This window comes from Odocoileus virginianus, chromosome 1 (genome assembly GCF_023699985.2).
Source record: "Odocoileus virginianus isolate 20LAN1187 ecotype Illinois chromosome 1, Ovbor_1.2, whole genome shotgun sequence".
Taxonomy (NCBI): Eukaryota; Metazoa; Chordata; class Mammalia; order Artiodactyla; family Cervidae; genus Odocoileus; species Odocoileus virginianus.
The window spans coordinates 45,323,083-45,897,750 of record NC_069674.1 but is presented as its reverse complement, the minus strand read 5'-3'; the positions used below and the strand labels follow the sequence as shown (position 1 = coordinate 45,897,750).

General features: G+C 40.2%; 4 protein-coding genes, 1 non-coding gene and 1 pseudogene across 19 annotated transcripts; 5 read left to right on the top strand and 1 right to left on the bottom strand.

Moving 5' to 3' along the window:
• Positions 1-6,049: 6,049 nt before the first annotated feature.
• On the top strand, positions 6,050-11,509 carry CYCS (cytochrome c, somatic). Of its 2 annotated transcripts, none has more exons than XM_020877871.2 (3): positions 6,050-6,181; positions 7,926-8,102; positions 8,215-11,509. In XM_020877871.2, exons 2-3 carry the CDS (start codon positions 7,934-7,936, stop codon positions 8,361-8,363), a joined length of 318 nt encoding a protein of 105 aa, XP_020733530.1. In that variant the 5' UTR covers positions 6,050-6,181; positions 7,926-7,933; the 3' UTR covers positions 8,364-11,509. The 2 variants fall into 2 exon arrangements, with proteins under 2 accessions (XP_020733530.1, XP_070323741.1); XM_070467640.1 differs by lacking the exon at positions 6,050-6,181 and adding an exon at positions 6,501-6,629.
• Positions 11,510-102,464: 90,955 nt separating this feature from the next.
• Positions 102,465-300,744, top strand: OSBPL3 (oxysterol binding protein like 3). 3 transcript variants are annotated; one of them, XM_070467606.1, is made up of 24 exons: positions 102,465-102,760; positions 170,837-170,887; positions 201,727-201,966; positions 223,759-223,875; positions 224,035-224,088; positions 226,756-226,869; positions 230,081-230,248; positions 230,829-230,952; positions 232,339-232,442; positions 232,646-232,738; positions 233,802-233,958; positions 244,385-244,515; positions 247,690-247,797; positions 255,543-255,677; positions 258,565-258,658; positions 262,572-262,822; positions 267,560-267,697; positions 277,179-277,242; positions 280,378-280,456; positions 281,971-282,115; positions 285,112-285,256; positions 289,238-289,364; positions 291,023-291,145; positions 297,094-300,744. In XM_070467606.1, the coding sequence occupies exons 3-24, from the start codon at positions 201,874-201,876 to the stop codon at positions 297,188-297,190; spliced, it is 2,661 nt and encodes an 886-aa protein (XP_070323707.1). In that variant the 5' UTR covers positions 102,465-102,760; positions 170,837-170,887; positions 201,727-201,873; the 3' UTR covers positions 297,191-300,744. The 3 variants fall into 3 exon arrangements, with proteins under 3 accessions (XP_070323707.1, XP_070323712.1, XP_070323723.1); XM_070467611.1 differs by lacking the exon at positions 170,837-170,887; XM_070467622.1 differs by lacking the exon at positions 247,690-247,797.
• On the top strand, positions 224,142-224,267 carry LOC139036652 (U6atac minor spliceosomal RNA). The gene has a single exon (XR_011489477.1). It is a non-coding gene; the product is annotated as a U6atac minor spliceosomal RNA (small nuclear RNA).
• A 4,347-nt stretch (positions 300,745-305,091) lies between the features above and the next one.
• On the top strand, positions 305,092-408,466 carry GSDME (gasdermin E). 4 transcript variants are annotated; one of them, XM_020878022.2, is made up of 10 exons: positions 305,092-305,160; positions 349,394-349,623; positions 354,427-354,619; positions 385,817-385,988; positions 387,563-387,683; positions 393,713-393,877; positions 395,771-395,898; positions 396,790-396,985; positions 402,771-402,844; positions 406,475-408,466. In XM_020878022.2, exons 2-10 carry the CDS (start codon positions 349,413-349,415, stop codon positions 406,703-406,705), a joined length of 1,491 nt encoding a protein of 496 aa, XP_020733681.2. In that variant the 5' UTR covers positions 305,092-305,160; positions 349,394-349,412; the 3' UTR covers positions 406,706-408,466. The 4 variants fall into 4 exon arrangements, with proteins under 4 accessions (XP_020733681.2, XP_070323705.1, XP_020733679.2 ...); XM_020878020.2 differs by lacking the exon at positions 305,092-305,160 and adding an exon at positions 341,138-341,424; XM_020878021.2 differs by lacking the exon at positions 305,092-305,160 and adding an exon at positions 341,833-342,113.
• Positions 408,467-411,772: 3,306 nt separating this feature from the next.
• Positions 411,773-529,660, bottom strand: PALS2 (protein associated with LIN7 2, MAGUK p55 family member). 9 transcript variants are annotated; one of them, XM_070467592.1, is made up of 13 exons: positions 529,572-529,660; positions 474,843-474,961; positions 456,084-456,236; positions 450,351-450,503; positions 449,342-449,569; positions 439,327-439,368; positions 437,732-437,863; positions 433,732-433,831; positions 433,330-433,398; positions 431,235-431,396; positions 425,537-425,739; positions 424,470-424,598; positions 411,773-418,079 (listed from the first exon to the last, which is right to left on the bottom strand). In XM_070467592.1, the coding sequence occupies exons 2-13, from the start codon at positions 474,957-474,959 to the stop codon at positions 417,903-417,905; spliced, it is 1,665 nt and encodes a 554-aa protein (XP_070323693.1). In that variant the 5' UTR covers positions 474,960-474,961; positions 529,572-529,660; the 3' UTR covers positions 411,773-417,902. The 9 variants fall into 9 exon arrangements, with proteins under 9 accessions (XP_070323693.1, XP_070323656.1, XP_070323675.1 ...); XM_070467555.1 differs by having other exon boundaries at positions 474,843-474,964; positions 529,562-529,645; XM_070467574.1 differs by having other exon boundaries at positions 529,562-529,645.
• LOC139035701 (protein C1orf43 homolog pseudogene) lies at positions 476,626-479,278 on the top strand (annotated as a pseudogene).
• Positions 529,661-574,668: the final 45,008 nt, after the last annotated feature.

The window sequence follows — 574,668 nt, the reverse complement described above, 5'->3', positions numbered from 1 at the left end:
AATTTTCAGGGAGGGGGACAGAAACATTCAGACCATAGCAGATGGCTTGATATCTATTATTCTAAAGCCAAATATCATGATTTTTAGAAGGTGTCCACCAAGAGTTTATATGACTGCTAAATGGAATCAACTCATTTATTGATAATATGCCAAGAGGTGCATTTTAGACAGTTTACTCATGAGGGATTAGACAGAAAGCTCATGAGGGTTTCTGACTGTTTTTTTGAGATTTAATATTTGTTTTTGTTTCATGACCAATATGTCATTTGGTTACACCCTCTTTAAAACTATTCTGGGCTAAAATTATGGAATTTTTTCCAAATTTTATTCTGTAGCATAGTTACATTCATTACATTAGGTACTGTTGGAAGCAAAAAGTCACATGGTAAAATAACGTTGGGGAAAATTGAGGGCAAGAAAGTCAATCACATGACTTAAGCACAAGATTCTCCGTATCTTCTGACATGTAAACATATTGGGGTATGCCTAAGGTGAGGGGGATGGGCTTCCCTGGTGGCTCGGTGATAAAGAATCTATTTGCCAATGCAGGTTTGATCCCTAATCTGGGAAGATCCCCTGGAGAAGAAAAGGGCACCCCACTCCAGTATTCTTACCTGGTAAATCTCATGGACTGAGGAGCCTGGTGGGCTATACAGTCCATGGGGTCACGAAGAGTCAGACATGACTTAGTGACTGAACAGCAAGGCACAGAAGTTGGGGTGGGGGGTGGGATTGGATCTAGAGAGGCAAAATGAGGACAACCACACAGTGACTCTGTAGAGTTTGCTCTTCAGTTACTCTGACTTCTGGTTTTCATTGTTGTTATTGAAAGACATGATGTATATCTATTTGTAATTTTCTTAAGTAGATAATCTCTCTTTTACATGTATTTTAAATACTTCTTTTTGTCTAGAGAGTTCTGATGATCTGTCACCAGGTCTTACTGCTGATTTTGTTTATCCTGTTTGCATTCATGTGCTTCCTGAATTTGAGACTCATGTCTTACATCAGTCTTGGAAAATCCTCAGATTTATATTTTCAAACACAGGCCTCTTCCTAGTTTTCTCCATTTTAGTCTTCTGAAACTCTAAATAGACCTCCTTATACCATCTTTCTTATGTCTTAACTTCTCTAATTTCTCTTTTATATATTCTACCATTTGTTCTCTAAATTACATTTAGTAATTTCTTTGTATCTACCTTCCATTTCATTAATTCTTTCATTTGTACCTTTTTTTAAACCTGTTTTTAAAATGTGCTTTGTGGCCCATCTTTTGAGTTTTTAATGTAGGATGATTGGCCATATTTACTGTGTGTGTGTGTGTGTGTGTGTGTGTGTGCGCGTGCGTGCGCTTAGTCACTTCAGTCGTGTCTGACTCTTTGCAATCCCATGGACTGGAGCCTGCCAGGCTGTTCATCGGATTTTTCAGGCACAAATACTGGAATGGGTTGCCATGCCCTCCTCCAGGGGATCTTCCAGACCCAAGGATCGAACCCAAGTCTCCTGCATCTCCTGCATTGCCAGGTGGATTCTTTACCACTGAGGCACCAGGGAAGCCCATATACATATTTTATATATTTTTAAAAATTAATCTATAACCCAGTCACTAAAATATCAACAACTCACATGCTATCTTCCTCCTCTTTCCATTTCCCAGCCTGCCCTCTCAGAATCACAGTAGGCATTATCCTTTCCTTTAGTTATAGTTATGGCTTTGTCTTTCTTGTCCTTGAATTCTGTATAAAGCTCACCCTATATATGAAGTTTATTTCAGTGACTTTAACTTTCATTTACAGAAATTATTTTTGTCTCTTTTTAAAATCTGCCACATTATTTCTGATAGTTCCTTGTTTGTTGCACATGTTTTTGTTTCCTTCTTTATCTAATTGTTTTCAAATATCATTTCACATTATATATTGTAAAAATAAATAAAATTTATTTTCTCTATTTATAAAGGAAAAAGTGGAGAAGGAAATGGCAACCCACTTCTGTATTCTTGCTTGGAGAATTCCATGGCCTGTGCCTGGCAGGCTACAGCCCAGGGTCCCAAGAATCGGACATGACTGAAGTGACTAACACATAAAGGAAAAAGAGAACTTTCTCCCACCTTCTAAGAGGAAGGAGGAAAATCTAAACCGCCTAAATCTTCACACTAAGCATTTGGAATGTAAATAGGTCTCTCAAAAAATGTAAACACCTAGGTAGACAGAGTTTCACCTTGGGAGCTTAATGAAGGTGTAACCATTTCTCAGGAAAAGTTTTATTTTTCTTTTGGACAAGGACAACTCATTAAACAAATGGCTACCACAATTCCCAAATGAACTTAGGGTGAAATAATGTGAAAAAATAAAAACTTAACTAAGAAGGATCTGGCCACAAACTGTGATGTCAAGTCCTCCTATGGAAAACAGGTTCCCATTAATCCAAATGATAAGTGACAATACTGCTGCCAAATGGAAAATAGGGCACTACTGATCCTAAAGCATCATCTTATATGCTAGCTAAAAACAGCATGAGATAAAAGGATTATAATTAGTTTAGTATAAATTGTGTGAGTTCTTATTTTGGTTTGGTAGTTTTCTTCTAGACTACCTACATACAGCTATTTTATATTGTGCTTATTCAGTAATAAATGCATTTGCTTTCTTTCCATAGTGATACGAGGTCTCTCTTTTTCAGTAAGGTTTTTACTTCTCCAACAGTATCTAATAATTCCAACTGGCCCTTTGTGACTGTAATTTTGCTCTTTGTTGGTTTTCATTATTATCTCATCACAGCATTTCTTAAACATGGAACCTGGGTTGATTGAGAGACTTCTCTAGAGATTTGAGTGTTTTTGCCAGACACCAGAACACATCACCTATCTACAATTACTTTGTTCATTTTTCTGCTAGAGGTTCCTTAGGCCGTGCAGGTAAAATAAATCAAACCTTAAACCTCCATGTGGGCAGACCTGTGGTTATGAATTATCAGAGGATACTTTTTCCTCCCATCCAGTACCCAAGACCAAGCCAGACAAGACTAATTTGGTTCTTCCCTTTGCCAATGAGCAGACTGTTTTATCCTTTAGATTGAAGTGTTTCAGCATTATGCAGGGGTCTCAGCCAACCGAGACCCCTCCCTGCTCCACTACTCTTCTTTTGTATGAGGTTTACTTCCATTCTAGTGGCTACGCCGTGTCCAAATCTTTTACAACCTGGACTGTAGCCTTCCAGGGTCTTCTGTCCATGGGATTTCCCAGGCAAGAATACTGGAGCGGGTTTCCATTTCCTTCTCCAGAGGATCTCCCCAACCCATTGTGGGATCGAACACACAACTTCTCCATTGAAGGAGCCACCAGATGCTGAGCCACCAGAGATGCTCTTAAAGCCTAAGGCTCTTTCACTTCAGCAATCTCCCACAAGGTGTCTCTAGAGTCAACTTATGCTTATCACAGTTTTCAGTTCTTGCTGCCTGCCTCACCCCGCCTCCAACTAGACTTCTTTTCCCTCATTTTCTTGCAACCTCATTAGATGTTTTGGTTTGAGGGGGTGGTATTTTACTATATTTTCTTCTTATCATGAACATTAAAAAATATATATATCACCTATTGTGCTGCTGGAAGGAGAAACCTAAGGCACTTGTTTTGTAATAGTTACACCCCTTACCAGCCACTACAATAGGAAAAGATGGAGATAGAACAGATATACAACTATGGAACTGGGCAACTTGTAGAATAGTAATGTTCTCAACTAATTCTCTCTGGTATCTTGAATACATGGTAAGCACCGTGAAACTCTTAGAACCTGAATACATGGATATTAAGCACAAATGTTATAGTATCTACTACAGGAATGTGCCAAGTGTTCATTTTTGCTCTTGTTCGCGTTCTCATTTTCCTACTACTTTCAATTACAACAGTCTTTATCCCCAATTTCCTTAGGTAAAGGTGTTAAAGACTTCTGATTTTCTATTCCCCCCTCATGGAAATAAATTTGAAATGTCAATCAATTCACTAGGCCACTTGATGTATTGCTAATTCTGCATGGCCTGCAGTACCAGCACAATGTTGCTACTTTGTTCAGTCAACTGAACAAAGACTAGTAACTTCTGATACCACAAACACAGAAGATTTTAATTAGAACAAATACCTATTTAAGGCCCAAGTATTCCTTGAAGAGATACGGGTGGCAACTTAGGACTTGGCTTCAAACGTAGGGACTGAATTACAAGGTGTTAACTGAGCCCGGTTTTTCAAAAACTTGGGTAGCTAGTCAAATGAGCCAACTTCAGTATTACAGTTAAAACACTATCTTGGTCCACCCCAAAAGCCACAGAAGATCTTGAATATTCAAGTGTTGTGATTTCTTCTCTGTTTTACAGCACATTTCTGTGGCAGCAGTGTGTGAGATTAGAGACAGGAAAATGGGAAATCAGAACACAGAAAACAATAATCTATTCGTATAAGGAGACAGATGATCTGGAGGAGAAATCATAGGACCAGTGGTTTAAGAGGGTTCTGAGGTAATCTAGGTTAACCTACTACTAACTATTGCTTGGGGCTTCCCAGATAGCTCAGTGGTACAGAATCTGCCTGCCAAGAAGGAGGGGTTCAATGGATGGGTGGGGAAGAGCCCCTGGAGGAGGAAATGGCAACCCACTCCAGTAATCTTGTCTGAGAAATCCCATGGACAGAGATGTCTGGCAGGCAACAGTCCATGTGGCCCCAAAAGAGTCCCACACACCTGAGCAACTAAACAACAATCTATTGCTTAACTGGAGGGAGGAGGAAGGATGCTAGAACATTAGCTCCGCCAGAGAAAAAGTCCTCAATGATTTACTCCACCGTCCTAGGCGGTGCCTGGCAAACAGCATGTATTCAATAAACACTTGACTGAATGAATACAGCACCGTCTGACAGGATATGGGAAAGGAGGAAAAATTCAAACTCGGGGGCTGAATTTGAAGGACAGGAGTACAGAAAATTTCCCAGTGACAAAACTGGGCATGTCTTGAATGAGAGCGTGTGGTGGAGGAAAAGTATGATTACTGGAAGCTGCAGTGATCAAACCTGTTTTTTTGTTTGTTTGGTTTTGGCCATGCCGTGCAGGCATGTAGGATTTTAGTCCTCCCAACAGGGATCCAACCGCATTCCCGGCGTTGGAAGCGCCGAGTCTTAACTTCTGGACCGCCAGAAGTCCCTTGCATTTCTAACGACTCCAACCACATCAGCTTGCTTGAACATGAGCTTCACCTAGGTTAGATGGAATGCAAATCCTCTGTAGAGTTCCGAAGATTCCCTAGCCATGTAAAAATGTTTCTTTCTGGATGCTGGTCGCACACGCCCCTTGCTCTTTTTGCACACAAACGCGAGAAGCACGTGTAGAAAAGCAAGTGGTAAAAGAGAAGCCAGCAGGTGAGGGGCCCGAACTATAATCCAGTCTCTGCCTCAACTGCAGCAGCTGCCCTAGTCTTCAGGGCTCCATCAAGGGACGATTTGGAAGAAGATAACTTAAAATTACAGCGGATAGGCGAAACAAGAACAAGGTCAGGAGCTCGTGTCCAACTCTTCCTGGTTGCGGGCTATTTCTGTTGGGTGCAGCTGGCGCCAGCGGCGGAAATACGACCGAGTCTGGGTAAAGGTCTCCAGCTGAAGGGATGACAGCCAAGAGACCTCTGGTGTGTCCAAGTCGATCGTTTCCCTCCGAGCAGACCAAAACATGCTGCTCAAAGAGCATTACGTCAACCAGCACGAGACTGGTTACCTTACAAGAAGATAACGCTATCGATCCACCGCTCGACTCCGCTCCACCCTCCCCGACGGCACACGCAAGCACACGAAGGCCAGGACTGCTGTCAGCCCCTTCCGGCACAACCTCGGTGTCGTACCGCTAATGGCCTGTCGTAATTGCCAGGAAGGAAAGGCCCGGAGAGGAAGGGCACTCAACGCGGTACCCCCAAGCGTGCTAGTCGGCATGCGCGCGCCCAGTCCGGCCTCAGGCCTGGAGACCCGAGCCAATGAGGCGCGGCTTCGTCACTGCGTATCTGGTCGCCGGGACAGACGTCAGGGGACCGGAGGGCGGAGCCAGTTTGGTTGCACCAACACCGGTACTTAGGCACGTACCGGCGTGTCCTTGGGCTTAGAAAGCGGGGCGTTCGGCTTGTGAGCGGGAACTTCTCGGTCGCGCACAGAGAAAGAACGGTGAGCGCGGGGCGCGGAGACCGCAGCAGGCGGGAAGCTGAGCCACGAATGCGTGCGCCAGCATAGGGGCCGCGCGGGTGGACTGAGTCCCGCGCGCGGGGGCGAGGGAGCTGGCAGGGAGTGGCGCCCAGCTAGACTGCGCCCGGCCAGAGCCGGGTGGGCTACGGCTTGAGACCCCAACTAGGTAGTAGGGTAGGTCAAGGTTCTGAAAGCTTGGAGGCGGCTTGGTCGCGATTCTTAACCGAGACGCCCGTTCTCCGTTATGGGGACTGCTGAGCTGGGGCAATGGTAGACAAGACTAACTCCGAGGTGAGGGCAGGAGTGCGGGGACGGAGCGCAGCGCTTCACGTCCTCCTTCCAAAGGAGCAGAAACGACTGCTCCTCCAATAAGGCATTTCTTGGCCACTTGTCGCTTCCCTCCTTAACCTGCTGAGGAACGTCCGAGGGGGTAGGTTTCATCACAGTCTCCTTGAAACAAGCCTGGATGGATGACCTCGTGGTCACTTCCGGGGATCCGAGAGCTAGATGATGGGGGTCCCTGGGTGACCGTAAAGCCGGCTGCTGACCTCCTACTCACAGCAGAGCAATTTCGAGTAACCTGAGCGGACTGAATCAAGAAAGATTTCCCTTTTTGTAAAAATGTATTTTGTCTTCTCTAAAGAGAGCAGTGGCTTTAAATTCTGTGAATAAATGATGAGGCCTTAAAAGTTGGAATTTGATGGCTTGGATTTAATATGATCTCAGTTCAGCTTAATTGGATTTGTGACTTTTCGTGACCTTGGTCTCATCTTTTGAAATGGCTTTGAACTAGGTTCCCGCTTTGCTTTCCTGACCTCTAACCTTTCATCACTTATGTCAACTGGAAAAAAAAATGCACAACTTGAGAGTTGTGAGTTAAGTTTTCTTTGGGGTAAAACGATGAGTATGTCCTAGAAGACGAGAAACTGCTCTGAGGAGGTAGGGGGAGAATGTCAGTATTGTATATGATTTTCATGAATGGGGGTACTATGCAGTCAAACACACTTACCAGAGGTTTGCTGCTAATCAGCAGGAACAGGTACCACCGTTAAGGATTTTAGTGGTTTTCTAGATAATAAGGAGATGGAAGAATTGGGCTCATAAAATCTTCACCTGAAAAGATCTATCTGAAGGCCAGTTTTGCCAGTTTACTCAGAGCCCAGAGTGCCTCATTCCTGCTCCACCCTGAAATCCTTTCAGAATGTGTTGAAGGTCAGTGACTGTAGCCGCTTGTGCCTTAATCCTTATATAGGCTGATGGCAAATGCCAAGTTTTAGTTGGCACTTATACACACAGAGGGGCTTCCCAGGTGGTTCAGTGGTAAAGAATTCGTCTGCCAGTGCAGGAGACACCAGAGACGTGGGTTCAATCCCTGGGTCAGAAAGGCCCCCTGGAGGAGGAAATGACAGCCCACTCTAGTATTCTTGCCTGGAATATCCCATGGCCAGAGGAGTCTGGTGGGCTACAGTCCATGGGGTCATGAAGAGTCAGACACAACTTAGTGACTGAGCATGCAGAGATATTCACAGAGGTGTGAATATCTTCCTTTTTCAAGGAAGTTCTTCCAGATAGTATTTTTGTTATTAAAGAAGCTGTTGCAAGTGAACTAAGTAAGACAAAATTCAACCTGTTATTTAAGTTGGTGTCAGTGACTGGGGTTGATGATAGGAATCTACTGTACTTTTACTTGGAGAAAATATTACTAATCTGAATCTTTCGTTTTTAGATTTAAAAATGGGTGATGTTGAGAAGGGCAAGAAGATTTTTGTTCAGAAGTGTGCCCAGTGCCATACTGTGGAAAAGGGAGGCAAGCACAAGACTGGGCCAAACCTCCATGGTCTGTTTGGACGAAAGACGGGTCAGGCTGCTGGATTCTCTTACACAGATGCCAACAAGAACAAAGGTAAGAGGGGGGCATTGTTAACTAACCCAAGCACAAACTGTATGAATGTAACCTATGGTAGACACTGTTTCAGGAGTGTGACATGCTCAACAATATATCCTTCCTTGTTTAGGTATCACCTGGGGAGAGGAGACGCTGATGGAGTACTTGGAGAATCCCAAGAAGTACATCCCTGGAACAAAGATGATCTTTGCTGGCATTAAGAAGAAGGGAGAGAGGGAGGACTTGATAGCTTATCTCAAAAAAGCTACCAATGAGTAATAGTTGGCCACTGCCTTATTTATTATGAAACAGAAGTGTCTCATGACTTTTTATGTGTACCATATTTAAATTGATCTCATACACTAGAATTCAGATCATGAATGGCTGATGGAATAATTCTGTTGGACAGTCCTGATTTAAATAAGATTGGTTTGTGGCTAAACGAATATGGTCAGCTTTTTTAATTTTGATAGTAATTCCGGTTCAACAAGTACTATCACTTTTCCCATTCTAAAGAGATGACTGAACTTGAATAAGGAATATTAAACTTTTTAGGGAGATGGTACATTCCTTCTCAAACCCTATGAGAGATTGGTTTTATATTTAGATTTCTATAACTGGTTATATTAATATATTTAAATACTGAAAAAGGTCCCTTCACTGTCTCATAGAACAGAGGAGGATTCACATGTGTTTGAAGTTGTGTTCATTAGCCTGTTAAGGCAAGAATTGAAAATACACTGACAAATTCCACTTTATCTTTTTGGTTTTATAAACTATGCCAGTTTAATTAAAATTCTCTATCTAAAATTTAGCCTTTTACTTAATGAAAGGCATTTTAGTGTGGTTTATGTATAGCATCAAATAAAGAGTATTTAGCACCTCACATTTTGTAGATGATCTTTAAGATCAGACGCTTTTAAATTCACTGTGACAAGATACGTTAACGAACTTTGCTTGTTAATTCTTCACAAAGTCAGACTAAGTTATAATTCAGGGTTGTCTTTTAAACAGGAATTCAGAAACACAACTGTAGAACTACTTGTATATGGTGTTTGGTAATTGTGCTTTTGCCAACTCATTAGAAGGATTAGAGGGGCTGTATCATTAGCTCAGATTTGTAAACTGTCTGATCATAAGGCTTAAGAATTAAAAAACAAAGTCACAGATCATGATTTTTCTAACTTGATTTAATGGCATACCAAAATGGTTGAAAAATACAGTAGCCCAAACAGGCAGCATTATTACTAGTCATAGTAGTAGATTGTGTTTACTTGGTCTTCTAGGACAGCCTGGCCTAGAACAACACCTCAGTCATCCACTCAGTTTCTCTGGCTAGAATGAGCACTGCATTTGTGCCAGTTGTAGAAAGAAGACTTTCTGGTCATAGTGTTATGGTATGTACAGTGTATGGTTATAGTTTATGTGCTAAATTATTCATACAGTTTGTGCCATACATGGTTAGTGTAGTCCCTAGAAATTTTGTGGAATGGTGAACTTGAACTAAGCCATAAAGAATACTGAGAGAAATTCTCAGTGGGGGAGTAAGTCTGTACCAGTGGTGAGAACCATTTCTGTATGACAGTAAGGGAACTGGGAGAAGGCCTTGTCAAAAGTGATGGGGATGTTTATTATGTCTGTAAGGCCTGATAGAGCACTGTGTAACTTGTGAATCTTATTTTCAGTCATTGGAGAAATGTGAAAAAGCAAAAATGTTAGTCTGAAAACACGGGCAGAAACAATTTGGGGAAGCAGATGCCTGTCATAAATCAGGTGGTATCCAGGTCAGTGAAGCAGTTAGCTTCTAAGAGAGTTCTGCACCAGTGTGGGAACACATGGAGACCAGGAAATTGACTGATTTCTGCGCTTCCTAAGTCAGCTAAGGCCTGTGTTGGCAGAGAATTGTTGAGTTCTAGGCCAGTTATACTCAATATGTGCCTCTAGTAATTATAAGTTCCTACAGTTAATTCAGGGCTTCCCTGGTGGCTCAGATGGTAAAGCATCTGCCTGCAACACAGGAGACCCGGATTCAATCCCTGGGTGGGAAGATCCCCTGGAGAAGGAATTGCCTTCTCCAGGTAGTGCATTGCCGTATTTTTGCCTGAAGAATTCCATGAAGGGAGGAGCCTGACAGTCCATGGGGTCTCAAAGAGTCAGACCCGACTGAGCAACTAACACTTTGCAGTGCAGAAGTACACACTGATCTGCTTCTTTGGCCCCAGACCATTGTCACGGTGTTCACATACTCTGAAGCATAATACAAAAAATCAGATTTCCACTTGTTTAATACCACTTGGATTCCAGGTTATCTTATTTGGAGATTGAGTTATTTGGAAACTCTGGTCATAACCTCAGGCTTTCTTATGTCCAGGTTTTTAGGAACTTAACTAGTAGTCTTGTTATGTAGCGTATCTTTCCACACATACATAATGATAAGGCCACTGTGTGGTAAGTGATACATCATTGACAGTTTTTAAAAATAGCAAGAGATTGACTTCTCATGCTTTGGTTAAGTTGGCTATTTTAGTCATATTAGAGGTCTCAGTATTGGAACTGGAAGAGATCTCAGAGATTCTTTGATTCCAACTGAACAGATGAGAGGTGAGATTAACCTTAACTAGGCTCAGGGAACTATGGAAACTACTCACTTGGTTGAGCTGGGTCCCTAGCAGGACCTAGTAGTCCAACCTTGCAAATCACTGAGAGGAAGGTAACAGGCATATGGCAGATACCTGTGTTTGGAGAGGGGTAGGCTTGGCCCAGTTCTTTTAACACCCCTACACCGAGCTGTGAAGGTTTTTAAGGTGTGCTGTGGGCAGGGGCAAGTATCGACTGGGACCCAGCCCATGCCATTTCCAGAGTGTTGCTTTCTTTCCACATACTGAAATCATCCTGCCTGGGAGCTTTGAGGGTTGCTGGGCCCAGAGTAGCCAAAATCACATGCTCTTGCTCCACTGACCTGATTACAGTCCTAATTATGGGAGGGGAGAACACCCTGCCTCCTTTTCCAGCCCCTCTGGGTTTGTTACCATTTTTCTGTTACTCAACATCTGCCAGTAAATATTGTCTACACTGGGGAAAAAAAACTACATGAGTGACAGCTGAAACCACAACCAAGCTACTCTGACCATAGTTTGGTCTTAGTCTAACTCCATTTTACCAGAAATATTAATAAGCTGCTTCCAGTTTGCTTTTTCTTTATTCATTAGAATTGTGCCTGTGTTCCACATTGATGCCATTAAATATGTGTATATAGCTTGAACAGCATCCTCTGCAGAACAACCATTGGACTAATTAATTTTATTTGTGTTGTAATGAAGAATGCTGGGTTTTGGGAATAGAAAAATTGTGTTCGAAGTGGGGGTTAGTAAGCAGTCCCGAAGCTTTTTGTAAATAAAACTATTGGCACGTGGCCACTATATTCACTTGTCTTATCTAGGGCTGCTTTTGTGCTGCAATATCAGAGTTGAGTAGTTGCAAGAGAGACCGAATAGCCCACAAAGCCCAAAATACTGACTTGTGCTTCACAGGAAAGTTCTTGGCCTCTGGTTTAGAGCTTTGTACAACAGCATTCTTTTGCCATCTGCAGAATAGGAATAATCTCTACTTCATAAGCCTTGCTATAAGCATTCACTGGGTGGCATCTGTGAAAACTCTTAACTGGTAAGCATTGAAACACTATCTTCATCAAATGCCCTCAAAGTCACATATTGGAAAATTACTGCTTCCAAGGTTAGTAATTACCTAACTGTCGTTCCTAGCTTTCTGTTCTCAAGTGGCCCTGACAACTCTAGGAATTTGATAACCTCTGACTGCTCTTTTTTTTACCTCCCTCATTCAAATTTCACATATTCATAGAACAAAATAAATAGGCATCCTAAAATCTTTATGCTCATATAGTTGTAACGATCTGTTAGTAACCCAAGTCAGTGTGACATTGCCCAAATTCTTGTCCAGCTATCACCAAATTGCTTTATAGTTAAGGTGTATTCATCCTCACTAACTCATTGGAAGAACTGTCCCTATATTATAGCGAAGTAAATAGGCTCAGGTTGTTACTCCCAAAGGTCAGAGACCCACGTACATTACCTTGGTAGTATCACATGTACTGACACTGCTTTCTCATGGTGCCTTCCAAAATGTCATATAGTCATCCCTATCAGCCTCTTTATGGAACTCCCACACTTCCTTTTGTTATTAAAGACAGCTTTCTCTGGCTCCATGCTTCTGCAGTCCTCAACAAATGGAGTCTGCTTGTTCTTCCACACTGTCCCAAGTTTCCACATGCATCTGAGTACTGGTTGAGAAAATCACACACTTCTGTGGATCAATACCCCTGTAAACTTATCTCTGATTCAACTAAACCATCAAACCCTATATCAGTTCTCTGCATCTTCCTTGTTAATTTAGAAGGTCCTCATGCTCCTCAGGCTTATCTCACCCAGCTCCCTGCTCTCACAGCAGGTGACCTTGCCTTCTATTTCAGATAGGAATTTTACTTCTTGAATATAAGGAAGGTTTTGGTCATCCCCCATCCCTGTCTTCAACAACGTTGTTCTTAATTCAGCCATGATTTGGAATGCTCAATTACATCAAAACATAACTCCAGATACTATAGATGCCCCTGCATGGTCCATCTAACACCCATTCCCAGCCACTTTATCCTCTCCCATAGAAAGTGAAAGAAACGCTGATTTTCATTGAGGTGCAGGAACTTTGCATTGGGAGCCACACTCCAACAGAAAAAATACTGCCCGGGTTCTGGAAATTATGGCTTTTCTTACTCAGTTTATAAGTTTAATGAAAATTGTGGCTATCCCTACCTGAATTGGACAGGAGTCATAAATCGACCAAAGGATAACAAGTCTTTCCTGCTTGGGGATGACAGGGGAAATTAATAAATTTTCTTTAAAGTCACCTGCCTGTGGCATAAGTTGGGGCATACCATTTTGTCAGTAAGACAAGAATTTCTTATTTTATAGATGAATGGTGGAAGAAGACAGCCCAAGAGTTCTGATTTCTCTGCTAATGCTTCCTAACAGAATGTTAGACACATTAACTCTTCTGTGCCTTTAATTTCCTCAACTGCAAACTGACATTAGTTATATTAATCCTTAGGGTTGTTGTGAAGAATAAACAAGAGAACGTTGGTGTGTTGTCTTGCATTCAGTAAACCCTTAAAGTTAGCTAATTTTGAACTGGCTGCACAGGGAAATTTGTCAAATTAGCATTTGGGCAGGTTGCATGGAAGGGATAGGACACATTGGGATAACTTTTTTAACTGAAGAGATTTAGTGAGAGAGAAGTACTGGGAATTAGAGATTTATATCTGTGATGCAGGTCCATAATTTCAATAACTCATCATTAGGTGATGTCTCATCCTCTATTAGTGACCAGGACCAAGAATCAACGAAGTACAACCCCCAAAGTAAATGGAGAGCTCTTTACTTTGGGAGTTATTTTGAAGGGGTCTGAGACGTTTGGTCAGAAGGTTAAATGGGCACCTAATTTTCATACATTCATTGTCTTAAGTATGTCTAACTTTTACAGTAACCTAACGAAGACATAGTTTTCAATACAAGGATTATGCCAGCCCTCGCCAACTGCTCCTGAACCTTTGAGGGTAATCTCAACAAAAAAGGAGACAAATCAATATGGGAAAAGTATGCATTAGAGGCAGTTAGAGCAGGAAATGTGTAGGAGGCTGGCCCCAGCCAACCACTATTCCCTGTCCCAGAAAGAGTTATCTGGAGACTTCACCCAGGTAAGAGCAGGGTCCATCTGTAAGGTTCTTGCCTCACAATGGTTGCTAATTTGCCTTGAGCAATATTCAGTAGTTACATGGCTAGAGAATGTCGGTTCTGGAGACCAGCACCTCATACAATTCTTGGATGGGGCGTGTGTGATATAAGAAAATAGGGACTTCCCTGGTGATCCAGTAGTTGAGAGAGTCCACCTGCCAATGCGGAGGACACAGGTTCGATCCCGGGTCCGTGAAGATCCCACACGCCATGGGGCAGCGAGCCCATGCATCGCAGCTGCTGAGCCTGTGCTCTGCACATAGGGAGCCCACACAACGTAACTGCTGAAGCCTCTGCTCCCTAGAGCCCTGCTCTGCAACGAGAGAAGCCACTGCACTAAGCCCGCAGCTTGAGAGTAGCCCCCACCACCACGGCTGAAGAAAAGCACGTGTGTGGCAAAAAAGACCCAATGTAGCCATAAATAAATGAATAAAGTACATTAATAATTTTTTTTAATATCACCATGCTAGTCAAATACTGTGTGCCATGCACACAGGTTAGAGACTGAGAAGGGATCTATGAGATAGATTTTTTAACTTTCTAAATCAGACTAGGTTAAGAGACTAAATTTTTCAGTATGCACATCATAATAAGGGAGAAAAAATAATTAAAGAACCAATGCTTACAAATAACCTAAATATACACCAAAAAGTACTAGAAAAAGGAGAACAAGCAAGACCCAAAATTGGGCTTTTCTGATGGTTTATAGGGTAAAAAATCCGCCTGCAATGCAGGAGACAGGAGACTAAGATTTGATCCCTGGGTCTGGAAGATCCCCTGGAGAAGGAAATGGCAACCCACTGCAGTATTACTTGCCTGAAAAATCCCATGGACAGAAGAACGTCGCAGGCTACAGTCCAAAGGGTCGCAAAGAGACATGACTAAGCACACACAAAGTTAGTAGAAGGAAAGAATACTAAGATCAGAGCAGAAATAATGAAATAGAAACTAAAAGAAAGAAGAGGACTTCCCTGGTGGTACAGTGGATAAGAATCCACCTGCCAGTGCAGGGGACATGGGTTTGATTACCTGGTCCCAGAAGTTTCCACATGCCAGGGGGCAACTAAGCCTGTGTGCCACAGTGGGAGAAGTCGCTGCAATAAGAAGCCCAAGCACTGCAACAAAGAGTAGGTCAGCTGGCTGCAGCTAGAGAAAACCCACGTGCAACAACCAAGACCCAGTGCAGTCAAGAAAAAAATTTTTAAAGAAAAATAAAACTAAGAGTTGGTCCTTTGAAAAGATAAACAAACTTGATAAACCTTTAGCCAGACTCATCAAGTAAAAGAGAGGGCCCATATAACATCAAGAATGAAAGAGAAGCCTCTTTTAACTGACACCACTGAAATACAAAGGATCCTAAGAGATTACTGTGAGTTATACACCAACAAAATGGACAATGGAGAAGAAATGGATAAGCTCCTAGAAACATACAAATTCCCAAGACTGAGTCAAGAGGAAATATTGATAGAAAATATGAACAGACCAATTACCAGTAATGAAATTGAATCAGGACACAGCCACAGGCTCCCTACTTTTGATTCCTCTCCTATTTCACTGACCATTGTTTCTTAACTTCATTTGTAGGTTTCTTTCTGTCCACTCTGGAAGAAACTACCGTTTGCCTACTTGATACCCATTTTCCTCTTCACTTTTAGTCACAGAACCTTATTTTTTAGAATGGTAATGGACCTATTAAAAGGTTACACTGTCCCACTTGCCTAGGTGTGGTCAGTGGGGCAAGTAAAAGTGAGTTGGGTGGGACTTCTGGGAAGAGCTGACTCAGCTAGGAGAACTTCCCTTTTGTCCCTTCTTCCTGCCTGGAAGCTGGATGGGATTGCAAAACTGCTGGCAACCATCTCAGGCTTGCATCATTGAGGATGGAGCCATGTACCTGAGGATGGCAGAGCAGAAATTGACAGGTGGAATGACTAGAGTACTGGGGATCTGGTGAAGCTGACATACTAGTCCAGACTTCTTGAACAATTTAGTAAACTTCTTATTTAAGCCACTGTTGTTTCAGTTTCTGTTACATGCAGCTGATTCTAATCCTAGCTGATATGCCCATCCCTTATATTACCATACCAGGTTCATTTGCCTGACTCACAACAAGCCAAATCCTGAGATGCCAAGGTTTGCAGCAGAGAAAGAATTTATACATAAGGCAGCCAAGCACAGAGACAAGAGAACAAGTATTAATTCCACTTTCATGAAGGTGAAGGGCTCAAGATATTTGTGGGATAAAGAGGCAGGGTGGTCTGAGGTGTGGGGAAAGATGACTGAAGATAAGAAAAAGGTAAAGTAATTGGAGTTCTGCACAGATGTATCTGAGTTACATGCTTCTTCATAGGATGTATGTTCAGAAAATGATGTCATTAACATGATCTGACGGTGAAGTTTTTGGCCCTCTGATGTCAAAAGTTCACCTATTGAACAGTCACCCAGTCCGTGGTCTTAATTTGGATTTAATTTGGGTAAGACCAGCTCCATGTTCCTGAAAAACAATTTGAGCAACCGTTACTATAGGGACATATACATCAGAGGTATCTATAGGAGGTGACTTCATTTAGCACAATAATGCCAGTGACTTCACAGCTATAGCTATAGTCCAAATACTTCTTGAGCTCAAAAGTCATATACTCAACTGCTTTTTAGACATCTTTATTTGGGTTCTGTCCCCCTGCCCCCAAACATCATGAATAAGGGCCTCCTCCAAATATGTCCATGAGCTGATCCCTCGTACCTACAATAGAAGCGAGTTTTTAAATGTGATGAAGTTAAGGATGTTGAAATGGAGAGTTTATCCTGTGTTATTCAGGTAGACCTGATGAATTAAAGAAGGCAATGTGGCAGTAGAAGCAGAGATTGGAGTGATATGGACACAACCAAGACTGCCAGTAACCTCTGGAAGATAGAAGAGACAAGGATAGGATTCCCCTTTTGAATCTAGAAGGAACTAGCCCTTCCAACACCTTGATTTTAGCCCACTGAGACCCATTTCAGACTTTTGATGGCCCAGACAACAAGATAATAAAGTCTGTGGCAATGGCAATGGGAAACCAATACAGATCCTTCAAACCTAACATATGTAAAATCATACCTCTCAGCAGCGCCAGGGGAGTTGACTGGACTCATCCCAAGGTGAAACTTGACTTCTATCCTTGTCTCCTCAGCAGTGTAAGACAGATGCAAACTTGAGTCTGTTCTTCAGAGTCTGTCTGCTTGGCTTTCCTAGCGTCCTGCCTTGTTCAACTTGAAAACTTGGCAGATGCCTTAAGGGCTAGGTGTGGGGCACAGACTTTGCCCCTTCCTCCTAACTGAGACCTCCTTTCAAGCCTCTACGTTTCATTTCCTCCTCCCTGAGAGGTTTCTCTGCCTTTTAGCAGAAGTCCTCTGCTTGAGCCCTTTTGGTTCTTAGGCGTTTGCCTCACACCCAGAGTGGTTAATTGCTCCAAGGGAAAATGCAGCTGCACTCTGTTAGCTCACCTCTCTCCGCAGTTCCCTCTTCTCCAAGATTTTATCTTATCAAGTTCTAATTGCTTCTAATTATCTTCCAAAAGCAATTGCAGGCAACTTCATCTTAGGCCCACACACAAGAGACAGGTGGTATCAGGGCTTCTGAACTGCTTTCCTCACCCTTCTTACCCTGGACCTGCAAGCCAAGCAACTGCGTGGTATCTGCATGCATGCTAAGTCGCTTCAGTCATGTCTGATTCTGTGACCTTGTGGACTAGAGTCAGCCAGGCTCCGCTGGGATTCTCCAGGCAAGAATACTGGAGTGGATAGCCATTTCCTCCACCAGGTGATCTTCCTGACCCAGGGATTGAATATGCATCTCTTACGTCTCCTGCATGGGCAGGCAGGTTTTTTACCACTAATGCCCCCCTGGGAACCCTGCCTGGTATCTGAGCTCTGCTTTAATACTAGAGGGATGACCTTCTTTCTTTCCTCACAATCTAAATAGCATCTTGGTCCTGTTTATGTTCCAACCCTTGAACTAGCTTCATTCTACATCCCAGGCCAGAGTGAATAATATTTGGGCTTTCTTAGTTTTTCTGAAAGTCAGGATTGCCTGCTTTCTAAATTCTATGATTCTATTTTGTGGCTAGCTCCTTTCTCCTTGTTGATAATTTTGGAGTGTTATGCCAGCTCCAAGTCAGTCATGAAAGAAGGCTCATTTTTACATTCCCAGGTATATTGCGTTCTGTTTTTCAATTTATTCCCCAAATACAATCCTGGAAAGCACTCTTGTAGGTTGTATTCTCTCCTCTGAATTCTAAATGAGTTATTTTGTGACAATTTTGATAAGCAGGGTCAAAGATCCTTATTAAAAAAACAATAATGGTAGCTTTTTAATAGCTCTAAAGCTCACGAAAAACACCTCACCACGTGTTTTCTATGCCTGGTCTCATTTAATTAACACAATTGTGCAAGGGAGGGCAGGGGATGGGCAGCTGGAGGGGAGGGTGGTAATTGTTGACTACATTGTATTTATTAGGAAAGAAGTTGAGAGACATTGAATTCCTCATCAGTGAGCAATAGAACTAAGATTTAAAAACAGATCTCTGACTCCAAAGACCTTACTCTGTAATACAGCTCTACCTCCTGACCTGTAACTCTCAGTGTCTGATGCCACAAATTTCTTTTTTTAAAAGCAGAAAATACATTTATTAAGGGGTGCAAAATAGTTTACAAAATCTCTGAGAATCAGCCTTGGAGTTGACCAGTGCCATGCAAAATGGTCAAAAATTATTCTGCAGGCCTGGTTCCATGAGGACACCACCCCGAAGTCATTCCTGAGCCTGGGCAGTGTAAAGTGTGCTGCATATACTCCTTGGGCAGTTATCACTACTGATTCTAGAATCTAGACTTGCTACTTCGTCCAGTGCCAGCCTTGTCACGTTTAATTCAGGGTGATTCCTCTCTCTGCTGTCCCTGGTCATTGTGCCAAATTCTGGCACGAAAGCATCTAGACGACAGAGCTTGGGTCACAAGCCTGTGCCCCTGTTGCAAGCAATGCTGAGGACGTTCTAGCCTCTGATGAAGAAGGATACCCAAACAGAGAGGGAATATTCAGATGCGGGTTAAAAAACATATTTCCTTTTTCCAACCTTAACAACTCCTCCCCTTTAAAAAGCTCTTGTCTACCACAATGCACAACTCAAATGCACTAGCTGACTTCTCCAGTGGTGTCAACAAACTCATCCATCTATGAGACAGAATTCCTGGATGGACCCTATTCCTTCTCTAGAAAGTGAAAGTCCTCTCTGGTTATTCTGTAACCTGTGAACTAATGTGGAAAATGTGTCATCATGAACACATCCAATATGTCACAGAGGGGGAAAGGAGATGAAAGGAGAAAATTAGTCAAATATAGAAATAAACACAGGACACACAGAGGAAGAAACTATGTGAAGATATTCAGTACTCATTTCTGTGACTGGTATTGTGATCACAGTATTCGTGACTTCTCTCCACCATCTATCTCAGGATTTCTTTACTCTCACCCAGCTTCGCTGCTTGTTTGATTTTCTCAAACAGTCATCCGTCTTTTCCTGTGCCTCTTGGCCATCTGTATGTCTTTTTCCACAATTTCTAACCTCAATCCCACCTAATCATTGTAAGCACCTGTGGGCCCGTGGTTAAAGTGTGGACGATTCTGAATAGGCCATCACCTTGACTGAGCAGTTAAAATGCAGTGATACACAAGAGATTTTTAGAGGCTGATAATATAAGAATACTACGCCTAAGAGCTAGTTAGTGACTGAGAACACCCAGTGAAGCGTGGAGGCTCTAACACACCTTGTGGTCTCTAAAAAGAAAACTACAGTTGACCTTTGAACAAAGTAGCGGTTAGGGGCGCTGACCCTCCAAGCTTCTCAAAATCTGCATGTAGCTTCTAGTTGGCTCTCTTAGCCGTAGTTTTTCCGTATCCACAGTTTTGCAATCCTGGAGTCAACCTAATATGGATTGAATAGTACTGCAGTATTTCCTATTAAAAAAGAATACACATATCAGTGGATCCCTGTAGTTCAAATCCATAATATGCAAGGGTCAACTGTATATGGGTTGTTTATTTTTTAGCTATTGAGTTGTGTGGGTTTTTTTTTTTTAATATATTTTGGATATTAACTCCTTACAGAGATATGATTTGAAAGTATCTTTCCCATTCATTTTGCTAGAATGATTTGCTTTAAACATGTTCCAGTCAGGGATCCTGGCTAAGAAAGGAGACTTTATCAAGATATCTCAGAAAAGGGAAGTTTCAAAGGCTTATTTTCTTTTTACAAGGTGTACTGTCAATAGTGAAGAGTCAGAGATTTTTACCCTACTTGCAAGCTAACAAGTCAGCCTGCTGCTACTTCATGGATGCTATAAAAAGACATTAGACCTCCAGATTAGAGGCAAAACATAGTTTATTAACTGCAGTAGCAGAAGCTGGAGTGTCAGCAATGTTGCGTCAGTTGCCAAATCCCCAGTTCCCACAGGGCATCCGAAAGAGGGTTGGATAATACCTTCACATGCAGTGGGTTACATTGCATGGAGGAGCCAGGACATAGGGAACCCAAATCTTTTATTATGAGCCGAAGCTGCCTAACCTTTGCCCCCTTGGGACATACTGTCTTTATTTTACTGGTCAGTAAACAAACCTGCCCTTTGCTTCAGAGGGGCACACTATCTTCCAAGGCTGTCTGTCCCCTAGAACATTGCTTCTGTTCACAGAATAAGTAGAAACATGACAGACCCATGGAGAACTGTCTCCCAAAATCCCACAGAATTTTAGGAAAGTCTAAGAATGAGGCTGAGATTCACTGTGACTTGAGCTAAAAGATGTTTAAGCTTTGGGATTCTTGATGCTAAAGCACTACCATTATTGGGATTCAGCTCTCCTCCACATGTCCTTCTGTCCTGCTACCACCTGGATTTTTTTTTTTGTTTTTTTGCTTTCATTACATAATACAATTGACTCAGCTCATTTTTTCATTCCAGTCTTTCAGTCACATTTCTGACAAGTTTTGACCTCAGTCTAGTTCCACCAATGCTCTAAATAAGTGGTTGCAGGAGTTTATGAGGTCCTAAAGGCCTCCATGTGAGTATTGTTGCCTCCAGTTCAGTTCAGTTCAGTTGCTCAGTCATGTCCGACTCTTTGCGACTCCGTGAATCACAGCACGCCAGGCCTCCCTGTCCATCACCAACTCCCGGAGTTTACTGAAACTCATGCCCATCAAGTCGGTGATGCCATCCAGCCATCTCATCCGCTGTCGTCCCCTCCTCCTCCTGCCCCCAGTCCCTCCCAGCATCAAGGTCTTTTCAAATGAGTCAGCTCTTCTCATGAGGTGGCCAAAGTATTGGAGTTTCAGCTTCAGCATCAGTCCTTCCAATGAACACCAAGGACTGATCTCCTTTAGGATGGACTGGTTGGATCTTGCAGTCCAAGGGACACTCAAGAGTCTTCTCCAACACAACAGTTCAAAAGCATCAATTTTTCGGCACTCAGCTTTCCTCACAGTTCAACACTCACATCCATACATGACCACTGGAAAAACCATAGACTTGACCAGACAGACCTTTGCTGGCAAAGTAATGTCTCTGCTTTTTAATATGCTATCTAGGTTGGTCATAACTTTCCTTCCAAGGAGTAAACATCTTTTAATTTCATGGCTACAATCACCATCTGCAATGATATTAGAGACCCCCAAAATAAAGTCTGACACTGTTTCCACTGTCTCCCCATCTATTTCCTATGAAGTGATGGGACCAGATGCCATGATCTTAGTTTTCTGAATGTTGACCTTTAAGCCAACTTTTTCACTCTCCTCTTTCACTTTCATCAAGAGGCTTTTTAGTTCCTCCTCAGTTTCTGCCATAAGGGTGGTGCCATCTGCATATCTGAGGTTATTGATATTTCTCCTGGCAATCTTGACTCCAGCTTGTGCTTCCTCCAGCCCAGCGTTTCTCATGATGTATTCTGCATGTAAGTTAAATAAGCAGGGTGACAATATACAGCCTTGACGTACTCCTTTTCCTATGTGGAACCAGTCTGTTGTTCCATGGCCAGTTCTAACTGTTGCTTCCTGACCTGCATATAGGTTTCTCAAGAGGCAGGTCAGGCAGTATGGCATTCCCATCTCTTTCAGAATTTTCCACAGTTTATTGTGACCCACACAGTCGAAGGTTTTAGCATAGTCAATAAAGCAGAAATAGATGTTTTTTTGGAACACTCTTGCTTTTTCAATGATCCAGCGGATGTTGGCAATTTGATGCCTGGTTCCTCTGCCTTTTCTAAAACCAGCTTGAACATCTGGAAGTTCATGGTTCACATATTGTTGAAGCCTGGCTTGGAGAATTTTGAGCATTACTTTACTAGCATGTGAGATGAGTGCAATTGTACGGTAGTTTGAGCATTCTTTGGGATTGCCTTTCTTAGGGATTGGAATGAAAACTGACCTTTTCCAGTCCTGTGGCCATTGCTGAGTTTTCCAAATTTGCTGGCATATTGAGTGCAGCACTTTCACAGCATCATCTTTCAGGATCTGAAATAGCTCAACTGGAATTCCATCACCTCCACTAGCTTTGTTCATAGTGATGATTTCAAAGGCCGCAGGAGGTGGTGCACAGGACCACTGATCTCCATTAGCATATTGTGCAGGACCATATTGTTGCCTCCAGGAGGCTTCAAATAATAATTTCTCTTCCCCACACAGGAACTGAAAAAAATGAAACACAAAAGAACAAGGTGGATGGGAAATCAAATATCACTGTATTTGCAGATAAAATGAAGTTGGGAAGCTTAGACTAAGAGCCAAGTGGACCTACTCACTGAACCTCAAATTTAGGCACTTAAGTACCACTTGTAGACTGTTTTGGGGCTTCTAGATCCCAAAGAGAAGAAGAAAAGATTTAGTCCACACATGCCCATTTTAATTCTTCCTAAGATTAAACTTCCCCACAAGAAGGGGTAAGGGAATGGAGAGAGGCCATGAGTTATATTAACTGAGCTTCCTCTACATGAACAGAAACACTGTACAATATTCTTTTCTAGTAGGAAGCAGTAAGTGGACTTTAGAAGAATCTTCAACCCCTTCCCCATTCCCTTTGCATGTTGGACATCCCCTTTGCACAGTCCATTTCCCATTGGAGTCTCTGAGGCCCTGGAGGACAAGGTCTATGTTTTATTTATCTTTGTATCCCCAGTACCTTACTATACTACTCAGCAGTAAGATAGGAAATGGCAACCCACTCCAGTAGTCTTGCCTGGTAAATCCCATGGACATAGGAACCTGGCAGGCTAGAGTCCATGGGCTTGCAAAGAGTCGGACGCAACTGAGTGACTGAGCACAGTAGTAAAAAACTAATCAATAGTCTCTGTATTAATATGCATGATCTGCCCAACTACCAATCAGGTTCTATGATAGCAGAGACTTCCTCCTTTAGCTTATTCCCCACACTGCTGCTAATTTCCCTTTATTGTGTGAACCAGAGATCTCACACCCTATCATATAGTGGGGGTTTATTGGAAAAAAATTCATTGCAAAGAGGGAGGCTGGTATTACTTTCGCTTCTGAGAGTAGCTCCTTTCACAATCTAAACCAACTTTAGGGACCAGATTAACATTTGCCTTTTCAGCAGAAGCTGATAGATCTTTAACTAATATGTTGCTATTCATATAACTCTTCTTTTGGACTTTGCTTCACTTTTATGTCTTGTCTACACCTGTTATCAACCAACTGACTCTTGTTCAACTACCTGAGGGAGAAGATCAAACTGGCTCTATTACTTGCCCCTAGTAGATAGAGCTTTGTAAGCCAAGCCACTTCAGAGGTTTTCAGGTGCCCACCTCTGTCCTAATCAGAGGCCTTTTCTTAGTACAAAAACAACCTAGGGATGGCCCATTTCAGCCAGCTTGGGTATCTCAGGAAGGTACTTTGCCTCAGAAGTAGTTGATTGGCCTGACAAGTCCTGTGACTGGCGTGTCTGTAAAGGGCTTTAGCATTCAAAACAAATGCTCATCTTGTTTGGTGTATCCTGGATAACTGTTAGGGTCTTAACATGGAGCTAGGTCATATATGTCTTATCCTTTGATTTGTAGCTGTCATCGCCGTTTTGAGATTCTGGAAGAGTTTGAGTCTGTCTGTCTCTTCACAATCAGCTTCATGCCTTTTATTAAAAACCTAACTCATTTCTGAGGGAAAACATATTTCCCAATGGAGTCTAGAGCTACGACACCTTAAAAGAATGTTTTAATTGAAGTACAGTTGATTTACCATGTTGTGTTAGTTTCAGGTATACATCAGTGTGATCATATATAATATATTCTATAATATATGTAATATGTTCTTTTCTCAGATTATTCTTCATTAGAGGTTATTACAAGATATTGACTGGTGCTATAGTGTATCTAGTGTTGCTTGTTGTTTGTCTATTTTTTTGTTTATTACTTGTTGTTTATCTATTTTATACATAGTAGTATATGTCTTTTAATCCCAAACTCCAAATTTATCCTCTCCCTCTTCCCCTTGGTAACCATATGATTATTTTCTATGTCTGTAAATCTATTTATGTTTTGTAAATAAGTTCATTCATATCCTTTTTTTAAGATTCCACTAATAAGTCATATAATATAATATTTGTCTTTTCTCTGTTTTAAGTTACTTTAGTTAATATGATAATCTCTAGGTCCATCTATGTTGCTACAAACAGGATTGTTTCCTTGTTTTCTTATGGCTGAGTAATATTCCATTGTGTGTGTGTATATATATACATATATACACACACACATCTTCTTTATCCATTTATCTGTCAATGGACATTTAGGTTGTTTCCATGTCTTTGGCTATTGTAAATAGTGCTGCTATCTTTTCATATTATAATCTTGTGTGAATATATACACAGGAGTGGGATTTCTGGATCATATGGCAGCTCTATTTTTGGTTTTCCATACTATTTTCCATAGCGGCTGCACCAATTTACTGTTCCCTTTTCTCCATACCCTCTCCAGCATTTATTTTTTTTGTAGACTTTTTTTTGATAGCCATTTGTACTCCTGTGAAATGATACCTCATTGTGGTTTTGATTTGCATTTCTCTGGTGTAATTGAGTTTTGTTTGGTTCCATCTATCCATCTAAGCAACATATTTTGACGTCTAATGTATTAAAATATTTCTTGGAATCATAAAAATTATACAAATTTAAATTTAGATTATTTAATAGCAAGTTATAGTCTCAGATATGATCAAGGAGCTCTGGAGAGAAAAAAATGGGGGAAAAGAATGTGTTGGATAGAGTAGGGAATCTATTGAAAGAGAAAATAAAAGAGATGAAAAGAAAGAGAAAATAAGGAAGATAAAGTAAGGGATATAAAGAATTTTATGTTCTTGGTTTTTTCTAGAGCTGGCTCTCTGTAATATAATTCTCAGGATGCCAGATCCTTTTAAAAACTGGGAGCCAAATTCAGACATAAAGATGCAGTTAAAAAGAAACTTGAAGAACCACAGAGCCAGCTATGCTTGGCTTTGTTGTGAACACAAGAGGGCGCTAAGCTCCACAGTGATGCACAGGCGACTCAGGCCCACATCTGGCATTACAGCATATACACAAATCGTTATTCTCGAGTAATATTTCTTAAAGGTCATACAAAATGTTAAAGCAGAGACATAGCTACTCTCCTGGGTAACTCTAACTCTAGAGAGATAGAGATACCCATCTCATTTAATTTTGTGACTTTATGTACCTGTAAGATTATCTGCCATCAGTTTGAAGATAGCAATATTTCTAAAGAAATCAAAAGAATGTTGTCAAGCACAGTGGCATAGGAAGAAAGGCTGGCAGGGACCACCTAAGCTTTCTCAGGGAAGACGGAGCCTTAACAAAGACGGCAGGACTTGCAGTCCCCCGAGAAGGCCCATGCATCACAGCATCTTAGTTGGGGACATTAACTCTTCAAATCATGTTAGCCCCGAGCTCTCGTTCTGTGCTCACAAGTAACCTCTGATGATTACATGGCTTCTCACAGGGCTCTGTGTCCATGCAGGGACACTTAAGGGCAAAACCGACTTTAAAATTTTATTATAGCAAAGCAAAAGTAAAAATATTATAATTATTTGGTGGCAGTTATATTTCTTATTTTAGGAGGGTCACAGGACAGGGAAGATTTTTAAATAGCCCCCAGAGTTTGAATCTGAGTAGTCTATTTAACAGAAATAGTCATTATCAGTAAGAGTTTCGAGACAGTGGGAATAAAATTTAACAAGCAGTTAGAGATGAGGTCCTGTATTGGTACCAGCAGATTTAACGGAGAGAAATACACCTTTAGGAGCACTTGGCATGGAGGAATTATTGCATGGATAGAATACTGTGGAGGACTGTGGAGAAAGAAGAAATGAGGCCTGAGGACAGCTTTAGGGGGTTAGGAAGGAAGACTCCAGAGGAAAATGGAACAGGATTCTGGAGTGATATCATAGGGAATGCATTTTTGAAGAAAAAGGAGTAAAGTGTGCAGAAAAGAAAAAAATGTTAAGTGCTGGATTTTCCCATTTACACTCACAAATTACAGTAAAGAGAACAAGAGAAGTTGAGGTAGAAGCCAAATTCTATGAGTTTACCCATGGGGGTGGGGGGGGGTGCTGTAACATCTTATCATACCAGAAAGCAAGAAAATTCAAGGAGTCGGAAGCCAATTTGCAAAGGATAACGCCAGCCATAGATAGATCAATATGGGTTTCAATAAGGATAACAACTGCGTTAGCTCTCCATTGTCGCTGTAACAAATTACCACGATTGAGCAGCTTAACACCAACGAAAGATGCAGTTATGCAGGTTAAAAGCCCACACAGGGCTCGCTGAGCCAAAACCGAGATTTCAGCAGGACGGCATTCCTTTCTGGAAGCTCTAGGGGAAAATCTGTTTCCTTGCCTTTCCAGCTTCTGGAGACTGCCTGCCTTCCTTGGCTCATGACCTTTTTCCTCTGGCTTCAGATCTAGCAACGGTAGAGTTTCCACATCTCATCACTCTGACCTCTTCTTTATGCCTCCCTCTTCTACTTGTAGGGACCCCGGGGAGGACTTGGGGCCACCCAGGTCATCCAGGATATCTCCCTATTTTAAGGTCAGTGGGTTAGTGAACTTGATTCCATTTGCTACCTTAATTCCTCTTTGCCATGTATGTAAAAGACTCCCAGATTCCTGACATTAGGATGTGAGCAACTTTGGGAAGCACTATTCTGCTTATTACAGTAACTAGAATAGTTGAAGCATATCAAATATGGCTTTTTAAAAAAATGTTTGTTTACTTGGCTGTGCCAAGTCTTAGTTGCAGCATATGGGGATCTTAGTTGTGCCATGTAGGATCTAGTTCCCTGACCAGGGATCGAACCCCAGCTCCCTGCATGGGGAGAGCGGAGGCTCAGCCACCGGACCACCAGGGAATTCCCTGAAACACAATAATTTGCTTAAATCATGAGTTCAAAATGATATTAAGACAAACAACACTCCCTGCTAGGAAATATGAAATATGAAAGTCGTGACCGACTCTTGCGACCCCATGGATTGTACCCGGCTAGGCTCCTCTGAACATGGAATTCTCCAGGCAAGAATACTGATGGGTTGCCAATCCCTCCTCCAGGGGATCTTCCCAACCCAGGGACTGAACCCAGGTCTCCCACATAGCAGGCAGATTCTTTACCATCTGAGCCACCAAGGAAGCCCCACTGTCAGGAAACTGACATAGTATTTTGAAAAATGGTAAATAAAGAGAAATTACCAAATATTCTATCCAGCCCTTCTTGTATACACTGTATGTACCTTGATAACCAAAAAAAAAAAAAAAATTGAAGGAAAGCTTTTCTTTGTACAAGCATTCCAGCTAATACATGAAGAGGGAATATCATCATTTACCAATCCTTGCTGAATTAATGGACCTGGGAGATCCATCAGTAATTACCAATGATGGTTAACATCACAGAAAATGCCACAGACATCTGGGTATTCTGTGCCTCCTACGGAGATTACAGAACACCACCTTTGACTTCTTACTAAAACAGCAGATCCTGAAACTGGTGAAGCCTCCGGGTTCCACCAGTCTATAGGGAATACATAGGACAAAGAAACATTCCAAAAGGGACAATGAGCAAAATCTGAACTTTGCAGAAGTCCACAGAACATATGATACACATCATAAAACAAAACAAAACAAAACAACCTCTGAGAACAACAGCTAAAGGTGGAGGGGGATCTTTTTGTTGGAAGGCAAACATCAACCACTTGCAGCGTGTAGGTTTTTTATTTGGGTCCTAATTCAAACAAACATAATTGACAAGACAATTGGGGAAATGTGATTAGTAATGGAATACTTGATGATATTAAGAAAACATTAGTTTTTTTAAGTGTTACAATATTTTTTAAAATTATCCTTTTAGAGCTATGCGGGAGACCTGGGTTCGATTCCCTGGGTTGGAAAGATACTCTGGAGAAGGAAAAGGCTACCCACTCTAGTATTCTGGCCTGGAGAATTCCATGGACTGTACAGTCCATGGGGTCGCAGAGTCGGTCACAACTGAACTACTCTTCCTTTCCCTTTAGAGCTATATACTGAAGTATTTATAGATTAAAAGACATGATATCTAAGATTTGCATCAAAATATCCTAGAGATAGGGCAGGGAGGAGGTGAGGGAACAGATGAAATGAGGTTGGCCATAAGCAGATAACTGTTGAAACAGGGTTCAAATGTGAAAGTTCCTTATACTGTTCTCTTTCTTTTTAAGAATATGGGCAAAGAACCTAGGTCCTGTAATCAGATTGCCTGGGTTCAAATCCATCTATTATTTGTGTAACTCATCTTACAGAATCAAAGCAGATTTGAATGAGAATAGGTTCTTGTGGTAAAATACACATAACATAAAATGTACTACTTTAACTGTTTTTAAATGTACAATTGAGTGGCTTTATGTACATTCCCAATATTGTGCAGTCATCACTACCATCCATTTCCTAAAGTTTTAAATCATTCCAAACAGAAAACTTATTAAACAATAACATCCCATTCTCTCCTTTTCCTGGCCCCTGGCAACAACCTTTATGTTCTACTTTCTGTTTCTGTGAATTTGCCTGTTCTAGGTACCTCATGTAAGTGGAATCATTCAATATTTGTACTATTGTGTCTGGTTGATTTCACTTAGCATAATGTTTTCAAAGTTCATCTAGTTGTCACATGTGTCAGAATTTCTTACCTTGTTGAGGCTGAATAATATTCCATTGTATGTAGTATATACCACATTTTCTTTATTCGTTCATCTATTAAAAGAACATTTTTTAAAGCATTTAGAAAAGAGTTTGGCATATGAGCTAGCTAAATGGCATCTAGTAATTATTATGGTTGTTATGGGAGAAACGCTAGAAGAAAATTTTTAACCAATGTTTTAGTCATATTTGTTTTTGGGTGGAGGGATTCTGTTTTCTTCTCTTTACTATACGCTTTACGTTTCTTGGTGATGTGGTTTTGATAATTGAAAATCATTTTAAATACACACGCACACACAAACATTTTAGATACTCCTATTTCTCTCTTTATTTTTTTTTAACTAAGCTATTTTTAAAAGGTGTATGGAAGCTGCCTCAAGCATCTTTTTTAAGGGCTTTAAAAAAAAAAAAACAAACAGGAGACTATTACCCAGCTTGCTCAAGTAAAGAGTTGCATTACATTCTGTGGCCACTTGGTGGCAGTATCGACGTTTGATCCAACCTACTAAATCCTTAACAACCAGAGCTCCAGTTAACATACACGCTGTTAACATAGTCTTAAAAGAGTAGGAGAAATGGCAACCCACTCCAGTACTCTTGCCTAGAAAATCCCATGGACGGTGGAGCCTGCTCCACCGTCCACGGGGTCCATGGGGTTTCAAAGAGTCGGACACAACCGAGCGACTTCACTTCACTTCGAAAGTGTAAGGCAGTAGCTGTCTCCATTATGACATGCCACCACCATCGAAGATACCAGTTCCAGGTTGTATCTGTGCCTGTGAAGTCCCACCTAGCCTGGTTCTCATCAGTCGCCTCCCTGACCCCCTACCCTGCGGACTATAAAGTTACCAGGGCCATCCTGGTGCCAGGGAGGGAGGGACAGAAGGTACGGACAAGGAAAGAGAAGCTGATCTGCCCTTCCTTCCTCAGTCTGGAGTAGAGAAAAGACGTTAATATTAAATAAGCTTTAACATTGTGAATAATATATGACATAAAATTTTGATGAGTGACTTGGCACTAGACATGACCATATTTTTTTTGTTTTTTGTTTTTTGTTTACCTAAGAACAAGGTTGATCCTGAGCCAGTGCACTCATCCAAATACATAGATAGTACTACTTCTGTGCATGGCTGCGTCCTTACATGAATATTACTCCTGTGTGTGGGTGCATCCTAAGTCGCTTTAGTCATGTCCTACTCTTTGACCCCATGGACTGTAGCCCACAAGGCTCCTCTGTCCATGGGATTCTCCAGGCAAGAATACTGGAGTGGGTTGCCATGCCCTCCTCCAGGGGATCTTCCCAGCCCAGGGATCAAACCCTCATCTCTTAGGTCTCCTGCATTGGCAGGGGCATTCTCTACCACTAGCGCCACCCTCTCTGTACCAGATGATAAATGCCCCAGCCCGAGCCCCCTCTCTCTCTCTCTCTATCTCTCTCACACATACACAAATAACACACACTCAACTGCCATGACCCTACTTCTGAGCTCAATGGCCTAAGAAGCAGAAATGGAAGAGGTAACATCTATCCCAGCAGGTCTTCTCCAGGAGCCTGCTTCAGTTATTAGGTCAGAATGAGATTTGCTAGGGCTTGGGCCCAATCAGAACAGTTGCTAACGATTTTCAGTAAACACCCACCTAAGACTGACCAGAGAAATTATGAGACATACCATGAGATTTTGTTCAGGGTCAAGGAAGTTTTGCAAGTAGTAGGGGGAAAGATTAGAGTTGTATTCTGATTGTACTTGCTTTTTGGCTAATGTGCTTGTTACACTATTATTCATATACTCAGGAAAGTCAACACATAAAATGGCAAAATAAAGTAATAAAAAAAAGTAATCTGCCAGTTGACTGCAGGATATAAAAGAAATCTACAAAGATCAATTGCATTGCTACACCAGCTTAACTTTATAATGACTAAAAATTACACTCAGAAAAAAAAAGCATTAATAAGACAGGAGATTTTATCTAGGAAGTGATTTAAAAATCCTGGTAAAGATAACTCCAGTCTCTGCTCTGCTAACACTCTTAGTAGGCTCGTTCTGCTCCTGGCAAAGCACAGAGATAGTAGGACTTTCTCCTTGGCAGCAACCCCAGGGGACAGTAACAACTGAATCTCCTGGAGAAAGTACTATTGTGGCCAGTTGACTGACAATACTGAATATTTCACCCTTGAATTTCTCTCACTGATCAGGCATTAGTCAGCATGATAAAGACTAGTGACATGTAGTCAATTTCCAGAGAGAAAGGGCATTCTTAAAAATATATTTATATTTCTTTTTTAAAAGGACTTTATCCTTATAATATTTGTTTTTAAAATTATCTTAGATAGAACCATATGACTACAGCAGCATATAAATGACATGTTGTATTTAAACTTTTAAAAATCCCGAGTCTTCCCTTTTGCAAAATGTATCAATATTTGCCACTCTTGCCTTTGCTCAATTTATTCCCCCAAGCTCCTGGTTTCACTAACGCTCATTATAAGTGGATTTTTTGATGGTTCAACAATTCCCCATGGCATAAAGACAGAAAAGGCTTCCAGGGAGAAATCACATTTTCTCAGATTTTTTGTTTTTTCATTCTTTTCCTTCTCTCATAAGTGGTTTTGCCTGGCTTCTCAAGAGTTAGAAAGTCACAATCTGTTTTTTTTTTTTTTAAGTAACACCCACCAGCAGATTAACAATTAATTCAGAACTGTCCACTGAGTGAATCATAGGATTTCTAACAGTGCACAAAATTCTTATGGGATTTCAGCTCTGGCTTTAGCTGATAGCTGGAAGGAAGTCCAGAAACAGAATTAAGAATGGCAAGAAAGTTTTCTTAGGACTGTCAGGAAGATCAATGAAGCCTTAAAATTGCACATTTTAAATGATTAATGTTTAAAGAGAAAAGAATCTATGATTCTTCCTCCCCTTTACAGTTCTGAGGTCTTCAATCTCCTCTCTTCACTCTTCTCCTTTGGGTCTGTGAAAGAACACATTCTTCCAGAGAAGACTGAGATGGGTCAAAGTCTTGTGGCCTGCTTCAGGGATATTAAACATCAGCCCACAGTCAGTTATGTCATCAACAGTTGCAGCTTAAGCTGGAGTTAGAGGGGCATCTTCTAAATCAGGACTTCCCTAGGGCACATAAGAAAGGGTACAAGTGGTCCATTTGTTATAGAATGAATCAACTCACCACTTACAAAATCAATATTCACAGATGTTGACAGAAAGGAAAGGTGCCTTTCTGAATGCCTTTCTGAATGCTGGCAATCTGGGGAGATGGGGCACTCCATGTTCCCCCCAAAACCACCTTCCAATATTCTGCTCGGTCATGAAAGCTTTAAAGGGAAGAAGGGAAGTAACTCAAGTGAATCAATCGAAACGGGGCTCAGTGTCGCCACCATCCTCCACTGCAGGCAGGCTCATTGACTTCTTGTGACCTTGCTCTAGATTCTATCTTGTTCATAGTTGGTCACATAGATTGTTCATGAGATTACTGAAGGGGAAGCGAGAGAAGAGGTCTGGTCATCTGTTATTTACTTATTCTTCATTTCTACTTCTTTGATCTATGGAAAGAACCAACAAGTTAGGCAAGGTATTGTATGATTAAAAGATCTGAAAAGTGTGCTTGGACCAGAGGTGAGCAGAGCTTGGTGGTACCTTGTTTAGGAGTTAGTTAATTTAGTTGCTAAAGTAACAAGTAAAGGGGTTTCCTACTGAGGGTGGTTTCCTGCAAAGGGCTGCTTCCACATGTTTCAGGGTCTCTTTCTGAAGATATTAGGAATGTTTAAAACAGGGACAAAAATGTTTAAATCTGATGCCATTAGATTTAAAGCCCGAGTGGCCGTCTCCAGTCTCAAGAAGATCCTTATATAGGCCATTAGCGGAGAGCACTCTCAAGGCTCCAGGGAAAAAGGCACTCACAGTAAAAGGCGCTTGGATTATGACCTTTAACAGGCACACTTTGCACACTCCAAGAGGCTGACGACAAGGCAAGAAGCACTGGGAAGTGCATCAGTTCACATATTTTATGCCATATAAAACTTGTCACAATCATCCAGTTTTGTTTGGCAAAGCCTGTATTCGACCCACATGCATTAACTGTTGGAAATGTTTGGAGTCTCTTGATAGAAAATAAAGTGCTGCTGTATTTACAAATGTTGGAAACAGTGGTGGGTGAAATCAAATGGGTTGAAGCCTGGGAGTTGTGGGTGGGAGGGTCTTTAAACACAGGATTAGATACAGCTAAGCTGCAGGTGACATCCTAGGGAAGGTGCATCATCCCATCCCAGGGAAGGTAAGGGCTGACTGTTGTATGCACAGCATCCATTGATTTCAGGGTCTCTTTTCTCCCTGTTAGTGGTCTCTGGAGCTCAACTGCCTGTGTTCGCATCAAGGTTTCACGACTACAGTTGTTCCATCTCTGATAATGGAACATTGGCTTTGACAATGTGTTGTTTGAACTGGTCCTGGCCTGATCTGGCAAATGAAGCTTGCTCACGATCCTTGAGCAAACACTTAAATTCACCTTAAAACTTTGCCAGAGACTAGATCAAAAAGACACAAAGCTCTGGGACCTTGGCAAGCCTTTGAATTTCAGTTTCCCTATTCAAATCCTATTAATAATATCTACTTTCTCTGGTTGTTGTGAGAATGTGACGGAACTATATATGTATTTTTATTAAGCTAGAAAAAATTGTCACCTAAAAGTTCCTGGAAGTCTCTGTCTCTAGAAATGAAGGAATCATTCATTCACCCTTGGAGGAGTCTTGCTTTTTTTTTTTTTTTTTTTTTTTGAAAATCAGTGAATGAACAACTTTAGTTCCAAAAGGTAAGTCTCCAGTATAAGTGCATATACATATCTCATATACCAAAGTATTTAACCTTCCTAACATTCGGAATGTAAGTTGTCTTTATTTATCTAACAAATATTCCTATAGCATTTACTATGAACCACCTATTGGTCTACAATGTTCTGCAGATATTAACCCATTCACTCTTCCTAACAACTCATTTGACAGGTGTGGACTAAAATTGCTTGCTCAAGATCACACAGCTAGTAGAGAATAGAGCCAGGGTTCATGTTTTAGGAGTCTAGCATCAGAGCCCGTGCACTTAACCACTATACCAGACTCTGAGTGTGTTTTTGTTCTGTTCCCCATCAGATCCTAACACCTAGGAAAACATCTGGACTATAGCAAGCACTCAGATGTACTGAAAGGATAGATACGAGCCTGACTGCCTAGCACCACTCTAGAACTTTATACATATTAACTGACTTAATCCTCTCAACAACCTTCAAAGATATTAGCACTATTTATCAGGGTGGGCATATAATTTATCACCAAAACCAGGACACTGTTAATAATTATAGCAGGACAACAAACATAAGCTAGGACTGTCCCAGGGAAACCAGGACCTGAATCATTGTTGCTGTTATTATACTGGTGATGAACTGAAGCACAAGGTGGTTAGTTAATTTGCCCAAGATCACCTATTAGTAAGTGATGGTGGCTGGATTAAGCCCAATAGTCAGACTCTAGAGACTTTAGAAGTGATTCTTGGCTATGGGGAAGGGGTAGTGAAACTTACAGAGGTGGAGTGTTTTCCTTGATGTCACATGACTGGTTAGCTCCAAATCCCATGCTGTTTCTATTGTATATATTAATACTTCCTTTCTAAGGCCTTTGAACCAAAGAGGTCATTCATAAATCTCATTTGTCCTCCAGACCACCTCTGAAGAAAGAAGTTGCCTCCAGGAAACACTTTTATACATGGGACTTTGCTTTGCTAAAACCTTTCGGGAAACACTCAGGCAATATCTATTAAATTTGGATTAACAAATATTTGGATTTCAACCTCAGTTCAGTTTAGTCACTTAGTCATGTCTGACTCCTTGCAACCCCATGGACTGCAGCACGCCAGGCTTTCCTGTCCATCACCAGCTCCCGGAGCTTGCACAAACTCATGTCCATTGAGTCAGTGATGCCATCCAACTATCTTGTCCTCTGTCATCCCCTTCTCCTGCCTTCAGTCTTTCTGAGCATCAGGGGCTTTCTCAAGGAGTCAGTTCTTCACATCAAGTGGCCAAAGTATTGGAGTTTCAGCTTCAACATCAGTCCTTCCAGCGAATATTCAGGACTGGTTTCCTTTAGGATGGACTGGTTGGATCTCCTTGCAGTCAAGGGACTCTCAAGAGTCTTCTCCAGAATCACAGTTCAAAAGCATCAATTCTTTGGCACTCAGCTTTCTTTATAGTCCAACTCTCACATCCATATATGACTACTGAAAAAACCATGTCTTTGACTAGATGGACCTTTGTTGGCAAAGTAATGTCTCTGCTTTTAAATATGCTGTCTCAGTTGGTCATAATTTTTCTTCCAAGGAGCAAGGGTCTTTTAATTTCATGGCTGCAGTCACCATCTGCAGTGATTTTGGAGCCCAGAAAAATAAAGTGTCACTGTTTCCATTGTTTCCCCATCTATTTGCCATGAAGTGATGGAACTGGATGCCATGATCTTTGTTTTTTGAATGTTGAGTTTTAAGCCAGCTTTTTCACTCTCCTCTTTCACTTTGAACAAGAGGCTATTTAGTTCTTCACTTTCTGCCATATGGGGGGTATCATCTGCATATCTGAGGTTATTTATATTTCTCCTGGCAATCTTTCACATGATGTATTCTGCATATAAGTTAAATAAGCAGGGTGACAATATACAACCTTGACGTACTCCTTTCCCAATTTGGAACCAGTCTGTTGTTCCATGTCCGGTTCTAACTGTTGCTTCTTGACCTGCATACAGATTTCTCAGGAGGCAGTTAAGGTGGTCTGGTAGTCCCACCTCTTGAAGAATTTTCCATAGTTTGTTGTGATCTACACAGTCAAAGGCTTTGGCATAATCAACCTATCAACAGAAAGCTAGGATTTCAACCTAGCTCTGTTATTGATTTTTAGTTTAGTTCCATTATGGTTAGGGACCATACTTTGTATGATTTCAGTTCTTTTCAGTTTAATTCAGTTGCTCAGTCATGTCCGACTCTTTGTGACCCCGTGAACTGCAGCACACCAGGCCTCCCTGTCCATCACCAACTCCCAGAATTTACCCCAACGCATGTCCATCGAGTCAGTGATGCCATCCAACCATCTCATCCTCTGTCATCCCCTTCTCCTCCTACCCTCAATCTTTCCCAGCATCAGGGTCTTTTCAAATGAGTCACCTCTTCTCATGAGGTGGCCAAAGTATTGGAGTTTCAGCTTCAGCATCAGTCCTTCCAATGAACACCCAGGACTGATCTCCTTTAGGATGGACTGGTTGGATCTCCTTGCAGTCCAAGGGGCTCTCAAGAGTCTTCTTCAACACCACAGTTCAAAAGCATCAATTCTTCGGTGCTCATCTTTCTTTATAGTGTGTTAGTATTTGTTTGAGGGCCCAGAAAGTATTTTACCTTGGTGAATGTTTCATGTGCACTTGGAAAGAACATGTGTACTGCTAGGGTTGGGGCAGAGTTCTACAAATGAAAATTAGGTTCATAGTTGGTTGATAGTGTCCTTCGGGTCTTCTATTTTTTTAATCAGTTTCTGTCACTTATTCTAACAATTATTGAAAGGAGCATTGAAGTCAATTACAGTTGTGGATTTCTCTTTCTCCTTGCAATTCCAGAAATTTTTGCTTTACACAATTTGAAGCTCTGTTATTAGGGACATACACAATTATGATTCTGTTGTCTTGGTAAATTAACCTTTCAGCATTATGTAATATCATTCCTATCCTTGGCAATATTCCTGTCCTGAAGTCTACAGTGCTTTTCATGGTATATCTTCAACCATCCTTTGCTTTTAACCTGTGTATGTATTCATATTTAAAATGGATTTATTAGTTTATTTAGTGTTTTAAAGAACTCAGGAGGAAAAAATATTTCATATTTACATATATTTTATATTAACAGATAGTTACCACCTGTTGCTTTTCCTTCACTCCACAGACACAGATTTTCAGGATATAAAATTCTAAGTAGTTTTTTCTTTTATCACTTTAAATATATTGTTTAATTGTCTATGTTTTCTGATGAGAATATCTTTGTGGTTTCTAATGAGAATTCCATGGTGATTCCCACAATGTCATGTGCCATTTATCTATAACTGCTTTAAAAATTTTCTATCTTTATTTCCCTCCCTTTCTCCTCCTCCTTCGTCCTTTTCTCATCCCCTGCCCCCCCCCCCCACCTTTTCCTCACTTCCTCCTTCCTCTTTTTGGGAATTTGATTATGAAGTGTTTAGGCAGCTTTAAAATTTGTATCCTGTTTTGGGTTGGCTAAGTTTATTGAATGAATCTCTAAATTTATGTCTTTCACCAAGTCTAAGAAGTTTTTAGGCGTTTATTTTTCAAAATTTTTTCTGTCTATTTTCTCCTCCTCTTCTCTTGGAATTCCAATTGCACATATGTCCAACCTTCTGATGGTGCCTCAGAGATTCCTGAGTCTCTGTTTTGGGGTGTGGGTATGTTTTTCAGCCTTTTCCCTCTGCTCTAGATAACACCTATTGCTGTATCTTCAGGTTGACTAGTCCCTGACCATCCTGCCGTGGCGTTGGCCACAGCCCGTAAATTGGCGTGTGATCACACGTCTGGCCATTTCTAAGCAAAGTGAACACCGAGGTGCCCTGTCTGAAATTCTGCACACCGAGAGCACTCTCCTCCATCACTGTTCCTCAGGGATGTCCCAGAAAGGCCGTTCCCTTTGGGGTGGTACCTGCATGCCATGCAGAGAGCTGTGAGGCAGGCCTAAGCTTTCTCCTTCTCTGTCAGTTGATCCTGGAGAGCTCCCCACGGGGCTGTAGGTGTGGGCGGGGGCACGGAAGGCAGGGCAGCAGGAGTGGGGACTGGGAGCATCTGGGCTCCAACAGCCTGGGCGATGCCCCCCACACTGGGGAGGGCCATCTGTTTTACCCAGTTCACCCTTTGGTGGTGCTGATCTTTTCTGGAAATACTCTCCGAGGCATATCCAGAAACAATGTTTTACCAGCTATCTGGGTATCCCTTAGCCCAGTCAAGCTGAAACATAAAAATAACCATCCCTGACACAGAAACTTCTGTCTCACTTAAGTTTCAGTATTTTATAAATCTTCGATATAGCAGCCAAGCTTATATCCTAACAAATCTATTCATTAACCTGGAGATATATACTGTTATGTGAAAAAAGCAAATTTCTGAGCAGCATGTGTGCTATGAGCCTATATTTATAAACATCAAACCGCAAAATAACTTATACATATTTGCACATATTCATAAGGCTATGTATCAACTATTGCCTTTGATTACCTCAGGTGTAAAAATGGAGAAAAACTGGAGATTAATATATGTTTTTATATATTTGGGTTGTTTCACTTAAAATGAGCAAATCTTACCTTTATAATCAATTTAACTTTAAAATTTTATATAAATTATTAATTAGCAGTTACCTTTAATTATAATTACTATTTAGTAATTTTTTAAATATTAAAAAAAATGTTGTCTTGATGTGCTGTACAAGCAAGGCCCCCATGAAAAAGGTGATGAATAATAAAGAGATAGTAGGCAGAGTCTCTAAGATCCTGGTAGCATCAGAAAGGTGATAGCAGTTCTTGGGGTCACACATTCAGGGCCTCAAGCCTCACACCAAAGAAAATGCTGGTCATCTCTTGGCCTGCATTTTCCATGCCAGAGTCACCCTGGGCCCTGAGTCCGGCCATTCATTATCTGTGGAAATACTGTTCAACAGCCTGAACATGTGTAAGTCCAACAAACAGAGGGATGGGAGCTAGGGCAAGGTGGAGTGAGCAGCAGGGAAGGGTTTCTTTGGGGTGGGGCTGTCACGGACCCACAGTCACAGCCGCTCTTGGCTCCCATCATACGCTGAGCAAGATGCGTTTTCTTCTCATGTGCATGACTCTTTCCGTGAACGTGGGAGCAACGTCATATGCACTGTTCTGCTGAATTCTTACAGTAGTGAATTCAAGGCAGTGAATCAAGTCTCCACTACAGGGGCATGGGCCTTCTTGGGAAGAGGTAGAACTTTAGGCTCCTACCCAGAATGACAAGTCAAGCTTTAGTGGTGATAAAACGGGATTTGTGTCTCCATCTGGACTCATTTTCCTACTAACAGCTCCAAGGAGATCCTGCTCGGTGAAGGACAATGAGCTTCTGCCTGTGTATATGAAGAGAACTAACCTGACCCACAGAGGTCTGGCCTTTGCCCTTAGCTCCTGATTTCTAGGTTCTGGGAATATGCTGCTTGATAAGAGAGTTTCTGTTTTCCTGAGAGTCTTGGATCACATCAGATAGTCTAACACTGTAATTTCTGGTGAGGGCTCTAGGCCATGCAGTGTCTGTTACACCTCCAGAGGGACTGGAGATTAAAGGTCAGCCACTCGGGCAGTCAACTACATTCATGTGACTGAGTCTCAGTAATAACTGTGGACATCAAGGCTCCGTGAGCTTCCCTGGTTGGCATATTGTCAACCCTCCATGCATATTGCCGCACATCGTTGCCAGGAAAGTTAGCACTGTCCACAACTCCACTGAGAGAGAACAATTTTTCTGGACTCTGCCTCCTGTCCCTTTTCTTTGCTGATTTAAATCTCTATCCTTTTTTAATTTAAAACAAACAAACAAACAATCACACTATCACAGTGTTCGGTGAGTTCTAAAAATCCTGGTGAAACTGATGGTAGTCTTGGGAGCCCCCAAACTTGCAATTGGTGTAAGAGGTAACAGTGGTATTGTGTACTCTTTGCTAACTTTGTATTTTTAAGTCCAATCTAGTTGTATATTTGTTTCTGTGTTTGTTACAGCTAGATCTCACTAGGCTTATCAGGAAATTAAGGGACAAGTCACATCCATGATTATGACAGAGCATTAGAGACAGATCAGGGAGGTCCCCTTCCTCAAGTCAGTGTGGGGTGAAGCTGGGAATCTCTGGTAGGGGGAGATGAATCAGGGAGTAGATGGGCAAAATGGGGGCTCTGAAATTCTGACACCTTTTCTCCACATGGAAATCATTCCTTGTTACTCAAACTTGGAGAAGCCACCTTTGAGCTAATAGGTTTCTGTATTAAACTTATTTGGGCCAAGGACCCCATTTTATACTTATGCATTCATCATAGCACCAAGGACAATGTAAAGCATAGAGTCAGTGCATACTCTTTCTTAATTTTTAAACTCATCCTTTGGTATATAATATCTCACAGGGAAAAGAAGACTTCTAAAGAACTTCAGCTGAAAACATGTTATGAAGCACTCACTTTCTTGTTGCAAATTTTAATTTTTCTCATTTTTGGGGGGTTTAGCTGGTAAAGAGCATTTTGAAAAGAAAAGCACCCATCCTCTAATTTCATTATCATAAACATTTTCCTGTACTATTACATAGCCTTTATAGAACTTGCAATCCCTACTATATATTTGTGGAGTATAATTCATGAGCAAGAGTCATGATCAAAGTATGACATAAATACAAAAATAAAAGTGAAAATGTGCTAAAGATTTTACTAATGAGGAAACTGGTAAGGAGCTGACAGTTTAAGATAGAAGTTGAAAATATATTTCTAGATCAGGAATGTTGAAATGAATGTACAAAACAGAGGCAAAATTGGCCCCTTTCATGGAGGGAGAAGGTGGTCAATTAAACCTCTACCAGACAGGACAGAAATTGCAAGTCTATAGACAATAATTGGCCTTCCCTGATGGCTCAGATGGTAAAGAATCCACCTGAAATGCAGGAAACAGTTTCTATCCCTTGGTTGGGAATATCCCCTGGAGACAAGAATGGCTACCCACTCTAGTATTCTTGCCTGGAGAATTCCATGGACAGAGGAACCTGGCAGGTTACAGTCCGTGGAGTCACAAAGAGTTGAACATGACTAAGCGACTAATGCTTTCACTTCCCTTCAGACAAGAATTATCTTTCATTGCTATCAATAACCTACAATTTACAGAGTTACAAAACAACTCCCATAGAATCAGAATCTGGTAACCCCCAGAGGGGCATCTTCTAGAGTATCAACAATGCACAGTTTCCAACCAAACATAACATTTTCCCTACACACTGAACAAAGCCAAGATTAAAGCTAATACAAAAATATGTACCAGCTCTGAATAAGATGGGAAGAATTCTGTTTTCACAAAGAACTTGAAAACCAAAGTACTTCAACTTTAGAGGGTTACCAGCACTGTGCTTCATGTCTTATTTGCCTCAGAATGCAACTGGGATGTTGACTTGCAAGTCCAACCCATGAATTTTAGTTGTCTTCTAATCCCTGTAGTATTTCTATATGTGTGATGACCTTTCATGATATTATTATGGTTAATACTTCAGCGTAGAAACATTTTTTTCAGCTGTGTGCCTCTCTCCCTTTATCATTTTGTTTCCATCTATTTGCACGGTTTATTCTTTTCATTATCTAAAATAAGGACTGAGAATATGGTGTATTGTGACACTGATGGGACTGTGTGAGTTGTCCCATCTGGAGAATTGCAATTCTTGAGGAGCTTTTGTAGTGTCAGCTATTGGCAGAAAAGATGAAATTTAAAGTTATATTTAAAATTGAGTGCTGTGCTCCATTAAGGGTCTTGGGAGAAGTTATACATTAAGAATTAACCAACATTCATTGGCTGTGAACACCTACTATGGCCTTTATTCTATAGTTCAAAGTCATAAGGTGAGACCCTCTGTTGGCCAGAGGTCCTTCTGTTTCTTCTTCCAGTTTATATAGCAAGACAACTATTTGTAACTGCTCAAGCTGCTCTTCAGAAAGTTCAGGTCAGGGGAGAACCCAGCTCCCTAAATTACCCAAAGAGGATTTATGCTCAGAGAATGAATAAATAATTTATCCTTTTTACTAAAATTAAATTATGATTCTGAGCCCCCATCCTGCCCAACAGGAAAATTACTTTTTGCCTTCTCTGGGAACTTCCACCCTCAGATGACTCTAAGGCCTTTTAGGGATGTTTATTCAATAGAAAATGTCAATCTAGCTGCTGTCACCCGAGGAAGAAAAAAATGGAAAATTGGCTCAGTCAGAAATTAAATTCTTTTCAGCTAGTGCTACTTATCGCCACTAGGTGTCGCTATTGAAATCCAAGTTACCCACCAGTTAGTATTAATTACTCAGTCGTGTCCTACTGTTTGAGATCCCGTGGTATTGTCTCCTGTTGTTTTAGCAGTGTTTTCGTTTTTTAATAAATGGGTTGAAGAACTTACTCAAAACTTAAATGTAAAATACTGTTGCGAAACATCATGATATTATAAGGTAATAATTTACAAGAGAAACTTGGATATGAGTGCATATATTGCTTGTTGTTTTCATCTACGTGCTGTAAAGCTGGGATCCTTACCAATTTATATTACAGACTTTGGTGAAGCAGGTGGGCAAGAATGGGGAGCACACATTCTGGAATATAAGAGTTTTGAGAAACTGGACTATTTTGGGGGGATTAGTTTGGACCTCTGTGCATTTTTCTTTTCTTTTCTACTGAACCATTGCCACTAGCAAATAAACATGCTTCAATAGCTCCCATTTTTAAAAAATCCTTCTTAGACCCACCACACCAATAGCTTATGGTGAATGGTGTCAGATTCGTGATCTCCGAAGAAGATTTAGCTTCAGGACCAGGGACCAGGGACCATGCTTGATCACTCAAGAGCTTTTGTGTAGCAGAATTTTATTAAAGTATGAAGAGGGACAGAAAGCTTCTGACATAGACATCAGAAGGGGGACGGAGAGTGCCCCCCTCACTAGTCTAAGCAAATTAGTTATTACAATAAATCAAAAGAATATCTCAAGGTTGTAAAGATCTTACTAGACCCACTCTCATAAATTACATTTTAAGATAATAAGATTAGCCAGAAGGTTCTCAGGAAGGAGAGACTGTCCTTAATCAAGATGCATTGCTGTTATAGAATCCTTAGTACAGAGTTTAAACTGAGTTGTTTTTTGGTGAATCATCAGTTCCCGGCTTAAAGAAAAATTCTGGGCTTAGTCACGTTTTATGTGACTAAGACTAAGGAATGTAGAGGGAAAAAAAAGATGCTTGTCCATTCTTGCTCCTTGAGAATTCCAGACCCCCATCTCTGCTTCGAGAAACCCCAGACCCCTTTCTCCTCCTTGGGAACCCTGGACTTCTTATCAACCTGCCTAGGAATTGACTCTCTCAACACCATGTATAATCCATTCTTCACATACAATCCGTGGCTGGCAGAGGGAACTTTTAACAAAATTAATCAGATCTGGTTGCTCCCCTGCTCAAAACACTTCGATGGCATCTATTTCACTGAAAATGACATCCAAATGTCTTACCATGGCCAGTCTAGACCCTACCTGCCTGGCTCCTGGTTATTTCTCCAATTTCATCCTCCACGACTCTTTGACCCACTCACTTCACTCTAGTCAAAGTGGTTTCCTAAAAGTTTCATTAACCATCATGGAGACTTTCAGTGGTCACTCCTTCTGCTTAGAATTCTCTTCTCCCTTCATATATGGCCTGGCTCATATATGGCCTCATTAGAGAGACATTCCCTGATCCTGTTATTTAAGAGGCTTTCCCCCACCATCCACCTCCTGCTTTAATTCTCTTTATAGCACCCATCACCCATCTGACAGGAATTCTGGCCACCCAAGTAAGAGGCTTTGATGCCCTGGAATCAGTGATATACTCTCCATCACTGGTTTGCCATCATACCTTGGGTCCTGGGTCACTCCAAGAAGGAAATCTCTGTCCCTTGGCTCACTCTGGGGGTCCAGGCCAGCACTATAATTCTTTGGTGGCATAGCTCTTTGGGTGTAAGCATGCAGAAAGTAAGTAATTTTCCCCAAGACACCCCTTAGAGCCAAGATGGCTTTATCCCTAGGTGTCTTGAGGAGTCATCCCTCCACCCTGATCTATGGGTTTTGGAGTTGGCACAGGGGGAATCCTTTTCTTTCAGCTCAGCCTCAAGACTTCGCCCATTTCCTATCGAAAGATTTGACGTTCCTTGGGGCTGGAGACAGAACCATTCATTTTTTTAAAGCATGATCAAACAAACTAGACATCAAAGTGACAAAAAGTGCAATCTACTACCACTAACCTCCAAATCTGTAAGGTACGATTAGCTCATAGACAGAAGGCAAGCAACAAAATTAACTGCTATACCTAGCTTCTTTCTTTTGGAAAGCAAGTCAAAATGTAGGTGTCTTTTTATGTTTTAGATTATGTGCTAATTATCCCTGTTGTTAAAAAGGATAGGGAAAAAATCTCTTGGGTAAAGTTTCCTACCAGGGAGTGAGATGGCGTGAGGTTGGGGAGGGGCGGGAGGAAGGTCTCCCCAGGAGAAGCATGACTCTGCGTGTTCACTAAAAGGTCAGGGAAAAAGCCAATGTCATACAACGACTTTGTGAGGGGTTGGCGCAATTAAATGTGATTGTTGTACTCTTTGTTCCTGCCCAAGGAGACTTCTAAGCCTTCTCCAGCCACTTGTTTTGAAACCTTGGCTCTGCTCCTTACAGTTTAGCACAGCAACATTTTTAAAAGACAGAAAAACAATTTAAAAACAGGACTGATGTTAATAGATTTTATAGTGGCTTATTTATGGAGAAAGCCCTGAAAATCGCCCAAGGCTATTTTCCTTTAGCACACTGCCAGGATGAATGATTGGTATTTAATTATTTACAGAATTCTTTGCCATCACTTTCATTTGTTTTTCTCCACAGCACCCTAGTATTGATGGCTTCAGATGGGATAATGTTTAAGAAAAAGTTTAAAGTACAGAAAGTCAGAGGTTATTATTATATCATTATGACTATTATTAAATGATATAATAATATCCTCTGACTTTCTTACTTTAAACTCTTTCCTATATATTATCCCATCTGAAGCCATCAATACTAGGGTTCTGTGGAGAAAAACAAATGAAAGTGATGGCAAAGAATTCTGTAAATAATTAAATACTACTCTTCCTTGCGGGCTTCCCTCGTATTTCAGTTGGTAAAGTATCTGCTTGCAATGCAGGAGACCCAGCTTCGATTCCTGGGTTGGGAAGATCCCCTGAAGAAGGAAATAGCAACTCACTCCAGTATTCTTGCCTGGAGAATCCCATGGACAGAGGAGCCTGGCGGGCTACCATCCATGGGGGTGCAAGAGTTGGACATGACTTAATGACAGACAGATTCTTCTCTATAACACTGTTATAGTTGTTATTCTTTCCAGAAAACAGTGGTTGGAAAGCAATGGGATAGCTGAGACTTGCTCCATTTCAGAGAAAAAGTTAAGAAATAGAGAACACAGGCATCTTCCTGAAACTGCTCTCTGACAATGATGTACATGACCTAAGACTGAAGAATCTCCTAAGATCCTCACTTCCATTGAGCATGTGTATGCATGCCCATGCGTGCACAAGCGCACAGGTCATCTCCTCACAGCCCTGGAAAGAAAGGTCAAAGAAGGTGTGGAAGGAGTTTCCATTACAGGGATCCCTTTGCTGATGCTGCGGAGTTCCCGCTCATAGCCAGTTTCTCATTAGCTTTACCACTAATTTCATCATTAAGGTCTTTGTCTATCACTAACTAGCTCATTCCCTACACAGACTGGTCCTTCACAGAAACCATCTCTTTCTCTAATGTCACCCCTTCCACTGATCCATAAAGCCACTAATTAATGTAATAGGTGACTGACAGCTTCTTCTCTATGGTGACGCTCTGGCCCTTCCCTCGATGCCCGAGGGTCTGTGACTTCCAGCCATACCATACAGCACATCCCCTGCTTCCTGGGGCCGGGAGGGACTGGTATGTAAACCATCAGAGTGTTCCGGGCTGTGCTGTTGAATATTTCACACTCTCTTCTCGGTGTGACTCATTTTATAAGAACAGGCAGCCTGAGCTTGCTAGTGCCTTATCGTTCTAGCTTGAGCGCATTCAAGGCCACCAGTGGAAACTTGTATGCCACACATCAAGGACTGTATAGGCAACACCCTTGTTTGCAATGCCTCAAGGAGTCGTGGAGCCAGAAAACGAGAAACATCCACTACCTGGGAAATGAAACCAACCTGGGACCTTCCGAGGGGCGGTACCTTTAACAGCTGGGGGAGGGGCAGAAAGGGAGAGTGGGGGTCTTCATCCTTCCTGCATTCCAGGAAGAGAGCCTTTCTCCAGGAAAGGTGCCAGGGATCGAAAGGAGGGATGGGATGGTACTACCCAAGCCCCCATCTCTCCACCCCCGCCAGGCAGCTCAACAGGGGCACTCCTCTGCTTTTGCCTGGATGGGGGTCACTCTGAGCATCTCTGTGCTGATCGAGGCTAGCACTTGCTCTCTGGTTCCTTTGTGCTGCGGATGGTATCAGAAGTTGAGAGCACAGGGTTGAAGCCGTCTTACGTGTACAAGGAGAGGGATACTAAAGTCTCAAGGTCCCACCACGTCAGGGACGCTGCTGCTAGTCTTTTTTTTTTTTAATGACTGATAATTGCTTTACAATGTTGGTTTGATTTCTGCCATACATCAACATGAATTAACCATAGGTGTACAGATGTCCCCTCCTTCTTGAACCTCAGTGCCAGGCTTTAGGGCCGCTTTTTGTGAATTACTAAAGGCACCCCTTCCTCCAGTCTCTAGACTGCCATCTGCTGGAATGCTGTTGCAATAGACGCGCACGTAAACAACAGGACCAGAAGGGGGCCCTTGAGCCGCTCACAGTGTGGTGGGAGGAGGTGGAAGAAGGGATAGTGAGGCGTGGTGACGTCAGTGGAAACCAGCCGGACAGTCCTGCAGAGCTGGCATGTGGATGGTGGCAGTAAAAGTGTAACTCCAGTCCTGAGACCCGGAACAGATAGACGTGGAGATCTGGAGGAGTTTAGGAGTGCATGGGCCCGACAGTGGCCTGGCTCTGGACTTGGCCCTAGGGTCCCAGGCTTCTCTGAGGCTGCCAGCACATCAGCAGAGGGGAAAGGAAGGTTCCACGTGCTGGGGAGCACAGGTGGGGTCCACTTCTGGGGAGCAGCAATTAGGAACCCATCTGCAGCACGGGTAGGTTGCCCTGGGTCTCAGCTGGAACCAGAAGGTTCTTGTGGGGCTCGGGGTGAGTGTTAGGGGTCCTGCAATGCTGCGGGCTGAGTTTAAGCCAGAGAAATGCTGTTTGGTTGCTATTATCATGGTCAATTCTGCTCCCAGGACCCTAACCTGGGAAAACACTTTGTAAACCATGAATGCTTGTCGTACCCTTGAATGCTCTTTATCATCCCCAAAGTAAACTAGTTTCATCATTTTTCTCCTCCTCCTCTAGACCACTGCTAACTACCCATCTGTACCTCTTTTCTCTGGCCAAGGTTACCTTACTGCTGTAAACAGAGTGGAGAATAGACTGGCAAAAGAATAAGATTCAAGAGACCAGTCTTCTCTAAATCCCTCCAAGGAGACACTGAAAGGGCACAGAAATTGTTGAGCTTTAGACCTTGTGTGCTAGACTTGTATTTTTTAAATTTAAAATTATAACTCTTTTCTTTCTTTCAAGTAATTTTTAAAAAATTGCAGTATAATTTACAATGTATTAGCTTCATGAGTATAGCAAAGTGATTCAGTTATAAATATACATGTATATTCTTTTTCAGATTCTTTTCCATTATAGGTTATTATAAGATATTGAATATTACAAAGTATCTTCATTGGTTATCTAGTTTATATATAGTAGTGTGTGTATGTAAATCTCAAACACCTAATTTATCACCCCACTTCCAGTATGCTCTTTGGTAACTGTAAGTTTGTTTTCTATGTCTATTTGTGTTTTGCAAATAAGCTCATTTGTATCATTTTTTAAGACTTCACATATAAGTAACATCATATGATATTTGTTTTTCTCTGACTTGCTTCACTTAATATGATAGTCTCTAGGTTCATCCATGTTGCTGCAAATGGCATTATTTCATTCTTTTTTATGGCTGAGTAATATTCTATAGTATATATGTCCGCAGCTTTTTTACCCATTCATCTTTCAATGGACATTTAGGCTGCGTCCATTCCTTGGCTGTGGTAAACAGTGCTGCTATGAACACTGGGGTGCATATATCCTTTTGAATTAGAGTTTTCTCTGAATATATGAGAGTTTTCTAATAATATATTAGAGTTTTCTCTGAATCCCAGGAGTGGGATTGCTGGGTCATATGGGAATTCTAGGTTTAGTTTTTTAAGGAGCTTCCATACTGTGGCTACACCAATTTATATTCCTACCAACAGTGTATAGAAGGGATCCCTTCTCTCCACACCCTCTCCAGCATTTATTATTTGTAGGCTTAATGATGGCCATTCTGACTGGTGTGAGGTAATACCTCATTGTAGTTTTGATTTGCATTTCTCAAATAATTAGTGATACTGAGCTTCTTTTCATGTTTGCATGTCTTTTAACATCAGCTTTCATCACTGAACAGTCTCCATGACCCATATAATTTATATATCTTTACTTTTAATTCTCCCAACAACCTTGCCAAGTAAGTGCAGTTCACAGAATAATAATCCCCCCCCAAAATTGTCTATATCCTAATCCTCAGAAACCATAAATATGTTACCTTACATGATGAAAAGGACTTTGCAGATGTGACTGAGTTAAGGACATTGAGTGAGAAGATTTCCTGGATTACCCAGGTGGGCCCAATGTCAACACAAGACCCTTATTAATGAAATTGGGAAGTGGCAGGGTCAGGGTCAGAGAAAGAGATGTGACCATAGGAGCAAAGTCAGAATGATGTGATGTGAGAAAGGCTCAACCTACCATTGCTGCTTTGAAGGTGGGAGGGGCCACCAGCCAAGGAATGTGGGCAACCTCTAGAAACCTGCAGGAATGTAGCCCTGCTGCTATCTTGATTTTGGCCTAGTGAGACCCATTCTGGACTTTTAACCTCCAGAATTATAAAGTAAATTTGTTTAAAGCCACCATGTTGGTAGCAATTTGTTAGGGCACCAATTAAAAAGCTAAAACAGTAGATTCATTGAAAGAAAAGAAATTATCAGTTAAATCTTGCCTGGAGATTGATGAAAGAAAACCAGAATATCTAAATTCTCCTGCAAAAGTACTTAATTTTAAGAGAATTAACAAAATCATCACCCTTTAGCTTGTTTATTCACTTGGTTGAATTTATAATGCATCCTAGGTACCTTGGGCTTCCCTGGTGGTACAAATGGTAAAGAATCTACCTGCAGTGCGGGAGACCCTGGTTCAATCCCTGGGTAGGGAAGATCTCCTAGAGAAGGGAATGGCAGCCCACACTAGTATTCTTGCCTGGAGAATCCCCATGGATAGAGCAGCCTGGTGTGCCACAGTCCTGGGGTCACAAAGAGTCAAACACGACTGAACAGCTAAGCACAGCACAGGTTCCCTTAGTAATACACTGGTCATAAAAAATGCACGACATCATTAATCATCAGGGAAATAAAAATTAAAACCATAATGAGATAGCACCTCACATCCACTAGAACTGTTAAAATTTTAGACTGAGCATACAGGTGTTGGTGAGGATATGGACAAACTGAGACCCTCATAAATTGCTTGTAGGATGTTGAAACAGTACAGTTACACTGAAAACCTGTTTGGCTGTTTCTTATGAAAATAAATATACATTTATCCTGTTGCTCATCAGTTCCACTCCTAGATATGTTTTTTAAGGTACATACATTTATCAAAACTCATCAGGCTGTTCACTTACAACCTCTGTACATAATTTATATCTCAAGTTTTGAAAAAACAACCAGGAGTTGGAATGAGAGAAAAAAAAAAGACTCCTCTCCTCACAGACTGGGGTTCTTGGAATATTCAGTGTGCATGGAATTAGGATTCTTCAAAGGGAGGTGAGTAGAGTGGGTGGAAAGAGCACCAGGCAGGAACCAGAAGCTTCCTTCTGGTCTAGTCCCTTCCTAGGCTCACCCATATCACCTTGTGGAATTCACTCCACCTTCCTGGGTCTCAAATCATCATCTGCAAAGTAAATGAGCTGCATTAAATGACCTCACAGTTTCCTTCTAATTTTAAAAGTCCATGTTTTTACCATTTCAAATGGTAAGTCAAATTTCTTTAGAAGCTTCCAGTTGACAGAGCACTGCTTTTCCAACACACGCTGATTATAATCTGTGATTCTTTTCATTCCTGTTCATCAGCTAGCATAATTCTAAGAGATGACATTTTGCTAAGGGAAACTTGAATCCACTTTATCAGTTTCTAGGAGCATATCTTTGAGAAAAGCAAGTGTGGACCATATACATTTAAATTATGGGCATTTTCCATATTCATACAGCATATGTGTGTATATTAATAGGGACATGGGGATTACTAAGAACATGCTCTTTAAAAAGTTTGTGAGCAGCTAATAATTATCAAAGATGTTGGCCTCTGCCACACATCACCACAAATCAGCCACAGGTATGCATATGTCCCCTCCCTCCTGCACCCCCTCCCATCTCCTGCCCCCGTCCCACCCCTAGGTGGTCACAGAACACTGGGTTGAGCTGCCTGAGTCACAGGGCAAATTCTCACCTGCTGTTTTACATCTGGTAATGCGCATGTGCTGTGCTGTGCTTAGTCGCCCAGTTGTGTCCGACTCTTTGTGACCCCAATGACTATAGCCCGCCAGCCTACATGGGGTAGCCTTTGGGATTCTCCAGGCAAGAATACTGGAGTGGGTAGCCGTTCCCTTCTCCAGGGGATCTTCCCAACCCAGGGATTGAACCTAGGTCTCCCACACTGCAGATGGATTTTTTACTGTCTCAGCCACTAGAGAAGCTCAAGAATGCTGGAGTGGGTAGCCTTTCCCTTCTCCAGGGGAACTTTCCGACCCAGGAATCAAACTGGTGTCTCCTGCATTGCAGGTGGATTCTTTACCAGCTGAGCTACTAGGGAAGCCCAGTAATATATATGTTTCCATGCAATTCTCTCAGTTTATCCCACTCTCTCCTTCCCTCACTGTGAATAGAATGATACTCAGAAAAAAAAAGGAAATCTTTAGTTATTGGTAATGAAAAATTTTCGATTGATATATAATCCCTCATTGGAAGTTCAAGGAGAGGCAAAGAGTGTAATTTTTTTAGCATGTATAATATTAGAATTTTAAAATTAAAATGTTATATCACTTTAATAAGGTAATTCATAGAATATACTTACTATAGTAATTTGATATGTACCATCATACTGAAAATATATGAATATTAAAAAAAAACCCTACATTTGTATGCACTTGACAACTTGCCATTGAAATATATAGAACAAAAATTGATAGAACCAAAAGAAAAAAAAAGCTTTGGGCGAAAGTGTAGTGTGACACAGTCAAAATACCACCAGCCTGATAGGCTCTGCGGCCTGAGACATGCCATTGACCTGTTCAGATGACACATCAACATCTGACCTGCCTGTTTCCCCAGTGTTGGTTAAAGGTGAAAGGAGACTTTGCCACATAGGTAAAGCACATTTTAACTTGTAAAATCTTGTGCAAATATAAGTGGTTTGTTCATACTGGGAATGAGGAGAGGAGAGGAGAGGAACAAGTGTCTGGGAGGGGACAAGCAACTGTTGAGGTCTGGTCAGTACCAATCACTGTTCTGATGTGATGCAGGAGATAATGAGAGAGAGGATGGTTTCTTAAGGACTCGGGTATAAAGGCATTTTAGAAAGATACCACGGGTTGCAGTAGACTCATGGTGATTCTTGCTGCTTCTGGCAGTCTCGCAGCCCATCCCTAGTTTGTAACTGAGGAAAGCCCAGCCCCACCTCATCTGCAGGGAGACTGACCTTTGGTTTGCCAGGCCTGATTGCGAAGACTCAGCAGAGCCCAGTGTCCACAGCTGGAGGTGGGGGAGGAATGGCAGAGAGTGCTTGCGTGAGCACTGCCAAGGCTCTGTATCATGTGGAGTGAGGATGGAGGAGGGGGTGGGGGAGGGGGGCGTTGGGTGGGAAGGTGGATGGGTAGACAGATAACACAAAGGTGTCTTTACGGCAGAGATGGGAGGTTGGAGAGCCTGGGGTAGAGGAGAGGGGAAGCATGCAGAATGACTCCACAGAGCACAAACTTTCCCAGCAGACTTAATATTTGATGCTGTTATTTCCCCACTGCTACAGTTCCAGGACCTGAGACAGTGTTATCTATGCAGAAAGTGCTTAATCAATACTGGTTGAATGAACTGAAGGGATGCATAGTAAAAAAGGGTCAAAAGGCAGTGTTACTGGTGCCCTTCCACCCCTGCTGTGTCGGGAGGAGGAGGAGATTCCAGATCATCCCTCCAGTCTAGGAGTCAGGAATAGAGAAGCATTCAGCAGGCAAATGCTACTAGATACCTAAACTATCAAATCATGCATAATTTTTTCTGACTATACACACCCAGGAGGCATCTGTGATTCTTTCTTTTACTCTACAGTTACGGGTCCCCAAGAGCAGCACCGTCAAAATGTTTTTTTGAACTTTTCCGTTTTCACCATGGCTTTTACTCCAAGCTCTATCGTCTCCCATCTGGACCAGAGAAGAGCTCTTGATGGAAAAGCCTCCAAAAAGGGAAGGAAGATTGTAGAAGTATTCAACAGGTCTTTCATCTTGAGCTTTAATATTTGTCACATCTTTCCGTTCTACCCCAAATGCCATCAGCATAATAAGACAAACTCACACCTCTGGAGAATGAAAAGGATAAGCTAAGAGCTATTGAGTGCTCTACTACATATCAGGCACTAAGGACTTTATAAATATTATCTCACTTAAAGCAATATTTCTAAAAAAAAATAGGAATAAAGAAAATATAAACTGTGTATAAGAGTTGGGCATTTAAGATGAAATAATACAAAGGGTCAGCTTATCAAATCAGATTCATAGGAGTTAGAGATCTTGCCCAGTAAAAAGAGTTACTAATAATTTCAAGAATACAGATATTTTTGAGATACAGATTAATCTTAGAGACCATGATCTATGAAAGCTGCTCTCTGGGTCTTTCTTTGCCACATTTTTTCTCTGGCCCAGATTTAACATATGATGCCTTTAAGCAATGCATACTGTCATCACTAAAACAAAAACACCTTGGGTCATGAAACATCTGTCTTCTACTCATATAGTTACATAGTTTGCATGTCACTTTCCAAGGAGCCTTGCCCCATAAATCCATAGGCTCTAGCTGTTTTTATCACAAGCCATCCTAGACTGACCAGGTATATCCTTCTGAAAAGTTTTTCATAGATAAAATCTTTTAGAAGGAAATACCCACTAGTTTCCCTTCCACGAGGTCTATCATTAGCATATTTGCAAGGAGCTTTAATCAGCTTTTTTCTCCCTCCCTTCCTTCCTCTCTCCTTCTGTTCCTTCCTTCCTCTTTTTCTTGTCAGTGGCTTCTCAGGAAAAAAGGGAAAATAGCCCTTCTAACTTCTTTTCTTCCTCCAAAGAATAGGTTCTGATCCTAAGAATTCCACTGAAAACGGGGCAGTAACCGTCTGGAGCTTACTTTCCTATGCCCTCAAAGCCCTTCACCTCAAGTTAAGTCTGCTACTATCAGGGGGAGCCAGCACAGACTGGCAGCTTCTCCTTAACCAGCCTCTTATCTCTTTGGCTTTCAGACCTGTTTCTCTGCTGCAGAATTCATGTATCTCACCACTAACTATTTCTATTTCTATCACTAAGTTTACATTTGGTTATTTTCCCACATAGTTCTTAGGTTTTTGTTGTGTTTTAACGATTTACCTTTCAAACAGCTCTTAATTGCAATGTTTTATTTCTTTTGTTCCATTGACCAACATCTACCAACAACAACCAGCGGGGTTAGACTGATACAGTGTTAGCACACTGAGTCCAAGTTCTATTCAAATGCTATTGAAAGCCCACCACATGCCTACTCAGTACTGAGGGTGAAAAAGGCATGGTTTCTGCCCTCAGGGAACTCACAGTCCATTGGGACAAAAAATGTGTCTATCCCCAAGTCCTCCGACATCATGGAGCCACCCTGCCTTTAATATCTAAATAAAAATGGCTTGTGTCCTCACAGAAGGTGTAACGACAATTCTCGCCCTAATGGTATCCTGGAATCAATTTAAAACAAACATTTTGTTCTTCTTAAGCACCAATAAATAAATGGTAACAATGGAATGTGCTTGGTGCTGTAATATAAGCAGAAGGAGGAAGTCATTAGTAAATTCAAACTGGGAATATGAAAGATGGCTCACAGAGGAGGTGATTGTTCAGCTGGCTCAAATGAATGACTAGGAATTTATTAAGTGGGAGAAGGGCATTCCAAGCAGCAGGCTTAATGTATGCATAAGATAGAGCTATGAAAAACAAAGAATATTTAGGGAGCTCCCAATGGTTAAGTATGACTGAAGCATTTAGCAAAAGAGGAGCATGAAAAAGTGACAAAGGTGGTGTAATAAACAAAACACAGCTCACTGTCCTCAGCATTTTCTAAATGTAAAAGCAAGTCTGGTATAATTATCCTAAACAATCGACAAGTATCCCCGTCAGGGCCAGGACTAGGGTGAGGGAAATGAGGAACTTGTCTTGGCTGCAAAGATAGACGATATTTTAGCATGAAATTTAAAGTAAAGATAGGATCAATGTTACAGGGTTTTCCTTTTGCCTCAAGCTCCAGTGTGACTCTGCAAGGTACTTCTTTATTTGAAATTTTGGCATTTGTTCATAATGGATTTTTTGGCACTGAATTTGATTTTTTTTTTTTAAATATTACATGAAGTTTTATTTGTCCTGATGAGTGAGTTTTCTGACCACTCTCTTAAAATTTTTGCATCTGAGTTCTTTGCTCACCTCACCTCAGGCCCAACCCTGGTTCCAGCCAAACTTTGTCCATTAGCATGTGTGAAAGACAGAGCGTGTCATCCTGGCATAAAAGCATTGCTTTTCTAATAATAATAAGCAATGAAATTCACAACACTGGGTGACTCATGGGATATAGAAACAAGGGAAAGAGAGGAATCAGAAATTTCATCAGGGAAAATAACATTGAGATTCCTCAAAAAAATAAAAATGGAGCTACCATATGATCAACAACCCCACTTCTGGGTATTTGTCCAAACGAATTGAAAATAGGGTCTGGAGGAGAAATCTGCACACCCATGTTAATAGTAGCATTATTCACAATAGCCAAGAGGTGGAGGCAACCCCAGGGTCCATTGGCAGAAAAATGGAAAAAGAAAATGTGCGCTATATATATTATGCCTTGAAAAGAAAATCTTGTCACATGCTACAACACAGATGAGCCGTGAGGTCATGATGCTATGTGAAATAAGCAGGTCACAAAAAGACAAATATTATATGATTCTACTTATACAAGGTTCTAAAGTATTGAAGTTCATAGAAACATAAGCTGGAATGGTGATGGTGATTACCAGGGGCAGAGGGGAGGGGGGATGGACAATTGTCTAATGGGTGCAGAGTTTCATTTTGCAAGATGAAAACATTCTGGAGATGTGTTTCACAACACTGTGAACACATTTAACAGTACCAAACTGAGTACTGTGTTATAGGCTTCCCTGGTTCAGTAAAGAACTCACCTGCAATGCAAGAGACTGCCAGAAATGCAGGGTTTGATCCCTGGATTGGGAAGATCCCTGGGAGAAGGAAATAACAACCCACTCCAGTATTCTTGCCTGGGAAATCCCATGGACAGAGGAGCCTGGTGGGCCACAGTTCATGTGGTGATAAGAATTAGACATAACTTAGTGACTAAACCATCACCACCTATATACATACATTTCCTATCTCTGTTGAAAGGACCTAGGAGAAATGACAAAACAGTGCAAAAGAGGATCAGGACCCATCAAGACCAATAGCTTTGTTTATTTCAATAATTTTTCTTTTTGTTGAAATATACTTGATTTAAAATATTGTGTTGGTTTCAGGTATACAGCAAAGTGATTCAGTTATATATGTGTAAGCATACGTATATTTCAGATGATTTTCCATTATAGGTTATTACAAGATTTGGATATCATTCTCTATATTATACAGTAAATCCCTGTTGCTTATCTATTTTCTATATAGTGGTGTATATCTGTTAATCACATACTCCTAATTTATTCCTCCCCCTGTCATTTCCCCCTTTGGTAATCAAAAGTTTGTTTTCATGTCCTTGAGTCTGTTTCTGTTTTATAAGTAGACTCATTTGTATAATATTTCATTCATTTATTTAAACTTTTTATTTGTATTGGGGTATAACTTATTAACAATGTAGTGACAGTTTAAGGTGACCAGCAAAGGTACTCAGCCATACATATACATATATCCATTCTCCCCCAAACATCCCTCCCATCCAGGTTGCCACATAACATTGAATATAGTCCCATGTGCTATACAGTAGGTCCTTGTTGGTTATCCATTTTAAATAAATTGGTGTGTACATGTTCATCCCAGACTCTCTACCTGTCCCTTCCCCTCATCCTTCCCCTCAGCAACCATAAGTTTGTTCTCTAAGCCTGTGAGTCTATTTCTGTTTTGTAAGTAAATTCATTTGTATCATTTCTTTTTAGATTCTGCATATAAAGGATGCCGTAAGATATTTCTTCTTCTCTGACTTTCTTCACTCAGTATGACAATCTCTCAGTCCATCTGTGTTGCTGCAGATGGCGTTATTTCATTCTGTTTTATGGCTGAGTGATATTCCATTGTACACACACAAACACACACACCCCATATCTTTTTTATCCATTCATCTGCTGATGTACACTTAGGTTACTTGCATGTCTTGCCTGTTATAAATAGTGCTTCTATAAACATTGAGGTTCATGTATCTTTTCCAATTAGAGATTTTTGTCTCTTCCAGATATATGCCCAGGAGTGGAATTACTGCATTATATGAAAGTGAAAGTCGCTCAGTTGTGTCCAACTCTTTGCGACCCCACGGACTATACAGTCTGTGTAATTCTCCAGGCCAGAATACTGGAATGGGTAGCCTTTGCCTTCTCCAGGGGATCTTCCCAACCCCAGGATTGAACCCAGGTCTCCCGCATTGCAGCTGAGCCATAAGGAAAGCCCAAGAATCCTGGAGTGGGTAGCCCATCCCTTCTCCAGCGGATCTTCCCACCCCAGGAACCAAACCAGAGTCTCCTGCATTGCAGGCAGATCCTTTACCAACTGAGTTTTTATATAGTAGCTCTATTTCGAGTTTTCTAAGGAACGACCATACTGTCTTCCACACTAGTTGCACTGAATTACATCCCCACCAACATCAATAATTCTTAAGGTCATCATTTTATCACTTCAACAATTGATATAATTTGCAACTGTATTTTCTGTATGTCTAAAATTGTTTCAAAATAAAAAGTTTAAAAATTCCTAACAGACGTAACTCTATGGTGAATAAAACATAATACATTTCATATTTTATGATTTAACTCTGATATTTCACTAAAATACATATGTTTCTCAGTATATAGTTATAGCCTGTGTTTATACACTGGTGTTTTCCTTCCTCTCTCCCTCCTTAAGTAAACTGCACTCATAGAATAATTTTTAAAATATTTTTTTAATTTAAGCATAGTTGATTTACAATGTTGCATTAACTCCTGCTGTATAGCAAAATGGTTCAGTTACACATATACGTACACATTCTTTTTTAAAATATTGTTTTCCATTATGGTTTATCATAGGATATGGAATTCAGTTCCCTGTTCTGTACAGTAGGACCTTGTTGTTTTTCCTTTCTATATGTAATAGTTTACATATGCTAACCCCCACCTCCCACTCCTGCCCTCCCCCAAACACCCCCTACCCCCCTACCCCCCTTGGCAACCGCGCGTCTGTTCTCTATGTTCTCATGAAATAATTTGACTTTGTCACTATGGGTGGTACCATGCTGGGCATGGAGAAGAAGATAAATAGTATTTGGTTTTTGCTTTTGAAAAATGTACTGAATAGTGGGGATAATAAATGTGAAAAGAAAAGAAGGCATCATAATATGACAAGCTTCATAACAAGTAGATAAGCAAATAACTGTGAGATACAAAGATGCTTTGTAAAAAGAATTCAGAGTCTAACATATTGACACAATCTGCATAATTTTGTGTAAAAAGCATATAGTCATTCTCAATGTAATATACTGCAGTTGGCCAGGCTGTTCTCTATTGTGAACAGTGTTGAGTATATAGGAGCTCTTCCCACTTTTGAGGGACAGGGACGTGGCCACAAGTTTCCTTGGAATCAGCAGGCACGAGCAGGTAGAGGAGGTTGGAAGACTTCCTCCACGGAAGGAAGAGGGATCCAACCTCCCCAGTCTGCAACTGCAGACCGTGCATTTGCTGTTGTGAGCCCGTCAGTTGCAATTTAAATCAATTCTCCTAAACGGTGATGTATGGGATGGCCAGAGCTCAGCTAAATGAAGGAAGAGGTCAATCAAATCCTGATCAAAGAGCTCACTAATTGTCTCATTTCTGCCTTCCTGCCTCCCCTGAGCCTCCTCTCAGAAGTACCACCTATCACACCAATTTTCATAATGGCGGGTAATTGAATAATTGGTACAATTCATTTCCCTGGCAAGACTTCCCTGTCAATTCTGTCCCCTGAAGTCTATAAGGACCCAGGCCCTGCTGAGGTGGCTGCTCTCAGTCTCCCAGCTTGCACACCCCGCAACAGTCACCCGGACTCCTCTATCCTCCACTTCTTTTCTGGCTTCTTCCTTCCTGCTGGCACCAGGTATGGGGGGATCTCCTTCCTACTTCCAGGCACCCATCCGGGTGTGACTCTGCTCTCCCTGAGAAAAGGTAGATGGCTGAGGGCAGTAAGGAAATATTTAACTCTGGCCAAATACACAAATAAAGGCAGCTAGTAAAAGAATAAATATCTTCCTTTGACCCTTTACCCATTTTCAGCCACTTCCCTAGCTATCTCCTTCCTATCTCAGTCATTGGTGCCTCAAAGTCTTTGGACAAAACACGGAAGACATTGTTTATCTCCAGGCTGGCAATCTAAAAACCCCCCAAACCATAGTTTCCTTCTATTCCATGATCTTATTTGGTGGTTTCCCCAACACCCAAGTCACCCATACCAGGTCCTATATATGATCCTAGACATTTACCCATCTTTTTCTTCTGACATCTAGGTGGTCACCAATCTACATCAATTTTACCCCTTCATATCTTTCCAATTCATTCCTTTTCCCTCCCCCCACCCCCATCCCCACCACCACTGTGTGGACTCAGGCCTTCGCCGTCTTGCCGGGACCATTGAAATAGCCTCCCCTCTGCCCTCACTTGTGTCTGTCCACAGAGTGGTCCGGGTGCGGGTTTACCTCTTCACACCCTGGATTGAAACATTTCAGTCTTTCCCTTAGTGTGGTTTGCCCAGCTTTTTTTTTTTCAGTTGAAGTATACCTTATGTGGGCTTCCCAGGTGGTGCTAGTGGTAAAGAACCCTCCTGCCAGTGCAAGCGATATAAAAGCTGTGGGTTCAATCCCTGGGTCGAGAAGATCCCCTGGAGGAGGGCATGGCAACCTACTCCAGTATTCTTGCCTGGAGGATCCCATGGACAGAGGAGCCTGGTGGGCTACAGTCCATACGGGTCACAAAGAGTCGGACACGACTGAAGTGGCTTAACACACACACACACACACACACACATACACACACACAGCTTATGAACAATACTGTATAAGTTACAGGTGTACAACACAGTGACTCACAGCCTTTAAAGGTTATGCTTCATTCATAGCCATCACAAAACCCTGGCTGTATGGCCTGTGCTGCACACTGCATCCCTGAAACTTGCTTCATACATAATAGTTTCTACCTCTTAATCCCCCACCACCATATTGCCCATCCCAGCTTCCCTCTCCCCACCAGCAACCACCAGTCTGTCCTCTATATACACAGCTTTTCTTGGTCTAGCTCTTGTTAACTTCAAATTCTCATTTTCTGCCTCCATGATAAGTGATATTTATCAAAAGCCTCCCTCATACTAGAAGATGTAGTACTCAGTGTTTTGTTAGTAATTTCATTTAATGTTCAGAAAAATTCTTTGGTGGAGGTATTATTTTTTTATCCTCCTCTTCACAACAGAAGTAAAGTGAAGACAAGCTAAGAATTTAGCTCCATTTTATACAGAGTGTAAGTGGCAGAGCTGGGACTTGAAGCCAGGTATCCTGGGGCCAGAGTCTGCTCTTGGCCACAAGCCCTGATGTCACCTCTCTCCCCAACCCACCCCCTCCACCCCCCAGCCACCAACCTGGACATATACACACCAACAAACCTGAATGGCCAGTGTTTGCACACACTCAAAGTACTGTTTCATGATTTGCATGTGTTGTTTTCTCTCTTGGAAAACATTTCTTCCTCTTATTTGCCTGAACTTTATTTAACCTTCAAACCCTACTTACTTTATTATCAGTGCCCTGATGAAGATTTGCTGTCCTCTTTCTCCACAGACCATTGCCTATTTTGTTATTACTTGGTTCTGTTCATAAGTATATGTGATGTGATGCTGAAATTATTTACTTTTCTATCTAACCATTTTGTTAGGACATGTCAGCAGTCTAACTGTTACTCTTCAGCAACTGGCATAATTTATGTAGAAAATATGGACATTAATTTCAAATCAAATATGGACTTTGAAGTGTTGGTACAAAAGTTTTGTTTTTTTGATTAAGACAATGAAGGTCAAAATGCCTAAAATATAATATACTCAAGAGTTTCTTCATCACATAAGTACATCAGCTGTTGGTATTCTATTATTTCAAAGGACACTTTAAAATTAGAAAAAAGGAGCCACCAGTTACTCAAAACATGACTTGCAATAATCTCACATCTTTTCTGAGATGTGCACATGCCAAGACCTATTTCTTTCTATCTTTCGGCTTCCTAACTCAGCCCGGCAACTCTGTCCTAAGAAAATAAGGTAATGGGATTTGAGTAAAAGTGGGTAAGCCCACCAGGCTCCTCTGTCCATGGGGATTCTCCAGACAGGAATACTGGAGTGGGTTACCATGCCCTCCTCCAGGGGATCTTCCCAACCCAGGGATCACACCCAGGTCTCCTGCAGTGCAGGCAGATTCTTTACTGTCTAAGCCACCAAGGAAGCCCAAGAATACTGGAATGGGTAGCCTATCCCTTCTCCAGGGGAACTTCCTGGCTCAGGAATTGAACCGGGGTCTCCTGCATTGCTGGCAGATGTGATCACAGATGCTCTCCTTACGGAATTATATCCCCTCACCCAGAGGCCCTGGAACACTGCATCAGATCACAGGTTCACTCTTCAATCACTTCCAGAACCAGTCAGGAAGGGAGAGCCAGAGACACCCCAAACATGGCCACACAGGACCTTCCGGGGAGAGTCTTTCAAAGGACAGTCAGCCGGTTATTCCAAGGTTTAATCCAGAATGTGAGACTGGGAGAGACTGAGCAGGTTCCTAGTGGACTGGGAATGTAACAAACAAGCTCCCCAGTGTTCTGTGACTGTGTCTTCTCTGTATGCTATAGACATGGCAATGCAGCAAAATGGTGCTTCTGCTTGGACAGCAGAGTCCTGCCATAGTCAGGTAGAATTTGAGCACACCAGTTAACTTGAATCACCACTGTTTCCAATCAGCTGCGTTGCAGAAATAAATTTCAGTTTTCTTACAGTTATTACCCCAAGTGCTTATTTTCATTTTACAGCAGGCTCTGAAGAGAGAGACAGAGAGAGGAAGGGAGGGAGTAGAAGGAAGGTGGGGAAAGGGGAGATAAAAAGCATTCAGTCATTAAGCAGTACACCTATCTATGTGACAGATATTTATAAAACACCTGTTTTTGATGGGCCACCCAAAGAGGATGAGGACACAGCCCTATCTTTAAGGAGCTTCCAGTGTAGTGGGGGATTAAGACACACAAGTACTTGCACAGATTATAATGAGATCATAGAGATGGTAGAGAAAGAAATGAGTCAACCTACCAGACAGGGTTGGTAAATATTTCCCAGAAGAGAACCAGCTAGATCATGAATGGGGACTGGAACTATGCCAGCAGAGAGAAAGGACGCTCTCAAGGAATGGTGACAAGCTTGTGCAGAGACCTGGATGTATGGAGGACCTTGATTGGCCCTGGAAGAGGGGAGCAGTTCTCTGAGACCAGATCGCAGTGTGTGTGGCCTTTATTCTAGGAAGGCCAGGCTTAGAACCGGATTCCACCCTAACTGTCTCTGTAACGTGCCTCCATGCCTTCTTCTCCGTGCCTGCCATCATTCTCACTGTTCGGCTCCTGCCTGGTTACCACGAAGCCTGCTGATGGCTCTCCCACCTGTTCTTGCTGCCTCCAACCTGTCCGAAGAGATCACAGCCATTCTTAACTCGCTTGAGTTCCAGAACAGGTGAAACTAATCCAGAGTAAATGAGAAAGCAGAGCAGTGGAGGCCGGGGGGAGGGACTGACTGCAAAGGAGTCCCAGGGAACTTTCTGGCAGATGGAAGCCTGCTGTATCTTGATGGTGGTGGCAGTTGGTCATTGGACTGTGCATCTAACATGGGGGCATCTTATTGTTTCAAATTATATTCTAAAATAAACCTTTATTTGTCCCGGGGGGAAGACCAGTACCCTACTGGCCCACCAACCGGCTGCTTTCTCCCGGCTCCTCGCCACACTGGCCCAGCCTCACCAGGCTTCTCCTGGCTGCATGACTCGCGGTGCCCTTCTCCTCACTGGGAACGGAATCCTCCTTCTCTCCCTGCCGCCTGGATGTCCGGACCACCCGCTCATCACGGCTGACTCCCGCTGTCCTTCAAGTTGCGGCTGAAGTCTCAGATCCTTCCGGGGCAGTTCCTGGCCCCTCTGGCTCTGGTGCCCCTGCCTGCACACCTCTTGTGAAGCACTGAACACTTCTGTGAGTAACTGCTCCATGTCTGTCAACCCCTCTAGACAGCGAGCTTCATGAGGATTCAGTTCAGTCCAGTCGCTCAGTCATGTCCAACTCCTTGCACGCCAGGCTTCCCCGTCCATGAGGACTGGAATGGGGCTTATCTACTGCTACCTCCCCGCTACCTGGTGGCTCAGCAGTAAAGAGTTTGCCTCAGTGAAGGAGATGCAGGAGACACCAGTTCAATCCCTGGGTCAGGAAGATCCCCTGGCGGAGGGCATGGCAACCCACTCCAGTATTCTTGCCTGGGAAACTCCATGGACAGAGGTACCTGGCGGGCTACAGTCCGTGGGGTTGCTAAGAGTCAGACATGACTTAGAAACTAAAAAACAGCAACCCCACCACCTAGGCCAGTACCTGACATGGGAAGGTGTAATAAATAGTTGTTGGATTAGGGTTTTAAGCAGCTTTAAGAGAGATGACCTTTGTATGTGTGTGGATTTTGTGTTTTGGTGTGACTCACAGCATGTGGGATCTTAGTTCCCCCACCAGGGATCGAACCTATGACCCCTGCTGTGGAAGCATGGAGTCTTAACCACTGTGCCACCAAGGAAGTCTCTGTAATTTTTTTTCTAACAAAAGTTCTCAGCTTTGATGTTTGAGCATGTGTAGGGTCTCCTGTCTCTCACAGTGACTGAGGGAACCTGGAGATACCTGGTGACCGAGGCCAAGCCTGCTGTATATCCCTCAGCGCTCGGGACGTCTCTTTTGGGAACACTGTTTAGAAAGATCACTCTGCCTGTGCCAGGGAAACATTTGTGAGGTGTAGAGGAAGAGGAAGTGGAGACTGAAATCAGAGTGACTCACAGGGAGACTATGACAATCGTCCAAAATCAGGACTGGCTGCGTGGCTGGGGAGGAAGCCAGAACTAAACTAGAAGGAGGCAGGTTGTGACTCAGATGGTAAGGAGTCTGCCTGCAATGTGGGAGACCTGGGTATGATCCCTGGGTCAGGAGGATCCCCTGGAGAAGGAAAGGGCAACCCACTCCAGTATTCTTGCCTGGAAAATCCCATGGACAGAGGAACCCGGCAGGCTACAGTCCATGGGGTCGCAAAGAGTCGGACATGACTTCACCTTCACTTTCTTTAGGAAATAGAACTAATAAACTTGGTGTTCAAGAGGACAGGAAGTCACCTTTCAAGGAAGGAAAGGAATAGGTACACGAAGGTAGGCAGACAGATATAAGTTATGTTGACTTTGAGAAGTTACTTACCTGCTCTAATTTCCTTACCTGTAAAATGGGGAGAGAACACCCACATCACAGGGCTGTTATCAGAATCGTACAACCTGAATTAATTTCTGTAACACACGAGGAGCACTGCCTGACACAGGGTAAGCGTGAGATGAGGATTTGACCTTACAGCTATAAATACTTGAATAAATAGATATGTAGAAATATTGACAGATAAGTGGTGGAGGGAATGGATGGATGGACAGATGGATAGATGGTAAAGAGACAGATAAACGGATACAGGATGTGGAGGGTGAAAGAGCAGATGATCCCTGGACTATTTTTCCAAGAGCAGTCACAGATTGGAACAAATCTACCTACACCCTCTCTTCTTCCTTATTTATGTCTAGTGATCAGGGTACCAGGTGGTCTTCAGTCTCTGGGACAGAGCCACAGACTACTGACCCTCATGGGGCCCCTGGAGGCGTGCAGTAGGCAAAGGGCTGATGTGACAGCAGCATGCCACACAGGCATCCCCTGAGATGGGCCGCGAGGCACGCAGAACAGCCAAGTCAGATAGGGCTCTTGTTGCTGTGGCCCAGGGCCCTCGCAGAGGTGCTCACCCTTCTCAAGTCTCTTATCTTCCCTGATATCCAGACATTTTTTCACTCACTTTCGAAATCCCATTGCTTATTACATTCACAGTCACAGGATAAAAATTTCGGAGTCCAGGTATACTCCCTGGCAAGACACTGGCCTGAGCGTTAGAAGACCTGTGCTCGAGCTTGGGTTCTGAAGTTAGTGTTTGGTCTCGAAATGGTCATTTCAGTTCTCTGGCTTCAGTGTTTGAACGTGTAAAATAAATGGTCTACATTCGATCTTTCCTAAAGCTTCTCGCAGCTCTAACACCCCTGTGCCTGAAGCCTGATAAGCCTCTGTTTTCACTGTTCTTGTTCCTAAATTCAGCTCTCCACCCCTACTCTCTCATCTTCATGCCTTTGCCATTTCCTTGGTGTGGAATGCCCTCCTCTCCTTATACTTCTGCTAGCCTCTCATACATCATTTGCAAGTTGCAGTGCTACCTTTCCTCTGAAGCATTTCTTGGCACCCTCACATTTAGGCACTCACCTCTTATAGACCTGTTGTACTCTCTAAGTACCTGAATCATAGCTTTACCAGTGACTTGCTTATATGCCTAAATCTGCAAAAGGTTGTAATGCCTTTGATGCAGGAATTACATTTGTCTCAGTCAAGGACCAGTTTCAGAGAACAGAAGCCACCCTAACCAGTTAAAAACAGGAAAGGATTTATTACAGATACTGAATGGCGTGTGAAGTCATTGGGAGAGGAAAAAAAGAAAAGACTCAAAGATTAGGCTTTCAGGAACCACTCACAAAGCTACACTGCAGAACTGGGCCACTGAGAAAGCTAGTACTTCTTTTGGTATGAGGAAGTCTTTAGCTTCACAACAATAGGACTATCAATATAATCAGGAACTAAATTCTCTCCATGCAGATATCAAATTCTCAAAAAGAGCAAGTCTGTTGAGCTGTCACCATCCCTGTTTGGACAGTGTTTCTTGCACCAGAACACCTCCTAAACTTCTGACCAGTCTGGAGATTGATTGCACTGGGGTCAGGTGCTAAGTGCTCTAAAGAGCTGCCACCGAAAGAAGTTAAGTTCTGGCATAAGCATGGTGAAGGAGTTGCTATGAACGAGGGTGTGGCCAATGTTTCCGCTTTCCTTTGGCTGAGGAGAGCAATTTTTCTCCTACTAATAGGATTCTTTAGTGGTGATCAATAGCAAAGTCAATCTCCTGGATGGATATTAATTAAATTTAAATCGGGTTTTAACCCTAACAATTTCTTCAGCTCTTGCCTCCCGCAAAGCACAAATTGCTTTAACAAAACAGGTCAGGATTGGAAAATCTTGAAAATAGGAAGACATTTGGAGTTTATAAAGTCCAGTGGTTACTAAGTAGCATTTTGTGGTAAAAGGAGAAAAGTAGTACAATGTAATTAGCTTTAAATGTATTCAATTTAAAATCTTGGCCTAAATTTTTGTCCTCTTTTTAATGATAAATGGTATCCATAGTTCATACGTTTTCTGTTTGTTTAGGTTTTTCTTGGCAAAATAACAATTAGGTTACCCTTTGTTATCTTCCCTTTTGAGTTGCCTATTGATTCTTAATCTATTCTGATCAGGTCTCCAGAAGTCTGTGCCACAGCTTCACTATGACACTTGTGTTACTGTCTCATCCTTCATGCCTCATCATCAGGATCTCAAGACACTTAACAAGTGCCTAGGCATGTGTTAGGACTTCAAGATAAATGGGGTAATTTCTTCTGTGTTTGTCTGTAGTGTTCGTCTTATTTTAATTTTTTATTGAGGAATAGTTGGTTTATAACATTATATTAGTTTCAGGCATACAGCAGTGATTCAACAGGGTCCAACCAGTGTCTCCCGCAACTTCTGCCTTGCGGATGGATCCTTTACCACTGAGCCATGAGAAGCTCCAGAAGCCGCTGGAGGGCTCTTGCCATAAATACTTGGAGGGCTTTCTCTTTTCCAGGTTAGATCTCAACTAATATAAGGATAAATTCTCAATTGCTGGGTCAAAGTCTGTAGGACATTTAAACTAAAATTTAAAGATATTTCTTCCTGCCATTCTTATCTCCGGTAAGCCCTTTCTTCCTCCTGTAGATCTCTGTGAACAGTCAGGGCCCTCCTCCTTCCACCACCCCATCTGTTTACATGACTCAGCCTTTGGGCACTGGGCTAGCCCTCAGAGCACATTCCACCCTTAAAAAATGATAAACAAAACAAAGAAGTAAGAGGGAAAGCCACTACTTCCTGGTCATAATTGATATGTGTGCTTTCAGAACATGCCCAGGCAAGTGGAAAGAAATAGCAATTATCTGGGTGGTTCAAGCAAACACTGACTCCACTTTGTCCATTATGAGTGAGTGGTAAAGGGAGGGAGAATTGGAATTAATTATGAACATCTTCCAAATTGTCAGAATTAGGCAGAGAGTTCTTGAATTCAACACTTCATTTTCTATCAGGTGTCTGGGGGCTGGCCATTTCAACGGCCAGGTTTTTAATTTTGGTAGGAGTCAGGTAGCAAAGTGGCCTTTGTCATTTGTGGGCCTGAACCACTCGGTGACCTTGACCTTGATAGTAGGAAGGCTCTAGGCACCACCTCCCTGGGCAACAGCCCTGGCTTGCTGTAAATCAGTCTCTCCACCTTTCCATTGTATCAGTTTCAGCTCTCATTAGAAACAAGGTGATCTTCCAAACTGGGGTAAATGCCTGGCTTCCTGTTGTCCTTTACCAAATTAAAACTGTTTTTTTACAGGCTACTGACTTATTTCTAGCTTTCCCCGAATGTGTGGCCCTTAAAGACTGCTTATTTAGCAATATAGCACAGTCCTGAAAGTAATTCTTATAGCAAGGTATTCTTGGAATATGAAGGTGAAGAGGCAGATACCATGGGGAAAGTCATGATTAGAGAGTCAAGAGTTCTGTGTTTGAGTCTTAGCTTTGCCCCTAACTAGCCAAATAACCCAAATCAGCCATTTAACTGTGGTTAACTTTCTTATTAAAATTAAGTGCTCAGAAGGTAAAGAAATTAAGGTGAGGGCTTCCCTGATGGTTCAGAGATAAAGAATCCTTCTGCCAAGGCAAGAGACATGAGTTTGATCCCTGGTCTGGGATGATCCCACATGCTGCGGAGCAACTAAGCCCGTGCACCACAGCGATGGAGCCTGTGCTCTGGAGCCTGGGAGATGCAACTACTAAGCCCTCCCACCTAGAGCCCAAGCTTCACAAGAGAAGCCACTGCAAGCCTATGCACTGCAACTAGAGAGTAGCCCCTACTCACCCCACCTAGAGAAAGCCTGCACAGTAATGGAGACCCAACACAGTCAAAATCAATAAATAAAATTGTAAAAATGAAGTTAAGCTGAAAGAGTAATATACAGGTACATGATAATGTTAGTGTTAATATTTTCAATCTTATTTTTCCAATACTCTTATGGATTGGTACTCTCTGGCTACTTTCATCAGCCCATTGTTAAAAGCAACAGATTAAACACACACATTAGGATAACTGGTTAGGAGCCATCATCCATATTTCTACATGTGTTGAGGTCAGGGGCCAGGATCTGAAAGCCATAAGCCAAGTGACTCTCTGTTTGATAATGTGATTTCAAAAATGATACACTGACTGTCTAGAGGTGCTTGGATTAGAATATACCCCATTTCCCCTGCCTCCTTCCTCAGCTGGTCCTTCCAGATGGTATTTGGACATCCTATGTCAGTCTCCAGCAGCTTCCCTCCTGTACAGAGGTGGGGTCAAAGTACCCTCAGCCAGCCAGACTCTCTCTCAGGTCAACTGGGGACAGGGAACATGATAAGAGTGAACAACCTTACAGAACAAATCCAGAAAGTAGTATTAACCCAAGAGCAATGTAGATGTCATTTGTGCTTCATATGTGGGATCACAGGAACAAAAGCATTTTTACTGTCACTGAAGCTTTGCTTTCCCAGGCCAGAAAAAAACTAATTAAGAGAGAACAAGTAGAAATGAATCTTCCAGCTTTCAGTTCTGTTCTTATTATCGCTAGGCTATCACATGCTGCTTCCACTTCCTACCTCCCTTCAGTGCACTGGACAGCCAGCAGACATCCATCTTCCCTGCATGATAATCAGCCAAGTGTCACAGGTGTCCTTCAGACATTATTTTCATCCTTAATCCAGTAGGGTTTTTCTGAGTGTTTCTAGAATTGCATCATGTACTTAGAGACCATGAAAATAGCCTGGAAATCAGAAACAGAACAGGGTTTAATGGATTGATTGAGTATTTGTTGAGTGCCTTCTATATGTCAAATATAGCTCTGGTCAGTGTGCTGAAAACACATCAGTGAACAAGAGAGTTGATCCCAACGCTCCAGGATCTTATATTCTGGTCAGGGGTGGGCGTGGGGAAATAGAGAAATACATATACACATATACACATAAATACACACAAATATACACAGACATTTAACATGAGTTCAGGTATTGATAAGTTATTGCCTGCCTGCTAGGTCACTTCAGTCGTGTCCAACTCTTTGAGACCCTATGAACTGTAGTCCACCAGGCTCCTCTGTCCAATGGATTCTCCAGGTAAGAATACTGGAGTGGGTTGCCATGCCCTTCTCCGGGGCATGAGTCCTTTTGACTTAGGAATCAAACCTGCATCTCTTATGTCTCCTGCATTGGCAGGCAAGTTCTTTACCACTAGAGCCACTTGGGAAGCCCTGGATGAGTTATTAAAATAATAATAATAGCTTTTTCTGCCATATGAGGATAGAAACTGAGGACAGGGTCAGGTTTCATCAATCTAAGAAAAAAGATATAAATGAAGCAGGGAGCATTAGAGAGAGGAAGAGAGAAAAAGTAAATCTGTGTAATCCATTTTAAAGAAAATGATGTATTGTCAGTGTATAAAACCTACATCAAACTAAAAACCTTCTGTGCCATGAAAGAAATTATCAACAAAATGAAAAGACAATATATGGAATGGAAAAAGTATTTGCAAATCATATACCTAATAAAAAGTTTACATCCAAAACATATGAAGAATTCATATACCTCAATAGCAAAAATATACAGTAATGATAATCCAGTTAAACATGGACAAAGAAACTGAATAGGCAGTTTTCCAAAGAAGATACACAAATGGTCAACAGGTACAGGTAAAGGTGCTCAAAATCATTTATCATTTATCCTCAGGGAAATGCAAATTAAAACCACAATGAGATATCACCTCATGGCTGTTAGAATGGCTATTATCAAAAAGACAAGAGATAACAGATGCTGGTGAGAATGTGGAGAAAAGGCAATCCTTGTACACTGATGGTGAGGATGTAAATTGGTGCAGCCACTGTGGAAACCAGTATAGGGTTCCTCAAAAAGTTAAAAACAGAACTACCATATGATCCAGTCATTTCAGTTCTGGGTATTTATCTGCAGGAAATGAAATCACTAAGTTGAAAAGATACCTGCATCCCACATTCACTGTAGCATCATTTATAACAGCAAAGCCACAGAAACAATCTAAATGTCCATTGACAGATGAATGGACAAAGAAAATGTGATATATATATATACACATACATATATACAACAACATGGATAGACATGGAAGGCATTATGCTGAGTGAAACAAGTCAGGCAGAGAAAGGTGAATACTGCATGATTTCACTTATATGTGGAATCTAAAAATCCATACTCATAAAGACAGAGAAATACATTAGTGGTTGCCAGAGGCCAGGGTGGAGATATTGGGTGAAGACAGTCAAAAGATACAAATTCCCAGTTATAAGATAAATACGTACTAGGAATGTGATGTACATGATGGTGACTATAGTTAAAACTGCTATAGAGTGTACTTGAAAGTTGCTAAGAGAGTAGATCCTAAAAGTTCTCATCACAAAGAAAAAACCTTTTTCCTATTGGTTTCTATATTGATGAAGGCTATTAACTAAACTTGTTGTGGCCATCATTTCACAGTGTATTCACATATGTAAGTCAAGGCTTCCCAGCTGGCACTAGTGGTAAAGAACCTGCCTGCCAATGCTGGTAGACATAAGAGACACGGGTTCGATCCCTGGGTTGGGAAGATCCCCTGGAGGAGGGCACAGCAAACCACTCCAGTATTCTTGCCTGGAGAATCCCACAGACACAGATGCCTGGCAAGCCGTAGTCCATAGGGTCACAAAGAGTTGGGCACAACTGAAGTGACTTTGCAGGCACACATATGTTAGCCAAGTCATTGTGCTGTATGCCTTAACCTTATAGAGTGCTGCCTGTCGGTTATGGGCTTCCCTGGTGGCTCAGATGGTAAAGAATATGCCTGCGATGCAGGAGACCCAGGTTCTATCCCTGGGTCGGGAAGATCCGCTGGAGAAGAGAATGGTTACCCACTCCAGTATTCTTGCCTGGAGAATTCCATGGACAGAGGAGCCTGGAAGTCTGTGGTGATCCATGGGGTCAACAAAGAGTTGAACATGACTGAGCAACTAACACTTTCACTTTTCACATCAGTTCTATTTCAATTAAACTGAAAAAAAAAAAAAAAGCAAAGAAAGAGGTTAAAGAATGCCTGTTTTAGATGAAGTTATCAGGGTAGGTATCTCTGACATTTGAGTTGAGAACTGGATGAGATGAAAGAGTGGCTTTTGAGGTTGTTCTGAGCAGGGCACACAGAACCCACTAGGATGGAGGTACACTTAGTGTGTTTGTGGAATAGCCATGTGGCCAGTGTGACTAAGCAGAAAGTGTGCAGAAAAGAGCACAAGGAGATGGGTGTGAACCCCAACTCCTACCACCAAGTAGTCACAGAAATTTTCTCAATTTATTTAATCTCTAGGAACCACAGATTCCTTGTACTTAATAAGGCTTTTGGTCACAAGTAATATTAATAGTACCCAACCTTGAGCTGGGCTAACTAAGAAAGAGAACTTATAATAAGTATACAAGAGTGTCTCCCAGAAAGCAAGATCAGGAAAGAATCTGGGCTTCTGGAAAGAATGAGAAATCAGGACCTGGGAATAACAGAACACATCGCCACCTAGAAAACAAGACCCTTACCCTGTCATTCACCTTTATTCCTGCTTCATGCTGGCCTTCACTCTGTTCAACCCAGTTTATCTGCTGCTTCTCTCCCTGGACTTCCCACAGCCCCTGCCTTCATTCATTCAACCCCACAGCCAGCTGTCCCATGTCCAGCACTGTTCCTATTCCACACCAGCGCTGACAGAAGGCTCAGCACCATCCAGAAATAGCAGCCTACTTTCTGAAAACGTGAGAGACTCGCCCCATTTCACTGAGAAGGTCATACAAAGGCCAGAGCAGGAGTTACCCTGCACACTGCCTGCCAGGTTTTCTAAATCCCCTCTCTGCTTCTGAAGCTTCTCCACAGCCCACTAATCAAGGGTTCTTCTCTTGTGTTCTTTCCACAAATCCATTGTCCAATTTCCTCCAGAGCCTCCCCTTCCTCACCCAACTCCAGCCCCAACAGACTACCCATCTCTCAGCCCTTTCTAAGCAGGGGCATGGACTTTCTCCTAGTTTCCACAACTGAATGTGAATTTTCATACCAACCATCCCAAAGATTCTCTGAGAGCATTAATTGTTTGACTAGTTCCAGCCACTGCTCTCTGAATCCCGATTTCAAACTTCCGTGAGATAATATCTGATCTGCCTGCCCCATGGCGTATGGTCACATCACTGGCCCAGTCAGTGGTTGCCGGAGAAGTTACCTTTGTGGGTGGGGGAATTTGACAGGACAATTCCTAGAGAAGGCCGTGCTCCTTAGGAGATGGATGGATATGCCAGAAGTGCCCGTTATATTCCTCATGTGTAAAATGGAATCAGTAATACATTCCTTTCGGGGTGGTTGGGCTAGTTAGACAAAATTACCTGTGAAAGGGGCATCCCGTGGTATCTTGTGCTTAGAAAATGTGACATTCCTCCTTTTCTTAAGAAACAAACCAACAAACTGCAAAAAACCTCTTTTTTTATTTTCCAAAATAATCCCAGCTTCACTATACTTCCCAGTTCTGGATTGTTAGGTATAAATTGTTCACCTGAAAAATAAAGTCCCGGTAGGTATATTTAACCTGTAAAAAAATTTGTTAAGCAGGAATATTTAGGTCTTGTCCCATCCCTCATGCCTTCCTCCCTCCTGGCAGGTCAGTTTTGATGGTGTCTGATGGGATCGTTCCCTTGCATCTCTGCCCCTACTCCAGAGCCCTGAACTATGGATTGGAGGCAAGCTGTTGGAAAGAACAAAGAAAGAAGCGAGGATGAGAACTAACTTTGAAAAGGGAGAGATAAGAGTAAGCTATAGGAAGAGAGGCTTTCTGGCAGATATTTGAGATGGTAGGGGATACAGAGAACTGGGGAAAGAGCATTGGAGACAGGTCAACATAGGCTGTGTCAGATCCTCTTTAATGATATCTGAGAATGCCAGCAAGACTCTGATTACTCATATTCTAATTACTCTCAAGCGCTAGAATCAGTCTGCAATTCCCTGATGAGACAGAGCCAGGTGGATGCCTGGGTTTTATTTTGCCTACATATAGATAGAATAAACCTTTTCTCCAGGAAATTACCATATTTGAAGGATGCAAGGCTTAAATACTTAAACTAAGAAGGCATGAAATGACTCGAACATAGACAGTATACAGAAATGTACAGAACCAAGTATAAACATGACTTAAGCTTTATCTACGGTAATGGAGGCAATTAAGATTCACAAAATCTCCAGCCTACTGCTGTTTCCTGGGCATGAAGGATATTTACAAAAATTAAGAAAACTCCTTTGACATTTAGACATATAATCCATTCTGTGTAAAAAGCACATTTCCTCAAGGGAGTTTCTAAGTAATAATTTTGCTTTTCCGCTGTGCAAACAGGAGTCTTTATTGATGGAGTGTTCAGTGTAAGAAAGCCTTCCACATCAGCGATGCAGCCTTTCACGAACCATCTTTGATGAATAATTAAACAGGGACTAAAGACTTCCTGTATCATCGCTAATCAGCAGACAGGAGCACATTCAGGAAACATGAATCAAATTGAAAATGTGCACCTAAACTCCTATAAATAAGATAACATGCACTTTTCAAAATTTTGAATATAAAAGTGGTATATACTATGGAACACTATGTAGAAAAGAATTAGGTAGGTCTAGATATATTGTCAGGCTCACATACTTGTTATTTAGCATTTTGATTTGTTTTAAAGAAAGTATTTTAAAGAGCAATATGTAAAAGAGATCCAGAGTCACACACATAAAAGCCTAGAGAGGCCAGTTCAGTTCAGTCGCTCAGTCGTGTCCAACTCGCAACCCCAGGAGAGGCCAAGCAGGTGTCAAAAGTCTTAAGGGCCAGCCAGGTGTATGACAATAGGTACTAAGCTATTTATGTTGTAGAAAACACAACTTGTGCAACCATGCAACATTTTAAGTCATTGTGTGAGTTAAACAAGACACTTAACTGGGAGTATCTAGCTTCCTTAACTGTGTTTGTAAGCAAACTTAAAAAAATCTCTGTGCTTGTGTATTTCTTTACATATGTATGCATGTTTGTAAATACAGAATAAAATACCTGTAAAGTTACATATACAAAATTTTCTTGGTGCTTTGTTTGAGAAATCAAACTTGAAGAATTGGTGAAAGAATATGTTAAAGGATAATTTTTATGTTTTTCTCTGATTTCTCTATTGTTTGACTTATACAGTGGGGATGTGGTCATGTATTAATGAGTAATTATGCTTTATAAGCATAAGACTTCCCTGGTGGCTCAGATGGTAAAGCGTCTGCCTACAATGCGGGAGACCCAGGTTCAGTCCCTGGGTTGGGAAGATCTCGTGGAGAAGGAAGTGGCACCCCACTCCAGTACTCTTGCCTGGAAAACGCCATGGACGGAGGAGCCTGGTAGGCTACAGTTCATGGGGTCACAAAGAGTCGGACATGACTGAGTGGCTTCACTTTCACTTTCTTTTCATGCTTTATAAAAATTAAAAAGTAATTCTTAAAGATTAGAAAAAAATTGGAAAAGAATGAAATGATAACAGACTCACCCATAATCTCATAAACTCAGATGTAACTATTGATCACTGTCTTAGTCTACTTGGACTGCTGTAACAAATTAGCACAGAACTTGCTGCTGAACCCAATACATTTGCCCAACGCAGAGCCAAACACTGAGACGCTGAGGTTTACAGCTCAGAAAGCGTTTATTTACGAGGAGCCAAATGAGGAGACAGGAGAACAAGTATCAGATCTGTCTCCCCAAAGGTGAAGGGATTCAGATATTTTAGGGATAAGCAGGTGGTCTTAGGCTGGGAATGGTGATCGGAAGCAGGGAAAAGGTGAGAGAATTGGTGTTCTGCACAGGTGCATCTGGGTCACATGCTTCTGCAAACTCAAAATAGAGGCTTAATGTGATCTGAGAGTGGAGTTTTTGGTCCTCTGACATCAAAAGGCCATTCACTGGACATCTGCACTGGCCCAGATTTGGAGTGGGTGGTCCCAACCTGTCCTTAGCTGGCCGGCACTGGGCAGGAGCTGACTCCAAGTTCCTGTAAAACCAACGGGTGGCATGAAGCTGGGAAAGTATGTGATTAAAGAGTGGAAAGGAAAGAAGGAAAGAAAAATAAATGAACTTAATCAATGAAGGTAGTTTATAAGCAAAGGGATTTTAACAAGCTGTTACTTTATTTGTTACTCTGTAAGACAAGCTCAGGAATTGCCATTATCAGCTTCTGTTAACTCCATGGGGCATGGTTTCAGACTGGGTGGCTTCAACAACAAGCATTTCTTTTACATAGTCCTGGAGGCCAGGAAATCCAAGATCAGGGTGCCAGGATGGTCCAGTTCTGGTGAGGTATCTCTTCATGGCTTGTCATTGGCCACCTTCTTACTGTATCCTGGCATGATAGAGAGAGCTCTCATATGTCTTCTCCTAGGGGCACTAATCTCACCATAAGAGTTCCTACCCGCCCCTGCCCTCCACCCACTATGCGCTCTTCTGAGCGCATAATAATACCTCCAAAAGGTCACCTCCAAACATCATCACACTAGGGTTTAGGACTTTGACATGAATTGGGATGGATGGAGAGTGAGAGAGAAGTGCGCCTAAACATTCAACCCGTAATAGTCATATTTTGGCATATTTCCTTTGTCTTTTTTCCTAAGCATATTTAAAATAGTTGGGGTTGTGTTATATATACATAGTTTATTATACATAGCTTTGTATACTGTCGCACATGTTTTCCTCATCATCTTTTGGAGTGAATTATTACCTTAAGATAGATTCATGTAGGTGGAATTAATGGATTGAACCACATGGACTTTTAAATATTTTTATGCATATTACTAATTTGCTTTCCAGGAAGGTTGGATCAGTTTACAGTTCTGCCAACAGTATATGAAAACATCTGTTTTACTGTACTCTTGCCAATACTGAGAATTATCAACTTGAAAATCATTTTTAAAAAGCCATCTTACTGTTACTTTTAAACCTCTTATTGAAGCATAAAGATGCACACAGGAAAGTTTCTGATTATCTCTAAGCAAACACACCTGAGTCAGCATTCACAACAAGATTGGAAACAAATTCGCCATCCTCAGGATCCCCCTCATCCTCCTCCCCGTCATTTTTACCACAAAAGTAACCACCCATCTGACTTCTAAAAGCAATAGACTAGTCCAGCTTTATTTTCTTATTTTGGTGTAGTGTTTCATTTTATAAATGCAGCATATCACAATATACTTGTTCATTGTGCTATTAATGGACAGTTGGATAGTTTTCAGCTGTGGATTTTAAGCATGACCATACATTTTTTTTTCCCATACATTTCTTTTGGTGATAGTGAGTATGCATTTTTGTTGGCAAGCACCTTACAAGTGGAATTGCTGGACCATGGTGTATGCCTCTATTCAGCCTCAGTACTGCCAGACAGTAATTTCTAAAATGATATCAATTTAGATTCCTACAATGAGTGTCTAAGAGTTTGTTTCTCCAATTTGGGTTAACACTTGATAATGTCAGTATTTTTCATTTTAACAAGCTGGCCAAGCTGTATATTGATGTATCATTGTTACCTCTATTTGCATTTCTTGGTGACTGATGAGGTTGAACAGCTTTTTAAATGTTTACTGGCCATTTGGAGATACTGTCTCTTGTAAGTAGACTGAGTGTTTTGCTCATTTTCAGATGAAGTTGTCTTTCATTGAATTGTATAAGAAATTTTTATATTCTAGATTTGAGGCCTTTGTCAGATATCAAATATCTTCTCTTACTCTTTGGGTTGCTTTGTTACGGTTTAGTGGTGTTTTGATGAACAAAACACACATTTTAACAAACTCCAGTTTATCCATTATTTCCCTTTATAGTTAATGCTTGTTTTGTCCTTTTAAAGAAAAGTTGTCTACACCAAGGTCCTGAACATAATTTCCTCTTGTTAAATGTACATTTTCTAATGCTCAGTGAGATTGATTTTTGTTCTATAAGACAAAGTTCTTTTGGTGCTTGGTGTCTAATTGTCAGCATTTAAATTTTCAGTTCAGTTCAGTTCAGTCACTCCGTCATGCCCGACTCTTTGTGACCCCATGAACCCCAGCATGCCAGGCCTGCCTGTCCATCACCAGCTCCTGGAGTTCACCCAAACTCACGTCCATTGAGTCGGTGATGCCATCCAATCATCTCATCCTCTGTCGTCCCCTTCTCTTCCTGCCCTCAATCTTTCCCAGATCAGGGTCTTTTCAAATGAGTCAGCTCTTCACATCAGGTGGCCAAAGGATTGGAGTTTCAGCTTCAACATCAGTCCTTCCAACGAACACCCAGGACTGATCTTTAGGATGGACAGGTTGTATCTCCTTGCAGTCCAAGGGACTCTCAAGAGTCTTCTCCAACACCACAGTTCAAAAGCATCAATTCTTCGGCACTCAGCTTTCTTTATAGTCTAACTCTCACATCCATACAAGACTACTGGAAAAACCATAGCCTTGACTAGACGGACCTTTGCTGGCAAAGTAATGTCTCTGCTTTTTAATATGCTGTCTAGGTTGGTCATAACTTTCCTTCCAAGGAGCAAGCATCTTTTAATTTCATGGCTGCAATCACCATCTGCAGTGATTGTGGAGCCCAGAAAAATAAAGTCTGTCACTGTTTCCACTGTTTCCCCAACTATTTGCCATGAAATGATGAGACTGAATGCCATGATCTAAGTTTTCTGAATGTTGACCTTTAAGCCAACTTTTTCACTCTCCTCTTTCACTTTCATCAAAAGTCTTTTTAGTTCTTCTTCACTTTCTGCCATAAGAGTGGTGTCATCTGCATATCTGAGGTTATTGCTATTTCTCCTGGCAATCTTGATTCTAGCTTGTGCTTCATTCAGCCCGGAATTTGTCATGATGTACTCTGCATATAAGTTAAATAAGCAGGGTGACAATATACAGCTTTGACATACTCCTTTTCCTATTTGGAACCAGTCTGTTGTTCCACATCCAGTTCTAACTGTTGCTTCCTGACCTGTATACAGGTCTCCCAAGAGGCAGGTCAGGTGATCTGGTATTCCCATCTCTTTCAGAATTTTCCAGTTTATTGTGACCCACACAGTCAAAGGGTTTGGCATAGTCAATAAAGCAGAAATAGATGTTTTTCTGGAACTCTCTTGCTTTTTTGATGATCCAGCAGATGTTGACAATTTGATGTCTGGTTCCTCTGCCTTTTCTAAAACCAGCTTGAACATTTGGAAGTTCACGGGTCACGTATTGCTGAAGCCTGGCTTGGAGAATTTTGAGCATTACTTTACTAGCGTGTGAGATGAGTACAATTGTGTGGTAGTTTGAGAATTCTTTGACATTGCCTTTCTTAGGAATTGGAATGAAAACTGACCTTTTCCAGTCCTGTGGTCACTGCTGAGTTTTCCAAATTTGCTGACATACTGAATGCAGCACTTTCACAGCATCATCTTTTAGGATTTGAAGTAGCCCCTTTAAATTTTACATGTTGCATTTTTGGTTCTAGATATTTTTTATAACTTTGTTAGCCTTGTGATTTATTTTTAATAGGTTTTAAGATATCAGAATCATATTTTATTTTGTAATTTTTTTCCATGTAAGTTCAAAAAGTCTTTTCTTATTCTGTTGGGGAAAATATATCTTCTAATTTTTATGGTGCTTTGCTGTTATTTTTATTTACATTTAGTCCTTTGATTCACACAGGGTTTATTTGGATAATACTGTGAGGTGCAAGTCAAAATTGATTTATTTCTCCCTAATACCAAGTCAATTTTCTTTTTATTAACTGAATGATTCTTCTCTAAGTGACTTGTAATGCTTCCTTTATAATGAGTTGAGTTGGTTTATATGCTTAGATTTGCTTTTGACTTAGACACTAGTCTGTTTACCCTTCTGGATACATTTTAGGATGTTTATTTATTTATTTTTTTGAGTTCCGAAAAAGTCCTTTTAGATTCTAGATTAGAATACTTTAAGTTAACTTGTGAAGAACTCTTTTTTCCTCAGTAGTCTTTGCTACCAGAATGTATTTTTATACTTTATTACTTATTTAAAACTTACTCTATCTGAAGATACATATACATATATATAGTTACATATTATATTTATCTCTATATTTTATCTATATACATATATCTATGTGAATAGACTTCACAATAATGAAAATTTGGATATTATTTGATTGAAGATTGGCTCCTGACCCATCCTGTTGTCAGATGGCAGCATACTTGTTAGGGGAAGCACACTGATTGAAACCGCCCACCCTGGCCAGGCACCATAGTAACTATTTGCATGAGTTATTTTATGACAGGAGGTCCTGATAAGGAATATGGGATTAATGAGCCACCAGCAAAGGGAAGAGTTAGGGAAAGGTCAAAAGATGACACCGAGTGTCCGACCACTTCCCAGAATCCCTCTCGCTAGCATCCATCCTGGCTCAGCGATCCGTGCGGCCACCAGGAAAGACTCTGAATTAGAATGATTGGCCAAAGACCACCCGGAAACTAATCCCATCACCATAAAACCCGAGACAGCCGCCACGGGCAGAGCAGTTCTCCTGGGCTCCCTTACCTACTGCTCTCCATCCGGGTGCCCTTCCCAGTAAAATCTCTTGCTTTGTCAGCACATGCGTCTCCTTGGACAGTTCATTTCTGAGTGTTAGACAAGAGCCCAGTTTCGGGCCCTGGAAGGGGTCCCCCTTCCTACAACATACTGATAGTTTAAGTTAAGGAGGGGACTCAGAAGAAGGGAGTTGGCCACATCAGAAAGACCAACCATACAATTAGAAGGCTGGGGCTTTGTGCCCTGAAGCCCTGATTTCAAGCCCATCTCTTCTCCTTACTGGGCAAGCTTGGGCTTGTTCACTGATGATAAATTTCCTTATCATCAAAATGGGAGTAATGGCAGAAATGGCAGTGTTCTAGCAGGAAACCAATGACACATTTAAAACAAATACTTTTTAGGTTAGTAAAAATTAATAGAAGAGTTTAGTAAAATTTAATAAGGGACCATTTACAAAGCTGTGGACAAGGTGTAAGGAAGCCATGGGGATAGTGCCGTGTCACAAGATAGAAACAGTGAGGTCATTTCCACCCCTAGACTTGACAAGAGGGACAGAGTCAGTTGCCAGAACTCAGAAGTCAGTCACATCAAAAGACAAACCTGACAGGAATAGCCCCTTGGGTGGACCCTGATGTGACTGCGTAGGTGGGAAGCTGAGGAACAAGTAACCTGGGCTCACACACCTCCTCCCTCTCACCTTCTGCAGGGTCTTCCCAGTTGATGAACCCACCCTGAATCCTGAGGGCAAAACAGCCCTTTTAATGAGGTCCAGTGGTTCTGGGACTTGGGCTTACATCAGAATCACCTGCAGGTATTGTTGAAATGCAGATTTCTGATTTAGTGATTGATTGGAAAGGGGGTTGGATTTTCCATTTCTAACTCCTTCCCAGGTGATGCTGATCCAACTGGTCTTGGGACCACACGTGGAGAACCACTTATGTAGTCCTGGGCACACAGAAAGGTGGAGAACATGGGTAGGGGCTCTGAAAAGATGAGCAGAGGGTATCTGGCCCTGTCTCCTTAGCAGTTAGAGGATTCCATGGGTGTATATTTCAATGCATGTCACGCTGCAGTTTATCAGCAAATGTCCCATTTCCTTGAGTGCTTTTCGACTCACTTGACTTTTTGGCTTCCACCAACTGCTCTGTTCAGATCTCCAAGACCTGAAAGAGGACTTCTCAGAATCCTGACTCTGAACTTGGTCTCAACATCTGTTTTCTGCAGCTTCCCCCAAGCTCAGAGTTTTCTTATGCCAGCCTCAAACTGTGCAGATTCTGACCCTGGGACTTGTTCTTCCCTGTAAGAGCATTGCTTTGAGCCTGAGGTGCGGACACTGTCTTTGATTCTTAAGCATTTAAAAAAATTCTTATTGGAGTATACAGTATTTAATTTACAATGTTGTGTTAGTTTCAGGTATACTTGATCTTTCATTTTTTATTTATATTTTGTCCAAATTTATGACCCAAATACTTCAGAAATTTTTCTTTTGAAAAAAGTCATTCTCAGTATGGATATTTTCTTTTTTAAATCTCTAAATAGTTAAACAAATGCCTACTGTATGACTTTTTTGGAGAGATTAAAAAAATGTTTGCATCTCAATGGAAAATATGCATTGACTACTGCATACCCTTTTGAGTTATCATATTATAGCCCTGTTCATTGTCTTTGAGCTGTTTTTACAACTCTTTCTAAATTATAGGTAACTGATATGTAAATTTCATCTTGTCAGGTGGTGATTTTAATTGACTTCCTCCCCGCTGTGGAAAAACAAGCTTTGTCTCTGCAGTTAAGTAACATAATAAATTTTTTTTTAATTGTGTAAATTGGGTTTTCTGTTACTTAGAGCCAAGACCCTCCAGACTGACAGATGGCTTATAAGTGGGGGTCAGTAATCCTGCCTGCCCCACAGAGCTGCCCTATCAAAGCACTTTAAAGGCATTTGAGAGACTTCAGTGGTGGTCCAGAGGCTAAGACTCTGGGCTCCCAATGCAGAGGGCCTGGGTTTGATCCCTGGTCAGGGAACTAGATCCCACATGTACAACTAAGACCTGACACTGCCAAATAGACTTTTTTTTTTAAAAGGTGTTTAAGGATACATGTGGGAGGTATGATGCATACCTGGATGGCTGGAGACTTGATAAGTCCAAAAATTGGAAAGGAAATTATTTCACATACACGCCCTCTAGGCTTTATCATAGCTGCAGTTTTTGCTTTTGATACTCTTACTGAGCCATGTCAGCCTGCCTGACACACAGTGAGCCAAACACTGAGACATGGAGTTTTCTAGCCCAGAAAGTTTATTCACAAGGCAGCCAAGTGAGGAGACAGGAGAACAAACCTCAGATCTGCCTCTGCAAAGGTGAGGAGGTTGGGGCATGTGGGGGATAAGCAGGTGATCTTTGCAATAAATGAGAAAGTGGCTATTGGAATTTAGGGAAAATGGTCAAGGAGAAAGACCATTAGTGAATGCGATGTTAAAAACACAGTGAGCAATACTACAAGGTTTAATGATTGGCAGTTGTGTTAGTAAAGAAAAAATGTTACCTGCTATTCCAATTCTATGAGGGTCAAACCATCAGCTGCTGGAGTTGTCCACTGACAATGTACTCTGAGGGGAATGCATGATGGAGAAAAACAGCAAACATTCTATGCTTCGGATATACTGGCCCTTAGGTAGTTGAGATGAATATCTAAGGAAAAATTTCAAGTGACTCCAGATTGTTCCACCTTCTCATACATAGAAAAGCTAAAGTCATTCATCTGAGATATGTGTTCTTTGTGATTAGTAATGCTCTTTTGATCTTTGAGTACATGTTTTTTCCCAACAGAAACGTTCATATATATATTCTGGCTCTTCTCTTACCTCTCAGAGTTGCTCAAAGCTATCTGAGAGGTTGTCTCTCAGACTACTGCCCTCTGTAAGGTCCCAAATAAAACTTAACTCACAACTTTTACGTTGTGTGATTTTCTTTCAGTCAACACATTTCATTATCTCTATGTCATTTGTCATTACTGGTGTATTATTTGTTTTAGTCCTGTAGGTGCTTGAGTTTTAGCTCATTGTAGAACTGTGCTGATTTCTAGCAAAGTATCTAAGAGTCTTCTGTCATCTCTAAAGGATGTTAGTTTAGGCAAACTTGTGGCACATAAACAAGTGATTTTTTAAAAAATAAATGCTCTTTGGTGATTATAGCTGCTGTAGAACCTCTCTTTACTGACGCTTTCTTCTCAAAAAATATTATAGGCACTTGAAAATTAAATTTAATGTTTTTTAAAGTTAAAAAATTAACTTTAATTTTTCTAAATTTTTCTTGTTTATCTAAGCATGTTCTGAAAATTGGGTTTGAGTTAAGACTTTATTAACAGTTTTCAAGCTATAAAACATTTCACCTCACTCTTCTAGCCACTTTTATTAAGTAGACAGAAAGAAGGAGACATTTTCATTAAAAATCAATCTTCAAGGTTTGAAATCATGTGACCAAAGTCAGTTATAAAAGTCAGAAGGGGCCAGGTTCAGTGAGTTCATCTTTACTATGGTTTTTTTGTTTGTTTGTTCACTTTTATTTATATTGTTCTTGCCATGCAGGGAGGGGGTGTTTAATTTCATTAATTATACAAATAATTTTCTATAATATCCCAGGGCAAACCACAGAATTTGGCAGTCTTAATGGTGGGTCCCCTCAAAGACTCACGGGCTGGTGGCATCAGCAGAGTGCCTGGGGTTCACAGTGCAGCGTGTGTCTACCTTGCAGGTGGCGCTTCCTCCACATCACAACTAGGGTCTCCAAGATGATGGGGTCAAGGACCCTCCAGGTTCTTAGGAATTCTCCCTTCCTTTGCTTCTCCTGCTCAGTGGTCTCCTTAGTTGGCAGGGGGTCCTCCTGTACCTCCGTCTTCTTCAGCTCGGCCTTATCAAAGTGGGGATTTCCTCCAAGTCTAGCTTATCTGCCATTTTCTTAAAGCATTCTGAGAAGTTCCACTCCAAGCTCATAGTCCCAGGGCTCCTATTCACATTGCTGCAGCTATTGAATTTGGTGTTAAATCATTTTAAAAAGCTGTTTCAGACTTCTTATATCTTCTATTCCTGAGCACAAACATGCTCTACCCAACCAACAAGTCTATGGATTTATTATGCTTTAGGTTTTTTTTTTTAAGATCTATTTTTAAAAGGTAAATATGTATTCATTCTTGTTCTGATTTTTGGATAATATAGGTATATTTGCTATTGATAAGAGGGTCTAATTTGTTCTCCCTCTTCTATTGTGCATTTAAAAACTAGCTGTTTAAAACCAGTTGTTCTCAAAAAACAACAACAACAACAACAAAAAAAAACAGTTGTTCTCAATGCTGACTCCAGATCAGAATCCATAATGTAATCAAAATATAGTGACTATAAAGTTATTAACAATGTATTTCTTTTTATTCATACTAAGTTTTAAAAATCCAGCATATATTTTATTCTTAAAGCATCTAGACTCAGACCAGCTGCCTTTTAAGCATTCAATAGCCCTGTGTGTCTAGTGTGATCACATCAGACACGGAGATCTAGACCTAAGACTTCACACAATTTTAAGAAAATGAAGATATAGGTGAGCAGTAAAAGCATGCAGAGTCTCATCTTGTTCTCAGGGTTGGGTAGTCAGCAAAATACAGATCGTGGCAAAAAGGTCACTTAGGCAAGGCGAATATGATGTATAAGTTCTAAACACTGGAGCCTTAGTTTTCTCACCTGTCAAATGAGAATAACAGTGTATGTGCTTGACATAATATCATGAAATATAAATATGGACCCAGGGAAACTGGGTAGTTTGTCCAGAGTTAGAGCTGTATTTGATGTCTAAATGAGAATTTTATACCTTATGTTCACAAAATCTTGCTCAAGATAAGAAATTAGCATTGTATGTTTGAAGACAGAAAAAGCAATGGATATGTCCATATATGTCCACGAACAAAAAAAAAAGACAGGACCTTCAGTGTTTATGTTAAGGAGGCTGTCATTTTGTGTTAAAGAGACCCATTTGAGAAGAAGCTCCTGGCTAATTCATTTCAATGTATAACAAAAACTACTGTAATGATGTAAAGTAATTAGCCTCCAACTAATAAAAATAAATGGAAAAAAAAAAGAAATAATTAAAAATAAAGAAATCAAATAAAAAAAAAAAGAGAGAGAAGAAGCTCCTAGCTAGAGCACTTTAGTTGCATGTTTTGGCAACAGTAAGGGAGTGGTGTTGTGACTCTAAAACATTCTGTGATTCTGAAAAGCAGAATCAGGGCTTCTGTTCCTGGAAAAGTGATGTTAGATTGTTTGTCCATTTACATCCAGTAAGACTATTATCCACTGATTGCAATGCATTACAACCCCCTGGAGATATTTGGGCATCATTTCTATTACATTCTTGGCTCCTGGCTACCACTTTTTTTTTTTGACACCAGATTTCGCTTTATCCAGATGAGCAAATTGTTGCCAATGGATGTACATTATTCTGATCAGTTCTTAGGAAGGAGGTCTCACTGAACTTCAGGGTCTATCTCTTCGGCACATAGTAAGAGCTTCTCAAGTGTTTTAGATATTTATCCTGTGCCATGGGTTTTATTCCCCCATTTTTCATGTGGGAAGATTGAGTGAGGTTCAGAGGGGTTAAGCTCAAGGCCATATATTTAGTTGATGATGCAACTAGTGTTTAAATCAGGGTTTCTCTACTTCAGCAATATTGATGTTTTGGACCAAATAATTGTTTGTTGTGGGGGCTGATCTGTGCTCCCACAACTCCTTAACTGCCAAGAGCAACACCCTGTGCCTACAGCATCTGTGCAAACTGTGTGGTCTACGCTAAGTGCCTGCTTTCCTCTTGGGACTCTAGAGTTTAGTACATGCCACCCAGAGGGTGTCTAGGGAACCTAATCCTATTAAAATCCCCGGACACTTAGTCCTCTTGGTTGGCAGCACTTCACACGTGCTGTCGACATAACACTTTTTGCTGGAGAAATTAAGCATGTCCTGTCCTGTGTGACTTCATAGGGATAGGACTTAGAAGCTCAGGCCAGGCTTCCTCTAGATGTCACCCCGCATGCCTTTTCTCTTTGCTGGTTTTGCTTTGTATCCTTTGGCTGGAGCACATCATCGCCCTGAGTAAAACTGTGTGCTGAGTCCCGTGCTGGTGAATCCTCCAGCATAGAGGTGGCCTTAGGGGCACCTTGACACAGAACAGCTGTTAGCAGAAATATAAGACTCTTTAAGTGAAATGTTTACAAAAACTTGATGCTAGATGTCATTGCAACTTTTAAATTATTCAGTTAATTACTATCGAATATAATTTATTATATAAAAATTAGTGTTCTAAATTAGGAGCAGGAAAAAGCCATCAAACAAGTGGGAGGCCCTTTCCTTTTTGTAGGAGACTCTCGTAAGAAAATAAGCAGGGACCAACTAGTTGATACTGGTTAGAAAAGCAGTCTTCTTCTAAACCACAAAGAGGCATCCAGTCTCAGATCATCACTTGAAAAATTCAAATATCTTTCAAAGACTCAGACAAAGCCCTCCTTAACTGGAGCAACAGTCACTACAGAAATACCATATACAAACGTTATCCAAAGCTTGGAGGCAATCCCAGAAGAAAACTCTTGGCTGTCATTTTAGAGAAAAAAAATGCACTTTAAGAAAGGGAAACAAAAATGAATAATGAGTATGCAGGAAGCTAAGGATGACTGTCCTCAGGGACAGTTCTGATGAATCAAAGGTTTGCTGAATCTTTGATTTCTAATAAGTGGTTCTCCAAGATTGCTTAGAAGTGAGTCTCTTCTTGTCCACTCTAAGTGTTTCAGAAGTTGAAACTCTGTGCCAACCTCAGGAATATCTCAGTGCATTTCTTAACCAGTTAGCTCATTCTCAGGGCCCCCAGGACATATCTAGGAGCCAACTGATCTGGGGTCAGCTGTGCTAATGAAAGGTCCACGCTCCTCCCATGTCCCCTCGCCTATGGCAGAGCCCACCCTGTACAGAACTTGGCAGCTTCAGAGCAGTGTTCTGCTGTGCATCTCTGGGAATGACAACTCCAGAATGTTTCTGGCTTTCATATGACTCAGTAGCTTTCACTAAGGAACGGCAGACAACCGACTGCTGTTGCAATATCTGAGAGGGCAGATCCAGTTGCAAATGAATGGAAATGCATTATTGATATCATTTCATAGCCTGGCCTGAGGAAGCATGGGCCAGTGGGAGATAGAGGAATCATCGTGACCTTCAAGCTGTGTACAACATGAAGTGTGCCTACAAGGAACTTATCCAGCAGTGTGAACTGTGTATTGGAGGATCAGTTATTTAAAAATCCCAACTTTCTGGAAGCCAGAAATAAACACAAAAGTTTTCTGCTCAGTTAAAAAAAAAAAAAAAAAAATCACAAAGCCTATATGTTTTCTTTCCTCGTAGCACTGCTGCTTTCATCCTTGTCTAGAGTACATTTATTCTTACTTTACCAAAAAAGACCCTGTCTTCAGCCGTCACTAAAACTGCTCTCAGTGGACATCAGTGCCTTTCTTGGGAAAATAACATTCTTTCAAGAATGGGTTCTCTAGGCAGCAGTTTTTAAATGTTGACTTCCCTTTCCCTTGACTTTTTTAAAGTTGCATAATTTATTGAGGTGAAATTCACATAACATAAAATTAATCATTTGAAAGTGAGCAGTTTACTGGCATTTAGAATATTCCCAGTGTTGTGCAACCACCACCTCTATCTAGTTCTGAAACGGTATAAAAGCCCCTGTGTCCCCATCTTTTGAAGTAAAAGGCTTTGTATTTAATTTCCCAGGCCTCCTCTGAGACTCAAAAAGCTGGCTCAAGAGTTAATGATTAGAAAATGTGAACATATTGAAACAAAGATCTGTTGGGCCAGGAAACTGGTAACAATTTAGACTATAAGTTGGCCATATAGCAGTCACCTAACTCCCAGTTCCCTGAAAGATATAAACAAAAGCTGACACATTCCTAAGTTGTTTTTCAGAAATCAGATCCCTGTCATATGAAAACTGCTGACTGCAAGCACACAGGCCCCAGACCAATTAAAACTAAAAGATTGACGATGCCTGAAACTTCAACTGAATGCCAACCAATTCATGTATCTCATGGTCCTCTCCCTCATATCACCTTTAAAATCCTTCCTTGAAAGTCATCAGGGATCTCAGGTATTTTGAGAATGGGCTGCCTGTTCTCCTTGCCTGATGCTGCAAGAAGCACTGTATTTTCCTTGTGGCTCAGATGGTTAAGAATCTTCCTGCAATGCAGGAGACCTGGGTTTAATCCCTGGGTCAGGTTGCCATGGACAGAGGAATCTGGTGGGGCTACAGTCCTTGGGGTTGCAAAGAGTTAGACACGCCTGAGTGACTAACACACTTTTTTTCCCTTCCCCAAACCCACTGTCAATAGATTGGCTTTGCTGTGTGTCATGTGAGTAGACCCAAGTCCAGGTTCAGTAACAGTTTTAAAACATTTCCATTAGTCCAAAGTAAATCTCCATATTCATTTAGTTTAGTTCAGTCTCTCAGTTGTGTCCGACTCTTTGCAACCCCATGAACTGCAGCATGCCAGGCCTCCCTGTCCATCACCAACTCCTGGAGTCCACCTAAACCCATGTCCATTGAGGTGGTGATGCCATCCAACCATCTCATCCTCTATGGTCCCTTTCTCCTGCCCTCAATCTTTCCCAGCATCAGGGTCTTTTCAAATGAGTCAGTTCTTCACATCAGGTGGCCAAAGTATTGAAGTTTCAGCTTCAACATCAGTCCTTCCAATGAACATTCAGGACTGATCTCCTTTAGAATGGACTGGTTGGATCTCCTTGCAGTCCAAGGGACTATCAAGAGTCTTCTCCAACACCACAGTTCAAAAGCATTAATTCTTCTGCACTCAGCTTTCTTTATAGTCCAACTCTCACATCCGTACATGACCACTGGAAAAACCATAGCCTTGACTAGATGGACCTTTGTTGGCAAAGTAATGTCTCTGCTTTTTAATATGCTATCTAGGTTGGTCATAACTTTCCTTCCAGGGAGTAAGTGTCTTTTAACTTCATGGCTGCAATTACCATCTGCAGTGATTTTGGAGCCCCCCAAAATAAAGTCTGTCACTGTTTCCACTGTTTCCCCATCTATTTGTCATGAAGTGATGGGTGCAGATGCCATGATCTTAGTTTTCTGAATGTTGAGCTTTAAGCCAATTTTTTCACTCTCCTCTTTCATTTTCAACAAGAGGCTCTTTAGTTCTTCTTCACTTTCTGCCCTAAGGGTGGTGTCATCTGAATATCTGAGGTTATCGATATTTCTCCCAGCAATCTTGATTCTAGCTTGTGCCTCATCCAGCCCAGCGTTTCTCATGATGTACTTTGCATAGAAGTTAAATAAGCAGGGTGACAATATACAGCCTCGACGTACTCCTTTTCCTATTTGGAACCAGTCTGTTGTTCCATGTCCAGTTCTAACTGCTGCTTCCTGACCTGCATACAGGTCTCTCAAGAGGCAGGTCAGGTGGTCTAGTATTCCCATCTCTTTCAGAATTTTCCACAGTTTATTTTGATCCACACAGTCAAAGGCTTTGGCATAGTCAATAAAGCAGAAACAGATGTTTAGTAAATCCCTGTTTTTCCCTTCCCCTAGCCCCTGATAGCCACAACAATACATTCTGTCTCTATGAATTCATCTAACCTGGACATTTCATATAAACTGAATCATATAATATATAGTCTTTGTGAATGACTTTTTTCACTTCACATAAGATTTCTTCAAGGTTCATCCATGTAGTAGCATATTATCAGTACATCATTCCATTTTATGGTTAAGTAGTATTCCATCTTATAGATATTCCCATTTTTTTAATCCATTCACCAGTTGAAGGACTTTTGTTTTTTCCCCTCTTTGGGGCTCTGATGAATTGTGCTGCTTTGAAAATTTGTGTGTTCTCTGACTTTTGTCACCTGAGTTTCTCATTGCTACAATGGAGATGATAACGGCCCTTACCCCATAGGGATGTTAGGATTAAATGAGGACAAAGCCTTTAGAATGGTGCCTAGAACATGATCAAAACCCAATAAATCCTTGACATTATTATTTTTTTTATATACAAAATTACTCAAAAGCCATCAACAGTCAGTCTTCATCAGGGCAGATAATTTATACATCTCAATAGTGCTTGAGGTCAACATTGTGTCACTTTAATAATTAATGTAAGAAATAAGGACCCTGAATCATAAGTGAAAATTTAATGGTGAAATTATAGTCATTATTTTTTGGGTAAAATGGCAGGGATGACTATGATATTATGTTGATGGATTTCCATCAAAACTTAGCATTAGATATGGTAAATAATATGCCCTTACAAGGACCTGCAACAGAATGTCTTTTTAAAAGTAATGAGCTATGAGTTTGCAGAGGGTAAGTCAGATACTAAGGGCCTTGGAGCGCTAGTGCTCCAGCTGTAGAATTGTGTGATGAAAGCTGAGGATGAAGAAGAGCATGCCAGCACTTCTGAGCTCAGGAGATCTGAGTGGAAGGAGGAAGACCAGAATGGACATTTGTGCAGAGATTGAGGCATTACCCTTGAGAGGTGGCTGGGCTTTTAAAGAGGAAGCAACCGTTCCTGGGAGGCACAATGTATGAAAAATTGATGGTAAATGGGAAGAGACTGGCAAGAGAAGGGAAAATTCAGAACAAATGCTGTGAGCTCTGGTGAAGGGAAGGGCAGTGATGCCACGAATCCTAACTGGTGGGTTGATTCAGTAGCTGCTCGGAGTTAGGACAGGAGGGATGGCCTTGACACTGTGGTGTCAGATATGTCATATCACTCACCTCTGTGTTCATACAGACTTTGCTTTCTATTCAGGAATGAAAGGAGATCGAGTAGCACTGTTGGTTGCATTTACAGCACTCATTGCACTTTTTTTCTTGCTGTTTCAGCAGGAATAGGTTAAGATATGCTATAGTAACAAACAATCCCCAAATCTCTGCATTGTAACAAGAAAAGAATTTTTTTTCCCCCTAATTTGTGCTCAATGTGCATTTCAGCTCAGCAGGATCTGTACTCCTGTATCTTCTTCATTCTCTTACCCTGGGACCCAGGCAGATGGAGCAGCCTCTGGCTGGAATAGTGCTGAGTAACTGTGGTTCAGGGGATGTTAGCATGACAAAGCAAGGACTGGCCCTTAAAGCCTCTGTGACAAGTTTTTGGACAAAGTAGGTCACAGAGCCGAGGCTGAGTATAAATCCCCTTCTGAGTGGAAAAGTGGATGCTGAAATGTAGTCTACCACATTTGCTAACTGAACTCCAGTTTTTGTCCTGTTTTTCAAGTATGAACTCGTAGTATAGATAAGTCATGGCAGAAGTTTGTCTTGACCAGTGCCTGCTTTAAATGTGAATGATCAAAAAACAAAAAAAAATAAATGTGAATGATCATGTGGCCCCAACTCCGGTCAAAGAAACATGAAGGTCACCTGGCTTTGGGGCTCACAGGAAAGGCTCTCTTACTTAAAGAATGTGACTCCAGGGAGGGATAATCCTTTCTGTTTCTGCTGCATCTGTGTCACACCCAGCCTGAGGAAAAAACCCTTACAGTAAACTTGGCAGAGCAGAGAGACAGAAAGATCCTGGGTCTGTGGCTGATGTGTTTGAGCCACTGAATGAACCAGCATTGAATTCACTGTATCTGCAGACTTCTTGTTGTGTGAAAGAATATGTCCTCTTGTTTAAATGGGATTACCTTGGGGTTCTCTTATTAAAACTTGCAACCAAAATATCCTAGCATACAAAAGGAATATAATTCTACTACCCAGCCAAGTGAATTGAGATCATAATTTTGAAGAAAATATATTTACGCATTTGTTCAATAAACAAATGTCTTTTATATGCAAAGCACTGTGCTATGTGAGGGGAAGACATTCGAGAGGAATAAGAAAAAGTGTTTTGAATCCAGAAGGGATCATAAAATGGGCACCTAACTAAATATAAGTCTTCATAAGTCACTTGAAATACCACAACACAGTGTAGGCGTTATGTGGGTCATTTTGTACCAGAGTTACTATGAGTTCATGTTATTTGGGGTATAAGTTATTCCAAAGCCCCCAGCATGGTCAATTTCATGACCAATTTGCCAGAATTGGGACACACACCCATTCACACTTAAAGCAGTCACTGGTAAAGGCAAATGTTCACCATGATAGGCTGAGCCTCTGGGAGCAATCAGGATGGATTAAAGTTGAGGTCTTAGGGTCTGCTTTCCACCCTGAAGGGTGTGTAGGATCAGGATGTCCTGGTCCCAGACTCCTTAAAACAACAGCTATCTGTGACTCAAACACACTCCAGCCTCAGCTGTTAGACACAAATGGACAGCAGTGAAGACTGTTTAGCCCCCCAGAGCTCAGGCTTCTGCAGCATGCGGCTAAGTTCATGGACATATATGGTTTTCAGTTTACCCTCAGTCAGGAAGAGGTTACCCAGGTACAATCCTAATCAGTAAATACATGGTTCCACTTACAGGATGAACAAGCAGGTTTTCTGGTTCTTATTTGTTCAGTATATAATTATTATACAATTTGCCTTAGGAATGTGACTCTAATGTGGGCAGAGATAGGGTGAAGGAAACACGAACCAACATTGCCACAGCAACGTCAACTGCCATCAGTCTTGAGAAGGCAATTTTCAGAGCCATAGATAAGTCACATCTTTTAATCCAGTAACTCCACGGGATTAAAGGGATTTCCCTAAAAGGGAACTTGGAGGAAGAAAAAATCCTTCATTGCAACATGAATAAAATAGAGATCGAATTAGATTTCTTTGGGGGAGGGAGACTTATTAAAAGGGAAATTACTCAAAAGTAAATTTTTATAAGTATCTTCCTTTCCTTGGGGACCTATCTCAGCTGACACATTATTACTTTCAATCTCTATAATAGCTATGAGTCAGGTATTATGAACTTCACTTTAAAAATGAAGAAGCAAAAATTTAGAAAGATTAAATTACTTCCCCAAGATAAAAGAACTACTTAATAAACTACTTTTATTCACTCAAAATTCTAATATTTCTGTTATAAGCCAAGTTTAATTGGTATCACATATGTTCATAGTCTTTACAATAATCATTTTAATGAATTCATAATCTATAAATAATTATGAAGCAACAATTAGGAAAACATATAATATCAAGTCAGAAATAAAATTCAAGTTTGTATTTACTCAAAAATTACAACTGCATGAAAAATATTAGAAGAAATCATTCAATACTATTAGCTGGGGTTGTTATTTTTTGTAGGTAGGATGACAGGCAATTTAATTCCCTTTCTGTGTTTTGTCTTTACAAGAGATAATAATGATATAGAGAAAATTCTTTCAAATCTGACTTTCTTCCTCTCTTGTCCTCCATTTCACAGTCCCAGCAAAACTCACTCACTTGGAGGAAAAACATGGGCTCTAGGTATTGATATGCTTTATTTCAAATATGTATTCACCAGACAAGTTTACTTTCACTTCCAGGAATTCAGTTCATTAAGTTAACAGTCTGTAAGAGACAGAACAAAATAGTTTCTTCCCTGAAGTCCTAATTTCCTTGGGGTGTGATATTCCTAGTTGCTGTGGATGGATAGGGAATTGTGTGTAAGTAACAAGGATCAGTGAACAGGACCTTTTCTTTGGTGCAAGTCCTGACAACACTGTGGAGAAATGAAGAGGGTAAAACCAAGGTGAAAAACCCACTTTAAGAAAAGGTAAAAATATACCCCTATTGAGGATTTCTAGCTTTTATTTCTATAAAGAGAAAGATCTATGGGAATCGGGTGATGCCAGGGTATAAGCAGCCGTGGTAAGCCCCGCTCTGAAGTTTCTTTAGATGCTGTTTGGTGGAAGTGATGTGGGCATTCACAGGAATAGGGAAATATAAGGGAGAAAAAGGTAACACAAAAATTAGTTAACCTATGATCTTGGCAAAATGGTAACTTAAGGGTACAGCATCTTTCTGACATCAAGTTGCTCTAAGATCATCTGAATGATCTGGGCAGTTGAGCAGTCTCTGACTGTTGGGCCTGTGAGGGTTGCCCACATCCCTTAACCCTAGTCTGCTGCCATCATTAAAGTTCATTTCTTTGGGGTTCTCTTTATTTATTCAACAAATATTTGAAGGCCCAAGGCTGCTAGGTGTTGAGACATGCATTAGGAGATTAAAAACATTCATGGTCCTCACTTTGTGCAACCTATAATGCAGTTAAGAGACAGAAATTAATCAGAAAATCACAAAAGTAAATATAATTACAACTGTGATAAGTGCTGTGAACACACACACACATGCACACAATCCCAATTCAGTTCTAACAAGACCATAAGATAGAACGATTTGAACTAATCATGAAAGTCAAAGAGGACTTCCCTGAGGAAGTGATGACAGAATGAAATGTCATTTTTTAGCTTAATGAAGAGAAGGGAACAGCACTTCCAGGCAGAGTATCCTGTGTCAAGGAAGAACAAAGGCCTGGAAGCAGGTCAGTGGGCAGGAAAGAGGTAAGTGGGAGGGGCCTACACGACCCAGATGAGGTTGGTGGACACCAGACCACCAACCTTGGACCTTGAAAACCATGTAAGTAGTTTTGTCTTTATCTTAAGGGCAATGATCAGATATGTGTTTTAAAAAACCGCTCTGGCTACGGAGTGGACAGAGGCTTGCAGGACAGCAAGAGTGATTTCCTGGGAACTGGTCTTAAGTCTGCTGCAGTTTGCCAGCAAAGATATGGTGGCAGCTTGGGCTATAGCGGTGTTGCTGGTGGAGATTGAGATGGAAATTTAAGGGAATTGATGAAGGACTAGGCCTTCTGGGTTAATCTATAAAAACAGAAACACACCAAAGAGGACGTAACATATAAAACCTTTTTCTGCCAAAAGACTTGTTGGAGATTTGAAGGAAAAGATAAAAGTGAACGCTGTGGCTCGGCTCACTCAGTTTCTAATCCATCCTTTCTCTAATGTGCCTTACTGCAGAGGCTGGAAAATGGAAAACCACATTTCCCAGCTTTCCTTGCAGCTGGACTTGCACGTGTGATTTGGAATGTACCAATCAGATGCATCCATGCAAGGTATGAATTCAGAAGTGTGGTGATGAAGGAGAAGAGGATTTGAGGCATATACTTTGCTTGTGTGGTTTGTAGCAGGAGGGGTGTGGTTCTGGCAGTCTGTCAAGTCTTTCTGGTTTAACAAGCAGCCTTCTGATGGTGGCAGAAGTGGTGGTAATTTTGGCAGCCCACTTCAGAAGTGCCTGGCACATAAATAGGTGTGGGCTGTTGTTTTCATACCTAGTATTTGCCACAAACAATATTACGTTCTATGGAGAGAATACCTCAAAGATAATGGAGTGTTCAGCCTGACTTCTGAGGTAGTTCAGTCCTGAAGGAAATATTGTCTCATAGTTTAATGTATATGATGTTGGTGTCCCTTCATCCCTGTTATGTTCTTTTTTTTTTATAAAAGTATATACCTTCAGGCGGGGAAAAATAAAAGTATATACCTTATGTATAAGGTATACATACGTCTTGTGCTCCCACAGTATAATATACTAAAAAAACTGGTTCTGTCATTGCTTGGAAGAAAGTCAATCTGTTGTTACTGAAGGTGAGCAATCTTCCTCTAGAACTTTCCAGAAAATTTTAGACATCTAATTAAAAAAAGACTATTAGAGTTAGTAAACTGACCTTTAGTTGCACTGATGGTATCCACTTAAACTGTGCAGGAGCTCTGTCTGACCAGGAAGCTTAATGATGTTGCAGTTTCCTCTACAAGGCTAATTTTATTGTAATAAATAATAATTTTTGAACAAAGAGTTAAAATGTCAACAGAGACCTGCAGGAAGTGACTCTCTGCTTCTAATTCCCAAAATAGCTTCTCGTTTCTCTGAACACATTTTTGGTACCTCTCTCAGGACATTTCCCATTTTTTAGCTTGTAGTTATTTATATCCATGTCTGGTCTGCCTAATACATAGAACTGTAAGATCATTGAGGGCAGGGACACCCACTGATTCATCTTTGGATCTCTTAAAATGTCTGCTAAGAATAGTTCTTCATACAATGGCAGAGTCTCTATTTAATGAAGGAATTGGTGGATTCTTGTGCATTTTGCCATCATGAGGACTAACACTTTTGAAGGAATGCTTACAATATGTTCCTATGCTTTGATCTATTTTCCAGATAAAACTGAAAGAGAACAAAAAGTGAACTAAGGGTGTATCGGATGGGGAGGGTTATACTCACGCTGCTTCAGACATGTGTTTTCTCCACAAATGGTGAGAGTGGCAAAAGAGTACACTTCCAGAGGGTAGGAGACCCAACCTCTAATTACTCATCGGCTGTATGATTACAGCCAAGATGCTGGAAGTCTCTCCCCCTCCCTCATAAAAGGGATTGAAGAGGTGATGAGTCCTTCTCATCACATGTGTCTTGTAGTCACCATTCAAGATGACTGATGCTCTAACCTTAGGATGATTTAAGATCTTAATCTTAAAATGATTTGAAGTTCATGTAGCTTCAGCATGGTAAGTCAGCATCATCTTACCTGCTGACCCTGTTCTATCAGTAGTTGCTTCCTAAGGCCAACGTTGTGCTGAGAAGGATTCTGAGGCCTCATTGGGCTAAGTGGAAATGAGAGCCTTGACTTCATTGTGATGTCTGGCATGAGGCAGGGAGGGGAGTGGCAGCAAATAAGCCATGTTATCTCTGATCTAGTCCAATGCCCTCACTCCACAGGAAGAAAATAAGAATAGAAGTTCATGTCTTAGGTTTACCATGTTCCATGCATTATCCAAATTGATTGTATATGCATATATTTATCTAATGCTTAGCCAGTCTTAAGAAGCTAGCACTATTATGATTTCTATTTTGAAGATGAAGTTTAGGGGAGCAAAATTTGCCCAAGACTAACACTCTGGAAATCCATATCTTTAAGCACTCTTTCTATTATTGCTTACTAATCTGTGGGCACTTGCTATTATGTTAGGCTAATGGAACTCAGTCAGGGTGATTTTGCCTTCCGGGGAACATCTGGCAATGTCTGGAAATTTTTGGTTGTGGGGAGGAAAGGGTGTTCCTTGAATTTAGTGGGTAGAAGACTGAGATGCTGCTAACTGCACAGGATAAACCACCCCACCCAAACAAAGAAGTACTGGGTTGGCGAAAAAGTTCTTCAGGTTTTTCCATAAGATGTTACGAAAACCCAAATGAACTTTTTGGCCAAGGCAATATTTGGTCCCAAATGTCAGTAATGCTGAGACTGAGAATGCTGAGTCAAGCTATATGAAAGTCATTTTCAGACTGAGTTTGAAACTTTTCCTGTAGCCCAGTTGGTACAATCTCTGCTGTTGCTCTTTAGGGTTTCGCAGGTGGCACTAGTGGTAATGAACCTGCCTGTCAATGCAGGAGACACAAGAGACACAGGTTTCTGGAAGATCCTCTGGAGGAGGGATCTTTCAGTATTCTTGCCTAGAGAATCCCATGGACAGAGGAGCCTGGAGAGTCTTAGAGTGAAAAGCCAAAAGCATTTCCACGAAGATCAGGAACAAGACAAGGGTATCCACTCTCATCACTATTATTCAACATAGTTTTGGAAGTACTAGCTACAGAAGTTCGAGGCAATTAGAAATGAAAAAGAAGTAAAAGGAATCTAGATCAGAAAAGAAGAAGTAAAACTCTCACTGTTTGCAGATGACATGATACTATACATAGAAAACCCAAAAGAAAGTATCAGAAAATTACTACAGCTGATTAGTGAATTTATCATGGGATACAAGGTAAATAAGAGATCACTCACATTCCTAAAGACTAACAAGGAAAAATCAGAAAGAGAAATTAAGGAATCAAATCCATTCACCATTGCAGCAAAAAAGAACAAAAGGTCTAGGAATAAACCTACCTAAGAAGGCAAAGAACTATATACAGAGAATTATAAAACACTGATGAAAGAAATCAAATAAATAGATGGAGAGATAGTCCATGTTCCTGGGTAGGAAGAATCAGTATTGTGAAAATGACTCTACTACCAAATGCAATTTAAAGATTCAGTGTAATCCCTATCAAATTACCAATGGCATTTTTCACAGAACTAGAACAAAAAACTTCATAATTCATATGGAAATACAAAAGACCCCAAATAGCCAAAGCCATCTTGAGACCGAAGAATGGAGCTGGAGGAAGCAATCTTCCTGACTTCAGACTCCATTATAAAGCTACAGTCATCAAGACAGTATGGTACTGGCACAAAAACAGAAATATAGACCAATGGAACAAGATAGAAAGCCCAGAAATAAACACACATACCTATGGGTACCTTATGTTTTACAAAGGAGGCAAGAATATACAATGGGGCAAAGACAGCTTCTTCAATAAGTGTTGGGAAAACTGGACAGCTACGTGTAAAAGAATGAAATTAGAACACTTCCTAACTCCATACACAAAGATAAACTCGAAATGGATTAGAGACCTAAATGTAAGACCATAAACTATAAAACTCTTAGAGGAAAACATAGGCAGAATATGCAATGACATAAATCTAAGCAAGATCCTTTATGACCCACCTCCTAGAATAATGGAAATTAAAAAAATAAACAAGTGGGACCTAATTAAACTTAAAAGTTTTTGCACAGCAAAGGAAACTACAAACAAGGTGAAAAGACAACTCTCAGAACGGGAGAAAATAATAGCAAAGGAAACAACTGATAAAGAATTTCCAAAGTATATAAGCAGCTCATAGAACTCAACACCAGAAAAACAACAACCCAGTCAAAAAGTGGGAAAAAGACCTAAACAGACATTTCTCCAAAGAAGACATACAGATGGCTAACAAACACATGAAAAGATTCTCAACTTTGTTCATTATTAGAGAAATGCAAATCAAAACTACAATGAGATATCACCTCACACTGGTCAGAATGCGGCCATCATCAAAAAGTCTACAAATAAATGCTGGAGAGGGTGTGGAGAAAAGGAAACCCTTTTGGTTAGTGGGAATGTAAATTGATACAGCCACTATGGAAGACGGTATGGAGATTCTTTAAAAAACTAGGAATAAAAACACCATATGATCCAGCAATCCTATTACTAGGCATATACCTTGAGGAAACCAGGAATCTGTCGGCAATGTGGGAGACCCAGTTTCAATCCCTGGGTTGGGAAGAACCATGAGAGAAAGGAAAGGCTACCCACTCCAGTATTCTTGCCTAGAGAATTCCATGGACTGTATAGTCCATGGGGTTGCAAAGAGTCAGACATGACTGAGCCGCTTTCACTTTCACTGAGGAAACCAAAATTGAAAAAGACCCATGTACCCCAATGTTTACTGCAGCACTATTTATAACAGCTAGAATATGGAAGCAATCTAGATGTCCATCGACAGATGAATGGATAAAGAAGCTGTGGTACATATATTCAATGAATATTACTCAGCCATAAAAAGGAATGCATTTGAGTCAGTTCTAATGAGGTGGATGAACCTAGAGCCTATTACACAGAGTGAAATAAATCAGAAAGAGAAATATCATATACTAACGCATATATATGGAATCTAGAAAGATGATACTGATGAATTGATTTGCAGGGCAGCAATGGAGAAACATAAACAGCCTTATGGACACAGGGGGAGGGGAGGATGGACAGGGTGAGTGCTTGGAGACAGTAACATGGAAACTTACAATACCATATGTAAAATAGATAGCCAATGGGAATTTGCTGACTCAGGGAACTCAAACAGGGGCTCTGTGACAATCCAGAGTAGGATGGGGAGGGAGATGGTAGGGAGGTTCAAGAGGAAGGGGACATATATTTACCTATGGCTGATTCCTGTTGATGTTTGACAGAAACAACAAAATTCTGTAAAGCAATTATCCTTCAATTAAGAAAATAAATAAATCGGAGGATGCACACTGTTGTTCAGTCACTCATCGTGTCCGACACTTTGAAACCCCATGAACTGTGGCCCACCAGGCTCCTCTGTCCCTGGGATTTCCCAGGCAAGAATACTGGAGTGGGTTGCCATTTCCTTTTCCAGGGGATCTTCCCAACCCAGAGATCAAACCTGTATCTCATGCTTGGCAGGCAGACTCTTTATCACTGAGCCACCTGGGAAGCCCTCTGTCTCCATTTTGCAGAAAAAGAACAGTGCTCTCAGAGTCAGGAAGTCTCCACCTTAAGACAGGAACCCAGGTAGTTGATTCTAGAGGCCTCTGGTGTTCCTCCTCCATTAAACTCCTGTACCATCATCTTCTTTTACTATCAAAGCATGTCAACTCTTTTAACACCTGCTTACCTAATACAGATTTCTGAAGATAGGAACATTCAGCAAAGTATGAACAATCCCCATATGAACAATCCCCACTGGGGTATGTGTTTGTCTCCAAGGATAAAAAGTATCTGTTCAACAGTTCAAAGAGGGTCTTTAGAAGCTCATATTATAGAACCATTGATTTCTCTGGAATAGACATTCAGATCCTTGCTTTAAAATAAAACTCTGAAGAGAAAGCTAATTTTAGGACATAACAAGCTTGTTCAAGAACAATTAGCTCTGCTTGGTGTGTAACTTTATTTCCTTTTGTTTTTAGGAGCTGGTAAGTCTGGAAGCTTATTTAGGAGTAATAGAGGAAATGAAACTATGAAAAGACACAGTAAGATTCCTTTTTTCTTGGAAGCAAGGCATAATATGAATAATTCTCATCCTGTCCAATTAACTGCCTCAAGTACAAATAGAAAAAAAAATACACACTTTGTTGTGTGTATTAAAGGAAAAGCAAAACAAAACAAAAAACAAACCGGGATGGCAGTTTCAACAATAAAGCCATATTCAAATAACTTCTTTTCGGATTTTAAGGCTTGCATCCCGAAGTAAAAGCAATTCTAATGAAACAGGGTGAGGATGGGAGGTGGAGAAAGGAAAAGAAATAAAGAGAAATAAAAGAGCTTGAAGCAGGAGGACAGGGGAAAGATTGAGCTTCTCTTTCCTAGAGCAATTACTGAAAAATGGAAGAAGGGTTAGGAAAACGACAGGCGTGGGCAGGGTAACTCCTTGAATTCAAAATGAATGGTCCGGGCGCCTGGCGTTCATCCACCCGGCATTGACTGGGTGCAGGCGGATGATTTAAGAACCTCCAAGTCATCGTGTTTTAAATCTCTATTAGGATTCTTCGAGCGCCAGCGTGGGTAGCACAACGGTGGGTTAGTTCTGCAGCTCGCTGGGATTCTCCCGCCCTCGCTCGCCCCCTGCCAGATCCAAGACAGACAGCCCCAGATATCCCGAGACCACAGAAAGCGGAGAATCGAGTGCAGTGAATGAAATGTGGAAAGCGTGGCTGCGGCAAGAGCCTCAGAAACCTTAATTGGGGTCATTTAGGAGGCTGGAAATGTATCTAGTGCCGCAGGTGGTGGGTGGCACTGGAATTTAATATTCTGGAGCCCCTACTCTGTGCCAGGCAGCGCGCCTAGCGAGCCACACTTACTGTCCGGCTTGGTGAGCTAGGTTAGAAGTATTTTCACGGAGATTAAACACCATGCATTTGCCTTTCCTCTGCCTGGAACGCTCTGAGACGAGCGTGGCAGCAACTTTCCCCGGTTCAGGAATTTGCGTAAAAGTCTTCTTCGCTGTGAGGCCCTCAGAGGATTTCACAGCCCCCCATTACACCCGTCTCTTTTTAAACCTCTGCTTAGCAGTCACCCCTCAGTGCTCATTGTTTTTCGGCACTTTCTCATGTGTTTATATTTGCATGTGCCCTTCTTTGTTCATGGTCTGTCTCCCAACAGAAGCGTAAGCTCCAAGAGAGCAGGAACCTGGTGTGCCATTATCATAGCTGCACGCCCACAGCTGCTCCGGAAGCACACAGTAGGCGCTCAGTAAATGTTAATTTCCCTTTCATCCCCCCCACCTGCGGCACTCGATAGGCTTGCAGTCTCCAAACTGAGACCTGATCATGCTAGGATCAAAGGAGGCAGAGAAGTGGGCAATGAAGTCGAGGGGGAGCGCCGGCTTTTTCATTGTAACTGTGATGCTCTCTCTCCCCTCCACCTCGCACTTGAACTACGTAGAACAGAGAACCACACTCCCTCCGCCATGTCCCCTCCTGGGATCCAGCACCAGTCTGCATCACTGCCTCTGGATGGGGGGGGCGGGTCACAGCCTCCAGCCGGATTCTACGGGGATTCTGTCCTTCGACATCCGGTGCCTGCAAACCTCCCTTCACCATGTGTTTTCTCGATTCTCCATCCCTTGGCCTCGGTCTGTGTTCCGGAAGAAGTCGAGTCCTCTTTGCCTGTTCGACCAGAGTCTCCCCTTAAATCTTGTCCTTTAACCAGGCCCTCCCGCGCCCCCCTCACTTCTTTCTCCCTCCCTGGCCCGGAAACGCTGCTCCTCGAACATCTGAGTGCTCAAACGGCGCTCATAGTGCGCTCTGGACCGCAGAGAACCACTTTCTTCTTCCAGAGGCAGCTCCCACCTCTCTCTGTCCTTCGCACCTGTCGGGAACCGGGTTCCCAACTCCCTTGACTGCGTCATGGAACCGACGCTCCTTCCAGGCGCATCGCCCCGCCTCTTTCCCGTGGGCTACTCCTGATTGCTGGGAGTGTGGGTCACTCGGCCGTCCCTCCCGCCCTCCCCGCGTGGCCCCGCCCCAGGGCCGGCGTAGGCTCCTCCTCCTCGCTCCCGCCCCTCCCTCCCTCCCCTCTTGCTAATTGACTGGCTGCGCGCGCGAAGTTCTGGGCAAAGTACTGGGAACTGGCCGAGCGTTCGCTGCACGCAGGAGCCGCGCGGAACCAGGCTAGCTGGGAGCCAGAAGGCCAGTGCACAGCGCCGGCTCTGACCCCGGCAGCCGTCGGCGAGTCCGTCCCCGCCGCTGTCTGCTGCAGCCGGGGCGGGAACTATCAGCTGTGCGTTGCTGGAGGACCGAAGAAGCCAGGTTTGCCTCCTTTCGCTTCTGCGGACAGACCCCGGAGCCGGGCACCGGGGAAACTAGGCGGCGTCCCCGGCGGCTGAGCGCGCAGGTAAGCACTAGGACGCCAACTAAAATAGTGCTGGAGTGCGGTGGGAACCTGGCCGATGGCGTGGACTCCGAAGGGCTGAGGTTGGGGGGGTGGGGACGCAGCCAGTCTCAGCGAGAATCTGGAGACTGCCTCCTGTCGCCCGAGGAAGAACTGTTAGTGGGGCAGCCCCGAGTCGCACTCGTGCCGGCATCCGGGGAGTTAGGGGGCCGGGTGGTGCCCACCGTGAAGTGCTGTCCTTAGAGGCACAGTTTGGTTGGGATTGACGGCGAGAAGGCGCCTAGCTTGGGTCGGGGCGCCGGAGGGCTGTCCTGGGCAGCCGGGAGACGCGGCGCCGGGGCGAGAGGTACAGGAAACCAGTTTAATTGGGCCGAGCGCGAGGCTGCACCACATCCGCGGGCTGGAGCGCGCCGCGGGGACACGGGAGACGCAGGTCTTGTAGGCTCCGGGCTCGCCCGCCTCCCCGCGCCCGTCTTGCTCCGCTTCCCTGCACCCCGACCGGGGACCGAGGGTCCTTGTCCCTTCGGGCTTCCAGAGAAGCGTTTGCAGCTTCTGGAGCCCCTAATGGGCATTGTCATAGATCGTCCAGCTACTTCTTAAACCGGCGCGCGCCGCCCTCTTTCGGTAATGCAGTTTGTACTCTCCTTCCTCCGTCTCACAAACTACCAGTCTCCTCCTTCGTCAGGACTCTGAGCTGAGGGAGCTGTGAAGTTGTCACTTTCGATGTGCCTGAGGGTTGCGCTGAGGTGCGTCTGAACCACCGCCACCATCCCCCACCCCACCCCCACACTCGTGCTGACCCATAGAGTTTGAGTACTGGGATGAAGGCATTTAGAAATATTTTAAGCTGCTGCTGCTAAAGAGATCCATCCACAGATAAAGGTGTAGGTCTAACTTCTGATCATCTATACTGTACTACCAAGCATCATACAAGGTGAAGTCCCCGTTCTGGCCCAAGGAGACAAACTAGGTAGGCCTGGGCTAAAATGCACCCAAGCTAAATGACCATCGCCTCCATCAACATGTGGGCACACCACCCTTTTTGGTATTCCTCATAGCACTCATCTCTCTCTGATATTGTTTCCTTAGACTGTTTACTGTTTACCCCACTCTAGAATGTCCATCACCCCAATCCCAATGTCAGCAACAGTGCCTGACACACAGTAGGTACAAAAGATATATTTATGGAATGACTGATGAAAACTTCTCTGTAAAATATGAGGAATGGTGATCTCATACTGGTTTTGATTTTCATGTTTATTCTTTTGTTTTTCTGTTGGGAAACTGAACAAATACCAATAACTACTATTAATCCAGCACCTACTGAGAGCTGGAAATGTAGTAGGAACTTTGTATAGATCACCTCATTAAGCATTGCTGTTGTTGTTTAGTTGCTAAGTCACGTCTGTCTTTTTTGCGACCCTATGGACTGTAGCCCACCAGGCTCCTCTGTCTATTGGAACTTTCCAGGCAAGAATACTGGAGTGGGTTGCCATTTCCTTCTCCAGAGGATTTTCCCAACTCAAGGATCAAATCTGCCTCTCCTGCATTGGCTGGCAGATTCTACCGCTGATCCACCAGAGAAGCCTTGTTAAACATTACAATAGCCTTATTAGCTCGGTATTTCTAACCAGATGGGAAACTGAGGCTCCAGCAGGTTAACCAATTTTTCAAGATTATTCTGGCAGAACTAGAATTCCAGCTCATCTTCTCTACTATGCTGTCTTGCTTCCAAGAAACTGAAATGTAATTTCCACCATTATAGCAATAGGCATTTAACTTTATTTATAACAAAAACTATTACTTAGCAAAAAGGAGATTTATTGCATTATCATTACTGAGAGTTAGTTTTGGTAATAGCTAATAGTTATGCTGTAAGTCTAGGATGCCATAGGCTGTTATTTAATCTTCACCATCTTGATGGCAGTGCTGTGAGGTTATCTCCATTTTACAGATGAAGAAACTGCAGCCTATATTCAGGAACCTTCCCAGGGTCAGTAGAAGATTGCTGAGCTGGATTTTTACTAATAGTCTTTCTGACTGTAAATCTTTAGCTCCTTCCACTATACTGAGATGTCTCCTGCACTCACTATTTAATTAGATGTTAACTCATTATGATAGAGTTCAGTGATGCAACATATTCAAACCACCTGAGGTTGAGCTGTAAACTTTCCACTGTCAATAACAAGTGTCTAGTTGTACTAGTTTCTGAACTGTTGAGATTCTTACTGCCATTGGTTTTTGTGGTTGAATTTATAGTTTATGGGCCTGGTAGAGAGATGGGGCACTTTTCATGACGGAGGAGAGGAAATTCTCCTTTCATCTAGATTTAAGTTTCCTTTCACCTAAATCTGGGCTTCCCTGGTGGCTCAGACTGTAAAGTGTCTGCCTGCAATGCGGGAGACCCGGGTTGGGAAGATCCCTTGGAGAAGGAAATGGCAACCCACTCCAGTACTCTTGCCTGGAAAGTTCCATGGACTGAGGAGCCTGGTAGGCTACAGTCCCATGGGGTTGCAAAGAGTCGGACACGACTGAGCAATCTCACTTTCACTTTCACTTTCTTTCACCTAAATCTAAAGAGAAATCTGATGGGTTTTACCCACTGTATTAAGTGAACACTGAACACAGTAATGGTTTCTGTCTCTTAAGGAAAGTACTGGAAGACCAGCTAGAACCTCTCTTGCCATGTGTAGAATGGAGAGTTGAATCCACTACTAGTTACAGAAACTTCTGCAGCAAACTTTTGGCAAAATAACTACCTTTTGATCTTTGTTCTCTCATAAAACTGAGGGCAAGGTGAAGTTAGCTAAGTATGTCATGACTACCACCTGAAAGGCTAATGGCAAAATAGAGCGTGGGGCAGAATTAGAGATCCCTTTTTTGCTTCTGTTTTATTCCAGTTCTAGGGGTGGTATAATGCTTTTCCTTGTCTGAAGACCTGGATAATCTGTGGTCTTATTTATACTGTGTGCCTTGGCAGGACTGTATTTTCTTAATTGTTAATTCCATTTCAAGGATACTCCAGGGAGGGCTGGAGAATCCTTCAACTCAGAATGCCCACAGAAATGACAGGGCTGTGGGACACTGAGGATCACTGAGGCTGTCAAGTTGAAGGAGCCTTAAGAATTGACAGTTGTATATGGTTCACTGTAAATTCCTTGCTGGTCTACATCTTATTCATCAGCTTTGAGCCTCCTTCTCTGGAAACATCTTTCTTGACTTCCCAATCAATACTGTTTAGACCGTGCTTATGTTCATCTCACCCTAGTTCATGTCTCTCCTTCCTCTTGTCTTTCACCTCCATCCCTTCCCATCGCCCCTGCACCATCTTAGCTCAGGGTCTTAAGGGACTTCGCTACTCTGTCCTAATATTTCTTTCAGGCAGATTTACCTCCCTCAGTTCTGCCTTCATATCATAGTCAGGTAAATTCTTTAGATCCTGTCATTACATTGCTAAAAATTATTGAGTGGCTTATGTAGTTAATAATTACAACATTAATAACAGCAGTGGTAGCTGCTGATCTTTTTGTGCCAGGTATTGGCTTGAGTACTGTGCATGAATTAAACTGTTTAATCCTCAGATCAACACCAGAGCAGGCCCTGTTATTATACCCCCAATCTCCAAATGAGACTAGGAAAAGTTAAGTTTTCAACTACTTTACAACTAATACAAGGCTCAACTGTATTAGTTGTGAAGTAACCCCAGATCCTTTCTCTCTGTCCATCTAAGGTAGACCCCTTAGCCTAAGGTCAGGATCCAGCAGCCTCAGTGTCTTGTCTCCACCCCTATTCCCCAGCCCTGTGTAGATCAGCCTGAACTGTATTCAGCAACAGAGCATTTTGCCTTTGCCCTTACGCTCCTATCGCCTAGAAAGCTCTTTCATTGTCTCTCCCTGTGAAACCCCAAGTGTTTCAAGGCTTATCTCATAAACCATTTCTGCCAGAATCATCTCTCTGAAATCAGTCTCTCACAGCATTAAAACATACACACACACTGTCTTCAGCACTTTTCTTTCATACCCACCCTCCACATTCTTTCACTCCAGTGTGGCCTAGTTATCTATTTAAATGTATCGCCTCCCTTACTGGATTGTAAATGCCTTGAAGGCAGGACTAGTATCTATTCCTTCCTTTCCTGTTCCTCACATCACTAAGCCTGATATCCTATCCAAAGGAGGTGTGCCATTGAAAAGAAGAGATTGTATTTGGTTATATTCTGTAGATCAGACGGTAGAGAATCTGTCTGCAATGCAGGAGACCTGGGTTTGATCCTTGGATCAGGAAGAGCCCTTGGAGAAAGGAATGGCTACCCGTGCCAGTGGGCTTCCCTTGTGGCTCAGCTGGTAAAGAATCGACTGCAATGCGGGAGACCTGGGTTCAATCCCTGAGTTAGGAAGATCCCCTAGAGAAGGGAAAGGCTGCCCACTCCAGTATTCTGGCCTGGAGAATTCCATGGAATGTATAGTCCATGGGGTCACAAAGAGTCAGACACAACTGAGAGACTTTCACTTTTCACCCACTGCAGTACTTTTGCTTGGAGAATCCCATGGACAGAGGAGCCTGGTAGGCTACAGTCCATGGAGTCACAAAGAGTTGGACAGGACTGAGCAACTAACACTTTCACATAGTCTGTGAAAAAAGTCATTGGAGTGTGGCATTTTCTTTGCTACTTTTTGATCCACAATACTATAATATTTCATCAATTTATGATGAAGCAATGGAAATCCTAATTATTGAAATCTATGATAAGCACCTATTCTGGTTTTCACCTTGCAGGTATTACAAGGAAATCTCAAACCTGTAAACAAAACATTGTCTGTAGGATAAATATGCACTAAATATGCACTTGCATCTTATATGTACCATCTTTTCATGTATATGTAAAGTTGTATTAAAAATGTATTGAAACTGTTAAGGAATTGAAACTAAATTTTTGTCAATATCTTATTGATCAATGAATATTTCTCACTTTTAAACCTGATTTATCAGATCTTATATGAATAACCTCCAGCTCATAGCTCATTGCTTGGCTCTGTGTGTTCCAGTCAAAAAAAATGAAGTAAATTCAGCTCCCTTCCTGAGTCCCAGGGGCCATGCATCGTGTGCTCTGGTCTCCCAGTTTCCACATAAATATCTGTCCTCATTCTGATGTATTCCTCCTCACCCATGTTCACCTGGCTAATTCCCACACATCCATTACATTTCAGCCTGGATGTCACTTGTAGGAAGCCTTCCTCTGCTCCCTTCAGGTTGAAATTGGAAAACACACTTGGCACTCTGTGCCTGCCTGTTGATGAGGGAGCAGTTATCATACCATTTTGTAACTGTTAGTCACTTTGACTGAATCTTCCATGAAACCACTGACTCTCATTTGACTTAAATTAGAATCACGTAGGGATCTTTTGTTAGTATGAGGGCTGCTCCATTTCTTCTAAGGGATTCTTGCCCAAATTAGTAGATATAGTGGTCATCTGAGTTAAATTCTCCCATTCCAGTCCACTTTAGTTCACTGATTCCTAAAATGTCGATGTTCACTCTTGCCATCTCCTGTTTGACCACTTCCAATTTGCCTGGATTCATGGACCTAACATTCCAGGTTCCTGTGCTTTATTGCTGTTTACAGCGTCAGACTTGACTTCCATCACCAGTCACATCCACAACTGGGCATTGTTTTCGCTTTGGCTTCATCTCTTCATTCTTTCTGAAGTTATTTCTCCACTCTTCTCCAGAAGCATATCGGGCACCAATGACCTGGGGAACTCTTCTTTCAGTGTCATAACCTTTTGTTTTTTCATCCTGTTCATGGGGATCTCAAGGCAGGAAGACTGAAGTGGTTTGCCGTTCCCTTCTCCAGTGTAGAGACCTTAAAAAATTTGTCCCTCCCTAGGCTCCACTCCCAAAGTTGCAGAATCAAATGGCTTGAGATAAGGAGGGTTGGTCACTTTTTCTTTTTAAAGTTTCTCATTCTGTGTTATAGCTGGATAGTATTCCCTTGTGTGAATATAATATACAACTTACTTGATTCAATTAAGTTTTTTAATGACAACTTTATTGAGATATAATTAGTATTTCATATAATTCATCCATTTAAAGTATACAATTCAGTGGCTTAATTTTTAAAAAAAAATGTTTACTTTTTGGCTATGCCACATGGCATGTGGGATCTTAGTTCCCTGGCCAGAGAATCCCCTGCATTGGAAGCACGGATTCTTAACCACTGGACCACCAGGAAAATCCCCAGTGGTTTTTAGTATATTCACAGTTGTGCAGCCATGACTTCATAATTCATTTTAGAACATTTCACCATCCCCAAAAGAAACTGTCCCAATTAGCAGTCTCCCCCCTCACTTCCCAACCACTCATTTATTTGATGCCTGTATGGATTTGCCTCTTCTGGGTATCTCACGAAAAGGGCATCGTTCAACATGTGGCCTTCTGTGTCTGGCTCTTTCACTTAGCATGTTATTGTTAAGGTTTATCCCTGTTGTATCATGAATCAGTGCTTCATTCCTTTTTATTGCCTAATAACACCCCATTGTTTGTATAGACCACACTTTATCTGTTTGCCAGTTGGAGCTGGAATTTTTTTAAATCTTCCCCAAACAAACCAAATGTGCAGGCAAGCGTTAAACCGGAAGTTCCCTTGAGTCTTGTTCATTGTTGTCTTGAGGCTAGAACAGCACCTGGCACAAGATAGGTGGGTAATAAATCATCTGAATGAATAAAGCGTTTTACTAAAAGGATAACTTCTGTTATGCTGGGGTCATAAAAAAACATTGTCATTAAAAAGAGGTCCTCATAGTTGATTATTTAGACCTTGATTGGAACAAATTCATTGTTAGAAAATATTAGGTAATCAAGGAAATTTGAACATGGATGAAATGGTCCTATTTTTAGAGTTTGCTTTAAAATATCTCAAGGGTGGGGAGGGAGTATAGAGGAAAGAAGGCTGTACGTGAGTTAACTGACGCGAGCTGATGAGTTCTTGATGCTGTTCCCTATATCTGCGGTCCCTGGGGCAGCCATTGTCCACATTTGGCTGTGGTGCACTTGAAATGTAGCTAATCTGTAGTGAGATGTACTGTAGGTATGAAATATACATTGTTTTGAAGACATAGGGTCACACAGAGTCAGACATGACTGAAGCGACTTAGCAGCAGTATGAAAAAAATCTAAAAGTACCTCAATAATTTTGTACTATTAACATGTTGATATGGTAATATTTTGGATATATTATGATAATATGTAATTTAAATGAATTTTACTTATTTCTTTTTACTCTTTTTAATTTGCTACTTGAATTAAAATTACATATATGGCTCATATTACATTTTTCTCTTACAGTGTTGCTTGAAGTAAATCTAGTGCCTTGCTTGAATCCCAAGGGCCAATAAAGCTGTCATTAAAAAGTAACTGAATAAAGTATGTTGTATATTGTATTCACACAATGGAATATTATCCAGCTATAACACAGAATGAGAAAACTTAAAAAAAAAAAAATGTGACCAACTCTCCTTATTTCAAGCCATTTGATTCAGAAACTTTGAGAGTGGGGCCTAGGGAGGGACAAATTTTTTTAAGATCTCTAGGTGATTCTAATTTAAGCCAAATGAGAATTTGACATTTTTCATATCATGTTAAATTGAGGACTCCCAAATTTTAAAAAAGTCTGGAGCAAAATATTTTTCATAAAAGACTCCTCTTATGTGAAGATTGGGAAATATCGATTTGTTCAAAGATGATTCTTTGTGGAAGGTTATAGCAGGCAGGCTGTAGCCTTCCAATATCATTCCTGGGTTTGCTTTATCTGTGTGAAAATCTAAAAATTCTTTTGTAATAAATGGGTTAGAAACATGAAGCCATAGACTAATTGCTCCTTTACTTACTTTTCTGATTGTTTTGTTTGGAAGTTGATGAATTATTTCCTTCATCTTAGAAAAATACATAAAATAGAGTAGTAATTTCCTTGTTCTTAGTCATACTGTTTATACCCTGAAATTGAATTTTCCCTGTACTTTCTTTATAATCACTCTGCCTAAATTTGTTTGCTTGGGAGCCAGAATATGATTATTTCTAGACTTCTTAAAACCCCTGGAAGAGTGGAAAAAGATTCTTAAATAATAATAATAACATGTGGGTTTAAAGATGATTAAAACAAATTGCTTTCATTAAATTTCTTTGGATGAGCATTCTGTCGCTGTCTAGGTGTCTGTGTTTATTTGCAGAAGCATTGCTGAGGTAATAAACCCAGCTCTCTGAGTGGGTATAGGCTAGACAGATGACTCCAGAGGATATTCGTCCTCAACTGTGATTTCTGAGATTGGGAGACAGTGGACTTGAACTGAAAAATAGCTTGACTATAAAGCAGAACAGAATTAAATTGCAATGAGCAACCCAACAAGAGATCATCAGAAGGACCTGTGCCTACCAATATAAAATCAAGTTTATTCTTTTGTTTATTCTCTATAGTTAAAACATCACAGTCCATTTTCTTAGTGTTGTTTGGGTCAGACACTTTGCAGTATAGCATTTCTCCACTTGTGTATTAAGAGATAGTACTATGAAAGATTCCCATGCTTCTTTTCTATCTTGATATCAAATGCCATCATACAAGAGTTTTAAAGTTATACTTTGTCTTATAAAACAAAAATACCTCATCCAATCATTTGTGGTGGGCAGTGATCTGAAATGTTTAGAAGCAAAAGCTAAATAATGTAATTTTTTAATGTGACAAACATGATTAAACTTGAAGTAAATGGCTCCCTAGAATGAAAGCATGCAGTATGATTTTTGTCAATGAATGAATATTTGTTGTGCACCCACTGTATGCCAGGCACCAGGCTGGGTACCTGGCATCCAGGTACCTTCAAGGAGGTATCTCCCTTCAAGGAGATATTAAACAGTCACGGAGAATTTGTTCATTACGGTGAGGATCTTTGGCTCCAAGGGAATGAGTCTGGATTTTAATTAGGGCCCTGGAGAGAGCAGTTCCATTTTTTTTTTTGTATGTCATGACTTGGGCTGCTGATGGTCGCAGGAGGAGAAGAGGGAACCCTGGGGCTTGGGATGACAGTAGTGAAGTCCTGCGCTTTCTGTGTCTTTCTGCCAATTGCAGGAGGCAGGTGAAACTGAATAGGAGGAGGGGCTTAACTCCTCTCGCAAGGTTTTGGATTGCTCTCTGTGATGATACCCACAAGTGTGCTTATTTGTTACTGGGAACTGAATCCAAAGTTGAGTTTTTACCACCTTTGTAACTGAAATTGTATGAAAGCTAACAACCTCTTCTCCAGCATTACCATGGAAGTAGCTTAAAATGACTTGCTGGCTCCAGTTTAGGTGTAGTTCTGTGGTCTAGCATCTGAGATGAAGGGGCAAGGGGTACTTGAAGGCCTCAAAGAATGTAGGGGAGACCCAGTTGGGTTTTTCTTATGGGTTCAGAGCTACTTCAAGCAGATTTCTTTATGGAATTAACTGAAGTGTCCTTTGGAACTTGTTGGGAGTCTTTAGGGCATGGGGAACCATCTTGACTTTGAAGGGTTGATGATAATTGCAAAGAACAGTAATAGCAATGGTAGCCAGTAGCTGTGGCGTACTTACTATGTGTCAGGTTAAGTGCTGTACTTACACTACCTCATTAGATCTTCTAATAATTTATGAAGGGGCTCTCAGTGTGACAGTCTACCAAGGGCCAAACAGAGGCTGGAGAGCAATCATTTGCTCTTTGGCTGTCCAGCATCCCTTTACCCTTTCTGATTTCCATTTGAGGACTCACTTTTTGCCCGAGGGTCTAGAATGAGGGGCCCCATTCTCCTCAGCTGTGGGTTGCCCTAGGAGTCAGATGTCTCTTACCGGAATGTGGGTTCAGTGCCAAGGGTCACAGAGATTTGGCTGCCAAGGGCATCTCCGACCCTTCCATTCTTATCTGCCTGGCATTGTAGTCTGGCTTCAGGTCCCATGAAGCTGTGCCAGTGCCTGTCCCTCCACGCAACCCCGCCCCCCTTACTTCCTGAAACTATTTTCCCAGTACACTTTTTGTTTGTTTCAGTTGCCAGAATATTTTCTCTTCTACTCAAAGAACCTGTGACTGTCACAAGCCTAGAGGGGCTTAAGTCATTTACCCATGGTCACAAAGGGGCCCAGTGGCCCCTCTGGGGTGTATTTGGGTCATTGACCAGAGGGCCCCTCACTGTGGTGGAGGTCACAGGGGTGGGAGATGGAGAATCAGAAGATGAATCCAATCCCGGTAGCGCCTCTGTGACCTTGGGCGGATCACTGCCTTCTTACACAGGACTGGATGGACAAGATGAATTCCACACCTGTCTAAAGGATGCCCAGCTCCAGAGGCTCTCCTCTTCTGTGAGATTTTTGAATGTGTGACTGTGTTCACCTTTTCAAAGACTTGCAATTTGAGATTTGAGGTGTGGTCTTAGTTTTCAAAGTGTGGTTCCAGGAGTTGCCAAATTGGCCTCACCTGGGTGCACACTAGAAACACAAATTCTTGGCCCCACCCTAGACCTTTTGAATCAGAAACTGAGAGGAGTGCCCGGGCAATCTGCTTTTTACACACCCTTCCATTGACTCTGATGTTCACTAAAGTTTGAGAACCACTAGGCTAAGACCTTTTCATTTTATTGAAAACTACTTTGTATAATAATTGATTAGCCTTAGCCCTTGCTCTCAAGGAATGTTTGGGGGGGGGGGGGAGTTATAAACACACAATGTGAAAGACAAGGAGAGGTGTAACATTCATTGTAAACAAGATGTTGAGATGTGGTTTGAGCCCAGAGAAGCCATGGGAGATGCTTCTGTAGGGAAGGGGGCATCTGAAGCAAGCCTTGAAGGACATGCAGGATTGAGACAGAGGAATGCTAAATGGAAAAGACACTCCAGGCAGAAAGTGCAGGATGAGCCAAGGCTTAGCCTTTTTTTTTAAAAAAAACTGAAGTATAGTTAATTTATAGTATTATGTTAGTTTCAAGTGTAAAACATGATGATCCAGTCTTTTTATAGATTATACTCCTTTTTTACAAAATAATGACTATAATTCTCTGTGCTGTACAATATATGCTTGTTGCTTGTCTATTTTATACATAGTAGCTTGTCCCTCTTAATCCCATACCCACATCTTGCCCTTCCCTGCTTCCGTCTCCTCACTAATATCCACTAGTTTGTTTTCTGTATCTGTGAGTATTTCTGTTTTGCTATATACATTCACTTGTTTCAGTCGAGGTGTAGCATTTTAAGGAATGATGAGCCCTCCAGTTTGATCAGAAGGACTGGGGAAAGTGAATGAACATGAGAATGGAGAGGTAGGTTCAGGCCCAAGTGGAGTGGACGCCGAATCCTGTAGTATGGGTTTGGACTTCATTCTGTGGACAGTGAACAAGGAGGTGATGTGGTGGGAGCTATTTTAGAGAAAAATCCTAGTGGTGATAGAGATGATCAGAGGCTGGGAGTACAAGCACGATGAGACCCGAAATCGGTTGGTCACAGTGGGAGAAGAAAGGACAGACAACACAGAAGTATTGGCGCGTTAGAATGACAGCTCCTGGAAATAGGGGATTAAGGACCAGGGTTGAGGGAGAAGGCAAAGATGATTCTATGTGAGATAATAAATGGTGTTGGTACAACCAGCTGAAAAATAAAGTTGGAGCCTTACATTACTCCTTCCAGGTAGATCAAAACTTTAACATTAAAACAACTAGGAAAAAAATAGAATACGATTTTAATGATGAGATAGAAAAGCTTTTCGAGATAGGACACAAAATCCAGAAGCTATAAAACAAAAGATTGATTCACTTGACTACATGTGGTTTTTGCAGAGCAATTTTTTTTAACTGTCAAAAGGCAATTCATTTGGAAAATAATTGCAGTTCATGTCACAAAGATCTAATTCCATCAATATATAAAGAATTACAATAAAAAGAAAGGACAGTTGCTCTAGAGGCAAAAAATTTGAACAAATAGTTTACAAACTTGCCTAAAAATGACTCTTAAGTGTGTGAAAACTTCAATCTTACTCATAACAAGAGAGACAAGATGCTATTTTTTAACCTATCAGATTGGCAAATGTAACAAAGTGGTAACACTGTTGCCAGAGGTTTGAGGAAACAAGTATTCATGATGGATGTAAATGTAAATTGTTCCAAGCTCTGTGTGGAACCCTTGGAAGTATCTTATCAAAACTGCAAACACATGCACCCTTTAAATCAGCCATAACAGTTCTGTGAATTTAATCCTACTGATAAGTAAATGTGCACAAATATATACATGCAAAGTTATTTATTGCAACACTGTTTGAATAAAAAGATTGCAAATAACCTAACTGTTCATTAGTAGGAACTGGTTAATGAATAATGGAGCAGTTAAAAATGAAGCAGCTCTACATCTACTGATATGTAAGAATCTCAAGGGTATTGTTAAGTTAAAAAAAAAAAAAAGTCAAGTGTAGAATATATAGTTTTGTGGTTTACGTATAATATATACCAAAGTATGTATGGGATAATTCCATGTGAGTAAAAATATATTCACACCTAATATATATGTTATATGTTTATGTACATAAACATGTACATATTTATGCGTAGGTACACATATTCATAAAGTGGGGTGAAGGAAGGGTGGGCTAGAGCCAGCTGGCACCAGCTTGTAAGAACCAATTGTGTATATCTCTCCCCAACTCCTTGGTCAATGACTTTGCAGTGGTCAGTGGTCGTTTGAAATTGGCCAGGGTGGGAGCATTTACAGCATGGAAGTCAGCAAAGGAACCAAATCAGGACTTTCATTTGTTTTTGTTTTTCCAGAGAGCTGGTTGATAAACATTTACTAGTACCCTCTGTGTATCATGAATATAAAATATCTCTTGAAGGCTAAACAAGAAGTGGGTAACATCAGATTCCCCAAGGAAAGGAGCTGGGACATAAAAGGACAGGTGTGAGATTTAAATTGCATCTTTGAAATTTGTTCCAGGTAAAGGAGATACTTATTCGGCAGTAAACATATGAAGCAAGCCAAAAAGTAACTCTAGAGTTTCAGGCCTATGTGACTATTATTTAAGGCACCATTGACTACTATGGAAGAATATAAATGAATAGGTCTTAGGGCAAACGGATGCTTTTGGTTTTAAACATGCTGAGGTTAAAGTATATGGGTGATACCAGTGATGCCCAACAGATAACTCAGAAGAGAGGGCAAAACTGAGAATCACTCCTGGGAGTCAGCAGTTTAGTTGAAAGTAGGACAGTTGGGGAGGTTTCTAAGGGAGGCCCAACCTGTCCAATGTTTTGGGCAGGTCCCAGGAGAGGAAGGGGGATGCATGTGGTACCTGAGGAATGTCAAACAAGAGGTAGGTAGTCACAAAGGTCGGAGGACCTTATAATGATATTCATAGCAGATTTCTTTAATGGATTGTCTGAAAAAGTGAACCACCATGCTCAATCCTTTTTGGGCAAACATAACTTGATACAATTCTCCTAGCCACTCTATGGGGGTGGGTATTATTTCCAAGATTGCTTGTGAATAGGGGAGAGGGATAATTCCAAAGAATAAACCAGGAGAGAGCTCCTGGGAGGGATGTTAATAGAGCATACCCTGGAGACATTTTAATGTGGAAAGATTTTTAAGGTCGGATGGAGGGAGTGGTGGGCGGTTGCAGACCCACCAAAAGCGTGTGAGCTACTGAATGTACTTCATCGGTGTGACTGGTGGTCACACACAACCACCAAATGTTGTATTCCACTGTGTATTCAATGGTGGGGAGGATAGGAGCCAGGGAGAATTCCCATCAAACTTTGAGACAGATCAGGGAGATGGCCTGTGAGTACAGGGTGTCGGCCCAGGAACTGTGACATCTAATGCCACTTCACTCTCAGTTTTCTGACTCAAGCTGCATTTGCCTCTGTGGTGGTGTATTGCTTATCTTTTTTTTTAATCTTTCAATAAATTAAATAATAAATTAAATAAATAAATTAAATAAATAAATTAAATCTTTCAATAAATTATGGAATGGAGGCTATATTTTCCAGATGACTGTGACTGTGGAATAAGGAAAGTGGAGGTTAATGAAGGAATGATTATTTGTTGACATGTATTTTGGGGCTTCCCTTGTAGCTCAGATGGTAAAGAATCTGCCTGTAATGCAGGAGACCCGGGTTCAATTCCTGGGTCGGGAAGATCCGCTGGGAAATGGAATGGCAACCCATTCCAGTATTCTTTCCTGGAGAATTCCATGGACAGAGGAATCTTGCAGGTTATAGTCCATGGGGTTGCAAAGAGTTGGACACTACTGAGTGACTAACATACATATATTTTTATGTATACAATTTATTTATGACACGTTAAGAATTAATATTCCTGTCTCACAAGACACATACGAATCCTGCCTCTGTTATTTAGACACTGTGTTTGTTTCAGTAGTTCTTTTACCTTGTACGTGTACAAACAGTATACAATTTTCATCCTAATTTTGTTTTCAACTCAGTCTTTCTTTAGCTCAATGTTATCTTGTTTGTTATATGTTTGTCATTAGGGATGATACCAATAATGAGGTGTCAGATAGGAAAATGCAAATAGTTGTGGCCTAAATATGGTTCAGAGAAAGGACTGCATGGACTTCATGGCAGCCTGCTAATGCACCATACTCCTGACTTGTAATTCCTGTTTCTCTAGGCTTTGATCTCTTGGCCAACATAGCATTCCAATTTGCTTGTTACTTTCCATTCTGCATCATTTATTCCTGGATGAAGGGCTGAGAAGCCTCTTTTGTTCTCTGGCATCAAAAGGTCTAATTTTCATGGGTGTATGCAGATGGGTGTTTACATAAGATAGCTGTCTTTTTGAGCCACAGATAGACAACCTTGTCTGACCGATGCCAGGAACCAGAGGGCAGGATGTTGGAATTTGGGTCTCTGTAAAATGTGTGGTATGTGGTCCAGAGGTGTTCCCTGATTATCCTTCATTGCTAAGAACTTCACGGAAGAGTTGAGCAAAATAACCATGTTCGTGGGTCTTACTCTAGCTAGATGACTCATGCTGAGGTCTAGTGCGTCATGGAACTTCACTGCATTCCTGTGGATAGTAGTGTTCCCTCCCCACACTCCTGAAGGAGTTGTGTGAGAATTAGCCAAGTGTCAACAGATGTGAAGGGGGTTCTGGAGGAGATGAGAGCTGCATGACTGCTAGTTGACCAGGAAACCAGCAGGAGGGGATGCACAGTTGTATGTCTGTTTCTCTGGGATCTAAACTTCAGCAGCACCATAGTGACCTACGGGGCGTGTTAATTGCTGGGCCTCACTGTAGAGCTTCTGATTTAGTGCATCTGCGGTGGGATCCAAGAGTCTGTATTTGAAACAAGTTCTCAGGTGATGCTGATGCCACAGGTCCAGGGACCCCTTTGAAAACCCAGGCATTGGTGCAGCAGGCAGTAGACTCACTCTCAACCCACCCTGAGTCTGCTCTTATTTGGGGAGGAACTGAAGAATTCTTGTTCTCATTAGGTTATCATAAGCCCCATATTTTAAATAGCATTTTCACATTTGCCAATTACTTTAATATACTTTGCTTCTCACAATAAAACAACCCCGTGAGGGAGCAGGACAGGTATTACCTTGTAAATCAGACTGAGGACCTCTGGTAAGATGAGTGACTTAACCCAGAGGGCAAGTGGCAGAGCCTTGCATCTAGCTTTTCTTAGACTTTCCTTGTTTTTGATGACTTTGACAGTTTCAAGGCATACCCGTCAAGTATTTTGTAGAACGTCCCTCGATTGGGATTTGTCTAATGTTCTTCGCATGACTGCTTGTTGTTGTTCAGTTGCTAAGTTGTGTCCAGCTTTTTGTGACCTCCATGGACTGCGGCACACCAGGCTTCCCTGTCCTTCAGTATCCCAGAGTTTACTCAGATTCACGTCCGTTGAGTCAGTGATGCTATCTAACCACCTCATCCTCTGTCACCCCCTTCTCCTCTTGCCTTCAATCTTTCCCAGCATCAGGGTCATTTCCGATGAGTTGGCTCTTTGCATCAGGTGACCGAAATACAGGAGCTTCAGCTTCAGTCTTTCCAATGAATATACAAGGTTGACTTCCTTTAGGATTGACTGATTTGCTCTCCTTGTAGCCCAAAGGACTCTCAAGCGTCTTCTCCAGCACCACAATACAAAAGCATCAATTCTTTGGAGCTCAGCCTTCTTTATGGTCCAACTCTCACATCTGTACATGACTACTGGAAAAACCATAGCTTTGACTATATGGACGTTGTCAGCAAAGTTATGTCTCTGCTTTTTAATATGCTGTCTAGGTTGGTCATAGTTTTCCTTCCAAGGAGCAAGCGTCTTTTAATTTCAGGGCTGCAGTCACTGTCTGCTGTGATTTTGGAACCCAAGAAAATAAAACCTGCTACTGTTTCCACTTTTCTCCCAATTATTTGCTATGAAGTGATGGGGCCAGATGCCATGATCTTCGTTTTTTGAATGTTGAGTTTTAAGCCACCTTTTAAATTCTCTTCTTTCACCCTCATCAAGAGGCCTTTTTTTTTCATCTTCACTTTACTCCATTAGAATGGTATCATCTGCATATCTGAGGTTGCCAATATTTCTCCTAGCAGTCTTGATTCCAGCTTGTGCTTCATCCACCCCAGCATTTCACATGATGTACTCTGCATATAAGTTAAATAAGCAGGGTGACAATATACAGCCTTGTCATAGTCCTTTCCCAGTCCATTGTTCCATGTCCAGTTCTAACTGTTGCTTCTTGACCTGCCTACAGGTTTCTCAGGAAATAGGTAAGGTGGTCTGATATTCCCATCTCTTTAAGAATTTCCACAGTTTATTGTGATCCACACAGTCAAAGGCTTTAGCACAGTCAGTGAAGCAAAGGAGGTGTTTCTCTGGAGCTCCCTCGCTTTCTGCATGATCCAGTGAATGTTGGCAATTTGATCTCTGGTTCCTCTGCCTCTTTGTTTAGACTAGGGTTCTTGTGGTTAGACTAGGGTTATGGGTTTTTGGGGAGAAAGAGGTGAAGTGCCGTTCATAATATCATGTTGAGGGTACATTCTATTAACGTGTTTTATCACTGTTCATATTGGCCTTGATACCGTGGCTAAGGCAGTAGTTGCTTGGTTTCTCCACTGAAAAGTTACTCTTCCCACAGCCCACACTGTTTAGCCCACACCTAAGGAGGGGGGATCGATGTGCTACTTTCTACATGAATTATTTGGGTCTCATGTATGGCAGGTTTGTCTATCCTCCCCCATGTACTGATGTGTTCAGTTAATCGGTATTTGTATCAGTATGAATTCATGGATACTTATAGTACTTTATTTTAGTGCTCACATTGTTCAAACTTTGACCAGTAGGAGCCCTTTCGGTTGACTCCCATGGCCCTTTGACATAAGCCCATTGTTGATTTTTTTTGAGTATGCTCTTTCTGGGACTGTAGGATGCCCTAGATTCATCTTGTGTAATTCCTGTCAGCTCTAGAATCAGTTTTTTAATATTAGTCTTCATCCACTAAATTGCCTTTACTATCCACCCTAGACACCACCCACAGTGAAAGAACACAAATCCATTTCCACCTGTCAGTTTCAAAATAAGGCAACCAGCACCTTGAAAGGTGAAATGGCTATTTGGAGTCACATATAGTTGGTGGCAGGACCAGGACCAGGACCAGGTCTGAGCCCTCTGAACTTCTAGTTCTGGGCCTTTTCTGTCATTCTCTGCTGGCACATTCTATATTCAGAACCTGAGTCAGCATACTTCCCCCCACTCCACCCTGACCCCTGCATCCTTGGGTGTAGGCAATCAGCTTGAACCCACCTGAATGTGCTACTGTCTACTCAGGACGAAGATCAGCAAAGAGGGGCAAAGGGTTCTGGCCAGATTCCTTGTGGAGTGGGCCTCAGCCAGTCTGTTTTCCCATCAGAACGGGTTTTGTCATCGTGAACAAGTAACAGACCCATAGAATGTGTCTGCTACCATCAGCAGTTTGCAACTAAGCTCTGTCCACGACTGGCCTCTGTTTTGTGGGGAAGTGGGGGCAAAGGCAGGGATGTCAAGTCCACATTCTTCCTTTGGATTCTCCTTCTTTCCCTGGTGGAGTCAGAAAGAAGTGAATTCAAGCAGCAAAACCATCAAATTTCACTTCGTTCTGTGAGCTCCTTGCATCCACAAAGATGGAGCTGAACAGACAGGTTTTTGGTGTTCTAAAGGCTCAGACAACCTGATATTACGGTCTAGCTGTGAATAATCAGTTATATAAAAAAACTTATTTTTCACTGTGGGAAGAAATAGTTCTGTCATCAAAAGTTTCCTAAGATGCAGGGAGTAATGTTGACAGACTTATTTCATATTAACTTCTCAGAATGTTCCTCTTCAAAAAAGATACTTTTAATTTTTAAAAATATTTCACAGTAGGTGATCTGGCTGAAGAATTATTCCTATAAAGGGATTTAAAGGATTAATAAGTAAGTAGTGATGTACTGGAGCATGTTGTTTTCAAGCAACAGAAACCCATTCAGTTTAAGGACAATTTGAGAGAAAATTTATTAGCTTATATTGTTAAAAAGTCCAAGAGTAATGCTAACTTCAAGCATGGCTGCATCGAGGAGTTCAAATCATGTCATCAGGGCCTTATTTGTTGCCATTCCCTAGCCCGTTTTCATCTGGCTTCATTCTTAAGCCAACTTTCTTGTGAATTCCTCAAGGGCTGAGGGCTTATTTCCTACATGGTAAAGAGCTCTATTCTGCAGATAGATTTGTCCCTAACCTTAATTGGTTACTGGGACCAGAGGTAGCAGGACTGTCATGACCAGGTGTGGGTCAGGTATTCCCCGTGGAATCAGGGGAAGGGATGTTTCCTCTTTCTTATTAAAGAATGAAGTGTTGGTACCAGAAGTATGAGTTGGATGGACGAACAAAAATAATGGATGTCTGTCTTTTTCAGTGTTATGAACACTCAAGGTAAATGCTTGATGAATGAATAAATGCTCAGCTCTGATGCTATCCACAGGTTTGTTTACTTAGCCCCTTCCCAAGCTACTCATTTATTTCTTGGATTGTGAGTTCCTTCTAGAGAGACCTTCTAGTCCTTCCTAGTCACCTGAATTGCCAGTTAGGCCCTCAGCAAGTGCTTTTCTTGCTGTTCCTATTGCTAATTTCAAGTCTAATTCAGGGGATGGCTAGCTGATGGTGATTCTCTCTTTGAACCTGTTTAACCAGGTCAGTATTAAGTTTGGTTCTGGTTGAATGATCAGCATGCTGCTGCTGCTAAGTCGCTTCAGTCGTGTCCGACTCTGTGCAACCCCATAGACGGCAGCCCACCAGACTCCCCAGTCCCTGGGATTCTACAGGCAAGAACACTGGAGTGGGTTGCCATTTCCTTCTCCAGAATGATCAGCATAGATATCTTTAATAAATCTGCTTTGCAATATTAAGGGAAAGGAAGTAACTTTTAATCTTTTCTTTTTCCCTTGATGTCATTGCTAACTCAGATCATGTGTGGTTCATTCTAATCCTACCCTCTATAAGGGGAGATATTTTTTTTCATCATTGCATGAGCCAAGAATTATTAGTTCCAAATTTAAACAAACTTACTTGAAAGTTTGATTATTCAAATCTCTTGTTTGTTTTCCTTCTTGCTACTTGCCTTCTGCAAATTTCACTGCTTATTAGCACCTTTACCTGAAGGTGGACATGGTAAATCAAGAGCTGTATTTAAAACCTTGACAGCATCCCACCTTCTTTTCTTGTTTCTTTTTGGAGGGGCTGCCTAGTTGGCAATGTTTTTGTGCAAAACCAATTTTTACCTTGACTAACGTGAACTGTGATGAGTTATCATTGAATTTCAGTTAATTGTCTTTTCGGTACGTCCTTTAACAGCAAGTTGAAAGTTGGCTGCAAAGTCATCTCTTTCTCTGGTGTTTGCCTTGACTTCTGATCTTTTCCCTTTGCCTTCTTCTTGAGTCCAGTTGAGATCAAGTTAAAAATGAAGTAATGCCAGGTTCAGAAAAGAATAAGTGTTCAGGTCTGCTCATCAACCCTGGAGTGTCAGCTATTTCTATATTGCACAGTCAAATGGAAAAGCTTTTTAAAAATGTGTTTCCATTGACACTGATAATTGAATTTACTATACGTTGATTTTATTTTGTTCATGTCTGTATTTATTTGAATCACTGCTCGACTAGGGCAGTGCCATCAATTTTTCTTTTCCTTTTTTAAATCTCCAAAGTATTTGTATCCAGGCCATAGTCAAGACTCACAGAAACCATTTTGACTAGGTTTCTCATTCATTTATATACTACATAAGCAGGGCAAGCCTTTGTGTTATGGGAGTATTTTTAGAAGACTAATGAGGTGGAAGGATTTGTGTTTCATTTCCCTTGGTTTCCCTCTATTCAGACACCTGCATTTGCCATTAATTACTACTCCCATGGTGCTCTTTTGTCTCTTGTGCAGTGTTTTAAAATAATATTGGGAGGGAAGCTGGGTGCTGAGACACATATCTGCGTTGAATGAATAGTTGGGTTCTTTTTCCTAAGTCGCTCAACAGAAGGCTTATTTAAGAGTAATTGTTAAAAAAAAAAAAGGGGTAATTGTTATTTTGGTACCATTTTAAGGAGGTTTTGTTTCTTTTCATCTTTTTCTGTAATCATTGCTTATTCCCAATGGCTGATCTCAGGTCACCTCATTTCCCCCCCTTAATCAAACCATTCTGAATACCATTTGTGACTCCTGCAATGTTTTAGAAATAGAAAACTCCTTTCTCTGGATCTCTTTTTGATAGTAGGCTCTGGGGTCAAACCAATGCAAGTCAGTTGGGTTTGCAAAAATGGCTAACAGTCACCATGACATTAAAAAAAAAAAACATTTATTTATGAAAGGTACTTTGAAAGGAATATATTCCCCTTTTGGAAATTTAGCTTATTGCTTTTATTTTAGGTAAACTTTTTATTGAAATGTAACATCTGTGCAGAAAAGTATACAAAGTACAACTGTATCATTTAATGAGTTTTCGCAAAATGAACACATCTGTGTAATCAAACTGAGATTATTATTGTCTCCTTTGAAGCCTCCTCATGTGGTCCCCAGTCCCCATTCCTACTTCACAAGGGTCTCCTGATTTTTAACACTATCCGATTACCTTTGCTGCTTTTTATGTTTATGTAGACCCTTTGGGTCTGTGAGATGAATTTGCATAATTTGTTCATTCCCATTTCTGTTAGAATTCCATTGTATGAATACCATAATTTATTTATTCAGCTATTGATAAATATTTAGGTTTTTCTCATTTTATGCTGTTGTAATTAATGCCACTGCCAACATTTTGTACACAGCTTTTTGTGAACAATGTATTATATTGAGGAGCAGAATTTCTGGGTCACAGGGTTGACATATGTGTGGCTTTAGTTGTTTCCCCCAATTTTCCAAAATGGTTATGTCATTTTCCTCCAATGGTTTATGAGAATTCTTGTTGATCTCCAGCCATACCTGATATTTTCTTTTTCAGTTTAGTCATTCTGTTGGATGTTTGTTTAATGGTGTCTTGTAATTTTTAAATTGCATTTCCTGGATTAGTAAAAAGTCAACCACCTTTTCATGGGTTTACTGGATATTAGTACATTGCTTTAAAAAATATTTTGATCTTAGTTATATGCTTTAGTCATTTAAGTCACAACAAGGATTTCAGTGTTAAAACAAAGCAAACAACATTGAACAAAAAATTTGAAGGTAGGAAATTTATCAGCATTAAGTTGTAATATGAACTTCTGGGTCAAAGAACAAATGTCCAGAGCTTCATTGTATTTTATTATCCCCATTACTAGATTTACAGAATTTTGAAAGTTTAAGAACACATATGTGTTTAGAAGGTCATGGATGGTTTATTTCTAATTCAGGCTTTCATTTCACATTAACTGAGTGAATGTGTTGGACCTCATGGGGGATGCTAAGATGGAGAACTTGGTCTCATACTTTAAGAAGCTCATATATGTACATGACAGAGTGAAATGATGTTATTCTGAAGCTCTATCAGTGTGCCCTAAGGAAGGAGGGATTAAGTTCTATGAGGAAAATAGGAACATTTCATAAATTTTGAAGTGCCTTTGAACTTGGCTGTCAGAAATTTTTGTGACTAGAGGTGGAAGGAATAGGCATTTTCCAAAATGTGGTCTAATTGGAGAATAGCAGATATTTCAGGGTGACTGGATCATAGGATGTACAGAGGGATATAGAAGAAGAAAGTAAAAGGAAGTGAAATAAATTTGGTCAATCAAAAAAAGGACCAAGAAGCTCACCAGGAAGAGCAAATTAAAATACACAGTTATGTCATTTTTTTGTTATCCTTTTGGTTGAGATTTAACAATAATGATTATGCTGACAGTTGTGTGGAGAAATAGTTTCCATTAATGGCTGGAAGGAGAATAAATTGCTATAAACTTCTATTAAGGCCAACATGGCAGTCTTTTTCAGAATTGAAAATGTGCATACTTTTTGACCCAGCAATTCTATTTTAGAAATGTAACTTACAAGTATGCCAATACATGAGCAAAGACTGTAACTGTAAGATATTGGAATTAATCTAAATATAGTACAGTTAAATATATCATGGTCCCTCCATTCAATGGCTTTTCATGCAACCAATGAAAAGAATGAAAGCGCTCCCTCTTTGCTGTTATATGGGTATGAAACAATCTCCAAGATACATTGTTAAACCAGAAAAAAGACGTAAAACAGTGAATAATGATAGCATTTGTATAAAAATTGGGGAAAAATCCACATGCATCTGAAAAGTAAATATGGTGTTGACTACATTCCTGAGAAGAGAGTCAGGTGGTTGTGGAAAGGAATGAAAGACTTTTAACTGTATATACCCTTTTGCAACTTGGGAATTTTGAACCATGTGAATGTATTACCTAATCAAAGTAAATAAAATTACTCCCCTCAAACAAACAAACAAACAAACAAACTAGGAAATGAGATCATAGAGGACTTCAATTTGCAGTCTAACAGTTGTATTTTTGCATAGCTTGTTAGGGTTTATAAATTCTTTCAAGTGCATTCCCTCATTTAACCTTCATGATAAACAACTGAGAAAACAATTTTTATTTCTGTTTGACAAATGAGAAAGCTGAGATTCAGATATTTAAGCAATCTGCACAAAATCCTTCAGTGGGTGATGTTAGATTTGAGAATATCAAGTGGATTGTTTAAGAAATAATATAATTTACTACAAAAGACTCTACCAGAAAATTACTTGAGCTAATCAATGAATATAGTAAAGTTGCAGGCTATAAAATTAACACATAGAAATCCCTTGCATTCCTATACACTAACAATGGGAAAACAGAAAGAGAAACTAAGGAAACAATACCATTCACCACTGCAACAAAAAGAATAAAATACTTAGGAGTATATCTACCTAAAGAAACAAAAGACCTATACGTAGAACACTATAAAACACTGATGAAAGAAATCAAAGAGGACACAAATAGATGGAGAAATATACCGTGTTCATGGATTGGAAGAGTCAATATTGTGAAAATGAGTATACTACCCAAAGCAATCTATAGATTCAATGCAATCCCTATCAAGCTACCAACGGTATTCTTCACAGAACTAGAACAAATAATTTCACAATTTGTATGGAAATACAAAAAACCTTGAATAGCCAAAGCAATCTTGAGAAAGAAGAATGGAACTGGAGGAATCAACCTGCCTGACTTCAGGCTCTACTACAAAGCCACAGTCATCAAGACAGTATGGTACTGCACAAAGACAGAAATATAGATCAGTGGAACAGAATAGAAAGCCCAGAGATAAATCCATGTACCTATGGACACCTTATCTTCGACAAAGGAGGCAAGAATATACAATGGAAAAAAGACAACCTCTTTAACAAGTGGTGCTGGGAAAACCAGTCAACCACTTGTAAAAGAATGAAACTAGAACACTTTCTAACACCATACACAAAAATAAACTCAAAATGGATTAAAGATCTAAATGTAAGACCAGAAACTATAAAACTCCTAGAGGAGAATATAGGCAAAACACTCTCCAACATAAATCACAGCAAGATCTTCTATGACCCACCTCCCAGAATATTGGAAATAAAAGCAAAAATAAACAAATGGGACCTAATTAAGCTTAAAAGCTTTTGCACAACAAAGGACACTATAAGCAAGGTGAAAAGAGAGCCTTCAGAATGGGAGAAAATAATAGCAAATGAAGCAACAGACAAAGGATTAATCTCAAAAATATACAAGCAACTCCTGCAGCTCAATTCCAGAAAAATAAATGACCCAATCAAAAAATGGGCCAAAGATCTAAACAGACATTTCTCCAAAGAAGACATACAAATGGCTAACAAACACATGAAAAGATGCTCAACATCACTCATTATCAGAGAAATGCAAATCAAAACCTCAATGAGGTACCATTACATGCCAGTCAGGATGGCTGCTCTCCAAAAGTCTGCAAGCAATAAATGCTGGAGAGGGTGTGGAGAAAAGGGAACCCTCTTACACTGTTGGTGGGAATGCAAACTAGTACAGCCACTATGGAGAACAGTGTGATATTCCTTAAAAAACTGGAAATAGAACTGCCATATGACCCAGCAATCCCATTGCTGGACATACACACTAAGAAAACCAGATCTGAAAGAGACACTGTACCCCAGTGTTCATCGCAGCACTGTTTATAATAGCCAGGACATGGAAGCAACCTAGTTGCCCATCAGCAGACAAATGGATAAGAAAGCTGTGGTACATATACACAATGGAATATTACTCAGCCATTAAAAAGAATACATTTGAATTAGTTCTAATGAGATGGATAAAACTGGAGCCCATTATACAGAGGGAAGTAAGCCAGAAAGAAAAACACCAATACAGTATACTAATGCATATATATGGAATTTAGAAAGATGGTAATGATAACCTTATATGCAAGACAGAAAAAGAAACACAGATGTATAGAGCAGACTTTTGGACTCTATGGGAGAAGGCATGGGTGGGATGATCTGACAGAACAGCATCGAAACATGTATATTATCAAGTGTGAAATAGATCACCAGTCCAGGGTGGATGCATGAGACAAGTGCTTGGGGCTGGTGCCCTGGGATGACCCAGAGGGATGGGATGGGGAGGGGGTGGAAGGGGGGTTCAGGATGGGGAACACATGTAAATCCATGGCTGATGCATGTCAATGTATGGCAAAAACCAGTACAATATTGTAAAGTAATTAGCCTCCAACTAATAAAAATAAATGGAAAAAAATAATATCATTTACTACAATGTTATTAAAAGGACAAAATATAGAGTATTTTTAGTCTGAATGAATATGCATTGATTAAAAGTAGCTGAAGACTGGTGATTTGGGAAGTGTTTATTATTAGCAGTTTTTATATGTCTTCACCTGCATACTATATTAGCACTATGATCAAGTCTCATCTGTTCAATCTAGATTAGAGCTCATTTTCAAACTCTGTCACTGAGTGAAAAAGGTGAAATTCATTAAGGAAGAGAAGGTTGAAGGATGAAAGGTTTTTGCAGATGCAGCCTATGGATTTGTTTTGAAACTGTAGAAATGTAATCTTTTTTGATGGGAAGGCTTTGTGTCTCACAATCCTTAGTGGAGGGTGAATTTTTTTCACGTCCATTCTGCCGGGATCTCAAAGACTGCATGAGTGTGTTAAGTTGCTTCGATAGCCTTTCCTTTCAGAGTATTAAATTCCTTTTTATCAGAAGCAAAGGGCCTATTCAAGTATACAGACTGGAATTTTGTAGAAGGTTTGATTAGCCCTTGATCTTATTTGACCTTCACAGCACCAGGCAAGGCAGGTAGAATATGGCAGTTATAGTGATGATCAGTTAGAACATTTGAGTATTTAATATTGGTGGAGATGGGGGGGTGGGGGCAAGGTAAACTGAGGAAAGACAAAAAGTGTGAAAGGATGTAAACAGATACGCTCAAGACTTCACTGCTTCAGTTACTGGAGCTTATCATGAAGTCGGGAACTAGAAATTCAGTAAAAATAAAGCCTAGCTTAAAAAGAAATGTCACCACACCAAAAGAGCTCCATGAGAAGAAAGTAATGGCTGAAAGGTGAAAAAGTTAACAGAAGAAAAAACAATAGAGGAATAAAAAATCTTCATTGAAAACTAAAATTTGATTATTAACATGATACTACATGAGGAGCTAAAAGACAGACTGGGAAATCACAAATGTAGAAAAAGGCCAGAATTACAAGGAAGAATGCAAAAAAAAAATCCAACAATTTTAATTCTAACAATGAGACCAACTTTATAAACTGAAAAACCTTCTGTGAGAAATGTATGCATTGTGTGCACAAGACAGAGATAAAGGAAGATGCTCTTTTGATGGTTTAGAGAAGTGAAAATGACAGTAGATATTTTAGAGCTTTATCCGTCTGTTCTTCATAATGACAAATACATGGTTTGGGCAGGTGGGAAAGCCAGAGTGGGGAAAACTGATGAAGGATTTTTTAAAAAATTAGCTGTATTCTAATCTGAGTGGCTAGATGCTTGTGACTGAGTCAGTCCTGTTAAAGTGAGAAATATATGAGTGTGAAATGGGGGAAATACTTCTGAGAAAACCAGGATGTAAAATCATTTTTATACAGTTTGAACCCAATGACAAGAATAAATAAAATAGGTAACTAAAAAACATTTGGATGATTCATATCAATGTATGGCAAAAACCACTGCAATATTGTAAAGTAATTAGCCTCCAACTAATATAAATAAATGGGAAAAAGAAAAAAAAAATTGGGGATGGACTGCAGCAGAGGTTTATAATAGTTACCACTAGATGGTGAAATTTCAGGTGATATCAATATATGTTTTTAATATTTTCTCTATTTTTAAAAATTTGAGTACAATGAGCATGTGTTACATTTCTTACTTAGGGAAGAGAATAGGCTTAACCTGCAGTCTAATGGGTACTTTTTAGAGAAAAATTTTCCTGTATTGCAGACTTAGGAAATTATGGTACCCACACTCTGCCTCTGTCCTGTTACAGTGAGTCATTTGTCCCTGCCCCTGTCTGAGGTCATACGCCTGTTCATGGGTCTCAACCTCTCTCGCCTTGCCTATGGATTTACCCCTGTCTACTACATTATTAACTTCTCCGTCTCCTGGATTATCTCCATCCACCTGTAAATGTTCAGAATATATCCTGAGTCCATTTCCTTTTCACTAGCTCCTCCCTGATCCAAGCCACCATAATCTCACTTCAGTCTACAAAGTTTCCCTAACTAGCCTCTGTTTTTCTTCACCTCAACATCCTGTCCACATAGCAGCCAGGAAGTCGCTAGGATGGAAGCCCTTTGAGGGCAGGAATTCCCTGTCTTGTCCACAACTGCATCTCCAGCCCCAGCAAAATTCCTAGCACACTGGAGGTGCTCAGTAGATTTTTATTGCCAGAATAAATGAGTCCTTGAATGACAGGCAGCACCCAGTCTCATTATGGGAAAGGTTTATATGTTTTATGCCTTCTTAATGGGGAACTATCTGGTAACTTAATGTGCTACCTGCTTTAAGCAAGTGTGTGAATGATTGTGTTGTAACAATGTATTAATTAAGAAATAATTTGCTTAGGGCCTCATATGTGCCAGATGCTGTTCAAGTACTGGGTGTGTGTGTGTGTGTGTGTGTGTGTTTGTGAAAAAATAAAATTCCTGCACTCTTGAAACTTCCAGTGACCAAAAGACATTATGAGTCTTAAAAGTCATGATTATGGAGGACATGATTACTAACAGCCTAATTGCTTTATCCTTTACTCTCTTTCAACCTATCCCATTGAATGGGATAAGTATCCCATCCCTTTAGCACCATTGGCAAGAACCTTTGGCCAGAGGAACCACTTATCAGATCCAGTATGATATTTCTTACACTCTTAAAAAAGTCCTTTCAATGTGTCTTCCGTTCTTATAATTTCTAGTTAACATAGTTTGATCACTATATTCCTGCTAAAATATTTTCCAGATTTGAAATTAAAAGGAGTTGTCAATGCAGAAATATTTTTTGTTTTGTTTTGTTTGCTTGCTTAGGGTCCAAGTTTTTTAATTCTTTTAACTGTTTGAACAGAACCTAAGTTTATTTGCATGACTTGCCTCTTTGCACCAATCCCTTACTCCTGACATTCTTCTTTTTTTCTGATCTGTGTAAGAGAATTTTTCAGGCAGTACTGAAAAATAATATGTTTGGAATGATAAGAGTGTTGTTTGTCTAAATACTTTCTTTGGAGCAGAAATGCCCAGGTTAAATGGGTCTCTAGCCAATGTGTTTATAAGAATTCAAGTTGTGTAAATGATTCTTGGCATAAGAGTAACTGTAATGACATTCATGATTGTAGGGAACTTTTATTTTTATTTTTATTTTTTTTCCATTTATTTTTATTAGTTGGAGGCTAATTACTTTACATCATTGCAGTAGTTTTTGTCATACATTGAAATGAATTAGCCATGGATTTACATGTATTCCCCATCCCGGTCCCCCCTCCCACCTCCCTCTCCACCCGATCCCTCTGGGTCTTCCCAGTGCACCAGGCCCGAGCACTTGTCTCATGCACCCAACCTGGGCTGGTGATCTGTTTCACCCTAGATAATATACATGTTTCGATGCTGTTCTCTTGAAACATCCCACCCTCGCCTTCTCCCAGAGTCCACAAGTCTCTTCTATACATCTGAGTCTCTTTTTCTGTTTTGCATATAGGGTTATCGTTACCATCTTTCTAAATTCCATATATATGTGTTAGTATACTGTAATGGTCTTTATCTTTCTGGCTTACTTCGCTCTGTATAATGGGCTCCAGTTTCATCCATCTCATTAGAACTGATTCAAATGAATTCTTTTTAATGGCTGAGTAATATTCCATGGTGTATATGTACCACAGCTTCCTCATCCATTCGTCTGTGGATGGGCATCTAGGCTGCGTCCATGTCCTGGCTATTATAAACAGTGCTGCGATGAACATTGGGGTGCACGTGTCTCTTTCAGATCTGGTTTTCTCGGTGTGTATGCCCAGAAGTGGGATTGCTGGGTCATATGGCAGTTCTATTTCCAGCTTTTTAAGAAATCTCCACACTGTTTTCCATAGTGGCTGTACTAATTTGCATTCCCACCAACAGTGTAAGAGGGTTCCCTTTTCTCCACACCCTCTCCAGCATTTATTGCTTGTAGACTTTTGGATAGCAGCCATCCTGACTGGCATGTAATGGTACCTCATTGTGGTTTTGATTTGCATTTCTCTGATAATGAGTGATGTTGAGCATCTTTTCATGTGTTTGTTAGCCATCTGTATGTCTTCCTTGGAGAAATGTCTGTTGAGTTCTTTGGCCCATTTTTTGATTGGGTCATTTATTTTTCTGGAGTTGAGCTGGAGGAGTTGCTTGTATATTTTTGAGATTAATCCTTTGTCTGTTGCTTCGTTTGCTATTATTTTCTCCCAATCTGAGGGCTGTCTTTTCACCTTGCTTATAGTGTCCTTTGTTGTGCAAAAGCTTTTAAGTTTCATTAGGTCTGTAGGGAACTTTTAAAGCTATTTTGGTCTGATGTCTTAACCTTGTGACTGAGAAATTTTGACATCCTTGTGGAGAAAGGATTAAAAAGTAAGTCTTTTGGTGCAGAGAATAATAATTTAGTGTCTACTGCTGCTGTTGTTGCTCTTTAGTTACTAAGTCATGTCTGACTCTTGCAACCCCGTGGACTGTAGCCCACCAAGCTCCTCTGTCCATGGATTTCTCAGGCAGGAAAACTGAAGTGGGTTGCCATTTCCTTCTCTAGGGCATCTTCCTGATCCAGGGATCGAACCTGGGTCTCCTGCTTGGCAGGTGGATTCTTTACCACTGCGTCACTAGGTAGTAGACAAATTCCCCTAACTTCATGTCTAAAGATATCTAAATTTGCAAATAAATTAATCCAAATTGTTTGATTAGAAAGACTTTTCACAACTTAACAAAGCAGCTAGATAACTCCTGGGTTTCAGGACAATGTTTTGTCTTGAGAGATTGTGCATTTGAATTTCATAACTCCTTTGTTTGTTTCCATGAAAACTGTAGTTCTTGGGGAAGACAGAAGAGTGGAATAGTATGAGAGAAGAAGAGTCTTGGATGGAGAAAAGGTTTTCATTCAATATTTATTGAGCATCTACAGTGCTAGGTCCTGAAATAGGGAGTGGATATAAATCTGCAGTTTCTGTTTAAAGTGTGCATCTTCCTTGGCTGTGAACTACTTAATCAGTGATACAATCTGACTGCTTTTTAACGTGCCTACTCTTCTTTTCTGTTAATCTATTTGGTTTTCATACTGAGAATAATAACAAGTGCCCAATTAATAAACTCCCATTTTAAGATAAAGATTTGAAATCTGGTCATAATTCAGCAGCCATGCAAAACTTTAATAAGAGATATTTAAAATCAAACTCTGAGAATAATAACAAGTGCCCAATTAATAAACTCCCATTTTAAGATGAAGATTTGAAATCTGGTCATAATTCAGCAGCCATGCAAAACTTTAATAAGAGATATTTAAAATCAAACTCTGAACAACCTTTCCTGCAGGGATAGGAAATTAGAAACTGCTGGTATAATCTTCCTTGAAAGGAACCCTGGGGAAGAGTTGCTTGGTTTGGAAAAATACTGGTTAACTCCCAGGCAGAGATGACAAATGGTTGGGTATCAGGAGTCCAGCTGTGGCTGGGTCTCCAGAACAATTAGAGTGATGAAGCAAAGCTACTCAAGGGAAGGCTTTCATCTTTTAAGATAGTTATCTTAGGTGAGGTGTATGAGGGGAAGGGAATTGGGTGGGGGAACGTTTTAAATCTGGGAACCCTGAAGTTACTCTTTTTATGCGAGATGAGATTCAAACATTTTCTCCTTTCAATATTCTTCTAAAGGTGTACACATTTCAGTTCAGTTCAGTTGCTCAGTCGTGTCCAATGTTTTGTGACCCCATGGACTGCAGCACACCAGGCTTCCCTGTCCATGGCCAGCTCCCGGAGCTTGTACAAACTCATGTCCATTGAGTCGGTGATGCCATCCAACCATCTCATCCTTTGTCATCCCCTTCTCCTCCTGCCTTCAATTCCTCCCAGCATCAGGGTCTTTTCAAATGAGTCAGCTCTTCGCATCAGGTGGCCAAAGTATTGGAGTTTCAGCTTCAGCATCAGTCCTTCCAATGAGTATTCAGAGCTGATTTCCTTTAGGATAGACTGGTTGGATCTCCATGCTGTCCAAGAGACTCTCAAAGAGTCTTCTCCAGCACCACAGTTCAAAAGCATCAGTTTTCTTCAGCGCTCAGCTTTCTTTATAGTCCAACTCTCACATCGATACATGACTACTGGAAAAACCATAGCTTTGACTAGACAGATCTTTGTACACATTTATGTTTTTTTTTAAAACTACATTTTGAAAAATTTGATCACTCTGCTCACAGAGAATGATATAACTTTGAATTTCCCTAAAGGACTTTCTCAGGGTAATGATTAATTTTCAAATATCTTCTTAATTGTTTTAGTCTCATACATTTCAAACATAAATCATCTTTGAAATTCAGCAGTGTTTTAGGAGGATCTCAATTTTTCTGAATGACTTTCTTTAGTAACCTCACTTCAGTTTTTCCCTCTCTCTTTTTTCCCCCCCAAATTCTTTCTTCTTGGATCTGTATTTTGGAAGATTATGTGAGAGGAGATATGGGTTAAAAATAATTTCAGCTTCTGATTTTTACAACTATCAAGCCAAAATCATATGTTTATCAGTCTTTTTATTTTCTTGGGCTATTTTTCTCTACAAAAATGAAAGAAAGGCTCAAAAACATTATCAAATTTCCATTGACTAAAAGGGTGGGAATTGTTGATATAGTTAAGACTGAGAAAAGCCTTGGGACTGGTGGGAAACTAAACTATACTATCTGAACTATACCAAGTTCAGATATATATAACTGAACTATACTACGGTACTGTCAATAACAGGCCCTGTTTACATTTTAAGATGGAGAGTTTTAATAAATACAGATACATAATTAAACATTTATATACAAGAAATGGGATTTTAAACAAAATTAAGACAAGACACCAACTGATAGAAGCTATTTACAGTATGCATAGCAGAAAAAGCATTAGGAGTAAGAATGTATAGGGTATTCTATATCAATAAGAACATTAAAAAAAAAAAGCTTACAAAGAGAGAGGTAGAGAGGAGGGACAGATTAGGAGTTTGGGATTAACAATATAACCACTGCTGCTGGTGCTGCTGCTGCGTCACTTCAGTCGTGTCCGGCTCTGTGCGACCCCATAGACGGCAGCCCACCAGGCTCCCCCGTCCCTGGGATTCTCCCGGCAAGAACACTGGAGTGGGTTGCCATTTCCTTCTCCAGTGCATGAAAGTGAAAAGTGAAAGTGAAGTTGCTCAGTTGTGTCCGACTCTTTGCGACCCCATGGACTGCAGCCCACCAGGCTCCTCCGTCCATGGGATTTTCCAGGCAAGAGTACTGGAGTGGGGTGCCACTGCCTGCTCCGATATAACCACTACTGTATGTCAGTTGAGCTTCCCTGGTGGCTCAGAGGGTAAAGCGTCTGCCTACAATGTGGGAGACCCGGGTTCAATCCCTGGGTCAGGAAGATCTCCTGGGAAAGGAAATGGCAACCACAGATAACTAACAAGAACCTACTGTATAGTGCAGGGAACGCTACTCAATATTCCATAACAACTTACATGGGAAAAGAATCTGAAAAAGAATGGCTATATGTGTAACTGAATCACTTTGTTGTGATTTACAGCATTATAAATCAACTATACCTCAATATAAAAGAAAAATTAAATCCAGAGGCATAATTTTAAAAGATATGAATAGGTAATTTAGAGGGGGGGAATAAGGATTCACTGCATATATGTGCATATTTTTGACTTGCAAAAAGCTTAAATGTTAAGTGGGTTACTGAGACTGAAAGTCATTAGCAATTTATATGCCTCTGATGGTACTTTTGTTAATAGGTTCAACTAAGGGTTTACAGATTGTAAGGGCTATGAAATCCTGAAAGACACCTAACCATAATCTCCCTGGTGCTGATGTAATAACAGACAAGAGTCTAAGAATGTTGTGGGATTTTGTCTCTGAGTATACAAATGCCTATCATGAATTACATTGAACTGGCTGAAAAATTTTAGTTCCTAATCTCTTGAGGTGGCCCAAATGAGACTTTCCTTATTGCTGGAGCAACACCTGAAATGTCATCCTGTTTCATGTTTTGTTTAAGGATGTTAAAAATGATTTTTCAGATATGGAAGATGAGACTGCATCTTCTGAGGTTTCTGAGGTTCAGCCTGTTACTGAATTGTATTCAGGTCGTTGGATTGAGCCTCAAGGCATTCTCAAGATGTAGTTGTTGTCAGTCTCCAAGCTGTGCCTGACTCTGCAACACCACGAACTGCAGCACGCCTGGCCTCCCTGTTCCTTATATTCTCAAGGTAGACCTGGGTAACTAGGTACACAGTTAGTGGTAACAGGACACTGGGCAAATCTTGAGCCCTTGGGCCTTAGCTTCCTTGTCCCTAAGATAAAAGGAAAATTCCATTTTGCTTAGCTACTTTAAATTCTTTAAGTCTGTTTAGATTCTTGATCCTAACCCAAGTGAAATATTAGTCTTATTAAATAGAATTTTGTGTGTCATACTTGTGCCTGAGTAGTTCAAGCACCTCTTGACTATTGCAGTCTAAGGCTTTACCATGTCTGAGTTCCTTTTCAAAGCATGAAAGGCCCCTCTACAGGCATTCCTCTTCTTCCTTTTAGTTATTAGGTGAGATAATCCAGTTAATCATGTCTCCAAGAAGTGTTGTTATCAATATTACAAAAGCTCTATCCAGTCTTATTCATGCTTAAGTGAAACGATTCTCTTTTATGTTTTTTTTTTTTTTAAATGAAACCATTGGAGGTCTCGCTGGAAGGGTTTATTCATTCAAGCTGAAAGATATACCATGGGTGTTATGTTTGATTTTAGAGAGCTTTTGCAGCAGGTTTATGTCTAGAGTGTTTGGTCTGTTTATTTATGTTTGTTTAGATTGAAGTTAATAAAGAGCGTTTCTTGCCAACCATGAGGATAATTAATACAGGTTTCTCCCCTGTGGTGCTTTTTGTCAATGCTTCCTTGGGGAAAAATGTGAAAGAATATTTTTTTCTTTAAGCTCAGTTCCTACATCTTTACCAATAAACTATGGAGCTTGAGGAGAAAGAAAATGACAGAATCCTGTGTGTGTATACAGTAATAAAGTTTAGATCATAAACATTAATAGTCTTTTGGCTTTTGTAAACCAAATTTCTTAGCCAGCTTTAAAAGTGTTTTGTGTTTTTTGTATCCACATTCATGGACTCTATGTATATATTTAATATTACTGCATGACCTTTTTGATTTACATTTACTTTTCATTTTTCCCTTTTTTGACCAGAATGGACATGGAATTAAGTATGAACCCTCTATGCACAATCGTTAAAGTAATTATGATTTACTTTTCATGTGAGCAAAGAGTTACTTTTATTTAAAGGCATTTTTATTTTTAGGAAGCTTAAAAAAAGATCACCCATGGATCTACTTATGTTGGGTCATTAAGATATTTTATGTGAGATTTTTATTGATTTGGTTTCTTTGACAGTTATTTCTATAATCCCAGATTTCTTCATTTCTCCTCCTTACTTTCTAGTCCTTGATCCCACAGTCTTCAATAATTAGAAGTTTTTTTTTTTTAATAACTCATAAGTTTTACTTTGTTAGCAAGTTTGAAATATGCAATACAGTATTATTAACCATAGTCACTATGCTGTATTTTACATCCCTGTGACGTATTTATTTTATAATTGGAAGGAATCTTTTGACTCCCTTCACCCATTTGACCACCCTTCTTTACCTCTGGTAACCACTAACCTATTACAGGGTTTTTGTGTATGTTTGTGTGTGTGTGTGTGTGTGTTTTTCAAAGATTCCACATAAAAGGGAGATCATACAATATTTGTCTTTCTCTGATTTATTTCACCAAGTATAATGCCCTTCAGGTCCCCTCATGTTGTCACAAATGGCAAGATTTCCCTCATTTTTGTGACTGGATAATATTGCATTGTATATATATATATATATATATCACATTTTCTTTATCCATTCATCCATTGATGGACACAGGTTGTCCCCATATCTTGGATATTGTAAATAATGCTGTAATTAATGGGGGTACATATATCTTTTTGAATTAGTGTTCCTATTTTTGGGGAAAATACCCAGAAATGGAACTGCTAGATCATATGATAGTTCTATTTTTAATTTTTTAAGGAACCTCCATAGTTTTCCATAGTGATCACATTAATTTACATTGCCATCAACAATGTAGAAGGATTTTGTTTTCTCCACATCCTCACCAAAAAAGATTACTCATCTTTTTTATGATAGCCATTCTGTCAAATGTGAGGTGATATCTCATTTTGGTTTTGATTTATGTTTCCCTGATAGCAGTGCTGAGCATCTTTTCATGCATGCATTGGCCATCTATATGTCTTCTTTGGAAAAATATCTATTCAGTTCTCCTGCCTATCTGTAATTGGAGTGTGGTTTTTTGCTATTGAGTTGTATGACTTCTTTATATATTTTTTATATTAACACCTTAAGAGATATGTGATTTGCAAATACTAGGCAAGTCTTTTTATTGGGGGGTAGTGGTTGATGTAAATATTAAATGAACAAATATTAATTGTGGGGCTTTGACACAATTTCATATAAATGCAACTTTGGCCAATTAAGGTATAAGGCTTTAGCTTTATATAAATAAGAAACAATTTTTTCTTCAACTCAAGTTTGGTCTCTTGTGGTTTTGCAACTTGACTTTTAGCTAGCTGTTGGGCATTGGCTTTACCCTGTCCTTTGTGTTGATCTGAGTTCCGTATTACATAACCACTTTAATTCTGAGCAAACTTATTCTGAATGGCCCTCTTTCCCTCCTTCTACTCTTATCTTGACCAAGAAGTTCTGCATGCTTTAGGAGTTGAACTCAGTTGTTTTTACTTTAACCCTTGAGATTTTGGTGAGCTTTAGAATTTTTTTGGTTGTTGGTCTATCTTGATATCAAGACTAGTTACAAGGAGGTAAATGAACTTCTGTGCAGACATTTTGATTCTTGAGAAATCCCGTTTCACCAGTATGTGTGTTTATATGTATCTTTGTGTGTAACTATTGGCATGGGTGAGTATTTGTTCCTGGAATCTTGATTGCATTATTAAATATTCTCTCTGGTAACAAAATGCAATGTGGTCAAGTTAATATTTTCTTAGGAACTTCTGTGCTGGTGCTCAGTGCTTTTATAGACTAAATACTCTTAATGGCGTGGCTTAGGAACATAAGAATTTCTAACAACATCTCTCTTCGGGAAAAAGCTAATTGTAAATACCAAGCAGCTGATTTACAAACATACTTTGGGAGCCAAAGTACTGGAGAATTGGGGGCCATTTAAGTAGTTCAAGGAGACCAGGTCCTCCAGTTGGGGCTGTTTCTCTGTGATAAGGTCTTGTCAAGTGAGTTCATTAAAGTGATTGTCATCATTTTGAAGTAGAACATCCACCAATTATGACATCTCCGTCTTTGTCCTGCTTGAAATGTCTGGTCCTATATTTGCCATTAAGTTTAGTGACCTAGTCTTATAATACCAGAACCTGTTGGTATGATAAACTGAGCTTCAGAAAAAGGGGCAGTTTGCTTCTCTTGATTGAAGAGGTCACCCTTGTTGTGATGTATAAAAGGAGGCATCTTAGAATGTGGAAGCTGGAAGGGATTTAATTCCATTTTCTCACTTTGCAGATGGGGAAAGAGAGGCCTAGAACTAACCTAAATGACCACGGCATTAATTGACTTCCCCTGAGAGCAGAGCCTGAAGCAAGGAGTTGAGCACAGGTTGTTTATTTGGGGATTCCAGGAAGCAGAATGAGGAAACAGGGAGAAAGACAGGGGGGGAAGAAGAGCCAATATGAGTGTGTTATGAAGGTTGGTGCTGTAGGCATTTGGGGCTTGGTTCTGTCCCCCAGATGCCTGCTCTGGAAAGATAGGAGGCTAGAGCAGGGATACAGCTGCCCATGAAGCCCCCTGGCTGAGGTTCTAACCTTGGCCAGTAATATTCCACATTTCTGGGCTGTCCTTGCCTTCAGGCTGAGTTGATACTTAGCTTCGGAGAAAGTACTGGAGAACAAAGGGGACACCTGTGTTGCCTTGGTGGAAGATGTCATCCTGAGTCCACCCTACTTAGAACTTCCCACCATGGCTAAGCCAGAAATCAGAGCTGGGCTGAGGGAATATGACAGGGGATGTCAGGGATATCTGCTGCATGCAGCAGCACCAAAAGTGGATTGATTATAGCCAACTGTATCATTGAATCAAGCATTGTAAGATCCACCATTAATTTATGTAGTACTAAGAAAGAAAACATGCCACTAAGGAATAAAAATAGAATGCCGAGTAAACCATGATGTCCATTAAATGTGAGACATGCCTGATATCAGAGGTGTTAAAACATGGGAAAAAGCATTTCCTGGAAATGATGAAATGGTATGTAATGAAGAATATGAAGCCATGCTCTAGGTCTGTGTCTTACCATGGAAAGATATCCAAAATGTGTTTTAAGTGAAAACTGCAGAATACATATTACATAAACAGTATGTAGAATATTCCATTAATGTGTAAATAAAGAGATCAATACATTCCAAGTGGACTCACACCAAACTGATAACATTAATTCTCCCCAGTGTGGTGAGATTACTAATGATATTTTCACAGTGAGAATGTATGTGGTACCATGAAACTGACCAAAAGAAGAAATAAAGAAGTAACGACCTAGAGAAATCATGACTTGATAAGTCATTGACAAATCATGAAAGTCAGGTTTAAAGTCTCCTTCTGAATGTTGCCCAGTTAATTACTATTTCTGCTGACTGGGAGTAGCATTGCCACTAGGAACAACTGATCTCTTTTGCTGAATCACATGCAACCATACGCTTTTTATACATAATTCAGAAATCTTTTTCCCAGAGACTCCCCCTACATGGTGTTTCACTTAAGATGCTTCATACCCCTTCCATTCCCTTGATGACAGGAACTCAGTGGGACTAGCTAGCTTCAATATTGGCCTAAGCAGACAAATGCGGAGATCAAGATGTAGAACTGAGGATCTCAAGTCTTTTAATAGATTGTTTGGGAATTATCAAAGAAAGATGGAGACTTCCTCTTCCACAAAATGCATAATAGAGTTGGAAGAAGTTAGATCTTAAATATGATACAATCCAATACATTATCTGATTCTGTAATGTACGTAACTTTGGGGACAGACATCTTATAGGTTCTGGAAGGTTCTTTAGTCAGAGGGAATTCAGTCCCATTTTGTGAAATCCATTCCAGCTATGAGCTATCACATTGTTAGAAGGGGCTTTTTTTTCTTTTTTTTTTTTTTTAATGATAAGGTAAATGCTTATTTTAACTTCTGCCCAAAAGCCTCAAGTCTACCTGCTGAAGTATTAAAATGAGCCTGATATCTTCGATGCAACAATACTTCAAATATTTGAAAAGAGTGGCCTTGTGTTCTCTGAAGACTTTCTTTTGCAGGTGACACTTCCAAACGTGAAACCACTTGAGAGTTTTCTGTTTGTGTGTTTGGTTGCTATTGGAAACTGATTCTCTGTGATCTGTCCTTGTTGCTAGTTCCAGCTCAAGAGATTTCTCTATAGGTCTCCCAGAGAGTCCCCCTTTATTCCCTCTGTATGGTATAAAGTTTGCTGTATGGCATTTGATAGGTGCTGTTATTTCCAGTAGAAGATTTTAAAGTGAGTGAACTTTGGATTTTTTTTTTGTAATTCCTTGTTATTTAAGTTTAATCTGTGATACAGTCTCTTGCATCTTTGACACACCATAAGTGGATGAAGTTCTTTGGGGCTGTTATAGTGTCTGCCTGCCCACTGTCAGATCACTACGACCCGTCACAGAACCTGGTACATTACTTGTGTTCAGGTCACGGTTTAGTTTATAACCTATTTTTAATGTTCAAGTTGTCTTTTAAAATATCCTTTGCTTCACGTAAGTAGATTGTTATCTATTTAGAAATAGTGACTCTTAGATGTATTAGGCAATATTGACCTCTTCCCTCCCCACCATACATAAGTTGTTGGTATGATTAGTGATAAAATATTACACTGAAAATGTGACTCTGAGAGTCATTTCTTTTTGATGACAGTGGAAAGATATTTTCTGTGAAATCAGAGTGTGTTAACTTTCCGGGGTAGCCACTGGAGGTGTGAAAGCAGCACACGGAAATGCTATTCCAGAGGTTTCTTGTAAAACCAGGTGGTGTATATCCTGTGGGTGGTTTGTAGACCATTGCATTAAACCTGAAGAGCTTTATTCAGAGTTTCCTGTATGTCTTTTTCTCTATTTTATTGGAAAGGAGGGTAGTGAATGGTAACATTTCACACATGTAGAGAATTCAGTTTTGTTTTCATTTTATATGTTCTGTATTTTTTTTTTTTTTTTTTTACTTTTTTATTTTGTATTGGGTTACAGCCAGTTAACAATGCTGTGGTAGTATCAGGCGAACAGCAAAGGGACTCAGCCATATGTATCCATTCTCCCCCAAAACCCTTCTCCGATCCAGGCTGGCACATAACATTGAGCAGAGGTCCATGTGCTGTACAATAGGTCTTTGTTGGTTATCCATTTAACCAGTCTGTCCATGACTTTCCCAAAGACCCTAACTATCCCTTCCTACTGGCAACCATAAGTTTGTTTTCTGTTTTGTAAGTTCATATGTATCATTTCTTTTTAGTTTCCACATATACAGGATGTCATATGGTATTTCTCCTTCTCTGAGTCTTGTATTACTGAGTGATGGAAGTCTTACTTTCTTACTTTCAAAGTCCCTTCATGTCCCAGCCCCTGTCTGATGGTTGAATTTTCTCTACACACTTTGGCTTGACCATCACCAGGGATGGGGATCTCCTGTCGCCCAATGTCTTTGTTTTGTGTTGACTCCAAGTCTCTCTAGAACTCAGCAGTCCAGCTTCTTGTGACAGCTTGTCTTCTTTGTTTTAGTGATTTAAAGATATGAATGGGGCAAGAATAATGCACAATAAGGCTCATCCTTTTTACTTGGAGCAAAGCCAGTTTTATTGGGTGCCTGCTGGGTTCTGTAGGAGAAGGAAATGGCAACCCCCTCCAGTGTTCTTGCTTGGAGAATCCTGTGGATAGAGGAGCCTGGAGGGCTGCTGTTCATAGGGTCACACAGAGTCGGACACAACTGAAGTGACTTAGCATGTATGCATGCATTGGAGAAGGAAATGGCAACCCACTCCAGTGTTCTTGCCTGGAGAATCCCAGGGACAGAGGAGCCTGGTGGGCTGCCGTCTATGGGGTCGCACAGAGTCGGACACGACTGAAGCGACTTAGCAGCAGCTGGGTTCTGTGAGAAAGAGAAAGAATTAAGATAGCTCTTATCCTCCCAAAGCTCATGACATAGATGGAGTTAATTTCTTTTTCTCTCATCATTCCCTCCCCACACCTGCTACTACAACTCACCAAGCCAAAGTATATGATGACCAGTGAAGTGAGCAGAGCAGTGGAGGGAGAATCACTGCCACCTGGAATTGGTAACGTGGCCCCAGAGCCTGCCCTTAAGAAATGGGCAGGACTTCTGAGCCTGTGTGATCTTTTGTTGCTTATGAGTCCAGAAGTCCAAAAGCTATTCTGTGAGTCTCTTGCTAAACTTATCAGTTAAGCTTAGCTAACTTAACAAACAATATTTGGACTAAACAAAATAACATATGATATTTCTCTCATAATGACTTCATTAGTTTTTTTATTGTGTACTGTAGTATAGCCAATTTAACAATGTTATGATAGTTTCAGGTGGCCAGCAAAAGAATTCAGTCATGCATATACATGTATCCATTCTCCCCCAAATTCCCTTTCCATCCAGGCTGCCACATAATGTTGAGCAGAGTCCCATGTGCTATACAGTAGGTCCTTGTTGGTTATCCATTGTAAATATAGCAGTGTGTACATGTTGATCCTGGACATTGCTACAATCTCTTCTTCCCATTCTTCCCCCTAGGTAACTATAAGATTATTCTCTAATGACTCTTAGAATGTAGTGGTCTGCCTAACCACATTTTAATAATTGGAACCTACCTCTTTCATAACTGAGGCAGTTTTTAAAAAATGGCCAGAAATCTTCTAATACTGATAGGTGGGGGGTCTATGCACCCTGCTCTTGACTACGAGTCGGCATGTGAGTGCTTTAACCAATAGAATATGGCAGAAATGACAATTTATGATTTCCAATACTAGGTAATAAAAGGCATGAAACGTCTGCCACTTCTCTTGGGATGTTAATTATGGGAAAGCCAGCTGCTCTTTAGAAGTGTGACTACTCGGAGATTTTTATGCTGGAGAAGCCATGCATAGGTGCTCCAGTCAACAAGCACAGCCGAGCTCCCAGGTGAAACCCAGCGTCATGAGGGAGCCATCTTGACATCGACCCTATTGGCCATCAGATGATCCGGCCCCACCCGGCATCAGATTGCATGCAATTGAGCATGCCTCAAAAGCATGCCTCTCAGCTAAGCCTTTCCTAAATTCTTGACCCCCCAAATTATAAGCCAGATAAAATAATTGTTTAAAGTTGCTACTGTGATTTGTTATATAGCAGTAATAACTGGACTTCCCAGGTGGCTCAGTGATAAAGAACCCTCCTGCTAATGCAGGAGATGCAGGAAACATAGATTTGAGCCCTGGGTTGGGAAGATCCCCTGGAGAAGAAAATGGCAACCCACTCCAGTATTCTTGCCTGGATAATACCATGGACAGAGGAGCTTGTCAGGCTAGAGTCCATGGGGTCATGAAGAGTCAGTCATGACTGAGCACACAACACTCTCTTACTCAACTGAAACAAGTACTAAGACATAAAATATAAATCAGTTGTGTCTTGCATCTCTGTAAAATGTATTATTTATGTTTTTGAACAGAGTGTAGATATAATTTGAACCTCTGGTAGATGGTGAACATCTTATATCTTACATTGTGATTAGTGTTATTATGTCCTTGAGCTACACAGTGAGTTGCAAATAAACTATTCTATAGACAACTCAGCTTTTCTAAGTCTTATTCTTACTTCTAGTTTTTCCCTTTCCCTTGCTGCCAGTAATCATTTCACCATATCTGAATGTGCCACTTTCAATTTTAAAAAATCACATTTGGAATCATTGTGTTCACATTCATGTACTGTATTTCATTAGGATGTTTTCAACAAATATTTAGTGAGTTCTTAGTTTGTGTTGGGCCTTGTTCTAGGTACAAGATGAGGTGCTAAGCTGCAAGAGACAAAGTTTGTCAATGATGAATCCCCAGTTCTTAGAATCACACCTGATTCTCACTAAGCCTTTGTTGAATGAACTGATATAGGACACTGTGTTCGATGGTCAAAGCATGTACTCACAATGGAGTCTGTCCTTAGGTGGGTGACTAGGGTGGAGAATGGACAGGAAACCATGTTGTGGGAGAATGCGTGGAATTAAATGGAGATGTTCAGCCTGGAAAAAAGAGCAGTTGCATGAAGGAGGGAAGGATTGTCACGTGGAAGTGAAATGGTGCTAGATTTGAAATAAAGTGGATTTTCTTTTGAATGTTATCAAATAGTGCCCAAGTGGGGTTTGTTAGATAACTTGGCAGTGGCTATTTTGATTTAAGGAAGCTGCTTGTTCAAATACAGGAAAGCTAATCATGGAATTCATCAGTAAAAAAAAAAAAAAATCAGCTATTGACTCACTGTGCCAGAATTATTGCTTCATGTTTTATGGTTTCTAAAATATTTTTGACAATGATGTAGATGCAGGTTGCCCATTAATTTAAAATGTCACTATTATAGAGAGCAAGGAGGGCCACACGGAGGGGTTAGGTACCCTTGCCAGGTAAACATGGAAGTATGAATACAAATACCATTTTGTGGTACAAATCTTTGGATAAAGTAGAGCATACAGAAGAGACTTTGATATTCCTTCTTTTTTGGGAGGGAGCAGGTTTGGTTTACTTTGATATTCCTTCTTTTTTGGGAGGGAGCAGGTTTTGGTTTTAATTCTTTAATGTTGTCCTGGCAGTTTTAACACCTGGAGTTTCTTCTCAACATCACCAGCGTGCTCTCAGTAATTGAGTCAGGTTAAGTTTATTGCAAATAAGAAAACAGAAGCTCTCCCTCCAAGTTTCATGAGTTTAGGAGGTGTCACAGCTACTTTTGTAACCACAGTGTCATATTTTAGAATGGAAAGAATCCAATCATCTCTCAAATCCAAGATCACTTTTTAATCTTTGGTTTCTGCCCAGTAAAATTCTTACATTATTCTAGACTTTAGATTGGTGAATCTTTAATTTCTTTCTTGATTTTCTTTGTGTATTAAAGGAAATCATTGACTATTTATAGTGTCCGTCCATGCTGGGAAGACTGAGTAAAGATTTCTTAACTTATTATTACCTCTTCTACTTGGTGTTTAACCTGAAACATAAGGTAAAACCTCATATATTGACTTCCCTGGAATACAGTGATAAACATCAAGGAAGATTCAGAATGGGCCAACCAAAGTCATATATGTTTATAATATTTATTCTGGGTAGTGACATTTTCTGTAGTCCATCCCAATTTCTAGTTTTGTCATAATTGAAGCATCCTCAGCATCAGGGAATGTGTGAGTACTTCTTAGAGTCAAATTTCCATTTTATTAAATTCTGCTTGCCTGATTTCTTTCAAAATTGAATCTGTTTCTTAGCATGGCTCTAATATTAGATGGGTTTCCTTGGAGATATGTATGGATATAGAGTTACAGTGTTAGCCCTGATCTTATCCAGCTTAATGGAATTTTTAGAAAAGTATGTTCTTATTTAGGTAATTAAAAGATTCTACAGAAGCAAATATAGAAGCTATGGCATTAAGATTTGAGGTGATAAATATCTGGTTGTGAAATTATGCTTTCCAGCAGGTATCATTTTGAAGGTGGAGATGAGGACTAGAGGGAAGTAGTGACATTTTTAGGTATCACTACATTCCAAGGACAGAGGAGCCTGGTGGGCTACAGTCCATAGGGTCGCATAGAGTTGGACATGACTGAAGCGACTTAGCATTCAAACATGCATGACAAATAGGTCTTCCAAAAGAAACAGACCATGTGGGTCAGTGTACCCGGTAATTCCCAGTCTGCGTCCCAGAAAAAGGATTCTGTTTCTCAGTTCTAGAACTGAAGACTTTAGAGAATTCTAGAGGGAGCCTGGGAGAGGCTCTGTGACATCCTGCTCACAGAAATATTGAGCTTGGTTTGTGATTTTGTGTGTGTGTGTGATTTTGTTCTTTAATATTGGGCTGTTTCTCCTCCAAACTAAGCCAAATACAGGTGTGCTTTGTTATGCTGAACTTAATGAATGGAAATATAAACTGATATCACAATAGGACCAATCTGACTGACTTAAACACTTGATATTTGTGCAGCCTTCAGGCTGTTTTCTTTAGTTTGTGCATTTGACAAAATGTGTACTCAGGCTTCTTAATTTACATCCTGAGTATGCGTATGTCCCCCCCCCCCTTTTTTTTCTGGCTAAATTTTTGCTCACTTTTTTCCCTTTTATTTATTTATTTATTTATTTTCCATTTATTTTTATTAGTTGGAGGCTAATTACTTTACAACATTGCAGTGGTTTTTGTCATACATTGAAATGAATTAGTCTCTTTTTTCCCTTTTAAACTTGATGGTGATGGACTTGCTGTTGATTGAACACCAGCTCCCAAGAGATGGCCAACAAATTCGGTTCCAGGAACTTCCTGAGGGGCCCTTGTTCTCCTGCTTCAGAATCTTTAAGCAGAGGGGGCCCAGTTTAGAAGCCATTTGTGTTACCTTTGTTTTGGAATGAAATGACTGAATGAGCAGACAGATATATCCTGTCTTTCCCTTTAAACCTCCGTAAGGTTAATCAATAGATAGGTAAAGATGCCTCTGGGTATGGGCATTCTTGGTCCCTCATGGTGTCATGATTGGCTGTGGTTGGACCCAGAGCTTTGGAATCAGGGAGTCAGGCTCCTCAGCATGAATATCACTATAGAACCCTGGGGATAGGCTGTGTGAGTGCAACCATGGAAGTGGCATACATTGGTTAAATTGCATAACTCTGGGCTGCCATATGGTACAATGTCGTACCATGTACCTGGGATAGACTGTGATAATGAAATAATGATATGCAGTATTCTTGCCTGGAGAGTCCCATGGACAGAGGAGCCTGGCAGGCTACAATTCAAGGGGTCGCAAATAATCAGACATGACTGAAGCGACTTACCACATACAACACAACACAGAATTTCAAATAACCAATAAATTGAAGCAACTGGGTAAGTTACAGGGGAAAAGTTTGAGGTTACATTGCATGCGGAAGTTTATTCTAGCTTGTGAGCCACTGAGAGGATGGCCTTTGTAGGCAGACATTGATTGCCATAGCAGCTTGTCTTTGCAGAAGGAGCGAGAACAGTGGTCACCTCAAGCTCCAGCATTGCACCATTATTTGTAATTCAGTCTCAACCACAATTGTGAAATCTGAATAGCAATCCATTTTTTGCTTTTGTTTTGGTAGCTCATTTAATGGCTAAATCTGACCTGAACAGACTTGAAGCTATTCATGGTCTTTATTTGAGTTAATAGGAATGTTCATATATCTGGTTACAAAAATATTAACATGTTTAACTATGAGATGCTACTCCAGGTTCCTGCTAGAACAGTTATTATATGATATATGTATGCACCATATCACTTTTCTAAAATGAAAAACAACAAAAAACTAATTCTAAATATTTCTGACCTCAAAGGTTTCAGAAAAGGAACCTAAAACTTGCATCTCCCAGGAAGAAAAATGGCCATCAACAGAGACACAGACATGTTTGTACTTCCATTGCCCTAATTTCATGTTAGGGACTCTGAATTCTCTTTTGTTACGTAGATGAGACCTAATTTCAGGATGTTCCTATTCTGATGACTGACTGTGGAATGTCAGAATTATAATAGTCCCTTCTTTGTCTCATTGTAAATTACACATCCAGGACATGAAAGGAGCAACGCGTCTGCATAGAGCTTGGCTGTCATGCATCTAGTTGTCCTCAACTTCAAGTGGACTTCATGCTGTGCTCAGGATGGGTATCTCTTAGCTTTATTTACAACTATGTATTCATTATATTGGGTTTCCCTGGTGGCTCAGACATAGTGGTTATATACAAGAATATCTATATTTAGATTGACTGTTTAGCAGATTTGGCATGATTTTTCCATGTTGTGTGATTTCTTTTCAAATAATGTATTATTTTTTTCATAAAGTTCCATAAAAACACCCCTTGGGATTTTGAAGGAAAGGTTACTTGGGTCAGGTGGACTCAGCATACATTTCTGGTGGTGCCCAAAGTACATGCAGATAAGCAATGGGCCCATGGAATGAATCTTACTCCTCCTTGTTGTGTTACGTATCATGTAGAGAAATGTGAGCAAGATACAACCTGGATCTTTAAAGAGATAGATGTGGATGCAAGTAACTCTGAAGACAGTCTTGCTTGCTTTATAGTTATGCTACATGGAGTAAAGTGAGAGAGAGAGTGTTGGAAAGGAAGGTAGGGTCAGAACTGGGGAGGGCCTTGAATGCCTCTACTGCAGAGTTGGACTTTATTTGGTGTGTCATTTGTGCATGAATTTTGCATGTAAAAGAATTTTCTGTGATGATGTGTGTTATACTTCAAATAACCAAATATATTTTATGTTAGCTGTCTCTTCTATTAGATGCTAATATGGACAAGTGAAAATTGGTGCCAAATGCTATGAAAATATGAAGGTTGAGAACCTTAAAATGGAGAAAAAGTATCTGTTATATTTATTTTTTTCCCCCCTGAAATTAGAGAACCAATTGCGTCATTTGACCCAGCTCATGGGATATAGGGCTGTAAGAGCTGGACTTGAAAGCCAGTGCTTTCGACGGTTATGAGTCACTGCAGATCTTTGCAGAGAGGAGTGACGTGATCGGAGAGATGCTTCAGGAGGTTTATTTTGGAAACTGTGTATAGATGGCTTAAGAAGGGAGAGCATGGTGGCTGACAGCTGGGTAGGAGCTATTGTAGTAATCTAGGTGAGAAGCCGGAGAAGGCACTGGTACCCCACTCCAGTACTCTTGCCTGGAAAATCCCATGGACGGGGAGCCTAGTGGGCTGCAGTCCATGGGGTCGCTAAGAGTCGGACACGACTGAGCGACTTCACTTTCACTTTTCACTTTCATGCATTGGAGATGGAAATGGCAACCCACTCCAGTATTCTTGCCTGGAGAATCACAGGGATGGGGAGCCTGGTGGGCTGCCGTCTATGGGGTTGCAGAGTCGAACACAACTAAAGTGACTTAGCAGCAGCAGCAGCAGCAGGTGAGAAGCAATATTTGCTACCTGAACCTGGCAAGTGGTGGTGGGAAGAGAGAAAAGGGAAATGCTGGAAGCAGAAATTTTAAGACATAACTTATATACAATTGATTTGTCTCCACTTTTCTTATTTTATTCCTCAAAGGCACTTCTAAATTGATAAAAAGGAGACCCAATTAAAAAGACTTTTCTGATGATAGAATGTGTTTTCCAGAATTTCCTCAGGGGTTAGGGCCACATTTTGTATGTAGATGTGAAAGATGATCTGCCTGAAATCATTGCCTATGCTAGTAGGTTTCTCTTTCTTAAGAAATCTTTGGATTCCATAAGGGTTCATTTCCATGAGAAACATTGAGAAGAGCAGTTTAGTCCAGAGGCATCAGTTCTGTTTGTAGCTGACTCCTGTTTTTCTTTGAGCTCCTGGCTTCTGCACTGCCCATTTTGGGAACCAATCTGACATCTTCAATTCATGCCCCTCATCTCCTTGGTTCCAGTGACCTTCTCTTCTGTAACACCTCAGCAATTCACTCAGTGCCCACACCCTCCTCTTCTCCCTTCTGAGATGGTGATCTCTGCCACACCCCTCCCTCTGTCAGAGTCCCCTCTCTCCTGTCTGCTTTCTCTCACTAAACCTGTTCTTCTGACTCTGAATTTATTCCCTTGATTCCCACCCTGTTTTCTGTCTGGCCTTTCCTTCCTCCACTCACTTCATTTCTTCCTTGATGAACCTGGTTATTTGTTGTTGGTACCAGCCACCTTCTCATCCCTTTGATCTTCTCAGAGAAGTACTCCTCTCTTTCTCTAGCTCTGAGTCAACACAGCAGTCTACTTGGATCTCTATACTGACTCCATAACTTTGTAACTGATTACTGTTGTTGTTGAGTTGCTAAGTTGTGTCCCACTCTTTTGCAACCCCATGGACTGTAACCCACCAGGCTCCTCTGTCGTGGGATTTCCCAGGCAAGAATACTGGGTCACCATTTCCTTCTCCTGGGGATTTTCCTGACCAGGGATCGAACCCACGTCTGCTCGTATCTCCTGCATTGCAGATTCTTTACCGCTGAGCCACTGCAGAAGCCCAACTGATTACTGTCTCCCTTAGAAATGAAAGATTTAAAGGTTAACAGAACCCCTGATGTTACTTGGAGATCTTTTTACCCTTTCATGTTTTTCTCTAACAAGCTATTTCAAACCGTTATTATTCTTTTCAAGGATCCAGTTTCTTTTTTAATCTTTCTCAGCATTTGAACTTGTTCTCCTTCTTTCTAATGCAAGTCACTAGGAAGAAATCCTCCAGACTTTACATACACCTCCCAGAGTTTTTGATGTTTTACCCCTCATCAGTGATGGAGCAGTGTCGTTCCATTCAAAGTCCTGTTTCGCAGGGCTTCCTGATGACCTCCTGACCTGTCTGTAAATTCTGATACTATTGACTATTTTATCAGTTGGGATAATTTGACTGCAAATAACAGAAAACCCAAATTGACAAGCCTTAAATAAAAGGCTACATGAAAGACGTCTTGGAAATAAGACAGTTCCAGAGTTGCTTAATTCATGGCTTGACATTGTCATCAAAGACCCAGTTTCTTTAGCTTTCCTCCCTTCCATTCACAGTATATTAACTTTATTGATCCAGTATTCTTGCCTGGGAAATCCCATGGACAGAGGAGCCTGGTGGGTTACAGTCCATGGGGTCACAAAAGAGTGGGACACAACTTAGCAACTCAACAACAACAGTAATGGGTTACAGAGTTATGGAGTCAGTACAGAGATCCAAGTCGACTGCTGTGTTGACTCAGAGCTAGAGAAAGAGAGGAGTACTTCTCTCTCAGCTTGTTAGAGAAAAACATGAAAGGGTATAAACAAAAAGATCTCCAAGTAATATCAGGGGTTCTGTTAACCTTTAAATCTTTCATCACATGCCCTTGCCAAAGTCAGTCAGTGACAGGGGGAATGGGATTATCTGATAGGTTTATAATTGTCCAGGTTTGCAGGCTGGGGCTGGGAGCAAGGCCAGGTTCCCCTCAAGTATATAACTTTTCAGTAGCTGAACAAAACTGGAGTTCTGTTAGTGAAGCACAGGGAGAAGAGCTGCTTGGGGAGACTATTTCTAGTGGCTTCTACAACACCTCCTCAGTGCTGAAAGGCTCTGCTTCCTTGATTTATGAGCACTGATTTTCTTGCTTCTCTGAATAGTCTCTACATCTTGGTTTACGTAATAGATTTTTCCTCTTCCTTTTAAATCTTGGCTTTTTTGGTATAGTCATCTCATCATTTTTTAAAATAAAAATATAGTTGATATACAGTGTGCTAATTGCTATATAGCAAACCGATTCGGTTTTGTGTGTCTATATTGATATGTATATTCTTTTCAAAATTCTTTTCCATTATGATTTATCACAAGATATTTAATAGAGTTCCCTGTGCTCTACAGTGGGACCTTGTTGTGTATACATCCTATATATGCTAGTTTGCATCGGTTCATCCCAAACTCCCAATCCATCCCTCCTCCACCCCGTCTCCCCTTGGTAACCACAGTCTGTTCTCCATGTCTGTGAGTCTCTTTCTGTTTTGTGTAGAGGTTCGTTTGTGTCATTTTACATTCCACATCTGATAGCGTATGGTATTTGTCTTTCTGACTTACTTTACTCGTTGCTGCCAAGTCTATCCATGTTGCTGCAAATGGTGTTATTTCCTTTTTTTTTTTTTTTAATTTCTGTCACCATCTCTTCTTGATCAGTGGTGTTTCATGGGACTTAGTCATTTCTGTGATTCCACCTGATACCTGTATGCTGATAATTCTTAAATCTACGTCTATGCTGACTTCCATCTCTTGAGCTCCATTTTCTTTCTTTTCATCTCTTCTTGTGTTCGGTATCTTGATTAATCATATCATTTACTAAGAATGTTGCCTCTTGTTGTATGTTTTTCCCTTAGTAATGGACTCCTTTTTTCTATTCTCTGCACATTATCTGAACAACTAAACAAAAACAACAGCAAGAAAGTCCCATTATCCAGTCTTTCTTGCAGTTAAGTATGGCCAAATGACTGAAATCTGGCCAGTGAGTGTTGTTTAGGAGTGTTGTGTGTGCATTCCAGGGAAGGCACACCTCCTTTAGGGCCCTTTTAGGCCATATCTCTTTTCTTTTCCGCTCTTCAAATCAGAATGATGACTAGAGTTTCAGAAATCACTTTAGACCCTGCAGTGATGAAGATGGAATCCAGAACAGAAAGATGCTGGTTCTTTATAACCATAGAGCTGCCATATCAACTTTGGAATGCTTTCTGTATTTTTTTTTATTTTTTATTTATTTATTTTTGCTTTCTGTATTTTTGCATGGCAAGTTAGTTCTTCTTTATTTAGGCCACCATTTGTGTGTGTTTGGGGTGGGTAGTAATGTTTCTCTGTTTTTGTTGCTTAAGTAGTTTTTGACAATTAGTAAGAGGTATCTCTGTTCTTGTTACCTAAGCAGCACACCCCCTTTTTCCCTCAACCTAATTCTTAGATTATAGCTATAAAGTAGGAAGCTAGGTCCTGGAAACAATATAAAACCTGGACAAGATGACCCATTCTACACTCATATAGATTTGTCCCAAGTAAACAGTTTGGCTATACCAGCTGTAAGCAGGGACATGTTGGATGGAAATTCAACATATTTTGTTGATGGGTATATCATTTGGAACAACCACTAGTTGTTTGAATAGTTTGGCAAGAAGTAGTTAGGTTTAGGATGTTCAAACCTTATAACTTCATCAACCAGCAGTTCTATTTCCAGATATGTAAAAGTCTCCTACCCGTGTACTGGGAGGTTTGTATGCCCTATTCACCACCCTGTTGTTTGTTAGACCTAACATTTGGAAGCAAAGGCAACTGCCTGGTGGTCCAGTGGTTAGGACTCCAGGCTTTCACTGCCAAGAGTGCAGGTTTGATACCTGGTCAGGGAACCAAGATCTAGCAAGCTGCGTGGCATAGCCAAAAAGCAGAAAAGAAAAAAAGTGAAAGCGACCTCAATATCTGTGAACAAGATGTGGATGAATAAGTGTGTTCAATCAACTAAATTCTATACAGTAGTTAAAATGAAAGAACTAGAAATACACGTGTCATTATGCGTACATCTCAAGAATAGTGTTGAACAAAAACATCAAGTTGTGGGTTATATAAAGCATGATGCCGTTTATATAGTTTGAAAAAAATAGAAGTAAAAGTTAGTAGCAGTATAGCTGTTGCTTTCCCTATTCAGGGTCTCAGTGTTTTTTACCTGGTATATACTGTAAAGAGCTCAATAATTTATCTTCCTTTTCCATTCTCTTCCATTCCAGCTCATTTTCAACACTGCCACCAATCTAATCCTCCATTGAAAATACCTTGGATTTTCTACTGTGTATTGGATAATGCAGTCCAATCTTTTAGCATGGTGTTCAGGATAGTTTCTAGAATCATCTGCCTTCACTTCTTCCCTGTCCTGTATTTACTTGTTCTCCAGCAGGTTCTCCAGTTTCCTGTGCTTGCAGGCAGTCTCTCTGAGTGACTCTCAACTCTTACCCTTTCTCACTTGGCAGAAGCTCAAATATAGGTTCTCAAGGTCCAGATCCAGGGTCATTCTTTGTCCAGAATCCTTCTACCTTCCCTATCCTAGACAGGATTGGTTACTGACTCCTCTGTCTGCTCCCAGGACTCTCTGCACCAGTGGTATAAGCACGTGGCTTGGTGTGTTGCAGTTTTGACCTTGTTTAGAGCAGGATCATTGTCTTGTGCATCTTGACTCTAAAATCCTTTTGCATAATTTCAGCACAAAGTCTGTGGTCATTAAAAGTTGTATTGAAAGATTTTTTTTTTGTAATTTGTGAGAGGAAAAGTTTGCCTTGAATACAGTTTGTACTCATGTCTCAGCTTCTTTTGAAAAAATTTACAAATATTCTAACACACTGAGCTTTAGGGGGAAGGGCTTTTCAAGTTCATCTTTACAAGAACCATTAAGATGAATGATGCTGTATTTTAGGGGAGTGATAGAAAGGATTATACGGGAGGATTTTAAAGCTTACTTTTAAGCCAGGAAAAACCTAGGAATGAATTAGGTGGTGATTAAAAAAAATTCTTCCTTGAGAATATACATACATACTGTTTTTCGGGGGAGGCGTTCTTTTCCCCCGAGTTGTTAAAGTGATTCTTACTCACTATGAAATAAACATCAGAAAAGTGAAATAGAATTTTTAGAGGAATATTAAATTTTGGTGATTTTGTATTTTTTTTGTAGGCACAGAGACATAAAATTATACAAAAACAGGATCATCCTATAAATACTGTTTTGTAACTTTTTTTAAACCTCACTCTCTTGAACGTGTATCCATGTCAACCAACTGAGCTTCATTATCATTCTTTTTAAATTCAGGCATAACTTATTTCTAAGTTGTATAAATCTATGTGCACAGCATAACCACCACCCAGAGCTAGGTATAGAGCAGTTTTAGTTCTGTGGAAGGTTTTCTTTTAGTTCCTTTGTGATGATTTAACAATTCTGCATCTTGATTGTGGTTACACGAGTTATATACATGTGATAAAATTTTATGAAACAATACATAATACACATATATGCACACATGTACACAAAATGAGTGCCTGTAAAGACTGATGAAATTCCAGTAAACTCTGTCGTCTAGTTAACTGTGTGGTGCCAATGTTAATTTCTTGTTTTTGACTATAGTTATATATATAACATGTTACCATTGGTAGGAGCTAGGTAAAGTTTACACTGACCACTATTTTGGCAACTTCTTGTGATTCGGTAATTTTTTTTTTAAATTAAAAAAAAGTTTCCTTTACAACTATTTTGTTATTTTAATGGATGTCTTATAGATTATTGTATAAATATGCAGTAACTTATTTTACCAATTCTCTATCCATAGCTTTTACTAGTACAATTTTGTTATGAGCAACCTTGTACATATTTTTCAAAAATATTTTACATATTGTCTTATCTTAAAGAGTCACTGTAGGGTTCTTATAAGTCATTTTCCAATGAGTATATACAGTTTTCATGATCATACATTATATAAAATGAGGCAAAACTGTCCAGGGGGGATAGTTAAGTTTCCTAGGTAGGTATCCCAGCAGAATTGTAATTTCTGGCTTTTCCATCTGCGTATTGCCAAGGATCAGGGATATTGAGCTCTGCTCTAAGGAACAGAAGATGTAAATGAAAGTGGTGCCTCATTCATACACAGGTCAGTACATTGTTTCTCAAGCGTGGAATATTTTTAGAAAACATTCATTCAGAGGTAAGCTGAATGGCAGACTCAGTTTTACCTGTTTATTTCAGGATAAAGCCATATGAGTAGTTAGGCTAAATTTTCCTGCATTGTCCATTCTGACTTTGAGAAGACCAGCATGAACACAGACTTCTTAAAATCATAATGTACTTCCTGTTACTTCTCAGTGGTTGAGGGCAGACATAGGTATGTTTTTGGCAAAGCTCATACTAAAGGAGGATTGTTTCCCTTTTTGGCCTGATAGGTACCATATACTCTTAAAGTTGATGAAAGTATTTTTTTCTTGTTGCTGTTTTTTGACAACAGTTTTCATTTCACTTGTATTTTACTGGGGCTTCCCTGGTGGCTCAGATTGTAAAGAATCTGCCTGCAATGCAGGAGACCTGGATTCAGTCCCTGAATCAGGAAGATCCCCTGGAGAATGGACTGGCTATCCACTCTGGTATTCTTGCTTGGAGAATTCCATGGACAGACAAGCTGGGTGGGCTATAGTCCATGGGATTGTGAAGAGTTAGATATTGTCTTTGATCCAGGGAACTCAGTTATTTTGTCATTAGAGCTTCTAACTCAGACATGTGAGAAGAATATAATGTAATATATATTATATAATAATGTTATATATAATATATAACATTATTCCTTCTCATATCCAACAAAGAAGACTTATACTTGTCAATAAGATTTGTGATGAGCATATTGTGTTTATTTGTGTAATATTTGAATAAAAATTTGTTGAGGTAATTGATATTGGTACTTTTCCAATGAGGCCTACATTGAAATGTTTAGATTTAACTTTTTATACATGAAAACTTCTTTCACATGACCTTATTTTCTGTTACTTTCACATGTTTACTTTTTATTCCAGCTGAGAAAAATTAACTTTCTCTCATTCTCCATTTGGAGCAATCACACATATGTTCTGCATTTTCTCATCAGCTCCATCACATTCTAACCCTTCATTCTTTTAAACTGCTTTTCTCATTATATCCAGGGAGTTATTTATAGACTAAACCAATATAATGCCAACAAACCTTAGAATTTATTGTTTCACCCTTTCTATTTATGCCATTTGTAACTCATATATATCTTTATAGATATCTTTGGTTGAAACTCCAAATTTTGATAGCAAAAGCAGATAGTTATTAACTTTATGAATTACCCATCTGTCTCTTTTCTCTTCTCATAATTATATAAACATTGACCTCAGATAAAAACTGGGAGCATTTGCAAATACTTGCCTAAACTGGAATTTAAAATAAATGAATTATGGAAAAGAAAATTTTCTTTTTTTTGCATAATATCCTTAAATTTTTGATCAATTATTAGTTGTTGTTTGGGAACAAAAGTATAATCAGAAATGTTAATGATGTGAGTGTTCTGTATTGTGGGGTAATCCTAGTTTGGGTTTTTAGACTGGCCTATGCCTATCAATGTCTTTATAGTTTTCTGGGTGTTTTTCTTCTCCTTTATGTGTTCTACTTCTTTGATACTATTCATAAACTTCAGATACTGTTTTGCCCATGAAAACTTTCAGTAAATTTCAGGAGTAAATTAGAGTCCATCAAGAGAATGTTCTAAAGGGCTGTGTTCGCATGGTTGCTTTTTATGTTCACGGGTTTGTTGCTGTTGAACTCTGGGTCAGTGTTGATAAATTGTCGAGCTGAATTGCCTCACATCTGACTCCCTTTTTAGGAGTTTGCAGGTAGTACTAGTGAACTTGCCCTCCTTGAACATGTGGAATGAATGACCTCCTTATTCTCCATTTTAACCTTGAGCTGTGAAACCCCCTCTCAGCTGGGCCCGGTTCTGTAAGCGGCTGCCTGCCTGGCCTGTTATTACTCCATGAATCATTGCTGGCCTTATTAAACTATTTTGGGCAGCAGCTTTTCCATTCTCCTCCCATGGACTGTGAAGACTGGAGTTGCTGCAGCAGCAGAATCCCAGTGTGGAATCGGAATGTGAAGGCAGGAAGGGTCGCTGGTTTGTAATACATGGTTCCACCTTACAGAACAGTAGTGCCTGCTCATTGAGGCCACTTGGTGTCTTGAAATTTTTCTTTTGTTTTAAAAAGTAGACCCAGAAAGTGTATTCTTGAATCGCTAGCAATAAAAATGTTTGTAAGGCAGTTTGACCTCCCCCCCCACCCCCTTTTTCTTTCATTTTCACTATGACAAATGACATAACTTCTTTCAGGTTGAAATAGGGAAAGTGTGGCCAGTGTCACAGGCTGGTATAAGGATGAAGACAAGACATGTAAGGACTAACAGCAAAACTGACCACTATCTCGTACTAGTCAGTAGAGGAAGTCCTCTGGCCTGTGTTAAGGAGACATTATAATTGTGTAACCTGAATGTTTCATTTTAAAGATCATCACTTAGACTCAAGGAGGTTGTGCTTACCTGATGGCGTATCACTGTATATTGAAGAGCACGGGAGAGAACTCAGCTTTTCTAACTCCTAGTCCACTCTGTTTCCGTTACACCACATAACTTCCCCATATGTTATTGGTTGAGGGCCGTGTTTGAACAACGCTCAGCCTTGTTGATGGGGCTATTTATCACTTATCAGAAAGTACTTCGTCCACATGAGGCTGTTTCATACTTCTCATTTCCTAACCCCTTAACAACAAGATAGGCAGACAGTGTGTTGGTTTCCTACTGTTGCTATAACAAATAAGTTTAGTGGCTTAAAAAAATACAAATATATTCCCTTACAGTTCTGAATGTTAGAAGTGTAAAATCAAGGTTCCGGCAGGACTACATTTTTCCCGGAGGCTCATGTAGAACAAGAGTCTTTGCTTCTTTGCTTTCTCTACCTTCTAGAGTCTGCCTGCATTCCTTGCCTCGAGGTCCCACATCATATCTCATTACATAGTATCCACTAACTCTGATCTGCTGCTTCTCTCTTATAAGAGCCCTCTGAGTACATTGATCCTGCATGTATAATCCTGGGTGATCCATCCCCAGGGCTTAATTAAACGAAAGTGAAAGAGTCATTCAGTCGTGTCCGAGTCTTCGCAACCCTGTGTATTGTAGCCCACCAGGCTCTTTTGTCCATGGAATTTTCCGGGCAAGAATACTGGAGTGGATAACCATTCCCTTCTTCCGGTGGTCTCCCCGATCCAGGGATTGAATTGGAGTCTCCTGCCTTGCATGTGGATTCTTTAACATCTGAGCTACCAGGGAAGCCCTTTCTTTAACTTAATGATATCTCTGCAGAGCCCTTTTTTGCCATAAGGTAACTTTCGCTGGTTACAGGGACTAGGGTGTGGCTATTTGGGGGCCATTGATCTATCTACCATAGACAGTTACCTGCTTACACCCAGAATTTCCAAACTGTCCTTTTTCACCTCTAGTTCTGAATGTTTCCAGATTAAATCCCATTTATCATTTTGCTCATATACCTTTTTGCTAGTCATTTTCTCTCCTCTCTCTGTGCTCCATAAGGAATTTCTCCTTTTAGACTAGACCTGTTCTAGAAATGGGAGGCATTGACACCACCCACTCAGATGACTGCTCATCCTTCTCGGCAGTGGTGGGGAATGGATTTCTGGGAGCATTTCCAGAGCTCACTCTGTACCTCTGAACATGTGTTTCCTGTGAGAATGTTAGATAACTTTTGGTATTTACAGAAGTCATTTTCATATTCTACCGTGTATGTGTTTGGGATTTGGATTAGGAGAGATTTGCTTCCTCTGTTTGGATATAGGTCATATTTGATTTACTGTTGGTGGCAGTCTCGTTGGTGAGTCTATTTAAAATCAGGGGTGGTCCTTCTAAATCTAAGGTCCCTAAACCCTAAAGGCTCCATGAAAGGCCTTCATGGAGCCAGACCTCTGGGACTGTGCAAGGTCGTATGATTGTTTTCCTGGAAAGACTGGCCCATACCGCTTATTAGATTTTTAAAGAGGTTAGTGACCCAGGAAAGGTTAATGACCAATTGAATTAATGGTGGGTGGTTTCTTTTCCATTTCCCTAACAGGTAAAAGGCCCTTGGAAGTACACTGCATGTACTTTTTCATATGTAATGTGATCTCTTTTTTTTAGCTGGTTCTCAATTTTCTCCATTCTTATGGAAATAGACTTCCGATGAAGGTTTATTCTGTGTCTGCAGGCATATTCTGAGACATTTTTGGAACAGGACATGGGAAACCTTTGTTAAGTGTAATCTGTATCTTGGATAGGCAATATATAATTTGTTTGTTTAGACAGGAAATGAAGATAAAAAATGTTGTCCTCCCCACACCCCTCTGAACACCAGATGTTTTACTTGCATTTTTTTCCAGCACATATTTCTTTGGAGCTGAAAACTAATTTCCTTTAATGTCTTGTCATGCATTTCCCTCTTATCTTTGATCACCATTTACCCTTTCTTCTGACTCCTTAAGTTTCCTCATAAAGAATGTATAATATTTTCCTGCCTTTATCATTAACTTTACCTTTACCTTTATCTTTATTTTGCCTTATGGGAACCCAAAGGATGAGGACTGACTTGGAACTTGCTGAGTTTTCATACATTGCTAGATAGGTGAGGCTTAACGATAGTAAAGGAATGTTGTGTATGTGTAAGGCAAAAAGCAAATGAACCCAATTATTTCCTGTTTGATTCAGCTCATATTATTTAAAGCTTAATGAGCAAGGCAAATGACCAAAGGTGATTATTTATGCTTTCTGAATTGTAAAGGCTTTTAAAAACAGGTACAATTTGGAATTAAGCTTAGATGACTGCAAAAGGGAATTCATTAAGGTTCATTGACTTGGCAGAGCAGTTTTGAAACACCAGGCAGAAGAGGGAGATTAATTTTCCATTCAATAAAATCTCCTTTTTTGATGAGTTTATCTTCCTTTTTTGTTGTAGTTCGTAAATGTGTGGTGTTTGGGAAAATTACCCCTTTGGCAGTAAATAGGATATATATAAAATCTCTTTGAGAACTTTGGCCATTATGCAAAATAATGCTTAACTACTATGAAAGGAATACATTGCTTTTGACAAAACTCACTTATGTTCATTTTTGTTTAAAGCAAGAATGTAAGTCTCATTTGGCCTCATTTAACCATTTTATAGATAGAAAAAAATTGATATTGGGATAGATGGTCTTTATAGCATTATGTAACTATTTAGTGACAAAGTTGGTGATAAAACTCAGGAGTCCAGAAACGGACTCAGTGATCTCTTATTATATTATACTGCCTGTGTTCTATAGAAAGAGGAAAAGGTTGAAAGTTGAAGGACATAGATTTCATGCCTTGTAAATGAAACCACAGTGGGGTGTGCCTGCATACCCACCAGCACAGCTGAAACTCACCATGTGTTAGCTTGGATGTGGAGCAGCTGGAGCTGTCGGGCGTGGCTGGTGGGATGGCTGGGGAGTGTGAACAGGCACAGCCCCAAGGAGAGCATTAAAGGTGCTTCCCTTTGGCCTAACAGTTCTGTTCCCGTGCATTTACCCAAGAAAGGTCCATATATAACTGTTCACAGCAGCTTTGTTATAACCATTAAAAGCTGGAAACAGCTCATATGTTCATCAACTGGTAGAGAGACAAATTGTGGTATATTTATTTACTTATTCCATGGAATACTACTCAGCAATGAAAAGAAAGGAACCATTGATATAAGCAACATGGTGACTGGAACTCAGAAGCATTGTTGAGAGAAGGAAGCAGAAACAAAAAGATATTCTGCATGATTCCATTTATATGGAGTCCTGAAACAGACAAGAGTAGTCCTAGTGATAGAAATCAGGGGTGGGGGTGTGGGAGTTGACTGCAGAAGGGCATGAGGGTACTTTCTGGGTGAGGGAACTGTTCTATATGTTGCTGGAAGCGGTGGCTCTGTTGCCTTACACATGTCCAAGCTCATCATAGTGTATACTTAAAGGGGGGCATTTTATTGTATGTAAATTATACCTCAATAAACTGAGTTTTTTAAAGAGACAGGATCATGAGATATTGAGATACTGAACAACAAAGCACAGATGGTGTAAAGCGTAAAATATTTTTACCATGCCATTGAATTTTCTCTGGTCCATTATCTCTCTCAAAATTGTAGTCCTTCTGTTACTGTCCCCTTGCCATTTGTCTGAGAACGCATATAACTACAAGCCAACATCCCATTGTGGAAAAAACTGAACAGCCCGCCCATGCACATTTCCACAAGCAAGTTTCTTCTGTGCTTGAGAATATTTTGCCAACTTAAGCAGCAATCATGGGAATCATTTAGAGCTTCCATTATTAATTCTTTTTTACTTACCAAAAATTTACAAGCACAACTATATATGCAAATAAAATACCATCCGGACACATGCCAAGTGTTTTTCTGTTCTCTAGGAGGAAGTTTAAAGGATTTGTAGACTGAGTAGGTTGAATTTATAGCTATATTCTCTGCTTAAAAAATCTAAAAATAAAGACGTTGGCATCAAAGTTGGTGTTCTGAGTCATATTTTAAACCCTGTAAGCTCGTGGCTTTGCAAAATGCTATTCAGAAAACTCTAAACTGCATATCCAATATATCTTTGTCTTGCCAACTCCTCCGCCAGCTTCTTGCAGTGATTTCTTTCAGCAATGTCTAAGACTAGGATTGTAGTCATATGGGTCCCCTTGAAATGAGTTCTAGGTATAAGATGAGAGCAGCCTTGCTTCTAACTGAATCAAAGATTCCCAAGAGCTTTCTCTTTCGTGTATTTGAGGATTATTTAGTAACCCAAGGCACACAATGGAGAATCAAAGTGAGTAGAAATTAGTGATTATATACATTCTGTTGCTCAACTAAAACACAAATGTCACCATATTTTCTGTGACTGTACCTATTGTATGATAGGTAATTTGCGAGGCTGCAGGGTATAAAGATGAAAAAGTAGTATCTTCCTTCTAGGAACTTATAATTCAGTAAGGAGACAGACATGCAAACAAAACTTTTCAAAATACAATTCCTAGAATAAAGTATGTGCAAGGGCAGCCTGGTGTGCGTTAGTCTTGGAATGTTAAGTCCATTTAGCCTAATGTGTCACTTAAAGCCAGGGTTTTCTTATTGATTTTCTATCTAAATGATTTATCTATTAATGTAGTGGAGTGTTAAAGTCTCCTACTATACTGTATTACTGTCTCTTTTCCCCTTTAGGTCTATTAATATTTGCTTTATATATTTAGGTCCTCCCATGCTGGGTACATAAAGACTTACAAATATCATATGGTATCCTCTTGTTGGATTGGCTCCTGTATCATTCCATAACTATTTTCTTTGTCTCTTATTACAGCCTTTGTCTTAAAGTCTGTTTTGTCTGAGTATCGCTACCCCAGCTTTCTTTTGGTTTGTATTTGTAGGGTATATCTTTTTCCATCCCTTCACTTTCAGTCTGTGTGTGTCCATGCATCTGAACTTAGAGTCTTGTAGGCAGAATAATGATAGGTCTTGTTTTTTTAAATTAGATAATTCTATTTGCATTCAAAATGTTTATTGATAGGTATGTGCTTATTGTCATTCTGTTAGTTGTTTCTTGGCTGTTCTGTAATTCCTTTTTCCCCTCTCTTCCTTTGTGGTTTGATGATTTTCTGTAGTAGCATGCTGAGGTGCCTTTGTCTTTGGTGTATCTGAGAATGTTAGGGAGGAGTGGATGGAAAGCGTCATTGGAGCCAAGACCAGGATGACTACTCTGCCCTGTGCGCATTGGGGGCGGAGGTGAGGGATGCTCAGGGAGTTTGTGGGGAACTGCAAGTGGATTGGTGTTGCTGGAAGGTGAAATGTGAGGTGGATTGCTGTGGGAATCAAGGCTCATGTATAGCATGGAAGACTTGAGGCTTCCTCTTGTTAAGTCAGTAGTTTTCAATCCTGTGACTTTTTGTCATCTGGAAGGTTTTTAAAAAAGTGTTAGTACCTAGATCCCAGGACTGTTGAACTACCATCTTTAGGAAGAGGATGTGAGTGTGCCTTTTTCTTTAAAATGCCCATGGATGGGAGTACCCTGGTGGCCTAGTGGTTAGGATTCCAGGCTTTTATTGCTGTGGTCCAGGTTCCATCCCTGGTCAGGGAACTGAGATCCCTCAGGCCGCTTGGCCAAAAATGAAATAAGATGTCTATGGATGATTCTGATTTGCAGCCAGATCATCTATTATTTGTAGGTAATGAGTGACCACTGAAAAAATTTGAACAGGGGCATGGCATGACCTGTCTTGTTCAAACCACAGACTGGAGACCTTTTTATGAACTGGTGTCCATCTTGTAAACACTGCTTCTCTAGCTGCAAATAGGTCACTATCATTCCCCTCAATTCAGAACAGCTAGGAGTAATTGTTCTGGATATGAAGAAATAACCGGTTCTCGTTGGCACTGCATACCAAGTCCTGTTACAGTAGGGCCCCCAGTCGTGTCTGCCTCTTCATCACACCAGTGCAAAACTGACGGCTGATAAGGTTTCACTCCAGAGCTATTTAAGGATCATTTTAATGAAACAGAATAAGCTTTTTATCGAACTCCAGGGGTGCCATCCTATCTTAGAAGTGATCCATGGAAACCGAAACAGTTATTCTGTTCAATCTTTCCGCTTCACAGAGATGGGTACAATACTGGCTGTGACGTTGGGCTTGTCTACCCTGCAAGCCCTCTTACCATGGTAAAGTGTAAAGGAGGAAGCCTGACTTAAACAGCATTTATAGAAACCCACCTCTCTTCCCACTTCTCTCCTCCTGGATATAACTCAGGATGCTGTTGGCTGCAAGCAGTGATAGAGAAAGTCAGTGAAACCTCCTCATCAGAATGGGGACCTTGAATGTGTTGGTAGCTCTGAGAAGCTGGAGATTGCTCTTATGCCAGGGCTGGGGGGGAATTTAACAGAAGGAAAGCCATCCTTGTAGAACTCATTTGAGACACCCAGTACCTTCTTTTGGCAGGCCTGCCTACTGGCTACTAGAAGGAAGGAAGTTTTTGTTATGAATTGAGAGGCCCAGCCAAGAGAGGAATGGAAACTGTCTTGGGTTTTAGAATATTTGGGCTGGGATTAGACTATTTCTTTTATTCTTGAAAAGGTGTCTGGACACATATTGCTATAGGTGGGCATCCTTCCTAGTGTTTCAAGGCCCAGACAGCAAATAACAAAGTCAGGTAGATATGCTGACCTCATCTTCTCCACCTACACGTGCTTCTAGGGTTTACACTGAAAGGGGAAACTGAGGGGAGATCCGTTTTTTATGGTAGCTGTAGCTCAGTGAAAACGATCATTTCTATTTCAGTTGTTGGTTCCTGTGTTCATATATAAAGAATGTAAAACACCATACTCTGTGTTCATGCCATTTAGTAATCTTTAATAACATTTTTTGAACATTCATTATATGTATGGGTTCACTGTGCTCTTATAAGGTTCGAAGACATATATAAAAATGATAAATTTTTATGCCTCTTTCCTTGTCCCCTTTGCATATACATATGAAAGTGAAAGTGTTAGTTGTTCAGTTGTGCCCAACTCTTTGTGACCCCATGGACTGTAGCCCGCCAGGCTCCTCTGTCCATGGAATTCTCCAGTTAAGAATATCAGAGTGGGTTGCCATTCCGTTCTCCAGGGATCTTCCTGACCCAGGAATCAAACTCGGGTCTCCTAGATTCTCTACTGTCTGAGTCACCATGCATAGAAAAGAGAATAGAGAAAGAGGACAATGATAACAGTTTTAGATAGCTGATTGTGTCATTCCTAAAGAAAGAAAATAGCCAACCAACCTGAGACAGGACACATCTGATTCCCAGGCAGATCCATGAGTAGCACAGCCATGGATCTAAATATTCCAAGAGAAAAGTAATATTGTTGGACATGGAACAGCCTTCCGATATCATCAGGTTGGTGAGCACTCAGTCTTCAGGACAACTGATCAAGCTGGAGATCATTGACATTGATTGTCAAAATATTTCAAAGTGGAACTGACTGCCTCAGAAAGTCATACATTACCCAGCAGAATATTCACACCAGTTAAACCCAGCCTGACACAAGGTAGGCAGAAACTGAGGAAATGTTAGGAAGTAAATGCTGGCGTGACAATATCAGCAAGAAGCTTACCTGGGTAACCTTGGTTCTCCAAATTGGTAATTCTGTGCAGAAATCCACACTGGATCGCATAGTTAACAGGAAAGTTACAACTCAAGAAAAACAAGTACAAACGTGTAAGGGGTAGACTCTTGCTACTCCCTCTATTTTAAGTGATTAAATATATCATCTTAATATGTTCTCATTATAAAAGTGTTGAAATTACAAAAAATTAGTAAGAAAAAGAGGTGAAAAACCACCTTTGATTTGCCCTCCAAAGGTAGCCCCTATTAATTCTCTGAGCATTTCCTGTGATTTTCATTTTCAATATGCATTTTACATAGTTTTGTGTACTTTTATATTTCATATTTTTCTTTTTAAAAAATTCTTTCTATTTTTCTTGGTTACACTGGATCTTTGTTGTTGTGCCTGCTTTCTCTAGTTGTGGCAGGCAGGGGCTGCTATTCGTTATGGTGCGTGGGCTTCTCCTGATGGCGGCTTCTCTTGTTGTGGAGCACAGGCTCTCAGCACACGAGCTTCATGTGGCACATGGGCTTAGTTGATCTATGACATGTGGGATCTTCCTGAACCAGGGATTGAACCCATATCCCCTGCATTGGCAGGCAGATTCTTATCCACTGTACCACCAGGGAATTCCTAGTACATTTCTTTAAACATGAATAATTTACATGTTATAATTCTTCACAAGTATCTTTAGAAGCAATACTCTTCATTGTATAAAATAATATATTCCAATCTAATTTGCTTAACTTTCCCTCTACTGTTTGGCATTAAGGTTGTATCCACTTTTTACCTATTACAAATGTTGAGTCAAAGGGTAAAACTATTTTATAGCATTTTCATAACAACCATTAAATAGGTTTCTCATATACTTTTATTTATTTATACTGCTATCAGCAATATGCATCATAATTTGCCAATCCTTCCTCTCACTGGTTATTGATATTCAAAATTACCTTCCTACTCTCTGGAGTATAGTATCTGAAACTGATCAGGTAAAGGGGGATTTTATTGGACTGATGCAGGGGTTGCTCACAACCCCTGGGCTGGAAGCTGGAAGTACGGGTGGAGCTTGGCAGGGCCTCAGAAACAGCCCAGATCCATCTATCCATCCTTCCATTCTTTTTTTCTGGTCCTAAAACTGTCACTCAACCCTACCCCCCTCCCACTTCTGTACTGACCCTCAGGTAAGCAAACTTTGAATTCAGAATTAACCCTGTGGTTTTCTGCAAGGAGGATGATCCATCACTTTCACCCAAGAAGCTCTGGGTCACTGAGAGTGTGGGGAGTTGGATGGAGAAACGGAAATGCTTGACCTGAAATTCTGAAGCAGAACTGGGGAATGAGGCGCACACAGCAGGGTTGACAGCAAGGCTGTGAATCAGAACCAGGTGGTGAGGCTGGAATGAGGTCGGATGAGGATGGGGGCTGAGCCAGCAGCACAGTGAACATCTGAGGAGGCCTGGAGAGGGACAAGGGGATGGCAGGAGGGGCTGGCAGGGTGTCCTGAATTACTGCACACTTGTTTAATGAGTGATATGTGTTTGTGAAACCACATTCCAAAGGCACCAAGATATCCACTGAAAAGTTAATTTCCCTCCCACCCCAGTCACTCAGCCACACAATTCCTTGGGTGAGGAAACTGAGGCACAAACAGGCACGTTGCTCAAGATCACTATCACAGTGTATGTAAGTTATTCTAAGGTATTTTTTAAAACAAATTACACTCCCAGTACTAATGATATTAAAGGAACAGAGATCCCGCATATGTCTTTGAGGTGCTCACTATGTACAGCCTCTGTCCTGGGGGTTGGAGACAAGTGTGATGAAAAACATAATTTATATTGACCACAAGAGACATTGAGAAATTGCTGAAAATCATGACTTTTCATGTATCTACCCTATAAAATATATTTCTTTAAAAAATCCATCTATTTGACCTTCTTGGTGGCTCATTTCCTTGGTGGCTCAGACACTAAAGAATCTGCCTGCAGTGCAGGAGACCCAGGTTTGATCCCTGGGTTGGGAAGATCCCCTGGAGAAGGGAATGACTATCCACTCCAGTATTCTTGCCTGAGGTATTCCATGGACAGAGGAGCCTTGTGGGCTACAGTCTGTGGGGTTGCAAAGAGTCGGACGTAACTGAGCAACGCACACACACACATGAACGTTGTATTTCAACAAAAAATCTTTTAAATTCTGTAATGAGAACTCTTATTTGCCTTCACTTCTGGATAAGCAGACATTTACTGAAATGGAAATTTCTGGAGAGCAGCAAAAATCCACAGGCCCTTACAAACCATAGAGATCCCCTGTGAAGGATTCATGTTTGTGTGGGATTGGGGTGGGCCTCCTACTGTGGCCCAGGGCCTGTTTGTTCACCAGTTTAGGATATATGGGGAAGGACAGGACCAGAGAGTACACACCCTATTTCTCCATGCTGCAGCTGGGGTGCTACCACTATTGAACTACATTCTGGAGTTGAACTTGGAAGACGTTTTACCCCTCTAAGAAGCCCTATCAACTCTGCTTCATATGCATTGCATTGATCTCCCTGGTCTCAGCTGGGTATGTGACCACACACTAATATATTTCTATGAGAAAATGTGTTTAGAGTTTCAAACAGCTGATTTATAACTACCTTTGGGGGATGTCACCTCTCATAAGTTGGAATTATCTACCCTTGTTCTGTTTACCTCGCTCTTTTGATTGTAGACAATGAATTTTAGGCTTTTCATTCCCTTGGGTGGTTCTTTCGGCTTGTGATGGGTTGGTCTGTGTGAACATGTGAGTACATGTGCGTATCTGTTTTAACCCACATGGTGGTATTTCTGAGAATTAGAGATGTCATAACTTTAAAGAAAAAGATGTGGGCCTGAGTCATTGCTAAATGTAAGGCAGGCATATAGATCAAAGATCAACCAACTGCTTTGGAGCTTGAAGATCATTCTAACATCATATCCAGATTTGGCTTTTAGTCATTCTGTAAGGGTTTTAATTAGACCCCTGATTGCTTATAAACAGGCCTTCAGTGACCTAAGCCAGTACTGCCTACCATGATAGAAGAAAGCCTTTGAGATCTTGGAAGACCCATGTTTCATTTCTGGATATGATTGTCAAAAACCTCTCAAATGATCTATTTGTGAATTCTCAGATGACTAATGTGGCTGCCAGGATTGACAAGTCTTGACCTAATTTATATTGGTGTTTCCACATGTTGAAGTTGATTTTAACCTATGACTTTTGCTATTCATTCTTTCCATGAGATCACTAGAGTATATGGGGCTTCCCTGGTAGCTCAGTAGTAAAGAATCCACCTGCAATGAAGGAGATGGGGGTTTAACCCCTGGGTGAGGAAGATTCCCTGGAGAATGAAATGACAACCCACTCTAGTATTCTTGCCTGGGAAATCCCATGGACAGAGGAGCTTGAGGGGGTACAGTCCCTGGGGTCAAAAAAGAGTCGGACATGACTTAACGACTAAACAACTAAAACTATGGATTCAGAAGGCTTTATAGAGACTAATCTGAAGTTATAGATTTATATCTTGATATTTTGTTCATTTGTTTTCCGAGTATGATATTTTAAATTACTCATAGTGAAGTTCTCAAAACTTTCTTATTGGAGTTTATTCGTCTTTCAGCGCACAGCATAGTTCTTTCTTTTTTGAATCTTAGGGTTCCAGTGTTACATATCAGATTCATCAAAAGTAGGTTCACCTCAGTGCCAATGGTTTTTGAGGGAGAAGATGGATAACTGCATATTTGATTCTGTTTGATTCAAAGATTATTTTTAGGAGGGCAAGATTGTTTTTATTGATATATTATTCAATGCCACGAAATTCACCCTTTTAGACTATATAAGTTTATCATATTAAGTGAAGTAAGCCAGACAAAGACAAATATCATATGATGCCACTTAAATGTGGAATCTAGAGTATATGACAGAGATGTATTTTTTAGAATACTCACAAAATTGTGCAACCATCACAACCCATCTTATTCTAGAATATTTCCATTACCCCCAAAGGAAATCCCAAGCCCTGGCAAACACTAGTCTACTTATTGTCTTCATAGATTTGCTTATTCTGGGCATTTCATGTGAATGGAGTCATATATGGCCTTTTTTTATCTGACTTCCTTCACTTACCATAATGTTTTCAAGGTTCACCCACATTGTAGCATGACTCAGTGTTTCTTTCCTTTTTGTGGCTGAATAATATTTCATGCTATGGTATCTTAGTCTAAGCTGCTATGACTAATTACCATTGATTGGATGGCTTAAACAACAAGCATTAATTTCTTACAGTTCTAGAGACTGGAAAGTCCAAGGACCGGGTACCTGCAGATCTGCTGTCTGGTGAGAGATCACTTCCTTGTTTGTAGATGGCTATCTTCTTGTTGTGTCCTCATCTGGCTGAGAGTGGAGACAGGAAACAAGCCTCAGGTCACCAATCCCATTCATGAGGGCTCCACCCTCATGACTTAATTGCCTCCCCGTGGCCCCATCTCCAGATACCATCACATTGGGGATTAGGTTTCACTATGTGAGTTTTGGGACTATACAGTCTATCAGTTCATACATAGCATATAGATATTTTACTTTTTATTTATCCATTTATCAGTTAAGAAACATTTGCGTTTTTCTAATTTTTAACTATTATGAATTATGCTGCTATGAATATTCTTGTGCAAGTTTTTGTGTGGATATATATCTTCAGGTTTCTTGGGTATATACCGAAGAGCGATACTGCTGCCTCATGTGGTATCTTAAGTTTTGAGGAACTGTCAGACTGTTTTTCAAAGTATACATTGCCACCAGAGTCTGAGTTCCAGTTTCTCAATATCCTTTCTAACTCTTGTTATTGTCTGCCTTTTTGTTTGCTTCTTTATTATTATTATTATTATGATGACCATCCTAGGGACTATGAGGGGCTTCCTAGGTGGCACTAGTGGTAAAGAATCCAGCTGCCAGTGCAGAAGATATGAGAGACTTGGGTTCGATCCCTGGGCCCAGAAGATCCCCTGGAGGAGGGCACAGCCACTCCAATACTCTTGCCCGGAGAATCCATGGACAGAGGAGCCTGGCGGGCTACAGTCCATGGGGTTGCAAAGAGTTGGACACGACTGAAGTGACCTAGAATGAGCACGAGGGAGTATGAAGAGATTTTTTTTTTTTTGTAGTTTTAATTTGCATTTCTTTCAGGGTTAATGATGTTAAGCATCTTTTGCTTATTGACCATTTGTGTGTCTTCCTTGGAGAAATATCTTTTCAAGCTCTTTGCCCACTTAAAATATTGAGTTATTTTTTCATTGTTGAGTTGTAAGAATTATTTCTATATTCTAAATAATAAGCCCATATCAACTATATGATTGCAAGCATTTTCTCCCATTCTTGGGCTGTTTTTTTATTTTCTTGATTTTATCCTTTGAATAAAAGTTTTAATTTTAAAGTCCAACTTACTTTTTTTTTTCTTTTTGGCTTTAGATGTCATATCTAAGAGACCATGATCTAACCCAAGGTCAGGAAAATTTACTCCTGTGTTTTCTTTCAAAGGTTTTATAGTCTTAACTCTTACATTTAGGACTTTGGTCCATTTTGAGTGAATTTTTGTATGTAGTTCGAAGCATGGGTCCAACTTCATCCTTTTGCATGTGAATTTCTCCTTTTCCCAGCACCATTTGTTGAAAAGACTATTTTTTCCCTATTGAATTGTCTTGGTACCTTTGTCAAAATGAATTGACCATAAATGTGAGAGTTTAAGTTCTGCATTCTCAATTCTATTCCATTTATCTATATGTTTACTTAACACTTGTTACATAAATGCTAAGCATCGATTCCGTTTCTTGTGTACTTGGGTAGCTTTAGTGCACATTGCTTGGAGATATGTGTTAAGGCAGTCCTGCACAACAGTTGCATGAGAATTTAATTTCTGAGATAGTTTCCCCAAGATTTTTTTGAGCACTTTGTCCAGTTAACTGAGAATGTCACTCCCTGGAGTGGTACTTTTCTCTTCCAAATGATGTTGAACTTCCTATTCAGATGTTTTCTCTTGAGGGTAATTTCAGACTGAAATGGGAAGGATGGAGTCTAGGTAGTAGAAAGCAAGGCGGAAGGGGTGTGGGGAAGCTGGGTTTGGGGAGAGAGATGTGATAATGAAAGACCCAGGGAGGACTTTTAGGGAAGATTGGGTCAAATAGGGAAGCAAGAGCCCAGTGTTGGAACATTGCTTGTGGTTTTTTTTGTGATGGCCATGGTTTCTCATGTTTCTCTGGGCCTCTCAAGTCTAGACATGAAACTAAGCAAAGGTATCCAAGTGTTAGTTTTGGCTGTTACAAGCCTGATTTATAAGCCAGAAATGGTTCCTGTGCCTGTTAGGTTGTTATCTCCATGACAGCTTTTAAAGGTAAGAGTTAAATCACCATTTCACAGGATGATTGAGCTTTCAAGTTGGTCGTTAGGATGAAGGAATGTTGAAGTATTACCTCAAAGAGGAGTTTCTGAGGTAAGAAAGATTTGGAACGGGTTGTTGAACATAGTTAACAGATTTGCTTTTGCTGTTGTTTGCTTGTTTTAAGTGCAGGATCTCTCAGAAACCCTTAATGTGCCAATGTGTCTTCAAGAGGGAATATAGGAGCAGTGTTTACCAAGGCGACTGGTCTGTGGGGGCTCATTTTATCCCCCCACAGACAGCCCAATGAAACTGTTATTTGGCAGAGCACATTTTGAATAATTATGATCCAGGATATCACCTTTATTTTTCAGTCCTGAAATTTCATTTCTCAGTCTTTTTGAGCTGCTATTTCTAGAATGGGTCATGTCTACTGGTATATTACATAGAAACTATGTCATCTCACTTGTCCAAAAAGTGAGCGCTTAAATTGTAAGTTAAAATCAAACTCCTGAAACATTGCATATATGTAGTTAACTTATAAAATACCCTACCTTCCAGGATCTGATTTTTTTTTTAACATGTTACTTGTGTGCGTGCCCAGTCGCTCAGCCATGCTGACTCTTTGTGACCCCATGGATTATAGCCCGCCAGGCTGCTCTGTCTATGGGATTTTCCAGGAAAGAATACTGGAGTGGGTTGCCATTTCCTTACTTGTTTAGGTTGGTCTATGTGGTACCTAATAATCCATGATCTGTTGAACAGGTAAAATTTGATTTCTGCAGCTTTTGCTCTGATATACCTTTTGAAAGATAGAGGACAGGAAGAGGCAGGGGAACAAGGACCCACACCAAGCAAGACCACTGACTTTTGCCATAAACAAAAACATGAACAACTACCTAGTTCTGAGTTGTCAGATAAGCTTGTCATACCTGGAATGCATTCTTAGAGTTGTGTGGTAGAACGGACTGTATGCAATTACATATATGGATGTAGCTATGCTATATTCTAATGGTTCTTCCATCTTCCCTCCCTCAACCCAAACACCCACCTTCCTTCTTCTTTCAGGCCATCTAAATATGTGTGCGTATGTGTGCTCAGTCGTGTCTGACTCTTTGCGACCCGTGGACTGTAGCCCACCAGGCTCCTCTGTCCATGGAATTCTCCAGGCAAGAATACTGGAGCAGGTTCCCACTTCTTACTCCAGGGGATCTTCCCAACCCAGGGATCAAACCTGCTTTGTGTCTCCTGCATTGGCAGGTGGATTCTTCACCACTAGCATCACCTGGGAAGCCAGGTCATCTAATAGGGTTTGTTTATTTGACTTTCCTTTAAAGAGAAGGAGGGTTTCTTTTAATCAGAGGGAGGGTGGCAGGAGAAAGGGGGGGAGAGCGTGAGAGAGTGTGTGAGAATGAGAGTAATAGAGAGAAAGACAGGAAGAGAGAAGTGGGAGGGACACATAAATAGATACCTAGTATTGGAAGAAGTCTTTGTGGTATAGATAGCTTCACTTCCAGTAAATCCAGATTGTGTATGTTGGTTGGTGTGCCATCCCTGATGTGTCACAACAGCACAGAAGAGATTCTCAGTGTCAATAGTTTGCATTCACACCTCTAGTTAAAAGACCCAAGCCCTGTGATTTTTACTTATCTGCATTTCCCCACATTCTTGGGAGGCCTGCCCTTTTCCTGATGACTATGGAAGGTGTGACATAGGACAGTTCTCTCATGCTGAAGCATGTTTCTCCAGAAACTGAGGCACAACCAGAGAATGAAGAGGGCTAGTGAGCATACTGAGTCAGAGTCTGAGATTGGGGGTGTTGGGGAAATAAGAGAAGCACAGGTCAGGCAACCATTTTAGGAAAATGAACCATTCAGTTCAGTCTCTCAGTTGTGTCCAGCTTTTTGCAACCCTATGGACTGCTGCATGCCAGGCTTCCTGTACATCACCAGCTCCCGGAGCTTTCTCAAACTCATGTCCATCAAGTTGGTGATGCCATCCAGCCATCTCATCCTCTGTCGTCCCCTTCTCCTCCCACCTTCAATCTTTCCCAGCATCAGGGTCTTTTCAAATGAGTCAGTTCTTCACATCAGGTGGCCAAAGTATTGGAGTTTCAGCATTAGTCCTTCTAATGAATATTCAGGACTGATCTCCTTTAGGATGGACTGGTTGGATCTCCTTGCAGTCCAAGGGACTCTCAAGAGTCTTTTCTATCACCACAGTTCAAAAGCATCAATTCTTCGGCACTCAGCTTTCTTTATAGTCCAACTCTCACATCCATACATGACTACTGGAAAAACCATAGCTTTGACTAGAAGGACTTCTGTTGGCAAATAATGTCTCTGCTTTTTAATATGCTGTCTAGGTTGGTCATAGCTTTTCTTCCAAGGAGCTAGTGTCTTTTAATTTCATGGCTGCAATCACCATCTGCAGTGATTTTGGAGCCCCCCAAAATAAAGTCTGTCACTGTTTCCATTATTTCCCCTTCTGTTTGCCATGAAATGATGGGATCAGATGCCATGATCTTAGTTTTCCACGTGTTGAGTTTTAAGCTAACTTTTTCACTCTCCTCCTTCACTTTCATCAAGATGCTCTTTAGTTCTTCGCTTTTTGCCATAAGGGTGGTGTTATCTGCATATCTGAGGTTATTGATATTTCTCCTGGCAATCTTCATTCCAGCTTGTGCTTCATCCAGCCTGGCATTTCGCATCATATACTCTGCATATAAGTTAAATAAGCAGGGTGACAATATACAGCCTTGACATACTCCTTTCCCTATTTGGAACCAGTCTGTTATTCCATGTCCAGTTCTAACTATTGCTTCTTGACCTTCATACATATTTCTCAGGATGCAGGTCAGGTGGTCTGGTATCAAGTCAGGAAAGTAATTGCTGTTTTATATTTACTTCAGTTACATGTATTTCTTATTTTTAAAAAGCAAGCAAAACAAAACAAAAAAAGCTCAAAGGAAAAGTTAAAATATTACCCCAAAATCTCAACCAGAAACTAACCAAGTGTTAGCATTAATTTCAGGCTTGGCTGGTATGTAAAGTGAGAGAGATGTATAGAGGGGGGATAAATGATGGGCAGAAATAATTGTATAAGACTGAGCTCAAGTTAAACATGGTTTTAAAAGTAAATTATTCTATTTCACTTCAGTTTAACAAAAGGCAAAGAAATAACCAGGTTGCTGAAGAGTAATTTTTTATCCCAAGAGGATTAATTCCCATAGTCAGAAGAGAGATATCTGTCTGGGAGTGAGAATGGGTTGGGTGAGCTAAAACAATGTATATAAAAAACAATCCAATTCTTTGGCCCAGCAACTCTCCCCTGATGTCAAATGTTTGTCATCTGTTTTATTTTCATTTTGTTAGAATTTATTTTTTGTAACATAGGGTTCCCTGGTGGCTCAGTGGTTTAAAAAAAAAAAAAAAAAGATCTGCCTGCAAATGCAGGAGCTGTGGATTTGATCCCTGCTCTAGGAAGATCCCCTGGAGAAGGAAATGGCAACTCATTCCAGTATTCTTGCCTGGAGAACCCCATGGACAGAGAAGTCTGGTGGGCTATGTCCATGATGTCACAAAAGAGTGGGACATGACTTAGCGACTGAACAACAACAAATACTTTTAACACTTTGTGGCTCTACCTCGCCTGTCTGTTCCCCCACTTATTTAATCCAGTCAATATACTAGTAACCATTGCTCTTTGTTCTCCATGGTTTTATCATTCTTGATAATTTTATGTTTGGTGGGGTTCATCATCATTGAGTTTATTTTGGAAAAGGCTTTTTGAAGCCCTATTTCCTAAGTTGCTTTATCTTTGGGAATTGTTCCATATTGCCTTTATTTTTGAAAGACAACTTTTCTATTGCTAAATTGTCTCCTACAGAGGCTATACTCATTGTCTTGAGAATCTCACGGACAGAGAACCTTGGCCGGACTACAGTCCATAGGCTTGCAAAGAGTCAGACATCCTGAAGTGACTTAGCACACATGAGTGATTTATGAGAATGCCTGTTTTAATGGGGAACTTTTAAGAATATCTGTTTGCCTGAAATGGTAGAACTATATTGGGCAATAAGTTTGAGTTGGTAATTCAATATTGATTTATGGGAACTTTTGAATGTTGGGAAATTAGCTGTTTTCTTAATGAACTTCTCATTTCCTCGCTAAAGAAACAGTTTTCCCCCAGGCCAAAAGATTACTACTGGGCAGCTCTGTGGAGCTGTTCCTAAGACTGCAAAACTGTGTGGAATCCCCTTAAAAGTAAAAGGCTTCTTCCCTCCCTCCCCACTCTCTGTGAAAAGGTACTTTGCTGGCCTGGGATGGAGGGTTTTTTTCTTTTTCCATCTGAAGATAGTAGACAATGGTAAATATCAGATGCCAAACAAACTGGCATATGATAATTGTTTGAACTGATAATTGTTTTTTCTTCTGTTTTGAAACATGATCCTTTGCCTCATGTCATAGACTCTTTTCTTTAAACTGAACTGCCATTATAAACCCTTCCTAAAAGACGCATGAACTTCACACATCTTTTTGTAACACTCCTAATGGTTTTGCATGGAACCTGTGTGAGTTGAAGGAACTAATCTCTGTACTGACACAGTTTGAAGTACCTGGAAGTTGCAGCTGGGCTTATTACTTAAAAATCCCTGCTGACCTCATGTAGAAAACTAATAGCCTCTTTCATTCTTTAATTCATTGCCTCCAAACAATGGAAGGAGTGGGGAAGAAAATTTCCCAGATGACTTAATACATTTAAGTGTTGGGCACCAGGCTTGTGATGACTCAGCTGTCTACCAGCTGTTGATTTTTTCAGAGTTGGTTGGAGTGGGAACACACCTGGAAGGCTTCAGGAGGCAGAAATATCCCAGCGTATTCTCACTTTGTGCTAAGGGAAAGGAGGGAGAAAATAAGAGGTTTAGAATGGTGTGGTCTAAAGCTGTATTGGTGTGACATGGCAGCAACCAGCCACACGTGGCTATGGAAATTTAAATTATTTAGTTAATTAAGATTTAAAATTGAGTTTCTCAGTTGCACTAAATTCAGTACCCACATTTGACTAGAGGCTGTGATGTCAGACAGCACCCCAATTTCTGTTGGCTGGCTCTGGTTCAGATGCTGAGCTTCTATTTCACAGTCACTCAGTGTTCATTACAGCCTTAATGAATGCTCTCCTGTCTTTTCTGCCTCCCTCCCACTGCTTTCAGTCATTCTTCTGCTCCAACTCAGATGATGAAACTCTGTTCTTCTTACTGCCTTGCTGGCATCCTCTGGTTTCTGGGCACCAGATAGCATCCGGGGAATCCCGTGTATGATTGAGACTAGATCTTTGCATTGCGGAATCAACCAGACTCTGGCCAAGGTCCAAGACTTCATCAGTGTCCTTTCCAAAGGATCCATGGTACTGGAGATTTCGACTCTTTAACAATAAAACTGCTCTTTAGAAATATTTAAATACTTAGGGCTTTTACTTTAATTCCCTCTTCCCCTTCTGAATGGATGTTCTTGATATACAGTCCTGGGTTCTGTCCTACTTATACCCACAATGACTGACCCCGTGGCCTTAGTAGGACAATTTCTTTGTGGCTCAGTTGCCCAGTTGAAAACTCGCTCCCAACCACTGCTTAAGCTATTGAAGAGAAATGCCAAGTGATAAGTGGGGATTTTGAGGTCTGTGTTAAAAGGTGTATTTAAAGGGTTCTGAAGGGGTTTGTGGCCATTTACATATGGGATTTTCAGTGTTCCGTTTGTGGTCTCTTCCTCAATATCAGGCACATACCTACCTGGATCAGCTAATTGGCCCATAAACTCTATCGTGTGCTTTGCATAAGTGACTTTCTGAGTGAGGCCTGGGTTTGCTGACCAAGGAGCCCTCTTCCAAATCTGACCTGTGTGACAGGGGTGGGATGCTCTGGTCGGAGGAGCCGGTTGGTCATTACTGCTGATTGAACTTGGTCTTTCTGACCCTATGTTCTCATGCTTCCCACCTGACTAGCCTGAAGATGGGCCAAGAGTTTCTGCCGAGTGTTTCAGTTACCTAATGCTGCATAACAAACGGCCCTGAAACTTTTTGGGCTTAGACAGTGACATTTACTTAGCCCTCCAATCTGTAACTAAAACAGGACTTTGTGGGGACTGCTGGACTCTCCTCTGCTCCGTGTCCTCTGGGGCTGCACAAAGACTGATGTTTGAAGGCTTGCTCACTCACATGTCTGGGAGTTGATGCCATCAGCTGATGGAATGGTCTCAGTTCTTTTCCAGTTGAGCCCCTCCATGTGTTCTCTCCACATTGCTATCCTCACATCGTGATGGCTAAGTTGAAGGGTGAGCATCCTGACAGAGAGAGCATCAAGCACAAGCTATATTATCATTTCTAACAGAGCCTTGGAAGTCAGAAAGCATTGCTTCAGCTATGGTCACAAGCCTCCTCAGGTTCAACAGACCCTACCAATGTATAGAGAAATGTTAGTGTTATTTTGTAAGACAAGCTTTGGGATGAGATACATCTTGGTGCCATTGTCTTTAGAAAACACATCTTCCTCACTCAGTAATGATGATTCAGAATTGGCATCAGCTCCTTTTAAGCCATTGATAAGCCTTGCGGTCTGGGGCTCGCCTCATTTTCAGGAGGTATGATTGTCATTGTTCAGTGCTGGGGCTATTCTGCCTTTTGGTGTGAGATGGGGGAGTTTCCATTTGCCTAGTCCTGGGACTTCTTTGATGATAGATGCTGTCTAAATGCAAAATGGTGTGTTGAAACACCTTCAGTGTGCTAAACCCCTGGTTCAACTATATCTACAATGAGTGCATGATGTAGAGGAAACAACTGGAGAGCAGGGTCCTGGTTGCTGAAAATTATTTCAAAAATTAACCAGATGGAATTCAACTGGAGTTTTGATACTTTACATCTCACTTTTGACTTAGATTTTCTTATTTGTACTTTCTATTATTACTTTTTCTTTACATTCTCACTAGATGCAAACTCCTAATCAATTAGGATCCACCTTTCTACAGAATTTTTTCAGTGTGATAAATGGATGCTTTAGAATATTTCTTTGCCTATCTCTGAGATAACATCTAGAAGCAAGGGGAAGGGGACACAGGTTTTGGTTTTATTTGTTTTTATATTTATTTATTGAGGTGTAGTTGCTGTGTAATATTATTTAAGTTTCAGGTGTACAATATAGAGATTCACAGTTTTAAAGGTTATAAAATATTGGCCATATTCTCTATTGTGCATTTTATCCTTGTAGCTTATTTATTTTGTACATAGTAGTTTATACCTCTTAATATCCTAGCCTTATCATTCCTCTCCCTTCCTCCCTCTCCTCACTGGTAAGCACTAGTTCTCTATATTTGTGAGTCTGTTTATTTTTTCTTATATTCATTAGTTTTATTTTTTAGATTCTACATATAAATGATGCCACTCAGTATTTATCTTTCTCTGTCTGACTTGTTTCATTTAGCATAATACCCTCCAAGTCAGTCCATGTTGTTGCAAGTGGCAAAATTTCATTCTTTTTTAATAGCCGAGTAGTATTCTGTTGTGTATATATGTGTATATGTATATATATCACCTCCTCATCAGTTCATCTGTTGATAGATACTTAGATTGCTTCCATATCTTGATAACTGTAAATTATGCTGCTATGAACATTGAGGGTGCATGTATCTTTTTGAATTAGTGTTCTTGTTTTGTTTTGTTTGGATATATACCCAGGGGTGGAATAGCTGGGTCATATGGTAGTTCTGTAGTTAGTTTTTTGAGAAATCTCCATCCTGTTTTCCACAGTGGCTGCACCAATTTACATTCCTAGCAACAGTGCATGAAGGTTCCCTTTTCTCCACATCCTCACCAACATTTCTTATTTGTGTTCTTTTTGATGATAGCTATTCTGACAGGTGTGAGATGATTCCACTGTAGTTTTGATTTGCATTTCTCTGATTAATGATGTTGAGCATTTTTTCATGTGCATGTTAGCCATCTGCATGGCTACTTTAGAACAATGTCTGTTCAGATCTCCTGCCCATTTTTTAATTGGGTTGTTTTGTTTGTTTCAGTGTTGAGCATCAGTCTGATAAACAAATAACCTGCCACATGTTGAGTTTAGTACTAGTTACAAAAAACTAGAGTTAGACACAGTCTTGCTTCTGATGTACACACTCTACTGGAGGAAAAAAACAACCTTCATGGTTAATATTAGTGGCAGAGGTGCTTTACCTTTTGCTTGCCTTTTTAGCTTTAGTCTGCCAATAACCACCCCGATTTTTAAAAAACCTGTTTTCTCTGCCTTTTCATTCTGTGTTTCCTTACTACTGTCTTTCAGTTTGTACTGGTTTAAAAGTGTCTCATGCCCATTTTCTTGCAGTAGTCCATCCCCTAGGAGAGGAAGACTCCCTATATCCTTTTTCCTCCCCACCTACATTTGCTAAATCAGTGACTTTTCTTTCCGGCCTCTTACAAGAGATTGTTTACTATTGCCCCAGCAGTTCTCCCCAAATATATGCATAATATCTTGGGAAATACATTTTATAGAATTTGTTTGAAGCTTAGCATCTCAGTCCTTGGGTTATTTTTAGTTAAGGGGACAGACAACTTGAAGTGTGTACATCTGATACCTGAACCACAATCACTAGGTATTTCGTTTCTTGTTATTTGAGAGCATTCAGGTAACATTGATGGAGTATTAGTCATTGTTAGCTTAATGTTTACATTGCTGAACAGACTTTAGTAGATTTTTATGAGTGATAGAAGTTTAAAAAATTCACATTCATATTTTATAGTGACTCAACTGATAGTCTTTTTAGATCAGTAATGAAATGCTGTCTGTGGTTGCCAATTGTTAAAATCTACCCTGCTTCCGCCAGCAGTTGTCAGTTAAGAGAGGATCGCAACACCCACTGATAAAATTCAAACCACAAGATGTTATTTTAAGTTCTTAGGAGGTGCTCTCTCTTCTTACCCTTTAAACTGCTAAGTCACATCCTGCTCTGCATTTTAATTTGGTACAGATGAGATGCAGTAGATGTTGGTCTGGCATTAGATACTGAAATGAAATGAAATGCTAAGATAAAAGAAGACAGTTCTGTGGAGTAAATCTTTCTATCATTTCTGGATGCAGGATCAGGGAGTGGTTCTCAGCCCACACATTGCATCACAGTCACCTGGGGAACTTGCCTGGGCCTCATCCCAGAGCATCTGGATGAGTTGGTATGGAGTGGGGCCAGACTTTGATAGCCTGTAGATGCTCCTCAGGGTGATCCTGCCAGGCAACCAGGCTTGGGAAATCCTGTGGGAAGTGTCCTCCCCACCCACCATGTTCCTCTCTACCTAGTCATGTCCTGTCCACATCTCTAAGGCTGCCCTCAGGACACCTCTTTAACAGTTCACAACGTCAGCTTCACTGAACTCTTCCCTGTGAAATGTCCACAAAACCTCCTAGGTAGTCCACTCTGAACTGTGTTCTCACTCGTTTCATCTACAGATGCCTTCTCTCCTTGGCCAGGGTGGTTCCCTCCTTGGATTAAGCTTCAGGTCACTTGTTTCCATCATTTGGGGATAGCAGAGCTATGGACACTTTGTGGGGGTGTTCAGTCGCTCAGTCCGACTCTGCGACCCCATGAACTGCAGCACAGCAGGCTTCCCTGTCCTTTACTATCTCCTGAAGCTTGCTCAAACTCATGTCCACTGTGTCAGTGATGCCATCCAACCATCTTATCCTATGTCATCCCCTTCTCCTCCTGCCCTCAATCTTGCCCAGCATCAGGGTCTTTTCTAATGAGTCGGCTCTTTGCATCAGGTGGCCAAAGTATTAGTGTTTCAGCTTCAGCATCAGTCCTTCCAATGAATATTCAGGATTGATTTCCTTTAGGATTGTTTGGTTTGATGGTCTTGCTGTCTGAGGGTCTCTCAAGAGTCTTCTCCAACAACACAGTTGGAACCATCAATTCTTTGACATTTAGCCTTCTTTATGGTCCAGCTCTCACATCCATACATGACTATTGGAAAAACCATAGCTTTGACTATGGACCTTTGTCGGCAAAGGTCTCTGCTTTTTAATATACTGTCTAGGTAGGCACTTTATAGATATTAAGTTGAATTTTCATCAGTTTGGCTGTTCTCAGTCAGCCTCTTGTCTTTCATGATAGTTTCCTTCACTAGCCCACCTTTATCCATCAGTGTTTCTTCCCCCTAGAGACAGAGAAAGGCAAGTCAGGGTGGCTAAATAGCAGAAAGAGAAGGAAACTCAGCCTGTTTCTGATTTTCTCATTCACGAGTGGAGGGATGGTCATATGCCCCATGGACTCACCCGTCTCCACCCAGAACATTAAGTCTTCAGTTCTAGAGTGGCTCTGAGGACTGTTTAGGGATAAATACAACATGCAGGGGGCTGTCCTGCTGGAGAAGGTGAAGTGATTTGAGGATTCATCTCTACACCAAGGCCTACTGAAGAATATGGGGTTGCTTTAGGAGAAGATAATATACTCTGGGAACTTGGAAACAGTGGCTTTTCCGCTTTGTCAAACAGTAAGGATTCTTACTGCCAATGTTTCAGGGGTTCCTGTTTCTGGGCCCAGGAAGCTGATCATCGTAGATATGGTTGGCAACTTCCTGTTGAGGGGTACAAAGGTGACCCAAGATTCCTGATTGTAAGGCATGCTACTTTCTTAGAGCCTGTCTTGTTTGCAATAAACCTTTGTAACTGAGAGACCCCCAAATAACAAGATTGAAGTTTATTTCTCTTTCCTGTGACTGTCCAGGTATGGTTATTCCTGGGCTGGTACAGTGACATTGCCATCCTCAAATAATGGCTTTCAATTCTGGGTCTAGTTGTCACCATCTCTCAGCCCTCAGGAATGAGGAAAGGTTGGGGGGTATGCTCTTTTTAACACAGCTTCTACTCACATCTCTGTAGTGGCCACCAAGCTGCAAGGAAAGCTAGAAATGTAGCTTCTGATTAGATGAGCTTGTGCCCAGCTAAGCTTGAGAGTCCTGTGATTAAAAGAAGTAAAATGGATATTGGTGAACGATAAGCCAAGGCATGCATTATCAGTTCAGTTCAGTTGCCCAGTTGTGTCCGACTCTTTGCAACCCCATGGACTGCAGCACACCAGGCCTCCCAGTCTATCACTAACTCCTGAAGTTTACCCAAACACATGTCCATCGAGTTGGTAATGCCATCCTCTGTCGTCCCCTTCTCCTCCTGCCCTCAATCTTTCCCAGCATCAGGGTCTTTTCAAATGAGTCAGTTCTTCACATCAGGTGGCTGAAGTATTGGAGCTTCAGCATCAGAATCAGTCCTTCCAATGAGTATTCAGAACTGATTTCCTTTAGGATGGACAGGTTGGATCTCCTTGCAGTCCAAGGGATTCTCAAGAGTGTTCTCCAACACCACAGTTCAAAAGCATCAATTTTCTTCAGCGCTCAGCTTTCTTTATAGTCCAACTCTCACATCCATACATGACTACTGGAAAAGCCATAGCCTTGACAAGACAGACCTTTGTTGGCAAATAATGTCTCTGCTTTTTAATATGCTGTCTAGGTTGGTCATAACTTTTCTTCCAAGGAGCAAGCATCTTTTAATTTCCTGGCTGCAGCCACCATCTGCAGTGATTTTGGAACCCCCCAAAATAAAGTCTGTCACTGTTTCCACTGTTTTCCCATCTATTTGCCATGAAATGATGGGACCAGATGCCATGATCTTACTTTTCTGAATGTTGAGTTTTAAGCCAACTTTTTCACTCTCCTCTTTTCATCAAGAGGCTCTTTAGTTCTTTGCTTTCTGCCGTAGGGGTAGTGGTACCTGCATATCTGAGGTTATTGATATTTCTCCCAGCAATCTTGATTCCAGTTTGTGCTTCATCCAGCCCAGTGTTTCTCATGATGTACTCTGCGTATAAGTTAAATAAGCAGGGTGACAATATACAGCCTTGATGTACCCCTTTCCCTATTTGGAACCAGTCTGTTCTTCCTTGTCCAGTTCTAACTATTGCTTCCTGACCTGCATACAGATTTCTCAAGAGGCAGGTCAGGTGTTCTGGTATTCCCATCTCTTTCAGAATTTTCCAGTTTATTGTGATCCATACCGTCAAAGGCTTTGGTGTAGTCAATAAAGCAGAAATAGATGTTTTTCTGGAACACTCTTGCTTTTTCGATGATCCAGTGGATGTTGGCAATTTGATCTCTGGTTCCTCTGCCTTTTCTAAATTCAGCTTGAACACCTGGAAGTTCACTGTTCATGTACTGTTGAAGCCTGGCTTGGAGAATTTTGAGCATTACTTTACTAGTGTGTGAGATGAGTGCAATTGCGTGGTAGTTTGGACATTCTTTGGCATTGCCTTTCTTTAGGATTGTAATGAAAACTGACCTATTCCAGTCCTGTGGCCACTGCCGAGTTTTCCAAATTTGCTGGCATATTGAGTGCAGCACTTTCACAGCGTCATCTTTTAGGATTTGAAATATCTCAACTGGAATTCCATCACCTCCACTAGCTTTGTTCGAAGTGATGCTTCCTAAGGCCCACTTGACTTCGCTTTCCAGGATGTCTGGCTCTAGGTGAGTGATCACACCATTGTGATTATCTGGGTCGTGAAGATCTTTTTTGTATAGTTCTTCTGTGTATTCTTGCCACCTCTTCTTAATATCTTCTGCTTCTGTTAGGTCCATACATTTCTGTCCTTTATTGTGCCCATCTTTGCATGAAATGTTCCCTTGGTATCTCTGATTTTCTTGAAGAGATCTCTAATCATTCCCATTCTGTTGTTATCCTCTATTTCTTTGCACTGATCACTGAGGAAGGCTTTCTCATCTCTCCTTGCATGCATGATAACCTGCTAAAATTTCAGATCTATAAACCATCACCCTGTTCATTTCTTTGGATAAAAGAAATGTAAACTGTACAGGTACACGCTGCTATATTTGAAAATGGATAATCAACAAAAACCTACTGTATATCGCAGGGAACTCTGCTCAATGTTATGTGGCATCCTGGATGGGAGGGGTGTTTGGGGAGAATGGATACATATATGTGTATGACCGAGTCCCTTTGCTGTGCAATTGAAACTATCTCAGCAATGTTAATTGGCTATACTCCAATACAGAAAAAAAGTTTTTAAGAAAATACACTGAATTGTCCAAAGAGACCACAGATGTATCCTTGGTGCTTTGAAGTCATGGTAGGAAACAGAAGGTCTGCAGGGGGATGTGTGGTGTTCCTACTTTTTGAGGAGGATAGACCATGAGCTGGGAAAGGATGCAGAAAGTATGCAAGTAGCTGTAACACAGACAGTGTTGATAAAGAAGGTTTGGTGTGCAGGGAAAGGTTTTGGCATCTGTGAGGATCAGTGTGTATGTTTGCTAACCAGATCAAGAGAGTTCAACTGAAATTTGATGGGAAGAAAAAAAGCATTGAAATCTGACTGAGTAGAGAACAATAGGCATAGCTCAGAGAAGACCAGTGGCCAAGGAAGAGAACTTCAGTAATTCACTTAAAAATCACTAGGAAGCAGGGTGCTTGTCATACCTGTAGCTGTTTGCCATGATGCAGCCTCTGAGAACTAAGCAAAGGGAGTGTTAAAAGTTGGGCCTTGATTTGATCATCTAGTTTGTCTCACCAGGAAGGTTAGGATGTTTCTAATGATGAAGATAGTATTCTAGAAGGGAATATTTTGCTTTAAGAAGCAGGCCTATGGAAATCAAGGCCCTAAAGGTGGATTTCTAGGTGAGGGCAATGGGGATAAGAGAGACCACAGAAAGTTTGCTGTAGCAGGGTCAGTATTATGGGTTGCCAGACAGGTTATGGATGGTACTTTCTCCTCAGAGATTATCACTCTTAGCATTAGTCACTCAGTCATGTCTGGGTCTTTGTGACTCCATGGACTGTAGCCCACCAGGCTGCTCTGTCCATGGAATTCTCCAGGCAAGAATACTGGATTGAGTTACAATTCCCTTCTCCAGGGTATCTTCCAACCTAGGTATCGAGCCTGGGTCTCCTGCTTTGCAGGCAGATTCTTTATCATTTGAGCCGTCAGGGAAGCCCAACTCTAGAAGGGGTGCCAAATATGTTGGTAAAACCCACTGGGAGTTTTATTCTGCTAACTTCTTATAAACTCTTGACTTGTTCTGCTGATCATTTAACTTTTAAGATGACTGAGAAAATAATGCAAGGAAGGATATCTCTGGATTTCTTTCTGACCCATAAACAGAATTGTCCAGTGATATAAAGTGACAGGAACCAGGAGATGAAATCCCCAAAGAAGCATGCTTTGGGCAGAGCTCTGTACACTACAAACATTTCAAACAGTTCAAAGAAAGAAATAATCTCTCCTGTGGCCAAAGAAAATGGTAAAGAGACTTCAAAAGGAAAGGGATAGCTAAAATGTTCTGAAATATACATGTAATCCCAAATAAGTCTAGTAAAGAGGGAAGGAGAGTGGCTCCTTGGAAATAAATCAATACGCTTACACAGAGGACTTTTTCCCTTTTAGCTCAGATTAAGGAAGGATATTCAGTCTGGCTCGATTGTCATGGCTACTCATCTTTAAGTTGCTTTCCCCCAGAATGTAAAGATGAGTAAAATTCAGTCATTGATCATGATGTAGATCTAACATCTAGTGGTCAGGTTGCAAAGAGTAATCTCAAAATGTGGGCAACTTATGACATACTTGGAGACACAGAAGTAAGGCAGGGGTTCAAAAGAGAAACAAAACCAGGGGTGGGCGTGCTTTCGGAAAAGATTTCATGGAACAGATGACGCTTGCAATGTCCTTTGGAGGGTGGGGAGAATTTCCGTAGATGGAAGAGAGACATCAGATTAGAAGTGTGCTTTGCAGAAAAGAACTAGCCTGAGAACCAAGGCAGGGTGGTGTAACTGCAGGAGAGTATACAATGTTAGGCATGCAGGTGTGAGATTTTACAGTTGAGGTTTGGTTAATAAAACTAAAATATAACTGAGTGATGTCTGCCAAGTACGGTGCTTAGTGCATAACATGCATTATTTCAGACAGTCTTCAGAAAGACTTAGTATGATTATTCAGCCCCTTTTTCAGATGAGAAAACAACTCAGTAGTTTAGTAACACACAGTAGGTGGTAGATAGAACCAGAGTCTGAATTCACATAAATTTCACTGCCTTGTGAAGGGCTTAGGAGTTTTAAGCAAGTTCAGTGACCAGTGGGAATTTGGAATAGAGAAGAGACACTGGAATCTTTCTAGAAAGATGAACTGGGCCAGGAAAACGTGAGGTAGATTGAAGTGGTGGAAAAGAAAAAGTGGAGACCCCCTAATGGGGGTCTAAAAAGGATTGGCGGTTATAGGGATGAAAGAATGGAAAACAAGTTTTGGGGTGAGGAGGTAAGGGTCTCGGCAGAACTAGAATCTGCAGAATTGGGGGATCTGGGAGAGAAAGTTGGGGTTGAACCAGGAGAGGAGTGGTTGTCTTAATCAGAATCAGGGGAGTCAGCACAGGTATCGGCATAAGGGAATGATGAGTTTGCTCGTGAAGTAAGCAGTAGGCTTCCTGTTCTAGTGATAAATCCAGGCGTGTCCACCAGGCTATGGGCTAGAAAGGTTAGGGCAGCGGAGCATGTAGACGGCTGCCTAACTCGGGGACATGTGACCAGCAGCAGGGGCTTGGCATTGGAACCAAAGCCCTGGCCATCAAGGCAGCCAGTCAGTATTGCCAGAGGAGAGGGTTTATGCGTAGCAAGCTCTTCCTATTTTTTAAGGATGTCAGGCCTATGAAAAGTCTATTTGAAATGTTTGATAAGGTATCTATCTTGTGATATCTTTGTGAGCAAGGTAGAAAATTAAGGTCTGAGTCAATAGCTTCTCTTCTGGTGAAGCCTAGAATTTGTTTAGGTGTGTGACATGGAATTTTCATAAGATTTGGAAATAACCTGTACCTCCTTCTCCACATCTGCCTGTAAGTACTCTCTCCTAGACATCCTGCCAGCTCTGAATTGTCCATCTGTAAACTTCTAGAAGGCTACTAGTAAGGACCATGGCTATTCAGGTCTCTCCCAATCTCCTGTTCCCTTCTTCACTGACATGCTGTCTTCCACTTCTGTGCACTAGAATCATCATCTGTCTGTCTCTTCCGCCCTTCCTGCTTGCAGACATTGGAGGCGGTTGCAACTGTCAAGCTGAGGCCAGGGCTCACCTAAAGAAATACCTTGGAAGGCAGCCTAGAGTAGGAGAAGACTATCCACTGTCAGCACATCTTGCCAACAGCCCAGCAGCAGCTTGTACAACTTTCTAGCTTTTTTAAAAAAAAAAGAAAACTTATTTAAACATCATCTTATTTCACCAACTCTTTGAAGTGGTTTCCAAGAATACACACGCTACACAGGAAATAGTGGGAAGTCAAGAGAATTGGGAGCACAGGGACAATGAAGATAAGCCAAGCACACGGAGAAGCTCTTCTGCCACTGAGGTTCACCAGCAGTGCTGCCATGAATCTGATTCATGCACCCTCCTGCCCCAAATAAAGAGGCATACGTTTTTATGTATAAATTCTCAATGACTAAAAGCTATAACAAGCCGGTCACTTAAGAGAGACATTCTGATACTGAGATCTGAATGTATAACCTATTCTTATAAAGGTCCTTCAAAGAAACCTTTGTCTTGTGTGAGTTGGTATGGCCATTTGGAGGAGCAATATGGAATAGCTGGTAAAACTAAAACTAGTTCTACCTTATGATACAGCAGTTCCGCTTATTTTAGACAGTCAGGCCGCAGCCTCCCAAGAAGCAGATCCTGTAGCACTGTTCTTGAGGGCAAAGAACCAGAAACAACCTAAAGGAGAATAAGTCAAACAAGGTGAAATCATATCATGGAATTATGTGGTGGGAATGAATTCAGGTGTGTGTGTGTGTGTGTGTGTGTGTGTGTGTGTGTTAGTTGCTCAGTTGTGTCTGACTCTTGCAGCCTCATGGACATTTCTGTCCATCAGAATAGCCCACCAGACATCTCTGTCCATCAAATTCCCCAGGCAAGAATACTGGAGTGGTTAGCCGTTCCCCTTTACAGGGTATCTTCCCAACCCAGGGATTGAACCCACGTCTCCTGCATCACAGGCAGATTCTTTACCATCTGAGCCACCAGGGAAGCCCAGTGTGTGTGTATGTGTGTAATAATTTTGAGTGAAAATAAACCAGCTGCAGAAAGAAACGTGTGGTATGATAGTATTTATTATGCACAATTTTTAAAAGTTAAGAAGAATGTTTATGCAGATAAGGATGGAGACCTATTAATTTGGGGTGCTAGGAATATAGATATTTGTCTATATCCTTTTTATTTTTCTCCTTAAAAGAGAAAAGCAGCCACCATGGTGGTGTCACATCAGTGACCACAGCATCCTGTAGTAACTCATCCAGAGATGACTGCCCCCTTCCCTTTTCTGTGCTTTTATATGGAATAACTCATCGAATCACCCCAACAGCCCTTCTGGGGCAATGCTTTATTTCCAACTGTCAAATGAAACCCAGGATTTAAGAGGCTGAAAACTTGCCTAAAGCCTCCTACTAAGGCTGGATTTGAACCCAGGCAGTTTGAATCCAGAACTTGTAGTCTTTTCCCCCCTAATTTATTTATTTGTTTGTTTGTTTCTGGCTATGCTGGGTCTTCCTTGCTGCTCTGGCTTCTCTCTAGTTGAGGCAAGTAGAGGCTACTCTGTAGATGTGGTGCGCAGGCTTCTCATTGCAGTGGCTTCTTTTATTGCAGAGAGTGGGCTCTAGGGCATGTGGGTTTCAGTAGTTGCAATTCCTAGGCTCTAGGGCACAGGCATAAGGAAGGGCCTTGTTGCTCCCCGGTATGTGGGATCTTTTGGACCAGGGATCGAACCTGGGTCTCTTGCATTGGCAGATGGATTCTTTACCACTGAGCCACCAGGGAAGCCCCAGAGCTTGTAGTCTTAATTATTACACTACTCTACAGAATTTCCCAGTATCCTCAGGTGGGTTGTTGGCTTAACTCTTTGTTTTTACAGATATGATCTCTTTCATTGTAGGTCAGGGGCTTAAGTCTAGAGGACAGTGCAGGGAAAGCAATTCTTCACAGATCAGAATAGTACAGTTCCATCAGCTCATCCATTTGATGATCTGGCTTGAGCTGGGTGTACAAATTATATTTCTGGATTATTTGCTGGTGGCCCTCAACCCTTTTTCCACATCAGAATCACTTGTGGAGGTTTTAGAATATAAAAGCCTGACCCCCACCCCAGGTTGCAATATGATAGATCTGGGCCTGCCCATCAGCATTTTAGAAAGTTCCCTACGTAATTCTAATGTGCAGTCAGAGTTGAGATTCATTGCCTATAAAGTCTGGACAGTACAGTGTTCAAGGTCATAATGTTTGGCAAGAGCCTGGAGGGGTAGATGCTTTGTGTTGAGGATCAAGGATAAGTCTGTGGGTGGTGACTCTTGTGACCAGACCACAGTGATTGTCTTCTGAAATTCAGGCTCCTGATCAGGATAAAGGGATTCACAGACCTCTGCCTGCCCCACTGTACCCATGTGGACCTTGGCAGGATAGGATTTTTCCAGCCAACTGTCTTCCGGGTTTTTGGAGGTCTGTTGGAGGAAACTCACCATGATGGGAGTGTTTTAAGCATGGGAGTGGGGATAGGAAACACATATACCTGGCTTTTGCTGTCCTTGGCTTAAAGGAGAAGCTAAGAAACAGGACAGAATCTTCCTTGGAAAAGGGCTCAGGTCTCCTCCAATCTCCTGATGTAAGTACACTGGATGCCCCAAGGTTCTATGCCAGAGATGCAGTATTCACCTACAGCAGTGGTCCTTACACCTGTGTGTCAGAATCTCCTGGAGAACTTGCTGAAAACAGATGTCTCAGCCCCACCCTCAGTTCCCAAATCTGCAGGTCTGTGGTGGGGCCTGGGAATTTGCATTTCTCACAAACTCCCAGGTAATGTTGATGCTCTTGGTCTGAGCTCATTTTTTGAAAACCCACAAGCTTTGGATAATAAAAGAAGGTTTTGGAGCTTCCAAAATCTGCCTTTTAAACAACGATCCATGAGATTTTGAAGAAGGTAGATCTGGGCACTTTGAGAAATGAGACATGACTCTACAGTTATGGGGATTTGCAGTGGGTTGGCACAGTTGGTCCCCGAAATGTTAATTAATGAACAAATTAACATCAAGCTATGGAGAAAACCTCAGTGCCCTTGACACTCTTCTTATTAAATCTCCCATGTGATTTACTCAGGTGAGGACAGAATTCTCACGCCTGTGCAATCTCTGAATGGCACAGCACAGGAAAAGTTGGCCAGACACACAGAATGACAGTCACTGCCCAGAAACATCTAGATAGGCTGGAATGATGAGTCAAAACTAATATGGGGTAATTAATCATAATAAAGAACCATTAAATCCTGAATTTCAGCTAAAGGAAGTAAGGAATCCTGCTCAGAAAGAAGGCAGGCCAGCTTCTCCACAGTTCCTATCACATCACAGTCCTAGAGAACAGTAAGGACAGTGCGTGCTAGGAAGAGAGTGGGTGTCCCCAGCTAGGATGAAGTGAGGCAGTATTAAGAGTTGCAGTATGTATAAGGCAAGGGAGGTGATTATTTCCTTCTCTCCTGCTCTCAGCAGACCACACCTGGAAGTTGTCTTTAGATCTGGGCACCATTTTTAGGGAAGCACAGACAAATTGAAATGTAATCAGAATTGGATACCTGTGATTATGAAGATCAGATAAGAAGTGGCTGATGTGAATGTGACTGGTTTGGGGAAGAAAAGATTTGCTGGGTGGGGAGTGGGAGTGATGGTAGTTCCAATGCATGTAAAGGTGAAAGAAGTGGTTCATCTTGCTCTCTTTAGTGATGGAGTGCAGATGGAGGACCCATGTGTCTTAGTGAGACAAAGTTCAACTCTAAGTGAAAAGGCATTTTTAACAAAAAGTAACATGGGACTCCCTGTTTCTGTTATGGGAAATGGTCAAGAAAAAATGATCTAGCAATGTTACTGACAGAATTCTTGCTTTGTGTAAAAGGTTGGGCTAGAATTCACTCTTAGCTTCCAGGATTCTGTGTAGTGACTGACTAGTATTTTGAGGCCTTTCATTCTTTTTATTCATTGGTGGAAGATAAATGGTTTGAAGTTAAACCTGGTGTCACTGTCAAGCTTTTTGTCTCATGGAAGCTGCCACATTTCAAATCTGTGTTCCCGTGCATTTCTGTTGCCGGATTGAGATCTGCGCAATAACATGTTCCTCTCTGAAGAAATGCATCACAAAGGGCAGATAATGTGCTTTTTCATGGATTGGGAGGGGGTAGAAATGGATATTCTGTTTTAATGTGACAAAGTAAGCATTTGCATCTTTAGACCTCTAGACCCCTGTCCTCCCAGCGGGTCTAGGACAGAGAAAATACAAGCACAGAATGTTTGTGGAGGGGTTGTCTGCCATTAGGGTAGGGGGGGTGGCAACTCCGTTGCCTCTGAGACGCAGGACTCATCCCCCAGGGACAGTCAGATGTCAGCCTCCCTGGATCAGTCCAGCCGTCCAGAGTACAGACAGTTAATGCAGATTGGCCAGCATCGCACACAGAAAGCCAGGGCCAGCTGTCCAAGGGCATTGTGGTTAGAACTAGCATCTGGAAAGCTCTGATCATTTTGGAGCTTACAATCAAATAATGAAAGCCCTACTTTTGATCATGTAGCATTTTTGGGAATCAAGAGGTTTCAGAAGGTATCATTTCTAAAAAGATGCATATCCAGGATTTGAATAATTTTCTTTTACCAATGAAGACCAGAAATGGACATTCCGTTATACATACTTTGGTGTTACTTCAGTACATAATTTATCCATATATTTGTCAACTGAAATACAAACACACAACATGAAAGCTGTGAGTTCTAGTTTTATTTGGGTGCTTACTGAGGGCTGTAGCCTGAGAGACAGCCTCTCAGATCGCCCTGAAGACTGCTTCGAAGAAGTTGGGAGAATAGCTCAGTAGGTATGTGATTTTGGAGAAGGGGTACATGTAATCAAGCACACATCTTGGCAGGGTATTGCTGCCAGTCATGAGGAACAAATATCTTAGTTAATGGTTTTAATACTTTTCTAAGTATGGAAAGATGCAAGAAACTGCCTGCATAAAATTTCTTCTGAAAATATCTAGCTATCTAAAGGCCTGTTCTGCCAGTTTTCCCGAGCACAGAGTGCCTCATTCCTGATTCCACCCCGAAATCCTTTCATGGTATGTTGAAGGTCAATGACTGCAGTGGCTAATCCTGGAACTGGGTAGTAAAGAACCGTCTCTAGTTGGCATATCTTACTGGGAAATTCTAAATTAACTGAAACTGTATGCCATCTGGTCTTCATAGGAGTTGTTTCCAAGGCTGGAAGCAAACCCTGTTTTTCAAGTTAAACATGACCAAGTGTGTGAGTGCAGACCCTCAGGTCTAATAGATCAATAAATGGCTATGCTATATACTGCCATTCCAGATCTACCAGTTTAGTTGCTTTTGGGGGCAGCCAGTGGTGATGAACTATGTGGCTTTAATCTTTCTGCATGTATGGCTTATCCCAAAGTAAAGCATGCTGCTTTGACAATTAAAAAATCTCTTCACACTTGTGTTACAGATTCGGGGAAATGTTAATATATTGAAAGACAAAAATGTTTTGACATTCTGTGGAGTGCTTATTTGTTTTTGGTTGCAAGAGGAGTATAGGATTGTATCTTTGGTGCATATGCCACTTCCAGGAAGTCAAGTAAGGAGGATGTGAAACTAGCTTGTTAAGTGTCTATTGCATTCAGGACAGGCTCTTTATCCTTATTTTTTCATTTAATCCTCACAGTTCCCCATTTCCTACATAAGGAAACCCTGAAAATCAGAGAGGTTAATACATTGATCAAGGTGAACAGAGTTTGTAATAAGGGAGCACCAATTTAAACCCATGTCTAGCTCCTTTCAAGGCACATAAGTCTTAAAAAAAAATTTTTTTTTTTTAATTGAAGTGCTTCCCAGGTGATGTAGTGATAAAGAAACTGCCTGCCAATCCAAGAGACACAAGAGATGCCGGTTTGTGCCCTGGGTCAGGAAGATCTCCTGGGGTACAAAATAGCAACCTATTTCAGTATTCTTGCCTGGAGAATTCCAGACATAGAGAAGCCTGGCAGGCTATAGTCCATGGGGTTGCAAAGAATCGGACATGACTGAGCACACACACACATAGTTGATTTACAATGTTGTGTTAATTTCTGCTGTTCAGCAAATTGACTCAGTTATATACATATATACATTCTTTTTTATATTCTTTTCACTATGGTTTAATCCCAGGATATTGAATATAGTTTCCATCCATTCTGTACGTAATAGTTTGCATCTGCAAACCCCGAACTCCCAATCTCTGCTCCATCCCCTTGGCAACCACAACTCCGTTCTCTATGTCTGTGAGTCTGTTTCTGTTTCATAGGTAGGTTCAATGGACATGAGTTTGAGCAAGCTCTGGGGGATGGTGAAGGACAGGGAAGCCTGGTGTGCTGCAGTCCATGGGGTCACAAAGAATTGGACACGACTGAATGACTGAAAAAGAAAATCATTTATGCCATATTTTAGATTCCACATATAAGTGATACATGGTATTTGTCCTTTTCTTTGTGGCTTCACTTAGTATGATAATCTCTGGTCTCATCCATGTTGCTGCAAATGGCATTATTTCATTCTTTTATGGATGAGTAGTATTCTTCTGTGTGTGTCGTCATCTTTATTCATTCATCTTTCGATGGACATTTAGGTTATTTCCATGTCTTGCTATTGTGAATAATGCTGCTATGAACATAGGGGTACATGTATCTTTTTGAATTATGTTTTTGTGTAGATATATGCCCAGGAGTGGGATTGCTGGATTATATAGTAATTTTATTTTTTAGTTTTCTTAGGAACCTCCATACTGTTTTCCATAATGGCTGCACCAAACTGGTAGGCTACAGACCATAGGGTTGCAAAGAGTTGGACATTACTGAAGCAACTTAGCATGTACCAACGTACATTCCCACAAACAGTGCATGAAGGTTCCCTTTTCTCCACATCCTTACTGACTTTTGTTATTTGTGTTCTTTTTGATGAGAGCCATTCTGACAGTTGTGAGGTGATGCCTCATTTTAGTTTTGATTTACATATCTCTAATAATTAGTGATATTGAGCATCTTTTCATGAAGGCATGTAGGTCTTGATATGAATCTCTTCTTTGTGTCTTTTCCCAAACTGCACATTCTATTCTTAGTGAAAATTTCTAAAATAGGTCTTAAAATAGCCTTTGTTGCCAAATTGCTTGACAGCGCAAGCAATCTTTTATTCTTCCCCTTTCTTGGTAGAAATAGGTGTTCTCTCTTCCCTAATTGAGCCTCGGGACGGTGTATGTTCACACATCTTATGCCCAGTGGACTTGTAACTGGAGCTCCATTTTCACTTGGACCTGACCCTGCTGCTTGTCCAGATGGGTGGCAGTGGTGAGAGAGGACCCAAGCTCATCCCAGAGGCCCAAGAGGAACATTTTTGAATTGACGTAAACGCATTGAGCTTCTTATCCCTATTGGATTTGGCTACTAGGTGATTTGTTGAAATGAGAGTGAGTCTCAGAGTGAGTTCTGTTGCACAACAAACACTTGTATTAGCCAGAAGGCACAAGAGCTGTCTTATTTCCTGTTCTAGCAAGCTCGGGAGGTCCCAGCTCTCTGTCCCTGGGGTAATGTTGACCAGTACCTGCAGGAGCAGAAGAACCAGCTCCCCCCACCAGGCAGGGCAAGGGCCAGAGGGTGCAGAAGCCTTCTGGGGAGGCTGCATATGCTCCATTTCTTGATCCAGGTGGTGGTTATGTCAGTATTTGCAAATATAAAATGTAGGCTCTCAGGGTTGTCTGTGCACTTAAGATTTGTTCACTTTATGTACATTGACTCAGTGAATAATAAGGGGGAAATATTGTCCTAAGGTTGTTCTCAGTCTATGAGCAAGAAAACTCTTGTATTTTTTTTTTTATTTTTTAAAAAAAACTCTTGTATTTTGTTCAAGCCAATAATCTTCTTGAGTTAGAGGTTGTCCATGGGGGGATCGAAAGCACCAGGGCTTTTCAAGTGTACCCTCCTCTTCAAGACTTACACCACTGGATCTGTGGCCTGGCCGCTGGCCAGTGTCTGTCTCCCTACAGGGCTTTCTCTTTGCCCTTTCACTTAGCTAGTTGGAGTGGATGACACCAGACTTTCATGTGACTCCCCTTTGTCAAGGTCCTCTGTGTAAGGACTCTCATCGAGGTCTTTCCTCTGGTGACCCACCTCCGAGCCCTCCCCCCGGCCTCGGTCATCCCCAGACCAGCCTGCAGGGTCCCCTAAGTTGGAGGCAATAGCTGCCTCATTCCACGCAACCAGCTTACTCCTCTGGTACCTTAGTCTGGGGCTACTACTGCCTTCATTCTTTATTCTGCCCTGATTTGAGCATATCCTTTCCCCAGCATTTGACTTCTTTTGTCCTTTAAGCTGCCCCTAGTAATTTTGACTGAATTTCTGATGAGGTTAGACATCTCTTTCCTTAGGCATCATCTCAAACTCACCCAGGGGTGGATGTGGGCAGGGTTATGGATTCCCACCTTTTCTTTTACCCAGAAGAGGAGGAGGACGACGCAGGGGTGGGGGCCACAGCAGATGGTACCTTCAGAGGTCTTTACTCAAAGTTCCAATTTCAACGAGTATGGGATTTCACTTACTCACAGCTCTGGCCTTAGTAGCTATTGCCTGCAAGATGAAATTTGACAGAGTTAAAAGATAAAGATGACTCTTTGAATCAGATGCCTCTACTCTAGGACAGGATTATGGTGTTTCTGATTTTGCAGTTTCAGAATTGACTCTTATTTTATGGACTAAGTGCTCTTTTCTGTCCCTCTGCACATGTCACACTTCACCTCGTCCCAGGCTCTCACTGTTAGAATCTCAGCCTTGAAACAGAACAGAACAAAACAAAAAAACACACAAAAGTGGAATCCCTTTGTTGGCATTTCTCATCCACTGTGAAACCGGTTGTCATAGCAATGGCTGCCCCCGCAGACATTTCATCATTTGGGGTTCCCATCAGGTTTCTCTTTTTCTTTCTTTCTTAAATAGCAACAGCCAACACTGCTTTTAAATACACTGTTGATACATCTTAACAGCCTCTCTTGTAATTTTTAACTGGGCTGCATTTGCTTCTAACTTTAGGTACAATTAGTCTTGCCCTGTAAGTAAAGCTAACTTCCCAGGAAGCTGGTGTTGGTTTGCTTTCAGTCTTATTGATTGTTGGATTCGATGTATGATGAATACATAGATTTGTAGGGAAGCTCTATAAAAGCAACATGGGAATTGAGTTCCATGACTTACAGCTACCTTTATCTTATTTTCTGAGATTTTGACGTTTTTCTTTGTTGTCTTGGTTTTATTTTATGAGCTTGGCATATTCATTATTTTACAAGTGTTAGTGAAAGGAATAGTACACTTGAGTATTTAACAATTAACCAGAAGTTTGATGTCATATTTAACTAGTGTCTTCCTGGATAGCTATATAATTCTTTATAATTTACTAAGAACCAAATGAATTAGATATAAAAATTTTAGATTTAAAAAAATTAGATATAAAATGAATTAGATATAAAAATTTTAGATTTAAAAAAATTAGATATAAAATGAATTAGATATAAAAATTTTAGATTAAAAAAATTAGATATAAAAATTTTTAATTATTGTTAATATGCTTGGGAAAGTTGTAGAATTTTTTTGAACTTTAGTGTGTTAAATAAAAGTCTGAAGGCAAAACCTAAACTTGTTAGTCATCCTTAACTCAGGGCTGTGGATGAAGGCAGTGGTTCCCCGCTAAAGAGCTGAAGGGGTGGCCAGGGGCAGCACAGCCAACCACTTGTAAATGTAACCAGGTGAGGCTGCACCAAACCCAACTGCTCCCTGCTCAGAAGGCCAGTACTCAAGAGACAAGAGTTGGTGGAAAAGGGAAAATTACTTTATTCGGGAGCTCAGCAGCCTGGGAAGATAGTGCACTAATGTCCTAAGATCATCTCCAAGTTGCCAGTTGGGAGACAAAGGTTTTAAAGACAGTGAAAGTGAGGGGGCTGCGGGGTGTGTACTCAGCTTGTGCACAGTCCTTATACTGATTGGTATCAAGGTAAAGTTTCCAGCATCACCAGTCTTCTAGTTTCAACCCAGTCGGGGGTCTCCATGCTTATGGTCAGCAGTTCTCATCTGATGGGGTCCTGATTTCAGCAAAAACAGGTCTGAGTCAGACCTTTCTATCTTTCATGGAACTGGGAGTTGAGTGATTACGTGGTTTATAGTCTAAATTATTACCAGTTTCCTGGCCCAAAAGCCATTCTTTGTTTCTACATCGTCATATTTCCTAATCATTAACTCTTGAGCCAGCCTTTTGAGACGCAGGGGAGACCTAGGAAACTAAAACACGTTTCTATATAAACAAGTTTCTCCTATAAATGAGAGGCAGGTGGAGGACACGGGGATGGGGGATTGGTCAGGTGGCATAACAGTCTCAGACACTTGGTCTTTCCTGGAAAGGCTCCACAAGCTCCTGCCTTGTTACTTTGATACTCTTCAATCCTGAGAAGGAACAGCTGTGAAACAAGAAAGGGAATAAAGTTTTGGATAAGGAGATTAATTACCAGTTCAGCATGGAACTCAGTTTCAGGGGATTCGATTTCATAAAGTGGTCTCTGCGTCTGTCCTGGTCTGTCCCTTTCCCCACCAGAGATACCCGCCATCTTGGAGATCGGTGCTGTGGAAAAGATAGAGCGTTGCCTCTTCAGAGCTGGCTTCTTATGTGCTCCCTCCTGCGTCTTCCTAGCTCAGCTCCTCAGTTCTCTTAGGTCCCAGAGATGGGGCAGTAGCTGTTCTCACGAGTCCTGGCTACCCAGGCTTGCTGATTGCCAGCACCAAGGTTATAGGCCTGGCATCTAGCCTGGATTCAGTCACTTGCCAGCGGTGTGATTGGCCAAGTGACCTAACTTCTTGGAAACTTGGCTTTTCCCTGTAAAATACATGTAACATCCGTCCCATCAGACTTGGATGAAATGAGACACTGTGTGGGGAACCCGTATTAAAGTGCTTGGCAGTTAGTGGTAGGACTCACCTAGTGGCCGTTGTTCTAGTTTTGTGTTTAGTTGTTCAGTCGTGCCCACCAGGCCCCTCTGTCCAGGAACCAAACTGGGGCCTCCTGCATTGCAGGTGAATTCTTTACCAGCTGAGCTACCAGGGAAGCCCTTACTAGTACACTAATAGATGATATGGAAAATTCTGCCTTTCCCCATGGTTTCTGTTACACCACGTAATTATTTTTAGAAGATGTCTCCAGACATCTTTGTTTGGTAGAACAATTTGTTTGGTAGAACAAATTCCCCAACCCCATCCCCTCAAAAAAACAGAAAGGGATTTTTAAAAAATTGGAGTAAAATATACATAACATAAAATTTTTTAACCATTTTCAAGTATATAATTCAGTGACATTTAGTACTTTCACAATATACTACTTCCAGAACATTTTAATCACCATTAAAGGAAACCCTGTAGCTGAACTCTATTCCTCAAATCCCCCAGCCCCTGACAACCACTAATTGGCTTTCTGTCTCTATGGATTTGCCTGCTCTGGATGTTTCATATAAATAGAAACATATAATATGTGGTTTTTTTTTTTTTTATGTCTGGCTTGTTTCATTTATCATAATGTTTTAAGGGTTCATTTATGTTATAGCATGTGTCAGTACTTCATTCCTTTTAATTCCTGAATAATAATTCCATTGTGTGAATACACTGTTTTATTCTGTTTGGGCTGTTCTAACAAAATGTCACAGACTGGATGGCATATAAGCAATAGAAATTTATTCCTCACAGGACTAGAGGCTGAAAGTCCAAGATGAGAATGTCAGTATGGTCAGAGTACCCTCTTTGGGTGGCAGGCTTATGGTAGCCTCACAAGGTGGAAGGGGCCGGAGACTTCTGGGGTCCCTTTCATAAGGGCAGTAATTCCATTCATGAGGGCTCTTCTTTCAGAACCTAACACCTCCCCAAACACCTACCTTTTAATACAATCTCGTTAGGCATTAGGATTTCAACATATGAATTTGGATGGAGGGGTTGGGGGGAGGCACAAACATCCAGATCCCTATCATTTACAGTATGTAATTTATTCATTCATCAGTTGATGGACATTTGGGTTATTTCTACCTTTGGCTATGTGAGTAAATAGCATTGCTGTGAACCTTCTTGTACAAGTTTTTGTTAGAATACTTTTTTCAATTCTTTTGGTATATACCTAGGAGTATTAAGTGCTGAATCATAGGATAATTCTATGTTTAATATCTCAAAATCTGCCAGACTGTTGTCAACTATAGCTGCACCATTTTTAATTTCTAGCAGGATTACCTGGAGGTCCCAGTTTCTTCCAACACTTGTTATTTTTCAGGTTTTTTACTATATCTATCATCATGGGTGTGAAGTGGTATCTCACTGTGATTTGGGATTTTTTTTATGGTATAGATTTTCTGTGTCTGGACTCAGATTTTCTACTAATGTTCTTAAGCTTGTCATATTGCAAAGCTACATGAAGAACCATGTATGTGAAAAACCGCTGCCATAATTTCCAATAAGAGATAGGTATAAAGCATCTTTTCCTTCCCAGTCACTTATGTGACTAACCATCATGACTCTGTAGTGTAGATAAACCACTTTCAGACATTCAGTGGCTAATTATAGATGATATCTGATGTCTGGGACCTTCTTGCTAATTCTTTTATTTTGGTTTTAGGGATTTCCTTTAGGGCATCCAAAATGCTTTTAAAACATATTGGATAAAAGCTGAGCCACCTGCCTGTGTGGAACTTCCATACTCCCTGCTCCACTATCTTCTGATGGCATTCTGACTACATTGAGGCCAAGTGACACGCTATTCAAGATGAGTGATGAGAAGAGCCTTGCAGTATCCCAAAAATTGGTCTCACCTTCGAGGAGCACAAGCAGCTGCTCTTCCAAGCAAGGAAGTCGGCAGGTAAAGTTTAATGGAAATTTTAAGAGCAAATTTAAATCAAGAAATTTGCAGATTAATATGTGTACATTTACTTGGGAACTCCTACTTCTCATTTTAGGGACATTTGATTTTAGTTTTATCTTAGTTATCTGAGAGGAGTAAATTTTATATAATTTTCATAATGCAGCTTGAGAGTCTGCTGGATGGGAAAATTTGTATCTGGCTCTTTGCGTTATTTTATTCAATTGTTGCCACTGTTTTCCAACACAGATATTGATATTCCTGTTTTCTCTGTAAGGAAGCTGAGTCAGACCAACCAAGTTATTCTGCCTGAGGACACACAGATTGTCTATTAAGTGGCAGAAACAAGAAACCAAAGCTCATTCTGTTTGACTTCAGAGCTCACACTTTCTTTTACACCCCCGCTAACCAAAACAAAAAAGCAAACAATCACTTTTCCAGTAATTATAATATTCTCCTGCCCTCCTTTCCTTCCCTTTACCAAACCTTTTATGACTGCTTCCAATCACAGAATGCCCCCTTATAACTTGGAGTCTCACCTGCTTCACTTCTCTAATGGGCATGGAAAGCAAGTCAACAGAGAAGTGGTCAAAAGGAATTAAGTAGGAAGAAGTGAAACAAAGGATTGAATAATTAACTCCTAAATAACTGTCAGCTAATTATATGTTGTTCCTTGGTATCCTTTCTTAAAAAAAACCCCTGTTGGCAGAATTTGCTGATTTTAGATCCATGGCAGTAAATGCACATTAATCATTATAATTCTTTCACCTTCAGTTGAGAGTGGGCTGTCCAAAAGCTGCGAGTTTAACAGTCAAAGTGGTCTCAGAGCCTTTTCAACGTCTGCAGGCTGTGCTGGCCTTGCCTTTCCTCCATGGGACTCACTGACCTAAATTGACCCTGAGTCCTTGATTCCAGATTTGGAAGCAACAATCAAGCAACCACCCACCTCCGGCACATGCACACATTTATGACAAGGCATCACAGGTCTTTGCATTCCAACACTGCCTCGGACAGAGAGCTTGTCGCCTCTCAATACTGCTTCATAGCATTAGAATCTATAATTCCAGACAAATGAGATTTTGCCATAGGGGCATTTGGGGAGTTCTCCAAGATCTCCCCTGAGGGGTTAGGAAGAATACTTTTTTCATCCATTACTGTCATCACCTCCTTCTGGGGTTAAAAACAAATGACGAAAATTACTCCTTGTCTAATGCATCATGTGCTGTGCTGTGCTGTGCTTAGTCGCTCAGTCATGTCCAACTCTTTGTGACCCCATGGACTGTAGCCCTCCAGGCTCCTCTGTCCGTGGGATTCTCCAGACAGGAATACTGGAGTAGGTGGCCATGCCCTCCTCCAGAATACATCATGGCTCCCTAGGAATTCTAGTTTCATGAGGGTAGCTAATCTCACCCACTTTGTCAGCTTTGCATGGGGGCGTTTCTTTCTGTCAGCCACAAATCTGGTTGGGATTAAAAGTGTATTATTTTCCCCCAGTGTTTTGCACTTAGTAGCATCTATTCCTGTGTCCTCCTTGGATAAAGGGATAGCATGTGATTCATTCAAGCAGCCAGTGCTTATATATAACAGCATAGCAGTTGGAGCAGGAAATGAAATTCTAGGACTGAATACCACAGAAACATGTTTTTGATGTGTTACTGGAAACTGATTAATTTGGTTTTTCACAGAGCTTTTATTTTTGAGTTCCAGCGTAAAGAGTAAGAATATGCGTAATGCCTCACTGTTTTTTCTGACTTAGAATGGGTTGATCATTCAGCCATTCATTCACCGAATGGTCATCTTTTATATTTAGGATCTCTCAGTTTAATGTGCATGTAATTTCGCTTTATAAATATCAATACATACTTTTCCTCTGTGGCAGAAAAGATGGAGAATTTAATAAGTTTATTCCAACTCTGGGTCTTCCCTGGTGGCTCAGTGATAAAGAATCCACCTGCAACGCAGGAGACACAGGTTCGATTCTTGGGTTAAGAAGATCCTCTGGAGGAGGGAGTGGCAACCCACTCCGGTATTCTTGCCTGGAAAAAATCCCACGGACTGAGGAGACTTGCAGGCTCCAGTCCATGTGGTTGCAAAGAGTCAGACATGACTGAAGCAACTGAGCATGGTAGCTCAGCAAGGCATTCCAACTTTAACCCGAATCTCATTATGGTGGTGGTGCTGGTTTAGTTGCTAAGTTGTGTCTTACTCTTGCCACCCCATGGACTGTAGCCTGCCAGGCTCCTCTGTCCATGGGATTCTCCAGGCAAGAATACTGGAGTGGATCACCATTTCCTTCTCCAGAATCTAGTTATCAAGCCATGTTTATTTTTTAGGGATCTTTTCTTATTATGTCCATTTTTCCATCCTTCTGTCAAAATAATTGTTCTGTTACAGGATTGGCTCAGCTTTTCCCTCTGTGTTGTCCACCTTGGCAATTCATGTCCATTTCTCCATCATACACCATCCCACGATTGTCTTTTAGTCTCTGAACATGCTGCAGAAATGCAGGGTCCATGGAAGCTCTTACTTTATGACTCTTAGGGAACACAGCCTGATCCAGGGGTTTTTCAGATTCTAAATATAATGATCATGCTGTATTTCCAATCTCTGGATAGTTCAAGTTCAATTTAAAACTTAAAGATTTATGTATAATAAGAAATTTCATTTGAGGAATTTTAAAATACAGCCAATGAAGATAATCTGTGTAACAACCTACTTGTTTTTAAAGCTCCAGATGAAAGTCATTTTTAGGTTCTGTACATTCCATCTGGAGGAGGTAAGTCAGATGTTAAATTTACTGGCCATCTTCGTTAATGCTAGTGTTTCTCATGTGCTTTGAAATTACAGTTTAGGGTGTGATTTTGCACTTGCTTTCCCCGTATCCCTCTCTCTGTACTTATCTTGCCCTAGCTCAGAATTTCCTATTACCTACTTCCTATCTCTGATGACAACAGTCCAGAGTAAACTCTTCTGTTTGTAGCTGGGACCTCTGTTCACATCAACTATGACTATCTAAGAACCACTATCAGGCCAGCACGCAGTGTGGTCAGGTCCTGGTGCTGAGGCTGTCTGCCTTCTGCCATCTCCCTGGATAGGCAGATTATAAAGTCTTTCATTGTAGTGTATGGCTCCCCCCTCCATATTCTCTGATTTCCAGCGGTAAGCTAGCTCAGGTCTCAGCCTTTTTCTGGGGATATTTTTAGCTTTATGAGCACACAGGAGTAGAACTTCTGGACACCTCTGTCTGCAGTATTCTTTGCATTTCTATTTTGTGTCTTATCCATGAGATAATCAATCTTTTTTTTTTTTTTTTTTAAATCACACAGACATACCAAAGGGGATAAACCCCTACATTTTTATATCTTTGTATATTTTTCATGGGAGCTCATGTGGTGATAGGGAAGTGGCACTAAATGTATAAACTTTCAGTACAACCTTGGCTGAAAGACTTGGTCTTCTAGAGTCATTTTCATATAAATTCTCATCGACCATCACCAGGTGACATTAGGTCTCTGTATGCCAGCCACCTGTCTGTCTTTCAGTTCCTCCCACTGAATTTTCCCTTGTCCTTGTTTCTTGAACTGAACTTGAACTTGTTTTTCCTATCCGAGAACCTCCTCATATAAAATCTCAAGGAGCCCTCATTTATGTGTGGATACTCTCCTTTCTAAATATCTGTTAGAGGAGTTTGCTCCCTTAAAGGATAAAATGATGAGATCTGGGTGTTAAATGTGATCTGTGTTTTTCACTTCTACAAATTGAACCTAAGATGTAGTTTACAACTTACAGCCTTGAAAACCCAAGCAGAAGAGTTCTGTGACCTTTTAACTTGAATACTAGGACTTTTGAAGTTTTATATACAGAATGCCTCATTTGTCAATGGGAACAGTCCATAAATACACTTTTATCAAGATAATTTTAGAAAGTTATGCCTAATGATTAGAACTTGAACTCTCCAATTTTGGTTCCACTTGATATTTGTTTCTGCAACCTTAGATTCTCTAAAACTTCAGTTTTCTCATCAATGAAATTGGAATAATAGTTCTTTTCTCATAGGATTATTGTTAGGATTAGAACTAAAGCATTTAATCTAGGGTTAGATTCATAGTAGGTGTTGAATTCATATTAACATTTAATTTTATTATAGTTAACATTACTTTGAATTTCATTCCTATTTGTAGAAAACCTAAAATTTCATAGTGAAGAGTTCTACTTTGTGTCCCAGAAACTTTTGCAGCTATCATACATGTCCCTACCCATACCTCTATAGTATTGGGCAGAAGTCTACAGAAGTGTACAATGTGTATATGAATGTGTACTTTTTAAATGTATCTTATTTTACACACATTAACAAAGTACTTTTAGAGAAGAATGTAACAGAATTTAAAATATATACACTACATTTGATATATTGAACATCTGGCAGAACCTGTACCTAAAACAAGAGCAAACAGGAATTAAATTCTTACTCTATTCTGTTTTGCTCGGCCTTGTCCTTGCATGGGTATGTGTTTTTTCACTTTTCCCCGTGCCAGCACCTAGCTATTGGTAGTTGCTACTTAGAGCGTTATGTTGAGAAGTATTGTGCAGTTGAGTCTGGGTTCAGTGGGAGAGAATGCCATGTTTTCTGCTACAGCCGTGGGCACAGGCAGGGTAAACAGTAGCGTGGGTGCCACATTTTCACCCCGTAGTGATATTCAGTTCAGTTCAGCCACTCAATCGTGTCTGACTCTTTGCGACCCCATGAATCACAGCACGCCAGACCTCCCTGTCCATCACCAACTTCCGGAGTCTACTCAAACCCATGTGCATCAAGTCGGTGATGCTATCCAACCAATTCATCCTCTGTCGTCCCTTTCTCCTCCTGCCCCCAATCCCTCCCAGCATCAGGATCTGTTCCATTGAGTCAACTCTTCGCATGAGGTGGCCAAAGTACTGGCGCTTCAGTTTCAGTATCAGTCCTTCCAGTGAACACCCAGGACTGATCTCCTTTAGAATGGACTGGTTGGATCTCCTTGCAGTCCAAGGGACTCTCAAGAGTCTTCTCCAACACCACAGTTCAAAAGCATCAATTTTTCAGCATTCAGCTTTCTTCACAGTCCAACTGTCACATCCATACATGACCACTGGAAAAACCATAGCCTTGACTAGACGGACTTTTGTTGGCAGAGTAATGTCTCTGCTTTTTAATATGCTATCTAGGTTGGTCATCACTTTCCTTCCAAGGAGTAAGTGTCTTTTAATTTCATGGCTTCAATCACCATCTGCAGTGATTTTGGAGCCCCCCAAAATAAAGTCTGACATTGTTTCCACTGTCTCCCCATCTATTTCCCATGAAGTGATGGGACCAGGTGCCATTAGTGATATTAGCAGGTTGAAATCAAGAGACGACTGCTACAGTCTTTATATTCTGCCATTGGAGGAACTTCTGGCAAGTGAGGTTCACTTCAGTTCTCCGTCTATTAAATGGAGACAAAACTCACCTCCTGTTTCCTCTACAGGAATGGGAGAGAAAATTTAGTATTTTCACTGGCTAAAAGCAAGCGAAACTTGCTGGAGAAAGGTCCTCTGTAAATTTTAGAAACAGTTATTAATGGGCTCCCTTTACTTTGGCCAATTACAGACCCAGAACTGAAATACTCTCATTTTAAGGACCCCAATACTCTGCACAAGAAGTGGATCTCTTTGAAGCAGTCTTTCAGATATAGCATCTTAACTCAATAGGAATCTATTCTCCTTGCAGGAAATCCCCAACTAAAGCAACTCAGCTTATACAAAGAATAGATTATTGGTCCCTTCTGACTGTTGTCTTCATACCCCATTCCTTGTAGTGTTCAAAGTCAGTCTTTGCTTCACTGTTCTTCTCATCCCAGACTTTGGCTCAGCTCTCCCCTTTAGCTAGACTGATTCATGTGAAACTGTTCCGCCTTTTAGAATTTTGTGATTTTTTAAAATCATTTATTGCTTTATCTCTTTAAAAATAATTTTTATAAAAATACTATATGCTCACTGTATGTAATTTCCAACATACATGCAATTTATGTGAATTGCAATACTTTAAAGTGGCTGTTTGATAGGTCAAAGTGAGGCTGAGAATGACCATTGATTATGGAGGCCATTGGTGACATTGCCAAGAGGTTTCCTTGGAGTGGGGGTTGTGAAAGGCCGGTTCAAGTCCGTTCATGAGAAAACAGGAACAGAGGAAGAGGGTACCCCAGTTTTGTCAGGCCTACAGACAGGAGTTGAGAGAAGCCTTCACAAATGTTCTGTTTGCGAACCTTCAGTTTGGCTAATGCCATGCGTAACACAGTCCTTTTCTCTCCTCTCCTTTGGTTAATTCACTGGTTGAATGAGTGTATGGTTCTTTGAGTCCTGGGTCTATTTACACATCTTTTGAGCTGTCATGGCTCCAGCATAGGGCTTTGTACATAGCAACTGCAAATTATTGGGCTGAATTTACTGAACACCAGCAGCAAATATCCCTGTCTCATGGGCAGGTTGGAATGTATGGCCAGGGACACGTGGGGAACAAGAGCAAAAAGTTGCACATTCCCAAGCTCCCTCCTTCCAGTGACAGACATCTAACAAGGATTTCAAAAAATGAACAAAGACCTCTCTATTGAGTTTTTCTTTTTTTAATGGCAAGTGATGAAATCTCTATAAATGTTTTCTGTATCTGGGGTCTCCGAACAACCTGCTGTATTGGAAAGTATGGAACAGAAGACTGTCTTTGTTGAAACTGACTTGCATTCACACTGGCTCTGCTTTTTGTTAGCTGGATGACCTTGCATGTAATAGAAAACCTCCGAGCCTTGATTTTTTTCAGCTGTGATATATAGGTAATTTTGCTTCCTTTTGAGATCTAAGTGAAATAATAAATACAAAGTACCTAAACTAGCACATGCTAGACATTTGGTAGAGGTGGATTAAATGAGTGAATAAGCATGTGGTTACTAGATAGAAAGACTGCAATTCACAAAGCTCTGTACATATATTAACTAGATTAAGGGATGTCTAAGTGGGAGGGAGAATTGCTATTTTGAAACTTGTAAAACATGAGTAATTTCCTCTTGTCTTTTTCCCACTGCCCCCTTACATTTCCTTCCTAGAACTTTCAAAATAACACATTTCAGAAGCCAGATTGTGCTAGAGTTGAATGAATAGGTTTTCTCTCTCTCTCTGTCTCCCTTTTTTTGTCTTTTCTGAAAGAGTTCTATATACCCTAATATTTATTTATTCAGTATCCATTGAGAACGTATTATTAAAAGACCTTGAGCAGGGATGTGAAGCTACTTAAGACAGGACAGCTGAACAGACCACTACAAATGAGAAATCACTCTGATTGGGAAGACTGTGAATTATAAAGACAACATAGCTTCCATTATTTTTTTTTTAAATGCATTGTAGCATTTGCTGTGTAAGAAATCAGGAAATGAATCCTTCCAAAATAATTAACAACTGCTTCACTCATTATTGCAGGAGATTTGAAATGGAGAGGTCTATTGCTGCATAAATCTCCGTACAATTATGCAATTTATTCTTGTTGCCCTCTTGTCCCTGGGGTAATCTGAAGTGGAACTTTGAGCTCTCCCAGGGTCACCCGATGAGAATTTATTTCTGCAGGCTCTTAGATTATGCTGCACCCCAGGGAGCCCAGACTGGCTGGGCTTGGTGCCAGAACCCTGAAAACACAGGAGTTGAATGGGAGAGAATTTGCCAAGAAGAGTGAATTAAAGCTGTAATGTTCAGGTGTTTGTAATTTCAGCTATCTGGGTACTGAAAATATGTAGTCCCATTTGTTTCTTTTAATTCGTGTTGTCTTTAGATGCTGAAATTTACCTGCTGTCTTTTGTTAAGTATAGACTGAATAAACACCACAAGAAGAACTCCTCAAGGAGGAGTGGCTTGGGAGTGGCACGATTGTATCACATTGTTCTGTGATGGTCACAGAAAATAAAAGGCAATGAGCATGAAGTTGCTTGAGAGCAAATAGCCTGAGTTCAAATCATGGACTGTTTGTAAGCTGTTTGACCTTGCGCAAAGTCCTTGACCCCTCTGTATCTAGGTTTCTTGTAAAGCTGTGCCAGTCGTTCAAGTTAGGAGAGAGTCTGCGCATAGTAAGTGCTCGCTCTATAAGTGTTTGATACAGATTCACCTTCCAGAAGCAGGAGTTCCAGGAGCCCTCAAGCAGTACCACACAGCGACTGCTTCCCTGTCTCATCCTTTGAGCTGCGACGCAAACAGTCTGGCTTCTGTCTAGGCTGCTCTGAGAAGAAGAATCAGCCAGGGACTCTAGAAGTTAATAAACAACTGATAGCATCATTTGAGCTCACAACATCCTTTCCTACTTTTCCTTTGGAGTCTCAAAACAATCCAGTGAGGTCTGTATTTTTCTACACTTCAGAGAGAAAATATGGCCCAATTAACTGCCGATTTAGAGTCACACAGCTAATAAGTGGTAGAGGGTCAGGCAACTATATATTTGAAGAACGCTGGGTTTGTTTTGATGCTACATGGCTGCTTTAGAAGTTAATTCCAGTTCCTTGTGTCCTGTGTACAAATGATTGTTGTTCAAACAAACCTCCAGAAGCCAAAACCTCTGTACATGCAGTGGCAAGAATAACACGGATGTGGGAAGCAATCAAAAGGATCCTCCAGGTCTGTTTGTCTAGAGCTCTTATTTTTCTGGTGGTTCCAACAGAGAAAAATAATTATCTATACAGTTCCATCTTATTTTTTTGGAATGCCCCCCCCCCCCCCCCTTCTGAGCATTTTACTTTTCCTTATAGCCTAGGCTTTGGTCATACCCGTGGTTGTGACATTATGCACTGAAAATAGGAAAGGCAAAGATACAAGACTCAGTTCTCTATATTTCTACCCTAAGTCTTGTAAAGAAAAAACAAACATTTGCTATAGGAAGAAATGAAAAACTTTGGCTAAAATGATTTATTTAAATAATCAGGATTTCCTTGTCACTTTGCATGTCTACATATGCCAGTTAGCTGCCTTCCACACTCTGAAGAGCACAAGAAACCGAACTATTCAAACACTTTCGGAAGTTGCTGAACCATGCAAACTGATCTGCAGTTCTAGAATAGCAGAGCAAATGTATTTTGGTGGGTTTTAGAAACACTGGTTTGGTAAAAACCACAAGGGGAACCTTAAGAGAATCGATGTGTTTATTCACGATTGGCCCTGGTCATAGTGCAGGTTACAGGAAGGCAGAACCTGCCTCAGATGCTTTTGCTGAGAGCACAGCTTACTAGTTTTGCAGTTACTGGACTTATCTCTGAGAGCTATAGAGGCAAATGTGACACAAACTGACTCAACTGTTTTTTTTTCCCCCCCAGAGAGGGGAAAGTCTGAGTCTATGATGCTATTAAAATACTAAAGGTTCAGAAGTGAGCATGTAATAAGTAGGACAGAGACAAGATAGGAGATTTCCTTGGAATAATCTGATGTCTGTCTATGGTCCCACACACCCTGGCCCTACCATTGAGTCCAGCTTGTCTCCCTTTGCACCTTTACCTAAGCTCCCACCACAACCAAAATCACCTCTCTATTCTCACCCCAGATGAGTCACTTTCCTGGCAATCTCTAGCCGAGTGGTCTCTCTTGCCCTGTGTAATAGGCTGAATGGTCTCTCCCCCTTCCCCAAAGGTATCTACATCCTGGTCCTTGGAACCTGTCAATGTTATCTTATTTGGCAAAAGATATAACTTAAGAATCTTGAGATGAGCATCCTGGCTTAATGACCCAAATTCAATGACTGATGTCCTCATAGGAAACACACAGAGAAAGGATAGGCATGTAGGGGCAGGTGTTATGAAGATGGAGGCAGAGATTAGAGTGATGGGGCTACCAGTCAAGGAATTCCGATTCTTCTGGATATTGGAAGAGTCAGGAAACACTCTTACAATGTTTGTATCTGTGTCTCCCCACTCTCCTGCCCCCAGTTCATATGTTGAAGCCCTAACCCTCAACATGATGGCATTTTGAAGTGGGGCCTTTGGGGACTAATTAGGCTTAGATGAGGTGATGGTGGTAATTAGGCTTAGATGAGGGTGGTGCCTTCATGCTGGGATTAATACCGTTATGAGAAAGGAAAGACACCAGAGCTTCTTGCCATGGGAGCAGACAGCAAGAAGGCAGCTGTCTCCAGGACAGGGAGCGGGTTCTCACAGGAACCGAATCTACCAGCACCTCGACCTGGGCTCGCCTCGCAGTCTGTGGTATTTAGTTACAGTTGCTCATGTTAAGACACACATTCTCCACAGAGCCTTTGGAGGGAGCAGAGCCCTACTAACACCTTAATTTTGGACTTCTGGCCTCCAGAACTGTGAGAGGGTATATTTCTGTTGTTTTAAGACACCCAGGTTGTGGTACTTTGTCAGGGTAGCCTCAGAAACCCTGCTTCTCACTCTGTCAGTATTTCTTCATGTTCCAGCTCAAGTCATTCCACTCAGGTGGATCCAGCCCCACGTAAGATCGTGTCTACCTGGGAACAGGAATCTGTAGTGGGTTTACGTGTGTCTCCCATTTGGCATTTACAAGGTTTCAACCCTGTGGTGTTTCTTCATTTTTAATGTCTGTTAACTTTTTGGAGGCCAGCACTTGGTTTCACATTTTTGCATCTTAGTACCTGGCGCTAAGCCTTACACCTTTGAGACTCCCCTATTAAAAAGAAGCTCAGTTCTAAGTAGAATATAACCTACTTAACACAATAAGCCATTCCTTCTTTGATTCATAAGGCTCTCCGGGATCTTAAGCTGATGCCAGGTTCTCATGATGGAGTCAATTATTTATATAGAACAGTGAAAAAGTCACCAATGATTTGGATCAAGGATAAAGATGTTTCTTGTGCTAAACTTATGCCACCTTCTTCTATGATTTTTAAATCATATATGCATTAATTAGAATGTACCTCTGCTTTGATTAATTTCAGTTAGCTCTGAAAAAATAGCTTTGGGTGAGCTGGAAGAGAAAACACAGGTATCAGCTAGTGCCATCCAGCAATGGAGTGAGTTCTCTGGAGGAGCCTGGTTGCCCTGTCCTCAGAGTACAGAAGTGTTCTCTCTGAATACAAAGTGTCTGTTTCTCTCCAGGGCTCAGACATCAAAGTGGAGATCTCTCTGCTAAGTCCAAAAAAGTATGATTTAAAAAAAAAAAAATTTAAAGATAAAATATTGAACAGTGCTAGGAGGTATTTCAAGTAAAACCACGCAGAAGTCTTCCCACCTTCATGCCTGTGGTCCAGCCCCACTCACAGAAGAGTCCCTATTGGAGATTTTCCCTGGTATCACATGGTATGTGTCCTCATGGTGAGCTCCCTCAGCATCTCCCCCACTAGGCTGACTGCCACTGTGCAGACAAGGTCATCCTAGGAAGGGTAGAAGAAAGGTGACGAGTCAGTCAGTAGGCTGAGTTCTGGTCCTCAGAAGACCCTTACTCATTTTCGTGGTCCTGAGAAGATCATTTCTCTTAGATTCCTCATCTCTAAAATAAGACCCAGGTAGATAACTTCCACATTTCTCCTTTAAATTCTGGGGTTTAAAAAGAAATATTTCATGACTCTATGCTGCTGCTGCTGCTAGGTCACATCAGTTGTGTCAACTCTGTGCGACCCCATAGACGGCAGCCCACCAGGCTCCCGTCCCTGGGATTCTCCAGGCAAGAACACTGGAGTGGGTTGCCATTTCCTTCTCCAATGCATGAAAGTGAAAAGTGAAAGTGAAGTCGCTCAGTCATGTCCGACTCTTCGTGACCCCATGGACTGTAGCCCACCAGGCTCCTCCGTCCATGGGATCCTCCAGGCAAGAGTACTGGAGTGGGGTGCCATTGCCTTCTCCATCATGACTCTATAGGGAATAACAAATCATTACTGTACTCCCTGGAAAAAAACTCAGCAGAGACTCTTGAGTCCCGTGGGTGGACAGAGTTGTCCTGTAGTCTTGGTCAACACACATGCATGCCGAGTGCTGGAATGCACTGTCAGAGACGGACTCTGCTTGGGAAGAAGGTAGTGCTGAGGTAAGGGGAGGCAATGGCCTTGGATGAACTCTAATACACTTGTAGGTCATCTTGTTCAGAGTGGATCTTGAGCAGAAAGCTCTGAGTGTGGTCGAATCCCTCAGTAGCACCTCTGCCAGCCTCTGACGAAACTCCTCAGTGACTGAGGAATTTACTCTTCCATAGCCCTTGTTTCCGTTATTTTTCCTAGCACTATGAGATAAGCAGATAGTCATCCTTTATGCAGAGCTGGAGTCCAGGGCCTTATAATTCTTACCATAGGTCCTGGTTTTACACTCAGAGCCTATCGAGTCAAATCTCAATTCTTCAAGTTGGATATGCATAAATCCAACCTCGCAAGATTGTGCAAAGATTAAGCGCAGTAATGCACATATGGTGGTTTAGCATACTTCCTGACAGATAATAAATAGTAACATTATTAATGTTAGCTACTGTACTTGCTTCATTGGTTTGGTTAACATATTAATATCTACCATGGAGCATTTTTCCCTTCCATTTTATTGAGATATAATTGACATACAGCACTGTGTAAGTGTGCTGGTCTAGAGATGAAAGTGGACTTTCATGCAACAGCAGCAACAATAGCCTCACCTGTGCAGGTGCAGAAGGTCATGCCTCGATGCAGCTCTACAAACCTGAAGTCTTGTGTTTTGACAAGGTTTTCGGTGATTGGTATACTCACTACAGTTGAGAAGCACTGCATTAGATCACATACCCTCACCTGACCTCCCAACTCTGTTCTTTTAGTTAGTCCATCAGGTCTGTTGGCATTCGAAAAATCTCAGTTTGAGGAAGAAACAATTGACAAGAAGCAACTACTCCAAGTCTCAGTGATAGAAATAAAGTCCAGAATTGGTCTCATGTCAGTTGAAGCTCACTATATTAACTGGAAATCTATTGCCAAGGATTTCCAGATGTTCATAGTACAGTCATAAAATATATGATCCTGAGGCTTTAGAAGATTACTCATGCCTTTCAAGTCATGTTAAAGTATGCGCCACATGGTTTAAGACTGGGGGTTGCCTTGTGATTTTAAAAACCTGAGTAACAGACTAAATAATCAAAACAACCCACTTTCCAGTCACGCCAGATAGAGGCAACCACAAAACTTCCTTCCACAACGCTCTTCAGCTGCAGGAAGAATGAAGGTTTTCGATGGTTTTCTATTTCTGACATCACTGCGAGGGCAGTGACAGAGAAGCCAGCATTTGAAAGGTGCAGAGGAGATGCGCGCTGTGGAAACAGCTGTGCTTGAGGGAAATGCTTTCAGTCCGTGCATCAGCAGCATGGAAATGAACTTTGCCAGCTCATGAGCACGAATAAACGCTGAGCTGCCTTTCCCACCACAAAGCAGCTTTCTATATTTGGTACTTTCAGACGTTGAGTAAAACAGACTGAATTTAATGCCAGATGGCAGTCCAGACTGACTTCAGTTAAACTCACACAAAGACCTCAGGAAGCCGCTTCCCCCACCCTGTCCTGTCTCTCTCTCCACCGGACAGTCATGGGGAGCTCTAAGTCCGACACCGAGGGCAGGACATCAGCCCAGCTATGTTGGCTAAGTCAGCAGGGCCGTGATCCCCGGGGGCATAGGTCCTCCTGCGCCATTCATCTCAGGGCACTCAGCTCAAGGTGTGCAGCCTCCTTCTGGGTCACAGAGAGATTGAGGCTTGGGGGAAGCCACACCTTACCTCCTGGAGCCTTTGGCCAAGAGAAACCAGCATCTCTGCTTTTTTTGTCCTGGGTTCCAATTCACTCCCATCTAGTACATGTTATTAAAGTCCCTGACCCCCAGGGCTCTGTATGGGGGCCCTTTTTACAGCCCCTTGCTCCTCACACTCATTGGTTCAGCAGATATTTATTTAGGGCCTCTGTGTCACAGGTAGGGAGACTAAGAAATAAGCCCCAGTTTCTGTCCTCATGGTATTCACATTCTAGCCAGGGAGGCAGACAGAGCAAGTGTAAGTGCTGAGAAGGGAGAGAATTTCTGCCCCGAGGAGGAGGTGGTATGGTGAGAAGCAGGTGGGGCAGGCATTCCAGATATAAGAAAGGGATTGAGCAACGCCTTGACAGCATTAAATCCCACAGGCTGATTTCCCACCCGGTTCAGGAGGATGCGGATGGGTAACATGGTAGCTCTGCTGAGGATCCCAGCCCCGCTTGTCTCTACCCATAGGGCAGGGCTTCTTAACTCTTTCAGATGCCTTTGGATCTTGAATTTAGCCACCACTTCCCCCACCCCTACCCCACTCCCTCACCAACTGCCGCCCCATGGCATTTACTCCTGATTAATTTTTAGAATGTGCATATTTAAATTACAGTAGAATGTACAATGTGCTACAGTATGTAGCAGAATGATTGAAAATATAGTTTTTGCAGTCCAGTGACTCGACAGCATTGGGGAAGTTACCTAATTCTCTCTTCCTTGGTTTCCACATTCAATAAGTACTGGTTTCCAAGGAAGGTTAAGAGAGGAGATGAAAGTTAAGGGAGGCGGATTTTTAGGGAAGTGAAACTACTTTGTTATTATAATGGTGGATATAATCATATGAACATTATGTATTTGACAGGACTCTTAGAACTGTATGCCACAAAGAGTGACTCCCTAGTATAAACTATGGACTTTAGTTAATAATGATGTGGTTCATCTACTTATAAAAAATGTGCCACACCAATACAAGATGTTAATAATGGAGAAAACTGTGTATAGAAAAGTGAGTGAAAGTCGCTCAGTTGTGTCCTACTCTTTGCGACCCCACAGTCCATGGAATTCTCCAGGCCAGAATACTGGAGTGGGTAGCCTTTCCCTTCTCCAGGGGATCTTCCCAGCTCAGGGATAGATCCCAGGGCTCCCGCATTGCCGGCCAATCCTTTACCAGCTGAACCACCAGGGAAGCCCAAGAATACTGGAGTGGGTAGCTTATCCCTTCTCCAGGGGATCTTCCTGACCCAAGAATCGAACCGGGGTCTCCTGCATTGCAGGCAGATTCTTTACCAGCTGAGCTATCAGGGAAACCCATGGACAGCAACACTGCTATAATTTACAGTAATACATGATTGATGTAGTTTGGGTAATTTAGGAATTTCATGGAAAGAGATAGATACTGAGCTAAAATCTTGAAGCTTTTGTATGGGTGGAAAAGAGCATGAGAAGATTCTGGGACGCTGGAACAATACGAGTAAGCCACAGAAGTGAAAATGACAGATATTATGTTGTATTCATTTTTTCATTGCATGGAGGATAGGACCTGATGGGGTATCATAGAAATGGGGAGTCTTAGAAAGTGAGGTTTGATGGAGTGGTGGGGTGGTAATGTAGAAAAAGGGGAAGGGACATGGAAGACACACACTTTGAAGATGAAACCAAAAGGACTGACTTGTAAAAATGATCAAGCCCTTACAATTTCAAAGTGATTTTTGCTACATTGTGCCCTGGCCTGGCATTCCTTCTCACAGAATTGTTGTCAAGATCAGCAGTGGTTTTTAACCCCATCATACCAATGTCCCCTTTTGTGACCAACATTTCAGTGAACCTTTTACTCTCAAGTGAAATTAATTTTTCACCTAATATATTTGCACACATAATTTTGAAAATATTAACAAAGTCCTTTATTATAAATAAAGGCAACTTCAGAGAAATTGGTTAATGTTAAGGTGTACATTACAATATGTAAAAGCCCAGACATGACTATACTAGAAGACGTAATGGAGTGGTCAGATACACCTATACATGGGGTGTCAGATAGTAATAAAGACCCATAGAGATGTGTTAATAACTCATATAACACAAGTGACACAACTGTCACTGATGTCAGTGATTCTGCAAAGAGTGGGTGACTGTTGGTAAGGTCCCAAACAGGAGAAAGTACAATCTTATCTTATTTAGTAGTTGCATTCCCAAGAATTCAGAGTGTACTAAAAAGAAGGCAAAAATACTTTGGCAAGTAATTATAAACAGGTTTCACATATGAAAATGTCACTGTGCACTTTGGAAAATCTTGCAGATGTTGGGACAGATTGTTTTATTGTGCAAGACTGAGGCATTTCAGGACGTCTAACATCCCAGGTCCCCAGCCATCAGATGCTAGAGACCTCACCCCACCCCCCCCCATCACTTTGACAATTAAAAATGCCCCCAAGGTTTCACAGCCTGAGGGAACAGTACTGCCTCTACTGAGAACCACTGGCTGGATGCTGGCTCTCAGATTTCAGCCTCATGACTTCAGAGTGGTGAAAGATAAGGAAACTGAAGGGGAAGGATTGGGAGGTTGAGCCAGAAAAGGTGTTGTCTTCAGCGCTGTCTCCCTCTGTCAAGGAGAACCTTCACTTTCTTAAATTCTTTAGACCTGCCTCTTCCAATCTGGTAAGAATTTCATGTCCTGAGCCCAGGTAGAAGATGAAGTGAGGGGGAAAAGATGATGTTTTGTAGTAATAAATGTGAACCCTGTTTGGCTTATTTTTAAGAGTCAACAAACCAAATCTGATCCCCTGCCCTCCACACATGCTTATTGTTAGGTGTATACTGTGTCTCAGTTCAGGAGAAATCTAGTTCTAACATGAATCCCTGAAACATTTTTTGAAATTTAATCCTTGTTATCTTTTAAACTACAGGCATGATCTCATTCCATTTTTTTTTTTTCCAGTTTTGTGAAGTATGAAGTAACATCTAATCCCTCTTGGCATTCACATTTTGCACAATTGAATGTGCATGATGGTCTAGCACATCTCGGTATTAGCACTCTGCATGCTGCCTGGGAGTCTTAAGCAAATCAAAGAAGCTTGATTTCTTTGGAGTACTTTTCAGAGAATTTCGAGCCTTAGATTTTCCTTTAACAATGACACCTTCTTTCTCAAGTGTGGTTGTGCTGTGTTTGACTTGTAAAGAGTCATTTGGCCCAGAGATATTGTTGTTTCTGTTCAGTTGCTCAGTCGTGTCTGACTCTTTGCAACCCCGTGGAGTGTAGCATGCCAGGCTTCCCTGTCCTTCTCTGTCTCCCGGAGCTTGGTCAAACTCATGTCCGTTGACTCAGTGATGCCATCCAACCATCTCGTCCTCTGTCATCCCCTTCTCCTCCTGCCTTCAATCTTCCCCAGCATCAGGGCCTTTTCTAATGAGTCAGCTCTTCACATCAGGTGGCCAAAGTATTGGAACTTCAGCTCCTTTAGTGTCAGTCCTTCTGATGAATATTCAGGATTCATTTCCTTTAGCATTGACTGGTTTGATCTCCTTGCAGTCCTGCAGTCCAGGGAATTCTCAAGAGTCTTCTCCAACACCACAGATCAAAAGCACCAATTTTCTTCAGTGCTCAGCCTTCTTTATGGTCCAACTCTCACATCCATACATGACTACTGGAAAAATCATAGATTTGACTATACAGACCTTTGTTGGTACACTTCAGATGCAAGCCAGTGAATGATATTCCAACAACATTAACCTGTTTGCAGCCTTATTCCAGGACCAGGTTTATCTGTTTGTCAATCAGATGCATAGTGTTCACTGGACAGCACATTAAGCATATGAGGAAATCAAAAGTGAACTAGACACTTCACACCCTTCAAGAGTCTATTATCCATCTAGGGATGATAAGACCTCGCATATACTATCATAAGTAAGTGAAAGGTAAGATGAAATACTGATGGAGTTTCTAGGGATGAAATAGTACTTTCTTCTGAAGAAGGCTTCCTAGGAGAGGTGAAATTTTTAACTTGATGATTTTAAAGATTCATTAAAATCTTGACAGGCAAGACACTTTTTTTGAGGACTGTTTTTTTTGAGCTGAAATAAATGTGAGCAGAATATTTTTGTGTGTGTGTCTTCTCATTACTTAATATTATGCATTCTGCATTTATTGTCTGAATGTAAGTGACTTTTTAAAAATTTAAGTGACTTTAAATAATTAGTAATAATTGCTATAAAGAATCTCATTTGAAATTGCTACCTTTCTGGAAGAGTCCTCTAATTTAAAAGTTGAATCTAAGTTTTGGTTTTTCCATTGAAGAGTTCAACTTTTACAACTCCAGATTCTGGAATACCAATGCTATATTTAAAAATTTGGGGGCGTAGCTTTAGCCTTCTTCATAGTAAAATGCAATCAGACATAAGCAGATCTCTTGGGATGGTTATACAGAGACAGTTCAGCCACTGAAATAGGAAAGTGTTCTCACCACCAGGTGTTTTTCATGTGTTGAACTTGAGGACAACACAGAAATGAGCCAGAGCACCCAGGACTGCCTGTGGTTCCATGCCCTCCCGTCTTTTTCCTAGGACTTGGGTCTAATTGCTTCTGCTCCCAGATTGTTAAGGTCCATCTCCCAACCCCTCTGGCCTCTGTCTGTACTGCTTGCATGTGGGCTGGAAATTTGACTAAGAGCAAGTTATTAATCTCTTCAAGAAAATTAGAGATACCAAGGGAACATTTCATGCAAAGATGGGTTCGATAAAGGACAGAAATGGTATGGACCTAACAGAAGCAGAAGATATTAAAAAGAGGTGGCAAGAATACACAGAAGAACTGCACAAAAAAGATCTTCACAACCCAGATAATCACAATGATGTGATCACTCACCTAGAGCCAGACATCCTGGAATGTCAAGTCAAGTGGGCCTTAGAAAGCATCACTACGAACAAAGCTAGTGGGTGTGATGGAATTCCAGTTGAGCTATTTCAAATCCTGAAAGATGATGCTGTGAAAGTGCTGCACTCAATATGCCAGCAAATTTGGAAAACTCAGCAGTGGCCACAGGACTGGAATAGGTCAGTTTTCATTCCAATTCCTAAGAAAGGCAATCCCAAAGAATGCTCAAACTACCGCACAATTGCACTTATCTCACACGCTAATAAAGTAATGCTCACAATTCTCCAAGCCAGGCTTCAGCAATATGTGAACCATGAACTTCCAGATGTTCAAGCTGGTTTTAGAAAAGGCAGAGGAACCAGACATCAAATTGCCAATATCTGCTGGATCATCGAAAAAGCAAGAGTGTTCCAGAAAAACATCTATTTCTGCTTTATTGACTGTGCCAAAGCCTTTGACTATGTGGATCACAATAAACTGTGGAAAATCCTAAAAGAGATGGGCATACCAGACCACCTGACCTGCCTCTTGAGAAACCTGTATGTAGGTCAGGAAGCAACAGTTAGAACTGGACATGGAACAACAGACTGGTTCCAAATAGGAAAAGGAGTATGTCAAGGCTATATATTGTCACCCTGCTTATTTAACTTATATGCAGAGTACATCATGAGAAATGCTGGGCTGGAAGAAGCACAAGCTGTAATCAAGATTGCTGGGAGAAATATCAATAACCTTAGATATGCAGATAACACCACCCTCATGGCAGAAAGTGAAGATGAACTAAAAAGCCTCTTGATGAAAGTGAAAGATGAGAGTGAAAAAGTTGGCTTAAAGCTCAACATTCAGAAAGCTAAGATTATGGCATCTGGTCCCATCACCTCATGGGAAATAGGTGGGGAGACAGTGGAAACAGTGTCAGACTTTATTTTTGGGGCTCTAAAATCACTGCAGATGGTGATTGCAGCCATGAAATTAAAAGACACTTACTCCTTGAAAGTTATGACCAACCTAGATAGCATATTAAAAAGCAGAGACATTACTTTGCCAACAAAGGTCCATCTGGTCAAGGCTATGGTTTTTCCAGTGGTCTTGTATGGATGTGAGAGTTGAACTGTGAAGAAAGCTGAGTGCTGAAAAATTGATACTTTTGAACTATGGTTTTGGAGAAGACTCTTGAGAGTCAACTCCAGTACTTTGGCCACCTCATGCAAAGAGTTGACTCATTGGAAAAGATCCTGATGCTGGGAGGGATTGGGGGCAGGAGGAGAAGGGGACGACAGAGGATGAGATGGCTGAATGGCATCACCGACTCGATGGGCATGGGTTTGGGTAGACTCTGGGAGTTGGTGATGGACAGGGAGGCCTGGTGTGCTGCGATTCATGGGGTGGCAGAGTTGGACACAACTGAGCGACTGAACTGAACTGAAGTTATTCAACATGAAATTTGGCCAGATGACATGTTTGTCTCTTGAAGAGATATTTGTGTCCCAGTTTTCATTGCAGTGTTATTTACAATAGCCATGGCATGGAAACAATCTAAGTGCTCACTGGATGAGTGAATGGATAAAGAAAATGTGAGATGTATATGTATCCCATGGAAGTGTAAGCTTCCATATATTCCATATATGTACATACATACACATACAATGGGATGTTATTCAGCCATTTAAAAAAACCCTGCCTTTTATGACAACATGAATGGATCTTGAGGGCATTATGCTAAGTGAAATAAATCAGAGAAAGGCAAATACTGCATGTTTTCACTTATATTCAGAATCTAAAAATGCTGAGCTCATAGAAGGAGAGAGTAGAATGATGGCTGCCAGGGTGGGGTGGAGGGCGGGGGAAATGGGGAGATGTTGGTTAAATGGTACAAATTCTCAGCCATAAGATGAATATGCTCTGAGGAGCCAATGTATAACTTGGCGACTATAATTAACAGTACCATATACTTGAAAGTCGTTAAGAGAGTAGATCTTAAATGTTATCACCACACACACAAACAGTAATTATGTGAGGGAATAGAAGTCTATCAAATCACCTCATTGTACATCTTAAACCTTCATATGTTATAGGTCAGTAATAGCTCAGTAAACCTGAGGAGGGGAAAGGCATGTTTGTCAAAACTAAAATATCCTGAGTTGGAAATGTTTTCTCTCTGATATGGATGGTAGGTATAGGTTTATAAATTCTTCAAGTTGCAGTCTTAAGATTTGTGTGTATCATGTATATTATATCTCAACAAAAAATAATAACAATAAAAAAATTTAAAAACCACTGAAGTGTTGCCAATTTTGGTCTACATTGGGATAATTTTGCAATGAATATGTCCATTTTCAAGCATTTAAAAATAACTTTTTAGAACTTTTAGTGTTTTTCGTTAGTATTCCTTTTAAAATTATTTTTTAGCCAATTAGTTGAAATAACCTAAATAGCCAACAGTGGAAAATTTATTATAATAACTATTTGTCCCCCCAAATTGCAAACAGCTTAGTAGAGCAATAATTGTACCATCCTCCACACTGCCCCCACCCCAAGTTTTTGAAAGAAAAGAAAGGAGGAGAAAACAAAATTTCTGGGAAAAGTGGATGAAAATATGTGTTGCAGAACCACCTTTTTGATGTTTCAAGATTTCCAACAATTTAAATACCTAGAATTTGGAGATAGTGTGACTAAATCATTATTTCAAACAACTTGTCATGTTTACCAACACAATGCAGTGTCACACTTTTTGGCCAATTTTCTCAGCCACGCCATCCCCTCCTGCCCAGTTTTCATCTTGATGTCTATAGCTTTGGGTTCAAATTCAGACTGAAGTCTAGTGGTGAGTTTAAATAACTGATGATGCAAAGGGAACAAAAATAGAATTTACAGCAAAATCCTTACCTTTAGCTGTGGTTGTCAAGGTTCAAGCACCAGAAGAGGAAGAGGCATTCCCTTCCGAGAGAGAGCTCCTGAAAAACAGACAAATTTGATGCCACTAAATTGTAGCATTAAATCTCTAAAGTCGAAGAATTGTACATAAATTAAGCCTGAATTTCTTTTCCCCAGCACACCCAGCCAATCTCATCATCTTGGATGGATTTACAAATGGGATCAAGTGCTTCTTAATGTTACTATTATGTATATATTGAGCCTGATAATCATTAAAGATAATCATTGAGCCCAAACTCTTTCATTGGAACAGGACAGCTGGGAAGTGGTAGAAGGCCTGAGGGGAGAGATGAATTACACCCAAGAACCACCAATACAGAAAGGATTTTTGCTGAAAAAGAGAAAATGGCCTTTGAAAGGCTGGCATAAGGTAAGAACTGGCTTGGGACTCACCTTTGTTTGCACCCGCATTCCCTACTCAGGCCCTGTTCTTAGGCACTTATGTTTAATTTGAGACTGAGCCAAGGACACCAAGAGAAGGACATTTAAATAGATATTATTTTAATGAATTCTACTTTGTTCCCCACAGAGATTCTTCTATCTGGACAAAGGAATCTTGAAATATGCCAAGAACCAAACTGACGTAAGTGGTCTTGTTAATCTAGCATGCTATTGAAGAATTCTCCAGGGCTATTCATATTGTATGAAAGGAGAGAAGGTTAGCACTCCCCTTGATGAGGATGGCAGAGGCTCTTGGGCCTGACAACATGCATATGGTTAAGGCATTGCCACCTACTTCATGGCATCTAACCACTGGTGTCACAAAGAGTCGGATACGACTGGGCAACTGAACAATGTATCCGACAACAATATAGTGGCTCAATCGGTAAAGAATCTGCCCGCAGTGCCGTAGACCCAGGTTTGACCCCTAGGTCAGGAAGATCCCCTGGAGTAGGAAGTGGCAATTCCTTCCAGTATTTTGCCTGGGGAATCCTCATGGACAGGAAGCCTGGCGGGCTACAGTCCACGGGCCCGCAGAGAGTCAGACACACCTGAGCAGCTGAGCGCACACACGGTGGTTGTCAGCTCGTGTGAGACTCTACATTTGGGATTGCATTTCCCTAGCTGGAAACCACGAGGGTGGTGGTGGTTCTCTCTCGGGGAGCAGAGGTGCCTGTTCCCTTCTGTCTCCTCTCTAGGTTCTGCATGGGCTCAGTTCACCCCCCAAGTGGAGGTGTGAGGGCCCCTCTCTACTCTACTGGATATCCAGCTGTGGGTTCTGGTCTTAGGGTTGTACCATGGGGTTCTCTGAGTGGGGAGAGAACAAAACCCAGGACATGTCCTCCCACTATTGTGGGGACTGAGTGGTTTAGTGGGGAAGGCCCTTGGTGAAGGTGACAGGAGAGTCCCCTGTGTGTGGACACCAGGCAAATGGCCCACCAGGGCTCAGGATAACTGCTAGTCCTACCTTCACGGAGCCCTTCTCTCACCCAGCACTTCATCTCCCGCCTTCCTCTCCCGTGGTGCTCACCCTGTAGGGGTGCCTGCAGAAACGTGCCATACTGCGTGACCCACAGTGGCCTGTCTTAGCTTCCTTACTCCTCTTTTTATTTTTATGTTTTATTCAGCTTTAAAATTTTTTGTTTAATTTTTATTGGAGTATAGTTGATTTATAATGTTGTGTTTCTGCTGTATAACACAGCAGAATTAGTTATGCATGAATTAGTTATACATACACCCACACTTTTTTAGATTCTATTCCCAGATAGGTCCTCATAGAGTATTGAGTTCCCTGTGCTATATACAGTAGGTTCTTTCTAGTTATCTATTTTATATGTAGTAGTGTATATGTACAGTAGTGTTGGGACTGACATATGAACAATGTGTCAGTCCCAACCTCCCAATTCCCCATCCCCCCACACTTCTGCCTGGTAACCATATTACTCAGCCATAAAAAAGAAAGGAATAATGTCATTTGCAGCAAATGGATGGACTTAGAGATTCTCATACAGAGTGAGTAAGTCAGATAGACAAAGACAAATATCATGATCATATGATATTGCTTATATGTGGAATCTAAAAAATGAGTACAAATGAAACTATATACAAAACAGAAATAGAGTCACAGAGGTAGAAGACAAAGTTACTCCTCTTTTTTTTTTTTCCCATTTATTTTTATTAGTTGGAGGCTAATTACTTTACATCATTACAGTAGTTTTTGTCATACATTGAAATGAATTAGCCATGGATTTACATGTATTCCCCATCCCAGTCCCCCTCCCACCTCCCTCTCCACCCCATCCCTCTGGGTCTTCCCAGTGCACCAGGCCCGAGCACTTGTCTCATGCACCCAACCTGGGCTGGTGATCTGTTTCACCCTAGATAATATACATGTTTCGATGCTGTTCTCTTGAAACATCCCATCCTTGCCTTCTCCCAGAGTCCACAAGTCTCTTCTATACATCTGAGTCTCTTTTTCTGTTTTGCATATAGGATTATCGTTACCATCTTTCTAAATTCCATATATATGTGTTAGTATACTGTAATGGTCTTTATCTTTCTGGCTTACTTCGCTCTGTATAATGGGCTCCAGTTTCATCCATCTCATTAGAACTGATTCAAATGAGTTATTTAACTATAAGCAAGGTGAAAAGACAGCCCTCAGATTGGGAGAAAATAATAGCAAACGAAGCAACAGACAAAGGATTAATTTCAAAAATATACAAGCAACTCCTCCAGCTCAACTCCAGAAAAATAAATGACCCAATCAAAAAATGGGCCAAAGAACTCAACAGACATTTCTCCAAGGAAGACATACAGATGGCTAACAAACACATGAAAAGATGCTCAACATCACTCATTATCAGAGAAATGCAAATCAAAACCACAATGAGGTACCATTATACGCCAGTCAGGATGGCTGCTATCCAAAAGTCTACAAGCAATAAATACTCCTCTTTTTAAATCACTTCCAAATGAACTTAGACCCCAGAAATCCTGCAGGAAGCAGTGCCATTAACAGGTGAATTCACTGCTGTGGGAGTCAATCCACAGGGCTAGCTTTCGACTTTCCTTACCTTCTGCTTGTCAGTTAACCCTCTGCAATTCGGTCTCCCCTTTCGGGTAAATAGGATGACGCATGTACAGCGCTCGGCTCAGCACTGGTTCTCATTGAGTACTGGAGAGGCATGGCTGTTGTGTTAACTGTTACTGGATGTGGAAGGGGAGGGAGAGGGAAAGGCGTGTCAAGGGTGTTCCGGTGGTTTTTAACACCGTGGTTCTCATGGGGGCCCCCTTCGTGCCTCTGCAGATCGAGAGAGAAAAGCTGCATGGCTGCATTGACGTCGGGCTCTCGGTGATGTCTGTGAAGAAGTCATCCAAGTGCATAGACCTGGACACCGAGGAGCACATTTACCATCTGAAGGTGAGACTGCTGCCCAGGTGCTGTCTCCCTTTGCACAGATCCTTTATGTTACAAAGGAATTGTCAGTTACAGCACCATTGGTGATGCTTTTTGAATTTCAGAACATCCAGCCAACGTGTAGAAGATCTTCATTAGGAAAGTATTTCTAAGGATGATGTTGCTATCTGGATGGGACAGTTCTTCACTGTGTAGGAGAGTTTCTCACACTGGGACTCAATAAAATAAACTCAACATCCTTGTCTCTTCTCCCTCATATCCCTCCTCCATTGTGACTGTGACATCAGTAACCTAAAAAAACACTTCATGTTTTCAAATACAAACTCTCTCTACTCCCAGGCAGTACCATCTTTAGTGAAGAACCATTTGCCATAGAATAAAATGTGTTTCCTGAAATATAATATGATCTTTAGTCTGTGAAGCTCTGGCTTACAACATCAACTAACTTTATAGGGATTAAAATTCTCATACCACAGTGATGTTAAAAATTTTTCCCCTAAAGGACGGGTCTCTAAATAGTATCTCTGAAATGGAGTGCTTCACTCCATTCTTCTGCCCCTTCTGCTGCAGGTCGTATAGATAATTAAAAGCATGCACCAAGAGCTTTGGAGATCCAGATCTGGTTCAGATCTTGACCACCTGGCTGCTTACTTGTTCTCAGCCTTTGACAGATTATTGAATCTCTGAAAGTCTTAGTTTTCTCACTACTTCCAGCCCCCACAACGGGAACTACATTGCTCATCTTGTGGAGCTGAATGTAGAAAACATGATGTAATGCCTGACCTGCAGTAAGCTCAATAGGTTCATTTATTATATATAATTATTAGGTGTTACCCAAGGGTTAGAAATTAATTGAGAAAACAGTAAGAGTCTTTTCTTACTTGGACAAATTACTTGGAATATTGGGAATGGGGGCTGAGAGTTGGGAAAATAAAAGCATGAGATTATGATCTCCGCATCTTAGTGTATTCCTGTCCTCGCCATGACATGTCTGTGGTACTTGGGCAAATACATATTTAGCACATACATGTAGTTGATGGACTGCCCAGGACAGTCATAATCTATACTGTTTTTTAAGCCTAAGCCTCTGTGCTTATGGGTGTAATAATTGTTTAGAACAGGGTTTTTCACCTTCACATCTGGAGGGTGGGCTGGAAACTTATTTGCCATGGGGGCCTGTCTTGTGCATTGTAGGATGTCAATAACAATCCTCCTCTGGTTATCACAACCCCCAAATGTCTGCAGATGTCATCGAACATCCCCTGGGGTGGCCATAATACCCCTGACTGAGAGCAACTAATGTGAATCAAAGGAGGGAGAGACCTATAATCTTTAAAAAAAAAAAAGATTTTTAAAAATCTTTGAAGGTTTACTGCTTTAGTGGTAAACCTCCTCTCAAATAATTTCTCTGTGTTCTTCCAGTAACTCTTATTTCTCTCTGTTGACATGGTCAGGAAATAATACATTTTTGTTCATCCATTCTTGTTCATCTTGTTTAACAGAATAAAAGCAAGGATTAATTCCTAATTTTTAAAGAACTAGAATGCCTCGAAATACATCAGATACTAATATCGTGATAAACGCTGGTTAATATTCTCTGTGTTGATTCACTTTCAGTTCTGTTTGTGTTTCCTGTCCATTCTGACCATCCGTTATGACTGTGAGTGCACGTGTGTGGGCTTAGCTGAGGTCATGGTTGATGGTCTCAGAGTCGGACAGTTTTTAATGTGAGCTATCCAGTCCCAGCATCCTCCTTTATCATAGAAGGGGGTCTGGGCAGCAGAGAGTTAAGTAGCTGTATACCCACGGTCCTGTAACTACCTGAGGGGCTAACGCAGAACCCTGGTCAGTTATTTAAGAAAGCGCTTTTGTTCTTCTGCCTCGTTTAACCCAGTTAAAAAATGGGTCAAGAGGAATGCTCTGGGCACTGATTTTTAATGGCCTCTGATAGTAGACTAGTACAAAGAATGACGCAGGATTCCTATAAAATGCCCAGTAGCAAGGTCTGGGAAATGAAGTACATTTCAATAACATAATCTGAAGGAGACAAATAGATGTGAGTCTGTGTTTCTTCTACCTGTAAATGGCACATCCAGTAGAACCTGGTGGGGTTTCGAGTCTTGTGAGTATTTCTAACCAATACAACAAACATATGTGTCAACCAAACACTTCCTAAATGAAGGATGTTGCTGACATTTATTTCCACATCCTTACTCTCAGTAACAGCTTTAGTAAAGATTTTAACTGAATTGACCTGGATTTTTCTTCTTGGAAGTTAACCTACTGAGTATTCTTATGGAGTCATTTATATTGCCTCTTCATGAGGCTCTGTTTTCTCATATATAGATGTCTGTCACTTTTTGTTTTGAAAGTATTAATGCACCATCATACACACATAGAAATATTAAGAGATATTTATGGTGCATAGGTGCTTCTTATACTTTTTTACTTTTATGCACATTTGATGTATTTTATAATGAAAGTTACTACATAAAAACATTATTCTTCATAGAAATTATACATTGATAGTCATGGAGAGAATGGCTAAAAGTTTGTGTTTGTGTGTTTGAAAAATCCTGGAAATCACTGATAATGCTTTATCAGATTTTTGTTTTCTAAGAGTGGGAAAAATGTTCTTATAAATAACCTTCACATTCATTAACATGTATTCCTCAGTAACATTCATTATCAGAAAAGATGAACAAGGTTAAATATTTCAAGAAGAATTTATTCATTCTCTCCAGTTCAGAGAAGATTGATCTGAAAACTCTGAATTAGAAAAGAGGTTTTTTATTAATAAAAAGTGGTGTAATGTTTTCAGTGGGGATAAGAGAAACTGGGACAAGAGAACTTGGAACTGCTTTAAGAGATGGATAAATATACTTTTTTCTAATTCTTTTTTCTTCTTGTAAGAGATGGATAAATATAAATTTCAACTTGCTTGTTGCTTAATATGTCTTAATAATAGCATAACAGTTGGCTCTTTCATAGAATGCTTAAATGTAGAGTTTATGAAGACCATTCTTACTTTCCATCTCCTACTCCATAGACTTGTCCCATAGACTACATGAATGTAAACGAAGTCAACAAACTGGTACTTCCACAGTTCTACATGTGTCAGCATGAAGAGGTGCCAGGAATGACCTCAATGGGATGACTAACTGTTTCTTAGTTGAGTGACACTCTTGTGTCCTTTCAACCCAACACAATCTAGGTAAAGTCAGAGGACGTCTTTGATGAGTGGGTATCCAACCTCCGCCACCACAGAATGTACCGTCAGAATGAAATCGCCATGTTTCCACACGAAGTTAATCATTTTTTCCCAGGATCTACAGTCACAGACTCTGGTCCTGGGGTCATGGACACCATTTCAAGTAGGAAGGTAATGATTTGCCAATCATGAATCTAAAGGAAGTAGGTGGCTTTGTGTGGGAGAGTCTGCTCTTGGGGTCAGTGTCTGAGGAAGGAGAGGTTTACAGGTAGGAGCAGAATGTGTTTGATCTAGGATTTTACTTGTCTGTGTGTCCCCTCAGTCAGAGCGAGGGCCAGAGGAGCATGTATTAATGCTCAGATCATAACTGAAGAAGAGCATGTCCAGAGGGATTTAACATCCCAACTCTCCCTTGATCACTATGACTTTAGTTTGCTTTCTGGCTGTAAAATGCAGGAGATATATTTATAGTCAAACAGAACTACACAATCTTTACCAACACTTGTGTTATCCTTTCACATGGTTATCATTTGGCAGGAGAAGAATTCAAGGGCCTGTAGCACGGTGTGGCCACACGGGAGACAGCTGGAGTTCTCAGGGTCTCTGATGGAGTGCTTTGCTAGAAGCTTCTTTCTCATTATGGGCAGATGGCTTCCATTAGCAACCAACCCACTTTATTATCCTTTACCCTAAAGAGTTCTCACCAGGCTCTGTTTTCATTTATAATGTGCTTTTGTCATCTGTGGAACAGCGTAGCAGTATATCAAAGCAGAATTCGTTTCAAACCGGAAGCAATTTATCATTTTCTTGTGGTGGTGAGACTCGAGTTCCATTATGGTTACAGTCTTCAGAGGACATGGAAAAATGCTCCAAAGGTAGAGTGACTCAAAACCTTTGTTTCTTTCTGTCAAAAACCTCTGCTTTTAGACTTTCCTGATTTCGTTTATACTGCAGGTGAATTTATATTCTCCCTCTAGACTGGTTTATGTTCCCTGTCAGATTTTGCTTATGAAGATCTGCACTCATGATAAACAAAAGACACTCTCTTTTAGAGTTTTATGTCTTCTCCTCATGATAAACAAAAGACACTCTCTTTTAGAGTTTTATGTCTTCTCTTGGGTATGTGTGCAAGTAGGTTTCCTTTTCTGTTCTTTAAGCAGCGATGCCCAATTTCCACATAGACTGCTAAATCACAGAATCCAGGGCTTAAGTGCCAAAAATGATTCTGACGCACATCCAAGAACTTACAAGTCACTGTCCAGAGGTGAGTGGGTGAATCAAATGAAGATTGCTCACCAAACAGGTGTTCTCTACCCTGGCTGCACATTAGAATTGTAAGAGAGCTTTTAAAATGCCAGGATACCCATGCTCAGGCCCCTCTCCCAGAGAATCCCTTTAAATTAGTGCAGGTTGGGGCCCTGGCATCACTAGTTTTTCACAATTCCCAAAGGATTCTGGTTAGGAGCCACTCTTGCCATACGGAGTGGTCTCAACCTTAGTTAAGAATCACCTATGGAACTAAAAAGGAAGTCAACAGTGAGGCTGGGAGTATTCTAATTTAATTGACCAGGGATGAGACTTTAACATAGGTAATTTTAAGAACCTCACCAGTTGATTTTTAAAATGTAGCTATGATTAAGAACCACTATCAGAGAAAGATGCCTGAAAACTGCAATTTTCTCTGTTGAATGCAGATAGGATCACATCTGGGGACATAAAATGTTGCCTTCTCAATAACTATGAGCAATAAAAGTACTCTGCATTTATCAACTTATTTAACTCAACTGTCCTGTGAGCTCTGAATATCACTATCCCGTCATGGACTGTAGCCTGCCAGGCTCCTGTCTGTGGGATTTTTCAGGCAAGAATAGTACAGTGAGTTGCCATTTCCTACTCTAGGGGATCTTCCCCACCCAAGTATGAAATCCACATCTCTTGCATCTCCTGCATCAGCAGGTGGATTCTTTAGCACTAGTGCCACCTGGGAAGCCTGTAAGGAAACTGAGACACAGAGAAGTTATGTAATTTGGCCACGATTCACAGTTTGTTAAGTACATTCAAACTGAGGCAGCCTGGTTCTCTAGATCTATGCCCTTAACCACAAGTCTACTGCCTCTCCTATAAAAACTGCAGTAAAATTTCCTGTCTTTACAGATGTAAAAGCCAATATAGATAAATGAGAAAAATAGCTGGCACTAGTACAGGGAAAGTTGAATGCAAGACAAGTGGCTCTTACTTCTCCCCTTGTTTTCCTCCGGCAGACCTGGCGCACTGTCACAGCTGCCTGGTGGAGATGAGCCAGCTCCTACAAAGTATGGACATCCTGCATCGGACATACTCGGCACCCGCTATCAATGCCATCCAGGTCAGCCAGCGCTCATTTCTGTTTGCCTGCTGGCACTCTGAGGCTTTCCTCTCTCCTCCCAGCCTTTCACTAACAGGGAAGTTTTCTGGCTGGTTGCTTCAGCCAAGTTCAAGGGGATGGAGTTGGTCACTCTGGTGTGTGTCTTTCCCTGTTGGTTTGGTGCATCTTACTGTCTGTGCTCTCTTTCCTGTTTTAAAACAAAGGGTGGAGCTTTTGAAAGTCCCAAAAAGGAAAAAAGATCACACAGGAGGTGGCGGTCCAGAGCTCTTGGCAAAGACGCTAAAGGAACGCTGCAGGTAACCCTTGCTTCGCCCTACAGGCTGGTTTCCTCAGGGACACGTGCTGGGGGCCCATAGAAAAGTGACTATGCTGTAGTTACTCTCGGATACCCTGCGCAGAGACAGGAATTCAATCACTTGGGTTTTCTGAGTACTAAAATAAGCGTGTCATGTTTATTGAGTAAAGGAAAATTGGGGTGCAGTTGGAGGGACTGCAGTCATTTCTCGGGTTTTGGTTTCCCCTTCTTCACTGCCTAGCCTGCCTGCTCTTGTCCCCACTGGGTGTGCACCTTGACTTGTGGCTGCTGTGGTTGTGTGGTCTGTCCACGTTTTCTGTGGCTCAGTGAACTCGCCATCCCTCCGAGCCCACTGGTTGGGGTCTTTGGGAGCAGGACATTGTATAGACTATCTCTTCTCTCCAACCGTCCCATCCTCCCATCATAAGTTCACTGCATAACACTAACTGCTGACTTTCCCACTGCACAGCTAAGCCAAGATTTGCAGCTCAGTAATTATACATTAAATTGCAGCATTATTAGGGTCAAAATAAATCAGGAACTTACGGAAACTGTTATACTCTTATGTAACTCTGGCTTAAAGCACTGTATGGGTTGAATTGAAATACTTTCAAAGCAAAGAGAGATTTGTTTTCCAAACCACTGAGAAGGTAATTTGTTTGGTAGAAGCACCAGGTGCTAATAAAGAAAACATTTTTAAACCTACTCCCCATTAACTATTAATATTAGCAACTTAGATCCTGGGTAATTATTGCAAGGAGGAAGGAACTGAATATAAATGAGAAAGAGCCTGGCCACTTTAGCTGTCATTTTAAACCTGTAGCTTTAAAGTTATGATCATCTCCAATTAAAAATGTGATTTCTCACCCACTTTTATTTCATAAGAAGCCAGTGGAAGTTGCCATGGCAAGTGTTTTCCTGAGTTTTCATATTGAAAGTTATCACTCGATAAAAAAAATGTTCTATAGAATGTTCTTCTTTTCTACTTTCCAATCTTAGAAACAAGTGAATAGTCTAAGCAATTCACATCTGAAAAGAAATATCTCCCTTTGGTGTCACTTCAGGTACCTAAGCCTTTTTCTGGCCCAGTAAGACTGCATTCCTCCAATCCTAATTTGTCTACACTAGATTTTGGAGAAGAGAAAAATTATTCTGATGGCTCTGAAACCTCATCAGAGTTTTCTAAAATGCAAGAGGATCTGTGTCATATTGCCCATAAAGGTAAATGAGTTTTCTTTCTTTTTGTGTTCCTTCCTTCCAATGTGTTTGATGAAAATATTATGTGCTTGTCTGAATGTGGGAAAGTCCTTGGAGAAGGGACTCTTAGCGGGTTCATTTTCTGTTCTATTAGGATTTCAGGCAACCTAATTTTTATTTTTTGTTTATTTTATTGGTAATAGGGAGTGTATTGGCAAAAGTCTCTCTTTAATTTGTAGGGGAGAAGGTGAGAGTCTTAGGTATACTATAAAAGGCTGAGCAATTTATGTGAGAGTGATGAGAGTGTAAATTGGTACTTTTCTGGAGACCAATGTGATACCATGTTTCAACTTTAAAAAAAAAAATCTATCTATTCAGCAGTTCTACTTTCAAGAATTCATTCACAGGAATTAACTTAAAAGTTATCCAAAGACATGTGCTTCTATGCTGGCTCAGTGGTAAAGAATCCACCTGCCAATGCAGGAGACACAGGTTTGATCCCTAGTCTGGGAAGACCTCACATGCTACAGAGCAACTAAGCCCATGCACCACAACTATTGAGCCTGTGCTCTAGAGCCCAGGAACTGCAACTGTTGAGCCCACGTGCCACAACAACTGAAGCCGGAGCGCCCTTGAGCCTATGCTCTGCAACAAGAGAAGCCACTCTGGTGAGAAGCCTGTGCACTGCAGTGAAGAGTAGCCCATGCTCATCGCAAATACAGAAAGGCCCATATAGCAATGAAGACCCAGCACAGCCAAAAAGAAATAAATTAAATTAAATTTTAAAATATTATCCAATGATGTCCATTGTAGCATTGTTCATATAAAAAATTAGATTTTTAATATCATTTGTTGTTTAGTTGCTAAGTCGTGTCCAACTTTTTTGTGACCCCCATGGTCTGTAGCCCACCAGGTTTCTCTGTGGGATTTCCCAGGCAAGAATACTAGAGCAGGTTACCATTTCCTTCTTCAGGGAATCTTTCCTACCCAGAGATTGAACCCATGTCTCCTGCATTTGACAGATTCTTTACCACTGAGCCATCAGGGAAGCCCTTCAATATCATTAAGAAAATGCAAATCAAAATCATGATGAGACATTATTATGCACCATTAGAATAGCTAAAATTAAAAAAAGTACAGACGGCTGATGAGGATACAGAGAAACTGATCTCTCGTACATTGCTAGTGACAATGCAAGATGGTATAGCCACTCTGGACAATAGTTTGGCAGTTTTCTGTAAAACCAACATGCACTTAAAATACAACCCACTGTTTACATTCCTAGGCATTTATCCCAAAGAAATGTAAACTTAAATCCACACAAAATCCTGTACACAAATGTTCACAGCAGATTTATTAGCCAAAGACTGGAACAACCCAAATATCCTTCAGCAGATGAATGGTTAAACAAAAGGTGGTATATCCATACAGCAGAACACTATTCATCACTGCTGCTGCTAAGTCACTTCAGTCGTGTCCAACCCTGTGCGACCCCATAGACAGCAGCGCACAAGACTCCTCTGTCCCTGGGATTCTCAAGGCAAGAACACGAGTAGGTTGCCATTTCCTTCTCCAATGCATGAAAGTGAAAAGTGAAAGTGAAGTCGCTCAGTCATGTCTGACTCTTAGCGACCCAATGGACTGCAGCCCACCAGGCTCCTCCATCCATGGGATTTTCCAGGCAAGAGTGCTACTCAGCAATAAAAAGGAATCATCTGTGGATACGGGCCACTGTGGAAGGGTTCTCAAGCACAACATGCTGACCTAAAATACCCAGTCTCAAAAGGTGTCATAGTATGTGCTTACACTTTATTAACACTTCTGAAGTGATCCATGTGTAGAAATGGAAAAGTGACTGGTGGTTATGGGAGTCAGGGACAAGGAAGAGAAAAAGAGGGAAAGTATGATTATGAAGGCTGGTAGTAAGAGGAATCTTGGTGGCGATGGAAAGCTCTCTATCCTGAGTTTGGTGGTGGGTCCGTGAATCTACACATACGATAAAATTGCATTGACTGATACTTATATCCATGTTCATGAGCGAGAGCCTGTCAAACTTGTGAAATCAGAATCAGAGCTGTAGGTTATACCATCGTCCATTTCGTGGCTTAGATGTTGTACCAAAGTTACGTAAGATGTTACCACTGTGGGGAATGGGAGGTGGGGACCCAGGACTTCTCTGTATTGTTGTTGCAACTTCCTGTGAAATTTCAGAATAGAAAGTTTTTTTTTTTTAATTGGAAATAGCCTAAATGCCTGACAATAGAGAGATTAGATTTTTAAACAGCAGTGTAATCATATAATAGAATACTTAACAGCTACAATAATAATAACATCATCTACCTTATATTGAACACATAGTGTCATGCCGAGTGTTTGCTGGTAAGAACTTAACATGCGGTGTTTCTTGAATTCATACCACAGAGTAGGTATGACTGTAACCTCTTATCAGTGCCCAGATAAGAAATCTGAGACTTAGAGAAGCCAAAGAACTTTGTGAGGGTCCCAGGGTAGAAAGTAGCCAGACTGAGACTTGAACCCTAACTTGCCTGATCCCAGAGTCTGTGCTTCTCACCTGCTGTCTCACTGCCCTTACAGACAGAATTAGCCAGGGTTATTTTTATAGGTATTGGAAGATACACACAGTTCACTTCAGTCACTCAGTTGTGTCCGACTCTTTGTGACCCCATGGACTGCAGTAGCAAAAAATACAAGGCATTTTGGGGGAAAAATATATGAATCTGATATATATAGGCATATTAAAAAATCTGGAAGGATATATACCAGTGTTTTAGTGATGGAGACTAGGAGTACTTATTATCTTCTTTCTGCTTTTTAAAAAATTTTTCATATATTATCATTTTTTAAAGGAGAAAATGAGTAAAAATTGTTGCATGGGAGGACAGTGCTTGAAATAAGAGAAGACATTTCCTGTTTCCTCTTACTGCCCAGAATTTTCCTTCCTTTATATCACTGATTCCTTTCCCTCTTTCCTTACCTTCTAAATCTAAAATGTGTTGCTTATGAGGAAACCGTTTATGCTCTTTACAAATTCCCACCTCAAACTCTTGTCCAAGTGACCATTAGAACTTTGTCCATGTTTCGCAGTGCAGCTGTACGATTTATCTATAAAATGGGAAGAATTACCTGCCCCAACCCCTTTAAAGATCTTCATACACCCCACTGTGCGTTCTCTGGACCCCTTGTAATCAGGTTGTCTCATTTTAGGTTGTGTGGGAGGAAATTTGTATACAATGCCGTTACTTTTTAATAATATGAACTGTTCTTTTATTTCTTTTTCATTTAGTTTTATTAGTTGGAGGCTAATTACTTTACAGTATTGTAGTGGTTTTGTCATACATTGACATGAATCAGCCATGGATTTACATGGATTCCCCATCCCGATCCCCCCTCCCACCTCCCTCTCCACCCGATTCCTCTGGATCTTCCCAGTGCACCAGGCCCGAGCACTTGTCTCATTGAACTATCCTTTTAAAAATGAGAAGATAATGCCGCTCTGCAGAAGAGAACTAGCCTACTTTTAGCTACCTTGAAGAAGCTGCTTCCTCAGCAGGACAGCGGTTGCTGTACTGGGTGGATACGCTGGTCCCATCCTCCGACTCGTGGGCCTGACCTCAGGCAAGGTCATGGGCATCAGCTAGCTGCTCTGTCTTTCCGGCTTTGTGAAAACCAGCTGGCTGCTGGATTTGTGCTCTGAGAAAAGGTCCAGGAGCACCTATTCAACTTCAGCCTGAGCCCCACGGGCTTGCAGATAGCAAATTCTACAAGCAGCCCAGCAAGCATGGTTTCATTCCTGTGGTTATAGTGTTCTTGCCCAGACTGGAAGATCTCAAGAGAGTTGCATTTACACAGGTTCTAACTCAGAGGCTTCACAAAGTGAAGACAGTTCCCAGATTCCCTCTGTGTCCTGTGACCTTGCTTTCTTTCTCACTTCCATTCATACTTTTGAAACATCTTGACCTTTCTTCCTCTGTAAGCCTGATTTTGTTACTTTCAATTTTTATTGTACTTTCTTAACTGCATCACTAATCTATTGACTGTGATTTCGGAACAGCTGAACTCAAGGCAAGAATTCCACTGGTGTTGTAAATTGTATTACCTACTTTTTCTTCAACGTGTTAAATGCATCTGAATTCTCCCTGTTTCATAGAAGTTGGATCAGGTGGTAGAAAATCAATATACACCCATCCCAAAAAGTGTTTGTTGTATATTGTAGACTATACGTTTGATTTTATGGTGTGTCATTGGTTCATGTGTCTGGCTTTGTGTCTGTGTTCACACACACACAAGCAAACAGAGTAAAATGTATTAAAATCTAAAAGTGATAAATAATTTGCCTTACAAATATTAGCTTATGTGTGTGTATATGCACACTCAGTTGTGTCTGACTCTTTGTGATTCCATGGACTGCCCCACCAGGCTTTTCTGTCCTTGGAATTTTACATAAACCAAAATGTATTTCATGGAGCACATTGCCCATAAAACACTTTAAAAAACAAGATTCCGTGGTTTAAAATGTTTGCAAAACACTGCTGACTATAATTTGCTTTGCATTTATACCAGAAACAATAAATATTAAAGACCCTGAGAAGTCCTGCAGCAGAGAAATCTGTTAGCTTTGTTCAACTTACTGATTTAAAGATTTTCAATGTTATCATGGGAATTCTCCCTCCTCCCCGAACTGCTATCAGCTATTACCAGTCTGGAACTAAACTTCCTGAGAAACATACATCAGCAAACAATGCAAATAGTAAGCCTCTTTGGAGCTAACCCTCTATACCAGCTAAGTCAGAAAACTTGCATTAGACTAAGCCACCTCTGTTACTGACTAGCTGTGGGACTTTCACCTCACTGATTAACCTCTCTAGGTCTCAGTTGCCTCATCTGTTAAATGTCCTGAAATAGTCATCCTGACTCTTCGGGCTCTCAAAAATTCTATAATTGTGTTCTATGAATAATTGTTTTTCACTGAATGGAAATTATTCTTACTATTGCTTATTGTTACAATGAGATTTTATGAAAAAGTGTTCTACTAGTGGCAGAAGCAGAAATGGTGAGCAGATTTAGGATGAGAAAGCAAAAACTAGTGTAGGACTGGGGTCCGGGTGCTCCAAACAGAAGAAGGTAATCACATTCTGCCTTGGAAAGGAAAAAAATTAGGTTTTTTAAATACGTCTCTTGCAACCTGTGAAAGGTATTTGCAATGAGAGAAATCTTCATTTTCAAATATAAAGACTAAAAGTAGAACAAAATTAAACTCTGTTAGACTATTTGCTGTTCTTTTGTTCCTGGATTCTTTTCCTGTGTTGAGTTTTCATTGGGAGGTCATTTGTTAACTGTTTTGAGCTTATGGAAGCATTGAATAAAAAGCCAAATATGTCACAATAATATCATTTGCAAAGATTAAAAGCTAAAAAACATGCACGAAGCCAGGTCACTTATCAAGCATAATTTAGAATCTAGCATAAAAATCTGCCAAGCAACTGCAGTCATGTAAATTATCAGTAAATAAGTAATCAAATTACCTAATGTAACTAAACAAAAGAACTATTTATATAGAATATGGACTTGAAAGTGTTTTAAAACTATGGATGTCCTGTGTAGTTTGAGAATTAGGAGAAACAAGATTACAGATGAGATCATCTTAGACATTTTAGATGTTAACATCTCCCACATGCCACATGATACAGCCAAAAGAAAAACAAAGAAGAATTCACCAAAATGTAGTTTTCATTAAAAGGAAAGAAAAAGGAGGAGTCCTACTGTAGGTTGGGTGCTGTATAATAATGTGTTTTCTTACTTTCCTCAAAGTCCTTTTGAGATATGGGCATTATCTATACATACAGATGTGGGAACCAGGGATTTGTCCAAAATCTAAATAGCAACTATGTGATGAGTGGCAGGATTTCAGTTCACCTTTCTTTCATTGTACAGTATCTTTCCCTTGTACCACACCACTTCTGTAGAGGTGTGTCTGTGGTATTCATAACTGTCTTCTTCAAGAGCATTTTCTTTTCCAGTGTAGAGAAACTGGAGCATATTAAATAGAGCACAGGCAAATTAGGAGTATAGGTGTCCTTTAGCACCACCTTTCACCGTCCAAACATGCCAGCTCTGCTCTAAGTCAATAAAAGAATGGCATGGAAGCCCATGGAAATGGGAAAGATAGTGATCATATGAGACTTCCCTGGTGGCTTGAAGGGTAAAGAATCCACCCGCAATGCAGGAGACCTGGGTTCGATCCCTGGGTTGGGAAGACCCCCTGGAGGAAGGCATGGCCACCCAATCCAGTATTCTTGCCTGGAGAATTCCATGGACAGAGGAGCCTGGTGGGCTGCAGTCCATAGGGTTGCAAAGAGTTGGACGCGACTTGAGCGGCTAAGCACGCAACTGATCATACCATGCTTATGGTGTTCCGACCTGCCCAAAGCTCAGCCTGTGTCCCACTCTCTTAGTACAGAGAGAGTGTTTGAGAAAATGTCTAAAGACAGTCTGGGAAAGAGGTGCCACAATTCCTTTCGATATTCAGACACTCCATGAAAGAGGAAGTAGTTCTGTTTGCCAATGAGACACTGAGGTGAACATGAACTTATAAAAAGGATGGACTTTCTTAATGCGAGAAGAATCTAAAAACAAAAGTGGATGGCTTTAGGGGACAGCAGATGCTCCAAACATGAGCCCAAAGGCTGTTTGGCAAGGAGGCTTAGAGATAAGAGAAGCTGGTCTTTCTATGCAGCAGGGGCCGTAGTGATCTTTGAGGTTCTTTGTAGCTCTGAGCATCTAAAACTTTCTATTTGGCTTTGTTTATGATCAGATACTCGTGGATGTGATCCACTCATTAGAATCTTTCTATTTTTAAACTTTTGGTTTCTCTATAGTATCATGTTAGAAATTAAAACTTCTGCCACAGAAAATATTTCTGACCTCTAGGATCCTGTGTCTTTAGTAGTTAATGTAAATATGGTCTCCGATGAGCAGCCTCTAACCATTGCTCTGTGTGTGCTGGATCATTAGGCTGCTGTAAGGTCTATTTCATTCTCCTCTGAGTTGGGTCTGAACAGTCATTTAAGAAACTTGGTGCCTGATTTGGTCCCCTGAGCCCCCTTTTCAGGTAGTTTAGAAAGCACTTAAGACTTTAAGTATAGTGACTGTGTGAGTTATTTTCTGCTTGCCTTATGCCCACAACAGTCTTGTCAGCTGTACATTTTGAGCCAAAATGTATATTATGCTGATTTAAAATTTTTAATAGTCATCTTTTCTAAGTAAGTGAAAGTCACTTGATCATGTCCGATTCTGCAACCCCATGGAGTGTAGCCCACCAGGCTCATCTGTCCATGGGATTCTGCAGGCAAAAATACTGGATGGTAGCCATTCCCTTCTCCAGGGGATCTTCCCAACCCAGGGATTCAACCCTGGTCTCCTACATCGCAGGCAGATTCTTTACCATCTGAGTCATCAAGGAAGCCCTAATCTTCTAGTTTGGTTGAATACCTTGCTTTATGCAGGGCACCTGAAAGCCAGAGGAATTGATGTGTTAAAGTGGCAACCAGCTGAGTGCCACATCTATTTAATTTAGAGCAATAAACATGATGGTGAAAAAAAATTTTTGTACTTTTGTAAAGTAACAGATGTTAACTAGACTTATTCTGTTGATCATTTAGAAATGTATACAAATATTGAATCATTATGTTGTATACCAAAACCAGTATAATGTTTTATGAAAAGAATTGTAATACAAAAGTAAGGAAACTTACCAAAAAATAACAGTGAAGAAATGTTTCCCCAAGGACCCACTCAGATGGTCATGGGGATCCTGTAGGGTTGCCAGGGGTGGGATGCCCATCTAATAGAACCTAAAGTGCAGTTTGTGAGTTAGCTGCTGGGCTGGTTGTTCGCCAGCTAAGAGCTTCCACTGCTCCTAATGCTCAATAGATTCTAGTCAGTCTCTCATTCATAGAACTTATACCCTGTGTGCATTTATTTATAAATGATGTCCCAGCAAGAGACTTGGATATCTTAAAACTGCTGCCCGTATTTCAAAAGACTGCAGTCATCATCACTTTCCTCCTTGTATGTTTCTTTATTACCATCACTATTATTATTTCAATAGCATTTATTGTGTATTATATGGGATGCTTTAGGTTAAGTGCCTTACCTTTATTAGCTTACTTAATCCTCATAATGATCTTATGAAGTAAATGCAATTATTGTCCCTATTTACAAGGGACGAAACTGGGGTCCAGGTGCATCATATCCTTGTCTGAAGTCTTACAGTGAGTAAGTGTTGGAGCTAGGAAGAACCCAGTGCTGCTGCTAGAGCCCACACTATTGGTGACTGTGTTGTGCTGGCCATTATTTTGCTCAATGGAATTGTTTACATCAAAGAGCTAAACTTGTTCCATAGACACTATTAGAAAAATCAGTACCTATTGACCCCATCTTTGGTCGCCAGAAGCATCGTATTAACAGTGTGTTTGCATTTAAATAAATTGCTTATTTGTCCTGTGATTTTGTACACAGAAGAAGTTCTGAGTCTGGGTAAACACCACAACCTCAGATAGGTTCAGGGACAGCCTGCTGAGAGAGGTTCAGTTGTCTGCATGGCTGTGGGGTGAAGGGAGCAAGGCAGTCATGCACGTTTACTTTCTGTGATACTGAATTGGCCACTCCTGAATTAGGAGTGCCTCTAAAAATGCAGCCCTCGGGGAATTCAGTAGTATGCCAGGCCACGAGAGAAGAAGTATGTATCAGCCTCTTCCCTCTTCCTGCCTTTTTAAAATAGTATAGAATAAAGGAGAATGGAAAGATAATATTCAAATGTGATTTCCATGATCAATAATTCAGATGACAGTTGCATTATTCCTCGGAGGTAACTTGTGCATGATATGATCAAAACTTGCTGTATTTTTTACTGTACCTGAGAACAGTTTTTAAAACTTTAGTTCAGGCATCTCTGTGCCTAATAACACTGAACTCTCATTGGACCTAAACACTCACTCAAATGAACCAAGTGCTGAATGCCAGGTTGAGAGGCAGGGAATTCTGGGTCGGGCAGGTGAAAAGACTAATAAGGGAAAGGGTAGTTAACGCCTTTTTGGAAATAATTTCAAACTTACAAGGTGCAAGAATAATAAAAACAAAAACTCAGGTATCTTTACCCAAGTTCACTATTTTTAATATTGTGCCACATTTATCTGTCTTTTCACACACACACACACACACACACACACACAAACATACACACACATACATACACATGCAGATATGTGTGCATTTGTTTATTTTTTTGATCCATGTGAAAATAGGATTCGTACATCGTCTTTTTTTAATGCATTTATACTATCATGTATATATGTATATTTCCTAAGAATAAGGATATTCTGTTACTTAACCACAGTTAGTTATGAAACTCAGGAAATTTAGCATCGAAAGTACTTTTACCTATTCTGCCTTTCATATTCAAATGTCAATTATCACAATATCCCATAATAGCTCTTTTCCCCTTCAGTACAGAATCTTGTCCGTAGTCATAAATTGCATTTAACTATCATATCTCTTTAGTCTTCTTTAATTGGGAACAGTTCCTGAGTCTGTCTTTTCTTTGATGAAATGACAGTTTTGAAGAATACAGGCCAATTTTTAAAAATACAATGGTCCTCATTCTAGGGTTGTGTGATATTTCCTCATGATCAGATTCAGATGGCCTATCCTTGGCTGGTGTTCAACAAAAATAACTGTGTCTTTTCAGGGTATCACACAAAGTCCCAAGGTACACAAAGTCTATCAGATTCTCACTGGTGATTAATTTTGGAAAACAAATTAAGGTGCTGTCTAGTTTCTCCTCTGCCTTAGTACCATTTTCCTTCCGACATCCCAATAAGTTGTGTTTGCAAACATTTCCAGTCATTAGGGATACAAACAAAACTAAATGTTGATAATTGAAAAGTATAGTCCTTTCAAGTGTCAAAATATATTGGTAACAGGTCATAACATCATGAAATTTTATAGTGGATAGGGACTTTGGAATTGACAAATGTGTGTGATTTTCAAAATTTTAATAGACCTTATTTTCTAGAGTAGTTTTAGGTTTACAGCAAACTGAACAAGAAGTTTGGTGTCCCCATACCCACTCCACCATACACACATACACAACCTTATCCACTATCAACATCCCACCGAGAAGTCTATTTCTTGAGCGTCAGTAAACCTACACTGAAACATCATTATCACCATAAGCCCATGGTTTACATTAGGGTTCACTTTTGGTGCTGTACATTTCAGATGTATTTTTTAAAGTCAAAATAGAGTACATTTGCTGAATGAGAAATATTCATGACTGTTACTTTTCTAAATTCTTTTAAGAATTCTCTGTTTCTTGTTTTTAATTATGCCTCTTCCTTTATTACTTTTTATAATGATTATATCTTTATAGTCTACTTCACTTTAAGGTCAGCTTTTAACACCATATCAACGGAGAGAGAGAAACTGAAGCAACTGATGGAGCAAGATGTTTCTGCCTCCCCCTCTGCCCAGGTCCTTGGTCTGAAGCATGCCCTGTCATCCGTAAGTTACATCTCTGAGTCACAGCAATGCCTGACAGTGTGTCTGGGCTCATGAACTTTTTATGTGTTCCATCGCCATGGTTGTGTTGAAAATTCATGAGAAAACCAAACACATTATCCAAATTATATTCTGACCTTTCATCAGATCTGCTTATTCTAAACACCAAAGCTGAGCCTACCCCAAATCTTAGTAGCAAATATTTCATTGAGCATCAGATACTGTTTGGTTTCCTCCTATTTATCTTGAGTTTTCTGTTTTTGTAAAGCCTTTATTACGTGTTTGTCTTATAGACATTTGTTTGTTAATGCTTACAAAGTCTGATGGTTTGCAGATTTCCATACCTAAGATTTCACAGGCTTTGACTGATTTTCCAAATTGTTAGATACAAACAGCAGAGTGAGATTTTGAATTCACACTCTTCAAACAGGGTTAATCCTGTTTACCTATTTACAGCCTGTCTCTTTCAAAGACAGGCAAGTGATTTCATTTGATAGTACAAACATTTAGCTCCCACCTGCTCCCCCCGTGGGCACAAAGAGATGAGTCATAAGGAGTCTCAGGCAGTAATTGTGCCTTCTTAATAAACAGAAAAATCACTGCCAAGCTTCAAATGTTTTTCAGGGAGCCAGGCTGTCATTCACACTCTCTCCTTTTTTCCCCATTGATTGCAGTTTATTCCTCAGAAGAACTGGGCTCTGTTGAAGTGCAGTGTCCTAGTATGATATTTTGAATAGCTGACAGTATCTGATTATTCACTCTAAATCTTTCAAAAACTGGAGAACTTTTAAAAGAACATACTTACTTGTTCCTATGCTTTACTTCTATGTAGAATCCTTGCTATGAAAAGAGAGAGTGTGTGCACACACAATTACCTTCTGAAGTGTTACTGAACTTTCTATGTAGGTTCAGGTAGGGGAGATGAATTTTAGGATCTTGTTTTCAGAAGCTAACTCAAGCCGTGAGAGAACTAGAAAATACCCACTTATGCTTTCTACTCATCATGTTACCGAGAGAAGTCAAGTGATGCTTTTGGTATAATGTTAATTGTTAATACATTAACATTGATACGTACTGTCATTGTAAGGTACTTAAAGGTGTATTCACTCAGTTGAACATTCCCAGTATATTATCTTTGAAAGAAATAAAAAGTAACATGGATTTACTCCATGTTTAGAGTCTTAATATTGTTAGTTGAGAGGTAGAAACACCCCCTTTTGGACTGTAATGGACAATCAGTCACACACAATCTGCTGCTTTGGTTTGAGAGCAGCAGGGTGGTTCTTCACTTTTTTTTTTAAGTTTATTTTTTAGTGGTGAAAAGCATTGCTTTATTCATTTGTGTCATTTCTTTGTGGCCCAGCCACCCAATGGAATATTATCCATCAATAAAAAGAAATGAGCTCTCAAGCCATGCAAGATATGGGTGAGTCATAAATGGATATTGCTCACTGGAATAAGCCAGCCTGAAAAGACTATGTACTGATCCACTCATATGATATTCTGGAAAAGCAAACATACAGAGATAATAAACAGATTAGTGGTTGCCAGGGTTAGGGGGGAAAGCATTTCTTATTGTTCCAAGTAGGTTGCTTTTAGTGCCTTTAGAAGGTACCTCTGATGGGCTCCCCAACGTCCCTTTCACTGTGGTCTTCCTCTTCCCTGCCCTCCTCCTGTGTGAGGTCCAGCTTCATTTTGTTAATCTGCTGGTCTGGTAGAGGCCATGAGACCCACTTGGCTATGGTGTCCCTGGCCACAGTCATTAGAAAGTTGAGATAAAACAAAATGATCATTTACTTCTTTTTTGTCTTGGATTCCTGATTAGATTCAAGGCTTGTTTTTTAAAAATAAAAATTTGAGAGTTATCTCAGGGCTATCAGAATGAATCTGTGTTGAATGTACAACCTTTGTGTTGTTTTTTTTTTTCTCTTCTGCCTGTGGCTCACAAAGGAAAGAGAACCTACTAAAATAGCATGTTTTTCAGGCTATCTGGAGATTCTAGCTACTGGTATCTACTCTAGCCACTGTGTAAGAGGCCAGCAATGAATTGGCCAAAGTGAGTGCCCCATAGAGGTTTTTAAATGTAGTTGTGTGCTTTAAGACACATTTATTCAGTGTTTCCTAAATGACCGTTCAGAATTTCCAAATAATCCATTCCAACTGTGGATACTAAAAAATAAAGACAAAATTCTTGTTTGAGATCCAGACAGTGGGTGAGATATGAACACCCTTCTGTGCTCTCAGCAGGGGTAGCCTATGGGCCCTGATGGATGGGAAAGGCTCTGAGCTTCTCAGAAGAAAGTCAGGAAGACAGACGAACAGGATGGATTTGTGTACAGGCACCTGGGGAACTGATTGTGGGAGTGGGTAGGAGATAATCAGGTGAAGTTGTCTCTTTCAAAGAAAGATCATTTGAAAGACGCTGGTCCTGAAGCACAGGGAAAACCACCATGAAGGAAAACACCTTCCTTTACCTTCCTAGTTGGGAGGGTGGGCAGGGGACTCAGACCTGCCCAGGGAGAAGAAGTAAAGAGGTCCAGGTGGGCTGACAAGAGCTCACAACCCCTTCCCAGGGCCCTGGTGCTTAGCCCCATCCAGGTAAGTGAGCTCTCTCTCTCTCTCTTTTTTTTTAATAGACTATCTTAGCCATGAAGAATGAACATAAAACAATCAATACCTATGTTGTAAAACAGTAAAATTAATCCTCTGCAAAATCTTACTTCTCAGCACACTCTCTAAGACCCTACTCAACCAGTGTGACAGAACATTAAAATATGGCCAGTCACATGGAGGTGGGAGCAGCATTTTTATTACAGATGAGAAAGAAGCTTGGAATCTTTAGGGGGAGCTGTTCAAAGAGACTGAGGCAGCTGAGAAGGAGGAGGGGCCAAGAAACCATGAGCAATAAGGGCTTATAGGTGTGTGTGATTTCCTTCTTCACTGAAAGAAAAACCTTACTAACCCTTACTTTCATCCCTGGAAATGAGAGTCGAGAAGGGTCTGCATTCCCAGTGTTTAATAGCTCATATCTGCCAGGCACCAGTATCCTGTTGGATAATGTTCAAGAAAGACGTCCAGGAGGTGCCCCCTTGAGGGCTCCTCCACACTGGGCTTACCGCCGTGCTTTTGGAAACATCCATTGATTAACAGAGCCCCACTATTTTTAACGTGTTCCAGGCCCTAGCACAAAACACAGATCTTAAAGAACGCTTATGCAGAATCCATGCCGAGTCTCTGCTCCTCGACCTCCCTGCTGCTGCCAAGTCGGGTGACGGTCTGGCAGAGGTGGGTAAGGCTCTCCTCCGGTAATGTCGCCCCGCCCTGCTCCCACACGATGCCCTCCGTCCCTCCCTGGAGCCTCCCTCCTGCCCCGGGAGGGGTGCTGCCCTCACCATGACGGCTGCCGTTCCCAAGGCTTCCTTGAAAGTGTGCTGCCAACTGCATTTCTAAACTGCTTTTCCCCCTAGAATGTTTCTTCCCTTTCTATTTCCTTATCCCATTATCCTCCTAAGGATCACCCTTTTCTCTTGATAGGAGTGGGAGTCCCACTGGAGTGGGGACTGAGAGACAAATAATTTCTCCTGTTACTTCTGAATAAACCTCACTTTCTCCTACTGATAGAATCCTAGCTCCCCCTCTGAGAACCTCTCTCCGCTTTCTTTATGACTGTTTCCTTCTCCATTTCCTGTTTTTTTTTTTTTTTTTTAAAACACAGCTGTACCTTTGGTGGGGGGAAATATTACAATTGAAGTGTCTTGGTCAGTTTATAGTATGTTAAAAATATGTTTTCTCAAGACTCGGGGTGTTTATCCAAAAGATTCTTTGAATATGCTTAAAATGAGAAAGTTCAGAAAAATCCAAGTGGATGACTTGAAAAAAAAATCAGTACAGAAGGGTAGTGAAAGTCAAAATAGTTTTTAGCCATCTCTTATATGCCTGCCTCAATTGTGCTAAATTTTTCATTAATAAGTGCATTAGACTGAGCCCATAAAAGATAAGGAAGATCAGATACAAGGGTTGTAAATTTTTTAAAGGAGTTTCTATGTTTAATACATCTTCCTCCTTTTTCTGTCCTCAAAGAAAACACACCCTGACATAATACCTTTACTCCTTGCAATGTTGTTGTATTGGATGATGGGCAGATAAGATGCTGGAATCAATCAGACCAAGAAGCTCAGACATCTACCTCCATGTGAAGCACAGGCTATGCCCTGACCTAATGGGAACCCCTTCTGATGAGGGTGGTACCCTCTCTCCTCAGGGCTGGCAGGCTTCTTATTACTTCTGAGATACACATCAGCGATTCACCATGAAATTCCTCTACATCTTCACTGCCCCCAAGAGATCTTTTCAATCAGTTTTTAGCCCAGACCTAAATTGAGTCCCCGGCAGGACAGAGCACTGAAATGTTATCTGCAGGGGCCTTCATTTCAGGCTTGGGCAAAGAAACATGCTCACCAGTTAGGTCCTCTTCTGAATAAATCTGTGGATTGGCTGAAGCAGGGCTCAGTCATGGTGGCCGACTGTCCCTGAAGGTGGCTTGCTGCAGAACGCCATGGCACTGGTGTTCGGTGCCTCTTTCCAGGCAGCATCAGTTCAGTTCAGTCCAGTCGCTCAGTCGTGTCTGACTCTTTGCGACCCCATGAACTGCAGCACACCAGGCCTCCCTGTCCATCACCAACTGCTGGAGTCTACCCAAACCCATGTCCATTGAGTCAGTGAGGCCATCCAACCATCTCATCCTCTGTCGTCCCCTTCTCCTCCTGCCCTCAATCTTTCCCGGCATCAGGGTCTTTTCAAATCAGTCAACTCTTTGCATCGGGTGGCCAAAGTATTGGAGTTTCAGCTTCAACATCAGTCCTTCCAATGAACACCCAGGACTGATCTCCTTTAGGATGGACTGGTTGGATCTCCTTGCAGTCCAAGGGACTCTCAAGAGTCTTCTCCAACACCACAGTTCAAAAGCATCCATTTTTCAGCTCTCAGCTTTCTTTATAGTCCAACTCTCACATCCATATATGACTACTGGAAAAACCATAGCCTTGACTAGATGGACCTTTGTGGATAAAGTAATGTCTCTGCTTTTTAATATGCTGTCTAGGTTGGTCATAACTTTCCTTCCAGGGAGTAAGTGTCTTTTAATTTCATGGCTACAGTCACCATCTGCAGTGATTTTGGAGCCCCCAAAAATAAAGTAAGCCACTGTTTCCCCATCTTTTTGCCATGAAGTGATGGAACCAGATGCCATGATCTTAGTAGCATATTATTACCTAATTACATTAATGTATTTAACAAGCCGTTAAAGAGATAAATGGCAAGTTGACCCTTAATTTATGGTTTTATTAATTTATATTGAATGTGTACACCTGGGGCTATTTGCTTTTGGGAAAGGAAACCAAAACCACAGGTCTTTTTAAATGCATGTTTTTAAGTTGATCCCACAAGTAATGTATCTAAAGGTTTAAATGCTGTTCGTTGCCTTTGAGGAGGAGCCATCACATCCTCAAACTCATACCTTCCAAAATGACCTTCTGGAGTCTTGAATTGATGGTGCAGTTGTCTCATTGATCTAGTTCCCCTCTCAGTGATTTTCTGTGGTCCGTGTTTTATCCTGCTTTTCACAGAGTGACTCAGGCTGACTTTCCCAGTAAAGGAAAAGCCATTGTTGCCTTCAGGAAATAAGAGAGTGAGTAGAATTAGCTGCCCAAAGCCAGAAAGCCAGACTCCAGTGTCCTTTGCTTGGGTAGCTTCTCAAACACTATGGGAATGACAGTCCCCACACTGGGGTCAGCCCAGGGTACTCTGTTTTTAGGCCCTCTTTGTTTCCTTGCTTCCCTTCTGTTACCTTTTTGCTGCACAAATTATTCATCTTTGGTGTTCTAAAATCTACTTGGATTCTAAAATCTCCCCTCCTATCAAAAATTACTGTCATATCCTATCAAGTACTTCTATTTTAAATTTCTGAATATGAACATTTACTATTACCAGGTTATGAATTCTTGAGTTATTTTATTTTAAATTCCAAATGAAAGGCCAAGTGACTTTGGGGATAATATCCTACGACATCTAAAGTCCATTTAAGAGACCAAGTAAACGAGAACTTGAAAGAAAAGTGTAAAACAAGAGGAAACTTGATTCTTTTAACTGCCTATTTGCTATATTCCACATGCACTTGAATGCATTATCTCATAAAATCTTAATCATGACTCTATGAGATAGGTGATGGTAGTTTCATTTTAGAGACAGGGAAACTAAAGCCCAGAGAGGTTAAATAACTTCTTCCAGGGTACACAGAGAGTAAAGGGTAGAGCTGGGATTTAAGTCCGGGTCTATTGAGTCCCAAGCACTTGTCTCCTCAACAGCAGCATACTGCTGGGGGGTGAGGAAGGACAGGCCAAGCCACAAAATAAAACACGTGGTAAAGCTCCAGTAGTGAAAATATGGCAGTGATGGGGTAAGACTGGGACAGAATAACTATTTCAGGCATAGCACCATTTTACATAAAAAAAGAATGAATGAAATTTATGATAGAAAAGGCTCAAAAATCAATAGGAAAGAGATGAATTTTTCAATAAGTTAGGCTGACACAGCTTGAAAGCAGTTTAAATCTTTCCATTGCACCCTAAAATAAATCACTAGTGAATCAGAGTTAAATGCAAACTGAAAAATATTGATTTAAATATGTATCAAATGGCCAGAGTAGGGAGGATGTCCTAAATGTGGGACCAACAGAAAAAAATTACAAAAGACATGGTGATGAGATTTGGATTTATTATTTTTTTTAAGGAAAAGAAGTGGTGTATGTGAAAAATTAGTAAATAATAGACTAGGAACAAATGTTTTCAGTGAAAAATGACAGACTTAGATAATACTAAATAGGTGGTAATGACTTTGATATGTAAATAATTAACAGGTAAGAGCAGGTAACTTAAGTCCTCAACAAATATATGAGAAAAAAAAAGACCTTATTCACAAAAAATACCAAACGTAAAATTTTTGGTTTTACTTTTTATTTTGTGATATTTATCAGTTCACTGGAAGGTGCAAAGAAGCGCAGAGGGCGGTCCCGTGTATCCTGACCTAGCCTCCTCCAGGGTAAACAGCTCTACTGCTCGATGCTGTTGTTTTTTAATTGAATTATAGTTGATTTGAGCTTCCCTGGTGGCTCAGTCAGTAAAGAATCTGCCTGCAATGCAGGAGACCTGGGTTCGATCCCTGGGTTGGGAAGATGCCCTGTAGGAGGGCATGGCAACCCACTCCAGTACTCTTGCCTAGAGAATCCCCATGGACAGAGGAGACTGGTGGGCTACAGTCTATGGGGTGGCAAAGAGTCGGACATGACTGAGTGACTAAGCACATAGTTGATTTAGTGATGTACCACACACAGTGGACATCAACTTGTGCAAACTCTGGCAGATGATGAGGGACAGGGAGGCCTGGTGTACTGCAGTCCATGGGGTCACAAAGAGCCAGACACGACTGGGCAACTGAACAGCAATATGTACATAGTTGATTTATAGGCTTCCCAGGTGGTGCTAGTGGAAAAGAGCCCACCTGCTAATGCAGGAGATACAAGAGACGTGGGCTTGAGCCCTGGGTCAGGAAAAGCCCTTGGAGGAGGAAATGGCAACCCATGCCAATATTCTTGCCTGGAAAATCTCATGAACAGAGGAGCTTGGCAGCTATAGTTCATAGGGTTGCAAAGAGTTGGACTAGGACTGAGTCTACATACACCCCCCCCCCAACACACACACAGTTGATTTATAATATCTTGTTAGTTCTAGGTATGCAGCCCAGTGATTCATTTATATGTATAAAGCTAGTTTGTTTATTTTTTTTAAAAGAAAAAAAAACTATTCAACCTGATTCTTAACAAAAAAAAATACAAATTAAAGCAGTTAGAATAAAACAACATTTTTTCTAAGTTATAATATTCAGTGGCTATATAAAGAAAATAAAGTGTCTCTTTCTTGATATAATTAGGTGATATATATTTTGCCTTAAACATTTTTAATAATTCTACTCTGAGAACTGATTCTAAGAACTAATGACATACAAGCAAAGAGCCATCTGCAAACCTGTTCATCATCTTGGTGGCTCAGATGGTAAAGAATCTGTCTGCAGGGCAGGAAGGGCTACCCATTCCAGTATGCTTGCATGGAGAATTCCAGAGACAGAGGAACCTGGAGGGCTCCAGTCCATGGGGTTGCAAAGAGTTGGACAGGACTAAGTGACTGATACTTCCGCTTCCCGATCTTTACAAATTTGGAAACACTTAATTTCCAATAAATGAAATGGTTACTCTGTGACACACATCTTGGGTAAATCTATCAACTAAAGTTCATTGTCTCAAAGAACTTTTAATAGCCTGGGGAGAAGTTCACAATATAATGTTAATTGAATGTGAATACTAAATAAAGACTATGTACAGTGTGACCCCAGTTCTTCAAACTTAAAAACAATCTGTATACAAATATTTTAATACAGAAAGTACACTGATTGGCTAAATAGGGGCCACATCTGGGTGATCAATTTAAATTTTTTTTTTTTTTTAATTTTTGGCTACATACACCATTTGGCTTATGCGACCTTAATTCCACAACCAGGGATTAAACCCATGTTCCTTGAATTGAAAGTGCAGGATCTTAACCACAGGGTCACCAAGGAAGTCCATGGGTAATGAATTTTAAGTGATATTTATTTACATTTTTCTGTATTTTCTGTTTTAAACACATACTACCTTTAACATAAAAAAATGTTAATTTTTAAAAGTTATGGTGCAGTGTTGTTTGGAGAAGTTTATAACATTAGATGACAATTATTTTATTTTTATTTTATTTTTATTTTTATTTTTTTTGACAATTATTTTAAAACAAAGATATATGTATTAAAAGGATTGATGAGAAATTTATCAAAATGCCTATAGTGGTTGCTTTAGTGTGATGGGATTATGTGTTCCCTTCCCTCTCTTTTCTCTGTTTATTTCTCTTTTTGTGATGTAAAAATAGATAACCACTCATGCCTTCCAAACCTAAGGGGATATGCTTGAATTAAATTGACTAGATCGATATTTTAATCCATAAGGTCCTGGGTTGTGTGGGACACTGGGCAGGGGCTCCTGCAGTCCTGTGGAGTCAATAGGAATTTTCTGGAGTAATGGAACAGCAGAAAGGGCTAAGGCCAGATGTGCTGTTTTCAGTGTTGATCCAGCCAAGAAATCCTTCTGACCCATCAGCCCAGGAGGAAGGAGATAACAGAAGGAGCCAGAGTGACTGTTCATAAATTAATGAGGAGAACAAGTAAATAAATCATTAGAGTCTTAGGTTGCAGTGACTCAGCAAAGACAGAGGACAGTTCTGTTGTTTCGGTGAATGTTAAGGGAGCTCAGTTAGTCATTACTGTGTCTCCTCTTTCGAGGAGAGACCTGTACTTTAAAGGTGGCAGCCATGACGCTTATTTATAGATCTTAACGTGATTTAAGTCTTTGTTGGGATGGAAGGTTGTAGGGATGTTAAAATGGGTAAGATCTTTCAATAAATGCCTGGGCTAGAAGAGAAAGGGATATACATTGAAATGTGTTCCTGAGGTAAACATTCCATTAAGCAACCACTTGCCCACTTGATATTATCAATTATGAACAAAAGCTGGGGCCCTCTGGTCATAGCACCCTCATCTTAGGAGACTGAGGAGCGTGTCCTGCTCTCATAAAACTTCTGGAAAGCTATAATACGTGTTAACATTTCTTTCCCAAGTTATTCTGGGACTCACTTATCAGATACATAAGGATATAGAAGCAGCTCCTTTATCAGCCCTATGAGAAATGTGAGCTGTTGGGATGTTCAGACAACAACCTTCTCTGATTCAAAGGAATCGGAGCATCTCGTCCTCAATCCATTCTCCTTCCTCAAGGTATCAGGCCTTGCCTCTTCCGTGAAGCCCTCCCCAACCAAAGCCCCCAGTGGAGTCCATCTCTCCTTCCTGCCCGTGTCTGCAGTGCTTTTGTGTTGAGTGCACCCTCTGCACCGCTTACTCGGGCCAGAAACCTTGTTTTAGTCATCATTGTATCCCGCCATGACCTGCCCAGTGCAGCTGTTCGATTTCTTGAGTTAAATTTTCACTTGCAAATAGCATAGAAAACACATTCCCAACGTATTTAGGTCCTTCCCATAGGAGATGTCCAGGCTCAGTGACTCAGGGGATGGAGGGCCAGCAGGAGGAGAAAATGCTGATATTCTATCGTGTTGTTCAGGGAGAGGCTTACAAATGGGATTGGGGACTTCCTTCTCTCACAGAGTCAGTGTGGTTGGAAAGAGACAAAGAGAATTTATCTCATTCATCCATGTATAATGGATGATCTGCCACCAGGGGCACTTCTGGACTGAAACACACTGTTTATTTGTCAAAGGATGCCTCAGAAGCAGCACTCTGGTCTCTGGGAGAAAATGGAGGCAGGAGAAAGCTGTGTTGGTCTGAACCAGCCATGCAAGGACAGGCATTCAGCACAATTCAGAGGAAATTTTAAGATGAAAAGAAACGTCCTGCAGTGGTAGAGAATAAGAGGATCCAGAGAGCATTGGAATTTTTCCCTCTTAACACATTATTGACCAAAGATGTGTTAATACATCTTTTGTTACCTAAATTGTATTGACGGGAGACATAGATCACTTATGTAACAAGTCACCAGCCACAGGTGTTAGTTTCTGCAAAGATCCCCTGGTCTGAAATGAGTAAAGTGGAATGAAAACTGACCTACACAGTCTTTTTTTTTTTTTTTGGCTTTGGGATTTGTTGTGTGTGTCTGAGCCGTAATGGTGCCTGTAAACAAGGTGCCCTTTGGGGGAGACCTTCGCTTCTCGTCATGTTTTGTGTGAGGTTTGCCTCTCCTCAACTCTGAAGCTGCCCTCTGCTTATAGCTGCTTGTTAGCCTGGGCCTGTGACCTTGTGTATCATGTAAAAAAATCAATTGTTTATTTTGCTTTTCTTGAAACTGTTTCTAAATATGTGCATTTTTGGTTTTGTGTTTTCCATAGGAAAACTCCAGAGATGATAGTCGGGCTCTGGTCCATCAGCTTTCCAATGAAAGCAGACTGTCCATCACTGACTCTCTCTCAGAGTTTTTTGATGCCCAGGAAGTTCTGTTGTCTCCAAGCTCTTCAGAAAATGAGGTATGAGCACTGTTTTCAGTTAGTTGCCCCCAAAGTCTCTTGCCGCTTTGCTCATTCAGTAAATAGTCATAATTTAGAAACACTGCGCTCAGTGGCCCCTTCTTATCATTACAGTCTAAGGATCATCTTATATACCAAAAAAGTCATAAAAAGATAAAAAATCTTAGGGGGAAAAGTTGTGAAAGTAAGTATTGGGCACACCCTGGTTTCTGTTATTCATACTTGATTTGTTATACCTCTTTTCAATTGTTGTTTAATGAATTTAACTATAAGCTGTTTGATAATGTATTATTTGCAATACAGGGCCAGAAGTTATCCCCTTACATATTTTTTCAGTATTGAATTTGATCTGTAGTAATTTATAATATAAAATTATTGTTATAATTATTATGGTTGTTATAAATAATTTATAATTGTATTTTGAGTGTTGCATACTGGTCGTTTTAGCTCTTCCGTATAGGATGACTAATTTGTTATTGTTGTTCAGTTGCTAAGTTGTGTTCAACTCTTAGTGATTCCATGGTCTGCAGCAAGGCCTCCCTATCCCTCAGTATCTCTCGGAGTTTGCCCAAGCTCATGTCCATTGAATCAGTGATGCTACCCAACCATCTCATCTTCTGCTGCCCGTGTCTCCTTTTGCCTTCAATCTTCCCCAGAATCAGGGTCTTTTCCAGTGAGTCAGCTGTTCACATCAGGTGGCTGAAGTATTAAAGTTCAGCTTCAGCATCAGTCCTTCCAATGAATATTCAGGGTTTATTTCCTTAAAGATTGACTGGTTTGATCTCTTTGCAGTCCAGGGGACTCTCAAGCACCACAATTCCAAAGCATCAGTTCTTTGGTGCTCAGCCTTTTTTATTGTCCAATCCATACATGTATGTCACATCCATACATGACTCTTGGAAAGACCATCGCTTTGATTGTATGAGCTTTGTTGGCAAAGTGGTGTGTTTGCTTTTTAATACAATGTCTAGGTTTGTTGTAGCTTTCCTTCCGAAAAGCAAATGTCTTCTAATTTCATGGCTTTAGTCACCATCCACAGTGATTTTGGGGCCCAAGAAGAGAAAATCTGTCAGTGCTTCTCCTTTTTCCCCCTCTATTTGCCATGAAGTGCTATAACCAGATGCCATTATCTTAGATTTTTGAATGTTGAGTTTTAAGCCAACTTTTTCACTATCTTCTTTCACCTTCATCAAGAGGCTCTTTAGTTCCTCTTCACTTTATCATCTGCATATTTGAAGTTGTTGATAATTTCTCCCAACAATCTTGATTTCAGCTTGTAACTCATCAACCCCAGCATCTTGCATTGATATACTCTGCATATAAGTTAAATAAGCAAGGTAACAATATACAGCCTTGATGTACTCCTTTACCAATTTTGGACCAGTCAGTTGTTCTATGTAAGGTTCTAATGGTTGCTTCTTGACCCACATACAGGTTTCTCAGGAGATAGGTAAGATGGTCTTCCCGTCTCTTAAAAAATTTCCCATAGTTTGTTGTGGTCCACACAATCTATGGCTTTTGCTAGTCAATGAAACAGAAGTAGATGTTTTTCTGGAATTCCCTTGCTTTCTCTATGATCTAACAAATATTGGCAATTTGATCTCTGGTTCCTCTGTCTTTTCTAAACCCAGCTTGTACATCTGAAATTTCTCAGTGCAAGTACTGCTGAAGCCTAGCTTGAAGGATTTTGAGCATAACCTTACGAGCATGGGAAGTGTCCGGTAGTTTGAACATTCTTTAGCACTTCCCTTTCTTTGGAATTGGCATAAAGACAGACCTTTCCCAGTCCTGTAGCAACTGCTGGGTTTTCCAAACTTGCGGACCTATTGAGTGTGATGCTTTAATAGCATCATCTTTTAGGATTTTGAATAGTTTAGCTACGATTCCATCACCTCTACTAGCTTTGTTTGTAGTAATGCTTCTTAAAGCCCACTTGACTTCACACTCTAAGATGTCTGGCACTAGGTGAATGATCACACCATGATGGTTATCGGAGTCATTAAGACCAATTTTGTATAGCTCTTCCGTGTATTCTTGCCACCTCTTCTTAATCTCTGTTAGGCCCTTACCATTTCTGTTCTTTATCATGTCCATCCTTGCGTGAAATATTCCTTTGATACCTCGGATTTTCTTGAAGAGAGCTCTAGTTTTTCCGATTCTATTGTTTTCCTCTGTTTCTTCGTATTGTTCATTTAAGAAGCCCTTCTTATCTCTCCTTGCTATTCTCTGGAACTCTGCATTCAGTTGGGTGTATCTTTGCCTTTCTCCTTTGCTTTTCACTTCTCTCCTTTCCTCAGCTATTTGTAGAGAATTCTGACATTTCGCCTTCTTGCATTTCTTTTTCTTTGTTATGGGTTTGGTCACTGCCTCCTGTATGATGTTATGAACCTCTTCTCTTGACTCTGTTCGTCACCTCCATATAATCATAAGGGATTTGATTTAGGTCATACCTGAATGGCCTAGTGGTTTAAACTAAAGAAAGTGGGGGAAAACCACTATAAGTACTAATATTGTTTATCTATTCATATCCATAGAATACTCTTCTATTCACAAATAGTTAAAAGACAGATTTAACTCATTCTACTCAAATGCTAACAAATTCTATAAAAGCAGTCTGAATTAATAAGAATTTTTATAATGACTAAAATCTGGAATTTACTTATGTTGCCCTTGTCAGAATGAATCAAGAGCGTGTAAGAATTTTAATAACATATTTTCTGTCAACACCTCCTAGGTAGACTGGTGTATGGGGCTTAATGAAAACAGCATCCAAAATTATTTCTATAGATTTATAATGTATGGTTAAAGATATTTGATTATTTGAAGTAAAGGTTTTATGAAATCTGGCTTGTTTATCTAATGTATATTATTTCCTTTTTTCCCATAGATTTCTGAAGATGATTCATATGTCAGTGACATAAGTGACAACCTTTCCTTAGACAATCTCAGTAATGATTTGGATAATGAGAGACAAACTTTGGGTAAGATTTAAATTATTTCATCTCAAAATATTATTTGAGTGTTTGAATCTTTGCAGAATACTAGTAAGTATATATGGAGTACCTGTTGCAGACAGAGAATGGAGCACGTTCTACATCAGAAACTTCAGATGTGCTTGCCACCCTCAACGGTTTTATAATCTAGGTGGAAACATGGCACTCATGTGAAATATGTATTCACTCACATAAATTTGTCTGCTCATGCAGATTTCTATTTTATAAAGTAAGGGCATACGAATCATCACATGAATATCAAAGATTAATATAACAGATGCTCCTTGTGTGGTTAAACTTTCTGTAAACATATTAGAAAATAGCTTTTTGCCTTCAGGTATCTAGTGGCGTTTATAGTCTAGGCATGCTGTAGGACTTGTATTGTAAAAGGTCTGGTCTAAGGGCTAATTTAGTTTCAGATTCTTCAAGATAATTCATTGGAGAGTAGCAAACAGCTATGTCCTTGGGGGTAGGGCTTCAGGTACCCTAAGATGTCCCTTTATTTCCGGTTAATCTCAAGAGTGAAAATGATGACCAGAAAGTGTGAGTTGGAACCGTGGAGTACCTGGAATATCTGCTGTCTCCAAACAGCTCTGATTTAGGAGGAAGCAGACTGAAGTTTAATTAGGAAGCTGACCTACCTTAAGAAGAATCTGCCCACTGAACGAGTTTTTATATGAGTCCTGTAGCATCAAATACTACCGGTTTTGGTACGCAGTGTGCCTGGGGTCTGTAGGTTTATCTATGCCAGAACACTACCTCTTTTCATATCTACATGGAGGACAAGGACCATGCCAGGTCCTTTTTGATGTTTCAGTGTCTCCCAGCTCAGTATGTACATGTGAAATATGATGATGATGAGTTGTTATCTGAATGCCAAAGAGCCTGCTCTTTGAAGGATTACAAAAAAGACAGGTAATTCTACCATCTTCTGGAAGAACATCCTTCCAGCATCATACCTGCTAGAAGTCAGAAGCTCATTATGCTCTGTGTCATTCCTGAATTGTTTCTGGAGAGATTAACCCTTTGGTGGAAAAGTCTGAGAACCAGTGATTCAAAGGTAAAGACCAGTCATACAGGAGCAAGTTCATATGCTACTTGTTTTTGTAAAAAAACAAGGAGGTGAACTGAAAGAGAAATGAGAAAGCATCAGTTATTTCCTTAGCAAACAACACCCACACTGAATGGGAACCCTCATTGTGGATGAAGAAGACAGACAAACACCAAAGTCTCCTATCTGAGGCCTTAGGGAGGATCCCAAGGGGAACCGAGGGGATCAAAGTTAGAATCAGAGATCAAAGTTAGGAACAGAGGACTTGCTCAAGGACCTAAGACCACAGCTGTGCTGAGTTGACACCAGCCAGGGAAAGCATGTAAGAGGTGAAGGCCAGTTCTCTCTCTTTTCCACAGTCATGTTGCTAGATTACTGACCAATGTTTTCTTAGCTTGAACAAACACTGGGCCAAACCCAGCTTTCTTCTTTGGCAATAATTAGAAGATTAGATCTCTACATATCAGTACTCTACTGAAAAGATTATATATAGCAATAACCTTTGCATCTTAGGACACAATATTTCCTACAGAAGGAAATAGGATTGGATCCAGGTCTTGATAAATTACCATACCAGTCTTTCTCTGAACCCTTAGTAAAAGTTAGGTATTTAGAGTGTTTCCTATTAATTAATGCCCCTCCCCGACTTGCCCAAATCAGTCTGTACATGTTTGGTTCTGTCACTGCATTGGGTGCTATGTGGAGGTTCAGTGGTTAGGGATATAGATTTAGGAACTGGATTTCCTCAGTTAATCCCAGCTCTGCCATTCACTGGTTATGTGTTCTAGGGCAAGTTTCTCAAGTTCTGTGCCTCAATTTTCTTCATCTGTAAAATGGGGTTAATAATACTGTTTATCTCAAGAGGTTGTTGCTAAAGATAAGTGAAATAATATATGTAAAGTGCTTGAAACACTGTCACAGAGTAAAAAGGTAGGCATGTATTAGCCATTATTATTACCAACAGTATTGTTCAGTTGCTAAGTCATGTCTGACTCTTTGCAACCCCATGGACTGTAGCATGCCAATCTTCTCTTTCCTTCACTATCTCCCAGGGTTTTCTCAAACTCATGTCTGTTGATGGTGATGCCATCCAACCATCTCGTCCTCTGTCACCCACTTCTCCTCCTGCTCTCAATCTTTCCCAGCATCAGGATCTTTTCCAATAAGTAGGCTCTTTGCATCAGGTGGTCAAACTATTGGAGCTTCAGCATCAGTCCTTCCAATGAATATTCAGGGTTGATTTCCTTTAGGATTGACTGGTTTGATCTCCTTGCTGTCCAAGGGACTCTCAAGAGTGTTCTCCAGTAGTAGTGTAATATTCTTTAAAACAAAGTATTTTGAGATTACAGGGAACACAGTTTTTAAAGACTCTTATCATTTGCAGCTGTTTACTTGATTTTTGCCCATGTTGAGCAACTGAAACAAATGCAGAATTTAATTGCATGTTTAGATTAATATGAGACTTCAAAGTATGACCTCACTTTCATATTCTCCTGTTCATCAAAGCAGCCTCATTATTCAGAGTGATTGACTTTAAAATAAAATACCGTTTTCTCATATGTTGGTGTAATGCAAAAGGTTTCTTTTGAAAATAGGTTGTGTTGGGGTGGGAAAAGAATTTCAGAGCATAAAGTAATGGAAGTTGTCACAGGGAAAAAATTGATGGGTATAAATACCTAAGACATAAATGTTTCACTCATTTAAAAAGATGTGTAGGCCAAATGTAAAGATAAATGTCAGGTGGCAATTAAATTATAAAGCAAATATAAAAACAAAAGGTTATGTCTTAATATATGAATAGGAAAGCAGACAATTCAGAAAAGAATATTCATGAAAACATTCCAAGTCACAGTAGTAATTTTTTTTAATGTAAGTTAAAACAAGGAGATAGCACTGTCCACCTAATGATTTGTCAAGAATTCAAAATCAATGCTGACAAGCCTAGAATGACATCAGAACATGGACACTGGTACATGCTTGCTGATAAATGGGAAATTTTGAAGAGCAAGCAGTATGCTCAAATGAATCAAAAGTCTATAAATGTTTGAGTTCTTAGACATCATAATCCCACTTCTTTATGTCCTTAGAAAATAATCAGATATAATCAAATATCCAAGAATATGTACATTAACTAGCTTTTTTTGCATCATAGCAAAATATTGAAACAAATCTAGAAGTCCAACAATAGATGGATGATTCAAAAAATTATGGCTTATACATAGCATGGAATTGTTTTACATTCATTAAAATTGTTTTAGAAGAATTCTGGGTAGCATAGAAAAATATTTATCTGATTAAACAAAGCATTAAACTCTACAAACATTGTGAACTGTATGGAGAAAACAATGAATGAAAATACTCTGATATAAATGACTACTATTTCTAGGTGGTGGGATGATGGATGACTTTTATTTCCTTTATAATTTTCCTGTAATATGCACAATTGTTTTATCAGAATTTGCAATGATCTTTTAAAAGATTTTCATAAATTCTTATCAGAACATGAAGTGCTTTTAAACGTTTTAAGGAGATTAGAAATAACCTACTCTGGGCATAGCAGTCTAGTTTCCAGTATTATCCTCAGTGTGTATAAACTCTGAAGAACTAGCTTTTGAGCAGTAGCATGAAGACCTCCCTGTGAAGAAAGTCCATGAGTTTTAGTGTTTATAATTTTGGGTGCTCCATTCAGCTACTCAAGATTCTTTATATTGTCTGACTTTTAGTCATAATCTGGATAATTGAGATTAACAATATCGCATACTTGCTCGGTAAGGTGGATTTCTTTTTCCTTTTCAGTAGTAAAATAAAATGAAAATCCTCATAAGGCAACCAGGCTGATTTCCCTTTCAGGGCCAGTGATCGATAGTCGGGGGGAAGCCAAGTCCAAAAGAAGGACGTGCCTGCCAGCGCCGTGCCCCAAGTCCAGTAACGTCAGCTTGTGGAACATCCTGAGAAACAACATCGGGAAGGACCTGTCTAAGGTGGCCATGCCGGTGGAGCTCAATGAGCCCCTCAACACGCTGCAGAGGCTCTGCGAGGAGCTGGAATACTGTGAGCTCCTGGACAAGGCCGCCCAGCTGCCCAGCGCCCTGGAGAGGATGGTGAGCACGCACCCTGCCCCCTCACCGGCCCGCCTTCGCAGCTGAGCTGCGGGCACAGCCGGGCTCCTGCCCTCCGCTTTCCCCCTGGATTGCCCATCAGAGAGGCTCATGTCCCGGCCACCTCCGCGTCCCCTCTGCCTGGCTGCTTTCAGTCACCTGGTCAGGAATGGCCGTTGAGGGCGGCTTCCCTGTAACAGCCGCTGCCTGAGGGTAGTTCTGCTCTGTGGTTTTGGGCTTCCTCTTTCTCCAGAACCTTCCATGTGATTGTTCTGATATTGCCTGGCTGGAAAACATGTCTTGAGGGCTGTCTGAATGTTTATTTTTACTACTCTGAGTGGGGAGAATTTAATTTTTTGAGCTCTTTTTTGTTTTTTCCAGGGTAAATTTCCCATGAGAAGGTTTTGGTTTATTTTTGTAATTGTCCCATCAGCCCCTGAATTTTTAGAAAATATCATTCAGTCACAGAAGAGGTTTTCACATCAGAAAGATTCTTCTCCCCCTGCCACTATTTTTAAATCAATTTTTATCAGAGTATAGTTGATTCCCCTTCCCCACTTCTTTTATAGAATAAGTTAAAGAATAAAAATCATCCTAGAAAAATTAATCTTCTGTTCTCTAGTTAGTATCAGTTCTAATCAAGTAATGGGGCTTCCAATAAAGGGGCCTCCAAGAATTTCTCATCCTTCCCCTGTCTTGTGGGGACAGAGGACAGGGGTACCTTGGTGATAAGACTGGCCAAGTCAACCCTTTCTGTGACTGTGGCTATTTGCTCTTCAAAACTGAGTGCCTCTTCCTCTTTTTGCCTTCTGGTATGTTACCTGCTCAACACAAAGCTCATTGTGTAGGATGCTGGCACATCAGTATCCTCCCCCACATTCAGCATCCCTGTCCTGGGCATTTGCTGATTGGCTGAATCAGAGGGCTCACCTCCAGCCCCAGGGACCCAGCCAGACATCACCCTCTCACTGGTGGAAGATGCCTTTGTTTTCTAAATTGTGCACATTCTGCAGTTTAAACTCTCGTTAAAACTTCAATTTCTTCAGTAATTTAAGTATTAAGGGGAAATCTTAACTTCTGGTTGAAAGAAACATCCCATCTCATCCCATACTATCTCCAGGGACTTCACCTATCAAAGGTATTTTCTTTCTTGATACTAATGATAATAGGAGTAGGAGAGAAAAACAAGCTGTTTATTTTCTGTCTTCTTTGTTACTCTTCCCCCAGAGAATTTCTATGAACAAAGAGAGGTAAATAGCTTCCAAGGAAAGTGTTAAAAGTTATCGTTTGTGGACAGTGCTTTTCTTTAAAGAGCATGATTGACTTTGAAGATGAAAGCATTTTTAAAGGTGTTTCATTTTTGTAGCAATTTAGAGACCCCTTAGGATGTCAGCTGATTGGTTGGAGTCATTTGACCTTGAGAAGAAGTTTGAGAAAAGGCACCAATACATTAAGAAAGGAAAGTTCAGAAAAGCATTAGGGAAGAACCTAGCCCATGTAATAGGTTTGCTGCTCCAAGTATGAGGGTCGACTCTACCCCTGCAGAGATTGTCTCTCATGTTGCCAGCCTACAGGGAAGATGCTTTGTTTTGCCTGCTCCCTCCCTTCCTTCTCCCCTGCATCATGAATGATTCCAGGTTCTTTTCAACATGTGTTATATTAAATTGTGAAGGTGATTCAGGGTTGACTCAACATTGCGTATAGACGTGTGACCTTGCTGCTCATCAGAAAACAGACATCTGAGGAAGCAGAGGAACAGATACCCAGGTTTCAAGAACAGACTGAACTGAGCACAAGTTGATTTTAATAAGCTCTCCAGCTACTCCAGAATGTTCTATACACTCTAGTGTGACGTGGTAAGGTGGGTCCAGCTTGTAAAAGGCATTGAAAATTATGTGACTAGTGAACATTTATGAAAGGTACCCAGCTTTTTTCTCCAATATAAGAAACTTTATGAACTAAGCAGATAAGAGGAAACATTGAGATTATTACTCAGTATTAGAAAGGAAAATTTGCTATTGCTACTTAGGTTTAATTTTTTTGCCCTCCTCCCTCTCAAAAGAACAAAAGAATACAGACACACCTCAGAGATATTGTGTATTTGGTTCCAGACCGCTTCAATAAAGCAAGTATTAGAATTAAGTGAGTTGCATGAGTTTTTTGGTTTCCCAGTGCATATAAAACTTATGTTTACACTATACTTAGTCTATTAAGTATGCAGTAACTTTGTATCTAAAAAGCAATATATATACCTTAATTTTTAACATCAAGTGAAAGTCGCTCAGTCGTGTCCAACTTTTTGCAACCCGATGGACTATACAGTCCATGGAATTCTCCAGGCCAGAATACTGGAGTGGGTAGCCTATCCCTTCTCCAGGAGATCTTTCCGACCCAGGAATCAAACCGGCTCTCCTGCACTGCAGGCAAATTCTTAACCCCGGTTTGATTCCTGGGTTGGGAAGATCCTTTGGAGAAGGGATAGGCACCCACTCCAGTGTTCTTGGACTTCCCTGGTGGCTTAGCTGGTAAAGAATCTGCCTGCAATGGGGGAGACCCTGGTTCGATCCCTGGGTTGGGAAGATCCCTTGGAGAAGGAAATGGCAACCCACTCCAGTACTCTAGCCTGAAGAATTCCATGGACTGTATTGTCCATGAGGTCGCAAAGAGTCGGACACAAATGAGTGACTTTCACTCACATACCTTAATTTTAAAAATGCTTCACTGCTAAAGAAAAAATCTGAAATATCGTGAGAATTGCCAAAATGTGGCACAAAGGCAGGAAGTGAGCAAATGGTGTTGAAAAAATGGCAGCAACAGACATACTTGCTGCAAAGTTGCCATAAACCTTCAATTTATAAACATCGCAGTTTCTGCAAAGCACTATAAAGCACAATGAAATGAGGTGGGCCTGTACTGTGGCTCTTCAGTGCCCTGAAAGCGGAGCTGTGCAAAACACTGAGACCCTCACAGCCAGGGCCAATAAGATTTTTCTCATTTCATATTCACCTATAATTTTCCTTTTTAAAAAAAAATTTTTTTTTTAAACCATGCCATGTGGCATTTAGGATCTTAGTTCCCCTAACCAGGGATTGAACCCATGACCCATGCATTGGAAGCATGGAGTCTTATCCAGTGGACCACCGGGGAAGTCCTTTCTTTTGCTTTTTTGAGTTCTCATTTTTCCTCCAAGAAAAACAAAACTTCTTGAAAGCTACTGTGTTCTGTCCTATGACTCATTACCCAGGCTCAGGAAATGACTCGTACAGATTTTTTTTTTTTTTTGGTCAGATGAGTTTTTTTGGTTTCTACAATACCAAGTTGCAAATGGTTAAACTTAGGATGCTTGTTCTTTTTTTTATTTTTATTTTTCCATTTATTTTTATTAGTTGGAGGCTAATTGCTTTACATCATTACAGTAGTTTTTGTCATACATTGAAATGAATTAGCCATGGATTTACATGTATTCCCCATCCCAGTCCCCCCTCCCACCTCCCTCTCCACCCGATCACTCTGGGTCTTCCCAGTGCACCAGGCCCGAGCACTTGTCTCATGTATCCAACCTGGGCTGGTGATCTGTTTCACCCTAGATAATATACATGTTTCAGTGCTGTTCTCTTGAAACATCCCACCCTCGCCTTCTCCCAGAGTCCACAAGTCTCTTCTATACATCTGAGTCTCTTTTTCTGTTTTGCATATAGGGTTATCGTTACCATCTTTCTAAAGTCCATATATATGTGTTAGTATACTGTAATGGTCTTTATCTTTCTGGCTTACTTCGCTCTGTATAATGGGCTCCAGTTTCATCCATCTCATTAGAACTGATTCAAATGAATTCTTTTTAATGGCTGAGTAATATTCCATGGTGTATATGTACCACAGCTTCCTCATCCATTCGTCTGCTGATGGGCATCTGGGTTGCTTCCATGTCCTGGCTATTATAAACAGTGCTGCGATGAACATTGGGGTGCACGTGTCTCTTTCAGATCTGGTTTCCTTGGTGTGTATGCCCAGAAGTGGGATTGCTGGGTCATATGGCAGTTCTATTTCCAGCTTTCTAAGAAATCTCCACACTGTTTTCCATAGTGGCTGTACTAATTTGCATTCCCACCAACAGTGTAAGAGGGTTCCCTTTTCTCCACACCCTCTCCAGCATTTATTGCTTGTAGACTTTTGGATAGCAGCCTAGGATGCTTATTCTTAAAAAAATTTTTATGTTGGAGTATAGTTGATTAACAGTGTTGTGTTAGTCTTAGGTGTACCCTAAAGTGACTCAGTTATACACGTAATATATGTATTGATTCTTTTTCAAGTTCTTTTCCCATTTAGGTTATTACAGAGTATTGAGCAGATTTCCCTGTGACTTACTCCTGTATCTTGAGGGAAGTTTGGCTTCTTTAATGTTGTTTGTTCCTCTCCTCCTCCAGAACCTTAGCATGTCAGGATTGTCAGATAGTGGCAGATTTATAGGGCCTGACTCACCATCTTGAAAGCCTCTATCCACCTGCAGGCATCAAACCAAATGGACAATCTGATTCATTTGTCTCTAGGGCCCAAATGAACACTATTTAAACCCACAACTTGAAACCAAAGTCCGTTTGGGTGTCATTAAACCAGGGACAAATCTTTGCCTTTTTGAAATAAACAGGAAAGAGAGAAAGAGAAGCTATATTTTGTTCATGTCTTTGTGAAAATAAGTTTCTTTGTGATGGAGGAATAACCAGGTTCTTCCCCTTTCCCTAGGTGTACGTGGCAGCCTTTGCCGTGTCTGCATATGCGTCTAGCTACTTCCGTGCTGGGAGTAAGCCTTTTAATCCAGTCCTTGGAGAAACATATGAGTGTATTCGTGAGGACAAGGGCTTCCGGTTTTTTTCAGAACAGGTAGGTATATACCCTTTTTTTTGTTTGTTGGGAGAAGTTGCTCATGTCTCCCATTAAGCGGGCTTTTGAAATATTTATTTCCCACCTGTCACTGGCTTCCCAGTAACAGATAATTACAGTGCTTCTGCACATAAAGAGAGAGATCGGTTTCCTTCCACTGAAACCTTGCCACCACCCATGGGCTTAAAGGTGCTAGCCAGGCTGGGGCTCACTTGGCTGTGTGCATCACTTCAGTTCTTTCTGTTTAAACTTGTAGCCGAGAAGAATTTTTAAAGCACAAAGCATTTGCCCAAACTGCAAGTTAAGAGATTTAAAGTGTGCAGCCTAGCTTGCTGACATCACCATTCTAAAACAGGAGCACTGCCATCAGAAGCAGGAGCACCAAATAAATGCATTATTCTTGGTTTTGATTTAAGAGAAATCATTCATTCGTATATTTATTCATTCCATCCATAAATACTTCTCGAGATTATACCACATGCCTAGCATTGTTTTAGGTGCTGGGGTACTGTATTGGGTGATGGGCCAGAGGCAGACAAGAATGCCTGTCCCTCAGCTAATAGATGGACGAGCCTTATGCTCACACAGCCTGAGTTCCCTTCAGTTCCACAAGACCCTTCCCACCTGTGTTAGCAGGGGGTAATATTCAAGAAATGTATCTCCGGACTCAGCCAGCCTAGATTCCAATCTCACCTTTCTCTCTCACTAGGTTTGCAACCGAGGGCAAATTCCTTAAGCTGTCTGCACTTCAGTTTCCTCTGTAAAGTGGTGATGAGGATAATGGTACAGACTCAGATGGTTTTGCAATGATCAAATGAGTTATCCTCTACAAAGCTCTTAGAGCACTTATCCTTGAAGTAGGAAGTGTTACGTGAGGGTTTGCTATCCTTATTGACCTATAACAGCATAACTTGCAATAGTGGAATGTTGGGGACATCCACAATATCTGACAATAAGGAATTGTTTAGCTGAAATAGAGTGCAACTTAACTGAAAATAAAGACCACGTCTCTCCCATCTCGTTAAGGCAGCACCTCAACGTGTCTATCCCTAAATGTTAGCCTGGGAACATGAAACATCATTGATTCCCTCCCAATTCTTAGAAAACTGAGGATAAAAGGATGAGTTGCTATAACTTGATTTTCCTCCTGTTGTCTTGGTGCTGCCTTTATACGTGGGCTTCTTTATAAGTGGACTGGTATTATGGGAGTGAGAAGGGGAGGGTGGTGTGACTGAGAGTCTTATGAAGATGGTGATGGCCTTAACTGTGAATTATGAGCAGCATTCTCTGAAACTCAAATAAAAATGATTAGACAACAATCCCAAAGCACATTGTCAATTTTTTCTGGTTAACAGTTAAAACAAGAAATTAAACACTGATGTTCAAACAGTAGGGGTTTAAATCAATAGTTAAAGGGTAAGATAATGTGATTCAAATTCAACTGGGTTATTTAAACACTAAACCTAAAATGGAATGAGAATACATGAAAATATAATTTGGTTACCATGGTATTCTATGCACTCATGTGAAAAAACAAAGGCCAAAAATAGCTCCAGACTACAGCAGACAATCAGGATGGGATGAATAGGTAGAAGAAAAGAGTAGTAACATGCACTTGTGTAAAACAGCTTCAATTCCACGAGCCCCTGACGGGGCAGGGCTGATTTGGGATCTGTGGCTCCCCTGTGGTGGCAGGGAGAAAGAAAACGGAGCCCCTGGACGTGTGTGCACAGAGATGGAAAGAGTTACATAACTTAGTCTTTAGTTCCATGAAATGGATCCCAAGGAAATAAATAAGAAAGAGATCTGGTCATTGTTAGTAGCATAGGGCATGCTGGGTGTAATATGGACTGTTTTCATTCTAACCCAACCACTGTGTGGCCTTGTATGAGCTACTTAACCTTTCTAAACCTCAGTTATTTATCTGTAAAATAGGGATGATCATGCTTAGTTCATAGGCTGCAGAAAGGATAAGTAAAATAACACACTGATATGTGAAGCACATTCAGTACCTGATTATTGCTCTTACACTGAGAGGCAACTTTTAAAATGCTTTTTAATACCCAGTGTTTATGAACAGTTAGAAGAGTGTTGAAAAAATATATTCTATATCTACTCTACTGATTTCAAATGGTTCAAAAGTGGCATAATGTCACTGCTGAGTCTCTGACAGAAAGTCATGTAGGAGGCTGCCGGGAGTCCTCACAGCTGGCTTCACCGTGGGAATACCACCATCCTGATCACGAGGGAGCCACTTCATCTGTCTGGAATTTAGCCTTATGGCATAGGTAGTTGAGTCTTTTAATACATCTGAGTATGAATGAGTCTCTCAGGGACAGAATCACACTAGCTAAGTTTATAAAAGAGTCTAGTCTATAAATCAGAATACTACCCTATGCCTTTAGAATATAAAATAGACTTGCCATGGGGACCAGATGGCTTTGGTCAGCCTGACCAGGGATGTTTTCCCACAGATTTCTTAAGGAAGACAAAATGTGGTCATCACATAAGTGTATAGTGAGACAGAGAGGTAACTGATTAATTCAATGTGCCAGGCTGTCTGCTGCCCCAGGAGTGGAAAGTGTTTTGACCAGGGTCCTTCTTTCCCAGCCAGCAGGCAATACATCAATTCAGCCTCCTCTACTCCCTCTCTTGGCCTTGTTGGTTATATTGACCAGCCTACTTGTTGTGCATGAAGGCTTTCTAATTTAACACATCTAAAGAGAGTGCCTGAGCATTTATTCTGTTTTTATAGAATGGTACCTGCCAGTCTGGCTCCTTCTGCTTCTAGCCCAGAAGATGTTCTGTTATAGAGACAGCATGACTCCACCCTTGTCCATATATGTAGGTGACAGACTGCAGCTTTCAGAGTTTGGGGCCTTCTTTGCTTCCTTGTACTTCTCTACAATGAGTAGAGGTGCTGAATGGCTGATGTAATAAACTGAACAGAACCCCTGAATTAATATTTTGGGGTGGAACTCTTGTCTAAGGAGGACACTGATGGAGATATCTCCAGGTGAAAGGACCTAGGAAAAAAACAGATCACTCGGCTTTTCTACTGAGTTTTCTAGACAACAGGATTGGGTGATTTGGAAAGTGATTTTTATCCATTTCCTCCAAGCCCTGGGATTTCATTTGCTTGTGGTTTTGGTGAGGGTGGGGAAATGTTTGGAGTTGTCGGTAGCTAAGGAAGTTGAAGTAACTGCTACTTCACAGAGTTCAGCTATATGGAAGCTTGCCCTCTTTATATCGTCTCTCACGTAAAAGGCCCAAAAATGCAACATCAAAATGACTCATGTAGTCAGAAACGAGAGAAAGCACTTGCTGTTCAAATTTTCCTCCTAACAATTAACTAGTATGGTGCTTGCAAGGTGATTTATGTTTTTCAAACTTGATCAGGATCTTGTTTGATCTTCACAATAACCCTTTGTGGCCAGTGAGGCAAGGATCAATTACAGATGAGAAAACCAAGGCTAGCCCATCAGTGCCTTTTACTGGTCCTCAGCTGACACCCTTTGTTTCTATTCCAGCATCCTCTCTCCCTTACCTTTTTTTGGTATGTCTTGTGTAAGTTTAGTTACCGTGCTCAGAGCTACCAGAGTCATCATCTGCCCATGTGAAAACAGCCTTTTGTACTCTGTTCAGACTATGGGATTTTGCCTGTCATTGTCAAGTAAACCTTTCATCCTGCAAACTCACATATGAATGTGATCTTAACTCCCATTGCAGGCTGGGCAGTGGCCTTTGTGAACAAGGAACTTTCAGGAATCAGTCATAAACATTCCCGTCACATGTGCTAACCTCCGACTGTTCCACCTTCTCAGGGGAGGGGTTTCCTTTCTGCCAAGAAATCTGATTCAGCCTTGGTTTTCTAAATAAGCCCTGAGAAGGGAGAATCCAGAAGGAAAGGACTTCCTTTCCCTTCTCAGGGACCAGAGGTCCAGCCAGCAGGTTCTTCCTCATTGGTTCTTGGGCAGCCTGGGTGGAGTTTCATCAGCGACTAGACTGGTCAGAAAAGTCATTTCAGTTCACTTTGCTTCATTTTCTGTACCTTTGGGAACAGTTTGGTGTCCATAAAGGATATGCAGTTAAGCTATTGTCTGAACGTGGCTTTTCCTGATTACCAGGAACTTCAGCTATCAGATCATTGTTCAAGTCTTTTCAGCATTTACCCATCCAGCCATGACTGTTGAATTTTTTATTGAAAAGCTGAACAAAGTTATTGAAAGTTACTAAACTGTAAGAGATTCAAACAGAGTCTTTTTTCCTTTGCTTCACAGACACAGCTCTTCTTCCTTTTCTATTACTCGTCAGATTCTGAAAAAACATTCTTGGCTGGACTTTAAAAATACCATACCTATCACTTCCCACTGTGCACACTCATATCACCCATCTGAGTGGTTCTTTTATCTACTCATAAGCAGGGTTATTTACTTCTGATTAAAATAGCATTTTATTTAAAGTCATTATCAGGGCAAATTCAAAGCTGTTCAAGTAAAACAAGCAATAAATCAACTGTAAGGTGACCAAACCAGTGCTTCTGCATTTCTAGGTTATTACTTACTGTATTTTTTTTTTTAAGAAACCGTGTGTTTATCAAATAAGTACTTAACTCTGAACTCAGGGGAAGAGAAAATAATTGGCAACTGTTCCCTGCCCCCCAAATCAGACCAGTATTCTTGGCCTCCTCCTTAGTAGCTTTCTCTTATAATCCACATCCTGTTCATCAGCAAATCCCAGGGTCTTCCTTCAAAGCCATTTTCACTGCTACCCCCACTGGTGCTAGTCATCAAGCCCAAGCCATTGGCATCAATGACTGGGCTTGTTGCAATAGACTCATTATCTGGTCCCTTGTTCCCACAGCCGATTCTGCGCTCAGCAACCAGAATGATGTCTCTAATAACTTATGCAGTCACTTGGAATCAAACCCCAAGTTCTGGCTGCGGCCCACAGAGCCCTCTAAGATGACACCCCCAGATATCATGCCTCTTCCCACTTTGACTCATTCAGCTTCAGCCACACTGACCTTTTTGCTCCTCCTAAAACATTCTGAGCATCTGTCAACCCTGCACAGTGGCTGCGTCCTCTGACCTGGACATACTTCCCCTGGCTATCTATGCGATTGGCTGTCTTACTTCTCTTAGCCTCAGAGATTTCCATCACAGAGTCCTGCCCCAACCACCCTGTCCAGGATGACATTCCCACTCACCATCTCCCATTTTCATCCTTGCTTTATTCTCCTTCCCTTGTCACCACTGGCAAATTATGTGCTTATATCTGTCCACCCATTTACATTTCTGCACTTTAAATTCCAGGAGGGTAAAGATTTTTGTTTCTTTTGTTTCTCATTGTATCCTCAGTGACTAAGATAGTGCCTGACACATCACAGACCATCAGGAAATATTTGATGAATGCCTTGGCCCCCTCCCTGGGTGATTTTTGACTGACACTTGTTCTCTTTTCCACCAGCATCCCTTTGTGGTGGGAGACACATCCAGACTAGGAGGACTCTATAGTTACGGCTCTGGGCAGCTGCAGCACTGATGTATTTAAGGTTTTACTTTTCTCAGTCTGAAGAAGAAAAACCTATATAATACACAAATATTGAAATACTCATATTCTCGTCTCCTTACCACCCACCTCTTATATAAAGTGCATTCTGAAAGCATAAATAAAAAATCACCAGGACAGGGTGAAGAAAGACCTCAGCTGAATCACAAGAATTCTTAACTGCTAGGGAAACTCATTGACTTTGAGATTGTAGAAAGAAAGATACATATAAATACTTGCACGATAAACCGTATTTACTAATTTCCTGAATGTTTGGTCCTTACCAGTAAAAAAAATCGCTCCTATTTGATCGAGGGAGAGAGGAAGTGATGGAGAGAGATACTAAAAAACAGTCCAAAGTGGGTTTAGCCAGCAGGTTAACAGTGTTCGCTTTGAGTCTAAATCAGTTCAGACTCAAACTCAAAATCTAATCCCTTTTGGTGCCTGGGTTAAGATGTAATAAAAAGAGAAACTCAACTAAATCCTGTACTAGCAAAGACAGGGTAGATGGTATGTTAGAGAGATGACCATCAATAAAAATTAAATGATTAACTGGGAATTACCCCCTTTTCATGGGTCTTTTAATTAATCAAAGCCTTAATAGAATCTTTTCCAATTGCCTGGCATCCACTGCTGCCTCTGATACTGAGATTCAAAGAAAACAGATGTTAGAACGATAGTATCTTGAAGCCAGAGGGATTCTCAGACCTCATTTTACAAAGAAGTAAACAAGACTCAGAGGGGTTGGAAAGGTCAAACTCAGAAGGTTCATTTTCTAAATATCCATGAGATGGGAACAGTGTGCCGAGGCTTTGGGCAGGAGCCAGGGCCCAGCGTCGAGAGCGGCCATCAGGGAGCAGCTAGGGCATCGCAGGAAACTGTTGGATTTGAAGTCAGAAGGCCTGAATTTAGAGTGCTGCCCTCGTCGGTGATTAACTGTGTAGCACTGGGCAGGCTCTTGGCTGGGGGGGAAAAAGCCCTGTTTCCTAATTCATAAGATAAGGGTAATGAAGACACAAGGTTACCATGAGAGCTAAGTGGAAATACCACTCATGACAAAAAATTTAAATTTAATCTCTGCTGGCTGTACTAGCAGATGATCCTGGCACTTTCCAAGGGATATCTTTTTTTAGTTTGCAGAGTCAGTGGTAGTAGTCCTGTTTTACAGATGAGGTAATGGGGGCCCAGAAGGTTTAAAAACACCCTCAGGGTCACACAGCCAGTAGATGATGTCGATGATCTTGCACAGTTAGCTTCTAGATCTGGGGGACTCCAGGAGCAATCGCTCATTCCCTGACACTCACACAGCACATGGCAGAGGCTTCAGATACGTTTCATGAATAAATATCTGTGGGAAGGAAACATATCAAACAAAAATAAGGCACCAATTTAGTTTCCCTGGAAAGCTTTGTAAACTTCTGAAAAGTCATGTACATCAAATAAATCACTCCCAAAGGTGTTTTTAAGCCAGAAAGAAATAAACCAAATCATTGATATGTCAGTGTTGGGATTTATGCATTCAGAGAATATCCCTTCAACTCCATCTAAAGGCACTTTGCTAAGCAGTGATTCACTATTCTGACACAACTGTTTTAAAAAGGTCAAATTTGCATTTTATGGGACATAATGTATACTTTATGATATGATAGGGTTTCTTTTATAATTCATATGGACAGTATATTTATATCCTTGTTTCATGGGATTTTAAATTATTACAGAAGAGTTTCTAGTTTTTATGTATTGTATTTTGCGTTGGTGCTTATACTTGCCAGACTTACAAAATGCCAAACTCTTGACCAAGGCTGTGATCTTCACATTTTTTACTGCATTATTTCTGTGGGAATGACTATGATCTGCTTTGTAATAATCTACTTAAAATCTGCCTATGTTATGGGGCAGGGGGCTATTCCATAGCTGCTGTCCCCTCCACTGGGGGGTGGATGAGGCAAGTGGAGTGAAAAAGTGGGGGGGTCACTATTGTCTTGCCCTTGTTTAGTTTTATATGATGTTGTTGTTTAGTTGCTACATCATGTCCCACTCTTTGCACCCCTGTGGACTATAGCCTGCTAGACTCCTCTCTCTGTCCATGGGGTTCCCCGGACAAGAATACTGGAGTGGGTTGCCATGCCCTCCTCCAGGGGAATCTTCCCAGTCCAGGGACAAAACCTGTGTCTCCTGCATTGGTGAGCAAATGCTTTACCACTGAGCCACCAGGGAAGCCCTCTTGTGTATGATCCCAAGGTTTAAAAAGTAACTCCACTGTTCTCCTAATGGGGAAAGAAGAGAAGACAAGGATTTAGCAGTTTGTGTGATATAATGTATCTTTAGGGGGTTGGTTTGAAAGAAAAGTCAGTAAAGAAAAGCATTTTAGGAGTTAGGATTCTTAGTCGGTGTTTGAGATGAAATGCACATAATCATGGAGAGGAGCTCACATTCTCAAGAGGTCAGTGAGAATAAAAACCTCTGAGGGACCGCAAATGTGCGGTCATAGTGGATCCACCTCATAGTGGATCTGCGGTTTATATGTTCATTGAGACCTGAAAGATAGCTGCGCTGTTGACATCTTTGTCCCTGCTTTTCTTCAAGCCAAGTGGATACCATTGCACTCCCGTCCTGTCCTGGCTGTTCACCGGAAGAGGGCCGCAGAAGAGGTTCTCAAACTTGTTCCTCTCTGCAGTCCAGGGTTCAGAGCAAGGCCAGTGGTTATGGATTGGTCACCCCAACTTCCTGCCACACCTGTTCACCTCAAGCAGGCCTCTGAGTGTTCTGAGTTTTTGATATGTTTGAAAACAGGGTGTGTCTACTTAAAGGACTTTTCTTTTGGAAACTTTGAAAGCCACCTGCAAACTAAAAATGCTGGGTTTTACTTCCACTCCTCTCAGTGTGTTTGGGCAATGTTATTGTTAGATAATCTCTCTGGTTTCGGTTTTCTCATGTGTAAATGTCCTAAATGTAAGATAATGTTTGCTAAGAACCAGCTATGTCATAGAAATTTCTGGAAACATCACTAGCAGCGTTACTCTTTTATTGTAGCTACTTAGTTGCTAAGTTGTGTCCAACTCTGCAATCCCAAGCAAGCATGCCAGGCTTATTACTCATTTACTAGTACTCTATGATAGAACTATCATGATAATAGCACATGCACTGCTCCTGTGCCTTGAGTGTTACTGAGATAATGAAGAAATCTAGCTGAGGAGCCATTTTCTCTTTAGCTTCTTCATTAATGAGTAAAACAGAAGTTAATGACCCCAATGACAAAAGGCAGGGAAATGATCTATAGTCTCTGTTACAGAGGACTCTCTTTTCTGTAATGTAATTGCATATTTACTGAAGATATTTTTATGAACAAAAAATGAACAAAAACTTTTTCTCAGCAGTTGATTGGTCGTCTTGTCAGTGATCTAAAAAGTAGCTGGACATTGTGATGCAGTTTTCAAAAAGATACCTTGCACTGTTGACCCACTGAGTGGGCTCAGCAGATTAAAATCTGCTGAACCAAAGAGTTTTTTTGTGTTGCTTAGAAATACTTAACATTTAAAATATGTACTATTTGACATCTTAATTAAAACATTTGCAGGTACTTTCAGAATAGTATTGATTTTGACCTTGGAAGCTAATGTCAGGTTAGCTGATTTGTAAGTGGGCAGCCCTGTGTCTCTGCCTTTATTTTCACATCTTTCAAAACTTATTTCCACCCTCATCACTCACCACTTGGCTGCTTTTTCCCCAGGTTTCCGGAGGCTTTTTTCTGACAAGACAGAGCTGTGTCAGGAGCTCCCTCTTGAGGACAGACTCGTTGAAGGGACTTAACCAGCTTCCATTCAGTTAGACACTGCAGTTGGGTCACATCTCAATGCAAGGGAGAAAGAAGATTTTGCAAGACACAAAAGTTAATTTTTTGTTTTGTTTTTTTCACCTTTGTTTCCATCAGGTCAGCCACCATCCTCCTATCTCTGCATGTCATGCTGAGTCTGCAAATTTTGTTTTCTGGCAAGGTAATGTGCCTCTATCATTTTGTGTAACACTATCATTTACTGTAAATGCTCATTAAGTGGGCCCTGAACTTGGATCTTGCTGGAATAATCTGTACCATTTGATGTTCTTGCCTCTCATCACTGAACAATAACTGCCATTTGTTGATTTCATAATTAAAGTTTCCGGAGGATAATTTGACAGTCTCCTTCTTTAAAAATTCTCAGTCTTTGTCTGGCCCTTCACCGTTGTTTATTCCTGTAACTTTTCCCTGTATCGTATTCTGCATCCATTTGAAATGTCTCGTGTATTTCAAGAGACATTAAATATTTACAGTCATTAGACTCTAGACTGCAGAGGGTTCTTTTGCTTTTTAAAACTTTAAATTTTATTTCTGAAATTTTACATTGCCAATTTTTTTTTCAGTTTGGGGGTAGTTATTCCTCTGTTCAGTTTATTATGTTTTTAATTTTGGGAGGGATGGTTGCTCTGAAGACAAAATATTGCTGCTAATATTTCCTAAATGGATTAATTAATTGTGTTAACTTATTTATTCCATAGTCAGAGCGTGCTATAAAAAGAAAATTTGAGCATCCCAGTGTTTTGAACCATGAGCACATGTCAGTTTTTTAAAAGATTATTCTAACTGGTTAACACCTGATTTGCCACATGGCCTTTTTTTTTTTTTTAATGTATCTATAAAATTTAAAAGATAAGAGTATTTTGTGGAAAATTTCCCTCCCCTATCCCAGTTCCCAACCATCCAGTTTCTCTCTCTGGAGGCAGTATTGCTAGTTTAGATTACAAGTACCATGGTTTCCTTTTTGAATCTTTGCTACTAAAATTTAGAATTGAAGCTTGACTGGAGACTTCTTTTTCATTAAAATACTTTGGGAAAAGTTTCCCATAATGTCTCTGACCTCCTAATTGCCGTGTCATTGACCTTGTAAGGACTTTATTGTTATTATTACTTTAGTTATATGTTATTTAATGGGAGGGGTCTTCTTCAGGCACTTTCTGTGTGCTCCTTACATCAATCACAGTTTTCTCTTCAGCTCCTTTCTCTTCTTCCTCATCAGCTTCTTCCTGGGCAGTTCCACCTCTCCATAAGTCCATGACTGCCAAATCTTGTTTATTAAAAAAAAAAAAATCCATTTTGACATTTTTCTGCCTCTTAATTAGATTGTTTAGATTATTTACATTTATTATGATTATTGACATGTGCGTGCGTGCATGCATGCTAGGTCACTTCAGTCGTGTCCGGCTCTTTGTGACCCCATGGACTATTACCTACTAGGCTCTTCTGTCCATGGGATTGTCCAGGCAAGAGTACTGGAGTGGTTTGCCATGCCCTCCTCCAGGGGATCTTGTGATTATCGACATAGTTGGGTTTAGATCTGGTCTCTTGTTTGTTTTCTGCCTGTCGCACCAGTTTTTTGTTCCCCCTTTTCTCTCGCTCTCTCTCTCTTTTCTTTTTTAACCTTCTTTTGTATTGTTATATGTGATTCCATTGTATATTTTTTGTTGCTTTATTAGCTATATGTCTTTTTCCATTTTTTTAGTTGTTGCTTTAGGATTCATATATCTTTAACATATCACAGTCTCTTTTCAGGTGTTAATTTGCTGCTTAACCTATAGCAAAAGAAACTTTAAAAAGTGTCCTTCTATTCCCCCTTCCCCAACCTTTCCTATTGTGGACAAACATCTTACGTATATATGTTATAAACCCTGTCACACATTATTACTACTTTGCTTTAAACAACCAATTATCTTTTGGGGGGTAACAACTTGCTGAGATATATACTGTACAACTCACCTAATTAAAGGTACAAATCAGTGGTTTTTAGTATGTTCACATAGTTGTCCAATCATCACTACAGGAACTTTGGAACATTTTCATCACTCCAAAAAGAAACTTCTTCAGCCAGTACCCACCTTTTAATGGCTCCCCACCACCATACCCTCCTGCCTCTGTCCCCCTACCTTCCAATTTCTGTCAACCTCTTCCATCCTGATGCAACCACTGATCTTTCTGTCCCTATAGGTATGACTGTTCTGGACACATCATATAAATAGAATCCTGCAGTTTGTGCTCAGGGCCTCCCTGCTCCCGGCCCATCTCTCTCCTAGGCCAGGCCTTGCCCCGCTGCTGGCCTCCACGCCTTCACCGTTGCTCCCCTGTGGTCTGTGTGTGGTCACCTAGCAGCCAGAGGGGTCATCTGTCTCTGCTCTTCTTTTTCTATCCCTGTCCCCCTCATGGCGCCACCGCTCGTGCATGCTGTAGAAATCTGAAATCATCCGCAAGTTCTCCCTGTCTGTCACAGTCTGCATGTAATAATGTCACCAAGTCCTATTTTTGTTTCCTTAGTGGTTCTGGGACCACTTTCTCCACTGCATCCACTACCACTGTCCTGGTTCACGTCACCCTTATTGATCCTTTGAGCAAATACAGATCACCCGCTTCTCATCTCACCTGCTTTTGTTCCATTTTCCACATTGCTGCCAATTGTCTTGGCAAAGTCTGTATCTAAATCACATCAATTCTCTGTCTGAACAAACACCTTGTTTCCCCCAGTGCACCCAAATCAGCGATTTAAGAAGCCAAGCTTATCAAGCCTGCTGTTTTTTGTACTCAAGCTGTATTTCTACTCTTCTCTCTAAACAACCTGAGACCCACAGAACAGAACCACACCCTGTTCTCCCATATCTCTCACGTCTTCTGCCTTAAACGGCCTTTTCTCTGCCAGGTGAACTCCTATCTATTCTTCCAAACCACAGTTTAAGTTGCCCTTTCAGGGCCTTAAGAGGCCCGACAAGCCTCTTCTCCAAGCATGGTGGTCATCCTCCTTCTCTGGTTCCATTTCACTGTATTTGGACATACTCAGTGATAGCCCCTCATGGGGGCCTTGCTTCTTTTCACTTCTGTATGCCTTTCATACTAGGAGTTCTTCCAGGGGGTCGGGGGCGGTGATCCTTTGTAGTTTTAGTTTCTCTAATTCTGTTCCAGGTACTCATTTGCTATTTACATTGAATAATGATAAATTTTATTATGAAGAGATTATCCTATATTGTGATTAATCGTTTATCCAGCCTGAGAAACCTTTGATCTACCTAGCTCTCCTGCTAAATATGTAATACTCAGTATTCTTTCATTTCAGATGTGAGATGGAAAAACAAATTCTGGGGCAAATCCATGGAAATCGTTCCCATTGGCACAACCCATGTGACTCTGCCAGTGTAAGTTCTCCTTCTCTGATTAGGAACTTGATAGAATTTAGGGTCAGGGTTTGGAAACAGGATGCCCATTATCCCCCGTGGTGCTGAGTGTGTGGGTTTTTCTTTTAATATGTTTGACCGTAGCTTCAAATGTTTCTCGTTTTGACAATCTCACATTTTTATTCTCTGTAATGGAAATACTTCCTGGACACCAAAGTTCCCTGAATAGAGTTTTTAAAAATGTCATTTCTACTTTCTAACACAATTAAGAATGATAATTTTTCTTTAACATTGTTGTTCTGCCTCACTGTCAAAAATGTTTTTAAAGAAAGCCATGACTTTGATCTTTCAGGGATTGTTGATACTTATTCATAAAGCAAAGTGGTAATGGTTATGGTCTCTGGAGCTGGAACTCATATGCTCGCATTGCTACTTACTAATTGCAAATCCATGGGCAGGTACTTAACCTTTCTGATCACCAGTTCCCTCATCTGTGAAATAGGGATAATAAACCATCTACTTCATAAGACTGTTGTGATGATTAAACAGATATGGAAAGCACTTGAAATAACACTTAAAATAGTCACATGATTCATGTCAATGTATGGCAAAAACCACCACAATATTCTAAAGTAATTAGCCTCCAATTAAAATAATTTAAAAAAGATAATACTCGGCACATAGTATGTGCCATGAAGTGTTTGGTTTGGTCTTAATACCATTATCCTCATAATTATTATTTCATTCTGTAAGTCATACGTGGAATACTTTCTCATTGTAAAAGATTTAAGATATTTGTATCTTAGGATTTATATATAAAATATATACGTATGTGTATGTACAGGCACACCTCGGAGACATTGCAGATTTGGTTTTAGACCCCTGCAATAAAGTAAATATTACAATATGAATTTTTTTGGCTTCCCATTGCTTATGAAAGTTACATATTATGTATTTCAGAGACATGAAGTGAGGAAATGCTGTTGGAAAAACGCTGTTAATAGACTTGCTCTACACAGAATTGCCCCAAACCTTCAACTTGGAAAAACTACAATAGATCAAAATCTTCCTGTAGACATACGTGCCTACATATATGTACCCACACATGTATATACATAAATACGTAGTGCACGTGTCTGCCTGTGTATACATATGCGTGTGTGTGTGTGGAGATGGAGCACACTGTGGACAACCTCTCCACCCTCCGCTTGTCACTCTCCTTTCATAGTTTGGTGACTTTAGACACCCCTCAATCTGGTTCAGTTTCCTCCTCTGTCAAAGGACGGAGTGGGTTGTTTCAGGAGACCCTCCCACTTCCAGTGGAGCCTCTGTAGCTCCAGGGTCTGACTGCTGCCCCCCACCTCACCCATGGGGAGGAAGGTGAAGGCTCTTAGACCACCCAGCATGGCTTTCTTGGTGTTAGCTCTGTAAATGAAGGTATAAGAAATTCATTACAGGACTTGTTTTTGAAATGCTTGTTTGCATTTGCTGCTGACTCCTCTGGGAGCTGTAACTTTCCCTTTTCCCCCCTTTAGTTTTGGAGATCATTTTGAGTGGAACAAAGTGACTTCTTGCATCCACAACATCTTAAGTGGGCAGAGGTGGATCGAGCACTATGGAGAGATTGTCATCAAGAACCTGAATGATGATTCCTGCCACTGCAAAGTGAACTTTATAAAGGTAACCTCGGTGCCTGTGAGCTGTGGCCCCAGACAGGCCTTGGCAGAACTGGGCCTCAGGGCACAGGGTGTCTTGGGGAAGTTTTCACCTTCATTTTTGTGCCAGGGCCCCCTGATCCCAGCCTTACCCCTCTCACTTGGACCAGGGTCACAGTCCCTCCCAGCCTCCTTCCTTTCTTTACTCCTCTATGGTCTCTCCCCTGTGAGTCAGCCAGAGGGACCCCGTTGAAACATAAGTCATCATGATACAGTATGGATGAGCCTGGAAGACATTATGCTAAGTGAAATAAGCCAGACACAAAAGGACAAAAATGATTCCATTTAAATGAGATACCTGGAGCACCAGATTCATAAAGACAGAAAGTAGGATGGTGATTTCTGGGGACTGGGAAGAAGGAATAGGGAGTCATTATTTAATGGGCACAGAGTTTCAGTTCGGGAAGATGAAAAGTTCTGGAGATATATAAGGCAATCATTATGCACCTTTGTGAATGTACATAGTGCCACTCAATTTTACATTTAAAAATGGTTGAAACAGTAAATATTATGTATGTTTTAGCACAGTTTAAAAAATGAAAGTCACATCATATTTGACCAAAATCCTCTGACAATTCCCATCTTTCTCAGAACAAAAGCTTACATCCTTACAATGGCCCATGAGACCCAGTAGAGTCTGCATTCCCCACCCCCATCACACACATACACACACCCCCTTTTTTCTCTCCAACCTCGACTCCTGCCACCCCTCATCCCCTTCCTTCCTCACCGTCCTCTAGCTGTACTGTCCTTCTTTCTCCCTCTCCACTTCCTTATGCTTGGGGTCCTCTCTCCAGATCCTTCCACCAGCCTTGTTAGTCACCCTCTTTCATATCGTCAGAGTGTTTATCACCACCTACAGGTGGCTGGCTCGCTGTTGCTTTAACTTGCTTATTTTCTGCTCCCCATACCCTCCTTGCTCTTCCTGACTCCAGAAAAGCAGAAGCCTAATCTGTCTTGCCCACTGCTGTGGCTGATGCTTGGCAGTTTTGCCTAGCACACAGCAGAGTCTCGTGCACATTCAAGGATAAGTGAACAGCTTTTCCTCAGGCAAAGAGCCTGGAATCATCTGCTTACCTATCCAACTTTCCATCTGCCTTGATTTCAGCCCGTTTCCCCACCTTTTCTCCCTCCTGAAATTCCCTCTTGCCTGTAAAAATCTCACATATACCAAGTGGCCTTAAAGGGTTACCCTCCTCAAGGAGTATTTGCATCTAATTAAGGTCAAAATCATAAGCCAAGAGATTAGGTTCTAACTGGAATTTCACACAGTACCTCTCTGTACCACCTGCAGCAACTGGGGGCATTATGGAGAGATGGCTTGGGGTCTTTATTATATCCTGTAGGTCAAACTGGGTTGTAGATAGAATTAGTAGTGATTTGGCATAAAATAAGCTGGCTCTGGTGGTAAAGAACCAGCCTGCCAATGAAGGAGATGTAAGAGACGCAGTTTCCATCCCTGGGTTGGGAAGATCCCCTGGAGGAGGACATGGCAACGCATTCCTGTATTCTTGCCTGGAGAATCCCATGGATAGAGGAGCCTGGAAGGCTATAGTCCATGGAGTTGAAAAAAGTTGGACATGACTGAAGCAATGCAGCATGCAAAGATGACCCTGCCTTAAATACTTCATCTAAGGTCTTTCCAAAAAGAAGCAAAGGAAGCCTGAATAAGGGATATATATACCTGGGAGATTGACAGATAATAGATAGATTGATTGATCGATCCAGGTGCAAGCTACCCTGCTTTCAGAAATTTCCCCACAGAAATGTGCTTCACTCCCATTTATACCATCCATAAATGGTATGGTATACCATACCTGGGGACCAGGGAACATATTTTCATAGCATGAGAGATGAAAAGAATTAGAACACTGGATGTGCCTCTGGTGTTGAAAAAGAATCTGAAAGCAGCAGTCATGTGTGGAGCAATGACTGCCTCTTTCTGTGGCTTCCCAGTAAGTAATTGGACTTACTGACAAATATCTCTACAGAGAAAATATGACTTCTGCTTTAGAATAAATTTAAGAGCCTGGACAGTGTTTGCTTTCGTTTCTACATGACTGGAGAACTCACTGTTAGATTTCTGATTAATCCCTGAGGTACTGCGATACTCTGCCCTTCCTCCCATTTTTACCCTGGACTTGGAATGGGGAAGCCAGTCCACCAGATATGGCCTGGAAATTTCACTCTATTTTATTGGTTTCCAAATATGGGTTCTGTTTTGGCTGAAAACAGTAGTAGAATTTTTTGATTTATGGAGTAATGCCTTCTGGTCTTTTGCAGATTTTTAGGGCAGGCAAGGAAAATTGAAAAACTCAACTCTAGGGAGTTAGCGCTCCCTCTGCTGACCGCAGTGTGGTACTGTATGTGTAAAATCCACAAGGCTGAGCCTAGCTGAGCTATTCTCAGTCCAGGACCAACTCAGTGGGAATGTGGATTGCATAAGGTTCCTATAAGTTAGATGAGCAGATCTGGTTTGGGGGGGAAGAAATTAATAGTAGGAACTGAAAGTTGATTGGTTTACAAACTTGGTAAAAAAAAATGGTTGTTTACAAAGGATTGTCTAGTTCCTTGAGAGAAAAAGTAATATGAGTTACATTTTTTTTAAATTGCAGTAGAGTCCCAGTGACAGGCGGGGAACAGCTGTTCTGGAGGGGGCTTAAGGCTCAACCCCCACCTGATGGATGAGCCCTTCCTTCCTGCAGTTCATGATGTGAAAGTAGATAGAAAGTTATGTCTTACACAAATGTTGATGGTTGAGTTACAAACTATAAATAAAGGGCTAGCTTTTAATTTTTATTAAATAATTAAAAGTATGAATTTTTTTTTTAATCCAGAACCAACGAACCATATGCAGCATGGAATCATTCTTGCGGATTTCTTTCCTCTTCCTTTTTTCTCTTAACATTCATCATAAATTGACTCCAAAACACTAACAGATGACTCTCTTTTTACTACTAGGCAAAATACTGGAGCACTAACGCCCATGAGATTGAAGGTACAGTGTTTGACCAGAGTGGAAAAGCAGTACATCGGCTCTTTGGCAAATGGCACGAGAGCATCTACTGCGGCGGCTCCTCCTCATCGGCTTGCATCTGGAGAGCGAGTTAGTATCTGGGTTCGCTGGGCGGAGTAAAAGGAGGGCGTGGCCAGAAGAATCGCTGAGCAACGGGAGGGCGTGGCCAGAACCCCCCTCCCCCCGCGGGTGGACCTCAGCGTCCGTTCAGTATATCCAGCCTCCCTTTGAACTATGCTAGAGCTCCTGGCTCTTCTGTCATTCACCTAGTTATAGCTCAGACTCATCCTCATGCTTATCAACAGTACCTCTGTTGGGCTGGTAAAGTCCTGGGTTCTGAATCCCAGAACAAAACCATTGATTATTGGTGGTCGCACATCATTCCTTTGTCTATACCGGGCACACAAGAAACAATATTAGTGAAGTACAAGACGTCATTCTAGAGATAGGGAAACCTTACTGGAAAAGCAGAATGACCTACAGGAGTTAGGGGCTCCCCTAGATTTTCCCAATACCATAAGACACTCTAATCTCTCCTGTAATTCTAGAAAGATGCTAAGTGCATTAAGCAGATGGGGGGCGGGGGGCGGGAAAGGGTAAGGAAGCCAAAACTTCATAACATGTCCCCTAAAACATTTAAGAGTTTAGCCCATCTTTTCATCTGATAAATATCTTCCTGAGTCATGGCTATACTCTAAAACCATTGTTCTTAGAGAGTACCCTTAAGATGCTTTAGGCTGATCAAAATAAAATCTAAAAAGGAAAACCATTCTAATAGTGGCTTAAACCATTAGAATATGTACTGTTACTTAACAACAAGTGTGGAGGGGGTGGCCCCAGGGTTATTACATAGGCAACTTACCTGTCTCAAGAACATAGATCATTGAGAACATATTGTGCTTGCTAAGTCGATTCAGTTGTGTCTGACTCTTTACGACCCTATGGACCATAGCCCACCAGGCTCCTCTGTCCATGGGATTCTCTGGGCAAGAATACTGGAGTGGGTTGCCATGCCCTTCTACAGGGTATGTTCCAACCCAGGGACTGAACCTGCATCTCTTATGTCTCCTGCATTGGCAGGTGAGCTCTTTACAAATAACACCACCTGCCACTCCCGATATGGCAGTTATATTTCTTCTCCTGGATGCAATATGATTGTTTCAGTTCAATATCATATTCTTATGTGACAGCTCCCTAAGCAGAGGAGAAGTCAGGATGGAAGAGCTTTGTTCTGCTGTGACTCTTTTCTTCTCAGGAATGAAGAATTTCCTAGTATCCCCCAGCAAATGTATCTTTCTATCTTGTCTGTCTCCTTTTTGTTGGTGGTGGTTTATGTGGGAGGCCAAATGTGGTCCTTGTTACTCCATCTTCCTCTTCTGAATTCAGAGTCTCCTGCAAGGCTCTGCTCTTTTTTAAAAATCATTTATTTATTTACTGTTTTATATATTTTTGGCTGTGCTGGGTCTTTGCTGCTTCGCGTGGCCTTTCTCTAGTTGTGGCGAGTGGGGACTCTTCGTTGTGGTGTGCCGGCTTCTCATCATGGTGGCTTCTCTTGTTGCAGAGCATGGGTTCTAGGGCGCGCAGGCTTCAGTAGTTGTAGCTTATAGGCTCTAGAGCAGTTTCAGTAGTTATGGGGCATGGGCTTAGTTGCTTCGAGGCATGTGGATCTTCCCGGATCAGGAATCAAAACTGTGTCCCCTGCATTGGCAGGCGGATTCTTATCCACTGTTCCACCAGGGAAATCGCCAATTGTGTGTTTGTAACTTGTCAACCTGAAGTGGAACCAGATTCATCCCTTAACTGATCTGTGACACTGGGTCAGCAGGAGAGATTCTGATGACCTTAGATTAATCCCCTAGAAAGAGTACAAGGACACCTTCACAGATGAGTCAGCCATTAGCAAGAAAGGGAGATGACTGTAGAGTGGGCAGCCAACAATGTCTCTTTCAATGGGCAGTATCTGCATCTTCCACTGACAGAGAGGTTGCCATGAAGCTAGAAATGAATTGGCACCACTCGCCACCTCCTTGGCTTCAAAGGTTCAGAGGCACACATGACATTTTATGAGTGAAACACTCATTCTCCTTTGCTTAAAGAATGTATTGCAGATGAGAGTTACCATCTGGTCCAGGTGTTAAAGTAGTACCTTGACAAAAGCACACTGTGTGAGCTGTTATTCTTGTTATTTATTGACTTTATGTCTTTGTTTATGGTTGTGAGCATCCCTGGCCTGTCTGCAAGAAAAAAAAAAAAAAAACAGTCTCCACTCTGGTGACTGGAAGACTAGGATGTATTTTTGAAGGCACAATAGGAAGCTTTGCTATTATTTTTATACTTAGGATCCAGAGAACTAGAATTAGACAAAATGGACTTCTGAACCCTCAAAAAATGGGTCTGCAGAAAAGTTCATGGAAAGCATTTGTATTTGTATGTATGGACAACTAGAGCTAAGGCTCAGAGTAGACTATATTAGTCTACATTTGATTTATCCAAGACATAAATTTAGGTCTATTTAGCTTGATTCTTAGCTGGAATTAAAATTAGGGCAGCATGACTGCATTAATCTGCTTTGGCTGCTATAACAAAACACCACAGACTGGCTGGTTTAAACAGCGGAAATTCATTTTCTCACAGTTCCAGAGGCTAGGTATAGGCAAATTTGGATTCTGGTCAGAGTCTTCCTTGTGGCTTGGCTGCAGGTGAGGGCCCACCCTTCTGACCTCATTATACCTTCTTCAATTCTTTAGATACCTCATCTCCAAATACAGTCATGTTGGAGGTGGCATTTTAACATATGAATTTTAAGAAAACATAAACATCAAGTCTAACATGCTGGCCCCCAAAATCATATCCTTCTTACATGCAAAATGTATGTTTTCCACCCCAACAGCCCCAAAAGTCTTAACTCATTCCTGCTTCAACTCTAACGTCCAGAGTCTCATCTAAATATCATCTAAATCAGGCATGGGTGAGATTGGAGGTATGATTCATCCTTTTCAGCTATGAACCTGTGAAACCAAAATGTGTTTCCAAAATACAGTGACAGGATGAGCATAGGATAGACATTCCCATTCCAAAGGGGGAAAGAAGAAAGAAGAAAGCGGTGATGGGTTTTAAGTTAGCCCAGAACCTAGCACGGCAAATGCCATTAGGTCTTAAGACTGGGGAACCTCCTCTTTGGCTTGATGCCCCACCCTCTGGTCGCACTGGGACACTGGCCAGCTCCCAAGGCCCCCAGGGTTCTGGGTAGTGGCAGCTGGGCATGTTGAAGCTGCATAGTGGCCCAGCCCTTTGAGAAGTGGAAGCAGCCTTGCCCCCTGGGCCTGTGGAGGGAGGGTCAGCCTGATGTCTCTGAATCACCCTCAGAGTCATTTCTCCCTTTGTTTGAAGGTGGTGCGTGTTTGCAGCCGGGCAGCTCTCTGCTTCCATCTGTAAAATAACAATAGTCCAACAGCCTTGCTTCATTTAGTCCCGTTTTCTCTATCCCCTTTGGTTCCAGCTGACAGTGTTTTCTGCTGGTATAATCCCATCTATATTCCTGGCTTCCTCTGAGATGGTTTAAAATTAAAATATGTAAGATTTGGAGAGGCCCCACATTGAGGAAAGGAGGAGCAGAGATGAAAGTAAAGTATAACCTCTTGCTATGGGTCCAACACTATTCAAGGTACTAGACAGTTTCAGAAGAAATTGACATCTCTTAAATGAAAAATGGATTCTCTAGAGTGAGAGTCTTGTTAGTAAAAATGAACCTGGAGTTCTTTTCAGCATGCTTATTTTTGTAACAAATTCTTTTTATAACTTAAAATTCTATAGAAACATTTTGATATTTAACAAATTTGAATTGCATGAAAAAGGCCTTAGCCTTGTAGGCAGAAGGAAACTTATAGAAAAGAAAATCTATAGAGAAAAATTCAGAACCTCTTTGTAAGCCAGAATGTTTTAATAGAAATAGTAAGAGTTTAGAGCTGAGAGAGAAAAATTGTAGCAGGTCTGAGATGAAAAAGGTGAAAGAATTAAGATGTGATGTGAATGCAATTCAAGTTAGAGATGAACGATCTCTCTTTCTTTTAGATCCCATGCCAAAAGGCTATGAGCAATATTATGGCTTCACACAGTTTGCACTAGAATTAAATGAAATGGATCCATTGTTAAAGTCTTTATTACCACCTACTGACACTCGATTCAGACCAGATCAAAGGTAAGGATATTTTTCAGGTCTTTATCCTCCAGAGATGTGAAACTCTTTATAAAAAGGCTTAGTAACATCTTCTAGGCCACCAATGGAGCCTAAAAGAGAGAGATTCTGTCATCAAGAGTAGAAGTCTAGGGGGACTATATGCAACCTTGTGGAAGGAGCAGAGCCCAGCTTAGAGCAGTGTGTGGCATGACCTTTATTCACCAGTAGATTCCCATTTCTATTTAAATATATATTTTTTAAGTTTTTTTTAAAAGCATTTTATCACATATAGTAATAAAAAATACACTTACTCTGTACTTGAAAGAATAAAAGCATTCAGTTCCTTGGCCCTTGAATTTAAACTATTTTGGTGCATTGAAATCTAATTTCTGATCCTAGGTTTGAGGCTGACAAGCTATATGACATGCTAAGTCTTTTCACCTTTCTCAGTCTTGGTTTCCAACTCTGTAAAATGGAAAGCATAATGTCTCCCCTGAGGCCTATCTCTTTAAGACTCAAAACCAAGGGGGGAAAAAAAAGATAAAATTTCACTTTATTTAAAAAAACCCAACACCCTTCTTCATGGTAAAATAAATAAAATGTATACCCAGAATCAACAGATTTATGACTGAGCAGTTTACTTCATGAATTGGTTCTGGAAATCAGGATCAATCCATTTGGAAAAAAAAAATAAAAATAGACATAGGAAAATGAACAGTTCACAAGCTAGGAAGTGCAGATATCTCCTAACTATATGAAATGGTGCTCAGTCTTGCTCAGAGAAATGCAGAAATTTAAAAGCCATGCTGTTATACCATTTCTTTACCCATCAGATGGCAAAGACTCAAAAGGTTTGATGCACTCTGAGGGTACAGGGAATAGGCATTCCAATACCACTGCTGGTGGGAATGTAAATTGCTGGAATCCCTGTAAAGGGTAGTTAGTAATAGACATATTGCAAACTCACCTTTTTACCCAGCAATTCCAAGTCTAGAATCATCTCCTTATAAACTAACACATGTGCAAAATGGCAGTTGTACACAGTCCTTCACTGCAGCATTGATCGTAACATAAAAAAGATTGAGACCACCTCAAATATCTATCAACGGAGAATTGTTTAAATAAATTCAGGTATACCCACATAACTGAATATTATATATCTATTAAAAAATGAAGAGATCTATGTACTACCAAGAAAGAGCTCCAAGATACATTGGTAAGTAAAACAAAGCAAGAAAAAAGAAACCAAACCAAGAAAGTATGCACAGTATGTATAGCCTGCTTCCATTTATGTTCTAAAAGGGAGGTGAGAATATATGTTAATGTTTGTTTATATATGAATAAGAAATCTCTAGAAGGATGCACAAGAAACTAGTCACGGTGGGTTACCCATGGTGGGTGGGGTAGGAAGGAAACAGAATTAAAGACAGGAATGAGAGGGAAATTTTGCCCCAAATTCCTTTTTATAGATATAATTTTTGAACCCTATCTGTATCACCAGTTCATAACACAGTGTCATTCCTCACTACTTCCAAGTGATGTTTAAGGGTTGGGGAGGTGTCCTCTTTGTATAGGAGGGTATTCTGAATATGCGGTCTGCACATGTACAGTCCTGGTAGTAATGATGGTTCCATTTCTTTGGCATTTGTATTCCTTCATCTTTTCCCTTAATGTCTCAGGTTTCTAGAAGAAGGGAACTTAGAAGAAGCTGAAATACAAAAGCAGAGGATTGAACAGCTGCAGAGAGAAAGGCGGCGGGTCTTAGAAGAAAATAAGGTGGAGCACCAGCCGAGGTTTTTCAGGTGTGTGAGTGGCGGGGTCCTATGGGTCCTTGTTGGCAGGTACTGGCGACACCTGTTGCTTCTGGAGTGAGGAGAGTGGATGGGGTGTCCCCACCGCATGAGCGTGTTCTCAGCACTTTTCCTGCTTCACAGTGGTGGTGTCTCTCCTCTGTAAGGGCCGGACTTTGTGTGGACACTGCCTCCCCCTCAGTCGTCCTCCTTTCTGCATCCTTGCTCTCTCCCTGCGCCTCTCAGCACCTCCCACCTTTGCAGAGGGGTGGTTAGTAAGAGTTTATGGGAGAAGCAAAGAGACCAACCAAACCCAGCTCCCAATACCAGGCCAGTTTGTTCAGGCTGGGTCTAAGATTGGTTTCTCTGCAACCCCTCTCATGAGTATAGGGCTTCCCTGATAGCTCAGTTCGTAAAGAATCCACCTGCAATGCAGGAGATCCCAGTTCAATCTCCTGGGTCGGGAAGATCCCCTGGAGAAGGGCTAGGCTGCCCACTCCAGTATTCTTGGGCTTCCCTTGTGGCTCGGCTGGTAAAGAATCTGCCTGCAATGCGGGAGATCTGGGTTTGATCCCTGGGTTGGGAAGATCCCCTGGCGAAGGAACAGCTATCCGCTCAAGTATTCTGGCCTAGAGAAGTCCATGGACTGTATAATCCTTGGGGTTGCAAAGACTCAGACACGACTGAGCGACTTTCACTTTCTCAATAAGTATATTCTATACAGTGACGGAGATAATTAACCATCATCAAACTAGAAATCCCAAGTACTAATTCTTGAATTGCAGAAGTTCCAATATACTGGGGCTTAGATTTGGAACATTTACTATCATTTTAAAAATAACTGGCTGCTGCTGCTGCTAAGTCACTTCAGTCGTGTCTGACTCTGTGCGACCCCATAGACGGCAACCCACCAGGCTCCCCTGTCCTTGGGATTCTCCAGGCAAGAACACTGGAGTGGGTTGCCATTTCCTTCTCCAATGCATGAAAAGTGAAAGTGAAGTCGCTCAGTTGTGTCCGACTCTTCGAGACCCCATGGACTGCAGCCTACCAGGCTCCTCTGTCCATGGGATTTTCCAGGCAAGAGTACTGGAGTGGGGTGCCATTGCCTTCTCCAAATAACTGGCTAGGAGGCTCTTATTACAAATAGGCTGAAAGTTTAGAAGGGACATCCAAGGTGGTCCACCCTTCACCTCCTCTTTTATTTTACCTGAGAAGAGGTGAAGGACGAGGGAACGTCGTGATCTGTGGAAGGACCCAGTGGACTGTCCCAGACAGGGGCCTAGCTCTCTTGACTACAGGCCAGGACTCAATGTGGTTCTGGGGTGTTTTGATTTGTTCATTTATTTAAATATCAACATTAAAACAAGCACATATAGCAAAGCAGCCATTTCCTGCCCTGCCTATTACCCCCAGTCTTGTTTTCAGGATTTTGTCGTTGTTTGCAGGAATTTTTTGTTGTTATGATTTTCTAATGGGCAACAGAAACACTGTTAGGAGGATTTAGCAACTAATCTATCAGCTGCAGCAGTAAAATAATATATCTCCAAAACAGGAAAATAGCAGCAAGTTATGTTTTATCCCCCAAGTATAATACTCTTTCCCCTCCAGTTGGTGTGGATTTTTGATCACACACTCAGGATATGAGTGATTTAAGATCAGTACAGTAGAGTTTTATCCTGGAATAGTCATAGCTTCATTTAAACATTTAATGAATAAGTTTCCTTAAATTATTTTTTTCAGAAAGGCAATGGATAGGTAAATGGATAGACTAACAGACTGATCAATTGATTTTACTAATATTTGTTAAAGAGGTTTGTTACAGTATTTTTAGGAGCATTAAATATTGTGGGTAACCAAACTGTCTCAAGAACTAGATAAGGAGATTGATCAACTTGACCTGATAGGAAAACCTGAAAAATCTTCAAAAAGTCTATGGAGCGCTATGGGAAATGAACTAACATTTAAATGCAAAATATAAAATGTTATCTAGGCTGTCGCTTCAACCGTGTAAGACTTCTGTCTGGAATAGAGAAGGACTGAACACAGCGGCAGCTCTTTTTCTTTTTGATTGTCTATAAAATTATCAGACTATTGGGTGTGGCAGGTAAAAATGTGAGAAAAGGTGGGAATTGTTCAGCAGTAGCAGTCCTGGAACTGTTCCAATTAGAAGCTGGCTGAGATGACACAGAGGAGGAATATGGGGACTTAGATGTTTCCCTTGACACTAAGGAGTCACCAAAGAATCAATGGAAATTCCAAGTGGAAGCTATAGCTCTGGCAGCATTAGTCATCTTTGTTTCAAAGGAAAATATCTGATATGCAGATTGACTTATTTTAAACACATCCCTTTATTGGAACAGAGAAACAATTATGATAAAAATCCATGTTCCTCTCATGGTTGCCGGGATAAGACTGAGGGAAAGAGATAGTTAGGGAGTTTGGGATCGACACGTATACACTGCTATATTTAAAATGGATAACCAGTAAGGACCTGCTGTATAACACAGGGAACTCTGCTCAATGTTTTGCGGCAGCCTGGATGGGCGGGGAGTTTGAGAGAAAATGAATGCATGTATACAGCTCCCTTATACATGTATAATGGACTCAGTCAGCTGAGTCCGTTTGCTGTCCCCCTGAAACTATCACAACATTGTTAATTGGCTGTACCCCAATACAAAATAAAAAGTTAAAAAAAAAACTATGTTCCTGAGAATGTGGGTAAATACACACTCCTCACTTTTTCTAAAACGTGACAGTATCAGTCAACATTACAAGCATACATACTCTTTGACCGAGAGGTTTTAACTTACAGGAATTTTTAATATAATAAATCTCACACACATACAAAATAACATCTGTTTTGTTTATAATAGCTAGGGGTTGACAACACAGTGTCCACCAGTCAAGTACCTGTTAAATCGTGGTCCATCCCCACAATGGAATATTGTGCAACTGTTTAAAAAGGAAATGAGGAATTCCTTTTTTGCCAGAGAAAGCAAACTTTCCCTGCAGAGGACAAATGGGGAATATTACCTTTGCAGGGTGTGAGGTCTCAGTAGTGATGACTCAACCCTGCTGTGCAGTGCGAAAGCAGCAAATAGTCGATACTTGAATGAACAGGCATGGTATGTTTCAATTAAATGGAATTACAAAGAAAGCCAACTGCTGGATTTGGCCCTTGAGCTATAGTTTGCTGACCTTATTTTGACAATGGAGAAGGGTTACAAGTATATATGTTATGCAAAAATTTAAGGGGTAGGACACCACCCAGGGCTACCATTGTATGAAAACAAGGAGAGGAGTGGAGCATGCATGTGCGTGCATGCAAGCTCACACACGTGGAATTTCTCTGAAAGAGTGAAGCTGCTAAGGTTATTGTCTCTGAGGAGAACCAGGAGGCTGGGAGTAGGATGGAAAAATTCAGCTCTCCACTCTTTTGAACCTTTTGAATTTGGGTCTATGCAATATCTAGTATTGTATGATTATACAGTGGAAGTGACAAATAGAGTCAAAGGAATTAGATTTGAGAGAGTGTCTAAAGAACTCTGGGCAGAGGTTTGTGACATTGTACAGGAGGCAGTGATCAGGACCATCCCCAAGAAAAAGAAATACAAAAAAGGCAAAATGGTTGTCTGAAGAGGCCTTACAAATAGCTGAGAAAAAAAGAGAAGCAAAAGGCAAAGGAGAAAAGGAAATATATACCCATCTGAATGCAGAGTTCCAAAGAGTAGCAACAAGAGATATGAAAGCCTTCCACAGTGATCAGTGCAAAGAAATAGAAGAAATCAGTGCAAAGAAAACAGTAGAGTGGGAAAGACTAGAAATCTCTTCAAGAAAATTAGAGGAACCAAGGGAACATTTCAAGCAAAGATGGGCCCAATAAAGGACAAAAACAGTACGGACCTAACAGAAGCAGAAGATATTAAGAAGAAGTGGCAACAATTCTCAGAAGACATATACAAAAAAAGATCTTCATGACTCAGATAACCTTGATGGTGTGATCACTCACTTAGAGCCAGACATCCTGGAGTGAGAAGTCAAACGGGCCTTAGAAAGCATCACTATGAACAAAACTAGTGGAGTTGATGGAATTCCAGTTGAGCTATTTCAAATCCTAAAAGATGATGCTGTGAAAGTGCTGCACTCAGTATGCCAGCCAATATGGAAAACTCAGCAGTGGCCACAGGACTGAAAAAGGTCAGTTTTCACTCTGATCCCAAAGAAAGGCAATGCCAAAGAATGTTCAAACTATCATACAATTGCACTCATCTTACACGCTAGCAAAGTAATTCTCAAAATTCTCCAAGCCAGGCTTTAGCAGTATGTGAACAAAGAACTCCCAGATGCTCAAGCTGGATTTAGAAAAGGCAGAGGAACCAGAGATCAAATTGCCAGCATCTGTTGGGTCATTGAAAAAGCAAGAGGATTCCAGAAAAACATCTACTTATGCTTTGACTATCCCAAAGCCTTTAACTGTGTGGATCACAACAAACTGTGGAAAGTTCTTAAAGAGATGGGAATACCAGACCACCTTACCTCCCTCCTGGGAAATCTGTACACAGGTTAGAATTGGACATGGGACAACAGACTGGTTCCAAATTGGGAAAGGAGTAAGTCAAGGCTGTATATTGTCACCCTGCTTATTGTCACCCTGCTTATTTAACTTATATGCAGAGTACATCATGCGAAACGCTGGGCTGAATGAAGCACATCTGGAATCAAGATTGCCGGGAGAAATATCAATAACCTCAGATATGCAGATGACACCACCCTTATGGCAGAAAGTGAAGAAGAACTAAAGAACCTCTTGATGAAAGTGAAAAAGGAGAGTTAAAAAGTTGGCTTAAAGCTCAACATTCAGAAAACTAAGATCATGGCATCCGGTCCCATCACTTCATGGCAAATAGATGGGAAAACAGTGGAAACAGTGACAGACTTTATTTTGGGGGGCTCCAAAATCACTGCAGATGGTGACTGTAGCCATGAAATTAAAAGACGCTTACTCCTTGGAAGAAAAGTTATGACCAACCCAGACAGCATGTTAAAAAGCAGAGACATTACTTTGTCAACAAAGGTCCTTCTTGTCAAAGCTATGATTTTTCCAGTCATCATGTATGGATGTGAGAGTTGGGCTATAAAGAAAGCTGAGCGCCGAATTGATGCTTTTGAACTGTGGTGTTGGGGAAGACTCTTGAGAGTCCCTTGGACTGCAGGGAGATCCAACCAGTCCATCCTAAAGGAGATCAGTCCTGGGTATTCATTGGAAGGACTGATGTTGAGACTGAAACTCCAATACTTTGGCCACCTGATGTGAAGAGCTGACTCATTTGAAAAGACCCTGATGCTGGGAAAGATTGAGGACAGGAGGAGAAGGGGACGACCGAGGATGAGATGGTTGGATGGCATCACCGGCTCAATGGACATGGGTTTGGGTAGACTCCGGGAGTTGGTGATGGACAGGGAAGCCTGGTGTGCTGCAGTTCATGGGGTTGCAAAGGGTCGGACACAGCTGAGCGATTGAACTGATCTGAACATCTAGTCAAATAGTGAACCAAGGCTGTTAACTCTAGACTGTGATGACTTCCAATTCCTTTTCTTTTTACTGTTAATTTAGTACTTGATTTGAACAGCCTGATTGATTTGCAGCATTTACATAGTCATACTCAAGGTGGTGGCTGTCATCTCAGCCATGTTTTATGTACCACAGAGTCTTCCTTCACCCGTTTGTCTCAGAAGTACCATTTCTCACAGCCTCTAAGTTCAAGAAGCCCAAGTCAGAAGTAGCTAGGCAGTCCAGTTCTGGGCCATAGGGACAGGGCGTGCAGATGCAAATGATAATGTGGACGGGCAGCAGCAGGGGAGGGGTGGAAGGCTGGACGGGGTGGAGAGGAACTGAAAAGGGAAATAGAGACTATGACAATCTTGTCAAGAGCCTTCAACAAATTCTTTCACTTCCACAGGAAATCCATTGATGACTCTTGGGTGAGCAACGGCACCTATTTGGAACTTAGGAAAGATTTTGGTTTTTCCAAACTGGACCATCCTGTCTTGTGGTGAAAGAGGAAAGAACAAGACATCTTTGTGCTTCTCCTGCGTTTGCTTTCTGAAGCCACCATCTTGTGTCTATTTAAACAATATTATCTAGAATGATCATTTGTGCTTCTTAGCTTAGCGTTGTAAGTATTTAAGTATATATTTTCTTCAGTAGGTTTCTTTACAATTTCAAATGTTATCATGATTGTTTATATGAATGTAGAACACCTTGATATTTCTTTTTATATATAAACTATTTAATAAAAATAAAAGATTGAATGTTAATGTGTGGGTAAAAAAAGAAACTTTAACACTAATTTTCCAAAGGTTAGGAAAATTCTAATTAAATTTATGCCTTATAGAATAGGTTGGAAAGAAAACCCATCTCTCCCAGGTGCATTAAGAAAAAAGAATACCTAGGGTTACTCACCCATGCATAAGCTACCCAGGTTTATTTTGGTAGCTCAGGTATATTTTTGCCTCAGACAGCTTTCGAATTGCTCACACGGAACAATTCTGCTGATGCTGGAGTCTGAAGAATACTCGTATTTGCATTTCAGTGACTGGAGAGAATGGAATAAGATTAGTGAGATGTATGTTTTTTTATAAGATGGGTGTGGTACCTTCTCGAAGAAGGAAACATTTGAAGTCATCTCTCCCTCTAGTTTCATTGCCTATGTGCAAAATCATACAGAGTTGATAATTTGAGAAATCCCTGTTTATTTATTGTCATAATGAGGTTCCAGGCAGACAGTAGGAAATTTCTCCTTAAATTCATTACAAGTTAAAAAAAACTGTTTTCTCTTCCTACTCCACCCCAACTTCCCCCACTATTTGCCCACATCTCTGTTGAGTGTGAAATGACCCAATTTAGTGTTAAAATACACAGGGCATTCCACATGGCAGTTTGACTTTCCAGAAGTTTAATAAAGTAGTGGATTGTTTTAAGTAACTCAACACATTTTCCTTAAGTACTGTTTTGGTATTTTCTACCTCTTAATAAGCAATGTATTTTAGGTCTTGTATTAAAAAGTTTGACCATCTGCCTTATGGAAAAATGTAGAGAATTGAGTTCTTCCTTTGTGCTGTGTTCTGATAAAGCTTTAAATGTCTTCTTATCCCCTTCCTACACTTTCTTTTTAACTCATATCACTCATTTGTGAGTTTTGCAGCAGTTGATACAGATTATAACTACCAAAAAGAGAAACTTTGCCTTTTTAAATGTTATTGCCAATTACAATAATAGAATATGTGCAGTAGTTGAATTCTGTGATCAAAGCAGTTCCAATTTCTGCCCATATTACTTTAAAACCAAAGCTTGAATTTTAAGCATTTTCCTCTAAAGTCCATAACAATCCTATGGGATATCAATAAAATGATGTGGTAAAAAATAAATTTCTCCAGAAAACATTTTTAGATATTTAAATAACATCAAAGAGTGCTATGAGTGAAAAATCAAATAAGTAATGGAAAAAAAGATTTACTGTTTTTCAGTGTCACACAAACAACTAGTTAGAGAGTATTCCATTTTCAAAATAGAGTTAAAGTGGATCAGTAGCCTTTTGGAATCTGCAAGTGACTAGCATTTTAAAATAATATGCAATTCATTAAATATTGCTTTCATCCATTCCATTTTATCAAGATGTCAAGATGAACACAGTGAGAATATCATTTCCATTCCTAATGGAAATGATCAAATTCTTTGGTATGGGCTTTGTTCTTTTCTTTTCAAGCTTGTATATGAATTCTGCTCACAGACAGGAAGAAGAGGCCTGTGGATTTTAAGGGTACTCCAGGGGAAAACAAATCTCATTTTCACAGTGTGAAGGTAAATGTAGAACTTGAGTAATACTGACTGCGGCAGAGGTTGGCTCAAAACAAGAACAAAACATGCAACCTGAATGGATGTAGCTTTGTCATGCGGTCTTTGGCAAGTCTTTAATTGTCCCAGTGCTGCTATTTCAATTGATCTTATGGTTCATTTTGTAATCACAAGGATCAGGGGACCAAACATCACCTTTGTAGTCATTTGAGATGGGAGTGTGGATGAATTTGAATATGTATGCCAATTTTAAAACCTATTAGTACCCACCTCTATAAAGGGTTTTTCTGACATTTAAATAGCTTGGTGATACATCCTATTATAATCCTCAAATTCCCTTGAGGGGGATACAGCTCTTTTTTCCTTCAATCTCTATTCTCAAAAGCACCTTCTCAACCTAATTTGTATCTCAAGGACATTTTATATTCTTAAGAGGAAGGAAGCAGAAACATGGCATTGTTTGAGAACTGAGGCAGAGTTGACTTTTCCAGATTTTGAACCTCCCAATTACATAATGCCAATCCCTTCATCGCTGAAGGTACACGTTGTCATCTCGATTTTATTCCTGGTCATCCCATCCCAAACGTACGGTGAACCGCACAGCTGTTCTTGAAAATGAGACACTGTGCAGTGCAATTTCCCACGTTACACTGCAGGTGATGTGATGCTGTCGCCCCTGCTGGCTGTCCCAAGCTGCAGGAGCTGCTTTTTAGGAAGGGGCCACAGTCTCCTATGTAGCCAGGCAGATCATTCCCTCCCCAGGTCCCAAAGCCTAGGATGGTATTTCCTGGAGTCAAATGTAATAATCAAAGTCTCAGTGCGGCTTCTTTCTCCATGCCATTCACCTCCTAGAGGCCAGGCTGGTTCTGGTACTAACAGACAGAGTTCACTTTAGGACAACTGTCAGTATCCCCACAGAATGCCCAGACAGCCCCCAAGGCCTCATGTGCTTCCTCTGGGACTCTCTGGGAGAGAAAAATAGACAAACCACTAAAAAAAAAAAATTTACTTCATTTGGGCTGCTGCTTTTCTCACTATTTTTAATTACTCCCAGTAAATCATTGACTTGGGCTTCAAGCACTGTCCTTCTGTGTTTTCCAGATTTATGATGAGTGACCTTGTCCTGCTATTAACAATGTCAACACTAAAAGAAAAATAGTTTCTATTTGATTGTTGAAACTTGTTGTAGGTCTAATCCTTATTCTGTAGGTTATATTATGCCTTCCAGCTATCATAGAATTTCCTCAGACCTTTTAGTTATGAATAGAAGCAATAAGCAGTTGTATTGACATAATTTATTTTAATGTCTTTAATTTTGATATTAACATTGGCATAACTCTATTTTTGCTACCAAATGATAGCTACTTTCATGTGCTCAATTTTCCCTACATTGTATTAATCTGTTGCTTGGTGTTTGTCTCTATTTTTCTCTTTTGGAAATATAGACCATATAAGTATCTGCAAATTGCAGCAATCTGAAATGCAAACCATTTTCAGGAACTTTGGTTTTGAGGAATGCCATGATCAGAGGTTGTTAATTTATTTGTGATGATTTTATCTTTGTCTCTTACCCTCAGAGGATACTATTTTTTTTTAACAGATTTTGTAAATCTCTCATCTAACTGTTTATAAGATTATTTTCTGTTTAAAATTCCAATCTTCCACCCATCCACCCAGGCCTCCCCCAAAAGCTCTGACTAATTTGCTTTTCCCCCACGTGTAGCTAATTGACTGAATAAATAACATGGAAAAAGGCTGCCCCTGTCGTTGTGTTTCCAGGTTAATGGGCATATGTGGCTGCTGAAGGGACAGAGCAAGACTCTAGCTGAGACTCTTGAGGGAGAAACACACAAGATTAACTAAAGTGATGGGGTTGGAAATAAAAAAAAAATACCCCAGGACACAAAGAAGCCTGGAAACTTTGACAAAAGTTGTCATATTTTTGGTCTGAACATTTCCAAGGTCCCCCACCACTGGGACAAGAGCCTGAGGCAGCTGGAGCTTCAGACAGCCCCCAAGAAGCCCCCTCTGTTCAACCCAAAGTGTTATGGAAATACCATTATTTTGTATGTCCTAATGTGAAAAAGGAAAATGCTGACTACCCACACTAATTTAATGGCCCCGATGAATGGCTGACTCATCTCCTACACCCAAGTTGTGTCCTCTGCAATACCCTGACCACTTAGCCTTCCCTGAAGTTCCATTTGATATAGTTCACATGTTTTCAGTGTCACATATACAGTGGATCATAGAGTTACACACAAAGTCTTTGCCTCCCCCAAAACACTAAAGAGACAACCAGAAGCCACTCATGAACTTTGGATCCTGGCTTAAAAGAAAAACAAGCTATCAAATACATTTTGAGGACAGTTAGTGACATTTGCGTCTAAGCAGCATGAAATTATTGCTAACTTTCATATATGTATATTGAATTGCCTGTTGATCTGTATCAAACCTGCCATTAAAGAAAGATCAACATTATTCCAAATAACAACACTAAAGGAAATCTTATAAGGCAACTTCAGACTATTTTAACCTTGGCCATTGTTGGAATAGATATGAAAGCATCCTAAGGTTTCAACTTGAGGAAGGCAATGAAATTTGAAGGTATAAGTTCTTGGCCTTTAGTTTATGAACTCGGCTGTATTATCTAGTAGTACTGATGGAATATCTGCATTAACATAATATCCATCAGTGACCGGCAAATCAGGACATCAGGGCCCTAGCTGGTGCCAGTCAGGAGTTTCTTATTACAGGCTAATTAGTTGGAGTTCCTTCAGGAAAGAGAAGCCAACTCTGTAGCTCAGGAGGTTTTAATGAAGGGTCTACTTGGTGGGCTCTTAGCAGGATTAAGGCGTATTAGCAACATTGGAGAGTTGTAACCGCCCCTGCAGAATTTGGAGCTCTGAGTAGAGGAGGGCGGTCCAGAGCTGCAGTGGAGGGACGGTCTCTGTCAGAAAATCCAGCCCAGAGTCGGGAAGAACTCTCTCAACCTTGGTCTTCTCCGGCCGCCATTCTCCCTGGTGGCTGAACTCAACAGGGCAGGGAGCCCCAAAGTGCAGTGCTCAGGCCCCAGGACAGGAGGCGACCCTGGGCCAAAAAAAAACAAGCACTTGGACCTTACGTTCATCGTCACCTTCTCGTCTGAGATTTTGGAGGAATTTTCAGTAAGTAAATAGGCTTTGGAGCTCTTTTTTTAAAAAACATATAATTTGTTTTGGCTTGGAAGATAATTTGTTATCTTCCAAGGATGAATTATGATTAACTGTGCTTTTTAAAAACTGGTTCTCTGTGATATTATTGTTGTTGTCACACTTAAAATGACTTAAAGGCAGCCTTTCTTCTTTATTAAATGCCATAGTTTAAACAGATAGCAATCTGGGAAAGACATATCAGCTAAAGCAATGATTTTTTAATTGGCTAATGTGTTGGGAATTTTACACACACACATACACTCTTTTTCTTCCTCTGACGGTTCAGACCTCACAGTCTGTTGACCAGCATTTGCTCACCACAAAGCAGGAACGCCACTTTCTAATGCCATGATTGTTCCAGGACTTAGAAAATGGCACGTTGGTAAGAACTGTGTGTTTCTTTTCACAGCATTTCATGCACTCCTTTTGTGCTGTCTTTGGGATGTAGAAGTAGGGGCCGGGACACCTCCTAGGTACTATAACAAAGGCCTGCAGGCCGGGAGCAGGCAGCCACTGAGATGGATGTTTTCTCTGAAAAACATCTTCTGACCCAGGAATGGTCCCAGACACTGGTGATACACAGCCTTCCTCCTTGAGAAGCTTCCAGTCTGCTGGGAGGTCACTGGTGAGTGATTAATCGCAGAGTGTAAGCACGCCCCGGGGTGTGGTAAGAGGACGCCCAAACTGGACGGGAGCAGTGCGGTGGGTGGAGAGGAGGGCAGACCTCAGAGCCGGTGAGAGAAGGAGCGGGCTTGGCGGCCCGGAAGTCAGGGGAAGGGGGATGAGGAGCCACGGGTGACTCACAGCTGTTCTCCGTGCCAGCTAACTACAGCGCCGCTCCCGGACCAGCGTGACGATGGAATTTTTGAGATGTCACAATACGTGGTGTTTCCTCAGCCTGGAGCCATGGGACAAGGGTTGGGAGGAGGCAGGCAGCGCTTAGGCGCCCTAGCGGGCCAAGGAAATCACACCAGAGGACCCTCTGCCTCTGCTGCGGAATCACATGAGCCTCCATGTCCCCCTCCGCATATATCCAAACACAGTTTAGTGAGGAAAAGGGAGGCCAAGCCTGGGAAACCTGAGAGTTTCACCATCTTTCCAGAAGTGACAGAATTGCCAGAAGAGACTATCCAAATTATCAGACTAGATAATTTATTTCCCTGATTTTTTACTGTGGTAAAATGTAGTGATACATGGGCTTCCCTGGTGGCTCAGATGATAATCCACTTGCAATGCAGGAGAGGTGGGTTCAATCCCTGGGTCGGTAAGATCCCCTGGAGAAGGAAATGGTTCCCCATTCCTGTATTTTTGCCTGGAGAATCCTATGGACAGAGGAACCTGGCTGGCTACAGTTCATGGAGTCACAAAGAGTCATCCACGACTGAGTGACCAACACACATGCTCACACACTATTGATACATAAAGTTTTAACATTTTACCCATTTCCCCCTAATTTATGGAGCTTTGTTTGATGAATGGCACCTTCTAAGTTTAAGGTGTAGAGCATAATGGCTTGACTTACATGTCTTGTGACATGATCATTACCATAGGTTTAGTTGACATCCATCTTCTCATATAAGTACAAAAAAAGACCCCCCAAAATGTTTTCTTCCTTATGCTGAGAACTCTTGGGATCTACTCTCTAAACAACTTCCAATTTTACCTTACAGCAGAACTAGCTCTAGTCATCATGTGAGATATTACATTTCCAGTAATTGTAACTCGAAGCTTGTACATTTTTAAATGTAAAAGTCAGTGGCATTAAGTGCATTCACACTGTTGTGTGACCATCACCATGCTCCATCTCCAGAATCTTTATTATCTCCTACTGAGATTCTGTATCTATTTAGACTAAACAAAATTAAACTTTGAATTGTTTTTCTTGCTAACCATTAGGTGAAGGGCTCATGAGGAAGACTGTATCAGTTACCCACAAGGTGAAAGGATTAATTTTTCTCACTTCTGAGTTATAATGTTACAGTTTTGCAAACTCACTATGGAAGCATTACCACAGCCCTATTTAGGCAATCTCCATTTAATGGACGTGTTTATTGAGGACCAGAAGTTAAGCAATTTGACCAAACTCTCCCAACTTCTTAATAGCAGTGAGGGAATGTGAGTGCATGTCTGGCATGTTTCAAAATCCAGCTCCTCTTGCTACAGTATGAGTTGCAAACAGTGAGATCCCAACACCCTTTTCCCTCCCAAGTTCTTATTCTCTAGTTTTAGTCCCAAAGGTCTTTGAAGCTGACATAGGGAGCTCATTGAACAGGAAAAGAACTCTGGGATGGGACTTGGGAACTTAATTCTAGTTAATGGTAAAACTTGAGTAGGTCACTTATCCACAAATCTTACATGGCCCCAACATCAAATGGACAAATTATTACTAAATTTCTCACTGTGCTGCCAGATTGTGATCTTAAGAATAGGTAGGAATGTTCTTTGGTCATCAGTAAATATTCATGAGCGTCAAACACATGCCAGACATAACCCCTGCCCCCATGGAGCTTACCTACACATTGGAGAATCTACCCTAAATTATTCTTTTCTATTTTATCCTGAAAATGGGAAGTATTTGACCACATGGAAGAATTAGGTTGCTTATTTAGAAAATACTGTCAGATTCTGAATCATCAAGCTTTTGTAGAACCAAAATGGTGCAAGAGTGAACAATAGGCTGCAGGGTCTATTGCCTAGACATTCATCCAGTCAGCAATACAGGGAATACAGGAGAGATTTTGAAAATTAAGTTTCTGTTCTTGTGGAGCATAGAGTCTGGTGGGGTCAGAGAGGGAGGGCTGGAGGTGGAGACAGTGAGCTCATAAACAGGCAGATGAGTGGTATGACAACTGTAAAAGTGCTGTGGAGGAAAATAAGAAGAATGGGGAGGGAAGATGACTATTTCAATACAAATACAAGTCTAAAGCAGGGATGTGTCTGGTGAGAGTGAGGAAGGAAGCCACTGCAGGTAGAGCACTGTGAGTTGAGAGTTTGCAAACCAAAATTAGGGCAGGGAGGTACTTGGGGTCAGAAGATTTTGGTTTTTTGCCAAGTGGGATTAAAAGTCAATAGAGGGTTTTGGGCAGAGGAATGATATGATTTGGCTTATGATTTTAAAGGGTCATCTGGCTGCCTGGAGGAGATTGCAGGGGCCACAGGTGAAAACAAGGAGCCAGTTTGGACGTTGTTGGACTCATTCAGAGAGAAATAGTGGTGGTTTGGACCAGGGTGGAAATAGTGGAGGGGGAGGGAAGCAGAAAGAAACTGGAAATACTTTGAAGATAGAATCAGCAAGATTGGCCAGAGTTAAGTTTGGGATGTGGGGGGAGAGAAGTCAAGGATGACTCCAAGGTCTGTGGCCTGAGCCACTAGAAGGGTGACGTTTCCGTGAACTGAGATAAGGAAGACTAAAGGCAGAGCAGATTTGGGTGCTCTGATGAAAAAATTAGGGGGTAACTTTTTTCCGGAGTCCTTTTAAGTAGGCAGCTGGATACAAGTGCAGTAAAGGGTAGTGCATCAGGCTTGAGTTGTTCACACACCCTGTACATTTGACAAAGAAAAGACTGGACCTCAACCATCTCTTGTGAGATACCCTCTAAGCCCTTGGAATATCCCTGGGACTTTTATATACCTGGGACTTTGGACCATGCTAAATAGTTCATGGTAAAAAATGTGGTTATGGTGGGGACTTTGGGCCACACTGTATCAGTCTGACCTCTGGAAGGGCTGGAAACTATCATCAGCCACATTGGTGCTCCATGCCAAAGTGACCGGCCCTGGACACCAAGGCTTCCCTGGTTGACAGTACTCTAAATATGTGGTCACACATATTTGATGGGGTTGCTCAAGTGAGAAATGCCAGAGAGATTTAAGAGTCCTGCACCTCCTTCATGCCCACATTCATGGGCCTGAGTCCTGCCCAGTCCACCACCTGAGAAGTTCCTCTTCCTTACCCACAGCACTGTCTCTGGCCAGCCCTTGGCCAGAGGTCAAACTGATACAGCATGGCCCAAAGGAAACTTGATGGTTCCTGCCTGGCCTAATGGAGCCCCTGTCTGCAGTCCCAGCGCCACCTCTCCATTCTCTAAGCCACAACCAGACTGGTTTTCCTAAGCTCTGGTCACATTAATCTCTTTAAAGTACATCTCTGCTCAGAACATCTCAACATGGCATGTGTGTAACACAGCGGTCACAAGTCCAGCCTTTGAGGTCAGAGACTTGAGTTTGTCCCCGGGCTTTCCTGTTTCCTCTATTCTGCCCTGGAGCTCACCCCCAAGGAGTGTTACAAGGATCACCTGCTGCTGCCGTTTACTGATGGCTTACACCATGCCAGTTACCACCTTTAAGGCTCCCTACATGTCCCCATGTCACTCAAGAGGAAATGGAGACCTAGGCTGAGGAACTTGCTTACAATCACCGTCTCAGACTCGAAAAAGCCATGATTCAAGTGTTCTCAGCCTCTGAAACAGCAGTTCTCAGGAAGTGATCTGGCGCCCCTGCAACCTCTTAGTACCCATTCAAGATGCACAAGGTCTAAAATATTTTCATAATACTGTTATTTTCCCTTTCCACTTTCCCTCTTGAGTGTACAGAGGGATTTTCCAGAAACCATATGACATGTGCATGTGCAAGGTTAATGCAGAAGCAGACAAGAAGTCAGCTGTCTTCTTTTAAGCCAGTCAGTCATGATATTTGCAAAAATATAAAACAATGCTATTCTTTCCTCTAATATTTTTTGTGCTAGAGATTCTGATTGTATTTATTTAAAAGTATGTTTTTATGTTAACACATAATGGTATATTATCCATAGTGTTCAGGATTAATATTTCTCAGCTTCTCAGTTTGAACTTCTAACACAGTAAATATCAATAGATATATATAACCTACATAAATAAAAGCTCTCTGGGGTTCTCTATAGTTTTTAAGAGCATACAGTCTTTAAGAGAATATTTAAACTTGAGACCAAATAGTGTAAGAGACACAGCAGTGTGTTGTACATAATATATATAAATTACAGTGTCTGATGCAGAATGAGTGCTCAATAAGTTGTTTTTACTATTTTATATGGTGCTGTAAATGAATAACGTGTACTGGCCCATGACTGCTCTATGCTTCACTTCCCCTCATGCATTCTTCTCTCCTGTTTTATTGACTTGCTTATAGTCTCAGATCCCCAAGCTTTGCACAGTCTGTCCCTCTTTGAGAAGCATCTTTCCTACCACATCTATCAAACTCACCTTCTCCCTTTCAAACCTAGCTTAGGCATCTCTACCTTTTAGAAGGTGCCTGGAGCTGGGTTCTACACCCCTAACTCCCTGTCCAGGACCTTTCCATATACGTTCTGACTAGAGCAGAAAGTCATGGGGACTTTGTTGATTTCCTTGCAAGAGGAAGATTTTTGTTACTGCCCATTCACTGCAGTTGAGAAAGAGGCCTTCTTCCTGGAACATAGCCATTTCCCATCACCAGAATGATAATTGCAAGAAGATCATGGCCTAGGCCAGTGCTTTCCCAAACGTGGCTTAAACCCCTGCTGAGGTGTACATTAACATGCAGAGTCCTTCTCCCATCCATGACCTACTGAATCACACTCCCTGAGAATATGATTTTTGGTTAAACTTTTTTTCTTTCTCTGTATTTATTTGGTTTAAAATTTTATTGGAGTATAGTTGATTTATAATGTCAATAGTTTCAGGTATATGGCAAAGTGATTCTGTTATACATATATTCATTCATTTTCAGATTCTTTACCCACATAGGTTATTACAGAATATTGAGTATACTTCCCTATGCTATACAGTGGGTTCTTGTTGGTTATCTATCTTATATATAGTACTGTGTGCATGCAAGTACCAAGCTCCTAATTTATTCTCCACACCCCCACCATGTTTCCCCTTGGGTAACCATAAGGTTTTTTTTTAATCTGTGAGTCTGTTTCTGTTTCATAAATAAGTTCACATGTACCATTTTAAAAATTATACTCCATGTATGAGTAATATCATATGATATTTGTCTTTATCTATCAGAGAAGCCAATGGCAAGCCACTCCAGTACTCTTGCCTGGGAAATCCCATGGACGGAGGAGCCTGGTAGGCTATATAGTCTGTGAGGTTGCCAAGAGTCGGATACGACTGAGCGACTTCACTTTAACTTTTCACTTTCATGCATTGGAGAAGCAAATAGCAACCCACTCCAGTGTTCTTGCCTGGAGAGTCCCAGGGATGGAGGAGCCTGGTGGGCTGCTGTCTCTGGGGTTGCACAGAGTCGGACATGACTGATGTGATTTAGCAGCAACTTCAATTAGTATGATAATCTCTAGGTCCATCCATGTTGCTGCAAATGTCATTATGTCATTCTTTTTTATGGTTGAGTAAATATTCTATTATACATATATATGTACCACATCTTCCTATCCATTCCTCTGTCGTTAGAAAATATGATTTTTTTAATAACAAAGTCTTATTTTGATTTGGTGATTCTTACATGTACAAGGTCTGAGAATCATGAGTTTAAGTAAACTCTGGGAGTTGGTGATGGACAGGGAGGCCTGGCGTGCTGCAGTCCATGGGGTTTCAAAGAGTCAGACATGACTGAGTGACTGAACTGAACTGTAGTGCCGTCCATTAGGGAGACAATGGTGACTAAGAATTTTACTACAGTGAGAAAGGAAATAACTTACAGTGAATATTTATCATGCAGGTGATGTTGGACTTGGTTTGAATGGGCATTTTTAGGCAGAGAAAGGCAGCAAAGCTATTTGAGGCAAGGAGAACGTCATGTATAATGGAAAAGAAGTCTGAAATTGTGTGGCAAAGACAGAGAAAAGCACAAAACCCTCTGTATCCTACCTTTGATGTTATGTACAACCAAGAAACTTTGGGGATATTAATTTGGCTATTTAGCTGCTATGTGCTGGATGGTAAGCATGAGCTTCCCAGCCATCAGAGATAGATTTGTGCATTTTGGACTACAAATCAATACACTGATTTCCTGATTTGTAAACTGACCTTTTGATTAAGGTGAATCAATACCCCCAAGGGCTTCCCTGGTGGCTCAGATGGTAAAGAATCTACCTGCAATGCAGGAGACCCAGGTTTGATACCTGGGTTGGGAAGATTCCCCTGGAGAAGAAAATGGCAACCCATTTCAGCATTCTTATCTGGGAAATTCCATGGACAGAGGAGCCTAGCAGGCTACGGTCCATGGGGTCGCAAAAAGTCAGACACGACTGAGCAACTAAGCCCTTAACACCCCAGAATGTGTCAGGTGGCAAAATTCTAATTTTGTTTTCTAATACAGTTTTTAATCTGTAACACTGGGGACTTAAATGTGAGAGGTGCCCTAGGAGACCAGCCAGAGAGGAGCCAGCTTACCTCATAGTGTCTTGTAGTGGACACTATAGTATACTTTCCAAAACTATCATTTTGTCCTCCTTCCTGCTGACAAGAAGCACTTTGATTCTGTTCAGATACGGACAACCTTGTATTTGAAGGGAAGTCAAGCCCCATCCCTGGCCGTAGCGTCTCAGTCAGACTAAACCTATGCGGCAGTTCCTCCTCTTCCCAGTGACTGACTTAGGAATGGACTTGGAATGATGAGATGGGGGAAAAAGTCTTCTGGCAGCTTGAGACATGTCTTCCAGTCTCACAAAGGGACTAAAAAGGGTCATTTCCTTTCCAGCCCTGACTAGTTGTATGAATTGTTTCTGTAGTCAACCTGAAACCAGGAAGAGGCAAATCTGAGGCCAGTTCCAGGGGCTGAGGATGGCAGAGAGAAAAGGCAGACTCTGCCCTGTAGATGACGTCACTGAGTCTCTGAGTCAGCCATCCTGGAACCTGTACACGTCTTAACATGTGAGATGACAAGTATCCTTATTTGTTAGGTTATTTTAGGGTGTTTTTTTTCCAGCTGAATGCACACTAATGGCACCCCACTGACACACAACATACTATTGGGTTGGCCAAAAAGTTTGTTCATATTCTATGGAAAAACACAAACAAGCTTACTGGCCACCTCCACACTTAATCATTCCCCTAACCTGGGAACTGAAATTAAGGTGTCACAGGGAATGTTGTAGCAGCCTTACTGCTGAGCCTCTAGAAACTGAGATATATTTATGCAACTGGAAGAAGATTCAGAATGCCACCTACTTCTGTCGATAAGACTATCTTCTCCTGCACAGGGACAGATTAATCCCCTCCTGGACACCTCTCTGTGCCACCTCTGCCACTCTGCAGTTACCCACAAGTTTGTTATTGGGTGACCTTTTCTCTCTCATGGCTGCTGTTTGCTCATAGTTTCTGCTGCCTAATTTTTCTCTGGATATCTTTCAGCTTCTGCAACAGACAATGTATCTGCGTTTCAATTTTTCTAGAAAAGGGTCACAGCCCAGTCATATCAGTCAGTCATGTCATCCATTGCTGACAACGCTATAAGTTGACTGCACTTGGGTCCTAGGTCCGGCCTGATTCTACCTGGTGGAGCCCTAGGTGGATGGTCACATGGTAAGGTGTGCCAATTTATGCAGAAAGTACCATGTAGAAAGGAATTGTGGAGTATGGGGAACATCATGAAGTATTATCTGTTCAGTATTAGGGCAGCTTGCCAGATGTCCTGCCTATACTCATTCTCCTTTTATTCCAAAATCATAGAAGCTTTGGCCGGATGTGTGGTTACCCAGCTAATGACACTTCCCAGACTCCTGCTAGTATGGGAGGAGTATGGCCAAGTGACTGTATTCTGATTCAAATACTGTAAGTAGAAGTGTTACGTGCAGTTTCTGGGATGTGCCTTTAGAATGAAAGGTACGTGTCATCCCCCTCCTGGTCTCTCTTCCTGTTGGCTACACGTGGAAAGAAGGATGAAAACAGGAGCAGCTTTCTTACACCTCAAGATGGAAACAGTATGTCTGGCAAACCAGCAAGATCTATGGACACTGGGACCTAACACTTAGAGTCACCAGCTTGTCTTAGTTTGCCCAGGACCATTTGGGTTTTAGCATTGAAAATTCTACAAACCAAGGACCAATCCTAGACAAACTGGACAGTTAGTTACCCCACACAATCAAGCTACTACACCAACTCTGGACCATCTACTTAAATTCTTGTTAGAGAGCAAAAACCAACCAAAAACAAAACCCAAACAGTTTTCTTAGTTTGCATCACCCTATCCTGTCTTCTATTCCATACAGATACATTTGGTCTAAAGAGCCTTGTTGACCATGGTTTTGTTGTTGTTCAGCCTGGCATCTGATGCTGAAGTCTAGACCTCCTCAGCTGGGCTTCTAGACCCCATTGTCAGGGCTGCCACATGTGGGTTCCCATCATAATGGAGGCTCCTGAAGAGGCTGAGACCTAGTTGAATCCTAGCTCTAACCTGGTCCCTCTCCTTGGAGCTCCCAAACACATACAAACATAAATACACATGTAAACACACATAAAAACACACATACACCCACACAAACAGGCACACACATCCACACATGCACACACAGTCTCTCCTCTCTCTCCTCTTTCTCTCTCTCCCCACTCTCCCCCAGCTCCACCTCTTTTTTCATACCGAGTCTTTTAGAGGAAGCCTTTATGGGGAACAGATGGGAAGCTGGAGTAGATTCAAGGGCAAAATACAGTTTCTTTTCCTTTTTTGAAATCACACAATACATGTTCCTTGAAAAAAAAAATTAGAAAATGGAGTTTGGTTTCATAAACTTTTTTTAAAAAGCAAACTAAATGAGAACAAAAAATATAACCCATTAGGATTTAATCCCCTTTGGACATACCAAGTGACCCCACTCTCATATCAAAGGGCACAGACTTATCTGATTATGGGCGGAGAGGGGAATGTGCAGGAAAGGGAGGGGGAGTTTCTTGAAAGCAGAGGCGTTCAGGCTCATTGGCAAAATATGGCCTTGCTTCTCCAGGAAGTCACCTGCAACAATGGCCCCACTGAGAGTCAGTGACTCTCTCCATGTCTGTTTTCTCCAGGAGAGCCTTAGTTTCAAATATCCTACCTTCTGTCCCTAAGAGCCATCTAACACCGAACTTTCAGTAGTTCAGTTCCTCAGCTCCATTTCCTATACTGCTTCCTGCTCCCTGAAGCCATGCTAAAAGCCTGGATCAGGCCTTGGGTATGGGTTTTGTTCAGCTGATAGGCAAGGCCACATTTTGAGGTCTTGACTATGCGGGCACTTTCCGGGTGTCCAAATTTTGTTGATTAGTTAAATTTTTTTTTTCATTTTCTCATTTATCCTGAAGAGTTCAACTTGTGTAGGGAAGCCAACTGTGTTATCTTCCATAAAAGTTTTTTTTTTTAAATTTCTATTCATGGTGGATGTTTATGTTCATTTTTTAATCATAAAACTAATGTGAGTGATAGTTGCTCAGTCATGCCTGCCTGACTCTTTGCAACCCCATGGACTATAGCCTGCCAGGCTCCTCTGTTCCTGGAATTCTCCAGGCAAGATTACTGGAGTGTTCAGGAGAGTCTTTACCATCTGAGCCACCAAGGAAGCCTACTATTATTAAGAGACATTTCTAAGTATAAAGACAGGTCACCTTAAAAAGTATCAGCAGATACATGCTTGACTTTATCTTATAATCTATACATTACTTTTACCAATAGAAAATTGTAAGTAATTATAAGTTGCTGCTGCTAAGTCACTTCAGTCGTGTCCGACTCTGTGCGACCCCATAGATGGCAGCCCACCAGGCTCCCCCGTCCCTGGGATTCTCCAGGCAAGAACACTGGAGTGGGTTGCCATTGCCTTCTCTGAATTATAAGCTAAAAGGGAAGAATAAAATGGAAATTTCCTGATTTCATGCTGCTGCTGCTGAGTCACTTCAGTTGTGTCCGACTCTGTGCGACCCTATAGACGGAAGCCCACCAGGCTCCACTGTCCCTGGGATTCTCCAGGCAAGAATACTGGAGTGGGTTGCCATTTCCTTCTCCAATGCATGAAAGTGAAAGGTGAAAGTGAGGTCGCTCAGTCGTGTCCAACTCTTCGCAACCCCACGGACTGCAGCCTACCAGGCTCCTCCATCCATGGGATTTTCCAGGCAAGAGTGCTGGAGTGGGTTGCCATTGCCTTCTCCGTTCCTGATTTCATACCACCCCCCAAAAATTAGTGCTAATATTTTGGCATACAATTTTAAATTTTTTAGCCTTATTTCTATTATATACATTTCTGTATCGTACACATAAATGAATCTCTGGTCTTTTCAGAAATACAAGGACGTGATGTGCATCAGATTGGTTTGGAAAATAAATTATCTTTGGGGCAGGAGGTGAGAATAGTGACCTAAGAAAAGATAAAGTGAGGTATCTCATCAGGTGCATTTGTGTAATAGCAGTTAATATCGGCTCTAAAAGGTTTCAATTAAGTGATTTATTTATGTTTACATTTTAACTGAAATTTATTTATGGTTAAATTTTAATTGAAATAAAAGCAAATCCTAGTGAGATGGCAAATAAAAGCAAATCCTAGTAAAATAAAACCTGTGATTGAAAATGAGTTGCTCACCCAGGTCCGACTCTTTGTGACCCCATGGACTATACAGTCTGTAGAATTCTCCTGGCCAGAGTACTGGAGTGGGTAGCCATTCCCTTCCCAACCCAGGGATTGAACCCAGGTCTCCCACATTGCAGGCAGATTCTTTACCAGCTAAGCCACCAGGGAAGCCTGGAAAAAAAAAAAAACAACCCTATGATTAGCTTTAACATAAAATGGTAGTGGTTGTGGACGAAAGAGTGGATATAGATGAAACAGATTGCCCATAGTTGATAATTATTGAAGATGGATGATGGATACAGGGAAGTTTATTATATTATTCTATCTTCTTTGGTATAGATTTGACATTTTTGATAATAAAAAGTTGAGCAACAAGTAAACTCAGCAACTGACTCATGGCTTAACTGACTTAAGCCTTTCCATTTCTGAGACATCACTTTTCTCAGAATTACCACCATCATGAGCACTGTTTTAGTCACATGAAGTTAATCCCAATGACCACCATGGCCACTCTTCCTACCTCCATGCATCCTTAGCAAAGATTACTAGAGGCAGGTTGGAGCAGGTAGGCAGCAAGTAGAGGCAGCAATATCAAAGAGTCCCTAGTAGCTTTGTGAGTTTGAAATATCAGGGAATTTTAGTCATTTAACAAATTTTTGTTGATTTTGCAATCTAAACAATGTGGTTTTTAGGCAAATTATTTCTTCTCAACCTGACATGCAACAGATGGTCCACATTCATCCTCCTTCCTTCTCTTGAGTTATTAAGAAATTTGAAAGGAGGTCTTTGCCTTCTTAGACTTACAATAGAGTTATAAAGATTTTATGTCCATGTCATATTTTGTAATAGCATGAGGAAGAAACTACCATAAAACCTAGTATTGGAATTCCACTTAGGAAAGGAACTGTCTTCACTGGGAAAACTAATCTGATAAAACATTGTGGGTGAAAAATGACACTCTAAGAGTGTGGCTTGGCAGAAGACAAACCACAGAGATGGCAAAATCCCAGGACCACCTATTAGGTAGTTTTTAGTTGCTTGCTTTGCTTTCTTATAAACACTTTCTGTTTCCCCAAGCATTCAGGAACATCTTCCACATACATATGCCTGGTGTGGGTGGTATTTGTATAAATGAGAAGTAGAGGCTGGATTCCATAGCTGTATCACCTCTAAAGAGAGGATAGACTAGATGAGCCTAGTGAGTTTGCAGACCTGGGGTCTTAAAGCTTGAAGTGAGCAAAACATTAAGTCCTGGGAAATGCTTGAAATCTTTGAAATGTTCATCACAGCACTGTTTGTAATAGCCAGGACATGGAAGCAACCTAGATGCCCATCAGCAGACAAATGGATAAGAAAGCTATGGTACATATACACAATGGAATATTACTCAGCCATTAAAAAGAATACATTTGAATCAGTTCTAATGAGATGGATGAAACTGGAGCCCATTATACAGAGTGAAGTAAGCCAGAAAGATAAACACCAGTACAGTATACTAACACATATATATGGAATTTAGAAAGATGATAATGATAACCCTATATGCAAGACAGAAAAAGAGACACAGATGTATAGAACAGACTTTCGAACTCTATGGGAGAAGGCAAGGGCAGAATAATCTGAGAGAATAGCATTGAAACATGTATATTATCAAGTGTGAAAGAGATCACCAGTCCAGGTTGGATGCATGAGACAAGTGCTCAGGGCTGGTACACTGGGATGACCCAGAGGGATGGGGTGGTGAGGGAGGTGGGAGGGGGGATCAGGATGGGGAATACATGTAAATCCATGGCTGATTCATGTCAATGTATGGCAAAAACCACTACAATATTGTAATTAGTCTCCAACTAATAAAAAGAAAGGGAAAAACAAAAATAGAATCTTTGGGGGTAGTCCTGATTCTAGTTTGAGGACTCAGGGGGAGATACACATTGTTGTTGTTGTTGTTGTTGTTTTAATGTCAAGCAGGTAACCATGACCTGTTTGTTTTAAGTACAAATGAGTGCTGCCACCAAGAAATAGCAGGGAGAGATGGTGGAGTGATGGAGGAGATGGAGGATGAACGGGGCCTGTCAGTCCCTCATAACTCAGACTAGTACCAGGCAAGAGTGTCTCAGAAAGATAGATTTCTTCCCCTCCTAAAGAAAGTGGGCTGCCTTTTTTTATAACTTGGACTCCACACACTTTCCAAAGGATTTGTGGATCTGAGGGACACACATCTATATAAACAGGGAGAAATTAAAGACAAAAAATGGATCAGAAGCCACGAAAAAGAGCAAGGATCTGGTTGTGTACTGGGAACAAGAGAAGGTGATGTGGTTATGGCATCTGAGCCTTCTGGTACTCCAGGAAGTAGATATCCACAGAGCTTTCCATAGCTAATAAAAGGATGGAGAATGCTTGCTTCCAGAAAGTTTCTTTCAAAGAATATTTTCATCTAGGTATATGCTAATCTCTAGCTCTGCAAAACCCAGAGGACCTTGCCATCACTATTTTAGAAGACCTAGAAAGGCTCTTATAAATGTGGGTGAGAGAGGGAGCTATGCTGATAAATGACAATATGACTATGACTGTTAACTGGTCTTAAAAATTCTTTAGATCTGCATAATATAACTAAAGCTAAGACTCTCCATAAAACATGAAAATAAGAACCGATTCCAAATCAGCAAATGAAAGAACAATATGCATTACCATCAACTATGAACAATCAAAATGAATTAGTCATAAACTAGATTAAAATGAAGGCCACAGATCTGTGGATTTATGATTTGCCCTAAAATATGAAAGAATAATAATGGCACTTTATCTTAAGCTATCCAACTTCGTTTTTTACATTGTGCTTCAGGTACTGGCTATAAAACTTGAGATGTCTAAATCATAAAACAGAATTATAGCCCAAATGATTTAAACAGCAACTAAGACTAAACGCTGAATTTGTTTATACCCAAGAGCATATAAGTGCCTGAATGGAATTGAGTTTAAGAAGAAAATACAGGCACACCTCGCTTCATTGTGTTTTGCTTTGCTGCAAATTTACAAAGTGAAGGTTTGTGGCAACCCTGCCTCTCCAGCAAGTCTATTGATACCATTATTCCAACCAAATTTGTTCACTTTGTGTCTCTCTGTTAATTTTGGTAATTGTGACAATATTTCAAACTTTTTCATGATTGTATTTGTTATGCTTATCTGTGGAGAAAGTGATGGCAACCCACTCCAGTACTCTTGCCTGGAAAATCCCATGGACAGAAGAGCCTGGTAGGCTGCAGTCCACGTGGTCACAAAGAGTCGGAAATGACTGAGCGAACTTCACTTTCACTTTTCACTTTTATGCATTGGAGAAGGAAATGGCAACCCACTCCAGTGTTCTTACCTGGAAAATCCCAGGGACAGAGGAGCCTGGTAAGCTGCTGTCTACAGGATCACACAGAGTCGGACACGACTGGAGCGACTTAGCAGCAGCAGCATGACCATCTGTGATCAGTGATCTTTGCTGTTACCATTATAATTTTGGGGTGCCACAAACTGCACCCACATAAGATGGCAAACTTGATAAATGTATTTTGACTGCTCCACCAACTAACCATTTCCTCATCTCTCTCCCTCTCCTTGGACCTCCCTTTTCCTTGAGACACAACAATATTGAAATTCAGTTCCATCCAGTCGCTCGGTCATGTCTGACTCTTTGCGAACCCATGAACTGCAGCACCAGGCCTCCTTGTCCATCACCAACTCCCAGAGTTTACTCAAATTCGTGTCCATTGAGTCGGTGATGCTATCCAACCATCTCATCCTCTGTCATCCTTTTCTCCTCCCACCTTCAATCTTTCCCAGCATCAGGGTCTTTTCAAATATCAGTTCTTTGCATCAGGTGGCCAAAGTACTGTAGTTTCAGCTTCAGCATCAGTCCTTCCAATGAATATTCAGGACTGATTTCCTTTAGGATGGACCGGTTGGATCTCCTTGCAGTGAAATTAGGCCAGCTAATAACTCTACAATGGCCTCTGTTTAAGTGAAAGAAGAGTCACGTCTCTCACTTTAAATCAAAAGCTAGAAATGACTAAGTTTAGTAAGGAAGGCATGTTGAAAGTCAAGACAGGCTGAAAGTAGGCCTCTTGTACCAAATAGCAACTTGTGAATGCAAAGGAAAACTTGGAGGAAATTGAAACTGTGACTCCAGTGAATGCATGAACATTAAGTGGAGCAGTCTTATGCTGATATGAAGAAAGTTTTGGTGCTCTGGGTAGACCAGAGCAGCCGCAACATTCCTATAAGCCAAAGCCTTGTCCAGAGCAAGGTCCTAACTCTCTTCAGTTCTATGAAGGTTGAGAGAGGTGAGAAAGCTGCAGGAGAAAAGGTTGAAGATAGCAGAGGGTAGTTTATGAAGTTTAAGGGAAAAAAGCCATCTCTATAACACAAAAGAGCAAGGCGAAGCAGCAAGTGCTGATGTAGAATTGCAGCAAATTATTTTGACGATCTAAGGTAATTAATGAAGGTGGCTGCATTAAACAGGTCTTCAATGTAGATAAAAATGCCTTCTATTGGAGGAAGATATCATCTAGGACTTTCATAGCTGGAGAGGAAAAGTCAGTACCTGGCTTCAAAGCTTCAAAGGATAGGTTGATGCTCATATGAGAGGATAATGTAGCTGCTGACTTTAAGTTGAAGCCAGTACTCACTCATTATTTCAAAAGTCCTAGGGGACTTAAGAGTCATGCTAAAGCTACTCTGCCTGTGCTCTGTAAATGGAACGACAAAGCCTGATCACAGCACATCTGTTTACAACATAGTTTACTGAATATTTTCAGCCTAGTATGGAGACCAATTGCTCAGAAAAAAAAGACCCCTTTCAAAATATTACTGCATATTGACAATACACCTGGTCACCCAAGAGCTCTGATGGAAATGTACAATGTGATTAACGTTGTTTTCATGCCTGGCTACCACAACATCCATTCTGCAGCCCATGGATCAAAGAATGCTTTCAACTTTAGAGTCTTATTAAGAAATACATTTCGGGGCTTCCCTGGAAAACTTCACTTTCCAATGTAGGTGGTGGGATTTGATCCCTGGTTGGCAAGCTAAGATCCCACATGCCACGTGGCCAAAAAAAAAAAAAAAAAAAAAACAAACATAAAACAGAAGCAATGTAACAAATTCAGTAAAGACTTCTAAAGAAGAGGCTCTATTTTAAACTAATAAAAATAAATACATTTCATAAGGCTATAGCTGTAATAGGTAGTAATTCCTCTGATTCTGGGCAAAGTAAATTGAAACCCCATGGAAAGAATGTATCATTGTAGGTGCCATTTAAGAACACTTGTGATTTATGGGAGGAGGCCAAAATATCAACATTAACAAGAGTTTGAAAGACATTGAGTGCAGGCCTCATGGATAACTTTTAGGGGTTGAAGACTTCAGTGGAAGAAATAACTGCAGATATGGTGGAAATAGCATGAGAACTATTGAATAGAATCATAACTGGAGCCTGGAGATGAAGCTGAATTGCTGAAATCTTGTGATACAGTTTTAACTGATGAGAAGCTATTATGCAGGAGCAGAAAAAACAAACAAACAGTGGTGGTTCCTTAAGAAGAAATTTATCCCTGTGAAAATACTGTGGCTGTTGTTGAAATGACAGCAAAGGATTTAGAAAAGTGCATTCATGTAGCTGATAAAACAGTGGCAGAGTTTGAATAGGACTGACTCCAATTTTGAAAAAAAGTTCTACTGTGGGTAAAATGCCATCAGGCAGCACTGTATACTCCAGAGGAACTTCATGAAAGGAAAAGTAAATTGATTCAGCTAACATAAATGTTATCTTATTTTAAGAAATTGTTACAATTGCCCCAGCCTTCAGCAACCACTATCCTGGTCGGTCAGCAGCCATTAAGCCAGGACCCTCCACCAACAAAAAAGATTAGGACTCCTTGAAGGTTAGATGATGGTTAGCAATTTTTAAATTATGTACATTTTTTAGATGTGCTGTTGAACATTTAATATACTACAGTGTAATATAAATACAACTTTTATGCAAATTGGGAAACAAAAAAGCTTGTGTCACTAGCTTTATTGGAATATTTACTTTATTATGTGATCTGGAACTAAACTTACAGTATCTCCCAGGTATACCTGTAGAATGAAAAAAAATTTTTATCACTGATGAGTTTCCAGGAGACCAAGGACAGATTCTTCAGGAATGAAGGTGGGTGAAAGAAAAGCATATGCTGTTGCTGAGTGCAGTCTAGTACACCATCTGCACCTACAGCCTCTCAGACCAGGAAGGCAGTTCAGGTCAAGAGCATGGTGTTCTTTGAAAATGCAATCCCATAACCTAACCAGCACCTGTTAGCTCTGCCTCTCCCCATCCCAACAGGTCCTTAAAAGCTATTGATTGTTTCATTGTCTGAAATAACCCAAGTTCCAGGCAATTAGATTTTTCATCTTTGAAGGTCAAGTCTCATGAATGGCCTCTTTCATAGGTAAAAGAGACATTAGCACATAGAAGGAGAGGCAACTGGCCAAGGGAAAAAACCCAAAGAACAAATGTATGTGCATGCTCAGTTCTGTTCAATTCTTTGCGACCCCATGGACCATAGACCAGGCTTCCCAGTGGCTCAGCGGTAAAGAATCCACCTATAATGCAGGAGATGCTGGAGATGCGGGGTCAATCCCTGGGCTGGGAATATCCCCTGGAAGAGGGCATGTCAACCAATTCTAGTATTCTTGCCAGAAGAATACCATGGACTGAGAAGCCTGTGCTGTGCTTAGTCGCTCAGTCATGTCCGACTCTTTGCCACCCCATGGACTGCAGCCCACCAGGCTCCCCTGTCCATGGGGATTCTCCAGGCAAGAATACTGGTGTGGGTTGCCATGCCTTCCTCCAGGGGATCTTCCCAACCCAAGGATCAAACCCAGGTCTCCCACATTGAAGGTGGATTCTTTAGTGTCTGAGGCACCAGGGAAGCCCAAGGATCCTGGCGGGCTACAGTCTGTGGGGTTGCAGAGTCACACACGACTAAAGCAACTGAGTATGCGTAAATGTATGGACCATAGCCCGCCAGGCTCTTCTGTCCATAGGATTCTCCAGGCAAGAATACTGGAGTGAGTTGCCATTCCCTTCTCCAGGGAATCATCATTATCATCATCATCATCATACACACACAATCTTTTCTCTAAGTTCTAGTGATTGGATTTCTGAAAAATTACTGAACTACATGAAACTCGTTTGTAAAATCCCAATAACCTTTGCAAAGACATAAGGCCAAGTTAGTCGTGGAAACTACTAGCATCTGATGAGAAATATGTCCATGAACTCAACAGCTATCATTTACTAGGCACCAAATATATGCCAAGCACTGTGCCAATTACTTAACCTAGAAGTATCTCTAATTCATAACCACTTGACTGTTCATTGATTCATCTATGCATCTGAAAGGTACTTCTGGAGTGCCCACTCTGTGCTAGACATCGTGAGAAGTGCTCAAGAGGCAGCAACAAAGACAGCCACAACTTTCCTTCTTACAGAGCTTGCACCCCCGCAGGAAAAACAGACATTGGATAGTTATACAACCGACTAGTGAATAAGAATTGAGAAAATTATTATGAAGGAAGATAGGAGACTAAGAGAGACCTTATTAAATCTGTGGGTTGGGGAACGCCGCCAGGAGAAAGTGAAGTTGAAGCTGAGACCTGAAGATAAGCAAGAGGCCACCGCAGGAGCAGCTGGGATAGGGTGGTCCTTGCAGATCTAAGTCCTTGAGGAAGAAGCTCAGCTGTAGAGTTGAAACGGAGGCCCAGACAGCCAACCTGCCTGTGCTCACACAGCCAGTGGGGGTCAAAAAACAGTGCCAGCCTAGTTAAACCTTTGTTACTGCACCAAGGTGCCTGTTACAGACTCCAGATAAAGAAAGGCATTATTAATATGTCCACCATGAACTCAAGTTGTTCAGTTGCTAAGTCATGTACAACCTTTTGCAATCCATGAACTGTAGCACGCCAGGCTTCCCAGTCCTTCACTATCTCCAAAGTCTGCTCAAACTCATGTACATTGAGTCAGTGATGCCATCCAATTATCTCATCCTCTGTCATCCCCTTCTCTTCTTGCCCTCAATCTTTCCTGGCATCAGGGTCTTTTCCAGTGAATTGGCTCTTCGCATCAGATGGCCAAACTATTGGAGCTTCAGCTTCAGCATCAGCCCTTCCGGTGAATATTCAGGGCTCATTTCCTTTAGGATTGAGCGTTTGGTTCCCCTTGCTTACCAAGGGACTCTCAAGAGTCTTCTCCAGAACCATAGTTTAAAAGCATCAATTATTTGGCACTCATCCTTCTTTATGGTCCCAACTCTCACATCCATACATGATTACTGGAAAAACCAAAGCTTTGACTATACAGAACTTTGTCGGCAAAGTGATATCTCTGTTTTTAAATATGCTGTCTAGGTTTGTCATAGCTTTCCTTCCAAAGAGCAAGCATCTTTTAATGGTGACTGTGGCTGCAGTCACCATCTGCAGTGATTTTGGAATCCAAGAAAATAAAATTTGTCACTGTTTCCACTTTTTTCCCCTTTATTTGCCATGAAGTGATGGGACTGAATGCCATGATCTAACCACAGATCCAGGGAGCTCAGAGGACACCAAGCTGGACAAATACCAAAGAAATTATACCTAGGCATGTCATATTCAAACTGCAGAAAGTCCAAGAGAAAGGAAGAAATCTTGAGAAATGAAAATATAATGCTTTTTAGATAGTGGTAAATGCTAAGGGGGAAAGGGGACTTAGGAACTGTGCTGGGCAGAGGGTGGGGTGATTCTCTCCCTAGTCACACTGTGGAAAATTCTGAACTTCACCCTACCCCGTTTTTCCCTTAAGCATTTACCAGTATCTAACACACTTTATATTTTAATCTTTCAAGATTTCTTCCTTACTCTTTGACTGTCTGCAGTTTGAATATGACATACCTAGGTGTAATTTCTTCGTCATTTATCTACCTCGGTGTCCTCGGAAATCCCTGAATCTGCTTTCATATCTGCCATTAATTTGTGGAAATTTTGTCGTTAGTGCTTCAAGTATTTCTTCTGACCCTTTCTTTCTTCTCCTTTTGGTATTCTCATTGAATGGACGTTATCTTTTTTCATTGTCCCACAGTTCTTAGATATTTAGTTCTATCTTTTTCATTCATTTTGCTCTTAGCTTTTTGGCCTTGGAAGTTTCTATTGACATTTCCTCAAGCTCAGAGATGCTTACTTCAGTCATTTCCAGTCTACTAATTACTCCATCAAAGGCATTCTTCATTTTTATTATAATATTTTTGATCTCTAGTATTTCTTTCTCATTCTTTCTTAGTATTTCCATCTCTCTGCTTACACTACTCTCAGGTTCTTTCAGGGGTGTTTTCTAATGCCAGCCTATTCTCCAATTATCTGATTCCAACAGGGTGCCCAATAATTCAATTCAACTCTGACACCAAGTCCTGGATTTAGAGACATAAGAGATACAGTTTCCATCCTTGGGTCAGGAAGATCCCCTGGAGGAGAGCATGGCAACCTACTCCAGTATTCTTGCCTGGAAAATCCCATGGATAGAGGAGCCTGGCAGGCTACAGTCCATAGGGTCACAAAGAGTTGGACATGACTGAAGCAACCTAGCATGCATGTATGCCACAGGTTAAGGGCTCAGTCCCACAAGGTCATTCCACTGCAGACTCCAATCCAGGTATCAAGGCTCCAGGCTACCTGCAGTTTTGTTTGACTTGACTACAAATTTGGGGAGTCCTACAACTCCCTCCTACAAGCTTGATAATTTTCTAGAATAACTCATAGAAGTCAGAAAAGTATTTTGCTTACTATTACCAGTTTGTTATAATGAACACAACTCAGAGACAGCCAATGGAAGAGATGCACAGGGTAAGGTGTGGGGCGAGGGTCACGAGGCTTTCATGCTGTTTCTGGGGGTACCATCTTCCCAGCATCTCAGTGTGTTCACCAGCCTGGAAGTTGTACAAACCCAGTTGTTTGTTGGGGTTTTATGGTGGTTCTATTACATAAGCATGATCATTTAAACTATGGTCACCGGTGACCAATATTGAAAATAATCTCTAGCTCCTTAACCTTGCCAGAGGTCAGGGATGTAACTGAAATTTCCAACCCTCTGGTCACATGATTTGGTCTTTCTGGTGCTCAACTCCTGTCCTGAAGCCATCTAGGCATCACTCAGCCAAGAGTCATTTTATCAACACAACAAAGACAACATCATCACTCAGGAGATTCCAAGAGTTTTAGGAGTTCTGTGCCAGAAGCCAGGGACAAAGACCAAAAACTTTTTTTCTTATATCACAATTATCCATGTTCTTACATATTGTTTACTTTTAACCATTAGAACCCTTAGCATATAAAATAGAGTAGTTTTAAATTCCTGGTCTGATTATACCATTATTTCTGCCATGTTTGAGTCTAGATCTGATGCTTACTCTGTCTTCTCCAATTGTGTTTTTGGTTTTTAGTATACTTTGTAATTTTTTGTTGAAAGCTGGGCATGATATATGTTTTAGGTAAAGGAACTGGGGTAAATAGGTGTTCAGTGATGCAGTGGCTAAGATGTCAAGGAGGGCAAGTGTTCTATGATCCTATGGTTATATCTCACTCTTAAAATTTTTTTAATTGAAGTAGAGTTTATTTACAATGTTGGGTTAGTTTCAGATGTACAGCAAAGTGATTCTTTTCTATTATAGGAGTTTACAAGATATTTAATATAGTTCCCTGTGCTATACAGTAGGTCCTTGTTTATCTATTTTTTATATACTAATATGTAGCTGTTAATCCCAAATTCCTAACTTATTCCTCTCCTCTGTTTCCCATTTGACAGCTATAAGTTTGTTTCCGTTTTATAAATAATTTCATTTGTATGATTTTTTTTAAATTCCACAAATCAGTAATATATTGTCCTATTCATTTTTGTCTGACTTACCTCAGTATATGATAATCTTTAAGTCCATCCATGTTGCTACAAATGGCATTATTTCATTCTTTTTTATGGCTGACTAGTATTCCATTGTATGTATATACCACATCTTCTTTATCCTTCTATCTGTCAATGGACATTTAGGTTATTTCCATGTCTTGGCAATTGTAAATAACACTGTTATGAACATTGGGGTATATATATCTTTTCAAATTAGAGTTTTCTGCAAATATATGCCTTGGAGTAGGATTGCTGGATCTTATGGTTGCTCTGTGTTTCATTTTTTAAGGAATCTCTGTGCTGTTCTCCATAGTCACTGCACTAGTTTACATTCCCACCAACAGTGTAGAAGGATTCCCTTTCCTCCACACCCTCTCCAACATTTACTATTTGTAGATTTTTTGATGATGACCATTCTGACTGGTGTGAGGTGGTACCTCATGGTAACAGTTTTGATTTGCATTTTCAAATAATTTGGAATATCTTTTCATGTGTCTTATGGCAATCTGTATGTCTTCTTTGCAGAAATGTCTATTTAGGTCTTCTGTCCATTTTTTTTATTGGATTGTTCAATTGAGCTGTATGAACTATTTGTATATTTTGGAAATTAAACCTTTGTTGGTCACATCATTTGCAAATATTTTCTCCTATTCTGTAGGTTGTCCTTTGGTTCTGTTTACGGTTTCCTTTGTTGTGCAAAAGCTTGTAAGTTTAATTAGGTCCCACTTGCTTATTTTTGCTTTTATTTCTTTGGCCTTGGGGGACTGTGATTGACTCTCAGACCTTTAGTGATCCTCTTATTTTCTTTCTCCTCTCTTGGGTAGGACAGGGTGGCTAGAGTGGGCTGAAGTTGGGTGTGTCCCTCCTCTCAGGTCAGTTAGTATTTTGATAAAACCTCAGTAAGTTAGGTTCTGATAAAATAGTTTCTCTCAAAGAGAGACCTCTTTGTGAAAAAGCAGATGCATTTCAAAATGATTACTTTTTTTACTCCCTGTGCTGGATGCATGAGGAGATTTTCCTCTGGTACTCACGGTGAGAACCTGGTAGGGGCCTGAAGGTAAAACTCACAGATGTGGAAAGTTTCTCACTTTTTAGACTTGTCCACTCTGAGCCTCCAGTAATTTGTCAATTACAGGTCAGGTTTTCCTACCTCAGCACTGGTTCCTGCAGAGGTTTCTGCTCTGGTAAATTGTGATTCTTTGTATCTGCAGTTTTTTTTCTCCAAGATAGCATTTTGCCCTGTTGTCTCACCTCTCTAACAAATCTAAGAAGAGTTACTGATTTTTTCAGTTTGTTCAGTTTTTACTTGTTAGGATGCAGTAGTGACTTTCAAACTCCTAAAGTGTCAGTGGAAATGCACATTTATTTCTTTATTTTCCTATTTATTGTCATTTCAATAAAAAAAAGTCCAGTAACCAAGCAAAAATCTACATACATAGTTCAAGTACAAAGAAACAGATCTGGGGTCTACATTTTGTTACATAAAATTAGGGAGTTAATGGTCCTTGAAGAGTAGCATTTGTGCACATAGTCAATACAAAAGTATTTGTGAAAGGGGAAGGAAACTAGATGAAAGGGGACATTATACTGAAACCTGAGATGGATATTTTAGTATATGTCACCACCCTTTTGTTAATATACATATGATTTAAATAGTGCCATGACAGTCCTGGTTAGATGATAAAGGGTTAAAGGAGGGACTAATGATGTAGATGAGGTTGATGTAGCCTTGCCATCTACCCAAGAGTGAGGAAGAGGGTGATCTTCTCCCCTCCCTACTTTTGATTTGATAATAAATACGTAACCCTCTTTGTTCTGTTGCCATGAAAACAGAAATGAATGAACAGCCTTCAGCACATACCAGCCAAACAGACCTGCAAGAATTAAACAATCTTGGTTATTCTTTAGCTGTTACTGTTAGGTTGGTGCAAATGTAATTAGGGTTTTAGACCATGAATTTTAAATTATTATAACTAGGTTCAAGCATCTTTAGCAATCAAAATAGGAACCATTACAGTCAACACATTTTTGTCAACAAGAAATGTTTGCTTATTCCTACAGTGTAAAAACTCATGCTTCAGGATTCAATGAACTCTTGGAAAGCATTTTCTGCATCCTGATGGTGTGGAAGCATTTTCCCTGCAAAAAGTTGGTGAAATGCTTGAAGCAGTAGTCAGTTGGCAAGAGGTCAGGTGAATATGACAGATAAGGAAAAACTTCTCAGTCCAGTTCATTCAGCTTACGAAGTATTGGTTGTGCAATATGCGGTTGGGCACTGTCATGGAGAAGAACTGGGCCCTTTCTGTTGACTAATACCTGCTTCAGGCAATACAGTTTTCTATTTACTGAGCATACTTCTCAGATGTAACAGGCAAGTTTGGTCTTGGAGAACAAAATGAAGCAGGTCAAAGGCTAACAGAGTTTTGTCAAGTGAGCACACTGGTCATAGCAAACAACCTTTTCCAACAACACAAGAGACGGCTCCACACATGGACATCACCAAATGGTCATTAATGAAATCAGACTGATTATATTCTTTGCAGTCGAAGATGGTGAAGCTCTATACAGTCAGCAAAAACAAGACCTGGGAGCTGACTGTCTCAGATCATCAGCTCCTTATTGCAAAATTCAGGCTGAAATGAAGAAAGTAGGTAAAACCACTGGGCCATTCAGGTAGGATCTAAATCAAATCCCTTATGATTATACAATGGAGGTGATGAATAGATTCAAGGGATTAAATCTGGTAGACCGAGTGCCTGAAGAACTATGGACAGAGGTTTGTAACATTTTACAGGAGGCAGTGACCAGAATCATCCCCAAGAAAAAGAAATGCAAAAAGGTAAAATAGTTTTCTGAGGTGGCTTTACAAATAGCTGAGGAAAGAAGAGAAGTGAAAAGTAAGGTAGAAAGGGATAGATATACCCAACTGAATGTGGGGTTCCAGAGAATGGCAAGGAAAGATAAGAAGGCCTTAAGTGAATAATGCAAAGAAGCAGAGAAAAACAATAGAATGGGAAAGACTGGAGATCTCTTCAAGAAAGTTGAAGAGATCAGGGAACATTTCGTGCAAGCATGGGCAAATAGATGGGGGAAAAGTGGAAATAGTGACAGATTTTATTTTCTTTGGCTCCAAAATCACTGTGGACGGTGACTGCAACCATGAAATTAAAAGATGTTTGCTCCTTGGAAGGAAACCTATGAAAAACCTAGACAGCATATTAAAAAGCAAAGATATCACTTTGCTGACAAAGGTCTGTATATTCAAAGCTATGGTTTTTCCAGTACTCATGTACAGATGTATGGACATGACTGTCCATATATGGAGAGTTGGACCATAAAGAAGGCTGAGCACTGTAGAATTGATGCTTTTGAGTTGTGGTATTGAAGACTCTGAGAGTCCATTGGACTGCCAGGAGATCACACCAGTCAATCCTAATGGAAATCAACCCTGTATATTATTGGAAGGACTGGTGTTGAAGCTGAAACCCCAATATTTTGGCCATCATATGTGAAGAGCTGATTCATTGGAAAAGACTCTGATGCTGGGAAAGATTGAGGGCAAAAGAAGAAGAGGGCAGTAGAGGCTGAGATGGTTAGATAGCATCACTGGCTCAGTGGGCATGAATCTGAGTAAACTCTGGAAGATAGTGAAGGACAGGGAAGCCTAGCATACTGCAGTCCATGTGGTCACAAAGAGTTGGAAATGACTTAGCAACTGAACAACTTCTCAGATGTATTGGTTTTGCCAGGATTCAGAAAGCTGTAGTAGATCAGACGGGCAGCAGACCACCAAACAGTGGCCATGACCTTTTTTAGGGGTGCAAGTTTGGCTTTGGGAAGTGCTTTGGAGCTTCTTCTCGGTCCAAACACTGAGCTGCTCATTGCCAAGTGTTGTATAAAATCCACTTTTTGTTGCATGTCACAATCTGAGAAATGTTTCACTGCTGCATAGAGTAAGAGAAGACAGCACATCAAAACGATTGTTTTTTTTATTTTTGGTCAGCTCATGAGGCACCCACTTACTGAGCTTTTCACCTTTCCAATTAGCTTCAAATGCCAAACGACTGTAAAATGTTCGATGTTGAGTTCTTCGGCAACTTCTTGTGCAGTTTTAAGAGGATCAGCTTTGATCCTCTCAATTGGTCATTGTCAACTCCAGTGGCTGGCCACTCAGCTCCTCTTCTTCAAGACTCTCATCTCCTTTGCAAAACTTCTTGACCCACCACTGCACTGTACCTTCCTTAGCAGTTCCAGGGCCAAATGTGTTCTTGATGTTGCAAACTGTCTCTGCCGCTTTACCACACATTTTGAACTTGAATAAGAAAATTGCTCGAATTTGCTTTTTGTCTAACATCATATCCATAGTCTAAAATAAATATAAACAGCAAGTAATAAGCCTTTAGCAAAAAACCATAAAGCAAGAAATACTCATTAAAATCATGTATAACATAACCACATTTATTAAGAATGTATTTCAATATCAAACAGCAAATTTCAAGAATGCAAAAACTGCTATTACTTTTGCACCAACCTAAAACAAACAAACATTTGTAGCTAGACTTGTCCTTCACAAAGCTTCAAAAACACTAATTACTCTGACTCCAAAGATTATACTCTGCACCTGGCATTCTTCTCCCCACTACACTCTCTTGTAGCATTCTGCAATTCAGAAAAAAGGTTATGGGCTGAGAACTTTAGGGTTACCACACCTGGTTGCTGAGTTGCCTGATGCCAGCTGTGGTTGTTTTGCAACCCTACAAGAGAAAAACAATGCAATGCCTTCATGAGGACATAAAACCTCTCTGTATTCCTGAGAGATGGGGGCACAGTTCTTGAGGTGCTAGCCTGCTGTGTCTCCCTTTTGCCTAGCAAAAATAATGTAGGTACTCTTTTCTATTTCCTCCAAACTCTGTCTCTGTATTTCTCTTTGGCATTGGTGGGAGCCAAGATTTTGGCAACAGTTCTCAGGGCTCTGCTTCCTTATCTGCTTGCTCACATGTCTCACAAGTGTCTTACACTAATAAATCCACTCTTTGCCTATCACTTAGCCCCACATTGAACTGTTTCTGCATCAAGACAAAAGAACCTGAGCTTCAACAAGTCCTGATACCAGGTGACTGGTTTCAATTCAGATAGCGAGTTTGAGTCTTCTTCTAAGTCAGGGATTTAAGGGTTAGAGTCCCACCTTAGAGGATCAAGTGAGAACCCAATTCCTGATTCATAGATGGTGGACTTCTTTTTGCTGTGTCTTCAGGTGGCAGAAGGGGAAGGGAGCTCTCTGGGACCACTTTTAAAAGGGCACCAACTCCATTCATGAGGGCTCTGTCAGTACCTAATCACCTTCCAGTGGCCCCACCTCCATATACTGTCACACTTGGGGATTGGAGGTCAACATGTGGATGTTGGGGTGATACATTCAGGCTACAGCAATATGAATTTAATATGTCATATATTATTATATCATATATTATTCAGTAATATATAATTTAATATCATAAAACATATATGTTATATATATTAGTATACAGAAATAATTTAATATAAATGCTATTTATGTTCAAACTGCTAATAAATAACATTAGCTAAGCAAATGAATTTGCTTAGAGTAGCACTCCCAATCTTTGTTATATCGTATCACACACAGAAAATAAAAGTATTCATGTATAAGCGATTCACTTTGCACACAGCAGAAACTAACACAACACTGTAAATCAGCTGTGCCTGTGAGCTCAGTTATGCCCAACTCTTTGCAGCCCTGTGGACTGTAGCCCGCCAGGCTCAGCTATCCATGGAATTCTCCAGGCAAGAATACTGGGACAGGTTGCCATTTCCTATACCAGGGGATGTTCCCAATCCAGGGATCGACTATACTCCAATTAAAAAAAAAAAGTATTCATACAAGAGCCAGCCAGTAAGTGACTCATACCTCCAGGGCCAAAGGCTTCGATTTTTAGCTCCATTTGTCACCGCAGGCTGCACCGTTTGGGAAACTCTTGCTTTAAAGGTGATGTTTAAAGCCCTGAAGAGATCAATCTGTTTGACTAGTCCTATTTGAATGACTGGCTCCCAGGGACTAAAGATTGCCGAGGCCAAGAAGGGAAGAAAGTGATGTGGAGAAAAGATGTAATTGACAATTTCTCACTGTTAGGAAAGCCCTTCCCAGTCTCTCTCAGCCTGTTTTTTCTGTCTCAGGTCCCCACTCCTGCCCCAAACTTTACCTACTGCTCCACCTGGCTCAGGATATGGTGGTCCCTCTCCCACCTGTCCTAAATCTTAACAATTCTTTGTTAGGTCCCAGGTTATTGCCAGGAAGGAGTTTACACGTCTTCAAATGCAGAATCCCTCCCCCATGCTTCTGAGATGTTTGGCCTACAGCACTGCATTTGAGCTTCCAACCCAGGATTTTAAAGTTTTAAGTCATCTCAGAGACTAAGTGCAACCTTCAATTGCCAGGGGAAGCACATGGGGCCCAGAGAGGTAGAGAGACCATGCTGCCAACACAAGCTGGGGGCAGCCTTGGGACATAGGTGTCCTGTTTTCCTAGGCTTTCCACTACCTGGGGGTTTCATCTCTCTTATGCTAATGCTGACACTTGATAATTTATTAATAGGTGAGAACTGACTCACTGGAGAGCCTATATGATCTGCAGTAACAGCCAGATGGTCCTTAATAAAACATTAATAAAGCAAAAGCAGATGGCATTTAATAAAGTATTATATAAACATGCCCAAGAGCCATCAAAAACATTTTTTTCCCGGACTCTCTAATAGTGGAGAATTATCAGACAAGACATAAAAGAGGAAATCACCCTCTAACTTGTGATCTGAGAAAATGTTTAAGGTTGTTGTATATATTATGAATAAGAAAATATTTTAAATGTAATTTTATCTCAGATTTCATATCCTTATAATGACTGTTTTGTGGCAATTTTAGAAGAAATGACAAAAGCTTTAGTAGAAACAAAAGGAAGTCTCTACAATTTCCCCCTCCCTTGAAAAATCCAGCCAAAGCAAATTTCCTTACTTTCTTCTAAGAAAGTAAGAGATTTCTAGAGGGCATAAAAATAATATACTTTAATAGCAGAGTGATAGAAATCATTGGATTGCAGAGGTTGTTTTAGGAATCACTATTTCAGAGCAGAAGAAATAACAACCTGTTGTGAGTGAGTGACTATTAATTTACCTGAAAGTGAAAAGCTGAATTTTCAGGATTGTGTTTAAATGTTTGACTTTCTCCAAAAATTCACTTGTCAGGCAGTAATCAAATGTTGAGGCTTGGACTGAGACTTGAGTTTACTAGTATCAATTGTGCAAGACTTGTAGGCTGCCTCTTGAGGAATTTTTTTTACCATCTGTAAAATAGGGATAATAATGCTTTACAGAGCTGTACAAAGAGTGGATGAAATAATGCTTATAAAGGACCATGCTGGACACAAAGTAAGCGGTCAAAAAAGGTAGCAATTAGAGATATCAGAAGCTGGTATCTGCTGTTCTAACTAAACTAAAAGTAGCAAAGTTGTGAAATAGTGGTTTCCTATTTGTAAACCTTCCATACATCTTTCAACATCCTGATGAAACACTGCTATCCAAAAAGGATATCAACATTTGTGCTTTAACATGTTTGGTTTTTGTTTGTCTCATTTCCATGTGAATATCTTTAGGAATATTTACATTTCAAACTACTTCTGATTCTAGAATGTGAGGCTTATTTCATAGCTGGGGGAATGTTTGGTATTGCCCTGTGTGGGTAGGACTCTTTTGGTGAGGAGAAAGTGATGAGAAATGTAATCTAGAGAGATTTCAAAGATGTCTGGACTTTCCTGAATCCTTTCCCCCAAGGTCTTGATCAAAGGCTAGTCTTTCCAAAACACATTTTCTGATAACCTTCACTCCCAAGTCAAAATCACCGGGTTCTTTTTAAGCTTTTTCACAGATCATTCCTCTAATAGTTGTGAGCCAGGTCAGTGAATGCCTTTATTCAGGCACATAGCAGGCAGTCAGCGATGTTTGAAAATGAAATGGAATTTCAAGGAATCTAAAGCTAATGATAGTTACCGTTTTGAAGTATCAGCTGGGTGCCAAATGAATCACAGTCATCATGTGAGTTAGGTGTTATCGTCACCACTTTCCAGATGAGAAAACTGAGGTCTGGAGGAGTAGTACTAAAGCAAGACCAAGTAGGAGGCAGAGATGGGGCCCAAACTTACTGCTTGTGCCAACTCCACATCGTGAAAGTGTCCAGTCTTAATCAGCTACATAAGTGACACTGGAATTTGCTCATTTGGTTGGTTTTTGGTGTGTGTATTAGTCAGGGTTACATAATAATACATCTATCATATATAGATATATGTATAGATAGATAAAATTTTCTGGGAATATTTTTCTGTATATCTATATAGATATACAGAGATACGGCCTATTGGTTTTGTTTGGTGCTATGTATAGATACATAGATTACATCTTTGTACAAGGAGATGTATTATAGAAATTGGTGCACATGGTTATGGAGGCTGAGGGTCCCAAGATCTGCCATCTATGATATGGAAAACCAGGGAGGTTAGTGGTACAGTTTAGTCTGAGTCTGAAGGTTGGAGAACCAGGAGCGTCGCTATCCAAGGGCAGAAGATGGACGTCCCAACTCAGGCAGAGAGAGTAAATTCCCCTTCCTCTATCTTCATGTTCTATTCAGGCCCTCAAGAGACTGGATGACGCCCACCCACACGAGGGAGGGTGATCTTTCTTTCTCAGTCTACAGGTTCAAATGCTACTCTATTTCCAGAAAATCCTCACACACCCAGGACAATGTTTTACCAGATATCTGGGCATCCCTTAACCCAAGCGAGTGAACACATAAAATTAACCATCACAGCATTGTTGTTTTTATTATTTTTAATATGAGAACATTAGCAGAGGAAGATGGATTTACCCTCAGAAAGCAAGCCTACCTGAATTCTGAGGTCCCTGTGTATCCATTTTCTACTGGCTGTCTAGATTCCTCAGAGAAACCCAACCTTGCAGGGAGATGACAGGTAATCTGGGGCAGGGCGGGGAAAAGCTTGAAGATTTCCAAGTATGCTAGTAGAAAGTAAAATCCACTTCTACCAACAGTTTGAAAGAAAGTAAAATCTTTCATGGTGTTAAAGGTGCCCAGAGGGTGGCAGGGGCTGAACTTCTGAAGCTGTTTTCTCATCATTCAGACTGACAAATTTATTGTACTGGTGCTTCTAGCAAACAATCAAGATTGAATCAGATGCCAAGATAATTTTTCCTTGCCAAATTGTTTTTTCCCATTGCAATTAGCAGTTTAAGGACCTCATCAAATAGCCAATGTGTATTCAATTCCCTCTTTCCCTCTCCAATTAAAATTCAGCTAAGAAGTTGTATCAGTAATAATTGTTAAAGATAAAATACCACCCTTACCCACCCTATCATATTTCTCCATGTTTTCTTAAATACCCTTTAAACCAGGCATAGGATTTTAAAAGGTTTATTTTTTTCTTAGTATGCATTATATAATCTGAAAGTAAATTATTTAAGCTAAAAGCAGTTCCCCTAATTGAGATTCTTTATAAAATCTTTGAGCTCGTCCTATACCTATTTGTCTTCTAAAAGCATTTTGAAGCTGAGCCTGCTGCTGCTCTCAGAACCCCATTTCCTCTTTTTTTTCCTGGGCACAAGGTCTACATCTTTCTGCCTCCCTTGCAATGAGGAGGGCATGTGGTTGATTTCTGGGCAGAGGTGGGTACACAGGCAAAATGCCAGGTCCATAAAAGTCTCTCATAAGAGAGTCTCTAGGTTATTTCCTTCTCAGCCTGCTGAAATTGCCCATGCCCAACACCCTTGGCAGCCCTGAGCTGCGAATAGCAGAGCCTCCACCAGGCTGCTTCCTGAAGGAACAACGAGTACCCTTCTCCAGCCCTACTTCACGCACTCTGGAACTACCACAGATTGTTCACTGAGAAAAACTGAACCGCTATGGTGTTTGAGCCATTATAATTCGGGGTTTTATTAGCTTACTCTGACTAGTTGCCTTTTCCTTGACTGGGCTAGCTTTCCTCCTCCGCCATGCTACATGCTCCAGCCAAGCCGTCCCGTGGCATCTGATCATGGAACCTCCCAGACTTCCTCCTTATTGTCTGTCTGCCTTCCCAGATAGACTCTCGAGCTCTGTGAAGTCATGGACCATATTTCCCTTGCTCTCCAGCACATCTTCAGTATCTCATATAGTGCTTGGTACATGCGTGTATATGTGCCCTTCAGTCCTGTCCAACTCTTATCAACCCCAGGGACTGGAGCCTGCCAGGCTCCTCTGACCATGGGACTCTCTAGGCAAGAATACTGGAGTGGGTTGCCATTTCCTTCTTCAGGGATCTTACCGACCCAGGGATCTAACCCATGTCTCCTGCATTCGCAGGTGGATTCTTTACTGCCGAGCCATTGGGAGTAGATCCTTAATAGTGAAGTGAAAGTCACTCAGTATTGCCTGACTCCTTGCGACCCTGTGGACTATACAGTCCATGGAATTCTCCAGGCCAGAATACTGGAGTGGGTAGCCTTTCCCTTCTGCAGGGGATCTTCCCAATCCAGGGATCGAACCCAGGTCTCCCACATTTCAGGTGGATTCTTTACCAACTGAGCCACAAAAGAAGCCCAGGAATAATGGAGTGGGTAGCCTATCCCTCTCCAGTGGATCTTCCCGACCCAGGAATCAAACCAGGGTCTCCTGCATTGCAGGCAGATTCTTTACCAACTGAGCTATCAGGGAAGCCCTGATCCTTAAAAAAATATTTGTTAAATTAACAAGATGTTGGATGCATGGACTTTGCCTTTCTCTATGCTGGGTATAGCAAACTTGGATGCTGAATAATCTTTAAGAATAATGATAATGGAATGAGAAGAATGTGTTTGGCTATACATTGTGGTATTCCTGTATGTTTCTACAAACCTGACCTCTTGTGGATGACTACCAGTCTTCATTGCAAATCTCCTTTGTGCTGACGATGATATGTTTCTATGTGAACAATAAACAGAAAACATAGGATTTTTTAAAAACTGTATTTAATGGCATTCTCTTTCATAAAAACAAGTGTAGTAGAATAAAGGTGTCTGGAAGCTCTTTGCTCTTTCTCCCACTAAGAGGTAGAGTATAATTCCCCTGTCTTTGAATCTAGGCTTGTTTCAATACTAGAATGCTGTGAAAGTTACATTCTAGGTTTTCAGGGGCCAAGTCATAGGACTTACAGCTCCTGCTTTGTTTCTCGGAATACTTGGTGTTTGGAGTCCCAAGCCTTCACATAAGAAGTCTGACTTCCCCAAGATCACAATGTTGAAGAGGCCACATGTAAGGGGTATGGTTGAGACTACCTTCCAGACCTCCCTGCCAAAGCAATAGACATGTGGGTGAAGTCATCCATCCTGGACTGCCAGACGAGGCTATTCTCTAGCTAAATTCTGCTGAATGATCCTAGCCAATGTAACATGCTACTAAAAAATCATTGAAATGAGCCCTGACCTGCAAAATTATGAGATGTGATAAGACAATTGTTGTTTCAGCCCATTAAGTTTTAGGGTAGCTTATAGTGCAATAAATAACAACTGAACAGCAAATTATTTCATTTCCATATTTGTTCAATAATACTTGCATCAGTCCAGTTGCTCAGTCGTGTCCGAATCTTTGCAACCCCATGGACTGCAGCATGCCAGGCCTCCCTGTCCATCACCAACTCCTGGAGTTTACTCAAACTCATGTCCATTGCGTCAGTGATGACATCCAACCATCTCATCCTCTGTCATCCCCTTCTCCTCCCACCTTCAATCTTTCCCAGCATCAGGGTCTTTGCAAATGAGTCAGTTCTTCACATCAGGTAGTCAAAGTATTGGAGCTTCAGCTTCAGCATCAGTCCTTCCAATGAATATTCAGGACTGATCTCCTTTAGGATTGACTGGTTGGATCTCCTTGCAGTCCAAGGGACTCTCAAGGGTCTTCTCTAACATCACAGTTCAAAAGCATCAATTCTTTGGTGCTCAGCTTTCTTTATGGTGCAAATCTCACATCCATACATGACTACTGGAAAAACCATAGCTTTGACTAGACGGACCTTTGCTGGCAAAGTAATGTCTCTGCTTTTTAATATGCTGTCTAGGTTGGTTATAACTTTCCTTCCAAGGAGTAAGTGTCTTTTAATTTCATGGCTGCAATCACCATCTGCAGTGATTTTGGAGCCCAAAACAATAAAGTCTCTCACTGTTTCTCCATCTATTTGCCATGAAGTGATGGGACCAGATGCCATGATCTTAGTTTTCTGAATGTTGAGCTTTAAGCCAACTTTTTCACTTTCCTCTCACTTTCATCAAGAAACTCTTTAGTTCTTCACTTTCTGTCATAAGGGTGGTGTCATCTGCATTTCTGAGGTTATTGATATTTCTCCTGGCAACTTGATTCCAGCTTGTGCTTCATCCAGCCCAGCATTTCTCAAGATGTACTCTGCATATAAGTTAAATAAGCAGGGTGACAATATACAGCGTTGACATACTCCTTTCCTGATTTGGAACCAGTCTGTTGTTCCATGTCCAGTTCTAACTGTTGTTTCCTCACCTGCATACAGATTTCTCAAGAGGCAGGTCAGGTGGTCTGGTATTCCTGTCTCTTTCAGAATTTTCCACAGTTTGTTGTGATCCACACAGTCAAAGGCTTTGGCATGGTCAATAAAGCAGAAATAGATGTGTTTCTGGAACTCTCTTGCTCTTTCGATGATCCAGCGGGTGTTGGCAATTTGATCTCTGGTTCCTCTGACTTTTCTAAACCCAGCTTGAACATCTGGAATTTCATGGTTCATGTATTGTTGAAGCCTGGCTTGGAGAATTTTGAGCATTATTTTACTAGTGTGTGAGATGAGTGCAATTGTGTGGTAGTTTGAGCATTCTTTGGCATTGCTTTTCATAGGGATTGGAATGGAAACTGACATTTTCCAGTCCTGTGGCTACTGACGAGTTTTCCAAATTTTGTGGCATAGTGAGTGCAGCACTTTCACAGCATCATCTTTTAGGATTTGAAATAGCTCAACTGGAGTTTTGTCACCTCCACTAGCTGTGTTTGTAGTGATGCTTATTAAGGGCCACGTGACTTCACATTCCAGGATGTCTGGCTCTAGGTAAGTGATCACACCTTCGTGATTATCTGGGTCATGAAGATCTTTTTTGTTCCATTCTGTGTATTCTTGCCATCTCTTCTTAACATCTTCTGCTTCTGTTAGGTCCATACCATTTCTGTCCTTTATTGAGCTCATCTTTGCATGAAAAGTTCCCTTGGTATCTCTAATTTTCTTGAGGAGATCTCTAGTCTTTCCCATTCTATTGTTTTCCTTTATTTCTTTGCACTGCATTGAAACTTTAAATTTGGGCTATTTTGGTTGATCATTTGCTGACCACCAAGTAAATTTTAGTTCTTGTCTGTATCTGTACCTTGCAATTGAACAAGAGATGGTTTGGGGCATTGAAAGAAATGGGCTGTTAATTTTGGGCTATGTTTAACCTTTTGTAAGCTTTTTCTTTTAGAATGGTAATTGGTAATATGCATTGGCAATGTAGTCTACAGTCAAAAAAAAAAACACATTTTGGGGACTCAGGGAGATAAGTTAAATTGGTTTAAAAATATATATCAATGTATGCCAAATTATTTTAATTTATGTTAGAACCTATGTTCCTCTGGAAAGCAGTCAATATGGTAAAAGGCAATATGGCTAAAGGCAAAATTATACGTAGGTGAAAACTTTTAGGCGCAATTTACTTATTTATTTACTTTTTATTTTGTATTGGGTACCTGATGTGAAGAGCGGACTCACTGGAAAAGATGCTGGTGCTAGGAAATATTGAGTCAGGAGGAGCAGGGGGCAACAGAGGATGAGATCATTTGATGGCATCACCGACTCATTAGACATGAGCTTGAGCAAATTCTAGGAGACAGTGAAGGACAGCAAAACCTGGTATGCTGCAGTTTCAAGGACATGACTGAGTTACTGAACAACAACAAATAGCCGATTAACAACATTGTGAGTTTCAGATGAATAGTGAAGGGAACAGTGAACAGACATATATATATATAGGTATCCCTTCTCACCCAAACTCCCCTCCCATCCACATAACGTTGAGCAGAGTTCCGTGTTATGCTCAATTTAAAAGTGACATTAACTGAAAAGTAATTAATAAAGGAAAGGGAATGAACTTTTATTTAGGGCCTACTATGTGCTGAGTGCTTTTCATACTTTTTTTTTTTTTTAAATCTCATGATAACACTACAGGCAATTGGTAAATGTGAAATTAAAAATTTGCTTAAGATCACTCAGTTGGTAAGCGGTAGGCTGGATTTGACCAAATCTAACTGGTTCAAAGCCTGTGTGTGTTCTTTCTCCTCCATGGAGGCTATTTATGTAAAAGAGTGCAGGTCTCTCCAAACCGGGCTCTCAAAGAACTTGGAAGTAATTAAGGCAGAGGTGGTTTGTTAGTGTGTTCATTTATGAAATATACATAATGCACAAAAATATACATAAAATATACATAAAACATAAAAATATACAGTAAAACATTTTATCGATTTTTGCCCACCTTTACAAGCTGCTTATTCAGTAAGGATCTGGGGGAAAGAATAGGAAATACACAACACCCCATGGATATATTTCAGAAGTTCTGTTAACTTGAAACACAGCTTATAGAGTGAATCTTATTAAAAGCAAATACTTTCCATCTCTATGACTACCCCAATTTATCTCCTGCAAAATTCTGTTACAGCTTCATTTTCTTAATGGGATGTATCTACAATGGGGTGAGAGGACTGGGGTTGGATGTTTTCTATTCATTTTTTCCCAAGTTGGGCTTATGCATTTGTCTGTCTGAAATCTTCAAATACTTTGATAATAAAAATATTAATAAACACAACTGTTAAAAAAAATACAACAGAAAAGTTGAAACTCTCAGTTTGGGCTGATCCCGACCATCTGGGACAGAAAAACTAGCCATGGGGAATGGGGTGGGGGGTACTTTCTTAAACACAATTCATCCCCCTCTCCCAATACTTACATGTTCAAACACTGCTTGGTGGACTGACTCTTGTGTTTCTTATTTTCTGAAGAGTCTGCACTGTCCAGTGGTTTGAAAGCTCAGATAGTGTTGTTACTGAACCAAACTTGGGTTCCTTCACTCGTGTGCAGTAAAACCAATCTAATGGCATTGGGTTGTGTGAAGGAAAGTGCAGTATTTATTTCAGGGCACGCCAAGCAGCCAAACTCCCCAAGTTCAACAAAAAACTTCAGCAAAGCGTTTTTAAAGTCCAGGTGAGGGAGGGGTGTCCCAGGGTATGTGAACAGCTCGTGCACAGTTCTCTGATAGGTTGATGGTGAGGTAACAGGGTGTCATCACAGGGGTTAACATTATTGATCCTTAGCAGCCAGTAGGTCTGGGCATGGTCATCAAGTAGTTAATTTCTTCCATTTGGTGATGGTTTTTAGCATCTGTAAAACAACTAAGGAAATATGCATCAGATACTATCATTTCCCTGCTGCTGAGAGAGGCTATAGCAGAGGATGGGGGGGCGGGCAGGTCCCAAAGGATCATTTTTCAGCTGAATCGGATCCCCATTCTTTGCCTCAATTTACTCATTTGTAACTTGGACTTCCAACCACTTGCTGTGAGGAGTAAATGAATCAGTCAATGCATGTGAGGTACTTAAAACCATGCTTGGTGACAGTAATTAGAAAGTGCTATATAAATACTAGCTGCTGATCTCATACTATCTTCCTCAAGCATTTACTTGAAAGGCAGTGGACAGGACAAAAAAGAAAGGGAAGAATTTGAAGACACTGCGTAACTATTGCACAAAAAGCTCCTGTCTAGGCAGAGCACTGGGCTTCTTGGTGGGAACTTCACGAAAATGCAACTTACAAGGATGTTCTTGAGGTTAATGGCCAAGGTCAGGAGACAATAATCTCTATAACAAGCCAGTGCAATTTTATGAGGACAGAGAAACAACAGCATGGATACAAAGTCTCTTGGCAGGGCCAAGACAGTGATTCTTTTTCTTCCAAACTCTCTAATCAGTGTGGCCAGGCAGAGGACAAAACGGGTACCTCTCGACCATTTTTATTCATTCATTCATCCAACAACCATTACTTAATTGTTCACCTACCCTGTGCCAAGCAATGCAAAGATGAGTGAGACCTCGCAGTCTAGTTGGAGAAATGAACAAGAGGATGCATTAATTAACTCAATTACTATCATCCATCAGGTACTGTGCTAGGTGCGGGGTATAGTTAACAAAACAGACAAAATCTTCCCCCACGCCCACCCTCCCGCACTTGTGGAGCTGGCATTCTAGGGAGACAATGCTTGAAGTAAGTATGAAATCCTAAAAATAAAGCATGCGAGGAACTAGGGCGCGTTCCTGTAGGGTGGTGGACTGGCTGTACTTTTAATTGGAATAGTGAGGGACAGTTTTACTGATAAGGAGGTGGGGTAACTCAGGATGTGCCCAGAGCATATGGGAGCCCAAGGGGAAGCCCCGCGTCTCTCCACGCCCTGCTGAGGGCAGCCCCAGGACTCAACCCTCTCCAGTGCCAGTTCTGGAGCTCATTCCTCCCGCCGCCGCGCCGGGCTCCAAGGGGCGGGGACCGAGCAAAGGTCCCGCCGCCCGCCCTCTTCCCTCGCGATCCCCCGCCCCGACTCGGCCCGGCCCGGCCCGGCCCGGCGGCTCCTCCGACTCAACAGGCGCTGGTCGCGAGGCAGCTGGGAGGTGAGTCCGGGTGTCTGGGCTCGGCTCTGTGCGGGGTCCGGCCTTGACCTTGGGGAGCCGAGCCCGCGAGGCCCTTTCTCTCTGGGACGCTCTCCGGTGTGCCCCTTAATCCTAAGGGGGACGAATGGGAGGGCTGCCCGCAGCTGGATCGCCGGCCCCATGGCGTCCCCCTCTCCCCCGTTTCCCGCCCCCGCCCCCCACCCCACCCCTTTCCCATCCCATCCCCTCTCCTCTTCTCCTCCACTCCATTGCTACTTCCTTCTCTGGCTGTTGCTAGGGCAGCGGGTACCCACTGCCCCATTCTTCGCGCCCCCTCCCCATTCCTTCTTTCTTTGTCTTCCGGTTTCTCCTGGCTAGGCTCTAGACGGCCGCGCGCGGGAGCGCGTGTGTGCGGGGAAGGAAGGCGGGGGCCCGGCGTGGAATTCTCTCTCCGGCCTGGACCGAGTCCCCATCCCTAGCGTCGGGGATCCTGGGCCCCGAGCTGGAGGAGGAGGAGGAGGCCAGCCACCACCCCCACCCCGCCTTGATGGGATGACATCACCGCGCTCACGGGGCCTCCACGTGCGGACCCCGGACGCTTCCAGTCTGCACCTGACCAGGAGAGACCAGCCGGCGTTTTTAGAACAGCGTGGGTTGTAGCGGGTTCGGAAGAACCCTCTCACTGAGCTTCTACTCCGTTCAGAGGACTGGTGAGAAGGAAGGATGTGTTAGGATCGATGGATTCCTTTGAGAGGCAAATAGACAATCTAGTTGGAGTGGAATGAAAAGTGCTGCGGGGTCAGAGAGAACAGCTGAATAAGTGTAGAGTAAATTAATTGTTTTCCAAAGCCAGCACCAATGAGCTCTTCTCGTAAACGAAAACAGCCGGAAAAAATGAGGCCAGACAATTAGATCTGAGAAATAACCGCCCAAGCCCTCAGCAGCTCCTTAGGTTTTCCAGAAGTGCTTTTGTTTTCGTTCTTTTTGAACCCACAAGGGGAACCAATGGGTTCTTCTTTACTTAATCAGTCTCCTGTTATTTATTCCACTTCCCCCAAACCTTTGCTGCCTCACCCTCCTTTTACAAGCTCACGCCTGCCCTGTGACCACCATTTGTTTTTTTATTTCAGATTTTTATTTTAGAAAGAAATGATAGAGTTCGTTGTCTTTAATTTGCCTTACTATACAAATGAAGGCGCTGGGCTGTAAGCATTGGAAGATACAGAGGAATGACACCTCTGTTTCAAGTTAATAGACTCAATTTCTCTTTGTTGTTGAGAAAACTAAAAACAATTCAAAATGTGCTGAAGTTGTTAGGAGACAATAGTACTAATAGCAGTGTCTTGTTTTCCTAGATAGTGAGGAAATAGCATGTTTTATAGCCATGGTTTTTGCTCCCACCATAACTGAAGTTTACCCTTTTGAGCACATTTTCTCACTCTACAAAATGAATCATATGTAGTTCAAATTAAAAAAAAAAAACCTGATTAGGGTGTCAGCAGAGCAGGTGGTCCAGGTCTCAGGCTTGGGAGACAGGTGGACCTCAGTTGGAATCTGGGCTCAGCACTAATTCTCTATTTGAGGTTCAGTGCCTTCTGGTCAAAGGCCTCTGGTAACAGCAGGTGGAGTTGAAGGGGTTGGGTTGTTGCTTGTTGAATGGGGGAGGCTTTGCTGCATGGGCAACCCTGGGTTTCTCCATAACTGGGTATCAGAAAGGAGTTATAGGATTTGGGCTTCTAGGCGATTTGGGGGAGAGTGTAAGGAGATAAGACTTTGCTCTGGATTGGATGCCGCCAGAAAGTGTGGGAAATTCTCTGGAGTATCCTCATAAATCATGTCTGAAAGGAGTGAGGCTAAAACTGCCGTTGGCTGAAAACCACAGTTATGTGTCAGGGTTGGTGGGGGTAGTGGGAGTGTTTGGTCATTTTTGTGGTTTGCACAGTGTTCACATTTTGACTGTGGTCAGATAAGACTATGAAAGGTTTTGTTTTGGTCTTGATTTATCATGACCACCAAGTGGCCTTGCCTGATGTTGATGTCCTGTGACATTGTTCGTGCCGGCCAGGAGAATGCCGGGCCAGTGCCGGCAGTCCCAGGGCTAGCTGATGGTACCAGACCAGTTCCTGGATGTCAGGGTTGCTGCTTTTTTTCTTGTGTTCTTGAGCAATTAACATGTTTGAACTTTACTTTCCACTTCTGTAAAACCCAGATAATACCTCCTGAGCGTTGTCGTGGAGATTCAATGAGGAAATATGTAGAAAGGAGTTAGCCAGTACCTGGCACATAGCAGGTACACAGCCAGTACCTGGCACTCAGCGTACAGTTACCCCCTCTTTATTCAGTGGATGTTGAGGCTTCTTCCTTAGAACTATCCAGTGATCAACTGGAGCTGCTCCAGAGAAGAATCCTGAATTGGGAAGAGGTAGGTTTTTTGCAACTCAAAGGTGTGATCATTCCATCACACTGAATCAGTCTTGAGGATGGTCATGAGCGATTGTAGTACCTTCTAATGCCGTCACCACCTTGGCAAATATTTTTAAGATCCTTTGGTCCCAGTTGGCTGTGTGCTCTTCTGACTTAGTGTCATTGTCTTGCTTTTTTGGTCTCTTCCTTTAATGCCTCTTGTCCGGGAGTCTGAGCTGAGCTTTCATGTCACTGCCTTGACTTTGATTCTCTGAATTCTAATCTGATTCAAGCTGGGGAGCCACAGAGGCCCATGAGATGTTTGCTAATGGAATTCTTCAGGCCCAAGTGAAGGAGCCCAGGCTCTTTGGTACAGCTGTAAAGTGCAGTGGAGTTTTAGGCCATGAGCATTTTGAGCTTGACCTCTAGGGAGGCCATTTTTGTCTTCTTTTGGATTGGAGCATTCTGGAAATTTGAATCTGACGTCTGACTTCTAGTTGAGGCATTATTGTGCTTGTCTGTGTCAGGCAGCTTGAGTTCTAGATCTTTAAGTGGACTCTGGGCGTGTTATTTAATCTTTCCAGGCAGGACAGTTATTTAGTTGTTTGAGAATCAGACAGCAACTTATTGGCTCCCAATTCCACATGATAAACTGTATTGTATTAAATTTTTTGCTTATATCTTTGCTCATCTCTCTATTTTTTGAAAGCTTCTAGGAATAAAGAAAAAGCAATATAAAATAGGATAAGGACACAAACAGTTCAGAAAAAGATATATAAAAAGGCTGTGAACAAAAGATGCTTAAGTTCATTTATATTAAAATGTGTGTTAGTTGCTCAGTCGGGTCCAACTCTGCGACCCCATGGACTATAGCTGGCCAGATTCCTCTGTCTGTGGAATTCTCCAGGCAAGAATATTGGAGTGGGTTATCATTCCCTTCTCCAGAGGATCTTCCCGACCCAGGGATCGAGCCTGGGTCTCCTGAATTGCAGGCAGATTCTTTACTATCTGAGCCACCAGGGAAGCCTCTTAAATTATATGTTATATTAAAATAACATGACTTAAAACTATACTGAGATACTATTTCTCACCTATGACTAACAAAAATACAAAAGATTGATAACCTACTTTTGTTGCTGAGACTGATAGTTTCATACCTTGTTAGTGAAACTGAAAAATGGTACAACCTATAAATTATCGATGCATTTACCCGTTGGTCTAGCAATTGTTTTCCTTGAAATCCCCCTTCAGGTACTCTTGCCCAGTGGCCCCCAACCTTTTTGGCACCAGGGACCGATTTTGTGGAAGATAATTTTTCCATGGCCCAGGGGTGGGAGCACGGTTTCCTGATGATTCAAGTGCAATACATTTATTGTCCACTTTATTTTTAATGTGCTGCTACTGATCTAACAGGAGGTACCGGTTCATGGCCTAGAGGTTGGGGAACCCTTTTCTTGCCCATGTAGAAAGGGGACATACATTCAGTATTTAGGATGACATTTTTATAGTAATAAAAATGTAGAAGTAACTCAAGTGATCAGCAATATGGGACAGGTTAAATAAGCTATGGTACATCCATGGGAAGGGGTGTTATGAAATTGTATTTTGCAGAGGGTGCTCACCATGGAGAGATCTCTGGGATATATTGCCACATGACAGAAAGCAAGATGCAGAACAGTGTGTACATTCCTTTTATATTTGTATAAAGAAACATGAAGGTGATATACCTGAAGGGGAGGGGGTGAAAAGGTAGATGGGACCTGGGTACGGATGGGATTACTCAGGGTGTATCTTTTCCCATAGTTCAGATTCTCAAGCCATGTAAATGTATTGTGTATTCAAATATAGTAATTAAAAAAAAAACCCAAACCCTCTAACTTTAGCTTCACAAGGAAAATAGTCTCAGTTCCTTGATTGAATAAATCTGAGTCTAATAAAAACCTCTGAAGCAGTAGTCACTTCCGTTAACTTTTCTTCAAACAACCTACCTTGTCAAGAGGCTATGTTTGATGCTAGATTGAAAAAAAATTAAAAATTAATTTAGGAGTTCCCCTTCTTTATACTCTAATCCCTTTGGGGAGGGCTGGTGTCATTATTAAGACTTTGCTGCCTATAGCAGATGGGTTTTGTTACTATTTTTTTTTTAATAGCAAGCCTGATGTAGGTTTTTTAGAGACCTGTTTAATCTGAAGTCAAGGTAGTAAACTCCCTTCCCAGTTGCCCCAGGAAAGAATGGAAACCATAAAAATGAAGATCCTGACACCCCTGGAGAACTGAGGCAGGTTCTGCTGCTGCTCTTCTCTTGGGGCCAAGCAGGGTGAAATTCCCCAGCTGACTGAAAGTCAGTGTTAGTCGCTCAGTCATGTCCGACTCTTGGCAACCCCATAGAGGTGTAGCCTGCCAGGCTCCTCTGTCCGTGGAATTCTCCATTGGAGACTTCTAGTGTTCGACCCAGAGATGAAACACGGGTCTCCTGCGTTGCAGGCAGATTCTTTACTGTCTAAGGCACCAGGGAAGTCAGGTCATTGAGGAGACCGTATTTTGTTAAATGTTCTTTCCTTGTGTTTGACAAAATAAACGTTGTGTCTTATCCTAGATACACTGTCAGTGGTAGTACTGCCTTCCTGTCCCCACCAATCTGCTTCTTCCCAGATCCCTCTCTTGATAACTGGCATCTCCATCTCATCAGCCAAGCCAGGCCCGTGCTGTCTGCAGGCCACGCTGGGGAGTCTCCTGTCTTTCATCAGAAACCTCACATCCAACCAGAGTTCTGGGGAAACCACCAAACCAGCATCTTTTCTGCCCTTACGGCACTGATGTAGTTCAGCATCCTCCTGTGTTATCTGTCTCTAACCTTGTTCCCTTCCAGCTGATCTCTTACTTCATGTCCAGAAGATCTAAGTGATCACTCTGACCATACTGCTCCCTGTATAACCCCTCTAGTGGCTTCTGCTGCCCTGGCCCCCAGGAGGGGAGGCACAGGCCTTCAGGACCAAGACTGAGTCTTCCTCGTCTTTCGCCCCTCCCCACTCTAGAACTTGGCCGTCCACTGCAGGAACCGATCCCAGAGCTGGCAGAGCAACTCTAGGTCTATTAAAGAAGTGGTGATGGGCATAGCTACCCTAACCCGTGTCTCCTGATCATTACAACCTTGCTGGTCCCAAATCTTAGAAAATCTTCTCCACCTGTCCACCACTTCCTGCAAGTGCTGAGCCTTTATAATTGCTTGTCTGCTCGAGGCTCCTCTCAGTACTCCTTTGCTGACCTAGACTCATTTCTACCTAGCCCACAGAATGCAGCTGTGATGCTGTCTGCTTCAGGACAGCTCCTGCAACACTGTGTTTCTCTGCACCTTGATCTGGATGAGTTTTTCTTGGTTCATTCCTTGAAGTAATCTGTGTCAATATCTAGCATAAAGCTTAGCTGTTTATTTCTCCATCTGCTCACCAAACTAGTAGCTCATTAAGGGGAGAGGCTGCCTTTTGTGTCTGTATCCTGAGTGCTTAAACACAGTACCTGGGTATAGTACATACTTAAGAATAATTAATGACTGATTCAATAAATATTTTGATAAGTGAGCAGGGTTAGATGGCTATAAAATAATCTAAGATGAGGTACTTTAGAGAAGAACTAGTGATAGTAAAACAATTTTTAATGTTCTCGAGAAGATCCATGGTAAAGAAGGTGGGTTGAACTATTAATAATTAAATATCCAAGATTATCTCAGCTCTTAAATTCTATAATTGTGTTTTTTTTTCCATTTATTTTTATTAGTTGGAGGCTAATTACTTTACAGTATTTAGTGGTTTTTGCCAAACATTGACATAAATCAGCCATGGATTTACATGGGTTCCCCATCCCGATCCCCCTCCTGCCTCCCTCCCCATCCCATCCCTCTGGGTCTTCCCAGTGTACCAGCCCTGAGCACTTGTCTCATGCATCCAACCTGGGCTGGTGTATAATTGTGTTTTCTATGTGATTTCCAGATACCAGGGTACAAGTGTAAATAAAACACTGTTCTTGTGCACTACACATTTTAATCTTTCTTGTGCATTAGACATTTTAACCTTTGTGGATAGTTATTTCAATTTGTGCGTTTTTGTGGTAATAATGGTCATGTATGTGTGCACATGTATATGTATTTTGCATATGTACAGCTATGTGCAGTTTATACACTGTGAATTGTTTATAACCTTTGTCCATGTGTCTACTACCATTTTTTAACCCTTGATGTACTTTGCAAAAGTTTTTTTTGTATGTTTTCTAGATTTTTGTATTATAAGCATTTTCTCAGTTTGCTATTTGTCTTTCTAAAGGCGTTTCTCATCCTACAGTTGTACAAATATTTGTCTTTTTACTTTTATGGTTTCACTTTTCCTTAAAAACCCACTAGTCCACTGAGAATTTGCTCTTGTGTGTGGCATGAGATGGGTCTTCCCAGGTGGTGCTGGTTGGTAAAGAACCTGCCTGCCAACACAGGAGATGCAAGAGACTTGGGTTTGATCCCTGGGTTTGGAAGATCCCCTGGAGGAGGAAATGGCAACCCATTCCAGTATTCTTGCATGGAGAATCCCATGGACAGAGAAGCCTAGCAGGCTACAGTGCGGGAGGTCACAGAGTCGGATGTGACCGAAGCGACTTAGCATGCATGCATGGCATGAGATAGGGATAGGTCGCAGAGTCGGATGTGACCGAAGCGACTTAGCATGCATGCATGGCATGAGATAGGGATCTGACTTTATTTATTTTTTTCCAGATGTTTAGCCAGTTGTTCTAACAGTTTATTGAAAAGTGTATACATCTTCCAGTGAATCTAGTACATTTATATCTTCCAGTGTGTCTTTCTTTTTTTCCCTTCCAGCTGAATAGCTTTCATTTCTGGGTTTAAAAGTAACAGCTAGTCACTTTATATTTATGGACAAGGGAAATCACACAGTATAGAGAAAAAGCACATTAGACCCTTCAAAGAAGTAGTCATAAGTCAGATGCAAATTTGGGTAGTCAGTATGCTGTTCAACAGATATTCCCAGGTCTCTGCCTTCCAAATACTTGTTATTTCGTGACCATTATGATTGGCTGAGGCCATGTGCCTAGTTCTTACAAATTGTGAGTGAATGGGATATGTGTCAGTTTGGGGCTAGAGCATTTAATTCCCGATGTGAGACTTTCCTAGAACCTTATTTCCTGTTGGCTGATGACTGATGATGTTCAAGAGGGTGGCTGCCCCTTTAGCCTGAATCCGTGAATGACTGCAAGGAGCAATGCCTCCTGTACTGGATGTGCGCTGTGAGCACGAACTATACCTTTCTGACGATAAGCCACTGAGATTTGGAGGTGTACCCTAGCCTATCCTGCATTATACTCATATCCTCTTTCAGTATTTCAGTTTTTTTTTTTTTTTTTTTTTTAGTATTTCAGTTTTTTATTTTTTAGACATCAGCTGAACTCAAGCTAGAGGTTTCTCTAAGGAGAAGATATTCTTTCATGAATACTGATTGATACTAGGAAGAAATATAATTTCAGGAAATATCATGAGATAATAACTTCCTATATATATGCATATATATATATTTTCTTTTTTTTTCAGGTAACCTGGAGTTCTCAAAATGTTTGCCAAAGCAACACGGAATTTTCTTAAGGAAGTTGATGCTGGAGGTAACCTGATCGCAGTATCAAACTTGAATGACTCAGATAAATTACAACTTCTAAGTCTGGTGACCAAAAAAAAGAGATACTGGTGCTGGCAGAGACCCAAGTACCAGTTTTTATCTGTCACTCTTGGAGATGTACTCACAGAAGACCAGTTTCTGAGTCCAGGTATGTTTCTTTGGTTATATTTACAATTAGTTCAGATCAGGAGATGATTCTTCTTTTAGACACATGTTGTATTGTTTTTGTTGTTGTTTAGTCACTCAGTCGTGTCTGACTCTTTGTGACTCCATGGACTGTAGCCCACCGGGCTCCTCTGTCCATGGGATTCTCCAGATAAGAATACTGGAGTGGGTTGTCATTTCCTTCTCCAGGGGATCTTCCCCACCCAGGGATCAAACCCATGTCTCCTGCATTGCAGGCAGATTCTTTACCAGTGAGCCACTGGGGAAGCTACATGTTGTCTTGAGTGATTATAAAGACATACCTAATAATCAGTTCTCCTGATTCTATGCTACTGTTTTAAAGACACATCCGTTCTGTTTTCTTTTTCTTTTTTATTTTATTCTGTCTTATTTTTGGCTGTGCTGGGTCTTTTCTGCAGGGCATGGGCTTCTCACTGCAGTGTCTTCTCTTGTTGCGGAGCATGGGCTCTAGGGTGTACAAGCTTCAGTAGTTGTGGTGTACAGGCTTAATTGCTCTGAGGTGTGTGGAATCTTCTCAGACCAGGAACAAAACACGTGTCTTCTGTTTTGGCAGGCAGATTCCTGCCGATTGTTCTTTCTACCAGAGGAGTTCCAATATGGCAGTTTTTGGTATAAAAGTACAACATGCCCACTTGTAGATGTTGTGGCTCCTCCGTATAAGTGGACTGAGGTTCTACTGCTCCCAGTTTGGTTTAATATTGAGGTTGATGATGCCCCATATCCATCAGGAGAGTGTGAAAGATTTTATTACTTACATAATGAAGCTTTTCTGGGGAGAACATGGTAGATTCCCGAGCTGGTCCAAAAATGACTAGAGAGAAGAGGGAAAAAGATGAGCTTAGTTGTTCTAGTGAATAGGAGATATGGTGGGGGTTCTGTATGGGTGGGGCTTGCAAGGTTTCAGTTTCCTGCTGGTGCCAATGAAGAGAGTACCTGAAGTTTCTTACCCGATTGCCCAGATGTGTAACAGAAAGGAAGGGAGATAGTGAGCTTGAAACATCAAACATCAAAAATACTCCTCATTATTATAGAGAAGTATTTATAAAATATAGAAAGGCAAGAAAACAAATCAACAAAAATTCCTCCATCAAGTGTTAATTTCCATTATATCTTTTTTATCTCTGCATCTAATTTTTGAAAAATAACATTGGGAACACACTACATGAAATTTTAATATACTCCTCATTTATTTTTTATTTAGCCTTATATGTTTAGATTTCTTAGTATGGTTTAAATATTTCTTAGTACTGTTTTCAATAAGCAGTGTGTATGTATCCTAATTTGCTTAACCAGTCCAATTTAGTGCTTTGTATATAGGGCTGCAATGAATATTTTTGTTGTTGTTTTTCTTTTAAACAATTGTTTTAGCATAGATTCTTTTTTTATTAACATTTTTGTTTTTCTTGAGATATAGTTGATTTACAGTATTCTTTTAGTTTTCAGGTGTATAACATAATGATTCAAAATTTTTATAAATTATATTCCATTTGTCATTGTTATAAAATATTGGCTATATTCCCTGTGCTGTATAATATATTGTTGTAGCTTATTTATTTTATACATAGCAGTTTGTACTTCTTAATTCTCTACCCTCATCTTACCCCTCCCTGCTTCTCTCTATGCTCTGGTAACCATTAGTTTGTATCTGTGAATCTGTTTCTTTTTTATTATATTCACTGTTTGTTTTATTTTTTAGATTCCACCTATAAGTGATAATATATAGTGTTTGTCTTTCTCTAATTTATTTCACTTGGCAAAATACCCTCCAACTCCACCCATGTTGTTGCAAATGGCAAAATTTCATTCTTTTTTAATGGTAGAGTTTTATTCCATTGTGTATGTATGTGTGTGTATATATATGTAAATATACGCCACATATTCCTTATATATTCTTCTATTGATGGACACCTATGTTGCTTCCATATCTTGGCAATTGTAAATAATGCTACTGTGAACATTGGGGTAGCACAGATTCTTAAATATACAATTACTGGACCAGAAGTTGGGAGCTTTTCAAAGACTTTTGGTACTCATTCCCCACACAACTTTATGAAATATAGTGACGTATAAAAGTACCATCAGCTCTTAATTACTGGGCTAAATGATGTTCAAGTCTTCTTTTAGCTTTAAAGTTCTTTAATTTTGTAATTGCATTTCTCTTTAAAGGGTAAAAGTGACGGAGGAGGTAATTTGAGTTGACAAATAATCTCTAAACTTCCTTCCAGACCAGCATTCTAGTCAGTGCTTTCTTCAGCCAGGCCCATTATCAGAGCTGTCAAGCAATGGGCAAGTGAACTGATTAATGATTTATGTCATGTCTTCCCCCTGGATATTGGGTAGAACATTTATTGAATGGTATAACAACTAGCTATGAGGAAAGGCAAGAGAAAAAAAAAATCACAGAGCAGCCCATGAACCACTGAGTGATTGGAATTCACCACTCTGTGCTGCTGGCCTCTTCGCGGTATCCAGAGAGCTCCTGTTAGATGGTCAGGCCAGTGGCAGTACCTGAGATGAGCAAGTCCCACGTATGTTCATCAGCTGAGGCCGGAGCTCACCCCTGGGTCTGTGTCCTGTGGGTGTTAGGGCTGTGATGAGAGGTGCCCTCTTCTTTGTCTACTGAGCAGGTTCGAAATGCTTCACCTTTGTCATCCTTGCCGCTGGCAACAACGCAGGAGTGTTGTGTTGTGTTCCGGGATGTGGAGGTTAGAGGATAGTGAGTTGATTGTCCCAGTGACAGCCTGTTGGCTTCCTCACTTTTCCCTTCCACCTGCAGCGGTGGATGAGTCAGTGCGGACATGTGCACAGATGACATCTATTTCAGAACGTGTCTGTGTCTCGCGTGGCAGTTTGGAATGCACAGACAGTCCTGATTATCTCGGCTGCTGTGGGGTCCAGTCCTGGGGTCAGGGTTCCCAGGAGTGGTAATAAGCCTCATGGGGACCAGGACTGGGAGCTGAAGGTAGAGTTTCTATCTGTGTAGCTCTTTGTACAACCCAGGACTGCCCTGTTTATTGGGAACATTGTTGCTCTGGCCTAAACCCAGTGGATAGATTGAGCACTTGCTGTGTGCCAGGCTCTGTATGACATGGTTTAGAGACATCAGCTTCCAGCAGAATCCATCAGGTAGGAATTATTAATTATCTCCAGTTTGCATCTGACAAACCTGAGGTTCAGGGAGATGGATGATACCCAGGTCTCCCAACTAGGAACATTAGAGTAGTGATCAAATCTTGAGCTCTTAACAGGTGCTCTATGCTGCTTTCCAAATCAATTCCCAGAATGTTTTTATTTATTTATTTATTTATTTTTCCATTTATTTTTATTAGTTGGAGGCTAATTACTTTACATCATTGCAGTGGTTTTTGTCATACATTGAAATGAATTAGCCATGGATTTACATGTATTCCCCATCCCGGTCCCCCCTCCCACCTCCCTTCCCAGAATGTTTGTATTCTCAAGATGTAAATAGGAAAAGTCTTTGATTAGGGGGCATTTTCATAAACTTCTTATTTTTGGTGGAGACAATCGTTTACTTTGTAAATTTCACAGATAATGAGTGGTGATTAATTCTCATTAACCCTGGCTGAGTAATGGGTTTTCTTGACTGGAGTGATAGAAGTATAGGTGTTGGGGGTGGTGACTGGGTTTAAAGAAGCCTTTCAGACTCCCAGTAGACTTGAATCCATTATGAAGTATCAGCAGGAGTCCAGGAGAGCCTTGGGTCTGGCAAATGAAAAGGGCCAGTGTAGGTTCCTAAGAGACTCTCAGTGTAGCCTTCATTGAATGATGGTGACTGAGACTATTTTTATGGTAGTATTTGGCTCAATTAAAAATGAGAACAGGAGACATATAGAGACATGAGAAGGCTAAGATCCTCAGATATGTGTAACTTGGTGTTCAGATTTTTTAAAAAAAAGGCAGATCCTAAAGGCAGACTGATAGCAGTCACCTGATATGACCTGATGAGGAACATGGCAATCCCTAGGGGAGCTAATTGAAGCTGGGACACCAGCTGGGTGGTGGCATCTTTCTTTATTGTCTGGGAAGCAGAGAAGGAAGAATGGAGAGTCTGGAGCTTGCGTACTCTAGGATGGAAGCAGGGAGGAAGGGCATGCTCACTGACTTTATCAGGAACACAGAGATAAGGAACTGCTTGATACGGTATCAGATGACTGGGTAGAGGTCAGATATAAACAGCTTAATAAGGGGGAACTGTTTGAATGGAGATGGTAATGAAAGCCAGGGAAGTATTCTTCAAGGCCACCCAGGGGAAGGGAAGATGCCTAGGGACAAATTCAGCCTGCTGATCTGCCAGATACTGGGTCAGGCAGGCCACGCCCTGGCTGGGTGGGTGAGCAGAGTGCCAGGCTGCTGTTTTCTTTCTGCTTACGTGTCATCCTCATCCAGTCCCTTCATCCTCAAAGCACATATTTAAAACATCCTATTTATTTACCTGGATAGCAGTTAAACAGATGTTTACTTTAAAATTATTCGTGGAACTCTAAAGATATTTTTGGTGCACATATCTATATGCGTGTATATTGGACTTGAAAGATGAAAAAACAAAAAAGTACACCTGGCCACCAGTACACCTCACTCTCTCAGTCAGCGTCCAGGTTCTTTTGTCCCGACAGCGCGGCCTCTGGCTCTCTGTTCTGAGTGCAGACCTCGTGTTTCCCGCGGGTTTCTGCAGGATTGGAAAGCTAGGTGACCTGAGGCAGAGTTGGCTGCTTTGTCATCCTGCATGTCTTATTCACTGCAGTGGTCGTGGAGTCGGACTTTGTGAAGTACGAGGGCAAGTTTGAAAACCACGTGAGTGGGACCCTGGAGACAGCCCTGGGGAAGGTCAAGCTGAATGTTGGCGGCAAAGGCCTCGTGGAGAGCCAGTCCTCCTTTGGAACCCTGAGGAAGCAGGAGGTGGACTTGCAGCAGCTCATCAGAGATGCCCTGGAGAGGTAATGGGAATTCTGCTCGGCATTTTGACTTTGATGCGCCTCTCGTCTAAATTTTTAGGAAGTTATTTATTGACTTTTGACTGTGCTGGATCTTCGTCGCTGTGCGTGGGCTTTTTCCAGTTGCGGTGAGTGGGGGCTCCTCTCTAGCTGCAGCGTGCTGGGTTCTCGTGGTGGTGGCTTCTCTTGTGGAACACGAGCTCTCGGTGTATCGGCTCAGTAGTTGTGGAGCATGGGCTCAGTTGCCCTGTGACCTATGGAATCTTCCTGGACCAGAGAGCAAACCCACGCCCCCTGCATTGGCAGGCAGATTCTTAACCACTGGACCACCAGGGAAGTCCCATGTCTCTCATTTATAGCTCATTCCGTGGGGACTTCCCTGGTGGTCCAGTGGTTAAGACTCTAGGCATCCAATGCAGGGGAGGTAGGGGAACTAAGATCCCATATGCTGTGTGGCCAAAAAAAAGGTCATTTGTATCAGCAAACGTTACTGAATGCCCATTGCTGAAATGTGATGAGCAGTTCATCTGTTAGTCTGGACTTTCACTGCTCTTAGCCCGAGCAGGGACACTTGGGAAGCACTTTAAAAGGATGTTACTTCAGGCAAATGTGTACTTTTAAAGAATCATATCATTTATAAAATACCAACAGTGAGAATGCTCTGTTCTACAATTTGGAATATTAATATCAGAAGTGGGAAAACCACACTCCTCTCTCTGGCTCTTTATGATTTTCTGATTAGGGAAAGAAGAAACCAGGTGAGATACTTCAGGGGAAGAGCTAGTTTTTAACTCTGAAATCTTGAAGACAATTCCACATTGTTTAGATTTCAGTAAATACAATTTACTCCAGTAAAACTGAAACCTGCAACTCAGATTGGGACTTGAACCCGGCCAAAACCCATAATGTTCCAACTGAGATCACACACCTGTTTTTAGGACTTAATGAAGCTCAGGTTCTTGATGTCTCATCACAAAGAATTCAGTGAGAGAAAGTGATAGGTAAGAAGTGAATTTGGAGAGAAACACACTCCACAGACAGAGTGTGGGCCATCTCAGGCAAAAGCTGTGTCAAAATATGGTGTGGTCAGCCTTTATGAGCTGAGTAATTTCATAGGCTAATGAGTGGGAGGATTATTCCACCTACTTTGAGGAAGTGGCAGAGATTTCCAAGAGATGGGCCACAGCCCACTTTTTGGTCTTTGGTTGGCCTTGGGACTGTCATGGTGCCTGTGGATGTCATTTTGCCAGCTTGATGTATTTGAATGAGTGTACACTGAGGCCCAAGGTCTAGTGGAAGTCGACTAGTCCACCGTTTTGGACCCACTTGGTTCTAATCAATTTATGTTGTGTCCGCTGGCTGTGTCATTTTTTCAAAGGTTGTGCCCTGCTCTCTTCCCTCCTACTTCGAAACAATTTGTTGTTGCTTAGTCACTAATTTGTGTCTGGCTCTTTGCAACCCCATGGACTGCAGCATGCCAGGCCTACCTGTCCTTCGCTGTCTCCTAGAGTTTGCCCAAGTTCATGTCCATTGAATTGGTGATGCTATCCAACCATCTCATCCTCTGCCACCCTCTTCTCCTTTTGCCCTCAATCTGTCCCAGCATTAGGGTCTTTTCCAGTAAGTCAGCTTTTCGCATCAGGTGGCCAAAGTATTGGAACTTCAGCTTTAGCATCAGTCCTTCCAATGAATATTCAGGGTTGATTTCTTTTAGGATTGACTGGTTTGATCTTGCTGTCCAAGGTACTCTCAAGAGTCTTCTCCAACACCACAATTCAACAGTATCAATTTTTCAGTGCTCAACCTTCTTTATGGTCAAACTTTCACATCTGTTTCAAAATGATAATACATTGTTATTTTTACCTTATGTTTCTTCAGCATTCCTCAAATAACTGCTGAATGAATGCCTACTACATACTGTTTTACATGTTGGGGATTCTGAAGTGAACAAAACACCAGTATTTCTGCCCTATATTCTTGGGGGAGAGAGAGACAACATGTAACTAAGTAATATATATATATAGTATATTGATGGGACTCACCAGAATAGGGGTTATGATTTGAAAAAGTGGCCAAAGAAGGCATCCTGGAGAAACTGGCATCAGAGAAAAGACTTGAAGTTGGGGATGGGAGTGAGTGTAAAGGTGTTTTGGGCAAGAAAGTTGTAGGCAGCCGTGGTGTGGCTGGAGCTGAGGAATCTGGGCAGGAGCAGGTGAGGTCAGAGAGGCCCTGTAAGGACCTTGCAGGCCACTGAAAAAACCTTTAACTTTCACTTGGAACTTCTCTTGTGGCTCAACGGTAAAGAATTGCCTGCAGTGTGGGAGACCTGCATTCGGTCCCTGGGTTGGCAAGTCTCATGGAGAAAGGAACAACTACCCACTCCAGTGTTCTGGCCTAGAGAATTCCATGGACAGAGGACCTGGCGGGTGACAGTCTATAGCATTGCAAAGAGTCAGACATGACTGAGCGACTTCCACTTTTCTTTTCCTGAGTGAGGTAGGAAGACACTGGAAGACTTTGAGAAGATAAGTGACAGGATCTAACAGGTTTTAGGAGGATCATTCTGGCAGCTATAGAGAGACTGAATGGGCGGAAGCCAGGAGTCCTACTGAGAGGTTATTGCAATAATCCTGATAAGAGATGATATTTCTAATTGAGAGGTTTTTATAGTAATCCTGATGGGAGATGATATATCCATTTGTACAGAAATATATGTGCATTTTCTTGTGTAGTTTATCACCCTTTTTAAAACAGAAAATGCCAACCCAAATATATTGAGAAAACTCACGTATAGGTAGCTTATCTCCTCTTTTCCAGTATTTTTAGGATTATATGAAATATGTTTGCTCATTGAATAAACTACTGTTTAAAAATCAATAAAAATTACCCTAAAACTCATGTAGCAATCATTTGGTGGACAGACTGTACAGATAATGAGGATGCTTGAGCAACTGAGGTCTTCAAAACCCATCCACCTTTCCACTAAGCTCTGATGCTTGATGGAGTTGAAGGGCAGTGGTTGTTATTTGACTTTTGCCTCATGGCACTTGCTAGAACTCCAGGACTCCACTGCATTAGGACTCGGGGGCAGGAATTCCCTTTCTCAAAGAACTGTACATGAGGTGGAAGGGACAGCAGCCTCTTTCTCTGATAGTCATGACCTTAATTATCTTTTCTCTACTGATTTTCTTTTTTGGTAAAGAGGCATTTTCCTTCTCTACTACAAATACCTACTGGGGGCATACTAGAAAAACATTTTCTGTTTATCTGAAAATGAAATTTAACTTGGGGTCTTATATTTTTATTTGCTAAGTCTGGCAAATAAGAGGGAAGAGGGGCAGAAGGGCTGGTGGTCCCTGTCTTTAGTCAGCCCTCTATAGTGTGTGTCTATTTGCAGTCTTGTTATTTCTGTTTGAAGATCCACAGTTTGGCATGCTTATAATCTCATTTCCCAATATAGGTTTCTCGCTCATCGTGATTCAGGTGTAGAAGATTGTGCCAGTAGGAAGCATATGGGGAGAAGTCAGTGAGTAGAGATGGGAGAAAATATTCTCAGAAAAAGAGGCTAAGACCAGAAGTGGGGAGACAGGGAGAGAGGGAGGGGAGGTATCTGCTGAGCGGCTGCTGTGCGCCGGGCACTTTATGGGCATCATCTCCTTTCCTCTACACAGCTGTCTCCTTTTAGGCCTGAGGATCCAAGGCTCAGGGAGAAGTGACTTGTTCTCAGTCCCAGAGCTCAATTTGGGTGCTGCAGCTGGGATGCATCCCAGGATTTTCTGACTCCAAAACTCCTGTTCTTTCCTCTATATCATTCTTGAAGTGATTGTGAAGCAAAGGAGTTGGCTGAGATAAAAGTAGTTAAAATTATCACAGGAGATGTTAAAGGCAGAGGCCTGAACCCAGGTCCCCAGTGAGGGTACCTAGGGGGTGTACAGTGTTCCAGGCGCCGTCCTGAGCGAGCACATATGAACAGCCGGTCCACCCACCTGGAGGTGCCCGCACGAAGGCGTGAGATCATCTTGGGAGAGTTTAGATGTTCTGTTCTTTTTCCAGGTGATGGGGAAGCAATGGCCTGTGTGGAAGGGAGAAGGGAAGGGGCAACACTGGGAATACATTTAAAGTCTAGAGATGGAAAGTGGAAGAAGAGTCACCTCTTCCTTGCTCTATTGCTAAGAGGTAAAGTTGAGGTACAAGGGGAGGAAAGATGAGGAGGACTTGACCATAGGATGGAGATCACATCAGCCTAACATCTTGTTACTTCTTGTTGGAATAATAAATTCTTATCTACGTAGTTTTCCTGTCTTTGGACTCCCACAGCATCATTATGTTGATAAGACTGGCCGTTTGATATATGCACGGCCTTGGGAGTGGTGATTAGTAATGCTTAAGTACTGTATGTTTTTGAGGGTTCATTTGCAGTCATTTTTATTTCAGGTCATTTAGATAAGTTGTCATCTGTATACAAGTTATTTTAGTCCTCAGAATTCAGAGTATTTGTTTTATTGTCTGTGAGATGTGTGCACATCTCAAAAACAAGCTTCATCTAGCATTAAAAAAAAATGCAGGTACATGCCCTTATAAGTTATTAGCATTGTTGGGCATAAAGGCTATCCCTAGGACCACAGGACTTACCTTCCAGATGTTGGAATGAGAGCTCTAGTTTATTGTAAAACATTTTTTATGGAAAATAGTCTAAGACCTTTCCATAATGACTCAGCTTCATGTTTTATTCTTAAGACCTAGTATTATTTATTCTGTGATAAACTCATTAGTCTTTCTTCCTTGTCTTCTGTTGTCAGCTGCTATTTATGAATGCTTTAAGTATAATTACCACACCTATTCCATCTCTGCCACTAATCTAGTGTTTGAAGAAGTTTACTCCTGATAAATAACTTCTGCAGATCCTGAAGTCAGGGTCACTTCTGGCCCTGGCCTCAGTTTCCCCAACTGTAGGTGGACTAGCTGGACTAGAGATTCTTTAAGAGTTTTCTGTGGACTAAATGTAGAAGTGAGTGGACTTGAGTGCACACATCAGTTCCTTCTCCTTGCATTCAGAGCCTTGGTTCCAGCTGATTTACAGAGATGTGCAATTTTGTGCTTTTTCTGACTGTTTTGGGTTTAAGGAGGGGTGGATATACCTGTACAGTCACATCCCACTCTCACTTTTTGGTGTGTTGTAAAGCAAATTTTGGTTAAAAAAAAGATTACATTTTTCCATGAATACATACTAATTAAAAGTTTGGTTCTTCATTAAGCATCCCAACTTGTAAACTATATGAAATTAATATATCATGCATGCAATGTGAATGGCAATGATAAACCTTCATAATTATTTAAAGACTTTTAAAATTATCCCCGAATAGTCTTTTTATATCTGAATACAAATTCCACAAGTGTAGTGGTAGTGTTAGTCGCTCAGTCATGTCCGACTCTTTTTGACGCCATGGGCTGTGTAGCCTGCCAGGCTCCTCTGCCCATGGTGTTCTCCAGCAAGAATACTGGAGTGGATCACCATTCCCTTCTCCAGAGGATCTTCCTGACCCAGGGATGGAACTCAGGTCTCCTGCATTGCAGGCAGATTCTTTACTGTTTGAGCTACAGGGAATTTAAATACTAGTATTTATTATGGCCCACACGTGACCTCTAAAGTTACTGTGATAGCTCTCCTGAGTACAATTTCAGTGTCTCAACAAATCTTACTTTATTTAGGAGCATTTTGAAGGGAGGGATTTGGGGACCTGTGTCTTTCTTGGAAAAAAAAAGGTGTAGTGAAGTTGAAACTGGCCTTTTCTACTTGACAACTTTCCCTGTGGCCAACAGAGGGTTTGAAATGACTCCCTTTGTTCTTGTGCTCAATACAATGCTGGCACCATTAAAAAATTTTTTTTTAGTTTGTTTGGAATATAGTTGATTTACTCTGTTGTGTTTCAGGTGTAAAGCAAAGTGATTCACTTATACATATCAATTATTTTTCAAATCCTTTTTCCATTTAGGCTTTTTATAGAATACTGAGTAGAGTTCCCTGTGTTATACAGTAGGTTCTTGTTGGTTATCTGTTTTAATATAGTCATGTGTATATGTCAACCCCAAACTCCCAGTTTACCCCTCCCCCACCACCTTTCCCCTTTAGTAATCATGAGTTTGTTTTCTAAGTCTGTCTGAGTTTATTTGTGTTTTGTAAGTAAGTTCATTTGTATGATTTTTTAAAGATTCTGTATATAAGCAATGTCATATTTGCCTTTGTTTGACTTATTTTACTTGGTATGGTGATCTCAGTTATATCCATGTTGCTGCAAATGGTGTTATTTTGATCTTTTTATGGCTGAGTAATATTCCAGTGTGTGTGTGTGTGTGTGTGTATCCATACATATATATCTATATTTATCCACACATACACACACGTATATGTACATCCTGCAACTTCTTTTTCCATTCCTCTGTTGATGGACATTTAGGTTGCTTCTATGTGTTGGCTATATAGTGCTGCAATGAACATTGGGTTGCATGTATCTTTTGGAATTATGGTTTTCTCTAGATTCATGCCCAGGAGTGGATTGCTGGATCATATGGCAGTTTTATTTTTAGTTTTTAAAGGAACATCTATACTGTTCTCGATGGTAGCTGTACCAATTTACATCTCCACTAACAGTGTAAGGAGGTTACCTTTTCTTCATATCCTCTCCAGGATTTATTGTTTGTAGATTTTTTTGATGATGGCCATTCTGACCAGTGTGAGATGATACCTCATTGTAATTTTGATTTGCATTTCTCTAATAATTAGCTATGCTGAGCATCTTTTCATGTGCCTCTTGGCTATCTGTACGTCTTCTATGGAGAAATGTCTATTTAGATCTTCTGTCCATTTTTTGATCAGGTTGTTTGGTTTTTTATATAGAGCTGCATCAGTTTTTTAATATATTTTGGAGATTAATTCCTTGTTGGTTGCTTCATTTGCAAATATCTCCTCCCATTCTGTGGGCTCTCTTTTTGTTTTGTTTATAGTTTCCTTTGCTGTGCAAAAGCTTTTGAGTTTAACTTAAGTCCCATTTGTTTATTTTTGTTTTCATTTTCATTACTCTTAGAGTTGGATCAAAAAAGATATTGTGATTTATGTCAGAGAGTGTTCTGCCTGTGTTGTCATCTAAGAGTTTTATAGTATTTGGCCTTATATTTAGGTCAGTTTATTTTTGTGTATAGTGTTAGGGTATGTTCTCATTTCATTTTTTACATGTAGCTGTCCAGTTTTCCCAGCACCCCTGACTGAAGAGACTGTCATTTCTTCATTGTATGTTGTGCCTCTTTGTCACATTGACCATAGGTGTGTGGGTTTATCTCTGGACTTTGTATGCCATTCCATAGATCTGTACTTCTGTTTTATGTGCTAGTACTATAGTGTTTTGATGACTGTAGCTTTGTAGTAAAGTCTGAAGTCAGAGAGCCGGATTCCTCCGGCTCTGTTTTTCTTTCTCAAGATTGCTTTGGCTATTTGGGATCTTTTGTGTCTCCGTTCAGATTTTAAAAAATTTTGTTCAAGCTCTGTGAAAAATGCCATTGGTAATTTGATATGAATTGCATTGAATATGTAGATAGCCTTGGATATTGTAGTTGTTTTGAAAATATTGTTTCTTCCAATCCAGGAACATCATCTATCTTTCCATCTGTTGGTGTCATAATTTGATTTCTTTCATCAGCATCTTTAGTTTTCTGAGTACAAGTCTGTTGTGTCCATAGGTAGGTTTATTCCTACGTATTTTATTCTTTTTGCTCTGATGGTCGATGTGTTTGTTTCCTTAATTTCTTTTTCTGACCTTTTGGTGTTAGTGGTAGAAATGCAGCAGACTTTGATGTATTAATTTTGTATCCTGCAACTTTACCAAGTTCAGTGATGAGCTCTAGTAGTTTTCTGGTAGTGTTTTAGGATTTTCTGTGCATAGTATATGTCATCTGCAGACAGACTGAGTTTTACTTCTTTTCCAATGTGGATTCCTGTTATTTATTTTTCTTCTCTGTTTGCTAGGACTTCCAAAACTATATTGAGTAAAAGTGGTGAGAGTAGACATCCTTGTCTTGTTCTTTATCCTGGAGGAAATGCCTTCAGTGTTTCACCACTGAGAATGATGTTAACTGTGGGTTTGTCCTATGTGGCCTTTATTATTTTGAGTTAGGTTCCCTCTATGCCCACTTTCTGGAGGGTCTTTTAAAATCATAAATGGGTTTGAATTTTGTCAAAAGCTTTTCTGCATCTATTGAGATGATCATATGTTTTTTAAAAAATTTATTTTTAATTGCTTTACAGTAGTGCGTCGGTTTCTGCCAAACACCAACAGGAATCATTGTTGGTATACACATGTCCCCTCCCTCTTGAACCTCTCTCCACCCCTCGCCCCATCCCACCCCTCGCCCCATCCCACCCCTCTAGGTTGTTACAAAGCCCTGGTCTGAGTTTCCAGAGTCATACATCAAATTCCCATTGGCTATCTATTTACATGTGATAATATATGTTTCCATGTTGCTCTCTCTGTACATCCCACCCTCTCCTTCCTCCCGTGGCACTGGGTCCATAAGTCTGTTCTTTATGTCTGTGTCTCTTTTGCTGTCTTGCAAATAATTTCATCAGTACCATCTTTCTAGATTCTCTATATATGTGTTAGTATACAATATTTGTTTTTCTCTTTCAGACTTACTTCACTCTGTGTAATAGGCTCTAGGTTCATTCACCTCATTAGAATTGACTCAAATGCATTCCTTTTTATGGCTGAGTAATATTCCATTATATATATGTACCACTGTTTCTTTATCCATTCATCTCTTGACAGACATCTAGGTTGCTTCCATGTCCTAGCTATCATAAATAGTGCTGCAATGAACATTGGGGTAAATGTGTCTTTTCAATTTTGGTTTCCTCAGTGTATATGCCTAGGAGTGGAAGTGCTGGGTCATATGATGGTTTTATTCCTAAAATTTTAAGGAATTTCCATACTGTCTTCCATAGTTGGCTGTATCAATTTACATTCCCATCAACAGTGCAAGGGGGTTCCCTTTTCTCCACATCCTCTCCAACATTTATTGTTGCTGACTTTTTGATGATGGCCATTCTGACCAGTGTGAGGTGATATCTCATTGTAGTTTTGATTTGCATTTCTCTAATAATGAGCGATGTTAAGCATCTTTTCATATGTTTGTTAGCCATCTGTGTGTCTTCTTTGGAGAAGTGTCTGTTTAGGTCTTTTGCCTACTTTTTGATTGGATTGTTTGTTCTTCTGGTATTGACTTGTATGAGCTGCTTGTATATTTTGGAAATTAATCCTTTGTCAGTTGTTTCATTTGCTACTATTTTCTCCCATTCTAAGGGTTGTCTTTTCACCTTATTTATAGTTTTCCTTTGCTATGCAAAAGCTTTTAAGTTTAATTAGGTCTGACTTGTTTATTTTTGTTTTTATCCCCATTGCTCTAGGAGGTAGGTCATAGAGGATCTTGCTGTGATTTATATCATAGAGTGTTCTGCCTATGTTTTCCTCTAAGAGTTTTATGATTTCTGGTCCTAGATTTAGGTCTTTAATCCATTTTGAGTTTATCTTTGTGTATGGTGTTCGGAAGTGTTCCTTATTTTTGACGAAGAAGCCAAGAATATACAATGGGGCAAAGATAGCCTCTTTAATAAGTGGTGCTGGGAAAACTGGACAGCACATGTGAAAGAATGAAATTAGAACACTTTGTAACACCATAAACAAAAATCATATGGTTTTTATTCTTCAGTTTGTTAATATGGAATATCATATTGATTCATTTGCTTTCATTGAAGAATCCATGCATCCTTGGGATAAATCCCACTTGATCATGGTATATGATCCTTTTAATGTATGGTTGGATTTGGTTTGCTAGTATTTTGAGAATTTTTGCTTCTCTGTTCTTTTATATTGGCCTGTAATTTTCTTTTCTTTCTTTTTGTTATTTTTATTTAGCTTTGGTGTCAGGGTGATGCTGGCCTCATAGAATGAGGTTGGGAGTGTTCCTTCCTCTACAGTTTTTTTTTTTTTTTTTGAGTTTCAAAAGGATAGGTGTTAACTTTCACTAAATGTTTGATAGAATTTGTTTTGAAGCCATCTGTTCTTGGACTTTCGTTTATTGGAACTTTTAAAATCACAGTTTCAGTTTCAGTCCTTGTAGTTGGTCTGTTTATATTTTCTATTTCTTCTTGTTTCAGTCATGGGAGGTTTTGCTGTTCTAAGAATTTTCCATTTCTTCTAGGTTTTTCATTTTATTGGACTATACATTGCTTGTAGTAGTCTCTTATGATCCTTTATATTTCTGTGGTGTCCATTATAAGTTCTCCTTTTTCATTTCTAATTTTATTGATTTGAGCCCTCCTTTTTTTTCTTGGTGAGTCTGGCTAAAGGTTTATCCATTTTATTTATCTCTTCAAAGAACCAGCTTTTAGTTTCATTGATCTTTTCTATTGTTTTCTTCATCTCTCTATTTTATTTATTTCTGCTTTGATCTTTATAATTTCTTTCCTTCTGCTAACTTTGGGTTTTGTTTGTTCTTCTTTCTCTAGTTGCTTTAGGTGTAAGGTTAGGTTGTTTATTTGTGTTTATTCTTGTTTCCTGAAGTAAGATTGTAGTTGGACTTTTGGTTTGTTGGAAGTTTTGGTTTGTTGGAAGCTATAAACTTCCCTCTTAGAGCTGCTTTTTCCATGCCACATAGGTTTTGGATCATCATGTTTTTGTTGTCATTTGTCTCTAGATATTTTTTTAAACTTTCCTCTTTGATTTCTTCAGTGATCCATTGATTGTTCAGTTACATATTGTTTAGCCTCCACATTTGTGGGTTTTTTTTTTTTAACAGCTTTTTTTCTCATTCAGTTCAGTTCAGTTGCTCAGTCATGTCCGACTCTTTGCGACCCCATGAATCGCAGCACGCCAGGCCTCCCTGTCCATCACCAACTTCTGGACTTTACTCAAACTCATGTTCATTGAGTTGGTGATGCCATCCAGCCATCTCATCCTCTGTCGTCCCCTTCTCCTCCTGTCCCCAATCCCTCCCAGCATCAGGGTCTTTTCCAATGAGTCAGCTCTTTGCATGAGATGGCCAAAAAGTATTGGAGTTTCAGCTTCAGCATCAGTCCTTCCAATGAACACCTAGGACTGATCTCCTTTAGGATGGACTGGTTGCAGATGGTGATTTCAGCCATGAAATTAAAAGACGCTTACTCCTTGGAAGTGAAGTTATGACCAACCCAGAGAGCATATTAAAAAGCAGAGACATTACTTTGCCAACAAAGGTCATCTAGTCAAGGCTATGGTTTTTCCAGTGATCATGTATGGATGTGAGAGTTGGACTGTGAAGAAAGCTGAGTGCTGAAAAATTGATGCTTTTGAACTGTGGTGTTGGAGAAGACTCCTTGAGAGTCCCTTGGACTGCAAGGAGATCCAACCAGTCCATCCTAAAGGAGATCAGTCCTCAGTGTTCTTGATTTCTACTCTCATAGTGTTGTGGTCAGAAAAGGAGCTTGATATGATTTGAGTTTTCTTAAATTTTTTGGCACTTGATTTGAGGCTCAAGATGTGATCTATTCTGGAGAATGTTCCATGTGCACTTGAGAAGAAAGTGCTGTTTTGGATGGAATGTTCTATAAATACTAATTTATTTGCTCTATTGTGTCATTTAAGGTCTGTGTTTCCTTATTGATCTTCAGTCTGAATGATCAGTTCACTGGTGTAAATGGGGTGTTAAAGTCCTTCATTATTAGTGTGTTACTCTTTATTTCCCCTTTTATGGCTGTTAGCATTTGGCATACATATTGAGGTACTCCTATGTTGGGTGCATATATATTTACAATTGCTATATCCTCTTCTTGGATTAATCCCTTGAGCATTATGTAGTGTCCTTCCTTGTCTCTTGTTACAGAAATTTAAAGTCTGTTTTTTTCTGAGTATTGCTACTTCAGCTTTCTTTTGATTGCCATTTACGTGGAATACATTTTCTATCTCCTCACCTTCAGTGTTTGTGTCCCTAGATCTGAAGTGGTTCTCTTATGTACACGTCTTATTTCTGTATGCATTCATCTGGTCTATATCTTTTGTTTGGATCCTTTAGTTCATTTAAATTTAACATAATTATCAATATGTATGTTCCTAATACAATTTTATTAATTGCTTGGATTTATTTTTGTAGGTCTTTTTTCTTCCTTTCCTCTCGTTCCCATTTCTTGTGATTTGATGACTCTCTTCAGTGTTGTGTTTGGGTTGCTTTTTCATTTTGTGTATGTATCTATTGTTTTTTAGTTTGCAGTTTCCATGAGGTTTTGTTATAGCTGTCTATACATATAAAAGGTTATTTTAAGTTGCTGGTCTCTTAATTTCGCATGCATTTCCCATTTCCTGCATTTGTACTCTCATCTTTGCATAGTTGCTGCTTTTGATACCATATTTGTGTGTGGATGACTTTCGACTTTTACTGTATATTTTCCTTTATTGGTGCGCTTTCCCATTTGTGATTTTTTGTTGTTGTTGTTTCTAATTGTGCTTTCTCTCCCCTGAGAAAATGAGGGAAATTCTTTCAGCATTTGTTGTAAAGCTGGTTTGCTGGTGCTGAATTCTCTTAGCTTTAACTTGCCTTTAAAGCTTTTGATTTCTCTGTCAAATCTGAATGAGAGCCTTACGGGGTAGAATATTCTTCATTCTAAGTTCTTCCATTTCAGCACATTAAATATATCATACCACTCCCTCTGGCCTGCAGAGTTTGTGCTGAAAAATCAGCTGATGACTATACGGGAATTCCTTTTTTTATTACTTGTTGCTTTTCCTTTGTTGTTTTTAATATTTTCTCTTTGTCTTTAATTTTTGTCAACTTGATTACTGTGTGTCTTGGCATGTTTATATTGGCATGTTCTCTCTTGGGTTTATATTATGTGGGACCCTGTGCTTCCTGGATTGGGTGACTGTTTCCTTTCCTGTGTTACAGAAGCTTTCAGCTATTATCTCTTCAAATATTTTCTTAGGTTCTCTCTCCCTTTCTTTTCCTTTGTGGAACACTAATGTGAATAAAGGTGCATTTCATGTTGTTCCAGAAGTCTCTTAGATTGTCCTCATTTCTTTCCTTCTTTTATTTTTATTCTGTTTTGCAGCAGTGATTTCTAAAGTTCTGTCTTCCAGTTCACTTATCCATTCCCCTGCCTCATTATTCTGCTATTGATTCAGTCTAGTGTGTTTTTCATGTATTGTATTGTTCATCTCTGTTCTTTAAATCTTCTGGCTCTTTTTAAAAACATTTCTTGTATCTTCTTGGTCTGTGCCTCCATTTTTTCCCCAAGATCTTGGATCATCTTTACTGTCATTACTCTGAATTCTTTTTTGGGTAGATTGTACTTATACTTCTGGGATTTTTTTCTTCTTTCTTTGTCTGGGACATGTTCCTATGCTATATCATTTTGTCTAGCTTTCTGCAGTTGTGGTTTCTGTTCTGCAGTCTGCAGGGCTGTAGTTTGTGCTTCTGCTGTCTGCCCAATGGTGGATAAGGCTGGGCTCAGAGGGCTCAATGGAAAAGGAAATGGCAACCCACTCCAGTATTCTTGCCTGAAGAATCCCACAGATGGAGGAGTCTGGTGGACTGCTGTTATGGGATCACACTGAGTTGGACACGACTGAAGCGACTTAGCAGCAGCAGAGGGCTCAAACATGCCTTGTGTGTACCAAGACCCAGAGACCCCATAGAGACTGAGACAGAACTGTGCTTGGGTGTCTCCTGAGGAGGTGCAGGTCAGCAGTGGACTGCTGCAGCGGCAGGGACTCTGGGTGCAGTAGACCTCGGTATGGCATAAATCCTCTTGGAGGAGGTCAGCATTAATCCCACCATAGAGCCACCAGAACTTATATAGGACTGGGGAAACAGATTCTTGGAGGGCACAAACAGAATCTTGTGTGCACCAGGACCCAGGAGAAAGGAGCAGTGACCCCACAAGAGACTGACTCAGACTTGTGCATGAGTGTCCAGGAGTCTCTGGTGGGGGTGTCAGTTGGCAGTGGCCTGCTGCAGGGTTGGGGGCACTGAGTGTAGCAGTGCCTGCATGGGACCTTTTGAAGGAGGTCCCCCTTATCTTCATCACCTCTACAGTAGTTTGGCCTCAGGTCAAACAACAGGGAGGGAATACAGCCCCATCCTCAATAGAAAATTGGACTAAAGATTTACTGAGCATGGCCCCACCCATCAGAACAAGACCCAATTTTCCCCTCAGTCAGTCTCTCCCATCAGGAGGCTTCCAAAATCCTCTTATCCATCTCCATCAGAGGGCAGACAGACTGAAAACCACAATCATAGGAAACTAACCAATTTGATCACGTGGAGCACAGCCTTGTCTAACTCAATGAAACTATGAGCCATGCTGTGTAGGGCCACCCAAGACAGACAGGTCATGGTGGAGAGTTCTGACAAAACATGGTCCACTGGAGAAGGGAATGGCAAACCACTTTAGTATTCTTGCCTTAAGAACCCCATGAACATAATGAAGCTGTGGTACATATATACCATGGAATATTACTCAGCCATTAAAAATAATTCATTTGAATCAATTCTAATCAGATGGATGAAACTGGAGCCCATTGTACAGAGTGAAGTAAGCCAGAAAGATAAAGACCAATACAGTATACTAACGCATATATATGGAGTTTAGAAAGATGGTAACGATAACCCTATATGCAAAACAGAAAAAGAGACACAGATATACAGAACAGACTTTTGGACTCTGGGAGAAGGCGAGGGTGGGATGTTTTGAGAGAACAGCATCGAAACATGTATATTATCAAGGGTGAAACAGATCACCAGCCCAGGTTGGATGCATGAGACAAATGTTCAGGGCTGGTGCACTGGGAAGACCCAGAGGGATGGGATGGGGAGGGAGGTGGGAAGGGGGATCGGGATGGGGACTACATGTAAATCTATGGCTGATTCATGTCAATGTATGGCAAAACCCACTACAATATTGTAAAGTAATCAGCCTCTAACTAATAAAAATAAATGAAAAAAAAAAAAAAAAGAACCCCATGAACAGTATGAAAGGGCAAAAAGACAGGACACTGAAAGATGAACTCCCCAGGTCAGTAGGTGTCCAATATGCTACTGAAGATCAGTGGAGAAATAACTGCAGAAAGAATGAAGAGATGGAGCCAAAGCAAAAACAACACCCAGCTGTGAATGTGACTGATGATGGAAATAAAGTCCAATGCTGTAAAGAACAATATTGCATAGGAACCTGGAATGTTAGGTCCATGAATCAAGGCAAATTGGAAGTGGTCAAACAGGAGATGGCAAGAATGAACATCAACATTTTAGGAATCATCGAACTAAAATGGACTGGAATCAGTGAATTTAACTCAGATGACCATTATATCTACTACTGTGGGCAAGAATCCCTTAGAAGAAATGGAGTAGCCATCATAGTCAACAAAAGAGTCCGAAATGCAATACTTGGATGCGATCTCAAAAATGACAGAATGATCTCTGTTCGTTTCCAAGGCAAACCATTCAATATCACAGTAATCCAAGCCTATGCCCCGACTAGTAATGCTGAAGAGGCTGAAGTTGAATGGTTCTATGAAGACCTACAAGACCCTCTAGAACTAACATCCAAAAAGATTTCCTTTTCATTATAGGGGACTGGAATACTAAAGTAGGAAGTCAAGAAATACCTGGAGTAACAGGCAAATTTGGCCTTGGAGTACAAAATGAATCAAAGCAAAGGCTAACAGAGTTTTGCCAAGAGGACACACTGGTCATAGCAAACACCCTCTTCCAAAAACACAAGAGAAGAGTGTACACATGGACATCACCAGATGGTCAACACCGAAATCAGATTGATTATATTCTTTGCAGCCACAGATGGAGAAGCTCTATACAGTCAGCAAAAACAAGATCGGGAGATGACTATGGCTCAGATCATGAACTCCTTATTGCCAAATTCAGACTTAAATTGAAGAAAGTAGGGAAAACCACTAGACCATTCAGCTATGACCTAAATCAAATCCCTTACGATTATACAGTGGAAGTGACAAATAGATTCAAGGGATTAGATCTGATAGAGTGCTTGAAGAACTATGGATGGAGGTTTGTGACATTGTACAGGAGGCAGTATCAAGACCATCCCCAAGAAAAAGAAATGCAAAAAGGCAAAATGGTTGTCTGAGGAGGCCTTACAAATAGCTGAGAAAAGAAGAGAAGCAAAAGGCAAAGGAGAAAAAGAAAGATTTATCTATTTGAATGCAGAGTTCCAAAGAACAGCAAGGAGAGATAGGAAAGCCTTTCTCAGTGATCAATGCAAAGAAATAGAGCAAAATAATAGAATGGGAAAGATTAGAGATCTCTTCAAGAAAATTAGAGATACCAAGGGAACTTTTTGTGCAAAGATGGGCACAATGAAGCACAGAAATGGTATGGACCTAACAGAAGCAGAAGATCTTAAGAAGAGGTGGCAAGAATACATAGAAGAACTATACAAGAAAGATCTTCATGACCCAGATAATCACGATGGTGTGATCACTCACCTAGAGCCAGACATCCTGAAATGTGAAGTCAATGGGCCTTAGGAAGCATCACTATGAACAAAGCTAATGTAGGTGATCGAATTCCAGTTGAGCTCTTTCAATCCTAAAAGATGATGCTATGAAAGTGCTGCATTCAATATGCCAGCAAATTTGGAAAACTCAGCAGTGGCCACAGGACTGGAAAAGGTCAGTTTTCATTCCAGTCCCAAAGAATGCTCAAATTACTGCACAATTGCATTCATCTCACATGCTAGCAAAGTAGTTCTCAAAATTCTCCAAGCCAGGCTTCAACAGTATGTAAACCATGAACTTCCAGATGTTCAAGCTGAATTTAGAAAAGGCAGAGGAACCAGAGATCAAATTGCCAACATGCTTTGGATCCTTGAAAAAGCAAGAGAGTTCCAGAAAAAGATCTGCTTTGTTGACTATCCCAAAGTCATTGACTGTGTGGATCACAATAAACTGTGGAAAATTCTGAAAGTGATGGGAATACAGACCACCTGATCTGCCTCTTGAGAAATCTGTATGCAGGTCAGGAAGCAGCAGTTAGAACTGGACATGGAACAACCTACTGGTTCCAAATTGGGAAAGGAATATGTCAAGGCTGTATATTGTCACCCTGCTTATTTAACTTATATGCAGAGTACATCATGAGAAATGCTGGGCTGGATGAAGCACAAGCTGGAATCAAGATTGCTTGGAGAAATGTCAAGAACCTCAGATATGCAGCTGACACCACCCTTATGGCAGAAAGTGAAGAAAACCTAAAGAGCCTCTTGATGAAAGTGAAAGAGGAGAGTGAAAAAGTTGGCTTAAAACTCAACATTCAGAAAACTAAGATCATGACATCTGATCCCATTACTTCATGGCAAATAGACAGGGAAGCAATGGAAACAGTGACAGACTTAATTTTTTGGGGCTCCAAAATCACTGTGGTTGGTGATTGCACCCATAAAACTAAAAGACACTTGCTCCTTGGAAGAAAAGTTATGACCAACCTAGACAGCATATTAAAAAGCAGAGACATTACTTTGCCAACAAAGGTCCATCTAGTCAAGGCTATGGTTTTTCCAGTGGTCATGTATGGATGTGAGAGTTGGACTATAAAGAAAGTTGAGTGCCGAAGAATTGATGAATTTGAACTGTCGTGTTGGAGAAGACTCTTGAGAGTCCCTTGGACTGCAAGGAGGTCCAATCAGTCCATCCTAAAGGAGATCAGTCCTGAATATTCATTGGAATGTCTGATGCTGAAGTTGAAACTCCAATACTTTGGCCACCTAATGCGAGGAACTGACTCATTGGAAAAGACCCTGATGCTGAGAAAGATTGAAGGCGGGAGGAGCAGGCGACGACAGAGGATGAGATGGTTGGATGGCATCACTGACTCAATGGACATGAGTTTGAGTAAACTCCGGGATTGGTGATGGACAGGGAGGCCTGGTGTGATACAGTTCATGGGGTTGCAAAGAGTCGTACACGACTGAGTGACTGAACTGAACTGAATTGAGAGGCTTGTGCAGGTGGAAGGAACTGTTTCCTGCCTGCTGATGGATGGAGGTGGGTCTTGTCCCTCTGGTGGGCAAGGGCAATTCAAGGGGTCTGTTGACTGTGCAGCTGTGGGTTCAGGAAGAGTTTACATGGCCTGTCTACTAATAGGTGGGGCTGTGTTCTTCCCCTCTTGGTTGGTTGGCCTGAGGTGTTTCAGGAATGGAGGCTGTCCTCCTGGTCTTGGTGAGCAAATGGTGGCCTCTAGTAGGGCTCACGCCAAGAGTACTCCCCAAAACTACCGCCACTAGTGTCTTTGTCCCTGCAGTGAGTCATAGCTGTGTCCTGCCTCTGCAGGAGACTAGCACGTAGGTGTGACTCAGGCTTTTATAAGGTTACTGCTTTTTACCCTGGGTCCTAGTGTATATGAACTTGTGTGTACCCTCTTAGAGTGGAGTTCTTGTTTTCTCCAGTTCAGTGGAATTCCTGCAATCAAATGCCTCTGGGCATCAAAGTCAGATGCTCTTGGGGTTCCTTCTCCCAATGCTTAAGATCCCCCTACCAGGTTCGGAGCCCAACTTGGGCCTCAGAACTTTCATTCTTGTAGGGGGACCTCTGTGATGTGATTATTTTCCCGTTTATGAGTTGCCCATTCTGGGAGAGGAGGTATGGGATTTGATTTTATTGCCATTGCACCCTCCGACTGTCTTGTGGTTTCTTCTTTTTCTTTGGATGTAGGTTATCTCTTTTGGTATGTTTCAGTGTTTTTTTTTTTTTTTTTTGTCAATGGTTGTTTAACAGTTCTGATTTTGGTGTTTTCATGAGATGAGGTGAGCTCATGTCCTTCTCTGGCACTGTTATTTTTAATAGAGTTTGTGCCTAACAATTTAAAGACCTCTAGCCACGTGTACTTCGAGAAAAAGAGTTTCCTGAATCTTGTTCTTTTGCTTACTTTCTTATTTTTCTCCCACAGGAGAAGTCTTTAAGTAAGCAAAATAAACCAGGTGAAGGCATCTTGGGGTCTTGGAATGTGAGCATCAAGCAGCCCCTCTTCCTGCTCTTCTCTTGGTGTTGTTTTTGGTGGTGGTATTTTTAGGCTAACTGGTAAACTTCAGGCTCATTTTTTTGAAATAAAATATTTCATTAGTGAAATGGGGTTCGTGTTCTGAAGGAGTTTTTGTAAGAATTAAATAAGAACATATAAACAAAGCATGGCCCATAGCAAGTTCTCAAAATTTGTAGTTATTAGCGTGAACACTTCCATAATTATTGCTATTCTGACCAGCCTCCAGTAGAGCCTGGTTATAGAAGATGGCAAAGGGCAGAGCTATGGGAAGGTAAGAGGTGACTTAGTGTTTCGTGACGGGGCAGAAGATGCAGTTTCAGAAGAGAAATGAAGTGAAGCCCTTGGGATTTCTGATGCTGACATCCTGAAGCCCTTGTTTCGCTCCTCTGTGGAGGAGGCAGGCAGCCATGTGGTCTGCAGCATGAACCCCCCGTGGAAGGACCGACTGTCTTCAATGAGTCAGACTTGCATGTGCCAGCAGCCTGGCTTCTCCAGAAAGAGTGTAGACCTAGACGTGTATCTTGGCTTATGAAAGTCAGGAAAGCACACAGATTATTCTTACAGAGTGTTCTGTTTTTTTACAGGAGATGCTTGTTCAGTTCTTGAATGAAGATGTATGAAATTCTTTTTTTTTTTAAGGTTATTTTTTAAGTATTTATTTTTGGCTGCGCTTGCAGCTAGTGGGCTCTAGAGCATGGGCTCAGCAGTAATGGCGCATGGGCTTAGTTGCTCCATGGCATATGGAATCTTCCCAGACCAGGGATCGAACTCGTGTGTCCTGCATTGGCTGGTGGATTCTTGTCCACGGCACCACCAGGGAAATCCAAAGGTGTATGGAATTCTTGGGCAGTATCCGTAAGATATTGCCATTTCTCGTCATATCCTTTTTGGAAAGAGCAGCAATAAAGCTCTCAAGGCCGCATCAGATCCTCAGATCCACTGTTTTTTAAGATATCTTTCTTGAGGCCTCCAGGCCATACCCATCTCTGTGGTGTCTGTCAGTCAGTCAGTTTCTTGCTGGTTTTTTTTTTTTCTTTCTAGATTATTCTGTCTCCTGGTCTGTGTTTTAGTTCTCAGGATTGGGGGCTTCTGGAAGCTTGTTTGACCTCTTGTTTTTATTTGAGCTGAACCCCTCCTGTGGAGGAGTGGGTCTTCTGAGGATTCTTTTCAATATTCGATCCCAGGGGTGATTTTTGTTTTACAGAAATCGTTCTGTCCTATGAACTTTATTTTAAAGGCTACTTCAGATCTTTCTGGAACTAGGTAGGACTTACGTCATAAGGAGAGAAATTCTATTTTCTTTGTGTACTATTTTCTTTTAAGGTTGATAGACATTTCATCAAATCCAAGATTTCATCCTTTGTATATACCACCCTTGTATATACCACTAAGCATACTGCCAACTAAATGGGTCACCTGTTCATTTACAAACATCCTGACTTCAGAGAAGTGAAAAAATGTGTTTAAAAATTGGCAAGATGTGATGTACAAAACTGGGTGGGCTGGATTTAGGAGTTAGAGTTTAGGCGAGCAGATGTTTATGCCCCTGGAGCTTTCACACCGTGTCTGACCCCCAACACTGAACTTCTCATTGTCTCTCGATGCCCGCTTCACTGCCTGACGCCCCTCCAGCTGCTGGTTGGTGCAGCGTTAGGTCCCGTTGTCTCAGCCGGAAATCTGAACATGACACGGCTCCTTCCTTGCCTTCCCTCCCACACCTAGCCTCCCACTCGTTGGTTCTGCCTCTTGAATATCTGTCCTGCTCTTCTCAATGCCGCAGCCCCACACATTGCCCTGCTGCAGGCCACCACCGTCTCTCACCTTGATGTCCCAGGAGTCTCCGGCTGGTCCCTCTCCACTTGATTCTCCTCATGGCAGTCTATGGGATCATGTCTGTGCCTGGCGTGTGCCCTTCTGTGCTCATCGCTGTCTTAGGGACGATGTCCGTGCTCTCCTCCCCTCAGGCCCAGCCCCCTGAACTTCTTTTAGCCCGTGGCATCAGTGCCCCGGGCCCTTTCTCACCCCCTTCCCATCCCCCGCCACATTGAAGGCTCTAGCAGTGCCTTCCTCTCAGACGGAGTCCACACGCAGACGCCCTCCCTCAGCCTCATCAGATTCCCTCCCACTGCCTTCAGCAGCCACGTCACTGATTCCCCTGTCTGAGCACCAACCCTGTTGTGGGGCGACCCTTGTCGTCACTGCCTGATTCCGTGTCTGTGTCCCTCCGGGAACGTCCTGTTTTGCTCACCCTTGGCCCCACACGGTGCCTGCAGCACCATCAGCACCGTCTGGTCGAAAGAATACTTGGTTCATCTTCATTTTGCAATGGAAATGCAGAGGTTCACTAATTTGCCCGGACTTAAGGTGGAAGCCCAGGTCCACCAAACCCGCGAGTTTTCCATCTAGCTGCAGATGCAGAGCTTGGAAGGCGAAACCTGGCCCGTGGGCTTCTGCGTGAGCTCACCTCCCTGCATCAGCCTCATTCAGTTTTAGCATCTCTCAGACCTGCTGCATCACATCCGCAGGTGGCAATGGATTAATTACTGCATCTGAAAGGTTGACAGTCCGTAATTGCTCAGTCATTTTTTCCTTTCTCTCCCTGGTTGTGAGTGAGTGGGATAAGGTGTTGAATAGCTGGCAGTGTCCCCAGAACTGGGGGCATCCACGCTGTGGGGGTAGCCCCGCCACTTTGCTTATAATGTGTCGTTAGCATGGTGCCTCGATTTTGATTTTTTTTTTCCCCAGCCAGTTTACAATCCTGATGTCACAGTCCTGTGACAGAGAGCAGGGTTTTCCTCAGCAGATGGAAGTGGAGGCCCCAGGGTACAGTTTATGGCTACTTCCTCCCCTGGCCCTGGCTCCGGGTTGAGCATGGTGGATTGTGTGGGAAGTTTTTTTTTATGGTTGAAATGGAGAGTTGGTTGGTATGAAGGAGACCGCCAGTGGTGGCTGCTTGAATTTCTGAGAGGGTCTGCTTCCTGTCTCTGGGAAGTTTTCCCAGGGAACTGAGCAGAGAGACTGCTTGTTTGCTATCAAGCACATATGAGGCACCTTCTGTGTACAGGGCCCAGAGGAGGCCCCACAGGGAGAGGGAAGATGGAAAGACACAGGGCTTCGGGGTTGACAGGCTCAGCTGTGTCCTCCTGGCCCTGGTTAGCGGCATGCTGTTGCGTCAGGGTCCTCTGTGAAATAAGGGTGACAGTAACCTCATGGACCAGATAGAGGGTCTCGTTGTAAAGAGGGTCTGTTACTACCTCCCATAAAAAACCTCCCCAGGTAGGATGAGTCAGCTTCGCCTGTGGTTCCTGGCAGCTGGTTCGTTCAGTGGCTCCATGGGACCCCCTTGTGGCAGCCTCCGCGCATTGCTTGTCCCAGCCAGTGGTGGGACCCAGTTTTCCTCTTGGTGCCCAAACGACTGCATCGCAGACAAAGCCCAAAGTCCGAAGAGTGGTCTCTTCCTTGTGCCTCTGATTAAGAGAGAGAAAGATCCTCCCAGAAACCCCCAACAGACTTTTCCTCAAGTCTTAATGGACAGAATTGCCACGGGTGGACCATGCTCTCCAATCCCTGCTGAGAACAGTGGAGTTACCAGGATTGGCCAAGACTTACCTGTGGGGCTGGATCACCCCCTTCCTTCCCTTGTACCAGGCTCCCAAACCTGAACAAAATTGAAGGAGGCAGCTAGTGGTACATCACACTCAGGGGATTTCAGTGTGGTGCCCGCAGAAACAAACCAGACACAGTGGAAGGGCTGGCCCTCCTCCCCTGCCCTCTCTGGACAGACACTGCACAGACCCCACCTGGGAAAGGACTGTCCTCCTGGGAGTTAAGCAGGCCAGGGAAGCGACAGAATCACGTTCCTTTCAGAGTTTGAGGAGGTGGCTACTGGAGTTAAACTCGAGTCACGGCCTTGGTGGGGTCGTTTTGCCAGGTCTGTAGACTGGAGGAGGCTAACTATCAAAAGAGAAGCGGACTTTGCTGCTTAATGAAATGTCAGGAGAGCAAAGGCAAGGTTACAAGCAGTGTGCATGGACCTGATCTCCACAGCCTTTCTAATTTTTCTGCTATACAACTGGTCAGTGAACACACACTTCTCCTTTTAACTGTGGCATTAGCCAATAAATCAAAACCCTTTGGGAGAAATAGTTAAATTACTAAAGCCTTAATCATCAGGACATAACTAGGTTCCTGTGGGTTAGTAATTCTTGCTTAATACTCTCGCAGTAGCAGGCCCGCTGCCATCTTGGGGCTTTTCATAATGTCCCAATCTCTGTTCCTAGAGAGATGGTGGAACCAACCCCCCACAGTCTTGCACAGTTTCTTCAGAATGCCCTTTGCCTTTAGCCTCTTGCCATCCAGTCTTTAGAGCCACGTAGTGGAAAGAGCACTGGTCTGAGAGTCTGAAGATGTGTGCCATGGGATTCAAGCCAGTCTGTAACCTCTGAAGGGTGCAGTCTCCCTTTCTTGGCACAGATGTTGGATTAGATCTCAGTGATCAGATCCACCTCCCTCCCAGGCCTGTGCAAACTTTGTGAATCAGTCATGGTTCTGTTGCTTCTCACTGCTTCCTGGCTTAAGGATTCTAAGACTCAGTCTCAGCCTTAGAATCCTTTCCTGGTGGGTACACAGCAATCACTGATGCATCCATCAGAGGTGGTATTCAAGATGAAACTGGTTTCCTACCTCAGAACTAGTCGTCCCCTGGGGCCCTTGTAGTTTCACATTTCTCCCAGAAAACTGGATCAGAGCCGATTGTGCCTACTCTCTTATGACATACTACTATTGGGAGCAGCTTATCAGAGCTCTGTTTGAAGCCCTGTTTCTCTAGGACGTGTTACAAAGGAGGGTCGTGGCAACAAGGATGCCTTGGTCTTGCTCACTGAGAATCCCCAGCATTTAGCCCAGAAGACAATAGGACCCAGTTATCTGTGGAGTTACAAGAATGTGTTTGGGGGTGGGGGGGCCTGCTCAGAAAGCATGCCCTCCCCTTGTCTCCACAGGAGGGGTCCTGGGGGCTGCATTATGCTTTGGGAAAGAAAACCGCTTCCCTCCTTCTTTTGGATATTGTTAGAGCTTTAAAAGTCTCCTCTGGGTTTCTTCTCTGTGGGTTGCATCTGGTTTTCAAAGTCAGAGAAGTAGAATGGAAATGACAGCTTCAGCCCGAGGAGGCGGCGGCTTCACGAGGGCTGGGCCTGGGGAGCTTTCCGGTGCGGTAGGAGAGGAGCCCGTGTTCCTGCTGCTGCTCTGGCCCCGGCCGGTCCCCAGCAGCCTCGCTGGGCTCGGAGCCGCACTTTTTAATCACCTTCCCTCCTTGTCCCCCACCTCCAGCAGCTCCTGCCTGGTCTCCCCCCTTCCCCACCCCTAGAATTACAGGCCTGTATCCATGTAGCTGTTTTCTTAGTTGCTTGGAGGATCTGTTCCCCAGCCTGAAGCTTACCTGAAAACTCTGGGCATATCTCTGGCCAGCCGGGGGAGGGACCTTGACTTGGCTTCCCCATCATTATTGGAAGGAAAGAAATATTTTCAGATAAGTACAGCGTGGGTCACTACAGGTGGCCTCTTACCCAGCCTTCACTTGACAGATGTGCAGGCGGAGGCTGAGAGATGAGAGGCAGTGGCCCAGCGAGGAGGCAGAAAGCTGGGCCCATCGCAGGCTGGCTCCGGGTGTTGGCATTGCACAGGGCTGTGGGCACAGAGAGGAGGGTGATCTCACGGGAGGACGGTGGGGGGCAGCAGGTCTACTGGGTCAGGAAGGGGCGCTCTTCTCTCCCCCATTTAGTGTGTACTCCTCTGCCTTACCTCCAGACGGTGTTCCTTTGGGTCCAGCCCTTTGATATTGGCCACACTACTGCCTCCGTGGCCCCCTGTTGTATCATCCACTTGCCATCTGCAACCTTGGGTGGTCCTTAAAAATGTGTGACGAGGCCGAAGAGCATCCAGCTGCTCGTTTTCTTGTGGGGAACCTTCTGCTCCATTTCTCCCGGCTGTGGCATTGACCCCTGGCTGGACTGGGGAGTGAGTTTTATTCCAACCTTGCCCTCTGGGATTTATGTGATAAATTATTCATTTTTCCACCAACTGGATAGGTAGCATAATGCTAATGACAAATTTTTGAATAATTGATATGTTCCTATGATTTAAATGCTAAAGGTCAAAGCTTAAAAGGTGAAACTCCCTGACCCCTCATCTCCTGGCCATCTAGCTCCCTTGTGTCTCTTTCTGAAGAGCTTCTGTCCCTGTTGTTCAATGGTTCTTAACAGAACCCGGGAGAGATGGAGCAATAGGGATGACCCCGGGAAGGATTTCCTAAGAGCAGCCATCAGGAGATGGGGTCAGAAAAGAGAGGCTGGCATAGATACTTGGAGGTTTCCCAGAGGACTTGGATATGGTCCATCCTTCCAGTCCTCAGCTACCGGTCTAGCCAGACAGGCAAGATATTGATGTGTAGACATGGATGTACTAGAGATAAAGATAAAATTCCTGGTACAGCTTTCAGGAATGCTCACCCAGAGAAGGGAGCCCGCATTGGTGGGGCTTCTGTGGCTGGTCGGGCCTTGTGAAAGACCAGCTTGGGTCTTTCAGCTGTGTAACTTTGGTTACTCTCTGCTACTTCTCTGGGCCTCCTTGTTCTTTGTCTATGAAACCTTGCTCTAGGGTTTTGAACTTTTTGTTCTTTGAACTTTAGTAATCTGAAGAAACCCATGGATCTCTAAATGCATACAGGACACGGCCGAGCACGCGCACGCACGCGCGTGCACACACACACACATAAAGTAAACAAATTACATGGAAATACTGCTAGCTTCCCCACTTGGTGGGTTGAGGTGAGTCCCATCACACAAGGACTCCTGCTCCAAGAGGGCCGGGACCAGGCTCCTGTGAGCTATTCTTTGTCCGGGCCCTGGAGGACCAGTGGAGATGGGGCAAAATTCACTCCAGAGGTTGCTTTGTGAAGACTCCTGTGTGAACAGTCCATTGCCTCTGATAATTAGCTTCCCCTCCGTCTACCCCAGCCTCCTCTCTTAATTGAGAATGAGCTCAATTTGTCCAGTATTTGGCTTCCAAAAGGTGGCAGCACTGTCCTAGGAAACAGAATCTCAGTGACCTGGGTGGGAAGTGCCTGCCTGTCCCCTGAGCAGCTCTCATCCGGCCTGCAGGAGGATGTGCCCTGGGACACTCTCCTCCCCAGTCACCCCAGTCTCAGCCTGGGAGGTGCACCCTGTCTTTGGCCAGGCTTCTGTTCTCTGTCCCATGGTGAGGTCACCCTGCAAGGCTGTTCTGAGGGCAGGAAGCCTCCCAGGTGCTAGGCTGGTCCCCACAAGCATCTCAGGACTGTTCTGTTCTCAGATGCGTAAGGAAGTTACGTTTAAGGAAAGGTGACCTTTCCCCCTCCTCTTTCTGACGTTTGAGGTGGGGGTTCTGGAGGGAGGTGGGCATATTAAGCAATGGAGTCTTGGGTGGTCTAGGCTGAGGTTTAGGAAATGGCAGCCCTCTCCAGTATTTTTGCCTGGAAAATCCTATGGACAGAGGAGCCTGGCGGGCTGCAGTCCATGGGATCTGACTTAGTGACTAAGCAACCACATCTGTGTGTTTATCCTTGGCTACGTTGAGTCTTCACCACCACGTGGGGCTTTGCTTGCAGCGCGTGGCAGTGCGTGGGCGTCTCATGCGGTAGCTTCTGTTGCAGAGCTCAGGCTCAGCACTTGTGGTGTCAGGCTTGGTTGCCCCGTGTCACGTGGGATCTTCCCAGACTAGGGATCGAACCTGTGTCTATACAGTACATTGGCAGGCGTATTCTTAACCACTGGACCACCGGGGAAGCCCCAGAGGTTTTTCTTTTCAAACAGTTGAACATTGGTTAAGGCAACATCAAGCACTCTAGTGGATCCGTTTAAGCCATGAAGCACTGCAGTGATTTCCAACCCACCAGAGTCACTTCAGGTGCCTCAAGGCAGCCTTCAGTTGTTCCTCTGCTGTTAGTTCTGGGCTTGTGGGTGAGAGTAGCTGCTTCTGATGTACTGCTCTTCAAATGGGGAGGAGCCAGAACCTGAGCTGTAATTGAGGGAATTGCTTTTCAAGAATTGGCTAGAATAGGAGATGGTGTGCAACAGAAGGAGAAGGTCAGCAAGGCCTGGTTCAAGTGTACGTTCTGCTGGTGAATATGCTGGCCCTCATCTTCAAATCTGTGCCTGTAGGCCCCACGCAGTCTCTCAGGAAGAGTCACAGCTACACGTCATTCTCTAAACCACACTGCTTATCCTCCAGTTCCTCCGTCTTCCTATTTTCTCTCTTCCCACAGATGCATACCTACTCACATATTTGCATGTTCATTAAGGCAGATACACAGAGAGGAAAAAACACCCCATGTTTTATTTATTCATTTATTCCAAAACTATGTACTGTGCCCTTGGCATGCACAACCCCTATTTCCATGAGTTTAAGAATTCTATGGACAGAGGAGTCTGGGGGGCTACAGTCCATGGGGTTACAAAGAGTTGGACATGACTGAGTGACTAACACGTTCATGGTCTTTAGCCTCTGGGCCACAGGCCAGTACCTCCTGTCAGATACAGGCATTAGATCAGAAATAAAGTGCACGATAAATGTAATGTGCTTTAACTATCTGGAAACTATCTCCCCCCACCCCCGGTCCATGGAAAAATTGTCTTCCATGAAATCGGTCCCTGGTCCCAAAAAGGTTGGGGATTACTGGTCTAGAGGGAGGAGACAGGCAGTGAACAGATAACAAAGGACCTGAAAGAGTGTCCTGTGGAAGTGTGCTCTTGAGAGTATGTGAATGTCACGTCCACATGCTAGGGTGTCACAGTGTGAGTGGGTGTTGCTCTGTACTGGGTGAGCAAGGAACACTGGCCTCCCTGAGAAGTGACTTGTGTCAGATGTGGGGACCCTGGGGACATTGTGTCAAGGCCTCGGGGTAGGCCTGTGCCTGGTGTGTTTAAGGAGCAGAGAGACGGCAGGAAGGTGGGGTCCCCAGAGGCAGGGGTCAGAGCTAAAGGCCTCATTGCCGGGGGGGAGGATTTGAGATGAGATGTGTCCACTGGAGGTTCTAAGGGCATGAGCAATGTGAAAAAGCACCCGAGACCCAGTTGACTGCCAGTCATTCCCATCAAGTGCACACCCTGGGGCTTTGTTCTGGGGGCCTCGGTTACGGGGATATACAGGATGGTGGCCAGAGCCAGCCGGCATTCGGGGGGCATTTGACTGTCTGCTTGGCACATACTGACTGCTCACCATGTGGCCTCTCGAGTAAACCCTACAGCGATCACAGCAAGAGGCAGCATTACCATCAATGTATCCACAGGGATAACAAGATACGAGGTGGAGCCATTCACTCCCAGTCACCTAGCTGGAGCCCCCGCCAGGCAGGTTCCCCCTGCTCTATCTGCTTTTCTGGAAATGGAGCCCTGGGCAGCTTTTTTGTTGTTGTCGATTTATCTTTATTACTTAATATGTGTGAAACATTGTTATAATTTGCATTTCTTTGACCACTACTGAGATTGAACAGTTTTTCCCATGTCTTTGTTATTATTATTTCTTTACAGTGTCATACATGCATGTATGCTAAGATGCTTCGGTTGTGTCTGGCTCTTTGCGACCCTATGGACTGTAGCCCACCAGGCTTCTCTGTCCTTGGGATTTCCCAGGCAAGAATACTGGAGGGGGTTGCCATTTCCTACTCCAGGGGATCTTCCTGACCCAGGGATGAAACTCACATCTCTTGAGTCTCCTGCATTGGCAGGCAGGTTCTTTACCACTAGTGCCACCTGGGAAGCCCGTGTGCAACCAAGTGAATTGACTGTATCTACATACATATCTGTGAAGTGCCCCCCTTCTGGGCTCTACCTTCTACCCCCACCCCCTGTCCGACCCATCTAAGTCACCACAGAACACAAAGCTAGCTCAGCTCACAGAGATAGCTCAGAGATAGCAGTTCTCCACTAGCTATCTGTTTACACATGGCAGTCATATAAGTCAGTCTCAGTCTCCCAATTCATCCCATCCCCAGCCCATGTCTATACGTCTCTTCTTTTTGTCTGTATCCCTATTCCTGCCCTGCAAATAGGTTCATTTGTACCATTTTTTAGATTCCCTGTCCATGGGATTTTCCAGGCAAGAATACTGGAGTGGGTTGCCATTTTCTTCTCCAGGGGATCTTCCTGACCCAGGGATTGAGCCCAGGTCTTCTGCATTGGAGGAAGATTCTTTACCGTCTGAGCCACCAGGAAAGCCCCTAGATTCCACATATATGCATTAATATATGATAGCTGTTTTTCCTTCTGATTTACCTCACTGTGTATGACAGACTCCGGGCCCATCCACGTCTCTATACGTGACCCAATTCCGTTCTTTTTATGGCTGTGTAATATTCCATTGTATATATGTGCCACATTTTTATCCATTCATCTGTCGATGGACGTGTCTTTACTTTTTTAAATTGTGATAAAATATAACATTAATTTTATCATTTTAGCCATTTTTAGATGCATAGTTCAGTGGTTTGAGTACCTTCACACTGTCATGCAGTCATCACCACCATCCATTTCTAGAACTTTCTCATCAGCCTACAGAGAAACTCTGTAGCCATCAAACAAGAACCACCCCCCCCCCCCGCCCTCTCTTCCCCAGCCCCTGGTAACCTTAAATCCACTTTCTGTGGCTGAGAATTTGCCTGATTTAAATATTTCATACGTGTAAAATCATCCAATATTTCTCCTTTTGTACCGGCTTCTTCCATTCAGCATAATGTCTTCAAGGTTTGTTTGTGTGATAGCACATCAGCTTCCTTTCTGTGGTTGAATAATGTCCCATTGTATGCATGGACGACATTGGTGTATCCATTCATCTGTTGATGGCTATGGGTTGTTGCCAGCCTGGGCAGCTTTTTACATGGAGACGGGATCTTTCCAGCTACTTGCCTCCATTCTGGGGATGCTTTCTGAAGCCTGGAGAAGCTGTGTCTGCCTGGGGGGTGGGGTGACAGCCACTGCATGGATTGGAGATGGGGCCAAGCTTTTGGAGGTGACTCACCTTGGACTGTTTAAAAGCACAGGGTGAACACTGTAATTGTTCTTGTGCTGCCACTAACTCTAATCTGGTTTTCTTCCTGTCCACCCCATAGGCTCATAGCGTTGAACAGGACTTCCAGAGTGGGCACTTCATCATTTGCTTCTAATCAGCACATCACCTTCTGTAGATGGGAATTGACCTTGTTCTTGAAATTCCCCAGAGTAGCTACCTGGGAGCCCCAAGTCTCTGCTGGGAAACCTGGGTAGGCCACACCTTACTGGGCTCAGTTCCCCATCTGTAAAATGATGTAAAATCCCTTCTGCATGCATGTGCAATCCCTTCAGTCGTGTCCGACTCCTTGCGACCTCATGGACTGTAGCCCACTAGGCACCTGGAGAATCCATGAGATTCTCCAGGCAAGAATACTGGAGCGGGTCGCCATTTACTCCTCCAGGGGATCTTCCTGACCCAGGGATCAAACTCACGTCTCCTGTGCCCTGTGCATTGGCAGGCAGATTCTTTACTACTGAACTAACTGGGAAGCCCTTCTAAAATCCCTTCTAAGAGATTACATATCCTTCCTGGACAGATTAAAAAATACTTTTAAAATTAAAATCCAATTTTCCCCCTGCTATTTGTACCTCAAGCCTGTCCCCTTCTCTTCTGCGAGAAGCACTGGTCAGCATGCCCCCACAGTCACCCTGTATTTATTGCCCACGCCTGTGATGTCCGTGGCCCCTTGGCCTCTGGTTAAGTGACAGAGTGGAGTTCCCAGGGTGTGAGCAGATGGGTTACAGCTCCTGTACCTGTTGGGTGGCTTTCTTTCTCTGTGACAGTCAGCATGGCTATTTGACAGGAACCCCATCCCTGTGGTGCCAGCCTTTCTCTGGAGGCCTGGCAGCTCTGAGGTGGCCTCAGGAGACTCTGGTTTCTGCCTCTCTGGATGAGCTGGCCCCCTCTCAGCACCAGGAAATAAAGGATGCTGGCTGTCACCTGTTTGCTTCTCAGCCGCCAGCCAGGCAAGAAGCAACAGTTCCCGCTGCATCCGCCTCCCCGAGGCCACTCACCGGCCTTTTCTTTTTTCAGAACAATCAACCTGAAGAACCCGGTACTGCAGCAGGTGCTGGAGAGGAAGAACGAGGTCCTGTGCGTCCTGACGCAGAAGATCGTGACGACGCAGAAGTGCGTGATATCTGAGCACGTCCAGATTGAGGAGAAGTGTGGCGGCATGGTGGGGATCCAGACCAAGACTGTGCAGGTACGTGTCTGGCCAGGGAGGCACCGGGTCAGGGCCCTCCGGGAGTGGGGTCTCCATTCATCAGGACTCTTGGAGGGAGTTAACAGAAATCCAACTCAAATTGGTTTAAACAAGAAAGAACTGCTTGGCTTCTGTAACTGAAACATTTGGAGTGATCTATTCGGTCACTGCTGGATCCAGGACTTGAGAAGCCAGTGAGCTGCCTTCCCTGAAGGTGGATTCCCTCTCATATAAGCTCATGGGGCGGCAACTCCTGGCTTTCATCCGACCCCATCACTAGTGGAAAGAGTGCTTCAGGGCAGGCAGGCACTGGACCATCCCGGGCCCTGCCCGTTCCTGAAGCAGACCCAAGGCCAGGGCGATGGGATGCTTAGATTGGCATACCAGGGTGAATCAGGTGCCTTCCCCCTTCAAAAAATGGATCAAATGAGCACTGGCTAGGCCAACACACAGATAACTCCTAGAGCCCCTAAGAATCAAGGGTCTCAGAAATGATGATTTTGAGATGAGCTGCCTTAAATCCCCAGTGGATTGAGTTAGGAAAGGTAAAGATCAGCACATGTGTCTTTAATATACATAAACAGATGTTTTTGGATTAAGTTACAGTCCTACCAAATGACTCCTGAGCTTCAGTGGAACTGAACAGGAGGCTCTGACCCCAAACTGCCTCCCCTCCATAGTGCCTAATACTCGGCTCTTAGAAAGTTTACTTCTTGGGGTAACTTCCAAATTATACCAGAGGACCCAGTAATGTTATATTTAGAAGGAGGTAGAGATTGAGGTCTGGAGTTGGGGTGGGCAGGCTGGACAGAGTGATGAGGGCTAATGGGAGATGGCTTTAGCTGGCCCTGACAGTATTTCTGTCCACAGAGACCCCCCACCAAAGGCCTGGAGCCTGCTGGGGTGTATGGAGGTTGGTAGTCATCACACTGTGACCAAGATCAAGTTGCTATAAAGGCCTCTAATCTCCATCATCTGGGTCACTTCTCCTCCTCCTCAGGCCATGGTGGGCAAGAGTCAGATTTGTGACAGGGTCTGAAGGAGAGAGCTTTGCTGCTGACTCGACATTTCCTGGCCACCCTTCTCTCCTGCTTCTACCCCTTCCTTCCGGCCTCTTCCCGGTTTTATCTGATGGCACAGCGTGTCACATACCTGGTCTGGGAGGACGTGCTTAGGGGATCTTGCTCTCAGCTAAGTTCTCCTAGTCAGACTCTTACCGTTGATTTTCTTAGGATTTCAGAGTTGTTTCCATAATCCTCCATGAGGGAAATAGGAAGTTGTCTTATTTATTATCTTCTTTACTCAGCACCATAGACCCAACTTCACTATCTCCCAAATTCTGGATTCTTGCCTTTGTGCTACAGGTTGGCCACTGACTTTAGAATATGTGTAGGACATCATGAGGCCGACAAGGATTAAATCCTGACCCCTGCTGGCTGGTTCTCCTTTCCCCCCAGTTCTGTGGGCATTTTCCTGGCACTTCTTGGGCACGGGGCCTAGGCTGGCCACATGGGAGGCAGGAGAAGCCTGGGGGAGCCTGAGCACACAGGTGGGAGCATGCACCCTTCCTGCAGGTGTCAGCGATGGAGGATGGGAACTTCATCAGGGACAGCAATGTGGTGCTGGAGATCCCAGCTCCCACCACCATTGCCTACGGCGTCATCGAGCTGTACGTGAGGGCAGACGGCCAGTTCGGTGAGTGTGCCTCAGCTCGGGGCTCTGGAGGTGGGTTGAGTCATCGCGGAGGCACACCCCATTTCACCCAGAGGCTCATCTTGTAGAAGATCCCTGCTGCTCTGGGGGTGGGAGGAAAGAGGTATCAGAAGAGTCGGGGGATGTCCCAGGGCAAGTGAGATGGCAGGCCGTGGTTGGAGGGCATTGGTGCATCAGCGTGTGCGTCACATACAGGGCACAGAGGGAAGAACGTGAGCTCTGTGGTGGAGTAGACCAGGGCATCAGCCCGAGTGCCACGGGTCCTGTGAGGTCTCAGGCAGCTAGCTGAAGCCTGCTGAGCTTCAGCTTCCCGTGTCTGGGAGAGGAAAGACATTCCCCACAGGGCTGCTGTGAAGAGCAAGTTACATGAGGCGTGTGAAGTGCCTGGAACATTGGCGGCTTATTAAGTACTCACCTTGGCTATTATAATACTGTCATCATCCCGATTATCTTACCGCCCTTCCCCCAGCACGAAGCCCAAAAAGCTGCATTTGACCTTTCTGTCTGATCACCAGTGTGTTCAAAGCTGGAAGTTCACTGTGTCACTTGAAGAAAATAAGGCTTTAGTAGCTGATGTGACTGATGCTCTTAGGTGCTCAGGGCTCTTCCCTTATACTCTTTCCAAGAGGTCGTGGGAGCCCAAGAAAACTGACTGCTTCTTGAGGACATAAATGAATATATGTAACATCATAAATAATTAACTTTTTAAGGTACGGTCATATTATTGTAGCTTTGTTTAAGAAGAGTCGTCCTAGTTTTTAGAGATTTACAGTGACCTCTTCACAGGTGAAAAGGCTGTGTGGTTTGCTTCAGACACGGTGGTGGAGAGCGAGGTGTGTGTGTGAGGGCAGAGGTGAGGGGGCTGTCCCAGCTGGTCAGCGTCCGCGTGCAGGCTCTCTGCCCGACTCTGTCCATCCCGGTGAACTTTCAGTTTCCGTGGTGAGAACACCGTAGGAGTGTGCTCAGACGGGCCGAGCACATCCGTGGCTGCCTCCTGCCCTCCCCCGGTTGTTTTCTGTCCGGTGGGGGGACCAGGCCAGGGATGAGAGGTTCTTCTGGGACTCAGGCCTCTGCCCTCACTCGGCCACTTGAGGAATCACTGTTCAGCTACCACGGGCTCTCAGATCGCTGACTGTCCATGGGACAGTAGACAAGTGGGCAGGTGAGGGGCATGGGGGTGCTCTCCCAGAGCCTCCCTCTTTCTTTCACACATGGAGCATTCTGTGTTTCAGGGAGGTGATGAAAAGTGAAGCTGCCAGTTGTGGGAAGCTGGTCCAGGGGTTGGTCGGGGATGCACGGGATACCAGGAATACCAGGAGTTGTGATCAACATCCTTTAGGTCCATGGTTCCAAAATTGTGTCATCCCAGACATGATTATTATTCTTTTCTTTCTTTTTGAAAGACTGTCCACTGAACACACTGCCTTATTAAGTTTTTCCTTCGGCTTTTGTTATAGGGCTTCCCTCATAGCTCAGTTGGTAAAGAATCCACCTGCAATGCAAGAGACCCCAGTTTGATTCCTGGGTCAAGAAGATCCACTGGAGAAGGGATAGGCTACCCACTCCAGTATTCTGGCCTGGAGAATTTCATGGACTGTATAGTCCACGGGGTCGCAAAGAGTCGGACACAACTGAGCGACTTTCACTTTTTCACTTTCACTTTTCAGCTTTTGTTATCAGCGTGTGATATGCTGTGTCATCACAGGGGCCCACAGGGGCTTGTGTGACTCCGAGACCTTGGTTATCCCATGCAGATGGACTGGTGGTGGGGGTGTCACTTTTGTCAGGTCTTTTGGAAGCTTGGCCTTCATGGAGGATGCCCACGAGGGTTCGGAGAACCCTTTGGTGGCTGGGGCCGCCCCTCCAGGCTTTGGGACCCACAGGAGCCCCTCCCTGTTTCTCTGAGGAGGTAGGTGTGGGGGCTCTGCCCTGTTCGTGGCAGATGGGGTTGGAAAGACAGTTTGCCTGGGGAAGCTCTCCTGTTTGCATTCCCATTTCAAGCCTTTCATCTTGGCTTGCTTCCTCTGTCCTGAAAATAAACTCCTTGTGCTGCTGAGCAGAGGGGGCCCCGGGGAGCTCTCGGTTCCTCAGGCTCACTCCCCACGCCCCAGCCTTCTCCCGCCGCCTGCGCAGCGTGGTGGTCAGGCTCTTGTTCTGTGCGACTCATTGATTTTTAAGCCAGTTCTTCTTTTTCCCATCCGTGTTTTTTGTTGCTCTTCCTGCACAACATTCTACTCTGGTTTCATAAACAGCCCTGCAGGCGCTGGTCTGACCCTAAAGAGGCTGTCTGATCTCTCCTCCCACCTTCAGGGTGGGAGTACATTTGACAAGGTCCTGTCTTTTGAAACTTTGCCAGGAGGTCACTCCCTCTGTGTCCCTTGGGGGAGGCATCAGTGGGCCTGTCTTTGCCAAGGGGTTCCTTCAGCTGTGGACCCCTCTCTTTGCCAACAGCTCCCCTCTTATGTGGCCAATCAGAAACATGATGTTCTCATCTGAATTTTAGTCTTTGCTTTGTAGAATTAAGCATTTACCAGTGTCCTTTCAGCATGAACTATTTTTTAAAAAAACTTTTTATCTTGTGTTAGGGTATAGCCAATTAACAATGTCGTGATAGCTTCAGGTGGACAGCAAAGGGACACAGCCATACACGTGTATGTATCCATTCTCCCCCAAACCTTCCTCCCACCCAGCCTGCCACAGAATGTTGAGCAGAGTTCTCTGTGCTATACAGTCGGTCCTTGCTGGTTGTGCGTTTTAAATAGAGCAGTGTCAGCATGAACTTACTGGGCACCTGTGGACGAGAACCTCTGCTTTCCACCCTCCTGGATCTGTGCACTTCTCTGCAGGTCCACAAGCTGGAATCAACATCCCTGTTCCCATCACAGGTTTTTAACTGGCTCCTCGGCCCCCAATCTTCCCCATTTTAGCAGTGTAGCTAATGTATTTAAAAATACATGTTTGGTCATTTCACTCACCTTCTTGAATGACCTTCTGAGGCTCCCTTTGTCCTAGGATGAAGTCTGCACTCCTAGGCACGTTGCGTCCAGCCTTCCTGCTCATCTCCAGCACCTCCAAAGTTAACTCACTACCTGGGAACTCTCCACTCTTATCGTGAGCCTTTGTTTGGAGAGTGCTCCCTTCTTCTTGGCCCAGCTAATTCCTACCAGGCTTCAGGGGGCTACTTAGTCACTGCTTCATCCAAGAAGTTCTTTCTTCGTCCACTGGTTCTTTCTCTGCACCTGCCAGTCTGGCTTCAGTGACCCCCTCCACCTTTTCCACTTGTATGTTACTCATTGTCAAAGCCTAGGTTGTAGTCCTTTTGAATCTCTGGCTCCTTGCAACATGTCTGATGCTGCAAAGAGTGAAGGAGTTGGTACTGCCCTCAAAGGAGCTGTGCATGTGTAATGGAAGAACACTGCTGGGACTGTGGACTCCCAAAACACAGCTGGCCCCACGGGGCTCTGGGCAGCATTTGAGGCTGTGTTAGTGGTCGTGGTCCTTGTTCTCGGAGAGTGTGACCTGGGGGTCAGTTCACACTTACCCACCTCGGTGCCTAGTGTAGAGGGTGGAGTGAGCCGGGGGCATCCTGGATGCCCAGGAGTGTAGGTAGATTGAGTAAGAGGAAGCTTGTTTCATTTGTCTTTTGACGACCGTCCTATCTATGGATGTCATTAGTGCCCACACCAATTCCAAATGTGTTAATACCCACACCTTCCACATGTCATGCAAGTACTAGGCTCAGCCACATTCTCATTCCATAGCCTGTACACAGATTATTAAATAGAAGCATGAAAAGAATGGGCATTCTTTTTTAAAAAATGTTTTATTGAAGTACAGTTGATTTACAATGTTGTGTTAGTTTCAGGTGCCTTCTAATAAGCAGATTCCTGCCCCCATCCATGATCCACTGAGACCTACACTCCCTGAGAATGTGGTTTTTTTTTAAAAAAACATTTTTTCCTCTGTGTTTATGTGTATATGTATTCATTTAAAATTTGTATTGGAGTGTAGTTTATTTACCATGTTAAGTTTCAGGTGTACCACAAAAGTGACTCAATTATACATAAATCCATTCTTTTTTTAGATTCTTTCCCCATATATGTCATTACAGAGTATGGAGTAGAGTTCCCTGTGCTGTATGGTGGGTTCTTATTAGTTACCTGTTTTATATCTAGCAATTACTGTATGCCAATCCCAATCTTCCAGTTTATCCCCCCCCCCACCATTTTCTCCTGTTCACCGTAAAATTGTTTTCTCTATCTCTGACTCTACTTATGTTTTGTAAATAAGTTCATTTGTACCATTTTAAAAGATTTTACATATAAGCAGTTATCATATGTGTCCCTTCTCGGTCTGACTTCACTCAGTCTGACAATCTCTAGGTCCATTCATGTTGCTGCAAATGGCATTATTTTATTTTTAATAAGATTATTATTTATTATTCTACTGTACATATGTACCACATCTTTTTCTGTTCCTCAGTTGAAGGACATTTAGGTTGCTTCCATGTCTTGACTATTGTAAATAGTTCAAGGGTGAGGTGCCTGTATCTGTTCGAATTATGGTTTTCTCCTGCTATGTGCCCAGGAGTGGGATTGCTGGATCATATGGTAGTTTTATTTTTACTTTTTTAAGGAACCTCCATAGTGGTTGTACCAATTTACATTCCCACCAACAGTGTAGATGGGTTTCCTTTCCTCCAAACACTCCTTTGCATTTATTATTTGTAGATTTTTTTGATGGTGACTATTCAGACCAGTGTGAGGTGATATCTCATTATAGTTTCGATTTGCATCTCTAGTAATCAGTGATGGTGAACATCTTTAACGTGCCTGCTGGCCATCTGTGTGTCTTCTTTGGATAAATGTCTATTTAGATCTTCTGCCTATTTTCTGATTGTGTCATTTGTTGTTGTTACTGAGCTGCATTGAGCTGTCTGTGTTTTGGAGATTCTTTGTTGGTGACTTCATTTGCAAGTATTTTCTCCCATTCTGAGGGCTGTCTTTTCATCTTGTTTATGATTTTCTTCGCTGTGCAAAAGCTTTTAAGATTAATTTGGTCTCATTTGTTGTTTTTATTTTCATTACTCTAGGAAGTGAGTCAGAAGGAGAATCCTCATTCTTAAGTTCACACACAGTTTTTGCTTAGCGAGAACACACCATTGCATTTTTACCTACAACTTAGTTACCCTAGTTGGGCTCTCAAATGTGAAAGTATTTAAGGAGCATTTCTTTTTATTATTTTTAAAAACTTTTTATTTTTGGAAATTACACACATGTTCAGAAGTACAGATAATAATATACTGAACCCCATTTACCTACCATCCAGCTTCATTAACTTGGATAATTCATGTTTCATCTATAAGTTCCCCACCTCCCTCCATCCCTACTCAAATAGTTTTGAAGCAAATCATAGGCATTATATATTTTTGTTTATAAATATGGAAACATCCCTAAAAGATAAGGCTTTTTAAAAAACTAATTTTCCTTCATATGGATTCATGTAGAATATATTCTTTTGTGTCTGGATTTTCCTACTCTATATAAGTTTCATTCATATAATTGCAGTAAAAACTTTACTACTTGTTAATGAAGAAAAATTGACTCTCCAAGAGCCATGTAGCCACTTGTGCACCTAAATATATTGTCAATAATTGTGTAATATCAGTTCAGTCAGATCAGATTTATCAATCAGATTCAAATTTCCTCATTTATGTATCATGGGTTGTTTGTTGGAGTTGGTTTGTTCCATTCAGGCTAAGGAGATACTTCTGATGATTGGAAGATTGCTTCCTGCCTGTTCAGAGAGCCTTATGTTAGGAATGACCATTTCTCTGGCATTTGTAGGAAGTGGCTGAACTTTGGTCAAACAGCTTAACATGTACGAAGCGGGTTTATGGGGAAGAGAAAGGATGTGCCTCCCTGCCTTCTTGACTTAGGTAAAGCTGGGACTGGGATGTGCCAATGAGGCTGACCCTTCTGCCTGGCTTGTCATTTTCTCCTCCATTACAGAATTCTGCCTCCTACAAGGGAAGCATGGTGGCTTTGAGCAGCAAAGGAGAAGCAACTCTGTCTTGCTGTACCCCCTGCCCTTCCCAGAGTTTGCCTTCTGGGACATGCCAGATGCCGGGCAAGGGCTGTCTGCCCAGGATAAGCCACTGAGTGTTTTAAAACAAGGTACTGTCATAGGATGGGGCATGGTTAGCTGATGGGTAGTTGACTGCTCTGCCCCCAGGAACTCCCCAGAGGTTCATGGAAAACATCTGAGAACAGAGAAGATGGTGCCTGAGTCAGTTCTGGTTCTCAGCAGGACCCACCTTGGTCAGATCTTAGGGAACCTCTGGTCTTGGATGGTCCCTTTTAAGGAAGTGGTGGGAGGCTGAGGAGGGCAACAGTCAGGGGCCTAGCATTTTCTTTCATTTGAACCATGGCAGTCTTGCAGACTACCAAGAAGAGCTAGTCAGCAGCGAGGAGAGAGAACCCAAGTTTTGCATCTGTTTCATTTATTCCAGACTTCATTGCCAAGATAAGCAATGCTTTGTCAGCACTGCAAAATAAAATGCTCCTTTGGAGGCCCATGTCCACGTGGCATGAAGCCGTACGGTGCCAAGGCGTCCAGCAACAAGGGGGGGGGGGGGCAGTACGTGCCACGTGCCTGCAGCAGTTCCTTTTGCTCTCCACAGCACTTTATGTTTTACAAAGTTTTTGTGGGGGAATAGGGTGGGAATTAGTAGGAGTACAGTATATGGTAGAAGAGGAGATGGGCAAGGAAAAAGAGAAATGAGTAATTAAGTAAGAGCGACTTTCGCTTCCACTTTACTAAAGAGAGCTAGGAGCAGCTCAGAATCTCTGGCTTGGAGGGTAAGAAGAGAGACTCATCAATGGGGCTTCAGTGAGTCCCAAACCAGTAGATAGATGCTTTTGTTTCTGTAGCAAAAAATGTCAGTGTTGACAGAATTGGCAGTGAAGGCCCACTCTTAAGGCTTTCCCATCTAATGCCAGGGCTGCAGGCATCCTCCTGATATTTGGGTGTGATTTTCAGCTGCCACCTAAGATTAGAACCACTGCAGCCTTAACTGCATGCACTACAGGGAAATGACAAGACAGGATGAGCTTTCTTATAATTTCCTTTCCCACTAGTCTATCCTGCAAGCTGGCCATTCTAGTCAGCCTGGGGTGAAGTAGGGAGGCTGGGTGGTTTAGGCGGGAGTAGGGTGGGGGCCCGCATCTGTGCCCTTAAACTCTAGAGCAGCCAGGACAGCCTTTCTATCCAGGCCAGGGCTGGTGAGGACCTAATTGGGTTTATAGGGTGGTTTTTTAGTATAACTGTTGGAATTTGACATCAGCAGAGGTGGTGCATTTATGTATTGCTATGCATCCCTGTATATGGAAGCTTTGGCTTATCAAATCTTGTTTTCAAATTCCCACTGGGCTTAAATTACTAGACACTTCTGACTGTCTTAAAAAAGGAAGACTTTAAGAGGAGAGGCTCAGGCATCCTGAAGAGGGTGTTGAGTGATCCAGCTGGGGTTCTAACCATTTCTCCAGGACAGGTAAAGAAGAATGGGGAAAGTGGCTATCTTGTGTTTGCCTAATGAAAATTATGCCAGTCCCTTGAAAAGCATGCATTTCACGTTAAAGGATACAAAAAAACCTGCAGTGTATTGGAAATATATGAAAAATAATGCATTTTGGAATTTGTATGGTCCTGAAGCTTTGTAAAAGTTCTAACTGATGTTTGGTAATTTAGACGATAATTTAATAACTGCAAATGACTTTTTCAGGAAATTGATTAGACTTAATGTTTAGTGAGTCATCAGGAAAAAGTCTGAGACAAAACTTGGCTTCCCTCTTTTCTGTCTCCCCATCCTCCCTTCTTCCTTTAATAGTCTGATTAGTGAAAAACACACAGGTGGTATTTAATACTCTTTATTTCTGAGTTCCACTATTGACCATGCAGCTGGAGGTGTCAATGAAAGAACAGAGGACAGTTCGCTATGAAAAGCCTGAGTCGCTGGCCCTAGTTCTGGGGTAAGTCATGAGACCCGATGTGCTCTGCTGCGTTCACAGCCACTCTGCTCTTAGAGAGGAATTTCCATCCCTTCATGGAGTTGCCCGAGCAGCAACAGACAGCCCTGAATGACGTCCTCCAGGCAGTCCTGTTGGATGAGGAATTACTGGTGGTCCTGGAACAAGTGGTAAGACTGGACACACCTCAAGGCAGTGTCTCTGCCTGTTTTTCTGCACTAAGTCTCTTGGGATAAGAGATCTTGAGCTGGGGTAAAACTGTGTTTAAAATTTCTTCACCTCCTTTTAATCCTACAGCTTCTTTTGTTCTTGGTTGCAGCCCCTTAGCTGTCTAACTGCAGAAAGGTAGCTGATGTGCAGAGCAGAGGGTGTATTAGTTTCCTAGTGTTGCTGTGACAAATTGCTACCAACTGCAATGTATTTTCTTACAGTTCTGGAGGCCACAAGTCTAAAGTCAAGGTGTCATCAGGGTTTTGCTCCCCACAGACTCTAGGAGGGAATCCTTGTGTGCCTGCCCCAGTTCCTGGGGGGCTCCTGGCATTCCTTTGCTTGTGGCCACATTGCTCAAGTCTCTGCTCTGTCTTCATGTGGCCGTCTACTTTTCTGTCTCTTAATGGGCACCCACAACTGGATTTAGGGTCCACTCCAATCTAGGGGGATCTTGAGATTTACCTTAACTACATCTGCAAGAACTTCAAATAGGGTCTTATTGTGAAGCTCCAGGTGGACCTATCTTTGGGGACCACTGTAAAGAAGCCGCCTGTGAATGCAGGAGACATAAGAGACACGGGTTTGAGCCCTGGGTTGGGAAGATCCCCTGGAGGGGGAGGGCATGGTAACCCACTCCAATATTACTACCTGGAGAATCCCATGAACAGAGGAGTCTGGTGGGCTACAGTCCGTAGGGTTGCAGACATGACTGAAGTTACTTAGCATGTATGCATGCTCCAACTCACTCTGAGTGTTGTATGTCGTGAAGGCAGGGGCTGGGTTGTGCCCAGCTTGGCCTCTGGCTTTACATCTGTCTCTCTCTCCTACCCCCCACCAACCTCATCCCGCAGTGTGATGACATAGTCAGCAGCCTGTCACCCTCACTGGTGACACTGGGGGAGCTGAAGCCGTCACAGCAGCACAACCTCACGACCTTCCTGCGGCTGGCGGGGTGCAGTGTGCAGGGCGAGCGTCCGGGCTCAGAGGATGTGGTTAACAACCAGAAACTCTTCTCTACAGCCTACTTCTTGGTCAGTGCGCTAGCAGGTATGGATCAAAAAAAAGGGAAGAAATGCTGTTGCCTTGAAATTGCTTTGTTTACTGTGTGGGAGATTTGGTACATAAGGTTCCCACCTTTTCAAGCAGTGCAGGGAAGATAAGCAGGAGAGTTTACAGGACTGCCATGAAGTCATGGACTTGCTGCTAGCCTCCTCCACTCTTGGAGAGGACTTTCCTTCCTCTGCCAGGGAGGGCTGTCTGCAGGCACACCCTCTCACCCGCACAGGAAACCACTTCCCCAGACAGCCTGTGATTCACACTTCAAAGCCACTGCCACTCAGCGTTGCCAGGCATCATTTGGCAACTGCCATCTCCCCCAGTGTTTCGGTCCTCTCATCCTCTTGTTCCTCTTTGCAAACTTATGGCCCTATCCTGAGTGCAGCATTGTGGCCGTGAGGGCAGGGAGGCTGCAAAGAGCATCCCGAAGCGCCCAGCACCTTTACAACCTCCACACCCATCCTGGCCATCCAGTTATTAGTGAGCTGTGGAGCCTGCCCTACATTTCCGCACCAACTCCCATCCAGAACGCAGTCATCCTGTATGAGGAATTTATTTGTCTGCACTGGGTTTTTGTTGCAACACATAAGATCTTTAGTTGAGGTGTGAGATCTTTAGTTCCCTGACCAGGAATCGAATCTGGGCCCCCTGCATTGGGAGTTTGGAGTCTTAGCCACTGGACCACCAGGGAAGTCCCGGAAGCTGGACTTTTACTTCTCAGAGAGGTAAGAGCTGACAAACTAGCCCAGTCTTAGTCCCTGCATCTTCTTCTCAAGGTGGATGTTGAGTATGTTGTATGTTTTTAGGAGTTTACTTCTTCTAGGTTGTCCAATGTTTTGGCATAAAATTATTCACAGTACTCTCTTATGATCTCTTGTATTTCTGGGCAATCAGTTGTAAAATCTACACTTTCATTTCTGATTTTATTTGAGGCATCTCTTTTTCTTGGCAAATCTAGCTAAATGTTGGTTAATTCATCTTTTCGAAGAACTAGCTATTCATTTCATTGATTTTTTTTTTTAATCTATTACCCTGTATTTAATTTTCACCTTGATCTTAGTGATGTCCTTCTCTCTACTAACTCTGTCTTTCATTTATTCCTTTTGAGGTATAAAGTTCGGTTTTTTGAGATTTTTTCTGGTTTCCTGAGGTACCATTTATTGCTGTGAGCTCTCCTCTTAGAACTGCCTTTGCTACATCACATAAATTTTGATGTGCTGTATTTCCATTTGCCTAAAGGTATTTTTGAGCCATTCTTGCCTTATTGGTTTTTTTGTCTGGATGATCTAGCCATTGATAAAAGTGGAGTATTAAATAGTCCCCTACTATTATTGTATTGCTGTCCATTTTCTCTTTTTAGGCTTATTTTCTTATATATTTAGGTGCTTCTATGTGCATGCATGCATGTGTGCTCAGTTGTATTTGACTATTTTGAGAGCCCATGGACTGTAGCCTGCCAGCCTCCTCTTGTCTATGGGATTTTTCAGGCGAGAACACTGGAGTGGGTTGCCATTTCTCCAGGGGATCTTCCTGACCCAGGAATTGAACCTGCAGATTCTTTATCGCTGAGCCAAAAGGTGATGCTGTGCTGGATGTGTAAATATTTAAAGTGTTATATCCTCTTGTTGGCTTGACTCCTTTATCATTGCGTAGTGCTCTTCTTTGTCTCTTATTACAGTGTTAAAGTCTGTTTATGATATAAAGATGGCCTATTAACTCCAATTTTCTTTTGGTTTCCGTTTGCATGGACTATCTTTCCTTCCCTTTTGTTTTCAGTCTGTATATGTCCTCACATCTGAAATGAGTCTCCCACAGGCAGTATAATGGTTTTGTTTTTAATTTATCCATTCAGCAACTCTGTACTAAATTCTCCAATCAAAAGACAATTACATTTAAAGTGATTACTGACAGATATGTACTCACTGGCATTTTGTTAATTACTTAGTGGCTCTTTGGTAGTTCTTTTGTTCTTTTCTTCACTTGCTCTCCTCCTCTGTAATTTGATGACTTTCTGTAGTGATATGCTTAGATTCCTTTCTCATTTTTTTGTGGTTACCATGAGGATTACATGCCAGCTTAGACTGTTATACATACTATGTTGGTAACAAGTTTAAACACATTCTAAGGCTATACATTTTATTCTCCTCTCCTGCCATTTTGTGGTTTTGATGTCACAAATCATATCTTTTTATCTTGCATATCCCTTAAGAAATTACTATATTTTTACTGCTTTTGTCATTTTAATCTCATAATAGTTTTGTAGGTGATTAATTTACCCTTACCACATTAGATTATTATGAATTTTACTATATATTTACCTTTACCAGTGAGACAGACTTATTTTCATATGTTTTCTTATTACTAATTAGTACTCTTTCATTACAGCTTAAATAGGTTCCTTTAACTTTTCTTGTAAGGTTGGTCTAGTGGCGATGAATCCCTTCAGCTTTTGCTTGTCTGGAACGTTCTCTCCCCTTCAGTTCTGAATGACAACTTTATCAGGTAGAGTATTCTTGGTTGCAAGGTTTTTTTTTTTTTCTTTCAGTACTTTCACTATATCATACCACACTCCCTTCTAGGATGCAAAGGTTCTACTGAAAAACCTAATCTGCTGATAGCCATATGGAGGGGTTCCCTTGTAATTGTTTTTCTCTCGCTGCTTTTTAATATTCTCTCCTCGTCTTTATGTTTTGACATTTTAATGTGGTCTGGGTCTCCTGGATCTGAGTGTTTGTTTCCTTCCCTACATTAGGGGACTTTTCAGCCCCTTTATTCTTCTTCTTCTGGTATCCCTATAGTGCAAATGTTGGTTTGCTAGATGATGTAGCATAGTTTCTTAAGCTGTGTTCGTAAAAAGATGCTGCGCTGATTGGGTGAATTCCACTGCTTGTCTTTTGTGTTCAGTGATCTTTTCTTCCACTTCATCTAGTGTCTGTTTTTGTTCAGGTATTGTATTCTTCATTTCTATGACTTGATTTAATATTTGGTATTTTCCTGTATTTTCTATTTCTTTGTTGAAGTTCTCACAGTGTTCATCTGTTCTTCTCCCAAGCTTGTTAAGCAGCTTTATGATCATACTTTGAACCCTTTAGCAGGTAAATCACTTATATTCTTTTCATTCAGGACCTTTTTTGAGATTTTTATCTTGCTCTGTTTGGAACATTTTTCTCTGTTTCTTCATTTTCCTTGATTTCCTGTGTTTGTTTCCATGCATAAGATAAAACAGTCAGCTCTCAGAGTCTTGAGGGAGTGGTCTCTTGTAAGAAAGAACCTTATTGTTCAACCTTGCCCTAGCGCTCTGTTGTTTCTCAAACCTCTGATTGTTCAAACAGCTTATTTTTAGTGGCTCCGAATAGTTGAGGGTTTGTCAACACCTGTTAGTGTCCCAAAGAGGGGCTCACTCAGCACCCAGATTCAGGCTGGTGAGAGGCCAGACCTTCAGGCAGCAGCTTTTAAAGTATATAAATATATATAGACCACAAGTGTAAATCCCACGAGCCAGAGAGCCTGGTGACCTGGAAATGTCATCTGGGTGGCAGGCACAAAAATCGCAAGTTCCTTTCCAGGAGATGTCAGCACCCTGGAATGAGGCAGATAGGGCACAAAGGGTGGGGTTCAGACCCTCCACCACAGGGAGAAGCTCGGGTTCTGAGTTCCCTCCTGAGTGTGGGTCGTGGCACCAGAAGTGTGGTTTACAGGGAGATTGTGCTTGGCCTCTCCTACCTGCTGTCGTGGGGTTTTCTTCCTAGTTCATCTGATGTGTAGGAGTCGCTCAGGTAGTCTCGGGTTTTTTCAGAGGAAACTCTTCCATGTGCTGCTGTAGATTCAGTCTGTCTGTGGGAGGTGGTGAGTTCTGGATCTTCCTATGGTGCTGTCTTGGACCTGCTTCCTTGATTTTGTTTAAAGCACTGCAGTTTCAGCATCTGGCTGGTCTTCTGGAACACTTTATCTACCATTCTGTGACCTTAAGCATGAACTTCCCAGGTCTCATCTGTTAAATGCTTAGAAGATGAAAGATCAAAAGTCATTTCAATTCCAGAAACAATTGAAGCCGCCTCTACTCTGTTTCAGGCATTGCCAGATCTGAGGTGTGAGAAAAATCAACATTCCTCACCCTCAAGGGAATTAATCAAGGGAAGTAAAGTAGTAAAATCAGATGGTAGGCTTCTCATGTGGTGCTAGTGGTAAAGAACCCTCCTGTCAGTGTGGGAGACCCAAGAGACATGGGTTCACTCTTTGGGTCAGGAAGATCCCCTGGAGAAGGGTATGGCAATCCACTCCAGTATTGTTGCCTGGAGAATCCCATGGACAGAGGAGCCTGGCAGGCTATAGTTCATGGGGTTGCAAAAAATTGGGCACGAGAGCACAAGTGCTAAGTTGCTTCAGTCAAACTCTGCAAAGCAGATGCTGTCTTCATCCCCATGTCCTCAGCCAGGCTCAGGGTAGGAAATGACCACTGAGTAACATGGAAATAAAGTATTTCCAGGAACAAGGGATGATAATGATTACAGGGGACTCAGGAGTCACCTGAAAGGTGAGGAGATGGAAACATGACCAGGTGAGATGACCGTGACAGTAGCTCAGCCGGGACGTCATGTTCCAGGTGACTGTGTTCCTGCCCTTCACAGCTGTGGGGATCTTTCCACAAGGCAAGGCTACACGTATTTGCCATCTTCATTCCGGACTTGGAATTAGGGCCTCCTTGAGGGTTTGTTGAAAATGGTGGAACCTCTCTGGAGATGGAAGCACACACAACCTTTAAATGCAGTGTAGGGGGTTCACTGGTAGGACTGTATCTTCAGAGCTGCCCCACCCGCCCAGCAGCCTTCCTCTCCTGGGAACAAGCCATGTTTCACTGTTCTCTGCTGGGTTCCAGCCTAAGCAGCACACTGCCCTTTATAAATAAGGCTGCTAATTAACACAGGAGATGGAGTTCATGAGTGTTCCCTGGGCCAGCTGATGGAGCAGATGACTCTTCTCTTTTGCCTTTTCAACTCAAATGTTGTATCCCAAGGCATTGGGTCCTTTCAGCAATCTCATCTGTTCTATCCTGGGAGGTATTTAAAACCAGTTTGGAACAACACTGATCTGGATTCCCTGTTCCCGGGGCTGGGAAGGACCCGTCTGCTGCGGGCCCCAGGCTCACGCAGCTCTGTGTCAGCCCTCTCTGAGAGTCGCCAGTGCCCTTGTGCTGAGCTAGTGCTGGGCCGGGGCCCTGCACAATCCTGGGCTCAGGAGCTCCGCTGTGCCAGCCCTTCAAAATAGGTTGAAACAGGCTACATTGTCCCCCACCAAATGACTAGTGACCTACGTATAATCCTTTATAATTTAGTTATCTGACGTAGGCTAAGAAAAAACAAAAAGAACCCCATATCTATAGTGGTCAAATGAGGAAACATGCTAGGAGAGGTAAACCAAAGATCACTCCCCACGTATTTAGTGGGGTGAAACATAGCTCTTCACTGATTCACTGAATCCCAGGTTCTTTCTGCGTTTCCATGCTGACTCACTTTTCCCTGAGTCTGCACCGTTCTTTCTGATTGGAGAATTACATGCAAGAAATATCCTCTGGTGAACACAGAGCTGGTTACCTGGTCCCTACATCTATTTTATAAAAGATTGTGCTGCTTGTGTAGCCCCCTTTGTCCATTTATTCTACAATGACTGAGCACATCCGGCTGGCAGAGGACATCTAAGTTAGGTACAACCCAGGGTTTGGCTCTGCTTCCATGTATGCTTTCTTTGGACAGTGACTGATTCTCTTTTTCTCCTGCAGAAATGCCAGATAATGCAGCAGCTTTGCTGGGCACTTGCTGTAAGCTCCAGATAATTCCTCCACTGTACCACCTGGTAAGGACCTTCCCAGAGGGGACCTGGGGTGGCTAGGAACAGGGAAATGAGGGGGATCGAATGCCCAGCAGCTGATAAAACTTGTTAGGCTTTCTCATCCACAGTAGCCCTTCAAAATAGGTTAAAATAGATGCTACTAACCGCACATTCTTTTACACCCTGCCTGTGTCACACACCACATAGGAAGACCAAAGCTCAGAGGGAAAGGAGTTATTTGGAGAACTTGCTAGCAGGGCTAGGACTCGAACCTTGTCTTTGTACTCCATGTCTCATGATTTTGGCATTTCTTGGAGAGAATTTTGGCCAAGGCTTGTTGCACTGTTGCAGGGAAGGGGCCTGATACTACTAACCGCACATTCTTTTACACCCTGCCTGCGTCACACACCACATAGGAAGACCAAAGCTCAGAGGGAAAGGAGTTATTTGGAGAACTTGCTAGCAGGGCTAGGACTCGAACCTTGTCTTTGTACTCCATGTCTCATGATTTTGGCATTTCTTGGAGAGAATTTTGGCCAAGGCTTGTTGCACTGTTGCAGGGAAGGGGCCTGACACCACATTTTTTGCCATGCCAGTTCTATGGCTGAACCAGTCTGATTCAGCATTGAATTCGACAGGGAGGTGTTCAAGAGGACTGCTTTGTCTCAGGGAGACGTTTCATTTTCTCTTAGGAATATCATTAGCTTCATGCCCTTGGGAAATGTCATGGCAAGAGTAAGAGTTAAGTAATGATGAGCTTAGCCCTGAGAGTCAAGGTTAAGTTTTCCTTTTTAAATTACAAACTGGGTCATTATTTGAGGCCTGGTTCCTAAGGGCTGATGCCAGCATGCTGTTTAGACCAAAGAACTAAAGCCTGGAGCTCTGCACCCAGGTCTGTAAAGCAGGTGTTAGGGTAGACTACCTACATAGGACCCTGCAGTTTGTTACTCATCTGCCCTGGGAACTTGTCAGCATGGTGGTTACTGCCTTTGGTGCATCTTTGTGTAGCAGAGACCTGTGAAAACTGTAGCAAGGCATCATTCCAAGGAGCAGTTTAGATGTCATTCACAACTGAAAACAGATCCTCACCACCCAGAGGAATGCTGTGTTCTTGTACTTTGACCACAAAAACTGAACTACTTGAAAATGAACCAGCATGAGATTGTTCTGCAGCCAGCTGAGGGTAGACGCTGATGGTGCAGTTTGGTTATGGAAATGATATATATCATTATCTAATTGTCTGCAACGACAGGAGCTCTGCTTTCATAGCTTAGCTCCCTGTCATAGCAACTGAATATTTAGTATTTCCTAGGTCAGCCCTTACCATGTATTACAAAGCCATCAACTGCATTCACGAAGTAGATACAAAAAGAAAATACTGCCAAGACCACATTAGCTAACTCCCTCTGCCAACCAGCTCACACTTAGTGGTCATCTTCCCTGCAGGTCTGCTCTAAGATTTGATCCCACATTGCATTCACCAGAATTCAGCTGCTGGTGTTCTAGGAGGAGCTCTTAGGATGTGCTTGGAGTTCTAGCACAGCTGGTGTTCTACTTTGGTGTAGAACCATCCACCCACAGAGTCATTTGTTTACCTTTGTGGGGATGCTGAATATAAACAAATAATTTTTCTTTAAAGACCTTCCTGAGTGTCTTCATATAATCTCCCCTAGATATCGTAATAACATTTCTTAAGACAGCAAGGCTCCTGCCGCCTGAGGGAACTTGGGTATCTTATATTTCTTATAGGGATTTACTTAGAGCAAGGTACAAAAATCTACCTGCATTCCTGTCTTGTCTGGTGGCCAGAGTAAGTTTGAGAAGTTTTCTGAAAGGCTTTTGAAAGAACGGTGTCAAATACACTCACACCTTTGCAAACTGGTGGAAGAAATGGTAAGAGGGTGAGTTTATAATCATCTAGAGAGAATGTTAATTTCACACCTCCACTCCTTCAGGTGTGACTGTAGTCTCTTTTATACCTAGAAGTGCCTCTGGGTGCCTGGGGTTGGCAGATGTTCAGAGAAGCAGGCGGGTTTTGCTGGGCACTTTTCCACCAGACCCAGGACACAGCCCACTGTGCTGTTGGCAGGCTTCAGCCTTCGCCAGTGGAGCTCATTCTTACGTCACCAGATATGGTCATGCTTAAATAAGAGCAGACCAGATCCACTCTCTGGGCCACATGGTAAGGGAAGCCTCTGCTTACACTGAGTGAATCTACAAGGTGTATGGATTTTTTAAGGCTGGTTTTGATAACAGACACACAAGTACGCTTATATGCAAATGAGTGCCGTCCTTTGGCCGTGGGGGCAAGCTGCGGTATTTCTTTTAGTAAGGCTGTCAGTGCTCAGGACATGTCTGGAATTCTTTTGGATTCCTTCAGATTCAGTTAAAATTCACGCATACTTTATAAGGCTTACTTCTTTTAAAATTTTACTCTCATTACTAATTTGATCAGGTTCCGAGTGCCTGTTTAAAATTCATATCTACTGGCAAAATTGTAATTACTACAGACTAAAAACATGTATCAGAGGCACTGCTCAAGACCCTAAGAGCAAAAGTTCCAATGTTCTGAGCAGTTGCGATTAGAGCAGCATCTGATGTGACTTCTCTGAAGAAGCGAGGGTCTGTGTTCCAGGTGGGGTATAAAGTGAGCATGCTGGACAAGGTCCCTGGTTCTTCCGGGCAACTTCGGTTTTAATACACAGAGCAAACAGGGAAATGGCAAAAAGATAACGTCAGATACAGTAAATATATGAAGACAATAAGATAGTGTAATAGTGGTCGGGAGGTGGGAGTAGTGAGTGTATCGATGGAGAGAGGAGTAGGAAAGACCCATTATGTGGCATTTCAGCTGACAACTCAGAGATGAGAGGGAAAATTCTATGGGAACTCTGGAGGAAGGCTATCACAGGTGGAAGGAAGAAGAAGGCTGAGGCAGAGAGCATCGGTAAATAAACTATGGTACCTACCTTTGAGTTTATGCAAATATACTTAAGAAATTCTAACACTTGAATTACAGTAAAAAAACAAACTTTACACACTGGGTATGAGAAAGTTACATTCTGACCTTTCTAATCTACTGGAGTTAATGGATCCAATAGAAGGTAGAGTCCAGAGAGCAGGTGTTCAGTCAGAGGACTACTTGGACATTAAGGAGATCGAACCAGTCAACCTTAAAGGAAATCAACTCTGAATATTCACTAGAAGGACTGACGCTGAAACTCCAACACTTTGGCCACCTGATGCAAAGAACTGACTCATTGGAAAAGACCCTGATGCTGGGAAAGATTGAAGGCAGGAGGAGAAGGTTGGATGGCATCACCGACTCGATGGACATGAGTTTGAGCAAGCTCCGGGAGTTGGTGATAGACAGAGAAGCCTGGCGTGCTGCAGTCCATGGGGCTGCAAAGAGTCGGACATAACTGAGTGACTGAACAACAACAGACGACTCCAGGCAAAGTGGATAAAGTCAGGCCTGTGGTCCTTGCCTGAGCCAATATATCCTGTTACAGCTCAAGGGTTTTCCCTGTTCTACTTGGAGAATTTAAACAACTTAGTTTTCCCCCCATAATTAGCTAGAAGTGCTAATGTTATTATCTGATGATGACTTTCTATGATGTTTTTTGGTGAATTTATTTACATTTGTCATTTTAGCTCCGTGCTCTGTCTCATGATGGTGTGTCTGATCTTGAAGACCCAGCTTTGGCTCCTCTGAAAGATACAGAAAAGTTTGGGATCGTGCAGCGTCTGTTTGCTGCAACTGACATTAACCTGGAGAGAATGCAATCATCCGTGAAAGCTGCCAGCAGGGCGGACCCTAACGTCTTATCACTGATACTCTACATCAGTCTGAATGGACTCTGTGCTTTGGGCAGAGCACAGTAACAGTGTCATGTGCGGATTACAGGTACAGGCACACCTCATTTTATTGCACTTCACAGACAATGCATTTTTTTTTTTTTAATCAAATTGAAGGTCTGTGACAACCCTGCATTGAGTAAGTCTATTGGCACCGTTTTCCCAATAGCATTTGCTCACTTGTGTCTGTCACATTGGGGTAACTCTCCCAATATTTGAGACGTTTTCATTATTATATGTATCATGGTGATCTGTGATCTTTGATGTTACTATCGCAAAAAGATTACAGCTCGACTTGCTGAAGGCTCTGATGATGGTTAGCATTTTTTAACAATAAAACATTTTTAAGGTATATACATAGTTTAGGCATAATGCTATTGTACACATTAATAGACTATAAGATGGTATAAAAATAAGTTTTATATGCACTGAGAAACCAACAAATTTGTGTGATTTGCTTTACTGTGGTGGTCTGGAACCAAATCTGCAGTATCTGAGGTCTGCTTCTGCGTGTTATCAGCTAAGGCTGGCTATTTTTCAGCATCATTCAAATACTGCCTTTGGGGCTTAGGTCACCATGGTAAATAATCAAGTAGATGAACTTATTTAATAGTTTAAGAAGTGGTGGCTTTTTGCATTACAAATCACCTTGAATTCAGCTAGCAGGTACTCTGTACAGGGTTTTCTCATGGGAGGCCCTTCTCTGCTGGTAACCCAGTGTCTGAATTATAGACCCCCAATACCCCAGCTGGAGGAGGGTGGAGAATTCTAAGCCAGAGTACTCAGACCTCTTCTCGGCAAGAAAAAAAATAGGTCCATCCATCACTTTATTTTTCCCACTTTCTGTTAAACAAAAATAGATGAGACTGACACTTCGATCCAAAAATTCATTTTAAATTATGAATGCTGTGGGGAGGCAATTCCTCTTCATAGAAGGCTACATTCTGAATGTGCTCTATGCTATGCAGTGACTGAAAAATGAACTGTAAATGCTACTAGAGAACATAGTCTTCTGCTAAACAAAATTATGCTAAACAATAACCTTACCGCAGGACACACTTCTCCTTAGGGGCTGGTATATATGCATTTTATTTATTTGACTTTGCCAGGCTTTGATCAATGTACCAATCCTATTGTCTAGAGCAGTGTGCTGATTTTGCATGCATGGTGGATGTTTAATTTGTAAAATGCTACATATTGTATCAAAGGGGCTTTGAACTATGTATATTTTTCTTGTTTGTTCTGTTTTCATATCCTTCCACTATAAATAGCCTGAACTGTCTCCTGAGTGCTCCTAATGCCAATGCTAATGTCCTCTGGGGACCTGAAGCTACTTTTGCTTTCCCTCGGCAAAAAGTCACTGAGACCTGCTGCTAGAAACCGACTTACTTTAGGGGCAGGAGGCAATGGGCATGAGGGCTAGCAGCTGGAACATGCTATGTTACTCAGCACCTGTTTTTTATCTCAACATCACCTACTTATTCCCTTCCTCTACTTCAGATTTTAATGAACATTAATAAGCAAGAAATGAAGAAAATAAGCCTTTCATCACCTCTATTAAAAATTAGACTAAATCATGTAGTTATTATGCAAATATTTAAGATATGTAAGAAAGAAAGAGTTGTACACTGTGGTGGCAACAACATAAAAAAATAAGCACCTTATGCACAAATTGGAGAGGAATATGCAAAAGTCAAGATAGTTGTGCTGAGATGCTGGTACTATACCTACCTGTTTTTTCTGCTTTTCTGAAATAAAATGAGTATAAAGGACATACTACAGATAGAATGTGTGATATGAGTCTACTTGCATGAAAAACAGATAGCCATGTATCTCAATGCCTGGGAAATCTCATTTAAGAGGTCACAAGAAACCCAACAGTGTCTGCTTTGAGGAAAGGATGTAGAGGTTGGGACAAGAGGCATTGGTCGGGGGTGGGGTGGGGTGGTTCATCTTTCTGTTAGAATTTTGCATGCATTATCCTGAGTTAAAAAATAACAACAAAACCCCCCAAACATTAAAAACTAGAGACGGACTTAAGACAGAAAGAAAAGAAGCCATCCAAGCAAGTGCTAAAAGTCTGGGTTACATTAAACAGCAGCTGAGGCAGTCTCTTCCCACAACGGCCCTAAGATTGGCCAGTAATCCTGTTGGACTGTGTTGTGAACATTAGCAATTTAAAAAGATGTAGGCATATGCTGCTACAGCAGATTCCCACTGGGGTGTGGTGGATGAGGTAGTGTTGGGCTCCAGTGAGGGTGAGATAGGTTCTTCTAACTAACTGGTATCCTCACCATTAAATATCATTCTTAACTTTAAATATACCTTTATTTACTGCTCGAGATTCAGAACCATCCTTCTTTTAGTAATTAGATTTGGAATCAAGTCCTAATATCCCAGAACACCTAGAAAACAGATAATAAATGCAGTAGTGTTTCCTAGAACAGAAGAGCCACCTTAACTCTATTTCCACAACTACTTCTGTTTCATAAATGGGAATAGGAAGAAATGCTGACACAGTTAGTGTGGTGTGGCCCAAAAATGGCCCATAAAAAGTGTTCATGACCTAATAAATCCCTAGAACCTGGCAAAAAGGGTGTTTTTAATGTACTGAACCTTGAAATGGACAGATGACCCTGGATTATATGGGTGGACCCTTAAAGAACCAGAAGAGTTAGTGAGAGACGGATTTGGTCAAAGAAAATGCAGGAAAAATGAGGCATGAGAAGAATTCAGTGCTGCTGCTGGCTCTCAAGATAGAGGAGGCCGGTTTGACGAGAGAGTAGTTTGTTCAGCCAGCCAGCAAGGAAGTGGGGACTTCGATCCTACAACTGCATGGAACTGGAGACCACCACCAATCTGCAAGAGCCTGGATGCATATTCTCCTCCGGACCTGCAGGTAAGAGCCAGGGCAGGGCCTGGGAGACAACTTTGCTTTAGCCTCATGAGACTTGTTCATGAGACTTGTGTTGAGTTTTGGACCTACAGGACTGAGATGATAAGTTTGTGTTGTAAGCTGGTAAGTCTGTGGTAATTTGTTATTGCAGTGATAGAAAACCAACAGGTAGTATAAGATGGAAGAGTGAGTCACAGGTGGACCCTTGAACAACATGGGTTTAAACTGCACCAGTCCACTTATATGGGCACCCAACTGTGTTTATTAAGGGAATGATGACTTTATGTAAAACCTAATTTTTTGGGAACATAAGTGAAATATTCTGAAATAAAACACAATATTTTCTTGGATCAGTCCCCCAAGGCCAAAGAAATAAAGCAAACATATGCAAATGGAACCCAATTAAACTTTAAACCTTTTGTACAACAAAGGAAACCATCAATGAAACAAAAAGGCAGCCAATGGAATGGGAGAAAATATTTGCAAATGATGCTCCTGACAAGTGGTTAGTAGTCAAACTATACACACAGCTCATATGACTCAATTATTGAAAAAAATCCCACAAAAAATGGACAGAAGACTTGAATAGATATTTTCCCAAGTAAGACACAAGGATGGCAAACAGGCACATGAAAAGATAAGATGCTCAACATTGCTAATTATTAGAAATGCAAACCAAACCCACAATGAAGCATCACCTCAAAAGGGTCTGAATGGCTATTATCAAAAACTCTACAAATAACAAATGTCAGAGAGGATGTGGACTAAACGGAACCTTTCTTCCTACGTTGTTGGCAGGAATGTAAATTGGTATAAACACTATGGAAAACAGTATGGAGGTTTTCTCAAAAACTAAAAATAGAACTGACGTGATCCAGCAATCCCACTATTTGGAAAAAAATGAAGCCACTAATTTGAAAAGGTACATATACCCCAATATTCACAGCAGCATTATTTACAATAGCTAAGACATGGAAGCAACTCAAGTCCCATCAACAGATGATAGGATTAAGAAGATGTGGTATATACACAATGGAATATTACTTAGCTATAAGAAAAGAATGAAATACTGGCACTTGCAACAATGTGGATGAACCTAAAAAGAATTATGCCTAGTGAAGCAATTCAGACAAATACTATACAATATCACTTATATGTGGAATCTAAAAAATAAATACCAATGAATATATACACAAAACAGAAACAAGTTCACAGATGCAGAAAACAAACTTGAGGTTACTAAAAGGGAGAGGGACAAATTAGGGATATGAAATTAACAAATACAAACTACTGTTTACAAAGTAGATAAGAAACAAGGATTCACTGTATGGCATAGGGAATTATACCCACTATCTTATAATAACCTATAATGGACTATAATCTGTAAAAATACAGAATCACTATGTTGTACACTTGAAACTAACACAGTATTATAAAGCAACTATATTTCCACAAAAAAACTTAATTCTTTTGGAGACATCAGAAATACACCAGACTAGCAATTTCTGCATTGTGGTGTATGGAATCTTAGAAAATAACTTGGGAAAGAGTTGTCAAAGTACCTTTTCTGGGAACAGGCTTCCTGCACTCACCCACATTCACGCCTCCATCTCTTGGTCGGTCCGGTGGGTCCTCCTCTTCTCATTGCAGACCTCAGGGCTGAGCTGTGTGCCACAGAAGGTGTTGTCCTTCCCACCAGGGTTTTTCCTTTCTTGGCTAACTGGGAAATGGTCCTAGTATTCATGCCATCTAAGCGTAGAGGTCTTCTCTTGATCCTGTGTTTTAATCTTCCCTGTCTCTGGAATTCTTTAAGTCATCTTTGAAAGCTATGGAATCTTTGGGCTGGGATAGATGAAACAATAATTAGGGTTTCCTTGTTAAAAAACAAAAGGGAGGCAGGTGAAAAATTTATAAATTTTGGTGGGAAAAATATGACATTAGAAGCTTTTAACAAAGATGATTAGCAGTTCAAAGAAATTGCCAAAACTAACCTGATGCCTTCTATATTTTATTATCTTCAAGCCTTTTTTCTACCTATAAATGAAACATTACATTTTTCCAATATTAAGTATTTATTTCTTTATATGTACAAAAATATTTTACCAGGAGTATGCAGTCTCACAGATTGAACATTTCAGTAAATTTCATTTTGGACAACATTAATATGTGAAAAGAAAAATTTATACAGGGACAGTGGCTGAGAAGTCAATACTTAATTGTACTGCAGGTAAATTTTATTTATACAAGGACAGCAATAATGTTTCTTTTGTACAGGTACTAGTAATACAATTACTTGGAAAGCAGTAGCAATTAATTTTATTTTTAAACTTTTTCACCTTTAGCAGCTTGTTCAGCTTTAATTTTTTGGTTGATAACAAGTATTTTGCCCTCCATTAAAAAAAAAAAAAAAACTCTTCTACCATCATTTCACAGACTAGAGGTTAAAAAGAGCATGCATATGTGTTCAAAATAAAAATATACCAAAATGAAATGGGGTGGGAAAAACACCCAAAGTCTTCACATCAAATTTTCATCATGGGCTCTTAACAGAGCTAACATGTGGAAATTATAGTAGGTGCTGAACCCCAGTGTTCATTCTTCTAGCAAAATCCAAGATAACATTTTCTTAAAAATCAATGTTATTGAAGAAACAGGAGACAGCAGTTCTTTTTTAAAGAGAACACAAAGCCAAGAGAAGTATTTACCTTGTATTTCAGTTACAGATGGAGATCAGCTATTCCTCCAAGTTCCACTAAAAAGACTAAGGCATTTCTCAGTTAGTCCATGTTTATCAGAACAATGTATGTTCTGCAAAGTCTGCCAAGTAAGGTTACTCACATCACTGCCTGCCTCTATTTAAGAATAAGACGAGAACCACATATTTTAATTGGTAATGACTTATGGTTTAGTGTTGGTAATAATATATATAGCAGAGTTTCTCTCTTCCTCCAAGCTCCCAGGCCTCCTTGACTGATATGAAGGTTAAGTTTCAGGCATGGTCTGTCATATTTGTATGTTTCTACCCCTGGCTTGCTGTGACTGAAGTGCAATAAAGATATTTATCCCTGACTTCTAAAATAAGACCTTTTGGCTTTTGCTCTGTGTTAGTACTTGTTCACTGGGACTCAAGACAGATTTACAAGCATTAAGTCATTTAATCTGCCAAGTTATAAGTGGCATTTACATCATCTGTAGATGTGTTCATTTAATTTGTGCTGTAGATTAGAAAACAATTAAAGCTGGTAGGGGGGAAAAAAGAATTGTTGCTTCTGGCCAGCTTTGGTGTATGGAGGCAAGTCAGATTTCTCATAGCACTGCAGTATCAGCCAGTGGCCTTGAAGCAGGTAGAGAACAAAACTAAAAAAAAAGTTAGTCCTGTTGGATTCGAGGTCCCTCAACTGGAGGTAATTGAATATGTTTCCCCTTTTAAAGAAACAAATGCCTTTTAAACTTAATACTATGGGTTAAACAATAGGGTTGCAGTGATAAATTTCAGGCAGAAGAATAAGGTAAGCAGCTTTAAGGGGCAAAGATCAGAATGTCTTCAGATGTAATAGAGTACTGGATTGCTTACTTAAATTTTGTTTGACTTGTGAGTGGTCTGGTTGGTGAGGAGGAGGATTTCCTAAAGGTCTGGCCTTAGAAAAGGATTCTGAACTCAAAACCTCCTGACCAAGGCCACTAAGAGACCGACCGGAATACAACCTCTTTCAGGCTGGACAAACATCCTCAGAGCTGTTTTAAAACTGAAGGCAGAATTTCTAAATAGTGTGCACCTATCACTATGTTACCTCCAAGAGAGGTACACTTTAAAAGAACTAAAAAATAAGCAAACTCAGGGCAAATGAATATATATAATAAACAGATAAAGTAGCTTAACAAAGATTTTCCAATTTACCATTTACCTCATCAGAGTTATAAATTACTTCTTGTAATTTAAGGTGAAGACAAATATTAAGTTAGCCTTATTTAACAAGTGTATTATTAAAAGGGAGATGTAAATTTTATCAATGGTCATATGGTCAGGAGTCATAATTAGAATCTCAGCCAGTAGAAGTGCACCAGCTCTATTTTTATCAAAAGAGAGACTATTTTAAAGAATGCAGTACAGTGGTACTGCAGAAGTAGTGCAAATCACGCTTTTAAAGTCTTACCTTAGAAATGAGATAGCATCATTCCTTGACTTTCTAGTGTTTAAGGACTCATTTTTGATTCTGTGTACTAAGTCATTCCAGAAGTAAAGTAATATGATAAATTATGGAAAATATTAAAAATAAAATTTCAAGCTAGCAAAAATGCAGTTAAAAATAATCTTAAGAAAATTATAGAATTGTTATCTTCTTCAGACATATAATGTATATGTAAAAACTGATATGATGAATTATTACTCAATTGTATTCTTAAAACTTTGTGAATATTAACTTGTACTATATACAGTAATCCTATTATTTAAAATACTGAATTTCTCCCAAGAACTCCAAATCCATTACAGATGTTATTACATGAATTCTCACAACAAATCCAAGAGGAGGGCAGGTACTATAATCGCTAAGCCTGAATCATATCTCAAATTCATTTGAAGAGTTAAATAAGTATTTCCCAAGAGGTTTCCATCCATGACTCTGTCCTTTTTCCCTAAGGAAATTAAGTTAGAATACCTTTCTGAGCTTAATTCCAAATATATTTTTCAGAAAGGGGATTAGTATCTGCCTCAAAGTAAAACCAGAGCCTCTGAAAACTATGTGAAAAGTTTCATAATGTCTAAGAATTTGGAAATAATTAAAAATGTAAGAGCATTAGTTATAATTACATAGTGAACATTTTAGTATTATTATTATCCATATATCTTGGGAGAATTTTACATATTATACACATAGCTGTATATATATAAAATATATATATATAATATGTATGATGACTCAAACATTTAAAAAATGACCTGCTAGCTATATACAGAAAACTTCAGGATTGCTTTTTCCATATGTAGTATAAAGACTCATCACTATAAAATTATTGGCTCCCTAGCCTGTGGTTTCTGGAAAATGGGGTGTTGTTTCAGAAGTCCTAAAAGTACAGTGTTAAGTAGACCAATTTTCAAAACTTTATGTTTAATATTTACCAGTTTAAAATAATTATACCTAACTCCATGGCTATCCATCTGAAAAATCAATGCCAATCACTGGATTGTGACACTTGTTGTTATCCATAAAAATAAGTACAAATTTAATGACTCTTTAAAACAAAGATCATCTTCTATGGTCACTGGGATATTACGGTCAAAGCAGCTAGTACCTGGCCATAGTCTATAATGCTACACTAACATATTTTATTGCTAATATGCATTCTTTTTCTAAATTTGTGTTAATATCCAATTTGCTCTTTTAAAGAAAACTTGTCCTTATAAGCTATTCTATTAAATTTACTAGATTCTAGAATCTAGGGTTCAGGCTACTATTGCTGTACTGGGTTTATGATATGATTTCTACCTTAGAAAACTATGTTCAGCAGTTGTATGGTAAAAGTAAACAAAGTCCTGATGTATTGGATAGTATTTTATTTGACACTATCCAAATATCAAACAGAAATGGAAACTGCATAATCGAGGCTTGGTTATAATAAAAGGAAAAATTCTACTTGAGTGCATCACATATATTATACTAGTTACAGTTAAATGACTTATCCAGGGACATCAACTCTATGGATATGGGATATTTGTATATTTAAAAATATATATAATATTTAGCTGTATATAAATAATCATGCCCTGAATGCTGAATGTGGATACTCACCTGTCCACAAGAAATCCTCAGGTGCATTAGTATGTTAGCACACTGTTTCCCAAAAGCATATGCACGTATATTTTTAACGATTACCAACTGTTCAGCATCACCTTAAACTATTTTCTCTTCAGTAAAGCTAGTTATCTTAGACCTTCCCTACAGAAGTTCACATTCCCTTGATCACAACTATACTCTCATTGCTATAGGAGAATTCCGGGACCTCTGGGACTTCTTGCCCCAGCAGAGCTCTGCTGGTTTCTATAGAACCAGATGGGACTTCAGTTTCAAGTTCAATGGCTCTTTATTGAGATGGATGAACTTTGCTATAAACTTATTCTTTTCAGCTCTGGCATCTAGATGGAAATTAAATCAACTGCACTGTTCCATTTTATATTAGGAGGAATCTCATGTGTATAAACTAGTTAGTCATGAATATCATTTATAATAGAAATAACTCTTTTAAGTGTAGACTGTTTTCTAAATAATGTGCACTTTATACCATGTGATAAGGCCTAAAATATGTCTGATGTAAAAACCATCTCTGTGTGTCGATGGGTAAAATATCCTGTGGATAGACTTCTTGAGCTGCTATCCCCAAGAGGCTGCAGGCAGCGGCTCCAGTGATCCCCTAGAGGCTGCAGGCAGCGGCCCCAGTGAACCCCAAGAGGCTGCAGGCAGCAGCCCCAGTGATCCCCAAGACGCTGCAGGTAGCAGCATGAAGGCACACTGCAGAAGACACCATACTTCCTGAGAATGTGAAAATAAAATTTCTCTTAAAATTTATAGCGTGTTAAGATGCTAAGTCATGGGACATCATCTCAACACTGTGCTTTGATTCATCTTTGAGAAGCCAAGACTTTGATGTAAATGTACGTGGTTTAAAAGTTACCAAAGTTACTAAAAGGTATGATCCATTTTGCTACCAATTTCCTATTCTGGGACAACGAACCTCCATACAGCTACTTGGGTGTTTGGTTTCACTGTGAAGAAGAACAGTGTGCCTGCTGCTTATCACCATGTATTTTCTCTTCCCTCCGAGTCCTTCAGGCTAGCAGTCCATGTGACAGCTTAGCTGAGGGGAAAACAAATTTCAGCAGCCAGGGGTCTGTGCCTACCAGCAAACAAAGATGATCACCAAAGTTTAAGCACCTAACCCGTTAAGTGTGAATAGTGTTTATGTGAAAAGCTAGCAGCAGTATAAAATATGGCTAACTTAGTTTAACAATAATCTGCATCTCTGAATATACTTTAGAAGAATTTATACCATCAAAGAATCCTAAAGGAAGATATTAACTGAGATGAATTTTGGAAATTTGCGTATGTTAACGTATCTAAAGAAGGAAAGGTGTTTTCCTAATCAAAAAGTTTACTTCCTAAACAAAAAGTACATTTCCTAACAAATGTAAAAAAAATATAAAACATTATTTAATACATATTATATAATACATACACTGTACATATTATATAATACATATAGTCTACTGAGAGAAAACATTTGACGATTTTTTCCAGATTTCATAAATTGTTCAGTGGATTTGGTTCACAACACAATAAACTGAAAAAATACCCTAATGATCACATCACAGAAAGCAAATTGATTGTTCACATAAACCCCCAATTGCAAACTTAAGAGGCATTTTTCAGCATCACAGAAATTTTCAGAGGCATGATACATTTGCTGATCATATCCTAATAGAAAACTGTATAAAGCAATAGGTACACTTTCACCAGTTAAACTTTTACAACAGATCAGCTTTCAGAGTCATTCTGCTGTAAGGTTTGCAGGATAAGGCACTCTCTTGGCCGGCATGGCCTTGCTTGCTGTGTACATGTTAATGAAGCATCAGCCCATCACTGCAACAAATGAGAGTGCAAGGTATTGCTCTTCATTTTTTCACAAGAGAGAGCATGAAGGGAAAAAACTAATATAGCTGCATAAATTAGAACGGACAGCCATACAACTCTGAAATAACGAAGCTATGTCGCGCTGAGCAGACTTCCGATGTCAGATTTGAATGGTAGTAGACTAGCTGTAGCACTGACATTAAAATTCTGCTTCTGTAAGAAACTGAATATGTTAGGAAAGAAGGCCAATAAACCATTATTTTTTCCTAATAAGAGTAGCTGACCCTTCACTAAATACTGAACTAAATGGCAGCTTTACAAAACTATTTCAAGTATTCATTATCACAGTGAAAATGTAGACCAATGTTAGAGTGAATGATTTGAAAATTCCTTGGATGAAAAAGGCAAGGGTACTAAATCAAAACATATACAAAATGCTTCAACGCATTTCTTTATGTGATATGAATAGAAAGATTATCCATAAAAAGTTAGAAAAATTAAGATAAATCATATATTAGTACACCTTCTCAACCACATTTTATATAAAAATTCAGAATAGTGTACTGGTATTTCAATCTACACAATAAAAATGCCTGGACTTGGCAGATATCTTCTATCTGTGCATGTATTTTCTCAGTAGAAGGTTTGTTTGTTGCAGTCACTTTTTGGAAGTTTTATTTGAATTGTGAGCCTTACTGAATCATCAGTAAACCCAGCTGATTGGGACCCACTGTGGCTCCATTCTTAGTTTCTCTATGGCAGTCTGCAGTTTCTCAAAGGCTTTGTCTAGATTGTCATTGACGATGATGAGATCAAAATAGTGGTTGTATGCTCTTTGAATCCGTGCACTTTCATCCACTGTTTTCTTCAAGTCAGAGTCCTGTCAAAGAGTTTCAAGAGGAAAAGTTTATACAATGTATACTTGCTCATAATCAAAGTGAAATAAGAAGTAACTAGGATAGATATTTGAGTGTGATATCAATCCTCAAAATCTAATCTACATAGAGTATTAAAAAATATATTACCATCTCTTCATATCCAGTCATTCCAGCTGCATTCATGTTTGCATTTATGAGTATTCTGTGTCTTCTGTTTCACTGATACTAAGATAAGATTCCTAATTAAAAGACTTTTGACAATAATCTTAGGGTGAAATCCAAAGTAATAAGGAATTATCGTAGGTCTTTAGCCTCCAGGTAGCGCTAGTGGTAAAGAACCCGCCTGCCAGTGTAGGAGATGAAAGAGATGCAGGTTTGATCCCTGTGTTGGGAAGATCTCCTGGAGGAGGGCATGACAACCCACTCCAGTATTCATGCTTGGAGAATCCCATGGAGAGAGAAGCCTGGTGGGCTATGGGCCATAGGGTCGCAAAGAGCAGGACATGACTGAAGCAACTTAGCACAGCACAGCCTGACTGCATCATCCTTCTCAAAATATTTTTACCTTATGGAGTCTGTAAATCATGGAACCCAAATTTCAGTGGCTGTTAAGCTTAAATTTTACTGCCTTTTTCTAAGAAAGAGAATTTTAGAAGAATAATTTGAAGACTACATGCTCCCCACCCCCAACAACAACACACACACACACTTTAATTTGTTATATATTTCATTATTATGTTTCATAAAATACTTCTAGTCATTCTGGAATATTTAGGGAGAATAAGTAAAGAATGGGTTTTGTCATGAGCAAGTAAAGCTTTTCATTAAATTTGTGTTTTGAAATTTCACAATACTTCTACAGGTTCTCCAAATATTAAGTTCCTATTAAAATGTCTGTTTCATAATCTGTGGATATACAGTGAATAAGACAGAATGAGTTCCTACCATTTAGTGGAGGAGACAAATAAGAGGGCAAATAAACAAAAACTTGCAAGTTGTAGTTAAGTACTGTGAAAAGAAACCAACCAGGAACAAAGAATTTTAAGAGACCTACCTTAAAGAGACCTACCTTTTAAGAGACCTACCTTAGAGAGACATAGTAACTCTACATATGAATAAATGACATTTAACCTACCTAAATGACATTTAAATTGAGAACTACAGTGGAGGAAAGAGCATTCCAGGCACAGGAAACAGCAATGTAAAATCCAAGGGGAAAAAGGATACTGAAAGATACTAAAAGACCACCAAGATGGATGGAGGACAAGGGAGGATGGGATAATAGGTTGAGATAGCACAGGCTAGGTCATGGAAGACCTAGATGGGATGGAAAGACATCTCTGGATTATGATGGAGGCAGAGAAAACGTAAATGACAGCAGAACAGACAGATATTTTGGTGGTAAAATTATCAGGTTTAGCTGATGGGCTGATGGAATGTGAGGAATATGAATGAGTCAAAGACAGCTCGAGTTTCAGCCTGAATAAATGAACAGTTGCAGAAGATGCAGAGCTGGGCGGGTGGGAGTGGGGATATGACTTTGGGTGGGGGTAAATAAAACACTCTGCTTCGTACACGCTAAGTTTACGGTGCCTATGAGACATGCAGGTGCAGCTGTAAAGTAGGTGAATGCTAGTGTAAATTGGAGCTTAGGTCTGGGTTATCTATACATAAACTAGGAACATCAGCCTAATGATGGTATATAAGTTAATGGATTTGGTGAAAACACCTAAAGGAAAGTAAAATAGTGAAGTGGGTTCTCAAGTAAGCTGAGGGATATTAGTACTTATATTTTAGTTAATATTTTCACTGAGATCTCTAAATCAGTTTGAAACAACTAAAGTATCTTTGGGTTTCCCTGGTGGCTCATATGCTAAAGAATCTGCCTGCAATGCAGGAGACCCAGGTTCGACACCTGGGTTGGGAAGATTCCCCTGGAGAAAGGAATGGCAACCCACTCCAGTATTCTTGCCTGGAGAATACCATGACCAGAGGAGCCTTTTGTTATAGATGTATAAACAGGCCAACTTATAAACAAATCTTATCTAGTATAGTTATTAGCAATCTGTCCTGTTAAAACACAAATCAATTCTCTTTGACAATAGTAATCCTGTAACAATGATCTAGTGTACCATACAGGTGGGAGAATAAACACCTCTCTCTCCATGGCTGCAGAATGATCTCCAGAATATGTTAGTAAGTGAAAAAGGCAGGCAGACTACTGCATGTAATAAGCTACCTTTAATGTAAGAAATGGGGGCAGAAGGATGCACACACATATTTATATTAAAAATTGTGAAAATAACCACCTATGTAGGTGGGAGATTGGAATAGAGAGGACAGGAAAAGCTAAATTTTGTTTGATTTAAAGATTTATTCTGAAACTATGAAAATGTATAGAATTATATGACAAAATTAAATTCAAATAAAAAATAGTAATACATAAAACTTAAAAGCAAAACAAATATGTGTTTCAAGTTGATGGCTTAAACACAATTATTTTAGTGACTTTAAAATAATATTCAAGGGATATATCATAAGTACAATTTTTAAAAAAAGTTTTAAGTCTGAAACTTAAAACTTCTCAATAATCACACTGTTAATATTATTACTGAAGGAGTCTTTTGGGTCTAGAAAAGAGAACAACAGTCTCAAAGGCCCCTTGCTGAATCATCTAACTTTGGAGAAAACAAAGTATAACTTTAGTTCCACCCTGATGCTCCAGGCCGGTTGCATCTATCTGGGACTTATCACCCCCTGTCCGGAAACCTACCACCCCCTCCACCCGCCCAGAAGACTTATCACCCCCCGCCCAACTACAAGTGTCATCTCAACAAAAGAATACCCAAAATATCCTGCCTGATTGACGTTTCCCTTATCGCTTCCACAAACCTCCCTATAAATATGGAGCCTCCCTGATCCCTCTCGGCGCTCAGCCTGGTCGTTAGGCCGACTGTCGCCCCTCCTTGCCTGAATAAAGGTAACCTACTTCTGTTGAGGTCGTCTTTCCTTTTCTGCCTCGCCGGAACTGTACCTTACAATTACTCAGGAATTACATATATAGTATGTGCTTATTTTATATATGTAAAGTCTGAAATTATGTTAATGTTATTAGGAATGAAGACTTTCAGCATAGGAGGAAAAAAGATGATTAAAAAAAGTCAAAGAAGTTAAGTAAAAATGTAAAATCTGAGTTGGAACTATCAAACTGAACTAATGATGTCTATTTTCCAAAAGGGGGAAATATGTTTCCTTTACTTGGTCACTGAGAAGACCCTGAAACAATGACCAGCTAAGTAGAATGCACACCTCTAGCATCCACAGGAGGTCTAAATACTATTTCCCACTAAAAGGAACCAGGGCTTTTGGAAGGCTGGTTTCAGATCTGGGCCAAGAAGTGTGTAAGGATAACCTGGAGCAGCTTGTTGTACCAGGAAGCAAAGAATCATTGAAGGTTATTGGAGTTGTATTAGAAAGACTCAGAAAATAAGAGGAATCGGCTCCTCCTAACTGAAGATGAGACAATTTACACATCAAAGAGTAATAACTAACTTAAGCACAGACATAGGGAGTATTTCAAGTGACTTTAAAATACACTGATTTGATTTGACTGATATACTTAGTGGGAAAAACCCTAAAGATAAAGGAGACAGTTCACAGGAATCATATCTGGTAGCATTTGTACACTTATATTCAGACTGTTGTGTACTGTTGAGATAAGCAAATGAACAATTATGTGCTACTCTTAACATTCCCAGTGTTTCTGAGAACTGGGATACTCAGCACAGGAGAATGGAGTTACCATATAAAAGAGGTTAAGTAAAACCCTGTAAGCCTGAATTTGATTGGGAAGTGTCAGTATAAATTCATGATACTGTTTCCTTCATATATACAAACAGAAAAGCATATATCCAAATGAGCTCCGTCTACCTAAAAGGTGCATAAAGCTAGAAACAGTGATCAATCTTGGGACAATGTGCATCCTTAATATTATAGTCCTAAAATAAAATACCATTTACTCTAAAAGGAACCAGAGCTTTTTGGACAAATAGCTGACTCCTGGCTTGGAACAGAAAATGTACAAGATGAGCCTGGAACATCTGTCTTCCAGCAGGGAAGCTATATGAGACCATTAGGCTCATGAAATAGATCTCAAGGGCCAACTTAAATAAGCCCCTGTTGGTCAAAGATGGGGCAATTTGAACATCAGTAAGAATAATAACTGCAATAGAGTAAAATATATCAAGTTTAAATCCATGTGCTTGTGGATTTAAAAACTAAAAAAACACAAACCTTATTTGGTCACCTGTGGAGCCTGTTATGGAACAAACCCATTATTCTGAAAACTGACCTATAAAGGGGAAGTATCAAGTACATTTTCTACTTTTCTGTAAATACTCTACTTCAGAGTAATAAACTAGTTGATGAAGAAAAGTCATTACTTAGAAGAATTCTAGTTTATAAATGCAGAACGAATGAGAAACTTGGAATACTACCACTTCACATCACAGTTCCTTAAAAAAAAAAAAAAAAGACAAAAGATATCAGAAGAATCCTCCTGCCTCACAACTAAGACCACAAGTATGGAATAACAAAAGACACTTTTGATATTTTGATGTGCATCTTTCGCATGTTAGCAATGGAACACAGGGATTCCAGAGACAGGAAACGGTGAGCCCCTATGATTACCCCAGGTTACACACCAGCTTGAAATGTTTCCAGCCTGCAACACAGGGAGGCGGAGCCCGGGAGGAAGCTACTGAACTCTAAGTTGTCGGCGGAGCTGACAGTCCAGGGAGAACAAGGTGGCAGGAGCTTGCGGGACAGAATACAGGATGGAATAGCAACACAGAGAGAGAACTCTGGAGACTTGCAAAAGACCCCCTCCAGCAATCAGCTGAATACCAGTCCATGCACAGGACAACTACCCAGGGTCACCAAAGACTCACCAGGAAGGATGAGAAATTCACTCTGAGCCGGAAACAATACCCATGCCCACGGGCAGAACAGAAAACCTCCTGAGGCACAGGCCATCTGAGACAGCACGCAAATGAACTCTGCCTCAGCACTCAAGAGCAACTGCCCCTAGAATGGGGGCTGCTCTGGCTTTAGAGCAAGACCTGAATGGAACAAACAATTTCCAAACAGCTGCATTTCCCAGGACAAAACTCACAATATTGGGTATCCAATAAATTACCAGGACAGCAAAGCAAAGGTGCAAGAAAATAAGACTCACAATGAGGAGCAAGGTCATTAAATAATCCAGAACTGATGCAAATGCTAGAATCTGAAGACATTAAAACATTATTATAACTATATTTCAGATATTCATAAAGCTCATTAGAGACATGGAGCAACCTGAAAAAGAACAAAGAAGACTACAACTACCTGATTTCAAGGCTAATCAGCTAAATTGTGCAAGAGGTAGAAGCAGGAGGGAGGGACTGTGGAGGGGCACAAGGAAACTTATGGAGGTGATGGATATGCCTGCTTCTTGACTGTGATGGCCTCACAGGTGCATACAGAAGCCCAAACTTATCAAGGTGTATACTTTCAACATGTATAGTTTATTGTGTATCAATTATACCTCAATTATGCTGGGGTGGGGGGAAAATGATTTAGAAGACATTAGGTAAATGCAATGTGTTAATCTTGTTTGGATCCTGATTTGAACAAACCAACTAAAAAAATTATAAATACTGAGGAAATTAAAATACAGACTATATACTGATGATATTAGGAAGATGCTCTTCCTAATGTTTACATGTTAATGGTTTCATGGTTACATCCAAAACGTCTATCTTTAGAGATAAATACTAAAGTATTTATGGTTGATATGATATCAAAGATATGCTCCAAAATAATTCAAGGTAAGGGAGGAAGTGAAGAGAGGTCTAATTGTAACAAAAATGGCCATGTATTATTGAAGCTAAGTGGTGGGCACATGGGAATTCATTTCTTCCCTCTTTTCTACATATTTAAAATTTTTCACAACATGAGAAAAAGAGAGGGAGAAGTGAAAACCTGTAACAATTAAAAGTCAGTACACCTAACTCTACCCATAGTAAACCTTATGAACATGCTTGTTAATGGCCCTGTTTCCACATTAGTAAAGAGAGGGAATTAGATTAATATGTACATTTTAACACTGTTCCATTTCCTTTTCACACAGAGTAAACTTCTGTTTTAAAATGGAGCAGATGATGATTTTTAAGTAAAAGCAATACTGTTCTAAATCCTAACTATATCCAGGGAACATATTTTTATTCTCTGATACCTTATGTAATGTGTTTATTTCATAAATATGAATAGATAGAATTAAACATGCCCAAAAGAAAAAGGAAAAACTTTAGGAGGAAAATAATACTGCTAGCCTGAAAAAAACTGCTCACCGTCAAAAGTTTGGTAGTGATACCAGCATCCACTACAGCCTTGTGCATGGCACGTAAGGTATCTAGTTCTGGAGCAGCAATAAACACAACATAGGGCATGAACTCGGATGTCCTCAGCACTTTTAGGGCCTGTGTAGAAGAACAGTTGCAAACCAATTCATATAGGATTAGAATTTGAATTATGTCACCCTTTAGTTTATACTAAATAATCAAAGTCCACCAGCCCTCTTCCTAAAGATAAAGGACACCTGCTCCCCATCCCCCCACCTCCCTTCTATCCTTCTGATTCCATACAGTGATCCATTAATTTTGTTCTGTTTTCAGTCTCACTACTCTTTGGTACCCCTGAACAAAAAGAAAAGTATTAAACTTAATGATCCCAAATCATTAAGAATGATATAAATGCTTTCTATGTTAACTGTTGAATTCTGTTAATATTGAAAAAGCAGAAATAATTTCAGTGTCCATTAACTGGAGAGTGGTTATATAAACATATATCTGTACTATGAAATATCATGCAGCAATCACAAAAAAAAAGTACCTAACATGAAAAGATCTTCAAGAAATACTGCTTAATGAAAAAAGGCTAAAGAATCTGTATAGATTTTTTCCATTTATGTATATAAGAAACAACAACAAAAGTAGAAAACCCATTACATTTTCTATATATATATATTTTATTTAAAGCATACTTAAAATGACAAAATGATATGCGCAAAACTATTAATAATATAAATCTCTGAGCAGGGAAGGGAGATTGGGTTGAGTGTAGAGTGGTGGGGAGGGGTCAGTAGGGAGACACAAAATGAGAATGAAATGAATGGGATGTGTGTGTGAATGTGTGGGTGTGTGTGTGCTGGGTGGGAAGGGGTGTGACTTGAGCATCTACTACCATCCAAGTCTCTGTTGGCTAATGGATTAGAGATTTAATAAACTAGCTGTAGATGCATAATAAGGTTCTCTATCACCACAGGTAATACAGGAAAAGAGACATCCTCATAATCAGAAGACAAAAACTCCATAGGAACTAAAACTTAAAGAACAGCTTTGGAATTCGTGCAGCTTACTTGTGGGTTGACATCCAAAATGCAAGTTCTTCCAGTTTGGACAACTTCAAGAATAGAGTCGATCTTGGTTCCGTAGAGATTTCCTTCGTATTCCCCATGTTCCAAATATTTTCCAGCTTTAATATCAGCTTCCATCTCAGATCGTGACACAAATTTATATGCTTGGCCATCTTTTTCATCTTCTCTTGGTTTCCGTGAAGTAACTAAATAACACAGCATTGAGAATTTGTACAGAGACAATGCAATATATTAAAATATAAACTAAAATGCACAGGGTAGCTTAAGACTTTCACATTCAGTGCAGGGGTTGACAAACCATGGCCTATGACCAACTCTTATTTTTGTAAATAAAGTTTATTTACAAAACCTGCTTGCTTCTTATTGTAAATAATAAAACTTTTGTAAATTAAGTTTTACTGGCACACAGCTTTGCTCATTCATTTTATCACCTATGCTTTTATTCATTTTACAAAGGTAGAATAGCTACAGTATAGACTAAATGGACTACAAAACCTAAAACATTTACTATATGATCCTTGAATAAAGAAGTTTGCTGACCCTGATCCACAGAAATGTTTTAAGAGGTAGTCTCCAATATACAATTTACATCCGAAAAATATGCTTTATAAAGTCAGTTTGAAACTCAAAATATATTTACCTAGAAGCAGAGCCCTAACTTGAAATTCTTAACTAAGGTAAGAGCTAATAAGTGTGAAGTATATTGCAAGTGAGTATCTTTTCCATCTGACCAATACTCCCTTTCTCTTAAGGAACATTAATTTCTTTACACTTTAACATTGCCTAATTGCAAGTCCAACAAGTGAGCAAAGTTCTATTCTTAGTTGGTATTATCAATTTTCTGAAGTGTAGTTTTACCCACAAGTTGTCTATCCTTTATCTCACCCTAGTACCACACCTTTCTTCTAGCTTCCTTCTAATTGACATTTCCAAATGTTAATTGTTTTGTTTTGCACCTCAGTGGTAGATCTAGCCACCTGGATGTTACTATACTCTACTTTCTCCGACCTGAAATATTCTTTCTGAGAGAATGAGAGAAAGGAGATCAAGTCAAAGATCCTTTTATCTGATATCTGAGAAACATGCAACTCCTTTGCAACCTGGTTGTGCTAGGAATGGATAATTATCACCTTTCAAATTGTTGCAAAGATGCAGTTAGGTACTCTCTGCCAACTTGCTAGAACTCCCTAGGAAGAAAGGTAACTTGTGTATGTGTGTGTGTACATTCAAATTTAACCTTAATCTGAGTTTGGCTACATCAGATTAAAAAAAAAAATTCTACTTCTATTAGTCAAGTACTTACATAAGCAGAATATCTGAGGAAATCATTAACCATATGCAATTAAAGTTAGAAAGTAAACAGATGAAAAAGTGACAGTCAGTATTTGGACTATTTGTAACACACCAAGAAAACTTTTATAAGAACAAAACTTTAAGTTCAAGCTCAGTAACAAGGGTCTAATTGATAAATGAGATCATTATGTACAAGATGATTCCCTTTTCCCCCTGCTGTTTTCTGGCTCATCCCAGATTACTGTAGAGAGATTTATGAAGTCACTTAAAGAGCTCCAAAATGCTACAATTACTTTTCATATTCAAAAATGTATACTATCTAATGTTCCTGGAATTCTTTACCAAAAGTTGTATGATAAAATTTTTAAGGCAATTTTAATTTCTCCAAATACATACATGCTAGGACTTGGCTTAGTATCTGTGAAGATAATTTTAGAAGAGTATGACTTGGTGATGCACTACAGTGAAACCACATATGGGAATGTGCTGCTTGAAATAATATATACAGACACACACACTGCCTCTACCACTACCTCCATCACATGGAGAGAATCTCACATTATTGGTGATATGTTTTTGGTTTGCAAGTGAATTTTAACGACAATACCATTCTCTAGTGGACACACACACACAATCTAAGTTTCCACATAATTCTTTTTCCATTTTTAGAAAAGAGAAATTAGATCAGGGTGACTTGACTATAGCTGATTCCTTAGACTTTTATGATAAGTAACTAATTTACTTATTGTAAAATTGTTTACTAAAATTCTGATCTTTAGCAGCTCTTCATATAGTGAGGAAATAAGCAACAAAGTAACATTTGTTAACTATCCCAAGATATAGTAAATAGAAAACATAATTAGTAAGGTAGTTTAGCCACCTAGATTAATAATTTTTAATATTTTATTTCCGGATCATATAATATATAAAGAAAATTAAATCAACTTAATCTAACAGCAGTATTTACCTCCTTCCCTATGAGACCTCCCCATCCAGACCACCAGACAGTGTGTAGCACAAGAGTATGTATCAAAAGTTAAGCAAACTTGTCACACTTCATCAATATTGTGTGTGTTAATTCTGAAGCTTAATAAAAACTAGATGTTATATAAATGTGAATGATTTAAAGAAAAGTAAGACACACCAACATCATGTAACAAGGTGAGAGTTGATGTATGGATATACATACATCATTCTATATAAAAATTCAGATATGAATATTTACATTTACTAAAAATAAATCTGTTGAAAGGGAAAATAGTATATTTTTCTGTAAATTAATTTGGCATGAAGAAAGCAAGATGAAATAAATATATTTATACTTCTCTATGTATAAATCTCTCTATATATATATCCTTTGGTCTACTAATTTTATATCTGAAATTTACATATACACATTTTAGTTACTTGTAACAAAAATGCCACCCAAACCATGTAAATGGATGTAAATGGATGATAACAGAGAGGGCTAAATAAAGCATGGTATACTTATATACTAGAATATTAAGAAGCTAATATGATTAATTTTTAGGGTTTTTTAATCATGATAAAATATACATAACATAAAATTTATCATTTTAACCATTATTAAGTGCACAATTCAGTGGCATTAAGTACATTAACACTGTTGTGCAACCATTACCATTATTTATCTCCAGAATATTTTAATCATCCTATACAACAGAAACATAAAAAAGAATTACACTCAGTATTTAATATTCTTAGAGATACAGCAAAGATAGTTCCCAGAAACAGATAGTGCTATGGGAAAAAAAAAATCAAACAGGAAACAGAAAATAATCCTAAAATGAAAATTATGACTAGTTGTAATAAATATTGATGAGACAGAAGATAAAGAATTCAAGGTAATCTTTTAAAGAGTAGAATAAAATGATAAAAGGCTGGACAATATGAAAAGTAAGAGACCAAAGAGATAAATTCAGGATATTCAACATCTAGCTAATAGAAATTCTAGAAAAAGTCAAAACAGAAAACAAAGAGAAATAATCTAAGAAACATAATTCCCTAGAATAGAAGAACATGAATTTCTAGTCTGAAGAACCACAATCATCAGCACAATGAATAAAAATAGATGCACACAAAGGCACATCATTATAAGAAGATAATGAAAACCAACAAAATAAAAAGACTCTGAAGGAGAAATCAGGTCATTTATGAAAGAACAAAAATTAGAATGACGTCCTAGACTTCTTAAAAGACCCTGATGCTGGGAAAGAATGAGCAGAAGGGGAAGGGGGCAATGGAGGATGAGATGATTAGATGGCATCACTCATTCAATGGACATGAACTTGGGCAAATTCTGGGAGATGGCGAGGGGCAGGGAAGCCTGGTGTGCCGCAGTGCATGGGGTCACGAAGAGTCAAACACGACCTGGTGACTGAACAACAGACTTCTTAACCAAATTGGATTCAAGACTAACATCTTTTCAGTATCACAATTTAGACTTTATATTATCAGTCAGTCAAATACAGGGCAAAAAACATACAACTTCAAACACAAAAGATCCAAAATTTACATCCATAAAACATTTCTTGTCAAGTTGCAAGTGATGTGCCATAGCAAAACAATGCAATAAAACAAGAAAGAAAAAGAATGGGACCCAGGAACCACAGCTTCAACTCAGGACAACAATAAACGGAAACATCCCCATGCTAACGTGGGATAGCCAGAGAGGACTGTGTGTAGTCCTCACTGAAGCAGGAAGACTGAGGGTTGTGAGACTGAGGTCTCCAAGAAAAATGCATGACTTAACTGAATAAGCCAGTCTTTGTTTTAAAACAAAACTACATGCATGAATACATAAGGCAAGGTAAAATGAGGGGAAGAAAAAAAAGAACTCTAGAAATTGCTGGGTTGGGGAAGAGCACAAGGCTGTTCAAGAAAGTGAAACTGAACAACAACAAAAAAAAGAAAGTGAAACTGAATTAACTGAAACTAGAGCTGTATTTACATTGGGAGGACACTCAGGAAGAGAGTAGATAAGGCCTACATTAGATAGAGCAAGAAACAGCAGGATGAAGATATTAAAACATATGGAGGACTAACAGAAGAAATACCAGAAAGACTGAAAAGTGTTTCTGGTAACTAGGTAGAAGAAGATGGGGTTATTTTTCATTGTATATTTTTAAGAACTACTTAATTAAAATATGCTACATGCATTAATTTGATAAAAATAGAAAACAAAATACTTTAAAATACTCTGGTCACAGTGAGATTTTTATTTTGTAAACTATTTAACTAGGATTTGTCTGATTTACTGATTTACAGTGCATACAATGCAACTCAAACCCTAAAGGAATTACAAACAACACACGGGGACAGTGAGAGGGTTATTCCCTCAATACACCCCTAAGAATGTTAGCAACAGGATTACTCACTGAGAACTGAATGTCTAAGTATACTGGATGAAGGGAGAGACACCTTAAAACTCATCCGAAAGAGATGGAGTGATGTCAGGCTAAAACCTGACTTGCAAAGCTTAAAGGAATTAAAATATCTACAGAAATCCCGTGTGAATCAAAAGGGGGCTTGTCAGCAATGGAAGCACAGGAAGGGGAGTTACAAAGGCAAAAATGGCTTATATTCAGGGAAGAGGTAAGTTCCCATAAGGCTCATATATCTCCAAAATGAAGACATGAAGACACATGTATAGTCGTCCTTACAACAAGGCATTTAACTCCTTGCTCTAACTCCATTCTCATCAAGCATGCTTCTGACATTATTTAACTTTCCTTGTAAATGTATGAATGGAGAAAGAATGCAAAGATCATAAAATGAGTGTTTGGTTCACTTAATGCTTGTACTTCCCATCATGTATTTTATACATAAAAAAATATGTGACCTTAATTAATCTTGCATGCTCTGGAAGAAGACTCTCTTTTAATGTGCTATCAAAAAAGCAGGCTCATGACCTTGCAGGAATGAGACCTACAAGCCAGACCACACAAATTCACAAAGGGACTGTGACACTGGGAATGTCAGAGGATTCAGCATCTTTCCCCCTTTCCTTTACAATAAAATAAGTGAAAAACACAACTTTTCAGATATATGTCAATCGTATAAGAAAATACAAAGCTAATGCTAATTTTGCCACAACTCTTAATACCCGCATTTAGGGAACATTACCGGACTGAGGAGTCTGGAGAGGTGACTGCCACCAAGCAGCAAGCTGACAGAGGCTACAGGGCTATTTCAAGACAGCTGTAGACTTGTCGAGATTTTCAGTATCATTTGCGCGTTCATTTCCATTGGCATAATCAGAAATTCCTTGGGAATAAAATAATATTTCCCACCCCCTCACCCCCCACCAACACACACATATCCTTTCCTTCCAAATCAAATAGCAAAGGAAATGCAGAAGACTTACATGGCACTGTGGTTCCAAATCTAGTGGGATTTAACACTATGAACCTGTTTTTCAAGCTTCTCCGTCCCACACCTTGAGCTCCTATCAATACTAACGTCTTTCTCTGGAAGGGAGGCATTTTGGCTACCTCCTCATATATCTGGATTTCATGACGATCGAATTCTAAATGTAAGGAAATAGGGAAACATCATATTCACTTCTGTTCAGTGATGTTTTAGCTGTCTTGATAGTGAAGTATCACTTGAACTGTACTGACTTAGCATAGATTTTTAAAAATAAATTTGGTAAAGTACAATAAATTATTTTGTATTCTGATTTAAACATCTGCTTCCATCCTTTTGCCTTAAATCTAACAAAGCTAAAAAAGTGTCCTTGATTTATCCTTATAAGATATTCTATCCATTAAAGACCATTACAGTATACTAACACATATATATGGACTTTAGAAAGATGGTAATGATAACCCTATATGCAAAACAGAAAAAGAGACTCAGATGTATAGAACAGACTTGTGGACTCTGGGAGAAGGCGAGGGTGGGATGTTTCAAGAGAACAGCATTGAAACATGTATATTATCTAGGGTGAAACAGATCACCAGCCCAGATTGGGTGCATGAGACAGGTGCTCGGGCCTGGTGCACTGGGAAGACCCAGAGGGATCGGGTGGAGAGGGAGGTGGGAGGGGGGACTGGGATGGGGAATACATGTAAATCCATGGCTGATTCATTTCAATGTATGACAAAAACTACTGTAATGATGTAAAGTAATTAGCCTATAAAAAAAATAAATTAATTAAAAAAAAATAAAACTTGCTTCTTTGCAATTCATCAGTAGAAATAATTAGTTAATATAATCAAATTGCAAATTAGTTTATGTAATCTATTCCACTAAAAAGTGCATATCAAAAAGGATAGCCGTATACCTAGAGTAGCTGCTTAACTAAGTTTCATAGAATGAGTACCCCTTCCAATGATATAAATGAATAAAGATTGTGTGGCAAACTCTGCAAATATCAGTTTGACTAATAAAATGCATACAGGTAACATAATAACATTTAAATGTTACGATTCTAAGTTTATGTATATAATAAAACGTTGATAAAATAAACATTTCAGTAGAAACACATTCCAAAATTACAACCAATGGGAAAATGAAAAATGTTCCATTTTGCAAGGAAGCTTTAAGTATATGTTTTTAATGAATAATAAAGACAAAGAGAACCTGAAGTATTATGTTACCTATTATTATGGCTACGACTCTCAACCTATAGTAGCAACGCTTCTTCCTTAGCCATTATCTGAATAGCAACACTTTCTTTGTACAATTTCTCCACAGTAGGTTAAGGGAGAGTCTATTTCCCCCTTATTATATTATTATTATTATTGCAATATGTCATTATTTTCTTTATAGTGTGCTGTTTATTTTATTACCAGCATAGAGGAAGCTCTAAAGTCCAGAAAGCACATTATAATGATCAGTTCTTTTGAGTCTTTGAGTCAGAGTCTCCAGAGCCTTCTGATTCAAAGAGCTGCATGTCACTCTTAGCAGCCTCTACAACTGAAAAGAGTAACTGGTAGGTGTCATATTTATCTGTCTTTAAATCTAAAAAATTTAAGAAAGAACCCTATTAGATCAGGCTAAGATTTGTTTGGTCCAGTACTGTTTCTCCAAAAGTATCATGGATAATGTTATGGTGGAATACGTCTGCCATTAATCATAACACTTAACATAGTCATAAAAATGGATTTTGTTCTGTAGAAATAACACATAAATTCCTGTCAAAGTTCTTAAAAAAATAATTTCAATTGTCACATTGTTCCTTCATTAATACAAGCATAAATCTTAAGCAATTCATTTCATTGTAAAGTATGCTCATAAAATAAAGCACACTGGTGATAGTACAAGCATGTATATCAGGATTTAAATAATGCCTACATGTTACTGCACTGAGTGTCCACATCGCAGTTCCTTGCAATCGGGTACTAATATGAACTAATTCATTTAAAATTATACATTTAGAACGTATGCCACATTGACTAATGATAAAGCTATTTCATAGTTCACTTGGACTTCTCAAAAAAGTATTTAAAACATACCTGCATTTCTGGTTGTGAGATACATCATCTTTTTCTTTTTTTTGCTACTTATGGTTCCACAAAAAGGTCCTGAAGAATGACAAGGCAAATATAACTTAAACGGCATGTCAGAACATATACACTGCCCTGTAGCATTCTATAGGGCTGGGAGAATTATCTTCCCAGGGTTGCATCCTACAGAGCAGAAATGGGCAGGGGTGAGCTGAGCCACTGAATTCTGATGTAATACCAGCAGGTGGCAGAAAGGGATCAAAAAGTTTACTTTTGAGAGTGATGCAATGAAGCAGATATTGATTCTAGGTATATTTTAAATACATTCATCTGCTAATTCAGATGAAAGAGGCAAGAAAACCGAGGCCACAAATGGCTACTTGTTACTTATTATTGTGTTGAGTTCATCACCTGAATTGTCCCAGTCTCTTCTAACAAAGGCCTTTCTCTTCTCTTCCAGGAACTGGCTTGGAATGAGGCCAGCACTTCCTCCCTCTTTTACATGGCTAGCCTAGAATCAAATTAATGAATTGTATGTATCAGTGACTAAAATTTGAGACCACATTCTAATAAGCAGGACAGGCAGTAGTCAGTTAAAAAAAATTTGCTCTTAAGAAATGGACCTTGATATATAAGTCCATGGTACTGTCAGGATACTGAAAGACCTTACTACTGAGGAATCAATGGACTCCTAACCAGAGTGCCAGCTAGTAATGAAATTTTGAGACCAAAATACAAAAGCATACAGGATGTTTAAATTACTAATAGCTTTTTATTTATAATAGTAAGCTAGTGGGAATGGAAAGGAATAAATACTGTTCTCTGTGTTAGCACTTGTTAGTTAGGTGTTTACTATCACATTAATCCTACTACAATGGTTTTTCCTGAGGCCAAATCAAAGTGGGGCGGGGGGGGGGGGGGGGCGGGAAGACAGCACGGGGAGAACAGAGTGGAGGGTTTAATTCATGCTGCCAGGAATCTGAATATCCTGAGAGGGACAGTAAGTTTAAAACGGGTAAAACGTCACCTACTTCGCTCATTATTAGAGAAATGCAAATCAAAACTACAATGAGATATCACCTCACACTGGTCAGAATGGCCCTCATCAAAAAGTCTACAAACAATAAATGCTGGAGAGGATGTGGAGAAAAGGGAATACTCTTGCACTGTTGGTAGGAATGTAAATTGATACAGCCACTATAGAAGATGGTCTGGAGATTCCTTAAAAAACTAGGAATAAAACCACCATATGACCCAGCAATCCCACTCCTAGGCATATACCCTGAGGAAACCAAAATTGAAGAAGACTCATGTATCCCACTGTTCATTGTAGCACTCTTTACAATAGCTAGTACATGGAAGCAACCTAGATGTCCATTGACAGATGAATGGATAAAGAAGTTGTGGTACATATACACAATGGAATATCACTCAGCTATAAATAGGAACACATTTGACTCAGTTCTAATGAGGTGGATGAACCTGTGACTGCTATACAGAGTGAAGTAAGTCAGAAAGAGAAAGATAAACGCCATATTCTAACATATATATGGAATCTAGAAAAATGGTACTGAAGAATTTATTTACAGGGCAACAGTGAAGAAACAGACATAGAGAATAGACTTATGGACATGGGGAGAGGGGAGGAGAGGGTGAGATGTATGGAAAGAGTAACAAGAAAACTTACACTACCACATGTAAAATAGATAGCCAGTGGGAATTTGCTGTGTGGCTCAGGAAAATGAAACAGGGGCTCTGTGTCGGGCTGGAGGGGTGGGGCAGGGAGGGAGTTGGGAGGGAGGTTCAAAAGGGAGGGGATATATGCATACTTATGGGTGATTCATGTTGAGGTTTGACAGAAAACAGCAAAATTCTGTAAAGCAATTATTCTTCAATAAAAAATAAATTAATTAAAAAAACCTAACTTTTAAACTGAAACCCAAAGTATTTCAAAACAGTGGCTGGAGAACTGGCTACTAGAGATACTGGCTTATCGCACAATGTTAGTGACTTTACCCTTACAACTAGAACAGAAAAATCCAGTATTATTTTTAGCAATTAAAATCTTGAAAAATACATTTTGAGTAACAGATGACAAAAATTCGGGAAGAGACAGATAATGCTGACAGGGTTAGAAGAAAACTAAGAGATGGCATTCAGAGAGAAGGGGGGAAAAAGAAACTTGGGAAAATTCAACAAAGGAAACTGCCCATAGAAAGCAGATATTTTTAGATGAGAGTTCTAAGAAATTCAGTTGAAACCTCTTGAACTCATGGATTCCCTTTACTCATTTCTTAGTTCTCTCACCACATAGTACACTTATACATTATAATGTCTTAACTTGAAGGGCATATTAGTAAGATTGTTCTTATTGTTATAATTCATCCCCCCTCAGAAGTCAATATAACTTATTAGAGTTAATTTGAGCAGGTCAGGAAGCAACAATTAGAACTGGACATGGAACAACAGACTGGTTCCAAATAGGAAAAGGAGTATGTCAAGGCTGTATATTGTCACCCTGCTTATTTAAGTTATATGCAGAGTACATCATGAGAAATGCTGGGCTGGAGGAAGCACAAGCTGGAATCAAGATTGTTGGGAGAAATATCAATAACCTCAGATATGCAGAGGACACCACCCTTATGGCAGAAAGTGAAGAAGAACTAAAGAGCCTCTTGATGCAACTGAAAGAGGAGAGTGAAAAAGTTGGCTTAAAGCTCAACATTCAGAAAACTAAGATCATGGCATCCGGTCTCATCACTTCATGGCAGGTAGATGAGGAAACAGTGGAAATGGTGGCTGACTTTATTTTTCTGGGCTCCAAAATCACTGCAGATGGTGACTGCAGTCATGAAATTAAAAGACGCTTACTTCTTGGAAGGAAAGTTAAGACCAACCTATACAGCATATTAAAAAGCAGGGACATTACTTTCCCAACAAATGTTCATCTAGTCAAGGCTATGGTTTTTCCAGTGGTCATGTATGGATGTGAGAGTTGGACTATAAAGAAAGCTGAGTGCCGAAGAATTGATGCTTTTGAACTGCGGTGTTGGAGAAGACTCTTGAGAGTCCCTTGGACTGCAAGGAGATCCAACCAGTCCATCCTAAAGGAGATCAGTCCTGGGTGTTCATTGGAAGGACTGATGTTGAAGCTGAAACTCCAATACTTTGGTCACCTGATGCGAAGAGCTGACTCATTGGAAAAGACCCTGATGCTGGGAGGGATTGGGGGCAGGAGGAGAAGAGGACGACAGAGGATGAGATGGTTGGATGGCATCACCGACTTGATGGACGTGGGTTTGGGTGGACTCTGGGAGTTGGTGATGGATAGAGAGGCCTGGCGTGCTGCAGTTTATGGGGTCGCAAAGAGCCTGACATGACTGAGCGACTGAACTGACTGAACTGAATGACTGTTTAGTTGCTCAGTGGTATCTGACTCTTTCTGACCCCATGGACTGTAGCCTGCCAGGCTCCTGTGGCCATGGAATTCTCCAGGCAAGAATACTGGAGTGGGCTGCCATTCCCTTCTCCAGGAGCCTTTCCCAACCCAGGAAGTGAAGCTGGGTCCCCTGCACTGCAGTCGGGTTCTTTGCACTCTGAGCCAGCAGGGGAGCCCCGAGTTACTAACATCTAGGTTTGAGTCAGAGTTCAGCGTGGACCCTGGGTCCTTCCCTCTCACATCTTGCTCCTTAAGGAGACTCTCTTTTACTTTGACACTTTAAGGAATTTTAGACTTTGTTTGTCCGGTTCTGGTTGTTAGTCTATGTAAACAATTACAAAAACAGACTTATTATGGCTGCTAGAGACTTCTGAAAACCGTATTAGTGGAAAGGAAAAACAAGAAGACTATCTGAAAAATGGAGGGGGAATAGACAGTGGTAATACACACCCCTTTCTATATACACAGGTTTTAATCCAAAACCAAACAACACAGATGATAAAGCAAACCTTTAACTCTCAGTAACTGAGGTGGGCAAATAGATTCAAGAATTAGAGAAATTAAATTTTATTTGTCATGAACGTACATACAGTGAGAGGAGACAAGAGGAACACTACTCCACCCACAGTAAAGACTCCTAGTTAAAACAAACACTGAAAAGGATGACCTCAGATGAGCTGTTCCTGCTGAGTACTATATTTTACTGTAATCTTATGTGGAAGAACCGACTGGTCTAGTCTCTAAACCACAGGCTGGTTAATACTGACTTTATTAACAGCTACTCACAAAGTCCCTCTCAATTTGGTCTTCTGTCCACAAAATTAATAGCCACGAAGCGGGAGCTGTTCATGCGGGGGAAAAAAAAATCACTGGAACAAATAAAAATACTTTCCTCCTGAATATTCAGAAATTGGTCAGATCTAAGATTGAAAATAAGAAAGCAGGTGAAGAAATTTTGAGAAGTGTACTAACCTGCCACCAGTTTGGGTCTTCTCTGTTTACAATCTGAAGAATTTCTCCTTTTGAAAACTTCAATCCTGCTTCTTTGCAGGGTATCAGGTTATCATTGTATGGATTATAATCAAAATGACATTTCACAAATACCTAAAACACAGCATAATTAAAAATACTAGAAATGCACCATCTGTCACTGGATTTTGGAAATCTTTTTCAAAGCACTGTGATTTAATTGATAATGTAAATGATAATGTATTTAGTACTTCAACTAAGGAACTTGTTTTTAAATATAAAGTTATTAGCACATCAATAATTTGGCATCAGAAAACAAAACAGGAAATAAACATTAGTACTACATTAGATTTTTGTTTCTATCTTTAACTTCTAATCTTAACAGTTTAACAACTGCTTTCTTCCACCTTTCTTGCTTTCTCACTTTCTCCCAATCTTTTCACATGATTGTCCAACCAACAGTGCATAATTTTTATGCAAGTAAATGCCACTTTCTAATTAACATCCTGAACTAATATATGCAGTTAGGTCATAAGTTTCAGATATAGTAGTAATGACTTTTTGAAAGGTTCCTAAAGCCAAAATTAAATAATAAAGGTTCATGTTGAAATCAGACCTGAAATATAGTCAGTAATCTTTTTTTAAAAAAGACAAACTTTCATCCATGGTAAAAACACATATTTTTAGTCACATAGATTCACATTGGCCAAAAGTTGTGAGGAAAATACTTTTCTGGAATTATCTTGCTTTGATGTAAGTAATCAGCATCAAATTAATAGTAAGACAAATACTAAAATAGCCCTGAAGCTATTTTCCAATTTAAATTCATGTAACTATGCAAATTTCTTTTAAATCTGTTTTATTAATAAAACTATGTCAGTTACCATCGTTAGTTATGATTTCCAATATCCAAAGTATTTAGTTTATTTAATTTTGAATTCTAGTTAAGCATTTTCAGTATTCAATGGCAAGTTCAGACTAATTACTTTCTTACTACAGACCTTTTCCAGGCATACTTACAGAAATTTAAATTTTGTAAAACTTCTAGAGAACTAAGCATTAATCAGCAGATAAACTAACGAGCAGGAAAGCACATAGTCAAAATAATAATGTTACTTTTCTATGTTTATCATACTTCTATAAATATAACCAAATAGCATATTCAAATAGCACAAGTAGATCAATTACATTATTAGTGTAGTAAAATGTAATGTGATGGATGCATATTAAAATAATTTAAAAATAATTAAATTTGGAAACATAACAAAATTTTAGTTATTTACAATTAGATGATTTTGATAGAAAACATTCAGAATATTTTCAATAACTTTTGAAAGGCTAAATATTAATGCTTAAAAAAAATCAGCAAGCCAGTAATTTTTTCCCTGATACACAATTTTAGAAATATCTACAAAGCAAGCATACAAACAGCATTATGACTGCTAAAATGTGACAACTGGCTAACTTGACAATGGCATGCAGCTCAGTGGTTTGGCAATGGAAAAAATCCAGAATGATTAAGTGTAATTAGGTAAATTTAGTTGGCTAAAAAGACAGAAACAAGGAGTACCACAAAATGTCCTGCAATGACACCATACCTGACGGACGTGTGCTGGATGCCTCTCCATATTGATGCAACTCTAAAAATATATTTTTCATTGCATAAATAAAGCCAGACTTTAAACTGATAATAAATAAACAAAATATAAACAAACTACCGGCCCATTTTCATTTCATTCACTTGGTAAAGCAACTACTTCCCTAATTAAATGTCCAAAGGGTATAATACCTGAAAATTATAAATGATAGAAGCAAAAGTTAGTGGAGATGAGGTAGAAATAAAGGAGGGATATGTAAAAGTTGTAAAAAAAAAATACTTGGATACTCCTTATTTCTCATAAAAGCTGTACTGGACGAATAGTAAGAGGATCCTATCATCTAACCATGAATGTGTCTATTTGTCTTATCTGTGAGTCAGAATATACTTTGTAACAAAAGGCTTAGACATTCTCAGTCCAATTCAAATATTCATTTCTCTACTCCCATCAAATGGTGCTGGAAATGTCCTCATTTGTGAAACAAACCAGATCTCTCAAATGTAAATGATTTCTAGAAGAAACAATTCTTATTTTTTTCATTAACCAAATTAGTTTTGGGACATTACTCTCATGCTCCAAACACTCAGATTATATTAGTTTTACTCTGACCTTTGAAAATTTGTCTGAAAAATCAATTAACCCCAACCTTTGATTGAAACATTTTGCAATGGACTTTAAATCATAGAGATTTGACTAGATTTTGTACAATTATATTTTATTAAGCACATTTTAAAATGTTTCACTAATAAGCTATGGATGTTAACTGTTTATTGGTTAAGAAGTGACTAAACACAACCTGCTAATATATTTCAGTCTCATATTCTAATCACTAACAGAACTAAATGATCAACAATCTAAAGGAGATGGAATAGAAAAAAGAAAGTGGCTTTTAAACCAGGAAGCAATGTCAACCTCACTCAGAGTAGAAATACAAATTAAAGCTATATTATAGTACATTTTCCTCCCATCACATTAGCAGGAACCCAAATATCTGACAACATGCTGTAGACAGGAAAATGCCAGTTGGCCCACAGTCCTAACAGGTTGGTGGAAGAACTGATTTAATCCCTTGAGAGGCCAATTTAGCAACCAACAGCTATCAAAATTACAAAAACCCTCTGACCTAGTAATCCATCTCTGGAGATGTACTCAATAGCAGTGTTACTCAGATATATGCAAAATGACTTACATAGGAGATTATTAACTATTATTTCTTAATCAAAAGAGATTGGGAGCAATCTAATTGTTTAACAATAGGAAGTGAGGACTAGACTGGTAGTAGATTAGGAGAGAGATTTCAACTGAATACATATTCCTACTTCTTGACTTTTAGAACCTTCTAAATGAAAACTAAGTTCTATGGTAATGAAAGTAAAGGTAAAATGACTCCCCCTTCTGACTAAAATGAAGTACCAAGGACCCATTCTCTAACCTGAGACAACTAAAATATTGGACAAAATGTATGAAATGTTTGTCGAGACATCAGACTACAAAGACAATGATCCTTAAAAAATGGAAACAAACAAGATGAACTTTACCTCTACCCCAACTAACTGCAGAGAAAGTTTCCAGGTGCAATGCAAGAAGGGGGACTTTGGGTAGAAGACTGATGGTCTCCACCTTGAGGAGATGAGCTGAGTGACCAGGGCCATCAAAGTGGCCACAGTGCACAGAGCAACTGTAAGGAAAGTCTGCACAGAGAAAGAACTTGAGAACTGCAGAGGACTCCCTCCAGGTTCAGCTGAATACTAATCAGGTAAAGAGCAGCATTAACGGGCAAAGATATCAGAAGGTCATGTAACATCAAACAGTTTCTATCACCATTGTGAGTGAAAAAACTTCACAATTCATCAAGAACTCAGTATTCAAAAGAGTTTTGCCCTAGACTTAGTCTTACTCTGGTTTCACCTAACAAAGCTTATAAAACAAAATCTCAAAGGGTCTGAGTGCTCCCTTTTAACTATTCTAGAACAAAGCTTGAGTATATTTCTAAGAATAACAAAATATCCAGTACTCAACAAGATAAAATTCAGTTTTGGCAGCCAATCAAAAATAACCAGACATGCAAATAAGCAGGAAAATACAATCTAAAATATGGAGAAAAGAAAAATAAACCAGTGAAGAGTGACACAAAAATGACAAATAGGACTGAATTAGAAGGCAAGGACATTAAAATAGTTATTTTTAACTTTACATATTGTAGCGTATGTTCAAGAAGCTAGAGGAAGGATTCAACATGTTAGGTAGAAACATGGCAGATATAAAGAAAAAAAGATTCAGTTCAAATTTCTAGAGATGAAAACAAAAATACCTGAGATGAAAAGCATACCACATATGATTAACAGCAGATTAGACATCTTAGGGGAAAAAAAGAATAAGTGTGAAGACATTGCAACAGAAACTGTCCAACATAAAAAGTGGGAGAGAGCAAGACTGAATAAATGAAGAGAGTATCGGTGAGCTATGGGACAACTTCAAGGAGCCCAACATGAATAACTCATATATCACCAAAGGGTAGGAGAAACTGAGGAACAGAAAAAATATTCGAAGTAGAAACAATCAAAACAATTTCCAAATCTAATGAAAGAAACAGTCTTTTCAACAAACAGAGCTGGAAAAACTGGACACCCAGATGCTAAAACAGAAACAGAAAATCCAAACCAATTCTTTGATCCATATCTTATACCCTATACAAAAATTCAGAGAAAATGGATCATAGAACAAGATGCAGACTATACAACTAAAGGTGAAAATCTTTATAACCTTGTGTTGTACAAACATTTCTTTTTTACACAGAGAAAAAGCATGATTCATTAAAAAAAGGACAAATTAGACTTCATCAAAATTAAGAACATCTGCCTTCATATTATACTGCTAAAAGAATGAAGACAAGCCTTCTCACTAGGAAAAAAATTTTTGTAAATCATAATTCAGATAAAGTACTTGTATCAAAACATAAAGAACTCTCAAAACTAAACAAATGGAAAAAAAAAACTCAATAAAAAATGGGTGAAAGATTTGAAGACATTAAAATTGTCATAACCATGGCAAATAAGCACATGAAAAGATGCTCAATATTAGCAATCATTAGGAAAATGCCAATTAAAATCACCATAAGACACCATGCCACCCTTATGAGAATGGCTAAAATTATAAAGATTGACTATACCAAATGCTGGTGAAGTTGTGCAGTAATTGCAACTTTCATGTAATGTTGGTGGAAATGTAAACTGGTACAACCACTTTTGAAAGTAGTTTGGCCATTTCTTTAAAAGTTCAACATACAACTATCAAATGACCCAATACTTCAAGTCTTAGGTATTTACTCAAGGGACTTACATGTAAATGTTTAGCATCTTTATTTATAATAGCCCCAAACTAGAAACAACAGAAATGTTCACTAGCCAGTGAGTGGATAAATCCAACTGTGGAACAGCCATGTAATGGAATACTCCTTGTCAATGAGAAGGAATCAACTACTAACACACATGAAAACATGGTTACATCCCTCAAATAATTATGCTGAATGTAAGAAGTCAGATTTTTTTAAAAAAGCAAAATCAAAGGATTCATGTTGTATGAACCCATTTATATAAAAATGCAGAGAATATAAACTAATTGATAGTGACAGAAGAGCAGTACTTGCCTGGCATGAAGGTTAGGATGAGGAGCAGGCGGGCAGGATTACAGTGAACCCAGGAAGACTTCCAGGGGTGACAGAGATGTTCACTCTCTCAATTGTATTGAGGGTTTCATGGGTACATAATAGATATGTCCACATTCATTAATTACATACTTTAAGTGTATGCTATTTCTATGAACTTTACCTCAAAGATATTTCTAAAATGTAAAAATAAAAAGTCAAAGCACTGACAAAATAAAAGACTATATAGGAATATGCTGTGCCTGTGCAAATGGTAACAATTAGCAGAAGAGAAATCAAATGTGAAAGGCTGGAGAAACATCTCCACCATGACCTTTGTCATAAATCAGAAGGAGACTGGTAATTCATTTGGGAATGTGTTGGCTGAACATGGTACAAGTACTGCATACACACTCTCGGCCTCAAACCAGTTTCAGGTCCACCTGAGCTTGCGTATTAGAGTAAGTGACAGGGTAGTGAATGCAATGATCAGAGTTGCTAAGAAGTTCTCTAAGATAATAACAGATATGCTATTTTTCCAAAGATTTTCAAAGTGCATGAATTCCACTTCCTCAAATGTGCACATACAAATAACATATTTTGAGATCAGCAAGAAAACTATATTATTTGGTTTAAAAAGCTCTGAGGGGCAATTCATACTCCTATATGGTAAATAGCCATATGTGGGCCACATTCTGTTAGTATAAACAAATAAACCTATGCTGCTCTGAATCATACGAATAATTCTTAATTTACACTACACTTGCTTTTGTTTTTTAATCTTATTAGTTTTAATAATGTAATAAATAGTCATGAGCTTACCACATAAAACAGAAGCTAGAAACCTACACGGTCCTCCTGCCCACATTCCATTCCCTCGCACTGCCCTGGCTTCCCCAAAAGCAAAGGTAACCCTCATCCTGAATCCTGTGTTCACAAATTCTTTGCTTTTCTTTTTGCAAGTTTTATTAGACCTATATGTAATCTGCAAAAATATACAGCTATTTAAAACTTTAAAAAGATAGTATTATGCTCTATGCATGTGCTCTTTTGGGGAACTGACATGCTTATCAACATGTTGCCAGCTACACACGTATTGCTCTAAAAAATTATGTGTCTTAGTATGTGGAAACTGTCAACCTTGATAATGCTAAACCTTTTGCCCCCCAAAGTGGTTATACCAATTTACATTGCCACCAGCAATGTAGAAGAGAGAGTCTAGCTTCACATCTACATTTTTTTGCAACTGAATGGTATAAAATGGTTATCTCACATTGTGATTTTAAATATCTCTTCGCGTGTTTACTGACCATTAGTGTACGGAGAGTAAAATAGGAACACATTTTCACGTATTATCCCTATGAATTAACAGTTCCACTGAATAGTCTTTTTCTCACTGAAAGACATATCAGCTCTGTGAGATATCAAAGTAACATATATGTGTAGATCTCTTTCTGAACTCTCTTCCACTGCTCATTCTGTCTAATCCTATGCCAATACCACATCTCTTAATTCCTACACATTAATAATAAGCCCCTATTTCTGCTTTTCTGCCTCAAGTGTCTTAGCTATGCATCTTACCAAATACCATGAAAAAATCTTACTGAAATTTTCATTGGAATTTAACTGAATCTACAAGTCAATTCAAGGAAAATTGATATCTTTATATTACTGTTTTCCTGTACATAAACATGATATATCTATTTAGATCTTAATTTTTTTGCACATGGAGGTGAATATTTTTATTAGGTTATTTCTAGACATAAATGTTACATTCTCTATTATAAATGATGGCTTAGTTACATTTATAGATGTCTGCTGATGGCATATAGAAATGAAACTGACTTTTGTATATTAATCTTATTTTAAAGCATTCTGTTAAATTATTTCTAGTAATTTACAGTTCAGGGAGGCTTTCAGTTAAAAAAATATTATCTGAAAATAACGTTTTATGTTCTTCTTTCCAAATCTTCTGCTTTCATAATTATTTGTCTTCTTGTGCTTATGGAATTTTCCATAAAATATGAACATAAATGGTACTAATGAACATCCTTCTCTAGTTTTAATTTTTTTAACTAGGCAATGACATTATTAACCCTTGTTTTAAACTTTAAGTTCTGGCTTCTTTGGCTTATAACTGTAAACAAATAGTTGTGTACAAACAAAAATTTAAAACACAGCAGTGTCCAAGAACCTCAGAACTTAAAAATACTACAGGTTTCTACATTTAACTACATCCTAAACAAAATTTTTTAGAAGTCAACATTCTTGAAGTTTCTTTTCTTTCTTTTTTTAAGAAAAGAAGTTCTGTTTGCCTCACTGTTGGAAGCCTCATCAAAATTCTGAACAAGATCACTTTCCTTCCCAGTAGCAAGTGGGGCTTCCCACCCAGCTTCTGCCAGGATCCTGAAAGCTTGTTGACACCAAGCTGGTCTAAGATTCAGGTGGCCTTTCTGTCAGGAGCTTTGTCTCAGCACAGCTGGTAATGGATTGCTGCCAGAAATGTCTGAGCATCAGGATTGTTAAAATGAATCATTACTTACTGGTTTGCAAATATACTTACCTCTTTAAAATCAGAGATAATGTTTATTCTGAGTTTTTTAAAAGAGAACTGAAGATTTTTTTTATCATCTGTTATAACAGATATTTGATATATCATCTGAGGGTGGTTCCTTTTTACCAATGCACAAGTATGCCTGAAGTTTGGCAAGTTTCTCTTTATGGTGGGTTTTTTCTATCTTGGAGTAGAAGTGGGACTTCACAGGGGCCCTGGGCTTGGCACTCAAGTAATCTCAGGAAGACCAGCTTAAAGTTCTGTTCCTGATTTTTAAAGAGAAATGGCTTCTAACAGTCAACTATTGGGAATAATGTTTGTTTTAGTTTTTTCAAAAAATAAGATTAAGGAGGTTCTTTCCTGTTCCCAATTTACTCATCTTATTTAAAAAATCATGAATAGGTCCTGAATTTTATCAAATTCTCTACTTATATTTTTCTTCTTTAATCTGTTAATTTGTTTGGTTACATATATGAGCTTTCTAACATGAAACCTTCCTAGCTTGGACACATTATCTTTTTTATATATCATTAAATTTCATTTGCTAATACATTGTTGAGAATTCTAACATACATCCTTGAATGAAATAAAACAAACTTCTCATAATATTTTTGTTATGTGGGTCATAATGGCCTTAAAGAGAGAATTCCCATTAATTTTGCCTTAAATAAAGAAATGGAGTTTTAAACAGTCTTTGGAAACCTATATACACGTAAGCTAGAGAACTTCAGAATTAGCTGCAATTTCTAACCCCTCCTGGTCTTCAAATTTAAAAATATAGATCTTCTGGTCTCATGAAAGATTTTAAATTTTTAATAAGCACCTCAAATGATATTGATAAAGATGATCTACTGACCATGCATTGAAAAACACAACCCTGGTATGAAGACCTCCTGGTTTCCACCTGCTGTCACAGCAGTAAGAGATAGAGCTGGTGGAGCTTCCAGTTAGTCAAAGAGCGGAAGAACTGGAGAAGCTAAAAGCCCTTGCTTTCCATTAGTGTCTCTCATAAGAGGAGCACAGTGTGCCCAGGACAGTCCTATTCCAGTATAATTAGTAATTATTCCCCCTTTCACTTTAAAAATGTCCCAGTTTGGGTGTGTTTTATCTCTTCTGTTGGAAATCTTCATGTTAGTACCTTCTTTTTTTTTATGGTAAGACAGGTCTGAGATCGGCTCAGGCTTGTATGGAAGGTTAGACCGTCCCTATTTCAATGCCTTCTCCCAGTTCTGAAGGCTAAATAAAAAGCAGATTTTGAGAAGGCACAAGATGGAGAAAAATATATGTCTAAGACAGGGCTAAATATCCTTGCATTTCACATCATTCAGACCATTCACCAGGTGCAGATTTTACAAAGGGATTTGAACCAAAGCCCTCACTATTGATATTAGAAAGAATTTTCCATAAAATAGTCATTATAAAATAAAATAGTCCATTATAGTCATGGTGAGCTGGTAGGAATCCTGAAGTTTGAACTACAGTGGGTTAAAAAGAAAAGTCTAACTATCACAAATAATGTATAATTTTTTTTTCTTCATTTATTTTTATTAGTTGGAGGCTAATTACTTTACAATATTGTAATGGGTTTTGTCATACATTGACATGAATCAGCCATGGATTTACATGTATTCCCCATCCCAATCACAAATAATGTATAATTTTTAAAAAATAAATACATCTTAAGTTCTACTTTTCCAATCTACTTAGGTGCCAACTGAGGAATAAAGATAGTCTGAGGGACATTAGCTATTTAAAATGTCTAATTTCTAATGCCATTTCTCTTATCAGTCTTTTCCTTGAAAAGACAAGGTCTCTATCTTTCATTTAAATGAAAGTTCACTACAAGCCTGTGTATTTTCAGAAATCCAATTTACATGCTAAAATTCATGACTGGCTATTCTTACTCCCCCAAAGAACAATATAAAGCAGGTATTCAACACAGGTTATTTCAAAGACTTTTACAGAACTAGACATACTAGTCTTTTAAATGATCATATTAACACTATTAAAATAAGTATAGTGGCAGCATCTTATGTAAAAGACCTGCAGTTTTACTCATACTTGGAACAAACTTCTTGAAAACCTAAATAATTAAATGCATCTAAAACATTGATGAATATTTCCTATATCTACATTATCTGGATTTGAAAACCCTCTCAAGTTTCAACATGCTTATCATAAGTGTCAACTGTTCCTTTGCAATTATCTCATCACTTTTTCCTTCTTTATCATTTCTTTGGAATCACACCACCACCTCATTACCATCATCACAATAGCAGCAGCTATGGGCTGGTATGCAGATGTGACAGGAGCTGCTGAATTAACCTATTTGATCCTTACAGTAATCTTTTGAGAAAAGAAATACTCACCTATACAGATGAGAAAACGAAGACAGAGAATAAGCTAGTAGGTGGTGGCACAGTTATTTGAAACAAAGCAGTCATCACAGCCTTTCATAAGAACTGCCTTTCACAAATTACCTCACACTTTCAAAAATCTGCTTCCTGGCTAAACAATCTCATCTCTCTCCTTTTTTAAATTCACTCAACATAATGAGGTTAGTGACCACTGTCATTAAAACACTGCCATGCTTAATAATCTGTTTTACCTAAAAATCAGTTACAAAACATAGAGCAAATGGTACAAACCAGGTGTTCAAGATTCTTTTCAATTTGGACCCATTCTCTCTTTCTGGCTTCATTCTCTGTTTCATCACTAGAACACTAAGCTAGAGGTGATCAGGACTACATGCTTATTTTCCTCACAGGGCCTGGAACACGACATGTGTCAAAACTGTTTGCTAATTAATGACAAAAAGTCTTTAAGGTTTTTCTCATATCAGCTGTAGGTTACTGAAATGCTAGGGTCCAAAAATCATTGCACAAGGTGAGTTTAAGTCAAAAAGTTGGATTAAAACTCAACATTTGAAAAACTAAGATCATGGCATCCTGTCCCATCACTTCATGACAAATAGATGGGGAAACAATGGAAACAGTGAGAGACTTTATTTTTGGGGGCTCCAAAATTACTGCAGATGGTAACTGCAGCCATGAAATTAAAAGACGCTTGCTCCTTGGAAGAAAAGCTATGACCAACCTAGACAGCATATTAAGAAGGAGACATTACTTTGCCAACAAAGGTCCATCTAGTCAAAGCTATGGTTTTTCCAGTAGTCATGTATGGATGTGAGAGTTGGACTATAAAGAAAGCTGAGTGCCGAAGAATTGATGAGTTTGAACTGTGGTGTTGGAGAAGACTCTTGAGTTCTTTGGACGGCAAGGAGATCCAACCAATCCATCCTAAAGGAAATCAGTCCTGAATATTCATTGGAAGGACTGATACTGAAGCTGAAACTCCAATACTTTGGCCACCTGATGTGAAGAATTGACTCATTTGAAAATACCCTGATGCTGGGAAAGACTGAGGGCAGGAGGAGAAGGGGGCGACAGAGGATGAGATGGTTGGATGGCATCACCAACTTGATGGACATGCGTTTGAGCAAGCTCCAGGAGCTGGTGACAGACAGGGAAGCCTGGCGTGCTGCAGTCCATGGGGTAGCAAAGAATCAGATGATACAACTGATGACTGAATTGAATAGAGGGTTCATGGTATTCACAGAGAGGTTTCTCAAGTAAATTCCTTTTAATAGTAAGATAACATTGTTTAAAAATTCCAAGAATTCACCCGTGACGAAATAAGGCACTTTAGAACAATTAAACCAGACCATTTTTTCTCTTAAGCAAAAAAGTAGCAACTGGTGGTTATATCCAACAGTGTGATTAAAGGAAAAAAGTATTAGCAAGAATTTTATTACTAACCTGCTGAGGAATAATGGTATCTCTATAGCTTGGTAAAATTTTCAGGGTGACACTTCCACTAATATTTTTCAGTAATTCTTGTAATTCCTTTGGGTTGTTCCCAACTTCATGGCCATTGACTTCTTTAATGATATCTCCCACATGAAGCAGACCTTGACGGTCTATCATCCCTCCATGGAGGATTCGGGCGATTACCAGATCATTATTTTCAACCCTAAATGTTACACCCTGAAGAAAATAAGGAATGGAATTACTGATTTCAGGTTGTTAGGAAGAAATCATAAATATTCATGAATATATATATAAGAAAACAATTCTAAAAATAAGTGGGTAAATCATTCCTACTTTTCCCACATTCACTCATAACTCAATACTCCAATCTCATGAAACCATGCACAATTGTGACAACATACACCATCCCTTAAAAAAGGGACTTCCATGGCAAGACTAACCTTGAAAATTAAACATATCTCAGGCTGCACTGCACAAGGTATGAGGAAGCTCAAAGGAGCAAGCAATGCATTTGTGTATTCTGATGGCCTTGTTCCTGGTGTCTTCTCCTCTCACTTCACTGTTCTCATAGTCAGAGCCCGGAAATGCCATGTTAGCACAAAACTGTAAACATTACTTACCGAATCCTACCAATGTTTTCAATTTTTAATAACAATGTTCTTCTGCATTTTGCTACTATATATAATTAGCAAGCAACCTCAGTTCATTTCTTCAAAGGGTATAGGAAAAAAATAGTTATCCTCTGAAATGTTTTCTACTCATTGGCAAACTTCTCTCCTCTATTTCAGTTTAATTTTGGTTTAATTCTGCATGCTAAATCAAGTTGAGAGTATCACCTGTGTATTTTATACACAAGCCAAAAAAGACTGATGAAACAAACACAAGTAAAGTTTTCATAATGATATAAATTATGGAAGAAAAAAATGAGATAGAGTAGTGACTCAGTCACAAGTATGTAAGATTTCAGATTTAAGAAGGCACTGACTGATCAACTCACCAGTGGTTCCCCAGCCCTTTTGTGAATACCAAGAATACGAATGGCATCTACTGGTAATAACTGATTATTGACAGAAGAATTATTCATTTCCGGGCTTGATGGAGGTGACTCGTAACACTTTGATGCCACAATATCATGGGCCTCCAAGAGTGACTAGAAGGATTCAAAACAGCCTGTGGTTATTGATTACAGATGGAATAAGTTATTAAAAGTAGTAGTTCATTATCCCATTAGAATACTAAAGATTTCCAAAGCATTAATTGGTAATTTTTAGTTATTTCATGAAAATAGTATAAAAGACTGAAGAAAAATTGCAAAGAAAAAAACTCACAAATTCATATATTAAGGATTATTCCTACAAATTATCGAAGCTACTTAAGTCACTAACCTGGGCTGCTTAGCTTTTACCCTGTACACTCTTCTCAGGCAATATTACCCATTCCTATGACTTGAACCACTACTGAGGACTCTCTTGATCCAGATTAAAAATCTGCCCACAACTGGCCAAGAGTCATGATAATTTGAAAAATCAAAACAAAACAAAGGATTATATAGGATTGAAACAATGAATTAATGAAAACTCTGTTAAGTCCACAATACTACTTAAAAAACAGGACTGAAAAAAATCTCATTTGTTACCATTTGAGATTGCCCTTTTAAACAATTCTTTACTGTGAAAATTGGCAAAGGGAGAAAGCTGGCATTTCCCTAACTTTTCAGTCGGAAATGCATTGTAGGTTAACTGAACAGCTCAGCTGATGAGGAAAAACTCTATATAGGATGACCAGCTAAGAATGAGAGAACTTGAAAAACGTCATTTTGCAACCTCTAATGAAAATATTGAGTGAGGCAAGGATTATTAATTTGAGCTCATCACTAAGTAAATGGTTGAAAGGAAACAGCATTTGTATAATGCCAAAATAATAACACACTAGATTACTTCTTAGTGGAAAGGCTTTCAAGAGTAGGCTTTGGCTGTCATTGCCCTTAATCAAGGGAATAATCTCAGCATCAAGAGTGATGGGGCAATGCACGGCTGAACCCCTTTGCTTCAAACTATCACAACATTGTTAATTGGCTAGGACAGAGGAGCTACAGTCCATGTGGTCAGAAAGAGTCGGACACAACCATGTGACTAACACACTCACCCCCAATACAAAATTAAAAGTTTAAAAAAACAAAAATTTCAATTCAGAAAAAAAGAAGAGTGATGGGCCAACCAGATATTATACATCATCTGAGGCAGATTAATTTATGTTGTATCACCTTACTTAAGATGAATACTGCGTGCGAGCTAAGTTGCTTTAGTCATGTCCAACTCTTTGTGACCCTATGAACTGTAGACCGCCAAGGCTCTTCTGTCAGTGGGATTCTCCAGGCAAGAATACTGGAGTGGGTTGCTATGCCCTCCTCCAGGTGATCTTCCAGACCCAGTGATTGAACCTGTGTTTCTGAAGTGTTCTGCACTGCAAGTGGGTTCTTTACCACTAGTGCCACCTAGGAAGCCCAAGATGCACCCTAGTTTCAAATATAACTCAAGCCATCTTTTAGGTAAAACTTCTGTTTATAAGAAATAGGAGAGCTAAACAACACAGCAGGAAAGCACATAAGTAAATCCAAGGAGGGGATTCTGCAGGAAAATGGCCTGGCCTGGTCTCTCTAGTAGGTCAACATCATAATCAGGGGAGAAAGGGATGGTCTAACTAATACCACATATGGACCTAATTTGAAAATTTGTACATACAAACCAGCTGTAAAGAGTATGATTGTGTAAAATGCACTGCAAGTTAGAGGTCCACTGAAATGGAAAAGTGGAAGTCAATGGCTGAAAAAAGGGTAAACTACAAAACAGCTTATGCAAAATGACTGCAGTCAGTAAAGAAGAAAATAGATATGTACATTTATGAATAGAAAAAATATGGAGAAATATGCAACATGGTAGTATAGTGGTGATTCGGGTAATAAAAATGCAATGTCTTAATTTCTGCATTTTTACTTGCTATTTCACAAGTTTATATATTTATTAGACCTCATATAAATTTATGCATTAAATTTTATACTTACATAAAAAATATAGCATGCTTGCAAAGTTCTACCAGATGCATGCTTCTAAGATACCACTAACTTAACATGGCCAGTTATTTTAACATAAGTATGCCCAAACAGTCCTCCTAGAGTGTTCCTTATCTCAGCAGATGCCATCAATTATTTGTCAGAAATTGTCCTTATCAACTTCCCATACTTCTCTTCTGTGGCTGTCACATGTAATCACTCACTAAGCCATATTGATTTTACAGCTTAAAACTCGAAAATCCTCACATTTCCCACTATTTATGCTGCCATCACATCTTCTCACCTTGGCACAAAACCATATAGCTCCACAATCTGACCTCTCCCTGTTTAATAACCACCTCCACCCCTATCCCTACCCAAGGTTTCCCAATGTCCTCTGGATAAAGTTCAAATATCTTAGTATGCATTTAAGGCCTCAATTAACTGGCCCCTGCATAATGGTGTCTCTGACATGTGTTTCTATTTTTTGTATTTAAGATATAGATTTATGTTGGAACCATCTCACTATGCATTTACATAATTTTTGCAGTAACATGGTTAGAGAGTCATGGAAAATCTTGAGGAAAAGCATAGGGGTGCTGCCATTTGATTTTTAATGCTAAGATTTGCAGTGACAAGCAGGTGACACTTTATTCTTCTATCTCATGACCATTTATTGAACAGTCCATTCTTTCTCCATTAAAATATCAGTTCAGTTCAGTTGCTCAGTTGTGTCCGACTCTTTGTGACCCCATGAATCGCAGCACGCCAGGCCTCCCTGTCCATCACCAACTCCCAGAGTTTACTCAAACTCATGCCCATCCAGTCGGTGATGCCATCCAGCCATCTCATTCTCTGTCGTCCCCTTCTCCTCCTGCCCCCAATCCCTTCCAGCAGCAGGGTCTTTTCCAATGAGTCAACTCTTCGCATGAGGTGGCCAAAGTATTGGAGTTTCAGCTTCAGCATCAGTCCTTCCAATGAACACCCAGGACTGATCTCCTTTAGGATGGACTGGTTGGATCTCCTTGCTGTCCAAGGGGCTCTCAAGAGTCTTCTCCAACACCATAGTTCAAAAGCATCAATCTTTCAGCGCTCAGTTTTCTTCACAGTCCAACTCTCACATCCATACATGACCACTGGAAAAACCATTGTTGTTGGCAAAGTAATGTCTCTGCTTTTTAACATGCTATCTAGGTTGGTCATAACTTTCCTTCCAAGGAGTAAGCGTCTTATAATTTCATGGCTGCTGTCACCATCTGCAGTGATTTTGGAGCCCCAAAAAATAAACTCTGACACTGTTTCCACTGTCTCCCCATCTATTTCCCAAGAGGTGATGGGACCAGATGCCATGATCTTAGTTTTCAGAATGTTAAGCTTTAAGCCAACTTTTTCACTCTCCTCTTTCACTTTCATCAAGAGGCTTTTTAGTTCCTTTTCACTTTCTGCCATAAGGGTGGTGTCATCTGCATATCAGGTTATTGATATTTCTCCCGGCAATCTTGATTCCAGCTTGTGCTTCTTCCAGCCCAGCGTTTCTCATGATGTATTCTGCATGTAAGTTAAATAAGCAGGGTGACAATATACAGCCTTGACGTACTCAGTTTCCTAATTGGAACCAGTCTGTTGTTCTATGTCCAGTTCTAACTGTGGCTTCCTGACCTGCATACAGGTTTCTCAAGAGGCAGGTCAGATGGTCTGGTATTTCCATCTCTTTCAGAATTTTCCAAAGTTTATTGTGATCCACACAGTTGAAGCCTTTGGCATAGTCAATAAAGCAGAAATAGATGTTTTTCTGGAACTCTCTTGCTTTTTCAATGATCCAGCGGACATTGGCAATTTGATCTCTGGTTCCTCTGCCTTTTCTAAAATCAGCTTGAACATCTGGAAGTTCTTGGTTCACATACTGCTGAAGCCTGGCTTGGAGAATTTTGAGCATTACCTTATTAGCGTGTGAGATGAGTGCAATTGTGTGGTAGTTTGGACATTCTTTGGGATTGCCTTTCTTAGAGACTGGAATGAAAACAGACCTTTTCCAGTCCTGTGGCCATTGCTGAGTTTTCCAAATTTGCTGGCATATTGAGTGCAGCGCTTTCACAGCATCATCTTTTAGGATTTGAAATAGCTCAACTGGAATTCCATCATATCCACTAGCTTTGTTCATAGTGATGCTTTCTAAGGCCCACTTGACTTCACATTCCAGGATGTCTGGCTCTAGGTGAGTGATCACACCATTGTGATTATCTGGGTCATGAAGATCTTTTTTGTATAGTTCTTCTGTGTATTCTTGCCACCTCTTCTTAATATCTTCTGCTTCTGTTAGGTCCATACCATTTCTGTTCTTTATTGAGCCCATTTTTGCATGAAATATTCCCTTGGTATCTCTAATTTTCTTGAAGAGATCTCTAGTCTTTCCCATTCTGTTGTTTTCCTCTATTTTTTTGCACTGATTGCTGAGGAAGGCTTTCTTATCTCTCCTGGCTATTCTTTGGAACTCTGCATTCAAATGGGAATATCTTTCCTTTTTCCTTTGCTTTTTGCTTCTCTTCGTTTCACAGCTATTTATAAGGCTTCCTCAGACAACCATTTTGCCTTTTGCATTTCTTTTCCATGGGGATGGTCTTGATCCCTGTCTCCTGTACAATGTCACAAACCTCTGTCCATAGTTCATCAGGCTCTCTGTCTGTCAGATCTAGTCCCTTAAATCTATTTCTCACTTCCACTGTATATTCATAAGGGATTTGATTGAGGTCATACCTGAATGGTCTAGTGGTTTTCCCTACTTTCTTCAGTTTAAGTCTGAATTTGGCAATAAGGAGTTGATGATCTGAGCCACAGTCAGCTCCCAGTCTTGTTTTTGCTGACTGTATAGAGCTTCTCCATCTGTGGCTGCAAAGAATATAACCAATCTGATTTCGGGGTTGACCATCTGGTGATGTCCACGTGCAGTCTGCTCTTGTGCTGTTGGATGGAAGAGGGTGTTTGCTATGACCAGTGCGTTCTCTACTGTCTCATAAATCAAGCTGCCATTTGTCTGAGGATGTATTTCTGGGGTTTCTCTTTTCTTCAGGTAATCTATTTTTCTAATACTGCCCCAATACCAAACTGTCTGAATTACAGATTTCTAAGAAATTTCCACTTTTCTTTCTCTCTTCTGAAACTGATTCGTATTTGATAAACTGATTAATTCTTCACCTACACAGACAAATGCTTAAATTGAATTTTTTGTCCCTGTGGAAAGTATGTCATAGTTTCTATCCCCTACAGCTCTCTCTTATTCTAAGGTCATCAGCCGCACCCCAGTCTTAGAAGCAATACTGAAAAGGCATATCACTAGTCACAAGAAGGGCTGGGAAACGGCGGTATTAAGGAAGAAAAATCCACTATCACTGCGAGAAAAATGTCCCAAGCATGTGGTGTGATGGTGAAGTAGGTTTGTTGTTATTGTTTTTAATTACACAAAGAAAAATCCACTCTAATGCATTTCTTTGACAGACATTGTACATCTGTATAGTATGTGTATCTGTTTATGTAGCATAAGCATATGAGGATATTAAAACATCTAAGTTGGCATTTGCAAAATATGACCCTACATCTTTTAAAAACTTCATCTTAAACAGAAACTACTACAAGAATATTTTGGGAATACAGGGGACTTGGAAAGAAGAGAATAGAGAAAGTTACCTGGAAGTGAGGCTCTTTGAGTATACCAACCAGTTCTGCCACATCTTCATCCACATTTACTAGAGGGCTGATATCTTCGAGAATTTCATTGACTAATTCCAAGTTATTATCACTGACAGCTTCTAGTTTTGAATCTTCTAGCCTCTCATGAGCCTAAAAAAATACCAGTATATTAAAGTAATAACACACACTGCTTTGCTCAGACTGTGGTTTTCTTCTTGAAAACTTTTGAAAGTTTTAAAAGATATTACTTGATGGTTTGATCTACTGAAATCAAATCTTTCAATCAGAGGTAATATACAGATTTCACAGTAAATGTTATCATGCAGTATGATAAACCTTGGCCTCTATTCCTACCCTAAAGATAATGGAAAACTCATTTTTATAACTAAACTACGGAAAAACTGAATAGGCCAAAGATAATTTTAAAAGTTTTTTAAATGTAGTATATTTCCTACCCAACAGAATTTCCTAATGACATTCTAGTTTAGGCTCAAATGATACTGTTTATGCTTTATTTTGGAGAAGGAAATGGCAACCCACTCCAATACTCTTGCCTGGAGAATCCCATGGATAGAGAAGGCTGGCAGGCTACAGTCCATTGCAAGAGTTGGACATGATTTAGTGGCTAAATGACTAAAAACCATACTTATTTGATGATCAAGCACAATAAAAATAAGGGCATAATCATGATATGGATTATCATTTAAAAAACAATGAAAATCATTTTGAGAACCCCATAATCCTAAAGTTACAATTTTCCATTTTGAAAATTCAGCAAAAAGGACAATTCAGGAAAGGCAACTCTTGAACTTTTCCACAGAAAACAAACCATCAATTACACTGTCATGGGAAATAAATAGTTTTAAATATTCTTTAACAGTGGCAGTAAAGCAGAGTTTTAAATTCAAACTCAGAATGAACACTATAAACAGTCTGTATCTTTTAAGTGTTGTTTTTTCTGATAAACAGTTGCTGTCTGATTTTGAAGACAAGTAAAGCATAATTTACTTGGCCTCATCTTGGGGCATGTGGGATCTTGTGTCCTTGACCTGGTATTGAACCTGCACTCACTGCACTGGAAGCACAGAGTTTTAGTCATTGGACCACCAGGGAAGTTCCCTGGTGGCTCAGGGGGTAAAGAATCTGCCGACAATGCAGGAGACTCAGGTTCAATCCCTGGGTCAGGAAGATCTCCTTGAGAAGGGAAGGGCTACTCCAGGAGGAAGTGAAGTGAGTACTCCAGTACTCTTGCCTGGAGAATTTTGTGGAGAGAGGAGCCTGGTGGGCAATAGTCCATGGAGTCACAAAGAATTGGACATGACTGAGCAACTAACACCTTACAGGAAAAGCATAATTATAAAGATTTAATTTATAAATGAAACCTTGTAAGATGACAAGTTTTACACTTAAATATTAAGTTCTAGTTCTGTGAGTGAAGGAAAAAATTTCAAATTGCAAGTGGTTACAGTATTGTTTAAACATTATCTGATACTTATAATACTGTACATATTATTTCTACCATACAGAGTGGATCCTTCAGAATTCTAATACACCTTCTATTTCTTTTACTTTTAAATATTTTATTTAAAAAAATCATTTCACACATATCAATGTAAAGTTGTTAATGAGCTATCTAGCGTTCTTGGTTTTTGTATCTCATCTTCTAAATCATACACCTTCTAATTTTAAAAATGCATTTTTTTCATTTAAATATATTTTCCAGATAATTCACAACAATGACATGAATGGAAGTGGAAGAGAGGGGCTATTAGCAACACTTTAAAGGAATACCTCTAACGAAGAAATTTTAAGTCATATGAAATAAACTGATAAGAAGAAATTATAATTTTTATGAAACAAAATTGTCAAAAAGACCATGTGTAATTTAAATAGAGCAATGAGTTTCTATTAGATTTCGATATGAAAAGTGTTAAGACGACTAGGGGATGCCACTAAGAGCAAGAACAGGTAAATCTATAATTTTCTTAAAGCTAACAGAAGCCTGATAAACAGAAGATGATGAGACCATTTAATATATATCATGGAATGATTATAACCACTGAGAAAAAAATAAAATAATATACACAACTACTTAACTCTTATAAAACAAGCTGGAAATACTGTTTTTAACTTATTTATTCATTTATTTTTTGGCTGGGCTGGGTCTTATCGGTGCTGTGCACATGCTTTCTTCAGTTGCAGAGAGCGGGGCTACTCTAGTTGCAAGGGTTTCTCGCTGTGGTGGCCTCTCCTATCGTGGAGCACAGGCTTCAGTATTGCAGCTTATGGGCTTCAGAGTGCAGGATCATCAGTTGTGGCACATGGGCTCAGGTGCCCTGTGGCATGTGGGATCCTCCCTGACTAGGGATCAAACTAGTGTCTCTCACACTGTAAGGTAAATCCTGAACCACTGGACCAGCAGGGAAACCCTTGCTAATTGTTTTAATATATTTGTTGTTTAAAAAAAAATCCAATTTAGCACGATTAACCTTGCAAATAGTCTTAATACTCTAATGATAGTATATGAAAGCTTAAAAAAAGGAAGAAAAGAACCTGAACATTTATTGAAGGTTTTTGTTTTGTGCCAGTAAATATATTCCAAGTTCAGTACCAGAGCATGCATGTGTGCAGTCAGCTAAGGTGGGCATGTTGTCATCATCCTCACCTTATAGACACAGACCCTGATAATGCAAAATGAGGTAAAGTGACTGCCTGAGTTCACACTACTGGTAGGCAACTAAGTGAGGTAGTCCAACATCATCAAACTTGAGCTCTTACCTATTAAATCTTACTCAACTTTTTGATTATACAGTAGGCTACCCTATCATCATCTTACAGTTAATTAATCTAAAATATTATACATTATTATCAATCATTTAAAAGTGTGATATATGCTCTCACTGACTGCTAGTTGAGTTGCTGCTTCTTAGCATGGCTCTTTCGTGTAGATGTGCTAAATTGTACTCCTATGGTTCAAGACGATCACCCACACTGTCAATCTCCATCCTCTTGCTCAAAGAGCTGTAAGAATTACCTGTTGCTCCAGCGAACAGATGATGACTGGCTTAAAATTTTCAGGTACTAAAGCCAATATATTTTCTATAATATCCTATGTTACTTTTTGATTAAATTGAAGTCTTCGGGAAAAGCAGAGGAACAGGAAAGATCATGGGCTTGGAAACTCTAATACCTTTCCCTTCCTTTCTATCTTCACTGATCTTATTGCTCCTAAGCTGTGAGAGGACAGGAGGGAATGCGGAAAGACTACCCACAAAAGAGAAGGAGGAATTCAAGCAGAAGGCAGAAGTGTGCTACAAAAACAAACACACCTGAAGGTGTCTGCACACCAGCCCTACATTTGCTTCTATGGTAGGAAAAAAATGTCACTACACAACACATAAATCCTCAGAGAAAGAAAATGTTTTTAAGTGAAACTGCAGCTATAATTAATATAGAAAATCAATTTCTGAATACAGTTGGGTTCAATTAAGATAAACTTTAGTATTTCCAAGAAAGCAACTATAGGTCAATATTTGTTAATATGTAACTTTTTAAGTTCCAGTATAATGTGAAAGAAGTTGAGACCTCAAGTCAAAATTTATTTAGTAGCTTTCAAGAGGCAAGTCAGGGAAGCCTGGTGTGCTACAGTCCATGGGGTCACAAAGAGTCGGACGCAACTCAACTGACTGACTGACTGAACTGACTGAGGCAAGTACCAACTTGAATTTAACTAATCAAGCAGGCTTCCCACGTGGCGCTAGTGGTAAGAAACCCACCTGCCAATGCAGGAGACTTAAGAGATGTGGGTTTTATCCCTGAGTTGGGAAGATCTCTGGGAGGAGGACATGGCATCTACTCCAGCATTCCTGCCTGGAGAAGCTCATGGACAGAAGGGCCTAGAGGACTATAATCCATAGGATCACAAAGGGTCAGACACTACTGAAGTGATGCAGCACACGCAAACAAACAAAACTACAAAGGAGATACTGAAAACTTACCAGAGACATAAATGAATCATATACGCTATTTGAATAAATGTGTCTTGTTTCCTTTAAGAAAAAGAATTATTAGAAATCTAACACAACTCAATAAAAATATATTTCTCCTGCCACAAGCACTTGGGAGAACATGCCATAACTGACTTTGTAGAATACTTGGAGTTGACACAAATATAGTCTAGCCCTCTTGTATGTCTAGTTCTAAGAATCCTATTCACCACTGCACCTTAGAAAAACAAACTGCAGGGAAGAAAAAGTTCTTTCAAAACTTCTGGGTATTTTGCGAAAGCACAGATCATCCATGCTGGTAAACAAAATTTTTAACAAAAGTTATGCACTGTACATAAAATGACAAATGCTATTATCTAATAACGATAATGCTATAATTATTATGTGTAGTAACCTTATCTTTCTCCCTTAAAAACAAAAATACTATATATTGTTTCTTTTTAGAACATGGCTAAATATACAGTAGTTGCTAATTAAGTACTTCTTTAAAAAGCGATTAAATAAATAGGAGATAAGACTGACTGTGGCCAACAGACATCTTTTATTCTAGAGATTTTTGAACTAAGACAAACAGCAATCCACAAATAATTAAAAAATAGGTAAAAATTTGAGCAGAAAGTAGAAATGAGACAAAAGAGAATGGAGAACTCAATTTTTACTTTGCTACTACATACATATCAAAAAAGATGAGATATGTTTTGTTGAAAAAATGCATGAAATAAGTATAACTAAATTAGAATTGAATTATTTAATGAGTAAAGAACTTATCATCTAGTGAACCAAAAAAAGCTCAAATTCTTAGATTAGATAAACTGTATCTCTAGGTACTCAGGGAGCTGAGCCACTCTTAGAGATACCTGTAGAATTAGGAGAACCAAACAGATGTCAAAAAACTAAAAATGAGAATCTTTACAAAAAATATTCACAAAATAAATCTTCACAAAAAAGGAAATTCAAATACTTCTTAAACATGTGAAAAGATACACAATCTCCTTCATAAGAGAAATGCAATTAAAACTATGCTGAAATATTTTCTTTATGAGACTGGCAAAGATAAAATTCTGGTAATATACTATGTTGTTGAGAGTACGTCAGAAGACACTTACTCACACATTTATTTTTTTCTGGTGGGAGCACACTAGTGAGCAGTATGACTGTAACAACCACAATCACACAATTCTTTTAACATTTATCCTAGAGATATACATACAGGTGTAAAATAACATGTAGCAAGACTGCATATTACAGCATGACTTATAAGTAAAAAAGCCATCTAAATATTTACCAGAAGTTTGACTAAAATTTTTTTGATATACTCAATACAACGGAATATTATGCCACCTTTAAAGAGAACAAAGGTTCTTTGTAGATATTGATATGAATATGTAAAAAAAAAAAATCAAGGTCTAGAATGCAGAATACAGACCCACAGGTACTATTATATTCAATAGTTAATATTATTGTATTTAACAGGTAGTTTTCCCCTAAGATTGGAAACAAGAAAGTCTGCTCTCATCACTGTATTCAACATTTCTACTCAATCTCCTAGACATGACAATTAGTCCAGAAAAAAATAAAAAAGAATGTATATGTGTAACTGAGTCCCTCTATTGTACAGCAGAAATTAACACAACACTGTAAATCAATTATAATTCAATTAAAATAAATAAAAAGGCCAATGAAGAAAGTTCCAAAAAAAGAAATAAAAGGCATTCAGATTATAAAGAAAGAAGTAAAACTATCTTTATTCATAGATTTGTATTAAGAAAATCCTAAGGTATCCACTAAAAAACTATTGGAACCAATATACAAGTTAAGCAAGATTGCAGGATAGAAGATTAATGTACAAAAATCAATATACTATATACTAAAAACGAACAATCTGAAAAGAAAATTAAGAAAATAATTCCATTCACAATAGCAGTGAAAAGAGTAAAATACTTAAGGTAATTTTAATGAAAGTGAAAACTCATACTCTGAAAACTATAAAACACTGTTGAAAGAAATAAAGACTTAAATGAAAAATCACTTCATGATCATGGATCTAAAAACTCTGTGCTGTTAAGATGGTAATACTCTCTTAGAATAATCAATACAATGTCCACTGGAATCCCAGAAGAGTTCTTTGTAGAAACTGACATACTGATTCTAAAATTTGTATGGAATTGCAAGGCACCCAGAACAGCCAAAACAATTCTGAAAAAGAATAAAGTAGAAGATTCACATTTTCTGATTTCAAAACTTACTACCAAGCTACAGTAATCAAAACAGTGTGGTACTGTCTTAAGGACAGACATACAGAGCAATGAGATAGAAGAGAGTCCAGAAATAAATGCTCACATGTACAGTCCAATAATTTTTGACAATGGTGGCAAACACAGCTGGGAAAACTGGATATTCACATATAAGAGAATGAAAATGGATCACTATCTAACACTACATGAAACAACTCAAAAATGGATCAAAGACCTAAACCTAAGACCTAAAACCGTAAAACTATGAGAAGAAAACAAAACAGAGTCAAAGCTTCACAACACTGTAAATGGCAGATTTGTTGGCTATGACACCAAAGACAGAGGCAGCAACAGAAAAAAAATAGGTAAAAGAATTTCTTGAGAATTAACAAAAAACAACAAAAAAACTATGCACCAAAAGATAATATCAAGACTAAGCAGGTAACCAACCAAACAGGAAAAATATTTGCAAACCATTTATCTCATAAGGAATTAATAGCTAAGATATATATGTAAAACTCCCAATATTCAACACACACAAAAACAACTTGATTCAAAAAACAGGCAAAGAATCTAAATAGACATTTCCCCATAGATATACAAATGACCAATAAGCACATGAAAAACAATCAGTGAGGGCTTCCCTTGTGGCTCAGCTGGTAAAGAATCCACCTGCAATGTGGGAGAACTGGGTTCGATCCCTGGGTTGGGGAGATCCCCTGGAGAAGGGAAAAGCTACTCACTCCAGTATACTGGCCTGGAGAATTCCATGGACTATATAGTCCATGGGGTCACAAAGAGTCGGACATGACTGAATGAACAAAAAGAAAAACAATCAGTGAGCCTAAAGATATGCCAATAGAAACCTCTCACACTGAAATCAAAGATAAAAAAGGAATGACACAAATGGAATAGAGCAAATCTAAGGACTGTGGGACAACTACAGAAAGATGTAACACACACATAAGGGGAAGAGCAGACAAAGAGAAACAGAAGAATACTTGAGGCTATAATGACAGAATTAAAAAAAATTAATGATAGACACCAAACTACAGATCCAGCAATATGAGAGATCACCAAACAATCATATTCAAAGTGAAAAATCAAAGACAGAGAGAAAGGTTTGAAAGAAACTGGAGGAAAAATATTCTTACCTATGGAGGAGCAAGGATAAGAATTACACAGGACTTTTCTAGAAATCATGGAAGCAAGAAGAGAGTGTAGTGAAATACTTAAAAGTATAGAAAGAAAAAAATCCTTTCAACCTAGGATTATATGTACAGAGTCAAACTATCCTTCAAAAATAAAGTTTTTTGAAGGAGAAATAAAGACTCTGTCTGACAAAGACTGGGAATTAATTGCTAATAGACCAACCTTGAAAATAACATTAAAAGAGGTTCTTCAGAAAGAGGAAAATAATGTACGTCCAAAAACCAGATCTCCATTAAGAAAAAAAAAAGGGCATTAAAGAAAAAATAAATGAAAGTAAAAAAAAATCTAAAAAAAAATTCTTACTCTAATAGATTAACTCTTCAAAATTAATAGCAACAATGTATTTGGTGGTTATAGCTTATGGATAAATGAAATGACTGACAGCTATGTTATAAGGGAGAAACTGGAAATACTCTTATAAGATAGTTACTTCATGTGCAGTAATACAGTGAAGTAAAATAGGGGAAATGGACTGAGATTAGTTGTAAATCTTTATTTTAAAATCAAGGGGAAACCACTAAAAATACATAAAAAGGAGAAAAAATGAAATATAAAATGCTCAATTAAAACAGAGATGGCAGAAAATGAACAGAAGACCAAACAATAAGTAAAGAAGACTTACGTATCTTGCTGTCTATAAAAAGAAAAAAGACCACTTTAAATGTAAAAATAGATGTAGATTGTACAGTAGTTTGAACATTCTTTGGCATTGCCCTTCTTTGGGACTGGAATGAAAACTGACCTTTTCCAGTTCTATGGCCATTGCTGAGTTTTCCAAATTTGCTGGCATATTGAGTCCAGTACTTTAACAGCATTACCTTTCAGGATTCAAAATAGCTCAGCTGGAATTCCATCACCTCCACTAGCTTTGTTCGTAGTAAGGCTCCCTAAAGCCCACTTGACTTCACACTCCAGGAATGACTGGCTCAGGTGAGTGACTACATCATAATGGTTTTCTGGGTCATTAAGACCTTATTGTACAGTTCTTCTGTGTATTCTTGCCAACTCTTTTTAGTCCCTCTGCTTCTATGAGGTCCTTGCCACTTCTGTCCTTTATTGTGCCCATCTTTGCATGACATGTTCCCCTGGTACCTCTAATTTTCTTGAAGAGATCTCTAGTCATTCCCATTCTATCTCTTCCTCTATTTCTTTGCACTGATCACTGAGGAAGGCTTTCTTATCTCTCCTTACTAGTCTTTGGAAATCTGCATTCAGTAGGATATGTCTATCCCTTTCTTCTTTGCCTTTCACTTCTCTTCTTTAGTCAGCTCTTTGTAAGGCCTTCTCAGATAATCATTTTGCCTTTTTGCATTTCTTTTCCTTTGAGGTGGTTTTGGTCACTGCCTACTGTACAATATTATGAACCTCCACCCACAGTTCTTCAGGCACTGGATCAGATCTTATCCCTTGAATCTATTTGTCACTTTGACCGTATAATCATAAGGATTTGATTTAGGTCATACCTGAATAGCTGAGTGGTTTTTCCCTACTTTCTTCAATTTAAGTCTGAATTTTGCAATAAGAAACTCATGATCTGAGCCACAGTCAGGTGTTGTTTTTACTAACTGTATGGAGCATCTCCATTTTTGACTGCAAAGAATATAGTCAATCTGATTTCTGTATTGACCATCTGGTGATGTCCATGTGTAGAGTCATCTCTTCTGTTGTTGGGAAATGGTGTTTGCTATGCCAAACAATGTTTAAAATACGGCACAGCTGCACTCATTTCACATGCCAGCAAGGTAATGCTCAAAATCCTTCAAGCTAGGCTTCAAGAATATGTAAACTGAGAACTTCCAGTTCTCTAAATCCAGCTGGATTTAGAAAAGACAGAGGAAGCAGAGATCAAACTGCCAACTTCCGCTAGATCATAGAAAAAGCAAGAGAATTCCAGAAAAACATCAACTTTGCTTCACTGACTATGTAAAGCCTTGGACTGCTTGGATCACAATAAACTGTGGAAAATTCTTAAACAGAGATGAATACCAGATGACTTTACCTGCCTCCTGAAAAACCTGTATGCAGGTCAAGAACCAACAGTTAGAACTGGACATAGAACAAAGGACCAGTTCAAAACTGAGAAAGGAGTACGTCAAGGCTGTATACTGTCACCCTGCTTATTTAACTTCTATGCAGAGTACATCATGAGAAATACTGGGCTGGATGAATCACAAGCTGGAATCAAGATTGCCAGGAGAAATATCAACAACCTCAGATATGCAGATGATACTACCTAATGGCAGAAAGTGAGGAGGAACAGCCTCTGGATAAAGGTTAAAGAGGAAAGTGAAAAAGCTGGTTTAAAACTCACTATTCAAAAATGAAGATCATGACATCCAGTCCCATCACTTCATGGCAGATAGATGGGGAAAAAACGAAAAGAGTGGCAGATTTTACTTTCTTGGGCTTCAAAATCACTGCAAATGGTGACTGCAGCCATGATATTAAAAGACACTCATTCCTTGGAAGAAAACCTAGACCGAAACATCACTTTGATGACAAAGGTCCATGTAGTCAAAGCTATGGTTTTTCCAGCAGTCATGTACGGATGTGAGAATTGGATTATAAAGAAGGTTGAGCACCAAAGAATTGATGCTTTTGAAATGTGGTGCTGGAGAAGACTCTTAAGAGTCCCTTGGACTGCAAGGAGATTAAACCAGTCAATGCTAAAGGAATCCCCGAATATTCATTAAAGGACTGATGCTGACTCAATGGAACAGACTCCGATGCTGGGAAAGACCAAGGGCAGGAAGAGAAGGGGACGACGGAGGGTGAGATGGTTGGATGGCACCACCAACTCAATAGACCTGAGTCTGAGCAAACTCTGGTAAACAGTGAAGGATAGGGAAGCCTGGCGTGCTATAGTCCACAGGGTCAAAAAGAGTTGGACACAACTTAGCAACTCAACAACCACAGGTAGATTAAAAGTAAAATAATGGGAAGGATATACCATGCTAACATTAATCAAAAGAAAGCTGGGGTAGCTATATTAATTTTAGACAGTCTTCAGAACAAGGAAAATGATCAGGAACAAACATTCAGTTCAGTTCAGTCTCTCAGTTGTGTCTGACTCTTTGTGACCCTTTGCAGTACACCAGGCTTCCCTGCCCATCACCAGTCTTGTAGCTTGCTCAAACTCATGTCCATCAAATTGATGATGCCATCCAACCATCTTATCCTCTGTTGTCCCCTTTTCCTCCTGCCTTCAATCATTCCCAGAAGCAGGGTCTTTTCCAGTGAGTCAGTTCTCTGCATCAGGTGGCCAAAATATTGGAGCTTCAGCATCAGTCCTTCCAGTGAATATTTAGGACTGATTTCCTTTAGGAACAGACATTACATAATAATAAGGACACAACAATCCACAATGTAAATGCTCCTAACAGTAGACCATCAAAATATGTGAAGCAAAATGTGACAGAACTTCAACATGAAACAGATTAGTCCACTATTGTAGCTGGCCTAATACTCCTCTAAGATCAAGCAGGCAGAAAATAAGTAAGGACAGAGTTGAACTGAACAAAAACATGAATCAATTTCATCCAACAGCAGAGTGCACATTCTTCTCAAGTTCACATGAACTTTCACCAAGCTAGAACACAGCAATGGCCATAAAACACACCTGAACAAGTTTATAAGAATAAAGAGCATATAAGTATAATAAAAATTCCACCTACATTTGTTGGAGACCCATCAACACACTTCTGAATGAGACATGGGGCAAAGACAAAATCTCAAGAAAAATTAAAAAAAAAATCTGAACTAAATGAAAATGAAAATACAACTTATAAAATGTATGGGCTGCAGTGAAAGCCATATTTAAAGGGAAATTTATAGCACTGGATGCATATTTAGAAAAGAATAAAGATCTAAAATAAATAATCTAAAAGCTTCCACCTTAGGAAACTCAAAAGATCAAATTAAATACAAACTAAATAAAAGAAATAATAAAGCACTGAGCAGAAATAAATGAAATTGAAAACACAAAATCAAAGAAACCAAAAGCAGGTTCTTTGAAAAAAGTGAATTGATAAACTTCTTACCAGCTTAACTAAGAAAAAAGAGAAGATATGAATTTACTAATATCAGAAATGAAAGAGCCCATTACTACTAATGACATGTATAATAAAGGAATGGTTGGACAATCCATGCACATAAATTTGATGACCTAAGTGAAATGGAACAATTCCTTGAAAAACATAATTCACCAAACTCACAAAAGGAGATACGGATAATCTGAGTAGCCCTATATCTGTTAAAGAAATTAAATTAATAATAATAATAACCTTCCAAAATCACCAGGTCCAGATGTGTTCACTGGTAAATTCTACCAAATATTTAAAGAAGAAATTATACCATTTTTCAAGTCTCTTACAGAAGGCAAAGGAAACACTTCCTAACTCAATCTATAAAGGCCAGCATTACTCTAATACCAAAACCAGAAAAAGATACATGTTATTATACATCTGTCAAAACCCATAGAATGTACAACAGAAAGATTGAACCCTAAAGTACACTATGGACATTAGCTAATAAGGTTTAAAATTTATGGAAAAATTGAGCAGAAAACACAGAGAATTCCCATATATCTGCTCTCCTATCCCTAGTTTCCTTTATTCACATCTGGTATCAACATCGTAAATGCTATAATAAATGAGCCAGTATTGATATACCATTATTAATTAAAGCCTATAGTTTATTATGATTCTTGTACAATTCCAACAGTTTTGACAAATGCATAAAGTCACTGATACACCTTAATAGTATCATATAGAATAGCTTCACTGTCCTAAAAATGTCCTGTGCGCCACCAATCCACCCCTCCTTTGTATCCCCCAAATTCTGGCAAGTACTGACTTTTTTTGGTACTGTCTCTATAGGTTTTGCTTTTTACAGAATGTCATATGATTGGAATCATACAGTGTATAGCCTTTCAGACTGGCTTCTTTTACCTAGTAAAAAGCATTTAAGGTTACTTCATGGCTTTGTAATTCATTTCTTTTTATTCCTGAGTAATATTCCATTGTATGGATGTACCACACTTTGTTTATCCACACACCTACTGAAGGGCATCTTGGTTGCTTCCAAGTTTTGTCACTTATGAATAAAGCCATTACAAACATTCATGTGTAGGTTTCTGTGTGGACACAAATTAACAGTTCACTTGGGTAAATGTCAAGGAGCACAATCACTGGATTATGTGGTAACACAATGCTTAGCGTTGTAAGAAATTGCCAGTCTATCTTCCAAAGTAGTTGTACCATTTTGCATTACTGGTACCATACCAGTGATAAATGAGCAGCTTTCTTTTTAGGATATATGTTCTGCAAATATCTTCTTCTAGTCTGTAGTGCACCTTATTTTTCTTAATGGTGTCTTTTTCAGGGGAAATCTAATTAATCAAAGTTTTCATTATGCCTCATGCTTTTTATGTCTGATCTAAGAATCTAAAGTCACAAAGATTTTTTTCCTTATGTGTTCTTTTAGAATTTTTTAGTCTTTGCTCTTACTTTTAAAGCTGTGATCTATTTTTAGCTAATTTTAGGATACAGAGTGGGGGGAAAAGGTATTTTTTTACATATGAATATTCAACTGTTTCAGTGACATTTATTGAAAAGACTATTATTTCTTCAGTGAATTATCATGGTGCAAAAAGTCAGTTGGCTACACATGTGGTAGTCTCTTTTTGGACTCTATTCTGTGCTGCTGATCTATACATTGGTACTACATTGTCTTTATTATTACAGGGTCACAATAATCCTTGAAATCCTTCCAGGTTGTGGAAGGCATCAAATTACTTTTCCAAATTGTCTGGTCTCGGCCCGTTATAAATTTCAGTATCCACAGTAGAAATTTTGGCTGGGATTATACTGAAACTTCAGTTCAGTTTGCAAAGAATTAACATTATAAGATTATTGAGTCTTCCAATTCCTTTATTTATGTAAGTACACATGTATATCTTTAAGCAATGTCTTTTAGTTTCCAGTTTATAGGTCTTACACATATTTTAAAAAATTTATTTCTATTACATTAAATTACTATTTCCAATTTGTTCATTGCTACCATATAAAAATACAATAGATTTACATAGAGTGATTTTTTATCTTGTGTTCCTGCTAAATTCATTTATTAGTTCTACAGGGCTTTTTTAAAACCCCCTTCTGGTAGATTCTTAGGATTTTTGACACAGATGGTCATATCATCCTTAAATGATGACAGTTAATTTTTTCTTCTTCAATCAGTATACCTTTTTTTTTTCTTGTGTTTTTGCACTAGCGAAGACTCATAGTACCAAGCTGAACAGAAGTGATAAAAGTTGAGCAGAAGTGATCTTAGAAAGAAGGCACTGTCTTCCACCATGAAGGACGATGTTAACCATGGGATTTAATTAAATAGATGCCCTTCATGAGGTTGAGGCAATTTCCTTCTACGTTTGTTGAGTTGTTATGAGGAATGGATGTTCAATTTCACAAAATGCTTTTCCTGCAACTATGAATATAATCATATGATTTTTCTTATCATATCATTAAAATGGCAACATTTATTAATTTTCAAATGTGAAGGAAGCTCTTATTTTTAAGACAAAAGTCACTTGGTAATGAGGTATTACCCTTTTTGTAAGTTGCTAGATTTAATTTGCTAATATTTTCTTAAGAACTTTTAGTCTACATTCACTAAGGATACTATTCTGTAGTTTTCTTTAATTGAACTCTTTTTAGCTGGTTTTGATATCAGGGTAACGCCAAGACTAGTAAAACAAAATTGGAAGTGTTTTTCCTTTCTTTTTTCTAGAATAAATAATGTAAAACTGGTATTATTTCTTCCTTAAATGTTTTAGATAGAATTTTCTTTTGAAGTAATCCAGGCTGAAGCTTCGGGTTTTAAATAGCAAATATTCAATCATAAAAAAACAGACACAGGGCATCCACTCTTCTGTAGACTTTAGTCACTTGTGTCTTTCAAGAAATGAGCTTCCTCTAGTTATCATATTTATTGCCACAAAGTTGTTCATAATATTTATTATTCTCGCAATGTCTGCTGGATTTGCAGCAATGTCCTCTCTTTCATTTCTGATAATGATAACTTGTGTCTAGCTAGTGGTTTACCAATTTTATTAATATATTCAAAGTTATATTGCTTTTTTCATCTTTTTATGTTCACTCATCTTTATTATTTGCTTTCTGCATATTTTAATTTGTTCTTTTTCTATTTTCTCAAGGTATACATATAATCATTGACTTAAACTTTGTTCTTTTCTAATACAGGCGTTTCCCTCTAAGCATTGCTTTGCTGCACCCCAAAGTTCTGTTATATATTTTCACATAATTCAATTCAAATATATTTTATGTTTGTGATTCTCCTTTGATCCATGGCTATTCAGAAGAATGCCCTTTGACGTATTTGGGAATTTGGGGAATAACTTTGTTATTAATTTTTAGTTTGATTTTGCTGTAGTCTGTAACTAGTTTCCTAGATTTGTTATAAGAAACTTAGTGTGAACTCTGCCCAATGCCCTGCATATTATGAGGACTTTTCAACTCAGGCTGGTGGGAATGCAAACTAAACTATCCCCCATCCCTTTTGAGCCCTGGAAATTATCTGGCCTACTGTGCTTTCCAGTGGATCTTTCCTTGGACACTAGAGGCATGCCTCACATATGCACAGGTCAGCACTCAGCCAGAGATTTGAAGGCATCCCTGAACAGATCTCCAGGGCTGGTCTGGGTTAGCTTCCTCCTCCCCAATACTTTGCCATACAAGGTCCAGTCACCTCCTTCTCCCCAAGCCCTGAGCTCTATTAAGACTGCCGGGCTGTTATACTTCTCTCTGCACCAGGCATGGCAACGGGCCTGAGATAGCTTCATAATGCTCACCTCACTTCTCTCCCTTCTCTCAGGCATCACAGTCCTGTATCTGAAGATGGTCACTCCCTTCCACCCTTTTTGCTAGTTGTTTCTGGAGTGAAGGTAATTCAAGTCTATTTTCTCACCCTTAAGGTTTGGGTGGAATTTGTTCATTGTTATAATTTTACTTTTGTAGCTACCTCAAAGATCTCAATATGCATCCCTAACCTTTTTATACAACCTTAAGATATTACTTTGACCACTTCCTTGATCTTATAAAAGCATCTTATAACTGTCTGAATCACAAAGTCTCTCCTTTGTTTTGGTCTATCATCTTCAAATATTTCATTTATAAACATGCTATCAATGCCACAAGACATTACCATTACTTCATCCTAAAAGTCAGTATTATTTTATATTTACTCCCTTTCCATTGTCATTCTTTCTGCCTGAAGAACTTCCTTTTGCATTTCCTGCTGAGTCAATGGAGATAATTTTACTCAGACTTTGTCTAAAAAGAAAACCTTTATTTTGCTTTTATTTCTGAAGGTTGTTTTTGCTGAAGAGGGAATCTGAGGTTGGCAGTGTTTTTCTTTGTGTACCTTAATGATCTCAATCCACTCTGTTATGACTGTCATAGTTCCTGTTTTATAGCTAACTATTAGTCTTACTGCTTGTCCTTAAAGGTAATGTGTCTTTCTTCTTCAGGGACTTTACAAATTTTACTTCATCTTTGATTTTCAGGAGTCTGACTGTGATAGTCAAAGGAATGTTTTTCATTTTCCCTGCCAGGGGGTTCGTTCAGCTTCTTGAACTTCTCAGTTGATGTTGTTCATTAGTTTTAAAAATTCTTGACCATTGTGTCTTGCACTATTTCTTCTGCCCCATCCCCTGCCCCCTTTTTCTGGGATTTTAACTACATGTGTATTTGACCTTTTAAGTATGTCTCACATACTGTCTTTTCTATATGTACTTTCCTATGAATTTCAGTTTAGATGTTTCGAACTGACCTGTCTTCAAATTTGTTAGTCTTCTTGCTTGCTGTGTTTAGTCTTCTATTAAACCCATCAAATGAGCTGTTAATCAGATATTGTATTTTTGAGTTCTCAAATAACCATTTGATTATTTTTGACTCTTATTTTCCAGTAATATTTTAAATGTCTTTATTTTCCCCTCCTTCCTTTATTAAAAATGTTACTTAAAAATCTTTGTATATAAACTTTTAAAAGGATTATTTATAAGACTGCTTCTTTTGTTCTTCTCATGATTATTAGTCACATGTTCTTGCCTCTCCACAAGTCTAGGAATGTACCCTCGCTGTTTCTTCAGCAGTTAATCCATCTTTCCCCTTACTGGTACTGGGAGTTTTGGCCTGCTATGACTTCACATCTCTTTCTTGGAAGCAGAAGTCCTTTCTTCCTTCTGGGATATCTTTACCTTCAATGGAGGAATATTCACCTACCACTGCTTCTATTTATTGAGAAGCTGCTTGAATGTTGTTTACTACTGAGTGATTTTTTTTTTTTTTCTATTTCAATTTTATCATCAAGAGATCACAATAGCATTTCAGCTGCTCAAAAGTCATGCAGCCATTTTAGTTGCTGAGAATAGTGAACAAAATGATCTTCAGTAAGGTCAACATCAATGACACAAAAATCAGTAATTTTTTTATGCACAGAAATTCTTAAGAATATACACAGAGAGACACTGTGTATACACAGAAGACACTTTCTTCTCTGTGGAAGAAAGAGAAAAGAATTTGAAGAAACAAGACCTGGCCTAAGTATTTCTGTCATTTTCTAGATGAGTGACCTTAGGCAAATAATTTTTCTATTTTAAATCCTAGTTTTCAATTTATAATGTTTTTGCAAAGATGAAATAGCAATTTTTAAAAACTCTTATAAACAATAAGCACATTATAAGATGTCTTGCATAATATCATTGAGTTTCTAGATCTATATCTAAAAACTTTAAATTAAATAAACATAAGGATGGGGTGTAAGAGGAAAAAAACTGACAACTAACAGTAAGGTAGGTATGACATTAAGGGAGGAATAAAACACTACTTTTAAAGTGGCAGTAAGAGCTCAGAGTGAGCCATTTAACTAGTAGGCTTAAACAGCCCTTACTTATTTCTAGGGCTTCCCTTGTAGCTCAGTCAGTAAAGAATCTGCCTGCAGTGCAGGAGACCTGGGTTCGATCCCTGGTTGGGAAGATTCCCTGGAGAAGGAAATGGCAAACTACTCAAGTATCCTTGCCTGGAAAATCTCATGGACAGAGGAGCCTGGTGGGCTGCAGTCCATGGGGTTGCAGAGTCAGGCACGACTGAGCAACTAACACTTAACTTATTTATTTCTAAGACACTGAAGCTATTTATCTCAACACAGCATAGTGATTGATATTTGCGACAAGAAGGTTAAATATGAAGGTAAATTATATCCTATATATTATTGTTAAAGGAAAACCTAATAAATTTTGCAAAGACTGCAGTCAAACATGACTAAAATAAAAATTCTAGTTGGGTGATCTCTAAGTGGACTAGTTTCTGCTTAGGAACCCAAGCCTTCATACCATGTGACCTTAGAATGATTACATTTATGAATAAAATTAAGAACTGCATCACTAACTCACTCTATTAGAACACTTAGGAAAAAGTATGATTTTTCAGAAGTCTTAGAAGAAAACAAGTGATAGACTATGCTACAAAAAATGATCTCAGGAGAGGATAAAAATCAACACTCCACGAATGACAAGATGGTTACATGAAGAAACGGTCAGAGACATAATAAGATTCTACTGAAGAGCAAAAGGAACTATATTCAATATCTTATTAAAAAATAAAGGAAAGAAAAGGTCAGAGAGAGTGTATGGCATAGGTTCTTAAAAGCAAGAAATCATCTGAAGAATGGGAGTGCAGTGTTGCGAAACAGCTAATACACTCAGTTTTAGTGACATTTATAAAAATTACTGTGGGAAATACCGTAATTGAAATAAAACTGGACCAAAAATGGTTGTAAAACCATATTTTTGGATGAGTAAAAAAGATTACTACAGAGCTGATTATGGAAATAGACTAAAAAATCAGGTTATAAAAAAAATTTCAAAAAAGAACTAGTTATAGGAAGTCAAGAACTAAATTGAAAAACAGGTATATGGTCTAACATAACAGAAGAAAATCAGTACCTTGCTGTTGTTGAAAATGGAGACAAAATCAGATTCTTTTTCATAGACTTCCATTATAATACAACTGTTCAGTTATTGCTCCCCTAAAACTTTAAAGTCAATAGAGAAGGCAAAATAGCCTGATTTTTGTGTAAAGTAAGATTTCATTAGTTGTTAACTGTTATCATTTGCTAACTAAGTCTAAGTTATACTCACTTAGGTTTTAAAACACTAATCTGAAAAGACCTCTGTAAAAACAATTTAAAAAGAATTTAGTTATCTTATGAATAAATCAATATACCTTAGCAAGTGATTTTACAATAGGATTCTCCATAATCCCCTTGAGGAAAATTAGGTCTATTTCTTCTGCTCCCGTAGACGAGGGCAGCCCCGTAAGGTTATCCAACACTTGCTGCATTGCTGCTGAGATAAAAAAAAAGAAGCAAACCTTAAATTCCAAACTATTATGAAATATGATTTTAAAATAAATCAAATAAAAATACATTAACAATAAACATTCTTGAAAAACACATTAGAAAAACTGAACTGTTAAACAGTATAAATTTCAAATTGACTTCCCATGAAGTAGCAACAGGACAGGTTTTTACATGCAATTTGGGGCTTTATCAGACTATCTAATACATACTTAGAAGTTTATACTTTCTTTTTATTTTTCATATTTTAAAAAATTACCCAAGGAGAAACACAAAATTGTAAGAAACCAATAAAAAAATTAAAAAATTGATTAGGTAACCAAGAAATTTCATTCCAACAAGCCCAGAATCAGATGACTTGACTACTGAATTTTATTAAACATTGAAGAACTAAAATCATTACTTCACAAACTTGAAAAAAAATGTATTAGAGGAAGGAACACTTTGCAATTATTCTGTGAGATCCTGAAACTAAATACAAACAAAGACATCACAAGAAAGCTATAGCCAATATCCCTCTATAAGCACAGATGCAAAAATCTTTAATAAAATACTAGCAAACTGAATCCAGCAACATATAAAAAGGATTGTACACAATGACCTAGCAGAATTTATCCGAGGAATACAGTGTAGCTCATCAACATATGATAATCAATGTTATACACTGTATTAATAGAACAAAACCACGTGGTATCTCAATAAGCACAGAAAAAGCATTTGACAAAATCAAATGCCTTTTCATGATAAAAAAAAATAATTCGACTAGGAACAGAAGGAAATTTTCATTTGCTCAAGGGCATCTACAAAAAACCCATAGCTAACACCATACTTAATGATGAAAGACTGAATGCTTTGCCACAGATCAGGAACAAGGCAAGGATATCTACTCCTATCATTTCTACTCAACATTGTACTGAAGGGTCTAGCCAACAAAAAGCTAGGCAACAAAAAGAAAAAGGCATCCAGATAAAAAATGAATGAAACTTTCCCTTTTTGCCGATGATATGATCTCATATACAGAAAATCTTAAGGAATATATACAAAAAACTTATTAGAACTAATAAACGAGTTCAGTAAGGTTGCAAAAAAGTACAAAAATCATTTGTACTTCTATACACTAGCAATGAACACTCTGAAAATGAAACTAACAAAACCATTCCTTTTACAATAGCATTAAATCAATAAAATCATTAGAAACAAGTATAACAAAAGAAGTGCAAGATTTTACAGTGAAACTATATCACTGAAAGAATTAAAGACAAATAAATAAAAAGATATCGAATTTTATGGATTAGAAGACTTAATATTGTTAAGATGGCAATAGTCCTCAAATTGATCGATAGTTTTAATGCAGTCCCTATTAAAATCTCAGTTTCCCCCACCCTTTTTGGTAGAACTTGATAAGCAGATCCTAAAAATCATGTGGGAAATACAGCAAATCGAGTACAGCCAAATAATCTTCAAAAAGAACAAAGCTGGAAGACTCACAATTTTAAAACTCACTAAAAAGCTGTAGTAATCAAAACTGTGGTACCAGCATAAAGATAGACATATAACTGAGAGTCCATAAATAAACCCATTTATGGTTAATAGATTTTCAACAAGAGTGGCAAGATAGTTCAAAGGAGAAAAGAACAGCCTTTTCAAAAAATGGATTTGGGACAACTGGATATGCATTTGAAGAAGGTGAAGCTAGATTCCTACTACATTCAAAATCATAGTCTTAATTTTATTCAGATTAATTTTATTAATAAGTTTTTTCCTTGATGCATCTTTAGAATAAGTATACTAATACTGCAGTTTGTTTTTTTAAATATTTTTATTAAAATAAAACATAAACATTGTAAAAAGACATTGTATTACTAAGTTGCTTATAATAAAATACAGCAATTCTTTGTTCCATGCTGTCAGACTCCCTCCCAAAGGATTCCATCCATAATTAACTACTTTGAATTTGTGGTTTCTTTTAATCATAACTATATTTCTGGATAATATGCTAATACTGCTACTTTTTGACATGCTCATTTTAGGCATTATTTATTTTCATTAGGATAGTACTAGCTAATCGTACTAGTAAAGCTTTTACCTTTCCCTCTCTCCAGACTGGCAATTTTTAAATAAAATCAACAGTTAGTGTTTTTCATATAGGATTCCTACTAGTTTCTCCCCACAATATTCCAACAAACTTCTCACATTTTTATTAGAAATTTTTCCAAATGCTCAAACATCAGAACTACTCCCAATTTCTACCTTCCTAAGCTCTATCCCGAGTTGTCTTCTCTTGCACTTTAATTGGAACAGGTTCATCTTTAGGTCTCTGACTCAGTAGGAAGAAGTAAGTTACAATTTTGGAAGTAAAGAGGTGAATGGGAGAAAAGCGTGCATTTACAACAAGCAGAAAGAAAACTGATATGGAGCTAAGATGGAAGTTGACACTAGGAAATAACAAATATAAGCAAAGTCTACTTCATAATTTTGCTTGAGGTCCAAAGTGTACTCTGGTCAGGGAACAACAGAATCAACAATCTTCAGAAGTATTAATATTTTTACCCTGTGGCTATAAATGTAGTCAGCTCTGCTTTTCATGAGTACTTTTTTTTATGAGGACTCTTTTCTTTCTTTTGACATACTACATTTGTCTTTATTTTTATTATGGAAAATTCCAAACATATACAAAAGGAGATACTACAGCTAACCCAATAATTATCAGCTCTAACAATTAGCAACTCATGGCCAATTTTGTTTCATACTCTTACATACTTTCTGTCCTATGTTAACTTTGAGGCAAATCCCAGCTATCATACTTGAGTGTTTATGCTTAAAAGATCAGGACTCTTTTTAAATAATGTAACAATACTGCTAGCATATCTAATAAAATAACAATAATTCCTTAATATCACCAAATATCTAGTTGGTGTTAAAATTGCCTGTTGTACAGAAGCTTTTTTTTAAAATGTATCTTCTATATTGGTTCTTGAGATATTTAAATTTTTATATTTTATGCTTAATTAAACAGGAAGAAAAGTGGCAGAGACTGTGATATATATCCTTGGTTATTTTGAAGATCTAAGTTGTTACTGATTTTATAATATATGAAATCTAAATAAAAACTTATAAGCCAGTCATATCCCATGTTGTGAAAAGGGAATCTGGAGTTGCCAAACATTCCCAAACTAATTTGTATATTTAATAGAGATTTAATAAAACTGGGCTTGCCTGAAAGCTCAGTTGGTGAAGAATCCACCTGCAATGCAGGAGACGCTAGTTTAATTCCTGTGTTAGGAAGATAACCGAGAGAAGGGCTAGGCTACCCACTCCAGTACTCTTGGACGTCCCTTGTGGCTCAGCTGGTAAAGAGTCCACCTGCAATATGGGAGACCTGGGTTCGATCTCTGGGTTGGGAAGATCCCCTGGAGAAGGGAGAGGCTACCCACTCCAGTATTCTGGCCTGGAGAATTCCACGCGCTGTATAGTCCATGGGATTGCAAAGAGTCAGACATGGATGAGTGATTTTCACTTTCACTTGATAGAACTACCATAGATCCCCTAAATAACCATGTTTCTTCCCCCAATTCACTAGGGAAATGACCTGGACTGCTCCAGGGAACTTGGGCTGAGGAGGCAGGGGAGTGGGGTAAACTGCTGCAGTTCAGCACAGGTTAGGGAAGCCAGTCTGGGTGAATGGTGTGCTGGTTAAGATTGACAAGAATCTGGTGTTTGTACTGCTATTAATTTTTGTGAAGAAGTAAATCATGAGATTCACAATGAAATCTTGAAATTAACCTCATATCCCTAGAGGCGTCATGCCCCCAAAGACTTCAAAGAGGAGATGATATCTGACTATCCAGACTCTGGGATATCAAGTACAAACCCTGCGTCCTCATGAAGGATGGTCCAAGACTGCTACAGCTGTAAGTCAGAACTGCTACAACTATCTGCACAGGATGAAACCTCGCCACCATCTGTGACTCTGCAAACCCACTTCAAGCTGAAGGCCAGAATCCCTGTTCCTTAATGGGCAAGATTTTCGGATCCCATCTGCTACATCTTCTGAAACACTAACACTCTTTTCAAGGGTGTATGCAAAGCCCTCACTGATACCTTGCTGCATGGCTGAGATAGCCTATGGGACACAGGACTCTTTCTGTGAAGGCACTGCCTGAGCTAGGGCCTGTGGTCAAATCTCAAAGTGGGAGCTCTCAGCACACCACCAGTCAGCAGCCAAAACCTAACCCAGTGGCCCAACAACCAACAGGTGCCACACATCCTCTACAGTGAGGAGAGTAAACATACGCTTCCTCAAACCGGAGATCCTGAAGGAAGCTACAGTGGAAGCACGGATTTTAACTGCTCAGGTCCACTTACATGTGGATTATTTTCAAGAAATATGTACTAGAGTACTAAACATCTGCTGCTAGTTGAATCTGCCAACACGGAACCACAAAGACAGTATAAGGGGATTTTCCACTGTGCAGAGGGTGGGTGGCCTTAATCACCTGTGCTGTTGAAGGGTTAACCGTGTAACACATTGGGCTGTATTCTGTGATGGACCTGAAGGACTCATGGAAGACTGAGACAGACCAACTGCAGTGTGCTTGCCAGGCAGCCCCAGGTCATCTGATTCTGAAGGCCCAGACTGGACCAGCCGAAGCCCCACTGAGTCCAGAGCTTTTAGAGCTCATACCTAGAGGACCACTCTCCAAGCACTTTCTTATGAGCAGTTTCAGAACATCTGCTAAGGCTTTACTGTCCCCTGGTAGAGCTGTTTTCTGGAGTTGAATTCAGATGTCATTCTTAATGTTCCTATCAAAAAATTCTCACTTAGTTTACCCACCCTGTTACAGGTTATTTAATCACCAAGGTGAGAGATGAGGTGAGGGGTCTTGGAATTTTCCCCATCTTCTCCTTTTGAATGAAAACTGGGTTTTGGGTGTCTCAGAATTGACAGGCAGGAAAGGCAGAGAAAAACTGGTCAGGAGGTTAGGTTAAGTGGTGAGTGAGGAATGATGCACCCTGGTGCTCCAGTTGCACCAGGATGTCAAACTTGAAAGCATCTGCCCTGACACCTTCATTCCATACTCTGCTGTGAATAAAATAAATAATGTTCTAACAGCTGGCATAATCCAATCTCCCTCACTTGTTGGGATATTATTGGACAGTGTGAAGAAACAATTGCCCCTAACAAGCCAACTCACTGGCTTATAAATTAGTTACCTAATAACATGAACTATCAAAAAATATAATAGTTCTTTTTAATTAAGTCATCCTAAAAGCATATCAAAGATACACAAGAAAATATGCAAAAATTATAACAGGGAGCAGTGAGAGAATTAACCTTATAAACTATTAAAACATTAACTAGATCTATAATAACTACTCTAACATGGATTACCATAAGGCAACTCTTACACAGAAAACCTTAATACATGAAACAGAAAGCTGTTTCATGTAGTGAGAACACTACAAAGCTGAGTCGGATCCAGAAAAGCAGGGAAGTGTCCCAATTTACTCAGAGATTTCAGGAAGAAAGGAAAGTCCAGAAACTCAGAAGGTAAGTTTCCTACAAGTTCCACTTCTCCTCCTCTATTACAAGAGGATGGACTCTAATCAGAAGCTAGATTCAATGGCATACAAATGGGATGCCTACTTAAACTAGAGAAAAATTAATATATTTAATATAGACCCTTCAATTACAAATATGAGCAAAACAAGAATAACTAAACATGAAAACTAAAAGCAAGAATGTAACTCACCAAGTTCAACAAACATTAACTGCCAAAGAAATAGGCCTACTACTTACTAGGAGGTTATTTTTTAAAAAGGTGGCGGTGGGGGGGGGGGGTGTTGGGAGAAAGAAAAAAGAGCAAAAGAAAGAACAAGATTAAATTAAATTACTGTGTGTGGGGCGGGGTTAGGAGTGGGGATTGCAAGAATTAAACTGAAGAATTTTCCCACTAGAAAGGGCAATGAGAGAAAAAGCATGGAAACCCTGTTATGGATCATGAAAAACTAGGAGAAGGAATTAAGAGGGAAAGCAGAAAATAATCCTAGAAAAAAAAGAAGCCATAGATCTGATATGCTGGCTGTTTCAAAAGGCAAAGAAAAAAAGGCTGACACTTGGCTAGTGTGACTAATGAAAGAGAAGACACAAATCACTTTGGAAATGTAACGAAAAATAACTGCAGGCATAACTAAGATTCAAAAGAAAACACAATGAACAACTTTATTTAAAAATGTAGTCAAGCAGAGATTTTCTAGTAAAATGTCAATTACTGAAATTTAGGAAAAAGGTAAAAATGGAAACAGATTATAATGGAAGAAATTCAAAAGGTTTTCAAAGATCTACCATTTAAAAAAGACATTAGGCCTGGATAGGTTTAAGAATAAGCTGTATCAAACTTTCAAGAAAGAGATTATTCACATTTTTAAATCAAAACACAGGAAAAGATCAAAAGCTTTCCAAGTTCTATATGATTTCAAAATTCAATAAAAAGTATATATTAATATTAAACTCTGTTTGAGTATATATGCATATATCCCAAACAACATATTAGCAAACTGAATCTAACAATGTCTTAAAAAAATAACAATACACAAGTACAGTTTATCATAGTAATGTAAAGATAATTTAACACTGTGCATGCATGTGTGAGAAGTCGCTTCAGTCAAGTCCAACTCTGTTACCCCATGGACTGTAGCCCGCTAGGCTCCTCTGTACATAGGATTTTCCAGGAAAGAATACTGGAGTGGGTTTATGCCCTCCCTCCAGGGGATCTTCCTGACCCAGGGATCAAACCCATGTCTTTTATGTTTCCTGCATTGGCAGGCAGGGTTTTTTTTTTACCACTAGTGTCACCTAGGAAGCCCAGTTTAACTTTAAGAAATATATAGTTTAATGTATATGACAGTATACCACCCTCAATGCTTCAAATACATTAAATAAAATTTAAAGTTCCTAATGGAAAATCTTACCATAACATGACTAGAAGAAAACCAGAATAATTTTATCACAGAATCTGTATGAAGTATTATCCTTAATGGAGAAATGTCAGAAGTTTTACCATTAAAGTCAAGGACAAGACAAGGATATCCACTAAGATTACTACTTTTCAAAATTCTATTGAACATTTTCATCAATGTAGAAAGATATTACAAAACAAACATACATAGGTTATAGCTATCTAGTTAGCAGAAAGACTAAGGAATCAGCTGAAAAATTATTGAAGTTAGCTATAAGAGTTTGACTTGTGTCTTGCTAGACACAAGAGCAATATAGAAAAATCAAACGTTTTTCTAAATAACAGTAAAAACCAATTAGAAAACATCACTGAAAGAAACTACATTCATGACAGCAACAAAATTTACAAATAAGAAATAAGGCTAAAACAGAAATGTTCAGACAGATATGAGATAAATATAAAATATACTAAAGGACACATGGACTTCCCTGGTGGCTTAGATCGTCAAGTGCATGACTGTAATGTGGGAGACCTGGGTTCAATTCCTGGGTGGGGAAGATCCCCTGGAGAAGAGAATTGTGAAACAATCCAGAATTCTTGTCTGGAGAATTCCAAGGACAGAGGAGCCTGGCAGGCTCCAGTCCCTGGGGTTGCAAAGAGTCAGAAACAACTGAGCAACGAAAACACACACACACAAAGGATATTTAAAATAAATAAATGAAGAGACCATGTTCTGGCACAGGACAATCCAATTCTATAAAAATATTAATTCTCTCCAAAACATTTCATATGAAAAAAATGAATAAATAAATCCTAACAAATTCCAACAGGATTTTGGAGTAAAGCTATTCTAAAATTTACTTGAAAGAGAAAATACGTCAAACCAGTCACTATGTTTGTAAAAAATCAAATGTAAAGAAGGTGCTGGTGCTATCACATATAAAAACACTATAAATTAAACTGGTGCGGTATTGGCACAGCAACAGAGAAATCCTGACAAGCTAATAGGATTTAATATATGCAGAAGGTGACATTTCAAATCAGTGGGGGGTAGGCTTCAGTTAAATATGGTAGATTGACTACTTAAGTTTATAGTCTTTACCTCTAGAATCTCTATTAAAACAGAAGCAAACTAATAGTAAAGTTTTTTTTTTTTAAAAACCCATAAAAATAAAGAGGGAAGAAAAGAAATAAAATAGCAAAAATATTTGAAAGTTTGGAAGCTGTAGGAATAGAAACTAAACTGGAGTAAAGGAAGCAGTAGATTCTACCTCCTAAATATTTCCGGAATCAAAAAATTTCTTTCCATTATGAGTCCTAGCTATCATAATTTTTTTCCAAGACTATTTAAGAGCTTTCTACACACATATGCACAGTTTAGTTCAGTCGCTCAGTCGTGTCCGACTCTTTGCAACCCCATGAATCGCAGCACGCCAGGCCTCACTGTCCATCACAAACTCCCAGAGTTTACTCAAACTCATGCTCAGTGAGTCAGTGATGCCATCCAGCCATCTCATCCTCTGTCATCCCCTTCTTCTGCCCTCAATCCCTCCCAGCATCAGGGTCTTTTCCAATGAGTCAACTCTTCGCATGAGGTGGCCAAACTATTGGAGTTTCAGCTTCAGCATCAGTCCTTCCAATGAACACCTAGGACTGATCTCCTTCAGGATGGACTGGTTGGATCTCCTTGCAGTCCAAGGGACTCTCAAGAGTCTTCTCCAACACCACAGTTCAAAAGCATCAATTCTTCGGTGCTCAGCTTTCTTTATAGTCCAACTCTCACATCCATACATGACCACTGGAAAAACTATAGCCTTGACCAGACAGACCTTTGTTGGCAAAGTAATGTCTCTGCTTTTTAATATGCTATCTAGGTTGGTCATAACTTTCCTTCCAAGGAGTAAGTATCTTTTAATTTCATGGCTTCAGTCACCATCTGCAGTGATTTTGGAGCCCCAAAAAATAAAGTCTGACACCGTTTCCACTGTCTCCCCGTCTGTTACACACACACACACACACACACACATATATATGTACATATACACACACAAGAGCTTCCTACACATACACACACACATACATCTCTCACCCACAAGATATTTATTACAATAAATTTTATGGCCTTTAAATCTTTAAAATATATTGCTAAATTCAACAATCTGCACCACCCTTTGTGGCTTTAGAAACCACAGTCTTTCCCTTGTCCTGATGCAAACAACTCCTCGCGACTTAGCACCACCTTTGTGTACCCGACTCACACGGGTCCCTCAGGAGCAGAACCCCTGATGTCCTTGGAGGCGCCAACTGGGGTAACTTCTTCTAATGCACATTTTTGTAGCAGTCTAAGCTTTATAAGTCTGATAAAACAAATGATGCTGGTAAGTGTTTATTTACTGTATAACTTTCTTTCTAAACTATTAAGTAATAAGCACAGAAATCTTCTCTGTCCTGTTCAAATCTATATTCTCAGCAACTAGCCCATAGTGTGGTACATCACAAGTACTCAGTAACAGAGTTTCCATCACAAAAATGTAACATTTTTCTGTTACCAAAAATAAAGAATAGCTTTCAAGTTATATGAGCTTCCCTGGCGGCTCAGATGATAAAGAATCCATCTGCAATGCAGGAGACCTGGGTTCGATTCCTCAACTGGGAAGATCCACTGGAGAAGGAAACAGCCACTCACTCCTGTATTCTTGCCTGTAGAATTCCAAGGAGAGAAGCCTGATGGGCTACAGTCCATGGGGTCGCACAGAGTTGGACACACCTGAGCAACTAACACACTTTCAAGTTATATATTGTTATTTATAAATAAAACTTCTCTATAAAACTTAGAATCATCAGAAATCTTCCAACAAACAAAAGCCCAGGGTTCACAGCTGAATTATACCAAAAATTTAGAGAAGAGCTAACACCTATCTTACTCAAACTCTTTCAGAAAATTGCAGAAGGTAAACTTCCAAACTCATTCTATGAGGCCACCATCACCCTAATTCCAAAACCAGACAAAGATGCCACAAAAAAAGAAAACTACAGGCCAATATCACTGATGAACATAGATGCAAAAATCCTTAACAAAATTCTAGCAAACAGAATCCAACAACATATTAAAACTTAGAATCAGATAAATATGGTATAGTTTACAAAGCAAGAATCTTAAAGCTATTAACTTTCCACAAACTGTATAATAAGCCACAAAGATAGAAATGTTATCTTTTCAATGTTCAGTCTACTAAAATGGCAAGCTTTTACAGAAGCACTACTTACACATAAACATATTTCTAACTTTTCACAATATCATTCAGTAAAAAGACATAAAATTTTTGTTAATAAAGTTTAATAAAAGTTCACCAGTAAAGGCAAACATAATAGGAAGACACCCACACACAAATGTGGTATCAAAACCAATGACTGAGAGAGGAGGAGAACACAAATGCAGGGCATTGGAAATGCAACTGAAATCAAAACATCAGCAACTTAAAACAATCTTGCTGATATATAGACAGCTATATCAAAACACAGTAACCACAAACCAAAAATCTACTAGATACACACACAAAAAAGAAAAATGAATCCAAACATAACACTAAAGTTAGTCATCAAATCACAAGAGGACAAAAGAGGAAGGCAAGAAAAACAAATCCAAAGCAATTAAGAAAATGGCAATAGGAACATACATATCGATATTACCTTAAATGTAAGTGGATTAAATGCTCCAACCAAATGACATAGACAAGTGGAATAAAGACAAAAACAAGACCCATTTATATGCTGTCTATAAGAAAACCACTTCATATCTAAGGACACACACAGAATGAAATTGAGGGGGCGGAAAAAGGTATCCCACACAAATGGAAATCAAAAGTAAGCTTGAGTAGCGATACAGATGCCAGAAAAAAATAGACTTTAAAATAAAGATGCTATAGAAGATAAAGAAAACAATACATAATGGTCAAGGAATCAATCCAATAAGATAAATCAATTGTAAATATGCACCCAACAAAGGAGCACCAAAATATATAAGGCAAATACTAATAACCGTAAAAGGAGAAACCAACAATAATACATTAATTGTGGGGGCTATTAAGACCCAACTTTCAACAATAGATCATCCAGACAGAAGATCAATAAGAAAATACAGGCTTAAATGGATCAGATCGACTTAATTGATATTTAGAGAGCATTTCATCCCAAAGCAGCAGAATACACATTCCTCTCAAGTGCACATGGAACATTTTCGAGGACTGATAACATGCTGGGGCCACAGAGCAAGCCTCAGTAAATTTAAGAAAACTGAAATGATATTAAGTCTCTTTTCTGACCACAACACTGTAAGATTAGAAAGCAACTACAAGAAAAAATAGCTAAGAAAATACAAACACATGGAGGCTAAGCATTATGCTAAATTACCAATGGATCACTGAAGAAACCAAAGAGAAAAATAAAAAATACCTAGAGACAAATGAAAAGGAAAGCATGATCCAAAACCAACAGGATGTGGCAAAACCAGTTCTAAGAGGGAAATTTATAACAATACAATCTTACCTCAGGAAATAAGAACAATCACAAATAACTAACCTAATCTTACACCTACAGCAACTAGAGAAAGAACAACAAACAAAACCCAAAGTTAGTAGAAGGAAAGAAATCATATAGATAGGAGCAGAAATAAATGAAATAAATGAGATGCTAAGAAAACAAAAAATATCAATGAAACTAAAAGTTAGTTCTTTGAAGAGACAAAATTGATAAGCCTTTAACTAGACTCATCAAGAAAAAAAGGAGCTCAAATGACTATAGCTAAAAATGAAAATGGAGAAGTTAACATGGACACCACAGAAACACAAAGGATCAGTCAGTTCAGTCACTCAGTTGTGTCTGACTCTGCAACCCCATGGACTGCACCATGCTAGGCTTCCCTCTCCATCAGAGATACTTAATACTACAAACAACTATATGCTAATAAAATGAATAACCTGGAAGAAAAGGAAAAATTCTTAAAAAGGTTCAATCTCCCAAGACTGAATCAGGAAGAAAGAGAAAGTATGAACAAACTGATCACAAGTACTGAAATTGAAACTGTTATTAAAAAATTCCTAACAAACAAACAAACAAATAAAAACTCCTAACAAACAGAAGTCCAGGACCAGATTACATTACAGGTAAATTCTATCAAACATTTAGAGAAGAGTTAACACCTATCCTTCTGGAACTATTTCAAAAAACTGCAGAGGAATACTTCCAAACTCATTCTATGAAGTCACCATCACCCTGACACCAAAACCAGACAAAGACGTCACAAAAAGAGAAATACAGGCCAGTGTCACTGATGAACACAGACGCAAAAGTCCTCTAGAGAATACCAGCAATCCAAATCCAACACTACGATCAAATGTGATTTATCCCCAAGATGCAAGGATTTTTCAATACCTACAAATCAATCACTGTGATTCACTGTATCAACAAAATGAAGAATAAAAACCATATGTTCATCTCTATAGATGCAGGAAGTTTTTGACAAAAGTCAACATCCTTTTATGATAAACTCTCCAGAAAGTGGGCACAGAGGGAACATGAAAGCGAAAGTGTTAGTCGTTCACTCATGTCCAACTCTTTGTGACCCCATGGACTGTAGCCTGCCAGGCTCCTCTATCCATGGAATTCTCCAGGCGAGAATACTGGAGTGGGTAGCCATTCCATTCTCCAGGGGATAATTTTCCTGACCCAGGGATCAAACTCAGGTCTCCTGCACCAGAGGCAGATTCTTTATCATCTGAAGTACCAGGGAAGGCCTAGAGAGAGCACACCTCAATAAAATAAATGCCATATATGACAAATCTACCGCTAACATCATACTCAATAGTGAAAAACTGAAAGCATTTCCTCTAAGATTAGGAACAAGACAAGGATGTCCACTCTCACCACATTTATTCAACATATTTTTGGTAGTTCTAGCCATGGTAATCAGAGAGGAAAAAGAAATAAAAGGAGTCCATATTGGAAAAGAAGTAAAACAGTCACTTGGCAGACAACATGATATTACACAAAGAAAATTCTAAAGTGGCTACCAAAAAACTATCAGAGCTCAGCAATGAATTCAGTAAAGCTGCAGGATACAAAATTAATACACAGATATCTTCTCCTTTCTATACACTAACAATGAAAGACCAGAAAGAGAAATCACATCAAAAAGAATAAAATACCTAGAAATAAACCTACCTAAGGATACAAAAGATTTGCACTCCAAAAAAAAATTAAAATAAAAGACAGCGATGAAAGAAACAGATGATGCAGTTAGAAAGATATACCATGTTCTTGGACTGGAAGAATCAATACTGTCAAAATGACTATACTACCAAAGGCAATCTATAGATTCAACGCAATTCCTATCAAATTACCAATGGCATTTTCCACAGAAGTAGGACAAAACAACTTGCATAGACACACAAAAGATCCCAAATAGCTTAAGCAATCTTGAGAGAGAAAAATGGAGCTGGAGAAATCTGGCTCCCTGACTTCAGGCACAAAGTCACAGTCATCAAAAGTATGGTACTGGGACAAAAACATAAATATACATCAATGGACAGGATAGAAAGCCCAGAAATAAACCTATGCACCTCTGGTCAATTAATCTATGACAAAGGAAGCAAGACTATACAATACTGGCGACACAGTCTCTTCAATAAGTGGAGCTGTGAAAATTGGACAGCTATGTGCAAAAAATTGAAATTAGAACATTCTTAAAACACAAAAAACAAATTCCAAATGGATTAAATACCTAAATGTAAGACTGGATACTGTAAAACTCTTAGAGGAAAACAGCACAACACTTTGACATAAATCACAGCAATATCTTCTTGATCTACCTCTAAGAATGATGAAAATAAAAACAAACAAGTGGGACCTAGCTGAAGTCAAAAGCTTATGCACAGGAAAAACACACACACATATAAAATGATCACAGAATGGGAAAAAATACTTGCAAATGATGTGACTAACAAGGGATTAGTCTCCAAAATTTACAAACAGCTCATGCAGCTTAATATCAGAAAACAAAACAAAACCCACACAACCAAAAAGCAGACAATTTTCCAAAGAAGATATACAGATGGCCAAGAGGCACATGAAAAGATGCTCAGTACTGCTAATTAATTAGAGAAAAACTAATGTAAATCAAAACTACAATGAGACATCATCTCCAATCAATCAGAATGGCCATCATCACAAAATCTACAAACCATAAATGTGAACAGGGTGTGGAGAAAAGGGAACCCTCCTATACTGTTGGTGTGAATGTAAACTGGTAGAGCTACTATGGAGAACAATACAGAGGTTCCTTAGAAAACTCAAAATAGAGCTACCATATGATCCACAATCCCACTCCTGGGCATATATCTGGAGAAAAGCATGGTTTGAAAGGATATATGTACCCAAATATTCATTGTAGTGCTATTTACCATAGTCAAGACATGGAAGCATCCTAAATGTCCACAGACAAAGAAATGGATAAATATGTGGTACTCAGCCATTAAAAAGGATGAAATAATGCCATTTGCAGCAACATGGATAGCTCTGGCAATTATCATATTAAGTGAACTAAGTTAAACAGAGAAAGACCAATACCATATAATCTCACTTATATATGGACTATTTTTCAAAAAACATAAAAATAAACTTATTTATAGGAATAAATACAGGAATAATAAATAAATAAATTACAGGAATAAATACACAAAAAGACTCAGAGATCAAACATATTTACCAGTAGGGAAGGGTGGGAGTGAGATAAATCGGGAGTTTGGGATTGATATGTACATACTATATTTAAAATAGATAAACAAGCAGAAACTACTGTATATCATAAAGAAGTCTGCTGAATATTCTGTAATATATTAAATAGGAAAATAATTTGAAAAAGAATAGATACACATACTAATATATGTATAACTGAATCGCTTTGCTGTACACCCAACTAACACCACAGTATTAATCAACTATGTATCAATATAAAATAAAAATTAAAAAGAAAGAAATTTGGATCAAGACAGGATTCTTTATGATTAAATTTTGACACAATATTCACTTGGCTGATTTCACCATGACAGCAAGAGTTCATCTAAATCCTTAAGTCAATAAAAACAATTCTTTTCTACAAAATGACATTATGTAGTCAATACCTTAGCTCTCAAAATAGTATCCTGAAATTCTAATCTCGTTATAATGCATCAGAGAAGAAAGTTAAACTTTGTGCTCAGTTAACTTAACTTTAGCTGAGTACTTTCAAACCAGGTGTGAAAGTGAAAGATGCTCAGTCATGTCCGACTCTGCAACCCCCATGGACTTAACAGTTCATGGAATTCTCCAGGCCAGAATACTGGAGTAGGTAGCTGTTCCCTTCTCCAGGGAATCTTCCCAATCCAGGGATTGAACCCAGGTCTCCCACATTGCAGGCACATTCTTTACCAGCTGAGTCACCAGGGAAGCCCAGAGACACTGAAGAGACTACAGACACAGTTATCTTTCCTTCAAAAACTAAATCTAGTAGAATAGACCAAAATGTGTAAACATATGAATCAAGTATGATGATAAGAACACTATTGAGTAATCAGAGAATTAAGTGATATAGCATAGTGGTTAAAAGCCTGGACACTACCACTAAACTATTTCTGAAAACCAGAGTAAATGAATTAACTCCTCCAAGTCAGTTTCCTCCATCTGTTAAGTGGGGGATGGCAATAGTATCTATCCTACAGGGCTGGTGCAACTAAATAATACATGGAAACGCTTGGAACAATACCTCCTAGTGCATTATTAACACAGTGAATACAGAAAATGAGTAAAAGATTAGCTCTTTCATTTGGTGGGGGTGGTGGGATGGTAAGATGATGAGACTGGTAAAGACACCCAGTGGAAGGCATCCCAGTGCAAACCACCAAATAGTTCACCCTATTGAAAATCCTGAATTTATAATTAATGTTTAAACCCTTAAAACAAAATGTGGAGCCGTATTCCCAAAGAAGCCTATAAAAAAAATCTAAGCTTTGAGCCAATAAAAGAAAAGAGCAGGCACAGTGGAAGGGTAGCCACTCACAGCAATTAAGGAACTCCATACACAAGGGCAGATTTTGTTTTCCTGGGCTCCAAAATATCACCATGGATGGTGACTGCAGCCATGAAATTAAGACACTTTCTCCTTGGAGGCAAAGCTATGACAAACCTAGACAGCATATTAAAACTCAGAGACATCACTTTGCCAACAAAGGTCTGTAAAGTCAAGCTATGATTTTTCCAGTAGTCACGTACAGATGTGTGAGTTGGACCATAAAGAAAGCTGAGTGCCAAAGAAAAGATGCTTTTGAATTGTGGTGCTGGAGAAGACTCTTGGGATTTCCCTAGTGGCTCAGATGGTAAAGAATCTGACTGTAATGCAAAAGGTGCAAGAGATGCGGATTCAATCCCTAGGTTGGGAAGATTTCCTGGAGAAAGAAATGGCAACCCACTCTAGTGTTCTTGCCTGGAGAATTCCAGGGACAGAGGAGCCTGGTGGGCATGGGGTCACAGAGTCAGACATGACTGAGTGACCCTCACTTTCATATTTTACCCTCCAATTAAAAATAAAATAAAATGAAAAAAGAAACAGGAAACTATTGATGTAACCCTTTTTGCACAGGATTGTTCTCTACCAAATGCCTGTAGTGTTTCTCAGTTATTATGACAACCAAAAATTCCCCTCACCACACTGCCTAACACTTCTAGGGGTGGCACACCCTCCTCCCCTTCTGTTCTTTCAACTTGCACAAATTCGTTCCAACTCCAGGGTAAATTCCTCCTCCTTAATTTAGCTATTTGAGGGTTCTTAGCTTGCTCACCAGTTTTTTTGCCTAAATATCTGAAGGCAAAGCCCACCATCCAGAAAATGCAATGAGGGAGAGCCTACACAACTACAGGGGAATTTCTCAACAGATAGATATTCTGGATTAACCAATGCAGCCCTTCATTTGTGAATATAAACCAACCATTACTGATCCCCAGACATCTGAAGAAAACAGTGACAAGGGACAAGTTGAACAAACTAAATTACAGGGAAAACAGATGGTGCTGAGAACAGAACTTTAAAATTTTATATTTATTAGCATTCTCAAAAACATGTGAGAGGCTACTGCACTCATAAAAGAACAGGCCACTAAGGAGGGAGAAAATGGAGCAACTCAAGAAGAAAAAGTACCTGGCAACTAAAAATAATACTGTTAAATTAAAAAAAATCAAACAGCGGACTAAATGATAGAATAAGGTTGAAACCACTAACCTGGAAAATCAAGTCAAGGTAAACTCTCAAATGTAGAAGATGGGAAATGTGAGAATACTTAAAATATGGAATCAAATCCAACAGTGTGTATCAGGAGTTACACAGGACAAAATCAGAGACAAGGATGGGAGGAAATAGTTGAAAAAACAGTAGAAAATGTCCCCAAATTTAAATGACATAAAACAACTTCAGATTGAATGGAAAAGAACCATATTTGGACACCTAAGTAAAATTTCGAAACTCGGAGGATTAAAAGAGGGGAAGTGAAGATTTCCTGAAAGAAATGAAAAGAGCCTGTAAAAGCAACAGACTTCCATGCCACTTATTACTGGTTAATATTTAAAACCAGAAGATAATGGAGTAAAAATGTCAAAGTTCTGATGAAAGACAAGTTAAAAAACTTTATACATGCTATTTTAAAAATTATATATATTTGTATGTGTGTGTATTATATATGTATGTGTGTGTATACATACCAGTGTGGTGAATGGAAGTTTATGCTGAAATATTTTAAAATAAACACAAAAATTGATTTCCTCCAAAGAGATTTTCTTTCTAGGCTTCCTAGCAAAATGCATCCCAATATTTGAATACAACCTTTTTTATTTACATGAACATGGTGGTTTTATTAATAACATCTTAATAATCTTTCTCTACTGGAGCTCATTTTTTCCAATACATCTAGCACTTCACTATATGGAAGAGTCAACATTCATTTAGTTTGTCCTCTACTGAAAGATATACAGGCTGCTTCCATTTTTAATAGCTATCATCTGTTACAATCAACACCGATATATCCACATCTGTACACACATACATGGTGTTTTGTTATTGTTTACAGTCACGCATTCATGCCTCTTTTGCAACCTCATGGATTACAGCCTGTCAGCCTCCTCTGTCTATAGGATTTCCCAGGCAAGAATCCTGGAGTAGTTTGCCATTTTCTACTCCAGGGGATCTTCCTGACCCAGGGATCAAACCTGCGTCTCCTGCAAGTCTCCTGTACTGCAGGCATATTCTTTTTATCGCAGAGCCACCGGGAACACCACAGATATATATACTTATGTATGCATCATTGTTGACTACGCCAAAGCCTTTGACTGTGTGGATCACAACAAATGTGGAAAATTCTGAAAGAAATGGAAATACCAGACCATCTTACCTGCCTTCTGAGAAATCCGTATGCAGCTCAAGAAGCAAGAGTTAGAACTGGACATGGAACAATAGACTGGTTCCAAATCGGGAAAGGAGTATGTCAAAGCTGTATATTGTCACCCTGCTTGTTTAACACAGATGCAGAGTACATCATGCAAAACGCCAGGCTGTATGAAGCACAAGCTGAAATCAAGATTTCTGGGGGAAATATCAATAACCTCAGATATGCTGATGACACCACCCTTATGACAGAAAGCAAAGAAGAACTAAAGAGCCTCTTGATGAAAGTGAAAGAGGAGAGTGAAAAAGTTGGCTTAAAACTCAACGTTCAGAAAACTAAGATCATAGCATCTGGTCCCATCACTTCATGGCAAACAGACGTGGAAACAATGGAAACAGTGACAGACTTTATTTTTTGGGGCTCCAAAATCACTGCAGATGGTGACTGCAGCCATGAAATTAAAAGATGCTTGCTCCTTGGAAGAAAAGCTATGCCCAACCTAGACAGCATATTAAAAAGCAGAGATGTTACTTTGCCAACAAAGTCTAGTCAAAGCTATGGTTTTTCCAGTAGTCATGTATGGATGTGTGAGATGGACCATAAAGAAAGCTGAGCACCAAAGAACTCATGCTTTTGAACTGTGGTGTTGGAGAAGACTCTTGAGAGTCCCATAAACAGCAATGAGATCCAACCAGTCCATCCTAAAGGAAATCAGTCCTGAATATTCATTGGAAAGACTGATACTAAAGCTTAAACTCCAATACTTTGGCCACCTGATGCAAAAAACTGACTCACTGGAAAAGACTTTGATGCTGGGAAAGATAGAAGGCAGGAGGAGAAGGGGGCGACAGAGGATGAGAAGGTTGGATGGCATCACCGACTCGACCGACATGAGTTTGAGTAAGCTCTGGGAGTTGGTGATGGACAGGGAAGCCTGGAGTGTTGCAGTCCATGCAGTTGCAAATAGTTGGACACAACTGAGCTACTGAACTGAACATATCGTTAATAAGGAAAGGCTAAGAGAATTGCTAGATCAAAGAATACGTAATTTTTTCAACTGCCAGATACTATTGCACTGTCCTTTGTATGCAGGTTGTATCAATTACATCTCCATCAAGAGGTCCTCTATTCATTATTTTTATAATGAGTTGCCTCATAAAGATATATCAATATAAATGCTGAGAACATGTGTTGCAAAGAGTGATTTAAAAAGAGTTAATTCTGAATTTTAATCTTTTTTTCCAATATAGCATCAAAGAAAAATTTACACACATTTCCTTATCTGTAAAACAGAAATGACATTGGTATAACTCATGAAGTTATATAATAAATTTAAATGACTGATCTAATACTAAAAACATGTAAATGTTAAATACTCTGTTTTATCTCATTCAGGAATTCATTCCCCTCAACCATCTCTCACTGTATTGCTAATTATTCAAAGTGTCAGTGAAAAATAAATCTCAAAAACAGCAGTTACAATACTCCCACCTTAAAAACAATGTTTTTTAAAAAATTAACATAGTAGAGTTTCCCCCTAATTTAATCATATTACCTGACCCATTTTGTATTTTGTCATCCTCTGATGACAAGTTTAATTTAGAAAAGGAAGTGAACTACCATTTTAAATGAACTAACTGATCTTTCTACTATGAACCAAGTAAATGTCTTATAAAAGCAGCTAGTGTAACTTTCTAGCAATCTTATTTAGAAACACTTTTCTGTTACTTGCAGGGCTTTCAAATACAAGTCTTTTTTTTTTTTTTTTTTTTAAACAGCAGATTCTGGAAAATAGTTTTGCTGGATTGAACTCTCTCCTCCCAACCCCTGTCTGCTGCTCCCAGTATGTTTAACATTGTTTCACTTCCTTCTAGCCTCTATGGTCTATGATGAGACATCCACATTCATTCAAATAGTTTCCTTATTTTCATTCAAATAGTTTCCTTATTACTGTTTTTTGCTTTTTTTTTTTTTTGTCTTGTTTCCAGAAATTTCATTATGTTGTTTCTGGGCATGGATTTCACTGGGCTTATGCCATTTGAGGTTCACTGAACCTCTTGAGTGTACTAGAAAAGGTTTATGTCTTTCACTAAATTTGGGAAGTTTTTGGCCATTATTTCTTTAAATATTCATTTCTGTACCATATTCTTTTTCTTTCCTTCTGATTGTCTGATGAAACATGTTAGACCTTCTGGTATCATCCCATTGGTCCTTTGGGATTCTCATTTTTATTCTGCCCATTATTTTCAACTTTTTGTTTGTTTGTTTAATTTGGATAAATTTCTACTTCTCTATCTTCAGGTTCATGGACAGTTATCTGCGACTGTGCCTGCCCAACGAGTTTTTAATTATATTTTTCAGTTCCAGATTTTTCATTTCGTTTTCCTTTTGTCTGTTTCTTTACTGAGACAGTCTATATTTCATTTCAAGAGAACACACCCTTAATTGTTGCAGTGTATTTATAATGATAAAAGCTGCTTATATCTTTCTCAGATGCTTCCCACATCTGCGTCATCTCAGTGTTAGTGTCTGATGATTATCTTTGCCCATGTGAATTAAGGATTTCCAGGCTCTTCATATGCATGTATGTTCTATATTTTTAATAATAACAGAAGACTCGGCCTTGTTGAAATCTTAGGGAGAGTGCTGATATGTTTTCTTTCAGTAAGCAACTGACTCAGTTGAGGTCAGGTCTCAAATTCTGACTCTTTAAGGTACCAATGCCATTTTATTATAGTTATCTGCACCCTTGTTTTTGAACTTAAGTCTTCATTTCCCTTGGGTAAATATCTAGGAATGAGATCGCTAGAGCACATGATATGTGTACATTTAACTTTATAAGAAACCAGTTAAAAAAAAAAAAAGAAACCAGTAAACTTCAAAATTTCCAGTGTTCTTTGGCTCTGTCCCACATATGAACCACCCCACTAGGCAGTCAGGGACCTAGCTGGTGGTCTATTGGTATTTCAGTACAAAACATTTATGTGTAATCTTCAGAGTCAGATCTACACATGCACATCTCAAGAATGAGCCCAGGAGTGCAAGACAACTCTCAGAATCTCTTTCCAGCCTCCTCTGCAATCTGCCTGGCACTTTGGGTTCTCTGGGATGTTCTTTACTGATCCTCCAGCCAGAAATCTGGGGCATAAATTTAACCAACTCTACAGGATACTTTCTATAACCGGGCTCATGATCTGGTTCAGATGGCCACAGAACACAGGAAACAAAACACAGGAAAAAAAGACAGGAAGTACAACTCCTCCAATCAAAGAGGAAGATTTCTTGCTTTGGAGTTTTAGGTAGGATCTTCTCAGCTGTTGCAGCTGCTGAGAGAGGGAGAGGGAGGAAGAGGGAGAGGTTTCTGCACTCCTGTTGAGCATATTGCTCTTTAAACCAGAACCACTGGGTTTTTGGAGTTCCAGCTGTCCATTCTGATGCTCTAGGCTTGAGGCTAGGTTGGCGATACCAGAGCAAAACAACAAAAAAACAAACAACCCACAATAAACTCACTGTTGATTCAATGGTATCCTGGTTGTCTTCTCCAATCCACCTGCTACTACTGACTTCTCAGAGTCTGCAAATAGCTACTCCCTGTATACTGTCCAGTTTTTAAAGCTGCATTCAATGGAAGAGACAGGGTGCAGCGTGCTTACTCCATCTTCCTGAAACCCTTGTTAAGTCATTATTGTCCACCAAACCTGTGGTGGTGTGGTGTCACTATTTCTTCAAATAGTTTTTCTGTCCCTTTCTCTCCTTGCTTTCTGTCCAGAATGCTCATTACATCCATGTTAAAATGTCTAACATTGTCCCACAGGTCTCTGAGGCTCTGTCCACTTCTCTCAATATTCTTTCTTTTCTCTCTCTTTTTGAACACTTTTTATTGAGCTTCCTTTTCTCTGGCATCTCAAATCTGTTAATGAGCCTATCTAATGAACTTCTCATTTCAATTACTGTCCTTTTCAAACCTAAATATTCTATCTCATTCTTCTTTTATAATTTCTCTATTGAGATTCTCTATTAAGTGTTGCTAACATACTGTCCTTTAATTCTTTGAACATATTAAAAATAGCCAATCTGAAGTCTGTTACATCCAACATCAAGCCCACTCAGTCAGTTTCCATTGACTCTTATGATTATGGGTCATGTTTTCCTAGGTTTTCTTTTCTTTCTTTTTTCTAAGGTCCAGCAGTTTCCATTTGAAAACTGAACCTTTAATATATTACAGTAACTTGATTTATTTTATTTTTTAGAGATGTTGGGTCTCCTTTTAGTAATTCATCTGAACGTAAACTGCAGAACCAGTTTCCCTACGTGGTACTCAGTTGGGACATCTCTGGTCAGCTTTCTAACTCTTTTATATTTTAGCCTGGCTTCCTAGTGGGTGTGCCTGTATCAGTGCAGCTTAATGGTCATCCAATGACTTGGGCAATGGTTGTGCTTAAATCTCTCAAACCTGTAAGACATCCAGCCTCTGCCAGTTGACTTGTGTACAGACTGGGGACGCATCCAACACTGCAGCCAGCTCTCCAATCTCCTTTGGTTTAAACTTTTTCCTCAGGCTCTCTGGGGTCACCCCTTCAGATACGTAGTTTCCCAGTCAACCAGAGCTATATGGAGAGCTCATCTCAGTCCTTCTACAGTTCTCTCATTTCTGGGATTTCTCTGTTAAATGTCTTCTGGTCCACTCCTCACCCTAAACCAGGTCTGCAACCTGGAGCTATAAAGGCAGCAGATTTTCTCCTGTTTCCAACCAAATCCACCAATTTGTATGTGCAGAGTCACAGGTTATGTGTGTCCCCCTTCTCTCTTCCCTCTCCTGAATCAAGTTACTCCCCCACCCCCATCTCTCCAGCAGCAGGGTTGCTGGTTTTCTCAGCTAGTCCCAAGCTGGTAAACTTTATTTTTCCATCAACTGAGGAGGGTGGGGGCAGCAGGGCAAGCCTGAGGGGTTATCTGGGAAGGACCCAGGCTCAAAGGTCACAGACTCCCACTGTTCTCACTCCAAGTCCTAACAGTTGTGCAAGACCAATTTTTAAACTGCCTTTGGTCAATTTTCAATATCTCTAAATGGATGTTTTTGACACTTTTGTCTGGTTTTCTATTTGCTTTTTGCAGAGGAGAACTGTTAGCCTCTTCATGCCACCATTACCAGAAATTCCAGTAACATTTAAAAAAAAAAAAATCAAAGTTTTAACTCTATTAAGCCTTCATCATCACGACTTTTTATCCAATGAAAGGTCATCATCGTAATTGGTAATACTGCTTTTAAGGCAACTTTTTAGGATATGCATCCTGATGTCACTGGAAAACATGGAGAAAAGACAAATAGCCTCAATGTTCCTCATCAGGGGAATGGCTAAATCCCAATCCTGTGAATAATCTGCAATAGTTAAAAGAACAACATGGTTCTACACACACTAACATGACAAAGCTCTCCAAAACATGTTTTTCTGTGGAAAAATGCAAGTGTCATAAAGGTAGAATCGTGTCACATACATAGCACTGAAGCACACAAAACAATACTTTATCTTTTGTCAGATACAAATATGCAAATATAGAAGAATATGTCTGCAGAGAAATAAAGCAAAGTATTGATATAATACATATTGCCCCTGGGGAAGGAGCAGAAATGGAAAGAAGGGTTGGTGAAAAGGGCTGTTGGCTCCATCTGGTAACATCTTAAAATTGTTATAAAATTAAGATATTTATCCATACCTGTATAACAAAACAATATCTGAACAAATGAGCTGTTCTAACTATAAACTGTGTATCTGGAGAGTCAATATCATGAAGATTCCGAGAAGTTTCTGTACAGACTTATAAAGATTAAAGAAAGCCACTTTACCTAATAAAATTAAGTATCCTTATATACAAGATTTTATTAGGCAAAAATGCTGAGCCTCATCTCTCAAGTCATGAATTTGTCTCCCCAAACATAATCTCCTTATATAGAACACTTCATCCCTTAAATACCTCACGCCTTATGTATTAGTTTGTACTTTATATCATGGATTTCTTTCCTAGTAAGCAATTTCAGTCTATGTCACATTAAATAATACCTTTTCATACTTTTAACAGGTGCACTTTGAGTTACAAAGCCACTTTAACGCCTACAGTTAAGCATTACAATTAATGAAACTCATTAACAGTTACCCTTAATTTAAAAATTTTCATCCATTAGATTTTCCATTTTTACCCTAATCACAACCTTTATAAATTTCAGAACGGAAATAGAGCCTTCTAGCCACTATGGGAACAAACGAAAATAACTTAGCTTCCACTGTTAGTCATAAATGCACACAATGAAAACTGTGGTTTCTGCATGTAGCTCCAGGGTATCTGGTATGAGATGACTAAGAATTAATTTCTATATTGATTCTTACAAATATTTATCAGGTTGTAAAACTTTTTTTACTCTCTTATAACACTGTATAACTCTCACAATTGTAAAATGACAAAACAGACTACCTTTTCTATCTGTACTAAGTGACTGAGGAATAATTTCTTACTATTGTTGCTTTAAGGAATCCCTTTTCTAAGAGTCCTTTTAGACTTTTCTGCTAATATAAACAGGCACCCACACATGCTAATTTAATTAAACCCATCAAATGGTATCAGGATAGAAATCTTAGCAATCCCTTCTCTTTACAACTCCTTCACCACTGAATCAAGCCTACACACCACTGCAGACATACATTTAATTTCACCTTTAGGTTAGCTGTCTGTCGTCTCCCACCTTCATTAGTCATTTAATATTCATATTTGTGTTCTCCCTAACTTAGAATCCTAAGTGTTGCTCTAAGTCTCTACTTAAGTTCAAATAATAATCACCTTATGTATAGATTATTACCTTTTTCTACATCTTCTATATCACTTTAGTCTCAAAAAATTGCTATAAGCTAGAGAGTATAAGTATCATCTCCATTTTAAAGATAAGAAAAATGAGGCCCCAAAAGTTTAAGAGACTTGCCAGCAGTAAGTCAATACGATAAAAAAAAAAAAAAATACATGTATCAAGAATTCAGCTTAACTGAGTAGCCCCAAACCATGCTCCTCTTTTCCAGCTGTCATCACAGATTAGAAGCAGCATTTCCTATATATGATCCCTCTACAAAACAATCTCAACAGTCTCCCTTTTATACATGTACACCCATGGCTGATTCATGTGAGTGTATGGCAAAAACCACCACAATATTGTAAAGTAATTAGCCTCCAATTAAAATAAATTTAAAAAAAAACATGAAAATGTCCGAGACTGCAAGGATAACATTTTGCAAGAGACTGGCCAAGAACACAGGGATATGATGACCTTGGTTCTGTCGCTGAAGCCTTGCATTTCAACAAGTAGCAGATATGAGGAAAAATCACGGAACAATTTAGTCTGGTCAGTGGAGAGAACACTGGGCAGGCGAAAACGCAGCTCTCGGTCCCAGTCTTGCCACTATGTGGTATGACTTTATGTGATTTTAGTCCTGAAGGGGCAGATACAAATTCCTGCTGGTCAACAGTGCCCATCTCTCATCATTTCTATTGTCGTGCCAAGTGTCTGAACACTGTAATGGGATCAGAAATACCCTTGAGAAACTTGAGAAACAGTTGCAAATTTCAGTAAGATGGAAGAAAATGAGTTGCCAGTCTTAACATGCTCAGGAGCAGCAGCTGACTAAAGTAAATGCCTGTAAAAACACAGGTGACTGAAATGAAATTCCAGTTTAATAGTCAGAAACAGCCATGAGAAACTCTCTGCAGTCAGATGGGTCTAGGGATTTTGGATGCTGCAGATTAGCAGTGGGTTACCAGTGGTCATGTATGGATGTGAGAGTTGGACTGTGAAGAAAGCTGAAAAAAGGAAAAAAAAAAAAAAAAAGAAAGCTGAGCGCTGAAAAATTGATGCTTTTGGACTGTGGTGTTGGAGAAGACTCTTGAGAGTCCCTTGGACTGAAAGAAGATCCAACCAGTCCATCCTAAAGGAGATCAGTCCTGGGTGTTCTTTGGAAGGACTGATGCTGAAGCTGAAACTCCAATACTTTGGCCACCTCATGTGAAGAGTTCACTCATTGGAAAAGACCCTGATGCTGGGAGGGACTGGGGGCAGGAGGAGAAGGGGATGACAGAGGATGAGATGGCTGGATGGCATCACCGACTCCATGGGCATGAGTTTGAGTAAGCTCCAGGAGTTGGTGATGGACAGGAAGGCCTGGCGTGCTGCGATTCATGGGGTCGCAGAGTCGGACACGACTGAGCGACTGAACTGAAGATACTTGTCACCATTCTATTTTATTCTCTCTCTCCCCTTGAACTGTGAAAGGTAAATAGTCATAGAATCAAATGTACGTACTGAAATCTGAAAGGAAAGTATTAAATATAAAAATGTAAAACTGCTCCTTTTCCTTTTCAATTATCTTTTTTTCTCATATTCTTTGTTTAAAGTAATCTTTTGTGGAAAAACTATAAAGAATTCGAGAAATGCGGAAGGAAGAGTGGTACCAGATATAGATTTTAATTCTGTCACTCTACACTATGTAATTAAAAAAAAAAGACAATTATTATATAACATCTAATAAGCAAAGTCAAGATCTAAAGGGAATACATATTCACAATTTCTTTTTGTAGTTCCCTAATTGATTTTAAATACAAACATCTGGTAAAAAAAAGCTGAACGAATGGTTTTCCAGCATTCACTAAGTATTTCATGTTTATTCCGTTTCTCTTGTTAAATCATAACCTCTCCAAGTACAAAAGCTTTCTCTTCCACTACAGTTCCCAGTATAGAGCCTTGTATATATTAAGTACTCAACAGATGTTTAGTAAATTCTTAACTAATGCTCTAAATTATTTTTCCTTTATATCACCTAGCTTTCAGCTCTGGTTGGGGACAAAATTTTGTATAATCAACAACTGACATATACCAAAGTAAAATACAAAGTCACTTGGGGACTAGATTGAGTTTGAAATAGCACCAGTATGCCAAAGGAATCAACTCATTTCTTGCGTTAACAATGACGAGTTCTAAAGAAAAAATCAAACTGAAGCAGAGCATGCATGACTGCAGTTGCTCTTAGAGCAAGCAATCTTCTTTCAGAAGGGAAAATGCAGGAGGCTCTTCATACGGATCCTTTAACCCAAAGTGTAATTAACAATAAACATGGTTACAGAGCAGAAACTCCTCTCTGACAGGCTCCAACATTTTGGCACATCTGGATTTGACAAAATTAAGTGTCAAGCTTGAAAGAATAATAAACAGAAAAATTTTTAAAAATGGACAAATATCAATATTTCTAATTTTTCTCTCACCTAGAATTTTGCTAAAATTTAATAAAGATGTATCTATGTAATTTTATTTTTAAAGGCATTAAGTTTATGATGATGTGAAAAATGTAGAAAAAAAGTTAATTTTGGAAGCTGTAAAACATAGGGATAAAGGAGGAAGTGCTTTAGCAGACACAAGAGGCCAAACTCTAAATGAACTACAAGAAAAGTAGAAAACCATTTCATTTTATAAAACAAAATCTTTCAAAGGCTGAGGAATGACCCCAAGTACTTGAGGTGAGGGGAACTCAGAAAGGAAGACTCAGAAAATATTAGGTCAGTATTCATTAGATGCTTCAACAGTAAACTGTAGATATCTTTTTCCATTCCGGTAGTTTTATTTTATTAAAGTTGGTATTTATTTTTTCAGTTTTTCATGTATACTACTTATCAATAGTTCAGTCCTACCCTCTTGGCAGGGTACTAGCTGCCCCTCGCCCTCACCTGTGCAGAACTGAAAACTAGAGGTAGATCATCCAAAAGGAGTAAGGTAAGACGTGCCACTGGACAATGGACAATGAAATCATATGGAAAGCAGGACTGCTGAATGATGAGACAACCCTTCCACCTGCTTCTCCTTCTTGACTATCAAAATACTTTAGCCTGGGCTTTAGTTTCTAGAAAGATGTGAAGAGTCTTCTCTAGAGAACATGACTAGCCTAAGTGGAAAGATAAGGCATTATCCCAAAATAATCCAGTCAGAATGGCTACAGAGAAGTTCAAGATGCAAATACAGCTCCGCAGTTTTATTTCTGTACTCTCAAAAATGAGTATTAACCTCAGGATCTCAGATACTGAGGAAAGCCTATAACATGAACGTCAGGGACTAGAATAAACAAACAGGTACAATCTACTGGGAGTAATAAAACTATTTAAGGATGAAAGAAAATCATTAAAATTCTCAAGAGAAATGATATTGTATTCATGGAATGAGGACAAGACTCCTATAGGAGATGAACATCCAGGGGAAACAAAAGAGCTTCTAAAATAAAAATGCAAAAGTAGAAATGAAAAATGCAATAGAAATCATGGAAGATAAATTAGGGGAAATACCAAAAAGGTAGAAAAATAGAAGAGAAAAAAAAATCAGAGAACTAACAGAGGGCATCTAAATAAGCAGAGTTATAAAAAGATAAGACAAAAGGGGGAAAAAAAAACATTAATGAGACACTTAATATTTTCCAGAACTCAAAGCAGTAAGTTTCTAGACTAAATGGGGCATATTGTTCCCAGAGAAATAGATGAAAATAGAGGAATACCAAGACACATCATCGTGAAATTTCAGGGCACTAGAGACAGAGGGGAACTACAATGACATTTCAAGAATTAGGAATCAAAGTGCTTTTGAATTTTTCAATGATGACATCTAAAGAGATTGACAATGCAATGATGAATTTATAAACATTTACACCCTAAAATTTTTTACCCTGCCAAACTATCAGTCAAGTGCAAGGACAGTTAAAAATAATTTTCAGACTTGCTTATAAGGTTTCATAAAACTAATCTACCACAAACACCTTTTCTTAGAAATTTTCTTTTAAAAAAAAAGATGTGCTGCCCTCTGAGCATGTAACAAAGGGGCAAAATAGAAAAGGGGAAGATGTGAGATAAAGCAACTAGAGGACACGATCCAGGAGAAAGGCAAACGTAATTCTCAGCAAGATGGTGATGGGTGTGTATGAGGTATGGAGAATAATAAGTCCATCCTGGACAAGTCAGAAGGTCCTTACAGTTTATTAATGGATCAATTAATAAATACTGATTTAATAAAAGTATTAATATAATTATGTTGGGAGAAATGAAGGATCAGAAGTGTATACGCATAGAGAGTAACAGTAGGAAAAAGAGCTAAATTCTCATCTTCCAAAAATGGTTAAAACTGAAAAAATTAAGAAATCACCCATATAAGCATACCATATAACGATATGGAGCTAAGTGCCAAAAGAATCAGCTAAAAAGTTCAAAGTTGTAGCCTCTGGGGAGCAAGAAAAAGATAAAGAGCAAGACAGTCTTTCATCTACACACATATTAACAATTTTAATATAAAAACCTACCAAAAAATACACCTCTTTTGTGTAAACAGTAACCAGTTTTAATGCAGAAATCAGAATTACAACTGTTCATACAGATAAAAACAAACAGCTTTCTTTGAAGGTGAAAAAGACTGGGAAGACCAAGTTGTCTTCAGATGATATGCTTCATTAAATTCTTTTGGAAACACTAAGACATGAAATATATTTTGGTAGAACATTCCATTAAAGTATAACATTTAAAATCAATGTTTAAAAACTTACAAAAACATTTCTAATTTCCAAAAGATGTGTATTTTCTCAGCATTCATAAGTGTAAAGGTTTAACTTTAACAAAAGAAAACTTTAAAATCAATCTTATTTAACTCATAATAAAAACTGCTTCTTCTATTTACTGCTATGTTTATCTAATTTCAACCCGAATCATTTTTCTTTACTTACACACCACTAATTCCACTCCAACTCGGAACTGGGGCTCAAATATCACTGATTTGTAATCAAACATGATTCAGATGATAGTACTATTATACTAAAATGACAATGATCTATGTAAAAATAGTTTTATAAGCTACTAGAATTAGCTATCAATTTGGAGTATTTTATTCTTATCTCTCTCAACACTCAGGCTGTTGCTCACTCTTATATCAGCTTTTAAAGCACTGAGCAAAACTTAAAAAGTAAGTACCAGGCATTGCACTAAAAATAAGCACAAAAATATATAATTGATGACGAAAAAGAATAAGGAAACAGTCTCTTCTCAAAGGTATAATGCCACTCAATCAGCTCTTCTGGGCAAGAATGCTCAGGTAAGATGGTGAGCACAGTTTCCCCACATAGGGAGTTATGGGAAGCAACATCAAACATAATCTATAAAATTAGGAAACTTCATTCCATACATCCAGATGGAAACTCTGCATAGAATAGCTTGCTAATTTTTAAAGTTTTAGAAATTCAGAAAGGCCAAAGAAGTTCTACCTCAGTGAGAGCAGCCATATTTCAGCCAAAATGCAAAGATTATTTTAGGCTCTAACCTCACATTTCTTATTTGGAAGGCTTTCTGGTTGTAAGAAACTTGAGGAACATGCAATATGTTCAAAGTGGTGAAAGAATACTCTAAATAGATAAAATGACAACTGAATGCCAGTACTATTTTAGACTTTTTCTCATTGCAATTTTCCCTATAGGAAGCATAAACACTAGACACAACTGGATATCCTTGCCAGCCCTTCAGTTCTAGACGTTAAAGAGCTGGATACCATGCTTTGAGAATACTGGTAACAAAATGAACTAGAAACATGGTAATTTGTGTCTCTCATAAAATTTCAAAAGGTTAGATAAAAATAGTTTCAAATATTGCAGAAAGTTTTTACAAGTTCTCTTCTATAATGACAGTTTTCTGCTGTAATAGAATTTCCTTCATATATGTTTGGTTTGATAAAATTGCATTAATGGTGTAGTTTACATTTAGACTTAGTGAAAAGATTTACCCATGAGCCTGGCTACGGCTCGCCTACACTCATTTCAATACAGATAGCCCTAGACAAAATTATCTGTAAATCAAATTTGTCTTCATCTCCCCCCTCACTTCTTATCTCCACGGCTCTTTCCTTCCGTTCAGTGCCCTCATTCCTATTCTTATCCCAGGTTTCACAGTATGCTCAAACTTCCCTGAAAGAAAGTGAAAGTGAAGTTGCTCTTTGCAACCCCATGGACTGTAGCCTACCAGGTTCCTCCGTCCATGGAATTTTCCAGGCAAGAGCCCTGGAGTGGGTTGCCATTTCCTTCTCCAGGGGATCTTCTCAACCCAGGGATCAAACCCAGGTCTCCCACATGGTAGGCAGACGCTTCACTGTCTGAGCCATCAGGGAAGTCCTAAACTTCCCTATTTCTCTCCAAGTCAGCAAAGTCCCAAGTGCTGCTGCTGCTGCTGCTAAGTCATGCAGTCGTGTCCGACTCTGTGCGACCCCACAGACGGCAGCCCACCCGGCTCCCATCCCTGGGATTCTCCAGGCAAGAACACTGGAGTGGGTTGCCATTTCCTTCTCCAGTGCATGAAAGTGAAAAATGAAAGTGAAGTCGCTCAGTCGCGTCCGACTCTTAGCGACCCCATGGACTGCAGCCTATCGGGCTCCTCCGTCCATGGGGTTTTCCAGGCGAGAGTACTGGAGTGGGGTGCCACTGCCTTCTGCTACACGCCTCTATTACTCGTCCCTTGGTTCTCCCACATTCTCTATTTCAAATATTTACTACCCAAATCAGCAAATGATTTTGTCAGAAGGGAAAAGAGGTTATCATTTATGATTTACTGAAATTACCCTCAACTTGTAGAATCAACTACATTAGCACCATTTCTAACCTCCTCTTCTCAAATCTCACAAGAAAATACGCCCTTCATCCTTTATGAAGCTGCTGTCTGTGTGATGAATCAAGTCCCTCCCACCCACTGTAGGACCATGACCCATGGGCTATCCCTCTCCTGTTACTTCAGTATATTTTCTTCATTTTTAACTTCCACATTTATAAATATTAACATCTTCCTCATCTTTCACCCTGGACATCTCTTCTTCAATTCTCCACCTTCCCATTCTCAGCACTGCTATCTGGTTTCCCTAGCCACCACTTTCCTCAAACTTCCTATGTTTAGCAACAAGATAACTGAAAAATCAATCACATAACCTGTCCACATTCTGCCTGAGGGTAGACGGTCACTCCTATTGGTCTTTCTTAGATTTTCATTCCTTTATGAGTGATCTTACTCACTCTTAGGACTTCAACCAATTTCTATGTGAATGGAATTTTCAAATCTTAGTTACAGCACTCACTGTTCTCCAACTGTCTTCTAATATACTTCCCCTGGGAACTCCAAAGATGGTGCCTTTAATGTACCATTTTCAAAACTATTCACTCATCCTAGAGATTCTAGCTCTTGTTATTATGATATCACCATTCAACCATTCTCCAAAGCTTAAAATCTTAGAATCTTGATTTTTTAAAAAATTCTCCCTAACCCTGACATCAAATTCTCCTCCAAATCCTTCTCATTCTACTACACAAAGTCTCAAATATTCATCCCCATCACAGTTTCTGATCTCTGATCTTTGATTTACAGTTTCTATCTCTTCTCTTGTCTAGACTGTATTAAAAGTCTCTTAACTGGTTGACTAATCCTCCTCTTTTCTTACCCTGGGCCCAGCTCCATGCTGTGTTCAGGAAGTATCCTAGTTAAAGTACTAAGCTCATCCAGAGAAAAATGAGATCCACAGAGATTTTTTTTTTAATAGCTCAAATAGTGAGTGCGATTCCAAATTTGCTCTCACAATGCAGTAGCCCAGCTTCCAATACATTTTTTCTTACCTAGTCACTAATTATTAAAGCAGCTTAAAGCTCCATTGCTTTATTACAAGAAAATATGCAGAATTATAACTGAACCAGTGGAACTGCCCAGAAGTGTTTTTTATACAATAAGCACTAATAAACATGAAATATAACTACAGGATCAGTGCCTGATTGTATTAAATATACACATTTCAATCTTTTTTTAGTATACCCCAAACTAGATTTCAGAATAAATTTAATTGACAGTTTTTTCAAGATAGCACATATTATATATGCAGTTAAAGGTGGCACTAGTGGTAAAGAATCCACCTGCCAATGCAGAAGACATAAGAGACGTGGGTTCAATCCCTGGGTTGAACAGATAACCTGGAGGAGGGCATAACAACCTACTCCGGTATTCTTGCCAGGAGAACCCCATAGACAGAGGAGCCTTGGCAGGCTACAGTCCATAGGGTCACACAGAGTTGGACACGATTGAAGCGACTTAGAGCACACACACACATATACACGGAATTCAAAGCAGATCCAACGATAAAGTGGTTTTTAAATTCAGCCATGATCGAGGTAATGACTCAAAACCCAACTGTGTACTCCTTCACTGCTGTCACTTTACTTCAAGCCACCACCATCTCTTGCTCATTTCACTGGTCACTCAGTTGATCCCCAGCTTTCACTCTAGTTCTCAACAATATTCCCTAGATGGCTAGAGCAACCATTTAAAACATACAGATTGTTACTCTTCTGCCAAAACCATCCAAAGGGTTCCCACATCTAATGTCTCTCAAAGCTCTGTCTCCTGGGTTTAAGATCATATTTCTTGCCTAATCTCTGTAAAGATATCCCACGAACATGATGATCATATTCAACATGCCCCAAACTCAAATTACTTCCTAAATCTGGTCACCATGCAGTATTCCCTATTTCAGTTGATGGCACTGAGATATACATGTTCAACTTCCTTTATTGCCCGTACCTCTGAAGAACTGATGTTTTTGAACTATGGTGTTGTAGAACACTCTTGAGAGTTCCTTGGACTGCAAGGAGATCAAACCAGTCAATCCTAAAGGAAATCAGTCCTGAATATTCATTGTAAGGACTGATGCTGAAGATGAAGCTCCAATACTTTGGCCACCTGATGCAAAGAACTGACTCTTTAGAAAAGACCCTGAAGCACTTGTCTCAAGAGGGATCGGGATGGGGAATACATGTAAATCCATGGCTGATTCATGTCAATGTATGACAAAAACCACTACAATATTGTAAAGTAATTAGCCTCCAACTAATAAAAATAAATGAAAAAAAAAAAAAGAAAAGACCCTGAAGCTGGGAAAGATTGAAGGCAGGAGGAGGAGGGGACAACAGAAGACGAGATGGTAAGATGGTATCACCGACTCAATGGACATGAGTTTGAGCAAACTCCAAGAGTTGGTGATGGACAGGGAAGCCTGCCGTGCTGCAGTCCATGGGGTCACAAAGAGTCGGACACAACTGCACGACTGAACTGAATTGAATCTACCACCAAGGCTCTTCAATCTATTATCTTACATATCTTACAAACACATCCCTTTTTCTTTATCTCCACTGTCACTTCCTTAGTTCATACTCTCATCTTAACTTCTAAAATCTTCTATTTATTATTACTTCACCTATTCGTGATACCACCATCAGAGTGAACTTTCCAAAATACAATATGTCCATGCTTCTCCCTGGTTAAAATCATTCACTGGCTCCTCATCACCTATAAAATTCAAATTACTTAACATGGAATAAGGACCTCATATCTCCCCACTCCTTTACCTATTCAAACATCCTCTCTTGCTCCTCCTTAAAAAGGTCCTTCTAATTCCAGTCACACCAGGCCATCTGCAATCCATAAACCTGTTGCTTCATACTGCTGTAACTTAACCTAAATGGCGAAGCCTTTCCTGACCCATCCTAGCAGTTCCTAGGGCAGAACGTACGGCACTTAGACCATAGAACATTTGGTCCTCATTATTCATGGAGTCTGTATTTGTGAATTTGCCCACTTGATAAAATTTACCTTTAATGCCAAAGTCAAAATGCACAGTGCTTCTGTTGTCATATGAAGACACTACGCAGCAAAAACGACACGCCCAGTGTGTGCAGCCCCAGCTCAGGTCCAATGAGGCAATACTCCACTTTCTTGTTTCAGCTCTCACACCAAAAATAGGTATCCTTTTTATGGTGTATCTAGAGTCATGTTTTTCACTTTTTTGTGCTTGGTTATTTCACTGTCTGAAATGTCCCCCAAGTACAGTGCATAAGTGCTGTCCAATGCTCCTAACCACAAAGAAGTAGGGTGATGTGCCTTGCAGAGAAAATACAAGTGTATTTTCTCTGAGCTTCCTTTAGGCATGAAATTATAGTGCTGTTGGAGATTTAATGTTAATGAATCAAGTACACACACACATATATTAACAGATATATATAGATAGATATGTATCAGCAACACACAGAAAGCAAGGTTACGTACTGACCAGTTAATGAAAATGTGACCAGGGCCTTGTAGGAAACTAACTCCCTTCTAGCCTAGAAACAATGGCTCAGTATCCCCCAATTCAGTGTTCAAAGAGAACTTACAGAACAAAACTACCACAAAGAATGAAGAATGAGAAGTGGCTGTATTTTCATCTCCATGTCTGTCTTTACCACAAATTAGTGGGTTCTCTGAGGGCAGAAATAGCATCTTATTTATCTTTGAACTCTAACTCTTATTATTATGCCAAATGTACTGCAGTTAAATTTATTGCACATAATTTAAAAAATTGTGGTTTCTCATTGTTGTAATTTTCCCTTATATATTTAGACTACATGATAAGATCCCCATGCTGCTTCCCACCCCACAGAGGCCTTGCTCAATTGCACAGTTAATGACCTGAACTTCATCCTTCATCCCTGTCCTTTCACCTCTTATACTCAACATCATGCTTTTTAAGTTCAAATTTAAAAAAGAAAAATGTAGGTAAATGAACAGGCATTTATAGAGATTTAGTTTTCATCAGGTCAGTTAGCACTGATGGACTTGGATCTAAAAAATGTGACAAGCTTCCAGAAACAAAGGAAGGCTGCGCACACACATCTACACTGTCTCCCTCCTGAGGACTCACTGAAATGACAGAATTCAAGCTTTTTAAAAAGAATAAAAATATTACTGGAGGTAGATGAAAGAGAAATGAGAGACTTCTAGCAAATACTAGAAGTCAGAAAGTAGGTGAAGGTGCTTGCATGTCCAACAAAAAGACGGTAAAATCTGGAAGTCATTCTCTCACAGAATGCCTAGAAATACTAACCAAAATATCCAAAACATCCTCTCAAGTACAACAGCTAGTGCTCAAGAAACTCCCCACAGGCCAATATGAAGAGGATAAAAACAAACTGGTAAGCATGTTCTTGAGTTATGGCTGCACAAAGGGTTCGCAGATTCAGCAGCTGGCTCAGAAGCAGCAGTTTAGGCCTTGGTTTGTTCAAAAAGAACTGCCAACTTAGGCCCCTCCATGTAGAGCAGGAACCATAAAAGACTAACCCCGCCTGGCTAAAGACATACCGGTTGGCTAAGGAAGACAATGAGGATATGAGCCTTTTTCAGCTTGAACACTGTATTAGGAGGCAATACAACCTGAGAATTTGTAACCACAGCCTACTCACCAGGATTCAGAGTTCCCATATATGTACTTAATTCAGAAAACTCTAAGCAGAAAAGTTACAGAGGTGCCCAAGAAAATCCTTAGCAAATCTTCCTTGGAGGAATGTGCCCCCTAAGCAGACTGCACAGAATCCCCTGAATAAAACCCAACCAAGCATGAGCTGGCCACTTGAAAAATCACACACACACACACACACACACACGCACGCAAGAGGAAAAAAGAAAAAAAGACAGGTACCTGAGAACACAAGAGTAATACTGTCATAAAGGAAAGCAGGTAAGACTGAAAAACCATAGTAATCTAAGCCATCGGAAGTAAGCACAGTTCTTCCCAAGTGAATTTTTTTCTGGGCCTCCCATGAGAAGTGCATGTGTGCTCAAATTTTCTTCTTTCATAGAGTCAATAAAGTTGAAAAAATAGACATAGATACATAGTGTAATTTTAAACTTTACAATACTCTAACCCAGGACCAGTATCATTCCCCTCCCCAAGAGCATTTGGAAACGTGTGAAGGCATCTTTCATACTCCAATGGCTATGGCAGAGAACAGGGACACTGAACACTAAGCGGTGTTCAGCACAATCCCACACGACAAAGTACAGTGCTGCCAAAAATGCCAAACACCAATTGTTGAGAAACACTTTACTGATATGACTCAATTCGAAACTGTTATCAATGAATAACTCCATGAAGTAAGACTGGGAACAGAAAAAAATTAAGCTTTCATTGTACATTCATCCTTCTGTGTTATTTTAATTGCTTATCATTAAGATTAGAATTTTCAAAAGTTAAAAATAAGTTTATATAAATAAGTAACAAGAGGGAGAGCTGTCCTGTTTATCAGTCAACATCAATCCTTCCCTTCAGATAAAGTGGGTTGTTCAGCACACTAAGGATAAAAGCAGTGCATCAGACTACCCTGGAATTCTTAGAAGAGTAGTCTCTGCAAGCATTTAAAGGTTTCTTAGCTAAAACATCTCCTGAATTAAAATAGAGTTATTGATGCTGGCTGTGTGCTTATGCAGTGAGGACCCAAAACCTCTTTTGTGAGGCAGCAGCTGCAACCGCAGCGCTCCCCATGGCTGACAGACGCCCAAGGAAGGAGTCAAGACTCAAAGCAATAAGTATGCACGTTTGAAGCAGTGGGGTAGATGCTTCTGTTGTGCAGTTCCAGAATATGTCACTTAATAGACAAGTGACTGTCTCTTTAACGGGTCAATGAGGCAGATCAGTTTTAGAATGATGGAAAGCCAATTAACAAAACATCTGCACAGATGAAAATGGAAGATTAAGACATAAGTAATACATACTAGAAGTAGACAGAAAATATTTACTACAAAAGAACAAAAAACAAACCTACACTTACTCCAGAACTTCACTTCTCAGAGATAAATTTTCAACACACACACACGCACAGTCACATAAACACAGCATGGACCCACCACATCCTGACTACTACACAATCGCTCTGTACCTTTGCATTCCCTCCCTATTCTTTTCATACACAGAGTAGCCAGTACAACTGACCCTGGAACAGGGGGGCTTTGAGCTGTGCAGGACCACTTATGCGTGGGTATTTTTCAACAGTAAATACTACAGTACTGCCCAATCAGTGGTTGCTTGAATTCACAGGTACCAAGGAACTCTAGATACAGAGGGCCAACAATAAATTAGCCACAGATTCCCAGCCCCTCCGCCTGACCATCTACCATGTCATTCAAGGGTCAGCGTATACACAGGCATATGGCACTTGTACTTTACTAAATGACCAGTATGTTTAAATCAACATCAAATTGAGGTAGGCTAAGGGAAAAAAGTTGGTTCTTAATGTTTTCACTTATCATTATAAAGCCATTATAATTATAATACCTTTTAGAATACCTTCCTGAATGCAGCTATTAATTGTAATGTTGTAGGTATGGCAATCTTTTATCTATAAGCAGGGATAAAATCATTCTAAAAGAAATAACTCCTACACGGCTTTTTCAGGAGTTAAGTATTTCATTTAAATAAACTTTTAAACCCAGGTGGCTCAGTGGTAAAGAATCTGCCTGCAATGCAGGAGATGTGGGTCTGATTTCTGGGTCGAGAAGACGCCCTGGAGGAGGGCATGGCAACCCACTCCAGTATTCTTGCCTGGAGAATCCCATGGACAGAAGGGACTGGCAGGCTACAGTCTATAAAGTCACAAAGAGTCGGACACAACTAAACAACTGAGCATGTATGTGTGCGTGCACACACACACGCACGCGAAAGATTGCAACAGTTTTAAATAATGTTAAAAAGAAATACCTTGCATAAAAAAATGAGAGCATTTAAACATCACTAGAATAAAACCTGGACTCAAAAACTAGCACAACCCAGACCTAGGACCTGAAGCACATGAAAAAGTCTTCTTACAAAAAAAAGTACTCAAGAAATTACATCAAAAGGCCCTCAGAATTTGGAAATCAAAGTACCCAAGAAGAACGTGCTCAGTCGTGTCCAACTCTTTGTGACTCCTTGGACTGTAGCCTGTCGTGCTCCTCTGTCCATGGAATTTTCCAGGCAAGAATACTAGAGGGGATTGCCATTTCTTTCTCCGGGGGATGTTCCCAACCCCGGGATCTTACCTGTATCTCTTGCATCTCCTTGCATTGGCAGACAGATTCTTTACCAGTGCGCCACCTGGGAAAGAAGGTGTAACTGCTCAGTCGGGTCCGACTCTTTGCAACCTCATGGACTGTAGCCACCAGGTTTCTTGTCCATGGAATTCTCTAGGCAGGAATACTGGAGTGGATTGCCATTCCTTTCTCCAGGGGATCTTCCCAGCCCAGGGGTCAAACCCGGGTTTCCCACACTGCAGGCAGATTCTTTACCATCTGAGCCACCAGCGTCCCTAGCGCTACCTGGGAAGCCCAAGACCTAGCCTGAGGATAAGAACACAGCAAAGAAAACAGTGACAATCAAGTATATTGTAAGCTGTGGGAAGAAAGTGCCTTAACAGAAGGCAATACCTGGTCAGACTTGCAAAAAAAAAAAGAAGTAATAAATTGACACAGGTCTTTAAAATTGCCCAGGGAAAAACTGCCTACTCCCATACTCCAGGGCTACTCAATATTGGCACTACTGGCATTTTGGGCTCTGTTATGGGGGGTTGTCCTATGAATTGTTCAGTAGCATCCTTGTTCTTACCCACTAGATGCTAATAAGCATCCCCCATCCGAACTGTGACAACCAAAAATCTTCAGATGTTACCAAGTACCCGGCGGGAGGCAAAAACTGTCCCCTTAAAGCATCAGTGGTATATTCTAAACAATGTGAATCAAGCTAATAAAGTTTGATACTTCTACCATCAAAATCACCTCACTTTTCTTGATCACCCAATAAATGTCTCATATTAATTTGGCTTTCATAGCTCAGTTGCTAAAGAATCCACCTTCAATGCAAGAGACCACAGTTTGATTTCTGGGTTGGGAAGATCTGGAGAAGGGAAAGGCTACCCACTCCAGAACTCTGACCTGGAGAATTCCACGGGCTGTATAGTCCATGAGGTCGCAGAGTCGGACACAACTGAGCAACTTTCACTTTCAGAGAAAGCAGATCACGGCACGATTGTAAGAGGTATTTGCTATACAGTTTTTTTCTTCTTTTTTTAGTTTATTAAAAAAAAGTCACGAGAGGAAGACCCATGACCATACTTTATATATGCTCTCTGATAATGCAAGTCATATCTTTTTTGACTTCTCATATTTCTCATATTTGACTTCTCATACTTCTCATATTTCCCAACTTCTAACACTGTTTGAAGTATTTTTCAGGCACTTGAGCACTTTTAAAATTTAATATTCTTGGTTTAATATTTTTTCATCTTCCTCAGTACTACCAGTGTCTTGATATTCTAAGTTTCCCCTTTTTAGTTCCTCTGTCCCTCTTTTTCCATGACAGCACCTCAATTATCATTACAGTAAGTACCCTCCCTTTGAAAGTTAACAGTATACCATGAGAGTCAAAATAAAATTTGACTTATTAATATCCAGGTAAGTGGTCTCAAAAGAACTTTTTTATCCTTTGATAATGAAAAGGGTCAAATATAGTTGAGAACAGCCTACTGAAATCTAAAGAATATAACAATTTATTTAAAAATAAGAAACTAAATGAACCTTTTAAAACAAGAACAGGGCTTATCTTGGGAAAAGATCCCCAAATTCTGAAAAATCCAGGGGCTGTCCTTCGCCTAGGAATCCCTTGAAAACTTCAAATTACCTCTGTATTCCATTTAACTGGCCACAGTGAATTCACAATTTTACTATTAATATATTCATCTTTTACTCCCCATTTTCTCTGCCACCTCTGTCTTCCAAGCTCTCCCTGCTTCACCTTTAAATTACCACTGCAATGCTTCTCCTGTTCTTTTCTTCATTGTAATCCACTCAGTTGTAAGATTATCACACAGCTCATGTTAAATTATCATTTTAATGACAATACACGTTAGAAAAATAGGGCTTTTTGCCATCTGGAAATGCTTACATTTCTTTTAAAAATCGAGCTTTTCATCGATTCAACTGAATTCCTCTAATACAAACTCTCTGTCCTAACCACATTGCTCTTTTTACTTCCTTTACTTACAACCACACATCTCATTCCCACCTAAATTCCTTCATTCATGTTACCTCACCAAAAAATATTCTTTTTTTCTTAGCTATTCAATACCTCACCAACTGATGACCCACTTCTTGCTTTTTTATAATCGAAGTTCTAGAACTAAATGCATTTTAGGACTTTTCTCAAAATTAATCCAATCAAGTGAGTAGCAAGTCCCTCTTTACAGGTAAGAATTTTTCTTAATCTATCTCAGAACTTACAGTCTGCCGCACATGATAAGCCACTACTTATGTGCCAACTTCTGAAGTTTGCTAATTTGTTCAATAATAAATACTAAGCATTGCCTGAGCTCATGGGCCAATGCTTGGCTGAGGGGATACAAAGACCGTTTCTTCCCTCGAAAAACTTTTTTACTATGTGAAATTCCAGTATATACACATATTCATGGATTTCCTTCTGGTAAACATTTCTAGAGTGTAACCAATTCTAAGTTGCTGTTTCTGGAGATATTTTGGGAAAGAGGGAACTGCAGGTTTGGAAGATAGAAGAGAAATAAAGAGATGACAGAGTAGGAGTAGAAGATATTTGCAGGGCCCTGCTAACAGAGACAGAAATGGAGACAAAATACATCTCCAGCCTTCGATCTAGAATCACAGTGTGTTGGGAAGGACAGAACAAAGATGAGAAAGGAAGGACCATCAGCCACATCAGTGTTCCACTATGTCATATTCTGGCGTGAACTGGAATGAAGTTACCAGAGCTGGAAAGGAACTATAAATACCCACTTGTCTATAGCAAGCAAGTCAAATAAAAGTTACTAAAAGCTTATTTTTTAATCTCAAATATCCAAGTTATGCTATCTCTAAATCAAGTGAGTAACCTTTAAGTAAAAATGAGAAAGCCTCTGAATAAGATACCCTAAAAATTGCTTCTTATGAATTATGAAGCATTTCCTGCTCCCCACCAACCCCAAGACTGGAAATCCTGAAACATTTCTTTGAAGAAAGTAGGGGGAAACTAATACCTGATATGGACCTGCATAAAATGCTGATTATTTGATATAGCTAATGCTTTAATTGGGAGGACATTAAAAGCTTATAAGATTTCTTAAGGGTTCACTCACAGTCTCTGACTCCTTGGCCTGACATCCCCTGTAACACCTTAAATTCCTTCAGGGAAAATATCTCTGCCTTGGCGTTTTCAAGAACCCAATGCTAAGGATAGTGAGGGCATACTGTGATTGACGGCTTTGCCCATTTGCCTCACACAGTGTTCCAATCTTCTTAAAAAAAGTGGTTTAATTTTTTTCATTTATCCCCGATTAAAAATGACAATTAGCAGTTTAAAACAGAAAACACCTGAATCAACTTATATAAAATCATGCATGAGTATCATTTAATTTCTAAAATAAGCAACTTAAATGAATTAAATTTCTTTTAACTCAGCTACCCAAGTTACTCAGTATACTACCCAAGTATACCAAAATCTCAGGTAGAGGGATATTTAACAGATGAATAAAAAGGCAAATAACTTTACATAAAAGAAACTTCCCTTAAACATTTCTTTATATGTAGATAGACATACAAATTCTAGGTGAAATAAAAAGACAAATCCACTTAAGACAGTGCACTCATCCCAAAGACTAAAAAATTCCCATTACATGGTAAGGAACCATTATGAACATATAACAAGTATGGTTATTTTCTTCATTCCCAACTAAATGCTACATTTTCAAACACTACTTACTTCTTTAGATTTTAGGGGCAAAGCAGAAAGAAAACTCAGGATTGTGTGAATTTTATAAAAATTTTAGATCATGCTGGAAGGAATCTTTGAGGTCACATAGTCATCTTTCCACCTAATATTTAACTTGCCTTTGTAAACACACTGAAATGTCATATAAAAATAAGACTTAGTAACTTTAGTTAATAGCACATAACTTATTGGACTACTTTAAAAGCGAAATTATTCTAAAAAATATTTACTAAGTGAGACATAGTTCTTACACTGGAAAGAAAAATGTGAAAAAATGAATCAAAGTCAACTGAAAATATGTTTATTCAACAAATACCCACTGAACATGGAACACCGTACCAAACAGTAAGAGAAGGAAAGGATACTGACATTTACTGACTGTCTCAGACTCTGTGCTAGACACTTTATATTTATTATCCAATTAAAATCTTATACCAACCCTACAATGTAAATATTATAACCCCTATTTTTATTTTTTTTATTTTTCCCAATTATTTTTATTAGTTGGAGGCTAATTAGTTTACAATATTGTAGTGGTTTTTGCTATACATTGACATGAACCAGCCATGGATTTACATGTGCTCCCCATCCCTCTGGGTCATCCCAGTGCACCAGCCCCGAGCACTTGTCTCATGCATCCAACCTGGACTGGCAATCTGTTTCACACTTGATAATATACATTACAACCCCTATTTTAGAGACAAGGTATCAACATATCGAGTTCAACAGTAATACCAGGATCTGCCAGCAAGCTTATTATTTGTACCACACAGAGCTCTGTGTCCTGGACAAAGTAAAAGAGATGGAAGTTACAAAAACTGGAATTACAATCCACATCCCTAACTCACTTGCTGAGTAAGAAAATAATAAAATACCCAGTTTCAAGAAATTGTGCTATTTAACTACATAAGAAACTGAAAATATTTTGCTAGTAAGCAAAACACCAAATAATATTTGTTGCAGTTAATGAAAAGCAAATCAAACATTAATATGAATAGCAATAAAGTATTTATGCAATATCATATAATTTATAAACAGTTATTACAGTATTAAAACAAAATTTTCTAAAACTTCCAAAAATCTGAAAGTAACTATGAAATTAGCTCTATGTCACATGAGAAACTATTTAAGTGAGCTACGAATGGAAGAAGTATTTGCAATATATTAGAGCAATTCTTTTCTGTACAAAGATTTCTTTATACACACTATATATATATATATATAATGTTTGATACAAGACCACCAGAGTCATTTTGTTCTTTATATGAAAGCCAAACTGAATGCTTTGGAGAGATCCAAAGAAAGCAAGTGACAAAACAAGAATACAAAAAAAATCCAAATTGCTGTATAATTAAGTGTAAGTCAACTATAAACAATTGAGTAGTCATAAAACACTACCAGGATCCTACACTCAGATTCCTCCACAAACTTTTAAGTTCTTGCTCCAAAGCTAGAGCAAGTTTCTGTAAGAATATTGACCCAGAGCGCCACTCAAAAGATACATACTCAAAGAAAACGTTAGTATGTGCATGTGTATTTATATTTTGAAAGTGAAAATGTTATTTAAGGTATATGTGGGTCATTTATTGACTCTTCACTTAACCAAAAACTACCACCAGACATAATCAAATCATAGCAGAGGGCTTTACTCATGTGCTAGCTAATATAAGATTTTTTTTTAGGAATGATATACAGGAAGCTATTTGTAATAGTTAGGTTAGGACAAGGTTTTTCAGCCCCAGCACTATGACACTCGGGCTGGATAACTCTGTGAGGGATGGCCCACTCTGTGCCCTGTTTGCAGCATCATCGCTGGCTCTACCTGACAGATGCCAACAGCGACACCCTCCCAGTTACGACAGCCAGATGTCCCCGAGGGAGTGAAGAGAGGACAGCAAAACCGTCTCTGGATAAGAAACGCTTATACAGAGAGGAATGAGGATGGGGAAAAAGACAGTTACCAGTCCTCCTTCTCTGAATTATCCAAGTGATAGGTTGAATGATGGTCCCCTAAAAAACACTCATGTCTTAATCTTTGGAACCGGTGAATGTTACATTATTTGGAAAAGGAGTCTTTGCAGATGTGATTAAGGATCCTGTGACAGGGAGATTATTCTGGAGCAAAGGGAAGCTAAAATGCCATCATACGTCTCCTCATAAGAGAGAGGCAATGAGAGGTTTCTCTCTTTTTTCTCACACATAGGAAAAGGTGATGAGAAGAAGAGAGGTGAGGGAGATTTGAAATTCTGCCTTTGAAGATTGGAGTGATGCAACTACAAGTCAAGGAATTCTGGCAGGCACTAAACTGTGGAAGAAGCAAGGAACAGTCTCTTCTTGAGCCTTTGGAGGGAGCAGCCTGATTTTGGCCCAGTGATACTGACTTCAGACACCTGGCCTCCAAAGCTGTGAGAGAATAAACTTTTGCTTTTAAGCCACCAAGTTGGGGGCAATTTGCTACAGAAGCCACAGGAAACTAGGACAATCATATAAGGGTTTTAATTTGAGTTTTAAAAAACTGCTGATGAGCAAAAGAGATAATGTGTGGAGAACACTCAGCAAAGTTCCTGAAACATAGTAAGCATTCAAAAATACTGTTGATGACACTATTGATATTCAGCCAGCTATGTATAAGCTTCAAGCTCTTGGGAGCAAAAGGAAAAACTAAGGACGTTCAAACAGTAAAATGGGAATATATGCACAAGACTCAACAGTGAAAATACATGAATCAGCCCCTCTTAGGATGTGTATTTACCAGCTGTGTCAATGTTGTGCTATAATCTGTCCTGTATTGGAAAGATAAACTGTGGATGAGACCAGCCAAGACAGCTTCTTGGGGGAGGCAAGCTTCAAGACTTTTGAGCAGAAGAAACAAGTAGGCAAAGAAGGGGAGACAATGAAGTGGGCAGAGCAATGGAAATCAGTCAGATGTTTACAGAGCTACCAATGTGGCCAAAGTGGAGACCAAGCTAAGACAGACTTTCTGAGGCTGTGTGTGTGTTACATCGCTCAGTCATGTCTGACTCTTTGTGACCCCATGGACTGGAGCATCTGTCCCTGGAATTCTCCAGGCAAGAATACTGGTGTGGGTTGCCACTCCCTTCTCCAGGAGATCTTGCCAACCTGGGGATCGAATCTGGGTCTTCCAAATTACAGGCAGATTCTCTTCCATCAGAGCCATCTGGGAAGCCCTTCTGAGGTTAGTTACCTAAACTAAAGGACCCTAAAAGCTATGTTGATTGATTTGGTTGTTGAAGAGAGTATTTTATAAAGTGGACTATTTCATAAATATTGACTCTTGGGGATTTTGAAAATATAAACATGCTCTGGCCCCACACCAGACAAACTAAACGAGAATCCTTTGGTTAGACATAACTCTAAAGGATTCTGACAAGCCACTGAGGCAGAGAACCCCTGTATCAGAGTCATTCATGGCAGAAGACCTACAGAATTAAAGTGTCATAAAGTATATAATGCATTCCCAAAGTATGCATTCATCTACATTGACAGCGTTTTCCTTGGTTAAAACTCCTCCTAAGATGTAGCCCCTCCAGGTTCCACGAGACTTTCTGTAAATCCTTAACGCTTTTCTTTTCCTTTCCTAAGCATATGGCCCCTGACCTGCACAGCCACGTTCCTCACAGTTTCTCATGAAATTCTCTAGGAAAGTTCCAGGCATTTCAGTTGCCCACCCTCCTCTTTCCACAATTCTCCAACACAATAAAGATCTAAAAATATTTTATAGAGCAAGGGAACCATGTAAAAGTAAAGTTCCATTAATATACTACATAAATAAACAATTTATAAAAGTGTTCTATGGCCATTTATTGCAATAAAATTCTAAGTACATATATTAAGTTAAATTCTAAATCATTTTTTTACAAATTATTTCCAAAAACATAAAATTATGAAGTAGTTATAAAAAGCTCTTAAGCTAAGCACTATTTAGTTCAACCTTTCCTTGAGAATTACTAAGTAGCTAACAAAGTACAAGTCTCTGAAAAGATACAAAGTTAATGGAAACCTCACTGATTTAGAAACAAACTTCACCAGTACTAGGGAGGATGAAGAGGTGATCTGAGAAGGGCAATTAATTATGATCCTAAAAGCAATCTCCTGTGTGTGTCTTGTAGGGGAGAGGGGCAGACATTTTGTTGGCTTTAGCCTAGCCTGGGCTTATTTCATGATTAAAGAAAAAAAATAAAGCAATACAAGTTAGTGTTCAGATAAGTTCTTTCCTCTCCTATAACACCTGTAGCAATTTATGCATCAGTTCAGTTCAGTTGCTAAGTCCTGTCTGACTCTTTGCAACCCCATGGACTGCAGCACACCAGCCTACCTGTCCATCACCAACTCCTGGAGTTTACTCAAACTCATGTCCATTGACTGGGTGATGCCATCCAACCATCTCATCTTCTGTCATCCCCTTCTCTCTCCTTCAATCTTTCCCAGCATCAGGGTCTTTTCAAATGAGTCAGTTCTTCACATCAGGTGGCCAAAGTATCAGAGTTTCAGGTTCAGCATCAGTCCTTCCAATGAATATTCAGGACTGATTTTTTTTAGGATGGACTGGTTGATCTCCTTGCTGTCCAAGGAACTCTCAAGAGTCTTCTCCAACACCACAATTCAAAAGCATCAATTCTTCTCCACTCAGCTTTCTTTAAGGTCCATCTCACACATCCATACACGACTACTGGAAAAACCATAGCTTTGACTAGATGGACCTTCATTGGCAAAGTAATGTCTCTGCTTTTTAATATGCTGTCTAGGTTGAGCACAGCTTTTCTCCCAAGGAGCAAGCATCTTTCAATTTCATGGCTGCAGTCACCATCTGCAGTGATTTTGGAGCCCCCCCAAAATAAAGTCTCTCACTGTTTCCACATCTATTTGCCATGAAGTGGTGGGACCAGATGCCATGATCTTAGTTTTCTTAATGCTGAGTTTTAAGACAGCTTTTTCACTCTCCTCTTTCACTTTCATCAAGAGGCTCTTTAGGTCGTGTTCGCTTCCTGCCGTAAGTGTGGTGTCATCTGCATATCTGAGGTATTGATATTTCTCCCAGCAATCTTGATTCCAGCTTGTGTTTCATCCAGTCCAGCATGTCTCAGGTATTTTACGCATATTCTCAGGTATTTCTATTTATCTTAGTACTTTTCAGACATTTCAATCACATCAAATACTACTGATTTATATTTCTACCAGCAGCACATGAGCAGTGCATGAGAATATAAGTTTCTATCCTCTTCAAAACCTATTATCAGAAAACCAACATGCACCTATGTATAACACTTGTCTAATAACTTAAATGGGAAAGAACCTGAAAAAGGATACATGTATAACTGAATCACTCTGCCATATACCTGAAATATAACACTGTTAATCAACTATACTCCAATATAAAATGAAAATTTTAACATATTAAACTTTTTTATCTAATAGGCAAAAATATTATCTCATAGCTTTAATTTTTGATATTTTCACTGTGAGGTTGAATATCTTGATATATACACATAAGAACCATTTGAAGTTCCTTTCTCTGAATTATCTATTCATGATCTTTGCCTAGTTTATGGCCTGTCATTTTCTTATCAATTTGTATGTGCTCTTTATATATTAAGGAAGTTAGCTTTTCATTTATAATACAAGTTGCAAATGTTTTTCTCAGTTCCTACATTTATCATCATGCCACTTTATTGTTTCTTTCCTTTATGTGTGGATTTTATTATCCTAAGTTCCTTCCATGAAAGGACATTTCTTTAGTATAAGCCCATGACAGTACTTTCCAGATGTTCCAACTTCATACACCAGCAAAATTTAAAACAAGGGAAGCCAGCCTTTTGTAAAGTGGTCAAGAGTGAAAATGAATTGTCACTGGGACACCTAGTTGGGTTGGCTGCCCAATCCTACTTCAAATGATTACAGCACGTACAACCAAGTCCTAACAACTGGGATCGTTTGATGAACAGGGAAGGGGTCAGTTCCCAGTTCAGTCGCTTAGTTATGTCCAACACAGCAACCCCAAGGACTGCAGCACAGCAGACTTCCCTGTCCATCACCAGTTCCCAGAGCTTGCTCAAACTCATGTCCATCGAGTCGCTGATGCCATCCAACCATCTCATCCTCTGTTGTCTCCTTCTCCTCCTGCTTTCAATCTTTCCCAGCATCAGGGTCTTTTCAAATGAGTCAGTTCTTCACATCAGGTGGCCAAAGTATCAGAGTTTCAGCTTCAGCATCAGTCCTTCCAATGAATATTCAGGACTGATCTCCTTTAGGATGGACTGGTTGGATCTCCTTGCTGTCCAAGGGACTCTCAAGAGTCATCTCCAACACCACAGTTCAAAACCATCAATTCTTTGGCGCTCAGCTTTCTTTACAGTGCAAATCTCACTGGAAAACACAGCTTTGATTAGATAGACCTCTGTTGGCAAAGTAATGTCTCTGCTTTTTAATATGCTGTCTAGGTTGGGCATAGCTTTTCTTCCAAGGAGCAAGCATCTTTTAATTTCATGGCTGCAGTCACCATCTGCAGTGATTTTGAAGCCCCTTCAAAAAATTAAGTTTCTCACTGTTTCCCCATCTATTGGGGTGCTAGAGAAATCTATTTCCTGCTGGGCCCAGAAACAGGGCAATTTTAGGAGCTCCTGCAGGCCATATCTTCTATTAAGAGGACCAGGAAGTGGTCCTCCACAGCATTAGAAAACATGAAACAAATGCACAGGGAAGAATAAACAGAAGAGATGAAGTGTGTTCCGCTGGCACTGGAGTTCCAGAGTCCCAACCCTGGGATTCCTTTAGACACTCCTGCATCTATCTTTACAGTAAATCTCACTTTTTGTTCATACCAATACCAGTCAGAATGGATTTCTATAACTTACAGCCAAAAGTGGCCTACTTACTGCAACTATCTTACTACAACTATCATTGACTCATATCATTTCATAAAGGAGCACTTTAACACCAAAGCCTCAGGAGGACTAGAACCTCAGATTTTTTAAAAGGGATATTTATATTTAATGACAGCTGTGTGCCAGGAACTAGTCTAAGTTCTTGGAATATACTGTTAAGACAAAAGAGATAGAAATCACTGTTCTAATGGGGCTTGCATTCTAATGAGAGTATATAGATAACAAAATAATATAAAAATACAAAGTCAGATATGAGAAACAACCTGCAAAAAAAATAATAATAATAATGGAAGGGGAAATGAGGATGGTGCCATTCTGACAGGGTGGTTCCACAGTAACGCTTATCTGAGAAAGTAACTGAACTGAAAAAGAAGTTACTTGGACTGAAACCTGAAATGATGAAAAGGAGCCATTTTGTCACATTTTAAGGCAATTCCAGGCAGAGAGAACAGACCTAAGTCAGGAACAAGCCATGGCATTTCTGAGGAGAGAAAAGAAGGGCCGTGTAGATGGAATACGGGCTTCCCAGGCAGAGCAGTGGTAAAGAATCCATCTGCCAGGGCAGGAGACCAGAGAGACTCCGGTTCGATCCCTCAGTCAGGAAGATCCTCTGGAGAAAAGAAATGACAACCTCCTCTAGTATTCTTGCTGGAAAATTCCATAGACAGAGGAGCCTAGTGGACTACAGTCTGTGCGATCACAACGAGTCAGACATGACAGAGCACATACGCCTCGGGTAGATGGAAAACAGTGAACAAGGGAGAATGCTAGAGAGAGTGGTGAAGGAGCAACTCATCTAAGAGGAAAAGCTGCAAGTCAGTAAAGTAAGTAGGAATCAGACCATTATAGGAACTAGTAGGCAGAGGAAACGATTTGAAAATAACCTGAGCTTTATGAGAAACTCACTACATTGTCCTTCTCATTTTGCTTTGCAGACCATTAGAAATTACTCCCCAAGAATTAAACACAATGTTGAGGTTGGCCAGGAATCTGCATTTCCTCAGCAGAAAATCTCTCTTATTGTAGTTATGAAATTTTTTAAGAAAAAAAAAATGTGAAGCCATCATAAAAATGAAGAAACTAGGAAAGGCGATAGAAACTACTTCAAATTCTATCCTACTCATTATACAGTGAATAAATCTACTACAATCAAAATTTTAAGAAGAATTTAAGTTCTTTTTAAGCTACTATAAAAATAATGTCCTTTGTTGAGTTATTAGTGAATTGGACACTAACAAAGTTAAATACTGTCAGAAGAGAAGATTAGAAACTAGAGTTTTTTCTGACTTTATTGTACCTCTTGAGAATAGCTTCAGCTTAATGGTCAACAAAGTTGTGAGTTTTGGTCTTATCTCTATTACTGTGATAAAGGAGAAACTTCCCCTATGTGGTGAAATTAGGCACAAAGGATGCTTCAATATCTCTCCCTCTGAAAGCTTTTTAAAACAAGAAACCAACCAGTTTAAAGAGGTTTGGACATAGTACACCTCAGAGAAGAGCAGTATTCTCTCCAGATTTTTTCCAGACAACTAATTCCTATGTACACAAAGCAAGTAATTAAGCCTGCACTGCTTCTAAGATTAATATCAGTAAAGTCAGATCTTTGAAAGCTCTAATATATTCATGAATCTCTTCTTTCACTGTGTTAGATGTTTAGCTAGCCCACCTAACAGTAGACCCAAAAGTAAACTGCTAAAAACACAATCTATAAAGAGAGGTACTTTTTGAGTGTGGTGTGAGTTAAAGAAATAAAAGTCATTTAGACACCTTGATCAGAACTCGATTCTAAGTGCATCTTCCTCAACACATTTCCAGTAGTTGGGCAAAGTGCCCAGGAATGATTAGCAGCAGTGTAGAGAGAGGGATACCATCAACCTAAATTGTGAAGTCTCCCCCCAGTGGTCACGTACAAATAACTGGAAGAGTGAGAAAATCATTGCAGCTTCTCTAAGACTGACCAAAAACAATCTATACACAATCTGGGACCTACAGAGAAGAAATCAAATCTTTAATTCAATGCTAGCACCAAATCCGTAGAGACACCTTATATGCTTTTCTGCTCTATGTTACTCATAAATGTGAACACTATTTTTGGAAGGAAAGAACCTATAGGTTCTTTTTTCTCAGTACATTCTTTTTTTTAGGAATAATTTAATGATATCCTCAAATAGCCAAGTATTTTATCTAATGGGCAGGTGTTCATCCCTCCTGAAATAAATATCAGGACATCCACTGCAAGTCAACCACATCTACCTGAAGTGAAGTTCTGATACAAATTTGGTCACTTACCAAATGAATCATCTTGTAAAGAAAATTATCACCAGTGCTAAAAACCTAAGTCTAACTTGCAAGATACTCTTTTTATAAAGCCACCTAACTCAGTAATTTATAATACAGAGAGTGACACAAAAAGTACAAATGGGTTCTCTTGCCCCTTTTAATATTTATTTTCTTAGTGTTTTTATAGTTAGGTTGCCTTTGACTGCCCCTAACCCTGTATTATTTGCAACTCTCAGCAAAAATATGCTGCTATTACTCACTTTTAACAAAGTTTGGATGTCAAAAATGTGAAGGATATTTAATTAATACCTCGGTTATCTTCTGCTAATCATCCATTATTAAATGGTAAATTCTATAAAGGGGTAGTAAATACTCAAACAACTTCAATTTTCAAAACACAGCACAGATAACATACATGGAGCCTCTCAATTATGATTTTCTTGGTTATCCCAAGCTTAAAAAGAGAGTGGGGGAAGAAGCTAAAGTAGCAGGCTGTGTAGTCTTCTGGAACAATTTCAGCCTGAAATGGGACTCAAGAAAAATGCAAACTGCTCCCACGAATGTTTAAGAAAAATATGATTTGTCAAGAAAAAATCCAACAGTTGGCCTAGAGAACAACAGAAAATGATTCTGTCTTATATAGAGCTACCAGACTTGCGTAAGCCCCCAAATTTTCCAGCGTTCCAGTTTCTTTCCAGTAAAGAAAGAAAAAATTCATTTTGAAAATCCAAGCGGAAAAGGAACTGAGCAGCATCAATTAGAAAAGGACAAACACATCCCAGAATTTTTTTTCATATTTAGTGTGCAATCTCTACAGGACAAAAACAGAGCCATTATAAATGTTACCACTTGTATATTATGTAACCCTAGTCTAAACTAAAAGAAGCATAGACCTTAAAAAGTAACACACTGTGCCAACGTATACTTAAAACATGAATTTACATATATGATAGATTTCAGATACAGATGACCTTAAAATGACACAACCCAAAAAAGTTCTTTGTTTACTGTAATCAGGCCTCAGAAGACTTGACTATAATCAGGCCTGATACAATACTACCGTGAGGTCCGTCGTTTCACCAACGTACCGCAACTATCTCCGCAGTGGTACCAGCGTGTTACCTCACCTAAAACAGTGGACAAACAGAAGTTTCCGAACGACCATTGGAAAGATTTCACGGGAAGAAATGGCTGCTAAATCATACGCCAACTGAAGAGCATTTTAACGCACCTCAAATGTTCCGAGCCATATAACAAGACGACCAATTGAGAAAGCATCAAGCAAAATTTCAACCATCCCCAAAGGCATGGAAGAGGAGTAAAATGTGGCTAGCTTGACCTTAACCGGCTGTTTTAAGTAATGCGGTGAATTTTCTGAGCTTCCCCATCAGCCTTCAATTACCTTTCTCTCCTACCCCCCGACCCCTCTTTACGAGCCCCAGCTGATGGAAGTTGAATGGATGGAATCTCCAGCTGTAACCTCAGGAGCTGGGGAAATTGAGACGAAACTCCCAAGAAAGTGTTAAAAAGTCCTTCTGCAAAAAACACCCATCACCGAATCTACATCCTGTCATCACACCGACCATCGGCTCCCTCCTGGCGCTCTCCACCTCGCCCCCAAAAGCACCGCTCCACCCCCACCCCCCCAAAAAAAACCCAGCACCTTTTTGGTTCCAGACCAACGTACTCAGAATCGGAGAGCACCGCCTCAGCTGCAAACGCCTCCGGAGCAGCGTGTGCGCGGCCGACAACCACTCTGGCCAAACAACTGGAGTCTCGTGGCAGCAGTACTTGCCCAACGCCTCCTCCCCCAAGAAGTCGGAGCTCATGAGGCAGCGAGAGGCCGGCGGAGCCGCCCCCGCTGGGGACCGACCCCGAAGGTTTCTGTCACGGCCACAACCGCCCCCGGCACGGCTCTCCATTCAAGTCTTAACGTCACTCCCGCCGCAGAGGGTGCCGGCGGCCGGAGGGAGTCCCGCGCCCCCAGCCCCAGCCCTGCCTCCGCCCGGGCCGCGCCGCCGAGCGCGTGGGGAGAGCCGGGCGCGGCGGCATGGGCCAGACACGTTGCCGCGCTCGGCCCGCCCGCTCGCCCGCAGCCCAGGAGCCGGGGCCCCGGCAGAGCGCGCCCCTCCCGCGCCGGCCGAGCGGAGCAGCCCCCGTCGCCCGGCCAAGCCCAGGTGCTGAGGGGGCGGGGTGGGGTCCCCGCGTGGCGCGAAGCCACGAGCAACAGGGCGCCCCCACCCCGACCGGCCCGGCGCGCGGCGAGACCGTTACCCGAGCGACGGGGGGGCCCGGGCAACTCACCGACTCGCACCTCGGCTTCCTCCGCGCCGCCGTCGCTCCTCTCCGCCCGCCGCCGCTGCTCTTTCTCAGCCGCAGGCGCCACCGAGCAGCCCCATCTACAAACTCGGGGCTCGTAGTTGGGAACTGGAAATGCGGCTCTCACTCCCCTCCGCCTCTCTCTCCCTCCGCCCCCGCCCCCGCTCTCCACTCCGCCCGGCTCAGGTCGCCGCCGCCGCCGCCGCCACCACCACCACCTCCGCGCGCGCGGCTAGGCTCCCCTCGGCCGCCCTCCTCCTCCTCCTCCTCCCGCCGCCGCCGCCGGGGCGCGCTCCCTCCCGGCCTCGCGCGTGCGCCGGACGCCGGGGAGCGCGCGCTCGGGCTCGAGGAGGCGCCGCCGCCTCCGGGAAGCCGGGCCCCGCCTCTCCGGCCGAGGCTCAGAGACCAGGTGGAGCCCCCTCCGAGCGCCCGCAGACTGCTCCCGGGCCCGAGGCGCCGCCCGCGCTCCGCGGCCTCTCCATGGTGTCCCCGGTCCTGGCCCCGAGCCCTGCGAGACGGTCACCAGACCCAATCCGCACCGGCCCTTCCAGGCCGAAATTGCCGCTGTCATTCAGCATTTACAGACGAGCAAGATACTCCCCCGGGCGTGAAAGAGGCTCCCCCGCCCCTTTCCAAGAGTTTACATTCAAAGAACCCACCAGCCGTGGGGCACAAAGAATAAATAGACCTCGAAGAAAAGCCTCCGGATAGTGTACCTCCTCCCCGTTCACACACACGCCCCTGGTTCTGATGTGTATTTGGCAGGTTTTACAGCGTCTGACGAGGTCCTTCATGTTCTCCCAGCCCAACCAGGGTGATTCACACCCGAGGAAACGGACGGACACGAGCTCTTTTCCTAGCACCGAGGTTCCCGTGGAATTCCCGGTCGATTCCACAGGACACTCCCAGGACACCAGTTGTTCGGATCCTCCCAAACACCTGGTCTTCCCAGGCCTCGCAAGTGGGAGCTGCAGCATTCTTTCCATCTCGACTCTGCAGAGAGCATGATGAACTGGGATAAGTGTCCGGGTGTGCAGATGACACATTTTGACAGGAGTGCAGATTTAATTTTTCAGTTGAAAGGAACTGAGCAATGCAGTGCAGCAGAGGCTCGGGCTAGAAAAACACAGCGAGGCAATCAGAACTTCCAATTCCTTTAATACCTATCTAATCCCGAGAGGTCTGTGAACCCTGGGACCTGTGATGGGGGCTTTCGGCAAAGCTGTTGTGTTCCTCCTAAAACTGAAGAAACCATGATCATAGTATTTACATTTTACAAAATGTTTACTGCAGTCTTTTCAAACTGTGTATGTAGAAAGTGCAGGTAAAACTTGACAAGGGAGGAACATCACATCAGGGGGCTTCCTCCTTGCAGCCTTTCCTGGCTCCTCTGGGGCACAGTTGCACTGAACTGCACAAACAGGCATTTGATAAATGTTTGCAATACGGCCCTGTGGATTCAAAGATGGACTTTCAAGCTGTGTTGTCCACCCCTCCCTCCCATCTCTGTGAGTGTGGTTAGTGCAGAAGGGAGTGAATGCTTTGGATGAGGGGTATTAAGAAGGCCCAGTCCCCCAAACAGTGATTTTTCTCTTAGCCTCAACCAAGCATCAAAGATTAATTTACTTTTTCATAAGGATCATTAATTTTGCAAACCAACATGCAGGGGGAGTTTGTAGACTATTAATTTAGAACCTTCTTTCCTGGAACAGCAACCCTGAGGAAGGGAAATTTGAGGCATTTGAGGACACCTGCATGTACTAAGCAAAGAAGGCATTGGCACCCCACTCCAGTACTCTTGCCTGAAAAATCCCATGTACGGAGGAGCCTGGTAGGCTGCAGTCCATGGGGTCGCGAAAAGTCAGACATGAAAGAGCAACTTCACTTTCACTTTTCACTTTCATGCATTGGAGAAGGAAATGGCAACCCACTCCAGTGTTCTTGCCTGGAGAATCCCAGGGTCGGGGGAGCCTGGTGGGCTGCCGTCTATGGGGTCGCACAGAGTCGGACACGACTGAAGTGACTTAGCAGCAGCAGCATGTACTAAGGGATACAGAGTAACTTTCGGCACATGTGGAGCCTCCCTCCCTTGTGATCAGCAAGATGAAATAGAAGGTGCCCTGGGCCCAAGAGTGATGCAAGGATGCAGGAGGAAAGAATGGGGTTTCTTTCTTTCTTTTTTTTCTAGTAACAGTGAGTTTTATTGTAAAAATGCATGCAATTGTCTCCTTTTTTTTTTCATTTCTTTTTTTTAATTTTTTTTAAATTTTTTATTTTTTCCATTTATTTTTATTAGTTGGAGGCTAATTACTTTACATCATTACAGTAGTTTTTGTCATACATTGAAATGAATTAGCCATGGATTTACATGTATTCCCCATCCCGGTCCCCCCTCCCACCTCCCTCTCCACCCGATCACTCTGGGTCTTCCCAGTGCACCAGGCCTGACAATGGGGTTTATTTTCTCAGAGAATCAACAGAACTTTCAGGTCTTCCTTTTCTGCCTCCTTGCTTACTAGATGCATAAGTGTCCCATAGGAAGATACCTAATGGCTCATCCTTGCTGCACCCTACGCAGACTGGCTGACTCTGATTCTCTTCTTCCTTTTGACCTTCAACCTCTTCCTACCCAGGGAGTGCCGTGAGTTCCTCTGAGGAAGAGGTGAAGAATGTCATTTCTGCTGTGTTCCTCATCCCTTATAGTACACTTATATTTTCTCCAGGGTCTTCTGGAAACAATGTACTAACTTCCTACGCCACATCCCACTCCCTGAAAATAGGATGACGTTCACTGACCAAGTTCTCTGTAGGGAGACAGGAGTCTCTACCCCTCAAGTCACAAATGTAGTCCTCCATGACTTACAGCTGGGACCTGTCCTGGCCAACTCTCTTATCCCTGTATGTACCAGGAACCCAGTTCCTGGGAGCAGGAATACAGGAACAATTATCTTTCATTTATAGTTCCAAGTCTTTTCACTATGTAATGACAGCTAATACGTGGAGGCTTATCATGCTTCTAAGTCTCAGCCTCATCCTTGGAGCCAGGAAAATGGTTTTGCTCTACACTTGCCTTCGATTGCTTCCCTTCAGGATGCTCTTGGCAGGGAAAGTTCTTTTCCAGCACCTATTTTATCAAATATGATATATTACTATGAAACACTAGTTTTTATAAATAGTAGTTCCACATATGACAGTCTGCCCTTCCCCTAAACGTTGAAGATGGGACATGCCAGAATAAATTTAAAGTGATTTAATATGAACATTGGAATTCTCATTATTGCTTTCCAGCTCACCTTTCTAAGAGGTCATCATTTCTAAGACAAAACCCATCCATTTCCCATACCTGTTACAAATTCTTTATTCCAGAAAAAGGAATGTTATGATTGAAAATGATGAGGAATTCTCTTAATGGTTTGACTTTTCATTTTTTTCAAGGTTACTCTAAAAGGATCATAATTTTGCCAGCCCAGTATCCTAACTGTAAATCAATTTATAGTCTGAATTTTGATTCCTAATTCCAGACCATCTATCATTGGCTTTATTTCCTGCTTCAAATATAAACAAAAGCTTCTATACTTTCAATATGATTTTTTTTTTCCTCTTCTGAGTGGCTTTGTTACTTCAGAAATTGAGAATTTTGCTAATAGCCCCAAATCTTAGCAAAGCAAGTCCTGCCTGCCTGTTTTTCAACTAATCCATCATATTAAGAATGGTGATGCTCTGGGAATATAGCTTTGTGAAAAATTGCAACTGACATGCACCACAAAGTCCAACCAAGCTTTCCTCCAGAATACTTTATTTAGCTTCACCCCTTTTATCTCTGTTCACAAAGCCAGGTCAGATTCCAATTTCCAGCCTCCTTGCTAACCTTTCTAATTCTAGTCCTTGCTTGCTTACTTGCAATTTTCCCGACACTTAGAGAAGTACCTCTTACTGTGGGCTTTTAACTGGAATCATCCAGAGAACTTAAACAATCAAAAAAAAAAAAAAGTACAAAAACAGCAATACTGATGGCTGGGTCCCACCTCTAGGTTAAATCGTTCTGCCCTACAGTCTGGGCACCAGGATTTGTCAAAGCTCTCCAGGTAATTCTAATATGCAGTCAGAGTTAAAAACTACTGAAACGAGTCATCTTCCAAACATTTTATACCAAGTCTTTTCAGAATATTGGGGTGGCTCCAAATTACCTCAGGTAATCAAATTAAAATACCTAATCATGTGCCATAAGACTCTTTGCCAACTGACTAGAATAGTCTTCTTTCAAAACAGCTTAAATTTATCTCCTTCCTAAAGCTTCCCCAGATTAGTCTCACCTGGCTGCCTAAAGATCACTGTTCCCAATTCTCTGAGCATTCCAACTGGCAATGGTTTACAAGCCCTTGGACCACAGTTGATTGTGTGTACTATTGTTTTAATCTCTCTTTCATAGATATCTGTCAGAGGCTTTACTTGTAATCTAAATCTCTCTGAAGTCCCACTAGGTCAACAGACAATCTCAAAATAAACAGAAATGTTATTCTTAGCAGCACTTTCTCCTACCTACCAGAAAGAACATTCCCTGACACAGGGCAGTTCATTTTTTTTTTTTTTTAATCATTGCAATTAAAGTCAACAGTTCTAAGAATTTGCATGTTTTGGGATTTTTTTTTTCTTAAGAAAATAAAAATAGCTTGCATAGCTTGATCAATCACCCTGTCTTTTCCACCATTTACTTTAGGCTTTGGAATTTGGCTTCCACACTCACCTCTTAATTGAAACTATACTGAGCCATAAGTGACATTTTCATTCACGTGTCTATTCATTCAGTCATTTACCAGTGGTAAATGTTGGTAATAAAATAATTAACAATACCGAATTACCCCTACCCAATGGTGGAGAATAATGTCAGAAGAAGGCAACCCATAGTCAGCGTTAGTGTTAGTAACTCAGTCATGTCTGACTCTTTGTGACCCCAAGAACTGTAGCCTGCCATGCTCCTCTGTCCTTGGAATTCTCCAGGCAAGAATACTGGGATGGGTAGCCATTCCTTTCTCCAGGGGATCTTCCTGACCCAGGGAGTGAATCCAGGTATCCCACATTGTAGGCAGATTCTTTACCATCTGAGCCACCATGGAGAATAATAAGTAATTACATGATCATGTGATAAATGCATTATTGAGAGTCTTAGGCAGACACAATAGGGAGAGTTTCTGCTTAATGTTCAAGCAATCCAACTCCTCTGCAGCGTTGGAGGAGTTAACCTCCATACCCCCTGCCTTTTAAAGCTCTCCTATTTCCCTGCATACCCCAGGACTTCCTTCTCCTTCACTGATTATTCTTTCTGTGCCTCTTAACTTGCTGTGTCATCTCCTCCACTTCCTAAATGAAAATGTTTCACTTAAGAATGGGAAAGATTTTTGAGGGACAAAGTGTAGACAAAGAAGTGATCCTTGTTTCTCTCAAGAATCTCATCAATCCTTGTTGTGTATTTGCTCTGTCATGTCTGACTTTTTGTTACCCCATGGGATTTCCTAGGCAAGAATACTGAAATGCGTTGCCATTTCCCCCTCCGGGGGATCTTCCTGACCCAGAGATCAAACCTGCATCCCCTCCACTGTTGTGCGATCGCTCAGTCATGTCCAACTCTTTGCAACCCCATGGACTACAGCACTCCAGGCTTCCCTGTCCTTTACCATCTCCCGAGTTTGCTCAAACTCATGTGCATTGAGTCAGTTGATGCCATCCAATCATCTCATCCTGTATCATCTTCTTCTTCTCCTGCCTTTAATCTTTCCCAGCATCACGGTCTTTTCCAAAGATTCAGGTCTTTGCATCAGGTGGCCAAAGTATTGGAGCTTCAGCTTCAGCACCAGTCCTTCCAATGAATATTCAGGGTTGATTTCCTTTAGGATTGACTGGTTTGATCTCCTTGCAATCCAAGGGACACTCAAGAGTCTTCTCCAGCACGAGAGCAGGTGGATTCTTTACTGCTGAGACACCAGGGAAGCCCTATCGACCCTTAGGGCTCTATCTTCAATGCTTGCATATCTGTATCTACAGTTCTGTACTCCCTTTAGGGATTCCCTAATAGCTCAGTTGGTAAAAAACCCGCCTTCAATGCAGGAGATCCTGGCTCGATTCCTGGGTCAAAGAAGATCCCCTGGAGAAGGGATAGGCTACCCACTCCAGTATTCTTGGGCTTCCCTTGTGGCTCAACTGGTAAAGAATCTGCCTGCAATGGGGGAGACCTGGGTTCAATCCCTGGTTTGGGAAAATCCCCTGGAGAAGGGAAAGGCTACCCTCTCCAGTGTTCTGGCCTGGAGAATTCAGTCCATGGGGTCTCAAAGAGTCAGACACACAACTGAGCGACTTGCACTTTCACTTCACTTTAGGTATGTTTTCAACGTCCTGTTGAATATGCCCATCAAGTTTATCCATTCACGGTTCTAATCAACATCTAAAATAAAATGTTTTGCTTCTCCCTCCCTACACTATCCTTCCTGCAGTTTTCCCTTGTGCCTTCTTTACCATCTCCCTAACACATACAGCCCAAACCCACATCCCTTGAAATTTGTCTTTTCAATGTCATTCATGGGAGTGGGTTCTCTTGTTCATTCCCTCTGTCCCTCCAGAAAGACTCCTTGCCCTGTCCCACCTGCACCTGAATGCCAGATGTCAGTCACATCATCCTTGCCTCCTCACTGCCAAAGGAACTCTATTCACAGATCTTTCACAGTGACTTTCAAGACTACCCCACCCCCACCTGCATGTGGGGATATTACACATCAGTCACACTGTGCACCTTTATATTTCCACCCCTCTGTTTTGACAGGAATGCCTTGCCCATTTCTGCTGGGCCCAATCCAAGCTTTTATGTTCATCTCACATTCTCCTTTTCCACTAAAACTTATCTGCTCCACTCCAAACAGAGGCAACTGTTTTCATTTGGATTCTTGTAACATTTTATCTCTTACAGCCCTTTACCTATTCTGCTTCACAATAGCATCATTCGTCTTCGAATATTTATCTTAATACTCTTTACACCACAACTGCCAGCCTCATTTCCTACTTGCTTGTAGATAAGAATACAGGGTGCTATGTACAGGAATGCTTGGCACAATAATACTCATAGTAGGGGCTCATTTATTGAAACAGAGAAAGTTATTAGTTGGTGGAATTCTAAAATTAAAGATAATTAAGTGGAAGAAATGTTGCTACTTAGAATGGAACTCTTGCTCTTGAATATACAAGCTACAGCTGAGAAGCTCTTCCAGGGGCAGTCAGATTTCAGGCAGGGACCCTAATTGAGCTACTTGAGTTGAACCCAACAGTAGCCAGCCGTTATGTCTAATTAACCCTTTTGGAGTCTCACTTAAAATTGGCTTCCAAATTCCACCTTTCCTATTTATACATGAGATAAAAAATTAAAGGTCATTCCACTCAGGCATCAAAAGTAGATTTTAAAATATATGAAAACAGAAAAAAAATTTAAAGACTGAATATATATGGTATCTATATGGTATCCTAGGCCCACTGAATAGGCAGAGAGGTATGAAGTCCTGGAAGGTAGAGGTCTTCATGAGGAGTCTTATGGTATTAGAGTGAAAGAGAATGTCTGAATAGTCATTAAACTCAGAAATAAAGGGCAAAACTCAAAGTCCCATGTGCCTCTGGAAGACTGGAGGGCAGACTTGAGGGCAAAAGCAAGTGAAGAGAGTACATATTTGGTCCCTAAGATGTTTTTGTTTCATAAATGAATGAAACATGGTCAGGGGAGTGGGAACAAAAATGAAGTAGGAAATAGGTCTAGGTGTAGGGTGTGTGTGTGTGTGTGTGTGTGTGTGTGTGTGTGTGTGTGTGTGTACAAATAAATCCAAGAACTTAATGGCCCATTCTAAAATGATGCCATCTTCATGCTAGGAAGTACAGGGCATTATATTTCTCTTTGCAATTATCAGCTGTTTATAAATCTCAAAAACCAGATCTTTTTGGTAATCCTGCTTTGGTAATAGCAGTGAGTAATAACAACAATCTATTGTGTGCATGCCTATGTGGCAGACAGTGTTTTCTGTCCTTTATATCCTATTTGAATCATTATTATCATTGCCATTTTACAAATGAGGAAACAAGTGAAGAGGGGTTAAATTAATCTGCCCAAAGCTCCCTAACTATGAAGTGTTCAAATCAGTTCAAGTGCAAAACTCCTGCTCATTCCCACAATTCATACACGGAGTGCTTTGTAACTCTCAGGTTAATTCGACTGGAATGAATTATAGTACAAGTCACCACAATTAAGTGTTCTCCATAACATGTTATTTAACTCAGATTCATCACCATGATTTTCAGAGTTACTGCCTGTTTTAACAAAGTAGAATTTGTGAAAAAGATACGTTTGTTGTTTTTGTTACAGTAAAACTATATTATAGAAAAGTGCACATTTTTCTGAATTAGCCTTTTCAAGAATTAAAAAAGTGATAAATGAAATAGTAAATAAATAACACATTTTAAAATGGTTTCTGCAAAAATATACAATGGAGAAAAGACAACCTCTTTAACAAGTGGTGCTGGCTGTTTATAATAGCCAGGACATGGAAGCAACCTGGATGCTCATCAGCAGACGAATGGATAAGGAAGCTGTGGTACATATACACCATGGAATATTACTCAGCCATTAAAAAGAATACATTTGAATCAGTTCTAATGAGATGGATAAAACTGGAGCCCATTATACAGAGTGAAGTAAGCCAGAAAGATAAACCCCAATACAGTATACTAACGCATATATATGGAATTTAGAAAGATGGTAATGACAACCCTATATGCAAGACAGAAAAAGAGACACAGATGTATAGAACAGACTTTTTGACTCTATGGGAGAAGGCAAGGGTGGGATGATCTGAAAGAACAGCATCGAAACATGTATATTATCATATGTGAAACAGATCGCCAGTCCAGGTTGGATGCATGAGACAAGTGCTCAGGGCTGGTGCACTGGGATGACCCAGAGGGATGGGATGGGGAGGGAGGTGGGAGGGGGGTTCAGGATGGGGAACACATGTAAATCAATGGCTGATTCATGTCAATATATGGCAAAAACCACTACAATATTGTAAAGGAATTAGCCTCCAACTAATAAAAATAATTGGGGGAAAAAAAAAAAAACAAGTGGTGCTGGGAAAACTGGTCAACCATATGTAAGAGAATGAAACTAGAACACTTTATAACACCATACAAAAATATAAACTCAAAATGGGTTAAAGATCTAAATGTAAGATCAGAAACTATAAAACTCTTAGAGGAAAACATAGGCAGAAAACTCTCTGACATAAATTATAGCAAGATCCTATATGACCTACCTCCTAGAGTAATGGAAATAAAAACAAAAATAAACAAATGGGACCTAATTAAAGTTAAAAGCTTTTGCATAATGAAGGAAACTATAAGCAAGGTGAAAAGACAGACTTCAGAATGGGAGAAAATAATAGCAAAGAAAACAACTGACAAAGAATTAATCTCCAAAATATACAAGCAGCTCATGCAGTTCAATACCAGAAAAATGAACAACCCAATCAAAAAGTGGGCCAAAGAACTAAGACATTTCTCCAAAGAAGATATACAGATGGCTAATAAACACATGAAAAGATGCTCAACATCACTCATTATTAGAGAAATGCAAATCAAAACCAAAATGAGGTATTATGTCATGCAGATCAGAATGGCTACCATCAAGATGTCCACAAACAATAAATGCTGGAAAGGGTGTGGAGAAAAGGGAACATTCTTAAACTATTGGTGGGAATGTAAACTGGTACAGCACTATTGAGAACAGTGTGGAGATTCAAAAAACTGGAAATAGAACTGCCATATGACCCAGCAATCCCACTACTGGGCATACACACCTAGGAAACCAGATCTGAAAGAGGCACGTGTACCCCAGTGTTCATCGCAGCACTGTTTATAATAGCCAGGACATGGAAGCAATGTAGATGTCCTTTGGCAGATGAATGGATAAGGAAGTTGTGGTACATATACACCATGGAATATTACTCAACTATTTTAAAAAACACATTTGAATCAGTTCTAATGAGATGGGTGAAACTGGAGCCTATTATACAGAGTGAAGTAAGTCAGAAAGAAAAACACCAATACAGTATACTAATGCATATATATGGAATTTAGAAAGACAGTAATGATGATTCTATATGCAAGGCAACAAAAGAGACACAGATGTAAAGCTCAGACTTCTGGACTCTGTGGGAGAGGGTGAGGGTGGGATGATTTGAGAGAATAGCATTGAAACACGTATGTTACCATATGTGAAATAGTTGACCAGTGCATGTTTGATGCATGAGGAAGGGCACACAAAGCCAGTGCCCTGGAACTCTCCAGAAGGATGGATGTGGGAGGTGGGGAGAGAGGTGCAAGGGGGGTTCAGGATGGGGGACACATGTGCACCCATGGCTGACTCATGTTGATGTGTGGCAGAAACCACCACAACATTGTAAAATTATCCTCCAATTAAAATAAATAAATAAAATTTTAAAAATAAAGGAAAGGATTTCTTTTACTCATTTAGTGGTACATGGTTATTATTTAGCTATCAACACATTGCACTGATAGTTTGGTAGACCAAGTACTTACCACATAAAAAAGGAACAGAGAGCATCTACTCAGCCTCACTAAGTGTAAATCCACTTCCCTATTGGGAAAGAATAACATTAAGAGTAAATGAAACACTTTTAAAATATAACATATCATTTATCTACAGCAGAGCATTTTAAAGTATTATTCTAGTTTATTTTCCTCTTTGTTGGTTAACTTTAGCTTTCTTAGAGAAGTTGATGGATGCAGAGATACACTCCCCAGATATACTCTTAAGGAAAGACTTGTTGACCCAGCTTACTTATGAAAGAGTTTTCTGTAGGACAGCTGGCAGAAGAAAGCCTCCAGCTATGAGCTCTCTGGGGATGAAATCAGCTGCAGAAAGCACATGCTCGAAGATGCGCCCCAAGCGCATCACAGGTTGGTCCACCTTAAGTGACTCGTGGAGCGGGACATGGAAATGCCCAGCCACTTCAGCCCATGCAGCAAGCCTGAGAGGCCATCTTAGTTCCAGAGACACTGCAGTCATTTGAGGCTGTTATTCAGGCCTGCATCCCACCTGGATTTCTCCCTCTGCTAAGTCTGGCTGCCTTGGCCTTCCTTTCACATGTGTTCATCCAAGTGTACCTGCCGAACTGGGCACACAGAACTATCTCAGAGCACAGTCCGCCTTTAGAAAACCCACCAGCTGACACAAGATAGGCTTTGATTCATATTTCACATCTTTACCTTAGGAAAGTGAAAGTTGTTCAGTCGTGTCCGGCTCTTTGTGACCCCATGGACTCATCCATGGAATTCTCCAGGCCAGAATACTGGCAAAGGTAGCCTTTCCCTTCTCCAGGGGATCTTCCCAACCCAGGGATCGAACCCAGGTCTCCCACATTGCAGGAGGATTCTTTACTAGCTGAGCCACAAGGGAATCCATGTAATGTGACAGTATGACACAAAGGAAGAATTTAGAATCCAAAGCTCTAGTTTATATTTCTGAATTCACTACTTTTGAATTGGGTAACCTTGGGTATATTATTCAGTAGATGAAAACTTTCCTCATCTGCAAAGTGGTGTAATAGCACTACCTTACAGGATGTTCTAAGGATTATGAATTAAACGTGTAGAATGCCTGGTACGGTGTTTGCTCAGAGAAGAGATTATTATGCATTCAAGAGTTTTATGACTACTATTATTTTCACAACGGTTGTAGATGAGCAAATAGCCAGTTGCTAAATATCTTTAGTGTATAATTATGAGCCAAGAATGCTCTTAATTAGATTATCTTTTCTTTCAAAGAAGACCAAGTTTCCATTGTATCTATTATTGTCAAACATTTATCTGGAAGTTCTAGCCAGTGAGGTAGGAAAAGAAAGAAAAGATCTGATATTAACATAAGAAGAGAGAGACAAAGTGATCATTATTTACAGAAGATTTTCTCTCTAAATGACCAGACAATCAACTAAAACAGCAAAGAGAAATAAAAGGAAAGACTCGAAAGATAGTCAAATCTGATCAAAACTGGTTTTGATAGAAATGCAATTGGTTTTTCATAGACATAATAACAAAATAGAAAATTAAAAAAGAGCATTTCCTATTCGTTAGCAATAAAAATATGTCATATCAGAAACTAAAATGTAAGACCATAGTAATTTAAATATGCTGTATTGGAAAAGAATAGATAGCTAGAATAATGGAACAAAGAGTCAAGAAATAGATCTATGTATGTATGGAAATTTGGGAAGGCAGAAGATATTACTTATAATAATGGACATAGTTTGAAAAAATGGTGAACTGGCAAAACATTTAAAAAATACCTTCCAAAAATAATTTCCAGATTCATTGAAGAGTTAAATCTAAAAGATAAACCATACAAGGAATGAAAAGAAAGTACATCATTACACCCAGACAGACACTGTATCAAAAGACTGAAAATTGTGACTGCATGACATTATTTGGAGAAAAAGATGCCATAAAATAAGCTGAAAATCAAATGATAAATTTAGAAACAAAATTGAAAGCCGTGACAAAGTCTTTCATATATATCAAGACTCATATATAAAGTCCTCATATATAAAGACTATATAAAAATCAGTATGAATATAATCAGATCTAGTTTCAATTAATAAATGACAAATGTAAGCTTAGTTGAATCCATGTTTTTAGGATTTACCTTATACACTTGATAATTTATGAAAATTAATGAAAGTGTCAATTGAATAGGATCTAGTTGCTTAAGTTATTCTTTAATACTGTAAAAGTATCAAGAACTTTTTAAAAGAGAAGATTATTTGAGTGAACTTCATTCTCAAAGTGTAGAAATTGTACTTATTTAAATTAAAGCATTTTGCATGGTACCTAGCAGGGTGCCTCACACAGATGGGTGTTTAATGATGATGATGTAGTCTGTAATAATGTTCACACAATATGTGAAATATTTGGTAATCACATGGACTTCTTTATGACAGCAAACATGACTGATTAGATCAATATCATTTGCATATCATTATGGGCTTGATGTGTTTTTGTTCTCTTCTTACATCTTAATGATATCTTAGTATGCTAAAAGAATATTGGCAGAATTATGACAATGTTTTTCATAGTATATCCTTTATGGGAGGTTTTTACAGTAGTCATGTATGAATGTGAGTGTTAGACTATAAAGAAAGCTGAGCGCCAAAGAATTGATGCTTTTGAACTGTGGTGTTGGAGAAGACTCTAGAGAGTCCCTTGGACTGCAAGGAGATCCAACCAGCCCATCCCAAAGGAGATCAGTACTGGGTGTTCACTGGAAGGACTGATGTTGAAACTGAAGTTACAATACTTTGGCCACCTGATGTGAAGAGCTGACTCATTTGAAAAGACCCTGATGTTGGGAAAGATTGAGGGCGGGAGGAGAAGGGGACGACAGAGGATGAGATGGTTGGATGGCATCACTGACTCAATGGACATGAGTTTGGGTAAACTCTGGGAGATGGTGATGGACAGGGAGGCCTGGTGTGCTGCGGTTTATGGGGTCACAAAGAATCGGACATGACTGAGCAACTGAAATGAACTGAACTGATGGATAGAAAAAGCAGTGAGGTCTTGTGAGATGTTACTATAGAAATAATGAGTACCTATTGATTTGGAAATATTTTGCTATGGTTTTTTTAAACCCAACTAGAATATAGGCTACTTGTTGGCAAAAGATTTGATTTCTATTCCTTTCCTAGTAGTTATTTGCACCAAGTAGGTGCTTACTAAATTAACCAATTCAACTAATGTTTATTTCTAGTAGCTAATATCTGTGTCAGATAATACGCTGGGAACTTGAGAATGAAGGTGACTAAGAAGGTGTGATTCTTGTCCTCATGGAACTCACAGTCTATACAGGAAGACAATTAAACAAACAAATATATTAGATTCAATGAAGGTGCTCCATAGGGATAGTCTAGCTGCTATGGGAGCACATCATAGGAATTCTGACCTCACCTATTGTTATCCCAGAATAGGTGAATTATTTTCAGTCTCTAGCAAACTATTTAAATGATTGAGATCAAATCAGTCAATTCTAAAGGAAATCAATCCTGAATATTCATTAGAAGGACTGAAGATGAAACTGAAGCTCCAGTACTTTGGCTACCTGATGTAAAAACCTGGCTCCCTGGAAAAGACACTGATGCTGGGAAAGATGGAAGGCAAAAGGAGGAGGGGGCAGCAGAAGATGAGATGATTAGATAGCATCACTGATTCAATGGACATGAATTTGAGCAAACTCCGGGAAATAGTGAAGGATGGGGGTGGGGCTTGGCATGCTATAGTCCATGGGATCACAAAGAGTCAGACACGCCTTAATAACTATACAGCAACAAGAAAAACTGTGTTCTAAGACTATATTTGGCACTTTTCACTTCATTTTCAAAATACGTATGTATTTTGAGAAATACATGAATATCTTCAGTTTATGGACAAGGAAGCTATGTGTCAGATTGTTTAAAGGACTTTTTAAAGATGATATAGTGTAGTGATTGAGACATGGCCTTATTAGAGTGAATCTTGGCTCTGCCATCCGTGCACTGAGTAGACAAGTTCCTTAATGTCCTTAGGAATCAGTTTCGTCCATCTATAAAAATGGAGATAATGGTGAACATCAACTGAGTTAACATATACAGAAATAATAGCACAGGACCAGGCACTTGGCAAAGGTTAACTAAATGGTAGCAAAAAATAAAAAAGGCCACAGAGCTATTTATTAATTCACTATAACACTTATTCTTTATTTAATAGTATATATCAGCAGAAGCATCATGCTGACTACATAGAATAAGAACAGTCCTTTAGGCCCACAAAATTTTCAACAGTATGGAAATATCCGAGATCTGAAAAAGTTCACTACTGGTTCCAAAACAATGAAAAGAAAAAACATGACAAAACATAAAAAAAACAAGCATCTTATTAAATATCTACAAAATACTATGTTAATTTAGTATTTCATTTTATTTAAAAGTAATTTCTAGGTCAGGTTTCCCACTCTGGGATAATTATGATTTTGCTTAATGATTGCCTAGAAATCACTGCCCTTTGAGAATTAAACCACTCATTTGTAGCTAAATAATTTTAAAAGCAAAATTATAAAATCTTTTCAAAATGTCATAGCAAAAGAGTTATATTAATTGTGTGATATGAGCTCATTTTAACATATACAATATAAAGTATGAGGCGCTCAGGAAGAGTTAAGGCTAAAATGGTTCTGTTTGTTAAATATTAGCTGTATAAAGCTACCTCATCTACCTCATATGTGATCTCAATTCTCAATGAAGTCAGAGTCCAGAAAAGAAATGGACATACAAATAATTATCATACTACCAAGTTACAAAGAGTGTAATCACATTTCATATGTAGTACCATAGTGATATAAAAAGGAAGATCAATTATGTAAATAATTCAAAGAGAACTTCTTACGGATGCTTGACTCAGGGCTTAAGGAATTAATAGCAAGAAGATGTCAGGTGAACAGGGTTGGGGAAAGAGAAGGATACTTGCCATGGGGACCAGACTTGGAAAGTCAGGAAGGCATGAAGCCATTAGGTGTGTTGTAAGGAGTGTGCACACTTTTCAGGAAACATCTAGAGGTGGAAGCAAAGGAAATGAGTCTGTAAAGGCAGATGGAGGATGGTGGATGGATCATCCCTGCAGCAGCTTTGCCCTGTGAGCAATACTAAGACACTAATTTCTTAAAAAAAAAAAAAAATCAGATTTCTGGTTCAAAAAGATTACTCTGGTGATACTGTAGATATTCTTTTGGTGATCAGGGGATCTGTGAGGGAACACTGATCAAAACCAAAGAATGAAAAAATGAGTAGCTAAGGAAAACCATGTTTGTCGAAATCCTAGCGTGTGGCTGAGCCTCTGGCACACATACCATCTCATTAACTCACAAGCCATGCCTGTGAGATGGGTTTAATTCCCACTTTAAAGAGGAGGAAGCTTCAGAAAGGTCAAGTTATTTTTCCAGTGTCAGGCCATTAATAAGCAGTTGATGTGAGTCAAGAACAAGCTTCTCTGATTCCAAATCATTTGGATATTCATTTCTGTACCATGCAGACTTCCCAAGGGTAGACCCTAAAGGTTTGAATTAAGACAGTAACAAGAGCAATCAGAAGCATGGACAAGTCTGAGAGATGTTGAGATGACGTGGTCTTCCAGATTGTGTGTCTGGATGTGGGGAATGAGGAAAGGGTCTGGGATGACTCCCAGCTGTGGGGAAAACAAGGGAGGAGGTAGAAATGCTTATTTGGGGGCAGGGGATTGTTGTTGGTGGTGGTGGTGGGTAGAACAAGGGATTCAGAAAAGTATAGTGGAAATGGCTGGGAAGGTGAGCAGGCTGGCAAAGCAGTCTTTGGCAAGGAAGCACAGAGAAGTGAAGAGAGATTAAGCCCTTGGGAGCTTCATTTATACAAAGATGTTGAGGATGAGAGGCAAGGTAGTAGTCAACTGGCTTTGAGGGCTCATTTGGATAATATTTCAGTTTTAAAACAAATATAAATCTTAGGAACGAGAATTTGGTTTGCTACTGAAAAAAAACAAAACCCTACACTCTAGCCCGGTGAACAGTTAGGCATCACATTCACCACAGATGTTTCTACAAAGCAGTTACTGAAGCAGAAGAGAATGGACCCTCTCCCAGTGCTCAGTCAGAAACTAACCTGGGCCAGCGACCTCAGGACCATCTCAGGGGTTCAGGGAGCCACAGAGGCCTTCTGGAACCTAGCATCTGGATATGGTCTTTTTCATTTGGTCAGGTCTTGAGTGGGGACAGGTACACCAGAGAAAATATGCTCACACTCTTAAATTTATCTTACTGTGTCAGATTAGTGAAAGTTATTAGATTAGAAAAAGGATGAAGTAAATCAATTGAAGTTGGTAGTTGTATTCAGGAATCCCAGTGTTGTATGGTTACAGACTGGAAGAGTCAAGAGCCTTCCCTTGGAACTTGTTAGAAATGCCAATTCCTGGGCCCTCCCCAAGACTACTGGCTTAGAGTCTAGTTGCTTTCTGGAAAGAAAACTGTACAATAACACGCATGCCTCAACACGTCACCAACCCCTCCTCTCTGTAACCCTTCACTCCCCAATTTTTTCCCTAAAAATTGAAGGATCATATTGCTTCCTCAAAACTTAGAGATATTCACAATGTGTTCAACACATTTTGTGATGTTATCCTTTGGAATTAGAGAAGGTAATAGATATTGAGGTGGGAGAGGCCTTTCTAAGCTACAAACCAGAACAGAAGTTATAAAAGAAAACCCTGATGGCTTAGACAGTAAAGAGTCTGCCTGAAATGAAGGATACCTGGGTTGGGAAGATCCCCTGGAGAAGGGAATGGCAACCCATTCCAATATTCTTGCCTGGAAAATCCCATGGACAGAAGAGCCTGGTGGGCTACAGTCCATGGGGTCACAAAGAGTAGGACACAACTGAGAGCGACTAACACATATCAACCACATAAAATTTTAAAACTCTTCAAGGTCAAAACTCAGTATATAAATTAAAATGCAAGTTATAAACTGAAAAACAGGTATACCATATGTGACACAAAAAACCAATTATTTACTTTATTTAAAAGGAAAACACTCTTACAAATAAGAGAGAAAAAAGATAGCCACCCCAACAGAAAAATGGCCAAATCATAGACATGAAAAGGCAATTCACAAAAGATGAACTACAGAAGCCAGTGAATGTTTGATCTCATGAGAAATCAAAGAAACTTATTAAAATGAAAAACCAATTTTCACCTACAAATTGGTTTAAATTTTTTGATAATAAACATGTAATATTGAAGGTATGAGAAAATAGACATGATCATAAACTGCTTTGGAACATAGAAGCTGCTGTAACTCTTTCTGATAAAGCATTAAAAGTCATGAAAACATGCATGATCTATGATCCAAAAAGATCATGTTGATCCAAAAAGAATTTATCCAAAAGAAATAATCATAGATATTCACAAAAATTTGTCTGTAAAAGTATTCATCTTAGTATGTTTACAAGAAAGAAAAATTGAAAACAACCTAAATTCTACAGTAAGTTGACAGATCACCAGCCCAGGTTGGATGCATGAGACAAGTGCTCGGGCCTGGTGCACTGGGAAGACCCAGAGGGATCGGGTGGAGAGGGAGGTGGGAGGGGGGACCGGGACGGGGAATACATGTAAATCCATGGCTAATTCATTTCAATGTATGACAAAAACCACTGCAATGTTGTAAAGTAATTAGCCTCCAACTAATAAAAATAAATGGAAAAAAAAAAAAGAAAGTTTGTGTCCCTAAGTTACTGTGAAGCTTTTAATAACTATGGTGTAGATGAAAGTGTAGTAAAATGAAATCATGTTTGTAACATACTGTTAAATAAAAAGTCACCTAATAAAAGGATAAGAGTAGTATCTCAGCCTTATAAAAATATACTTGTGTATTTGTATATCTCTATTTCTATCTCTATCATTTATATCTATAAGAATGAAAAAGTAGAATGTTTTGAAGGAAAGGACTTTCTCTAGTGTAGCCCCAAAATTCAGAACAGTTGCTGGCATATAGCAGATACTCAAAAATATTTGTCTGCTAAAATGTTAACAATCTTATTTCCTTCATATTGCTGAGCTTAAGGTACTTACAAATTTGTTCTTCATGTGCCTTTATATCTCCAAAACTTTCTACAATACGTTTGTATTCCTTTTTCAGTCAGAGAAAGAAAATATATTCTAATTTTGAAAAAATAATTACTGGATAAAATTAGCTATCTGTAGACAGAAATTGGACTTCCCATGTTGCCCTGGTGGTAAACAGCCTGTCTGCGAGTGCATCAGACATAAGAGAAGCAGGTTTCATCCCTGGACTCGGAAGATAACCTGGAGGAGGGCATGACAACCTATTCCGGTATTATTGCCTGGAGAATCCCATGGCCAGAGAAGTCTGGCAGGCTATGGTCAATAGGGTTGCAAAAAGTTGGACGTGACTGAGCACTCACACTGCAGACAGAACCTCAGTGCTCATTGTCAATATGGGGCTCATTAGATTTGAAAGCCCGATTCAGTCAAGGTGAGCCAGGCAGTGTTGTAGGAAGTGCAGCAAATTTATAATTCAGGAAATTTAGGCCTATTCAGCTGCTGTGTGTTGCCCTTGGACTATGATTTTAAAAGTTTTCCACCCTAAAAGAGAGAGCTCAAGATTTTTACTTTAAGGATGAAATTACATTTCATTCAGATTTAGCATCATGCTGCATAATACATCCAGTTTGTTTCATATAAAATATCTGAAATTGTTTACCACTGAGTAAGACGGATTCTCTGGAAAATTCTCCATGCTATTCTACAGCTTGTGTGCCCACTGGTGCTCTCATGGGGGCTTCCGGAGTGTTGTTTAGGCAAGTGTGGGAACACAGTGTTAGCAAGCAGGATTAGCACACTGCTGAGGTGGAGTAACAGAGACAATTTGTTAGCGTGTGTTCAGAAGAGGGGTAGGTTGGCTAATCGACATCAACATGCCATCTGCTTGGCAGGTGTATCTCGTCAGTGAAAAATCTCAGGGTGAGGATTAAATGAGATATAAAGTATTGAGTACAAAGTCTGACATGAAGTAAGCTCTCAATAAATGCTAGCTGTTATTATTATTACCAAAGAGAGTCTCACACCCAGATGTTACTACCACTTACATGATCAGACTAATTACTGTTACTCTGATTCAAGGTGCACCAAGCTATGTTCTCATGCAACTACCCAGGCATATTTTTCCCTCCAGGAGGGGATGGTCAAAACAACTTCATGCAGCCATATTTCTCTTTGCACATTAATATGTGAATCAGTCAAAAGATACTGGACATCTCTTTGTGGGCAGCTCGATCAAATTCTTTTGTCCATGGAATGGTGAAATAGACCTTGGATGTGGTGATTTTATCAAGGTATGGCTGTCTCTTGAAGTAAATTTGGACCATGGGTCTTTTCTAATCAACAATTTAGCTTATTTCCCTAACTACCATTAGCAGGAGTATAATTTTCAAGTGGGTCCCAAATTCGCTAAAGCATATTTCATAGCCCACAGTAAAAAACACATTTTATAATGTGATCCAGACCATACATTGAAAGTTTCATGAAACAATACCTACCCTTATTTCATTAATTATCTAAAATCAGAATTCCGGGCCAACAGTCACTGTCCTGGGATCCACATATGAAAACTGATTGTACTTCCCTGCTTAGTCTGTATTTTCTTCCCTCTGTTCATTCCATTGCTCAGTCTGAACTGCCTTGGTCTAGACTTTCCTCATATCCTCCTGCTCCATCTGTGACTCCTGGCCAGCCTTGAGCTCTCAGCATCAATATAAGCTCACCTACTTCTTATGTCTACAGTAATGGTTATTCTTGTTTGGATTTTTCAGGATACTTTTAATATTTTATTCTGTGACCCTTGGCTTTGAATCATATGTTTTCATTGGCCTAAGTCCTCTAGTTTGCCCTGGCCTCCTCAATTTTGACCTCAGCTTCACAGAGAGGATGTATAGTGACTGAAGAAACTTCTCTCCATATTAAATGTCGTCATTCACTCACTTGTGCCAGGCACTGTTCTGCAGGCCACCAACTTCAATTTGCCTACACTTCGTCCATTCCAGTCTGCCTCCATTTTCCAACAAGAACAGTCTATTATAATACTGTTCTTGTCTTTTATATTTTTATAAATATATTTTATATCTTTTATATATTTCTTGTCAATATTTCTGTCTATTATAAGACAGAATAAGTCCTTTTTGCTTAGTTCTTAGTGTGTGTATGTGCTATTTTATGAATGACTAATTAAAGCTTTCCGGGCAGTGATAGACTATCCCTCTGATATGGTTCTCTTTTCAGCCTGATGATTGCTTTATTGTAGACACAGGGAAATAATTCCTGGAGTCAGAGGACTATGGACTCAAATCCTTGTGCCACCTGATTTGTAACCTAATCAAGGTTTTGCAAAGATTAAATAAAATAAATAAAAATTATACTGTACTATTTGAATGCTTAGTGAGGCATCTAGCATATAGTAGGTGGTAAGTAAATGTTAATTCATTCTCCTTACTTTTTTCTAATTAGTAATGCATGAAGATAAAATAGAATATGGTAGCATGGTAATGTTAGCAGTTTTTAAACCCTTACAGTGTGCTAAATACATCTTGTGCCTTATCTGAGCTAATCTTAGAACAACTCAACAGGATTCCTTATCATTTTACAGATGAGGAAAGTTGAAGTGCAAAGAGATTAAAGAGATGGCTGAGTTCACAAAATTAGTAAGGTAAAGAGCTGTATGTGAATCTTCAAACTAGAAGGACATTCAGACTTCTGACCCCATTTATGGTATGAGATCCATTGGGGGTCAGAGTTCCCTACAGATTAAAATCAGATTGCTTATTGCATACCTAATGATATTTCTTGCCTCTCCCCAAGATCCTCATTTAGACTTCTTCCCATTATTCCCCACTCTCCATTATCTTAGGACCATTTGGGAAAATCTTGGGCATGATATAGTTGGAAGGAGCTGCTGAAGTTTATGATTAAAAAAAAAAAGACAGTCATGAACCACTTGACTATTATTTTTCACTCACTATTTTGCACAGTTGTGCAGCACTCAATATCAAATGCTCTGAACTGACTCAGCCAAGGCCAAGTAGATGCGGGCTCTGTCTGGGCATTTAGTTTACTGCTTAGCTCACAGAGCCCTCTGCCTTGATGTTACAGCTTCTCTAACACATTTTTGTCAATTCCAAAGGCCATGAGGTTAGAATGTGCCCAAGCACAATACATCTCTTTGCTTTGGATGGTAACCAGCTCTTTTCCAGCTGTTCACTTTTTGCTGTCTTCCTTCTTTGTTTCCACACAGCTTGAGCTTTTGAGCTTTAAGCATTCAGGATTTTTTTAAGCTGTTAGACCAAATCTAGAATTATCATTCTATCATTTCAGAGGACTTGGCTTTGTTCATTTTCATACTTACGTCAAGTCCTGAGAGAATAGCTTGGAATAGAGTCCTCTTTAAAAATATATCTGTGGTGATATATGGCAGAAACTAACACAATATTGTAAAGCAATTATCCTCTAATTAAAAATAAATTAAAAGAGAAAAAAAATGTATCTACAACTATCCATCATCTGTCTATACTTATTTATCCATCCATCCATCCATTGATCTAGTCATTCATCTTAGAATTTAACATCTGATAAAACATAGGTTTAATTATCTCCATTTAATACATATATCTATACATTTTTCTTATTACACTGAATTTATTTTTTAAATATGGAAAACATGTCCATGATTCCAAAAGCAAAACCATACAAGATAGATTCAGAACAGTCTTGTTTTCAAGCCATCTTCTTCACCCTGCTTCCTTCCCTCCCTTTAGATATAACAATTTTATACTTTTAAATAATTTAAAAAGTATGATATACATACAGTGATATATTGACATCATGAGCATACAGCTTGATGATTTATCACAAACTGAATACACCCATGAACCCACCATGTAGAATATTTCTAGTGTCCCAGAAACTGCCCTTTCTACACCCAAGCCACTCTTGTCTCTAGAGACAACCACTCTCTTGACTTCAGATACTAGGTTAGTTTTACCACATGTAGAACTATATATAAACAAAATAGTGAAACAATATATTTATGAGATCTATCCATGTTGTTGGTGGTAGAAGTATTCACTTTTTCACTGCTGCTAGTGTATTCTATTGTATTAAAAAACACATACAAGAATGTTCAAGAAGCACCATTTGTTAAAGCAAAAATCAGAAACCATTTTCTCCATCAACAGCAAAATGGATAAATTATTGTATATTGTACATGCATTTTAACGCACATGTATATTTCTGGTGGGTATATTCTCAAGAATAGAATTGCTATAGTATGTGTGTATTCAGGCTTTAGCATATATTGCCAAAAAGTTTCTAAAAGTGGATGTTCCAGTTTGTACTTCATCCAGCAGTGTATAAGAATTCTATTTGTTCTTCATCTGCCAATATTGTCTTAGTAATATTATCTGTTCTTTTAGGTATCTCACTGTGCTTTTACTTTGTTTTTCTCTAATGAATAATCACTTGCACTAGCTTTTAGTTTATTCTTTTTTGCAAAAAGGGGAGAAATATATATAAACACCCCTTTATTGCATAAAGGGTAGCACTCTCTATACATACAGTTTTTCCATTTAGCATATTACTTTTTCATTTATATATATATTGAAGATCCCCATGTATTTAGTATGTCAAGATATTCCTTATTTCTTTCTACAGTCACACAGTATTCAATTGTGTGAGTGTTTCTTAGCATCTTTAGTCAATCCCCTATTGATGGGCAGTTAGCTTACTTTCAAACATTTCCTGTTTGAAATTAAGACTTGTATGTAACTGAAATTAAGACTTGTGTGTTGCTCTTTTCATTGTTTTGCTACTATACCTTTGAGATAGAACTTAGAACTTGCTGTGTCAAAGGTAAATGAACACGTAATTTTGTTAGATATTGCCAAATTTCCTTCCATCAGGATTATGACATTTTATACTCCCACAAGTGATTGGTGAGACATACATCTATATTTTATGCTATAGACCTATTCTCTTAGCATATTAAATAGGCACTGGTAAATTTTTTAAAGAATTTTTAAAGTAAAAGTTTTGATTATCTATAATGCTGCATAGGCACTTTAATTTTCCTTTAATGTATAAAAATTTTAATTGAATTAATAATGTAATATGTATTCTTGACTCACGGACTTAGTCAGACACAACTGAACCGACTTAACACGCATGTACCACAGCAGTTGATGAGACTGCTGTTCTACCGTTCCCCAGGGAGTATTATGAACTTCAATTTGATAGAGCTTATCAATTGCTTCATGCTTAATTTGCACAAACAATAAATATCTGTTCTATTTATAGCAGGTATTCAGCATATAGCTCTTCACTTGATTAATGCTTCATAGTTTCTTATAAAAATGCATACTTGCTCTTTTTCAATTTAAAAGAAAAAAATTTTCATGCAAGAAAGAGAATGTATCTGTTAAGTGCAAAAATGTCAATTTCTTAAATTTTCCCCTTTATACTTAGGATTTATGAGATGATCTGCATGAATAGCTAGGTACAGTTGTGTCACCAAGAGGTGGCTCAGAATTGTGAACAGCTGGTTATCATTTCTTCAGCTCTCCTATTAAAGTTTCTCCAAATAAACATGAAATCTAAAGACAGTGTGCTCACTATGGAAACTGGAAGAGCAAATCCCCTCATCCTTCTTACAAGATATTATTACCCATAAACCCCTTTGACATAGTAATTTTGGAGCTCTCACTAACTTTGTGCATCTCAGAGGCTCTCAGGATGAGACCTCAAACCAGTAGGTCAGAACCATCTGAGAACATGCAAGAGTGCATGCATACTCAGTTGCTTCAGTCATGTCTGACTCTTTGAGACCCTATGGACTGCAGCCCACCAGGTTCCTCTGTCCATAGGATTCTCCACGCAAGAATACTAGAGGGGGTTGCCATGCCCTTCTCCAGGAGAACATGTTAGAAGCAACCTAGATGTCCATCAACAGATGAATGGATACAGAAGATGTGGTACATACATAAAATGGAGTATTATTCTGCTATAAAAAGGAATGCATTTGAGTCAGTTCTATTGAGGTGGATGAATCTAGAGCCTATTATGCAGACTGAAGTAAGTCAGAAAAAGAAAAACAAATATCATAATGCACATAAATGGAATCTAGTAAGGTAGTACTGATAATTCTATCTGCAGGGCAGCAAAGGAGATGGAGACATAGAGAACAGACTTTGGGGCACAGAGAGGGAAGGAGAGGGTGGGGTGATTTGAGAGAGTAGCATGGAAACATACACATCACCAAATGTAGAATAGATAACCAGTGGGAATTTGCTATATGATGCAGGGAACCCAATCCGGTGCTCTGTGACAACCTAGAGGGGTGGGATGACTTGGGAGGTAGGAGAGAGGTCCAAGAGAGAGGGGACATATGTATACCTATGACTGATTCATGTTGATGTATGGCAGAAACCATCGCAGTATGATAAAGTAATTAACCTCCAATTACAAATAAAATAAAATAAAAATTCAGATTCCCAGGCCTCACCTTGAATCTTCTATATCAGTATCTTTGCAGAAATCTGGCAATCTGAGAGTATGTGTGTATTTCAGTTGGGATCAAATATGCGTAATATTAAATTTACCCCCTTAACTATTTTTAAGTGTATCATCCATTAGTGTTAAGTGCATTCACATTGCTATGCAACATTACCAACATCCATCTCTAGAACTTTCTTCATCTTGCAAAACCAAAACTATATATTCATTAAAAAACAACTTTCCACTTTAGCCCCTGGCCACCACGATCCTACTGTCTGTCTCTGTGAATTGGACTACTCCAGGTACCTCAAATAAGTGAATCATACAGTATTTGTTGTTTTGTGAGTGGCTTATTTAACTTAGCATGATGTCCTCAAAGTTTATTCATGTTGTAGTATGTGTCAGAATTTCCTTCCTTTTTAAGGCTGAATAATATTCCACTGTATGTGTGTACATTTTGTTTATCCATTCATTCATCAATGGACACCAGGTGGCTTCAACTTAACCATCTGTGTTTTAACCTTTTAAGCCCTCTAGGGGATTCTCACGAATTTGGGAACTATTGGTTAGTAGGGAGTAGAAATGTAGTGATTAATGTTGTCTTGCCAGATCTAGAATTCTTTTTCTAGAATGTTTTAAGGGAGATAGTGAAGGACAGGCAAGCCTGGTGTGCTGCAGTTCATGGGGTCATAAAGAGTCAGATATGACTTAGTGACTGAGCAACAAAGCTATATTTGCTATGGTAAGTTCACCTAAATGGAGGATATGACTCATGGCAAAGAAGTATAAAATCTCTTTGCTTGGGGTAATCTCACAAGGATGCAGTATTTAACACTATAATGGCAAACAAAAAGTACTTAATAATGTTTGAAATAAAAACTGTGTTACTTTAAGCAAGAATATGTATGATGATAAAGCCTTAAAATAGGCTAATCTGATCTTTGAGAAGTGTAAACTGGATGGGGATGAAAACTTATCAAATTAAAAATAGAAGATGGATAAAAAAATAATGACATTAAAGGGTACATGCCATAAATAACATAATAGTAAACAGAAGCATTTTAGTTTATGCTTAGCATGGAATTTAGTGAGCCATTGATGGAATTAACATTATAGCAATTTTGAATCCGCTGAATTCTTTTGTAGTTACCACAGAACATCTGTGGTTGTGTAAACCACCATAATGACGGTAGTCAAATCTCATTAAACAGAGCGTTAACCCGCAGCCCGAGGTAGTCAGTCAGTCGAGGACTTCATGGTTGTTTGCAGACTTGCATAATGAGCTGAATGAGCTTTAGGATTGGGAGATTCAACTTTCCCATAAGAATCCCAGCTAGAAAATCCTGCTTAGAGCAGAGGGTAGTACTAGTCAGGCTAATCATATGATTTGACATAGGAATATTCATTCTCACTCAAGAAATGAAAATATGTATTTGATTCTAACATGTTCGATTTGAAAGAGAATATGACCCAGCTGATCATATACCTGATATTTGGCACAGATTATCTTAATGAATAAAGAAATAAATGAATAAATAATGAATGAATAAATATCATGAATTTTATGGAGTAACTATGATGAGTAAGCTAAAGGGAGGCCCTAGCAATTTACAAAAATAAATAATTTAGCAGACTCCCTGGTGAGTGAGAAGTAAGTGAATATCTTCTTATTTGTTTGGTATCTCTCATTTTCACTACTAACTTAACTGCATAACCTTGGCCAAAGTCCCCAGGGCTCAGTTTATTCATCTGTAAAACTGGGTATGTGTGGGTGCCATGGGATGCCAAGACAGATGATCTTTAAGGTTTCTTACAGTTTTCAAATTCTGTTTCTTAGGCTGTATTGTGGGGAAAGGACATTCTCGTGTATTAATTCATTCAGCAGTGTGTGTTGAGTGAATGTAAAGCACTGTGCTATAATTTCCCCATAACTTATTAAAATCACTTTCCTTTTTCATGGCTATAAAACAGCACGGCTAAATGTCAGAGAGAAAAATCTTCATAAATGGTCCCTATAAAACTCATACCAAAATAGTAAGCACCCTGGGGATGCTGGCACAGCCCCATGAGTGAGGTAGTCTCCTACCTTCCCAGAGTTTCCAGGTCCCAAGAAGTGATCATCGGAGCACTTCTGGTGAGTACTGCCTCCTCCTGATGCCTTCACAAATCATTCTTTGGCAACAGTTGTGTAAGGCCCTGCAGGCCTTTCCACTGATCAGCAGTACTATGCAAAAAGTTTAAAAAAATCATTTCAGAGGCATTTGGTTATTTAAAGATTTGGATCTTTATAAACACATCCACCCCAAGTGATAGAGAAATAGTACTCACAGATGTTGCTTGATATCTCTTTTTACCTAGGGATTTCCTGATATCTGTTTTTCAGTTTCCAAGTAAGTATTAAATGCTTGTATAATTTAAGTGTTTCATTCAATTAAGCTCGAAAATGTATTTAAACTTTAGATCAGCCTAGATAACTTGATTTTGATTAGCAACAAAGGGGGCAATTCTGCCATTTCAGGCTTGATCTAGAATGCATTCCATTTCGAATGACTTAGGTGTTGGTAAATATAGTTCTAGTGGTTTCTGGGCAAACCAATTCTAAATGCTTGAATCTTTCACGGCTATATTTACACAAGCAAGACTATCACATTCTCTCTGTGCTTCCCATCATTTTAAAATGAGTCCATTTCTTGGGCCTGAAATGGGTGAGGAATAAGTCTTCACTTAAAATTACAAACCAGTGCCAAGGCAGTAGCATGACATACCTAAAGAACATTTTTATTATAGCTGAACAGCACATTGACATCTGCAATAAATATATTCCTGAAAAGTTATGTTTGCCTACTTCATTTAAACATCTTGCTACTCTCCCCGTTTATGTGCTATTGCTCTGCCACTTGAAATATAATTGGATCCAGCCATTTTTATTTGGCACAAATGTATAAAATAGATTACTTATTGTTTGCTATACTGAATGATGTCTGCACACTAGAACTAGGAGAGAAAAATGAAATGTGGTTTACATGCACGTCTACACTGGTGATTTTCCTCAGAGAAAGGGCAACATTTAGTAACTGCAAACAGATTGACTTTGTAAAGTATGATAATTCCTTTTTAATGAATATGTGTTTCAAATGACATCTTTTCTTATGGGGGTAAGTTTACTCTATATCATATGAGTGATTATTTAAGACATTTAGGAATATGTTCTAGATGTATATTTCTAAGTACTTAAGATGTTTAGGACTGTTTTACATATGTATTGCCTCCTGTATAGCCCAAGTAGGCTAATTCTTTCTACCTTTCCTCCCTTTCTGAGAGGGAGGCTCTTTACGGACCTAGTTCCATGGAGGTGAGAACTTGCCCCAATCCTCTTCTCCATCCTGGCCGCATCTGTGTTAGCTTTCAAGAATATCTTTGACACTACATGTGCCTTAGCTTCCCAGGTGGTGCTAGTGGTAAAGAATCTGTCTGCAATGCGGGAGACACCAGAGACTCAGGTTCAGCTCCTGGGTGGGGAAGATCCCCTGGAGGAGGAAATGGCAACCCACTCCAGTATTCTTGCCTGAAAAATCCCATGTTCAGAGGAGTCTGATGGGCTACAGTCCATGGGGTCACAAAGAGCTGGACACGCCTAGGCACACTGGCACACACACATGTGCATTAGCTGCCCAGAGGCTTCCTGCCGCAGACTTTGTCCAGGTCCCATCTGTCTTCAATCAGAGACTAGTTCCTCCAGAAACACAAACTGCCCGGATGTCACAGCCCTGCAAGAAATCCAGAGTGGTCCCCATCACCTCAGGACATACTTAAAACATCCTAGCATGTCATCATATGGCCCTGCTTGCACACCAGACTCATTTCTGATGGCTTGGATCACAATTCTCAAGTTCACTCCTGTTATTCTTTCTGCTGGAGCACACTTTCCCAACTCCTTAATTTGACAGATGCAAATCAGTTCTCTACTTCCGACTAGAAGCCTCATTGATCTCCATGCCATGTTAGTCATCTTCTCTTCCTGCTACCCTAGTGCCCTACGCATGGTGTTATCACAATACCACACCTATTCATTCATCCATTCTTCTGTTTCTCCCATTAAACAAGGAGCCTGTCATTTCTGTAACCCTAAACATTAAATCTGGAGAAGGCAATGGCACCCCAATCCAGTACTCTTGCCTGGAGAATCCCATGGACAGAGGGGCCTGGTAGGCTGTGGTCCATGGGGTCGCTAAGAGTCGGACATGACTAAACGACTTCACTTTCACTTTTCACTTTCATGCATTGGAGAAGGAAACGGCAACCCACTCCAGTGTTCTTGCCTGGAGAATCCCAGGGACGGGGGAGCCTGGTGGGCTGCCGTCTATGGGGTCACACAGAGTCAGACACGACTGAAGTGACTTAGCAGCTTAGCAGCAGCAACCATTAAATCTTTCCCCTTATCTATGATGTTTCTAGCAACGATAGCAGTGCCTGATGTGTAGTTGTCTCAATAAAGACAGGTTGCAAGATGAATTCATTCACTCTTTCATTCATACTTCAGTCAACTTATTTTTTTTAAGCTCTGTTACCAGAAAGCTTATTATGCTAACAGCAGTATATCTAGGGCATCTGTTTCAAAATAATTTTGTGCTTAATTTGTGCCACTTACAGGATTTCATACTGGCATTAATATCCTATAACATCACCTGGGCCACAATATTTTAAGCAGCATGACAGCTTATGCCAAAATATGAGATGATGAGAACCAGATTATGGAACCCCAAGCAAATATTTCAGAAAGATGTACTATATAATTAGTTGTTTATAAAACCTTTCCCAAGGTCTATCTTTTCATAGATTCTCCCGCATTACAGGAGGATCTCTTTTAATTGAACTTACATCCACACTGTGCTCTTTAACAGTTGAGTCAAATGTCTCTACTTGCATTGTTAAAAATATAGTTTTCTCTTCCAAATAAGGTTTACCTGTAATGTGTTCACCTTATCACTTTCTTTTTATCAGCTGGCAAGCAAAATGAAAAAGCCATTGGACCTAGGGCTGCAAGTGCCAGCTTTGACTTTTGAAGGTGTGTGGTTAGAAAGCAGATTTTTCTAGTGTATGAATTAACTGTGCCCAAGGCTTATCTTTCCCTTTTTTAAGACTGCCCTTTGGCTATGCAGAGCTTAGTGCTGCAGTAGGCCTTACACTAGAATAGTAGTTACCAAGCAGAACAATTTTACCCCCCAGGGTACATTAGGCAATATCTGGAGACATTTTTGGTCGTCGCAATTGGGAGAGAGTGGTGAGTGATGATAACATTACTTTGTAGAGGCCAGAGATGTTGCTGTACCTCTTACATTCAAAATTCAGCACCCCACATTCAAAATTCTCCAGCCTGAAATGTCAATAGTGCCAAGATTAAAAATTCCTTGTAGTAGCCACCAAGGAAGACAGTATGGAGCTTCCTTAAAAAATCTAAAATCAGAGTTACCATATGATCCAGCAGTTCCACTTCTGGACACATGTTTGGAGACAAACATGATTCAAAAGGATACATGCACCCCAGTGTTCATTGCATCACTATTCACAATAGCCAAGACATGGGAACAACATAAATCCATCAACAGAGGAATGGATAAAGAAGATGTGGTACATAAATACAATGGAATATTACTTGGTCATGAAAAAGAGTGAAATAATGCCATTTGCTGCAACGTGGATGGACCTTGGGATTATCATACTAAATGAAGGAAGTCGGAGAAAAACAAATAAATATGAAATCACTTACATGTGAAATCTTTAAAAATGATACAAATGAACTTATTTACAAAACAGAAACAGACTCACAGACTGAGAGAATGAACTTATGGCTACCAGGGAGAAGGATGGGGGAGAGGGATATATTGGGAGTGTGGGATTGACATGTACACACTTCTGTATTTAAAACAGATAACCAACAAGGATCTACTGTAAAAAAAAATAACAATTTTTTGGAAAGAATACAATTTTAAAATTTAAAAAAATGTATTATGGGCAAGAAAGAAAAGAAAAACCCTGTACTAGGGTGGATCAAGAAAGATGAAATTAGAAGCTGAAAAGTGAGCATCTGCGATGCCTATGATTGACTTTTCTATTGTGGTTTGCTGCTCAATCCAAGGGATGATCATTCCAGGCAGCTCTCAACATACGGCTGTAGGCTACTCCAAGGCCTGCTGGAGAGTCTGCCTCACTCCAGTTGGCTAAGACTCCCTCATATAACATGATACAGTCACAAGAGTGATGACCATCACCTTTATTGTATTCTCTTGATTAGAAGTAAGTCACAGGTGCCACCTGCACTCAGCTGGAGGATGTTATGAAAAGCTGTGGACACTCAGAGGTACGAATCATAAAGACTACTCTGGGATTCATCCATGCAACATGTTATCTCTTTTTGTTGGGGGGGGGAGCGGTCTGTACTGAGAGGTTTGTGGGATCTTAGTTTCTGGACAAGAAATCAAACCCAGGTCCCCTGCAGTAGAAGTGTGGAGGCCTAACCACTGGACCACCAGGAAACTCCTATTGTATTGCTATCTGGATGGCAGGTATGGTGTTTTGTGCTGTGCAAACCTGGTTAAGCAAGGTTGTAAAGCAGAAGCGATGGAGTGGCCATCTCTGCTGGTCATCGTGGTCAGATCAGTGGTGGGCTGATGTGAGAGTGCCAGGCCAATTCCAGATGGTCCAATTACTCTTTCCAGCTTCTGATCAATAGGAGCCCCAGGGCCACCATCAGAGACTGACTAAAACCCACAGAGGCAATAGTTGCACAAAAGCAATAGCTCCAATCAGCTCCGCTTCTTAGCTAGGAGTCTGGTATCTTGGACTAACTGTTGAGTGAGTCCAAATCCACCATGAGACCTTCATTTCCCCAGCATCTCACAATGGTATTAGGTCAGTTCCATGATGTCTCTTCTTTCATAACACTCAGAGAACTCTGCTCCCCTCACCCAGCCCTGACACAGGTAAAGTTCCATATTAAAATCAGAATATATCAGCATATCCTGGGTGCTTATCACTGTTAGGGGCTATGGTCATTAAAATCCAGTATAACATTATACTCCCACTGGAATATAATACAGCAAATAGTTAATATAATAAAATACAACCTCTCTGTTTTGTTTACTGCTATACCCCACAGGGTCAAGAATAGTACCTTGCATATAGTAGACAATCATAAATATTATCTTTGTGAAATATGTACATATAAATAAAAGACATGTAAATACATATATCTATCTGTTTATCTGTCTCCTTTCTTATTGTTTGTTTTAGCATTTAAATGTATTTTGTATCTAACTTGACCCTATTTTCTTATTCAGAACATCTTTTGGGAAAGGCAGGGTGGACTACTATTGTAGTACATTGTCATTTCTAAAGTCCAAGGAAAGGGCTTCATAGTTCCCACTGTTATCCAATTAATACAATATGCTACAACATGATATATAGTATAAACTTACCATTTTGCCTAGGAGATTCTATCTATGTAGCTACTTGTCTATCTAGTCCCCTAGTCAGTTGGATTTCTTAATCAAAGATTTTCTTTAGTACCCTCACTCAGCATGTGTATCTTGCTTATCTCCACAAACTCCCCCATTACACAGATATCCATTCTGCCCCCTCTTTGCTATTTGTTTTCATTGCTGTTCATGTCATATTTAATGGTTAAAATTATTATTATATTTACTATACTTTTTATACTTAAAAAAACTATTTTTATTATATCCACAGTTTTAAAGGATTTTATTTACATAATGAACTTTCTGTTGGTTATAAAGTCAAACATGTTTCCTGCTTTAATTCAATGTTATCTCAGTTTTTGTAAAGAATTTTTTCTGGAATTGATAAACAAGTGATGGACATTAGAAACTAAAGAGACAATGTTCATCTGCTAGAAATCCCAGTCCACAATTTAGGGAGTAGCCCACTCTGCTTTCCCCACAGGATGTTCTTAACTGGAAAACAGTCCAGCCAAGCTGGACACCAAAGATATTTAAACGTTAAAATGAGCAACAAGTAAGGGGATATAACATTTGTGCTCAAGATAAATACATGAAGTTTGTAGAAAATAGCAATAAAAATCAGAAAAAAGTGAAAGTAAAAGTCGTGACCGATTCTTTGGGATCCCATGGACTGTACAGTCCATGGAATTCTCCAGGCCAGAATACTGGAGTGGGAACTCTCTCCCTTCTCCAGGGGATCTTCCCAACTCAGATACCGAACCCAGGTCTCCCACATTACAGACAGATTTTTCATCAGCTGAGCCACAAGGGAAGCCCAAGAATACAGGAGTGGGTAGCCTATCCTTTCTCTAGCGGATCTTTCTGACCGAGGAATCGAACCTGGGTCTCCTGCATTGCAGGCAGATTCTTTACCAACTGAGTTACCAGGAAAGCCCAAAAATCGGAAAAGAAGGTCAAATATATTTTTAGATTTTGACCATATGCATCATTTGTAATGGAAAAGTATTAGCATATAACCTTGAGAGGAAAAACCCTCTGTGCACAGTGCTTTTTTAGGAAGAGCGTGCCTATTTGGGGAGAGAAATTACCATTTGCCATTAATTTTTGTAATTTAAATTTAATAAAGTAATAATCAGGAACATTATTAGAAGGGGCTTTAGTGATCTGTTGGTCCAATCCTCTTATTTTGTGGAAGATTTATGTGGGGCCCAGGGAAATGTTTGTTCAGGTCATGCTAATGAATAGGGTAGAATCTAGAAGCTGATAAAGACTTTCTTTAAACATTCTTGTTGAGTCACCATCCCTGAACTGGCCCATTCTATTTTTGAACCGTTAATGGTTCAAAAGCGCCATCATGGCGCTTTAATTTTTGAAACTAATCACTAGAATTCTAGGATCTTATCTAGTAATAAGAAAACTTCGTCTTTTCTGATAGTTCTGTTCCTCTCATTGAGTAATGTATTTAGTTTTAGTGGATTTTATTTTCATTTTTTAGGAAGGTATACATTTTTGGACACTTAAAAGATCATATAACAATTTAGAAGAACTCGATAACACCAGTTTTGTATTCCAGTTTTCTCCTATACAACAGCTGAAATAAAATCCCTTCATGCCCCACACACACACAAAAAAAAAAAAAAGAAAGGAAAAAACACAAGAAAACCATACTCTTTACCATGTAATTGAAAATAATAAAATACTTAGGAATAAATTTAACAAAAGAAGTATATGATTTACATGCTAAAAGCTACAAAACATAAGCCAACTCATTGGAAAAGACCCTTTTCCAGTGGAAAAGACTGAAGGCAAAAGGAGAAGGGGACGGCAGAGGATGAGATGGTTGGATGACATCACTGCTCACAGACAGGAATTAGGGCAAACTCTGGTATATAGTAGAGGACACGTGCTATAGTCCATGAGGTTGCAAAGAGTCAGACACGATTTAGTGATTGAACAACAACAAATAAGTAGAAAGGTATTATATGTTCACAGAGAGGAGGACTTAACGCTGCTGAGATGTCAGTACTCCCCAGTTGAGCTTTGGATTCTATGTAATTCCTCTCAAAATTCAAAATGAACTTCTGCAGAAATTGAAAGCTGATCCTAAAATTCACATGAAAATGGAAGGGTCCCAGAATATCCAAAACAATCTTGAAAAAAGAAGAAGAAAGTTGAAAAATTCACATTCTCTGATTTTAAAACTTTAGTAATCAAGACATTGTGGTACTTGCATAAGAATAATATACAGATAAATGGAATAGAACTGAGAATATTGAAATATATCTTCACACTTATGGTCAACTCATTTTTAACAGGGTACCAAGACAATTAAATGGTGAAAAATAGTCTTCAACAAATGGCACTGGGAAAAAAAACTAGGTGAAAAAAAAGTGAAAGTGTTAGTTACCCAGACCTGGCCAACTCTTTGCCCACCACATGGACTATAGTCCGCCAGATTCCTCTGTCCATGGACTTTTCCAAGCAAGAATACTGGAGTGGGTAGCTATTCCCTTCTCCAGGAAAAACCAAGTATCCACATATAAAAGAACAAGTTGTACCCCTTTATTACACATTACACAAAAATTAACACAGAATGGGTCAAAAACCTAAATGTAAAGTTAAAAATTAAAAAGAAAAATCTTGTAAGAGAAAAATATAGAAATAAAACTTTGTGACCTTGGGTCAGGCAGTCTTCTTAAATATGACCTCAGAAGCACAAGTCACAACAAATAACTGATAAATTGGACTTCATTAAAATTAAAATCTTTTGTGCTTCAAGGAATACTATCAAGTAAATGAAAAGAATAGGAGGATGTATTTACAAATAAGATGGCTGATAAAAGATTAGATACAATATAAAAAGAACTCATATCTCCACAATAAAAAGATTACCTAATTAAAAAAATAGGCAACAGATCTGAATAAATATATCCAAAAAGATAGGCAAATGGCCAAAAAACAAATTAAAAGATGTTCAACATTATTAGTCATCAGGAAAAAAAAAATCAAAACCACAATGAGATACCACTTCATGCTTACTAGAAAGACTATAATCAAAAAGACAACCAATAGCAAGTGTTGGTGAAGCTGTGGAAAAATTTGAATCTTCATACATGACTGGAAGGAATGTAAAATGATGTAGTCACTATGGGAAAGTCTGGAAGTTGCTCACAAGGTTAAGCAGAGAATTACCATATTACCCAGCAAATTCTAATCCTAAGCATATGTCCAAGAGATATTAATATATGCCCCCACAAAAATATGTGCATGAATGTTCAGAGCCACATTGTTCATAATAGCCAAAAGGTGAAATAATGCAAATCTCTGTAAATTGATACATGGATAAATATAATGTGGTATATCCATGCAATGGAATACTACTCAGCTCTAAAAAATGAAGTACTAAAACAAGTGACCAAATGGATGGATTATGAAACATGGTGTTAAATTTAAAAAGCCAGTCATAAAGTACACAACACTGTAAGATTCTGTTTATATAGACTGTTCAGAATGGACAAATCTCTACAGATAGAAAGTCAATTAATGATTGCTTAGGGCTGAGGATTAAAAATAATGGGGAGTGACTGCTAAATTTATATAAGGTTGCTTTGTAGGGTGATGAAAATATTCTAAAATTGATAGTGATGCTGGTTGGCACAACTATATGAAGATACTAAAAACTTTGAATTATGTCCTTTAAGTAGATCTATTGTATGGTTTGTGAATTCTATCTTGATAAATGATTAGTCTGTCTATCTAATGTATATTTACATAAACACGCTGCTGCTTATTTGCTCAGTCGGGTATGACTCTCTGTGGCTCCATGGATTGTAGCCCACCAGGCTCCTCTTTCCATGGAGTATTCCAGGCAAAATATTGGAGTGGGTTGCCATTTCCTACTTCAGGGGATCTTCCTGACCCAGGGGTAGAACCTGTGTCTCTTGCATCTCCTTCACTGGAAGGCAGATTCCTTAGCCCTAGTGTCACCTGGGTGAGATATATATTCTTTATATATACATTACTCACACAAGCTATATATACTTTTAAAATTACACAGATACACAGTATAGTAAATATATTCCCCAAACATTTGTCACGTGCTTCCTGGATAGTCACATGGATACAAAGACCAATTGTCCCATCCCTTCCTGCCCTAGTTTGCACAGCTTAGCAGGTAGAATTATGGCTTTCTGTGGGAGCCGTGGTTGAAGCCACATCCAATAGAGAGACATGTGGCTGCTGTGTCCCCAACAGACCTAGCCGTCTTTGGTTCAAGGTGGGTCAGCTTCAATATTCCCTTTTTAGCGTCTTACTTTTCTCCTCTTCATCCCCCAAATATTGAAATATTTAAAGTGACTAAGTTCATTGTCAACTTAAAAACTAAATTACAATGCTGAAGTTTACTGTTCTCAGCAGGTAGGCAATGGCTAAGTGTTTTTTGAAAGAAGGATTTTATTCTTTTATTTTGGCTTGTTTTTACCCACAGCTTAAAGATCTTTTGGTCAATTTTAACTTTAAGCATCGAGTCAGAGGCAGATGAAAAGCTTACTTAGTGTTTGTCCATCACTTAGATCTAGATTAAGTTCAGTTCAGTTGCTCAGTTGTATCCGACTCTTTTCGACCCCTCGGACTGCAGCACACCAGACTTCCCTGTCCATCACCAACTCACGGAGTTTGCTCAAACTCATGTCCATTGAGTCAATAATGCCATCCAACCATCTCATCCTCTGTCATCCTTCAATGACAGATGACATTCTTCATCTGCCTTCAATCTTGCCCAACATCAGGGTCTTTTCTAAAGAGTCAGCTCTTGGCATCAGGTGGCCAAAGTATTGAAGTTTCAGCTTCAACATCAGTCCTTCCAATGTATATTCAGGACTGATCTCCTTCGGATGGACTGGTTGGATCCATCCTTGCAGTCCATGGAACTCTCAAGAGCCTTCTCCAACACCACAGTTCAAAAGCATCAATTCTTCAGCGCTCAGCTTTCTTTATGGTACAACTCTCACATTCATATATGACTACTGGAAAAACCATAGCTTTGACTAGATGGGCCTTTGTTGGCAAAGTAATGCTTCTGCTTTTAATATGCTGTTTAGGTTGGTCATAGCTTTTCTTCCAAGGAGCAAGCATCTTTTAGTTTCCTGGCTGCAGTCAGCATCTGCAGTGATTTTGGAGCCCAAGAATATAATGTCTGTCACTGTAACAGACCTAGATTAAAACCAAGACCTACAACACCCAAACCCTGAGTGTTTCTAGTATTTCATCCACAGTTATATTGTCTCATTTATTGCTATGGTATATGTGCTGAAGCACTTTGCTTGAGTTAAAGACATGCTAATGCCAAGGTTAGGAATGATCTCCAGATCCAGAGGAACATAGACATTATAGAAATTGTGAAGGGGAAGTTCAAGATGCTTTGTGAGCTGCTAATCTGTGGAAACAAAAGCGTTTCTTGTGAGGAGGTGAAGGCTGAGGAGTCAGCCAGGGAAGAGCAAAGGTGGCTGGAGGTGGTGACCAAGGTGGTGTTGGCTGCACAGGCTGGGGAAGAGCCTGTGAGAAGTTCTAGCGGGGGAAAGTGTAACAGCAAGAAGTTTCTCTCGCTAGGTACGTGGCCTGAGGAGAAAGGGTGTGAGATGAGACAGGTGAATTGGATTGGGATGGGACACACAGGTTCTCAGAGCTGCAGTGAGAAGCTGAGACTAATGTAGGATCAACGGGAAGCCACTGAAAAGCTCTAAGCAGTGGAGAGCTGTCATCAGATTTCTAAAGACAGCCTGGTGGCTGCTGTGTGAAACGCTTTTCAAATCTGCATGTCATGACACAAAATTAAAAAAAAAAATTCAATTACACATCTTCACTTCAAAATTTTCTTATTTCCCAAACTCAGAGGAAGCTTACAATTTCTTCATAAGAAATGACAAGTCAAATGCCATATTCGGTGGATCCTATTTAATTGCTGGGTTATTTAGGGACAAAGCGTAGAAAGTTTGTTTTCAGCAATATTTTTCCCATTCCAGACATTTGAATTTTGAAGTAGAATATAAAAGCATGAACAAAGACACATTTTAATTTCAGACACAAAGACACAATTTAATTCAGACACATTTTAATTTCTAGGACAAAGGCCACAAAAGCAAACAGAGTATCAAAGAAATTATTTGAGGCCCGGTAGGGTGGACAGTGGGTAGCAGAGTCTGTGGGTGTTGGTATGCTGAAATTCTAAGCATTTCTCAGCTGGCTTTGAAATGAGTTGAGCAGGACCGAATGTCTAAGTCCTAGTAGATCTGTGACAACCCCAGAAAATCATCATCTCTGAGCAAATGCCGTATTAGAGTAGTATTAGAAGATTAATTTCTGTTCATGGCTTTGAGACGCTTCTCCTTAATTCCAATCTTTTAATTAATTCAGCAATACTTACTTAAAGTCTATTTTTGTGTGAGAGATGGTACTAAATATGAAGGGCATATGCAGTGAGAAGTGACAGTCATCTGCAGCCAATCCATCTCTTGCATGAAGGTCACTTTTTATTACAGAAGAGCCCCACAGTTTATTTAGAAGATTTAATAAAAGAGATCTAATCTTATCTCCCCAAGCAAAACAATATCCTTCATAAATTATTTATTAACAATTTAGTTTATAACCCTAGTAAGCCATGTTCTCAGAAATAAAAGCTGGGACACATGGTATGAAAGATATATTCATGGGTCAATAGGAGAAAATACACGAAATCACAACTGTTCATGGAAATCATAGGATGTATGGTCATTTATCTGTATCACTGTGTTATTAGCATTACAAAAGGACACCGGCATGATTTGTAAAAGCCAGAAGTGATTGAGAAAGTCCACTTGGATCCACAGAAAACATACCTATCAATCCTCCCAACACTTCCTGCATTCAGAAAACCAAACAGCACATGCCGTATGTGGAAACTGACGGATTTTCACTTTTTATTATGATTTATATAATTATTCACATTTGACTGTAGTCCCTTTAGTTAACTAATTCATGTTTGCTGCCAATCAAATTTTGTGCCTTTCCTCACCCTTTCCTAATGTCTGAATTACAGCAGAGAACAAGAAAAGAAGTTTCAACATTAAAAAAAAAAAAGATCACAAGATATATAACCTTTAACCAATGCTGTGATTCTATGCTTCTTTTAAAAACAAGATCTATAATTAGAAATGACAAATGCCAATAAAATCCAGTCATTTGTATCATCTTCTTATATAAACAAAAGATGAGAAATTGGCTGAAATAGAAAATGATTCTTGAGATTTAACACAGAATAATTTCTTTAAAGTAATAGCAAAGTTTGAAAATTTACTCAAGATACTCAGTTAATTGAAAGCATCCATTTTGATTAAACCTGACTTCAGTAATATATTAGACCTCAATATTCTGACTTGCAGGCATGTTTTTTTTTAGACAGACATTTATTTAGGGTGCTAAGGCTAGTTTCTTTTTTCTAGGAAACTAGACTTTCATATTTACAAAGGTCATTCCTTTTTAAAAACATAGCAATCATTTTGCAGGTATTTATTAGGTAGCAGGCATAGCTTTAGATTCTGAAATATAAATCTAGATTCTGAGATAAAGTCATGGTTTTCCTGTTTTGAGAGGTTTCCCTTTTAGTGAGGGAAACAGGCATTTTTTTTTTTAAATGACCCTAAAAAGCTGCTAACATATAATGAAAGCAAGAGCTCTGAAGACGGCATCTTAAAGAGGTGATGTGAAGCTGGACCCTTACTGGAAAAAAACAGAGTTTGTGAGAAGATAGAGGAGAGGGGAGGTGCTTGTGATAGAAGAAACAGCATGTTAAGTATTATTGAAAAGACCTGGTGTCTTGGAGAATACTGGCCTTAACTCGGGGTTCATGGGGTGAGTAGAAATGAGTCACAGCATAAAAGCTACAAGATGATAAGTAAAAGTCACAACATTCTTCTGAATTCTTCCAGACACTTGCTATGTGTATCCAAATTACCTATCTACCTATCATCTGTCACCTATCAATCTATATATTCACCCACCTATCCGTCTTTCTCCTCAAGTGGTATCAGACTATATACATATAACTCCTCTGCAACCTACCTCTTCTCAATACATCATGAATGCAATACAAAGCAGGACATAGAGATCTATCAATACTTCATTACATTTAGCACCGCATCCCTGATATGGATGTATCCAACCCTAGTTAATCATCTTTCTGATGATGACCACTTAGGATGTTTACTGTTGTGAAACATGCTGCCTTGAACATCCCTATGCATCTACTCATATTTGTATAGCTTTGAGGGAATATATCTGCAGGGAAATTGATGGTCATAGAGGGTAGCAAATATCTGACTGCTATTTCCAAATGGCTGTCAAAGAAAAGGTCCTCCCCCTTCTAACTTACGTGAGAGTGCTGGCTTCCTCCACCACTCACCGATACCCACCCCAACCCCCTGTTTATTGATCATGGTAGTCTTTATTCACTTCTGTGAAATCTCTTACAAGTATTATAGTCCCTGAGAAGCAACTTAGAAAGTGAAAATAAGGAACTAGAAAATATAGCACCCTAAATTCTACTTTAGTGCTGTGAAGTGAAAGTTGCTCAGTCGTGTCCGACTCTTTGTGATCCCATGGACCATACAGTCCATGGAACTCTCCAGGCCAGAATACTGGAGAGGGTAGCCTTTCCCTTGTCCAGGGGATCTTCTGAACCCAGGGATCAAACCCAGGTCTCCCACATTGCAGGAGGATTCTTTACCAGCTGAGCCACCAGGGAAGCCCCTACTTCAGAAAGATCTCTATTATTAGCATTTGGTTAGATCTCTATTATTAGCATTTGGTCGAAAGCTTTTACATTTTTCACCATGGAAGGATCACCTTGTGTTCTGGCTGAACCATAGCTGAGACACAGGCACAGTTGGTGGATGGATCGAGGGGAGTCCCTTTCACTTCTGGTTTCTGGTATTGATTTAGCTCAGTTTATCCAGGGAGGCTGGGGAAACTGCTAGGGAAAGCATTCAGAGGGTTTTTGCAAGTGGCATTCAGACATATCACATATGGTAGACTCTGGATGTCTAAAAACAAGCCAAATCAAAATGAGGGAAAGATTCCCTGAGAGAGAGCCACCTGATTGAAGAAAAGAGTCTGGCATAAATTTCCAGCCTCCATAGTAGGTTCAAAACATCGGAGGATAACCACTTGTGCTTGGAACATAATAATGGCTGTTACTTGAAACTTTTCTGATCCAAGTGCTCTGTGGTGGAAGTGCTTCCCGGGAATAAAATGGTTGAACAAACAAATACAGCAGATTTAATGAAACTCTGTGACATCCTTGGACCCTGCTATGAGGATGACCCTCCCTCTCCCACCAACGCATCGCACAGAGGGGAGAATTTTCCTCTCTTATTTCACAACAGACTGTCCAGCAAAGAGCTATTGTAAGGCTGACTACATCAGAGGTTAATATGACCAACAGGAATGGGTGCTCCAAAGCAGATGGTGATGTCACAAATCTTTGGCACGGTTACCATCAACTTCAATATGGCAGAAGCCAGTAACAGTGGTACAGTCTTATTTGTGAGCCATCTAGCCCTACTTCACAGACTCTGAAAAATAGTTAGGTGTTAGAAGGAGAGGAACTATGTTTCTCCAAATCTGTAACTGCATGAAAGTGTGGATACTTGGTGCTAGGGAAAACCCTGTAATAGTTTCTCATTGTCACAGAATAAAGTCCCCATTCCTTGATGATTTTCAAGGGTTTTTATGATCAGGATCTTATATTTTCAAGTGTTTGCTTGCAGTTCTCTGAATGAGCATCTTGTTCAGTTGCTAAGTTGTATCCAACTCTTTGAACCCCATGGACTGCAGCATGTCAGGCTTCCCTGTCCTACATGACTTCCCTGACTTCTCTGTTGTACACGGTTACTGGAAAAACCACAGCTTTGACTATACGGACCTTTGTTGGTAAAGTGATGTCTCTGCTTTTTAATACACTGTTTAGGTTTTGAACCCCATGGACTGCAGCCCTCTAGGCTCCTCTGTCCATGGAATTCTCCAAGCAAAAATACTGAAGTGGGCAGCCATTCGCTTCTCCAGAGGATCTTCCTGGCCCAGGGATCAAATCTGCATCTCCTGCATTACAGGCAGATTTTTTTTTTTTTTTTTTTTTTTAACCATCTGAGCCACCATAGGAGCCCTGTGAGCCTCTTGGCCTTTGTGCAAACAGATCTCTCTTTATGGAACATAAGTTACTATATGCCACCTGTCTAAACTTCACATTCTTTGCAACTCAGTTTATATGTTTTCTGCTACAGAAAGAATTTTCTAACCACCAAAGGCTACGGTCATTGTTTTTCTTCTGTAAATTTTGTGGCACCTTGTAGATATTCCCATTATATAACACATTTTACTCTACTATAAAATGTGATTGCTTATGTCCATCACAATGTCAGAAGATTCTTGAAGGCAGGGTCCATATCCTATTTGTTGCTGTATGTTCATTGCCTACTACAGTACCCAACTGTGTATATATAGTACATACTCAATGTGTTTGTTGAATAATTAAATTAATGAATTCATAATCATATTAAACAAGATCCTAAGTTTGATTGTGGACCTTTTAAATTTCAATTGTCTGTAGTTATCTGAGAAGCTAGGGCCAGTTGTGAATATTGGAAGAGGCTGAGGAAAATTGATGATACAAATTTGGAGTCATTAAACTTCTCTATTTTACTTTTTCCACTCTACTATTTGTTTCTTAAAATTTAGTAACATTAATTTTTCTAACATTAAAGACAAAAATTTGGAAGTGCAGAAAAGTATATACAGAATAAATTACTAATAATATCATTCTTCCTCTCCCCAGCAAAAGTTAATCCCTGTTAACATATATGAATATTTCCTTTTGATTTTATTCTCTCCCTGTATTTAACACAATTGGATCATGTGCTTATATAGGCCATTTTTCATTCAGCATTGTATCATAAACAATTTTCATTGCTTCAAAATATTCTTTAAATATTTGACTTTAACATTCCTAAAATGTTCTATTGCATGGATGCACTGTAATTATTTTAATCATATTTAGAATTGGATATTTAGGTTGTTTCACTTTTTCACCATAAAGTATGAAATTTATCTCTAAGATTTTCCATAGATGCCCTTTGAGAGGTTGAAGAAGTTCTCTTTTACTCTCAACTTCCTGAGAGTTTGGTCTTTTTTTTTTTAAATCAGAAATGGGTATTGGATTTATCCATATGTTTGTCCATATCTTCTGAGATGACCAAGGTGTTTTATTTCAAGTTTTTATGGTGAATAATATTTAAAAAATTTTAAATGTTAAACCAACATTTCATACCTAAGATAAACCCCTTTTGGTCATGATATATTATCCTTTTGAAAAAAATATTGGATTTAATTTGATAAACTTTTGCTTCTATGTTAATGAGAAATATTTGTCTATAGTGTTTTTGTAATGCCTTTAGTTTTAGTATTAATGCAATATTTTCTGGAAGAGTTTGTGTAGAATTGGTATTACTTTTTCCTTAAATGTTTGGCAAATGTAACCAGAGAAGTCATCTGTGCCCAGAGTTGTCTTTGTGTGAATGTTTTTAAACTATAATTGTAATTTCTTTCATAGATATAGAAGAATTCAGGTTATTAATTTCTCCATGTAAGCTTTAATAGCTTGTGTTATCAAGGAATTTATCAAGGAATTAAGTAATCTAAGTTGTTGAATTCATTGGCATAATATTGTTCAAAATATTCTATCATTCTTTTGGTATTTGTTGAATTTGTAGTAAATACTACCACTTTCCTCATTCTGGATATTCATCATTTGTAACTTTTTTTTTTCTCTTTGGTTAAGCTGACTAGAGGTTAATTTATTCAACTGATCTCAAAGAAGTAGTTTTTGGTTTATGGATTTTTCTCTATTGTTTTTCCACTTTCTGTTTAATTAATCACTGGTCTAATCTTTACTATTTCCTTTCTTCTACTATCTTTAGATTTCATTTGCTTGTTTTTTTATTGCTTAATGCTGAGCCTTAGGTCACTGATTAGAGACATTTTTTTCTTTTTTAATACAGGTTAAAACTTTTCCTTAAACACTACTACAAACACTATATATTCCCTTCTAAGAAATGCTTTAGTGGAATCCTAAAAATTCTAAAATGTTGTATTTTAATTTCACTGAAAAAAATTTCAGTTTCCATTTTATTTCTTCTTTGACCCATGGATTGTTTTAGTAGTATGTTATTTAGTTTTCATATATTTGGAGATTTTTCAAGGATATACTTTTGTTTCTACTTTAATCCCACTGTGGTCAGAGAACATAGTATGACTTGAAACTTTGTGAACCCTCTTGAATTTATTGAGATTTGTTTTATGACCTAGAAAATGATCTAA

Excerpts from the sequence above, each read along its gene's own strand:
- CYCS (XM_020877871.2), top strand. The coding sequence starts at position 7,934 with ATGGGTGATGTTGAGAAGGGCAAGAAGATTTTTGTTCAGAAGTGTGCC. Across the intron at positions 8,103-8,214 it reads AGATGCCAACAAGAACAAAG|GTATCACCTGGGGAGAGGAG; the intron begins GTAAGAGGGGGG and ends TTCCTTGTTTAG.
- OSBPL3 (XM_070467611.1), top strand. The coding sequence starts at position 201,874 with ATGAGTGATGAGAAGAGCCTTGCAGTATCCCAAAAATTGGTCTCACCT. Across the intron at positions 224,089-226,755 it reads ATGCCAAGAACCAAACTGAC|ATCGAGAGAGAAAAGCTGCA; the intron begins GTAAGTGGTCTT and ends GTGCCTCTGCAG. Across the intron at positions 247,798-255,542 it reads CGGGTGACGGTCTGGCAGAG|GAAAACTCCAGAGATGATAG; the intron begins GTGGGTAAGGCT and ends TGTTTTCCATAG.
- GSDME (XM_020878022.2), top strand. The coding sequence starts at position 349,413 with ATGTTTGCCAAAGCAACACGGAATTTTCTTAAGGAAGTTGATGCTGGA. Across the intron at positions 354,620-385,816 it reads ATCAGAGATGCCCTGGAGAG|AACAATCAACCTGAAGAACC; the intron begins GTAATGGGAATT and ends TTCTTTTTTCAG. Across the intron at positions 387,684-393,712 it reads GAGGGCAGACGGCCAGTTCG|AATTCTGCCTCCTACAAGGG; the intron begins GTGAGTGTGCCT and ends CCTCCATTACAG.
- PALS2 (XM_070467539.1), bottom strand. The coding sequence starts at position 529,179 with ATGGAGAGCCGTGCCGGGGGCGGTTGTGGCCGTGACAGAAACCTTCGG. Across the intron at positions 431,397-433,329 it reads TCTCACAACCAGAAATGCAG|AATTCGATCGTCATGAAATC; the intron begins GTATGTTTTAAA and ends CCTTACATTTAG. Across the intron at positions 425,740-431,234 it reads ATTTGGAACCACAGTGCCAT|TTACTTCACGGAAACCAAGA; the intron begins GTAAGTCTTCTG and ends TGTGTTATTTAG.